A 576,716-nucleotide genomic window follows, 5' to 3' on the forward strand; every position below is an offset into this window, starting at 1 on the left:
AGGAGTATATGTTTTAGTATATTCACATCAAATGATATGCACCATTGGACTGTGCAGGAGTGAATGTAGGTGGTTTAAAAATCCTGTACAAGGCTTTTTTTTCCGAAAGCACTGTAGTAAATGTGTTAATGTCAGTGCTATGTCTACATTAATGTGACTTCTGCATCGTGATAGTCCTAGATTCAGCAGGATCTATTGACATGTGCAGCATTATAGCAGGAATAAACTTCTCTGTTGTGTAGGTGGAAAGTGGAATACATCTGTCAAATTCTCCATCTCCTGTAGAGTTTCCTTTTGTATGGCTCACAGAGCTATTGAGAACAGCATTCTAATTCCACAGCCTGGAGCTGGGCAATATGAGCTGAAATAATTTAGCTCTTATTTCTCAATAAGATTTAGCTAAGGTGAACAATGAAACTTTTTTTCCCTGATTAGATTGCTCTATGCTATTCAGTTAAAACATCTAGTTCTTAATCAAATATGCTACTCCATCTCTTGTTTTTCTATGTCCAGCTTCTGATAGTCCTAGTAACTTCACATGCACATTGCAACATTACGATAGCTAATACTATAGTCCTCCTTGCTTGATATTTTTCAGAATTACACTGAATTCAGCTCTGCATGCCAGGTACCACATGGAGCTTCTAACATATAAGCTTTTAAATTATGCTGCCAAATACATTTTGCAATCAATCCTTACCTAGTCACCAGTGCCTAAAGCCAATTTAGAAAGATGTCTTGAGAATCCCAACTTTTAGGCTGTGGCTTAAGACTTTGTACCTAAAAACATGCTTACTGCATTCATGCTCCTCCTAATAAAAAGGCTCTTTTCTGTAGTTCATGCAAATATTGGTGATTTTCAAACAGAGTGAAATTCTCCACTACCAAATATCTTAGATAAACTAAAAAAACCCAAAAGTTTGTGTGATTTTATCACACTCGTGTCCAAAAAAAACAAGTGGACCAATAAAAAAAAGACAAATTATCTTCTCAAAAAGGCTTTGCTTAAGTTAGTATATCTAATAGTTCTTCTAATAGCACATATAATTTAACATTGTGTATTTGCAATGTATTTGTCCTCACACAATTTGTACTGCATAGTCAATGCATGTGTACACATTCTGTTTGTGAAAACAAGAACACTCATTTTCTGCAGTATTAAAATTCTAATTTTATAAGCTGTTTTTCATCTATTTTACTAATTAATATAATGTCTAATGCATATTGCTAGATGCAGTTTGCCTGCATAAAGAACAAGTAACTCAGAAACTAACTCTACTGTTTTATTGTTGTAACTGGACTTGCATCTGCCGATCAGCTCATTAAATAAGGGTCTGATTGCATTTCAAAAATTGTAATAAAAAATAACTACACTGAACAAATAAAATTAATCTATTTATCGAGTAGGTATAAATTACAATGTAAATTAAAGATAAGGAACTGAGAGGTGCTTTATATAATGTATATTATCCATGCACATAGAAATACCGTGGGTGGATATCTTGCAGTTTCATATGTTTAAAAAGCACTTATGCATTGCTGAATGGAAAAACAGCAATATAAGACTTCATTGTTTTTAATCCTTAATTGAATTTGCAATTACTGCACCAAGAGATCAGACTTTAGTATTCCATGTTTATCTTCAAATAAAGTTTAATTGAAGTCCTTTGTATGGACTCTTCAGGGATCTTTGTGAAATAATTATTGTGAAAATACAATAAAAATGTCTAAATTAAGTTCGTTGTATGAAAGATTTCAAAGTGGTCATAGTGTCTTAGTAGATTTTGATTAATTGAATGTGAACTCCTGAATATCAACAGATTAAATGGAAATAGATGTTATTACTGTAAATTCAATAACTGAGAATTTGGCCAATGATACAATAATGACTGGCTGCATAAGAGAAAGTATAGAAAGTGCATCTCTCTTTGAAACAGTGTCACATGATGAAACATTTGGGGTGAAGAAAAAACAGAAAAAAAACAGTTCCCTGTTTTTTAAATTGCATGAAAACACATGGTAGTCTAGTAGTGCTGAGGGAGGGAGAGAAAAGGAAAAAGACAGACTGAGCTGAAAAGTGCAAGTTATTTCCCTTTCAATTTAAATAGCAGCAGAATGAAGAATCTCTTAGACCACCCTATACTCAGCCACCCAAGAATTATTCCAGTAAGAGCTCAAAAATGACTTGCATATTTCTGCACTTGAAGGCAGGGGAGTGTCTGAGGACTCTCTTTCTGCATAAACCTCTTGAGAATGGACACTGAGGTAATTATGTATGTAAATCAATGTTTTGGCATAGAACTTGCAAAGAAAAGAGACACTAAAGTTTTATTCAGCAGCTCCACCAGCTAAGCAAGCAACGCCCAGAGAACATGTTTTATATTTATGAGAATGCCACATCCTCAGAATCATAAACCTTGTTTCCTACAAAATAACAAAAAAACCCCTGACTTTGAAATGCCAAATTAGACATGCAAAAAAGTTATATTTCCCTAAGCTTGAAACTGCTTTATTTTAAGTAATGTTAGTTATCCAAAAGCAATGAGTTCATGCTTGAGTACAACATAATGTTATACTCCAGGTATGAAATTCTGCCATGAAATATTGTTATCTTATTAGATTCTTAGAAGATTATTAGACAAAGTCTGAGAACATTTATACATTTCATCCAGCTAGTAACTGAGGTTTAATATATTGCAATTTAATATAGAGAAAGATCAAATTAAAAACTTATCATCTTAATATTAAAACCATTGACTTCTTACTGCATTTGTGCATGTGCAATATTGTTTATTAATTCTTTACTACCGCTGGGCTTACCAACAAATAATGCAGCTGATGTCGAAGTGTGTTCCACATTTCCTTTCTCTGCAGGAAAATAAGAAATTTTAAGTATATCACCCATCATTTAGAAAAAGAAAGTAACTGTTTCTGCAGCCTGTTTATTTCAGTTCAACCCAAGTAACAAAGATGTAATTTCCAGGGAAGACTGAATACCAAATGTTGGTACAGCAAAGTGGTATATATCAGTTGTTCCCTGTTCTCTGAAATGAATGACAATGTTTGAACTTCCAGTTTAGATTCATCCAGAGATGACAATGTTATATAATGTAACAGAAGTGGGAGTCTCGTTTCAGTGTGTGAAAGGAGTTGGCTGCCTTTCCTGCATATTCAGATTTACATATTTGTGGAACCTCATGTTTTGACTTTTTAAAACACTTTGGAGGTGCTTTTTGTATTGTCTTTCTAGATAATGACAGCACTGTAATGTGAATGCTAAAAGTTTAATAATTCTGTTGATATGAAACATCTCAGAATGGCAGATTGACTCTCCATGTGGTAGGAAGTCTTTGCAATGAAAAACAGGGATGAAGGATGGTGCATTAAATCATTCTTCCACTTCCTAACCATTGCCCCTTCCTGAAAAATGACCATAATGGCTAGGTTACACCACTCTGCTATACATGCTATCTGAATGGCAAAAGATTACATAGCTTCCAAGTACAGTACAAGGCCTAATTTTTAGTCAACATTTTAATATAAACATACTGTAATAAGAAAACAGAGTCCTCTGTACTTGGACATAATGCAACTTTTATCCTTTATTACACTCTTGGTCATGCACTTTTACATGTATATATATTACTGAAACCAATATTTAATCTGTGTGCAGAATTAGTTGACGGACTCACACTGCTTCAATTCATTTGTCATACTAGACCCAACACTCTTTTTCAGAATTTGTCATAATAATTTTTCAGTGTTGCAGATTTTAAAGAAAATTTCAATAAGTCATGACAATCATTTAGATTGTTCATGTGTAAACATGCAACCCAGAGCTGCCAGCAATGCAGCATGACATATAATTACTGTTGTTGATAGTGCTTGTTTATTTTGAGAACTGGTTAAAAAAGATGCATTTTGCATACTTGAATACTTTATTGCCTATTAATGACATGTTGACCAGAGCAATCTGCATTAATATCTTGATCAAAAAAGTGAAAGAACAAGGACATGTCATATTAACATATCTACTCCTTAAAGTGTAGCACCCAGTCTAGAATTTGTTTAATTTGATATATGAGTATTTATTCTAAATAGTACAGTTGTGCTCATCATTATTTTTGTGGCCACTATAATGTGATGTATTATTTGACATCAGCAGAGCACGATAACTGTCTCTCTCTAGCTATCTCTCTTTGAACAGAAAGACAAATTACTTTTTATTGTTTTCTAGTCTGGTACAGATGAATATGAATATACATATACTTTCCTGCCCTGTCTATATTTTGCTCCCATTAGCTTACAAACAACAAATACAGCATTTTTATTCCCTACTTTTCCCACTCCAGCAAATTGGTGTGTGAGAATGATTCCACTCTTCAAAAGAGCTTATCTATAAAAATAAGTCATCTGGAGAAAAGAATAAACATTTAATAGACAGTAATTTCTTCCTAAACTTTGATGTGAGGGCAGCATGGGCATGTGGTAGCAACTACACTCATGAGCTAAGCAAACCACACATGGAAAGTGTTGGGCTGCAGAGGGAGGGGAGGCTCATTGTATCCTGATAAGGGACCCATGAGGGAGAGGCCTCACACAGGACGAGCAGATGGCTGTGCTCAGCTTCTGTTTGCTATTTAGCTGGGCCTCAGCAAGTGTGGTGGCCCAGAGCAGCAAGGTGGGGCTCAGCTGGCACTCAAACTGGCAAGAGAAGTCAAGAATAACAAGGATTTTATAGACATGTTAGCAACAAGCAGAAGTACAAGGAAGGGATAAGTTTGCTGCTGAAAGGGGCTGGCAAATTAGTTACAAATGACACAGGAAAGTCTGGTTTACTCAATGCCTTCTTTGCCTCAGCCTTCATGGGTAAAGTTAGCCCCCAAGTCTCTATGCCATGAAGCAGCAGCAAAGCAAATGGTAAACCCAGAAGAGCCAATTTAGGGATCATCTGTAAAAACTGGAATCTACAAGTCTATGAGACCTGACAGGATACATCCAAGGGTGCTAGAAGAGGTGACTGACATCACTGCAGAGCCACTCTTCATTTTGAAAAGTCATAGAGGCCAAGGGAAGTCTCTGATGACTAGAAGGCAAATATTACATCCATGTACAAAAAGAGCAAAAAAGATTTGAGAAACTATAGACCAGTCTGCCTCACTTCAGTCTCTGGGAAAATTATGGAGCAGGTTCTCATGGAAGTTATTTCCAGGCCAATAAAGGACAACAAGGTGTTTGGGAAAAGCCAACAAAAATTCTCCAAGGGTAAATCATGATTTACCAACTTCATTGCCTTCTCTGACAAAACAGCTTGCTCACTGGATAATGGCAAAGCTGTCAATGTTAGACTATAGCAATTTGTCTGACATAGTCTCCTCACAATACCCTTGCTGATAAATTGGTAAGACATAGACTGGACAGATGGACGAGAGGAGGGACAAAAAACTGGCTAACTGCTAAGCTCAAAGGATAGTTGTTAACGACTCAAAATCAAGCTGGCAGACGGGCACAAGTGGAGTTTCTTTAAGGCCAATAGTGTGTCTGATACCATCCAGTATCTTTAAAACAAGCTGGATGATAGGACTGAATGTACCCACACCATGTCTGTGAATATAAACAATCTAGTAGGAGAGGTAGATATTCTGAGAGGAAGAGGTACCATTCAGAAAGACCTTGACAGGCTGGGAGATTGGACCAACAAGAATTGCATAAGAATAATTTGAAGTCCTGCATCTGGTACAGAAAAATCCCAAGCAGCAGTATAGGATGGGGTCTGACTGGCTGGGGTGTAGCTCTGTTAAAAAGAACCACAGGTCCTAGTGAGTAGCATGCTAAACATTGGCCAGCAATACACCCTTGCAGCAATGCAGGCAAACCATGTCTTGGGTTGCATCAGCAAGATTATAGCTACCAGATCAAGGGGTGTGATTATTCAACTCTGCTCAGCCCTTGTTAGGCTACACCTGGAATACCATGTCCAGTTTCCCCAGTTTTCCAGTTTTCCCAGTTCAAGAGAGTCATTGCAAATCTTGAGATGGTCCATTGAAGCCCACCAAAATGGGTAAAGTGTTGGAGCACATGATGTTTGGAGAAAGACTGGGGGCCATGTGTTTGTTTAGCCTAGAAGAAGAAGGCTCAGGGAATCCAGCCTTCCAATACCTAAAAGATAGTTATAGAGTAGATAGATCACTTAGATGTATCTACTATCTACTATATATCATTATCTACTATCTACTATATACCTATATATAGCAGATAGATCCTCTTCACAAGGATCCACAGTGACAACAGGCAATGGACACAAGTTGCTTCAAGGGAAATTCCATCTGGACATAAGAAAAAGATTATTCGCCATGAGAACAATTAAATGTCAGAGCAGGTTGCCCAGAGAAGTGACAGAATCTCCCTTGTTGGAAATATGCAGGACTGCACTTGACAGGGCCCTGGATGACTTAATCTAGGGTTGGATCAGATGATCTCCAGAGGTCCCTTCCACCCTAGACTTTTCTGTTCTATATTTCAATGATGCTATGATTTTGCTTCTTGGACTCACACCACATGACCACACGATAAGGTAAGACACAAAACACAGAAATGAAGGCACAGAACTATTGCCAGTGGAAAGTTGAATGTGCATGGGAATGTATAGAAAATACAGTGCAAAAACTCCATTATGTTTTTACAGACATTTATGATGATTGGTTATATAGCCAAAAACTGGAAAGATCATGTTATTTACCTGGAAGCTAGAACAAGCAAGTTAAATGTGAGGATTTGTTCTTGATAAGTAAAAGATCCCAGCTGATATAAATCCGAATTTTTAAACAGATGAAGAGCAGTTCAAGAACTGTCCCAATTGCAAACCAGCCCTCAGAACTGTATGTCATCTGGAGTCCCTGAAGGAATTTACACCTGATTGTTATTCAACAGGAACTTCAGTACTTTTTTCTTCTTTATAATGATAAGCTGCATAGACCCAGTATTAACAGAATGACATTCAGCTGAGGCATAATAACCAGTAACTACATCAATACTTTCAGATGTTTCTAATCTTTCTGTCAGACATCTGTGTTTTAGGAAAATGATATGCCAGAAACGTCAGATGCTTAAAGCGGAAGTGGTCTCCTTTATATTGGATGCTTCCTTGTTTCAAACTCTAGTGTCCCTATTGCTAGTCCTTTACTATCACTTATATTAAGATCTGTGTACGTGATTATGTGTAGTGGTGTTAGTCACGCTGTTTTTAACTAAGCTGGTATTAAATTTTTGCCCCGAAACAGCTTGATTATAGTAACAAGGAGTATAGTTTGGAACAATGTAAGCTGTGCTCACAGCACACCTCAGCACACTCTGGATTTCCAAAAGAAAGCACCTTAACTTTACTTGTAGCATGTAAAATTGTCTTGTTGGAGTTAACCTTTGAAACCCCAGAACCTGAGACCTCTGTATCATGCCATGAGGGTGTAAAGGGTTGCCTGGACTCTAGTTCTAAGCCAGAATCTCTTATTACCTTGGGTTCTCTGAAAGTCATGTAAATAAATCATTTCACCAATGTTACCTATGGTATTTCCACATTCCAAGCCTTAAATATGATGCAGATTTTCACTTTTTTCCAGATGTTTCCTTTTTTGAACTATCTTTAATCGCGTGACAGCTATTTTCTCCTCATCTATATATTGAAAAAGGAGCCTAAAAAAAAAGGGTATCAGCTTACAAAAACACCTTTCCATTGGACAGGCTTGCAAGATCTTTGCTGAAGAACAACAGCTTGTCTTTAATTATCTTATTTCAAAACACAGAAAATGGCCCGAGGAATGAGGAGCTTGCTGCTTTCATGTATTCCTAGCATGCATGTTGGAATTATAGTGTTTTGGTCAGTATCAGTACAAACAGTGTGGTCTCCACGAGCACAACATGAAAAGGCAACTTAACATATGTAACAATATAAGGGAAGGCTGCACTGTATGTAAACTCAGCCAGAAAGTCCTTGGAGCTAGTTAAAGGGAAGATTGATGACATAGTATGTCATTGGGAAAAATTTCTCAGTTCACTTAGGTTAAACTGAATCAGGGTGGAAGCAGGTTATGGATTTATTAATGACATAAAACTAACAAGCAATCATCTGTATTTTCAGCATCAAGATCAGTAATACAACATATGAAGCACAATACTAGACACTTTCAAAATTCTAGTAAGCACCTACAAATTTCTATATATTTTTTAATAACCAGTCCCCAAAATTTCTAACCACAAACACACACAGAGCCACACATTCACAGAGCTATCATCACACCCATTCCTTCCTCAAAAGATGTGTGGGTTACACACACCACTGCTCTTTCAGAAGCATGGGTTACCCTATTTGCCTGTGTCCCATAAGGAGACATGGGTACAACAGCTTTATGGATATCTATGCTGCTCTCTACAACCTATTAATCTGCTAGCTGGTGAGAAACCATCCCACAAGTTCATGTGCACAGACAAATCTGAGGTGTGGGTCCCTGCTTGTCGTGGTCTGCACTGTTGCCCCACTATCTGCAGAGCAGGCAGCTCATGCTGTCTGCTGGGGAGGCTGCTCTCGCTGGCCAAGGCAAAGGTGTGATGCTGGTGGGGTTACTTCTGGCAGTGTCCAACCAGGTTTTGATGGCTGCTGTTTCCACTCCAAGGTCTCTACCTCCTGTTGTGAATTTTCACACTTCTTTTATAATTCTTCTAAGATGAATTTATTCTTTGTTTCAAAAGTCTCTTTAAAGTTCCCCAGTTATTGTTTAATCCTGCTGATGGCAGTCTTCCTCTTAAACATGATCAGGCTTTGACAAACACACAGTTTTTTGTGTTCAATACACACACACACAAACACACACACACTGTTTAACCTCACATTCTTATTAACAAGGGTTGTTAGCATTTAATAAGGAAAGATTAAGTATTAATATTAAGTATTAAGATTATAAACCTTAATTTGGCAAGGACAGGCTCTGTGAACATTACCACAACGGAATAGCTACAAAAGACTCCTGCTAGAAATAGGTAGAAAGACTTCTTCTCAGAAAAGACATTCTTCATTTTCTGGAGTTTAGTGCGTGCATAATAGTAAATAAGCATAACACTGTTGTTAGTACTTAAAAATCCCCTAGCTTGACTATGACCTGCATATATGACAAGCTTGTATCACATGACTGCAAATACAGTGTTAGCTTACCAGTAATATGCTTTTGCTTCTTATACAAATCCGAGATAAAATCTTTTATGTATTGGAATGAATTACACCTTTTTCATAAGAAAACAATAAAATTGCAATACTATCAACTGGAGGCTCTGGCCCAATTGTCTGATGAGAGAAGCGCGGGGCAAGGTCCTGTGTATTTCCAAAAGAATGTACTTTATTAAATCTGACTAATTTCTTCTCTATTATTATCTATTTTAAAATGCTTATTTCTGAGTGTCTCAGATGGCACCAAGAGCTCCTCTGGGAAGAGCAGGAGTCTGTTAAATGATTATTTATTATTAAGCTATAATAGTATTACTGTTACAATACTATTTTTGTTTTATGGTGAGCACATGGACAATGGTGAAGATGGGAAGCAGGAGACAAAATAACACAACTTCTGGGCAAATCTGTCTGGAGGGTGGTATGCATACAGAGCAGGAGGGAAAAATGGGAAAGAAGCATCAACAAATCACTGCATTGGCCCATGGCTGAAATGTCAGCTGTGTTTGCAACATCTCTTGACAAAGCTTAGGTTTACGAGGAGGATGCATTCTTAAGTTACTGCCTTGAACACAATGTTTGAAGTGGGGTGTCAGCAGCCAGTCTGTCGAGACCTTGAGAAAGGAACAAATTGTTTTTAGTAAGAAAACAAAACAGCACACAGCAGCAAAACAAAACTGCAAGACGGAAGGACAGGTGTTTCAAGTGTAAAAACGTCAGTGACAATAGAAAGGTAAAATCAAGAAGTGAATCCTAAACAACATATTCAGCTCTACCACAGGGAGAAAGAGAAACAACAGGGAGAAAAGGACAAGACCTGGGTGCAACTGTGGAACTGACAAGAAGTCCTAAAGCACTTTGACAAAAAGAGGAAATTGTTAACTTTTGTTACACAAGTGAGAACTTCAATATCTCTCTAACTTCATGTCATGGTTTAAACCCAGCTGGCTTTACTGGTCCCAGTATAAGACCCCAGAATGTGCTGGTTTTGACTGGAACAGAGTTATTTTTTTCCGTAGTAGCTTGTATAGGACTATTTTTTGGATTTGTGCTGAAAACAGTGTTGATAATACAGAGATGTTTTCGTTACTGCTGAGCAGGGCTTACACAGAGTCAAGGCCTTTTCTGCTTCTCACACCACCCCACCAGCGAGTAGGCTGGGGGAGCACAAGAAGTTGGGAGGGGACACAGCTGGGACAGCTGACCCCAACTGACCCAAGGGATATTCCATAACATAGGACATCATGCTCAGCATATAAAGCTGGGGGAAGAAGAAGGAAGGGGGGGGACATTGGGAGTGGTGGTGTTTTGTGTTCCCAAGTCACTGTTATGTGTGATGGAGCCCTGCTTTCCTGGAGATGGCTGAACACCTGCCTGCCGATGAGAAGTAGTAAGTGAATTCCTTGTTTTGCTTTGCTTGTGTGCGCAGCTTTTGCTTTCCCTATTAAACTGTCTTTATCTCAACCCACAAGTTTTCTCACTTTTACTCTTCTGATTCTCTCCCTCATCCCATCCAGAGGTGGGAGTGAGCGAGTGTCTGTGTGGTGCTTAGTTGCTGGCTGGGGTTAAACCATGACACTTCAGATGCATTATGTTTCCCTGATTTAAGGGAGCATTTGGAGGGAAAGGCATCAGATTACATTACCACAGAATAGTAGATCTTAGAAAAGGATAATCATTCTATTTGTTATCATCTTTAGTCACAATATTCTTGGCACATTTTCACAAAACTTTTCTTAACTTGGCACAAAGCTCATGTCTGCCCAGACAGGCAGGTCCTCCCTCTCTACCCTCTTCCCCCTTACTCATTATCTCTTTCCTGAAGATTTATTTCTTCTCTGCCTCCTTGCTTTGTAGCATATTCCCCATTAGTACACTACTTGAGCACCATAGTCTTTATAAATAGGGTGTGTCAATACAGCATTTTGGATAATCCAGTGTATCACAACCTAGTACAAGTGTAACAAGCTGCACATACGCAAGACAGATATGACAACAATATCTCATAGGATCTTCCCTGTAGTTTGGAGGGAGAGAGATGAACAAAGTGTTTTGGGTTTGCTCTCCACATCTTAAGCACAAAGTTATTTCTGGTCTTATAGTGTGACCAGCAAAGTAGCTGATTGTCTTACAGACTGCAAGATAGCAATAAATGCTAGGACAAGGAGATAATGGCTCTTCCTTCTTCAGCAATTTGAGTGAATAATAGACTGAGCTCCAAGCCTTTCCTCAAAGAATTAGACACTAATATTTCCTTCTAAATTTTCCCTGGCAGAATATTAGAGTCATATCAAGAAAGAATCATAGAATCATTAAGGTTGGAAAAGACCTCTGAGATCATCAAGTCCAACCGTTAACCTAACTGCCTGGTCCACCTCTAAACCATGTCCCTAAGCACCACATCCACACATTTTTTGAACACTTCCAGGGACTGTGATTGCACCACTTCCCTGGCCAGTCTGTTCCAATGCCTAACCACTCTCTCCATGAAGAAACTTTTCCTACTATCTAATCTAAATCTCACCTGACACAACTTGAACCCATTTCCTCTTGTCCTGTTGCTTGCTACCTGGGAGAAGAGACCGACCCCCACGTCGCTACAACCTCCTTTCAGGTAGTTGTAGAGAGCGATAAGGTCTCCCCTCAGCCTCCTCTCCTCCAAACTAAACAAACCCAGCTCCCTCAGCCGTTCCTCATAAGACTTGTGCTCCAGACCCTTCACCAGCTTTGTTGCCCTTCTTTGGACACTCTCCAGCACCTCAATGTCTTTCTTGTGGTGGGGGGCCCAAAACTGAACACAGTACTTGAGGTGCGGCCTCACCAGTACTGAGTACAGGGGCACTATCACCTCCCTGGTCCTGCTGGCCACACTATTCCTGATACAAGCCAGGATGCTGTTGGCCCTCTTGGCCACCTGAGCACACTGCTGGCTCATGTTCAGGCGGCTGTCAACCAACACCCCCAGGTCCTTTTCTGCCAAGCAGCTCTCCAGGCACTCTTCCCCTAGACTGTAACGTTACATGGGGTTGTTGTGACCCAAGTGCTGGACCTGGCACTGAGCATTGTTGAACATCGTACAGTTGGGATGAACAGCCTTTTGTTTCTGTTAAAAAACATTTCTCAGTTTGATGCAGCATAACGCACCATCCCAGGCTGTCAGAGGCTTCTCTGATTATGTGAACCTTTTGCAACAGCACATTTTTAAACATATTATGCAAGCAATCCATATCATAAACCTAGTTTTCTTATGACTTTTTGCCCTTTGTGGGGCTTCTTGGACGTCATATGTGTTCAGCACTAATTATATAATTTGAGTTAATTATATAGTTTGAGTTAATATTACTTGCATCATAAGTTATGCTAGTTAGAAGAATTTGACTGCCCAGCTTTCTATATGCCAAATTGGAGTAATTTCAACACTAGCAGGCTTAACACTTTACCACACGTGCTTTTCCTGAAGTAATTTTTAAATTAGATACAGAAACCAGCATTTTATTCAGCAGCTTCCAGTGGTTGGATCTATTCACAGCCTTCACTGTTATATTATCCTCTACTACCAAATTGTCATTTCCTATTAGGGTTCTTACAGTCCTTGATGAAATAACCTGTTTTAACTTACCAAAGAGAAGTTTACTTGGTCTTGTGTTTGCACCTCTCTGGCAGAGGTGATTAAACTGCAACACATTGGTTAGCATTAGGTGTTCAGGGTAAACAAGGTGTGAGAGGAAACAAGTCAGTAGAAGGCACTGGTGCTGGTATCACTGGGTTTCAGAAGCTGACTGCCTAACCAGCTCAGCAGTGAGCTCTGTTATGTCAAGAATATCCTTACCTTTCTTACCAGTCTTCCTTGATACATGGTTGTCAAACACAAAATGATTTTCATAAATGTTTCAAGAAAACTAGCCACTCCTGGTTTAAGGTCTGTTTTCTAACGCTTGAATTATGGATACCATAACTGGAAATCTATCCTAGTCAGAATAGAGCAAAATGAAACACAATCCTGTTTACTTTGAAGGATCAGGCTTCTGCATATGGATACAAATGTTAGCTTAGCCCTTTCTGGCCAGAGAGCTACACAGGGAACTGATGTTGTGATATAAACATGTATAACATGTATAACTTATAACATGCAATAAACATGTATAGCATGCACCACTCCTCTAGGACTTTACATTGGATACTTTGGTATGACACTGACTTCACACATCTAGATGTCTATTGCCCACTCATTGGAAGAAAACCAAAACGCCTAATAATGTTTAAACAAATATGAAATATATTAGTCATGGAAAAGAATGAGATGGGAATACCTCCAAGATGTAATTACTGCAGGACATTCTATCTTAAAAGGGATCCTAAAACAATTTCCACAGACTCTTAAAAGAAAGTCAAGTTAATGATTTTACATAAATTAAATGCTGATAAGACAAATCCAAACAGACTTAATAAATGTACACAGCTGTTGGATATCTTTTGAAAATGAGAATGGAAGACTCTCAAAGGACTGAATAAAACACAGGATTGCACATTATGGAGGGGTTTGAAATGACAATACTAATTTTTTTCTTGATAGGTGATTTTTCCACATTCTTTTCTAAGGAAAATTAATCCAGCTAATAAGAAGTTTTCTTGTTTAGGTTGCAATGACCTTTTCAGATTTTTTATTATTTTTAAAATGAATGGCAGCTAGTTACACAATGTTGAGATTTGACTCAACTGGTGATTAAAAAAAACCAAGATATTTTAAAGAATCAAACTTTAGTCAGAAAATAACAACACAAGAAATGAGACAAACAAACTCTTTACTAGTTTCTGCATGTAAGACTCCATAAAAACTATTTAGAGAAAAAGCAAGTTTTCTTTGAAAAAAAAAATCCAGATATGAATGATAGGTACTTCTAGCAACAATCTAAAAGAAAAAAAAAAAAAGTGGTCTGATCCATCATCATCACAGTTTTATTAAGTGATTAATAAGTGATTTATTAAGAATTACTTGCAATGACATGGGAGGACAAGGGACATCAGTTTTTGCACCCCTCCCCACACTCCCTGAGTTCTTCCTAGGAGTGTGGTGGATTTGGATGTGTCTCACCATACCCTTCAGAAGCTGTGATTAATCTCTATCCTGTCCCACTTCTGTGACTGATCAGAATTTAGTTACTGTTTCAGATCTGGTTGTCCTGAGAAATTGCAGGTAGATGTGTGCTAGTACCTTGATCACCAGCTGCTGTAGCTGTCAGCAACACATACTATTTTTACAGTCCTTCTGCTGGTATTTTGAACCCATGCCTTCACATTCACTATCCATTCATATCAATACAAACATTTTTATTACCATTTTCCACAGCCCTGGAAGATTCCTGGGCTTTAATTTTCTAATACATCGTAGGTACTTTGGCACCTGCTGGCAAAAAATGAGTTATATTTTAAGATTTGTAAGTTTTCTTCTCAAAAGTCTCCCAAGCCTCTTGTGTTGTCCCTCAGTATTTCAGCAATATATTATGGTAAACTTTCTTCTCTCTTGACCCAGAAATAGAATATAATTTCCTTCTATTATTTTTGTTCGAAATCCTAATTTGATCCAATCTTCATATTCTGTTTCTCTATTTATTGTATTCTGGTTATGGTTTACCTTTCCACTTTCTTACCCCCTATTAGTCACCTTGCTTTTTCCCTTTTTATCCAAAATAAACTGGAAAAAGATTTGAGAGGAAGGGGAAGAGCCACTTGCCATTGACAGCAAAGACAAAAAGAAATCTTTTGATTAGTGGAAAAAAGTACTCCTTTCACTCATAAACAATATTCCAAACACTCTGTCTATGAGTTCTTTGAGTCATAATACTCTTTCATTGACCTGTTACATACATCCTGATATACATTTCTCGAGGACTAATTCATTGGCGGATCTCAACTACATTGATTATAATAGAGATGTCAGCTGACATCAGACAAAGAAAGACCTTGATTCAAGGATACTTTAAAGCAATCCAACTCAGATCTGGTGCATTCTTCTGAGCACCTGTGAATGAAAGCCATCCCTGTTAAACCATATCTCCTGTTTTTACATTCATATTAATATCAAGATAAAGATGATAGACAAAGACGAAGACGAAGACGAAGATGAAGACGAAGACGAAGATGAAGATGAAGATGAAGATGAAGATGAAAATAAGATAAAGTTAAAGTTAAAGTTAAAGTTAAAGTTAAAGTTAAAGTTAAAGTTAAAGTTAAAGTTAAAGTTAAAGTTAAAGTTAAAGTTAAAGTTAAAGTTAAAGTTAAAGTTAAAGTTAAAGTTAAAGTTAAAGTTAAAGTTAAAGTTAAAGTTAAGATAAATATAAAGATAGCTAAAGATAAAGATAAAGATGATAAAGATGTATTTGCATATACCAGCACTTTGTGGTCCAAAGGAAATAGGAAGCCAATCTGAGAGTGGTCTGTGATCATATGCATACGATAGGTTCAAGAAATGGCAACCAGCCAATCACAGAGCAGTGTGGAAACATGATGTTGTCAAAGATGTCAGTATCTGCATATGCAGTAGACAGATGGTTCCTGTTGTGATGTACTTCTGGGTAGCCTGGTCCTGCCAGACAATTGCAGGGACGGCTCTGAACATGTGGGGTATAACAGTTTCTAAAATGGTGATGCCCAAGCATAACAAGGTGGAGTCATGTGACAGCTATCAGGGGCTGAGCTTCCTCTGGAAGGAAGGAAATTTCCTCCTCACTTCCTATCTGGGACAAAAGTGTCCCTTGCACCACTCCCAGTACATCTTAATCATACTGTATGTCTTGTTTTGTTACTCTCTTCTATCAAATAATAGATGACTGTACACCCCATGGGGTGCAAATAGCCAAAGAATTCAAATCTACTAAAACTGCTGCTGAAGCAAAATCAGACTGAAGAAATAAATGTTCAGGCCCTCTGGTGCTTGTTTTTTTTCATTTTTGAAAGGGAAGTTCTCTGAACAAATAGAATCATAGAACAGAATCATAGAATCATTAAGGTTGGAAAAGACCCTTAAGATCATCGAGTCCAACTGTTAACCTATCACTACCAAGTCCACCACTAAACCATGTCCTTGAGCACCACGTCTACCCTTCTTTTAAATACCTCCAGGGATGGAGACTCAACCACTTCCCTGGGCAGCGTGTTCCAATGCCTGACTACCCTTTCAGTGAAGAAGTTTTTCCTAATATCCAACCTACACTTCCCCTGGCACAGCTTGAGGCCATTTCCTCTTGTCCTATCACTTGTTACTAGGGAGAAGATACTGACCCCCACCTCGCTACAACCTCCTTTCAGGTAGTTGTAGAGAGCGAAAAGGTCTCCCCTCAGCCTCCTCTTCTCCAGACTAAACAACCCTAGCTCCCTCAAATGCCTTCAATAAGGAGGTCCTGTTAAAAATCCTGCTGTTTACTCAGTACAAACAAATATGCTCTCCATGATCCAAAAAATAAACAAAACTCTAAATGCAAATAGAAGTAATTTATAGTTTTTCTGGTTGAGTGTCATGATAATATAGGATTGATCACTGAAAATTGTCATGCGGCTTTTTATGTCAGCTGGAAGACTTTTGGCAGTTTTCTTAAACTGCCTTTTACAAAACATTTCTTCTTTAAAAACATGGGAATTCTTTTTTCATCCCCAAAAATACTTTTAACTCTCAAAAATGAATTTGCTTTGTGGATATGAAATAAAAATGATAAGATGAAGAGAAGTCTTAGGTAACAGCAGATCATTGTATTCTGCTGTGAGAGTCAAAGTAGCAGGAGTTCTTCATATTAAAGATTTGCTAGATCTGTCCCTGCAGGAAATTGGCAGATCACCTTGATCTTTTATGATGTATGTACAAAAAAAGAAAATGACATGAAAACCTACAGTGTACACATGAACTGGGGTGTCTGGCAGTTGCTACTGATTTCAGGGTGCACACCTCTGGAGATCTGCAGAGGAGTTTGGAAAGATACAAGCTAGATTTTGGGAAGAGTGTACCTGCATTGGCCTGTTTAGGAAGAAAGGATATGGAAGGTAGACCTCACACAGCAAGGGTGTTTCAGAGAAAAGTATTTTGTGGTTTTGAATTTTATCCAAGTAGAAGTGTCATAATTTGGAGGGACAGAGGTGTGAATTGTAAAGAAACAGTATTATGTATTAGTACTGGGGTACTTAAAAAGTTATCTGTAAACTTAATCCTTTAAAGAAAATACTTATTTATCAGCCAAAAAGAATCATAATTTGTGCATACAGCTGTAGTGTCCCATTTTTCCTGACGATGATCATTGAACATATTTTATGATTTTATTTTTTTTTTTGTAAAGCTAAATAATGCTTGATGAATCCCAGAAGAACACTTCATTACTGAGACTGGTTACCCTCTTCTCATACACTAATTTTTCAGTGAAGTTCTTGCCTGTGAAAAGTGCTGGGTAATTTGAGCCCTCAGCATGCTGCTAGGTCAGCTCTCATTCTTTCCCTCTGTGCATAATGAGAAATGTCTGTTCAAAACCTTCCTCATGTCCTGTGCTGCCAGTTTGCAAGCCTAAGTTTTGTTCCCAGTTCTGGTGATACACATCCCCGTTCTGTGGCTAAACGTCTGCTTCTCATGAGGTGGTGAGAGACCTCACACAAGTTGGGGCTTGTCTTCTGTTCAGTTAAGTTAGAACAGCTTAGAAAGGCCACCAATTTGACATCCAATAGATGAGTAATGATGATAGAATGAAATGAGCCACAAGGCTTCAAAAATATGTTAAGGGTTAATTTTGTTAAGGCAGGTTCAAAAAGAGATGTAAGAAACTAAAAACTGAAGTGTTTCTAGACAATCAATCTATGTTTTGTTCACACCGTTTGCCGCTGCATGCAGAAATCTTTTTTCTCTTTGTGGAGGGCTTGTTTGTTTTTCCCCATTCCTGAAGCACATCATATAGCTCGATAGAGAAGACCACACCCAGGTTTAATTTACCATTCTTTCAAATGCAAAAAAAAAAAAAAAAAAAAAAAAGATAAGCCCAAGAACTTTGAAGGATTCTGAAAGAGATGAAAGGAAAGGTGACTGGAAAGGAAATGTATCTGAAGAATTTCAGTTATGAGTAACCTGGCTTTCTATCTTTAAGAAATAACCCATGTGTACAACCGCTCTGTGGATGTCACTGACCAGTCACTTTCATGTTCCACATCAGCTTGGCAGCAGTGGTCAAAGATGAAGATTTCTTTTGGTGATCTGATCTGGAGGATGGCCTGACTGAATGACAAATACAGTTTAGTAGTCTTATAGCATACCATAAGGTAGACTGTTATCCTTTTTAATAATACTCGTATGGAAATGGTTGAAAGCCTAGGTCTTTTAAGATTGGATGGAAAGAGTCTGGGTCATCTCCTGGAGAGTCTGAATATGTGATTATAAAAGAAGAGAGCCTTAATAATCCTTAGCACAGGAACAGCACATTCTGGTGTAGAGACATGATGCTTGAGGAAAAAAAAACTGTGCAGTTACTTAATTAAGTTAGTTAAAGGAAAATTCAAATTCAAACACAACAGTAGGGAGAAATTGCAGTGGTGTCCAAAGACATAATCCATTCTTTGTAAGGAAAACTGTGGGTCCCTAAGTTGCCATACAGACTGTCAAAATGCTTGTATTACCTCTACCCTCCTCACACCACAGCAGATAAGAAAATAACATCCATTGATTTGGGAAGAAATGAATAATTTTATCTGAGCAATTGTTCAAAGAAAGGTACCCAAAAGTACATATAGAAATAAACTTAATTTCCTTTAAAGCAAGGGATCTTTTATTGGAGGAAGCATTGTAACTAATCTCTGAGAAATCTGAAAACTTGTGAGATGAAAATAAAACAGAGAATCTAGTCAACAGGAAAAGGAAAGAGTGGACAAAATAAATAGCAGAATGTGCTTCAGTATCTGGATATAATAGAGCTATGGTCCAGGTACTCTGAGTTCAAACAAGTGTTTCAAAGAAGTTGAACTAACGGTTTTGAAGTGAAAATAGGTCAACAGACACAGCATCTTGAAGACAGTCAGTTTAGCCAAGTGAGTATAGTGAGTAGACTCTTTGTGAGGTCATCTTTCAATGGAAAAGAAAGAAAAAAAAATGGCAGAAAAAAAAAATCTTCTAACTTCTGCATTGTGAATTAGAGAGTTTGGGGTCTGGGACGAACCAGTCTAACTTCTGTATCAATTACCATAGGAGAAATGATAGGGCATTCAGAAACCTGAAGAAGAGATGTAGGAGTACTGGTACTGATTTTTTTTTTTTTTTTTATATACTGGAACAGTGAAGATTAGGTGGCCTTTTTCTGTTTTACCTTTGTAGGACCTTTGGTAACAACAGAATCTGAAGAAAGATTTCAAGCCTACCAATGCAACAAAAATTGTACCCAGAGGAGACCTACGTACTGAGTTGTTGGTGCTTGCTATTGATATGGAAAGTAAATCTTTTATGTCAGATTTCCTCCAAAACTGCAAGATCATCATAAAGATGATATTTGGAAATCAACCAAACTCTATTGGATTTGATCTCATTTGTGCTCTAGAAAGAAAATATCATCTGAGTTTGCTTACTAGTGAATGGGTATCTTGGGTAAGAGAACCATGCAGATAAGTGGATTTGGTTCTCTATATACCAATTCCATCCAGCAAATATATCTTGGCAAAAAATGGGAACTTCTCTCATCCCCACTTCCTGATATAGCCCATGATGTCAGTGCTGGGATACGCACACCCTGGATATAGAACTGGAATACTCTGCTCACATATCAAACAGCCCTGAGGCACAGCACATTAAGAAGCTTTTTCTCCTCCTAAGACTACTGTCCTGGAATCCACACCCTCTTGGTTTAAGAGGATGCAGTGGTATCAGGATTTGGACACTTGCACTTTGTCCCTGAGTTATGGCCATATTTGTCAGTTCTGCATTTTAAGCCCTTTTTGTGTTCTACACTTAGAAGAAAGATAGGTCATGCACCAGGAACTTGTTCCTTTGAAGCTGACAGTGTACATTGCATGTGAGTTTAAAGAGAGAGTTTTGTCCTGAAGTTGCTCAAGGGCCAGAAAGTCTACCAAGGAGCAATACAAACTCTTTCCCAGGGCAAAACGAACAGGGAAAACTTGCCATGCAGCTGAAGAAACTCATGGGAGTTGGGCACTTTGTCTTGATAAGGCAGTCAAAAGGATATGAAATGGTGCCGGGTAAATTTCATTGTGACTTCCATAGTTACTGGAGGAAAATATGTTTCCTATCTTCATTGGCAAGGTGCATATATGCTCATAGATGGAAAGCAAATGTGGACTCAACATCTTTAAAAAGCTCCTGATAGGACCAATTACCTCTCCTTTTTGGAATCCTGTAAAATCAGAATGATCCTGAAAATGCTTTCAAACCACCTCACACAGTAATCTTATTCTTCATTGAAATTAAGCTTTTCATGACAGGAAAAGTAGCTGTTAAACATATGACTGCACTAGACAACTGTCCTTATGAAAGTGAGTGCAGAATGTACATTCCAGTAAAAGTATAGAGATAGGCTATATTGTCTGGGTTGGAGGTTTGCCAGCAGAAGATTAGCATTTCACTTGTTGTGAAGAGTGTTATCAGGATGTTATCTTAATGGTAAAAATCTCCTATGAAATATTTCAGTCATAATCTTCAGAGAGAGCTGACTGCATATTTTCCTTTAAAGGCAAATTTAAGTCTATAAAGTTCAAAACCTCAAAGTAGTGGTGTTTTAGTTGGCACCAAAAATCCTGGGTAAGACTCAAATGTGAAACTTTTATGCATGTTAGCCTTCCCTAGGCCTAGGGAAATTGGTATTATTTTAAAGCATACGAGTTCATGCATTTTTATTAGCATGAGCTTAGAATACTGTTTAACACTTAGCAGCTACCATAGACATATTAAATTTGCGTAAGAAATGTGCTGTCTAGCCATGATCAATGCTAAGGATGACACCTACACTGTTTGCAGTTTGACACTTGCAAATAAGCTATTAATTCAAATGTGCTTGTTAAATGCTGTGCAATGTCTGAATTCATCCAGGCAGTTCCACTGAAAGTGATTTCTGTATGGAGAAGGACAGAATTAAAGAGATTCGTTGCATGAATAAGTACTACACAAGATGGTCCTTGACATTGTCTGGCATTGGTGCTTCCAAACTGGCGCTTGTTTTAACTCCCCATTCACCATCCAAGTCCTGCATTGACCACTGACAGAAAAAAAATTCTGCTTATTACCCATCTTCTGTATTGAATATCCCACCTTTAACAGGACACCTAAGATTGCCTCTTTCAGATGCGTATCTCACTTTTTCTCATATTGTCTCTCTTCTCTCCCACTGACTTTCACAAACATGGGACTGTAAAAAGGATAATGCCAAAAGTACATTGAAATAAATTATTCTCTTATTCTGTAAAAAATCTGAGTAGGGTTCTGTTCACTTACAACAACAGGAGGAGAAAAAAAAACCCAACACAATAAAAATGTCATTATTCTTGACTGAAAAACAAGAAAATATGTACTGAAACTGTTGCTTTCCATACCAGTACTACAGCAGTTTTTGTACCACTGCTGATCCAAATGTCTGACCTACTTGACTGAAATGAGATGAAAAGATAATTTAGTGGAGAAAAAGAAAGTCAAAATTGATTTCAAAACATTTTTTGCTTCTGTACTTCTGCAGTTGCATGCCTTCCTTGCACATAGCATGGCAAATTTGCTTTTTCCTCCATTTTAGATGACAGTGGATTAACAATAAGATTATTCTGAATTTAGCCTTAGAAAAGCATTTTTTTGACAATTCCTTTTTTTAAAAAAAAAAAAGATGGCAGACATAACTGGCAGCAGGCAAGCATACAATGTGCTGGCTGCTCTTTGAAGTCATCTGTCCAGGTCTTCTGATCCTGAAACTTGCTGCTATGTGTGAAATAGTCCAGTCTCCTCTCCTCATTTCTCAAGGAGTGTGGTACAACTCTGGAACTGGTGGCAGTCCAGAGAGGGAGCAGAATCTCTGTCCTTGGGGGTTTATAAGACTTAGCCAGACAAAGCCATGGCTAACCTGATTGTCTTGGTGATTGTCTGCCTTCTAGTGGGATATTGGACTGCATGACCTCAGAGGAAAAAATATCTCCTTTTACATCTATTTTCATATTTAAGCTTAGAGATGTCTATTGAAATCTGCCCATAGGGCATAGAAACAGAATAACACTGTGAAATGAAAACACATTGTTAAATGGAGAGCAAAAAGGAATAATGAATACTTTCTAAAGACAAACAATGCCTGTTACTTTGCATTTTTCAATTTGTGATGGCAAGCTGTGCCCAGGAAAGATGCTGAGATAAGAAATGCTGGTCTCTGCACTGAATGTAACCTGACAGCTGAGCAGGAAAATGATGTCAAAATGCTTTTCTGGAGCTAGTGATTATGTATATTTAAGATCTGAAGTGGGAAGAAAAGAAAAAAAAAAAAAAACAAAACAATTTTAGAAACTTTTCTCCTGGAATTTCACATGCTGCAGCTACAGCTTATTCATGAGTCTGCAAGTCTGACAATCTGAAAATCTGAGTCAAAATACCAAAGACATTAAAATAAGTGAGTCACAGGCTGGTGTTCACTGTGCTGAAGACATGGCTTTGCTTGTAGAAGGAAAAAAAAAAGAGCCAAGATGAATCGTTGTGAGGGACATTTGTAATGAATTTCACTGGCTATCTAGACAAGTTTTGCCCAACACTTGTACTCTTTTACAAGGTATCTTAAACTACAGGAGCCTTAAGCCACCACACGTGCAATGAAATTTAGAACGCAGGCCTAGGTGAGATTTATTATTTTTCTTTAAGAAAACAAATAGAAGTCAGAGTCAAAGAGAGGAGTAGAGAGAAATTGTTCACTCTGAATTCATCATGAAAGCTTTCACACTGCACAGGATTGGAAATCATGTCACACTAGGAAAAAAGTTTTACTTCCAGCAGCAAGTCAAAATGATGACTCCAATGATGGTTTATCATCTCCCCAAGTACTTGCATCAGCATCTTTGTTGCACAGTGGAGAATCAAGAATCTTTCAGTTGAATTTGAAAAGGCAGCTCCTTTCTGGAATTCAAAACAACTATTTATTAGCAGTTTAGGTTAGTGTACGAGAAAAGTATTATTATCTGAACATAACATTAAATGTGTTGAAGTTATTACTGTGTAAATCCTCACTTCAAATGTGGAATTAATATAGATTTTCACATTTAAATAGGGAGTGGAAATGGCATTTCACAAAAGCATCAGACTCAACTGTGCTGTAAAGTTTCATGAGCTGCTTTAGACAGCAGAAATTAAACATAACAGCCAAAAGTTTCTGGATGACACAAATCTAATTAACTTCTATTTTTTCTCTTTCCTTCCACACAATTAAATATTTATTACCATGACAGTAGAAAATTAGCTGAAATATTCAAAACTACAAGGGTGATCATCACAATGTGTTTTATTCTGCTGTTAGCAGAAATACCTTTTTTCCTGTTGTAGGCATTTTCCGTAGAATATAATATTCTTTGCCACAAAGAAAAACAGTTCTAGCTTAACACTTACGCCAATGGATTTTGAAAACATTTTTACTTTAATTTTCATCGTAAGTTAGTTATGTTTTCTCATGCTTATCTAAACAGACATTTGAGCAGTTATTGTAATTCACTTCTTGTTATTCAAGCTGATATTTTTATTGTCAGGACAATTAGCAATTAATGGAGTGGGAATTGGATCCACTAAAGATCAGAGCTGATTTCTTTTTAACTAATTTATGAGGTTTTAGACATTTAGCTCACTGGCCTTTTTATTGATAAACATCTTGCTGTTTCCTAATAATACTGAACAAATGACAAATCACAAATTGCTCATTGCTAAATGCTCCTGAGCACTTCAACTGATAAAGTACTGAAATGCACCCATACTGACATAAAGATTCCTTTCACCTGCAAATAATATAATATTAATCCCCACTTCTGAAAGTTAGTTTTGGAAAAGGAGGAACGATAAAAGCTTCATTGTTATTTTAAAGAGTGGCTTGTACTTGCACATAAATATCTCAGGTAAATTGATCTGCACTATTTTAGGTAGTGTAGAAACATGTAATTTATGAGAACCTCCTATACAAAAGCAGCTTATGATATTAAAAAGCAGTTATAGCTGATGAATGAGAAGACAAGTCAGGATAGGTAGAGGGAAACAGAAGATGTCATGTGGAAACAAACAGGAAAGATTAGATATTAATTTTGCCAAGTAGTCAAAGTAATGCTGGTATTTTTCTGCTTTGAGTTTTCTAAGCAGAAAAATCATAGAATCATGGAATCGTAGAATGTCCTGAGTTGGAAGGGACCCACAAGGATCATCGAGTCCAACTCCTGTCCCTGCATAGGACAACCCCAAAATTCACACCATATGTCTGAGAACATTGTCCAAATGCTTCTTGAATATTGTCAGGCTTGGCACCGTGACATCTCCTGGGGAAGCTTGTTCCAGTGCTCCACCACCCTTTGGGTGAAGAACCTTTTCCTAATGTCCAACCTAAACCTCCGCTGGCATATCTTCCTGCCATTCCCTCGGGTCCTATCATTGGTTGTCAGGGAGAAGAGATCAGTGCCTGCACCTCCTCTTTCCTTTGTAAGGAAGCAGTAGACTGCGATGAAGTCTCTCCTCAGTCTCCTCTTCTCCAGGCTGAACAGACCGAGTGACTTCAGCCGCTCCTCGTAGGGCTTCCCCTCTAAACCCTTCACCATCTTCGTGGCTCTCCTCTGGACACTCTCTAATAGCTTCGTATCCTTTTTGTACTGTGGCGTCCAAAACTGCACACAGTACTCGAGATGAGGTTACACCAGTGCAGAGTAGAGCAGGACAATCAGCTCCCTCAACTGGTTAGCAATACAGTGCTTGATGCACACCAGGACATGGTTGGCCCTCTTGGCTGCCAGGCCACACTGTTGTGTAATTGCTTCCTGAAGAGCATGCACAATAGTATGTTTGAGATCCATTTTTATTGTGCATGTCCTGTACAATCGATCTGTTCACATGCTGTCAATACAATGTATCCATAGCACTTACTCCAGAGTTGTAAACTGAATACACATCATAGCAGCAGGTCTAATGCAAAATTCTGGATTTTCTGTCAGTGCTGCAGAGTTCATCTGTACACATGCAGGAACTGTTACTTCCAGACAAAATGAAATTTTGGCCAAATGGCCACACTAACAAGACTCTCTCTGAAATAAAACATGGGGTTGGAAAAGAGTGCGTGCACATAAAAATTTTGATAAACAATTTCTCTGAAGATGAGAGACAAAACTTGTCCTCAGATTTTCAGTTTGTTGTCTATTGTATTGCAGTGCTATGTGGGGTTTCTAAACTGTTTGGGTCCCCATTCTGCTGTGTGCAAATAAAAGGTCTGTGTCTCTTCCTAGAGTAGGTTACTCTTTCAAAAAGAATAACATTTTTATTTCATGTTTTTTAGATTAGTTGTACCTGTTCTCATGAGCTTTCACAGAAAATGTTTATAATTAAAATAAATTTCAGTGGAAGTTCCCCCCACACAGGAACTATGCAACAAGAATTATATGTAGCTTGCAGAAAATAATTTACTATTGGATTCTTAGAATTCAAATTTGGTAGAGGATAACATGGAAAAGAACTTGCAACACAAGTTGTAAAGACAAAATGACAGGATCAGTTAGATTTTTTTTGGTACATCAGTAGACATCTGCAAGGGCTTGTAAGAGAAGGAGTGCTACTTATGAAGAGATAAACAATTATTCTCAGCAGTAGAAATCAGTATTGTTTAGCAGTGTGACACCTTTCTGAAAATACACTGCTCTGTTTACTTAGGCGCTATGAGACAATAAAGAGAAATCCTGCATTTTAGTACTCTCTCTCCTACTTCAACCTTTTCTCAGTAGGTAAAATGCTGTAGTGAGGACGTTCTTGTGGGAATTCTACCAGGACTGGCAGTCCAACAGATAAATGCATGACTCTGTTTTACCAACAAGTTAGAAAGGACAGAGCAGGGCCTCCTCATCTCAGAAGTGACAGAACATCAGAGCAAAAATTTTGGGCAGAGATGTGCCTAGAAGATGTACCTCCTAGAGCCATCCAGGAGTGTAAAATTCAGAAAGTTAGCATAAAGCCATGTATATTCTCTTACATATGTTGCACTGAATTTCCTTGTTCACAGCTTCAGTGTAAAGTGTTTATGGCTCTAGTTTCTTTTAATTTGTTTCCTCTTAAAGAGGAACCTTTACTTCCTACCTTAAAGAAATAGCTAATATGATTTGCCTTTATCTTTTTCTAAGAGATGGTTAAGTAGCTTTCTATTTTGCTTATCTGAATGTTTGCTTTACAAATCAATGCAAGGCTCATTTCCTGTGTCTGGTGAGGGTTTTGGATGAGCAGCAACAACAGTATTGCGGGGACCAGCTGAAGCATTCCTTGTTCCAAAAAACCTGCTGAACAAGCATGACATTAAACATCATGGTTTAGCAGAACTTGCATGCACGTTCTGGTTTGGATCAACAGGTATGCCACACTGAATTTACCATAGTCATTTTCACAGTGGTGTGTGTTATCAGCCATTACTTTCACAAGCACATGGAGTCTTGAACAGCTGTTGAAAGTGGATTTTATTTTTTTGTATCCAGAAAAGAAAAGATAAGATGTTTTATGGCTCTTATGTAGTGGAGAGAAAAAAGTAGAGAAGACCTTAACCAGCAAACAGATGAGCTGCTAGCCATGTCGATGATTGGAAACGGAAGCCTTCAAATGATTCTGTCACCAAATACAAATCATGAAAGGTAGTGCCTCCTTCACATAAAGTTGCACACTTGAATTCGAAGTCAGACAGAGAAAAGTCTGCTGTACTATTCATACAATTATATTGTTCTCCACGTACAGTTATATTGTTCTCCACATATAAAAATAAAACACTTGTTCCTCTGAAATTTATTGCCCCTCATAATCCACAAAATGTAAATCTGCCATGTAACATAAACTACCTCACAGTATTACTCCATGAAAGGAATCAAAACTGTTCAAAATTTAATGCATTTGTATATATTGATAGCAAGCTTAATACAAGCCTGTCTTGCTATTCCATCAGCTACTACTTACTTCTTGTTACCATGACAATTCAGCAACTTAATATCCTCACCAAAATCTACTGGAGGAAATAAATCCATTGCATGGGCTAGTTCAAAAAAAGGACGACTCATCATCCTACATATAAAAAGATAAAGTCACAGTTTAAGACCAGAAGAAGCCTGATGAATCAACAAAGTGGCAAGGTGTATTAAGATCTCAAGCATAGTTTGAATTGTTGAAGAGAAGCTCTTCACACAGATTTAATCTTTAGACAGTTGTCTTCAAATGCGAAAATTGACAAAATAAAACTTTTTTTTTTTTTTTTTTTCAGTAGCAGGTCAGATTCCTCTATTTGTCTAACAGTAATTTATCCAGCATGTAGCTGTCATTTTCTACCAACTAAAGCCAATCAAAGTTTCAGATAAATTATTTCTGAAGGGCATTCTGCAGAAAAGTGTCTGCATCAGGAGACAGTAAGAGATAATATTTCAAACTAGATAAAACAGCATGACTAATATTGCTTTGGAATTTCATATAGTTCAGCCACTATGGTGGAGATGAATTGTAAAGACAATTTTGTGTCCATTGTCAGCCCATTGCCAGTTTTTATTTGTTCATTGTTTCCTGGTTCTCATCATGCCTGTACATTGCTTACTGCCGTGTGCCAAAAAGAAAGAAGTGGCAAACCAAAAATGGCTTACTTAAACTGTGTTAGGCTACTTTCAGTGCACAACCAACCAGACTTGCCAAACAGCTGTTACAGATTTAACATTTTTATGCTACGCTGTCTTAAGTCCTACCTTACTCTAAAACAGTCCTCTGCTATTGCTGTTAGTAGAATGAACTAGATTGAAATTGATTCACTCAATCTAAAGTCCTTTCCATCTTTTTTGTGAATGTATTTTTGAATAATTGTGAACTTCCAACCCTTCTGAGACAACCATGAGCAATGTTTTTTCATAGTCTAGGACCCAAGTATCTGACCATTAAGTTGTTCCAGCACCACCTAGATTATATAAATCTTCAGAATAAGAAATGGATGAGATTTAGATCACGGTCCTAGACTGCAAGGAGTAGCTAACATTTCATTCAAAGGATTCATACTTACAAGACATGTAGGCATTGCTTAAGGAATTTCTAGAACCACAGGTGTGTTTCCAAAAGTGTTGGAAGAAATCATGTGTGTCATAGGATGAAGTTGAATACACATACGCAGGTGCTCCTTGCACAAGGAATTTAATAGGTTGAAGAGCATGAAAACATATGGTAAAAACCATAACGCATTTCAAAAGTGGCCAAGAAGGATAAGAGGTAGAAAACAGAAAAAAATGTCTATGTGGCTTACAGTTCCATCAGTTTCCCTGCAGTCACTATTTCATTTCAAATGCAATACAGACAACCTTATTAAAACTTTGCATTCTGAAAGTTCTCCTGCCTATAAAAAGCCTTGCATGTTGCCCATATTTAGAGGTACCAGGCCAGATTTCCATTTGGAAATACCAGAAAATGTCAATGGAAGTTTAACTGAGCAGCTGTGAGGTAAGTGAAGCCCTTAAGCTGATAAAGATTAACTACTAGTCAGAGAGAAAAAAGCTGTCTAGTCTATACCAGCCAGTTAGAATAACACCTCCAGAGAAAGATGTGAAGAGATGTGCCCTACTGAGTATGCATGATGCAAAACCCAAGTCTGGATTGAAGACTAGAAGAGATGACTGGATATGGGATTGTTTGTTATAGTACGTCAAAGGCTTTATTTTGATCACAAAGAAAGCACGACTTTAATTCACCAGCCAAACTAGAAAAGGCAATGTATCAACTTGGAGAGGGAGGCTTGCAAATGTTCCAGAAGCAGGTGCTGCTGCTGCAGGGTGATATTAGGTTTTATTCTAGAGGAAGGGGAGTAGAACTTGTGAACTACTGGTCTCAGATGCATAGAAGTTGTTCTTCCCCTTGCACTGCTACCTGTGAAATGGGGATCGCACCTTTGGGACAGAGGGGATGCAATATTTCCTGTGTGACTGCAGGAACACAACAATGAACTTCTTTAAATCAGCACACTGATAGTAAAGCTGACTGCAGAAGCAGCTTTAGGAGTCAAGGCTAAAAAGGAAAAGGTTGTTTGTGTGAAATGCAAGCCTGTGACAGGTATTTTATTTCAGCCCATAGAATATACTTATGTTGGTAATATGCAAACTAGAATTTTTGCTTTGGAAAGTCTCTTCAGGTTTGACCACAAATGCCTACAGTACATTTGAACAGTATGATTTGATGCCAGCAGTGAAGAAAGGGAATTATCTTAACTGTAAAGTTGCCACTGATAGAAGGAAAATAATCTAATATCCCGAAGACAGCCTCCACTAAGTCAGGGTAGAGTGTTGAGATTCATAGGTATTTTATACCCACCTTTTCCACCTCAGTTATTCTGTTACTGAAAAACACAGTCTTATTCTTTCCTCTGTCATGTTTCTTTCTGAACACCTAAATTGCTGTTTCTTCCAAGAATGTAAATGATCTTGGGAGCACAAGTGCCACTCATTGTAATAGTGTCTTTCCAATACTGTGGCATTTCATAAAGGCTGAAGTCCTTGCAAGATACATAGACGTGCCTGCTAAAGACTACTCTCTCTTCCAGACTTTGAATTCCACCTGTTCTGTTAGAAGGCATTCTTAATGGAAAACGTGTTTGTCATTCAGTCTTTTGCTTTTCAAGTGACATAGTTTCCATTTCTAACTATGCCTGCTAGTTGGTCACCTCCCAGTCAGCTTGGCCAGTTTTACTGTGGTCTTGCCAGTTGACATGAGAGCTATAATGCTTATTCAGATTAATTGTATGTTTGCAAATAATATCTGTCTGAGGTACAGCTGATGTATTTTAAAGATGTGAATCCTAACTGAAAAAAATTCATAGGGCTTGGTATTTAAAGTCTGGCTATGACTCTTATGCAGATTTTAGTGGAGCTTTTGCTTTTTCTACTATAGACAGGGTGCTTATACTCCTTGCTGGATTTTAGTATGTTCTAGGATTGCATTGAGGAACATGACTAGTAATTATAATCCATTTGTTCTTTAAAGCTTATCACTGAGACTGATCAACAAGCACAATTATTCACCAGTTCCTTAATTATTCAGCCAGCAGATGAAAAAAAACATCATTCTCTTGGGGCTGGGAATTTGCTAGAGTCCATGAATCTTCATAGTCTAATCTAGTTCATAGGTCTTTCTGGTGAGTCTAGAGAATTCCTGTTATTATAGCAAAAAGATTATGTGGCTCACCTAAAATACAGCTTATCTTTCGGCTAGTTAATTTGTGAGTTGTGTTCTGAAAAGGTAATGCTATAGGAGACAGCGCTGAGTAGCTTTAAGCTTAGCTCCATGGGAATAATGACATAGTGACCAAAGGGAGAGACTTGCACTCCAGTACATGGATTATCCTGATGTTTCCAGACACCTAATGGCAAATTTTGACATCACAGAGACTGAGAGACAAAAACAGATCCTGGAAGACTTAGGTCCAGAATAAATAATGAATCACAATAATCCCAACTTATTTTTCCTTGGGATGACCCTCTCATGTGCTTCAGTTCTCATCAGGAAATACAGCAAGGTGTGTCACAGTGTTATGGAGATGACTATATTGACACTTTCACTTTGTGCTGGTTTTGGCTGGGATAGAGTTACTTTTCTTCATAGTAGCTAGTATGGGGCTATGTTTTGGATTTGTGCTGGAAACAGTGTTGATAACACAGGGATGTTTTCCTTATTGCTGAGCAGTGCTTACACAGAGTCACGGCTTTTTCTGTTTCTCACACCACTCCACCAGCAAGGAGGCTGGGGGTGCACAAGCTGGGAGGGAACATAGCTGGGACAGCTGAGCCCAGCTGAACCAAGGGCCAAACCATATTATGTCATGCTCAGCAACAGAAGCTGCAGGAAGAGGAAGGGGGGGGGGGGCGCATTTGGAGTGATGGCATTTGTCTTCCCAAGTCACCGTTATGTGTGATGGAGCCCTGCTTTCCTGGAGATGGCTGAACACCTGCCTGCCGATGGGAAGTAGTAAGTGAATTCCTTGTTTTGCTTTGCTTGTATGTGCAGCTTTTGCTTTCTCTGTTAAACTGTCTCTATCTCTGACTTTCACTCTTCCAATTCTCTCCCCGCTCCCACTGGGTGGGGAGGAATGAGCGAGTGGCTCTGTGGTGCTTAGTTGCTGGCTGGGGTTAAACTGCAACAACTTTGGACATGTTTGATACAAATCCATCTTCGTTTTAGTTTAGGAAGCATGGAAAAACAATATACACAGTATATTGTGTAAACAGTACTTCAGGCAGTAAAAGAAATTAGATACTATACATTTCTGTTTTACTGCCTAGCACTAGATAACCAGACTAGGTAATCTGACCTTACAAGTTTTCTAGTCTTCTGCGTGCTCACAGGAGTACAGAACAGTGGGAGGAACACAGGTTCTGACCCCACTTCCCCATCCAGCACACCAAAGCTGAAATGAGTAGGACATTCATCTATAGCCTGTCTAGACAATGACCTTACAGTTTCTATACTGGAGAAGAGAGTTGGACAGGGAAGAAATGGAGAACAACCATCGTGCTTTACTTGATTTACGGGTCCTTAAGTCAAATTTAGAATAAAATAGCTCAGTAAAGAAAATCTTTGGGGAAAGAAAAAGATTAGTATAAAACTTCCTAAGCTAAAAAGACAGTAGAATGAACTTTCCATTGTGCCAGTACACTTTGATTAGTCATATTATTATGACTCTATGGTGAGCTTTTTTTCAAACCAGCCAAACAAAATGGATTCAAGTAATCTTCTTAGTGGATAATAGGTTTCCATTGGGAAAAGAGTAGTCAAGAGAGACAGCTCAATTGAAAGAAAGACAATGAAAATGTATTTGACAGTCAGAAGGTCTTGATTGAACTATGTTATATAAATTGGTTTATTAAGCAGAAATTACAGCTTGGAGTATCTCACCATGTTTTATATAATGAGACTAGATTACAGTTGTAGACAATAATCTTTTTTTCATTTCTAGAATTCAGACTAGTAAACTTCTGCATTCTGACAAGGAGAGAAGAAATGGGTTTCCCAAGACTTCAATAGGTTTACCTGATGTAAGATTTATGTTTGGGTTTTTTTGTTTTGTTTTGTTTTTTAAAAGGAATTATGATAATTGGTTGCTTCCATCTAGACTGTGGTAAATTTTGATAGAAGATGTAATAGGAATACTTATTATGTCTGATATTTCAAAAATTACCATCTAATAGAAAAGATATCCTTTTGCTAGGCAACAAAAAGATAGAAATTGAGTCACAATCATTTAGCACATCCACATAAACCATTCTTGGTCATGCTAAGAATCTTTGCAAATCCTGTTTAGTGTGTGCATGAGTGCTTTGCTACACTATTTCAGCTATGGTATCCTCTGAGGCGCAGTTGTGTCAATGGGGAGGGCTGCCTATACTACCCTGCTCCCACACAGGCTGCCATGAAAGACCATTCCTCAGCTCTGCACAGAGGACAACACTTTGTTCCCTTGAGGAACACTGGTAGTAGCAAAGCCTAAAAAGGGAATTTTGGTCATCAATTCTGTCAACTGTTTGTTTCAAGTGGAGCACCACAGTAAAGCAGCAGTATTGTTCCAGTTCCCAGTCTAGCCCAGGGAACTCTGCACAGATCCCAGTCCCACAGTGTTGACATTCCCTATGGATTCTCAGCTTTTAGACTATCAATCAATCACATTTTCATTTAAGCAGCTTTTCTCCTGAAAAGATAATGGAATGAAATATCCCATACAACCAATATATTAAAATAAATGTTGTCATTCTTCACATACAAGGCTAATAGAACTACCATTAAAAACAGTGAAACAACATTTCAGTGACTGAAGTTATATAAGAGAATTTCCACATTTACTTTCATTTTTCATTTGCTAAGAGTGAAGCGCTGAACTCCCATACACTTTCAATATACTTATCTGATGATCAAAAATCTTTTAATAGATCAGTCATTTAAACGAATATTAACTCTTACACTGTGTTTATCTACAAAAATTTTTACTGCCTTTTTTCCTATGCAAGTACTACTTTGACCCAAGATACTCCTAAAGATCCAAGCTACTCATGGGAATAAATATTATAATTAGTAAAATTAGAGATGAGGAACAGTGTTACATTCATTTTTCTTTTACTTCTTGATTCCAAGAGTAAACAACAGTTGTAACTGTTAGAGCTTTTGTGTATTTTAATACTCATAAAAGTTATTTTTAAGACCTGAGGGACCTGCAACTCACAATGAAAATGTTTTGCAATGTCCAGCCATCCACACCACACAGCGGTTGCTATCGAAACCACAAGAATTCCCTGTTAATGAGCTTCAAGCAGCTTTGAAAAGTCTGGCAGTCACACCTCCACCCCCTATAAATCATTGGAATTACAGACCAGTTTTATTAATTGTAAGTGATGGCTCATATGGCAGACAGAATGTCTTCCAACACTGACTCTACTGCCTCTCCTAGAGCTGTAGTATGACCTCCATCCAGCAATAGCTTCCAAGCACCACCAGTGTATGCAAGTGATGAGTGACACAACCATGTCTCCAGTACACTAGAAGACTCAGGGCACCTGTCTTTGTTACCTAAGAGAGGGGAACCTCTGTCCTTTCCCTCAGGTTAGCAGCCCACCATATGCCATATTCCATCCTTCAGTTGTGTGTGCTAAGGGAAGAAGAATGCTCAGACAACTGTTGCTGTTCTCTTGTGTGTACACGTTAAGCTAGATCAGCTCCCTGGTGGCAGCCATATACTGACCCCACAAATAGTCATGTTGGCTGAAGCAGCTGAGCACTGGGAGGCTGGAACACCTGGCATTGCTGCTGATCTTGTGATTAAAGACTCTGTCCCACAGCCAAGACTAGCATTACCTTTGCCATGGTTTCTGCTGGCATAATTCTGTATCCCAGATACCTGAAGAAGTGAGGCCTGTTGGTAACTGAATGATCAAGTGATGTGACTGCTCTGCAACTAACTGTGTGGATCCTGTGGCTGACAGGATGTATTCTTATCACATAGGTAGAAGTCTGATGTCCAGAGGAAACTATGGAAAAATTGCATAGTTCAACTGATGTGTTAAGACCAGAGGAATGGATATCTTTCCTGACACCTGCAGAAGTTAACTAGTGCAATCCTTGAATCAGAAAGTAAGAAACTCCTTATTGCTTGCATAAGAATACAAGGACAGAGTTGTGATAGCAAAGAAGGTATTTGGGTGGGGGAGGGGAGGGGAGAGTTGGTTTTGTATAAATAAAAGTGACCCATGTAGGAAAAGAAGGGAATCTATAAGCTAGGATAAATTCTTTTCTCTTTCCTGAACCTGAAAAACCCTCTTCTCTGTAAGCTGCCCTTACATTCCCATGGCATGTATTGTCTTGCAGAGAAACTAATCAGCCTCTGTAGAATTTCAAAACCTTAAAATAAGTGATGGAATCTCTACCTTTTCATATCTCAGCTGTATATCTCTATACTTGGCTTCAGGCTACTCCTATCCCTTCATCAAAATGAGAACAATTCTCTTTTTCTCTGGACGGTGCTCTTTGACGGGTATTTATTGATGCTCATCTATTCCCATCTCATCTTGGCCCTAGCTATAAGGCAGCCCTGAGTCCTCCATGTCATCTGTCTCTTATTGTCTTAAAGATGTTTCATTTCTACAGCTGTTGAAACTCACCAGTTAGAAATTGGCCCAATTCAAAAACCATTCACTTTACAGAGCCCAAATTTCAGCCAGAATCATGACTGGAATTTCAGAGCAGCTGCACCTTTCCACCTACACAGAGTCATAAATCAAAACAGAAACATGATCCAGACACATCTAAACTTCAGAGACTTGGAAAACTAAAGGAAGATTAGCCCAGATTTTGAGATTCCTCTTCTGCTTTCCCTCACACAAGTGTAGCCACGTGCAGATATATAGAAGGGAGAAATTTCAGGAGAACTAGAGGATGAACAGCCACTTCTTCTTTCTAAATATATTTGAGAGATTCATTAGATTTACTTCTTGCCTTGTAAAGTGGTAGCAAAACTGGAAAAACACTGATAACTGCCCCTCTTGTATCGCCATTTTGACAATGACAGGTTGAAATAAATCCTCACTAAACCCTCTGGAGAGGTGAGGTCATCAGCATTATGACATTCTATTGATGATTCCATTCTTTCTGAGCAGCTACTGATCAATGAAACTGTTTTATCTCTGATAACCTCACAATTAAAACTCCAAGCTGGTTTGATTGGCAGCCACCTGATGCTCATGGTATCAGGGCCATTCAGCCTTTCTTATTTCTTCATTCTTCTGGAAGTGACTTTAATGCTTGTCGTGGAGTAAGGTACTGAAGTTTTCTTGCTTTTTTCCTCCCAAGACCAATGTCTGATAATAAATCAGGTTCACTGTTGATTTGCTAACCAGAAGAAAAAATACCAGAGGTGGTATATGTTTATCTTTTCTCTCACATGCTTTGGAGATATTCTTCTGATAAACATGTTCCCTTCCTCCACTTTCACTGTCTATAGTACAGGCAATCAAACTAAGCATTGGTATTTTAAGTCTATCATTAGGAAATGACATGTTGAGCAGTAGATGCCTGAATTCAACTACACTTTTGCAACAGGTTTCAGTGACGAAAGCATTGCATCCCAAGGAGCAAAATGCATTCCTTTGGTCTTGTAAGATTTCACTATTAAAAAAAAAAACAAAAAAAAGCAGATAAGACTGAGAAAAATATAACTGTGGCAAAAAGGAGGCTTTAAAATTTTAACAGCTACTTGTAAATTACAGGAAAATTTTGGTAGTTAGTATTTTTGAGTGCTACTGAAATACAGAAGCTGCATTCCATTTTTTATTATGGCTTATCTCTTAACTGTTCAGATCTGTACAGGCTCTTAAGTAGCATTTTCATGTCCTGCAAAGCAACAAATGTACAACTCAGAATTAGAACAAGGTGAAGAAGTAGCCTAGCTCTTACAAAAACAAAAGCAAAAATTTTCATTACAGTATGTCACCTTCAACATACAGAAGAACATAAAACATAAGCCAAAACATTGCATAGATAACGGAAGTTATTGTTCCAGAGGAATGAAATCAGCATTTCTGGTAACCATTCCTAAATGTTTTAACTGCTCAAAAATGCACATAGCCAAATGGAAGCCATTTCGAGTTGATGTGTTCTACATTATGACTAACTACGGCAAATTGTAGTTGGAGTTCCTCATGTATATCACAGAGTATGTAAACCAGATGACATACATATATCAAGGCTAACACCTCATCAGAAGCACGAGTGTGAAACAAGCAAAAAAAAAGAAAAGGGAAACAAATTGACATCTATTTCACTGGAAGACAAGCAAAAACAAGTCATATTTTGGATCACCATCTTTGATAGTGTCCTTATAAGTTAGGTTGGAAAGAACAGCTCAATGAAGAATTAATGAGAACGTCCCAGATGTCTTCTGCTATTTCCACTGACTCTATTTAGGTAGAGTAGTCATTTTTAATCTCTGCATATTCTAAATCAACTAGCTGGATTTTCAGGCCATAATGAGAAGCAAAATAGATATTTCACAGGCAGGTTTTTTTAGCATATTATACTCTTATTTGTGTATATTCGCTCTCAGAACTACAGTGGTTGTTTTTGTGTCACACTGGGATATAAACCGTGAAGTATGATCTTTCAAGTTTTGTCAGAAGTGTTTGTGTTCTGTGTTCTATTTTTTTTAAAGTTTCTTTTAAAATAGACTTTGTAAAGTGATTTTTAATCTAGAAGGATGGAGGCCTACAATGTCAGATATTTGTTACTTGAGATATTTTGTTAAATAATGACCCCAAAAAAGAGTGACCTAAGAAAAGTTCTAATTTTCTAGTCACAGTCCTAAATCAATGTTCTATTCCTGTCTTCTTTACTGGTAGGTACCAGCTTGTTGCATAATTTCTAAGTAATTGCATCCTGATCTGAAAATACCCAATATTGCATTCTAAATAATATGTCAAATGTTAAGCTCCTTTCTGATGTATTGTTCTCGGGCACAGGCAATGAGAAGAACAAGTCAGCAATCCATGGAGAAGAGAGGCTTTTGACATTCAAACAGTTTACTGCTTCAACTATTCATCAAGCCTCATATCACTGAATGGAAAATATTTTCATGTTGTTCAATATTAGTGCCTAGTAGAGAATACCAAAACTCATCCTAAGGATATTTCTTGCAGTATTTTTATAGAAAAGGCTTATTTTTTTGCTTAGGGACTTTGGGAATAAAATGTCTTTATTTTAGATTTTATAATCATCAATATTCATATCAAATTGCTTCTTTTTAAAAAGCAACATTTTTACACAATACCTTTCAGTGAGAGGAAACTGAATTAATAGAGTTATGCATTTCCTGGAATAATACACAAGTCACTAAAGGAAAAGATCTGAAATTCAGTGGTAAAATGTCTGTCTTGGAGCATACACATATAACAACTATCATCATGTCATTACATTTCTGTATAATATTTATTAGATTCAAAATATTTATTTGAATGTGCCAAACAAGCCCAAAGTAAACAGTGGGGAAACAACATCTAAGTAGAAGGTGGTTTTAGAAAGTGTTTTGTTTCAATCTGCTGAGAAGAATGTTGCCCAGAGTGAGTAGTTGGTCTTCAAAGAGGAATGTTGCCCAGAGTAAGTACTTGGTCTTCAAAGAGATGATCCTCTTTACATTAATTACATTAAATAATTACATTAATTTTTACCCAAGGGATTCAAGTCACACACATACATGTGCATGCGTGCAGACACACACACATACACACAAATCCAAGATTTGAAGCCTGTTAGAAAGCTGACAAAACTCAGGGAATAGATGCCCATTGAATCAGATAAGCTTTGAGTCAGGTGCTACTTCAAGAACATGTAAGCTCAGTGTGGCAAGGTACTTCTTAGTGTTACCTATTTGTGACTCATGAACCTCCCAGCTCCTAGTGATAAATCCATTCTTGTATGAATAACAGGATCATAGTAGGTCACTGGGTGAATTAGATGGAGGTCTGTTAAATTTGTCTTGCATACAGAACTGATTATCAATTTGAAAAAATTATCATAATTCCCTCCATTATAACAGCTGAGGGTATGGAGGCCGCTTCCAGATTGACTGGACCTCCGAAGACGGATCTGTCACTGATGGAAATACTTATTATTGTAACTGAGCCACTGTTTGTGTTTAGTGAGAATGGCAGACCAAGATCTACATCTTGCCTTCAACAATTGCCATGGGACATTGGTAAGGGAAAAGTAGGAATAGGGCAATCATATGTAATATATTTATTCCTAATAAGTTCCTAGCCTACAGGTATTTTCAGGTAAGGGATTTCCAGTGCCAGGTGAAACTTCTTTAAATTTAACACCGCCAAACAGATTTCTATTCTGTGAACTTGTCAAGCGTCCCTTGGAAGCTCATATATGCTGGCTTTATTTGAAAATTGCTCATAATAGTTTTATTTGATGCCCCCTACTTCTTGGATTGGAACCCAGCCTCAAATTCAATTCAAAGCTCATCATCATTTTATATATGAAATTACAATTTCTTTTTTTTTTCTGTGTAACACTTTAAGTTCATCTACAGTTAAATTCATCTGCTATTTATTGTCATGTCCTGTATTCCCTGAGAGCCTCTTTAAAACTGGCCCTCTTTTTTAAGGGGCCCAAATAATCTAGTATCATTAATGTATTTTGCTACCTCTGATCTTGCACTGTTTTTCAGATTATTTATGAATATGTGTAACAGCACAGATCCCAGCACAGATCCCCTAGTTGCCCTACGTCCCTTCGTTGCAAGAACTGGCTGTTCCTTCATCTGGTGTGTTTCCTATATGCAAGCAAGGGCCTTCCATCCTGGCTTGCACAGCATTGCAATGCTTAGCTTCCTTTAAAGCAACTGGCTTTTATCCATTTGCTTTTAATCCCTTCAAAGAGCCCTAATGGGTTTCTGAAGAAGGACTTTCCTTTACAGACATCCTGTTGACTCTTCCCCATTGGGAAAAGATCATATTCATCCATGTGTCTGCTAATTCTGTTCTTTATTAATTTGCACTTACTCTAATTCTCACCAGAAACTTCTTTCTTTCAAAAGCCAACTAGATTGTTGTTTTCGGGGCTAAATCCATCTGATTCTGATAGGAGGGTTTGGGAAGGAAGCAAGTTACTTGGAGGCAGGAGGAAAGACAAGAACCTTCTCAGTTTTAGTACTGAAGCGGTAACCATATTTGGGAAGACTGCTAGTCTGTATTCTATAGTCTGTATTCTTATTATTTAACTTATCTAGCATTAGAAGCTCAGACTAGTGATAAAGACAGCTGTATAGGATGAAAGTTCTTTTTGAGAGACACTGCCTCTTTTTTCAAAATACTAGTTAATCTCATAACAATCAGCAACAATTCTGGCACCACCAAACAATGAAAAATATGATTGGAAAGTGAAAACAAAATCAAGAACTTTTCATTCTTTCTGCATTGAAAATATATCATAAGCTGTTGTGTGTATTTCTCTGTGAATCTGACAATTGCAGAATGGCCTCACAGCCTGGATAAACAAATAACAAGCCAAGCTTTATGATCTAAAATTCTTCATGAGAGCTTTAATTTTTAGATACAGGATGTTATTGGACTCCTTATGTTGTGCTCATTTATAACAGTTTATGTTTTCTTGCTGCATGGGTTCAGCCCTGTTAAAACACAGAGGAAACTAGTCATCTAAACTAAATGGAAGAGAGCAAAGATGCTCCTAGAAGAATGAAGACCAAGATAAAATGACCAGAATATCATTTATATGTGCAGTTAGGTGTAGTAAAAATAAATAAAGCCTCTGTAATGAAGGGCAAAATAAAATAAAAAAAAAAAAACCAAAAAAAAAAACCAAACAACAAACACGTTTTCTTGGTTGAGATATTTTCTTCTCTCTCCAAGGCAGAAGAGTGTTTTTCTTGCTTTGTCACAGTGCTTTATTTTGCAACACTAAGCTAAAATTTGCAGAATTTTTGAATGCAGTTTTTAATTTCATTGCCCCTAGGAGCATGCTGGGGATGAGCTCTTCTTAACTTGTCAAATGTAGCTAATATTAAATTTATCAACAGTACAATAACACAGGACCTGAGCTGTTTATTTTCTTCAGTATAATAATGTTAGTAGACGTGCAGTGACTCATAAGACTAGTCTGAAATATGTCTTGTCTATAAATCTACAGGGCCTATTCCTGATTGTGGTGGTACAACAATAGTTTATCGGAGGACATCCATCAGTAGCATTCTGCTGGTTTTGGCTGGAATAGAGTTAATTTTCTTCATAGTAACTAGTATGGGGCTATGTTTTGGATTTGTGCTGGAAACAATGTTGATAACACAGGGATGTTTTCCTTATTGCTGAGCAGTGCTTGCACAGAGTCAAGGCTTTTTCTACTTCTCACACCACTCCACCAGCGAGTAGGCTGGGGGTGCACAAGAAGTTGGGAGGGGACACAGAGGGGACAGATGAACCCAACTGACCCAAGGGATATTCCATAACATAGGACATCATGCTCAGCATATAAAGCTGGGGGAAGAAGAAGGAAGGGGCAGACTTTCGGCATGATGGCGTTTGTGTTCCCAAGTCACTGTTATGTGTGATGGAGCCCTGCTTTCCTGGAGATGGCTGAACACCTGCCTGCCGACGGGAAGTAGTGAATGAGTTCCTTGTTTTGCTTTGCTTGTGTGTGTGGCTTTTGCTTTCCCTATTAAACTGTCTTTATCTCAACCCACGAGTTTTCTGACTTTTACCCTTCTGATTCTCTCCCCGCTCCCACTGGGTGGGGAGGAGTGAGCAAGCGGCTGTGTGGTGCTTAGTTGCCAGCTGGGGTTAAACCATGACAAGCATCTATTAAAAAACTAATGCACAGAAACAATGGGTATAGCCTAGAAGTCCTATTGTCATGCTTTTAGCAGTCTCATAACAAGACCCTTGAGAAACCAAGTATTTCATACCAAAACTGGAACGACCCAACACCATCGGAGAGGCAGATCTGCAGGCCTCCAATGAAATCGTAATAGTGGAGTGCACTAGAAGGAGCAACGCAAACTGGGAAACACTGATGCTCAGATGTGTTTTATGCTCTGTGACACAGTAGCTAGCGTTATGCTGTGCATCCAGGGGATGTCTGACAAACTTACTGATAGTGAACAGAAGAATATGTTTATACACTAATGTTCTCATACAAGAAATGTTGCATCTGGACATCAACCAGAGCCTGTTGATGTGAGCAGGGATATTTCTTCTGCCTCAAGTGATTTCATCTCAGCCTGTATGTTTGTTTAGTGGGCATGCAGACTGGGTCTCAGATACTTAATAAGTGCTGGAACGTGATATAGTCTACAATTCAAAGTGAGCAAGAGACGCATTGTGTGACTGTCTACAAGCTGTTTGCTCTGTAAATTCATGTTGTCTCTTCCGCATAAATAATGCTGTAGTTCTGTAACCTTACAAAACTGGTATTTTAGTATTTCTTATTTTTAGCATCACTGCAATGATGAGCCTGACTTTTACCTGCAATGTAATGAATAGGTATCGATATCTTTTAATTACTTCCAAGATAGTTCAGTAACATTTTTCTTTGCCACATTAGTATTTTCTGAAGAAGGAAAAAAGCAATTAATAAAAAGTGACTTAATTCAGATAATAACCTTTTTTAGTGAGGTTTTATGTACCTAGAGAGGTTTTTTCCCAATATGTATTGTCTTCTTGCTTATTTGTTTAACCACAGATAAATCTCTGTATTGGGTTTGCGTGGTAAGGTTTTGATGGCAGGGGATGTGGGGGGGGGACGCTACAGGGGTGGCTTCTGTGAGAAGCTGCTAGAAGCTTCTCCCATGTCCAATAGAGCCAATGCCAGCGGGCTCCAAGATGGACCCGCCACTGGCCAAGGCTGAGCCCATCAGTGACAGTGGTAATGCCTCTGGGATAATGTCTTTAAGAAGGGGAAAAAGTTGCTGCCAAACAGCAACTGCAGCTGGAGAAAAGAGTGAGAATATGTGAGAGGAACAACTCTGCAATGAAGGCCAATGAAGAAGGAGAGGGAGGAGGGGCGCCAGGTGCCGGAGCAGAGATTCCTCTGCAGCCCATGGTAAAGACCATGGTGAGGCAGGCTGTCCCCCTGCAGCCTGTGGAGGTCCACAGTCGAGCAGATATCCACCTGCAGCCTGTGGAGGACCCCACGCTGGAGCAGGTGGATGCCCAAAGGAGGCTGTGACCCTGTGGGAAGCCTGCGCTGGAGCAGGGTCCTGGCAGAACTTGTGATCCTGCAGGGGAGCCATGCTGCAGTCCATTCCTGAGGGACTGCACCCCGTGGAACAGGACTGGACCCACACTGGAGCAGTTCATGAAGAATTGCAGCCCATGGGAAAGATCCATCTTGGAGAAGTTCATGGAGGACTGTATCCCGTGGGAAGGACCCCATGCTGGAGCAGGGGAAGAGTGTGAGGAGTCCTCCCCCTGAAGAGGAAGGAGCAGCAGAGATAACGTGTGATGAACTGACCGCAACCTCCATTCCCCATCCCCCTGCATTGCTCGGGCGGAGGACGTGGAGAAATCAGGAGTCAAGTTAAGCCCAGGAAGAAGGGAAGGGTGGAGGGAAAAGTGTTTTAAGATTTAGTTTTTATTTCTCATTATCCTACTCTGACTTGATTGGTAATAAATTAAATTAATTTCCCTGAGTCGAGTCTGTTTTGCCCATGACAGTAATTAGTGAATGATCTCTCTCTGTCCTTATCTCAATCCATGAGCTTTTTGTTATATTTTCTCTCCCCTGTCCAGCTGAGGAGGGGAGTGATAGAGCGGCTTTGGTGGGCACCTGGCATCCAGACAGGGTCAACCCCCCACGATCTTATACTTTCCTTCTACACCCATTGTTCCATACCTTCTTTACTACTTTCTACCCCAACTTTGACCCACTGGCTGACAGAAGGGACAGCATCTGTTAGTGATGTTTCCTCTTGGCCTCTGAGTTGGATTTCTTTAGGAAGAGTGACCAGATGAGATCGACCCCTCTGGAGGTAGGGGGAGATGGTTATTTTCCAAGGGATGAAGAAGCATTTTGAAGGGAGAGAAGCTTCCAGATGGAAGTAGTGAGTAAGAATCTGGGAGCCTGCAGTTCAAGGAGAGGATGTGGAGAGCTGGAAACTGATGATCAAGCCTCAGTGGAACAGAAAGCAAATTTCCTAGGGGCCAGAAAGGATTGTACATTTAAGTTTCTTAGGCTTTTTAGTCCCTACTGCACAATTACTTAGTGTGCCTGGCCCCACCAGAATGCCAGTTCTATTTAGAAAGCCTTCAGGAGTTCCCCATAAACTCCCTGGAACTGGGAGGCTTGAAAGTCTGGGCTTTTTGTGGCAGCAAGAGATCAGCCAAGTGGTACTTTGCTTCTTTTACAGACAAGGACTCCTGGATCATAGGTCTCACTGAGATGGAGTCTTTTCTGACTTGCTGTTGGAGTTAGATCTCAGAGAAGAGCCAGTATAAAGGCAAACTTGTCTGTGGTTATTGCAACCAGTCAATCTTTCAGAGCTGTGAGATACTGTAAATCAGCTGATTAGCAATACCTTGCTTCTGTGACAGGCAGGGACTTCAGTTCACCTTTACTGCATAACTGGAACTGTACCTCAGCATGCCTTCCATCTAACACTGCTTACTGGTGTATTTGGGTGAGACTCTGATTGGCCTAGTGGTACTAATGTCATAGGTCTAGATCCAGTCTGGGATTCAGCTGTCTAAGATGATCTCTAACCACAATTTAAACGCTTAGGGTGTAAATCTTTGGAGCCTCCTGTAGCTAGCCTCATCTAGCTCTTGAGAAATCTAAATTTCTTAAGTACCTCAGATCTTGACATCCACGTCCACTTTTCTCTACTGAGAAAATGAGCCCTGAACATTATCAGCACTACTCAGAGTTGCCACTGTAGCAACAATATGGCCCAATGTATTCACAATTCTTACAGTAGGGGTGGAACTGTGGATTTGACTGTCCCTGGTACGAATATTCTCAGGTAAATTTTGTTGTAGTTTGATCATTTGTCTGCTGACTTTGGTGCTGACTTTGTCTCCCTAAATCTGAATTGAGTCACCTCAACCAAAAAACCAGAGAGAAACGCTATCCTAACCTTGTCCATACCTTTGGGATTAGGGTTTGTTCCCAGCGGAGTCTGTGATTCAGTCTTGGGTCACTGCCCAAAGAAAGGAAATGAATTTTACTCTCTCCTGCTCCACTAGATGACTGCATTAAAGGGGACTTTCCACTGACATGCCTTACATTTTACAGAAAGGAAAGGGAAACTTCCTCCCAAGAGTGGAAGAGACCAAAGACATTCCCTTACTATTAGCAATACCCATTGACTACTCTAGCTTTTCACCTGAGCACACTGGTTCTGTTGGTGCACTCACCACAGCACAGACACACAAATATTAGATCTAAATTCTACCCAGTTCACAATTCCCATGCCCTTCTGAACCTTCATTTTTTCTGGGGTATTTTAAGTGTGTTTAGTAGGTTCATGAGAATAACAAGGTGCTTTGTTTAGGCCCCTGGATTCAGTCCCTTAGACTATGCAATGCCCTACAGTTTTCCCAGAGCCTCCTGTCTGCTAAGTCACACCTCACATCCAATATTCAGTATAGTGATTATATCCTTGGGAAAGAGCCTGTGAAGAAAGTGTTATGGATCAAAGCTACAATGGCAGTGAAGAAATCCAAGTTCTGTCAGGGAGCAACAAGGGTGGGATGCTTTCTACAGAAAGGGCAGCTGGGAGCCAAGCGTGGCAGCAAGGCAGGCAGAGGCAGTGGTGGCGGAGGGAGTCCCACCACAGCAGAGCAAGGCAAGCAGGGCAGACACAGTGATGATAACCTGGTTCATCCAAAGTTTGGTGGTCATCCGGCAAGTCCACAGTGACAAGGCAGGTCCATGGTCAGACTAGGAAGACCAGTCCACAAGTCAGTGTCAGGTCTGGCTCAATGAAGTACAGGGCGACACACAGCCATGGCTGCAGGATCTCTCAGGCAGAGACCAAGGGGAAGAGTCTGAGCTTCTGAAGGAGGGATAGGCCTCTGCTGAGGCTTCTCAAGGCCAGGCAGCTACTTTGCCCACATTGGCCCAGGCAGCCTAGCCCTGGGAGGAAGAGGATCCTGACACTGGCACGCTTAGCATTGTAAAAGTTTAAAAGAACACCTGAGAAAGCCTAGCAGATCCTGGACTTCTGAAACTTTGTTTCATTAAAGCAGTTGTGTTCCCTTTCTCCCATTGGTGCCAACAACGAACTTGTGAATTTGTTTTCCTGTCAGGCTGCTGATACTGTTCTAGGTACAGTGTGTGTCCTGGCTTTGGGATGGAAAATGTTTAACCGTTAGAGTGTACTAGACTGAATATATCTTATTTTTCAGAGACTATGGGTTCACTATGAAATGTTTTGTTGCAGCACATTTTTTTATACACCAGAAACAGAAAACTAAACAATTCTCATATAAATACTTCCATGTGCTCCAAATTAACCACTCTCTTGCCTTAACTTTAGCAAGGTCTGGAATGTCCTTTAACAACTTCTTTTCTATTTGTGTAATCATTTGTTAATAAAGCCTAAGCTTTGGAAGCAGGCCGTTGCACTCAGAAGTACGTCTGAGAGTTCCTCATGCTTTGCTCACTTGTCTGCCAGTTATTAAAAAGCATGTAAAGAATATGCTTTTAAACAAGTTAGTAGAAGAAAGTTATGTCCTTTGTCACACAATGGGTTTTTTTTCCAGAATTGTCTTGCTCGTATTTCAAAATCATTGCACTGTTTTTAGTTTTTAACAACTTCCTGTTGGCTTCCTACTGTTTTTCCTGAGAAGAAGCTGACCCAGTTACAGATTAGAAGTACAGAGCAAGAATTCTCTCTATGCATAAATTCTAATTCTGCTAGAAATTCTTCTTCCATTCATGGGAGCCACATGCAGAAAATTGGAGCAGGTAGTTAAAAGAGTTTCATGGCAGTACTGTAAGGGGACTTTCAAAATCACAATAATCAAAGATATGGAATTACATACTGATTAAGTTTGTTTGGTTTATTTTATGGAACCCTTGTTACTTAATATTTGGTTTTTCTTGGGAGTCTGATTTGCCCTTAGATACTTCAGTTAAGCTACTGTGGGATTCCAAAAGAATAAGGTTGCAATGTCTGTAACACATTCCTATAATACAGGGGATTTGACACTACAGTAATATACTATTACAAACAATTGCAGCTTCTAGCAGCCCTGGATTTAGTCCAGCCTATACTGATTGTTTTATTGGGCACCAGTTTAGGAGTCCAGGAGGCTGGAGAGGCATAATGACACCTTTCCCAAGCAGAGTTTAGCTGAACCCTGAATCCCAAATATCAAACTTGTCCTCTGGGCATGCTAGCCTTTTTTAGACCCACTTGAGGCAGTATCATTGAAGCGTTTTCTAATTTGACAGAAATGTTGATCTACTGTATGCTTTCAAACTAGTATTTTAAAATATTTTCTTTTCATTTCATTGTCCATGTTTTGATTGTTTTGACAGCAAAGAACTTTGTGGGAAGGAAAGCTAAGTGATCATTACAGAGACTTTGAATATGCTAAGAATGAATGGAAAAATCATGCTTTTTCTCAAGAATTGTTTCATATTTTAGTCTCTTCAACTCATCATCTGGGTTTGAAATAACTTTTTTTTATAGCAGTGGGTCTCCTAGTTTATAAGGATTTTTAAAAATATTTTAAGCATAAATTATGGTTTCTGCATATTAATACTTCTATATTCTGTTCCATGAGTTTTTATGTCATATTCATCTCATTAAAGTACTTCCTAAATAAAGTCTGAAGGAATGTAATTAACGTGTGCCATATGTTTGTTTTTTCAACCTCTCTCCCATAGGGAAGAATGAGTGCAGTGGAATATTTTTCTTCTCATGTTATTTAGTTAGACATGCACAAACTATTCTGAACTTCTATAGGAGAAGGAAAGACATTAAAAAAAAATTGTCTTCCCCTGATACCAAAACTTTTAAAATTCTGTAAAAGTCTCTGGTTTACATTATACAGTCCTCAGTCAGTCCTTGTCTGAGGTCTGTTTCCTCCACAGGTAAGCTGCATTGCTTTTGCCAGACTAATAAAGCTGGTGACCACAGCTTACCTCAGAATTATGGGCAAATTTTTTATATTGATACCACTTTGATATATATAGATAACTATTTGTATTTATTTACAATAGATGGAATCATCTGCAAAGTTCCAAACATTGCTGCTTTGAAGAGCATAGCCTCCATGAACAGCAAGAATATAGCAGTCTGTAGCATTCAGCCTACACTTTTATCTTTGACAAAGTTGCAGCCTAATCCTCACTTGTTTTAAGTGTTAAGTATTACATTATTCAGAAAAATATTCCCAAATGCAATAAGAAAATTTAAACAAGCCTGCTTGTTACCTGCTTTAGTTTAGAAGGTGAATGCTGTGCTTTTTATAAAGAGTTTAGGACTCTTTACACTTATTTATTGCACTAGTTGGGCAAACACACACTTACTTTTATACAACATTGAAATGAATAGGAAAGCAGAAAGGTAAGCATATTATACTCCAACCCTAAATGCAACACTGTCAGGGAGAAATTCAAACACGATCTTATTTGGAGACTATGACAGCTGTGACACTGTCACACAATGCAGATATGCAATTGTACCTACTATGTGGTGCTAACAAGGGTTAGCATGGAGCTAAAATCTCATAGATTATCTCTTCCCCCAGACAGACCAACACCAGATACCAAAGCCTAATTTTAGTAAGTGGCAAATATCACCTAGTCCAAGTAACATTTTCTCAGTGTTTTTATATTGTCACTCTATTTCTTCTTCACCAATTTCAGTGAGTGATCCTTAAGCTAAATATTGAAAAGAAAAACCAATGTATTTTACGAAAGGTTACAACACAGGAAGTGTAAAGAAGGAAATACAGCAACTTAAAGTAGAGTTTGAAAATCCACCAGCTAGAATTGCTCTATTTGTTCAAATGGCTTTTTTCTTTATCCTTGTGTTTAGATCAAGCCCACAGTGGAAATCAACAAACTCTCAGAGCTGACAGGTTTGCTTCCACTGTTGCCTGTAGACAGAAAATGGGTTGGAATTAGACACATCATTGAAACAAGCTAACATCCTCCTATGGCTCATGTCCAAATGGGTTATTTGAACAAAGGCAGAGAATTGTAAAAACTGTTACTATGAGAATAGGCTTTATGACAATAGGCTTACTTGGATCTCCATCTTGCTTGGCATTTTTGTCTCATCTTGCTTTAATTCATTGCACATTTGTTTCTTTAGCACCAGAAACTGCTTTTTCTCTCTTTATGTCATCACTGCTGTCACTGTAATGGCTGTTCCCAAGCATTGCACATATTTTCATTTACAGTTAAGACTAAGGATTTTAGGACTGCAATTTTTGTTTTCCAGTCTTTCATCAGAGAGCAGTAATTTTCAATCTGATGTATAGTATTCTAGTACCTACAACAAATTAATATTAAATATTTATAGACTTAAATTTATTGTAGATCAGCACTTCCACTGGAAGAATTTTAGGCAGTGAAGAAAAACGGTTTTTAAAACCACAGATTTAGTAACCTTTCTATCCACATTTATTCAGTTGTCTACCTTACTCATCCTGTTTACTCAGCTTGCATAGTTCTCCCTCTCCCTGTTATGTCACTTTGCCTGATCCAGTTTAGTACAACCGGGCTTTATCAGTTTACCATTATTACTTTCATTTTCCATCTGCTTTCCTTTGCCACCCAAGAACATCTCTTTATATCCATTGCAATTAAGCAATTGGTATTTCATTTCAACTGCTTGTCTTTTCTAAGCAATTGATTGACATTATTAGATACCAGCAATTAGTTCCTACTTTGTTTTTAACAATTATCCTCTGTTCCTGCCATTTTCTGATTGTCATCTAACTGCTGCTAATTATTTACCATGAATCACTTATAACTACCATTCTTTCCCAATATCTATCTTTTGCCACTCAACTTTCAACATTTTACTTTGGAATCTGAACTTTTTACAATAGCTACTCCAAATCCTTTGCTGCTGTCAGCTCCATGGATCCTTACCTGAAAGCCCTTTGCTTTGTCATCTTAAATGAATGCAGAATGGGGTTTACTTTCTTTGCTGTTTGCGGTATAGAAAAATAGGACATGTGGTACAGTGAGTGTTATCTGACATCAGGAGGGTTCTTATAATTGTATATAAATACCTGAAGGGAGGGTCCAAAGAAGAAGGAGCCAGGCTCTTTTAAGTGGTGCCCAGTGACAGGCCCAGAGGCAACGGGCACAAACTGAAGCACAGGTTCCCTCTGAAGATTAAGAAACACTTTGTTATGAGGCAGTGACCAAGCACTGGGATAGGTTACCTAGAGAGGTTGTGGAGTCTCCCTCCTTGGACATATTCAAAAGCCTTCTGGACATGGTCCTTGGTAACCAGCTCTGGGTGACCCTGCTTGAGCAGGGGGTTGGACCAGATCATCTCCAGAGGTCCCTTCCAACCTCAATCCTTCTGTGTTTCTGTGATTATGTGATCAGCAGATATTAATTAATCCTGTAGACCGCCTCAAAAAAAAGGACTTTTATCAGCAAACTTCCTCCTTTCCCTAAAACTTGTCACTCTTCCCCATGAAAAATAAAGCTCCCTAAATGCATCTCATTTCCAGTACCTTCTTCAGCTTATATTTCATTTTCTGTCTGACTCTTTTGAAATACTTCAGAAATATTCATCATCTCAAAACCTTGTTTTGTTCCCTTTTTGCAGTGTAAAACTCAGGCAGCTGGAAGTCAAGTGGAATGTATTTAATGTGGTAAGAGTTATCCACCTTTTTCATCCCTGGTCAATATTCCAGATATCAAACTATGTTCCCTTTCTACTTATTTCTCTTTCCCCATTGGCCCATTGGACTTGGTTGCTTGGAGGTCTGTGCTTTAAAGGTCTTCTTTCCTGACAATGATACAATGCAGATTGAATTGGGTACTGTAAAATGTAACACCTGGTAAATTGTAGTTTAATAGTTTGGGGGAAAGTCATGTAATTTCTCAGCTTTCTTATGCTGTCAAGACAAAAGGAAGGATGAGTGGAATTTAACTATAGCAACGGTTGGGTTAGAAAGCTATCTTTGACATTAAATATGCCTTCAGAAGTTTTTCTTTTGGATGCCCAACTCCATGGTGGATATAGAATATATAATTGAAGATAGGAACTTTTTTTTCCTATGAGTGTGTCTGACGGACAAGAATAATCTTCATAAATTCCGAAGAAAGTTCCTATAGAAAGTGCTAATAGACAATTCTCTCATTCATAATAATGCTGCATTATGTTTGACACTTTCAAACTGAGTTTTGTCAGTGATTAATGACAGGAAACTGAAGTCACAAGATTTGGTTAAGATAGTAAACCAGAGAGGAAATATGGGTAAAAACTGAAATGACAGGACAGAATTGCTAATTGTCACAGAACTGTAATTAAAGTGAAGCACAAAAATGATTTTTCATTCTATTGCTCAATGTATAACTGTAACATTCACACAGTGAAATTCTGCTCATTGTTGTGTTTGCACACAGAGAGCTCCATCATAGCACTGCAATATATCACAAAATAAAATTATCAAAGCATATTAATGTTTCTTCATACTCTTAATGTTTTCAACTTGAAATTGATTTCCCTCAGCTGAATACAAATATGCAAACTTCAGTCCCTGCCTGTGATTAATTTCAAATGCTTTCTTTAACTGACAAAGTACTATGCCATAAAAAAAATTATTGTGATGCATGATAGTGGCAAAATATTATGCTATTAGTCATTTAATATGACTGACATATTTTCATTCAAACTCAGAAAAAATAAGTGCTCATGACCAGGCATCAGATGAGAGACGCTTCATCACCAAAAATTAAAAGTCTGATAGGATTTCAAACAATGAAGAGGCTCTTTGAATTAGAAACAGGCAGATAATCTCAACTGCAGATGTCATGGGAAACTATAACACAGATGCATGCTTGCTATGATGCACACTGTCCAAGCAGTGCTGAAGGCTCAGCAGAATTTTTGAATGCATTTAACTCTTGGCCAGCTCTCTGCACACTAATCCACTTCTGGCAGGATTATTTTGAACACTTAAAAGCCCTGAGCAGCTTCAAAAAGTTTTCATATCTTTTATTAGCCCTTGCCACCATTCTTTTTCTTGTTTCTGACTTCATCAAGAAAAAAACGGCCTGACAGTTAAGGACAGAATTGTTTAGTCTTGGGTTACTGACATCCTTGATGTTTGCAAATCCAGCATGGTTAGAAATAAGTGATTTTCAACAAACGAAGAGTGGCATTTTCCCTTCACCTGCTTTTTGCTATAGCATGAAACACTTTGTTTTCATTTCTAGTTTTATCCTTTAGTCCTCAAAATTGTCAGTTCAACATTATCAGTTAATGGAAAAATAATTTTCTGCAATTTAACTCTGAATGGTATTTTCTTGTTTCTCTAAAGATTGTACAGACAACATTTTGGCACAAAAACAGCCTGCAAGTACAACAGTTATGTGTAAATGATAGAAAGCCTTTCTTGAAAATATGTACTAAGTATTAAAATCTTTCTTTCAGGAAATGACTGGGTACAAAAATATCTAGGGATTTTGCTATGGGTTCCTCTCAAAAGAAATTAGATGAAGTTCTGCTTGGAATCTCTCTCACAACATCTATGAAAAACAACTCCCTTACTTGACATCACTATGACTTCTCCTCTGTTTTAATATGTCTCTTTTGCCATCCTTTCCTTCACTAACCGTCCCTTTCCTTCTTCTAGACAGAAGCAATAACCTTTATGGCCCATGAAACGCCCCCCAAAAAACCTAAATCAATTTCCAAGAACTCTTTCAAACATCTGACACCCTTCTCTTAGGAACTTCTACGACAGTCTTGTTTTATTCTGTTTCTATTCAATGGAAAAAATAGCATTGCCTGTCCAAAAAGACAAGAAATGGTAAAAGCTTAATCTTAGATAAAATTTGGAGAAAGACTGCTACATCAACATTAGTGTTTAAACACAAATAGTCAGAATCACAATATTCGGTCTCTCTTTTGACAGATATATATTTCGTGGCTTAGCTGTGCGTTTAGGTTTGCATTTGACTGACTGACATTAGCTATTTGCAGAAGCAGGAAGGCAAAAAATGAACCCTTCTGAAATGAGATTTGTGAAGGCCAAGCTTTTTCTGATCTTAGAAGTATTAAACATGTGCCAAGACTTCTGCTTACCTGGTTCTCCTTGACTTTAATGGCAAGTCTGGTTTCAAAAGATATGTGAAAATGGCTCCTTTTACCAGTGTGAATCAGGAACCTTCGAAAGTAGAAAACAGATGAAAGTCACAGGTGTCACAACACATATAAAAGCCTTTCAAGATACTGGGATGCTTTTAGGCCAAAATTCCTATGAATAAAAGGTCTTTGTGCACAGAATCAGATCTTATCTGGCCCCAAGATTCGCCAGGTTTTGCCCAGGTAAAATAATTTTAAGGCAACATTCTGCTGCTAGCCACTGATTTCCAGATCAGATTATGTGTTTACACAGCTCATGAATATGTAGCATACCGCTGACTTTATGACAAATAGAATCTTATTTATGTCTGATGAAACATCGTTTGTAGGGTTTTCTGCACAAAGAGACCAAAATGTGGGTTTGAAGGTAAAGAGCATAAAGTAACTGTAGAATCAAATCCATTACTTAAAAAGTGGAACTAAAGTAAAAAAAAAATACTAGGGAAAAAGCATCTACAAGCCTCAGCTCTCCCTGGGTTCATGGTGTCCTCATTTCCAGGTTTAGTTTCAGTCCATTCAAGGACTTCATGAGTTGCAGCAAATCTTATCCCATCCCATCTGGTCCCTATGGTGGTCTCTTTTTTCACTTCGCTGCCCTGGTTGTTAGCTCCCTGCTGCTCTCAAAATGTTCTCTCTTGGCATGAACTGCAAGCCCCCATGGTGTGTTGTGATTCTGCTGCTGCCCTCAGTAGGCTCTCCAGTCTTCTTCTCCAAGCATTTCTCTAACAATTTTGTCCTCTTTCCAGAGAAGCTGACGTAACCCAGTTTGTGTCTTCCTACAGGGTCACAGTACAGTTGCTAGCAAAAAAAAAGTGCAGTCCCAAATTCTATATAAGCAGATTTCACTTGCGACCTTAGCCGAAAGACCATCCATCTCAGCTCATGAAGAGTCCTTTCTATGGACATGAGGCATTAATTTTACTTTCATTTGGATAAGTGTACACTGAAGTACTGCATTTCTACTGGTGAGAAGCTTTAAAACAATCAATGAAAACTAATCAAGTCAGAGAATGCCTGCAGTCCTGCACACTTAAGTCACCAGAACTTTGTAAACAAAAGGCAGAAATAAAGCTTTGCTTTTATCAGCATTTGTTTTTGCAGAGAGGAGGTGAGAAAAATCTAATATGTACATGAGGTTAAAAGACACATAACAAAGAAGAATGTGGAGTTTTATGTCCTTTGAGACACTGTTACATGATCATTAAAGATCTCTCTGAAAACTAAAGAAGGAGGGAGAGACAAAAAATTAACAACTCATTTTTAGTATTCCACTTCATAAACATTTAGTTTATCATGTGGTTTGGCTGCAGATTTTATAACAAAAGTTAAAATTGTCTTTTAAAGGTCTTTTTGTTTTCTGCGGAGATTTATTTTGATGAAGATTATATGACATACCAAAGTGGGGAAAGGCAAAGAAGGGGAAAGGAACTGATTTTTGAGATGGAATAAATATCTGTGTCTAATCCAGAACTAGAACATAATGAAAAGCAGAGATAATGAAATACTGAGTGGCACTGCAATGACCGAGAACTCTGAGAATAGCTAGTTGATGTTAGAAAGTTAATAGTATGATATTGCTTGCCTCTGTGAGAAGGCAGAATACAGGGTCCTGGTAGTGAAATCTTGAACATTTCCACTGTACTAGAGAAGAATGGTCATAGTTGATCTGCTGCGTACACACGAGTTTGTAAAGGTGACTGAGCTGGGAGACGTTTAGTGAAGGCTTTCTGCAGAGGCAGAAGAGTGCAGGTAGTGGAAAAATCCCTAAATCAGACAAAGTGCAGAAAAAGGCTTTCACAGACACCATAGAACCACACAGAGAACTTCGGTAGAAGAGAGGAAAAGACAGGCATGCTTTGTACCAGGCACTATTTCAGTGTAACTGCAAAATTAACAAGCTGAAAATAGACGGGGCTCTGTGATTCTGCAGAAGTCATGACTCTGAACCCTGGAAGAGCTCTCAACCTGAAGGAATACTTCAGAGTGGTAAGAAACAGAAACAGAAAAAAGAACTTAGAGCTGGAGACTTTAGTTTAAGGTGTCCTCCTTTCTGGTTTTATCTTTAAATAAAGAAGGTGATCAGAAACTTTCTGCAAAGCCTAGATTTCTGAACATCATGTTCTCTGTCTGCCAATTGATCCAGAAGTACACCATGAATGGGAGCCTTATGTCCAGGAGAAGAAGGGAAGGATCTGGGAAACAAGCTTATTTTGACCTTCATAGCTTTTTATTTTTAAAAATAAAAAATTTGTCTTGATTGCATTTGGTTTGAGATAAGACAAGAAATGGGAACACTGTGAGAAGAAGGTATGGGAAATGTTTTTTTGCCTTCCAGTTGGTGTGCTTATAACACATAAATTGATATTAAAGCTCAGGTCCTTACATCGAGCCCAGAGTGCTGTTCCAAGCGTATAAAATGAAAACTGCAGAAAAGACTCTCTCACACTGATTCCAGCTATGAGCACTAACCCTGCTTTCATGGAAGATGGTCAGTGACAAATTTCTTGAAGGTGTCCATCATGCAGGAGGTTCTTCGGCTTCTCCCTTCCCATTCCGCATTTTTACAGGAAACTTATTGCTGATTTCTTCTAGAAAAAAAAATACTGCTTTTTATTACTTTTTTTCTGCACAAAGAACAAGCAGAGTTAATTGCAAGAATAAAAAGTGTAAATCTCTTTTTTATTTTTGTATGAGACAGGAAACGACTCCCATTTGCTGAAAAAATGACAATGCTGTGGGCCAAATGTACTCCAACACGATATTGATTAGGACTATTATAGCCCATCAAGGAATAAATGGGACAGCAATTTCAAAAATGCTCTTGTATTTTTGTGATACAAAGAGAAAGACAAATGATTTGACACAGCAACAGCCAAAGTAGCTGGTATTGCAGATGAAAGTTACGGCCGTTAATATGGATATGATATGGCCAAGGAAGCTATGAAAAACAGATTTACAAATAATTTTATTTAGTTAATTTATTCTTATATAAGTATTTGTCTGAGAATTAATTAATACATTCAAAAGCACTTTTAAAGAAATCTGAATGTTCAAAACCAAATGTGTTTAGAGATTCTGTCCCAACAGCTGGAATATTCCTAGGTCCTCCAGAGCTGTGTGAAGCCTTATGCCTTCTCTTTTCATGGGCGTATCATCCTACAGGGAACATAACATTCATCAGAAATGGTACAATGCTTCCTGAATTGCCTTGGCTTCTCCTCTATTAACAAGTTTTGTGATTGCTGTGCAGTGAGCTGGGGCTTACGTGGTGCTGCTCCTCCTGCTTCTTCCTGGGTGTCCCCCCGCAGGCTGGCGGGTGCACTCAGCCTTGACTCCAGCCGGGGCTGCTGGGTTCTGGATGCAGGTGTGAGGTGGCGGTAAGCTGAAGCACCCAACACTTCGTGTCTGGGGCCCAAAGCCCTAAGGGGTCAGTCGTGCCAGCAGTGCCAAGGCTTTATCCCAGCAGTAAATTGCACTTTCAGCTCTGAAGTCAATACTGCCTTAAGCCGGTGAGAGGTTCACATTAAATCCAGTGGCAGAAAACAGCCTTCTCTACAATGTGCAGTGGCATATTTCTTGCAAAACAGGCACCACGAATGCAATCTAGCCTCAACCCTCAAACTCTTCCCTTATCTGTATTAGCATTTTGGAGACTTAGAGGCTTTTTAACTTGGAGTATTAGAGGCTTTTTGATTTCTACTTAGTACAACCATAGTCAGACATGTCATAAATGACTTTTCTATACTTGCTGGTGGTTCTGTACTGCTCTGCTTTGGATATCAATGCAAACTGCAGCTGTGTCACTCATTCACACTTTGCCTCCACGATTCCCTACAAGGAGGTAGCACTGCCACTGTACTTCTTTACACCATCTGAGATCAGCAGCTGTGCTTATTATTGCAGAAAAAAATATATCTTTGTTCATCTGTATTACACTCTGATAAGATTTGAACAAAATATCTAAACAGCTATTCCAGTTAACAAAAGCTTCAATCTCATTTATTTCTCTCTAATTATTATTTTATCCCTTTTCAGCACACTACTAATTCTCTGAAGTACCATGGGAAGTTTGCATATAACAAAGTATTATATTCATTATGGGCATAGTAGGTTTTGTCCATTAAGAACATACTCTCTCTGTGTAAATATCAGCCCTTGCCCTGTTCCACAAGAATACTCTTCAGTGTAAATTATTGGAGATGATTGGAGTATGACCTATTGCTGTCCATATTCTCACAGAACACAGTTTCACTCTGTGTTTTCACCAAGACTGCTGTGGCAAACAAATAATTATATTGGTTTTCAGATCACAGATTTTCTTTCCACGAAAGGGAGTAGAAATTCAAGGTAAATACTTCTCTAAAAACAAGTGTTGCAGTTAGCTACTTTCCCTTCAGATCAATGTGACTTATACAGTATAACCAGCAAAAAGCTGAAGACACAATCCAAGAGGTGCTGGGCTTTATACCTTTTTTAGATATCAGTTAAAAATCAATAGCATTTGGAATTACAAACACAAGCAGTACTTAGAAAAGGACAGCCAGTAAAGAACAAAGCAGGGGTCTGTACAACAGTCATAGCAAAGGTTTGCTGGATCTCCTTACATTAGCTAAAAGACAACACTGCTGCTAAACTCTGATTTCATGAATACGCGGTGACAGCAGACAAATTATTTGGATTGCAGCTTATGGAGACATGTTTTTGGACACTTTTAAAGATAATCGCCTTCTTATAGTGTTACTTGAAAGTTATAAAGGAAGATAAATGCTGGCTCAGTACTTTAAATTAAAAGGTACAATTCATAAGGAGGTAGAAGCCATTCAGACAACATACAAAATAAACAGCACAGAAGGATTTTAGAGCGACGCAGTGATATATGTGGAAAGAGAGTTAACAACTGGCAATATGACAGAGACATAAAGTCCATATCTGCTCCACAGATAGGCACAGAAGATCAAGGAGGTAGTCAATGCTCTTTACCTAAATTAAATCTCTGATAAATTCTATAAAACAAGCCTCTTCTAGAGTAAAGACTGAACATCTTATGCTGGAAAGGCATTTCAAGAGCACAAGAAGACACACTCGTGGAGTGCTATGAGCATGGCAATTGCCTCTCCCTGCACAGTCTGGAGCAGGCTGAAAAGTGACTGCGTCTGGGCTGCAGTGGGTGACCAGGGTTTCAGTTAGTTTAGGTGTGGTGCCAAGTACCAGAAATTCAGAGGAAAATGTGGGGATTTCCAGGGCAGAGCTCCCCCTTAAAGCAGCTAGGCCACATGGTATTGCTCTATTGTGTCTTCCACCAAGATGGAGACAATTCCCCCTTAAATGCTGTATGACAGCAAATTACCACAAGCAGAGTTTTGGTGGTGATGTTCAGCAAGACACTTCTGCCCTGATGGTCTTTTATAAACTTGTTGTATCTGAAGGATAGAGTTAGAAGCAATACTTCTGAATTCTGCCTAAAGAGAGGAGTCAGAGGAAAAGAGACTTTAAATCTGTATTAACACTTCTCATATGAATTAATGATGGGTGTTATTCTTTCTGGAATGAGTAACCCAAAGCTGGAATCTCCAGCTTTAGAGCTACTCAAAACCTGCATGGCCAAGGCTCCAAGCAGCCTAATCTGAGTTTGAGTTTGGACTAAACTTCAAAGCTAGCCCTGCTTTGAGTGGAAGTTGGATCAGATGGCCTCCAGAGGTCCCTTCCAAACTAAATTATTCATGATTAAAAATGTAATTTCTGGGTGGTAAAAAGATTATATTCTTTTAAGACACGCTTCATGTATCTTTAGTGTCAAGCTTAGTAATTCCTGGCTCAGTTCTAAAAGTCCCTGTGGTTAACTAAGAACTGGCTGGGGAGCTATCTCAGGCCTTCCCTAAACAGATCGGACAGTTTGAGTCTTTAACAGAGGTTTTTCTTTTTTCTTTTTTCTTCTTACAGCTGCTATTCCAGGCATTAGAATGAAATTGTAACTCAAGAAAGAGTTAAAAAATAAAAACCAGAATTTTAAATAGTGTTTTATTTTCTAGTCACTAGTATATTATAAACTAGTTGTTCGTTTAATAATTACTTCTCCCTCAAGGAAACAGCTGCATTACAGCTGATGTCATAAATTTACCAGTTTTCCAGTTGCTCATGAAGTGTTCAGAGGGAACAGGAGAGGAAACAGCTAAGAATATTTTGGAAAATATCTTTATAGAATGCATCAAAGCATTCGTATAGTTTGACCATACAAAATAAAAGGGTACACAAACTTTCCTTTCTTTCTTTTTTTTACCTCCTGATTCTCTTAAAGAAGCAATTGATTTACTAATTTCCCCCTTCAACCTCAGCATAAAGATGCCTTTCCTCTAATTTTATACTTTTTTTTATAGCATGGACTTTGCTCTTTATCTCAAGTGTACACTGGCAACCTTTTATTTTTGTAAGTTTAATTAAAGATCAACTGAATTTCTCCTTGCTTCCTTACTAAATGACTATTGTATGGCTTTGTCTGAGTATGAACCTTATCTGCTCCTTTCCTTTCTCATGTCTAATCAGTCATTGCCTGAGTGTAAATGCTGAGAATGGCACATGTATCAATCATTCTGCTAGTGCTTAACTATGTGGGCTCTGAAATGCAGAAGGAAGAAAACAAGTGACGTCCAAATAATATATATTTTATGGTCTCTGTCTTTGACAAATATTAATTACCTGTACAAGGTTGCTCTCTAGTTTATGGTATCTCCAACCTGGGGTCAGATCTTTTCTCCATTAGAGTCAAGTAGGGTGAAATTCCACTCAACTTTCAACAAGATTAAATGAAATCAGTGCTCAGGGGAGAGGTGGGATGCAAGAAGTGATTATGAATTGCAATATTTTACTGATCAAGTTAAAACCATCTCAATTCTGCATGATGTGTCTGTTCTGCTCTTAGCAAACCAGATAAATGAAATGGTGCACCTCCTGAAAAGCCTTGCAGAAATTCCTCCTCTTCTCCTTACATTGGCCTGCCAGATTCTGCATTTCTTGATAGAGTGCATGTATGTTGTATTTTACAATTAGTTTTCCTTCCTGTTACCATTTGAACTCCTTTTCTATCACCTGGTTATAAAAAGCACATTTATAATCTCAGATCATTTAGACTGCAGAGTTGGTTCTTTTGCAAATGTAATTTGCATGATTAAACTAGTGGGTGAATTTTGGAGCACTAGTTCTCCACATATCCTACATTTGCAGTCACAGCTTCTTAGCTAAAGAAATGGTTATGTTTGTAAGCAATTCTAGCAAGAGGTGGAACATGGAATATCTGATATATGAAATAATGTCATTTGTAATTGTCATACATCCTGTTTGGAGAACTAATGTTTGTTTTTGTTGAGTATCATCCTAATTATTTGATTTACTTCTATCTTTCCAAACATTTGTAATCATTTCAGCTTTGGAAAGTCTCCTAAAAATTATCCCTTGAGGTCAATGTAGACTGTAACGTGGAAAACTCTGAATAGTACTGGACCCAAAATGACTTTTAAGGAACCTCTGTAAACATCAGTTTGGTCTCTGGGTCTTTAAGAGCTTTTTTTAACCAATATCATATTATTCTGATCTGTGAACCTTTAATTTTCTTATGTTGTACCCTGTGAAACTGCTGAAAATATCTTGCTAATGTTAATAATCCACAGTTATTATTAAAACATAAATTAAAAGTTTTGTATTACACTTCCTTTTTATTACTCACTAGGGACATTATTTTTTATCAAAGAAAGAATTTAAATCTCCTTGTAAGTGAAGTATTTTATCCTGAAGACCAGAAATTGACTTGAGCAATCACTTCTTCCAGTGAAGACCCTCTCTATTCATGGGATGTCCTTAGGCACTGAAGATTGCCCACTTGAAAAAATAAATTTAGACTGACTCAATCATTAATATGCTTTGTTTCAGAGACTGATTGTAAAACTTAGCTGCTTTTTGGATGCAATTTGTGAAATACATCAAGTGATATCATTAGAGCTGCCTAACTGGACAAGCCTTTAGGTTTTTCTGACATGCATACCTGACAAAGGTATTAAGCATTTGTTTTCTCAGAATATTGTATTTAGTGACTGTAATGCAAACCTCCTTTCCCTCTTGTAGTCATATATTCACTGTTTTTCCTCTTCCTCTTTGTTTTCTTTTTTTGGGGGCTTGCTCTAAATTCATCAGTTATTTCTTTCTGTCATTCACTTTTTTTCCATTTGTTAATCGTATAGTTCATTAGGATATCTCCTTGCCACATTTTTTTGCACATCATACTCATTCAGCAAGAAAACACTTTTTCTCCATCCACATTATGCATTGGTAGAAGTTTTCCCATCAGCCTCCCCAGCAGATGGCTGTTCATCTGCAGCATTTCCTTGTGATTTTTTTGGACACCAAGGTTTGCTAAATCTCTTGGCAACCTCCCTTTTACTGGACTATGGCTGTTACTGGTTTTGGTGGTTGTGTTCCTTCCTCCATCATTCTCCCTTCGCTTTGTTTAAAAGAAAACAAAGATGAATATCTAGCTGGGTCTTGTATCCGCAGACTGAAAACGCCCTGTCTAGTACAACTGAGAGAAAAGCTAGCCCCCTCCCATAAGCAAATACTGGCTCGTTTCATTTCATTTTGCTCAGTCCTGGAATAAAATTAACCAAAAGAAGATTCACATAAAATGTAGGAAAGCATTTGTATTTTTATTTCCTTAGAGCCTCTTCTGATATGTCTCTGCCTATTTGTTCCCTCTAACATGACATGGTTTGTCCATGGATTTCTTCTCTCACGTCCTTGCTTTTATCTTTGCCAACATGGAGGATTTATTAGTTTGACTAAAAATAACAAATACAAGCTTTTAGCTCAGCATGAAATGGTTTCCCCTCCCTTGAGAAAGAGCACGGTTCTCTCAGCCTTTTCCCACAAAATGAATTACCCTCTGGGACTTCATTCTGGCCAGTGATGTGCAGATTTACAATGTATCATGTATGAAACTATCAGCAGCCTGGACTTGGTACTTGGAAGAAAGGACATTCTCTTTGGAAGAAGGAAGCTCAGCGTGGTTTTTATTCCAGTGATGCTGGGAGAGGCAGGGGAACTGCAGCCCTCGTTGCGCTGGGAAGGGCTGTGCCTACGCTGCAGATTGCAGACTCACAGGATGTCCTACTCAACAGCGGGGTGGAGATTAATTCATCTCTTACAGCCCTCCCCTCATTTCCTGCTGAATGTACATACAGTAGCACAGTTTGAAAATGAAATGGAAAGCAGACAACATAAAAGTCAGACCTACAAAAAGCTTCATGTTATGAAATGGAGGAGACTCAAAGAGATTAAATTATGTTTGTTCCCTACTACTTACTATGAAGTGGAAGAAATGAATTGAGCAGAAGTCATTGCTCATCCGAGACCCTCATGAGGCTTAAATCCTTGGAAAACTCATTAAGTGTTATTGTTTGGTAATGTTGTAGTATCCTCACTTCACAAATGGGGACCCAGGGTCCTGTCAGCCTGTATACCAAGGGTTTCTTCCCATGTAAATGACACCAGGGGAGGGGCAGTGAGGAAGGAAAAAAGTGCATACCTAAATCTCACCCTGACATGGAACCAGGATGCAACCAGACTGAACAAGGAGGTCTGGGAGCTTGGAAGTGTTCCCATGTCCTGCAGTTTAGGTATAGCCTAAGAGTAAAATTTATAGCTTCAAAGGACTTCTGTCTTACTCACTGACTCCAGAGGCCCTTTCCAGCCTCAATGGTCATGTAATTCTGTGAAGGTGTATAACCCAGCCAGCTGGAAAATATGTGGAGAAAGATGGGGCTTTCGGTTAAATTCTCTTGCCTGCCAGTTGCCTTAGAGAGTCAGCTTCTTGAGTTCTTTCTTCATTCTCAGACATAATTAATGTTTTATTATTTAGAAACAAACAAACAAACAAACAGAATAGCTTACAAAAGTGACTGAGCAACACACTGCAGCACCGAAGAGCCTGGTGTTTGTCTCTTAAGATGTGGGAGATACAGGTCAACTTTTTACTTGTAATAAGGCGCAATGGTAATGTAAGCCCAGAATGATACTCTAGACATCATTGGTTTATTGCATAAAAAAAAAGCACACAGACATCCCAGAAAGTCCTGATGTGCAGCTGCTCATTTCTGTAAGTTAGGTATGCTTTCAACATTACAATCTTGGTTTGAAAATATCACCTGCACACAGGCAAAAGTTAACAGTGCCGTGTCTCTCTGTGCTTACAACTCTGCAAGGACTTTATGAATGTCAGTGATGCCTCAGTGTTGTATTTTGACATTAGTTTCTTTTCAAGTCTGCTCTGGATGCCTTATGTAAACTTATACAATAAATCTGCAGCAGAGTAAGGCACATGTCCCAGATGTGTCTGATCCTAAGTGAACACCCTTGCCTCTAAGACAGCCTTCCAATTTGGAAAGAGGAGAGTTTGCCCTCCACAAACCTTGAGAAGGAAACAAGAGCAAAACATACCATCCACAAGTAAGTATACCACTTTTCTTAGTTCTTCTTTGAAACACTTAACTGTGAACAAAGTCATATTGTTCTGAGAAGCAACCGCCTAGATTAAAGAGTATTTTCTTCCACACTTCACAACCATGCCTTTTTTCCCCGTTGTGAAAATAAACCAAATTTTCCTGCTTGTCTCATGAGATCTTTGGATGATGACAACTGACTGTTCTATAAAAAGCTGTTCCAGTGCCTGGTGAATTAAAAGAATTTGGAGGTACTTCAGTGACAATATCTACATTCAGATGAAGAAAATCACAGCCATATTCTTTAAGGTAAAATTGAGAGTGAAAAAGAAATTCAGCTCAGAGAATGGAAGTAAATTAGTTTCTGTGGTAGCTGCACTACAGCTGTTGTAGATGCAGAACAATTAAAGTCTGAATTAGAATTTTCCATACTTGTACTTTGTTTTCATTAGGATTTATGTTTGCTCTGCTGAGTTTGTTTTAAGTAGGTGCACACATATGGAATGAAAATAAACTGTTCAGTTGGTTTCCCTGACATGTTTAGTCAGTCTGCTGAAGGATCTCCAGAAGCCTTTCTGAAGTTAAAAGGAGGAAAGCAAATATTAACAAAGGATATTTTTTCCAACTTTTTTTCTAAAACAACTTGAATAATCATCATCTAGTTTAAAGCATTTCTTTGTCACTTATTTCATTGTTTTGTTTCCCTGATGGTTTGTACATCTTGAGCCTCCATCCTTTGTGAGTTCTTCTCAATAGTGGTGTTGATCTGACTTTGCTTCCACAATCTTCTAGCTAAAGAGAACAAAGCGGAGACTCTTTCTGGGCTCCTCACACTGTTATTGCTTCATTATCTACAGAGATGGGGGGAAAAAAAGAGCTCGTTGTTGCTTACAACATAGGAAACCTCCATTTCTTCAGTCCTCTTACTGCCTATACGTACATCTGCGGCTGCATTCCTCTGAAGAAAGCTGGAAATAGTATCCGAAATGAACAAAACAGACTTGTTTCTTGTTTGTGTTCCCACACCATATGCTTCATGCTGTACATAGGATGGAGCTAGGAGATCTGGCAGCAAAAGAGCTAATTCCTAAGAGAAGCTTTGTGCCATTACGTCACTGAAAGGCTGGACAGTCAGCAGGACAGCACTGATGTTTCTGGCCTCCGTTCTTGGCTACCGTGTAACTACTCTGTCTCTTTCCAGTGCAAAGCAGTCCAAGTTGGCTTAGTTACAAGTGGAACATTTTCCATGCAAAGATTTTTTCTTGCATCTGTGCCCCAATTTGCCCTCAAGCCAAGTATAACTATCAGCAGTGGTGCACAGCTGACACACACCACCTTGAGCAACCTCCACCTGTTAGCTCAACCATAGAAAGGCTCAACTTTATTTTTCAGTAGGTGCTCTGGTGGCATGAGAACATGAGCCTCCCCATCCACTCTTAGCTTTGCTTCCTACTTCTACTATCTGCCTTGATATTGCACATCTGCCAGAAGACACAGATTTAATCCCAGAGCTCTCGTCCTCTTCCTGTTCTCCATATAATCTCTCATCTCCAGGTGTTTTAAGGTCATGTGTTTCACTGTTCATTAGCACAAATCAGCAGTCTCTTTGTCTTGGCATTGACACAGGCTGGGGAGAGAAGGGAAAATGTCCTTTACAGTGGCTAATATAAGACACCTTTGGAGGCTAGTCTTGCTAGGATGCCTGCATATAGCATGTAATATGACAGGCGAAAAGGCAAACGAGTGGAGGTACCTATTATACATGTCCTGAACAGTCCGCTGTGGTACCTGTCAGCTCTCCATAGGCTCTAGGTATAGGCAGATGAGCCTCCAAATTAGTACTCTTACATCAGCTCCTTAAATGGCAAATGCCTCTCGTGTTCACCATGCGTAACACCTCTCGCACATACATTGCCACACCATTGCCTTATCCTTTAACTAGCATTGTCAATCTGTTTCTGTGGCACTGAGTAAAGGTGTAGGGCATTACTCACCTAGCAGCTTTAGGTGATCCGAGCTCAACCTGGAAAATCCTACCTTTAAAGCACCAAGAAAGTTTTAGTGTAAGTAATAAACCTGTACTTTTCTCTTACAAATTATCAGCTTTTCTTTTTTTTTTTTTTTTTTTTAATTTATTAGCAAATGTTGAGCTGTGCAGCAAAAGTGAGTTCTGAGGTACTCTCTATATTGCGAAAAAGCATTTTAAATCAGCCTGATGCTTCCTGCTTACACAAACAACATTGTGCCCAGCTGGTACATGTGGGAAAGTACCTTCAGAGAAGCTAGTTAGGGGATTATCTGCACATAGACTACATGGCACTCCAGAGTACTCTCCCAGACAAATCTACAGGGTGGATGGTTGAATTCAAATGTCCTCCAAAGTGCCAAAAAGCAATTAGTGCTGGACGTCAGCACAAACAACTGTGAAACACTTGCCAGAATGCAATGGGATTTTTACCACAGAACCTAGCAGTGCTAAATCTGCTGTAATGATAATCATATAAAGTAAAAAGTAAGCTGGCCTGCTCTGCGTCTTTCTGTTAGCCCCAGTGTGTGTTACACATGGACAACATCACATTAAAAGAGCCTGGCAGAGCAGAAAGGGTAGTTTTAATCTAGTGCCATATCCAGAAATTATCTCACTGTACCATTTAGAGAAATAGAAAGTGTCAGACAGGATCTTAAGTACTACTTTCCTCAAAAGCCATTCAGAAGTGTGACTCACTAGTTTAGTTACGTTACTTCTTTGCCATGTTTGGAGGGATACCATAAGTGAAAAAGAAGCAAAACACTCAGATGTACTAACTGCTATTCTTTTATCATTAGAAAAGAGACAAAACATCTGCTGCTGGCTTCCTCTATGCACTAAAAGTCACAATTTGGAGAGATATGTGCTCTCTGAGAGGGGATGTTCTTCTCCACCTAAGTCAGTGTTGAAGTACATTTTATTCAAATTAAGACCTGGCTTCTGTTTTAGGGTGTAACAGCACAGTTTGTAGTCAGTCAATAGAAGTCTATTTAGTGTTTGTCAGTTCCTCTCACCTATTATGTATAAAACCCAAATGAAAGGATCATAAATAAGACAGATAAAGTCAAAAGAAGTATTTAGATTTAGTTAATCAGTTGTCTGAGGAACTGCCTTGAGTCAGCAAACTGAACCTACTGTAACCCTCTACCACAGGTTACAGTCTGAGTTATTTTGCTGTTCAGCAGGAGTGCCTGCTGCTATTAAAAAAAAAAAAAAGACATTTTAGTATTTCCTTAGATCATTAGAAGAAACAGATAAATGTAATCAGTGGGTTTATGCAATTTTTCTCTGGCTCTTTATACCTTGGTGATTCTATTAAGGTGATACCCTTATACTGCAGAAGTAACAGTGAACCAGAAGGTAACATTTCATGATGCTGCCAGGCAGCTTCCTTCTTTGTCTTCTTGTTTGTTTACTTGAAAAAGGCAGAGGAGTGTGCTGAGATAGCAAAGGAACTGAAGGTGAAATATAAGAAGAGCAATTTGCTTTGCTTGCTTTATTCAGAGGTAATTTACCTTCCTCCTTCCATAGGTTCACAAGAGAGAGAACATCTCTCCAGGGCTCCCCTGAATTTGTGTGTTAGCTGCTGCCGTTCTTTGTTGGAGTAGCAGCTACACCGGCAGTGCTGGCAGCTTCTTCAGTTCATGTGCGTGCAGCGGGATACGTGCACCCTGTGGCAGGAATTCTGGAAAGAACCTTCCAATTTCAGGTCTTTCCTGTATTCACTACTTTTTCTCATATATTTATTTAGTTGAACTAGCTTTTAACAGAAGTTTAAATTCTGTTTCAAGTTAGTCCAAACATGCCCATTTTTATAAATAAGTCATTCCAAATGCAGTGTTTGAATTTTTACAATTCTTAAAGCAATTCTTTAACATAAACAGTCTCCACAGACATACAAACAGTTCTTAAAAATTCAAAAAAAGGAGCACGTTGTCTATCTTATTTTTGAAGGCCTGTTGCATAAATAAAACCTTATAGCCAGCTAATCCTCAAGTGAATATAAATATTCTATACTGAAGCAGGTTTTCATTTAATAAATATTGAGAATGTTAACATTGTATTAATAATAATAATAACAATGACAAAAATAATATTAATACAGTTTTTATAGTTCTAAAAAAATATTTTTGAAAGATGGGTATATCTTCTAAAAGTTTCCTAAAATCGTCACTGTGTTTGTAAAAACAACCATTTGCCAATGAGAGCATTCTTAAATCCTCGGTAAGGCTCAAACTGTTTTTTTTGTTGTTGTTGTTATGGAAAGAGAGGTGGGAAAGTGGAAAAGAAAGACCTCTCTCTCTCGCTCTTAGGTTTGGATGCAATTGAAAATCTGAGTGCTGGCCCCTTTGAGATCTCCTGAAAACAATTTCTTTGTGTTCATTAAGAAGGGAGAGAGGCTTTTCACAACAGTATCTTTATTTTCATTTAACAGTTCTTGCATGTTCTCAACAGTTCTTTAGTAGCTCCACTCACAGTTCACAACTTAAAAGCCTAGTGAAACACTCTTTATAGGGATTTGTAATAGCTAGCATTCAGTGCTTTCTTTCCAATAGGGTATAAAAATATTTGGACTGTTATAGCATATCAGAAATTTTGAAACTGCATTCCAGAGCCTACAGCTGGACATAGAATTAATAAATAAGGATTTGCAGATAGTGAAGACTTCTCCTGAAATCTGCTCATACTGGAAACATTAGGGGAACACATACTTTGTATAGGTTTCATTAATTAGTCTAAACAATTTGCTTTGAAAAGCAAGAAAACTATAAATAAATATAGATTGTTTTCTCCCAATATCATTTATACATAGCTATTCCTTCAAATTTACTAAAAGCATAGGAAAGTCTGTAACAACCTGAACTTAATTGAAATATTTTCTGTAATTACTCTTCTGGCAGCAATATTAAGCTTTATAATTTGCAATCCCTCCTAATTCGCAGACTCTCACGGAGCAAAGAGACCAGAATTTGGTTCCTTGTAAAATCTCAACTCAGTTCCTTGGTGTTAATGTTTACAAGACTCTTTTAGTGCATGATCATATACTGCTTTGTCCGTGCCACTTCAGCTGCATCAGGGCACAGAATAAATGATGTTTAATTACTGAGGAAATGATGTTTAATTACTGATGAGCTACTTGGCTCTTTTCATTTTGCAGAGTATGGCCCCAGGTCTTATTTACTGCACAACATTCAAATCCTGCTAAAAGACAGAAATATTAACATCTTCATAAGCTCTTCCATTACAGTTGCTATTGTTACCTCTGAATATTCCCACAAAACTCCTGAGAGTTTATTATCATCACTTTTTGGCTGGAGAACCAAGGCATAGGATGCATTAAGGTGAAAACTAACCATTAATTTAAAGTGGCCAGTTTGAGACTCCAGGAGCCTAACTTTTCAGAACATCAACACTATAAAGCAATGTGTGTTCAAGACCCCACACCACTGACTTGTCACTGTACATAGTACCGGTGATGGAAATATAAATGAAATCATATCTCCTAGAACAGACGCTTCTCTTGAAACCATGCTTTTTGCAAACATGGTTCTATTTCAGTATCACGGAAATTTCATCTTGAGACAAGGATTGAATTTTGAGAATGTCAAATGCCTAATTTGAGGTTTGATTTTTTTATGGTGCTTCAAATTTTTAAAAAGATGGTAGACTTCTTGTATGATAATACAATCTAAAATTTAACTATTCTGTTTAAACAATCTGAAATTCCTTGTATAATAAAAATTGGCCCACCAGAAATTATCTAATCTGAGGAATACACACTGTTTTGGAACAAACTCATATTTCAAAATCTTCAAATCCTTTAAATAATAGAACTTCTTGCAGTCTGAGTTGTGAGTACTTGGCACTTCTGCAAATCAAACAGCATGAGCCCAGCTGTACTGATGCCTATCAGGAGATAATAAACACAACCAAAGAACACCTGTGAGAAGTTTGGGTGAATGACCTGCCCAGGATCCCACTGAGAACTTTTTGGCAGATATACATTTCAAATCCAGTCTCTTGGGTGGATTTCAACAGCCTCAGCCAAGAGACAATTATTCATTCTTTTCCCCCAATTCCTTTTCCATTCTCTACACACCTTTCAGCTTTTGCTGCAAATGAAGCAAGGACCCTTCAGAAAATATGCCTATTTCATCACACACCCCTAATTCAACCCAAAATTTGGTGTGCAAAGAGAGACTGGAATCCATGGGAAAAGAGAAAACATAGTCACACAGTTCAAATTCTTTTCATGCTGCTCACGTATGGGGATGATATCCTCAACAAGCCAAGGAAACATGGTTTAGATAAAACTACTGAAAAGCAGATGGAAAACTTATTAGAAAACTGAGTCCATCATCTGGAGTTTAAAGAAAGGTGCAGTTCGGTGCAGACAAGTGCCAACTGAGGTAGGATCAATCAGCTACAAAAATATAAAATGAGGAATGGTCCAGACCCAAGTCCTTGGACCTTAATCCCACTTCAATGCCAACCTGCACTCCTCAGACTTCCCATCCTGTCTCCAGTTTGATGGCCTAGCCATTCCCACTTCACCCATATCCAGGGTCCCCATCACAGGCTTGCCCCATGTTGCCAGCAGCAGGGTCATTGATCAACCACTGTCTTTTTCACAATCCTGGCCAAGTATTTTGTCCTTCCCTGCATGCTCACTGCTCCCCGCAGCATAGGTTGGATGTCATCAGGTTTGTTGGGCAAGTAAATAGTACACCCGTCATGAAAAAGCTGTTGCTCTTCCCAAATGATATTTCAAGCCCTTATTCCAAAACATGAAGTGAGTGGAATATTACAAGTCAAGTCATTATATTGATTATTCATAAGGGAAAAAAAAATCTGCATTTTTTTCTGGCCTCAGTTCCAAATGTCCCAAAGTTGTTTTGTCTGAAGCAGATCCTGGATGGACATTTCAGCTTATCTATAACCAAATGTATGAACAACTGAACTGGAAGGTAAATTCAGAGCTATCTGGTGCTCCTAGCAAAACTTATAATAGCTTTTTATTGTGCTCTCTGTTCCCACTTCTCAGAGCTTCTTAAAGAGGTATTTCTACCTTGGTATGTTATAAGAAATTTAACTGAAGTAAGAGTGGTGTGTTCATAATCAATTAGTAAATGTGGGTTGTAAACAGTGTGACACTGACGGATATGTTGGAGATAAAAACTGAAAAGTCAACAATTAATTTATTTAACTGTGATTTCGCTTATCTTACTCTCTCTTCCTCATGGTAGAATGCAAAATGGAACTTCCCCCCCCCCCCCCCGCCCCATTACTCATTCCTGCAAGCCTTTCCTATGCTAATATCCCTCTATAGGTATGCAGCAGGAATGAAAAGAGGTAATATTCACATCAGAAAGAATCAGCAGGACCCAACTGAACACTGCAGCCCCTTTAATTGACTTAATGTCTTGTTGAATACACAAGTCTGTTTAGTGGATTCCTTTTCTTTCTTGTAACTACTGTGTCACAGAGAACATACTTCGGTTTCCACTTAATTTACAGACTGGACACCAAGTGAATGTTAATATATCGCTGCAGTTCACCACTCATAGTTCAGCTGCTTCAAAGGCAGACCTTTCCAAAAATAAGTGTAGCTTCTCATATATTTTGTTTGCAGTTTTATGGTATATCCCAAGGCTTTCTGAAATAATGGTAGTAAGTTATTCTTCAGCCATCTTCTTATCCTTGATGGTTTCCCATGAAATGAATAAATGTTTGTTTGCATAAGCAATAAATTTGCTTATTTTTCCCATGCCTTTCTGAGTACTTCTTGCTGCTCTGTATACTTTCTGGATAAAGTGGCCCATCAATTTAAATGGCTTCTAATCTCTATCATTCACTCACTTTACAGTTAACTTATGATCATATTCTTCATATACCGTCCTTGGAAACCCAGTCACTGATTTATAAAACTTTAGCCTTTATCTTTTACTGGAAAAAATATAAAATAAAGGTTTACTATTTCTAAATATTTGGCAACATCATAACAGTGATAAAGACAATGTTTTTACCAGCCTTTGTCTCTCATACATACAGTTCACTAAAATAATGGTTGCTTTCCAGCCCCTTAGTACAGTAGCAATTTTGTCTTTTAGAAAATACCATTGGCTTTCATTATGCAGCTTCAGTTCCATCCTCTAGTTAATCTGTTACTCTTACAGAATTATATGTCTGGATAGCATAATGAATACATATATCTATCAAAAATTTGATTTTGTTATACAAACAAAAGAACCTGGTGTAATATTTGATTTTTGCGCTGTATAATGACTTAAAACAGCATATAAAGGACTTATGATATTAACTTCATGGCATCGTTCATTACTAGAAAAGGTTTTGTACCACTCAAAAGGAAACTGATTCTCTCATTCAGAAAATCTGCATGCTTAGATGGGTAATTAAAGCTGGGAAAAGTGCAACATTGAACATTTGTTTTAGAGCTATTATGTATACTTAATATTTGAAAGGAAAATTCTGTAGTATCTCTTTCATCACCTTCAGACTACCCCAAGGCTGCTGTAATCCTCTTCTAAAAGATGGTAACTGGAGTAGGTCAAAGTCCCTGTAACGAGTGGAACTAGAAATTACATCAAGACATAATATTTTTAGAAGAAACTCAAATAGTATAGACAAAATTTCATTTCTTTTTATTTCCTAGCCTATTAAAACATTTTTTTATACGTCTAATATTATTCTTCCCTTCTTTCTTCCACCCACCCACAAATGCATCAGGATTGACAATGGAAAAATGCTTTATAATTCACATGAATACAGGACAAAGATTTCCCTCTTCAAACAGATATGGTTTTCTGTGAACTGATTAATCATTCTTTGCAGACAAGATAAAAACTATGAACAAGTCCTAGCTAGTGTCACATCAGGAGAGACTGTTCGGTGCTCTGAGGTTTAAACTTTAATGGGAGTATTGACTGTGATGCCAAATGCTGGTGAACACGGTAGCAGTTGAAGCATGTGGGGATTAGGCAGCAAAAAGGAGAACTCCTTTGTGAGTTGGCCAGACTTGAAGTTTGATCAGGACATGCACGCATACCGGAGCAGGTGGGAGGTAAGGAAGCAACAGCTGGTCTCCGTGACTTATTTTGATTCACTGGAAAAGACAACAATATATTTTTAACTTTCTAACTAGCTGCTGCTTCCACCAAACTCAGGAGGAGACAGGAGGCTGGCAGGCTGTCTCTGAACCTGGCCCAGTGTGGTGTGCCCCCTGGGATGGGTAACTTATGACTCATCATTGGCTCAGCACTGTGTCCATTAAATGTCCTTTTAAGAGAAGCAAATCAAACATATTCTAGGGAAAACTAATGTAAATATTTAATTGCAGCTTAATCATATTTCATATCTCAATCTACACTTGCTTAGTATATTTGTCTGACTACATTACACAGCAAGACTATAGACTGTCTTGAGGTAATTGTCTGGGTTACTTTTTTTTGAAGTCCTATTCAATTCTGGGCAGTCTCAACCTCATAAACTGGCTGAATTGCTTTCCTCAGCTTGATTCTCCTCAGGGTTTTTACCTCCTTGGAGTAGTTATAAAACAAAGTTATTTTAAGGGGACAAAGGCCAAGAAACAGAGAAAACAGCCAAGAAATTAAAGGAAAAGACTTGTCAGTTTACTTTAAGTGAACACCTGGGTAAGCTTTCAACCAAGATAATTGGGCTGAAATATCACTCATGTAATACATACCTAATGTTTTGAAACTCCTTGCTACAGGAGTTTGTGAAGGCATGAGTTGAAAAAGCAACCGCACAAAGGTGTGAGAGAAGAATCCTGCTGCGACTTTTCAATCCAAAGACAGCTCTGTCCCAGGAAGTCCCTGACAAGTCACTTGCTGGAGGCTGAGAGGGTTTGATGGGAAAGTAACATTACATGTTGGCCTTGCCCTTGTGCTCTAACCAAGGCATCTGCTATCGGCCATTATCAGCTGCAGGAACAGCAGGGTAGCTGGCCCTCTGGGCAGAGTCAGTACAGCTAGTATCATGGATTCAGGCAAACAAACATGGATAGATACAGAGAGAGAGAGAATATTGGTTTGATTCAAAATAAAACCAAGAATTAAAAAAACACACCATAGTCTTCACTTTCAAGGTCTCTGGTGACTGGCCAAAGGATAAGCATAGGAACGAATCATTGGTGGAAGCAGAAAGACCTAAAAAAAAGAAATGTCTCCAGACAAACTTGATTCTTTTATTTTTTGTTTAAGAAAATTGGTAGCAAAGCTGGAAGGATCTATGAAAACTGTTTGAGTTTGTTATCATTTAAATCATGTCTGAAAATTAATTCATGTCCACTCTGTGTAAGACCATATAACTGGCATAAAACTGAAAACTCTTTATGCAAAGGGACTTGACAGGAAGCAACGTGATGCAGGGGGAAACACATGTGTTGGGAATATGGCAAGTTAGCCTTAGCGATTTAGGGAATATAACAAATAAAAACCTTAATGAAATTCACTCGAAACAAATAGAAATTGCAAATACCCCTGAGAGCAGAGGAATAATAAAAAGGGAACTAGAGATATCCAAAATGTGAGAAGATAAAAGAAGGTCCAAACAGAAAAACTGTGAGGTAATACAATGAGAAATTAGCTGATACTCAGCTATTCAGTCAAAGAAGAGAGAAATCTGGAGAGAAGTGTAGCATACTGCAGAGGAAAAGAGGGGTGCGGAACTGAACTCCCACTAACTAAAAAAACCAGTCTGTTATTTTTCTCAGTCTGACTCTAAATTTTCATTTTGAAGTTTAGTTGGATGTTTTCTTGAACTAAAACTGAACTAAACGAAGTATTTCTTCCCACCATTCAAAATGCTTCAACTAAAAACTGACATGGAACAATGAACATTTTAACCTTTGAAATAGGTTTACAGTAAGCTGAACATGAGCTATTTCCCTCAAGTATAATATTTCTTTTTTGCAGTAGTGGTCAAGTTGTGTTTGTGGAACCATATCTGTTGAGCTGGGAAGACCTTGGCTTTAAGTAATTCACCTGGATGCTTTCTTGTTTTTTGCAGAATCAACACATGACTAGCAGGAGGAACGCAGAAATTAAAACAAAACAAAAAAACATGAAGAAAACTTGCAGCTTCAGAGAACACTGCCTTTAGTCACCTAGCTTATATGTAGGCCTTCCTGACAGGACTCGCTGAAGCTGCCTGAGCAGCACTATGTTCAGGGGGCAATTGGGGTGTCTTTGCACCCTCTAAATCTTTCATCAGCTACATTTACTATTTTGAAAGTTTGTATTTTCTTAGTTCACTGTGGAGTTTAGCTGTGTTCATTGCAAGTGGGTTTTCCCACGCTCCTGATCATTGCCAAGCAAGGAATGGCAGCTGAGCCAACATGGGAATGTGCAGTGCATTAAGAATCCCTCTGCACTTGAGGAATGAGGAGGCCAGCATCTGTCTTCCACGTTCCTTGTAGCATGCTCCTCTATCATTCCACCAAAGTGCCACAGCAGATCCTTTGACATGAGCTCAGTGTGAGTTCATGGATAGAAGAGGGGAGGAGAATGAGGGAAAGCTTCATCTCATGTTGGCAAGAGGCCTGTATCACATAGGGGAGGACATTGTGGTCCAAGTCCCCATCCAGCCACCTTTCATGATATCCTCCATTATGGCCTGATAATGCTTGAGGCTGGATTCCAAATTCCAGCAAGATTAGAATGGCAGGAGAACAGGGGGTTTGTCAGTAAACATGGAGACCAACATCACCACCTCCAGCCCTCTGGAGCTGCTCATCCTAGGTGTTCAGCACTTGGATGATCCGTGATTGCTATTAATTCAACTGAGGCCATGCTCAAAACAACGGAGCTGACAGCTGCAACAAAAATTTGCATTTCTTAATCTCCTCCCCTGCACTTCCACAGCTCCACAGGATTTCCATAATGTAAAAAGCTCAAAACAAATGATTTGCTACATAATTCAAAGCAAAAGGAGAGAAATACTTGCACTCATTATTTTCACCAGGTTCTCAAGTGGAAAAGTACAAAGTGGAGAAATATACACTTTTCACAAATGTCAATTACAGCATTGTCCTTTGAGCACCCTCACAAATCTTTTCCTTTTCCTTTTTCTACAAGGTATAAATACCTTTGGGAAGTTAGGTAGCTGATTTCCAGTGTGAATTAGTTCACATTCATTGGAAAGGACTGGGTAAATTATCAGCCTATAATTGACTTTATGAGAAATAAATTAATCACAGCTCAACTCAAACTGCTTCTAAACCAAAAAGTTTATCAACTCAATTCCATGTTTTAGGAATCCAGTTCATCAAAGGAATGGGTGTGCAGATGACAGATAATTCAGTAAAGACCCAGCAAATAGTGAATCTTTCCATTCTGAACTAAACTACCTTTGCAGACACTTTCCTGGAGCAGAGCCAGAATGCCCTTACATGACTGAAGATGCATGTGAAGGTACTGTTAGACAGAAAACTCTAAATAAAAAGAAGACTACACACTTAGTTTCCAGCGGCTGAGAACATTACTGGCTTCAAGGACTTCTTATATCCCTCTGTTCTTCATCACACAAGCTCCCTCCCAAACTCCTTTCCCTCCTTGAGTGCTGTGCATTGTCTCCAGCTCACTCTGTCTCTGAGGCCATACCTGGAATTTTGTGTTACTGCCTGCGACTCCTCTCACTGCGGCCTCCTCCATACTGCTCTGAGCAGAGGCTGCTTGTACTATTCCCACCTCTCACTCACTCACCACTCAGATGTTCCTCTATTTTGGCAGCTGCATATATCCCACTACTGCTTTTTCATTTTCTTTTTCCTGACCACACTGTAAACTCTGCCCATCTTTTCTGCCTTATCCTATTTTATCCCTTTCGAGAATTCAGACTATGTACACCCCATTCTCACCCCACCACCACCACCGAAGATCCTGTATTATTTCTCCTGCTTTAATACAGGTAGGATTTAGGCTGCCAAATGCTCCATGTACCCTGTGTTCCTCCCTCTCCTCTTTTTCCATATACTTTTCCCTGTTAACACTTACTGCTGCCTGACAGACAATCCTTCTCAGTACAGCGTATTGATCATTTTGGAGAGATGAGCAGAACTGAAAGCTGAACACATTTATTGCAAAAAGCGCGAGCTGCTGCCAACAAACAGTTCTTTGTCTTGCTGACAGTCAGAGTGCGAACTAAAGCCATGGCTCTACTAAATACTTGCAGAGGCACACCTCTTTCCTCCTCATTTGCTGTCTTCAGTACTCCAATTGACAACATACAGCAGGTTTCCTCTGAAAATGCAATATTGTCTGAAGTGTGGAAATGAATGTAATGCAGTGATAAAAAACTGTCTTGTCACATCTATTCTAACAAAGAAATGCCACCAAGCTTAACATGAGGCCTCATAAACTTGACCAACTATGTACAGGCTGGTTTGAGCCAGTGTAAGCAGAGCTGCAGAAATAAGACTTGACATGCTCCTGCACTGGGATGATGCACACAGCTCAGAGTGTTTCATTTCTATCAGTGTTGGGAGCGTGGAAAAGAATAATGAAAGAGGTTAGCAAGCTTTGAGGGTCTGATTTATGCAAAGATTAAGGGTAGGACAGTCTGAACAGCAATTAGAGAGTATTTAATGATCTAAAAATGACAACATAAAGAACAATCATTTAGGATAACTAATGAAGAGTATAACAAATGCTAAATAAAGTAGCTCTTTAGACTGCGTAGGCAAGGTGAGGCCTCCTTACATGCAGAATAAACTGGGGTTATTGTCACTATCTAGCATGTCTAAATTTAAAGTAATCTGTGGATGTCAAAGTGATGGCTCTTTGATAGATAAGGTAGAATAAAATATTGATATTTCCACTGTGGAAATAATTTTACAAGGCCACATAGATGGAACAATTATCCTAGCAGGTACTTTTCTATCCTAGGATCCCTATAGCCGTGTGAACTAAATGTTAGAAAATTATTCAAAGAAGATTTATGAGACTAACATATGACCATTCTCGTTTCTGTAAAAACTTAAATTTCTATTACAATTATTTAGGCCAAAATTTTTCACCTAAAAGGCACTGATTTCTCTGATTTTATACAGATTACATTACTTAAATTGATGAGGATGCATTCTTCTATTCAAACATAAAACATAGGACATTAGAGGGTGTCTTTTGCACAGTGCTAAAATAGTTATTTCCAAGGAATTTACTAAGGTCGTTTTGAAACTGTATCATAGTTTGCAGGAACCATTTAAATGAAAATCAGGCAGAACAAAACAGCTAGGGGTGCATTATTCTGGGACGATGTGCAAGAGAGATAATAGACATAGTATCTGCCATTACTGTTAGAGAGATGTGAGCACTTCACTCTTCATTCATTGTAATAAAAAGATCCCTAATACCCACCCTTGATGATTTTATTTTACCTAATTGCTTTATTTTATCAGCTATGGAAAAAAATATATTCTGCATTACTTATCCCACTAGTGCTTTCAGAGGAAATGTCAGAATAATTTAATTTCTCAGTGATCAGTATTCTGTCTTTTTTTGTCAAGTCTTTCATGTACTTACACTATCATGCACTGCCATGCTTTTTTGAAATTTTAAAGCGAGGTCAGCTACTAAGATGAAATTTTGTTTTGTATTGAAGTTTTGCTTTGCAGTGACTTTTGGGCTTCTAGAAAATAGGTGCATTTAACAAAACCAATAAACACAGTATTTCATAGAATCATAGAATTGTTAAGGTTGGAAAGGACCTCTGAGATCATCGAGTCCAACCTGTTAACCTAACTGCCTGGTCTACCTCTAAACCATGTCCCTAAGCACCACATCCACACATTTTTTGAATACTTCCAGGGACTGTGATTATACCACTTCCCTGGGTAGTCTGCTGAACTGATTTCTTCAGACAAACAGAATGCACTTCAGTGAAAGTCTTTAACAATGATAACACCATCCAGAGAACAAAAATATCACCAAGTTCCAGATTTATCACACCAGTCTGACTTGTACACTTGGACGCTTCCCTGGACAACTTCTGCATAGCCAGTGAAAGCTGCAGACCTCAGGTGGGCTGAGCTGTGCTCTGAAGAGGCCTGTGTCTTAGAGAATTGTCTGACATTAGATGGGATGAATTCAAATGAAGGAGCTCAGTCACAAATTCTAACTAACAAACTCCAAAATTTAAACAAAAACTTCCATTTCCTAAACAAAACCTTGTGTGAGTGAGAGCATAAAAACATAGCTCAAATATGCATGTGAAGGCTGTCTAATGAACAATTTGAAAACATGAATAGATAAATAAAACAGTCTATTTGGGGAAAGTCACAAAGCATGGTAAAATATTTTTCATTTTACGAGACAAGTTATGAAGGAGAAATACTGTTGCTCTCTTAGATAAAGTTTGGGTATCCTTCAGGTGTCCAGTAGTTCCTGTATCCTCATATCTGAAGTCCTCTGTGGAACTGTTCCTGCTTAAACCTCTGCTCTCCATAGTGACAGTATAAGAATCTGGCCCTTTGTTGAGATTTATCAGCTTATTTCAGCCAATTTGACATTGTCACGCATACTGAGAAACTTCATTTTCTGGGTTGGAAGAGCTCAATTCTACTGTGCTGGCAGTATCTAAGCTCAGAGTGAGAAACTAATAGATTTCTTATCCTTTTCTCTAGCCAAGATCCTGAGTGTATTTGCAACTGATTTTAAAAGGCCCATTTTTTCTGAAGATTACTCCTATATTCCCAGTCATATCAGAGTGGGAAAATATGGAGTAAAGGACAAAACAGCCACGGGACTCTAAGCCTGGTGGCCTTTTGTCAGGAAAATGAAATTCAGCCTTGCAGGAAGGCAAGTACTTTTGGCTCTTGCTTTGGCTTTAATTTCAATAGTTCTTTATCTTTGTTTTTCCATACTAACTCCCAACAGAAATTTACATGCTGAAATGGAGCCTACTGAAACCATGCCAAAATGGAGAAGACAGATGTATTGATATCACTACTTAATTCAGCCAAACGATTTTGCTTGACTACAGGGTACAGGTGTGAGAATGAAGACACTGCATATCTGCCAGTCTGCCTGCTCCCTGTGATTAATGGCCTTGCACTTTCTGCTGCTTCTCGCAACTCCTAGCATATAACTCCTGAGGGGAGGCAAGTAGAGGCTTGATCTGGGACTCTCATCAGACTGTACGAACTTCATGACCTGCTGTTCTGGTATTAATAAGAAGTTAAAATAAGCACATTCATCCATACATACAGCTCAGTTGAGATATATTACTTGGCAATAAAGCAACAAGTATGATCATGTAAAAAAGAAAAAAAAAAGCTCACAGCAATTTCTAGGAAGAAAGGCAAAATTAGCTCTTTGCAGCCACTGGCTTTTAGTGACTGAATTGTATTGAGATGGTAATTAATTATCACATTACCACAAAGGAGCACAAAGTAGAATGTGCTAACCACACTTTCCTCTTTGTCTTAAAGTTTTCAACAAAAGCAGACCCTACAGATTCAACACTGAAAAAAGTACCCCAAATCCTACAAGAGTTCATTGGAGACAGAAGTGGGGAAAAAGGGAGAGAAAGAGGAAGGCCTTCAGCCTTAATCAATGGTACTGTTCTTACCAATGGGGGAAAACAACACCACCAATAAAAGGAGGAGGAAGAGTCTGTGCATCTCGCAGATTGAACAGCAAGCAGTACTACAGGATTTAGTCACATGGCCACTGTTGAAGGAACCACAGTACAGAATTAGATACCTTTTTAAAATTTATATGTTCCCTCTGCTCAGGGCTGAATCCTTATTTCGATAAATATTTGTTTTAAAAAGCCAATCTGGCTTGCTCTTCTCCTTCAAAAAACAGGTTGAAAGAGACCTAACAACAGTGCTACCACCACCACCACCCCCTGAAACTTGAAAAATAGGGCATACATTTAGAAAGTAGGATGGTCTAGGACTTTAACAGGGCATGAGGGCATATGCGACTGTGCTGCTTTCAGTCCTGAGCTGCTTTGCACAGAGCAAGTGGAATGCACTGGTGGCTCCCAAGGAGTGTCACAAGTCATAGCTCCTCTGTGACCTGAGCCATGAGTGTGCTGTAGCTCATGATATTGCTTATCTTATGATCTTCCCACCACGTGCCATCCAATGCATCAATCCTCATTTGCTGATGAGTGGTTACATACTTCTGTGTAAAGTATAATGTTCTTTTATTTCACTGAGACACTACTTTTACACTTACGTTACACATGGAAGCAAAACTGCATAGTGATCAAATCAGCAAAAAGTTAAATGCACTGTCCCTATTTACTGACATTTTGAGCCCTCAGACCTGGAATATGCAGCTTTCCAACTGCCTTAGAGGTTTCTTTTTCAAAGCAAAAGACTAAGGACTATTTCCCTTACTCAAGTATCAATAACGTCTTTAAGCTCCTATATATTATAAGACCTAGAGGAAAGATTCAAGTATGTTGCTAAATATTTATACTGATAAGAATGGACTGTTATGAGTGAGACACAATGATCAATTAAACTGCTCTGTAAGAGCCAGAAAACAAAAATGATCTGAGGAAAGATGGGCATGCACACACACGCACACACACATATCCCTCAGCTGATGTTAGCTTAGAAAAACTGCCATGGTTAGTTTGTTTTGATTTTTGTATTAAAAGAGGAAGTTGGTTTTGAGGAAATCCATTCGCCTCCAGTGCAGGCTTCAGTGTACTGGTGTGGCGGGGGTAAGTGAAGTTTGGGGTGAGCCTGGTTCAATTGTTTTCTAAATGATTAAGCTTACATTGAGATCGCAAGCAGCTAAGAAGTCATAAATCATGCTGGGTTTCCTAGGTCATGTACAGAACCTCAGAGTAGTCATTAATTCTAATTTGTTTTGCACATTCAAGCATAAGTTTCAGAAGCAAGATTGTCCTGCACAGTGAATTGTCTGTATTATTGATCACTATCATTGTGCAGTTATTTAGAAACACTGAATGGAAGAACTGGACTGTCCGTTCATTGATTCATTAAGAGCTTTTGGCAATTTTTCATTTCAATAGTTTTTGATCATGCAGGTAAGTCCTTGAAATGACATCATGGCAGAGCTGAAGTTAGTAATTAAATTTCAGTCTTTTTCTGATAGCTTCAGGCTAGATGTCAGGTGGCTTTCCAGTACAGGCTACTTTAATTTGAAACCAAAAATACATTCTGAGATACCCCTTTGAAGTAAAGAGAGCAAAACCTAGTTCTTTCCATTAGCCATTTCTATTCTTTGGGCCGCTATAAATTTCTCCTCTCTATTCTGGGGTGATAATATATAAATTCCCAACCACTATTTCAAAAGCAGGTGACAACCATCAATAACTAGACCATATTTCCAGAACTCATCTGAAGAAGGACTGGCAGAAATCCCTGCACTTTTAAAGATGTAGCTAACTTCCATTACTGGACTAATTTAAATCTGTAATTCAAAGCCCTTTGAAATTACTGGACAAAGCTCCCATTGACTTCAAAGACTGGTAGAGTAGGCACCAAATGTGTGTATGCCACTCCTGAACACTTACCGTAACAGCTCCTACATGTGCGTTCATGTGTAAAGAATGCAAACACTGAAAACTCCGGGAAGAGAAACCTGCTTCTCATCCTGTGTTTCCTCCTTCCTCGTTCCTCCTGTCACCAGCAGTGAGCACCTGAGTGCCTCCCAGGAGATGTAAGCATGCTCCCAAAAATATCTGCAGGGGCAGACTATGAGGTTCTGAGATGGATTTCTCACAGGCTACAAGCATGGGTCCTGGGATTTTGATGAGGCCAGTTTGTAAAATGTGATTTCAAGCTTTATTGCCCTTCAGCTGATGAACATTGCGGCAGAGAGGGTGGAGGTAGACTCATCTCTAGCTCATTCCCTTTCCTTATTTCATTGTCCTTTCTGTAGATCTCATTAATAGCATCAATGGTACTATCCACAACCAGAAGAGACCATCGGCCATTCATTCCTTTCATCCTATTCAAAGCAAGCTGAAATTCTGGCAACTGTCTATAGTCATGTTCTCACCTTTGTTTCCCACCCTCAGAACTGGCTCTCTGGTTGCAAGAGTGAGAAACATAGCCCTGTGGAAAAATGTATGAGTCACTGAATAAAAGAAAATAAATAAAAAAATAAAAAATTGAGCTACAGTCACTAAATTCCATTTCCATTGAATGCATGGCGACTGCAGTGTATAACAGAGGAGCAGTTGGGTCATTAAGAAGAGGAACCTACCACTTCTCTTAGAGAAAGGGAAATCTTCACAGCATAGTCATTGCTTAGTGCCTAAGATTTGGGTAACTGCTGAGGTCTCTCAAAAAGGTCTCAAGGGTAAAAGTGTATGTTCCTATGGAGTACAATGCTTACAATAACAATTTATTAATAATGCATCTATTTTGTTCTTTATAAGATTTGGAACTCCAGAAGCCATTTTCAGATCCATTCCAAATCCCACTATTTCAATGATAATTACTAAAAGTGCAGGAGAAATGCACTCTCTCTGTTTGGACCATCTGGCTTATTTCTGAGCTTTGCAGTTTGTTGGTCTTCAGAGTTACTCTGCAAGTTATAGAAAAAAATTATTTCTGAAGTCTCCAGCAGTTACATGATTAGTTAACTTGTTAAAAATATAGAACAATAGAAATGCAGAGGTTCTACTAACAAAGGCTGAGGCTTCACATTAACAAGAACATAATATAAAGTTTAGAGAATGGAAAGAGCTATTTAATACAAATAAACATTATTTTTCTGCAATGTTTGACTGGGGTTTCCATCTTCTGATATTTTTCTGAGATGAACCTTTGTAAAACAGTTAAATGCAATTGCTCAGCTACCCTTTGATGTCTGACGGAGGCATTGTAAGGTAACAAATCAGGCTTTTAAAATGCACTGCAAACAAGAAAATGGGCACTGCTGGTGAAATTGTATCAGACTTGCTTCTTGAAAGTGAGACAAGCTGTACTGAAACTTCATTGAGAAGAGATTTCCGCCAGGCTAATAGCTAATTAGCCAGAATAGTTGTGCCTTGGACATAACACCATTAGATGATCCCCCTGACAACTGTGTCTAAGGACACAAACAGCTGTGGATGTGGTCTTTAAATCCTCACTGATGTTTGAGTCAATGTTCAGTGAAGCAAGCACCCATTGGTTTTATGTGGAAAGACATACATAGCTAAACAGGGCAGACTCCAGTCACTAATGCATTTATCTCTGGAACGCCAAAAGTGTGATATATGAATATACATAAGGTAATTACTTGCAAGATTAAGCTGCTGCTGAATAGTTGTTTATTCACTTACAAGAAATCATGATCACTTACAAAAAATCATGAGAACAGCTTGTTAATCAAATCTGGTCCCCTGTTATTACAACCAATACGCTGCCCTTCACAGACCTCTGGAGTCACCTATGTAAAACCCTACGTTATGTTTACTTCTGTAAGTAAAAGTTTAAAATTGTCATGAACAAGAATACAGAAGCATGCTGCATGAGAGTTAAGAACCCAGCCTACAAAGCCCTTTGCTAGCATGCCCAAAAGACCTCAGCTAGCATCTCTGTGTTGAGCTGGGGGTAGCCAATGACTCCACATCTAGTATACCTGCTCACACCTGATACCTACAAGTTCTTAAATCTTGTGTTTTTCTCACTTCCAATCCCTAAGGTCATGAGAGTTTATTAATTAAATATGTAATGCATATTAATTAAATACAATTTATTTGTTTGCGTTTGCATTTCCATTTTTCAAAACTGCTCCCCAGTCTGATATAGATGTATTCATACACACACTCTAACAACACACGATCTAATAAGGTAAAAACTCATCAAAATAATTTCCATACAAAACAAATCAATATGCAAATAACATGTCCCACTCCATCCATTTAGCCAATACCCTGAGTAATCTAAACAGCAGTGCTGCATGCCCTTTGAATACAAATGAAAGGAAACAGCTGGTGATACACACTAGTGCATTGGCAAACTTTTTCCATAATGGATTTTCTTTCATCATCAAATTGCTCAGAAAGTACTTTTTGATTTGGTTATGCTCAAGTCATTCAAACTTTCATTGTAGAGAGAAATTACCTGCAGTATTGATTACCACAGACATAAACCACCAGTTCTCTGTGATCGGTTGCATTGATACTGATGCCTGGAAGAAAAAGTGTTGGTTTTGACATCTTACACGCAAACACTTAGTGACCAGTCTCCTTGAGATATAGTTGGGCTACATAGCTTTGTGGAATCGTATTTAGGATTAATCTGTCCACTAATCACAGCAAGAGCTTGTAGGCATGTGCAAGCACAAACTTCCCTGAAGACCACATTCTTTGAATGAAAATCTCTGCCAAAGCATTGCTACAGGTGAGTGCTAGCACACACTAGGGAAAGAAGCTGGGACCAACATTCACTCTTTGATTTGGCCAGGTGGTGTCTGCCTCCATACATCTCCTCTATCACAACCTCAGATAAACTGTCAAGAAGACAAACTAACCCCTGGGCCCAATCCTCACATACCAAAAAAGCAAGATTTATAGGTACCAGAAGGGAAGCTAGCCTGCCAACAGTTTGATGGTATGGTATCAATCCACAAATGTGACATAGGTATGCAGATCCTGTGATTCCTCTGAGATACACTCAGACTTAGAGACCCTTGGGTTTAAATTTTTCCAGAGTCATTAGAAAAAAAAATATCATTACCTTTTCCTTCAGTGATCTGAAAGAAATCTAAATAATACAGGAGATGAGAATTCTAATTTTGGCACCCTGAAAAATATATTACTGCTCTAATAGTGTTTTTGATCTCTGGTTATATCAAAAGCATACTTTTTTTTTTTTTTTTTGCATTTCTTTTGCCAGACATCCAGTATGTTTCCACACAGCTATGTGGAAAATGACTCTCTTATAATGTGGAGAGTCACATGGCAAAGAAATGTCTAGATATCGCCTTTGAGAGATGCTTTCTGAGCAGTTATAGAAATCTGGGCTATTGAGATAACGTCCAGTCCATTCTCCTGCTCTGAGACAGGTTCAAGGATATTCTGCAGGTCCTTCCCGGATGTATCTCCAGTTTCCTTTTATGCCCCCTCAAAGACAGATCTCTCAATGTTTCTTGTTAACCAGTGAGATAGCCAAAAAGCTTTTTATGCTACCCAGTGTTTATTTTTCCCAGGGTTGGTTAAGGCCTACTATCTCTTGTCTTACTCTACATACAGTACAGCTGAGCCTATCCTCTTCATGGAAGTTTTCTACATATTTGAATATTGTGAAACGTGCTCCCAGTCATATTTTTTTTCTTTTTTTAATGCTTAATAAAACTGTTCCTTCAAATTTCCATACAGATCATGCTTTTTTCTTAGTGCTTTAAAACAGTTAAAAAACAGATAATTTCTCAACTTTTTTTTACAGATTTTGTTCTTCGTCTTTTTTTAAACATCTTACTCTTTGTCAGTTTGTCTGGTTTTTCTCATAGCAGCGGACGTCAGTACCCCAGCTGAGAAATCACTAACGTTGAGAATATCAAATGACTTTCCAATTTTTGCATATGTGTTGTGTTATTCAATTCATATTTAGTCTCTAGTCCACAATAAACACTCATCCTTTCCACACTGCCTGCAGTTTTTCCTCATGTTTTACTTCTGTCATTCTTCTTAAACACAGTACTTTGTACTCAGCTTCACTGAATATCATCTCAGTGTTTTGGGGCTATTTCTCCAAGTTATCAAGATCACTTCAAATTGGACCCCTTTTTTAAAGTATGCAGTTCCTTTCCCCTTCAGTGTCATCTCTGGATTCGGGAAGAAAATTATCGTCCATCATCCTAACTGTCAGTGCTGGCATTTCGTATTACCAAGTCCAGAAGAGACCCTCATGGGCCCCTCCTAGATATGCCCTCTAGTTTGACAGAATCCTGCAATCACTCTTTTCCTGCAGTTTGGAGCAGTGATGCACTCACCCCATAATAATTTTATAGATTATGATCTATGTATAACTGTGATTAAGACATTGCTCACGGTCTTAAATTAGACTTTTAAAGTCTCGAGATTGGCATTTGCATTCTTCCTCCCCCCGACTCGTGATGGTAGTATAAGCCAGAATAAAGGTTGTATGTAGGCTATTCATCTTAAGATACGCAGATTTGCTTTCAGTAAAACCTAAATTCAGATTTCCCTGAAAATTCTAACATCTATATACTTGCAGATGCCCGCATAATACTTGCTCCATTTTATCTAGCTGCTTTTTTGCAGTATTTCTTCATCAGAGGAAAAATTTAAAATACTTTATTCCTTAATACTAAAAAAGAAATCCAAGTGCTACCGCATGATATTTCTGAGGCTGACAATAGAGTAATGATGATAAGGAAAACACATTTAATCTAAATCACTTTGGCAGTTCAAACACCCAAGGATAGATTTTCCACAGCAGCAAAACACTGCAGAGCCTTCAAGAATGTGATGAGTTTGGCAGAACCAGGAGGGAGCAGACGACCGAGTCCTGGGAGAGGCCTTCCCGTGCCCTGAAGCAGCTGCTTCCACTTCTCGCTGTCCTTTCCTTCCACGCACGCCTCCTCCATATGGAATGGTATCAGCATGTTGGCTTCGCCTCGCTGGGACAGGGGCAGGCACAGAAGAAGTCATCTGCAAATTCACCTTGGCAGGGCAGCACAAAGCATGCAGCCAAGCTCAGCCCTGCACTTGCATTTAACTTCCTGGCTTGGCGGAGCTGTGAAAGGAGTGGCAAACAGTCAAATGCAGTCTTCAAATAGTTGGGATTGCTGGAGCAAGTTATTTCCCAGAACTTCTGGTGCGTATGGCCAACCTTTATCGCATGACTACAGTATTGTAGCAGAGAGAGCTTCATCATAAATTAGCCGCAGAGGTAACTGACTGCCTTAATGATGATGGCATAAAAGTCCTATTTAAAATATATCTGACTTTTGCTCTGGCCCTGCCTATAGCCCAGTATCTAGGGTTTTTAAATTGTGGTCTGTGGACCACTGGAGTTTGTGATCTTTCTTATAAAGACTCTGCAAACGATAACTAAACATCCTCCTCAGCACAAGCCCCCCCTCCCCAGTCTGTTGCTAGTAGCCTCAAATATGTCACGTCACAGATAAACCTAAATGCTTCACCAAAATGTTGTGGAAAATTTTTAAGGAGCCCACAAATGAGAAAAGTTTAACACCTATTGCCTTTTTACCATTGTAGTACCTAGGTATCATTATTTAAATTTATCTTCTTTACCATCTTTTAGCACATATTCATGATATTGATGATTTTAAGTGCCTTTGTTATTCTACTAAGATCATTCAGGGCAAACAAACTACTGACACAGATAATAAAGTTTTAAAGATGTTTTAAGTTACTTGTAATTAAACAATGAGCTTATTTGCATTTTCTCAGAAAGTTACTTGTATGGTCAAAAGAAATGCTATTTTTTTAATGGTATTGGACAGGAAGTTTCCATTAAAAAAAAGCACCACTACTTCCAGGATCCTTTATTCTGAGCAATTTCTTACTGTTCATAAATTTCCCTGTTCATACATTGTTAAAATATTGGCTATCTCATTGTTTCACCTCAATTTCGAAAATTTTTTAAATGTTATCAACTGTGTGCTTAAAATTTATTAAGAAAAGAATGGCAGAAGGTCTTTAAACTAAAGGAAGATATACTAGACTAAACCAAAATTATTTTATTCACCGTGTAGTCACAGCACAGCTGCATATGCAAAGTATGAAAGGAAATAGAAAATCAAGGAAAGAGAAACCATAATGAAGTACATATTGTTGTAGAAACTATAAGCAGAGCCTTGGAACATGGAGATCCAGCTAAGAAAACAAGGATGAAATATGACAAATCCATCAAGACAACAAGCTGCAAAAAAAAAGGAAAGTAAAATATTGCAGAAATGTTTAGGGACATATTCTGCTAGTCTTACCGAAAGGTTACTTGATGTTACTCAGAGAGGGCGATACTCTCTGAGTAACCTCTTTTGTTTCAGTTTACTCCTTGCATACTCACGGAATATGTTCGTAAACTGATGAAAAACAGAAAACCAGTAAGCATTGATGATGTTTTGCCCAGATTGTCTGAAAGCACGCAAGAATTCTGTTGTCTCTGTTGCAAATAATAATACGTAGTTGCTCAGTGATATTAGGTCCTGTACTGGAAAAATGAAGCAGTGAGTGTTGTTCCAAAATATGCAATTGTTTGACCCTGACTCCAGAACACACAAATGAACTAAACTCATTAAAAACAGAATGATAAAACTTTAAAGTGAGCATGATATGCAGCTAGAATCATCAGGATTTCTTTAAAGAAAAATATTCACTCACATGTTGATTCCAATTCCTTCAGTGTGTGAAAAAAAAACCAGAAGGAAATTCAAAGGCATCTTCTAAATGATGATTTCCAAAGGAATAAATAATTTTTTAATATTTTTATATTTATATGTGTACATGTAGCTATACTAAATATATAAGCAGAGGCAATATGCCTCATCACCCCTTAAAGTAATTCCTAAAATAACTCCTAAGTAGTCTTTCTGGGAATACAGACATGAACAAAGCACACAATGATGCAATTTGGTTACAGAGATTTCACTGAACTTCAGTGAAGATGATCCACAGATCTCACTCACAGGTTTTTAGTGATGACATTGTGCTGTTTTGAATAGGACGACACTAGTAAAAACCTCATGTTCTCTCACCACATACATGGTTTTCTCACATAGGTGTCTCTGAATTTGGTGTAGCACCATATACTGGTCAGAAACCTGATGACAAAATAAAACAGAATAATCTGCTTATACCATTTCTTACTGGTACATACCCATGTGTCTCATCCTCCCAGTGCTGCCCACTCATGCCTCCTGGCATCAGCTTCAAGGAGGAAATCCTGTGATGCCCCAGTTAATTAAAAACATTCCAAAGGAAAAAAAGAAGTGTATAATAGTATGCAAAAGGTACTGAAAGGTTCTGAGGGGAAAAAAAATCACAAGAAGGATTAAAGTGAGAAGGTTAAAGATAATCCTGAACAGCTAAGCTGGTTTAAAGGTATATGTTACAAGAGCAAGTGCAACCAAACTCTTTCAAACTTAGCCTTAGTCACTAACAGAATCTCCTAGGGTACAGTGCCATCTTTTTTCTTCCTCATGTTAGGCTTTCATTTTAGTATTAATCCAGCTGGAGGAGGAAATTGGTTGAAAGGAATAGATCATTTCTGAGTAAGTAAGTGGGAGGAGGAATTATGGGAAGAGAAAAACATCCAGACATACAAACAAGGAATTTGGGATGGAATCCAAGCAGCACGAAAGCAGATTATTGGAGATGGGAGAAAGCAGGAGAAAGAAGGAGCAAGAGAGAGAGACAAAGAGAAAGAGAAAATAAATAGGACCATGTTCTTGATTACCTGCCTAAAACCCTTTACAACATGAAACAGTCAACCCTAAGCTTTCATTACCTTATCATTGCTTTTATGCTTTCTAGCTTTATTAAGATGAGCCTGAAAAATAGCAAAAAAAAATTTTGTATAGGTCAATTTCCAAATTTTCTTTGTGTATTTCTGTATGTATAATATCTTGCCCTGTTAGACTCAAGAAAACTGTGCTAGCATGAGTAAAATGGATCTTACCTGTACTTTGTTTGTTTTAGAATGTGTTTGTCTTTCCAGAAATGCAAGGATTTGCTTGTATTAAATTGTTACCTATTTTTTTTCTTTTTTCCTTAAAGCCTTTTATAGAGCATGCTAATTCTGGTTTTAGCTATCTTATCTAATTTTGATGATATTCTATCAAACTGCAATTTAAGGATTTTGTTCCTTCTGCTGTCTTGTGTGGGTGTGAAGAGGCTAGATGTAGGCCAGCATGAAGGAAAGAAAACAGATTTGTTTTTATTCAGATTGAAATACTGAGAAATAAGGAGCATATAGTTTCCAGGCCAATCACTACCACCTGCCTACAAATATGGCTGGTAAAGAAAAACTTCCTTAAATTGCTCAGCTGCAGTTCTTCATACACAGGGGCATATTCAGCAAGTGAACTCTCAGACAGTTGAAATATTAAAGCGGTTATGTGGAGATGCAGTGCCTAGTTTTGCCAAAGACAAAGAAAACACATTTTTACTTTTATCAGGGTACACTGTCAATGTCACGCTGCTCAAAGCTACTTCACCCTCTGTGCCGTTCATTGATTTTTTTCATCATTTATCCTCTCAGAGAGGTTGAAAACTGCTTCTATTAGGTAAAAAGCCCCTTTAGACTTCCTTCAGTCTTAAAGCAACTTCTTGTTTTCCTATTCAGACTCTTCATAACTTCCAGAAACAGGGCTTATTCAGTCAAAAAGTCTGAATTTATTTCTTACGTAAAGTATTTGCACTCAGTCTTTTCCTTTTCTTTACTTTACTCCAATTTCTCCTTCCACAGCCCACCCCCAACAATGCACCCCTTGGTAGCTGTCAACAATTTCTTTCTGTCCAAGCGAGTAGAAAAAGGAATAAATCTTCACAGTGAGACCAAATGTCTTGTCCAGCTGCCTTCAAAAGGCAGAAATTTACAGTATACGTTCTGCCACATTGCTTTATAAGTGCTGCACTTTATCAAGAGCAATGTATCGACAGACTCCCATCAGGTGTGCCAGGGTTCACAGGAGCTGTAGAAATCCCTCATGTTGCTTAGGGAAAGATGACTTTTTTTAAAGCACAAGAGATCAAAAGCTGATGCTTCCTTTTCGTTCTCACTTCATTTCCTACAATAACCAAATCAATTTTTTTTGTCCAGTGCATTATGAGTAATCTCAGATACTTGTAAACTACTGAAAAAAAAAAATAAATGGGCAAAATTAATGTGGCCTTCAAACAATTTTTGGGTGGAAACATTTTCCCTTTAAGAAGAACTACCTTTCTTTATTATCTGCATTTCACCTCCAAGGAGAACTACCCTCTCCTCATTATCTGCAGAATCAAAGGCTAGTCATTCTCCATTTGTGCCTTTGCCCAGTATTAATTCTGTGATTGGAAGTAAAAAGTGCTGTGTCTTTTGACTTCTGTAATAGCTGGTGGACTTGATCTATTATTTAAGCATGAGACGTTAATTGTAAACAGGGTAATGGAGACTTGAAAGATCTTTCCCTTCTGTCTACCCAAAGATTTCTCAGAAGAGGAAACTGAAAAAAAAAAATGGATCGCTTTGTTGACATGTGATGAAAAACAAAAGAGAAGAATTAGAAAGGGACTAATGGCTGGCCCTCATACATATTTTTCTTACATTCTTTTATTATGCTAGGAAGCCATTTCCTTCAAAACAGGAGGCCTGTCGTAAAGAGGGAATTGCTTGTGATTTGCAACAGCATACCAAAGTTGGCCCTGCCAGCTGTACACAGGTGTGGCGGGAAGAGCAGTCACGCTGACACCTGGCAGCAGCTTCCCACACGGGTTCTTGTAGGAAAAAGGAATAAGGAAAGGAGAATCTGTCTGGGACTCTCTTGAGAGGTGTAAAGCAAAGGGATCTGTCTAAAAGTTTTCTGCATCTAAGAGTGATGTCAGTCTTGAACATCATCTCTACACTTGCTGCAGACCTGCAGCAACAGAAACTGCTGATGGTGGCCAGCAAAAACAGCTAGGAGACCAACACGATGCCCTTGCTAGTGGCCGGTGGGAGGGAACGAGGAGCTGTTAGCTGGGACTGGGGACCAGATCCCACAACACTGGCAGCTGCAGCTTAAGCCCAGCCTGCTGCCCTGCAGCTCCAGGATGTGGAGATCCAAGCCTGAAAATGATGCTCCCTTCCTTACAGCAGGGCAGGAAAGCAGCCAGCCGGTCTGCGAGGTGCTGCACCTAGAAAAGCACCTTTCAGGAAACAGGTGCTGTGCATTCCCATTCACCTACCTTGTTTTCTTACTTTCTCCCTTTAATAACACACAATTCATTAAGACAAAAAGATTACTGGTTGCAAATGAGGACATATAAGCTCATGTTGCATCAAAATGTTTAATTTAAATTTTCTGGATGGGTCATGATCTGCTGTTTTATTAGCAACCTTTCTGAATTTTGCAGAAGCTATTATTGCTACCAACACACTACTGGCAAAATTGCTACAGACATTTGGAAAGGGGCAAAGCAAGAGAATATGTAGTTATTTTTTTTTTTTAAATGGAATTCCAGAAACTAAGGTTTTAATAGTCTTTTGTGCTTTATTTTAATGTAAGATTATTTTAGCCATTTTCAGGTAGTCCTATTTTGATAGACAGAATCAAAACTAAGAGCAATGTACACTCTGGTCTTGCCAAGAGAGAAATGAACCTGTCTTGCCAAGTTCATATCCTGCTCTGAGACAGCCAAGTATGCAATTCAGCTTTCACAATGTACAGCCATTCACGTTTAACCAAAAGACAGTAATTCTTATACAAGCTTTTCATCCATAGATTTGGTATGGCATTCACAAGAAAATCTGACTGATTGCATCTGATTTACAGGTAAAATTCCAGACCCAGGAGGCTTTTTGTTATTGCTGCTGTTGTCGTTGTTGTTGTCGTCATTATTTAGCCAGCATTTTTAGTTGCAAATATTTTCCAAAACAGGTTTTGCATCAATAAAAATTATTTTGGAGAAACCAAGGAAGGTTAATGATTTGGGTGAATACATTACAGAGAAAAACCAAACTAAGTACAAAACTCTCTTTCAGAAGCCAAATATCAGGTTTTAAAAGACAGGAAGCTTGTATTAGGCACCTTAATCCATACTCAAATATCTAAACAAATCTTGTTTTCAAAACTACTGAGCATGCAACATTTCCCACTAATTTCCTTAAGCACTGCCACACTAAGAATTCTGCTTCAAATAGATATGTTTTTTTGGAAGTTTATCTATTGACATAGGGAACTGTCTTTGGAGCTTAAAATGAAATCCTGTTCATATTCAATAGCAGAGTATGAAAATAAATGCAAGTATTTTGAGGTACAGATACACATAAAATTAGACCAGAACAAAACTGCCCAAAACATGGCATTTGGCAAAAACAACGGCTATTTACTCTAGCAGCCTACAGTGAGTGGATTTCAGCCCTGTAACAAAGATACCTAAATCCTGAATGGATTTAAATGCCAAACTTTATATGATTTGACTCTATCACAGACTGTGGAAAATCCAATGCTTTCAGATGACAGTTATTAACGTTCTTCTTTCTCCTATTTTGCATAGCTCTGGCCTGCAGCTTATTTGAAGTTTTTCTTCAGAACAAGTTTTTAGCAGAAAGTTGGGTTTTGCTGTCATAACAGCCTGATTTTCAGCAAGAGATTAAATATTTCTTTTGTCAGAAAATGTGAATACCTGAATACTAAAAAATGTCTTCGCAAACCTGCTGCCAAATATCTCTCAGGAACTGGACTTCAAATGCCTCAGGTCTCCATCAGCAGTTGAACCATAACGTGCTAGGAAGAGGGAAAGCAATGGTATATCCCTGGACACGTAGTATAGTTGTGTATAACTACATCAACAGAGGAGAATGAAACACAAAGCACTAGATGTAAAATTTTCACAAAATAGTAGCAATTTTTGTCAGACAAAAGTTTCCAATATAAATATTCCTGCTGTTGAGAGGTTTTCTTTTTGGGGTGGAAGCATGGGGAGCAGAGTGCTGGCAAAGAAATAGCTGAAATTTCACTCAGAAGTCCTTTTAACATTTTTTCCAAAGTAAAACCAGCTTTTCAGCAGCCATAGTAACTATTCTCTGACTCCTGTTTTGAATAAACCGTAAAATGAAACTTAATTCAAGCTGGTAAGTTTTGCCTGACTCCAATTTATCCCTAGTTGGCTCCATATTTCTAGGGAGGGCTCTTGTCATCGCGTAATTTTTGCTTAAACACAGCCCAGGTTTCAGGATTTCTTTTAAGAAGTCCCAAGCAGCCTTACTCAATAGTCCACTGTATGATGTATCTGGCAGGCCTGGACAGACCCCAGTATTAGAAATTTACTTGAGCCTCTGCTTCAACTCACATCCAAACCATGTCACATTTTATGGAAGGCAAATATATACTCAGTTTGCTTTGGCAAGTATTTTCCATTTTCTGCACTCACTGTTCTCAAAAAGGAGAGGAAAAAAGTAGTTGAAGGCTTACACAAAACCTGTTTTGGGGAAGAAACTATTTTATTTAACCAATTCAGGAATGCCAGGCAGGTTGATTGAGCAGTGGATGCTGATGCCACCCCCAACCTTACTTCTGCACCCCTGAAGAAAGGCTGGTTACTAACACAAGTTCCCTATTGTCTTTTTTTTCTTTAGGTTTACAATAAATAGTTTCTTTACTGGGTCTTGGTTTACCTGTTATAGGAGGAGGAGCCTTCGCTCATCCTGGTGTTGTACTATGGGGCAACTGGTCCTGCCAGTGGGGAGAAGAGACAGCAGCTGAGAGCAGCAGGTAGGAGCATCACCGCACTGAACCAGGAGCCCTCCAGCCCCTGGGAGGCTGCTGAGGGCACCAAGGGACAGCCCTGCCTTGGGAGCAAAGGGACAGCAGAGAGTACAATGAGAGCCTGACGCAACTCAGAAGTTATCGTGCATAGGCCTGGGGCATGCAGCTACCCTCCAAGGCCGCAGTGGGTAAGAATATTAAATCCTTTTTTATTTCTCGCTGGCCTGACCTAATAATTTAGGGGTTTTTTTCTACTTTAAAGAGTACTAGCTCCGTTAAAACACAGCCTTTTCAGTTTAAAAGCTCTTTAGATAACCTGGGGCATCCCACCAGGGAAGGGCTAAGCAAATCAACTCAGACCACATCCCATCAAAAAAATTGTTGGAGGATTTTTCCATCTTCCATGCTCAAATACGAATAGAGGGCAGAACGAAATGCTCTGAGATTGCAATAAAACAGAGTATGTAGCCCTTCTGGTGACCTCAAAGAAGTTGGTAGCAAATGAAATTATCATTAAAACTGAAAGAGCAGCATGCAGCAGACTAAGCTTTAATTGATTATTTCTGTTTTCATGGCAATGATTCAAGCTGTGATGAATGAGCAGTGATTTGTAGCTGTTCTTGATCAGAAGGACAAAACCTGCTCTATCTGCAGGGAACGAGGATGACCAACTGCTGAAAGGCACCGGCGATGCCTCAACTAGTCTTTTTCATTTCATATCAATGATATTTGAAGCCAAGATACTCTAGCTGTTTAAGTTTCTCTTTAATTGTCAGAGGGACTGGGCGGTATGATTGCAGTCGGGCAGGGCCGAGAGCGAATGCTGTGCCCGTTCATGGAAGGCAGCAAGTCAAAGGTGGGCTCCCGATGGCTGCCTGTTGGAGCAGCGCCAGGCAGCAGAGAGACGTGCCCAGCCCCGAGATGGGCAGGCAGGCTGCAGGAGCATCTCCTGCACGCCAGCCAGCATGTCTGCCTGCCCCTCTCCCGCCAGAGCTCCCACAGTGCGCTTTCCAGTTCATACCCAGCCAAGAGCCTGGTGTGGCATTTTGACAGGCCACCTGCACGCTCAACTTTGCTGCAACAGTGGCTCTTTAGCTTCGGTGAGGACCAGGAAGCCTCTTGTAGGAGGATCTTGGAGAAGCAGGCTTGTGCCAGAGAGGGCGAGGCAGGACCATGGCCATGCATGCAGTGCACCACAAGAGGACCCGAAATATGTGCATCGGCTGGTGTTCCTGACTGGCTGAAGCTTGGTACCTGAGACAACAGCTGTACCGGTGGGACCTGGCAGGCGTGCAGAGGTCATCAGGCTGCTAGCACAAAGCGGCGGCGGGCACCACTCACTGCAGAAGTGAACAGTGTTGTGATACAGGTTGCTCATGAGCAGTGGTTAAGTACAAGGTAGGCAACAGCCTTATCATCATCCAAACAGTGAGGAAACGTTTGGTAGAGGTGACGTTAAATGTGATCAAAGTGTTAACTAAGACATCTAGCATGAAGAAAGAAGCCAAGGTTTGATTTTCTGGCTGCTGCTATTTCCGCCCCATTCTCCTTGCAGTCCTTGCAGTCAGAGCAATGGTACCAAAAGGTACTCACTGAAGCGAGGCACCTATTCCAGTGTCTCATTCCTCAGCCTTTTCTTGACAGCAACATCAGCACTCTGCACACCTTCCTGTCAAAATAGATTTGGCTAGAGAATGGCATTTCAGTATCTGTTTATGTCATGAATAAAGTAATGTATATTTCAAGTGTGTTGGAGAAGGGAATGTTGATTTGGGAACATGGATAAATTATTTTAATTCATAAAAATAAATTATTATTTTTAATGTAATTTTATTTTCATACAACATGAAGTTGTAATATGTTATATCACATAAATATATAATGTGCAATCATATACTAGATAATATATAATGTAACAGTATGGTATTGTAATATATATTACATAACATAGTATTATAAAATAGTATGTGTATATATAACAAATCTATATTTGAATTAAAAAGTCATTAATTTAATTACCATTGTTTAGTGTTACTGAAAGGAATGATTTTGACTGAAAGTGGGAGATCCGAGAGTGGCCATTATTGCCTGGTTGCTTAGCACAGTTTAGGATGCAAGCACGTATAGCAGAAAACTACAGCTGCGTTACTGCAGCCCTACATCATTCCCCCTGAGAAAGCAGTGTATGCTTTTACTCCAACTATTGTACCTTCTCCCCTGAAACATTTCACAGACCAAATGGGGGTGGGGGATAGAAAGCTCCTCGTCATCATCTTAAACCCAGGCTTGTGGGAGTCAACTATGTGCTACTTTTTGCATGTCTTTTGTCTCTCCCTCTCTTTCTTTTTTTCCTTTTTTTGTTTTAAGCTAAACAGATGTCATAGTGAAGAAAGGAAAGAATATGCATTTCATTCATTGACAGCTCTCAAAAACATATTTTAAAATTGTTAAAAGTAGATTTTCTTTTTGGCTTTGCGTTATGACTAATAACTACATCCTACTATACTCTAAACTGAAATCGAGAAATATTTTAGAAGTAGCTGTGATTGCTACTCTTTGGGCCAGTCCCTAATGCTTACTAGAAATGTGTTATTGTCTACTCATTTTTACTTTTAGCTATTGACTATGCCACAGAAATATATTCCAGCAGTTCTGACTGTCATTTTCTTCTATGATTCCCCTCTGCTCCCTGGATGCTGAGCGTCCACAGTTGCTCTTCCACATGGTGGCAATATCTCAGCACTGAGCTAGGCACCTGCACAGTTAAAAGGATATTACTTACCTGTAGGGTAAGGGCTGTCCCACCTCATCTCATCTGTGGATTGTCACAAAGGCGGTTTGTAAAGTGCACTCAGCAACCAACACAAAAAAAGAAAGGTCAAGACCTTCCAGCTATGTTTTCTTCTTCTTTCCTGAAACATTTACATGGAAGAATGTTGTTTCTGAGCAGCCTTATGTTGTGATCTTCCCAATTAATACAACACTTCAGCAGCACTCATTGTAAGGTGAGATAAATGCTGTATTAAATTTTTACCTAGCAAATGAGACAAATTTTAATACTTGAATTTCATTCCACATCCCTTCAGGGAAGGAGGATAGAGTTTATATTATAAAGTAAATGACTATTCCCTGTTTCACATTGGCATCCAACATCTGAGACTCAGCCACAGAAACTGCAAACCCAGCTCCTCTTGCCACACATTCAGATCCAGAGTGATGTCTATTATTGATTTCAAAGACTGAGTCCGGTCTAAGTGACAACTTCCACCCCACCACAGTGTCTTCTCGTGTAAAATGAGCAAATTTGAAAACTGCATGCTCATTAAAATGGAAACACAGGGCAAACCCCAAAAAGATTGACCAGTCACGCTGAAACAAAACTATTTCTATGCAAGCTTAAATGCAGCTGGCTAGCTGAAGAGCAATTACATGAGGAAAGAAAGCAGAAATGAAATCAGAGTTGAAATAATTTGAGAAAACAGAAATAGAAATAAAACCAGCCTAAGTCAATGTAGAATCGTTGCTCTACTACAAAACTTGTGTCAAATCATTTCTCAAAACTGACATTTTCCTGCAAAAGCTTTTGATTTTTCTGCTCCCTCAGAAACATGTATCTGCTCTGCCTCCAGCCTGCTGCAACCACTCTCAGGGAAAATCTATTGCAGTGCCTTTGCTGTAGGATCTGCAATGCACTGCTCCACTCTTTCCTTTATTGATACATGTCTGGAATGATCTTCCCCACGTGCCTGTCTGGATACCTGTTTCTCTGGCATCTCACCTGTGAGGCTACTGCCCAGGCTGTGCCCAGCAATCCCTGGTGTGCGTTTGGCTAACACTGCTCTAATGAGGAGATGTTTGACAAAGTCATCGGGCTCCCACATAAATGTCCCATATTGTATTCACTTCTCTTTTCAGTCTGTCCTCAAAGTGTAGAGAGCTGGGTGGCCTCCTCATCCCTCCTCCCTGCCTCTTTGTGTGCAATGAAGCACATTCTCCCCCATCCCCAACATGGCCATGGAGGACTTCCTTGGATTTCCATGCATCTGAGGCTGACAGCCCTGCCCCTAGTTGTCCTTGACCTTGGTTCTTCCAGTTGTGATCCAGCACTCATGATTCATCTTCTCCTAACCCATCAGGGCAGCAATATTCTTGTGCAAATATCAGTCACAGGCCACCTCCCCCACTACCCTGTTGCCTCGTGTAGCTGCTTGTAAATGAAGGGGGTGGTCCTGGCTGCTTACATGCTGCTGGCTCTCTCTGGCAGTGTCTGGGAATCAGAAGATTGCATTGGACAGACTGGGATAGGGGAAGAAGTCTTTTATCTTTTACATTCATGATATAAACAGGGTAGTTATTCCAGGGGTTCCTCAGGTTTTGGGTGGAGGAGGAGGGAGATTTCAGTGGTGGTGACTGCAGAGGCCAATATTTCAGCCTTTGCCCAGATAGAAATCTATTGACTTTTGCAAAAGAACAGCAGGAGCAGCCATTATGTTTTAACTTTGGGGTTTTGTGATTAGCTGCTTTTCAGAATAAAGACAGACTGATACAGAGACCAAGGGTGTGCAGAAACAATCATCTTCTCCAAATGAGACTGTATCCTACTTATTCAGGCTGAGAAAAAAATAATCTCTTCTGAAGGATGTGCCATTGCACCCCATTGTTCAGCAGTCCAGGCATTTCCAAGGCACATTATAGATTTGATTTTAAAATTGCTTTTATAATTTTGATTAGTAAAAATTAAGTCACGTTGACCTGACACGTGTGTGTCCATCTAAGTAGTAACATGGGAGCTGCTGGAAACAGAATAAACAATTAGTCCAGTTCTTGTCATCACAAGATGTAACGCACAAAAGTCATGTGAAACCTGTCAGTTGGATACAACATCATTGTAATGTACATGGTCAGCCTGGCCTACTTTTCCTGATCTGGTTACACATCACATTCTTGAGAGAAAGAGTGAAGAAAAAATCCAGCCTGTACTTCATACAGACTTCTCACAGTCTTCTACCCTTACCTAGTTTGAGAGGGAGAGAAATTTCTTTTTGGCTTGTCCACAGCTGATGATCAACATAATTTCTGCAGGTTGAGGCTTGATAATCTCTGCCATCATCTGCTCTCAGAGCAGAAACTGCACATGCAGTCACAACTCTGACCTGCACCTTTATTCTTTAAAATGTGGCTGTTCCTCACAGTGCTCTCTTGCTTTTGTCAAAGGGTCCAAGAACCATGCACACACTGAGCCTGCTCCAGCTGAGTACAGACAGACTCCTGGGCCAAACGTGGCATGTCCAAAGTACAGTTCAGTCCATATGGGGCCACCTTCATAACAGAGGCACTTTGCTTTCAACTGACATCAAGAGATTTGGCATCTGTCAGTCCAGGGGCTGGAATTTGTCATCCCTTGCTCTGTATGAACCCTGTGAGGTTCCTGAGAGCATCAGCAGCTCCTGCGCTCCTCCCCTTCATCCTCCATTTGATCTCTTTTCTCTCTCTCTCTCATCATCTTCTGACTGTTCCCATCTCAGGATCGATGTTATATGTGCATTGCTGTCGTGGAGCTACAAGGAGGGGATGCTGGGGCAGGTAGGGAGGAAGAACGGCTGCAGGACTCTGCAGAGCTGAAGACACAGGGTCCCTGGCAGCTGACTAAAGCAAATACATCACACTGGTACTGCACATCCAGATGAACGGCGGGTCAGGCTGGGCTGTAGGGAGGTGGAACAAAGCTGCCAGATTCCCTGCATGACATTTGGCAGCTCTGTAAACCACAGTACATGAAACAGTCCCTGTCAGACAAAGAGAAAGGGGGGACAGTAAAGCATCCTCCCCCACCCCCAAGCATCTGCCCCCTGTTAGGAGCTACCTCATACGACCTCCACCAGCTTTACGCTGCAACCAGTCTTACCCTGTGCCTGAAAACCCCAGCTGGCTGTCAGAATGAAAGTCACTTTCTCAGTATTGGGAGCCAGGACAGCGTAGCTGAGGGAAAAGCCTTCGCACTTGTATGTTCACAGTATGAGGCTGCCTCTGCTGGCTGTGCTTGGGAGCTTCAGTCAATCCAGGTGCCGCCTTTCATTTTCAGTTGTAAGTCTGTTTCTTCCTGTAGAAAATCTTGCTGCTGGTCATTTCCAGCACCACCACACTTCCACCACTCATTGCCATTGACAGCTGCACGGAGTGACTGCTGTCCGCTCGGTCGGATTTTACAGCAGCATTTTACACCCACCTTTGGAAAATTCACCCACCAACATCCTTCAGGGGCTTAGAGAGGCCTGTTGGGTGGCTCCTGGCTGAGGGAGGAAAATCATGGACACTTGTACTGTGCACATGCCTAAATTTACATTTACAGATGTTTGGGTACCTCAGGCTTTGGTAGGAACAATTGCATGGCTCACTCCGAAGGGCCGCACATCTCAGGAGGACTCCCTGCTGGGAGTTGCATTGCTTGGGGCATCCTCTTTCTCTTCCAGACTTTTCAGAGCTCTTGGGTGACCACTGTTCTGCCAGTCCTGCCCAAACTTCACTTTTGATCCTTTCATTCTGTTTACACTCAAGGCATATTAATTTCCATAGTTTTTCAGTATGCTAGAGACAACTCTCAATTCACATCCTTGGCTGCCCTTCCCACTGTCTCTAACTTTGTTATTAAAGCTTGCATGTAGATCTTTTTACGGTTCATTCACTAAAGGACACCTGCATTCCAAACTGACATCTTGTCACTACAGATATGCAGAAAATAGTGTGTTTTACAGTCTTGCTTTTAACACTGATTGCCTCCACAATAAAGAAGAATGCTACTGGGGAAAAAAAAAATTAAGATGCTTGCCTCTGAATTCCTTATTCAAGGATATCAGCTTCACTTTACAGAGAGGCAAATTAAGGACATACACTATACCATTAGAAAACATCCATTAAATAAAGCTAAAATTACATTATTTTAGTGACTGCATTTTATGTGGTGGTATCACCCCTCGGTGAGCTCTCAGAATGAGCTGTCTGTTGGAAATCTGGATGACACCTCAGCCTAATCTTTAAACCTCCAGTATTATCTGCCTAACAAACCTAATTAACCTCTGTGATTTATGTAATTGTTATTACAAAAAAAAAAAAAAAAAAAAAAAAAGAAGGCTCAAGAGGAGTATGATCAGAGTTTATAAATCAGAGTTTATAAAGAGCTCCAAGGTTACAATAGTCTTTATGGCATAAATGATCCATCCTGAGATCCAACTGGGAATGGGCTAATGGCAAGGGACAACATAGGAAAACTTCAAGAAAGCATTTCTAACAATATTTTTGGATGCTTCTGCACTGCCAAAGCCTTGAATAACCCTAGTCACAAAAATATTCATTTCCCCCTTATCTCCTCATTCTCTTACTTGATACTCATTACCCCCTTCTGTTGGACACACAGCCACACCACTGACTACAGGTGGTCACTGGATTTGAGAAAGAGAATGGCAACTGATCATAGCTTTCCAAGGACCTCTGGCTTCACACCTAGGTACAATCAGCTTCAGTCATCAAGCTCTGCCTTCAGGTGGGAAAGCATGGGTCCAAGAAAGGATACACAAGCCTCTGTAAACAGCTTGCAGAGTTTTCTGTGCTTTCTGAACTGGCTTTCTTTAAAACACAAAATCAATTTCAAAGTTTTCCAGTCTTTGCTGGTGTCTCCAAGAAGTTTGGGAATCACTGGTGTAGGGAATTGTTTTTAAATCTTTATCACTTTTCACACCGCCCTGTAAATTACTATCTAGAATAAAGATTCCCGGACTAAAGAGGATAATCCCAGTTTGCACTGTGGCTGTTCAAATTAAGGTCAAAAGCCTAAGAGAACTTCAGTGATATCTAATATTTGTGTCAGGGCTCAGGAAGTACACAAGATTTTTTGGTCTGAAAAAACAGGCCACATTTGTAAAAATTTTGCAAGCTTGCATAAAAAATTCTGACAACTCATTTCTTTTATAGTGTCTTTGTAGGTGCCTGGTGCTGCCTATGTGTCTGGCTGTGCTACTGTGCATCTGGGTAGTGCAGACCGTCCAGCTTCAGTCATATGCATCGCAAAAGGACCAACAGGTGATAAGTGATTGAAGCATAAGATGATTAACTTTATTGATAATCTGTGCACGGTTTTGGCATCACAAAATCATCATGATGAGTTTTACCATCAAAAGAGAATTCAGGAACAGAGTACAATTTAACATTAATTAATGTACACAGCCATAAGATGGGCACCTATTAATATTTAGTTACAGGTGAAAAAACTGAGATGCTGGAGAAGTTAAAGACAATTCTTAAAGATGTCAGCATGAGGTTCCATAGTTGTTGTATCTTTACTTTTTTTTTATCAGATACATGTGTTCCACACTAAGTGCTGTTTTCAGTGGCTCATAAACTTGCCTTAGGATGTGGCAGGAAAGTGTGGGCTCTTAATATAACCTGTCTCATCAGGAGTAGAAGAAAGGCTTGAGCTATACTTCTTTTCTTTGGCGGAGTTCTAAATAAGAATGTATAGGATTGCCTTGAATGTGTTCCACCTGAATGAGAAAAAAAAATAAATTAAGAACTTCTAATAATATCTGAAAGCTTGACATTTATTGGGAAAAAGCACATCCCTTCAGAAGTTAATCTAATGATTAATTACCTTAGCTGTTCTAAATATACAAGTTATCTATACATTATAAATAATATTCATATAAATATGCTCAAAATACACAATATATTCTATCAAAATGTCCCTGGCTTTAATTTGCAGCCATTTTACTGGGTTGGATGGAAACTCCTGATCCTGTAATACTTCCACCTATACCTGCGGTGACGGTTGTCTAACTACCCACCACGGACCTCAGTTGTGGTTTTTTTGCTGCTTCTCAAAACAGACTCCAGTAAATAGCACATGTGGCTTAGTTCCTTTATTCCCAACATGCCTAGGAACTTGCATTAGGCTATATGTGAAAACCTGGTTTATTTGCTTGCACGGTGTGCTCTTTTTGTAGCTTTTCCTTGTCTTTCCTTATTAATTCCATATTTTTGGGTCAGTAACTTCAGCTTTCTTCCTGACAAACAAAAAAACACTAAACAACATAGGGGTGAAAATAGGGTTCTGTGGAAGAGAACACTTTCTCTATCCAGAGGAGAATTCCTTTTTAGTGACCTATCAATTAGCCAGTATTAATGTGTTTCATACCAGTGGTATTGTTTTAGCTTTTCAGTGAAATTGCTAAGTGATAGCTCATGGAATGTGAGCGGGGAATAACAGGGCACTAAATGGCGTGTCCAAGTTCACACAGGTTAATGGTTATTCCTTTCTCAAGGATCATAGCAATAGTTCAGCTTACTTTAGGAGAATTTTCCTAATTATGTGCAGATTTATAGCATCGTGGTTCCACAGGTAAATTTATAAAAGCTTGAGGGAGATGATGGACTGTTCATCTTTGCTCAAGTATTCTCACATTTCCTGCTGCTGAGGTGGATAATGCCAAGGTCGATTTCTGCACTACATTATGGAAAAAAGGCTTGAAAAATCTGTGGGTTTTGCCAAAGCTGTTGATGACCTATGGCATGACAAAAAATTAGATAATATGTCAAAATGTGATATGCTTTCAGCCAGCCATCAGAAAGAGCTTGCTTGAATTTGCTTCAGATTTTTCTTCGGTGATAGACCATACAGACAAAATAGACCCCACCAGAGATTGTATAAACCTCTAGGTTAGAGGTTAGTGTTTGATGCTTTCTTTTGCAACAAGGCAAGTTTTGCATCTCAGGGAAATTATCTGGGGCTAGATTTATAAACAAATTTAGAGCTCTGACTCCCTGAAGTGAGAGCAATTCAGCTACGTACCTTGATAAAACTGCTCCTTAGTCTTGCCATGCCGCTGTCCCCCCCATCACTAAGAAGGAATTGTACCATCTCTTCTTGTTCATCCTGCCTACTGATGCTCAGAGAACTGGCAGGTGAGACCCCTCTCCCATCACATTGCCATATTCTGCACAGTGCTGCACCCTGAGAGTGAGGCTCAGGTGTGTGGAGGTCCACCAGAAGGTGAGCACATCCACTGGTGCCTGAGCGTGGGCAACCAGTGCCACCCAGCAAAGTCAAATTACAGAAAGAAAGTTCAGGAACCAGTTTATCCCAGCTGTCAGACCTCACTCCGCAGCCTTCAACAGCTAGAAGCCAATGTTAACCAGCCAGCACAGGTAGGCTTATGGCTGGTTAGCAGAGCTGAAGTGCCGTGAGGGCACCCCCAGCACACAGATAAATATAACCCACAAAATACTGCAGTGTTTATTGTAAAACTAAGGTGCCATCTTCAGTCTGTTCTCATGAAGGAAGTGTTTCTAGCCTTGCCAGCTGCCTGGGGCTTCACTTGAACAAAGATTGCCCCTCACAACAATTTGTGGACTAGACTTATGATCTGGATGTGATTCAGACTTAGAAATAATTTCAAGCCATCCAACTGTAAAAGGGTAAAAGGTGATTTACCCATCTCACCTACTAGCACTTGTAAGAAAGAGCCACAAGAATATTCCTGCTTATTAATGACATTTATTTCCTGATGACGTATGTAAACATTCACCATTTTTTATTTGTTTGTTTGCTGTTCTTATCCTAGGTCTTCTAATTATATTTACCACCAGGACAGAGCTGCAGCAAAAGAAATTGCTGCATAAACAATGATGCATTTCAATATTTACTTTAAACTCTGCTTCACTCCTCTTGGACTGAAACTATTTTGCAACTGCATTCATTGTATTTAAACAGGCTTTCACAATTTAACACTTGCTCAGAGTTAGGTAAATTAAATTCTATTTCACATGTTTGCATAAAGATAAAATTTCTTGGCAATAGCCTGTTTTGTTTGTTGATTTGGCTGAAGCAGATAGCATGACAAAAATACTGAACAAGAACATTTTAACTTTAATACTTGTAGTGGATAGAAGTCAGACAGTGAAATAATATTTCTCTTTATTTTTAAGTACTCCAGGTTTTTGGTGAGGAAAAGGTCATTACTGGTTGGTTACAGGACTATTGCTGAAGTTAATTCAAATTAATAACTAGCTGAAGTGGCTGATGTTCTTGTAGAAATTTTATTTAGTGCAGAGAGGAAACCAAGAGTTTATTATCATATGGACAAAGCAGACTGCAGCCTTCCATCTGGACACATCACTAACAGACACCAACCTCCAAGTGCAGTTTCCATTTCTGATATGCATTGAGTCTGCTATTAGAGGGAAACCATGGTGGTGATGCTGGTGGTAATCTTGGAGGTTGGCTCACTGATGTGTAAAGCCCCACATTAAGTCACACGCTGCTGGCAACTGCCCACTTTTTAATGATAGCTCTGAGTTCACTACATCAGGTCCATTTTATTACACCTAAACTTGTAAGACTCCTGGCCTAGAGCTCACAGCACAGGTGCCTTGTTACTGCTGGTCAGTATTTTTTTCCTCCTGAAATACTAGTTCAACTTTGAATCAATGCCTAGAAGAGATTTGTGGTTCTTAGGAAAAACAGGTTTATTTCAGATGGGAGAAATTGTTCTCTATTCTTATTGTGCTCAAAGACAATGGTTCAAAAGAACGGGAGAGCAGTCGATACCACAGCCACGGGAAGGGGAAAACCTAGAGGTCCAAAGAAAGAAAAAAAAGGAAGAAATCCATTATTCCCAGAGTGTCTTCTAATTTGTTTTGGAGATTTGTTTTCACTCCTCACACACAATCCAGAGATAAGCTGTTCATATGAAGTATAAACACAAAAATTACTCTTCAGCATATGAGGAGATCTGGTGGACATCCACCAACGAAGCGGATGCTCCAGGCTGCTGATCTCCTGGGAGCTGCCTGCGAGTAGGGATGCTTTAGGAGGAAAAGTTTTGTGCATGGTGCTTTATTTTTTGTTAGCATCAATTTGGCTCTCATTGAAACTTCATAGAACATAGTTTTGGAGCAGAAATGGCAGACCAGCTTGGTAGCAATCCAGTGGTACCCTTGTTAATGATCCCTAATTGGGCCCTGCAAACCCGGTGATGTTTTCTTTAATGAGGAAACCAAGAGGATGTTGAACTCAATTTATATTGACTGGCTGAGTAACCCTTCAGATGCTTTTCTTCAGAGATACTTAAACCAAAGGCTGTCAGCACTTACTGCTCAAATATTGAGATAACTCACATTAACAACTCCCACACAGAAACACGATTTTCTGTTTTGTGTTCATATACCAGATCTCAGTCAGTATGTAAGTGCTCAAGCATCAGTAAGAAACACGACCACAGGGAATACACAGAAGAAATATCATTACACACACAAAAAGCTAAAACTATGATCTGACAGCAACATCAGCAATCTTTGTCCCAGTCTCCCTTTGTCATGCTGGACATGTATGTGTCTGAATGCATATGTGCATTGGCCAGAGAGTACATGAGTCCAGATAGGCAAGGACATACACATTTTTTCAGAAATAGGCTACAAACAGCAGGTCAAAAGCCATAAGGCAAGTGTGCAGTACTTTGTCTTTTGAGCAGAGCCTTTTCACACACAGGCATCAGAGAGCAGAGATACGCACATGAGAGAGTTACGCCAAAAAAACAGCCTTGAATTCCACCCGCTATTGGTTGTGGAAAATGTGCAGGTGAAATAGATCAAATTAGCAGCACATGTCTTTCTGCTTTTCCAGGAAAGCATTGAGCAAGGTTTGTCATGTTGGTTAAAACAGCCTCCTGTTTAAATGTTTAAATATATAAAACCTATCTATAGGTTTTCCAGGTTGGTAACTGCTGATGTTGTCACAGTCCTCTAGCAATACAATAGGAGTGCGGCTCTGCTGAATGTTAGGATGCTTTTTGCTTGTTCACTTATTTACTTGTGGTTTGTGAGCATTTTAAAACTGTCTTTAATTTCTTAGTAGATGCTGAACTCCAGATCAAGTGAATGTACTGCACAGGTACGACGGATGAACTTTCCTCCTTTGAGATTTCTTTGGCTTTGTTGTGGGTTTGGTTATTGTTGTTTGGGTTTGTTTTTTATCAAGCTCTCCTATGAACTTTAATCACGAGGGCTGTGATTTGGGAATCCAAACCATAGACTTCCATGGCATAAACAGTTGTTAGCATGGAGGGTTGTACTCATTTTTGTCTGCCTACCATGGTTTTGCTCTGAAAAATGTTTCTATCTTAATCTTAAAAACTACCAACACCCCAATAATGCTGTCTGCCCCTAGGTATCCACCTGAGCCTTCCAAAATCAAATGTTTGTTGAGGAACCAAGGTGTCTTGTCAGGTGGAGTCTACAGCAACCCAGTCACATCTGACCAGGGAATATACAGGTTTCAGATTCAAAATTCATAACCAGAAACCAGCTTCTTACTGGAAACAGAGAAGATGGAGGCAACCAAGCAAGTGTCTGAAAACTTGTGCTGGAACAAGGGTTGCAAGATAGCACCAACTTACTGCTCTAGCACAGGGTAACAGGTGGAGGGGCTTTGCAGTTACGGTAAGGGGGGGATTGCTATGCAGGAAGCAATCCCATTAAGACTCAGAGAGTCCTAATTCCTGTAAGAAAAAAATAAAAATACAAAATGAAGAAACATTTGATTCCATAGCAAGGAAAAGCTATCCTTTAAAAGGATTACAAAAAAAAAAAAAAAAAAAAAAAAGGAATAATTGAAGCACAAATATAGATGCTCTCAGTTACTGCCAAAGGAGAGGCTTACAGATGCTTGTGGTCTTACCTGGCATGACTGCTCTTATTATGGTACATTAATTACTGTAATCTATGTGAGGAATTTATATTCCAAGACCACTCCCAGCAAACCAAGCTAACTAACTTTCCTCTGTTTCAATTTTCTACATAATTGCCACCAATGGGAAGAAGAAGAGAATGCCCTCTTTGACCTGTGCCTTTCGGCAGCGAGCTATATGTTAAGAGCAATGTCTCTTTATTACTAGAATGTGTCTTCTGCTCTAATCTGTACCTCAGGAGAAATCCTAGTTCAGGTTTCATGGGAAATCATAGGCAAGGGTGGACTCATTATGGCTGTGGATAAATAATTGATAAGCTTTCAAAGAAAACCACCCATACAAGGGATGGTCTTGGGAAGTTATGAATATTTCTAGGAAATCAAGGGAATGAATGACAAATCCATATCTGGGGCCAAATCATGAGATTTGAAAATATTTTTACCCATCTCTGTGATGTGGGTTGATAGCAAGTTTATGTCTGTTTTAACATCGAACACACTTAACATTTCATGGGATTAGAAATCCCATAAATGTGGCTTTAACTGGAAGCACTGACTTGAAGATCACTCTTACAGAGGAATATTCTCATACACTACAGCCCCTGAAAAGCACAAGGCAGGAAGCTTCAAAGGGAATATAAAAAGGTAAAGAAGTTGATTTTTCTTTTCTTCTGTACAGAGTCCAAATTTATCACTGCATATATTGGTATTCCCTTCTGGTTCAGTACTGTTTCCACCAGTGCAAAAAACAAGCAAACAAAAAGTATGGCTTAGAAGATCACAGGGCTGTGATTGAGATTTGACTATATGTGTTACGGATAAGTGTTCTGATTTGGGGAAAAGTGTTAAATGAGCACAAAAGGATGAAGTTCAGGTCACGCTGACATTAAAGACCTGAAAAAGGCAGTAAAAGCCTTATAATCAAAGCTGGAAAAAAAGACATTAAGTCAAGAAAGAATTGTGAATACTAATCAAGGCAGTAAAATAATATCAATATAAGTAATGGAGACTAGAAAAGTGGTATGCCCCAAAACCTAGAATCCAATTTGATAACAGCTAATTCATCAAATTAAAACATTTAAAGTATCCAAAAATGCCACTGGAGAGGAAATACAGGGTGTAGGCATATAATGGAAAAACACTGTCACTACCCATCAATTGAGCTTCTTCTCTGTGTTCCAGATAATCAGTAAAACATTACCTTAAATTACTTCCCTGGACTACTAAATAAGTCAATGGACAGCCATTAGGATACAAATTCAGCGAGCTGTCTGAACAGGTGTAAATCCAGAGTGAGCTCCGTGTCAGTGGAACGACTCTGCAGTCGTAACGGGCTTACATCCCTGCACCTGTGCTTCAGTGCTCGAGCCACTGCACCAGTGCTTCTTCTTAAATGTGAATGTCTTCAGCAACTTCCCTGAGAAGTTTTGCTAAGGAAGCTGTTTTTGACGAAGTTGATGGCAAGGGAAAATTATTCCCTGTAAAGTTCTGTACAAGGATCATTTACTCCCATTATTGCAATAGGCAATGACATTCCTCTGATACTAAACCAAAAGTGTTTACTATTGCTAAAAATCTCTGAGCTCTATTTCAATTATTTTATCTTGGGTGCATCACCATTAAAAACAATTTTTCCAATGTACAGGACATTTCATAGGGCCGTGACAAGAGAAAGCACTTTTCGGCACACAGATATAAAAGCAATTTCTTCTGCAGCTGTACTGGCTTCAAAGCTTTACTTAAAAGTTGGGACCTTAAATGTCCCATTTATTTGAAATTTGATATTTATTTCACTTTCAGTCAATGCCTACTGCTGCAGCTAACAAAAGGGAGAATTAATTCAAAACCATGGGCTTAGTGATTAGCAAATATGGTTGCTGAATCCTGGAAAATATACTGTGTTACTGTTAATTACCTTCCATGACATTTTAAAATCCAAAGCTATTGTTGGATGAAGTTTGTGGATAAATCCTTTGGAGAAAAAAAAAAAAAGCACAAATAACAGCTTCTTTCTGCATTATCAGCCTCTAGGATTGGATTGTGAAAATGCAGAGTTTCTCTGAAAAAAATCACTGATTGAATTTTTTTTCTGAAATGATGTTATGAGACTACCATCTCTGCTCAGATGCTCATTTCAGTTGAGGAACGGCTATACTGCATTCAGTTTAAGAACAATTAAAATATGCCAGACTCGGTATCATAGAACAGTTTTTGCACAGCCCTTGATATCCATTTTACAATACAAATTTTTAGCAGGCTTCTGTACTGGTATAAAATCACTCCTTCAAATTTATAAATCCTCAGCTAGGTAGAGCTGTAATCAGTTTCCCACAAGCAGAAAAGGCAAGGGGAGAAGTATGCAAAAAATTGTCCAACCTGGATCCAAAGAGCCAGGAGACAAAAGGTTTATCTGTTCCTGGTACACCTCTCACTGTGCTTTCACTTGCACCACAGAGCAGTCTCAGAGCATGCCGTCTGTGTGGTGGGGATTTTTGTTGTTTGTTTTTTGTTGGTTTTTTTTTTTTTAATGAGTGAGGGAAACTAAAGGGGTACACTCAAACTGGTAGCAGGTGTTCAGCCTGTGGGACTAGCCTGGAGCCAGTCCAAAATCCAGGAGTTCAGCACCAGCTGTTTTGCTCTGCAGAGCTGCTCCGGTTGTCCTGTGCTTCCTGCCAACACAGATGTTGCCAAAATGCCACCTGTACTGCGGCGCTTACTGCTTGTGAAAGCTTTTTTCTCCCCTGATTCTGAGTAACAGTCACAACTTCGCACGAGTACCGGTTGCAATCAGCCTGCTTTTTGCTTGAGCAGCTAGGCGGCTTGACTACTCAGGAGGCTGCATCGCAACAGCCTTGCCCTTGGCAGTTCCCAAAAAGCCTCCAAGTTTCTGTGAAAGTTTACTGAGGAGTTTGCCAAGCCTTCAGTCACATTCTTCTGCATTTCTATTTCCACTTCTGCCTACCCTTGCTACTGCTGGGGTGGAAATCTTTGCCAAACCTCCCAGGTTAGCACGTTTCCCTCTTTGTACCATCCCAGTTAGAAAATGTTGTCGCATGGCAACACAATGCAAAGCATTCATTCAGTTACACAGAAGAGTCTAGCTAAAGGCCATTTCAGCCGCACACAGACTCATTTCTGCGGAGAAGTGAAGAGAGAGAAAGAAAGGGAAAACATTCACAGATCCCACAACCCTTCTTTATTTGGAAGAATGGCTTTTAAATGAAGTCAAGCAGTATCTTGTTTTATCATTCATTTATTTAGCAAAGAAAGGAATGAATTCAAATACCCCACACAATGACCACAGATCTATTCCCTGATATCAAGATGCAGATTTGCTTGTGAACAATTTTAAATGAATCTGTTTTCTTACTATTGAAGTCATCTTGTACTGCGCATGGATTTGTGCAGAAGCAATGTATTTTGGGCTCAATCCTGTAAACACATTAAAATAAGTAACTTGTTACATCCAGACCACTGAACTCAGTGTGGTTACTTATGTGATGAGTAAAATCTTACTCAAGAGCCCAGCTTTTGCCAATCTAAATTTAGCCATCCAAATGACAGTGAAGTTAGAAGTGTAACCCTCTAGGCTCACTATAGTGTTGGTGGAGAGACACAAGCCCTCACCAGGAGGTAACTCTGCCCATCTAAGGACGTTCTCCTGGACGAGACATAGAGGGTGCTGGGGACAGCTACAATCAGAAAGGGGTCAGATGCCTCAAGCAGAGCGAGACAAGCTTGGAGTAAACTGTTTACAGAATTGATCTCATACAGCAAAGCCATTATGCATACAATTAACTTTAGGAATGTGCTTATGTTGCGTTGATTTTAATAAAACTGGTCCCACATTTAAAGAAGTGAATATATTTATTCTATAATTACAAGGAAAAAATATTGAAGCATTTATTCCCATTAACATTGTTGCATCTGGGACCTCTTACTTTCTTTTCTGGTTTGAACAGCCATATGGACTGATGCTCTGAGAACTTTCTTCACGTAACATAAGTGCTTTGGTAGCTCTTGATTTGTACATTGACATGGTATTTTCCCACAGGTTACTGTGGAGTTCTGCTAGAGCTGACTAAATGCACAGTGTCCTACACCCATCTGAGACTTTAATCAGTACTGCTTAATAGCCTGGAAATCAAAGCCATTTAAGCCCCATTCTTTCTCCCACTCTTTTATGAAAACCCTAATCCTAGTCAAAAATCTCTTGATTAGCTTTAGCCAAACCACACTGCTCCAACAGCAGGTGACTGCAAACAGCTGGAAAAGCCTCCACGTAAAGTAACTTTAAATGACCATAAAGGTCATCACACACAAATCAAAGTACAAGATAAATCTGCAAGCACAGGAGTCCATTTTCTAAGTAACTGAGGAATGTACGCTATGTATCAGACATGGAAATAAGCCCAAAGTGTGTACTCAAGCACAATTCTACTTTGAGTTATCCAATGAAAGTATATACCATGCAGGATCCGACTGGCAATCCTGCTTCCTCCTTGCTCCATGTAGCAGGGCTACACAGAAACAGCTTTACTCAGAGAATTTTGATCTATCTGCTGATATGTTTGCATTCAAAATAGAGAAACGTTTTTAAATTTATGCAATCAGTGCAAAAGGGATTTAGTAATATTAACTATTGGCATCAGAGGTAATACAATTATTTATCCAGAAAAGATCACTTTATCCAAGTGAAAGGATAAGGGGTATTTAAGCATGGCATTTAATGGCCAAGGGGGTTGATTTTCCCTTTCCAAGAACAGAACAATGATACAAGAACCAAATTTTACCCTTGTGCAAATTTGAGAGCTCCATCAGCTTAAACAAGATTTGCAGGCAAATGCCCACCTTTTGTTACATTTTTGGCAACAGAAAGATAAGAGCTTTCATGCAGAAATCTGATTTTCACCAAAATGTTTGTAGACTATTTTAGAAAAATGCTAAATGACATAAATTGAAAATTAATAGAGACTGCACTTTTGCTTTGCTCCATGTATTAGGAAAGGCCGTATTAAACTACCTGGGCATCTGTGTAGAACTCAGAAGGTGAAAATACTGATACAGGCAGTGCATCTGGGGTCCTCTAAAATTACCTAAGACACAAATATCTAATGGCTTTAAAACCTGTTGTCCCAGAATCTAGCTTGACAAGGAGATCTTGCCATCAATTTTTTCTCATTGAAGTGCTGTGAAATTTCCATGTTTACCCTACTGCTTTAGAGAGAGGATTGAATATACCTCTGCCTGTGATTTAGAACAATTTAGGAAGCTAAACGACAAAAAAAAGTGTTTAAAAGAAACACTTTTCTGACAAGTCGGCATGGTGTTTAAATGACATCACATGGGAGTTGCTCAAAGATCTGGAACACCTGAAATACACCTTTGGGAGATGGAAGTGTGAGCAGACTGAGCATCTGTCAGATGCACTTCTACCTATGATCATGCAGACTTAACCTAGGGTATTATTACTGCATATATAACACATCTCTAACATATGTATCTACCCATGAAAAAAAATGGAAAATAGGTCACTGTAAAGATAGGTGTGCCTCAAACTACTGAAGAGTTAAAAAAAAGCGCTAATTTCAGATAATTTTAATTAAAAAAGGTTAAAATAAAAATACATAGTTCAAACATTTTTAAGATATTGGTCTCATAACTAATAGTCTAAATATAAAATCCATAAGTCAGACTAATGTGCTCTTAGGACAGGGGCAGAGAGGAACAGTGTTGTGCATATGTGTGTATGTGCGTGTGCTGCTTTTTCTTGGCAGTGGCAGCAATATAGATTTTAATTTCTTTATCTTATTTAAATGTAAAATTTTATCTTTTAGCATGAACAGAGTGATTCAGATACTGAACTGGTTATGATTTGGAGAGCTTTTTCCCCGTCTATTTGTTTCACTGAATTTTCTTGCAGAGAAAATTTCTCTTAGCCAAGGGCAATCAGCTAATTTCTTCCTGGAAAACCAAATCTAATGTACGGTAAAAAAAAAGTCACAAATTATAGAGAACCAGTATTATTATGCTTTCCGGAGATGAACTGGTGCGAGGGTGGAGTGCTTTCTTTTGACTGAGTTAGTAACAGGGAGAACTATTCAACTGGAAAAAATAGGCGGATGATCTGAATTATTTTCATAGATCGTAAATGTGCGTTCATTTTACTGCACGGCATTTCAAAGACCACTTGCTTTGCATTTTTTCATTTTACTGCAGAATAGAGATAGGAAGCATAATGCTACATTCAGATCTATCCCCATTCAGAAATGTTGCTCATTGCTGTCATTAGATGCGGTGTTTACCCTTGCTATGTAAGTAGCTGGACCATCAAAGTGGTGCTCAAATGCAGTCTCACATGATCAGTGTTTCTTGGTACTTTTTGCTTTTTTTGTACATAGTTTTGAATCATCATAATCTCTATATGTTTTTCTCTATTTGCCTATCATAGCATAACCTAATGATCAATGGCTCTAAACACAGAATGGAAACATTTCCACTCTGCTTCTCCTTGCATACCTTCCTAGTATTCTGGTGCGATGATCTTTGCATCTAGCATGCTCAAAAAAATAAAAGCCCAATTCTTTAATCCTTAATATTAACTTTTAATTTCTTTTCACAAGCTTCTGAGAATAACAAATGCTGTCTTACTACTAAGTACTCTGGAAAATCTGGCCCAAATCCCTGCCCTTTTCTTTTTAGTTATACATCTGGAATTTCAGATACAAAAATAACAATGTCATGAATGTGGGTGAAGACAGACAGAACGAAGAAAAATGGTATAAAAATCCTTTGTGTTTCTTCACCTGCCACTACAAAAGGAATTAAAACTGATAACTTAAAACTCAAACATTATTTTAAATATTTACATCAATGAAGTCCAACAAGATACTCACTTAAAACACAGTAAGAGTGTTCCTCTAGGGGCTGACTAGCGTGGGTCGGACAGCAAGATGAGACAATGCTTTGCAAACACATCTGCGTTTTCTGAGCCAGCTTTGTTTGTCAGACACGTGCATATACAGTAAAAGCCGGAAAGAGAAAAGCAGATCTATGATTATGCCTACGTAACCCCGAGAGCCTGAGAAGGCACACAAAACATGGTGCAGTCGTATCTTTCCGTGACCAGCCTGACGGCAAGTGCTACGGAGGCGAGATGAGCGGGTTCCCATACGCACACACCAGGGAGAGGAAGCCTGTGGGATGCCGCAACTCATGCAAACTCGCACGCTGCAGCAAGGCTGGTTTACTAACGACACACAGGAAAACGTTACAGCGTGCTTCTCCTATCTGCCCTCTTCCCTTGGCCTCCCTGTGGGACATGCCCTTCCACACCCTCCCAAAAATGAAATCGAACTAAGTGAAGGCTTTATGTGACTGGGCTTGGCTCGCAACTGGAAACCACTGACCCCATAACTTTCTGGGTTAATTACAAGATTGTATCCCTCGGTACGGCCTTAGTCTCCACACTCTGAACAGCTGAACTGCGGCCAGAGCGATTTACAGCCCAGGGAGATGAGCCCTACAGAGCCCAGAGCTGCCGCACAGCATCGCTAAACCACCACATTTCTTCTTGTCGTTGTTCCCAGCACCCTGCGAGCTCTTTTTGGTGGTGTGAGCTTCAGGAGACGGCACAGAGGGCTCTGTGGCTAACAGCAGAGCTCCCTTTTCAAACCTCGTGGAAATAAAAGACGATGGCTAAAAAGAAAATTAGATTTGTACTCCTGGCACAGCTTTAAGGGGTAACATTATTATTTTTTTTAAAGCTCAGGAATTACTTAGACACTTGTTAGAGAAATCTGACTAGAAATTTATGAAACTGAGTGAAGCGATGCAATCCTGATGAGTGGTCCAGTGACACTGAGGGGCTATAGCTGCACCTGACACTGAAGGCCAGCCTTGCACTCTGCAAAGAAAACATTGTGTCACAAACAGGTCTTTTGGGCTTTTGGCAGCAATGGGACATTGATGGCTTGGATCGTGCTTGAAATGTCTCTGAACTTCATCTCTGAAGCCTCAATCACATGAGCAGTCAAGTAGCACAGGCCTTGAGGACTGGGGAGTTACAGGAGGCCAGAAAATACACAAGCCCATTAGTACTCATCATAATTATTGAAATCTGTAAAATAGGTATTAGAATAAGTCTTTGCAGTAAGATGTGGATTGAAGTATTTGTTTCTCTCCTCCAGAATCAGGTTGTTTTTGTTAAATGCCTGGGGGAAAAAAAAAGAAAGAGATAAGAAAAAGGGAAGGACAGAAGAAAGGTAGCCACTAAGTGCTCTTTCACCAAGGCAATTTTTGTGGCAAATATCTGCGTATAGTAAGTCAGTCAAAAATGCATTGACAAATACCTGCACATTTAGAAAAACTTGCATTTGCATGTATCTGCTTACATAATACCATTCCTACAAAAAGCAATGCTACTCAATAAAGCAAAGGCAGGCACTTTCCCCCCAGTATTATAAAACTAATTTCATGATTAAAAATACTTTTTAATCATACATATTCAGTTCTTCTTATTAGAATGATTCATTCATTATTTTTTTACTGAATAAGAATTATTTTCTCTTTACTGCATTAATTCCTTGATTTTCAAATGGAATATGTAGGAGAAATGTCTGAAGGTCTTAAAAGTGTAAATCCTGTTTTTTTAAAAGTTGTATGGGTATTTAGAGCATGAATTTTCAAGGTTTTTTTTGTTTCTGTAACTATCCAGACAGATGATTAGTGGAATTTGCAAAAGCTTTAAATTAGGTACATATTCCACCACTGATTACAAACTCTAGACTTCTCTTGCCATTTTTAATGAAATTCTTTAAAATGTTTTTAATTAGAAAAAAAAAATGCAGAAATTGAAAACTGGATTATCCAGGTAGGGTTTAAGAAAAGTCCTCATTTACAAAAAGCTTTGCAGCTGCATGAATAAACTGTGTAATCTGGAGCTACTGAGCTAGGTATTTTCAGAATGCTTATCCTTCCTTAATTCGGTGGATCTGAAAAGCAGAGCTATTCTAAAAGGTCATAAAAAGGAAATAGCTGTTTGGGAACAATGATCATATGATATACATATCATGCCAGACTCTCAGCTAATGTAAATCTGTACTGCTCATTTACAGAATATTTTTGGTATGAACACTAGCTGAGAGTCTGACTCAGAACATATACACCAGATACATGTCCTCTATAACGACATAGTGCAGGAAGATGAACAGTGCCCTTGACACCATATCATTGGAGCCAAAGGATTATCTTCAATATATGTCATGATGATTGTTAACGGCCCCATTTACTTCTTGAACAAGCCACTAGGGAACACAATTAGGGAAAAAAAAAACAAAACCACAAAACAAAACTTGAGTGGTCTGGGGTTTTTTTCCATGAAAGGCTGCTGCTGTATAAATTATACATACACACAAAATCTAACTTCCTGTGTAATAGGGATTGACAAAGGAAAGGATCTGTAATTACAATGCTCCAAGTGAAATCTATTTTTGTTATTAACAATCAGCATAATTTGAGTCCAAATGCCACTGCAGAAAACTAGCAAGTAGCATTCTTTTGATACAGCAGAACTGTTGTCTAGGACCATATATGTTGTGCATTATAGAGCTCCCAACCCGCTTCTCACCTTGATGGCTTCTACGGAATCATATTTGTCCAGTTTGTTGATATGGTTGGTAATGCTGGTATTTAGAGGAGCTGGTGACACTGGATGGATGACAGTTGCGTCATGAGATTGTTGTTGATATCGTTGGCAGTAAGTGTAAACAAGCAGGGTAAGAAGGCAACCAAGTATTGAGCTACTTAATCCCACTGCGATCATGTGAAACATGTTGAACTCTGTCGAGTGGAGAGCAGAAGACAATATGATTTTTAAGGAAGTAGCAATAAAAGCTTAAGCTTGGGGGAAAATGTAGACAAGTGCTTGATTCAAATAAGGATAAGGGAAATTTCATGTGTTTCCCAGAAACATCTCAATTGCAACAGTTTATCCCTACAGTAGCATATGCATTGTACTTCCCTGAAGGGATCATTATAAGAATCTTAGATACCCATACATCTCTGTAAGTATTAAGATTGAGATTTTTGAAAGATGCTTAAACAAGTTCAGAACCCAAATAACAGATGAATGAATTGCATTTTGTATGTTTGAATAGTTCAGCAAAATTTCTTTCTTCAGACTGTATAACAAAGCCTTGTTATATATAAATTATGTATGTAATGTATATACATAGCTTTTTTTCAGTGAACTACAGTATCACCTCCTCTGCTGTTCTAGTTCTTTCTCTTACACATAGTGACTTGTGGCAGAACTAACAAAATCCTGGTATCTTTGAATCACAGTCCTGCTTTCCCTAAAATGTTTGCCGTATTTCCTTTATTTGGTGCATGTCCCAGAAGCAGTGGCATATCTTTTTTCCATCCCCTGCTTTGATTCTTGCTGGGTCTCACTGTTTCTGTATCTTTGATATACGGTCAATTTGTTCCCTTCTCCAGCCTTCAGAATTTTTTCTACGTGTAAGGGGAGGGGGTGTGAGGAAGAAATGGTAGTGTTTTAAGGGAAAATGGGAAGGGGAGGGGAGAGACTCCTTAAAGCTCAGTGTGCTTTTAACCATAGCAGCCAGAGAGTGCAAACCCAACAACTCAGAACCCAGCACTCTCCTGTCTGCTCTGCCCTTCAAAGATACTATGGGATCAGACGATGGGAAACCCTCTCCACCTGCACGAGGATTAAAACTGAAAGGAAGCTCATTGCTACATGAAACTGTAGAAGGGAATCTAAAGCACAAACATCCCCTGACGTTATGGAACAGAGAGATCAGGTCAGATGTGGCACCAGTAGGATTAGCTGGAAATAAACAAATTACAGTGCTTTTCCCTATTATTTCAAACCAGAGCTGTGCTTTTTGATTAAGAAAGAAGTATCAGTGAGAATCTCATGTTGGAAATTTCATCTTAACATTAATGAAAATTTGTTTGTGGTTGCCTACATGCACAAATGAAAGATTTTAAACTGAAAGACTGGCACTAGTCTGAAAAACATTTGTTAGACCTTTTTCACTCTAATACAGAAAAATGGGCCAGCACACAGCTCCCATTTTTGGCAAATGTCTAAGGTAGGACTTTTACATACCTACTGGGTATTTAGAAACACAAACGAATATTTAGGTGACTAGGCTGACTATCCCAATATATAATCACTGAAATATCCTTCTACACTTCTATGAGAGTTTCCCACTGTTGCGGAACTTGGCAAAATGTTTTCAATGTACCACTGCTAATTAGAAAAAAAAAAAAAACAAATTGCATTATCCTGGCTCCCATAACAAGTTACCATGCACACTAGCACCCTTGCATAACCCCTGTGTTTTCATTGTCTCTTATTAGGTTAAAAATGCAGCTTATCTGTGCATGGAAGAATACTAGAACCAGCCAGAGCTATTACCATGACGACACAGACTAAGCGTGATAGCTCAGCACAAAAAATGGTCATTTTTCCTTTTTCTTCTTCTTAGTTTGGGGTTTTTTTTAACAGATTTCTCTTTCAAGATTTATTTTGCTAGCATCAGGACTCTCTGGAATGGAAATTTTTTTTTTACTTTTTAGTTCTGTCTTTGGCAGTGAAGCTGAAAATAAGTTCCGGATACAGTCTGAGCTATTAAACGGGTTAGCAGGCTGGCTTTCTGCTATTCATTTGGAGTCCCAAAAAAGGTTTGTGAAATTATTATCCTGAAAAAGGTGGAGGAACTTTAAAAATTTTGACCTACTGATAACTAGCTTATAATAGGAATTTCTTTTTGAGACAAGGGTGACTGCCATACTGAAAAAGAAGAAAATACAAACACCCAGTAATACATGCTCTAGTCTCAAAGGTCAACAGTGGCAGATGTATATTTAATGAGAAATCCTGTAGTAACTACATCTCTTTTTCTGCACAAGTGTAAATAATGAGAATGCAGCATTTACAAGGTAGAATAAAATGAAGAGAGTGCAAAAGGTGAAACAAAAGGAAAAAATGGGGAATCAATATTTCAGCATTTGATACACATCTAGAGTTGAAAAGCTTACCGCCACATCGTTTTTCTTCTATGCTGCTGGATCGTGCCACTGATATTTCTAGAAAAATAAATAAACCGCTTATGCCGAGGAGAAAAAAATATTACAGAGAACTACTAGTTTGATTAACACAGTAAGGATTTAAAAATTTATTCTACTACATTTACTCCAAATCCAAAGTAAAAAAGATTTTGACTATGTGGTAGAATTAAAAAAAAGGTCCCATGACATCTCCAGGTTCCTTAGTTTCCCAAGCAAAAGCAGGAACATATTTTTAATTCTTGCCTCAAAACATCTCTGGAATTAAAAAGATGAAGTGCACATGAAAACATTCTTTGTGGAGTTTAAGCATGTTGAGAAAGCATTGATTTTCTGAATAGTAAAATTAATGAGAGTTTAATTATCTTGTGTTCAAATGGGCTCATTAGTTCTTGAAGTCACGTCTAGCACTAATGTGAAAAGAGGGAATTTATGAATCTTCAAAAAAGATGACTGCCAATTTCATGGGTCTCAGTTGTAAACTAATAAAATGTAATTCCAGCCTGTATCCTTACCATTTTGACTTTGGAAACATTCTGAATAAATATTGAATAAAATCTGTTGGCAATCAAGTTTTCCCACTCTTTACTTCAGGACCATGGCTTCTGTGAAGGGAAGTCCTGCCTTACAAATCTCTTTAACCTCTCGGAAAGGGTCAATGGTGATGTGGATATGGGTGGGGTAACTGACACAGTCTACCTGGATTTCAAAAAAAGCTTTTAAGTTCCTTGTCAAAGGCTTTCCAAGCAAGAAATGAAATGAGGGAAAAGACAGAAAACAGGGTAGTACTATGTGCCTAGTTCTTACAACGGAGGAAGATTACTACTTCTGTAGAGACCCAGGCTTTTCAGCAGAGCTAGAAAAGCAGGAGGCAAATGTGGGTTTGAACTTTGCTGACGGTACCAAGTTAAGGTAGCATGGACAAAGGCATGCTGTGAAGAGCTGCAGAAGGGCCCTACAAAACTAGGCAATAAAATAACAAATGAAACTGAAGGTAGCTCAGTGTAAAGCGATACATACAGTGGAAAGCAATCCTAGTTTCACATATAAAATGGTGGGCTGTGAGCTGACCATTACTACTCGTGAGTGAGACTAGGGGTTTATGACAAATTGTTCCATGAAAATATCAGCTTAGTGCTCATAAGCAATCGAAGAGGCAAACCAAATGCTAGGTACTACCAAGAAAGCAATAGTGAACAGGACAGCATATCAGCATTATGGCACTTTACAAATCCATGTGTTGTCCATACCACGAACACTGCATGCAGCTCTGGTTTTCCCATCTAAGGATGTCTCTAGTAGAACTGACAGACCAGAGAAGGGCAGCAATGATGGCCACAGGCATGCAATAGCTTCTGTATGAGGAATAACAGAGTAGGCTCTTCACTGCCAAAAGATGAGCCACATGCAGCTACTGCTAAAGGGATCACAATTTTTTACCTTTTTTCACATGCTAAATCAATACTAACTATTTTCAAAATGAGAAAGTATCAGACCTGACAGAACAGCACTCTCACAGAGAGTTAAAGGCTGAGAGCATATTTTGCCTGGTTGAGACTGTTAATTCACAATCCAAACAAAAAGCAGAAAAAAATGTACCAGAAAACCATAAAGCTCTGCAAGGTAATGTTGGTAAGGACTCTGGAAACACAACAGCAGCAATGACAAGAAGGAGTCATTTTTTCCCTCTGCCAGAATCACTCTATATACTAAGTTCTGTAGAGGAACAGATCTAAGGTAAGCAGGAGGAGGAGGAAACAACATGAGGGTGGACCTGCCAGCACACTAGCTGAGGAAAAGAGGGAGGTGAAAAGAAAGAGAGGTCAGGAGGGAGGGAGGGAGAGAACTCTGAGTCAGAGGACCTGGAGCAGTGAAAGCAAGCTGAGCAATCCCAAGCAAGCAAGCTAGTTTGCCTAAGGTGAGCGTAATAGGCATGACCTTCTCTTCTGTGATATGGGTAATTTGAGGAGGAGTGGCAAACAAACCAGAAGGGTGAGAGAAGTGGTGGTACTCATTTCAGATTCTGAAAATGCCTACTTTCCAAAACAAGCTGTAGAGCTTATATTGGATTAAGCAGGGGATTCACCGAATGTGAATATTAATGCACCTGCTTCAAAAGCCTGAGAGAAAGGGGAAAATACAATGTAGGAGTTTTTGCTTTCACATTGACATTTTGCACATTGGTTTTGGAGGAAAAAATAGTATTTGGGAGTTAAAGCATTATGCATTGTCCATAAAAGCAGTGTTTAAATTTGTTGATTTCTTTGTTATATTGTACTATATTCTACTGCATAGTCACAGAAAAAAAAAAAAAAAGGTTGCTGCACTGGGAAAACATAATTACATTTCAAATGATACATTAAAATGTAAATTTCTCTGTGAATAGACTGCTAGTTTTTTTTAATGTACACAGGCAGAAAGATGACTGTTAACAGCAATGCAATGTGGCCACCCATACTGTTGTGTAGATTGAAATGACTGCTGCGATTTAAAAAAAAAAAAAAAAAAAAGAGTACAGTCATGAGTTTTGACAAATGCTATAGAATAATACAGGATGTGACTATCCATCAGGCATTTAGCGGTCATGGGGGAGATAAGGACCTGAGGGACAGTTAACAGTATTTATCTTTCTAAGCAGTTATTAATTTAAGGGACTCTGTGAAATGATTCCCAGATTAACTACCACAGCACCCACTTTTGTATGTGCAAACCATAAAACCTAGAGGAATGTTTGTCTAATAACCCCAAAGTCTCAAAACCACATAAATTAAAGTAAAAAGCAAATTCTTTCTCCTAGCTGTCTATAGCCATCCCTGCACCCTGCTACCAAGTAGGATGGGAGGGACTTGCAGAATGCTGTGACAGTGACTAACCAAAGTCCCAGGCAGTGACAGTAGGGACAGCTCCACAGCACTCTGTGCCATGAGGCAGATTTTCATGAAGACACTAGATCTAGCAACATTGGCTCCACATAGTAGACCAAAACACTTTGGCTGACAAAGGGCAAGTTCTGTTCCAGCTCTTGGCTCCACACAGCGCAGTCTGGGACAGTACTACACCTCACTCCTGAAACGTTGAGAGATTTCACTAATCCTTCAAGGAGCAGGCTGATCTTACCTGGTATAAAGTTGGAGTCCAAAGCACAGGCTCGACTCTCTGTGGTGTTGCCCGTGCACTGGCTGCCCACGGGAAACAAAATGATGCACTGACGAACACGGAACTGGAAGCCAGAAGAGTCGCAGTCGGACCACTCAGACCACTCGGACCAGCTGTCTGCAACAGGCAGAGAGGGACACACACGCAGACGCTGCAATTAAATGCTTCAAGTACACCGAATGAGAGAGAAATAGCCTGTATTTCTGAATTATGACAGAAGGCCTCATCCCCAGCTACCACCAACTAGCAGAGGACAGCTCTTTCAGTAAAACAGAGGCAGTTTAGCTTTGGCAAAAGTCTCTGAAATGTAGAGTGTGATGGCAAATTTGTCGCAGATGTATTACGGCTTTGGCTTCTGCCACGGCCTTTGTGTGTGAAAGCGAGAAGCTGGAGGGATTCTGCGGTGGTGACTGAAAGAGAGATTGCTGTGGAGTTAATTCCAGTCTCAGTCGTCAGGGTGGACAATGACACTGTCTTTTTTTTATGTACCTGATCAGTAGCAATGAGAGCTATAGGAGTATGTATTCCAGGTCTGAAACAGGATGTTTATTTAAGGACAAAAACAGTAGTATCTTGCAGGTACTTTTTTTTTTTTTTTGGCTTTTGTTATTTCAGGTCCATTTCTTTGCTGTAGATAGAAGAGATTTCATCAAGTATTCTCACCTTCTCTTCCACATTCGGTTCATTATCAGCTTCTATTGTTTCTCTGTATTTCTTCCTCTGCCTGTGTAGTTTGATTAAGACATTTTTATTTCATGCCTGTGTGATCTCAGAATACTTCCCTTAAATGCAGTGGATTGATCTCATTCCCATGAGGTGCTGAGTTTACTGAGCTCAGCTTTCTTACAATTCAAGCACAAGTCTTGCCTTCATAGGAGTCTTCTGAGTTTGGCATGTATAGTAGAAGACAGAGCTCAGTTAAACTTTTTTCTTTCTTCTGTTGGCTTTCTCATTGAGATATGGTTTACATACAAGGTTTGCATTTACTCATTATTTTCCCTTGGACATAGAGGAAAAGGTTAAAACTCTGAGTCATCTAAAATTTAACAGATTCCGGTGGGAATATTTGAGATTGCAGTTTTGAAAAATGTCAAGCAATAGATGCTTTCCATGACAGTGTTCAACATTCACTTCCTAACCAATAGCATGGTAAAAAGAAATGGGTGAAGGAGGAGAACATAACTTCAGCACAGAAAATCTCAAGCAGTGGCCCTGGGACGATTTCAAGACAGTAGGAGAGTGCTGGTTAGAGACAGGAGCAATCAGTCCTAGCAGTCTGTTGTTCAGATACATCATCACTTGTGAAGTTGTTCATAAAATAGATTTACTCAGCAGCTCAGGTAAGAACCTAGATATTGATATTTATGAACAATTAGCAACTGTCTGGATGGGGCAGTTTTGAGCAACTGGGCAAGTATCTTGACACAAGCAGCTGATGTCAAACAGTGGAATCTTGTTATTGTGAGGAGCAAGAATACTCAGCTCTGTCCTTTGGCTTTTCTGTTTCCTAGGAGAGGTCCTGGGAGGGCCTCATTTGCAGAGTGGATAGTAGGAGCATGGAGGCAGGTGATATAATGCAGTTGGATCCTACTTCAGGGGGGTTGGAGAGCTGAGGTGGGAGTCAAGCAAATGGAGCAGGCTTCTTCCTGCTTATACAGTCGGGCACAGCCAGGAGCTGCTGTTGTCACCATCAGTATCAGCAGCTGGACCTAAGTAAACTAAGTATATGGATCCTTACCTTAAATATTTAGTAACAATAAAGCCCTGCTCATTCAAGTTTAAAGGAATGCTGCTCATTACAAATTTTGGCCCAGTTCTCATTGGTGGCAGAAAGCATACTTAAGCCAGAGCCAATACTCTTGCCCAGTCCTGGTATAATTGGGATATATGCAGCTGCTGCCAAAATGCTTGTGCACATCCTAAATGAAACTTGTTGGCTGATGCACTCTGCAGCCTCGTCTTGCCCAATGTGCTTTTGGCCCACCAGGTTCCTTGCTGAAGGGGCTATGTCCCGTGATGAAATAGGGACCTCAGAGTATGTGTAGATCATGCTAGGTTACATACTGGTGATTGGGCAAGGCTACTGTTCCAGCCTGTCCTTTAGGCATGGGTCTTCTGTCAAGGCGCTTTGAGCAGAGGGTCCTATAAAAGACACTACGTGCATTGGGACCTTCCCAAATATGCAAACCAGGGCATCTCCCTCCCATCCTGGAGTCCCATGGTGCAGCCCAGGCTTCGTGGTGCAGCAGAGGTAGTCAGGGAGTCTGATGCCATGCTGATCTGCTCTGTCTGGCACACAGAATCATAGAAGAGGAGAGAGCAGACATCAGTGCAAGTGTGAGAAGGATGGCCATCCCTGCAATGGTGGATCCTGGTACCAAATCTGTGTTTTGAGGAGTACCACTGTTGGGAGCTCAGAGAGTCACACAGAAGGCACCCAAGACTGACAGATGTATCATTTCAAACTGGTAGACCTGCCCTTTGTGGATCCACTCTCTCTGTCATCACAGAGATGCTGAACCCATAGCTTTTGCATGGACTTCTACAGACTTAGTTATCCTGCCTCATCCAATCCCTTTGATTTATCTTCAAAGTATCTGAGGCTCTCTTGCACCTCAGGGAGGCTCCTCTCAACTTGCTCCTCAGTTCTTTGCAAAAGTCACAAGGATGGAAAAGAGAGGATGGACTGGAGAGGTGTTTAATCTGGAACTGCTTTTCACCTCTAACACAGCAAGGCTTACTCAGATGTCATGTTTTCTTCCTACAGAGTCTTGGCTGGCCTTTGAAGCCAGGTTAAGTCCAAGCAGTTCCTGAAAGATCCCTTGGTGAAGAAGGCACCTCAGAAAGATCAGGCCACCAGTCTGTAAAATTATACATTTCTTTCACACAGAACTATACCATCATTTCTAAATGCTCAACTGCTTTATCCATTTTTTGCATGTGTGAGTTAGCAATTCAAGGATAGAATGTATTTTCACCTCTGACAGGAGCAGTAAATACTTTAGGTATAAAATACTGGTTTATTCCGTACATTAGAGACACTGTTGCAACCAATTACACTTACTGATAAGCAGCCTATAAACCATTACCGATCAATATGGACTCGATGATCTCAGAGGTCTTTTCCGACCTTAATGACTCTATGAATAGTGCAGTGCTTCCATTCATATTAATGTGATTGCATTTGGATAAATTAAAAGACAAAACACAAACACAGTGATATAGCTTTTAAAATGAAAGATGGGAAAAACTGATGTATTTTGCAGAAACAAGTCTGTTATTTTAAGTGCATACGTGCATACTTGCATACTTTCAGTTGGATTTGCCATTAACCCTCCATATTCTCAAAAAATCCTTAGTATCAGGATTCCAGAAATTTTAGTTTTCTTCTGGTTTTTTTGGCCCAAAAAAATATTACTATTTCAAATGCCAAGAAATCTTTACTCTTTTCACAACTTAAGAAATGTTACAAATAATTTCCATTTTTGCATATGCATTTCCATGTTGGTTGGTTGTTCTTAGATTCCAGGTGTCACTACTATTCCCTTCCTATATTAAACACGTCACTCAAGCAGTGAACGTCACCAATGGTACTTCCAGATCTGCACAAGGAGGAACCACTGGCCACATGATCCTCACCACAAGAAAATGGCTCTGCAGGGATGCAGGAGTCTGTCCAGGCTTGACATGTGTAGCATTGCCGTTATTTTTGTCCCATACCAATGTGAAATAAGAGGAGTAAAAAAAAGTTTCGAAATCTACATTGTAAACATGAGGCAAGGGGCATTCTCACAGCTAGTTGATGATGTGCTGTTTCAAAAACCTATGAAAATTTTCAGTGAGATTGAAATATTAGTAAAACAGCAGAGAATGTGAGAAATACACTTCACCCTCTGAAATTTTATTGCTTTATAAAAGTTTTCACTTTCTTGAACCAAAATGAAACCAACCTCCTCCTCCTCCACCCCGCATCTACTCCAAAATTTGGGTAGCAAGCAGGTCAAAATAAGATTAAGAGATTATTTACAAATGTTTGCAAACTGTCACTTCTAGAAAAATGGTAGTAGAAAATAAATGCACAACAAGAGAAATAGCTACAATACTAGCAAAATGAACATGCCAATTCTGACCTTTTAAAGATGCCTTAAGGATCCCAAGGCAGCTATGTAACTTCTACATACAAATATACACTATTTGTCTTGAAAAATCAAATCATCAACTGATTTCTATGTTTGGGGTTTTTTCTTAAACACAATACTAAGAGTTGCATCTGCTTTAATTTTGACAAAGTAGGTACTTTTATTCTGCTCCAAGACATGCAGTGGCTAGGAAAAGAAATTAAATTAAACTGTAGTTCAGCACAGGTAATAGGATCCATAAATACAAACTCATGGGGCTTGTGCCTTCACACGCACAGCCTTGTCATATGAGCAGAAAATTTTTGCTATGAAGTCTAAGAGCTCTCAGTGAAGGAGCTCTCAGTGAAGCAAGTAATACAATCTGGCATCAGAGCTGCCTATTTCCTTTTGCTGTTGTCTGTAATCCATTAATCAGCAATAAATGAGAACAAATTTTCCCTCTGGCTTTTCACTACTGATTTTATCTGCTTTTGTGTGGTTTTACTCTCTACTTATCACTTAAATTTCACAAAAAAAATTAGTTTCCTTTAATACGGTCAAAAGGCAGAGTGAAAGTTACAGAAAAAGTCATCATCCATAATATCATACAACTAACAGGAGTGCTGAGACATTTCATTTACTAAGTACTCCACAGTCATTTAAAAAGATGAAGTTTCTGCTCCTTAACATCTGAAGTTGAAGAAGGTATTTTACAAAGAGCATTAAGGCTTTCTCTGTGTTTTATACGAAAACAGGGCAAACATTATCTACTTGAAGGACCTTGGGATAACACATGTTGTTGAATATTAACCTCAACAATTTGCTTGCTGTGAATGTTTAGTGTTATAACAAATGCACTTCTTTGTGATATTTTTATTGAAAGTCTCCCAGGCCGTTTCCATGATCCACTTCAAATATTACACAATTGTAGTTTATCCAGTCCCGGAACCTGGTAACTTAAATTTTAATTTTTAAAGAGGGAGGGAGGAGGTGGTGCCCTGTAGGCTATATCCTGCTATTACTTGATTTACTGTGATTGTAGCACGTAAGAGCTGATTGTGCACTTAATAAGGGAGAGAAATTATTTGCTTCTAAATAATAGATCAAGGAGCATTATGTTGCCTAACAGTGAATGCCTTATTCTGTGGCACACAAACAACAAAGCTGCATCAGCTGATTTGCTGTACCTGGACATGGCTGTGTGTTGCAGAGTGCTTCTTCAGTGTGCAGTCCAAGGCAGATATCTCCTCCATATGCTGGTGCTGGGTTTGTGCAGGAACGGGTTCTCATGTAATGCCCTCCTCCACAAGTTGCTGAGCACTTTGACCAAGATGACCAACAAGACCAACCTCCATCCACTGAAAAGACACAAAGCAATTGTTCCAAGTTAATGGGTGACATGACATAATCTAACCCATCTTTCTCATATTCTGTGGATCTACTTCATGGCCTACTGAAATTACTGGACATTTTTAGGTGGCACTGAACACAGGCCCACAAATTTCATCTTACCACAACACAACTGAATTTACATACTTTAAAAGCCCCTAGTATACTGGGAAGTTAACAAAGTTACTCATCCATATAAGACACATTCAGTGGGTACCATAAAAGCTTTAAGGCCAAAACTCTTTTCTTTTTCTTTTCCTTTTCTTGTCTCACTTGTGGGGAAATAAAATACCAAAGCTTGTTTAACAGAAGTATTATAAGCTCAAAGTAAATTTTTATTCATAAAATAAAACTTAGCCCAATAATATCAACAGAGACCGAGGAATCCAGATTTTATTACGCAACCCAGGTGAGACTGCATTAACCCTACAATCCTACAACCCATTTCAACTGATCTAACACAGTTGTAGGGTTTGATGGGCCAATATAATGTTACAGGCTTAATGCAGCTCCAGCATAGATGCCAGCAGCAGAACAATGGCAGTAGTTCAAAAAAACAACAGACAAATGACAAAAAGGAGTTGCCACTTAAAGTTTCAAACACAGGTTGTTGAAGAATAATTTTTTTTTTTTTTCCCTGCATTGGTATTTACTGATTCAAATATATCAAACTGTTCTCCAGTCTGAGTTTTCACAAGGTTCCTCTGAAACGTAGGCTATATTTCACGGGAGCCCCATTTGTCAGATGGCTTCCAACACATGGCCACTAGACAGGCTTCTAATGAAAGTTCACCTCTTTGCCTGCACTGGACTGGCTCCTTTGCAGCCTCTGTTCTTAAAGCCACTGCTCCAGGATGTATTTCTGGAATTTATGGCCATATTGCAGCCCATCTGCCAAAGGCCTCCTATCTGCAGCCACATGACAAAGTCAGATGTACTTCTCCCAGGGACAGCATTCCCTCTGCAAAGAATCTCAGTATTTTTTTTTCTTTCAATTTTTTTGGGGGGAAAAAAAAAGCAAAAAAACCCCTAAACTTTCAAAATTTTCATATCCTACAAAAAATTAATTTCTTTTCAAGCCTCTATTTAAAGTGTTATCACTTGCTTTCTTAATACTTAAGTAAGGAAATGATTTACCATGTCTGCAACTGATTAAAAGAAATAAGAGTGTGTGTAATTCAACTGACACTAATAGATGAGACCTTAAGTATAATAAAGGCAATGTGCCAGTAAAGTTTTGTTTTATGACAGGGCCCTGAACTGAGCAGAAGTTTTGCCTTTTTTTCTCCCATCACTCACAGCAGCAGTGGGCATTTTAGCACACAAGACAGAAACTCGTTATTGCTTACTTTTAAAAATACTAGGTAAGTACACATTTTCTGTACACAATTTTTAAGTGCACTCATTTAAGGCATTCCTTGTACGACTTCATGGTTTGTTGAAACAATTGATTGCCACTGAAGTCTCCAAAACATTCATCCAGCATTTCACAACGACTCCTTTTGATCCTTTCTGTTCAATTAATCAAACAGCCTTTCAAGGAATAAAGCAGTTTCCACTGCTTTACTGAAATGCTATTCTATAATTATCTCTCACCAAAAAACCCTCGAAGTTCCAAATCTGAAAAAAATCAACTTACAATGAAAATATCCATGCAGTATTTGCACTTAAATTCTCTCTTAGATGGAGACGTAGAACATCAAAAAAATACTAATTTTGTTTGTGTAGCATTTTATATCACAAATGCACCCCGTGAGCCAAGTGGAATGATTTCTATGCAAAGGCTGCAACAGTGAGAAAATGAGCTAGGACAATGTGGTTATTTTGATATCAAAACCTATACACAAATTTTTTAATGTAATTGCAGATAAAATATAGCTTCAGGTTCTCATCTGCTAATCAGGTAACTCGCTAGTGCATACCTAAGGCTATTTACTAATCCTGCAGGTGAAGTTGTTGAATATATATTGTTTGCAACACTATCCTATAAATCAAGACAGCATGGAGTTCGCACTTCCTTGCTAAGAACAATAGTTGTAAAAACTTTTGCAAGTAATGTATCTGGCCTCTGAACAGCCTGATTGGACTGACAGGATTTGTGGAATCTGGTACTATATTCCAAGTATGTAATTTAAATAAATTATTTCTATTATTAAGGAATTCAATGATTGCTACATTTTTTCCAGACTATATTTATCAGCCAAATCATCTGGCTATACAGATGTATGAAAGAGTTTTATACCACCTATCATAACTAAATACTGCATCTCGGTAGAGTGCTTGACTTGTTCTCTTATTCATATAGTCACTGGAAAACAAATATGTCTTTTTGCCTGAGATAACTCTGTTAATGTAGTATTATGCAAGCTCGTATCTAAGAAAGCCACAGGTTATTTGTCTTCAGTGCAGGTGAAATATACTGTGCAATTTTATAACAATTTCAAGACATGGTATCTTTTATTCAGAACTTGCCTCTTTTATTTTTTTTTAAATTATGTCAAATAAAAGCAGAAGCTGTTACCTAAGCTATTCATTTCATGTGATATTAAGGCTTTACCTGTCCAGATACTCCCTGTTTTCTTTTTTTTCTTTTTTATTTAAAATGATCCTTGACTAGCTCAAATGAATAATCAGAGGCGTTTCTGCTGCAGTGTATAGACCTCCACAAAACAGAATGAGAGCCTGAGATTGCCTAGATAGAAGATAAATAGTCTGCAAACATTACCTGTGGCTTGTTCCCTGTAATGGAGGCACTGACCCCCAACATTTTCTACTTACTTTTCAATGGACCAGAGTGAGAATTACAAACGCGCATGCATTTGAAACTGCCATCTGCCATCTATCTACGGGTGGCCAAGAACACAGAGACCGATGTGACATCTAGGAATGTCACCATGTTCCACAACTGCAGCGATCATGGCTATACTCTAAGCCTTTGGAAGTAAAGGGAGAAGTGGGTCTGGGGAAGATGGGAAAGGACAGACATAATATAATAGACAACATTAGATTTGATCATGGTTGAGCTGGACGGAATAATTGTAACTGTTTTGCTTAGTGACTATTTACTGACAGGCTGCTATCCTAAAACTCTAGGCCTTTCAAGGACTGTCATAACTACCTCTTTTATTTGTCCCCAGAACTTTTCCTTCTCTGCAACAAAGGATGATAAAGTATCATCATGGTTAAATAAGATCAAAGGAGTGGGTATTTACTGCTTGAGTTTTTACAAGACCTAAATAGAGCTCTGTGGTTTCTTTCATCTTCCTTTAAAGTTGCTTAGCAACACAGCACCATCTGGGTTTTTTTGTTGTTGTTGTTCTTCCTTTTGTCATGGAGTCCTGTTATTTCTGCTTTTTATAGGAGGAAAAATACACAGCTGCAAGGGAAGTTCCAGTCACTACAGTTTCTTTACATAACAGTTTTGTAGAGCTGTTGGACAAAAGAAAGTCGTTAAAGCAGTTCCACAATGAAAGATACAAAGAGTCTTTACATTTTCTGACAATTACTGAGGTTGGTCCCTTTTGGAAGAAGGCACCCTTCAGCTAGCAGGGTGCTCTCAAACACTGCTCTTTCCTTTATAGTAAAGCAAACAACTTTTTGCCTACTGGCTGCTGTTGTGGTTAATAAATATTTCTTCACTATAATGAAAAAGAAAAGGGAAGAGGATGTTCTAGGGAGAAACAGTGTAGAGAGATGGGATCTCTTGGGGACATGATAAAACATCCACACTACTGGAGAATTTCCAAGAGACAATTAAGTAAACTGGATACCCTGCTATGCACTTTGGGTTTTACAAGGAAGTTGAAGGAAGCGTGGGGAGACGCACTGACCTCACCTGCTTTCATGAGAACACAGATAGGATCGCAGGCTCTTTCACATACTGTCTGGTCTCATTTCAAATTTAAACCAAAAAAAAAATATTCTTTGATTTTTTTTGGTGTATGTCTTTAGGTTTTTAACTTTTCATGTTCATCCTTTTGAAAGCGTAGCAAAAGAGAATAAAAAATGCAGAGAGGTCAGTCTTTTCTATATGCATGAAGGAGTATAGGTAGAGGGGCAGTAGTCCTTTCCACCCACCGAAATGCAGATGGTGTGCTTCCCAGTGGCTGAGTAAAAGTTAAATTCGGGGACACTGGGTGTTTGGCAGCCTACAGACCTAGGAGAGTACTGCTCGCTTCCAGACACCTGGGGATCATTCCATTCCACACCACTTAGTCTACTACTTTTTCCTAGTCCTGTGGGATATTGCTGCATATGTTTCAGTGTGGGAAACAGCAATTTTTACATCATAGTTTGCAAAGGCAAAGTCTTGTTTCTGTGATGCTACAGTTACCTTTTATTCATAAAAGCAACGTGGGATAAAACAGTCAACATAGTGCAGTGCAGAAACACAGAAGGCAAACAAATGCTTCTAAGGAAAGTACACCAACAAAATCTAAGGATCAACTTGGGTTTAAATCTGTAAATGAGACTCTCCAGTTAGAAAAGCAACAGTTGCTTCCAAAGGGCAGTTCAGCCCTCTCCTCACTGACTGCAGAAGAGAGACAGGCTTCAATAGCCTCAGAGACAAGCTTTATTGAATCAGAGAAATTTTTTCCCCCAATTTAGGAAGTTACTGCAGGATAAATTTTGCCCGTTCCTTTAAACATACTCCTGTGTCCTTGTGGCCAAGTATGACTGCAAGGAAAAAAAAAATCTAGGAAGAAAAAAAAAAAGGCGATAATGAAGAAAAAAACAACAAGCAACAACTGGCTTTAGGGGATGCATAAATAAACAGTCTTTCAGGGAGTTTTGTATATCTGAAACTCTTTATTGTTATTAGCACATTTAGGGATGTATGAATTTATTCAGTTCTTCTCAGCCAAAAATTTCTAACTAAAACAAACTAAAACGACTACAATAAAAATTTGAAAGTGGTAAAACCCCAAAATATTGTCACAAAGTATCAGAATTTCAAATCTAAGAGATAGCAACTGTCCTTTCCCTCTGATCCACCACTATGCTCTGAGAAGAAAAGGAAATAGAAATTCATGTAGCTCACTCTACTCAATGGCACTCATGTAGCTATGCTTTAAACTTCTAATCAAGGCACATTGGTCAAGTGTCTCTATGCGCAAAAGAATAAAAGAGAAAGCAACAAGAAATAAAACAAAACAAAAATGAAGAAAAAGTTGTCTTTTCCTACAGTAATAACTGAAGAGACACGTAATACTGCGACCTAGGACAGAATTCCTTATGTTTAGCTATTATTATTTTCAGGCAAATAAATATTTTCATTAGTAAATTCCTGTAATTTTTGTAAATTTTCAGAATTTACCATTCAAACAATGCTTCTCTTCATTATCTATTTCTCTTCATAATGGAAATCTCTTGCAAGTCCCTAAGGATAACACACCCCTAATATGTATGATCATAGATTCCTTTCTTTTCCTATTGACCTCATATTAGTAACTGAAAGAAAACAGAAATGTAAGTTAAGTATTCACAGATCCTTTCCATAGTTATTGAGGCCGTTCAGTGCTTGCCAGCTCAATTCTGTTTACCACATCTCTGAGCCATAAAAAAAGGGGCTGAGGCACAGAGCCAAAGCATAATTTGCTAGTGCAAGACAATAGTGCAAATTCTCCTACCCTACCCCTCAGAGCAGTTTGGCCACATAGAAACTGAGTACTGGGAATGGGCCTTACCCTGCACTGACTCCCAAACTACTTCTGCAGATTATGTGGGAGTGTGCTAGTTAGTTGAAGGCAAAATTGTATGAGGGATCATTCTAAAACTTGCACAATACAGACAAATGGTATTCCTGGGCCTGGGTACAATTTCTGGCAATTTTCTGGCACTGTTCAATTTACTCATGTATTCAGCCTTCAAATACCATGAACGAAAAGTAATCTGCCCAGTGACTGCTATCAACCTGCACGTCAGTGGACCATTTACTTTGCTACAAGCTGTGGGAAAAATTTCACTGTTTCTCTCTCCCCTGCAGGCTGAAGAAAGATTTAATAGTAGCTGCTGAAGGCAGGTTCTATATGGCTTCAATATTTTTTTAAAGTTCTGGGATCCTGCAGCACATTTAGCCATAAATTACTGGCTATTAATAAGTATATTTAAAACTATGCTGCAAGACACTTAACCAGCCAAGAGCGCCTTGGACACTCAGTGATTGCTCCGTGGGCTTTTTCATTGTGTCAGCCCTTCAGAGCACTTAGTAACTTCCAGGATGACACTGAGCCCAGATTAATTGATTCAGAAGCATAAAGTCCTATTGACTTTCAGCATGAGTTAAGCACTGCTCAGTATATTTCTCCATCACTCATCTTTCTCAGCAGTTTACATCATAAGGGTTTGATCCTGTCTGCAATAAGCAGAACAGGGAGCAAAGCAGAACCTGAGCCTGCACTAGCAGGAAGGCTTCTCTATGGCTGCCATCTCGCCCTTTCCTACTCACTGGAATATTTCTGAAAGGCTAATGACTGGACTGTAACTAAATAGTTCTGTGCCAGCAGGGAGCATGTGAAGCTGTCCTTACCCCGAGGAGCTCAGGTAAATCTTAGAAAGCATCAAATTCTTCTTTGTTGCATTTTTATTTCTAGTACTATGGCCAGCACTTTCGGGTCGAAGTCGGAACAAAATCTCCTCACATTCCTGAGCCTTTCTGTCTGCATCTCACTTACTTACATGGGCAAGAGTGAACTGTGCAGTCCCTGTTTTTCTCCTTGCTGCTCACAGTGGCAAGATGGGCCCGACATGTTTACTCCTACTCAGTCCCTGCATCTCTGTCTACAGCCTCATCTGTGTGATGATGTCAATCAGTCAATACCATGATGACATTTGCACGTATACCAACCTTTCTCATAAACATCTACAAGGGCTGTGTGATCAAAGCCTAACAGCAACATTTTAGAAACTGACTTAGATAGCTAGAGTAAGAATGACTTTATATAGCTTTCCTAAATATGAGCATCCAGGAAATGAAATCCAGTTCCTAGCACAGTGGTTAACAAGAAGGCTGAAAACTGATCCAACCATGGTTTCTCTTCCTTGCTGCTCTCCTCTGTGCCCCCACTGTGGGGTCTGCCAGGTTTGTACGTGTGGGACTGGAGTGAAGGCTCTTCACCCATGTATTGTTTGTCTCCCCTTTCTTGATAAGGTCTCACAAATGTCACCCTAATAGATGTTAATGTTTACCCACCAATTTAACTTCCTGCGACTTCCATTAAAAATTGAGAGAATTCAATTTCATCAGTATGCTTCTCTAATAAAAAATTATTCCCTTTCTACAAATTTATAATCAGGTCTAATTTATGGATAAGCCTTATTCTGCAATCTTTTTTACTCTCCCATGTCTTAAAGAAAAAAAAAATCAGTTACATCTACCGCTTGCAATGTTTTCCCTTCAGATTTATCTGAGATCCGACTTATCCCCTTACATTTCTTCTTAATTACTGGGAAACAGTAGTTCTGTAGCTGAGGAACTTTGTGATTCCTTGCAGGCTATCATACAGCTAAATACTTCATTCAAGATCTACATCTTTATTCAAATTTGCTTTGCACTACAAAGAAAAATGAAACTTGTCTCTGAAGAAAGTTATTAGATACATTAGGACTACCCTTCTTGCTTCAGAAAGGACCAGCACACTTTATACCAACTGATCTTTAAAAATATTTTCAAATTCAGAAACAGCAGAAGAGGGAATAATTTTTATATACAATTTCAAGTTCTGCCTTGCAACTTCATGTACTTTAGTTTTGGGTAATGGCTAACTTATAAACAACAAAGGCCTCTACATCAAACTTATGTCTGCATAACTATGTGTTTTACTGGTTGGAACAATTTCCTTCAAAAAAAATATAACTGTGTACTAGCTGCAGAACTAATTAAAAATATCACTTCTGAAAACCTTTAACTTATTTTAACTTTGAAAAAATCCAACCAAATTCAAGACAGCATTTAATTTAAGAATCAACAGCAAGGGATGAACAACAAATATGGCCCTGTTTTATAGATAATCTGGGCCCATTTAATGAATGCACTTCAGTTACTACAGTATAGTAATACAATCAGATATCTTAAAGCCTGTGAGCAGAGCTGTTAGCTCTTACCACACCACTCACCTGCTTCAAAGAAAGCTGAAGGCAGTGTCTCATGGAGGGATTCCCTTTGCAAGGGAAGAAGGAACCGATGAGGAGGTGCTACGTTCTAGCTTGCTTCACCTACTGTGTGCATCCCTGGGGAAGCTTGCACATATTAGTACAATGGTCTCCTAAATCTTTGACCTAATGCATTACTGTCAACCTTCAAAATTTTTCACAGATGAACAGTGCAGCCCCATGAAACTAATTGTTTATAATTTTATTATTCAAGAAAAGCAAGGCATTATGATTGCAGTTTGGGAACTAATGAATTAAAGCATGCACTAGCGCTGGGCAAATGTGAAGAAGATTTGGGCCACAATTTTATAATTCTCTGCTGGCTCTTGGTTCTCTGCTCATTCACTTTCACTTCTCTCTCACACCGCTTGGCGTAGAAAACATGGCCACCCTTCACTGATCATGCCTCTAAGCTCGAAAAGAAGCATGTAATCTCTTCCCTTGATCTCCTCAGATGCTTACACTGCCAGATAGAGAAGCTACACAATGAGCATCTAAAGCTACGTTCCTCCTCCTTGGACACAGCAAAACTTCTCCAGAAAGTGCTGGCTTGTTGTGCCCAAGTGCCTTTTTCAGAACCTCAGTGGCTCAATGGGCATTCACCCAGACCAAAGCAGGGATCCCCGACAGACACTCCCTTTGGATCTGCCCCACCAGCAGGAGAGCTGGAGGCTTGAATGCCTCAGGGGGCTGCCTGAGGCATTCAAGTTGCCAAGCAATCCTACTGTTCCCATTAGCCATAAAACTGCAGAGAAGTTCACTTTCACTGAGCAGCCAGAACACTCACAGAGCTGCTGAGTTTGTGGGATATCTGCCAAAACATATTACTTAGGTTCAATTCAAGATGGAAGCATGTTTTTTCGATAAACTGTGTCCTCCTGAAAGCGAAGCCCTGTCTTCTGCACAGATCTACTGCTTAGATTCTGATGCAGAGAATGGATAGTGACTGTCAAAGGGCTTACAAAGCTTAGGGAAAGCACTGCAATGATAAGATTGGACAAAATACTCATATTAAAAAAAACATATCCATGATTTAGGGAACACAGTTTTAACTTGTGACCATATAGATATATATAGACATAGATAAATACACACACACATGTATTACTATAGTAATATACATATGTGATATGTATATTGCCACAGTAATCCTTCAGGTCCACACTTGAATAAATGACAAAAGCTGCAAGTCTTCAATAACAAGATATGCAGCACTGTTATACATAATTAATACAATTAAAGATGTATGAAAGCTTATTTCTAAATTTACTTGTTGATACTGGAAAGAACTGAGTCTCTCAGTCATTATCCTTCTTTCTCTCTATTGTTTCTTACCTTGAATTCTTTCCTCCTATTCCAATTGCACTTTCTTTTCTTCATGTGCTCCCCTACATCCTTCCCCTTTCTTCTTCCACAAAGCCTCTGCAAAGCTCAAAAGCCTTTGAATTTGGATGTCTGTTTTATGAAGGGTGAGAGGTGACTGGAACCAAGATTTTTTTTTTTCCCCAAATGTCTAAGATACAACAATGATTTATAATCCAAAGTAGTTTCTTGAAAACATATTCTACTTGTAATCCTTTTTATAGAATCATAAAACAACTTCCAATGAAAGGGAAGCTCAAGATTCCAAGAACAATCTTTATGGCCTACTTGAGTTACCATCTAGTTTGGTGATCAGTCCTGAACCTTATTTGCTGGAGGCTCTACACTCAAAAACTAGCACAGATGCAATGCCAGCAACCACTGTGATGAAAATGATATTTTGAGTTTAAATAAAGACTAGGTCAGATTTCTCATGTCTTGCCAGATTTCTTATGTCTTTTTTCTCTTAGAAGTTTACTTATTAAAATTATATTTTTACAGTCAAAGTCTCGCAAGTGAAAAAAGACATAGCTGTTAATACTGTTGATGATAAACTGATTGACATCACTTGAGAATCTTACCCAAATCCAATTATATTATAAAGGTAAATTTGAGCTGTAGTTTATTCAAAAACCAAAACAAACCCCAAACCCACCAACTAAAAAAAACCCCAAACCGACTATTGCAAGATATAGCCTTGAAGATGAGTTATTTTATTTTCACATACTTCTCTCATTTCAGTTGACTCTTACCTGGACAAGGCAAAATGTTGCACTCCTGGTACTCAAGAGATGGGCCAAGGCAAGGAAGTCCCCCGTACTTGGGCTCAGGATTGCTGCAGACCCGTTTGCGATTCCGTATACCTCTACTGCAGTCACGACTGCACTGAGACCACGGAGACCAGGGTGACCAGGCACCATTGATGGTATGAGCAGAGTATCGTCCAGAACGCAAGAAATCCCCTGACAATCCTAATAAAATAAGGATTGAAAAAAACAATACTGAATTAAAACAGTATCTTACCCCAGAACAACCTTTTACTCTTCAAATTTACTTCTAGGCTTCCAATAGTCATATGACCGGGAGGGTCCTGTCCTTTAGTCTCACAACCCAAACCCTAGTTTCATCTCAAGAGTCTCTTCCATAATAGAAATTTAATAATCTCTTGCACAGAACTACAGTGAAGACTTGGATCCAACTCTTTAGTTAAAGCTTTACAGCTGCCTTGGATTCAGTAATGACTGAACTAAAGTCAATTTACTCCACCTGAGGATGATAAAAATTCTCTCTCTTGCACAGGAATTGTCATCAGAAAATCTCCAAATACATTACCCAGGTATTAATCCCTCTGTTTTAGAGGAAGAAGGTGGCACAGAAGACAGGACTGAGCTGCCTGTGACCACTCATCAAGCCCGCTCCCCTGGTCCTACTGCAGGGCTCTGCTCACCTGATCTACCCAGCTTGCCTTCATTAGTGCTTGCTGTGCCCAGAGGCTCACGGGTGTCCTAGAAAGCAATGCACTGTACTTATCCTAGCCAGTCAGACTTTAGACAGTGTACAGCAATAATTCCACAAAATCTAATGAGACTGCCCTTTTGTGAAGAGAAATGTTTTGCCACTTTAAAAAACAGTTTATTTTCCATTGAGTTGAAGTGTTCTAAACCACATATAAACTATGGAAATCAGCCTTTTGGACACACAGTAGAAAACTTCCTAGCTGAAATAACCATCTGGCAAGTGGCAAACATCTTTTCTAAGTGAGTTTAGTACTGAGAAAAGGCATTAGATTAAACAGTGATGGAGACTGGAGTCCACTATTTATCAGTGAAAGTGGAACACACAGAATCTTCTTCACAGCATACAACCAATACGCCTGGATGTAGCCCCAAGTGCAGTTCTAATAATCTGCAGTTAATTTGAGTATCTTTGTCACTTTCAGGCTTGGTCCTGCATGGAAAAAGACTCTCTCCACTGTACTCAGCACAACACCAAACTCACTCTTGAGCTGTAGCATTACCTTTAAGCATCACTACTCAGCATCTCCAGCAACACTACTGGGATTTCCTACTGTTGCCAAAGCAGTTCACCTTCCCCAGTGCTAGCATCACTGGAAACTCTATGATCGATGGACCACTAACTGGTGCTTTTATTACAAGCACTTAAGTAGTTGTGATGAGAGAAGGTCCCATGAATGGTACTTTAAACCGCAGAGTATGTGGCTGCCTGCCTATGCTAGAACTTCAGTATTGCTAATATAAGTACAGATGAATGGTATCATCAACAGTGGAGAAATGCAGGGGATTGTTTGCAGCTTGAACTGCAGCACAAACTTTTATTCTTAAGAAATTGTTTTATGCCCTACCTGCAAGCACAGGCACTGTGGGAGTACCAGATGGAGCTAAAGAAACAGAACATATACTGAATCACGTACTGAAAACAGCTACAAGAAATACAGTGAAGAGACTGCCCAACAGGAGTCCTGGACTGAACAGGACCAATACTCTGGATAACCAGAATGAAGAAGCCCCTCATTCGCGGTGTTCAGTACTGAAACAATTATGCCCTATTTCTACCTGTGCTTATGGCATTAGTAATACTGCTCAAGTTCGGCCCTGAGAAGTACGTTTACAATCATCCCAATGTAGATGAGACTTTGCATATTTTTATTTAGCACTTGATAACAACTGGCAATATTGGAATGATGATGCAGCAACACAGAAATACTTGTAATAAGAAACTGTTGAAATTAATAAGAAAACAGCAGAACAGCAATATAAAAATGAATAAAAATGGGTAAAACCTTTCAGTGATTATAGAGGGTAACTATTTCTCTCCTGCTGAGCCAGATTCTATTACACAGATATTAAAAGCAGCATTCCAAGAAACATGACATACATTCAAATCCAAAAAGGGAGCAAGTACAGAGAAACAGTATGGGAATTATGAATACAGGTCCACTTTCCAGCTCTGTAAGAGTCTTTTTTTTTGCAATTTTGTTTCACTTTCATCATGGAAATCCCCAGCTTATGCATGCAGTGAGCTCTGAGACCAAAATAATAGTATTTTTTTATACCATAATTTCAAATTAAGTTTTCTTAGTTATTAAATTAACAGCAACACAAACAATGGGAAAAGTGTTAATCGGACCAGATTGCCAGTCATTTTCTTCATAAAACACTGCAGTGTGCATCACTTCATACCAATACTAGGATGTTCTGAAGACATTTCTGCAGGACAGGTGTAGCTTTTTCAGTCCTAAGGAAAATGTGTGACCTTACTTGTCATTATGATATTAGATTTCTTGTGATTTAAATTCGGGATTGCGGAGGGGAATCTTCTAAGGGAAAGCCCTGAGGTACTTTAGCTCTGAAACAGAAGAAAATTCCAAAGAATCTTTTCAGTGTGGAGTTTGGTCTGCAGCAAGTATTCCCCTGTGTTTTCTTCTTTCCAAAGCATTAAAAAAATTATTACAAGGAACAGTCTTTTCACAGTTTTACAGTAGTCCATACAATGTTCATAGAGGGACTTTTAGAATTTTCTCTTCCATTATGACACTAATGACATTAAAAATAACAAGATTGGTTTACATCCTGGAAATATACTACTATACATTCCTTGAACAACCTTATAGCCTTCTACAATGAGGTGACTAGGTTCGTGCATGAGGGGAGAACAGTGGATGTTACTTATCTCATCTTTGACACTGTCTCCCGTAACTTCCTGATAGAAAAGTCAACAAAGTATAGGCTAGATAGGTGGACAGTGCAATGGACTGAAAACTGGCTGAACAACTGGGCCCAGAGGGTTGTGATCAGTCATACAAAGTCCAGCTGCAGGAAAGTCACTAGTGATGTATGCCAGGGGTCAGTACTGGGTCCAATCCTGTTTAACACCTTCATTAATGACCTGGACAAGTTTGCTGATGATACAAAACTGGTAAGAGTGGCTGATACACCAGAGGGTTGTGTCGCACTTCGACTAGGCAGAGAGGAACCTCATGGAGTTCAACAAGGGGAAATGCAAAGTCTTGCATCTGGGGAGGAACAACCTCATGCAACAGTAGTTTGAGGCCAACCATCTAGAAAGCAGCTCTGCAGAGAAGTATCTTGGGGTCCTTGTGGATAGCAAGCTGACTGTGAGCCAGCAATGTGCCCTTGTGGCAAAGATGGCTAATAGCTTCCTGGGCTGCATTGGGAAGAGCCTTGCCAGTAGGTCAGGGGAGGTGATCCTTCCCCTCTACTCAGCACCGGTAAGATCCCATCTGGAATGCTGGGCCCAGTTCTGGTCTCCCCAGTACAAGAAAGATATGGACTTACTGAAGCAAATCAGGGCAGGGCCTGATGATTTGGATGATAAAGGGCCTGGAGCATCTTTCACATGAGAAGAGGCTGAGAGAGCTGGGATTGTTCAACCTGGAGAAGAAAAGGCTCAGGGGGATCTCATCAATGTGTATAAATACCTGATGGGGGGAATAAAGAAGAGGCATCCAGGGTCTTCTCAGTAGTACCCACCAACAGGACAAGAGACAATGAGCACAAATTAAAACTCACAAAATTCCATCTGAACACAAAAAAAACCACCTTTTTACTGTGAGTGTGGTCAACTACTGGAACAGCTTGCCCTTAGAGGCTGTGTAGTCTCCATCTGTGGAGATATTAAAAACTCAACTTTACAAGGTCCTGGGCAAGCAGTACTAGGTGACCCTGATCGAGCAGGGGAAATGGACTACATGATCTCATGAGGTCCCTTCCAACCTAAATGATTCAGTGATTTAAGTACAATGGGAAAAAATGGGAAGTAAACATGATCTATTTCCTCTATTAAGGAAGAGATTTGACTGATTATTCAAGACATGACTATTTTCCTATTATTATTGCATATTCATACTTTCCACACCTAAAATCTCCTTTGCTGATTGTATTCAGAAGTTACTTGCAATTTCTTGTAAAAAGAGAACACCGCAAACAGATAGATTATAAATCTGTTTTATAGATTATTCTAAGGATCTTTCTTGACTATTATAAGACTTTAGGCCTCTGAAGGTGTGGGGAGAGAAACTAAGCAGGTGATCATCTCTTTCACTTATATAACAGAAAAGAATAAGAAAGATTATTTCTTTCAGAAGATGGCAAGGCACAGAACGGCTGTCTCTCTGAACACAAAACTCTAAAGAGCACCTTTGGCAACGACAGAGAACTCACTCGGTGTAAGTATCCCATCAATGCAGCAAAAACTGTAAATATCTCCTTCAGGGACAATGCAAAAAAGGTGTGACCTGAACAAAATGATTGGATATAAACATAGTAGCAGATACAATATAAAATAGATAGATACTGGAGAAGAAATCTAAGAGAAAAGAAGACAGTTGAAAATTACAGTACTGAGACAGCATTCTGTAACAAACCCCTTCAGTTTCAGGACTTTGTGCTTCTGAGGCATTTTCACTGTGTTACAACTCAGAGCATGCAGTTTCTTTTAAATAAAAGTTGTTCAATATTCTACATAGCTAGTATTTAATAAAGGCACCCCCCTAACAAGTTTTTAATATTAGAATATCCATACTTTCGCACACTATTTTGAAAAGCCAATACGGAGTATGAATCTTTAGAGTGAATTTGCCTAGCATAATACAAGCATAAGGACAATCTAATAAATCACGTGCACTTATACATACATACACACAAATACATACTTATACATATGCATATATTATAAATACATAAACACAGACACATATATACATATATATATGGAGGTATTTAAAAGACGGGTAGACATGGTGCTTAAGGACATGGTTTAGTGGTGGACTTGGCAGTGCTATGTTAATGATTGGACTCGATGATCTTAAGGGTCTTTTCCAACTTTAACGATTCTATCACAGTTTACCTCAAATTTGGTAGGAGAAGTATAAATATAAAAGCATTGTAATCTTTCAGATCAAGTGGCATGAAACTATGAAAACTACTTTTCTCATTAAACTGGTTTCCTTGCTTGCCACCTCTGTTTGCGATTTGGGTCACTTTCTGATTGCTTCGCATCCACCTCCAAGAACAGAAACCAGACTGTGCCACCCAACAGAAAGCAACATTAAGCCTTCTGTATTTCTCAGCTTATTGCCCTCAAGATGAAAATACTTGGCTAAAACAGAATGCAAGGGCCAGTGCCCTTGGTTTGGTAACAGCAAAAGTCTAGTTGCTACAACACCACCTAAGCTCTCCTTATTTAAAGCCTATCTACAGAAATAGCTGTGAAATCTCCAAAAAGAATGATCAGTCATAGCATCATCACTGAACTAATGAATAGTTTTCCCAAGACAGACAGAACAGCTGTGAATCAAATCCAGATCTGGCCTTTATGACAGGTTCATCATTCAAATGTTTTAAACTAAACCATTCTCAGAAAGCCTATGGCTGACTTAAAGCCCTGTGAATGACTATAATGTATGAATTCTGCTTGTAGTTTACCAACAGGCTTATTTTTAGTTGTTTAGAAGTCATATTCAATTAATAAACTGCTGCACACTGAGGCTAGAAAAGGGAATTTAAGTACTTAATCCCAGTACAATTTTAAACAGGCAGCTGTGCTTCCCTAAAGCAAAAATTTCCACAAGTAACAACAAGTACTGAAAAACTTCAGTAAAAGCAATCACAGGGATTTTGTGTACAAAATAACCATCAACTTCTAAGACCAGGGAAGACAGAAAATATGAACTGACATCTAAACAGAAGACTATTCCCTCGTTTTAAGTGCTTATGCTTTGTTCAATATGGGCAAAATTACAGAGAAATTAGCACTGTTTTGCTGCTGATTTTCTTATTCCATTATATTTAGCAAGCATGTATAACAGTAAAAAATTGTCTAATTAAGTTACATAATTCTGATCTAAGCCAAGATGATTTGATGATTTCTAAGTCATTTTTTAAAACTTTTTGGTTGAATTGCAATAGTCTTATAACTCCACAAGAAATTAATCCTGTTTGGAGACATGTTAACATGAAAGTCACCTGCCCTGACTAGTACAGAAGAAAAAATCTGCCTTTGCAAAAGCCTTTAATGAGACTTTGATTGGCCTGATTCTTCCTGAAGACTGCAACATTCCCAGTCGGGTTCAATTACTTTGCCTTAAAAGCAAGGCTCTAATAAAGCACATATATTTATAATAATTCTCTAGTTTAGCCTGTAGCTAAGGAATACAGCTCTAAATAAGAGAGAAGTAGCAGTGACACCTGATAAATTACATTACTTGACTGATTTACGCCTTATGTCCTCCTGTTCAAACCTAACGAAGAAAATACAATTATCCAAGCAGTCTAGGTTCATGACTTTGGGAAAAGATGATCTGGAGCCAAAATTCAAGTATCCTGAATCTTTTCTAAATGACAGCATGAAACATTGTTTAAAGTGCAGCAGGTGACAAGGATAAGCAAAGATTGTTTCAGGGTTGTCACCTTCTGAAGATATTCTGCAAGTATTTGACAATATCATTGAAGCATAAAACTTGTATACCTTCAGGCCTATATACCTATAACTTATAAAAACCTTATAAACCTTCAAAAATTTAAATGGTAAAATGCAATGGCAAACATTAAGATTACATATTTAATAAAAAAAAAAAAAACAAACCACAAAACAAAACAACAGTATGCAGATGGAGGATGTTATGTTACCATGAGAACTTTTTTCTTGTACTTAGCTTTTCTGTGTTTAAATATTTAATCCCAAAGTTCCACTGAAGAGCTGTTGTTTGTCAATCAAACTTGAATTTGTCATTGAATTAAGTTCTAACTTCCACAATTAATTTTGTTCTTATCTCAGAATACTATGGTTAACTTCAATAAGACAGTATAAGAGATAACATCTCAACATGTACTCCTCCTGACTACAGGACATTACTGATTATCAGCACCTGTTTTATTCTGTACCAAATTCTGAATGCACTATAGATGTCCTGTGGGTAACACTAGGATTTAATCAATCTCTTCTCTAGAGATTGTGGCCACTAAAACAGTATTTCAGGCAAAATTACATCCTGCCTTCAGAAGTAACTATTTTTTTAAGTTTGGTATAGAGAAAGCAGTGACAACTGGGAATCTAAGTTCAGGTTTCCAGGTGCTTTTTTCTCCCTTAAGGAATTTGTGACTTTTCTTCAGATTTTATTCTCCCTTCCCACCCCCACACCCCCCCAAAAAAAAGGAAAAAAGCAAATAAAAGACTCTTTCAGACTATTTGACTAAATTTAGAAGGGCTGTCTTTGTTTGTTTTCTGAAGGCATTTTGGGACCTAACCTCGTCTAACTTTGGCCATGTCGAATTCAAGTGTCTTGTCTAAGCTCATCATTGCTGTTGCCTTTGCATATACCATGGAAAGAAAGTGGTACCTCTAGAGGGTGATTTGTGTCCATTATATCACATGCTTATCTTCAGATGGATCCCTCATTCCTCAGGGTTGCTAGCTGTCTTTGCAGACTACAATGGAGTCTAGAGTTAGGTGAGATAAATTCAACCTGTAAAAATCAGGTAATCTCATACCTTCTGAAATTTTTATCCTTGGATTAAATACTTATGTTTTCAGTACAATTCATCGTGCTTATATATCAGATAACCCTACAGAGACTCAGTTAGTATGTTTAATGTAGATATTTAATATGTTTCATAAGCACACATTAAAGCCTATGGTGGTGCAATTTCTAGACTTTTAATGCTGGACTGTACAGACATATGCATCAAGATGTGCAACAATGTACATAATCTCTCTCGGTTTATCTGAAATAGCTGTCCCTTCCCTATCTGAGCACTATATGAAAACCCAGAGGCAGAGAAAAAAAAATGTATTTTTCTTTCCTCTTAATCAAACTTCAGATCAGAAAAGGATGAATACAGTGTGCAAATGCTACTGCTTGGTTGACTGAGACAGAAATCTTACCACACTCAGGAGGAGTCTCTTGGGTTTCTGGCAAGAAGTTCTACCTCTAAACTCAGACTACAAAGAAAGTTTGCTTTGCTAGAATCTGACAGTGAAACATGATTCTGTTTAACACGGCGTGACTATAGTTGCACAGTGGGAGATTATAGGCAATGAGAAATTTCTAACAAATGGCTCTCTTCTGCAAAGAACAGAGAACTGATCTTTGCAGAACACATCTTTGGTAATGAGGTATGCCAAGCATGCTGTACCAGTATTAATCTTTCTATAAAACCCAGCAAATTGCTACAGTTCAACATGGAGATAATGAAAAGAATGTCTCACAGTATCCAGGCTCTGGTCAGGTGGAAGTAAGTTATGATGTTTCCTTGCTTTCTAGCCAGAAATTGTGAAAGTGTCCGCCAAAATTCATGGTTTCCCATTCTCATGAGATCCTTCTGTTCCAAAACCTACAGCTACACTACATGACTTATTCATGTATTTTCTTCCTATGAAATCAAGGAGCAGTAGAGGGGTGGTGTGTTGACGCAACTCCAAACCTGGGAGCAGGGAAGTGCTCTTGAATCCTGCAGTTTAGAGGCAGTCAGTAAGCTTCATCACATCATCAAATCAAAACAGTGCCCCTCCCAAAATGTTCTACTCCATACTGTTCTGACATCCATAATAAAATGCCTAAGCAAACAGGCTTAAAACAAAATGTGGCTAAAGGAGACATAACAGTAACTCTTTTCACCAGAAGCATATTGGTTAATGCAGCCACTTAGAACACTGATTGGGTTTGATCTTTCATTACAGAGTAATTAAAGACTCACTGGTCAAAAAGAGTCAAAGAATGAGCACAAATTAATGACAAATTAAGCACTCACTAGGAAGAATGGACAGATGCATAATAGTTTCTGTCCTGTCGACTACTCAATATAAAGTATTTAAATATTCAGTAGTTTTGGGATTAGTCAGCAAAAATCTTTCTCCCAGATGAACTTTTCAATTACTATGCAACAGCATCACTCCCATACATTGGTCCAATGATTAATTATTTCCAAACGATGCAAAGCAGCAGCTTCAGCAAGAAGCAACAAATAAGCTACACCACCAGGAAATTCAATAATCTGATGTTTAGAAATGAAAGAAAAATCTTCGAGCTAATCAGGCAAAGAACACACCTGAACCCACACCCTTGTCTCTTGCACTCTCTCTGAATGCTTTATTTAACAAAACATAGGTACTGTTACTTCTGACTATATTCTGTAAGAAAGAGCCAGCTTATGCACCCGACTCCAGCAGAGGACTTACGATCATGACTTCAGAGACAGGAAAGGTGTCTCCATGCTTAATTTTCTTGCAGCAATGTGATCTAAGACAAACTGGCTCTTGCACTGGTTTCTCCTACTAACTGCTCTCTAAGTAGTGCGTTGGCTTTCGTATACTCCATTCTTAAGTGCTGACATCTCAGCTGTCAGACAAGAATATACCTAGATTCTGCCGTAGATGTACTTCTAGTTGTTGTGGTAACTCTCCTAATTTTGTACTATGTGGTGGGAAGAATATTCTCTTTCTCATTTAATCTCATGAAATTTTAAAAAGGTGTCATAAATCCCAAAGTGCTGGAAGACAGCAAAAAGCAGCACCGCCACCCAAAAATCTTATTTAGGACAAGAAAGGTAGGTCATACACCAATCCTAGCTGAGCAAAATCTTCGCCAAATGCTAGTTTTAAACTTAATTTGGATGAAAATAGGAGAATAGCAGAAACACTTGTTACAAGAGTTGCTCCATGCCAAAATCTGCCTTGCTATCCAGACGTAAAAAATAAACATCAGAGATTGTAGATTACCTGAAATGGGAATGACATCGAGTATGAAAGTAAGTCTCACCTGGAGTACCATGAGTTTTGTTTTATTATTTCACGCAGTTCACTACTATGTATTTCTTTAAAAAATTACTAACAACCTGCTCCCTCTGAAGAGGCACAGATGTCATCCGAATCAATGAAGGTTTTACACAGGATGAAGGGCATGGGGGAAGCTTCTAGCAGCTTCTCACAGAAGCCACCCCTGCAGCCTCCCCCGCTACCAAAACCTTGCCACGTAAACCCAATACAAGCACAAAATGCCTAACATCGATTTTCACAATAATTCGTCTGTCTGAAAAAAATATTGAGAATTAGAAAGCCCAAGGACTCAGAAACCATTCTCTCTTTCTGGCTGTAGATAAGTTAAATGCCTTCAGTTATACATTTTTTCAGCTAACCTGGGTGTTGCAAAGATAGAAAAGGCTATATAAGTGGAAAGCAGGTCTATAAATATTAAAATATAATAATTAAAAATCAGTATTTCTTTAGATAATATAACTAAAATACAATACTTAAAAAGAACACTGTTATATAATTAAAACTGGATAATTAATGAAATGTATTAATAACATTAGTGTGACTGTCAGAAGTTGACCTAGTTTTTATTTTTTATATATATACACGTAACTTTATTCAAAACTATGTATTACTGGTAGGGAAAGAACAAAATTCTGAAATAAAATAATTCCAATTTAAAGTCATCTACAGTTGAAAATATTTTGAAGGAGTTCAGTTTTCCATCTCAGAAATAAACAGAACTTTAAATTGCTAGCAATAGCATAACATAAACTTTTATAATAGAAATTATCCAGTTCATAAACTCCTTATTTAGTTAAACACCTGCATGAATCTTACAGTTGTTACTTTAGAATTACTGAGCAAAAAGTTCTTTTCAGCATCAATACTACATATTCTAGCTAAATATTTAACAAATATATTAGTGTTGCACAAAGTCTCTCCCAGTAAAAAACCGAGAGAGTATAAGGAGGTGACAGAATCCTGCAAGAACTGGGCTGCCATGTCATGGCTCGCAGATTATTGTAAAGAATATTAAAATAACCTGGCAAATTTCATAATTGGTGGTAAAAGACACTTGATTAGTCTGAATGATGAAGTTACATCCAGAAAAAATACAAGCTGGATTCCCCATTGTGATCACTATGTCCTCCTTTTCATTATCAGTTCTGTTACATGTCGTGGTTTAACCTCAGTCGGCAACTAAGCACCACACAGCCGATTGCTCACTCTCCACCCAGTGGGGAGATGGGGAGAGAATCGGAAGGGTAAAAATGAGAAAACTTGTGGGTTGAGATAAAGACAGTTTAATAGGTAAAGCAAAAGCTGCGCATGCAAGCAAAGCAAAACAAGGAATTCATTTACTGCTTCGCATGGGCAGGCAGGTGTTCAGCCACCTCCAGGAAAGCAGGGCTCCATCACGCATAACGGCTACTTGGGAAGACAAACGCCATCACTCCGAACATCCCCCCCTTCCTTCTTCTTCCCCCAGCTTTATATGCTGAGCATGATGTCATATGGTGTGGAATATCCCTTGGGTCAGCTGGGGTCAGCTGTCCCGGCTGTGTCCCCTCCCAGCTTCTTGTGCACCCCCAGCCTCCTTGCTGGCGGGGCGGTGTGAGGAGCAGCAAAGGCCTTGACTCTGTGTGAGCACTGCTCAGCAATAACTAAAACATGCTTGTATTATCAACACAGTTTTCATCACATATCTGAAACATAGTGCCATACTAGCTACTATGAAGAAAATTAACTCTGCCCCAGTCAAAACCAGCACATATGTAAAACACCAGCAAGCAAAAACTTCCACTCTGTGCTGAAAATTGAACTGCAGACACCTCGCTAGCAGGAGGTATTGTGCAGCCACTCTAGCTTTGCTTACCATCTGTTGAGCATCCACTGGTGCCATCACTGGAACAATAACGCATTTCAATCCTTTGCCTTCCCACCTCTAGCAAATTTGGGTCAGGCAAGCGTGCTTTGCAGGTGTATCGGAAACGTTGTTCATAGTGGCCACCATTGTCTGAAATATTGACTGGAGTCCAAGGCGTCCAAGGTGTTGTCTTTTTTAACTCTGGACAGGCGTTGGTGTTACAAGGCTGATATTCCTGAAAGAAAATGTTCATAATGAGTATAATAATTAAATATGGCTTTAAAAAAAACCCACAAACCCTCAAAACAGACAAAAAAACAACCAATAAAAAAGCTTTGATATTTTTTCCAGCAATTCCAATAGCAGTGATCATCAATAAACTTTTAATTCCAGTCTCAAACTGAAAGTGTTTTTTTCTGCTTCTAGGCAAGGACAGTATCACACTGCTAAAAGCAATAATATACCAGTACAAATTAGATCTATTACATCCATGAAAACAGTAAGCTGAACACCATAAGCACCATGATAAAGTGCATCCTTTATAAATTAATAGCCCCAAATAAGGTGTAGCTAAATATGTTAATGCTTTTAATTAAGAGAAATTCTGATAAACTGCAAGTACAAGACACAAACCAGCAAATAATTCCTTGGTAAAACCTAGCGGCATATGAATAAGCGAACCACTGTCCATTTTGTATATTGCTTATATATTACAAGGGAACAATGGGCAAAAAATGTTTTCTATTACAGAATCTGGCTCCCTGAGCTGCATGTTACCCATAGCTCCAGCACTGCTAAACCTGTCATCAGAAGCAAATTCCCTGTGGCCTGATATGCACCAAAAGGAACAGATCACCCCTAAGAAACAGATGCAGAATTGCCAGTATTCTCAAGCTCCACAGTGTATGTCTTCTGATGAGGATCATCAAGATCTTTAGGTCCTGCCCCTTCATTTCCCAGAGCACAATATGCTTCATCTGATGCAAGTGCTTTGTAAAGTATATGGATGAAATTAAACAACCATTAAATATCAGAATGAATTCACACTGACAAATTATTAAAGACAAAAAGAAATAGGCATCAGTGGGACAACTTTTAAATGATCTCTCTACCTCTGACCACTTAGAGAGATACTCAGTGAAGGGTACCTTCTGAAAAGGAGCCTACTAAAGTTTGTAATTCCACTAAATACTAAAAAATATGGACACAACAGAAATAACAGTTTTATCACATAGTACAACCTCCTTCTTCCATAAGCCCTACCCCAGCTGATACCACCATGTTCCAACAAGCAATAATTACCTGTTCCTCTCTTTCCCATGGTGATAATAGCCTTTTTATCTCGTACTTTCCCCAGTCCACTACCTCTTCTCTCAGATGGTCTAACTTATTAACATACCCAGTTAGGCTGAGAGCAATTGCTCTCAACCTATATTTTGGTTTAAAGGCTGTGTTGCTATTTCAGATCTAAAAGAAGCTTCTTTGTCTGAAAGCTTTTTTAATTTTTCCATTTGTTAGAGTTGGAAAAAAAATTATTCCCCAGAAACCCCAGCCCCACTAACACAGCAAGGCACTGGAGAATCCAGCGCTATGTTCAAGACTCTCATGTTCTGAGGTCAGGTGGACTTGTGACAAACTTCCTGGTTTCATAGTTTTGTGGTACTTCAGGTAAGAAGGAGGTCTTAGCCCAAAGATTTCAGCTGGACTACTCCAGCAATGTCTCTTCCCACCTTAAAACCTGGTGATCGCTACAATGGTGACCACATGAGTCATACTCAGGGACCATCTATGAAAGAGGACCGCTTTAGAGCACAGAGGACTGGATCAGCCTTTCTGGGATCTGAGTTTCAGCCTTGACTGGTTTCTGGATCAGAAGACAGCAAAGAACAAGCAAACTATCTGGTCCTGTGTACAGCAGGGGAAGTAATTTCTTCATGACTCCTCTAGGCAACAGTTTAAATCATGTCTCTTTTTTTTTTTTTTAAAAGATGTCTAGGACTGATGAATCTATCACCTCCCCGCATCAGCTGTTCCACTATTTAGTGATCCTCAAAGCTAATAAATTGCACGTTAATTCAAGCCTGCATTTTCCCCTTAATTTAATTTTCCAGTCACTGAATTTTGCTGCGCCTTTATCAACGATACTGAAAGTGTTCCTTGTCCCGTACCTACAAACAAATTTTTCATGCCCAAGTAACCCATACATAATGATAAACTAAGCTGAACTTCTTAAAGCTACATAGGATTTAAAACCCGATCTCCAGGTCCTGTGCATCCCTATGTCTTCCTTTTGTCCTATTTCCTTATTTTCCTTAAGACTGGACACCAAAATTTGACTTGGCACTCTAGAAGCAGTCCTAGCAATACAGCATGGAGAGGCAATCATGATCCCGTTCCACTTGACAGTCTGACTCTAATACATACATTATTGCACTAGTGCTTTTTCCTTCCACAGCATTGCACAAAGAGCTTAAGTAGACCCAGTTATCCTTGATAACCTGTCCTTCTCTAAATCACAGCTATACAACTACATATAGTTTCCTATCCCACACAACAGGCTGGTGTTTGGCAATATTAAAAAACATTTTATTAGCTTCTGCAATTATCTAGCATATTATTTCCTACCTCAACAATCTCTGTCATGGTCAAGCTTTACTGAAGATGTCTTACATCACTGTCTAGACTGTTGATAAAAATGTTAAGTGCTATTGACCCAAGAACTGATTCCAGGCAGACCCTGCTAGACACATCCCAGTCATTTATATCTGTCCATTAACACCGCATTTTTCAATTTGTCAGTGATCCAGCTTTTAATCCAGTTAATATTTGCCATATATTTCAGTTTTCCAAATCAAAGTATTTTCTGTTGCAAAGACAAATGTCTTGGAAAAATTCAGTGGCAGTCTGGGAGAAGTGCTGTATCAAACATCTTGAAACACAAGCTCTTTTCATGTAGCATATAAGCAGGAATAATTCAACCAGTAGAGTAGCTACTACAATGTTCATTTCAATACAGTCACAATGGTCTAAAATACATTCAATACTTCAATACAGTCACAAAGTCTAAAAGTTTCAGTTCCTCATTTGCTGTTGATTTTTGTATTGATATCTTTCAATCAAAAATAAAAGCTGCTAGAAATCTTTTTTTACTGGACTTGGTGTAGACAGGTGAGGGTCATGAAAAGCAGGACGTGTGAGATGATATGCAATGAACCCTTTGCCAAATAAAAATAGGCAATAGAGGAAGAAGTTAATTTAGTGGCAACGTACTGAATGCTGCTTTGCTAACACACGTTTGAGATGAACACATCAGCTGACTCCTTTCTAGAAAGACAGACTACCAGTAATCAGTGTGCTTCACCATGTGTAGTCCCTTCATACACCCTAACAGAGGGTATATTCATATGTTGTCACATGAGCCAGAAAAGAAAGATGTTCCTTAAGAGGATCTGTAGAGACCATTTGTTAGTTTTTCCTTTCTTCTTGCTTGGTGCATAGCTTATAAGAAAGTTTGTCTGCTGTCATGCCTGTCTGTTCAACCACTGCATAATACCCATGAAAGGCTCAGAATGGTAGGGAAAACAAAAGTACATGTAGATTACCCAGAAAATATTTACAGCAGTAAATAATCTCTCTTTGAGAAAATTCAGAGGAATAACCTAACAATGGATGACTCCACGAAGTTCTGGCACTAATAATGCCCTGGCAGAGCCTGCTGGCTTCTCTCACAAACAACAAGTGCTGCACTGCTCTACCAACTACCGCATCTGCCACTGAGGAACTGAAAAATTCATTGTGCTTGATGAAAGCATTGATGGGATCTGATGCTACAAAACTCCAGTATAAGCAGAACAATGATCTTGCTCTGAATGGTCTCAGATTTGAAAGTAAGTAAAGGAGGGGAGAAAAAAAAGGTGCAATTCAGATCACACGTGGGTATATTTAGTGCTGCTAGCATGAAGACATAGTCTGATTGGAAGGATTTGTCAGGGACTGGGAATAGGGAAACTGCTATCTCTGCTTGGATTATCCTCCTCTTCTCACCTTATCCAACACTTACTCAACTGGGATTTCAGGAATATGGCCCTCTCCAAAGCAATTCGACCAGCTAGAGTCATGGATAAAATAATAAAGCAACCACATAGCAGAATAAGAGTCTCAGATGAAACACTGAAGTCTCACGTCAGCAAAACAGTGGTAAGAAAGAGCTAGAAAAGCAGTGAAGTATTCTGCTTCCATAAGGCTGTTGAGAGGAACCGAGACAGTGGCTGCCAAACTCCACCTCATGTGCTCCATGTGGACTGAAGGAAGAGATGGGGTTGAGCTATCCTAGGAGGGGCCTCTAGACACCCACAGAGCAAAACTTCAGGGGCTCATATGATGGGTTCAAGTACATTTGTTCTTAGGGTACACTTGTGGACTCAGAACAATAATTAGTTGAGGCCATTTGCTGATGCCAAAAATATCATTGCAGTCAGTAGTTCAAACTTAACCACATTTTCAAAGTTCTCTTTGCAAGTTGTCCTAAAACTTGTGGCCTAATTCACCATATTATGGCTTGTAGTTTAGAGTGGATTTAGTCAGTTGAGATTGTTAAATTTATGCCTGGCTATGCCTGGCAAAGATGTAATAAGACCTTTAAAGACTAAATTTCAGGAGACAGTTCAACAGTTAGTTGGGAATTTTACACAAAATACACAAATAAACACATACGTCAAATAAATACATACGTCACAAAATACATGTCTAGGAAAATGACAAATAAAATAAAAAATTAAAATAAAATAAAATAAAAAATTGTCACGAAGCATATGGGTGGCAATATGAGAAAAGGCATCATAAATTAAAAACATAATTTGGAATGAACAAAATAATTTGGATAGAACAAAAACATTGACTATGCTATTAACCAGCTACCTTGCTTCTCTCTTTAAATAACATTTCCTAGTATTTGTGTATAATGAAAAACAATATTGTCATGTTTTGTACCAAGACATATTTAGAATTATTTGGTTTAGAAAAGGACAACTAAAATGTTATTTCCAAAACATCTTATTTCAAACTGGAGGAGACTGTTGCTAAATGACGTAGAACAAAATTCTACTGTTTTCTCATGGAGGACATGGAACAGACTAATTTTTTTTGCCCTGCATAACCACTTTAGTCAAATTCCTGAAAATTTTGAAGATCTCTGAGACTTTTACTCCTAGTTAAAGTTTGATTTTAATTAACCAAATAGCATGATAGTCTGATACTTCCTTAGGAAACTAGGCTAAAATTTATCTACATTTGAACTACAATTTTTTTATAAAAGACAGAATTCAGATAGAGAGTTCTATTCCCATTTATATTACATGTTTATTTTATGGAGGGATTTCTCCTAACAAACTCTTATTTCTTTGATGTATATAGTACATCTATGTTGAATGCACTTCTTTTGTTCTTGTCTGTTTTTCTTTCTCATCTGTTAGTGTGAGAGACTATCTTCACAAGGCAGCTAAATCAACATTAACAGTCCATTTAAATATTTTCAGCCCAACAGTTATCTTTTATGATTTGCTTTTAATATATTGTATTAGCTCTGGAATATTGTTTTGGAATCACTGAACAGTCCATTGATTAACAAAATACTTACAGATATTTGCTTTTTGTTCCATTGTGCTAAACTTCAGTTTGTCTGGCCCAAAAGATTTATTTAAGTTTTCGGATATTAAGAGGCAAATAGAAAAGAATGTTGCTGATTCATAAATTGAATGGTGTAGTATGTCACCTGGGACGAGAGAGGGCTGTAAGAACCTGAGTCTCTCAGCCATCTCCCAGGCTTTGAGTTTGTCACAGCAATATGTAGTTAAAGGAAAGGATAGCTCTCCCATGCAATCAAAACAAAGGCCAAAGTGAATGTAACAGTGTTATAAAACTCGAGAGAAAAACAGTTCCCATTTATAGGGGGCCTCGTTTACACATCAAAACATAAGTTTCCTGAAGGACTAATATACCCTCTCCCTCTCCAACAACCAAAAGATAGATAATATTTATCTTGCAGTGGCTGAAAAACACATTCAGGAAAATCACTAACTGAACTTGAAAAAATAAATGGTTCATTTATTTTCATTACAGAAAAGCAAAGTCTTATCCATTTAGAAAAGCATTTTCAAACTAAAACATACAAAAGAAAGTAAGTCCCTGATCATGTTTTTGTTTATTTCCACAGTTTAAAAAGCCAGGTTCTTCAACCAAATACCATTAGATATACCTTGCTTTATTGCAATTTTTCTATTACAATACTATTGCAAAAGCATGACCTGAAAGAACACCCAAACCCCATTACGTCCAAGTCATTAAGCAAAACACCTACATTGTAAATTTCACAGCTATGCTTAAAAAACAAAACCCAAAAATATTTCTAAGTTTCCCCATTATTTTTTAATCATGCAAAGGCACATCTATATCCTAGTTTATAGGTAGTATTTTAGCTTTAATTGACATCAATGGGAGTAGTTCGATTGATTCCAGTGGAACCAGGACTTCAGAGACCATTGCTGAGCACAGATGCAATCCTGTAGTGCTGTAAAGTAAGGGTAGGTAGGCTGTGTTCATAACAGGTTTTTTAAAATATTTTGATGGATAGAGGGAGGAAAATCATTTTACCCTAGGCAAAAGGAACAGGTTTCTTCTGAAGTGAACGGATTTCTTTTTTGGCTGCAAACACTGACTGAGCACAACCTTTTGGTTCAATTTTGTGTATTTTAAAGAAAAGAATTGGAAAAGCTTCCATTGATGTAAAGGGGAACTTAAAAGGAATTAAAGGCTGGATTTGGAACCATTTTCCCTGGAGGTCATCAGACTAGCAATGTTCGGTACTCAAATCCTTCCTATATTCAACATGACTCATTTTATTTAGATAAGGAAAGTTCCTACTTTCACCATCCCTTCATAAAACCATCAGATTTTGGAGTGAAGAAAGCCGCCACTTTCCTCTGACTTTTTCTCTACCAGCCATTTGTGTAACTCCGTGCTTGAAAGCTACATTTTACATCAAACTAGTCAAACTTTTGTGAAGAAACTGTTACAAAAAATTAAATCACGTAATTGCGAGTAGCTTAAATGAATATCTCAAAGGCACAGGGTTAGTAGGAGCACCTTCAGCTCCACCTCAGCAAGCAGCATGGCCTGGTTGCATCGAGGAAGTGCAGGTTTTATTCTTAAGTACTGATTCTCAGATGCTTACATTCACATTGGCACCTGAGAACCATTTAGAGTCATAATAATTTATTTCATATGCATGACAATTCCCAATATTGTAATAGTTCATTTTAAAGCATGATTTTTGGAATTAACTCATATTCAAAATGAAACTAGAAACATCTAAGGAAGAAAAAGCTTCTTTATTCTGACAGAGATTTAAAAAAAAAAAGTATAGAAAGAGGCATAGTAGTTAATTTGGATTCTTCCAAACCTAATCCATTTATGGACCTGCATTACAATTAATCACCCTACTCAAACACACCTAGCAAATGAAATTGTTATGTGGTACAAAACAGGACAAATTTGTCAAGATTTGTAAATTGTTTTTCTTTCTTTTTTTAAAATAACTGACTACATCAAGAACTTATGTGTATTTTTGCACACTGCTTGTAGAGAAATGAAAAGTAGTAAACCCACAGAAAATCCACAGCAGCAAGCCTGCTGACAGCTCAATTTGTACCAATTCTCCAAGCATCCCTGGTGTCATCCCAGTGCTACTGCTAGAGGAGCCCACTTCTATACCCCATGTACAGAGCAGCCTGCTAACACAGCGCCCTTACTCTAATCTCCACACCCATTTAACACTTGCATGGTCAGACTATGAGCTCCCTGGAGGAGAAGCTGGTTTAGATTGTCTCTTTGCAGGCCTTTGTATAACGGCATCCTGGTTCATCATTAAAGCTTTCAGGCAGCAGGACAACAACAGTAATGCTATAACTATAACGCTTTGGAGGCTAGCTTCCTGCTATGCTAGGCAGCAGATTTTCAATCTGACAGTTTTAAACCCCTTAGTGAGCTGCAAGTCAAGACCAGGGGACTGCAACCATGCCATCCTTCCCAGACTGCTAAGGCAGGAGTGGGTCCCAAACTATAGTCATTATGGGAACTCGAACTCTAAAATGGCAAAAAAACCCCATTCTCAGTGCTTGTATGTTCTTGATATTGGAGAACATCTCAAAACCAGTCAAAGAACTGACTAGTGGAATTTACAGTCAGTTTTCAAACTAAGAATGAAGTACACTTAAAATGTAATGTGTTTCAGTGAAATGGATCTGAATTTTGGTTACAGATGTCTCTTCTGGCACTTGACTGTGTTCGATAACTATTCAGAATTAAGTGTCCTGAATAGGCTGAAACTGGAGACTGCATATTTGTTTCTACTGGACACTCACCTCACTTTCAGGGATATGTTTCAAGTCCACAAAGGCAATTAACATTCAGTCTTGTCACCCAGTTCCTTTTTGAATGTGGATTTACTTTGAATTCTAGACTTCTCTTACTAAGTTAATTCTAGATTTTCTTTTGATGAATAATACCTTCTACATTTGGCCCACAATGCCATAAACCTCCTGTAAATTACCCTGTTCCTTTCACTCTTGGGGCACTGAAGGTGTTGAATGCATTGTTAACAGTTAGGAAACAAGCTGTGCCTCTAAAAATGCACGGCCTAAACAGAAAATTCTTCCTCTCATTCGTCCGTGCCTTTTACTGTACACATGGTCTATGAAACATCTCACAAAATGGACGAGCCGTGTGAGGTGCTCTAAAGGATCACATCTTCAGCTACACGCAAGAACGTAGCAAACGGGTTTCCCTTGACTTAAAGGTTTTTTTAGGTAATAAATTTTACTTTCATTATTTTTACCACATTCACGCAATTATATGCTTTTCTGCATTTGTGTATATCACTAATTCTAAGTGTTACATTTAAGCATTTTTGTCAGTCATGTAATTGTTAAGGACTTGACACTAATTAAGAGTCAAAGATACTTAATTGCCAGTCCTAAAAGTTGATAAATAATAGTGCAGGTCTTCAAAATCATTATACTGGCTTAAAAGAGCCTTGGATGGGGCAGGGGGTCCATCTAGTAAAGTAAGCTGATTAAGTTGTTTTGCAGGAAAGTTACTGTTTAGGAGATAGGTGTCCAGGGCTTATTTGCTCCAGTTCATAGTCAGGAGACTTACTGCAAATCCCCTCTTATCTATGGTTTTGTATGCTATATTGTGATCTGCCTTGCACAGCCTGTTCTAGCAGCTCTGCTGCGGGGTAGGAACCTCCAGGAGCAGAGATGGGAGGGGGGCACAGTGAGAAGCTGGCGACATCACCACCAGAACCTGCTAAAATCTGATAAGCCCAGAGGTGTCTGTCAAAGGACTAAGGATTCAGTTATTTTTGCGATGGCTGTCATTTAGACTGCTGAAAAGCCTGCACTAAAGGAAGTATAAGATATTATTTAATTGATGAAAATAGAACATACAGGACCATAAATAATCAAGGCTATAAGGCTGAAGGGATTGTCCACCTATAAATGACTGCATGGATTTACCAAAATTGACTGAAAAGTGATTTCAGCTAGGCAGGCACTATATTGCCATATAGTGAAGGCCTCAACTGCAGTAGGAAAGACATGACTTCCAAATCTGAGCAACAACATGACAAGTAGATGGTGAAATAAAAATATCATTAAAGGTAAATGATGTGTAACTTGTACAAAATTAATCTTTTCAGCATTTAAATTAGCATTTAAAAGTAGTGTGTAAACATCAGCTTGGAAATCTATATTTATACATTTAATTATAAAGAGAGGAAATTCAACTTTACTTTTAAAATTAAGAATGCTAGTTGCAATTTGAAAAGACCAGGGAAAGAAATGTAGCTTCCTGTGAGCTGTGATTTTGCTTACCTGATCATTCAGTACTTCAGAAGTGGGGAAAAGGGGGTTGTTCAAAATTCCATTTTGGGGGGTATGATCAGCTGATTGGAACCAAATGAGTTGCTGCAGCTTAGTGAGTTGCTGCAGCTTAGTGAGTTGCTGCAGCTTAGAGCCCCCGCTCTGCTGGGCCATGTTAACGATCTGTGCATGTGGCTTTATTCATTACCAATGCAAATGCAAGTGCAAAAGAAGGCGGATTAAGTCAGACGGATAAAGAGTGATTTACTTTGCTGTAATAACTCAATTGTTTGCAATTAGCTTCACGTACTCTTACTGAGAAGCTTAAAGGTTTTCATGTAGGCCCTATAATTCCTGACAAAAATATCTTAAATTGCTGAAATAGTTATTATTAACTTCAAATGTCTTTTTTTAAATTACTGAAAATCATGGCTATCCAAGTATTTATTAACTGAGAGTAAGAATGTTAGAAGATAATCCAATAGTCAAAAAGGCATGAAAAGGCTGTCAACTCGTCCATTTTAGAGACTGCTACTTTGTAATGACTGCAAATCTGTTATCACACATAAATTACCTTCATTTCTATTCTGCAGCATAGGTTTTCCTTCATGTAGGCTGCTAGACAGACAATGAGATCTATATTCTTGTTGTAAAAGGAGATCCTCAACAACAAATTTTTAAACACCAAAAGTGGAAGCAAATCTGGGACTTCAGTTTTCATAGGCAACACTAGAGTTACCTGGCTACTTTGTGACCTGGAAAGAATTTGATCCTTAGATTCCTAATTCTTAGATTCACCCACTGCCAGCTATAATGATTGTCAATGTGCTTTTTCTTGAACTTAGCAATGGAAGAAATCTGCAAACAAGTTTCAGTTGGGTTTGTCTGCCACCTTATATCAATAACTCCACAGGCTGCTAAAAAAATGTGTAATTCCAAAACAACAGAAGAAGAAACTAAAAGCTGCACAGCCTGTAATCATGGGGTTGAGGATAAGGAACCAGGGATGTACTCCTACAGAGAGAAATGGCTCATTTCTTTCACAAGGCAGTTTCAAATTAAGCACAGTGGTAAAGTAGTTCTGGAATTTACATACTGAGGACACATTTACTTCCATAATATTTTGACCTGGAAAATCAGCTGTGTGAAAAGCCAGCCAACAAGTAATGCAGAAAAATAAAACAGTTATTACTATTATATATCCAGCCATAGAGCACACTTTCAGATTCTTATTCAATTATCCATAGTCATTTATTATATCGTCAGTGCAGCCTTATATTAAAATTAATCCTCTTATCAGCCTATAGATCATCATTAATCTTATTTTCTACAATTACACTATCTTTTAGGTTCAGCTGAACTTTCACATTTTAAGCTCAAAATCTGTGGGCAAAAATGCAACTACTAATCAGCAGCACATCAAAACAGACCTGAGAGTATGAAATTATTAACTGCTTCTGAAGTCATTTAGACAATAAGCATTCAATTGCAGTTTGTCTTGGGTTTGGGCTTTGGTTTTTTTTTTTCCTTTTAATTATAAAGAGCTATAAACTGTGTTTTATACAAAAATGGAAGCAAAATTTGAGAAAGCTAATGTTGGAAAGAGCTGAAGTCTGGTTTTGCTCTGAAAATCTGATTATTTTAATATTCTTACTCTATTTTTTGTTCCAAAGAATGACTTAAATGATATACAAATCACTGGGGGAAAAAATCCTATGTCACCACTCCTGAGATAACACTCTAAATGTTAGAGCAGCTGCTAAACGACAAATGCGTTAAGTGATGGAAATGATACAAACCGAATAGATGAGGAGCCATGAACTCTAATTCAGAGTTGCCAGCCCAAACCCAGAAGCTGCAGTGAAAAGCAGAACTGCTTGTTGAAATGCATTAAACTGTGCAAGTATTTAAATCCATTGAAAATAGATTTAGCTACACAAATGAGACACATTCAAAGATTCTGGTCATCTGCACCTTCTGATGAGGTAGCAGAAAGGGTGTGCTCTGCATTTCTGAACACGAAGCCACTTAGTAGGGGATTTGAGTATGGATTTGGAACCCTAATGAAGGTGGCAAAATGCGGCTGCCAGAGATCTCTCCAGCACCAGATGGATTGCTGTCGTCTCCAAAAATTCCAATATTAGGAAGCTCCAATTATCTACTAGGAGGGAAGTCAGGAATGGTAAGTTAATGTGTATATGAACATCCACGTCTTCCTAGCTCAAAAGCCACATTAGTCTTCTGTAAATGGGTGAAAGGGGAAAACCAAACACAACCCCCATTCCCCAAATTCCTTTCAAGCAAAATTTTTCTCTTTCTAGATGTCGAGAGAGTGGACAACACCTGTGGAAAATGGGTATAGCAGATAGGTTAAAAAAATAATTATCCTATAAACCTCTTTTTCAGGCCTTGACCCAGGCACACTGAAGTGAACAGTAATATAACTGAACTGAAAATGTGCTTAAGCACAATTTAATACTTTATCACACCACAGACATCTGCCTTTCCCCAGGGCAGAAGTTACAGCAGAGCTGACAGACATGAACGTGTGCCCACACCTCAATCACTGCTGCTACAGTCAAATGTATAAACACAAACCCATCTTCAGTTATAGCTTGTAATCACTTGGACAAGGAAGCACAGCAACCGAGATGCCGACACATTTGCTTCTGCCAACTCCACTATGGGAAAATATGACTTCTAGCAGAGGGGGGCACCTGAGCTGGTTAAATTGCCATAGCAAGTGTCAGTGCAACTCATCTGTCAGAGCCCCTGACTATGTGGGCAAAAAAATCACAAAAAATAAAAAGACAATCCAAATAACAGCATAAAATTTTACAGGTTGCCTGGTTTAAAAGCAGGAACAAAGGAACATATATATGAAAAATACGCTTCTAGTTGTGATGATAAATGTAAATTCAGGTTACCTACAAACTTGCACAGGTTTGTGCTTAACATGTTCAGTAAGTGAAACTGCCTGGGCAAATACAAATATACAATTGTCTTTAATTTTCTCATGAGTGGATAGCAACTTCTCAAAGCTTGTACCCTTAATATAACATTCAATTGCCCAAATGCAGGGCTCTGTTGCCATTTTAAATTCTGTGGGTTATCTCACCTAGCTTCCAAACTGCTCTAAAAGCACGTGGTGCTCTCACACGGCCTCTGACATATCTTCCACTTTCACCCAGATGCTCCAGATCCCCTACGGCTTCTCAAAAAGCAACACGTGTCTCTGTTTAGGCAAATCTGCATCCTGCCCTTGCATTCGCTAATGGAGCCTGGCATTTTTCAGAATCATGTCAGAACTGAATCTCCTAATGATTTAAATAACTGTTCCACATTTTCCATTTAATTTGTGGCAATCTAAAAAACTCCCTATAAATCAATTTCTCTCACAGAACACACTTCATTTTTAGCTTTTTAAATATTGTTGGGTTTATATAGAGTTTATTTACAAAGGGTTTAATTTGTCTATGTTTTATTTTTGGAACTCTGTGGTTGCAAATAAAACACTTTTTTTTTATCTCCAGCCAATTCCTGGTAAGACAGATGTTTCTGGGGAAAAAAAAAAAGTACTAATTGGATGCTGGCTTCATATTATGCTCTATTTCCAGTATGAGGAAGAAAAAGGCAAGAATAGCTGTGTGCTTCCTTTGCATCTCCTCAAATATGAGCTGTTCTGTAGCTGGCATGACCCTAGCATAAATCAGATCAGGTTTTAATTGACAATAGCCTGTGTGTTTCAGCTCAGAACTGCTGAAGCTTATGCTCCGCTGCTTTAGGGAAATTCCTTAGGAGAGGATTAAAGCCCTTTTATTTCACACCTTGTTTGAAGTCTCAGCAAAAAGGCTAAGCACTATTTAGGGAAAAAGTGGCACTGCTAAAGACATTCAAGCCAGAAGGTTAATGAAGAAAACAAAGGAGAAGGTGATTATAGACTGTACAAAAATAGGAAAGAAAATACCACGGTAATAAAAATAAACTGACCAGGAACAGAGTATGGCTCCCTGGTAAAATGAAATCAAAGCATGTTTCAAATGGAGCATTTTATGAGTTTCAACAAGTTGAATGTATAACAACATATCTTTTCTTAACACAATACTCATGAGAGCTCTTAAAGAAGAACTTTATTACTTAATGCACACACAGGATCCTTAGCTTCTCTTTATACTCAGCTACGCTCATCTCAGTCTTGTCCCAAATCAAATTTCTGCATGCCAGCTTTCCCCACTTCTTATCATAAAATTCATGCAACCTCATTTACAAGAGGAAGAAAAAAAGGAGATGAGCAAGGATTGATTTACACTGCAGTGATCAAATTGGGCAGAAAAAAAAAAAAAAGTCAATGAATATGTCATCTAGCAGAATTCTTCTTTTCAACAAACCAGAAAAGGGACAGAAATAGTTAAAACTCATGAGAGTTGAGTTATACACCAGAGATGGGAAAATTTAACAGTGGTCCATGCCTTGAGGGTGCTGAAGCTGCAGACTGCCACTGGGTAGTTGTGTTGTGTTTGCTTATCAAAGCGATATGTAAACCCACATTAAATTATTGGAAAAGCAAGGGCTGGGTAATGCACGATGCCATATTTCAGACATTCCTAGCAATGTGGAGAGGACTTACTGCCAGTAACTGTGTAAACATGGCTGGAATACACAAGTCCAATTCACAGGACTGAATTTTAGCTAAGGTCAGGATGGATGCCCTGAACTTACACTGTGGGTTTTGTAATACAGGCTTCGTTTTGACAGCTCCGTAAGCATACCATCAGCTCTTTGGCATTTTCAGGCCAATGACATTAGTAACTGGAAAACAGAAGTGTTAGCTATAGACTGCAAATTGCTTTTTATAGGAAAATAATAAGTATTTTGTATTCACATTGTCCTTTCAAATTCGAAACATCTGACCATTTATAAAGAGTTCTGGCTTATCAAACAAAACTCTGAAGGCAAGTTTGCTGAGCATTACACTATGGGAGCTGTGCGATTTAAGAGTCTTGTCCTGCAGGATGATTAGGAAGTTACGCAAGCTCACAGAAGGAGTTCTATTTGGGGAAGGCAAGAGAGGGATGCAAAGGCAGTTCGAAGTTGCACATATGGTAAGGGAAAACTATAGCAAAAGATTTTTGTGTTTGGTTTTTTTTTTTTTCCCCCTTGGACAAGCTGGTAAGACATCCTTTTGTCTTTCCACTGATCTAAGATACTCAGAGAAACTTGTCACCGAAATACAGAAGTTCTGGGGAAAAGAAGTCTTTCTTCTAGATGCCCAGACACAACGCAACACTGGTAAGAGCAATAAAGGTAGAAAATGGTCCAGAATGGATAGTACAGGCAGTCTGCGTTGTTTTTAATTTTTCTTTAAGAATCCTAAGAAAAGAATCCTTACAGGGAAAAAAAAAAAAGAAAAAAGAATAAAAGCAATAAAGATAATAAATAGAAGATAATGGCACTGAGCTGAATTTGCATACCCACGGACAGATGTTAATGTGACTACACAAAATAAAAGCAGCAATAGCTAAAGAAATTTCACTGATAAGAAAATGGAGGTGTTTGGCAAGAATTTGGGGATGAATGTGTGAGGATGCAAGCAGTCTACAGGATCCCAAGGGAGAGGGAAGAACAAAAATGACGGAATGTAATTTTCAGTAATCTTTGCTTTGCAGAATAAAATTCTCACAAAGCTTTAAAGGGAAGGCTCAAATGTGGGTTTTTTTTTCAATGCCAACTAATTCACCTATTCATACTGTTACAGTTTTTAAAAAGCACAAGAAATGGTATATCTTTTATCTGTGAGTTCCGTAATTCAAAAATGTGCATAATGTGGGACTTAGTTTTGGTCACAGTCTTCTGTGACTTAGTTTTGGTCACAGTGACTTCTCAGCAAGGTATAGGTGTTTTAGTAAATATTTTAGCAGCAGTGATGAGGTACAGAAGATGAGGCCCACATGCTGTGCAGTTAATTCTGGGTTTATAAAAGCAATCACTCTGCAGACACTGAATAATATATAAACTCTCTGTGTTAATGGTTCCCAATACTATATGAAACCTAAGAGATTTAACCCAGGTATTTGTGTGCAAGTAGTGAGGCACAAAAGAGATGCCTAAAAGGATTTCAGGAAAGAGGAACAATACATGTAAGTTTACTGAAGATTTGTTTAAAGTGTACAAAATGATGCATCATTACCCTGCTTTCTTACTCTTAAGATCAAGTATTGATTAGATGAATTGTTTCAATACACGCTATTTTGGAACAGAACTTTTTTTATTTCACCTTTTTTTTTTTACTTTTCATACAAGCAAAAGAATATTTTTGTAACTGTTTTGCCACCTAAGATTGCATCACTGTCTCTTCATGTTTGGACAGGTCTGTGAGAAGTCACAACTTTGAAGATATTGTTCCTTACACTGTAGCTGACGTAGCCAAAACATTTCTGAAATTATGGAAGTGCTTTTTTAAACCCATGACAAAGGAAAAAAGTTAATGCGATCACCTTGTGGGATGACAAAGAATGTCTCTGATTTTACACAAGGGAAAGTTTACTACCTGTTTCCTTTGGAATAATCTGTGGCAGATGTATGAGTGTAATTTTTTGGTTTTTAAACAAGGACTCTGGAAAGAATCAGTCCAAGGTGGCATGGCTTTATCCTGCTCAGAGGCGAACAGACATTTCATTTTGTACATGGGAATGTTCCAAAGAGCATTTAGCTAACACTTGAACACAGAATCTATAATCATATGGCTGCTCATGTGTCTCAAAGACACACATCACAGAAAATGCGAATTACTTTTTATGGGATTCAGTGACATTAAACCTCAAAAAAATCTAAATCATTCAGTATTTCAAGTCAAATGAGAATAACATCCTCAAATACTTTACATCCCCATCATTCCTTCCATCAGTTTAGCCTCAGAGAACAATTCTTAACACAGGAGGAAGCTGAGATACAGAAACCACATCTCATTCTACAGCAGTATTAGATGTGATTATTACTCATATTGTAAAGTTGTGTTTTATCTGAAAAAGCCCCTTGCTTCCTTTCTTCTACTGATAGCAGGAAGGACAAGTGGGTGCAGAGACTGTGTGCATTTCTAATGAAACAATGCAATTCCTTGCTAGGGGGTCACATGGATTTACATGAATGCCAAATTCAGATTTCTTTAAGACTCTTTTAATGAGGTCCCATGTGCCCCTTTTATACACTGAAGATTATTAATTGCAAAAAAATATTATAATTTTAGGCACACGAGTTTAAGAGCAGCAATAAGAAGGAGAGCTGTGTGTTTTATATCTACTTTAATTGAGTGATAAGCAGAAGGATCTGGCTCAGAGGGCCTTTTGATCAAAACACCAACACGCAATGTTAAGATTAGGTAGTTTTATCAATACAGTGTACTGTCTTATTTCTGGCAAAGGGAGAGCAAATGGGGGCCTGCCTGGCATCACAGATGATGAGATATGAATATATAACAGTCACATTCAATCAAGGGAGTTATCTACTAATCAGCAGTTAAATAAGAATGGCCAGTCATCCCCTACCAGGACCAAAAGAACACATGTATCTTTATTTGTCCATGGGATAAGACTACTAGCCAGCATTAAGAATGAGAAGCTCATGGCATAAGTAATTTATTCCAGTGGCTGTGAAGTCTACTGCATAAATTCCAGAAACAGAGAACTTATTTCAAATCAAGGTCACTATCACGATCCCTAGCTGAAATGGGATTTCTGAAATGTTTATGTGAATACTAAGATTCAAATATTGAAAATCCAATGTGTTTTGTTTTCTTTTCATGGGTATGGCAAGTATCATTAAACCTTCTGAGGAGCCATTGTTACATTCCAACACAGATGGTCCATCTGATATCTAATCACAACTAAACCACTAACATGCTTCTTAGCTTTGTAGCTCTGTAAATATGGAGCAACTGCTGTTTGTAACGGGCCACCGGTTTTGCGTTAAGCTAACAAGACAGGCTTCTGGACCAGCTTTGCCTGTGCTTGTCTTGGTCTGCCTAAAGATTTGTATTTGCATGCAATAGCAATTACCTAATTACCAGATCTCTGTTACCTACTTTGTTTTAACTTGTCATTAGCTCCATATAATTGTGTGATGTAATGTCTATAGTGATATATATTTTGTAACTAATGGGTATTTGTAACATGTAGTTACTGTGGGTAGAATGACCTATTAGTCCCCGTCCGTCCGTCCGTCCCCCCCCCCATAAAACACAGCACAGAGGACTATCAGAAGCTTTAAAAGAACCAGCAGAGGACAATACCTGAAGCCCAGGAGCTATAAACAACTCACTGAGGACCAATTACTGGTCATGAAAGGAATACAACCTCAGGAGCAAGGTAAGTCAAGTCATTCTTGCCAAGCCTTAGGGGTAGCAAAGAGAACAAAGAACAAGCATCCAAGGTACCTAAAACACACACTATGTAGTATATTCAGATGCAGTATGGACTTGCAGACCAATGAATAATAAGCAAGGTGTAGAGCCTGTTAGCAAATGCATCCTAAAGGAAGAAACCATCAACTCCAATGTCATACTTCTGGCAAAGGACTTAGGGTACTGACCCGTTGCTGTAAACCCACCCCCAGACTGAAATCATCAACCTTAGCACATAGAGGGGCAGTGGGAGGGCAAGCTTAACACCAGAGAAAGGGGGAGACTAAAAAGTATGTGTATTTATGTTACCTGCATGTAATTTAAACTATTTGATAAGGCTGTTATGACTGTTACAATCATTAAGACTGTAATTAGACTAAAAATAAATTCTTGGCTTTCCATGAATGGTGTATTCCTTTTTGCCTGTAACAGGATTATGAGTGTAACAAACTGGTGGGAGTCCAAGCAATCTATTCTCTAACTTGACTGCAACAAATTTCTCATAAAATATTGCATGGTTAAGGGTATTTTTAAATTTGCATGGGCAACTTTAATTCTGTTATTGTAATAAGATCATGCACTGGAATGCTTGAGTTTGCAACTTCATCATTTTTTTAAATCTAAAAAAAAAATAAATTTTTGCTGTTATTGTAATGAAGACTTTATCATTGTCAACAAAGTTATATTAAACTGAATTCAGAACTTAGATGTCTTGGGTCAAAACATACATGGACAAATAAGTCAATCTACACATTTCTTGAAAGCATCCCAAATGCAGGAAGAGATATTTGGGGGGGGTGGGGTGGGGTGTGAAATTAAGCTTGAGGATAAGTATAAATACTCATGTGCATTAGTGATATAAAGAACCCGAACTGATAACAATATTGGTTAGTTTTCTGTTTGATGTCTGTTCCTTACAGATGTATTTCTAGTAGTTAGTACAAGTGACAAAGACAACTGTTAAGAAATGTAGAGGGACTCAGAATACAGAACGAAGAAATGTAAAGCATTATTTTCAACTTACAGGAGAAAAAGAACAATAGTGCATTTTTCTGTTTATGGTTCAGAAAAGACTTTAAAGATGATCTTTTGCTTTGCAAATGAATCTCTTCAGCACAATATTAAAAGAAGTCTTAAGTCTCCAGAAAACAGGGAACAAATGTTTAGTTCAGAGACTTAAAGGTGGCCTTTCAAAGAACCAATAGTAAGGTGTAGCGACTATTATCCTGACCTCTTGGAAGGCTTTTTTCTCTGTAATGAAACCGTCCTCCATATCTAAGCTGTCTTTGCTATCATGTGATATCAGCAGAGACTTATGAGTGTCCTGGCCTCCCTGGTTGTGATTGTACTGTAATTATACTCATCTAATACAGAAGATGCAGACAGGACTGTAAAATGAAAATCTCTTTAGAATGGAGACCTAGGACAATAATGAAGAGAAATACTCAAAAGGATTAAATTTTGTTTCTGAATATTTGGATGCTTTCATAAAGGTCTGGGAATTGTTGTAAGGCAGAGACTGACATTTTAAATTTTTATTTTATTTACTTATTTCATTTTTCCACAGAGCTTCTAGCTTCCATTTTCAGAAAAGAACCAAAATCAGACTTGTCATTCATAGTTTGCCATTTCAATGCTAGAGTGAAGAAAAGTGACAGAAAGGAACCTTCATCAGCACCAAGGCAAGGGGAATATTGTAAATCATAAGGTAAAGAACGAAAATGAGGCTTGAATCAGGTAGAGCTACTCCCTCATCTGCAGGCAGCCAGCTACTGGCCCTTAGATTAGCAGAGGAGGGAGGGGAAGTTCTGCTGCAACAATTCTCAGTATAAATCAATCCCATTAAAGAATTGGGCAGTGGCGAGTGAAAAATGGTTTCCCCTTTCTTCTTTTTTGCCAAAAACGGTGAAATTATTTACCTCATTTGTTATGTTGTGAAGACCTAACATGTAATGATTTTTACAAACCAAAAAACTGTCCATGAAGTTAAAAATTTTAGGTAGTGGGAAGAAGAGAACAGTAATAGGAGTCTTGGCACAATTCAGCTCTAGTTTCCTTAGTTGAAGACCTTACTGTGATGATAAACAAGTGGTGAACTACTAAGGTGCAGGATGTGCTAGTATAGGTAAAACTGCATTCATCTTACACTATCAGCTCTTTCATTTGCTTCTTCCTCACCAATACATATTCTCCAGATTTATTTGTAATTTTGAAGCCATTTCAAAAATGCTCTGAATTTAAAAAATGTGTTGAGAATTCTTTCCTCTAAATCTGGAACATTTTAACGTTAATTACAGTACTTTAAATCCTTGAATATGTACTCTTCTGCCCTCAACACAGTTTAAGGGTAATAAAATGGGGACATCATAATTCAGAAAGACAGGGAAATGCTCTTCCAGTACAACAGGCATTACAGTTATTGTTCCTTGGTCCCTGATCTGAAAATAACAGCACTGTTATTAAACAAGTCATTTAAGACAAACCTTTGTTTTGTAATGCCGTCTTTTGTCTAATCCGCCTTTGTAACCTGGAATAGTGCCAATATAATGATTCAAAGTTCTGTTATGCAATACTTTCAATTATAGTTGAGACTGTACAGGACTCACAGTGACTGAGATGCAAATTTTGTTGGCAGTAATTCATAGAAGTCGTTCATGCTTTGCTGCTTTTGATGAATGAAACAATCCTAAGCTCATGCAATGATTGGTACTATTCAAAATAAGAGAAATGAGAACAATACTGTGAACTAAGCCACTAACTGAAACAGGTAAAGTAATTCTTTTTCTAAATCACCTCTCTACAACCAAATGGCTTTCAGGAAACCTAGGTGAATGTGCGTTCTCCAAAGAAGAGCCTGACCCCAGCATGAATTGTAGTGATTCAGTCAAGTCAAAGCTAAAAAATCCTTTTAAACATTTTGTAATCAGTTTTGTAGCTCGCTCCTTCAGTACCCTTTACCTTGGATAGCCACCCAGACAAACCTGGATTAAGCTACTCCCCAGAATGTAGGTGTCTGTTGTTCACTCCCAATATGGCTGTGCTCTTGATTCTCACTAAAAGTTTACAATATGCTCAACTATCATGTACATCCTGAGCACACGCACATTTATTTAAAATATATCACAGATATACCTATATATGGATACATACCTTCTCTAACTTCAGCAGTAACTGAAAGTTAGCCTCCACTGTTAGATTTTTAATTGGAAAGTTTTAGAGGTGGTCTTTAAAGGCTTATCTGCTAAGGTTTAAAAAAAAAAAAAAAAAGTCTTCTGACATAGTATAGATTCTGCAGAGTTAAACCTTCCAGAGTTTTCTACCATAGCACAACTGTACCACTTCCTCATTTACCATTCAAACTCACATCCAGAAAAGCCCTGAAAACTATACTGTTTGTACTGTACACTTAAAAATATATGAACATATGGTTTGTTAACTTTAATTAATGGAATCAAATAAGCATGCATCCATTTATGAAAACTCTTTCTCTATGAACTTGTATAATCTCTTCACCACTTAAAAAAAAAAAAAACAAAAACAAAAAACAAACAACAAACAAACCACAAAGCACTTAACATTTTTCCAAGGAAAATGCAGGGAAGGAATCAATTGGAACAGCTTTGTATTCAAAATCATCTGTGAAGCATCAAAGTTATGTTTGTTGGCATCTGTGCTCCAGCTGTGGGGTTTGGAGTTTTTTATTTTTTTAATCATGTTCCTTATTCCAACGAGTATGTACTTGATTTTGTGCATTTACAGAGTTGGAAAGTGAATTCATCAGGGACTGTTCATACTGCCACAGCCTTTAATGGTGTTTCACTTAAAGAACATGGTAACTTTAGATTCACAAGAGATCTATTTTACTGGATCTTGGTAAGTGACAATTTTACAGTATAAAGCTAGATTTGAAAAATAAAATCTTGTTTATACTTATTTAACTGTGTAGAGAGAAAAAGATGCCTAAAAAGGCAATTAAACCAGCCAACAAACAAAAGCCCCTTGCATCCAATTCATAAAAAAATATCTCTGATGGCAATGTTAACCAATTCTTTGATTGTTAGGAATGCATTTATGAGCAAGTCCTTATCTTTTTTAAAAAGCAGTCAGAATGACAAAGTCTGAGACTGACTGAGGCACCCCTGAAATCAGAAGATGACTAAATTGACTTCAATGCTTTTTGGATGAGGCCCCATTTTAGCAGTGACAATCAAGCACTAAAACCACTTTGTGACTCCGTACGAAGTATAACATGATTTTGAAGAGCTACAGAAACCAGATGGTGTATTTTCTCCGTGACTTTCAAAGATCATAGATTCTGAGTCCTCTTGCTTGACCTCTCATAGCCACCATAAGATTATTAGGTGCAAGTGTGGGGGGAGGGGGTGTTTGGGGGTTTTTAAGTGTAATAGAGCTATTGCTCAGTTCAGCAATTCTGAAAAGTCCCCTGCATGAACTCACCTTTTACCCTTGAATAAGCAGACTAGTTCCTGGTTTAGATGCCCAAGGTTAAGAAATATGAATACAGTGACAAAAATGACTGTATTTTGGCCAACTATTTTTTTCCAGAGAAACATGAAAGAATTTTCTTTGCTGCTTTCTCCTCTCCTGAGAGGTGACTCCACTCAAGAGAAAAGTATTAAGGGACTAGTCCCTGACCTCTTCTCTGCGGTACAAATGAACAAAGATAGCTGAGTTCAGTACATCTATTGATGAGGGACCTGAATCAGGGATGTGAACCACCAGAGTGCTACAGGAAGGAAGCTCACTGGGGGCACTGTATTAGAGGCAGAGAGTAAACGCTTGATGTCAATCAAGAAATCTGAGGAAGGGCAAAAAGAAATCAGCAGAACTAAACCGTAGAGAGATAAAGGTCATTAAAGGCATGAAGCCACTCTTCAAAAAGCTGAAGTTGTGTACAAGCAAAAAATGAATGGAAAGAATCATGGAATCCGGTATATTAAATGTAAAAACACAACAAGAGAGGCCAGAAAAGAATTGAAGGAGGAACTTTGAAAGGTATAAAAGCTAAAACTCAATCCTATTTCAAGCACGTCAGGGACAGAAAGATTGCCACAGAGCCTATAGGACCAATATATTACAAAGGCATACACAGGGCATTTAGAAATGGCAAGAACACAGCAGGCTGTGTTAGGTGAAAATGTTATGGAATAAATAGACAAAATGAAGAAAAAATGTCACCAAAGAATATAACTAAGGAAACAAAAATAAGGAAACTGATACTAGTGGCATACAGCTTCTTGCTTAAAATTACCTTCCTGTCTGAGGCCTGGAAGATGGTAAATGTGATGTCATTTTTTAAAATACTTCAGGAAGTTCAGGGGAACTATAAAACAATGAGTATGACATCTGAATTGGGCAAATCAGGGGAAATCATAATAAAGCATGAAATTTGTGGACACAGGATCAAATGTGATCTACTGGAGAACAAAATTATACACCCTGCTTTTTTATAAAAGGAAGCTACAAACCTATCAGAGTCTCTGACGGAGTCAACAAACACATGGTACAGGAGATAAGTTGATACAATTTACTTCAAATTCAAGAAGACATTTCACAATGTCTCTCAAAGTCTCTTAAGGAAACTTGCAGCCACAAGCTAAGAGAAAAGCTACTATCCTTTCACAGATAATTAACTGTTTAAAAGATGGGAAATGGAAGAGAGGAATAAATGGTCAATTTTCACAAAGAAAGATGTTCAACATGGTCTGTGCTGGGACCTGTGTGGTTAAACATATTCAACAGCATGGGAAGTACTGTAGTATCTAAAATGATGTCTACTTTCAGGAAAACACTCTGAAGTGGGTATTGCAGGGGAAAAGGGAAAGAGTAAATATATAGTTAAGAAAGTGCACATTCTGTATCAGGCTGGTACTGAAGGCAGAATGCAGTTCTAAGCACTAAACTCATCAATAAATTTCCCCCAAATAATCAAGGGTTCCTACCTTGTCAAAGGCAAAAGATTAATAGTCTATTTTCATCCCTCTGTCTGACTATTTTAGGCAAAGCCCTTCTGTGACTTTAGCAAAGACAAATACTTTTTTTTAAATCTTGCACTCTCATGATTTTCCTTTCTTCTCCACATTTCACCCTACCTGCCTCTCACAACACCAGAAATTCTGTTTATACATATTATTCTTCCTATGAAGTTTAAGGCAACATAAGTTAGTTTTTCTTGACATTTTGGGACTATCATGGAAAGTCAGATTTGACTTCATAGTTAGGGCATCTCATATTGCTATAATTCTTCAGTTTTACTTAGCAAACTAACCAGTAAATAAAATGCCAGTCATTCTGAAAACAAAAGAAAGAAGTGAAAACATTCCCCTAACTAAAGACACCAAACGAGACTGCATTCTTTACTTTTTTCAAAATTACATTTATATGACCCCCAGCAAGGTTTTTGATGGATTAATTCCTATAATCCATCATTTGCTTTTTTTCTCGCATTCCGTGTAATGGATCATTTTTATACTTCATACCAAATTGCTGATGCTAGATTTCACTATATGTTTAATATTCCTTTCAGCCTTCCATTTCAGAAGAAGATCATATGCAGTGATATTACTTCTTTTTCTAAGTACTTTAAAACCTCTTTAACAAAATATTCATGCTGCCAAGCTATTTCACACAAATGCTTCAATATGTGAATGGGGATTCTGGATCAGCTTTTCAATAAGGGGTAGGATACATAAATTAACTGTTTTTAATAGGGAGCTTAGTGAATTTGCAAAGAGGTTTATGTTCTCCTATGTGAAAGCATATAGCATAATTCTAGTTTTGTGAGCAACTGCCTGAAAATTTTTGAAACTTCTGACTGAATCTCTTTTCATGTTTTAAATAGAGTGAACATACTTCATTTCAGATTAAAGCGGGATTATAGGTCTTGGTTTTCTAGATAGAGTAACAGCCAGACATACTCTCTGGACTTCTGCTGGCTGATGTCATTTAAGGCTGTGAAACGACTTAGCTAAGCCAGGCAACACTGAGAGATGTGGGTCTACTGACTAACTCTCATGTTTTTCATATAGCTTGTGTTGATTGGGATGGGGACAGAATAAACTCAGCTGTGGGAAACGAAATTTTTGCTAGTAAGAGGTACATCCACAGTAGTATGACATTACCAGAACAGTAAATTGACAGAGCCATGCTATCCGAGCTCCCACATTGCAGATCTGAGCCATATACAATGTCCTCACAAGTGTCGACATGTAAATGGCCTTTTATAAAGGATCTTGGAATCTGCCAATACCTTCATAAATAACCTTCATGTACTAAAAATGGGGTTGCTTGTGAGTAAAGGAGCAATCACACAGAAAAGTCTTGTGTCGAGCAATGTGCAGATGTTGGCTACATAACAGTCTCATGTCTGACCTGGTGCCGAGCAAACCAGCCTGTGTAACTAGCAAAGTAGCTGTAGTGCCATAGGATCTAGGAGAGATTTAAGTTTCCTTTCCCTCTCTAATCCATGAAGGAAATGAATGGTTCAAGTACTATCTCTGACACAGCCTGCTTCTCCTCAATACTTGCGCAGCCTCCTAGCTGGCATGTTGTGGAAGAAACGGCTGGCCACAGGCACAGCAGGATGAACTGCACAAAGAGCTGCCAACGAGGGTACCCTGAGCTAGGGACCATGGAGGCATTTAGGATCTCCTAGTACTGCCTCATTCTGCAGAAATGTTCACAATTTGGACGTTAATATGTCAAGTGGTAACTTGCAAGTTTTCTCGTGCATCCTAGAGGGAATCAACACGGTTTCATCAATTTGTGCCAGCCGAGGACCTGGTCAACTCTTAATTTTAAATGTGAGTAAATTGCTAGCAGATTTAGCATGTCAACTCTACCATTTCTTTTCTACTTTTCTTTCTGGAGATAGATTCAAAGCCCGAAGAGATCAAAGTGAGTCTGTCCTTCCTCTGAATCAGATAGCTGAAAAATAAAGGTATAGTCTACAGCTGCTTTTCTCCATCTAGAGCCTCTCTGACGAAGCAGAACAAGAACTGCATTTTGGGACTGACTTATTTCTGGACCACTCCCAGTCTGCACAGGGGCTTCACCAATTTCAAGATAAATCAACTGCTTTATCTTCACAGAGTAGTAAATGCTTCACTGATCTCTCATGCTAGAAATTGTTATAAGTAACAAAGTTGGAGATTTTCATAATGTAAACTGAAAGGCCCATTTTTATTATTTCAATTTCGTTCACCTTTCTGATGGTTCAGATGATGTAACAAGTATTATTGAATGAGAAAAACTCTGTTCTGGAATCTGCAGGATTAATAATTTTACTTTCAGCTGCGTTTCTCTGGCAGAAAAGAAATATGCTATGTGATGTTGCTTTCAAGTACCATAAGGGGTCCTAATAGGGGGATTGTGAAACTGCATCCTGCCCTTCAAGCTGCAAGGCCAAATCACTGTGTATGCTGGTAAATGAGCTCAGTGTTTGCATAAGCTTATATTCTCAGACATGAAGAATACAATCCCATCTACTGGATTCATTTAGGCCTAAATATTATTATTTCAGAATGTTGCAATAGACTGAGTCACAACATCCTGAAGATACAAAATAAGTTATAAACACAATAAAAACATATGTTTGCCTTTTTTTAAGGCTTGTGAACATGCTTGTTTAAGATGAATGTCAGAGGTTTTGCATAACTTAATGCCTTTTATTTGGTGGCTGTAGTATTAGTGCAGAAGTCTTCTAAGCCAACAACTGAATGTGGAAGGGATGAGGGAATCAACCCAGGCAGAAAAAAACAGGTAGTTTTAATAACTCCATCAATAAATATTCAAAAAATTGTTTAAATAATGCCCCAACCTGATATAAGCTGGGTGAGAATAGGGCTGCCTGACACTATTTTCAACGAAAAGCAAATTCCTACCACAGCCTAATAAATTAAAAATTACTATAATGCTCTGAGACTACATGAAAACAAAAGCCAGCAGATAAATATCATTAATTTGGATGGAGTTCCATTTAATTGCACTTGGATGGCTAAGGACTGCTGCCAATTAGCTCAACTAACAAATCAGTCTTGCACTCTTTAACAGTTGCTGCAGTAGTGAAGCTATAATGGCAACAGCGCATATTACTTATTCAGGTTTCATCTGTCCCTCAGTTTACTGAGGTCAAAGTGAAGAATACTGAAACAAAACTCTGCTTTGTGTTAACCATCAGGTCTACATGTGAGCACACTTTTGATATAAAGTGTGTAAACACAATTACTATGTTTGCAGTGTAGCATTTTAACTACAGGTGGCTAAACCTAAAAGGAACAAAATAAATCAGAGGTATAATTTGTTGTAAGCTGATTCAACACTCACTTCCAAAGACGAACACTGGAAATGCCATTCTAGATCTGGTTATTGTCAAAGGACAGCACAGAAATAAGTGGAACGCCCAAAGCACAGCTCTCAATCTGATTGTTAATATTCAGAAAAAGATTTAAAACTTTAAAATGTGATTTACTATGCTACCTAAACCGGGGGTGGTTTTGTCTATTATAATTCTAGTTCATCCCTGATATCCTGCACAATTTTAGTTGTGGGGGGGTTTCTTTGATTCTTAAGATTTAAGTCTCAGCAATTTCTTGCAACAAGTTACATCATTTAACAATGCCCTGGATAGAAATTAATTCCCTTAACTGACTTCATATTTCCTTAAAATTCAGTATATTACAATACAGGCTGCACAGAAATCCCAGTGTTCCCTCTCTAAACCTATCATTCCTTTATATATTAGTCCTTCATACACTAGAACCCTGCCTACTCTGATTTATCAGAATTCCAATATTTTGCCTTTCTTTGGGACATTTTCCAGGGCTCAGCTCACTTCCACCACTGGCCGTATCCTTTAAGAACAGTAAGTGGCTACAGAACAATTTTATGTAACAGCTCTATCATGTGTCTGAGATCATTTTCAATGCCATGCTTCATGCACCCTTTTTTCCCATTTTGGTTGCAATTGCACAATGACTTAAGGTTGCTACTGAACTGCCTACAGTAAAAATAAGGGGTTTGCATACCTACAAAGACATACCTTTGTAATGGAAGAAACTTTGAAAATTTGTAGATGAAATCATAATGAGCTTCCATGACTTCAGTCATTGATCCAATGGTGTCAGATAAATTCAGTTTCAAAATAAGCTCAGCTTTGAAGACAATAGCAGTGGTGGAGAAATCGCGTTACTTGCAATATGTGAAACAAAAAGTGTGATTTCAACGAGCTTCAGTCCAGACTGTTACAGTCATCCCTTCTGAGATTACTTTATATGAATTCCTGGACTACCTTTTTTGTCTCTACTGGAAATACCTTGCTGAAATATCCTCAATGCTAAAACTGAACCTACATTTTTCACTGCTGCACAGCTTTTCTGGCTTATAGCTAGTATCATAAACAACTCACACACCAGGGTCATTCTCCTGTCTTATTCCTCACTCTGCTTCAAGGTGAGAGCAGGAGTTTCTGTTAATTTTATGTTAAGTTCATGACTTGGCAATTATATTATAACTCACTTTACTTCTATTACTTCAGCCCTCAAAGTCATCAATACAAATCAACCTTTGTATTGATGATGCCCCACAACTTCAGGTCACCAGCAAGTGTAATGCAAATTTGTCTACCAAATTACTTAGAACAAAAGTCATTCCTTTAGGAAATCTAGAGTAAACTCCCAATAATCTGATGTTTCCCCTTCCAGGACAACCCACTGGTATGTCCTGTTAGCTTTATCCATCTTTTAACTCCTACACCTCCTTGCTAGTATATCACTTTAATGATGACCCCTTTTTGTAACACTGTATCACAAATTTAATACCATATACTTTGAAGCTGCTCCATTTTGATTGTCAGAAACCCCTGTATCTTCTTGAAGAACAACGCCAGAAAGGTATGAAGTGGTCTATATTGGCAATATCTTAAGGGATTGCACTCCACTTTCCATTTAAATCTGCATTATTTTTTACCCTAAAGTTTTTCAGCATTTTGAAAATAAGAGATCAGGTGAAACAGCCCATCTCTATCTGCATCACTTTTTTTCATTTCCTTGAATTTGGAAATGAGGCTTGCTATCTTTTTTTTTTCCTTTCTAAAAACAAAAGAAAACAAACATTAAATACAGCTCTAGTCTTTCCATTACTCCAGGACAGAGCTTACTTTGTTCTTCCTTTCAAATTAGTGATCCATATAAGTTTATGACATTTACCATTTATAAATTGGTGCATTTCTGTAGTGTAATAATTACTATAACCACCTGTTATATTTTGAATTTTAGCCAGATGCTGTCAGGGGTCAAGAAGAATTATTTTGAATATGCAAAATTGTCTACATAGGTTTTATCTTATTCCTTATCTTCCTTTTAGCACCTGAGACTGGTTGCAATTGAAGACAGGACCCTTAATGGGCTGAGCCAGGACTCTGAGACAGTACAGAAAATACTAGATGGGCTACTAGAAGACTATCTGGTGTATTCTACTCCCATGACTGCTAGACGGAGGATAGGAAGAAGCTTCCTCCCAGAACAGATTGGTAGAAACACGGGGTGTTACATCTGTTGTTATTTTTTTGGCTTAAGTTCCCCCAAAATGCATTTCAGTTGCCACAAAATTACCCATTCCCTGAGTCTGCTGAAATCTATCTGTAATTTTTTTTTTCAGTTGTCCCTGTTTATGTCAGTTCTGATTTCATGGACTTAGGTATCAAATAAAGCTACACTACACATACTAAATAAGCACATCCATAAGCACTGGAACTAACGAAGCCTGATTTCCTGTAAGTTTATATTAAAAGTCTTTTAAATTTTTCCTTCTTTCATTTCCCTTTCCCATATCTCCTGCCTGTAGGACTTAGCAGTTCTACTGCTAAAAATTAAAGGACATGCAGTGGCCAGTCACAAGCTACGTATGTGCTAACATGGACACTCATTGACCAGCACCTGATGCCACTTGGACCAAACACGGGACTCAGCTGCAACTCTTTCTCTCAAGGTGGGAACTAATTTAGGTTTTTGACCTCTATTGGGCCACTGTTTTTCATGCAACTTGTTGCAACTCCATGTTGTCACCTAAGACAGCCCTCTAATCAAACACAGTTGTAATGGGGAAGTGGGTTCCTTACTTATAAGCAGAAGGGTAAGAATACCTGACAGATTACCATATGATCCTGTAAGCCTTATTACTTGATGAAACTAAGCTAAAACCATGCCACCTACTTTTTGTTTTGATTTTTAGTGTACAATGACAAAGTTATGGGTTACTTTCCAGAGATAACTGAATGTTCTAGGTTCACAGCAATGAAAAAATCTCAGGCTGGATGAAGCATGAGTTCCCAGGAAATATCCTCCAGCTTCAGTATCACTCATTAATTTGTTCTAAAATTAGTGCAGCACAAAACCTCAGCACCCAACATCCTTCCTTCCTAAATATATTCCTCCTTTTTCATTCATATTCAAAAACCAGCTGAGTCAAGGGGAAGTAGAAATTCATGTCTCGTAATGCTGAGCCCTTGAGCCCAACACTGTGCCTGTTGGGTGCAGAATGAAGGAGGTTGCAGATACTTCTGCTTTCTGTGGTTATCAGATACAGTAATGATCACAATTCAAACACAGAGCCTCATACAGTCGGCTGTAAGGAATTGATTCTAAGTAACAATAACAAAGACTACATCTACAGCATGTGAGCCCCTGAAAACTGCAACAAATACCAATACCTGTGACAGGACATGCTCTGGTGAATGTGGTGTTTTAGGAAACAGTGCGGCAAATTCTGGATGTCGCAAAACAGGTCTCCTGTCGCTGATCAATAGGACTCTCTAAGTGGATGAAGATACTTGGTTATCCCCCGAACTTGAGGGGCGCATTGGCCATTCCCTACGTCCAGAGTCCTGAGAAGGCTTGTGCACAGTTACAGTAAAATTTGTTTCCTATGTTTTTTTAAATAAAATTTGGACTTCTGAATCAAACGCACATCATCTGTATCACAGGTACACATATGTCCAAGGCAAAGCTCCTGAATGTGAGAATACTCTGGAGAACCTTTCTAACTAAATTTGAAAGAGATTTCAAATCAACTGGCATTGGTCCACAAAAGAAGTCACTGTACCTGTCTTGGAAGTCCGTAAAAGAGCTTCCTATAGGAACCTCAGAACAGGACTGCAGTCAGTGTCATTTGTCACAGGTTAAACTGAATTGCTTGAAGTGGAGTAGTGACAGTTTTCCACCAGCTGAAGATTTATTTCTCAGCTTTAAATTATTTTTAAAATTACGTGTTTCTCAAAAAATGGATGCTTCACACTGCTCTGTTTTAAGCAAGAAAGCAAACAACTTGCAGTTTAGCCTCTTTTTAAAAATTAAATAAATCAAACAGCAAAATGATCACTGGATGTGTAGCTAAAGACTACCTTCAACACCTCACATTTGGATGCATATGCACATCAGTTCAACCAGTTTATGTTTCACGTTTACCTTGACTATGCACGTCAAGTTGATGACTCACTTTACTGACAAAGTTGAGCACCACATGTACCATTAATTGACATGTGTTAGCATTTTCTGAAACTACTTCTTGTGATTTTGTTGGGGTTTTTTTGTTTTACCCTCTTTAATTACTTAGCATTGCTTATAATTGCAATAGCATACGCAGCATCAAAAGAAGACAAGCTCTACTTTGCTAAACTTTTAAAACATACAAAAACCAGCTCAACGGATTTTACATTATAGACAGAAAAAAGGATTGGAACAGGAAATGAGCATGAAGTAGGCAAATGTCATACAAAAAGTACAATTTTTTGTACCTCATGCTTGTGAGAATATGTTTTCTGGTTTTGCAATAGATGATGTGTTATTTTATTTTTCTTTAACTCAAAGAGGTAAAATGGAAACTTAAAAAAGAACCATTAAAAAAAGCATAATAACAATCTTCTTTTCTGGTCCCTTTTCTCTAGACTAGGCATTTGAAGTTTGTTTTGTGAGATGGCAAGTATTTTAAAGGCAGACTCTGTCCTCTCTGGACAAAGTACTTCTGAAAACCTTCCATCTTCAAATTCCCTTTAAAAACTTAATGAAAGAAAACATTTCTGACATTTGTTTTTCCAAGACATTCTTTTCATCTTGTGTCATAACAGAAACTTTAGAGTACAGATAGTTTTTCTTCCCAAAGTTTTGTGTTCAGCACACTTCCAAAATGTTGAAATAATAATAATAATAATAATAATAATAATAATAATAAATATGAATGTGACACTAGAAACTATTTCTAAGAAATAAACAAAATTCCTCCTTTTTTTTTTATTCCACAGAAAAACCCAACATGCTTTGTTTTGGTATATGGAAAATATATACACTTTACCAGTCTCCCATTACAAAAACTAAAATTAATGCATATGTTAGCATTACTGAAATGAGAACACAGACAAATATACATAAACTATGTCACCCAACTTGAGCCTCGAACTAGTTTTCTTATTCTAGCAATGATTCTCAAAAAAAGTTATTTTTTATTACTGGCCTGAGGAAAATTCAACTGAGATTATGCTTCTCAGGGGAAAAGAAGCATTTTCTGAAGCAAATGTATGACTTATCTGAGTACACTGTAAAATCTCAAGATATTTGTCCTCTGAGTCATATTAGCACAGTCCACAGAATTCCACAGTTCCTTCTCTAGCATATGTATCACCTGACTACATGAGAGTAATACCTGTTTTGTGATCCACTTAAGCTTTCTATTACCAGATTTTAGCTGCTCTTAAATTTGGCTGTGATGGTCCTATCTCTTATTAGACGATTTCAAGCATTCTTTACTAACTTTGTTTAACGTAAAGACCTTGACAGGTCCTTATGGCTCCACATTTTGATTTCAAGCTTCATCTTTTTGACCTTTAGGAGTCTCTGTGGTCTAATTCTCCTATATCATAACGATTTATGGTTTTCTATATTCAATGTAAATGCTTTCAGTCCTAAGTCTCTGGGCACCTATTCTCATGTATTGAGTGCACTTCAGCGAGAGACAGACCTTTAAAATATCATCATGTTTTTCTCTCTTTGGAATATTCATATGCATCAAAAGATTTATTATTATTATCATTATTATTTTATAAGATGGTAAGTTTGCACGAATTCCAGGGAACTCACTACTGAGTTCTGATAAAAAATATTCAAGTGCCTTGGTTGATTTCTGCTATAAGACAGATAAAACCACGGAATCAACTGGTGAGAAACATGGAAAAAAGCAAAACACAGGCAGTAGCCATCTGCTGTGATACTACAGACTAAGAGCAATACAACCAAACTAAAAGGAAGGAAAAATGCTCAGTAAAAATCATGTAGTATAAATCATTAGGTGGACACAGACAACAGCCATGAATATGGTAAAAGCTGCAAAATGAGAACAGCTAAATAGATTAGGATTGACTGTACTGCAGTCTCACAGCCTGGTTGCAGATTGGAAAACAGAAGAGGTAGGTTCTGCTACAACATAAAATCTGGTGCCCTGATACTGCTGGCAAACGAGCTGTAAGACTTCCTTTCTTAAGCCTTATAAAAACAGTTGTTGTTTTTCTCCCCCGACCCCCCATTGAAAAATGGTTCTAAAAACAAAGAATCGGCATAGTTGAAAGGGGTCCCAAGACAGCATTTAGTCCACCCTACACTTCTGATGCATCAAAAATTTCTTTTCATTTCAAGATGAAATGAAGCCTAACATAGTTATTATCTTCTTAAATAATATGTTCTCCAGTCCTCTATCTACACATTTTTCTTTCCCACTTTTTGCGAACACAAGTCTTGACTTTACAGACCACAGACTCTGAACTACACAGCTGCAGAAGACCTACGGCAACTTATGCCATTCAAACGTTGTAACAGTTTCCTGGAGTTCATCCTCACTGAAGGTAAGTAAGAAACCTGGAGTCTCCTTTCTGATTAAAGCTATCATGTAATGGTTGAAAGAGAGAACTGGGTATTTTAAGTCCTTGAGTCTATTTTCAGCTATGCCTTTAATTCACTTGGTGAAAATTTGGCTCCTAACATCTTTTACTCCAGATCAGATATCCAGTAGACAGGGTAGATTGCTACCACTTTCTTTGCAACTTTTCCCAAGATTATTAGCTTTCCAAGTGCTCTGAGATACTCAGAATAAAAGATTTTAAAACCAAATTAAATTCAGTAAATATCTTTCACCACCTAAGTTTAGTACCTCTACAACCAGTAAAGATGGGAAATTAGTAGTAATAAGGCACAATAATCTCTCTTTTATTCACTATGGTAAAAATCCATAATTCTAATTGTTTTGAAGTATACATACCTACGAGAATTACACAAAAATTTGGTTGAAACAGAAGAACCTCTGACGAATAAGCAAGTTTTGATATCCCTGCTCCTCATTCATTAGGGTTTTATTAATATAAATATTTCATCCATTCAACAATTACAAGAAGGCATAAAAATATTTCAGATTGCTCTTTCCTAAATTAATGAAACAAACTCTTAGAAGAAACAAAGTATTTTCTTCTCCAGATCACTTATTGACAAGGTCCTACTATAGCTGCAAAACTTTTGACTCAAGACAGGTAACTTCCAGGTTCAAATTCACTGAAACTTAAAGAGAACACAGACTTTATACCCGAGTCCTTTGTCTTGCAAGAACACCAGGGTTTATAGAGGATTTCTACTTTAGGTTGGTTTCCATCGGTGCCTAAGTATTAGCAAGACAACTACGTACTCCAAAGCTAAGCATTTTTTTGAAACCATCAACACGATAACTTTCAAATTAATAAAAAACCCAAAACCATTTCCATAGCTGAACTGGTAACCGTTTTGTGACACAGCAGAGACAATGTGCTAAGACTGGTAATAAATTACAAAACCGGGTAACATTAATCTCAAATAAGTTATAATTAAAAAATGTTTACAGTAAAGGTTTTCCTAATTTCGTCATGGAGCTTCCCGAGAAAATTAGAACTACGTATTTTTCATTTCAGACCATGTGAAGATTCTGTGCAAAACAAAATACTGCTTTCTTTCACGAACATTAGTATGGGATAAACAGGGACGACTGAGACAGAAAACCTTCAGACTGTGCTCTTTTCTATGCTAGTCAGCAACGTCTAACAATAAATCTAGACCATATGTTTGCTTTTTTGTGTACCATCAGGGGGAGACAAATATTTTGGAAAATGTGTTATAATTCTAAGTTATTAGGTTAATTCTTAAAGTTCAACTGAAAGACAAGAACACCTGTTGGATGTTTTCAATCTACTGAAAATGCAATTCTACCACCAGGATGAATGTTAAAAAGAGAACAAATGCTGGGAAAATGCACAAAACCTTAAAATTCGAAAAAGGTAATAAATGATCCTTTCTCTAGTATTGAATTACTGCCAGTCTAACAAATAGACCACAGATGATGACAAACCTCAGAATTAAGCTTAGTCTCTGAAATGAAGGCATATAAAAAATGGTTGAATATCTGAAAAAATGTATTTTTCTTCTACCTCTTTAATATTCTGGAACAAAATTGAGTACATGTTTCTCAGTGTGCAACATTAGGCCTGGCCATTAAGCACAACATGGCTAAAACCGAACTCTCATTTTTCCTTTGAACTGTGCTCATTCTTGGTCACTGGGGAGATTAACACCACCATCTATCATTCACCAGTAGAATCTGTCTTCTGCAGTTTTGGCCACTTCAAATTTTCACCCAGGTTATGCTTTCTACGTAATACCCCATTCAGTGACAACCCACCACTAGAATTCAAATTATCATGAAAAAGCACTCCAAGGTTCATCTTCTGATATTTACCTACAGTTGCTAAGACTTTGCTTCAGCTTCTCATTGTCCTGCAACAATATTCTTTCCTCTGGCTTTGACAGTGTTATCCATTCCAGAACACTCACACCGAGGTTATCTTCCCAGTGTGCTGCAGTGAACGTGTCACCCTGCTCTCTATATGTCTCTGCTTCACCCATATACTACTATGCATCATCTCATTCACCTTCAAGAAAACAATGTCCCATTTTGATGTTCCCAACACATGAAACCTACCACCTGTATTTGTTCAGATATAAGAAAAAGCCCCTATCTGCTTTCCCATATGTTTCTCTTCATAAACTGAGTATCCATAAAGCACTTCTATTCATTCAAAATCGTCCCACTACAGCTTCAAAGCCTGACGACTGCTAGGCTGCTGCCGTGCCAAGATCACTATTGCTATTCAAGCTTACTTCAGCACTTCCTGGTGGTTCCATGTATTCACTTATTGGCTTCTTGATGTATTTAGATTCTAAATTTATCTTTTTCTGTGCTGCACAGGACCTGATACACTAGAGTCCTGGGCTCATAGCTAGAGTTCCTATGTACTCTGGTGATAAAAATAAAAACCATCATAAACCTGTCAAGGACACATCCACATCTGCACCAACCTTGCCTCACGAAGCTCATATTCTAGACGATATTGTGAAAAAGATGAATTATATATATTTCTGACTGATAAACAGCGTGGATTTCAGCACACACGAGCAACACAGAGACAAACACGCTCTGGTCACTCATGTTAGGGGTACAACATACAGACATACACAGATGGACATAGGGACATTCACCCTATGCACATAGGGACATCCATGGCATATGACCATAGGTATTTGCTGAAGGGAAAGCTGAGAATTACTTACCACACTGCAGCCAGGACAGTCAGGACCGTTTTCACATGTCCTACGCCGCGCCTGGATCCCTCCTCCGCACTGAGCAGTGCAGCGCTCCCATGGACCCCAGCTTGTCCAAAACACATGAGGGGGGCACAACAAATGCTCATTGCAGTACCTGTGAGAAGAGGAAAACAAGGAGGCAAAGAAACTATTTAGTACCAAGACAAGACCTCCCCCAAAAGTCCCTCATTTGCATTATTCAGAGGGATGTTTGTACAGGGAAAGATTTTATACAAAGGGCCCCTCTCTATTCATAAAGCACTGAAATAACAGTTGTCACACTGCACAGAGTGTTTAAACATTTGAGATTTTTTTTAGGCCATAATTCTGTGGGTGAAGCATTTGTTTGCTTTATTCAGTGCCTTTATACAATCCAGGCGATACAATCATGTTCTTGTACTGCGAGCACGTAAGCAAGGTTGACAACTATTTTGTTAAAAACAGTTGTGTCTATACATCTGGGGCAGAAGTGAGTCAACCAAACGGAAGGCAACCATTTATGCAGGCAGTCTTTTATCAGTCTCCAGCTAAGCATTGATTAGGATCTCTCTCTCTCCTCTTCAGAGAGCTAAACTTGCTTTTTGCTTTCCACAGTGTATCCACTTTTATGGGTAAAAGAAAAGCTAAAACACTGATTCTAGGCATAAAGAACTGTACTGTTTTCATAATGTTATTACTTTATCTTTTGAAGGGTGCTTTTAGCTATTATAATCTTTGAAGGATTTCCCAGTGGGCTGCAAACTGATTCAGAGGCCTACTAGGTTCTTGAGGGAAACAGGAATATTTTACTACTGAGCTGTCATTATTGTAACAAGACATTCAGATACATGGAAGGTTCCCAACTTTTAGCGAGCTTTTTCATTTTTTGTAAAAACCTAAGATTCCTGATTTTTTGAGCATGCCATCCAGTAACTGTAGCCATAGCATAAGCTGCTTAGGAAGGTCCTTCTACACAGGTCCAAAGGATTTGGGCCACCAGCAAGTGTGACTGGGTTTCTTAAAGAGGCCAAGCTGTTATTTCAGATAAAGCAAAGCCACGACATATTCAGAAAACAGATGACCCTGAAGGAGTGGTCTAATATTTTATGGATGCAGCTGGGTGGATGCTCTTGTTCCATCTACTGACTGTCCTGAAAAAGCAAATCAATTTGTTAAAATATTTCCTCATTTTTTACACCAGCCATCCAAAGTCCACTGTCTTCTTGCCCTTCTAACAAGTTTCCATCACTTTTCACTCTCCTGCAATGAAAATTGACTTCAGTAATTCATTTTCTACAAAAAGAGAAATTACAGTATAAACCGTTGTCATTTTCAACAAGAATAACCATAACCACATTTTTTTTTTTTTTTTGCAGAAAGCCCCAAGATCCTCAAGCTCTAATTCTTCATTACCAAGGAATTTGCATGTTCAGAATTCCGTGGGAAAAAAATGTTGTTTGTGTATGTTATATACAACAGTAGGTTTATTACATGTGCTGGAGCCTATGATTCAGAATTTGTCCCTAGGTCTGAGCAACTCTATCAAAATTTAAAAGGTTGGGAGTGGGGTAAATAGGGGATTCACATTTAGTTTTGTGTTTCTGTATATTTAAGGAAACTATTGCTTGTATTGACCTCATCTGCTCTTTACCAGTAAATTGAGGGAAAAAAAAACCCAAACCCTCAAAATTTATGAATCTGCTATCTCAGAATTCTTCAGTGTGTGATTTGGGTAAGTAGCTTATACATAAACTACCTTTTTTCCTCCTGCATGTTCAATATTTGCAATTCACAGTTCGCATTATGCTATCACTAAAGATGCAGAGAAACATTCTGCACCTGGATATTCTTCCCCCAAAACTCCAACAGCTGCACACATTCTTTGTCACATGCAGTCATTTATGTGAATGTTTGTGATAGTTTGTGATCATTTATTGAGAACGTGTACCCAACGAAACATAGATGCGACATCACCATTTATTTAGTCAAATGAGTATATATTTTGCATATTTTCATTAGTTCTTAATGGACATGTGCTAAGTTAACTGGGGACACACACAGGATAAAGCAAGTCTGCCATGAAGTTGACAATTACTGATATTCAGCCATGCAAAAAGTAAAATTAAGGGTGGGACTCACCTCGCCTTAAAATATAGGCATGTACAGTGTAGCTGTCTATAAATGAAGTGGTCATCTAAACTGGAGCAACAGTTCATGGAAAGAAACAGCCCTTTTAAAAACATGATTTATGTCACCCTAAAGCAAATGCTTAATGTAGGTCACACAAATACAGCCCTCAATATACTGATTTCTCTCCATTGACTATTAAGGCTGCATGGGAAACAGACATCTAATCTCCCATTACAGCCAATGGAAATTTTCTCAATACAAGCTATGGAGGCTAGAACGATTAATTTGGCCAATATTAGGAATATACAGTAGAAGGAGACAAATCACACTGTTCTTTCACAGCCTGTATTGACTAAATTTCTACAGACCGTCGTGGAAGTTCAGACAGCTGACTCACACACAAGCACTCACATTTGTGGACACCTGAAGTTAGGTGTGACAAATCTCATTTAGATGAGACTCATGACACTATACAGTGCGTCTTTTAGTGTCAATGTGCCCTATCATCTGCTCGCTTACTTAATCAGAAGACAGAAAAGAAACCTAACAACTGACTCAGTAAGCACTTCAAAGGTTGGCAAATTCTGTTATCCAACACTATTTAAAGATGCAGTTGAAACTACAAGATGAAACTGAAAAAAGCCTTAAAATGCCTATGCAAGCTACTTCAATTTAGGAAAAAATTTTTTTAAAAAGTCAACAACAGAAGTGAGTGTCAACTTTTCCTTTTTTTCAGGAAAAGCAAATAAAAAAAACCAAAAAACAACACAGCATACAAGTAGAATCTTATTTTCATTTCAGCCAGCCAGCCTCTGAAAACATCAGGTATGTTTTCACAGCTAGAGACATCCCTGCAATTGATCTTTGAGAGCTCTGCTACAGCACGGGGCTTTGAGCCAAGTTTCATTATATCTCTTCTTGGCTGCATTTCAAGTCACTCTAACCATTTTTCCCTTTTGCTCTTTCTTCCCCTCTCAATTTTGTTCTCAGGACCCACAGGGCTAACATTTTACAGTAATTCAACAAAACATGCAATGCAAGAAACTTGAATCTGTGAAACTACTGCCCTCTCCCCTAATCTAACTGCAATGAGGTCAGAAGGGAACCTAGATCAGCCTAGAGAAATGTGGTCTAGGTCAGCCTAGAGAAATGTGGGTTTTGTACAGTGACCCTTGCCATTTCCCCTTGCAGTGAATCCAAGTTCAAATGCCCTAATAAAGCAATTGTCATACTGGGGGAAGGGAGAACATCCTCTGTCCAGTTGTGTACACAACTACTAGTTCCTACAGTAATATTTTAATTTTTACTCCAGGCAATTCCAGTACAACTGGAATTACTATTCCTGTTCCTATGAAGATCTCATCCTTCAGTAAAACATCAATTTATTTCAGTGTTGCCATGCAGCACTGAGTACCACAGGCTAACTGCATGACAGCTACAAATGTGTCTTTTATTCCACAGAGATGTTATTTAATTTAAATATGTAGTTCTTAATTTTGAACTAACGTGTATTTAAGAAAAACAAACTAACCTTCATCACTGTCTGCCCATTCCTATGCAATATACTGTTATGTGGTGGGTACTTGTGATTACCAGCTGGTGACTTACTGGGAAACACAGACTATACAGAGGTTGATGGGAATTCTGGATTCCTTTAATTGAAGGCAGACACATGACACACACACATGCCTTACTGGACCGAGATTACTGAATTGACAGAAATCCCCACCCAGGAGACTGTGGAAGGTGGTGAGGGCTGGGGCATGTGCTTCCAGGGGCTTCTGTGGAAGAAGAGAAGGAAGCAGAGGAAGCAAGGAGGATGGGAGCACACACTTCCCGGCAGACAAAAGAGCCATGTGAGCGCAAGCAAGCCCAAAGCCTCGTGGTGTTTGACTTGCTCTGCCGAAGGGGACCGGGCTTGTTCGCACTGCTCGGAAACAAGTGGTGCTACACAGAGCAGGCACTTGACTCTCGGCAGTTCCTCCTTCTCATGGAACCAAGCCCAAAAGCTCTGAATATCTGCTGAGGGTTGTGTGCAAAAAAAAGGTGACAATATCTACTGCTTCTAATCCTCTTATACACCCCAAAATTTCCAGGGCTTTCAAACGTTTACTCCTCATCTGAAGTCAATTTATTTTTCTACTTCTGATTTGCCATGCTTTTTTTCTTTCTTTTTTTCCTATGTAATAGAAGATAACTACACTCACTAAAAGCAAGGGATTCTCATTTTAATGTTCCTCATTTCTGCATAGATAGGAGGGAGACCAGTGGACTTAATGAGCCCATATCCACAGCATCTTCCACAGAAAGGAGAGGACAAACATTTTCACTCAGTGAAAAAGTCAAGACAGGATATATAGACTCTATAAACTAAAACTTAGAGAGTTTTCCAGCAGCTTTGGTGAATATTTCTCATACAGGAAAACCCAGAAATCTTTAAGCCCCTAAGGAATTAAGCAGGATTTCTTCCATCTGGAGTCTTAACTATAAAATTATTTTATCTGATTAGCAAATTTTGTTGAAATACTATTTTTACTCCCTCTCCATATTCTGTCTAAACACACATCAGCTGCACTTTTGACCTATTTCTACAAGGTGAATTGGCTTTATAATATCAGTCTTTGCTGCTATCTCTCAACAGTTTCCCACCCCCCACCCCTTTAGCAGCAGAGCATGCAACAGCTTAACCTATCTGCAACACTTTAAATTGGTAAATATTGCCATTGATTTCAAGGGAATGACCAGCCAGCACAGAGCTGCCTGATACATTAGCCATGATAGGATCATGGCTTTCATGAAGTAAAACAAACATAACCTAGGCAAACATTTAGCTCTTAACGCATGAACAAATACTCTCAAACTGAATACGCATTCACATCTGCAGGTGAATTTACCTCAGCTATATGCTGCCTTTTCTGTGTTTGCTTTCTATGGAGTTATGCACTAGACTTCTACTAAAATCACTGTTTGTTGAAAAGCTGTTTCAAAGTTTGGCACAATGTTGACTATGGAAACTGAATGCAGTATTCATGCCCCTGAACATGTGAAGGTGACATGAATATGCACTTTTATAAAGACAAATGCACACAACGTGTAAACTAATTCTAATTTTTACTAAGACTACACATATATTCATTTTACATATGAGATGGGCCATTGAGAAAGTAAAATGTTAGGCTATTTATAAGCATCGATTAATTTAAATGAGAAAATCTGAGAAGCTGCTTATTGGTACTCTGGATGCAAAACCAAGGTAAACGTTTCTTGGGAGTTACTGCATGTGGAATATTTGCTCAGCCTGCCTAAATGTACTGGGCCCAGTTCTCAAAGGAACTGTTTCCATTTGGTGCAGATGTATCTCCAGTGGCACTGGAGTGAAGCAGTGAATTAGGACTACTGCAAATACTGCTACTCCATTGCCCTCAAAACTCTCTACAAGCTGTCAGAGCCCTGAGGACACTCATAAAGCCCTAACAGCCCCAAACAGCCTCACCTGGGACCTCTACCCACACCCATGGGCCCAGGAGCTCTATTTAAGCTCTGCCAGGGACCTTCAACCCTTGCCTGAGCTGTGCTGGTGGAAAAGTGCTGGACCTTGTCCCTGGCCCACCATGGAGCCTCTTGGCTTCCCAGCTGGACCTCAGACCTGCCTCATTGCCATGATATCACCTATTATCTAGACTCTTGATTGGATCTGGCCACAATCTTCAGGCTTGCCCTGCTCCCCTGCTGGGGGTGGTGGGATGGGCCCTGGATGGTGAGTTTCCCAGGACTCTCTGCTTTTTATAGCTCTGAAAAGATTTATCCAAGTACTTGGCCTGACACTGACAAAAATCCTGGCAAATAACTGATGTCTCATTCGTCTAGCTGCTTTACAAATAATATGACAAAACTTCCTAACATACCATACCTTCTGGAGATAAATTTTAAAAGTACTTTTGAAAAAAAAAACCAAAAACCACCTTTAAAAGTATCAGCACACATCATGGATAACTTAAACAAAATCAGGGTAGAGGGCGGAAGGGTCAGCTGTGAGTGAGCTACTGAGTGAGAGGAAGGTACAGGGCTGGTGAGAGTGGAGGGTGCTTCAAGGGGATAGGAAACAGCAACAGAGGAACTATGAGAGAAAAAGGCATCCTGCAGTAAACTCACAGGCACGTACATCCCAGAGCACTGCTGAACTGGACAAAGAGGGAAAGGACAAGTAACCTGCAGGCTACAAAAGCAAAGCGAGGTAAGCCTGCTGTTTCTCCAGAACTTTTACATACCAAAATGCAATCCTTCTAAGCTGCTATTATTTCAAGTCATTGTAGGTATCACTTTCCATTTTGTAACTGTTTTTTTAGTGCACCCATTTTCCTAAGACTGGACATTTTCCTCCTTTAATTATGGAAATATTTCTCACAGTTTTCTGTATTTCTCTGAAACTCCTTACTGGACTTTTATTCCATGTTAAACTTAAGATGAACAATGACTACTAACATTCACAGTCCACCACCAAAAAGTCTATCCAAACTAAACTCTTTTCTTCTATATTCAGTCTTATTGTGTCCTGCCCTGGTCTGACCTCTCAGTTCAAAAAAAACAGTAACTGTTATTCATGCTGGGACAGAGCTATGTAACAGCAGATATAATCTACATTTGGTGATCATAGCTTTTTGGTTGGGCAACCTATTTTCAGAAAGCAATTTACAAAATACCAAAATGCTCTCCTCTGCAATGAAATGGTAAATATTCATGGCTCTGAAACAGCAAGAAGTGTTCACATGTTTTGTGATACTGATCCTTTACATTTAGAGTTAGAAAGATCAGGTCTTTGATGATCTGTTAATACATAAATGTGTGATCCAACTTCCCTTTGATGGAATCTCTTCATCTGAAGAAATGCCAGAGCTGGTGTTTAATTAAATCTCTCACTGAAACTCATCATAAAGGTTACTGAACCTTGTTTTCATGCAACAGCAATATAGGATACTAAATCATCCATACAGAAACATTGAAGTAAGCTGCAACTGGACATTCAGAGCAAACGTATCCGCATATATCTCTTGGAATGGATGACTACAGTATTCCAAATTCTTACACCAACACCAGTCTTCTGCTATTTAGCTTTTTGGCATGCCTCGGGAAACAACATAATGCATCTAAGAGTTGCAGTTTATCTGAATATATTCTAGTTTTATTTAAAGAAATATTTAATTCCTGTTAAAATTCCTAACATAAAAATTACAAATTAGAGACGTTAGGGTGCATGTGAAATGGAATCAGAGGCCTGAACTTTACGTTCTGAGCTAGCGGCAAAATACCCAGCCCGGTGCCAAAGCACTGGATAGTGAAATCAAAATCTGAGCTGACTTATCTGCTCAGGGGTTAATATATATACAAAAAATTTTAAAAAACCCTGAAACCTTACTAAAATATATTTGAGTTCAAGGTGTATTATATTTATTGAATATAAAACAAAGCCCTTGAAACTTCCTTTCATGTTATATAGATGCTTAATTCATTTAAGACGGAAAAAAATGAACTCACAGCATCAGTAACATAGTGTTGTGACCTTACTATATTTTGCTCTGAATTCCAGGTCTTGAGGCTGGGCAAGTTACAATTCAAACACACTGCAATCAATTTTCAAGGAGAATCAATTTTCAGGGTCTCAAGGGACAGCAGCACATTGCTTCAGCACAATTCTCTGGCACTACCAGGGGCTCTCAGCTGGCTCAGGAGGGATGCAGCTAAGTGAAAGATGAAAGAACTGCTGCAGACCCACAGCCTTGCTAATGGGCATATTGCTACTGTGCAGCAGTGAAGTTAAAGAGAGAGTAAAAGGAACAGGAAGAGAAAAACCAGGCAGGTAAAGAAGAAAATGTCCTGTGGAATACAGCTGAGAAGAAATTAAAATAGACAATAGAAAAAAGATAGCTCACCTCTCCTCACGATTCTGTCCCACACAGACACGTCCTCCATGTCGAGGGGTTGGATTGCTGCAGGAACGCTGACGAACTTGAAAGCCTATTCCACAAGTGGTACTACAAGGTGACCAAGAAGTCCATGGTGTCCAGCCTCCATTTCTGGTAGAATAAAAAGCTCAGGCTCTGTCATCTGTTATACATAGCGAATGGCTGATTAGGTGTGACTGACAGCAGAATCTGGCCCATTAATATTTCTGTAGAAGTCATTAATACTGCATCGTGTTCCATTTCTTAAAGAACATTGAACTGAAATAAAGGTGCTTTGATCCTTCCATATTCCATGGTTTGTAATCAGCAACTGCTAAAATGACCCCATTACACAAGAAGTACAAAGATATGAAGCTATTTAGTTGCTTTCGGTCACTTTATTCTGGGTAAACTTCATCTGCAAACTCCTGTATCAAAGTTCTGAAGATAACTTTTAATTACATATTGTTCTAATTATTATTTGTGGGTCTTTTTTCAGGGAGATTAAAATGTCAAGTTTTGCTACCTCTTCTAAAAGGAAAGTGATTAAAGGAAAAAGAGTAATAAGTAAGAGTCAAAATGCATTAGTTCTCAATTTTAACAGGATACTCTGATAAGGCACCAATACCTTAACTGTAATGTAACAAAAAAGCTAACAGAATTCACATGCTGTACCCTGCATTTGTGAACTTTTGGAAAGGACACTGCTGTCCCTCCCTAATATACCCTAGGAAAAAATATACTGGACCAAAGATCTCAAAAGGAATTTCATACCCTCTCCTAAGCAAAAAGTGATGCACTTCAAGCAGTTCCCAAAATCTTTTGATGGCTAGCTTGCAGTTTCTGTATTGGTAGAAGACAAACAGAAATCAAGAAAAATAAACCTAAACTATAATGAGTTCTTGAGCTTTCATCATAAAAGCAAAAATTAAAATAGTGCCTTATTTGATTTTGAAATAACTTTTTTAACAATGAAAACTAATTACATCCAGTAATAAAAATGATATAAGATTATTCAAGTAATTTATCACAAATATTACCAATTTAAATTTCACTTATCTTGATGCCTTGTTAATATAAGGGATATAAGAGTTGATAACACAGAAAATAAGCTTTTGAGAAAAATAATCAGCTATCACTGGTAACACAGACATAAAAAAAAAAAATAAGATCTCTGTCAGTGCAACGTTTGACCCAAGTGGTAAAATGAACAAGATACCTGGATATCCATGAATTCTATGAATCAATTACGAATATAGCACTGTTAACAGAAGTAAGATGTTAAAATAGTAGTGTAATACTGCCAATGGTAGTATGTGAATCAAGTCCCAAACCATGTTCAAAATTCCCATCTAAATCTGACAGCCAACAACCATTGTTTGAATGTTCAGTATCTCACAGCATGCTCATCTTTTCTACCATTCTCCTGATCTGATGTTATATACTATATTGTTATGTTTTAATAATTTTCCTAAAATTGACTAATTCCACTTACAGGGCTTCCAGTTATCTTGTGCAGAAGGATAATCAGTTTTATTCACTACCATGATGCGCTTCTGATGTTTTTTAAAAAAAAAAAAAAGGCAGAGACAAAAAGCAGGAAGAATCCCTGAAAGTAAGCAGAATGCACCAGTATATAAGTTTCACCTTGCAATTAAAGTATGTATAATGTTTTAAACATGAACTCCTAATGCAGTTCAGAATACACAGTGTTTTGAGTCTCTCTGAAATGATCTGCTCTCACTCTTTTTTCTGGGAGTGGCTGTGTGCCTGAGGAAGACAAAAGAGTGGCTGAAGAGTGGCAAACAGTCTGGTAATAGATCTAGATGTCATGGTACAACCAAAAGATATAATGAAAGCATTTTTTCCCAAGGCAGAATGGGGGAATACAACGGTGACATGAGACCTCCAAAAAAGTAAACAGTCCTGGCTTCCAGAAAAAAAGTTTCATGACTTACTTACAAAACTGAGAAAAATGTATCATACTTTGGATATTACCTAACATTGGTTTTTTTCTTTCTAAGCTTTTGTTAAAATTAGCTGAGGACAATATTATTTGGTACACAGCACTTGAAATCACTATATGCCATCTGGCTCATTCTCTCTCCCCCAAAGTCTGAGAGATACTTTCTAATGTCTCATTTGCTGTGGCCATTGCTGTGAGCTGTTTCATGCATAGAACAGGATCAGTGGATTGCAGATGAGATTTCAAAGGGTAGATTCTATTCTGATTAAGTTAAAAACTTTTAAATCATAAACGATAGAACCTGAAATTGTTTTGTGTACCTGGAACAGTTGGCAATCTCCATGGTTGGTCCTTCACACAGCCAACCTCCGCACTGAGGAGCAGGACTGTCACACACACGTGTCCTGCAAAGGCAGGAGCCAACACTGGCACCATCGGTGTGAGTGCAAGGTTTCCACTGCGACCATGTTCCAAAATGCCCATCCACCGTCAGATTCCTCATCTAGAAACAAACACAACAGAAAAGCTTACCTGAGGCCTGACAGTTCCTTCATACAACCTCTTAATTCTACAGTACGTGGAGGTACAGCCTTCAGCCACCAACAATAAACGCCTCCACTGGAGAGGTATACCTCCCAGACAGCAAGCTCCTCTTATAATTTCTATGGCTGCATAATTCCCACCATCTCCAACCAACCTGGGACACTGGATGCCACCAATATAGCAATAACAATAGTCACAACTAACTGTTACCTTTCACAACCATGCTCGCCTGCAGTGATTCAATAGAAAGTATAGTTTCACTTTCTCAGTTATCTTCTGATGATAGTATGCCCTATTTCCTAAAATTTACCTGTGATTAGGAACCTGGATACTGACTGTAAAACAGCATTTGAAAGAATGCTTGTGGAAACCCAAATCTAGATCAAAAGGAAGAGGCAGCAGAGGATAATAGTCCAGGGTAACAAAACTGAATGAATCAAATCTCCATGATGAGTGTCTTTTTTTGACAAGATTTTTGAAGCACGTGTCATATAGCACCATTTCATAAAAGTGAAATGTGGTTTTAAATATGACTCTCTTTAAACATTAGATGTAATTATATGTATAAATCCTAAAAAGATCTTCAAAAAGTAGCACCTAATCCTACATGATGAGACAGTTTGCTCCTGCTGAAGTCAATTCTCAGCACCTTTGGCTGGAAGGGTTGGACCATTCTCATCTTGACTGGAATGTTTCCATCATGCAGCCGTAACACATTAATAAGAAATCTTCACTATCCAGCTGAAACAAAATGTGCTAATGGAAATTGCAGCAGTCTCTGTGGTTACTGGGATTTATAAAGAAAATGGGGCTGGACATGGGGAATTAATCTCTCTTAATAAAGATAGGCTTTCATATTATTAATTCTTTTGGTAAGGTGACTAATCTGTGATCATAAATGGAAATGATGGCCACTTTTTCACGTAAATTCTAAAGGACTTGCCTTTTGATTGTCACATTTTAACTTTCAGTCAAAACAGCAGTACTAACAAGTACAGGCTAAATAGCATTTAAATTCACTCTTAGATAAAAATAAATATGTATCAGTTGTAGTCATGCATATTTTATCAAATGTGTAAGAATGTAACACTTTAACATTTAGTTATATATTGAAATAGGAACTACAGTTGTAGATTGTCATGAATGACCTGAAATGGTGTCTCCCTTTGCTATTTTTAGTATTGTTTTATTTTAACAGTGGTGAGGGAAGTACACATTTCACTAATAATTTGAAGATACAAGAGATTCAATTATAGCACAAGACATGTTTCCACTGCCACACTGGGTGCTGGCTGATTCTTTCCACTGTGGTAAAGGTTCCATTATTTCACTATTAATTATGTTTCTCTTGATTTATTTTTCACAGATATAGCTTCTCCGCAGAACAGCTATGCGTATATTCTGCCAGCTACAACTGACATAACCACAATTAATCATTTCAAAATTCTGCTGACAGCTGTTTATTGAAAATAACTCACCAACCTTTGCTCATGCAGAGTATACACTGTTGTTTTTCATAAGACAACAGGAAATACTTACTTCTAGTTAAGCGACAAGTAAACCCATTCTCTCTTACAGTGCTGGTCTAACAAATATATAGTCCATAAACTAGCAATGATATCCCCAATCCAATTAATGTCAGAAATGTGAAAATGTCTTTACTGCTTTCCATTTCTATGCTGCACCGAAGCATCTTTATTGCTGCACCTACAATTATAAACTAAAGCTACAGTTGTCTATGGTTACCATAATTTATATCAAGTAGCAGGGAAAGTATTCATAAAGCTTAGCTGAAAGCTTGAGCTCAGAAACACATACTGATGGCAGGTTTCTTTCTTGATTTTTCCCCTGCTCCCGTAAAGATCTCTCGGTTTGAGATTACTTTGTGTAGAATTCAGTGGCTCTGGAGTATTTTCTGAAGCTGCTAATGAATTCAGGTAAGGTGCCATACTATACTCTTTGCGTGCGTGCAATGTTTGCTACAGCTGTAAAAATAAAGCCATTTCACATTGCATACTTATGTAAAAACAAACAAACAACAAAACCAAAAACTTTCTTTAAAATTATTTTTACTTTCTTTGTAAAAGCTCTTTGATAATGCCAGACAGTGTATTTTTAAGTGATGGATTGCAAGTGGTTCCACTGGAAAATATTTTGGCAAAACAATGAACCTTCATTACTATAAAAATATTGGATGAGTAATAGGGATATCTGATCAACTGGAAGAAGCTCAAAGTAGATATACATGCCATAGCATTAATTACGATCTATATTCATGCACAATTGGTGTAGTCATGCCAACTGAAACTATAACCTAAAAAACCAACTTGAGAATTAAATCAAAGCAAGATAACCGAAATAACCACATTTGTCACAAATGATCTTCAAAGTTCAGAGAGATGGTAATACAGATGCTCAGTTACCTCTCCTAGCCCCCTCCCTGCTCTACCATGACATGCCAATAAATATTCGGGTATATAAATAATTCCCTAGGAAATAATTTCTCAAGTGCAACTGGTCACACTTTTAATTTTGGGCTAAACTAGTGTATAAACAGGCCTCTCTCTCTGATCTGAGTTTAGAAGAAACTGGTCATGCATTAATCTGACAAGTTTTCTATAGTGTTAAAAAGATCAGCATAGTTTTACTAACAATTAAGACACTGAAACCAATTGGAACCAAAAGAGGGAGGGTAGAAGGTTTCTAATATTCTGTTATGTTCTGCCTGCAACATTATATTAAATGTATATAGCAAATGTCAAGGATGCACATAGCTTAGTTGCCTACAAAAGGAAATTCATTACATCTTGGCTTATATACCCTGTGAATACAGCACATAAAAACGCTATAAAAACAAGTATTTGAAAACCTCGCTAAGCAAAATAGTAATCGATTGCAATTTGCCAGAATACAGTGTTATTTGAAAGAAAGTTTCTATGAAGTTTTCAAATTTGTTCAATAATGTGTTACTTAGAGTTCAGGGGTTTAAGACAGTAAAGTGGTAAAAGCACGCTTTTCAATTTAGACAGTTATTTCCAATATTTTCCTTATATTATGCAATCCCAATCTGCTCAACTCCAAAATTCTTTTGGAGTCTCGCTAAAACTTTTCATCTCTGATATGCAGAATAAATCTCAACAGCTGTGGATGAATTTCTGAGCAATCCTTTGGTGCTCCCCTGCTTTGACTAGACTGTCAGATCCTATGCAACTGTCATATACAATTGTTTTTCCAGTTGAACGGAACAGAATTGAATTCTGCTTTCTAAACCATTCCTCCCTCCCCCTCCACCCCCTCTTGGCCTCATGTTTTGTATCTACAAAAGAAAATAAGGGCTAATGCCAGAATTCAAAGAGTAAGCAGTAGGCAGAATGCTCGTACAAGTATCAACCAACCAACCCATGCCAGTAATCCTGCCTAAAACAGCAACCCAACTAGGCCACCAGCAAACCTCCACATAACCATATTTAGCCTGTGGGATTACCGCAGGGAGATATGATACACTCCATGTACTTGGAAATTAATATACTGTACAGTGCATCTAATTACTTCCCAATTGGGGAGGCAAGAACTGCACTAGTGACTTAATCCAGACTTTCTGTGAGACAATGGCTATGTCTATATTAGCAAGTGGTACGCACATAAACTGCAAATCTGGAAAATAAAACAGTTGGTGTTGAAGACTTGACACATACACCATACATACTTTGTGGGCTTTACTTTGGACTCACTCTGGCCATGGATTAAATGCCTAGTAGTAGTTGGAGCACACTTTTGGTTTAATTTCATCTGAAAGTAATGAGGCTTGTGTGCTTCAAGACTGCTTTGTGATGTGAACCAAAGAATAGTAGATGGAAAAAATCAGAGTATTTGCTATGAAGTTGCTCCTGATTTGAGCTAAAATGCTAATGTAGACGAATCCAATGCAAGCTTTTTATTAGACCACTGTGTGAGAGCATGGATGCAAAGGACAGGACAAGATATTGTTTAAAAAATTACTATTTAAGGTCAAACACAGTCAGAACACAAGAGCTAGTTCTCAAGGACCTCAGAATCAGTGTAGTGATTTGTGTCTCTGAGGCAGCTGCAGCATATGTAGAGATCACAAGTGAAAGCTGGAAAAACTTTATGCTAATTTTGCACATCTCTAGTTCACTAAACAAAGCCCAGCTTAAGAGAGAGGAGTGTCAGTAAGATGTTAAAAGGAGCTTGTTAAACACATGGAGAAGAGATCATAGATGTTGTATGAGCATAAATTCATAGATGCATGTGCTCCAGTGGCGAGTGGGGACAAGTTCAAGAAGTCTTTATTAGTGATGAAAGCAGAATTGAGTTGGAAAGGCTCCCTCTTCATGGGCAGAAAGCAAAACCAAAGCAGCATTAATCTCCAAAGGAAAGAGCTTAGTAGCACAAGGAAGATCCTTCTTAACCCTCTTTTTGAGCTCTTTGGAGTGAGGGAAAAGAATCGATATTAAAGCAACACTAGAACCACATTAAAAAGGAAGGATATAAATCAACTTTGTTGTATGGTTTTTATTATATTAAATTTATTCTAAATAATTTTAAAGAGAAGTGTTAAGCCACTGTAAATATTAACACTAAGTTTATTATAATTATCATTCCTGTCATTTATTTGGGTGAGACTTCACTCATACAATTCACCCTTCCAATTCATGAACTTTGAAAGATGTTATATGGCCTTTGATATTATAAATAATGATCCTAAAAGAAAAGATTACATCACTATCCATTAAATTTTTTTCAAATACAAAATGGAGAAAAACCTTGCAGAGAAAAACATGTCAATATCTCTAATCCTAGTGAACATTTGCTTTCATGGTGGGAACACAGACATTACAGGTAAAAAACAACTACCCTTTGAAAGTACTATAAATAATTTTATCATATTATATAAGTAGTTTGATAAGAAATAGAAAACAAACTAAATATCCTGTTAAAATCTGATGGGAATGCCTGAGGAAAATGGCATTAAATACAGTTTTCTGAGCTTGAAAAAAAATCTATGCCAGCTCATTTTCATGAAATTCATATGGAATCAAATGTTTTAAGAGATAAATGAATGTATTTGGACTTACTGGACACACAGTAATGCTTTGCTCCCATTGACTCATGCTCAGACTGTCTTCCAGCGTTGTGCATTTCTTCATCACCATGTCCCAGCCACAATAAGGGTCTTGGGATCCAATACATGCACTGTGAATGAAAACCAATGAGAAAACATGAACATTTATCTTCATCTGTACCGGCCAAAGATCTCTAAATAACTATGTGGCATCTCTTCATATTTCATAGGCCTAAAACAGATAGTGAAATTGATACCTGTTGTGGTATGGCACAGATGAAATGACAAAACAGAAGAAAAATGAATTTGAATGCTCACACAAAGCTAGGATTTCTTTTAAGTGCATAGCTGAGTTTCTGGCTGCATGCATGGTATGTCGTCAAGACAGATTATTGTACTTAATTCCTAGAGAATTACAGCAATTCATAAAAAGCGTATGTGTCTGCTCGAAGTAAAGAAGATTTCAGGAGTTACAGTTCTTAGTCTTTTCTATCAGTTTTGGAATTATAGTTATCATCTTTGTCAGAAATCAGATGACAATGTCTACTCTTTGAAAATTAACTAGAAAACCCTCTGATTTGTTTTCTGCACTGCTATAGAATCCCTGGAAATAAGTTCAAACGGCTGCTGGTGGCTGCCATCACACCTCTCACATATCACATGCTGCCCTAGGCAATCCCTCCTCGTGGCACATGAGAAAGAAGAAAGAAAGTTAGAGAGAAGGATGGTAGTCCAGCTTCCTACAGACTCTGAAAGACCCACTGTACAAAAGTAGAAGTTATTTTCTCTATTAAATGGCAGCTTTCTCTTGCTCCTGATAGGTCAAGCATTAACAGTCCAGGCAATAGCTCTGCAGCTTCATAGCTAAAGATACATAAGAAAGTAGGTGGAAGTCCCATCATAGTGAAGCATAATAGAATTGTTTTAACACTTGTAAAATTACCTATAAATTACACATAAAAATAACAAATTAAAACATTTTGTCTAGTTTATAAAAAATGCTAGACTGATCATTCTTGTTCAACGCAAATCCAATCTCTTTAATTGTCTGTTCACATCACATCTGTCCAGTGTGTCCAGGGCCACAAAGATGATTAAGAGACTGCAGCATCTCCCCTATGAGGAGAGGCTGAGAGAGCTGGGACTGTTCAGCCTAGAGAAGAGAAGGCTCAGAGGGGATCTCATCAATATGTATAAATACCTGAAGGGAGGGTGCAAAGAAGGGGGAGCCACTGTCTTTTCAGTGGTGCCCAGTGACAGGACCACAGATAATGGGCAAAAACTGAAACACAGGAGGTTCCATCCGAACATCAGGAAACACTTTTTTCACTGTGAGGGTGACTTAGCACTGCACAGGTTGCCCAGAGAGGTTCTAGAGTCTCCTTCCTTGGAGATATTCAAAACCCATCTGAACACAGTCCCGGGCAACTGGCTTTAGGTGACCCTGCTTTAGCAGGAGGTTGGACCAGATGACCTTCAAAGGCTTCTGCCAACCTCAGCCCTTCTGTGATTCTGTCCTCACAAATCCTGTGTTTTATTCATATTTCTATTTATCTCTGGCATTCCTCATGTAGGTCCATGCTAACATCAGACAAAACGCAGACTTACTAATTCCCTAGTATGCTGTTCCATAATACCATCACAGAGGATTCTTAGTGCTTATAAATTTCAAAGAATTAGTTTCTGCAGTACACTTGGCAACGTGGATTGCCAGTACTATGTGGGAGGATAGTTCCCATCTGCAAAATGGGCACAGAGTAAGAGACATAATAGCTAAAACTCCCTAGGTACTCCTAATTAGGCTGCCAGTTCAAAGATAAAGCTTTTGGTTTAGGGGATTCAGTGTTCAGAAGAGAGATCCCTCTGATGGCTCTTGCAGCTGTGAGCACTTAGCATTTTTGTAACTCAGGCTACACACGTTTCCATTTAACTATCTAGAAAGTGAGGAGGACAATTAATGCAAATTATGGAAAGTTTTAAGTGTCTTGGCTTTCCAGTGTTTGCAAGACAAGATGTTCAGTGATCTCCTTTAGAGTATCTGTGATAAAGCACATGTTTTATGAAAAAAGAATACAAAATAAGTTAAGGCTGACATAATGCACAATTGGCCACTTTAGATGTGCTATTTCTCAAAGCAGAAGTGCTCATTTTTCCAACTTAGCTATTCCTTTATGTTAAGTGTTAATATTTTAAAATGCAGTTATTATGTTATTATTATGCAGTTATTATTAGTTAGTTATCATTATTTTAAAATACTTTAAGAGTCGGTATCCTTTCACTTAGAGCCACAGTCCCTCTTTCCTGGGGGTAAGCTGATCTTTCTCCTACTCTGCTCTTAGAGCCCATTTCCTTTTTTGCTTTTGTTTCCGCATTACTTTTCACTCAGGCAAATCAAAATGGCTTGCACCTTTCATTACCAGTCACTTAGAATTTATAAGCAGGGCACTAAAAGCATATTTCGACTGTTCTTATAACTTCCTGGTATCAGAACAGATCCTAGTTTCATGGAAGAAATAAAGTTAAAAAAATGCTGAAAAGTCCTTGCACTGTTGGGACAAAGCATGTTCAATCACTCTGTGGACACCAAACACGGCCGTTTCCATAAGTGAACAGGTTTGGAGAGAACAGCAGCAAGATAAAATGAGGTGAATCTTTTCAGAATTTAGTTAAACAGGTCCACTGAGCATATAAAAACTATGATTTTAAGAAGTTAATAACTCAGCTAACCTCATGCAAATGACAAGAGACTAAGTGCAAAGAACTTCCTCCAAAAATGAGAGGCAATAACAGTCTTCAATAATTTTTTTTTTTCTTTACACTTCAATACATAAATTAATCCTGGAAACATATGAACTATTCCAAACAAAGCAACACGAAATTTTGTCTGAGAAGTACTCCTCACATGAGAAACTAGTTTTGCCTTTTTTTTTAATAATGTTCTAATTGATTGCCCCAGTCATTATTATACCTAAGTCTCATCTTGTAAAAAGTTTAATTTTTTAAATCTTGTGTCCAGACAGAAAAATCATACCACAAAAGAATAGTTCAGCATCATCACCCTCTCTGGGATTTCAGTTCACCATGCCAGATATATTAATGAAATGAGGCAGGACCTGGCTTGAATAGCTGCCCTGTTCTCAGGTATTGGCACAACAGTCATTTTCTGTTTTCCTCCTTGCCTCAGATCTTAGATCACCAATATCTCTGAAAAAGGAATATATTTTCTTTTAAATGAAAAGAAGGAGGAGGTAATATGTGGGTAAATTATTATCCATATTTGCTTAATCATGTCACCTTTTAAAACCATTTTCTTTCCTTTGAGGGATAATTTAATGTGTGAATAACAGCAGCTCATTATTTTGATCTGCTATTCCTAGATAAAAAAAGAAAAGAAACAGATAACAAAATAAATTTACAGATAGAAAATAAGGATAGAACAAAGCTTCTAAGTATGAAAATATCAGAAATTCTATCTGAAATGTGAAATTTAAAGGGACTTTTATTAACTCACAATTATGTGTCTTTCTTGTCCTCCATCAATGAAAATTTTATATTGTTTTAACTCTTTTTGAATTAATCTCTCTCCCAAGAGACATCAGTAAGAGGAACAGCTTCAGTGTATACATGAAATAACAAAAGAAATTGTACAAAATGGCTGTCGAATTCATGTAAGTATGGAAAGTCGAAACTTAGATACCACCACACGTCTTTATCCCTTTCTCCTCCCAAATCTCTGTCTAAATTAAAGCCATTTTAGATGCTACTGTTGAAAAATTAGATAAATTTTAAAATTAGTATTAGGTCTTGCAGTTGACAGGGCCCTTTCAGATAGTGACACTGGAAGTAGCAGAGCTGGATAATTAGCCATCTTGTCTCTGGAAGTCTACCTTACATCTCAGTTTCACCAGAGATGAAAAGGAATGTTTTGTCTGTGACTCCCAGTAGGCACCAGCCCACATCTCTAAGACTTCACATGATTTGTCCCAGTGCTGCTAAAACTGGCAATTTTGTGCAGGAAGGAAATTCAGGAACAAAAGTGAATTGGTGGATTCTAAGACTCTTGATGCCCCTTACCCTGTTGAGTCAGCACTCTCTACAAAATCATTAAACAGCTTTTGGCTTCTACTGATTGATTCTAACTTTCCTCTACGTTGTCATTTCACATTTTTTACCAAACGTAAATGATAGGTAGTTGTGTGTCTCTCCTGCAAGGCATTCATTTGGCTGCCATGGTTTGGTATGCCTACTGACAGTCATGCAACACTTAAACAATGGATTTTGACTGACTAGTAACCGAACTGTAAGTCACCTCACTCTAAACCAAGCCAGAAATAGTAGGTCACTTTCCTCAGCTATTTTGTAATTATCACCAAGCAGGCTAGCAAAACTGCTCTACTTCACTTACATTTGAGACGATTTATTCAGACAGAAAATGAGGCAGAAGTGAACATCATTCAGAGCAAAATATATAAAAAAACCCCTAAGTTTTAGACTAAAAAGAATTCATTATGTGTGCTCCAAAGAATGAAAAAAAAACCTTAAGATTAAAAGCTATATCTTGATACCATTGATTTCAAAGAGATTTTTAAATATGCTTTCAGGGGACAAATATATTCCCATATCAATATACATTGTGTAAGTGCTAATCAGGTATCCTCTTGAGCTGTAATATTTTATTCAGAGAATGTAAAAACATAAGAGGTGCATCCTTTGAGACTGTTCAATGAAACATTTTCCTGTCTTTACCTATACACAGCATTTTGAAGAGAGGATATTTGAGTCTCCTGACGCTTTCAAATTGTTTCTACTGAGACAGCCATGCCTACCTAGTTCCAATTACTGCCAACTGTGATCTTGACACTTTGTATACCAGGAACTGGACTGGGGTCACCACCCTATTTCACAGAAGCCAGATTCCTCATTGCAAATTTGAACAGACAACTGAAGATAAAAGCCTGCCTCATGTTCCAAATGCACTGTGTTATCTACTTCTGAATGAATACACAAATCTGATACCCAACTTCTGGACACAGGTACCTATCAGTGTTTTCCTTACTACTGGTTTTGTAGATATATATATCTGTGTATATATATAGACAAGTGCAATGAAGAACGGGGATCTAAAGATATAGATGAATGATGCATAAGAACATAAATGGTAGGCACACAATTTATAAAGTCCTAGGAGCTCAAACTAAGACTTGTGTAAAATATTCACAATCCTGCTTAACCCTTGCCTGTACCGTTAAGAAAAATCAAATCCTTTAATCATCTCAGCCACTCTGTGTGGACTACTACTGCTTCCTCCTACTTGACTTTCTATAAGGCAATCAAAATCCATCTATGTATGATTCTATCTTGCAGCATGCACTGACAATACTAGCCTTAAATTTACAAATGCCTCCTTTAAAATGCAGAATCAGGAATTTATGTATAATTTTTTTAGTAAAATTGTTTATAACACACAATTCTCTGAATTCAGATGCTTCCAAGTGGCTCTACTTGGAAGAAATGTGAAAGACAACTTTCAGAGCATGATCTCTACAAGAGAAGGTAGGCTTGCCATTCACTGTAAAGAAATCACATCTAAGGTCTGCATCCACATCAATCGGCCAAGACAAAGCTTCCAGCCCTCTGACTAGGAGGTAGGAGCCTGGAAATGCTGGGACCACGAGGTACAGCTAGGGTTTTCAGAGCCCTTTTGATGGGCTGAAACTGGAGCCTGCAAATCCGTGGTTGGCAAATAGGCTCTGAAAATCTGAGCTACCTACATAGCAAGGCAACCCAAGAGCAACAGATTTGGGGATTTTCCCACAAGTTGATGTGTTTCTAGATCAGAACAGCAATAACAGTGATTGCCCAGGCTGGACACGTGCTTCCCTATGGCATCCCCATGTCTTTAAAAGACCTGCACACCTTTAGTGGATATAAATGTAAACAGGGTACACAACTTCTATATCCTTTTAGTCACCTGTAACCTAGTTCTCTTGAACTTAAACTTTAAGGTTAACTTTATACTAGAATATGAATCAATTACAAAAATAGGAGGCCCAGATTTAAGATGTACAACTTGGCTCCTTAAAAGTAGTAACCAGACAGCAGGTATCTCAACATTCTGAGGGCACCATTACCTCTCATTCCAGAAGCAACTGTAGATACTTCCACTGGCCTGACAACGTATTATGAGGAGCAGAAGGCCTTTAAAACCCCTCAGTTTGGGCTCATAGAACTGGAGCATCAAAACCCCTGTCCTGGAATCCTACCCACAGTTCACACTACTGCATCAAGAATACTCTCTCATACATTCAGGTCAATAGCTGACTCCAAACTCAGATGTCAATTTTCTGTAAAACTTCAAACAAATGAAAATGTCCACAAAAAGATTATAGAATATTAAGAGAACTGCAAATAAGTCTCATGAGAAACCAACCGGTATGTAACGTAGAGCACTGGAAGCTGAGATGCATAGGATATGTGCTGGCCTGGCTGCATAGCAGTGCAGTATCTGATACGTTAAATTATTTTGAAATAAAAAACCTTCCAGATTTGCCTTTGTTTGTTTGTTTGTTTGTTTGTTTGTTTGTTTGTTTGTTTGTTTTTAAACCATCCAGCGCCTTTAAATTCTGTTTCCAGAGAATACACTTGACAAGTATCAAATGACTAGTGAAATGATCTCTTGGAAAACGGGTTGCTTTATCCATGTCAGGTGATTTTCAAGAAAAACTTAGATTGAACTTAAAATTCCTCAAACTTTTGGTATTTTTTAAAGCAATGAATTACACATGACATATGAAAACCACATGCCTGTTTTAAATTTTTATTTCTTAGATCACTTCTTTGTTTAAAATAATATCCTACTAATAAAATCTGAATTGCAAATATGTCCCTCTGGTTTTATTACAAGTTTGCAAACTGAAAGGAAAAGACATTTTCCTTTGTCCTCATAGGGTACTGCAATAAATACATTGGGAGCAGGCTGTAAAATTCTACCTGTTTATCAAAATTCCTTCTTGTTTGCCAAAAATCTGTGCTTACAATACAATACATACATGCACAGATCAAACACTTTAAAGAGTTGTGACTAAATATTTCAGGTGCAGCAAAATGTAAATGCATAGTTTGTCTCTGATGCATTTTGTGGGCCAGATAGACAAAGACACTTTCTGCAAAAACCTTGGTCCTCACAGAGGAAGAAAGAAACCTCAGATCTGTAGAGCTTCAATTGATTCCCCTCCCCAGTATGGGATTAATATTCTACTTCTTTTGAGTGAGGAGGACTTTCAACCATGCTTATTTCATAGTTTTGCTGACTTTACTTGTCTTCTCATAAGTTCACATCAGTTGAAGATAATTTTGCAGTGTATCTAATGCCTAAAAAGAGACTTCACATTTTTAAAATGTGCATATAATCTAGTCTTGCAGCCAGGACTACGGTTTATCCTAGTTTGGGAAATTTATGAAGATTCTGATTCTGGAATATTACTCTGGAATCACTAATTCAAGTTAGGCCTCAAGTGGTTCCAACATTTTAATGGAGCAGTGCGTTTCTCTGATTTAAACTGGAGTAAGGCTTGCATATTTTGAAATAAGGAAATCCACCTGAATATCCAAAAATAACTATTCTGGAATGGTTATTTCAAAATAGCAATTTCAATTGCATGTGTTGGCAAGCCTTTCTGGACACATTAGCACCTAGTAACACTTTAGACCGCACTACTGGTCGTTAACTTGTATAATATTAGTATATAAGAATCATTATTCTACTACATAATGGTAGCCACAGTGTTTTATTCCCAGGAAAACAGGTTTGTATTGAGTGTGAGAGTACTTCTGAGGAAGTAACATCTATAGCCAAGGAAAAACAAAGGGATGCAACAGTGGTTGAAATACTTAATCCAATAACCTTGCTGGAGTTCTAGGAATGAAATAAAGCACAACCAAATTTGCAATAATTGTTTTCTTCTGTTAGTTAATCCAGTATCCCTCTTATTACTGTGCTGCTACAGTTACCTTTTGCGTATGTACAGATTGCATAGCTGATGGTTAACAAAGAAGCCAATATAAACGTGATGAAGTACAGAGAGAGCAAAGTCAGGGTTACAGTAGAATAGCTATGATAACATTACTTAGCAAAACAATCTTGTGACCCAATAATATTTTAAGCTTATAATACAAAAAACAATACTCAAAAATTTCCAAAAGTTGTTTTTTTACACCAGAGAAGTCACTTTTGTACAGCTTTTAGCAGGTGGCACTATTTATTTACTTAGACATAACATCATAGAAAGATTAGTTTTCAAGCCTTCTGAGTGTGTGAAACCTACCTTGCATCAGAAATGCCAATTCTTGACCCTTGCTTCGTAAGATTTTGCGGAACATTGGGCTGATACAACCTTTCATTGCCCCTACTTTCAAAACTGATGCACTGAAAACTCCAGTACAAATTATTACATCAACAAATTTGCCTCAGAGAAATGACTGCCATCCAAGGTTCCTTTTGAAGGCAACAGCTGCCAATAAAAGCCGACTGGTTCTTTGTTTCAGGGGACAGAGTCTTTACCCCCCTGCTACAGATCTTACTCCTTATTACAGATGCTTAGAGCTTCCAAAGTAAATAGCAAGCACTGCAACTTTAGGGAATTTAATAGTTATCTTCTCATGATAATCATTCTATTTATTTTGCATTATAGTTAATTAGCAGGTATACAGAAGTCAGTTGTGCTTTATGCTTGGCCTACACAACTTCGAAGAAGTACAGAGAGCTGGAGAATTCTTAGTGAAAATAATGGCTCCAGTGAATAACGTTGATGGTTTTCTGTAAAAGTTTGATAAATATGTGTGAGTTGCAATACTCAGGTGATAATAACCTGGTCAAATCTTAAGGATTATCCCCAAGGAGAGCCAATCTAAGGTAACTGCTCTGCTGTTTCCTTCTGGAGCATGAAGATGCCAGGGCTTTTTGGATAACTGTTTGAAAGAATTCACATGGCCCGAACTATTTTTTCCTAGCTGATTCCTGAAAACAGCAGGATTATGACAGGATGTTCAAAACTATTCAGCCATTGGCAGAAGTCTGTGGAAGACCCCCTCCATGAAAACTGTCAATCCATATAACTAACACAGGCAACTCATAAACAACAAAAACATCATGTCATAATGGAAAGTGCTGAGCAACCCAAAGTACAGGTGTAACAACAGGCTCTGCCTGTCATAGCAATGAAGTGCACTGAACTGCACCTCCAACACAAAAAAAAAAAAAAAATCAAATTTAGTCTCCAAATCTAAACCAACATTTTCAAGGACCTTCTATAACAGTGTCTGTGGGAGCAGAGCCATGAGCTGGCAGAACAGGACTGTCCTGAATCAGAAGGAAGGTCTGTCACAGTCAACACTGTGTCGCAGAGGACTCCACCACAAGAAAGTGCTGGAGGAACAGATTTACAAGGAAATATGTATTAGCTAAATATGTACAGCATATCAGAGTGATAATTAAGGAGACATAATAAACTACAAATAAAAGCAATAACCTCATGCTTTAGAGGCTGGTACCTGAAGATAAAACAAAGAATAATGAAATAAAAATAAAAAAATAGACAACCTCAAGAAAATTATCTTGACATTGAGATATTCGCTTGTGGAACAGTCTGTTCAACGGAGGGCCAGAAGTTGCATTGTCTGAAACCCTTGCAATAAACCTAAACAAAATGATTAGAAAAGATTAGATAGCGAGCACTCTGCCATTGACACAAAAAGGCAGGACAGACAAGCTAGTACAACTTCAGCCTTTTGGCTTTTTTAAGGCTGTTATTTATACAGAAGGATGCTCTATTTCTCAAAAATTATGTGAAGTAGATATTAAAGACTACACATGCCCTTGATCTGGGGAAGAAACTCTAGTTATTATTGATGGAAGTTCAGAATATAGCCTTGGCAGAGTTATACCACCCTAAGTATGATAAATGTGAAAAGATAAAATTAAAATAATCCAAGAAAAGAACCACAATGCCCCAAGGCATTTTCCTTAGGTAAGGTTTACTCATTACTCTGTTTACCCATTGCTATAGTATAGAAGTAATTTTGGCAACATATAACAAGAATGTATTAATGCACCCAGCAATGCAATGACTAAGTTTCAGATGTTTCATTACTAGTGAAATTTATAACCCCAAGTGAGGTACCTACACTCTCTCCACCTGTAGAGAACCAAATATGTTCAAAATCCAGCATAAACCAAGAAAAAACTAGTCAAGACAAAAAGTAAGTGACAGGAGAGAGAAAGATTATGTCTGTGTTTTTCAATCTGAGTCTCTAATGATAGATGACAAGGAGATGCCTTATTTCATCTAGATCACAGCTGTAAATCCTCTCCTTTCTCACAAAACAGAGATAGAATTGCTGGTGAACTCTTCCTTAACCGGGAAAAAAGCATGGATGGTAACCCTTTTGGTGCAATGGATGTTTAATTATTCCAAGCAAAGTGACACAACTACAAAAGATATGACTGAAAAACCCCACAAGTAATAATTTTATCTCCTTTTAAGCAAGTCATTCCGGTGGAAGACGAGACTTCACATACCTCTGGGCAGAGGAATAAATTATCATTTCAGCAGGATTTGAGTCATTTAACTACTGTTCTACTCAGTAAAATGGGAACAACACCACTTTTTTTTTTTTTTTTTTAAACACTCGTAAAATCTAGTCAATTAGACTGCACTGCTCAAAAAGGGAGAAGAATGCCTAGCCTGCAGCTGTGTGTGGGGTCTATGATTTGAGACAGCGGTCCCACTCTGCAAGGGCAGAAGCATGTTTGGGCCCTGCAGCCGGGGTAGCACTGATGTGCCTCGGGAATACTCCTGACAGAAGCACAGGTACAAGGGACCTTGTGGGACCTCCACACAGGTACCAGCTAAGCAGGTGCTATGGAAGCCTCACCTCTGGATTTTGGAGTTCACACCTCACTGATAGTAAGGGTCCAGCCCTGCACTGTTTCAAGTAGAGTGCAGACTTGGTGTAAATATGGGACACCTGTATTATTGAGCTCTCTGTGTTTACAGAGTCCCTAAGAAAACACAGGATACCAGTCCAATATCCCTTTCTGAAATAAACACATCTGCTTAAGAAAACATGTTTAATGTCTTGTACAACCAGAACGTCATAACCATGTCATATTCAAGAAAAGAGAGAAGCACAAGAGTATGTCATTATATTTTTTCCTTCTCCAGATATACACACATACACCCCTCCCTCTCCTAAAATACAAGTCCTTCACTTAATGAAAAGGAGGAAACAAAACAAAAAGGACTACAGGACCACCACACATCCTGTTTCAACTTGCTAAACCAAAGAAAGATGAAACTTGGTCCTATGTTGGCCCCTAAACCAACCAAAAGCTTGATGCAGAGACTTGCCTATATATAACTTTTCCTTAAAGTGAGCTTTGCAGGACTTCCAATGGGGCTTTGAGTGTCCTATCACTACTGTTTTAGTAGAAAATACCTAAAATAGGCTACATAAGACAGCATAAACAAAAAGGGCTGGTAAAGAACTGTAATAAGGAGAATTCCCCCTTCCCTGGTCTGCTCCAGTTTCCCAGGGCACAGCTTTTTCTTCAGTCTTGTTCTCAACCCGGTAGCCTTTCACTGGCCTCCTGCATGGCACCAATGCCAACGTAGAGCCAGGTCCCTCGGAAAAGTCCTTCCACAGTCTCTGAGCCACAGCTCTACATGCGCGTCCCGTGGTCACCTCCCTGCTGTGACTGCCCACGTGTTTTCTCTGACAGCCAGAAATGTCTCCACATGCAAATGGCCACTGCCTTTCACAGGAGGTATAATCTCTCTGTCTGCTGCACAAATAACATCTCCGTGATCCTGAGCATAGCAGCCAAGAAAGGCAACTGGCAGCCTTTCTCCCTCCCTTAATAGCCCAGCTTTTCAAAGGAACATACAGTAAACAAGCTGAAAGCAAAACAAGCTAAAAAACAACCAAATGCATCTGTCACAGTTCTCAAAAAGTTCATCACACTGGTTCAAAGTCTATCTGACATAAAACAGAACAATCGTACTGTATTACTGGAATCACGCTTATATCAAAGGGAAGATATAACTGATTAGATTAAATTAACAATCTCTTATAGCATGTTTCACAACCCAAAAGTACTTTTAGATAAGCTATAGAAAAAGTTGTATGCTGAACTTAAAATTCCTCAACTACCATAATACAGTCTAAAACCAAGTGATAATTTGTAAGTTATTTTCCTTGTTTGATCGAACAACTGATAGCTGCGTAATGCTTTCACCTAGTAGAACATTTACATTTATTATGGTTTCCTGATCCAGCACTACCTTTAAATAGCCACTTTTCCAACTAGTCTTAACTCTCAGTTCATCCAATCCAGTTTTCTTTCTGAACCCACGGAGATACTGTTTACTTAGTCATAATACAGCTTTAAAAAAAACCCCAACTTAAATTTGTCCAAGTTTCAAGCTTTAAATATATTAAACCAGCAGCTATTGCACATTATCAGATACCTGTTTTCTATACAAACCATTTCTTACTGTTTCATTTCTCAATTCAGAATCTGTATAATGACACTTAAATATCAATATAATTCCTTGAGAGTCTCATCTAGTCCTAACAAGTTAGTAAAAGAAGTCAGAGACACTTCTGATAAACAGTGTACATAGAAAGTCATTGCTGAGAGAGGTAAATATTTTGGTTCCTTCTTAGTTATTTTTCTTTCCCATTTTCCACAACCCCCACAAGCATTTTTCTTCAATCAAATCAAATCAGCTGATTCTTCATACCTGTACGTTTTGTAAAAGAGACATCTCTTCAAGGGGACCTTAATCACGTGTTCCTGAAGGCCCACAAAAAGGACACTCTGACTGTGTAGGATCTGAAGGCTCCTGATGGGCTCTCGCTGACTTTTTGGCAGGAGTTCGATTTCCTCGAGCAGGCAGCTGCTTGAAGTCTGGTTCATTGGGGCAAGTACTTTCTTAATAGTGCCATAGTCTGCAAAGGCAAGAGGAAAATCAGCTATTAAAAATCATATTAGTAATTCTACCTACTTGGTGTCATTCAGTGAACAAATCTTTGTCCCATGCCGGATGTTTTCAATGAAGCCTCAGAATGTGGGAGTACTTTGACTGGAGTTTCCGAAATTGCTTATAATACAGTGAAAAGAACTTGAAAACAGCCATTAAATTTTTCTATGTGATGTAATACAGTAAAAAATAATTTTGTTAGTGCAGAACAGGCTCCACAGCAGTAGTCACTAGAAAACAATCTTTCAAAGTCTGGCTACTATAAATGCACATTCACAGCAAGGGTTACTGATTTCAGATTGTACTACAGTTTACTGTGTTTAAAGCCATTTAAAGTCCATCATTTCCCCAGTCTGTTTTAAAATTCCATGTGTTAAAAACTATGAGTTTTAGACACGTATCGCATTCATTTAATAATGCACATATGCATGAATATCTGCAGGTCTTAATTGAGTCTAGGTGAATATAACAATAAAACAAGGCTGTGTCCCTTCTCACTTATCTGGATTTTGACCTCTGAAAAATCATATCTTTTAGCATTTGCTCTTCACTTCTATTCTTGTGATTTCTAAGGAAAGACAGTTAAGCATCACGAACCAGTGTCAGACGACTGATGAGATTTCTGATTCACTCATGCAAAGTTTTTAAATAATTTAAAAATATCAAAGAACATTTGTTTTGAACACAAAGGACCACATTCTCACACTGATAAATATTTTAGGTAGCTTTCTGAACACAAAGGACCACATTCTCACGCTGATAAATATTTTGGGTAGCTATCTGACCAAAACTGCATTATGCAATCTTCTATGTGCCAGCAATAGTAAATATTAAAGACCCAACACTGCAAACACATACTGAGGTCAGGTCTTACTCACGTGAAGTCTTGAAAGACACTAACATCTCTTGTGAGTCGGTAACAATTGCAAGACAAATGTTTGGGATGCTCTGTTCCGCAGCCCAGTAAATGTAGTTTTTGCCACCACTAGCACAAAGCCAGAGGCTTGGTGGGGAGCTGGCAGCACAGGGTCTCAGCACGGGTCTGGTCCTGTCTTGGCAAGAGCTGGCAGCAATTGCCTGGTGGCCACATGCCTGTGGCCTCCCTGTGTTGGCTTTGCTCTGGGTGTGCCGGGGGCAGGGAGCTGGCACCCCTAAGTAGTCACTGCTGGACAAACAGCCCCCCCAGGGTAATGGGGCTGGGGGAGGGCAATGTGCGTCTCCCAGACTTTGCCTGGGAAGTGGTGAGGAACAGCAAGTAAGCAACCTTAAGAAAATACAAAAAAAAAAGTAGCCTCAAGCAGACTCCAAAACTGAAGAGGAGGTGGAGAAATCAAGATTCTAATTACTGTTAAAATTTTCTCATCCTTCCTGAGGAAGACTGAATAGTCAGTATTAAGACCTGGAGAAGTACTGGAAGGGGGACCATAACACCAAATAACAGGGGGAGTTAGTAGGAAGTTTATATATAAGATTTTAACCATATTATTAACAAAAATTTAATAAGTAGATAATATGGACTTAATTTTATTAGACAGCCAAAACTAATTAGATGAACCATAGATGCTTAGCTCAGTATATAAAGTGCATTCTCCTTTGTCCATAACAAGATTTTGAGTGTAACAGATCATGTCTGCATGTTAAAGTCTTCTGACTGACCTCTCAACTCTTAATATAATCACTTCATATAACTGTTTACATTTTTCTCTTTTCTTGTTATAAACAAGCCTGTCAGGATTTACAGTATGTAAGAATATTTGTTAGAAAAAACCCTTTTATTAAATGACAATTTTAATTTTCATTAAAATTTAACTTTTTTGATATAAAAAAAATTCTAATTTGACTATCATTTTTTTTCCAAACAACCTAAAGTAGAGTTATAGTCAAAAATTAATTAAACCTTTGCCAAGAGTCAATTTTGTCTCACAATTAAGCAATAACCAGCTCAACTGAAGAACGTAACAAGCAGTGTTTCCACTGGTGATTGCTGGATGCAAAATCTCAACTATAATTACGGCAAGTTTCAAGGTCAAAATATGGTCTGAGAAGTGCACAGGAAAAAATCAGTGGCTCCATGAGTCACTGAATGAAAAAACAAATGATTTTTTAGAGCATAGAGGTTGGAAAAACATACTAAGAGGAAGAAAAGAAGCAGCAGTAAGATCACTTTACACACATAAATGAGTTTGTATCACTTTATAGATCAGTTAGTACAACTCTATATCACTAACTGGCAGACAACAGATTCAGTATGATTCATGATACATTGCATTTGGCTTGCTATCTTTTTCCTGCATGAGACAAAAATCAGGTACGCATTCAGCATGTGCTTCTCATACAGACTAGTATTTCTTCCTGCTGTTGTGCTGGGTCTCGCATCTACAGACTGAGTCACTTGCTGTCACCTCCCCAAACATAAAAGAGAAGGAAAAAAACATTACTGGAGGCCTCCTTCCCCCATGCCTACATACACATTTAATTTAGAACTGCAGCTTTGGACAGGAAAATATGATCAAAACCAAATATTTTGTGTTTCTTTTCTCATCAGTAAATTTGTTTACTGTAGAGGGCAGAATTACAATTTTTTTATGTTCAGGTCTATGACCTGCAGAATATGGTTACAGCAGCATATTACCCTAGAACGAAATAAAATATTCTCACTTTGAGAACTGCAGCACTAATGCCTTCCCCAGGACGGCTGTCATTGCTCTTGTTCTTCCCTCTTATCTTGGCATAGTCTCCATTCCTCCCATTTCCTTTTGCTTTCTTTCAGCATCTCCCAAATCATTCCTTTCCTGTTTGCTATCTAAGATGATCAGCACTCATACAGAAATGTTAAAAGTCATAAATGACTGGGCTTTAAGTGAAGAAGCAGTGCCAGAGATCCCACAGATTATCAGGAAGAAACACTGCCCTTCACAGCAGCAATGGGGGTCATATGCAAGTTCAGTAAAAAGGAATAAAATGTTATCTGAGATCTACCTCTGCCTCAGTAAACTCTCCTACTTCTGACCTTCTATAACCTGTCTTCTCTGCTTTAAATTCCTCCTGTCTACAACTGTGATTTTGCATGGACCACCTGGGAGCCCAAACTAGGGTGAGGATCTGTTTTTATTCTGCAACTTTGAGACAGACACAGATTGAATTGGCAGCTATGTTCATCAGACTGTGGTACGTAGCAAAGGTATGTAGCTATCAACCTCTTCAAACTATACTAGTGTGTAATACTGGCTATACCAGGCTTCTTTACAGAGGAAAATCATCAGTACTTTCAAAAGCCAGGTACTTTGCTCCAGTGTTTCCAATTCTACTACAATGTGTGCAACATTATGCATCCAGCCTCCAGCAAAGATTACAGATTTCCTAAAGAACTTGTAAAAGTCCCATCCTGAAAAGTGTTGTCTGTTCAGCCATTTTCACACCACAGTTGTAAAGCAAAATAAAGAGAGAAGTAGCGAAAGAAATGAGTCTTGAATACGGCTCTGGCGCACGGAGGTTTTCAGACCTGTCAAATTCTTTCAAGTGAATATTTACTTTATAATCAAACTAACTGTCCACTTCTGCCAAGAAATAGCTAAGAAGAATACTAAACATAGACCTTCCTAATGGATGTAACTTTATTGCCACGGACACAGGGAAAGTTCCAGTTTCATCACAAATGTCAAGGCTGAGTCCAACAGCTATTTAAGAATTCAAATGAATGGCATCTTTGCATCCTGAGCGTAAGCAAGACATGCTGGAATAGACCCAGCCACCTGACAGCCTTGGTTTAAGGATGACCGAGTATATATAGCAGTAGTAAAAGATAATGACATTGGCCAGAATGAGTAAATAATGTGCTTTGTTAACTTGTACGGCTCTACTTCTAGAGACAACTGCAAAACCAGCAACTGAACATTCAAAATCTAATCACTGTGAATGAAGATGAAGAGGAAAGAAAAATTCTAGTTGAAATATTACTATGTAATGCATAGGAGACTATGAAGAAGTGAATGGAAAACCTGAGATGGAGTTGTAGAGAACAAGCTTGGAGGCAACAGAGTCTGTAATGAACAAAATGATCATGGGACAAAATCGAAGGATGATCTCTAAAACTGAAAAGCAAAGTTTAAGATGTAAATAGTATAAAGCATAGCCAGCAATGGAGAACACTGCCAGAGTGTGGTTGAAATCATTATAACATCTATGGTGACACCTACAAAGGAAAACAGAAAATGAACACACAAAACAAATGGCAGATGCAAAAAACTAATAAACCTGTAATTTCTTGAGTTTCCTAACAGAAATAAGAACACTCAAAGAAGCTGTAGCAACATCTTGATATGGAGAAGAATAAATACTTATATGAGCTATTATGTTTACCAAATATTGCTGCATTCTTCAAGCAAAAACATCTTTAACAAATCATCCAAAATGAGGCAGTATTGAAGTAAGTTCATTTCACTTCTTTAAAAGAAGGGAAGAACCTCCCTTTTGGGGGGGAAACATTTTCAGTCTTAACTCTTGACATATTTGACAGTGAAACAAAACCTAATCTAATCTTCATTTTATTGTAGTTTAGTGTAGTACCTTGGAGAGAGGGTTGGTCTCCAGAAAGCAACTGAACCGGCACCAGAACACAGAATTCAAGTCAACGTTTTTCAGAGGAGAAGTCTACAGTATCATCTTTCAGTAATGTTGCAAAAAAAATCATTGGTGCCTTCTAAACTGTATAAGCTGCCAGCAAAAGAAACTTGTAACAGTCTCAAATATATCCTCAGGCCAGTTGTATGCCTATGTTTGTGACTCTACAAGTATTCCTATACTTTCTGAGCACAATAAGGTGCCTTTACAGATCTGAAAATCTCCTTGCATATACCAAGAGAAATTCAAGGAACAGCAAAATCGACTGCAAATTATAAACTAAGAACAGTGAATATAAATAAGGGCCTATTTTGCAATTTCCCCACAAAATACTGTTTAGAAAAGCAAGATGTCTTAAGCAGATGAAAGAATGTGGTCAACACGGAGGAAAGGGGCAGTCAACGCAAGACACAGAAAGTGGAAGCTAAAGCTATATTCAGTACTTCAGGTGACATTTGTAATTGAACTTGAATAACGTACCACTTATGCAAGAATTACACTACTCCTTGTATATTATAATATGCGAAAACAGACTCATTGATACCCTTAACAATCTGTCAACATAATAATTAGGATTTTTTGTTTTAAAGAAAAGTTTAAAATTAATAGATGGATATTTGGGAGAATACATTTTAAAGTGTAATTGAAATGGATACAAATTACACATATTTTCAAGCGTAATTTGAAATAGACTTTGGAAAACTATATTCATTAACTATTTTGATTTTGTCCACTATACACTGTTTTTGCATATTATTTGTTGTATACAAATTATTTTTCCACTGGGAAAATAAAAGCATTCAGACGGTATTAAGACTGCTGAAATTAAAGAAAAAAATCTGTTAATGTTAAATTTCTTGTAAATATTATCCATATGTTTATATAAACAATGTTTACATTCATCATATATCATTTATATTAATTATATACCATAGAAACAGAAAAAATAGAGTATTAGGGTTGTCTTCAAGGCAGAGGTCTTTCAGAAGAATAAATTGAAATACCAAACATAAAATTGATGTACAGAATGTGTAAAAATGCAAAATCAAAGAAAGTGCAAGGTGATTGATACATCCTGTCAGTGAGAAAAAAACGTATCATCAATATTTGCTTTCCTCCACCACAGGAACTGCAAGAAAGCCCTACCACAAAGCAGAATGTGCATTTGGTTAACAGCAGAAAATTATTCCAATGACAGAAAGTATTAGGTTGCATAAGGGCTTAAGTGCGCTCAACGCAGAAAAAAATGTCACAGGAAGAGCTAATGCAGCAGCTGGTTAAGCCTACAAAGGGAAAGCCCATGACTTATGATTTATCAATCTGTGTAACATCAAAAAAGATGCATATGGTACACAGAATATGAGAGGACGTAAACTCTGCTCTTTTTTAACCTTCCTAAAAATAAATTCAAAATTAGTTAAATCACCAGTAGAATATGGATAATTAAAGCCTTTGCTATAATCTGTTTTCCCATATGGGGGTGGGGTACAATTTGGTTTAAAGCAAGGGCATATTTAGAAGATAAGATAATATAACCATTCTCTGTAACTTAATTTATCTCTTACCTCCAGGTTTCTGCAATATGTATTTATACTTGATTTACAGGAATAGGTTTTTAATCATACTACAGCCTAAAGCACAACGTGAAAGAGCTTCAACTGTTCTGCTTTAAAAACTAAAAATATATTATGGGTAAATCATAGAATCATAGAATCGTTAAGGTTGGAAATGACCCTTAAGATCATCAAGTCCAACCGTTAACCTAACACTGCCAAGTCCACCACTAAACCATGTCCCTAAGTGCCACGTCTACATGTCTTTTAAATACCTCCAGGGATGAGGACTCAAGTACTTCCCTGGGAAGCCTGTTCCAATGCTTGACAACCCTTTTTGTGAGGAAATTTTTCTTAATATCCCGTCTAAACCTCTCCTGGTGCAACTTGAGGCCATTTCCTCTCATCCTATCGCTTGATACTTGGGAGAAGAGACCGACCCCCACCTCGCTACAACCTCCTTTCAGGTAGTTGTAGAGAGCGATAAGGTCTCTCCTGAGACACCTTTTCTCCAGACTAAACAACCCCAGCTCCTTCAGCCACTCCTCATAAGACTTGTGCTCTAGACCCTTCACCAGCTTCACTGCCCTTCTTTGGACACGCTCAAGCACCTCAGTGTCTTTGTAGTACAGTGTCATTTTAGTACCCCTACAATGATACAGAAAATAAAAAGCATATAGTTTGATTTTAAAATGCCCACCTTAATGTACAGAGTTTTACTTCAAATATTTTCATATTTTTAAATGTATATCCATTACTTCTTTGGAAAAAAAGTGAACCTCAAAAATGAACACAGAATTCTGATGCTTTATCAAGGCATAAATTTCAATTTTTATTTTTATTTTCAGAGCTGTTTTACGTGTTCACAGTTTGTCTCTCCATTTTAAATTAAACGACTGTTTGAACAATCTGGTCAGTGTGCTAGTTAATTTGTTCTTTTTCTCTACTTTTGATATATTTCTTGGTGTAATAAAATATATATGATGTGATTTTTCTACAAGTTTCAGTCAAAAATGGAGGTTAAAAATCTGAACATGTTCTGTTTTGCAGCCTTGATCGAGAATAAAAACTGTGAGAAGCTGACAAAGAATTTCAACAATAAACTGATTTCCTTGCCATTACAGCTCATTATCGTCATGATGATAACAAGACAATGGTGGATATTAACAAAAATACAGATATAAAGCATGTTTATTAGATTTAAAAAGTAATTCTATAATTGTATAACAAAACCTTCTAACAAATATTGTAGCTGAAAATACAAAAAGAATTTTGTTGCATTTCCCCAAGAAATGTTGTAAATTGTGCTGCTCTGCTAATATGGAAACTTATTTTTAAATACTAAACAGGCTAAATGAAATGTTGGTTACCCTCTGTGCCATCACTTACAGGAAATAGAAAAGCTTAAGCTCTCCCTTATTCAAGTACCTTAGTTTTCCTACTCCACCGTAGGACACTGTTGTAGAAAAAAGTATGCAAGCAACCTGGAAAACTCACAAATCATTGCTCATGGACATTTAATTAAATCTCAGTAAATTTAATTAACTGAAGCAACAGTAACCCATGTGACAAACTTGTTATTATAAAAGGTATTATTAATACCACTGAAAATCTGGAACAAAAATAAATACTAATTGGTTTCTGTCACCTGCAGAAAATATACACAAACCACCAAGAAGTGAGCCTGCCCTAACTGAAGTTCTTGGATTACCTAGCTGTTTTTTATAGTTGCAAGAATCCAAAACAATTAGAAATCTACATAATCTACTAAGTGAGCTATATTTTTACCTGAATCATTACAGCATCATCAATGTGCCTCAAGAATTTGGACTTTATAAGTAGAAGAAGAGATGTTAGATTTAAACAAAAAGCTACAGTCTGGGGCTTGAGAAATCTTGCAACTTGTTCATGTGAGACCTTAGCCCAAAACAATGAATATGCTTGGTCTTGGAGTTTTTGGTCCTATGTGAAGTAAATATAAAAACAGGTCCTTTCTAGTTCTAGATCTGCCCCAAAAAGAAAAGTAGGGGGCTTGGGTTTTTGTTTTGTTTGTTTGTTTGTTTGATTGTTTTTTAATGATCCCAGATTTTAAACCAAATCATTCTCTCTCCATGCCAAATTTCAAAGGGCTTTGGATTTCAGAGGTTGTTTATGTCTTTCTGCTATTGCTAGAGAGTGATAATAAACTAAGAATGCTTGGCCATATAAGACCACAGACTTTTACAGCTTAAAAGCTTTTAGGAAAGTCCAGGCACAAACACAGTCATTGTTGGTCTGCTGGCATGTTTAGTAGAAAGAGGAAAGTTAACAAAAATAAGCAGGGAAGTAAAGACGCACAAATTTAAGGAAAAGCAACTTCCACAACTAATCAATCAAAATTTCCTGCTTCCTGTCATACTATACACAGTTCATAGCAATCCTACAATTAGACATTCAGTTTTCTGGTGTCTTGACAATTAGAAAGAAAGAAAGAAGTGTTAAAATGGTACATATATCATTTTAATATATCTTAGCGAAACCTTTCAATTATATACAAACAGTTATACCACACAGTGTTTAGTGTATTAACAGTTTCAAAGCATAGAATACTTGGTTAACTATCACACTTAGTAAATAGGAAAGGTTGGCTCTTTCTTTGAAGAGTTTTGGAAGCAGCAGAAGAAAAATGTAGAAAAATCTTACAGTAAAATATTCTCCTCCGGGTAAGACCCCTAGTATTTCTGCAATCTGGTTTGGTTTTGTTTGTCAATTCTTGGATGTAACAACAGCAGTTTTGAAAGACAGTCTATAAAAAGCAAGCATGCACTATATTTTAGATTTACTTTCTTTATCTTTGGCTCCAACTCCTTCTTATTCCCTCTTTCTTATTACATTTCAAGTAAATATTGATGTGCTTCCTTACAGTATTGGAAATTAATTTGAATTAAAGCTGAAATGAGAGACATCATTGTTGATAATGCCTGTCAACAAAGGGGGTATGGTGGTCTATTACAGGTCCCCAGGCTTTTACGCAGGAGAGATAATTTAATTCATTTGCCAAGTATTAAGAATCTGAGAGGTGCAATTTTAGCCACAATCTATTTGCATACCTTCTGAAATGATTAGCAAGCTTCTGAATGCCATAGTGGCTATTCCAAGAGAAATTTAGTTTTACCTCTGCAACTAGAGGAGCTTCTCATGGCTGTATGTCAAAATATAATATGTATTTATCTTATGAAGGGAATATTTATGGACTAATCTTTCTACAGTGAAACTAGAACTATTGATTCAAAGACTCCTTTGAACAAAAAAGTGCTCATCTAGATACTAGTTATTCCAAAATAAGGAGCTTTCTTCAAAGAAAGCCATCTGTTTGGTAGGACAGGAAAAGAACATACAAATTAATGACAAACACTGTCCAAGAATTATTGATGATTAAATCCACCCCCATCCCCCCAAAAAAAGAAATTTAGTTTCAGTTTTCAAATACAACAATTTTGGAATTTATCCATCAATGGAAATCAGGACAACTACCACCTCAATCCTCTCTTTATTGTTTTCCAGAGAAAGCTTTTTAAACATAATGCATTCTTTAGAACACTTCTATCCCCTATAGACTTAATTGCCATGTATTGCAATGTCTCAAAAGCATTGAGGAAATATTCAATTTGCAGTTGAATCAGCAAAGGCTTCCTCCAGTAATTACCATGCAAAGAGTTAAAAACCTGATTTAATAGAAAACAACCGCTCCTTAAAGTAAAACAGACTGTAAGTTGGTACAATTAAGGTCTCCACTAGCAGTGCTTCCTATGAATCAAAAATGTATTATATTTTAGAAAATAGAATAATTTGTGTACCATCCCCCAGTTGCCATTTCATGCCTCCTATGTCAAATTGGAATTTAAAGCCAATTCCAGTCAGATTTATTCAAAACTCTTTCAAATAAATAGAGAATTCAAGTTCTAAAGGGAATTTCAGGTTTATTTGAGACTAAAATGCAAAGCAACTAGCAGCTAAACCAAAGCAGCATGCCTTTTTTTGAAAGACTATGTCTACAAACTTCTGCTAACTTCTAGAACCAAAAATCTCTTTTTTTTCTGCTTTCCCTTGGTCTTTTCTAGAAGTTTAAGCAAAATCCCACACTAAACAACAAAACACATGCTGAATTAAATGTCTCATCCTCCACATCAATTAGGTCTGTTTTCTTCACAAAGAAAGAATATCAAACCAAATCATTCCTTTTCCTCACCTTGTCAGATTGAAGCTCATATACACTAGTGGCAAATTTTTACCCTCCCTAGATCTAAAACAGATGTTTCTTCCTGCCTGACAAAAGAAACAGTAATTTCAACAATCTCAAAATGTATTTTTCATGAATCATGCTCATTGTTCACACCTTTATTTACTACTTCTTTTCCATTTTCAATCTTACAAGAGATTTTCAGCTTGCCAAAGATGTGACTGAGAGAGATAAGATAGAAGTTCACAATTTTTATTCTGATTTGGAGGAGCTGAATATATCCATAACAGTTCATGCACTCAACTTACTCAGAAGTAACACATATCTTTAGAATACCTATAAGCAAAAGCCATAGCAGCTACAGTTCCTTAACAGGCTATAGCCGATAAAACCCCATTTATTAACATTTCAATCTGTGGTACATTACTTTTATTTATATGACATAAAGCATTAGTTATTTTAAGACTTTATGAAGTGGTATCTTTTAATGATCTTTTATTTGCAATCTCATATAATTAGTTTTCAATGGTAAAAGTTTTAATAAAGAAATTGCTCTTATGGATCAATTTAGAGACTTGTGAGATCTGGGTTCAATCACCAGCTTTCTCTTAAGACTCCATGTGTGAAACTGGTATTCAGAACAGTAATACCATCTAAAGGGAAAAAAATTAAAACCTGAAACTTCACTTTTTGTAAAACTGTTTTATGTAACTGTAACAATATCTCAGACACTTACAGATACTTTAACAGGTACCTTTTCCTACTGAAGATTTAAAACTTCTTTTGTTATGCTGTTTTCTTGCACACTGACTTGAGTTGCTGACAAATTCAAAACCAGTCACGGGCAGTTACCTTATTCTCCCTCGATGTATAGGAGACAGCTGAACTAAAGACAGAAAAGTCTCAGCTGCAGCCAAGAAAAATCATGAAGTCTCTGAGAGTTAACATACACCAGTGGGGAAGAGTATCAAAGAGCTGGGAACAGGGGTGAGAGAGATAAGCAATATACTGAGCCTGTGAAAAGTACCTCTCTCTTCCTTACTCTCAACAGCTGCTGATATGATTTTATGCCCTGTAAGCAACAGGTACCTTCCATGTCCTTAGGGAATTTCAGGGAGCTCTTACTGCTTATTTAAAAAGGCATCGGAAAGACATTTTAATAGTCTTTGCAGCAGGGAGCAAGGTGTCATCTCTCTAGCTGAATTCTCTGCCTACTTGGCTTGTGAGTTGCTGTGCTTCTGCATCTGCAGGCCAGATGAACCATGTGCTCTGCATGCACTGTCACTGAGTGGATCCATGAGGGCTCTGCCCCATCCACAGCAGCCCCTTCTCTCCTGGATCAAGCATTCAACAACGACTGGCTTTGAACTTCGAATCCTAAGAGAAACTAAACCTCAGCTCTACATTCCCCATATGAGTGTTGCTACCATCCAGATGACTGTATCAACAGGCTGACCTTTCTCTTTTGTGTTGCTGTGTTCATTGCAGAGGATAATCCCATGGAAGGGTATCAGATTTGCTCAAGGCACGGCTACTTTATCATGTCCGCATCCCAAGGATCACCACCATCCTATGACGAGCAGGAGTGGGACTTGATAATCCTTATGTGTCCCTTCCAACTCAAGGTATTCTATGATTCTACAATTTATATCCCCTTCAGAAAGATATATAAAAACATGAGAATTCAAACATATAATAATGCTTTAGATACTAACATTGGTTTAAGAAATGCTGTTCAGGCAGACAGAGGATATGGTTAAAACTACAGCATAAAACCTTTAGATGAGGATTTAATGAATTTGAGACAAGTTGTTTCTCAGGACTTGGCAAACAGGTGACTGACAACAATTTCAAGTTTGGCTCTAATACCCCACACTCATTCTCTTTTTCTTCTTTGTGGAGGTATCGGGAAATCTCAGGTAGGCAATACAGAGCAAAGGCATGATTCATAACAACATCAAGTACAAAGTCCTTGATCTTACTAAGCAATTATCTCATTTTGAAGTTGCATTTAATTTACCCAAGTTCTGTCTATAAAGTTACTCAGTAATAAAAAATATTTACAAGGATCATGACAAATTAAGCCAGCAGCCTTAAAGAAGGCCAGTATAACATTTGTGCTTTTGTCTTGTATCAGACTGAAGTAACTTGGAATGGAAAAAGAGCCTTTCTTCTAGCTCAGAAAAGGAATGCACTTCAACAATGTCAGGTTCAAAATTAAATAGAATATCAAGACTATGTTGGTGCATCAAACCTAAAGCCAAAGCAAAATGTACATATTTACTACCTTTGATCATAGTTACTGTATTTGAATCAAACAGATCCTGCCAATATGCACACTAACCTGTAAGAATGTGCTATGAGACTACCTTTATCAAGAATCCTAATAGATGTTTTTAGAAATCTCAAATATTTTGGTCCCTTGGATATGAATATGCCTTTTAAATCAACACTTTATTATAAGAAACAATTATCTAAGGATTGCTTAGGGCTGTACTTAAGGTTGTACTTGAAGTGAGCCATCTAGTTTATACTTACAGACATAAATTAGGACAAATTAGGCTGCAGTTCAAACACAGGTGGTTGAGAAGAGTGTGATTGGCAACACTCTTTTATTCCCAAACACGAAAAAATTTTAGTCCCTAATGCCAGTTAGATGATAACTAAATAGATTCAATATCAAGAGCTACATGTGAATAACACCTATTCTAGAAAATGCACATTTGGCAATATATTGTAATTACAGCCAATTGTGTTGGCAACATCCAGCTTTTACTGTACTAAAAATCTCACATACGTACACAAAACCTGAAGCCCTTGAGGCAAAGAAGACACAAGAATTCTTATGGTTCTGAATGGGAAACATTACACCTGTCAAGAGATGCATAACTGCGATATCCTGGATTCTGAAAAGAGAAAGAAATAAAACTACAAGGTTGCTACTGGGTAAGACAATTCACAATGAAACAAACAAACAAAAGTCTATATTAATTTCCCAGAAGCTTCTTCTCAGAAAGAGAAAACATTCCAATTTTGGAGACACCTGCTAAAACGCTTAATCAGTAGGTAGGACTGGACTTCTCAGATAGCGGGGATGAGCACCTCTAAAGAAATGTGTAACCTCTAACTAAAGTAGTAGAGTAGATAATAAACATAGATATTATTCACAAGACAAAATGGTTCTTATGATTTAAAGCTTGCTATCTGACAGAGAGCCGCAGTGAAGAATGCCACACTGTACACAAAGGGTAAAATTACTATCAAATACAGGCCCTGGATCCCTGCCAGACTCCCAAAGTTGAGATGTATTACCTCTGATTGAATCTGACCGGACAGGGAGTGCTTACTGCTCCTATTATTTTTTATTGGCTTCCTTCATGCCACCACAATAATAAATACCTTGTACTACCTAACGCATGCTATGAATATGATAGTGTTTTCCCACTGAATAAATTTGCCAGTGTCCAGACCAAAAGAAGCACTTACATGCACAAGTGGAGAAAACTACTTCTCGGATAACAACCCGCAATAAACCTTGCCTGATTTCTTAACTGAGTCATATGTAGCTGTTTTCATTGGAAGTGTCAGAAAGACAACTGACTACTGTACAGATCCAGAAGCATCATAAACTTGTCTGACTAGAATGTTTCAGGGACTATCCTCTACTCAAACTCATTCGCACTTTGCATAGTACATGCCCCTATTCCTCAGTCCCCAAATGAGCCAAATCCAGTACATATATCCAGTTCAAATCCAGTATGATGTACATGGAACTTCTGCAGAAATTTCAGCATAAAGCACAGCTTTTGTTCAGAAATACAGAAGGAACGAATGATTTGCTTTCTAATGTAAATCAGGAAGTAAATGGACAAGAGACAGAAGCAAAGTTGGGATTAGAGACATGAACCTAAAAACCCCTTGCTGTCCATCTCACTACTCTAGGACATTACAGCAGTAATAGCCATAGTATATAATATATAATCATTTTACATTATATTCTTTATATAATAGTCTAGGAGTTGGGGCATCTGGCAATAACCAGGAAATCTCAGACAGCTTGTTAGTTAAAAATCAACTCTTATCTCCTAGGCAAGTGATCAAACCACTACATTGGTTGTGGTCATGCCCATTCCTCCTGAAGGTGTGCAGTTGTAGAAACAAACTGCCAAGATTCATGGGATAAGAAATAAAAATAAATAAAAACTAGAAGAATGAATCAGTAGATAAGCAAGTCTCTGTTCCAAATATTATGACTCTTACCCAGTGACTTGATACAGTAAAATGCATATGGAACCTAATCTATCTTTTTGTGAATCTGCCTGCAGGTTACAGGACTCTTCACACAAAGGCCACGGTATTTGGAATAACACATCTTCACATTTTGATGACTCTTACAAGTCACAGAACAAAGTAAATAAAGCATATCTTTATTGAGAAATTCTTTAGCTTATGAAGATTTGCCGATGTGGCAAATGGTCCTATGACCAGAGCTGGGTAAACACAAGGAAAAAAAAAATCCACAAATACTATTGGGGAAAACCCCCACTAATTACTAGTGTCACTGCTTCTATTTGCTTAGTTGTAAACATTTGGATTTATTGAGGTTTACTGGGAAAAAGGCTGCAGAATGAAGAAGCTCATAAACGTTAAGAAAAACAGTTCAGTAGAATATCCCATTTAATGATTGCTTTACTGACAGCTCACACTGAATATCGTATATATAATATCATCATGCTTGTGACCCAACATTTCTTTTTTTTAGAGTCAAAGATGAGTTTCATGTAGGGTTTGGACTTTTTTTTTCTCCCCATGATTTAACTATTCTGCTTTCTTCTTTGGTTGGCAGGGTTCATTGAGTCACTCTTATGCATGTCCACCTTAAATGAAAGGCTTTTTAAAAGTAAAAGGCTTTGCAGAATATTCTAAAGGTGTTCACAATGCTCAGCAACGCACCAAGTTACCTAATCCTTTCTGAAAAGTTCTGATCCAGCCAAGTCCCTTCAAAGGGAAGGCTTCCTCCCCACATATCTCAGGAAGAGTCCTGAACACTGTGTACTCACACAAGAGTTAAACAGTTCAAAGGTCAAACTTCACCCTGAGATAAGGCTAATTCCAATAGCTGTTTTCAAAATTAGAACCAAGCCTGCTGACTGACACTGCACGCTAGCAGAGGCAAAACAAGAGGTTTGAATATAGGCTTAGATGCTAACAGAACCTTAGCTTTGAAGACTTGGGGAGGAGTGGTTGGAGAGCTGTCTGGCGGAAAAGGACCTGGGGGTGTTGGCTGACAGCCACCTGAACATGAGGCAGCAGTGTGCCCAGGTGGCCAAGAGGGCCAATGGCTTCCTGGCTTGTATCAGGAATAGTGTGGCCAGCAGGACCAGGGAGGTGATAGTGCCCCTGTACTCAGCACTGGTGAGGCCGCACCTGGACTACTGTGTTCAGTTTTGGGCCCCTCACTACAAGAAAGACACTGAGGTGCTGGAGCATGTCCAAAGAAGGGCAGTGAAGCTGGTGAAGGGTCTAGAGCACAAGTCTTATGAGGAGCAGCTGAGGAACTGGGGTTGTTTAGCCTGGAGAAGAGGAGGCTGAGGGGAGACCTTATCGCTCTCTACAACTACCTGAAAGGAGGTTGTAGCGAGGTGGGGGTCAGTATCTTCTCCCAAGTATCAAGCGATAGGACGAGAGGAAATGGCCTCAAGCTGCGCCAGGGGAAGTTTTAGGTTAGATATTAGGGAAAACTTCTTCACTGAAAGGGTAGTCAGGCATTGTAACAGGCTGCCCAGGCAAGTGCTTGAGTCTCCATCCCTGGAGGTATTTAAAAGAAGGGTAGACGTGGTGCTTGAGGACATGGTTTAGTGGTGGACTTGGCAGTGCTAGGTTAACAGTTGGACTCGAGGATCTTAAGGGTCTTTTCCAACCTAAACGATTCTATGATTCTGTAAGACAGCAGGACTACACTGAGTACCATCTAAGATACCTCTTTCACTTGCAGCTTCACATTCTGTGCATTAGAATTATCTAATAACAATTGTAGGGGTTATGAGTCTAGCTTCCCTGCCAGGAAGAAGAGATGATAGTCCCAAAAAATCTAGAAAGGAAGAAGGAAAGGCTATTTGGCCATTCTAAGTTTATAAAGTAGCCAAACAGGATTTGAAAGCTCAGCGTCACTGTGATAAAGAGAAGCTGGTCCCTTTTTCATGGAAGCTTGAGACTTTGTCTACAGCTCTTCACAGTCTTTCCCTCCCTGGCCTGTGCATTAGCCTTGCTCCCATGCAAACAGAGCCAGCTGTTCTTCAGCCAGTAGCTGCTTCTTGCAGCAATTCTGACTTCCAGTGGTGGTACAGAAGTGCACACACCGTATGTTCTTTGGACATTCATTTATAGTCTTCGTCTGATAGAGCTGGGCAATTATAAATATGATAATTCGTGAACAGAAAAAAAAATGGCTTTTCCTACTTAAATTTGTCCCACGAGAGAAGAGAATACAAATGCTGCCTACTTGCAGGCAATTCATGAACACGGTACCTAAAATACAAGCTATATGAGCAAATATCAGCAACAAACTGGTCAAAATCATGACCTATTTATGGGTTGATTACAATAACAAAAAATTACTACAAATAAGTGGTGGGTAATTTGTGAACCAAATACAGGGCTACGATTCTCACAGATAAATTGCTGCCAATGAATAATTTAACCAGCTCTAGTTAGAGGCATCTATTTATTAAGAAACCTCCTTAGCACTCTCCAACTGGAGCTGGCAGAATGATTTATCTTTACACGCAGTGATAAAGCCAAGGGAAATCACTACTATTGGACATGTAAAATGCTGGGTTTGATTCTCTAGAGCCTTATAGTATCATTTATAACTATGTAGCCTGGACATGACCATTCTCATTTAGTAACATTTTAAAGCCACTTTGCCCAGTACAGATGACACAATACACAAGGCAGTGGCAAATCAACACTTCTGTGTTTAAATTACATAGTAAACCAGCTACGGTTTATACTATCCTTCTTTGTCTTTAAAGGTATTCTACATGGAAACTAACATAAATATTCTAGCAGGAATATGTAGCAAGCATTCTTATTAACATTAGCATAAATCCCAGAGTGAACATTACACTCTTGAAGACAAAACTAAGCAATCTTTTAAATCTTTTTTTTAAAACTTTGCAGCAAAATGTTTCCTGGAAAGACTAATAATAGAAACAAAGTATTCATCCAGCTAGGGTTTTCCTTTATCAGAGGTAGTGGCTACTGTAAAAGGAGCAGAGAATAACGTTATTAATTTTATGGTTTACTGCTTGATTTTTTTAAACAGATGTTTAGATCATAATGTTGCTGTTAGGACTGGTGTCTTCCAACACGCACCAGTTTTAGACAGCACAGTAACTGATGACTGTCCTTGCTTCAAGCCTCTTAAAATGACATTGCATAAGGCCAGAAGGATAAGAAGTTACAGGGAAGTAGTTTTAAAACCGTTGCAGGGGTGCTTTACAACGGTGTAAAAGCACACTATACCTTTGTCAAGGAAAGGCATAAGAAACAAAGCAGCCATGTTTTCTGTTACAACAGAAGAGAAATAGTTTTAAAAAGTGACAGCTGGCTGCCACGGTGTATATGCCCCATTATCCATCTGCATGCTGATTTCCCTGTTTCTGTTTTTGAACTAGAAACTATTAATACATACAAATAGACTACCTACCACTTTCACACTTGACTTGTGACTCAAATTACAACTACTTTCATCATTATTATTATTATTATTGCATTTATACTGTAGTTTCTAGACTAAAAAGGTGCTTCTCAAACTGAGAGGAAAAGTCTATAGCTGCTTTCTACAAAAATTATCTGCAGATTACTTTCAATAACCTCAACACACTTGAGATAATACAGTCAGAAACAGCACCAAATTGGAAAAAACACAGTCAACTTAAGCTTTGTTGCTCTCTTCACCATGTATGAAACACATGTAAGCATATGGTTTTGCTTTTAATTTTAAGGTCCATAACTTCACATTATTATATATCTTATAACACCATGCACATTAAACTGTGAAAGCTGCACACTTTGATAAGAACCTGTGGTTTGCCAGGAAAATGACAATATTTCATCTGAGATTTTTTAGCAAAAACACACATACAACTTTTGTTCTTATTAAGACCTTGGGTTGTTCCCTAGCAAAAAGTGTCATGTATTGGTTACAAAAAAAAAAGGAAAAAGATAGATCTGTAACAAAAATCACAGAGGAATCAAATCATGCACTACTTTGCATCAATTTACTCCCATCTAGTAAGACAAACAGGAGAAATACAAACTGTTTTGATAGCATTTCCAAACTGAGTTTCATGCATACTTCCAAATCACTTCATGCGGTTGGGACTGGTTTCTGGATAATATACAGTATCGGGCTTCATGAGAAAAATGTTACACTTGTGGAGATTTATTACCTGCTATAACCCTTCTAAAGGCATATGTATGAAAAATTCATCTGCATTTTCAAAAAATATCTTTTGAAATTTCTTTGTGAAACCTCTCCACTGCTTTATAATAACTGCTGTACGTGTTTCATCAGAACTATTTTTGTCATTATTCTCTGCATTGCTACCTGTAATTTTGAGGTCTTAAGAGCAGGGAAAAATACTTTCTAGAACTTCGTGGAAAGGAAAGTTCTAAACCTGTTAAAACATTCTGCAGTCATCTTTAAGCCTCAGATAAAACCTGGCTTTATGGCATAAAAATTCAGGTTCAGTTCAGTGAACAACCCACTCTTTAGAGATATGCAATGTAGCCAACAATAAATCTTTCTTCAGGTTTCATACTCTCTTTATAAGTCATCCATACCCAATTTTATCAGTGCTAAACTATAAATCCCAATAATCAAGACCCACCACTGGGCATATACTGTTTGTACTCAGGATACAGAGGGGATATCCTCTGTCCACTGGAACCGAAGAACAGAAAGAACATGCAAGTTTTTCACCAAGCCATTTTTAAAATATGGCCTTAAAGTGTCTTTTCAGACAGTGCAAATATTACCTTTTCTGAACTCCCAAAAAACAGCAACGAGAAACTGTTTTCAGAATACCCTTGAACTAGACACCATACCTAATAATTTTCTTATTCAAATAAATCAATACATTTTGCAATAGTCATCTAAATAAGGGCTACTTGCTCTTGTTGCAACATCTTGTTTTCTGAAAAATGCTTCAGAGACCTTATGATATTGGCAAAGTTTTGAACCATGGGACACCTAGGCATTTAAATTGAAAGGGAGAAATAAAAGGGAGAAAGAAATGGGGGGGGGGGGGGGGGAAGGGACAAAAGGGAGGGAAACAAAACTATGACATACATAGCACCATTTTGCTTTGAATTTTTTCTAATGAAGAAGGAAGTAAAGTCTTTTAAACTTGAAAAGTTGTCAGAATATTGGGTTGTTCTCTAGCTTGCTCTACTCTTAACTTGTTATTATAGATAATTTTTAGTATAGAACTTCTGTGAATGCTTTCCTTGACTTTCCTTTCTGAATCACTGAAAATTGTTTCAGGGATTTCTGCCTGCCTAAAGCCAGCAGCACCGCTAGATCTAAGCAACACAAAATGTGCAGGAATTGATATATCCCTTCATTCTGTGTTAGAAGCCAGTGTAGCAAAAGATTAAGATGTGTTTCCAAAGTACTAAAGTATATTTTTGATACGAGCAGTAGCTGTTAAATCCTAGCACATCAGAATCTCCTAGCAGAATGATGACTTGGCAAAGGTTTAGGAAATGAAGACTGTTGACACAGTAGATTAATGCACTTGTTTGCTTACTCCCAGTCTCTCCTCAAGTAATATTATATCTATTTAAGGTTTAATGAAATTAGATTACACTTTTATACTGTCAGGGTTATTCTCTTCTGTAATATTTGTATTCTAATAACAGTGGATAGGTAAGTGAATGTGAGGGGGAGAAGAGAATTTTCTCATAACTACTGCCCATCTGCTTCAAAGAATGGGATTTTTGCTTTGAGTAACAAAGACAGCAGAGCATTCATTTGTATTCAATCCAATCTATTTGCTTACCTTTCCACTGAATCAGCTTTGAGCATTTTAAAATACAATTTCTGTAAGAATGTTGTAATGAATTATAACTACAAAAGTTATGCAGAGTACATCTCACACAGCATGGGTTGGATCCCTCCTGCTTTTACACCAGTAGGTGTAAATTACATACTGCCAGTACTTCTGTTAGAGTTGAATGCACTTCTCTTTTGGCAGCAGAAAGTACAATGGTATCTATTATCACAGGGTTGAGTAAAAATGTAATTTAGCCCAACCAATTTGCCCATTGTACTGGCATACAATAGACAGAGGACAATTTAGGTTGGAAGGGATATCAGGAGGTCTCAAGTCCAATGTCCTGCTCAAAGGACAGCTAGCTATAACATAGACTGAGTTGCTGTCAAGTCTTGAAAACCCCCAAGGATGGAGACTGCAGAGCCTCTCTGGGAAATCCGATCCAGTGCTTGACTGTCAGAGTGAAAAAGCTTTTCTTTATATCCAGTCTGAAACTCTCTGCCTGTTGTCTCTTGTCTTCCCACCATGCACCACTGTGAAGAGCCTGGCTCCGTTCTTCATGTAAACTCCCTGTAGGTATTTGCAGGCTGTTACTAGACCCCCCCTGAAGCCTCCTCTCCTCTAGGATGAACAAGGCCAGTTGCCTCAGCTTCTCCTCCTAGGGCATGGTGCTCCAGCCCCCAACAGAAGGTGGCCCTCCACTGAATTTGCTCCAGTTTATCAACATCCTTTTTGTATTGGAGGGAGGCCAAAAGTAGATGTCGGTCTAAAGTGTGTTGAGTACATGGGGATAATATTTTCCCTTGATCTACTGGCTATGTTCCTGTTAATACAGCCCAAGATGCTGTTGGCCTTCTTTGCTGCAAGGGCATGCTCTTGGCTCATGTTCAGCTTGCTGCCTACCAAAGTCCCCAAGTCCTTTCAGCAGAGCTGTTTCCTAGACAGTCAGTCCCTAGCCTCAATCATTAAATAGAGTTAGTCTTTCCCAGATTTGGGACTTTCTATTTGCACCTGTTGAATTCCGTGAGGTTCTTGCTAGCCCATCCCTCCAGCATGTCTAGGTCCTTTGGATGGCAGTGCAGTCCTCCAGTGTAACTACTGGTACCCCAGTCTGATGTCATCTGCACACTTGATAGAGTGCACTCTGTTGTCGCCTCCAGGTCATTGATTAAAATGTTAAACAGGACAGTATTCAGCTCCTTACCACTTGTGTACATCCCATTCACAACTATCCTCTGAGCCTGACATCCAAGCAGGTTTTATACATCCAGTTGCCCAACCATACATCCTAATTTGGATATAGGAACATTGTGGGAGACAGTGTCAAATGCCTTGCTAAAGTTGAAGTACTACTCTCTCCTCATGCACAAATCCAGTCATTTTACCACAGAAAGTAATCAGGTTGGTCAGGCGTGATTCACCCTTGAGAAATCCATACTTAATGTTCCAAATCACCTTCTTCTCCATCATGTGCCCACAGAAGTGTGCTCCAAAGAGGTGTGTGCCTTGATTTTCCCAGGGACTGAATGCAGACCAGCCCATTGTTCCTCAGCTCGTTCCTTTGTTGCTTTTTTTTTTGAAGATGAAGCATTGTGGCAAAAATTTAACTCCTAATTTAATTTGCCAACACTTTTAATAATGCAAGTAAATTAAATCAGAAAAGATACAACAATGTTAGCCTTTCTCAGTCTGGTAGTGACTGTAACCCCACTCTTCCACCTCTCCCAAACATACACATGGTTTATGGTGTTAGGAGCTTGGGGTGGATGACATTGTGCACGGGAATAAGGCTGGACACTGGATGAATTCAAAACTATTAAACTTGGTCTGTTTCCAAAGTTACTGTTTATTTCCAAAGTTAAGGCTGCTGCCTTTTATTTTCTGTTGTTTACTGAAGCAGTGGTGTTTTCTCAGTCATCTTTTAGCACATGTAGTTTAGGATGCAAACTCAATGCTAACTGCTCCACAGCTTCTACACAAGCAAAGATAGGACTATGGAGAACTAAGACACTGCATTATTACCAATATCATTAAATTAAAATTATGATCTGCACCCCAAAGAAGGTAAAAATACCGCCTTTTTCCTCAAATCCTAAGATTTTAAGTAAATTACACTGTGTATTTTGGTATATCTTGGGATTTTTAAACTACCCTTATGTATTGTAGGTATGGTATTTATATATAAACATGTGTGTGGTATTTTAAAAATCTACCAAAAAGGTAATTTTTCTGAAAAGTGAATATTAATATTTCTTGAAAAATAAAGCTTAGTACTTACACTCAGTTGGGGGGGAGGAGGCAGAAGAAATGTTAACAAAACCCACTGTGATTCAGTGAAATAGAAGTGAAATAGAAGTGGCTCTGTCAAGAAAACTTCAAGAACACTATATCGTTACCTGGGGTTTTTTATCATACGGTTTCTCACACTTATAAAACATACACTACCTGATGATAGAAAAGCATGTTCTGGAGTCAGACTAAAGATCCAGCTAAAGCAGTATCCTACTTCCATGAATAACCAAAACCAGAGGCACAGAGAAGAATGAAAGTGGAAGGCAAGTATACATCATAAGGAATACAGGAGCTATATCTTTTTAGCAGCAAGAAAGATGCATTAAAAGAACCTAGAACCTTTACTGACCACAATTTATTAATGAACCATGAAACGTGAAGTTTCCTCACTTACTGAATCAAACATAAAAGGAAACACAGTAAGGGAAATTGAAAACTGAAGACAATCAGAATTATGACAAATTACATCATTCTCGGTGCTGCCGTTATAATGTAAATATCCCACAATGCAGTGATAGTCTCTTCATATAAAACCAATTCAGTACATCTTTCTGTAATTCAGTTTCTGTCAGGAGACCTCTACAATACAAACAGCATTTAGTATTGGCATGATTTCACTTAAAATGCTATGATTTACCAACCAGCGGGCTGTTTTGACTACAATTGGTCAAATCCAAGCACAGTTTTAACTTATTAAAAACTTTTATATTACTGCCTGTCTTTCAAGTAGCACAACGAGAAAGCTACAAGGATAATAGGCAAAGAAATACTGTCTCACCCGAATGCACCAAATTATCATAAAATTTCTTCAAACTCAAAAGAAATAATCTTCTCTGAAAAATGGTATCATGCTTTCAAGGGAAAATTAATTCATATATTAAATCACAATGCACATTTTTCTTGGGCTCTTGATAAATTATGTGCTATAGAATATATAATTTTCATTAGTAAATCATAATTTTAGTAATTAAAAGGATTGATCCAGTTTCTACTGAATCAATCACAATTTTGAAAGGTACTTCATTCATTGCAAGATCAAATAAATAGAATTGGGATTTTTTTTCCTCTTGTTGCTCAACAGATTCTTTCCCCAAATTTATGATATTTGGTGCCTGCTCACTGTGAGACAAACCATGCACATTAACAAACCATTGCTTTGATGAGCTATCCCCTACTAATGTGCATGGGACTAAGTATTTGAGAACTACCCTAAGTCTTATGCCATGAACCTCTAAACATGTTACTCCAACCTAGTATTTCAGTCTCAGCTGGGGACATCCTTTTTCTGCAAAAACAGTTCTCTGACACCCTCCCTATTTTTAATAAGCTTGAAATTTTGAACCAAGAAAGCAATACTTCTAACCAAGGCAATTTTAGCTGGAGGATTATTTTTCTTTCATTGCTAAGCTCACACATAAATGGACAAATAATAAGGCAGGGTGTAAAACTGCATAATGAATGACTTAGAAATGAAATGAAAAGGAAAGATAATAAAATATTTGTGAGCAGAAAAGTCAGAAATAGCAACAGCAGTAATCGTATTTGCTATTTTTACAGTTACTTCTATCTCAGAGGATCCTAAACCATCTTATCTTGGGAGAGATTGAACTACATAAAAAGAATAAAAGACAGAGAAACTTGTGAAGTCCTGTTTATAGAATTTCCAATGATTCGCTCCCTCAAGAGCATGTAGGTTTCATACCTTCAAAGGAGAATAGGACACAGGCACCAAAATTTGAGTTCATATTATAATATAAAGACATTGCAAACTGCTGAATTAATCTACTCAGAAAAGGTAGATGGTAGGGTTAATGCTGTCACAGTGGAAAAGCTGTTGTTCAAGGTGCACCATACATATTCCATAACTGATTCACAGAACATTAAAACTCATAGACCTCATAAACTTTTGCAGTTACCACAGCAATGTAGAGTTCATACCTGTGGCAAGATAGATGATATGGAAAAGCATGTCCTTGCCCTGCACGACATCCACAACCACATGGGAAAAACGGCTGTTGTCTTCCATGAAGTAAGGAATTGGAATAACTGGTTGAACGACCTCATGCATTAAGAAGAATTTTTGAGCATCTTGAAGATTTCTCTCAGTCAGATTTACATACAAACCCTGGTCCATGGTGCCACACTGTAAACACAGAAAAGTAACATTACTATATGCGTCAACGGTAACAACAGATTTACTCTCTGATTTACAACACAAAAAAAATAAAAACAAAAAAAAAAACCCAACCACACCAAAGTATATCTTGTAGTGACAGTGTGGAATTCCACTTTCAGGTCTCATTTTGGTGCTGATCAGACTGTCCACATAGTGACTGAGCAAGCTCCACTTTCCTGAGGCAGTACTACAGAGCCTCCCTAACTCTAAACAATATAGAAGGGCACCAGACTGACCACCACAAGTGGGCTATAGTAATATTTTGCTATATCCTGTGTTCACAGGGTAGGAAGGAGAAAAAGTACCATCCAACACATCACAGAATTTTCTCAATAGTTTTCTTTATAATTTACACAGACGCAGTGCTAAATACATAACAAATTTTCAAAGGAAAGCCCATGTCCTACCACAGCCAGGGTCTGACAGAAATCCCAGGTCACAGCACCACGCACAGTTCTAGCAGCTTCTTCAGACCCTGCACTCGCTAGCCAAGAACAGACAGAGTGGAGCTCTAACTAAAAAATGTTATCCATGGCAAAGATATTTTTGCTTTGGAACTGACTGTATTTTATATCTGAAAACTGTACTCTTTTCTCACAGGAAAACATTCACTAATCACATGCACAAATTTCAAGCATAAATAAACAAAGGAAAATAAGCGGCAGTTAATTTTAGCATCTTTGTGTTTAAGTCTTCAACTAACTGAGGACACAAAAGAGAAAGCTGCTTAGCGCATGTGAATATGTAAACATCCACGTTTACTCATGCATAATTGCATCAGAGAATTAAAACAGTACTTCACAACATTTATCAAATATGTCGGTCATGTGAAAGGCATACCTAAGTCACACCATTTCATTCTTTTCTACTGTGTCATAAATTATGTTATGAATTACAGCATGAACAAAACAATACAGTGTGCAAAACCCTACCAGTTATTTTTTCATTATTGCCATGTTTTCAAAATGAAATTAAGTGATCATTCCAAATCTACAAATGTCAAGAAAAACTCAAATAAATAATTTCATAATGAGAGATCATATGATGAGGAAAGATAGTGTCCTGGGACAGATAGTGTTTCAGCTGGGATAGAGTTAATTTTCTTCTTAGTAGCTGGTATAGTGCTGTGTTTTGGATTTAGGGGGAGAATAATGTTGATAACACACTGATGTTTTGGTTCTTGCTGAGCAGAGTTTACACCAGTCAAGGACTTTTCAGCTTCCTGTGCTCTGCCAGGTGCACAAGAAGCTGGGAGGGAGCATAGCTAGGACAGCTGACCCAGACTGGCCAAAGGGCTATGCCATACTGTATGGCGTCACGCTCAGTATATAAAGCTGGGGGAAGAAGAAGGAAGGGGGGACGTTCGGAGTGATGGCATTTGTCTTCCCAAGTCACCGTTACGCGTGATGGAGCCCTGCTTTCCTGGAGATGGCTGAACACCTGCCTCCCAATGGGAAGCAGTGAATTAATTCCTTGCTTTGCTTTGCTTGCGTGCGCAGCTTTTGCTTTACCTATTAAACTGCCTTTATCTCAACCCCTGAGTTTTCTCACTTTTACCCTTCTGATTCTGTCCCCCATCCCACCAGGAGGGAGTGAGCGAGTAGCTGTGTGGTGCTTAGTTGCCGACTGAGGTTAAACCACGACAGATAGTTAAGCAACTGGCAGGAAACAATTACGTGCTCTGTGAGCACACTGCATGTCAGGCCAGTGAAAAAAATAAACCACTCCAAAGAAGAATTTCTCTGAATCTATCAAGCAGGAAAGATCCCAGCTGAAACACTCATAGTACACTGAAATACATATGGTCCTTGGTCTTATGATGGAAATTACCCTGTGTAAAGAGAAAAGCAACAATCTCTGGAGAAAACCAGTGTTCCTCAAAACTGGGACTCCAATAGTATTCTAATCTGGAAAATATTTCATTAATATAATCCAGTCTTGGAAATACAATGTCTGACCTAACTATCATTACATAGCAGTAGTCTTCCTTCAAACCACATACTTCTGTCTGTTATTGCCGAGTTAAGTGAATACTCTGAGGATTAATCTACTTCCGAGACTACACAAATAAAACTTCTGATATTTTATCATAAGTACTCTACAAAAGCAAAGTTCTCCTTTCTGGGAAGGAAACCAGTGACTCAGCCAATGAATATATCCCATCTACGAGCAGTATGTACTCTAATGAACCATCAAGTCACAAAAAATGGTTACACATAGCCCTAAGCATTAGACTATCTTCTGGTATACATCAGTGCTGCAATTATGGAGCCAGAAATCTAACAGAAAGTTCAACAGAACAAAAGATAGCACCTGCAAAAGAACAGAAGTTCGACACCACTAATGATACCTAGAGATCAGTTAACGTCAACTGGCTTCAATATTGTGTTGTAAAATGCCACATTACAGCTTTTAACACTAGCGCTGGCCTGCAAAGCTGTTGCTCAGGGAGATATGATACAACTGTTGCCACTGTTCTTGTAAATCTGATGAAGCACCAGCCATATTAAAATCAGCCAGACTATCCAAGCAAGAAATTTCTTCAACACCTCTGTCTTGAGAGGGATTTAGAGATGAGCACTGACAGTACAGTAGAGACTTAAACCATTTTTAAACAACCATCAGGCTGTCATCTTTGTTTATATGTATCATTCTGTATGGGGTGCTCTCACAATAATTATCAACACATTAATACAAGGTTTGTAGGGAGAGGTTAATAACTTTTATTGGACTTGCTTACCCAGTCAGAAAGAAGGTAAGATTTTTACATAGAAGCCTTTCTTCAGGCTTTCTCCTTCAAAAATTTAGCCTCGCTTAGACCTTCTTACTATCACTGTTTTGACAATACAAATATTTCTACAATATGCAAAAAGCTATATACAAATATAGCTCACTTCTGCAATATGGCTTACTTAAATGGTGTCTTGTCACTTGGGGCTAATGCCAAACATACTATTTAGGAAAGGTAATGTGGCTCTGGCCTGTAATTTGAGCAAATTCAGTGCCTTATTTTCCTTTGTTTGCATAAATCAGGAAGTAATTATAACTTCCTACAGTCCCCAATGTGTGATTCCGTTTCATGCTTGCAAAGATCTCATGACCCTTACAAGAAGATAGGGAAGGCACTAAACTCATGAAATTGCATTGAGATTAAGGGATGGCGAAAGGTGGATAAAGGTGGATACACTTAAGTATCTTGGTGAAAAGCTGTTGTTGTTAAACACTAAATTAATGCTGTTTTCCCTTCCACTTCCCTTGCTAGAATCACACTCATTAAAATTGTCGTAGTAGAAGAGGTGACTATGCAGAAGAAGAAAACAACACATATGTGCCTACCTGAAATACCCTTTTCTTTTTGTAGAAAGTTCCACTGAGTGACCCACTTTGGACTAATTAGTTTTACGCTGTCAGCCAGATGCAGATTATTACACCCTCCGAGGCTGACAAGTTCAAATGAGGGGCACACCATGTCACAAATTCTTTTAATCAGACTCTTCAGTGAGTGTGGACCACCTTGTGCAGGAAAATATACAAAATCCTGACCACTCCTCCTTTACATGCCCTCCCCCCTTTCTTTTTTCTCTCAGTGTTCCTTTTTCAGGTTCTAATAGTACAAATACAATGTAAAAGAGAATAGCAGTTTGATCATACTTCAGCCAGGAATTACTGGTACCTTGACAGATAACTGTAGAGTTTCATTTTGACAGAAGATTGAAGTTAAGTCTTTTTTCTCCTACCCTTCAAAGCACATCTGCTTTTCAACCCAAATTATTTTGTGGAAGGATAAAATTAAGTATGTTGAAATAAGGGGACCTCTTAAGTCTTTTTTTGGTAATTTTTTTAAGGTCTTAGGCTATAACATACTACAAAACTGGACTTATTAACTATGAACCATACAGCACTTTGAAAAAATCTCATGTAAACTATTGTCCTTCCCACGTATCTGTACCTGAAAATTAGGGTTAGGATTGGGATATGGAAGCCAAGCAGACCGAGAGTTTTCTTGGTATTTGAAGGGTCCATTAAAGGCCTGAGTTATGGCACTCAGGTTGAAAACACAGACTGCTGAGGCTGCTATGCTGTTCCTGCAAAAGAAATATAAGCATTAACCTAAGTAACAACATTAAGTCCATTTGCTGAAAAATAAATAAAAAAGGCAGTAACTCTCCAGTCCTTCAAGTAATTAACAAAGCAGATAGATCAGCCAGGAGATGATATCTCAAGATAATGATATATGATGTGCTGAGTTAGGCACAGACATTGGATTTACAATTTTTGTCAGCCTTGTCAAGTAGCTGGCGTGGGAGAAACTCAGAACTTCCTACCTTCTGCTGCTGCTCTAATACCACAAGGTCATACTTTACTCCCACACATAATCACACGCATCGGGGACACCTTTTTTTTAGTTACAAAGTTCAGGATGAGATTATTCTCAGGGTTCATTAATGTTTCTTTTATACAACCAATGGCAGCATGACAGAAGTAAGGATTTTCAATGTATAGAATGTCTCTGGACCCTATGGAACCCCTGGATAAGACACCTCCACAAAAATCCCACCTTCCAAGAGATGTTGTACAGCAATAAGAATGCAAGTTCCAGAAACTCATCAAGAGAAAAAACAACTTGGACTGCATACTTTACAAGATACCCCATTAGAGGAATAAACGGGAATAAACATCGGCCAGGCAAAACATACAATTTCCTGCTCTTGTCTTGAAAATGTGATTTACATGACAATAAAGTAATTCTGCACAGTGTAAACAATATAATCCAGTGACTATGAAAGCATGTAATATGGAAAACTGCATTGTTCTCTTCCACGATTTGACATAAAAGGATAGATAATGAAGATGGCCGTTGCACAAATTTCCATTGCAGGTAAAACTGCTGACAATTGATCCACACAGCATTCTTTTTCTCTTTTTTTTTTTTTTTTTCTTTTTTTAAACTTAGTCTGTAATGTACACAAGGCTTAAGAAAGCCTACTATAGAAACTCCAAAAGGATGGATAGAAAAAATAACCCCAGGGGGTCAAATTTGCCAACAACTGAAAAAAAAGTTAGGGTATATGGATTTAATAGCAGGACAAAAGACCAATTTGCTTTCTTATGCTTGTCACTCTTATTTCAAAGAATCCCCAAATCTTGAAGTTTCACGCCAACAATTTCTGCAGAATCAATTGTTGTTGGATTTGATAATTCCTTGCCTACGTAAACTATCACTAAAGGCAGCTCACTAATTAACCATACCAATGTCTCCTTGAATTTCTTGAAGCCCTTAAAGGACATCAGACTCATGCTTATAGATTTTCGGATGGTCTGAAAGAAACAAAATCAGCTTCATTACGAAGCAGTGGCCACAGTGGACTTAGTCAACACACATAAAGGGTGCAGGCTTTGCTATTACTCAATCTTTATTGACAGAAATGCTTCATTTTTTTCTCACAAAATGATTCACAGTATATTAAAAAAAGCATTAGAGTACAATAAAACCATTGCAATTCTGAAGATATTGAGATTGACAAATGCTGAATGTGGTTCAATAATATCTGATGCTGTTACACCAACAGAAAGGAATGTATTGTTCTGCCTCATGGGAAACCCTGGCGCTTTTCCACTGTCGGGTTGCAGGGCTGAAGGGTGGATCATACGAGTTGTGCAGATATCTCTGAAGAGGTATTCAACATGGGGAAGTAATCTTAGCTCCACAACATTTCAACAACATCCAAAAATTTAGTTACAATATTTGATGGCAGGAACAAATATAATTTAAATGGAGCTATCAAAAACCCCACCCCCAAGCAGTTGTAATGAATTCCTCTTTGAATAGTCCATCTCTGTTGGACAAGGCAGAATGCTGAGCTACTGGGGAAGAGGGAAGTAACAGCAGGGTTTCAAATACTGCCTACTTTCATGTGGCAAAGGTAGTCTTACATTAGCGAGTCCTTTCTCAGAAGAGCCCGGGTGTGCTGATGCCAGCCCTGACATCCTTACACAACCTCAGAAACTGCAGAATTTGTAGCACAGGAAACTCCATCATTCCCCAAATTGCAGGACAGCCCTTCTGAGAGAAGACCATTGTTCCCCTTCCATGGCCAAAGCCCTGTGGAATTTCTGGAGCAGAATTCCTCTGGTCAGGCTTTCCACGGTAGGAGAGCATCAAGGCTATTTTGGCTTCTCATGAAAGATCATGCTGAACAGTGTATGAGCATGCCACCTAAGAAATACCTGTCTTCTAAGACTCGAACTAGCTAGTAAAACAGACCAATGAAATTAAAATTACTGTTGAAAACAGCATTGAATTTTCTTATCCTCAGTAGTCCCAAAGTCTTTACTGTTCTCTTTAAAAAAACAGCATTTAGCTTCAATGCATTGGTCCAGTGCAGGAACAGGGTTAAGCCCATCATCCGATGTCCCAAGCTGGGAATCATCACAGCCTGATGCAAGCAGCCTCTCACTAGTCATGCTCACTGCCTGAGGTGCTGGTGCAGGGGCCAGCCTGAGTCTGGAAGATGCTTAAATGTGCTAATAAAGGACTGTACTAAAAGCAGGAGAAACTAGCTCAAGCCCAAATTCATGTTCATGGTCTAAAAAACTTAGGGATCATAATTTGATGGCATTAATTTGTGACTGTTTCCACCTGGTTAATGGATATTTATGGAAGGTAGGTATCCAGGTGTTTACAGCACTAGAAAGGGGCACTGATCTACGTTTTAGGTGCCCAAGTACCTTACAAAATTCTAGGCAAAACTGACTTACAGAGCAAGACACTGCAAGCAGGTAAGAGAATCAGACACCAAAATTTGAAACCCTGTTCCAGTGGTCTCAACACTGGGCTACACAGCCATAAAGCATAGGCTGCTCTTACTGAGCAATATATGAACTCCAGTTATAATGTTTAAAGTAACAAAGGGCGTTTCTGAGATGAACGTCTCTTTTTTCATAAGAGTTAAGCAACTCTTGATATCAAGCTCAGAGTCTAGGGAGCTTTTATGTCCATCCAATGTCTTAATATTTAACAAATTTTAATTTTTAAGACCAAAGTGTACATTTTTTAATTTTACCTTGTTGATATAACAGGTTCAGTTAAAATTAGATTAGATTTTTGGTTTGACCCTCAAACTCACATGAGTATATGTTACGACTAATTTAAAATATGTAAGAGCAGCTCTTCTGCTCTTTTGGGTAAGGTGAGCTCTTCCTGACATGGTCAAATTACATTATGTCAAATTCATGGTCATGTCACATTACAATTATAAAATATGTATTTCATAAGTACATAATGTATTTATGTATTACAATAGTGTGCAAAATAAAAAATAATGTCTTTATAAGAATGTATGAGAAAGATGACTGAATAGACTTAAACACAACTGGCTCCCTGCTGTAAGGAAATATTAAGAATTCTTCCTTCTTCCATATGCCTTCAGCAATTCATGTAGGAAGCATTTGGAACTGACACTTGTTCACAGGAGGACAGGGGACTGGGCAAAACAGTAGTTTGAATTTATGATGTTTACTTGGCATATGCAGAAGAGAGCAGCTCAGAAGCTTTAGTTTTTACTATCACAAATAGCAACAAAATAAAATATATCATGGAATTTACTTACACATTAGTGGTAAAAATCCCATAGATCAAGTCCAATTCCGGCAGGAAGAAAGTGCTCTGTAATTCATTATAATAAAATGGAATTTCTCCAGGACGAGAGCAGTTCAGCCGAGCTTTCATGAAGGTAGTCCAGGTATCCTCCAGCACGAACTTGCCACCTATATCATTTTTGCACACCCGAGCAGCACGAGAGAAGACTGTTTTCCCACAGTCGTGTTCCACTGCATTCTCCCGGAAGAAGAAGTAGGTAAAGTTCCCAATGTCATAAGATGACACAAAATTTGGCTCTGAAAATAACAGAAAGAGATTATTTATCACCTTCTTCTAATTTCTCATAGTAAAATGGAAGTTGGATTTATCTTCCAGCATTAGATTTAGAAAAACACATCTTGTATTACCTTGCAGGGAACTGGCCCCGTGACATCTGAGCAGGCCAGCTCCTGTCCAGCCAGGATTATGAGCTACATGAACACAGTTAGACAGACTCTCTGCTCTGGGTGCCTATCACACATAACTGTGCTGGGCAGCCCTGGCCCAGCTCACTGTACTCTACCATCAAAAGCATCACTGAGTTTTTCTTCTCCACATACGGGCATGGTGTATTTTTACAACGTAATTGCTTTATCTGTTGCGTTAACTCTGTTTCTGCTTTGCCACCATGCCATAACTCCAGATTAGCAGAATAATGGATGGTAACCGAGCGTGACTAAGAATGTGCTCAGAGACTGTAATGAACAGAAAGAGAATTCTACACAAGAACATTTGATGGTAAGATAACCTAATTTCAGCCCTATGTCGGTTAAAGCTTTTGATGGTATTAGAGTATTTCTTTTTCTTTTTCCTTTTTTTTTAAAAAATCGATGAAAAACTGATGGTGATGCAGGAGAAATTAGAGAATATATAAAAAAAATAACCTAGAAAACAACAGATGGCAATATTTCTTAAAAGAAAAAAAAGGAAACAGTGGATACCAAAGACAATAAACATGTGGCCCATTTCCCATAAGCATTACTAAAACTAAGGAGAGTCCATGACCTTCAGAGAGACTGACAACTGGATGAGTTCTTAAATGAAAGACAAATTTGATGCACAGATTTGTGGAGAAGAGCCCCACTTGTGTAAGGAACCATTACAGAACACTGGTACCTCTGAGAAACAAGCAAAATTTTTGTTTTCATTTCCAAATTTTGTTCTAAAGTGGGAAAACAAAGAAACAAACAAAACTGTTTTAAAAGCATCTATTGTGAGGAAACACTCCAAAGAAATTCAATAGGTTAACACCGTTGACAGCCAAACCTGTCAAAACTTTTGAGCGCAACTAGAAAGGCAAGCAAGCTGGCATTTCCATGCAGCAGTCCAAACTCTGTCAGACAACTCTCCTCCAAAGATGGCCCAGCTTCCAGCTTACGTGGCCTCTTGTGCTGCTTCCCTCTCTATCTGCTATGCTGAGAGTCTCCAGGGCAGGTTTTTTGGCAGCAATGATCAGCAGCTGCCTAGGATATTTGAAGCTGAGCTCTCTTACTCCTTCCTGTAACTTTCACTCATTATCGTATTAAGCACTTCCTTGAGATTAGTCTATAATACACAACATTTTCCCCACACTCAGATCTGCACAGGTGTTTTGCTGGCATATAGCAACCAAATACTTTTGAGGAGAACTTGTTGGTATCCTGAGCTCTCGTAAGTTACATAGTACCAGTGCATTTGTGTCTTTAAAAAAAAAAGGGCAAAATAAAGTTGTTTGACAGGACTTGTGATGGCAATAAAGGCAAAACTGGATTGACAATATACAAAGAGCTAAACAATTAGTAACAGTTTCCCTATTAGAACCTCATATCTTCATTCCACATGTGTGTAAAACTTCTATTACAATAGGGATTTTGCTTCAAAGGCTTCAAAAACCTTTAAACTTCATTATTAGAGTTTACAGATTTGTAGAAATAATTCTCAGTTGCTCATGAGCTCTCATTCTTTAAATATAACATGCAATACTGTTACACATTTACACACTAAACACTGAAATTGAAGAAAGCTGAAAAAAAGACCTTACTTTTTAACTTTGTTCATCTTTTTTTCTCTAAAAAATGTGCATGTTTGCTGAATAGGTAACAGGGTAGAATGATATATAAGATTTATTATAAGTATTAATGCTAAGATAACAAAAATATGTGGCTAAAAATCACAAAATTGTATACTATCACATTCTAGAGAGGTTAGACAGTTTTGGCAGGCATCAAATATTAAACATATACTGAGAGATACATGCATGTAAAGTTTTTTTCTTATTATAAAGCCTAACTATGTTTCATTCATTCTCAATACACATCAATGTTTTCAGCTGTATGGAACAAACTTGTATTTATTTAACTAAAGTACACATTTTAGGAATATCAGGCTAACTAAAAAAAAAGGACCCACTGTCCCTCATTATCCAACTTCAATTTATATCCATAACACACTTTTAGCCATTTTTTCTCTTAATCTGTAATGTACTTTCTTCCCTCACTCTACACAATATCCTTTTAGATTGTTCCTATATTCATGGAAGAACTACTGTCTGTGGAGAAAAGAAAAAGGATTCATTAGTCTGAGTGTAACTTGGGCTACTTGTCCACCATACTAAGGTTAGGTCTTACATAAAGCAATATCCACTAAAGGTAGACATTAAGAAAAACAATCCACCTGAAATAGCACAAAAAAGTAAAATTTTCCAGCTATGCATTAGACTTTTTGTAGCCTATAACCCTGCTTGCTCTTTGATATCTCAAAAATATCTTGGCTGATGTAAAAAAACTCTACTTATTGTGCAAATACTCAACATCCATTTGATCCACCCACAGAAACATCCTGTGTAACCATTAAACATGGAGGCCCTGCCTTGCAAAGAGGCCTGATGCTGCTGCTTCTCACCGAAGGCCCACTGATGTAAAAAGGTCTCACATTGGCACAACAGGATCTCACTGCAGAGCCAAAAACACTACTGGAAGCGCTCAAAGTGTGGAGAATAATGAATTACAAATAAAATCTTCACAAAGTGTAGGAATAAAAATCATATGAAACACATTCAGAATGTTTTTAGGGTTCTTGAAAAAATTCACGTCAATCTTTCAAGAGACAATATTTTAAAGTTGCACTGATAATCATAATACATGTATAAATAAAAACTAGTACTCATATTTCATAGATTCAAAACTGGGAAACAATATATACATCTGCAAACACCTGTGCACATATCTTACTGATTATGAACTGATGAAAATGTGACCTGCTATTGAAACTTGTGAAAACTGTTTTGATTTGCATGAAATGTAATAATCTCAGAGCTACCTTGGGGAATTCTGTGGATATAGAGGGATTATTATGTCAGACTTTATTTATTTCATTTTCTCTTTGGGAAAAGTGAACTGAATCACTTTAAAGCTTCAAAGGAAAAAGGAGATTCCCATCTAGGAAAAATTAGTTCATATATTTCCAAATATTGTGCTGTGAACTGCTATTGGTTGACATGGAGGACTTCCCATTAAAGTTTTTAACACAGAAAATGAAGTGACTCTTTTTTCCTGCTGAATTTGCAAATAATTCTTGAAGGGTAAAGGCATCTCATTTGTGAATGATTAGATCACCACAAGCACAAGGATTCTGGTATGTGACAAGATACAGCTAGTATGGATCAGCATGAGAATGTCAACCTGTAATAATGTCACGAGTATTGTGTATGACCTTTACAGGTCATCAGGCTGACTAGACTTTCCCAAATTAAATGGAACCAATGGAACCAGGCAAGCAAGAAAATGAGTTTGTCAACATGACACAACAAAGATCTCCAATGTACAACACAGAGCAGTGCTACACAGATACACAAGCCCACGCACTGAAAGCACTAGGTGGCTAGTTAGCACTGCCTCTGGGCAAACACACTATGGTGTGCTATTTCTGAAGTTTGCTTACTCAGCACAAAGCCTGGGAATCTCTACGGCTTCCTTCATAAAGCAGCATGTCTGCCCTGCAAGGGCGTTTCCCCACAGACTCTTCTAGGTTATTGCAAAAAGATGACTGAACTGTATGAAGTCAAGATAGTGTTTCAATCTGAAATAATGTAATTGTTTTTCCAAAGGTTGGAGACAAATATACATTTTCCAGGGAGCATGGTCTCTGTTCTTAATGCGAAGGCGTTTACTAAGAAGAGGCAATGTTGCCCTTTAGATTATTCTCCCTTTCCACTCACCCAGGGAACTTGGAGACTGAAGAGACCAAGTCCATACTCACTGCCAGACCGGCCGCACGTTCATGCAGTCTGACAGAGCCAACTGCCCCCATAGGGACTGGCTGCAGCTCTGCTATGCAGCACACACTGACGCTGTGGCCCAGAGCATGGCATTCTTGTAGCATGAAAGCAAGGGTGCGCTGCATGCCCTGGGAGGCGGCATAAGGACAGACCGGCAGATTCAGGAGTGCAAAGCTTACTGGGAGTGGGATGGGGCACTCTGGAGGGCAGAAGGAGCCAAATCGTGCAGCTCCACCTGTACTGTCTCTTGCTAACAGTGTATAAAGCGGACTTCTCCCTGAGTCACACTCAGGTTTTCACTGGGAAAGCAGTAGCTGGAGTGGTCTAAAACAAGGCTGGGAAGCGAGCCAACAATTAAGCAATGCAGATGACCAAGGGTGTTGTGCGTAAGCTTATTTCCTGGACCTTTTTCATTTAGAGGTGTAGACAGAGTCTGAGTGGGTAAAAGGATGAGAGGAACTGTACAGAAACTTTCTCTGGGAAGAGCAATGGGAAAAGGTGCTTGAGAGAGCTCTGTGAGAATATCTGAGGCAGTCCTCGCCTCTTCTCACTTCCTGGGCTTTGAAGCAAGAAAGTTGGCTTGTGCTCTTTACCCTTTACACCTACATCCTCTGAAGTAGACTACTACAACTTCATTTACCTAGTCAGTGGATGCTACTGTTTCCAGAGTGAACCAAATGACAGAAAATGACCTGTCTTTCTTTCTGGAGGTAAGAGCAATTAACCTTAAGGATTATAAGGTCTGAAGCCTACTCTGAGCAAGAAAGAGCTGTGATTTCCACTGACTGTCCCTGTGAGAAGTGACCACTCACATCTCAAGTGCGATGAATTCAGAGACACAGTCAAAAGTGAAATTAGCCCCAGAAATGTGAAAAGAAAGCTAAAATTAGGAGTTTGCCAGATCTAGACACAGATCAAATTATATATATACACAAAACGACACACACATAGATATGGGCTTGAAGGGGAGAGGTATAATATCGGGCTTGCCCGTGACAAGCTGTGGGATGACACGCCAAAGTTAGGGGGACAGGGTGCTAGCAAGGGCCCTCAGCCTGTTGCTCTGAGATGTGCTGGGTACACTGGAACACACTTGAAGTCTTATGGACATGAGCCAGGGGCTCCTGAGGTAATAGGAGCCAACAGAGAAACACCAGTGAAATACCTCAAAAGAATCAAGGGCTGTTCCTCTAAGAAGGTGACACAGCCAGCAGCCCAGCTGAAGTGCCTCTACACCAATGCACGCAGCATGGGCAACAAACAGGAGGAGCTTGAAGCCACCGTGCTGCTAGAAAGCTACGACCTAGTTGCCATTACAGAAACTTATGGGTAAGAATTAGAGACCAAGGCAACAAAGGGAACCTTGTGGTTGGTGTCTACTACAGGCTGCCCGATCAAGGGGAGCCTATTGATGAAGCCTTCTTACTCCAGCTACAGGAGGCACCGTGCTCGCAGGCTCTCATCCTGCTGGGGGACTTCAACCACCCCGACATCTGCTGGAAAAGTAGCACGGCGAGTCGTAGGCAATTCAGGAGACTCCTGGAATGCATCGAGGATAACTTCTTAAGCCAGGTAATAGCCCTACCAGAGGGGATGCGATACTGGACCTGATGGTCACCAACGCAAGCAAGCTAATTGGCGACATCGAGATTGGAGGCAGCCTGGGATGCAGGGATCATGCACTGGCAGAGTTCACAGTCCTGAGGGATATGGGACAGGTGAAGAGTAAAGTTAGTACCCTGAATTTTAGGAAAGCAAACTTCCAGCTCTTCAAGGAGTTATTCAATAGGACCCCACTGGGAAACTTCCCTCAGGGACAAGGGAGCAGAACAGAGCTGACAGATTTTTAAGGACGCTTTCCACAGAGCATGAGAGCTCTTGATCCCAGGTGTAAGAAATCAGAAAAGGAAGGCAAGAGACCGGCATGGCTGGGTCAAGACGTGCTGGTCAAACTAAAGGGCAAGAAGAAAATGCACAGGCAGTGGAAGCAGGGAAAGGTATCCTGGGAAGAGTATAGGGACGCTGCCTGGTTGTGTAGGGATGGGGCCAGGAAGGCTAAGGCACGGCTGGAGCTGAACTTGGCAAGGGACGCAAGAAGTAACAAGAAGGGCTTCTACAGGTATGTCAAGCAGAAAAGGAAGGTCAAAGAAAGCATACCCCCCAATGAACACAACTGGCAAACTGGCAACAACAGACAAGAAGGCGGCTGAGGTATTCAACAACTTTTTTGCCTCAGTCTTCACTGGCAACGTCTCTTCCCATAGCTCTCGAGTGGATGAACCGCAAGACAGGGACTGGGGAGCAAAGTCCCTCCCACTGTAAGAGAAGATCAGGCTCATGACCACCTGAGGAACCTGAACATACATAAGTCTATAGGACCTGATGAGATGCATCCCAGAGTCTTGAGGGAACTGGTTAATGTAGTTGCCAAGCCACTCTCCATGATATTTGAAAAGTCATGGCAGTCAGGTGAAGTCCCTGGGGACTGGAAAAAGGGAAACATTGCACCCATTTTTAAAAAGGGTAGAAAGGAGGACCCTGGGAACTACCAACCTGTCAGCCTCACCTCTGTGCCTGGGAAGATCATGGAACAGATCCTCCTAGAAGCTATGCTAAGGCACATGGAGGACAGGGAGATGATTCAAGACAGATACCATGGCTTCACCAAGGGCAAGTCCTGCCTGACCAATCTAGTGGCCTTCTATGATGGGGTGGCTACATCAGTGGACAAGGGAAGATCTACACATATCATCTATCTGGACTTGTGTAAGGCCTTTGACACAGTCCCCCACAACATCCTTCTCTCTAAATTGGAGAGATATGGATTTGATGGATGGACTATTTGGTGGATGAGGAATTGGCTAGATGGTTGCATCCAGAGAGTAGTGGTAAATGGCTCGATGTCCAGATGGAGATCAGTCACGAGTGGTGTCCCTCAGGGATCTGTATTAGGACCAGGACTGTTTAATATCTTCATCAATGCCATAGACAGTGGGATCAAGTGCACCCTCAGCAAGTTTGCAGCCAACACCAAGCTGAGTGGTGCGGTTGACACGCCTGAGGGATGGGATGCCATCCAGAGGGACCTGGCCAAGCTTGAGAAGTGGGCCCGTGTGAACCGCATGAGGTTCAACAAGGCCAAAGGCAAGGTCCTGCAGCTGGGTCGGGGAAACCCCCAGTATCAATACAGGCTGGGGGATGAAGGGATTGAGAGCAGCCTCAAGGAGAAGGACTTGGGGGTACTGGTGGATGAAAAGCTGGACATGAGCCAGCAATGTGCACTCATAGCCCAGAAAGCCAACCGTATCCTGGGCTGCATCAAAAGAAGCGTCGCCAGCAGGTCGAGGGAGGTGATTCTGCCCCTCTACTCTGCTCTGGTGAGACCCCACCTGGAGTACTGCGTCCAACTCTGGGGTCCTCAGCACAGGAAGGACATGGACCTGTTGGAGCTGGTCCAGAGGAGGGCCACAAAAACAATCAGAAGGATGGAACACCTCCCCTGTGAAGAAAGGCTGGGAGAGTTGGGGTTGTTCAGCCTGGAGAAGAGAAGGCTGTGGGGAGACCTTATTGCAGCCTTTCAGTACTTAAAGGGGGCTTATAAGAAAGACAGAGACAGACTTTTTAGTAGGTCCTGTTGCGACAGAACATGGTTTTAAACTAAAAGAGTGTAGATTTAGACTACATATAAGGAAGAAATTTTTTACTATGAGGGTGGTGAGGCACTGGAACAGGTTGCCCAGAGAGATGGTAGATGCCCGATCCCTGCAAACATTCAAGGTCAGGTTGGACGGGGCTCTGAGCAACCTGATCTTCTTGAAGATGTCCCTGCTCATTTCAGGGGGGTTGGACTAGATGATCTTTAAAGGCCCCTTCCAACCCAAACTATTCTATGATTCCATGATATATGCACATATAATATATTCAAAATCTTAGAAGTCTAGATACTGGTCTAATGCTGAATGACATCTGTCTGGAGCCTGTTCATTGACCTCACAAGATCAATGAATCACACCCTCATACTGTTGGCCTCTAAAGACTCATTTCTTCCAAATATATGTATTCAGCCAAATACTTAATAGCATCAAATTCTAGGAAGATGCCTTTGAGGTTTTTCTAATAAGGTTCAACCTCCAGCGAGAAATGCTCTCCAAAAGGGAAGCTTAAAATAATGGAAAGGATTTAAGCTCCAAATGTGCCAGTCTATTTTATTTTCTTTCACCTTACTGACATAATTAATAATAATAATAATAATAATAATAATAATAATAATAATAATAAGGCCATTTCCTATTTGCATTTTGCCATCCGTGTATATTCATTAATTATATTCATTTAGTGTAGCCCTCTGTAGCTGTTGGGAAACAGTATAGATCTTGCATTAGGCTGACCAGGGCATCACTGCTCATGAATGTTTAAGGACAAATCTTAATCATAAAGTAAAATTTTCCTACAGTGTTCAACACCTTAAAAGTAATATATAACTTGTAGTCATCATAGTTATATCCATCCTCAGGAGCTGAACTTTAAAATGTAAAGTCTTGGTATAAAATTGGTGGAAATCATTGTTTATTAATAGCTATTTTTCCGCTGTGTTTCATAATTATCTAGGAGACATGCTTAAAATGCTAGTCTGTCATAGCATACCTGGCTACCAGTCTATTTTGACTATTATTTCTTCTGCAATGCCTCAGCTCTCCATGATTTCTTTTAAATTCTTTTCCTTTTGCTAAATCGCAGATTTTATGGGTATGGAAGAGCAAGGACTGCAAAATACTCTAAAACTGAGTATGCCAGACATTTTTTCCAATCTTCTCTTACATTGCTGATAGATTTTGTAATAAAATTCAGTATAACCATAAAAGTGGATGCACTCATTAGATACTATATTTTACTGATGTCCTCTAATAAATTCTGAAATGCAATTATTTCTTTTCTGAAAAACAGTTTTCAAATATGATATTACAAAATTCCTTGGTTTATTGCCTGTTGTTTATTTCAAATACATGTCCTTCGTTTTTAAGGTAAAGTATTCTTACGTGGTATAACATTTTGCAATTTATTATATCATTTCGCTGATGCAAATTTGCCAGTGACAAGCTTAGTGACAGAAACCATTCTTTACTCTGATCTTGACAGGCTGGAGAGGTGGGCCTGTGTGAACCTCATGAAGTTCAACAAGGCCAAAGGCAAGGTCCTGCACATTGGGCAATCTCAAGCACAAATACAGGCTGGGCAGAGAATGGATTGAAAGCAGCCCTGAGGAGAAGGACTTGGGGGTGTTGGTTGATGAGAAGCTCAACATGAGCCAGCAATGTGTGCTTGCTGCCCAGGAAGCCAACTGTATCCTGGGCTGCATCAAAAGAAGCGTGGCCAGCAGGTTGAGGGAGGTGAGTCTGCCCCTCTACTCCGCTCTCGTGAGGCCTCACCTGGAGTACTGTGTTCAGCTCTGGGGTCCCCAACAGAAGAAGGACATGGACCTGTTGGAGCGGGTCCAGAGGAGGGCCACGAAGATGATCAGAGGGCTGGAGCACCTCTCCTATGAAGACAGGTTGAGGGAGTTGGGGTTGTTCAGCCTGGAGAAGAGAAGGCTTCGGGGAGACCTTATAGCAGCCTTCCAGTACCTGAAGGGGGCCTACAAGAAAGCTAGAAAGGGACTTTTTATAAGGGCATGTAGTGATAGGACAAGGGGTAATGGCTTTAAACTGAGAGAGGGTAGATTTAGATTAGATATAAGGAAGAAATTCTTCACCATGAGGGTAGCGAGGCACTGAACAGGTTGCCCAGAGAAGTTGTGGATGCCCCATCCCTGGAAGTGTTCAAGGCCAAGTTGGATGGGGCTTTGAGCAACCCAGTTTAGTGGAAGGTGTCCCTGCCTGTGGCAGGGGGGTTAGAACCAGATGATCTTTAAGGTCCCTTCCAACCCATTCTATGATTCTATGATGATCCTAAGATCTAATACCTACTGAAGTCCTTGAGAGTCCCATCTGGAGTTTGCATCACCTATATTCGCTGGATAGACACCTTGCATAGCCGTGTATTGGGGAGGCAGGGGGGGCGAGGATCAAAAACATAGAGGACTACCTTAATTCACTCAGAAACTCTAGAGGTTTGGGCTATAGGGATCTATCAAAAGATGCAGAAGTTTGGATGGTTACTTGAAATTCTGAATCTAGAATTCCACATACACATGAACAAAAAAACCCTAGCTTGCTTTTAGCAGATTTTGACAACCAGCAGGTATGGTATGGAAAGAAAACCCAGTTGTGATAGCTTACCCACCTCTCTACAAACATTTGGACTGCCATTTATTTTTTCTCTGTGATCTAGTGTTGCAGGGAGGCAGATGATCAAAGGGCTTTCCCTGCAGACGTGGTCTTATTTTTTTTTTTTTTAATACCAGAAAGGAAACCAGAGTTCCAGAGTTCACTTTTGTAATCATTCCCTTTCCTTAAGGATTTCCTTAAATCTTTCCCTTTCACCTTAAGGCTTGGTGTGTCTGCTACTGAAATTCTCTGTTCTCCTCCTTTCTTTGGTGAATGCTGCTTTTTATGTGTTCATGTTCCCTGAAATTCGTCCCTTTTTCGACCTTCCTCTGGTTGAGACGTATTTCAGTTTTAAGCTCTTTCATTCTCTCTGTCTCACTGTGTATTACAGTTTTCTGCAGCATTAATGAGGCTGATGCTTCTGTCATGCCTCTCCACAGCTGAGCACAGATGATCTGCTTGCAGGGGTGCCTTTCTTTCTTCCTTGTTCAGCCTCTCTGATTGGCACCTGACATGAGCAGGCTAGATGAGATATAAAAGAACAGGCTCTGTCCTCAGTAGCCTCCTAGTCTTTTCATAAATGGAAGGTGGACCTTGCTGTTTTACCTAGGGTAGATAAGAAGGAAAAAATAAAACACCTTCATGGGAAGTGCTGCCTGTCTCTACTATTTTAAATGGGTGAGGGAATGCTATGAAGGTGGTTTCTAATAACTGAGTCTGGCATTGGAGAAAGGAGGTCAGGGGAGGCACCTCCATCTCGCATCAACTTACTGCTCTCCTACTCTGTCATTGCCATCTGGGAGAAGATGTATAGCTTTGAAAGGAAAAAACAGCACAACGGCTCCAATTTTTCCTCTGGTAGCAGCTCCATTGAAGACGCCTAAGGATGGGTCTAAAAATCAGCAGGCATTTCCCTCCCACTTTAGGATACTGGCAAAAAGGATGATACACACAAAAGAACAGAACCAACCTTCTGGGTGGCACAACCAAAGGAAAGTAATTATTTATCTTCTAGCAAAATAAGCAACAACTGGTAGCATATGCTTTGCATATTTTCAGTCAGGTCTCTTATCTGAAAGCTAAAGACCAAATTGCATATCTCAAGAACACACCAGTTTTGTGTTACATAAAATATTACATAATAAGAAAAGCTTGCACTAGGTAATTACAAGGCATTTCATTAACAAACAGAAGAATGAAAGGATAACCCTGGATTATTATAGCCATTTCCATTAATCCTTAAAAGCAAAAGTGAAAGGATTCATTTTTGTACTTAGGTCATAATTTCTCTCCACATATCCTACTAGTAGCAACAGTTATAATAAAAGTCCACTAACAAACAATAATAGGAATGGATTCAGAGCTGTATTAAACCCCACTAAACAAACCACCTTTGTAAGAATTTTACTTTTACTGCTACGTGTGAAGACTAGAAGTACCTGCTCTAGATTATTAAGCTTTTTATTAAGTAAAATGTTTTTAAGAAAGTGATCTCAGAAGAACTATTTTAAGAGTATCTAATAACCAAATGATTAGGGCAGGAAAAGGAAAAAGTGATAATATTATGTCTACCAGCAGAGCAGAACAATCCAAACATTCCTATACTCTTCTCATCTGGAAAGGTTTCTAATCTGTAGGAGATTTTATTTGATTTATTTTTTTTCTGTTTTGGGGCTACATCTGATATAAAATTACATTTTAATCATCTATGGTCTGCCCACTGATGAAGTGGCTTGATATTTAGAACAAAGTTTTTATTTATTTAACATGTTTCAATAGCATCTATCATTGTATGTCTAAATGTCCCAGTGTTTCTCCACAAACAGAAAGGGATTGATTGGGATTTCAATTTTTTCTTTAATCTGTTTTGCCCTTTTATTGGCTTAGTGAAGCAAATAGACATTATAGACTAAGGTAAACTTTCACACTGAGGCATCAGATCAAACATTTACTGATTTGAGGAGGTGAATTGAAAGGAGAAATACCTTTACTAAGTGGAAATGTTGGACTACAGAAAAAGCTCCTAAGTGTAAGCAGTGGAGGCTTTTCCTCGCCAATCTGGATCCGCTGCAGCTTGTGGACTACAAATATATCTATTCCATTTACCTCTGTCCTCTAGGGCAAACAATGATGAATTCTGCCCCTGCTGCACTTTGTAGATCAACTCTAAAGCAAAGTCTCATTAGAAGCACACTATCACAGTCAACTCTCGATATGATTTAAACTCTGTGTTACACTGAGAGCTTAAACAGACTCAAATAAACAGCATGCCAGCTGTAAATCAAGGTGTACTTTTTTTCTTAATGAAAGATTTAATTTATTTGCTATCATTTAATAATGTCCAAAGCAGACCACTAAGGTGGACTATTCTTTTTATGAAATACCACAAAGGTAATTTCAAAACGTTCTAGCAACATGCTGCCCTTTACTGACCTGAGCAGTTGGCTAAAGCTCAAGGTCTTGCTGATTGCTTTGGTCAGGAGAAGAAATCAATGGAAGAGCTGTCTGCTTTAGACATAATCCTCAATGTGTGCTGTATTACCTCAAATCGTTTCTCTCAAGCACAGAAGTACTTGAACAGAGACTCAGACAGAAAGAGAAAGGAGAGTACGTAGCAGAACAACACACCTTAAAGAGTCAGTTACTGGTAAGCAGCCTTTCTACCTTCATTTGTTTGTGCAAATACATATTCGTCTGAGTAACTTCAAGCATTACTTTTTTCTCTACATGGAAAAAGAGAAGGCCAAAACATGACATCATGAGAGGGAGAGGTGGGTTTTCTGTTTCACTTTTTCAGGTTTACTATCCTGCAGCCAGCTGGGCTGTTGGATGGGGAGAGCGCTGGTTTGCAGCAGTTGTTAACTCATCTGGGTGATCATGTTCCTCTTGATTGAGAATAGTGAGAGTTACAGAGTACTGACAGGGTTGGCAAGAAAGATGAGGATAACATAGGGGTCTGTCTCTTCACTGCTACTTGATAAATTCTTTGTGAATGACCCAACCTGTAGAACTGTTGAACTACGGTGAATGGTCAGGTCATAGCACTAAGGTAGTCTAGTCCTTCAACAGCATCTCCTCAGGAAACAAGCAGAACTGCTGCATAGTGCTGACTGTGGTCAAAACCCTTCTCACTGCATTTGGGTCAGTTGCATTTAATGTTGTCTTTAGGAGCACCAGGAAAACAGAAATAGGCTCCATAAGCAGAGCATTAATTTCTTTTTGTAGAAGAGGAGGGAAGTTCTAAGGTAAAAAAATTATAACTGGTGATTGTATTCAGAGATAATCAAGAGCTGAATAGATTACTACTCCTAATGTTAAAAGAGAGTAATATCAATAACTGCCTCCAGATGCTTCTTTCCTCCATCACTGAAGAAGACGTGACTGTTTACACTCTAAAATTTTCCAAAATAGAAAAAATTTTTAGGAAGTGGGAAGATATCTGTAACATTCAGCCAACTGTTCTTTCTGCCATTAAAATTTGTCAAAACAGATGAAATTGAGGGGAGTCAAATCTCAAATATTATCTGCAAATTGTCTAGCGGGTGAACAAACAGCATATTCAGAGATCCTCTAAGATGGCTCCACAATAACTTTCTCCAGTCAACAACAGGATTTCTGTGTTGGCAGTGTTGCCGTGTTGTCCATCCACCTTTTTGGATCAGTGCTTGCCCAAGATCTTCGTGCTTCACATACCGTGGGGTCACTGAACTTTCCTTTCAGTTATAGTCTCACAGGATATACTTGTAGTATACTTTTACACATATCCTGAAAAATTCATATTTTTAACCAAGCTATCCCAACTCTTCGTCACCCCAGATAACTGAGTGTTGAGTGCATTGTGGAAATGATAATACAGAAATGAAAGTTCACTGACTTCTACATACTCTACTAAGGTTAAACACCTGATCAGAATGATGCTTAGTAACATATGCTGAAAATAATTGCTAACTTACCTATTCAGCTGATGTGGATTGCTTCCAGACCTATCAAGCCCCCAGTAGAAGGCAGGACCTGATAAGAAATACATGACTCTGGCTGAACCAGAATGAATGGGGAAGCTCAGACAGGCCATCAACTTAAATTTATTTTATTTGTGACAACTGTGAAGCTGAAATCACAGAATGGTATATGGGATCTCACCCCAGCCACATGACACAGCAGCTCCATTTTCCCCTTCCACACCGTGTGTCATGGTTCCTGTGATTACTGACCTTCTGATGATTAAGATTAGGAGCAAGGTTTTTTCTGTGACAAAGATTCAGAGCTTCCCATGTCAAGATCCTTCACCCCTACTTACACTGAATACTGACAGCAGATTGCCTAAGCATATGGGCGTGTCCCTTTGGCCTGACTGATGACATTGAAAACTCCTGAATGCACTGAGAAGTGTGCTAGCCATTAAAATCAACACTGTCTTTATTACGTAGCAATAACACATACAGCAAGATAATCAGCTGCGTTTTAAAGTACTGCCATCGCCCCCAGAGATGGTTTGAACTGGTCCAACGTGATTTGCAGAGTAGAAAATCTAAGTGACAAAAAACATTGTGCCTCTGAGGGAAACATGGATATAAAAGAAAAACTTACTTTAAATTGCAAACATTCACAGACACATGTGCATGCACATGCATACCTAAAACAATGCTGAATTACAGTGACTGTCAGCTACTGCTGCTGAACAGATACTGACTAGGAAGCTTCTATTCCAGTTGGTGCCTTACTTTTCTTGCAGGATTATCTGTGTCACTTTCTCACTGAAAGCAGCAATGGAAGCACTTCCATTCAAGCCATCACTTGGCACTGAGTCACATATGAGTAGGCAAATTCACATAAAAGCAGATGAATCCTCAACTCTTAGCTACCCCAGAAGACATTCCCCCTCCCTTTCACGTAGGTAACTGGGCTGCTCCCAGGCTTTTATTAGATTTGCCTGAACTGGCTCCAATTACAAAACTCATCTTGTTCTTCCTCCCCAAAGATAAAAGCCACGCTTTCCTGGCAACTTAATTGTAAACAGTTTTGAGGCAGAAGAATGAGCTGTAACAGAGAATGTATAAGTGCAGCTGAAGCTTCAAATAGACAAAATGTAAATACAGCGAATGTGATTAATTAGACAAGTCGGGGAGGGGGGGGGCGGAATTTTAGTGTGCCCCTTGGCATAAAACACATCCAGTTAAACTGAAAATTCAGTTAATTCAGAAGATTTTTTTCCCTTTGACAGAAGCACCCAGGTGTAGCACGGCAATTAGTTCCAATACCATGGTTGTGTGGACAAAAGGTGCCTGAACAGGGATATCTATACAATGAGTTCATTTTACCTCTCACATTTCTTTTGCATTGTTATAATTCTGCTATGTTCCATGCAGTTTGATTTTGTTTTGTTAATTAAAGTTCTAATATCAGCTGACCTTCAGAGAATGTCATAAATTTCTCCAAGCTACCTCTGATGGCTTCTTTGTACAAGGAAAATACACCAAGCAAATACGCACAATTCAGCATTCAGAATATATGAAAACTGAAATATTCAAAGTCAAGTCTGTCATTTGCAGCTGACCTAATGTTCTGAAGCTAGAAGGATTTGTATTTGTACTTAATTTCAAACATGAGAATAATCCCATCATAACATGAAATGTACTGTGGGAACAGGGACTGATGGTTACTGTTGTGTCACGTAGCATGCATTACGAAAATATGTTTTTTTTTCTACTGGAGCAAACAGGGGCAAAGTATAATATAAATAATTTCCCATTTTATGTTAAATAATCATTTTCTTGTTAGAAGAATCTGCTTCTTTTTTGTAATACATAAAATGGCAACTGGCCCTGTTACACCTCCAGAATACCTATCTGTTTACAGCTTCTCCCAGCTGGAAATCCCCATCAGGTGACTAACATCCATGACACAGGAGGCATTGCTACAACACGATTTTATGATATGTTTTGCACACTAGTCCCTATCTTTTGACTATAATAAGTGTCAAAAACGTCAGTCTGCCACCTAAGCAGTTTGAAAGCACAAATTTTTCTGCTTGTCAAGGCTGGGACCTGCAGGGAAAGCCAGGAGAATTCAGTCCATTCTAAACTGTTTATTTTCTGCCTTGGGTTTTTGAAGGACTCAACAAAAGAATGCTCAAGGCAAGCTACTGCCATTGGCTGACTCAGCTTTACCAAGTAACTGCACCTGAGAGACACAGTACAGCTCATCCCTAAGCCTGCAAACATGACTTAAATTAGGAGCACATCTACAAACTGCAACTATATTAATTAAATGCCATAATACTTATACTAGTAAAATAAAAAAAATATATTATGCAAAATAATTTTAAAATTAGATAAACAATACTCTAAAAACATTCAGATTCTCAGAATGGAATTTCAAGACTGTGAATATGGAAAATATGGGTTAAAAAGAGGTGAGTCTCATGGTCCATCAGCACTCACCATTCAGCCACTTGGAGTTGTACTGTGCAGTGCGGAGAGGAGGAAGGGCCCCCAGACTGCGATAAATGGCAGGATCCCTTCCTGGAAAATCCATGGCTGTAGCAGCATATAATTCTCCACTGGAAGTGAGAAGAGCAGTGGAGTTGTGCTGAGGACTGTAAGGACAACGAGCCATGCCACTGATTTGATCATGTATCTCTGTCAAGTTACTTAACTGTAAAAGAGTGAGAAAAAGGGATTAAAATGAGCTGAAAATTATAATTTCGTCCAAGCTGCATCAATATGAGCAAAATCCTATCATAAACCCCAGTTATCTGCTTTGGCATTGTACAACAGTAACGAGATGACCTTTACATCAACTTGAAACTGTCTCATATAGGAAGTTTTACTGTAATGTTGTCTGATCTCGTTTTTGCCACTTTGGTATGTAAAACATGCAAGTTAATCATTAGCCACCATGCCTAAAATGTTTTTAGAAGCGACTCAAAAATTAATTATCTCTACACAGATTGTTATGAAAAACAGATCTGATTGCCAGAATCAACTAAGGTTTTCACCATAGCAAATGGTCAGACAATGAAAAAAAAAAATCTATTATTTGTTTTCTTGGTGTGTTCTAGGAAAGAATCTCACATGAAAAATGAGATTAAAAAAAGGAGCTTTCCAGTTCAGCAGAACTACCTCTCTGATTTAGTAGCCCTAATACTTTCAGTATATGTTATTTGAAAATAAAGGTACAATAGGTTTAAATATAATAAATGTGCCAAGGAGTTTTTTGGTGATACAGCTATTCTTTGTATTTAAACACCTCTCCCCTCCTGAAACAAATAGCCAGCTTAGTCCAAACAGTGACATTTTGATTTTTACTATGACTATTATTGATCCTTAATGGACTCCCTTTCTCTGATACACATAAATTACAACTAGGTTTTTTTCAGAAACAGAATGACAGATTTTCTCAACTAAGATTTCTAATTCTCACCAGTCAGAAATCATTAATACAGGTACTGTCATCTTCTCCAGAACTACACATACACAGTATGCAGCTACGCAACTACATTTTATAACTAAACCAGTTGATGCCAACCAAACTTGAGAGAGTGGCAGAAGTCTTAGACATACCTAAGGTTCATGAAAATTGGCATGTGGGAGGAACTGAGCTTTTTGTAGCTGTGCTCTCTCCCACAGCTGAGGCAAAGACTTTTGAAAGAGATCACCAGTTAACTCTCCTCTTTGGCCTGCCACTAGCCAAATCAGCCTTTTACACACCAGCTCACCCATCAATACACAAATAGCCTGGATTCAACCACAGCATGCTCTGCCTTTTATTTTGCTGGCTCAGAACAGGGACTCGAGCTTGTGGGACAAAACATTTAACTCATACCGTCCGATTGGTGCAGATAGGAGTGAATGCGTTGGTTCCACAGGTAAAGAGATGGTTGCCTCCAACAAGAAGCACGCGAATGTAGTTCTGGCATTCCTCCTGCCATGCAGAAAAGAACAACTATATTCAGTGATACTTCAAAGGATAGGGGAGACTAATTATGATTTGCTTTCCATGGTTATGTGTCCACACATAAAAATTTAGAACAAGGCTTAAGCATACCTGATGTGTTAGCAATCATGATATACATAGATTTCCTAACTACAATACATGCATCCATCAATCTTTGTGAGAAATTCTTAATAGGATAACAGTAAACCTCTTCAGTACTGAAGATTTCTTCTAAGTATATATTTCAAAGGTTTAGCTAAACTCTGAAGTGATAGATGCTGACTTAAATAATACACTGCTGTCTCAAGGGATCAGATGCTGTTTTCAAAGACAGATCAGGCCAAGGGAGGAAGTTGGGAAGAAAACAGGAGAAAGAACAGGTTGTCGGTAACACGAGTATATTGAAACCAGTACAAATAAAATTCTTGAGATGTTCAGATGCAGATTTGTCACTACTAGTTTCATAATTTGCACTATATTTTTATTAGAAGCATCTACGTTTCTGTTAATTTGAAGTTTCTCAAGAAATTTCATTACCTCAATACATAGATGCTCACCCCTGAGGAATAATTTTACGTGTTTTTTACCCCATTAGGATGTGTGAAGGCTTTATGATGTTCATTTCTCTCATTTCAGAAGCTAGAAACCAACAGCAATTTCTACTGTTAATTCAGACAGAAAGCCTTTTTCTGCAATACTAAAAATCTCCCAGAACTGTATGTAGGAAAGATTCAAATACTCCTCATGCAAAAATCAATGTCCCTATTTAATAAAATAAACAAAATCAACAACATGCTTGGAGAAAATAGTTTCCTGGAACCTTCCATTTGAATGCTCTCTAGCATTCATTCACAAGATAGTCTCATGTAAAGCATTAAAAAAAAACTTGTGAAAATACAGCTATGCAATTCTAACAGATATTAAGTGAAATCATGTAAGTAAATCCATGTAATAGTAATGGTGCAGAAGTCCCATTGTCTGGTCTACTGTTATATTAAATGTATTTCTTGTTTATCTTGAAAATAGCCTCATCCTGGAAGACAATAAATATAATCCCAAATAAATTGAACAGGCACAAAATAGACTGCAAAGCAAGATGGGCAAAATACTTGAAAGACCTCCCAAAAAACTCTAGGAATTTATTTTCTACACCTTTCCTCATACAAAATAAAGTTAAAAAAAACCCACAACCCTCCCCCTTGTAAAAGCTCAGGAAAAAAAAAAAACACTTCTTTGAAAAAATACCCTCCAAAACTACATTTGCATTAGTGTCTCATGAAAATGTAGCCTTTAAACACTTCTCTTTGAGCCTTTAAAGGTAAATGTCAAGCATCTTCCAATTATGATTTGATTCCCATTGGGTAAAAATACATCTTTATCTTGAACTTACCCAAACTGTCATCTTACTATTCTCTCAACCAAACAGAAGCTAATATGCAAACAGAGTTGGGCAGTGCAACAAGCCTTTTAAGAAGTAATTGTTTCACTTCTGGGCTGTTTCCCTGTTGCAGGTTGTTTTAACTACACCAAAAAAAAAAACCCTCAAAAACAAACCGACCCTACAACCAAAGAAGGTAATTCTTTTTTTTTTTTTTTTTTTTTTGTGGCAAGGGTGCTCAGGGAGGTTCATAGAACATAACACAGTAATTTATTCTTCTGGCTGTTTCCACCCTGCCCTTTCCAGCAAGCCATGGAATGTAAGTGTAGGAAAAATAAGTGGGTACTGACATTATAACCCATCCAACCTCTCCTCTTCATATTCCAGAGCTCCCTGAAATAGCGCCATTGGCAAATTACTTGCACGCTGATCACCCACTCTTTCTGTTCAAAAATAATGTTAATTTTTTAAACTCTGACATTCCTGGGATTCACAAGATTCTTCTCTTTAATGTTCCCAAGTCCTGTGACAACTTCACAACAATCCATACTGCAACAGGGCAAATAAGATATCTCATATCAAAATTTTTGTTGCATAGTACAACAAAATCAAAACTGAAAGAACAGCTTTTACAATTGCCTATTTTCTTCATATGACAAATCCACAATAATACAAAATAAATTAAAAAAATAGTCATGAATAAAACAATCACCACCCAAAAACATACTGAAAAAGGACTCAGTTATTTAGTCATTTGAATTGTTCAGAGTCACTTTTCTAGCTCTGGAATCAAGCTCAACCAGTTCACTTTTATATGTGTGAAAAAGAGATGTGTGTTGTAGACGTAGCATTGGTGAATGCAAAGGACTTCAAAACAAAAGGGGTTTTTTTTAGTTTGGAGGGTGGTGGTAGGTTTGGTGGCCATCTTTTACGTAGTCTTACTCGCCATTTTATCTTGACCTCTATGCTATATGCTTTCCTATTCTCCTATAAAAATATCTCTGAAAGAAATTCATTTAGCAAATACTTTCTACTTTTATATCAGCATACCTGAAACAAAATACAACTATTAGAAACAATTCAGCAGCCAAGCAGGCTAGGCTGCTACTTAAATTTAAGACCATCTTGACAGTTCAAGGACAATCTGGCTGCATATGGTTATCTGTTTGCAGCAATGTTTCTTGTATAGGCTAGCATTTTAAACACACCTGTGTTTAATTTTTTAATACCTCTATTGAAAGTTCAGATGCTAACACACACAGCCATTAGAATCTTAAATAAGCAAGGGATAAGAGACTTTAATTCAATTATATATATATTTTTTAATCTCTCTTTGGTTTATTCTATTTTTACCGCACGTATTTATATTTTTCCTTTATAACAGTCCCTACCACAAGTGCCAGTCTGAATAGCCAGATTTATTCTCTTAACCATGTGTGATGTTTTAGACTTCTAAATGCTAGCACATGCTGGCCACAAGGACATCATTTTGTCTGGCTCGCTCCTGGAGCCACTAGTTATTCTAAGCAACAGCTTAAATTGGTGGATAAATGTCTGAAGTCTCAGTAACAAACATCAGCATTCAAAAGTCAAGTGCGCATTTCACTGTCAAATGTGACAGATGTCCCTATATATTTTCCCCTTCAGCTCTTTTCCCTCGTTGACTCCTAAAGCATAAACCTCAGAACAACAACGACTGCTAACAGCTAGAGGCAAAACTTCTGTGCAGCTTCCTTCTCAAGAACAACAACAAAACCGAGTTGTGTTTAACTGACCATTATCTCAAAACTACTAGAGCTGCTTCAGGGTTCAAAGCTAGCTTCTGGTTTCAGGGCACTCCATCAGCAAACTGACTTTTAGTTTTGCTGCCTGAACTCATTGCCCCCATGCTACCCTGTGGGCACCAGAGCTTCAAGAGAAACAACCAGGATTTGAATGAATAACTTACCCACAGCCATCCTTGTAATCCTCATCTCTCTTTCACCACAGTCTGGGCTGGCCTTGTATATTTTGTCTCCAATCTTTCCTGTCCCTCCCCTACAGTCACACATGTGTCTGCCCTGAAATCTGAAGTCACCCTGAGCAATGTTACAGAAATGCAACCCGCAGCAACTCTCCAATTTGGGCTGGATCTATTTATACAACAACAAGCAAGCAAGAAGTCTTTCTGATAACAGTAACGGGAATTGTGTCTCCCAGGGGATTTCCTCTGAAGAGGGACAATTCACCATAGCACTGGAGTGAATTCCTCCTGGTCTGATAATTCCCAGTTCTTCCAAGGGAAGGCTTTTGTGGTTTGACTAGGAAGAGGAGCATGTCACAGATCAGGTGCTTTCCTCATCTGCATGTATAAGTCCTCCTTATACAGAAAGTATAGTGACCTTGTTTTAGTCTTGGACATAAGGCAATAAATGACAAACATCATTAGGCTATCCTTTCTCTGGCCTTAAATTTATCCTTTGATTTTAACCTCAATCACACCAGTGAAAGCGGAAGATGCAGGAAAAGTTCAAAAAGACAGTTGTCATTCCAGCTGGGTAGGTTGCCTCAGTCAATACCTCTGCATTCTCCAGCAACTCCTACATGAAGCTTTCAGGCCACAAAGTCTGCACACCAAAAAAAAAGAAAAGAACTTGTTGTTACCATAGGGCTCTTTTTTGGTGCGCAGACTTTGTGACCTCCTGGGATTACCTTCGAACATAATGAAATATAAGGATTGTACTTCTCTTCTAGATTGTGAATGAGGAACAAGGCTATGGATACAAATGAAACACTAAATCTTTATCCAACTAATAACAATACTAAGAAACAATCTCAGAGGTTGTTATTAGAATAGCATATATACTATTTTAGAGTGACACCATAACTTCCAATCACCAGCTTCTTCAAAAGGGTGTGATGAGCATGAATGAAAATCTGCACGTATGTACTACACTAAGGTCCATTCTTAAATGCATTTCAGTGTTGAGTATTTCTCCTAGCAAAATTATTTAATAGCAACATATGCTTCTGCATTGTTGAATTGAATGTGGATTTTACACCACAAACAGTATTGTAAACATAATATTCAAAAGTACACTACTATAGTCTCAAATTTACCACTACTTTCATCCATGAAGTTAGAACACAGCCACCGCACTGTGACTTTCAGACAAGCTGAATGTATTCGCACAGTTTTAAACTTGGAAAATCACTGTAAAACAGAGGCATAAACTTCTAGTTACACATTGCATTCCTGCCATGATAGTTTCTACTGTATATGCACCTTGATCAATGCAACCTGTCATATTCTGTTGTCACTTGAGCATGCTCTCTTACTTCAGAGTGTTATCTGAAAACTAAGGATGAAGGCTTGAGGAATATATTACATGAAGAAGCATAAATATTCTAGGGAGAAATTGCAACTTACAAAATGAAACATTTGCTTAAAGTATGAGGTCTCAGAAGTTTTTTCTTTTCTCTCTACAAAGATTGTAGATCTGACTGCTTACTAGATGCTATTTCTGCCATTAAAGCCTTCACACACAACTTGAGTCACCAGAGTTTGTCTACTCAAGTCAGAAATCTTTAAATGAAATCTAACCCATTTCTTTTCTCTAGCTGTTAATACCTTCTATATACCTAGCAAATCCTGTACCTTAATAGCTAGTGACCAGTAACTCTGAAATACCTGTTTCCGACACTGGGATGGAAAGAACAAAGAAGGTAATACCATTCTTATTGCCTTTTCCCAGTACTGTAAACTCATTTCTACAGTGAAAGGTGTTCCACCATAAAGACAATCATCTTCCATGCATGAAGCTTTACACTGCACATTCACTACACTTGCTTTTTTTCCTACGTAATTCTGTTTTTTTCTCTCCTCACAGTATAACATGGCCTTGCTTCTGAAGTGAAGCCGTTCTTCCTCTTTAATCTCAAACAGAAATGGATAGGCCAAGGGTACACAGCAACATTATTTTCCAGCACTTCGTAAAAAAAGCTGGAAATGAACTGTTTAATGGGAAAAGCTAAAAAGTCAGTGATTAGATGACTATGAAGAAGAGACTCCTCCTCTACTATATGGTAGAATCATTTGGAATACGTTTCTGAAGCTTGGGGTTTTTTTTAGTTTTGCACATCAATAACATATGTTGATATGTTCTACCGAACATGGGTCCTGAAAGCAAGTGTTTTCTTCTGTAGTTACTGCTCTTGATGTGTTTTCCTTGTATGTTTTAACTCAATTAACTTAAATCATTAAACAGTATAATAATTACAGATATAGATTACATGCATTTCTAACTGCTTTTATAATTAATTTGATAACTAGCTTCAGCTTAGGACAGCCACTAAAGAACACAGCATCCATTCCAGTTCCATCATAGTATTGCACTTACCTGTGCTGAATAAAATAAATTGTAGTTGGCCAGATAAGGAGTTGGTTCTAAATGCTAAAATATATCAAGTCCCATGTCTACAAAGTTAGTGAATTTCATATTATTTTCTTCATAGCACCGGTAGATATGAAATATAAATGTTCCTAAAACTGCATCTAATGCACAGGGAAATAAATGTAGGATTTTGCAAAGTAATTACACCGTTATTCAGGATTTATGGCACTGAAAATGAAGTGAGAATGCATCCCATTACATATGACATGTTGTAGAGTCAAAAGAGTAAATTGTTAAAAACTGAAGTTCTTGATCATTTCAGAAAAGAATCATGTGACTGTACCTCTCACCCCACAATCCCTATATTGTTTTTTATTCCTTTGCTTATACATCAGTGTCAGACTCCTTTCTTGCAACTCTGTTCAGAAAGGGAGACAGTAAAAATGCATAAGGTAGAGATTTATACACTGAATTACACCTGCTATTAACATATAAATTTTATTAGAGCAGAACAGCTGTCTCATGCTTACCTTTGATTTGCCTTTACTGTAACAGGCTCTTTTAGTAGCTTCATCACATTGCCATTCCACTGCCTGCAACCAACAAGAATTAGTTAGAAATGCAGGGAACACAGAAATACAAACCTCAGAGCTATCTAAGCCCATGCTTGAGATATGTGCTTCAGGCATACTGATGATTAGCTGTGGGTGATTCTATCCATAATCGCCTTACAAGCTTTTTCTCCTTGGAAATGTAGTTTTGCTGCTGATGGTTTTTCAGTGTCTTAATCCGAAGTGAAGTTGGCCATCCCCATGATTCACTGTACCTACCACTACAGGAGAAATAACCACAATCACATTTGATGCTATTTAGCCACTTTTGTAGGAGTCTTATTAAGGTAAGCAGTTAGGAACACAGAGAAAGGCTGACCGTCTCTCCCCAGCACAGTTAGGCTGCATCAACGCAGCATCTGAGGTCAGCTCTGCCGAGAGACCTTGCGCCATAAGAAAATGTGCCTTGTTGCTGTTTTTGCAGTATTTATCTCAAGCATCAAATGGAAATTTTAGTTTCTCAAGGTATGACTGCAGCACTAATCAGAAGGACTAAAACATCCCTTCAGAGAAAGGAGCAATGGGCAGACACGTGCAAGACAACAGTGAAATGGAGCACTGCAAAGCAGAAACAATTTATCCTCATTTTTGAGCTGTCTCTCTGCTTCAACAGATTTATGCCAGGGCTGTAATGGCTAGTCTGCATTACTGCAATTTCACTGCATGAGTTAACTCCAATTATTTCCATATTTAACATTCAACAGCTATGACTTATGAACTGTACTGTTCAATGGAGCAGGTCATATGCTTGGTGTTTATGTCCCAATATATGTACATATTTGAATGCCTGTATATGCTGTGTAGTCAGAGTGCATTTTAAATCACTCTGCATTCTTTCACCTCAACAGTGCACATCCATGTGTTCTTTAGATAAAAATGCCACAAAGCACTTTACGTTTTATCAGGAAGAACTGAGATTTCTAAACTAACTAATGCTGCTTAATTATTGAAACTGCAGCTTTTTAATTTTTATTTACCAGGAAATAATGAAAGACCATTCATTCAAATTTAATATAGGTAATTTTTTGTACCTGTCTTTTAATGGAGACTATATTAATAGCAAGTAGACTCTATAATTAATAAAAATAATAGGGTGAAAACCTATTTAAATTAAAGGGGAAAATGCTTTCAGAGTATAAGATGCAGTACTCTCTGATTTGTGTCTCAACAAGCCCAAGAATGAGCTTTTTCATTTCAGGGGAAAAAAAAAAAAAAAAAGACTTATAAAAACTAATGCCAGTACTTCTATTTCTCTACCCCAAACCTTCTTATTTACAGTGTTTACTTTTGCAGATGAATGACTACAGCATATTGGGGAATACATTGAAAACTTCTGGAAGAATCCAGTTATGATTTATAATAAGCTGTATCTAGTAGCATGAAAGAAATCTCATAGAGAGTTAGATAAAAAAGCAGCAATGACTTAACTCTTTTGACTCTGTAATGCAAAAAGTGATTTATGTCCCTAACGGAGATGGCAGTACAAAAGACGGCTCTTGGATGACCAGTGTAAATTCCTAATCAATCCGTTAGGACACCCTGAACCTACATGTTATATGGCACTAGACACAAGTATCCGATACTGAATATATTATCTTTAAACAACACAAAAAATTTCAAATGCCCGGAGAAACGCAAGAGTTACCATGAGGAGGCCAGAGTAGAAAGATTTAGTGGAATACAGGTGCTTAAAAGCAAGGTTTGAAGGAAAGTTCTTGCCAAAACTGAACTGAGAAGAATATGCCAAACATGAACAGCACAAAGTCAGAAGACAGAAAGACTGGATTAAAGATAAAATGTTCATCAATAAATGAATTTTCAGTGACAAAATACCCAGCTTTCAATTGGCTCTAAGTCCACGGTAAAAGAGTGGAAGGAGAAAGATATGAAATGCAAAAATTACACAATGTCACAAATCAAGCAAATTAAGTACATTTCTCAGGCACTGAAAGTTTTGGAAAAGAAAATCAACAGACTTCAGAGATGGGAAATTCAGAAGCCAGAAGCGACAGTTCTTCAAGCTTTCCATGAAATCTGAGAAAAGCATACAATGCATCTCTGCAAGCAGGTCATGGTTGGAGAATCTGGGAACTTCAAGCGCATAATAATGCAACTAAAATTTAGGACAAGTCAGGCAGAAGCTTTATTAACTCTGATCATAGTGAGAGAACATTGGGACAGCATCTCCCCCTCTGCTCTCCTGTTCCCTGCCAAGTGATTACAGAGGCCCAGCCTATATACCATTTCAGAAAAAGAGAAAGAGGTGAAGAAAAACAATAATTTCAATGTTAGCAAAGCCAGGTATCCATCCCTAGGAGGGGGGGACTCCTTAAGGAGCTTGATAACTGCCACACTTCTAAGAAGGAAACAAAGGGTAAATAACGTGACAATATAGAGATATGGCTCTTGGTGGCGCCTGCAGGAGTGGCACACCCAGTATTACCTTAGCTCAGAAGTAGTGAGTTGGAAACAATCACAAACTGTTAGCTTTTAGTCGAATGTTTTTTTAATTAGTATAAACATCTTAGCTAGACTTCTCAAATCTTAAATATTAATAATTTTACCACCACATCACAAAATCACTGATACCATTATTAGCGTAACTGAAAATAAACTTTCTTCTCTTTCTTTGACATCCACGAAACGCATAGATTGAAATAAAGATATTAAATATTAAAACATTACGTAATATTTCTGGATAGCATAGTTAACAACACATACAAGAATCCAAACAGAATAAACTACTGTAACCATATATAAATATATACGCTTGCAAGCTAATTAAATGGCAAACTCTCTGGGAAAACCCTGTTCACGACAACATATGCCAAAGGAGTAATACTGTCTGGACAAGAAATAAGTGCAGGCACACTGGTGACAAAGCTAAGTGTCATCTTTGAAATCAAATGTACTTATAGTCCTATAGCCCTGGGTTCCACGGCTGGAGGAGACCATAACAGAGCAGGCTGCAAATGAAGAATATTACAAAGGTATCTGAAGAGAGCTGAGTAGTTAAAACTGTTGTACTTTGGTCCCTAAGGCTCCCGCATGGTTCAGTAATGCATATGTATGTCCTATTACTGATTAAATGAAAAGAGCAGGTATAGACAAACATTTCTATATATAACTATTTTTTTTTCTTCTAATCTCAGGAAATATGGGGGAGTTTCCCACAAAATGGAAGTTCAGATATTCAACACAGCTTACTGGTAACATACAGGGGGAAGATGCTTGATACCGTCTGCTAATATTTCCATGAAGTTCAGATGAGCATTGCACATACGATATGCATACCACGTTGGATCTTTGATTCACTATGAAGGCCTACACAGCTAAAGTTTATCGTGTTAGGATCTTTTTTTCCCTCCATTTCTTAATAAGAAGCTCCAGTTTTCACAGGGCAAAACACAACCTTCAGCATTCTGTGTACTGTTTTTAATTAATATTATAATTCTACTTAAGCTGGCAACAAAATTCATTGAACCAAATTATAGACACTGAAGTTTGTTCGCTCTGGGGAAAGAGGAAACAGGGATTTGAATGTTAGTGCTAGAGAAAATAAGGATGGGTAGTACATCAGCTACTGCTACGCATCTCCACAAAGAACACAGCTGCATAGGCTAAGGAGTAGGATTTAAGGTAGCTCATCAGGCTGTTTCTGATAGCAAGCTGACACTATTTACAAGGTCATGGGGTTTACAAATCCTGCTATCAATAAGTCTTTCAAGCACCTTTATAAATTTAACACCTTGGCTTAGTTTGCTTCTAATTTCCCAATCTTCAGCATAACTACATTCTAGTAGACATAAATAAACCTTAATTATGTAATAGTCACCAGTAGAGCAGTGCAAAATGTTTGCAGTGAGATTTTTAGCCCTGTGAAAGTCACTGTGGCCAATGCTAAAGACTGAACTTGACAGGTACATCTTGAACTTGACCCAGTATAGTCTGACAAGTAAGTCACAGTTCACTTTTGAACATGTATTGTTTTCTTCAGTTGAAAAAAAATACACGAACCACAAAGCCCCATACAAATTTGACATAAAATCAGACTGAACAGAAATGTGGCTTTGGTGTACACTTAACTCAAGTTTCAAACTGATGGCACGCATCTTTTTGCAAAAGCTCAACTGTAAATAACTATATCAGTGTTTTAAACATTACATCATTGATGTTTGTAAAATGCTTCAAAAACTTCAGCTGAAATCCCTCTGGGCATTTTCAAGGGGTAGTGGGAGGAGAGAAATTCCAGCTAGAGAAGAAACAAATTCCAACTCAAGCTATATAATGAAACTATTATCTTCAAAATGAAGAAAAACACACATCCAATACCCATGTATGTGTGGTGGGTTGACCTTGGCTGGATGCCAGGTACCTACCAAAGCTGCTCTATCACTCCTCAACTGGACAGGGGAGAGAAAATATAATGAAAGGCTCATGGGTCGAGATTAGATCAGGGAGAGATCACTCACCAATTACTGTCTGTGGTGGGTTGACCCTGTCTGGATGCCAAGTGCCCACCAAAGCCGCTCTATCACTTCCCCTCCTCAGCTGGACAGGGGAAAGGAAATATAACGAAAGGCTCATGGGTCAAGATCAGGACAGTTTAATGAAAGCAGAAGCAAAGGCCGCATGCGGAAAAGCAAAAGGAAAACAAAAAGACTTTATTGTTTACTTCCCATCAGCATCGATGTCCAGCCACCCCCTGGGAAGCAGGGCCCCAGGAGGCATAGTGGTTGCTCCAGAGGACAAACACTGTAAAAACAACAAATGCCCCCCTCCTTCTCCTCCTTTCTCCTAGCTTTTATTACTGAGCCGACATCATATGTTATGGAATCTTCCTTTGGTCAGTCTGGGTCAGCTGTCCTGGCTATGTTCCCTCCGAAGAGACAGCCTTGATATTGCCTGAGCATCACTCATCAGCAGTCAAAACACTGGTGTGTTATCAACACCCTTCCAGCTACCAATACAAAGCACAGCACTATGAGGGCTGCTATGAGGAAAACTAACTTCATCTCAGCCAGACCCAATACACCGTCATGGGCAAAATAGACTCAACTTGGGGAAATTAGTTTAATTTATTACTAATCCAATCAGAGTAGGATAATGAGAAATAAAAACTAAATCTTAAAACATCTTCTCCCCACCCCTCCCTTCTTCCTGGGCTCAACTTCACTCCCAATTTCTCTACCTCCTCCCCTGAGCAGTGCAGGGGGACGGGGAATGGGGGTTGCAGTCAGTTCATCACACATTGTCTCTGCCACCCCTTCCTCCTCAGGGGGAGGACTCCTCACACTCTTCCCCTGCTCCAGCATGGGGTCCCTCCCATGGGAGACAGTCCTCCATGAACTTCTCCAACGTGAGTCCTTCCCAGGGGCTGCAGTTCTTTATGAACTGCTCCAGCGTGGGTCCCGCCACGGGGTCACAATTCCTGCCAGCAAAACTGTTCCAGCATGGGCTCCTCTCTCTCCACGGGTCCACAGGTCCTGCAGGAGCCTGCTCCAGTGTGGGCTTCCCACAGGGTCACAGCCTCCTTTGGCCATCCACCTGCTCTGCTGTGAGGTCCTCCATGGGCTGCAGGTGGATGTCTGCTCCACCGTTAGCCTCCATGGGCTGCAGGGGGACAGCCTGCCTCACCATGATCTTCACCAGAGGCTGCAGGGGAATCTCTGCTCTGGTGCCTGGAGCACCTCCTCCTCCTCCTCCTTCTTCACTGGCCTTGGTGTCTGCAGGGCTGTTCCTCTCACATATTCTCACTCCTCTCTCCAGCTGTAATTGCATAGGTTTTTTTTTTTTTCCTCTTCTTAAATATGTCATCCCAGAGGCACTGCCACCATCACTGATGAGCTCGGCCTTGGCCAGCAGCGGGTCCATCTTGGAGCCGGCTGGCATTGGCTCTATCAGACACAGGGGAAGCTTCTAGCAGCTTCTCACAGAAGCCATCCCTGTAGCCCCCCAGCTACCAAAACCTTGCCATGCAAACCCAATACACTATGTTAAGTTAAAAATTACTGTATTAAAATTAATCATATACTTTGGAACAACAAATATATTTCAGTAACTTCTCTGTTTGGATGAACAATAAGAGTTTTACTTAAAAGTTGAACTATTGTATCTTCATCAGGCAAACTAAATAAATGCAAAGAAATTAGCTCCAATGGAAACTAAAACAAAATCTCCAATCTAAACTGATTTATCCAAATACCTTAGCAGAACACTAAAAGAGAGTCATGGAAAGTGTAGAAACAGTGAATAATGTTCATGCGTCCCTTCTGTTTAAGAAATAACTGTCAAGGGGTTCTCTTCATGCCCAACATGCAGCAACAAAGTATGTCCCCGAGCAAGAAATCTGGAGGTACCTTCCAACCTAAATTTTCTATGATTCTCCAGAAAAATTACGAAATACAAAAGGGGAAAAAAAACCCCAAACCCCTAGGTAATTAACTTTAATATAATCCCTTTCTACAATTATAACTTTAATCTGTAAATGCAGACAGAAAATTTGAAATTTGAACACAATGAAGAAAGGACTGGTCAATTAGAATGTGTTAGGTGAGATATGTATTACTTGTACTTACAGGTCAACAAGAAATGCATGGCTTTCACCTACAGTGGAAGCTGCACACGTAACTGAGTACAATCAGATCTTCTGGAAGAACTATGCTCCTATAGCTACACAGACACTCATAACATATATATGTAGACAGGTACACATCCATACGTATTTTTATATATGAACTTCTTTGAAGTGTAGAAACAGAATGTACTATTACATTTCATAGAGAAAGGAGTTAATTAGTCAAGAACCAAAAAATGAACAGAACAGTATTCCAGACAGATGGTCCAGCACTTCTTAGGCAGATGGCTCTGCTAATTAGATACTGGCAAAAATAACATTAAAGAAGATGGTTTAATTACACAATGCCAAAAATTAACAACTACATGATATTTCCTTTTTTCTTTTTCATTATCTGCTTGCTTTCATCTCCTGTATCATGTATTTAAACAATACTCTGGGGAGTTGGGGTATAATGGCAATAACCATAATAATATATGTCAACAAACATAAGTAATATTGCCTTATTGTTCACATCAGTCCAGCAATGGAATGGCTTCAAAAAGTTGTGACTTGTTTGGTGAGGGTGTCTTGCAGCCTGCCTAATTACCTCTCAATGAACATCTATGCTGGAGTCCAAAAGCTGAGTAGAGGCCATAAAGAAAGTGTCAGGATCATAAATGCAAAGAAAGAATGTAGCCACAGAGAAGTATACCAGCAAGACATTAGCAGCAAATTAGCAGCCACAAAGTTAGTGGTGGTTTTGATGGTTACCAGAAATTTTAAGGTGTGCTTTTGTATAATGACATCCTTGCTTCCAGCAAATATGTAAAGCCACTTAAGAAAGATTTATACCTCTCTATACTTCAGAAACACCATTTTCCTTGCTTTCCACAGAGTCATGACCGCATGTCCTTGCAGCCATTATTGCTGGAGCTGTTTATCTTGCCAATAGGCTCCTGACAAACAGTCAACTTCGCAGAGTGATCATCCTCTGTGGAAAAACTGGAGTAAAATATTAAAAAGGGACTTCCCTTTAACATAGCTTTCCTTTTTGGCTTACCAGGACAAGCTGGTTTCTGGGAACTAAAGGCATGCTGATTAGGCTTTCATATGAAGCGATAGGCCAGCAGCTCATACAAGAAGTCCCACACCGTATGGACAACTTTACTAATTGGCTACAGTCACTGCAGTATCTTGCCACCAATTACTGCATGTAACAGCCAGTTCTCCTGGGAATAACATTATGTGTGTTTTCATTTGTTCAGAACCAGCTTTTACTGTTCATCCACAGTTAGAAAATCACAGTTTCTTACAAAGTAAGCAGTGTGAAATATATGAAAATAAACATCAAATCATGCTCAAATTTTCCAGGGTTTGGAATTCAGTAAGAGCTGAGATCCCCTGATAGATATATAATTCCATAATTAAACCAAGTAATATATGAAGCTTTATATGGCTTCAAGGAGCTGATGTCAATTTTATTTCAAATATACTGGCCTGAAGTATATAAAAAAGTGAGGAGAGAAGTACATGTCCTGTCAATTCATGAAGTAGCCAAAGTTTTAATTAGCTTATTTTATTGACTATGAAAATAAATAGCTGTTGAAAATTGACAGAATTAATATGATAAAATTAAAAGAAAAAGTTAAGCAAATTAGAGAAGAATTTAGAGTTACTAAGTCTTTCACAAACCCTCATTGTTGGGCTACTCCACTGTCTTTAATGACACAAGACTCTGCCGAAGACTGAACTTTCACAAATGCCACCTACCCATCCACCTGTGTATTCCTCTCTTTGTCTTCTGCAAAGATTTCTAAATGTCACAAAACATCCATTTGGTTTATATTTCACAGAGACAGGTTTATAGAGGAAAACGCAGTTCCAAACCTGGAAGTTAGCACCTCAAAACTTGAGCATGTTCGGAACTAGGGTTTTCAGTCCTGCTCCCAGAGAGTTATTCAAAAAACCAAAGCTGTTGCACTGTGACTTTCAAAGTTTTGAATGTTCCAATGTGGCATTTTGAGGCTTTTACAGTTTTTATGAACATTTAAAAATTGAATGCAGGATTGTGCTGAAGGGGTAAAACAACAAAATGTTCTTGTATTACCAAACTTGGCAGCCATTCAGTAGGTAGGAATGAGACTTCATAACATATTTTTAATGCACATTCTGAAATTATACTACATACAGTAAATTTAATGTATTGAATAAATTACATGTGAATCCTTTAAGATTTAACATCTGTGTTAGCACACTGAATTTTAAAGCGTTTCCTGCTTTTTGGCAAATAAGATGATTGATTTTAGTAGGTTCCAAAACCTTTTGAAAGCAGCATTTAACTTTATTTTTTTACAAATAGTGTTGTAAACTTCTAGATGCTGATGAGAAATGTCAGGATTCTCTTTATTTCAAGGAAGGGAAAGGTACTTCAATGTAATTTCCTACTCCTCAACCCCCTGGGTTAAATAACAGAGTAAGCGAAAAAAAGAGTCTCCTGGCACCGGAGTGCCACAAAATGTTGGTTTCAACCTTGAGCATAGGCAGGCAGAAGTTTATTTTCCTGTACACCTACTCATTGCTGCTAGAAACATGGGAATGGGAAAGGAGGAGGTGGCACTGCAAGGTGTGCCACTTTGCCCCATGCTAACTTGCTGTTCAAAGACAGCCATGCTGGCATGAATGCAGGATTAAAGAAGTAGCCCAGCAATCAGTGCTCCTTACTTTTCAGCCACAGACAGCCAAGGAAGGTATGACACTTCAGAAGACTGTGCAAGTCAAAAACCTTCCTGAAATAATTTCTGAGAGGCACAGTCAACATACTGTATCTTGTCCCTGAGATGTCAAAGATAGCTGTAATATAGCTTCCAGATATAAGCTCACAAAAACAGATGAACCTGAGAGATATGGTGGAGGATGAGATTTATAACATCTTCTAAGTCATAGTGAATAACTGAGACTACAAAAAGGAAATCTTTGTATTTCTATATGTACGTATATAATTTTGTACATAGTGTCTCATTAGGAACAGAATAACAATTTTATCATAACTTTTGTTTGTCTTTTTTACTTATTTATTCAAATAGTTTTGCTGTTAGGCTTTAGTGATGGCAGGCTTGATGCTGTTCATAGTAATACACATCTATAGTTCTAGCGAAAATATTACAGTGACTTTACAATAATTGTTATTTACAATAATAAAAATATTTTGAAAAGCGAGCCTAAAAATGGCATCTTACAAGACAGTAAAGAGACAAAAATTGTTGAAGGAACTTCAACATATTTAAGTCTATTAAACATGCAGCCAAATCAAGGTAAGAATATTTTAGACAAATGAAAGCAGAGAGAAAGCAGAATGCTAACAACAGAAGAAATGTAAGAATCACCAATTTGTACATCTTGTCCAATGAAAAGCCAGTGAAGAAATAAATGGTTCAACAGCAGAGAGATACAAACATGAGATTTTCTGCATCCTTGTACTTAAATTAATTGACCAGAAAGGTGATTTTGGAAAATCAAGATTACTTTTTCTTCTTGCCATTTAAGAATAACACATAGACACATAAGACATTTAGAAAGTGGATGGGGCAAAATGGAACACAATATGAAAAACACCATCACATTTCCAAAGAGTTGGCAACATGGCTGATGGCAGCATGACTGACAGTTCACTTGGGGAAAGAAGAAACAGAGTGATTTTTATTTTGGTTATGTTTACTTTAAAATAATTGGATTTAATTTGACAAATGCTAAGATAATCTTAGACACAAACCAGCAAGAATATGGAGAAGAATAAAAAGTATAGAGGCACATAAATGAGTGTCATTAACACACAAATAATATTGTGAGCTGTGGAGAAAAGGAAAAAAGAACAGAAGACTGAGAAAAATTCTCATTAAACACAAAGAGCAAAAGATGCTTATTAAAACAGGAAAGCTTGAACCTATAGCTACTAGGAAAATCACTGGACTGTAGCTGCACTGTTAAATTATACAGAAATCAAGGGTGAGAAAGACAAACAGGAGCATCAGAACTAAGGAGAGTATCTGCTCAGAATAGGAAAAACTCTCCAAGAGAACATCATATACTCCAATTGCAATGGAAGGAGCAGAGGGAACAAAGAGGCCCATAATGCAACTTTAAATCATAATTTTGTCGTGAAAATCCGAGATAATGGTGAAGCTATGAAAAAGCCTGAATTGAAGTTCATTTTTCTTTTTTTTTTTTTCACAACTGAATGGCCTGGAGTAATGTCAATGACACATGGAGCTTTTCACCGCCGGGTTATGTGTTAAACATCATTCAAGTTATTAATTAGTGGAGGTCAGTGACATCCAGTTACCTAGTATTAGCTATGTGAAATGAGTCGCTCATTTCTATCCAATTTCTGAAAGACAAACATTCAGATCCAAATGAGTCATAATTGGCCGTTTTTGCAGAGCTAATAGAATGGCTGGTTAGAGGGAAAGAAATACCCCTATTATAGATAAAGGTGTTTAGCTCATTCCACATTGACAAGGAATCTTGGAAAAGCAGTCACTGAAACAATCATCATCATCATATCTTAACAATTCATCTCCAACTTTTTCCCTCATATTTCCCTCCCTGCTGACCTCATATTTCAGCAGACATAGGACAGTTGTAGGAAGCTCTACTCAACCTTTAGACTCGGCCTAAGAATTCCAGCCAATGTGCTCCAAAGAAAACCACAGTGAACAAGATGTGATAAAGAGGGTAAGTTTTGTGTCCCTTGCACACTTCCAGCTAGAGGGTATGTCGCAGGTAAAACACCCTAGACCCAGGGAGTTTTATTTAACTTAGTTTATTGCCAACCACCACAAACCTCAGTCCATCAAAATTTCTCAGGTAAGGAAGGTAAGTCACTGAGTGTGCTTTCAGTTTCCTTGGTGGATGATCTCCACTACCAATCAACTGGATTCTTAATGGCAGAGAGACAAAAAAAAAAATCATTGCTTTCTAAGAGTGCTTAAAAGATTAAATAGACAATTCGTATTTCAGACTGTGATTAAATTTTCATAGATTTGATAAATTATTAACAGTTGTTTTAAATCTGAGAAATCTGTTATAAATGGTCATGAGCAAGTTTGTAGAAAACACTACCAATGGACCTATGTAATCAAATGTTACTTCTTATCTGACAGACGGAGTAATCACTTATAACAATAGGTTGATGGTGTAACACAGTCAATTAATCATTAATTAGACTGTTAAAAAGTATTTACGCAATGAAACTTAATAAATAACTGATAGCCATTCAGTATATGCCCTCGTTACTCAGTGATTCTTTGCTGTGCACCCAAACCCACACTGTGACAGGTGAACCTCTGATGATTTTTGCAAAAGAGCTTTTGTTCTAAAATCAAAACAGAGGAGGGTAAAAACAATCACAATCTGTGTGATGTGATGCCTGGTGTATAGACTGGGAATTCTGAGAAATAGTGCATAAAACACTGCTGCCTAGCTAAACGTATCAGATGCTTTGTGAAGAGTTTTACTGATGAGCTCCTAGATTATTCTACAGTGATAGTAATCTGGCAAAATTTTCTAACTGCAGCCTTTCTTTGCAGTTTTTCAAGAGGCAAAATTCCAAATATTTGTAAAAAAAAATCACATTTCCCTAAAGACCCGTATCTGCACTTCCAAATAACACAGTTGTCTTTGCTGGCACTTTTCTGGAAGCTATATATGGAGAACGTAGCCATGGGAGAACTCATCAAGTGAGACAAAACCCACTGGTATCATAGATGAGACAGAATCTTGAAGAGCAACACCCATATCCATGAAATAAACTGGAAGGGTGATAGGCCCTTAAAACTAATGACAGAAAGCTCAAAACTCAATTTATATCCAGAAAGTAAAAGTAAAGGAGCCCTTAAGTGTTGAGAAAGTATCTCGTAAATTTCAGTGACACACACAAATTTCAGCAGCAATCTCACACAGGGACCCTAATCGAATAAATTTATTTCTGAACCAGCTGTATGATGTTCTCCTCCTCCTCCTCTAGCCTCTTTTCCATTTTTCATGGTTTAGAAACCCTTTGATTGCTGCATTGGAAGAACAATATTGTACTTCGGTATTTTTTTCCCAGAAGCTGAAAGCTCAGGGGAAGTAGCTATAAAAACATGATAAATAAAACTCATTCAACAGGATGCCCAGTGCAACTGCTAATAAGGCACTTCTATGCAGCCATGGGGCTCTATTTCTTTTTGCAGATGCCATCAGCTTTCCCCATCAAATTATACCTTATTAACAATTTGTCCCCTGATGGGTATGTTATAGGTCTTAGCTTTTTAACACCAGTTTATATTGGATACTAATTTAGCATTATAAACAGAAAGTAACAAAAACTTTTTTATTACTAGGAATTATTTCTTAAAAATTCTCCTGTGCTTTTTCTGCTGAAGTGAGTCCTTTGAAGTCAGTGTTCCAAATCCCAGAGCTTTTACTATAGCAAAACACTCAAAAATCAAAGGGAGTTTTGTCTAAGAAGAACAGAGAAAGGGTAGAAATTGTAAACATTCTCAATATTCTCTATAGAAAACGGATTGCTTCTGCACAGTAGTTTATAATAGGAAACCCCCTTAGCATAATGCCTGAAGTACTGAATAACTTTAGAATTAGACCAAAGTCTATTCATTTATAGCTCTTACTTTCCTGTGAATAGTGAAATGGGTTTGAAACTCAGATCAGGCTGAATGCACCTCTACAAAGCTGCAAAGTCAGAAAGCTCCAAATTAATTTTCTATTTTAAGTGTAATGTGTATCAAAATAAAGATTTCTCAGTATTTTTGAGGGAAAAAATAAAGGATAATCTTTATCTCTGATTTAAAAAAAAAAAAGACTTCATAAAAAAAACACCACTGGATTTTTATTTGCCTTAAAGTGCAGGGAGGAATATGTATTATTTTAAAAAAATTCAATGGCACAAATATTTGCTTAGCATTTCTCCACAATATTCAGTGTGATGCACAATTAAGAAGCTCTAGGTATTAACAGTGGCCAAACCAAAATTCACAGAGTTCAAGAAATAAGACTTGTTATGCTTTTGAAAGATATAATGAGATTTTAACAGCAATGTTATGAATAGTCTGTCAGTCTCCTTGCAGATTCTGTAACCTCTCCTTGCAGTAGAGGTTTTTTCCAATGGAAAATGCCTGCTGAAATTTTTCAGTGCCTACTGAAATTATTCAGTTCTTTTACCCAAATTCAAGGAACACATAAAAACTCACAGAGAGCCCGACTCATGGTAAAGCTTGCATCTATAGACATCTTTCTTTCACTCTGAAAACAGAACAGCTACAAATCAAAAAGAGTTGAGGGGTGAAAAGACTTAAAGAAAATAAAGATTTAAAGAAGAAGAGGGAACTCATATTTAAAATGAATCTGCAACGCAAGCAAGCTTATTGCCTCCTCAGAGAAGATATCTGAGGCCTAAACTCTGACAGAACCAAATGAAACTTTCTTGTAATAACTTTTCTTGAAATACACTTCAGCCCTGAATTTTCAACTGTTTCCCACCACACAGACTCATACTGCCTTGGATCTTCAAGGAGACAATAAGGCTTTACCTAAAGCCACCTGAGTCTATGCTAAACGAAAGAGATGAATACCCACACGTTAGCTTTACAATACATGAACTGTCCTACAAAAAAGGAGCAGGCACATCAGTGAATCTTGCTTGCTCTGTGTGGCAAAGGAAACCGAGTGATCCTCATTTTTAAAACCAGGGTAGAGACATCCTTGTGGCCTGCATGTTAACTGTGACTGAGAGTCTACATAACCAATTGCTCAACCAGAAGAGGAACTTCACATCAGTTACCTAAGACATGTCTCTGTCTCACTGCCAGATCTTTTCAAAGACAATGCCCCCATAACTTTTCAAATGGATTAAAACAATGCATTCTTAGCCATGCTCTTAGAAGCATTCTAGAGCCACGCTCTTAGAAGTAGCACTAGATAATTTCTGGCAACGTTCATCCAGGCTATCAGTATTCTGTGTTAATCATGGTGCTTTGAATTCAGATATTTTTAATATTAATTCTAATCTGTGAGTTAATGAGAAAGCAGAGGGAAGGAGGGACAGAAAGAAGAGTGTGTGTATATTTAAAAACCATGCTAGGATGTAGGCTGCTTGGCTGGCTGCCAGATGCCCACCCAGCTGCTTTCTCATAAATTCATTTTGTTGCCAATTAAAAATAGAGTAGGATGGTGAGAAACAAAGACGAACTTAAAAAACATCCCCACCACCACCACCTTTTCACAGGATCAACTTCATCCCTTCACTCGGGACTTCTCTACCTGCCCCGCCCCAGCAGTGCAGGGGGATGGGGAATGGGGGGCTGTGGTCAGCCCATAACCGCTCCTCTCTGCCACTCCTTCCTCCTCACACTTTTCCCTACTCCAAACAACATTCATAGCTAGAAACCCTTTTTTTTTAATCCAAAATGATTTTGAAAGTTGCAGCTCTCTGAAAAAGAAGTTCCAGATAATCCCACAAAATCTATGCTATAGCGAGATGTGGCAGAGAGATTTCAATGTGAGTTGCATGCAAGCAAGGACCAGCCACTCCACTGAGAAACAGAAGCAACAAAAAAACCCCAAAACTTGAATGTCATGCTACTGTATTGGAATTACGGAATTATTACATGGGTGTATATATTATAGAAATACATTATATAAAAATTATATAATTTTAGTTATGGAATTATTATATGTGTGTGTGTCAAATTTTTACTTCGATCTGCACTCTTTTTGGTAATAGTTTGCATGCTGCCCTCTTCATATCACCCAAAATCCAACATGAATATCTTCAATCATAATGTTTTCTATTTGCCAAAAAAACAGTTCAGGAAAAAAATAAGTTCTTCTCACAGCCACTTTACCTCTTAAAAGTATTGATTCTGATGCATACTATATATGCATGTTTCCATTCTTACACAATAGATTGAATTACACTGAAAATGATGACAATCCATTAACACAGATTGTATTTTTATAACTAATCAATAAGGCTAACCAGACCTTTAGTATAATAATCTGCTTCTAAATCTTCTTGGTACTTCACATCTTTCTGAAACCTCTAAACCTCCACCATTTAGACTGAAATTTTCCACTGCTAGAGAAAAAAATATAAGCAAAAGAAGTTGTTTGTAAGAATGAGAGTAGAGGAAATTGTTCTATTTGTAGAATTCTTTTCTGCCTCTTTCTTCTTTCAACACACAATCACAAAGCAATTGCAGTGAAAATAAGATAACATAGTAGTCAGCTTTTTGAGAAGTTCTATTCTGTGCCTGACCAGAAAAAACTTCTGATTTTACAAAGTTATCAGGGTAGCAAAACTTCAGAACAGAATTAGGATTATGAAGGCATGTGGGCTGGATTTTGCATTTTTTTGCGCATTTTTCTGGGACGATTAAATAACATCTCAATAACTCTATAGCGATGGTTGTCCTCAGGCAAGAAAACTCAATTGTTCAAAATAAATTCTTCTGCACCAAAAAAAAATGCCCTTGGCAAGAACATCATGCATTCCCTAAAAGATAAACTGCTGCTGCTAGTACTAATAGCAACAATAACAGTAACACCAGTAATAGTAATATTAAAACAAACAAGTAAACTATACAAGGAAAAAGGGCTACCCCCAAATGAGATGGGTATATGCTTCATTTTAGAGCAGTGACTGCCCCCCTCACAGTTGGAACTAACTGCCAGAGCAGGAGAACACTTGAAGCACAGCTGTATTAGAATACGAAAGCACCTAAACTAAAAGTAATGTAAAATAAAAGCTATCATACCAGTAAGCAAAAATAGGAAGAGGAAGACATAAGGCTTTAGTCTTTGCTAGTTTTCATTTTCTCTTACTCCACTGTCCCAATTCCACTGCCAACAAACTGCTGCAGAGGATTAATGGCAGTTAGGAATTATTTTTGTACTCATCAACTGAATTCCTTCCTTCCAAACATATCCATGAACTCCTCTATGGTGGAATTAACTCACAAAATGTGCTAAATTAGCACATTTTAACTAACCAGTCCACTAACCCAACAAATGCTTCCTAATGCTCACATGAGCAACTTCCCATATACATTAGTCATAGCATCAATGAATACAAACTTGTCTCAATAAATGGATAGAGTGCAATAAATGTTTTTAATCTCAATCTAAATTACATACAAAATCATGTCTGATGTTGTGCTAGCTGAAAGTTATTTCCTAACATACATTATTTTTCTAGTATAGATGTAGCCTGTCATGTCTTACTGTTGAAAGAATGCTAGCTTTCCAAATGCGATAAGCCAAGCAGGAATCTCAATCACTTTGGCTGTTGTTCTTGTTTTCATGAAGAGAGATTGGTATCTCAAGAATTCTGGGGTGATAATGCAGATGTGATGCAAGGCAGAGCACAGATAACAATTCTGACTTGGTCACAGTCTGAACATACTTAAAATGGATGCTTTCAAATCCCTCCCACTGTCCCCACCACAATAACATCTCTTATCAAAGTTCGTCTATTTTAGGAGGTAGGTTCTCCACAAATGCTAATCTGTTCAGATTCAATTCCAAACTGAAACATGCCCTTGTATAAATTAAAACAACAGAACAAGCCAAAAATTTCAATAGGTTGGCTACTTTCTGCACACAAGAGGCAGATGTATTGTGCTGCATAGGGAGTAGAGACAGAATTTCTTTTGTATCTTAGCACAAGTCAACACAATTTTAATTTCACTTCCCACGTTACATGTTTCATGCATGGTCCTCAACCTAAACACCACAAGTGGAAGCAGGACTGGATGAAGAGAGGGCACTAGCTAATATTACTGGCAGTCACACAGAGTAAATATGCTGTATTTCTGAAAGGACAGAGTATCTCATTATCACACATGATTACGTACGCCAGTGGGCAGACAGGGCAAGTATCTTTTGGCCTTTTCTGAGAAAATGACATGCTGTAGTTGAGCAGAATCCTCAACTGGAGTGAGATGGAAAAGTTCACTGCAAACGCCTACAAAGGGACAGTGACAGCACTGAACTGTTGAAGAATTAGATAAAGAGATATAGGCATCTGTTGAGATGACCTTCAGGGACACTCCAGGACAGTACTATACCCAAGAGAGAAGTCCCAGTGATGTGGTAGCAGGTGACTGAGCAGAACGAGAGGAAAATGATCCAGTGTTGGGTTCTCTCTGCTTAAGCTAATGTATGGGAGCAGAGAAGATAACGAAAAAAAAAAAGTGAGGTACAGTGGTGATTTGACCATCAGGTGTTGCACAAAGAAAGCTGAGACAAGTTTAGTGGGATCCATAACTCATGCCATACATCATCTTCAAAGTTACTTATGGAAATAAAACAAGGATAGAAAGGGAAAGAGAAAAAGGATAACCTCTCTCCAGTGCCCAGCTAGGAAGAGAAGTGATTGGGGTACGTAGATGAGCATCCTCTCCAGTGCAACAGGTCATCTCCCCAAATGCATATTCTGAGGGATGCTAGGAGGTCAGAAATTGCAGCAGCAATGGCAGGCTTCAGCTACCCTCAGAAAGTCTGAGTATGCATTACACCGAAGCCTGGCAGCAAGAGTAAATTTTTAGACACAAATCAAGGTTTTCATGAAGCAACTCAACATGAGGCCCAAGAGTGAAGACGCAACTCTTGATTTGGTCCTGAGTAGCATGCAGGAATAGCACTGTAACAGCAACCACAATGTACTTAGATTCAGCATCAGTGCAGGAGCAACTGAATACCCAAATCCACTACAGCATGTTCTGCTTCATAATAGGGAACTTCAGTATGAAGAAGCTTGATAAAGGGGAGCTAACTGAGGCAGCTGAGAGTTAAAGTTTTGCAGGCAGCATTCAAGGATACCTAGCTGGAGACACAGGACAAATAAACACTACCTATCAAAAAAAGACACGAGGGAAAGGGCAAAAGTAAACTTGGCATAGATTAACAGTAGGGCAGAAGTAGTTAATAAAAGGAAGAAAGCATCTTTCAGAAAACTAAAGCAGTGTCAAAATGAAGAAAACAATAGAGCAAAACTCTGGCAGGTTGAATGTAAAAACCTAACAATGTAGACCAAAAAGAGCTTGAAGAATAATTTGCAAAAGCCATAAATATTACTAATAAATCCTTCTTCAAACACATTAAAAGCAGGAAGCTTGACAGTTCACAGAAGCAGTAAATGATCAAAGAAGTGATTAAGAAGATAAAACCACACCAGAAAAAAATATATTCCCCCCTCACCCCACCCAAGTTCACCATGGAAGAGCTCAAGGAAGTTCTCAACCCAGAATGGGCAGGGCTGCTCATCAAAAACTCTGTCTCAAACCACAGTGCTGTTACAAGAGGTTATAGAATGCAGGCAAAATGACAAGCAACAGAGTTTCAGGATAGTTATTTATGCAAGAATATTAAAGGAATTCAGAGATGAAAGTGCTGAACTATTAATCAGTGAAAGACTTTTAGCTTACAACTGCTTTGGTACCTGAGGACTGGAAGATAGCAAATGTAATGTATTTCTAAAATGGGCTCCAGGAAGACCCATGAAATTGACAGTGCTGATGTCTGTACCAAGCAAATTATCAAAAACTATATAATAATTAATAAAGATAATGAACAAAGATGCAAGCCCTGGTACGTGAATTCAGCCCCCCTGACTGCTGTGTATAAGCAGTCCAAGAGATTTCTGAAATACATTGATGACAATTCCTTGATAAAGGTGAGTGAGAGCCCAACCAGACAAGATGATCTTCTGGACTTGTTAATACAAAACAGGAGTGTGAAAGGTGAGGTCTGCCCTGGCTGTAGTGATCAGAGTGGAGCTGACAATTTTGAGAAAAGTAAGCAAAACAAATAGTAGGACTACAGTCATGGACTTCGGAAGAGCAGATTTCAGCTTCTTTAGGGATCTTCTTGACATGATCCCATGGGAGACTACCCTGAAAGGCACAGGGCCTCAGGATAGCTGGTTGATCAACAACTCACATCAGAAGAATGGTCAGGCCAGCACACGTGAACAAGGAACTCCTGATGGAGATGAAACACAAAAAAGAAATATACAGAGGATAGAAGAAGGTATGAGCTCTCCATGAAAAATCTAGAGACAATGCCTGAATACACAGGAATGGAGCTAGGAAAGACAAAGCTCAGTCAGAGTTGAAACCAGGATGGAAAGTGAATAGCATCAGAAAGATGTGTGTAAGTACACCAGCTTGCGGCTCAGTGGGTAGGGAAGCTAATGACAAGTGACACAAAAAAAAAACCCTGAAGTACTCAGTTCCTTCTTTGCCTCAGTTTTCACTGATAAGACCTGCCCACAGGTCTGCCATAGACTACTAGCAGAGTCTGTGGAAGTGAAGCATTACTAAACGCAGAGGAAGATCAGAGTTAGGGTACATCTAAACTAACTGAATGTATACAATTCCATGGGACCAGATTGGAAGCATCTAAGCGTACTGAAGGAGTCAGCCAAAGCCATTGCAAGGCCGTTCTCTATCAACTTTTCAAGGTCACGGCAATCAGGGGAAGTTCCTGACAATTAGAAAAATTGTATTTGTCTACCAGTCTTCAAGAAGGCCAAGTAATACCTGAAGAACTACAGGCCTGTCAGCCTCACCTCAGTCCCCAAGCAGGTTATGGACCAAGTCATCTTAGAAGCCGTGTCCAGGCACATGGAAGACAAGAAGGTGACTGGGAACAGCCAGGAGGGATCTGCCAATGGCAATCACACCTTACCAACTTGATTGCCTTCTTCGATGAGAGCAGTGCACACTGTTTTACCTTACCTTTAGCAATATCTTTGCTACTGTTTCCTGTAGTATCCTTACAGCCCAGCTATTGAGATATTGCCTGGATTAACAGATGATAACACAAGTGAAAAACTGTCTGAATCATCAGGTTTAAAGGGTTGCATTCCGCAGCACAAAATCCATCTGGTAACCAGTTATCAGTGAGTCAAAGACTGATATTTGGGCCAATACTGTTTAATGTCTTTATTAACAACTTGGATAATGGGACAGAGAGCATTCTCAGCAGGTTTGTAAATTATAGACAAATCAGAGAAATTGGGAGATCAATATGCTGGCGAGCAGGGCTGGTTTTTCAGAGGCACCTCAACAGACTGGAGAAATAAGCTGAACAGGAGCCTCATAAAGTTCAACAAAGGCCAAGTCCTGCATCTGGAATGGAATAACCTCCTATAACAAGACTGTCTCGAAAAATAGATATGGATATGGACAAAGTATGAATAAAGGATATCCAGATGATACATTCTGTTTGGATTTCCAACAGGCACTGGACAAGTTCTCTTACCAAGGGGCCTTTAAGGACCTCTTCAAGAAACTATTCAATCAGAGCATAAGAGGGAAGGCTCTTCCACAGATAAAGAAAAGGTTAACAAGTAGGTGGGGTAGGTACATGGTCAATTTTCAGAGGGGAGGAGGTCAGCAGTTGAGACCCACAGAAACTTATAAATGACTGTTTCCGCAGAACTTATAAATGCTGAACATATCCTTAGGTGATGCAGAAAAGAGAATGAACAGTGAAGTGACAATACTTGCTAAAGATACCAAGTTACTCAGATTAGCAGAGAGCTGAGTGTATAGAGTTCTAGGAAACCATTAAAAATCTGAATGGTTATCTATATTGAATTTAATTTGCAGTTTTAATAAATGTAGTGTTGCACACCAGGAAAAAGAACCTTAAATAATGAAATTACTTAATTTCATGTATTCAGCAGTGGGCTCTGAACTGAACATTACTATTCAAGAATGAGATCTTAACTTACAATAACAAAAAAAGGAATTAAGAATAAATTATGAGAAGTATGGAACACTAGAAAACATCTTTGTACCATGGAATAAACCCATTTAACCCTTTATTTTGAATAGTTTGTGCATTTCTGATACAACCACCAATTTCAAATTTGAAAGTAGAACTAGGAAAGATGCATAGAAAGGGGACAAAATACCTCCAGCTTTTTGTGTTTTCTCTACAAGGTAGGATTTAAATAGACTGATTCCTCAGCCTAGAAAAGACGACATCTGAGGAGAGAGATAATAGACAGTTATACAATCATGAGAAATGTGTGCAAGGAATATTGTTCACTGATTTTTAACAGTGAATTAAAGGTGTATTCACTGCTCTTTGAATAGTAAAGAATATTTAATGATATAAAATACAGAAGTCCTTCATTCACAAGATGAGCTGCAAAACTCTTTTTCACAGGACAATGAAGATACAAAAAGTGGACGTGAGTTAAATGTCATAAGGTGAAGCCGACACGAAAATATCACTCAGGTACGTGAGCTCTTGATTAAATCCGCCCTGCTCTCATTATATGATTCTATTTTGTGCTACAAAAACAAATCAAACACAGATAATTATTTAATTATTATTAAAATTCCTGCCACTGAGTGGTGTGGTTCTGTTCCTGTGGTTAACCCACTTTGCAAATGCCCTGTGACACCTGAAAAGCTGACTGGATAAAAATCCATCCAAGACATTACCTTCATCTCAGGAAGCTCCTGGGTTTCAAATAGCTGGGAAAGTTTTCTGAGGAAATACCATTACATGTTTAGGCTTTTCCTAGGCACCTGCTGTGGGCTGAAGGCAAGACAATACACTAGGTATGATCTGACGCAGTACAGGCATCGATATAACTTTCTAATTACAACTCCAAATAGAGCTACACCACCCATTATGAGCCTTAGCTTAATTTATGTCAAATAAGGACTAAACTTTCATCAAAATTATATATTTTGATGCTGTTTAAAAAGAACTTCAACAAATATGAAAGTTGAACATCATTTATAATTAACATCACTAAAGTTATTCTTCATAGCAAGGGAAATAATATGACCTGCTTATCAAGTATGGACCAAGTCTTTTTTTTTTTTAAATTAAGAGAATAAAATTAAGAATCTAAATCCTGTCTTAGGTCTTTACTGCACCCAAAATGCATTCTGTTGTTATTATAACATCCAGGTTCAGGCAGCACACACTGCCTCCTCTTCTCTCATATGTTGTTTATTTTACACAGGAAGCACTTTTCCAGTGACTTCCAATCTGTTCTGTTCTAGGCAGGTTACAAGTCAGAGCTCATAATCACGTTACCTGATTTGAATTTGTCTTTCTATGTATGTGACTCCCCACTTCTGATTTGTTCTTGCTGCAGAAATTTCCCTTATGCAAAATTTTGCATATTCTGCACATTTCCGTTTTCAAATTGCTTTCCCTGATTCAAAGCAGAGGGAAGAATGTCTAGAGATCGTTCTGTGTCCTGTCTGATAAATGAAAGTCCTGTTTTCTTGTTGCCTGGCTACAGTCTGTGTCCACACCGGTGCCCATGCAATAAACACATTCTTGCTATCTGCACTGGACTTTTTTAGTTTGCCACTCCTGCTAGGAGAAGTCAGGGAAATGTAATACACATCCACTGCTGACACTTAGATCTGTTTGGAGCAGGCTGATGTTTGCAACAGGGGAAGGGAAAAAGACTGAGGGTGAGATATCTTGGATGCTGCCCCACAACGACAGTAAGAAAAGACAGCACTGAAAGAAGAGATAAGACTTTCCCATGGATCTCAGGGGCCAGGGATTCCTGAAGGCTGGTCTTACTGGCAAAAACTGAGGTAAAGGCGGCACTGAGTATCTTGGCCTTTTCCATGTCATTTGTCAGCACTTCCCCCGACCCATTCAGCAGCAGGCCCACATTTGCCCCAGTCTCCCTTTTGCTGCTGAGGTACTTGTAGAATACTTAGTTGCTCTTCAAATCCCTTCTCAGATTCAACTCAAGGTCAACCTTGGCTTTCCTAAGCCTATCGCTGCAAGATCAGACAGCTACTCTACACTCCTCCTGGGTCACCTTCCCCTTCTTTCACCTTTTGTAGAATTCGTTTTTATGTCTTCTGAGTTCAGTTAGGAGCTCCTTGCTAATCCATGCACTTCCATGCACATCCATTTCTATTTGCCCTACGTATTTTTAGCTGATCTGTAGTAAAAATCCTTTCAAAAATAAACAAACAAGCTACTTCAAATCAGTAACAGAGGCTTCAGGTTTTGGTATTCACTTTCTGGTGCTCGATTGATATTGCATTGACTGCATTGAAGTGCTAGCCACCTGCTTCCACTTACATGGCACCAGCCCAGGAATCACATTGCTGTGTTGTCTATGTTTAAGCCTTTTCTGAGCCTTGTCCTCGTTCCATATTATAAATAGGTTCACTGTCTCATGGAACTAGCTATGGACCTGCCAGGCAGAAACACCGTTCTGCCTACAGCAGGGACCTTATTTGTGTAACACAGATGCCAAAGTCAGAGCTTTGAATTTTTCACAAGGAATAATGAAAACGATGTCCCACCTTTCAAAGCACCCACCAAATAAAAAAGGAAGGGATTTGGGTCTGAGGTACGTTTTGAATATCAAAACGTCATCAAACTGTGATGTTAGCAAATCCAAGTTCAGAAAGTAAAGGGAATAAATGCCTAAAAAGTCTCACAGAGAAACAGGAGTTAGCATTTGGAAGTCCAAACATAATTATAAACTCGACTCTTCAATAGTTTCAGAGCTTTTTTTATCCAGCTAACATTTATGAGCCAAGCTAGCCGCAGTTGTGCACACAAATTTTTACATGAAAGCTTACATCTATCTAAGTCTACCAATGTCTATGAATGACCTCCCTTCTGCTCTCCCTGTCCTGATGAAACCATTTCTACTTGCCAGCACAACGCTGCAATAGCCAGCAGGACAAGGTCTCAGACAGAGCTGTAAAAACAATGGATATTTCAGTTTGTCTGACAAAGCAAATACAGAAAATTTTCTTGTTCGTTCTTCTAAATAATTCAGTATCAACTGAATGTTTAGTGTAATCCAAAATGTTTAGACTATTCCTTGTTTGAGTTTCTAAAGCTGTTTTCCCTCTTAGTATAAACCAAAGTCTATTCAAAATCAAACTATTCCAGAAGAAAAATTCAAAATGCTTCCTTCAAGAAATGTTAAAATATGCTGACATTTTGTAGAATAATCCCAGATTCCCTTACTTTGGCTACAACAGCTCACTAAGATTGGAGAGAATTCATTTTTTTTTTTCATCATCAAAATTCTCATCTAGCCTCAAAAATTATCAGGTTGTAGTCTTCACCTAGTTCTCAATGTTTCTACCATTGTCATTTCTCTCTGGCTTCCACGAGTTTCTTCCCGACCTTGAAGGTCCTGTGACCATCATGTCTGAGTTTAAGCTGAACTCCACAATTTTCAGAAAGCTTCTTTTATGAATACAGCATGTAGGCTCAAGTGTCTGCCCATGACAAAAGAAGTGAAAAAAAGAGAGCAAGCAAGGAGTAAAAGCCATAGACAGAGACTCCAGATTAAAAATAAAGCGGATGCTTATCAGAAAATATCCTTTATCAATCTCCGGTCAGGCAGAGAATGATTTATCCTTTTCAAGGCTAAGCCCTGGATCAGAAAACCTACTGAAAATATTGAAGATCCTCTAATCTAAAAACAGGCAGACAGACAAGTGGGAAACTAGAGACGGCTCAGATTCAGCAAGTACTATCAGGCAAGAAAGGACACACATAGATTAGATCACACAGGAATCCAGATAACCCACAACTGGAAATCAGCTGGAGAAAAAGGAACAAACAAATAGTTACAGAAAGACTGAGGTTACAATTAGAACTGATACATGAATAAATGCCTTTTTACCGTTTTTAGCCCTAACTCTGCCTTTAGGCATAGGGTTAGACAAGCATTTTACTTTGGAGATGCTGTTTCTGAATAGATTCAGTCATCTTGTTAGTCTTCCATTCAAGATAAAGGTTTACATAATGCCAAACACAGGTGGGATTTCTCTTTGGCCCAAAGAGCAAACATAAGTGGTTGGTCACTGTGATTCCAATAGGAGATGCTATGCCTGTCTCTGAGGGAAAGCTGCAGGGTGAGAGACTCTGAAGGATACTGAAAGAGATATAAACCACAATTTTGTCCTGTGGTTATAACACTGGTTGGAACAAGCTTACTGGTTTTATAACATAAGTAGGTCTTCCCCATTTTCTTCCTTTAACAACATTATCCCAGATCACATTATGTGGCATTGTTAATAATGTCAGTGTAAAATGAGACAATTAAGATTACATTAAATTGGATGAATGACTACTTGCCGAAATAAGTATCAAAGAAAACAGTACATGGCTTCAGCTTTGAATTTAAGTATCTCAGTTGGAAAAACTACACTTGATGAGTTTTTCCCAGATCAATAAGCATAAATGTAAATGAACAAGCCTGTCTTTCCTACTCTGCTCATCAGTAACTCTGCACATCTGATACAGCAATGCATTATTGAAGTGCTCTGTCCAAGTCTCAGATGAGCCCTGTTTTTTACTGCAATAGTTCCAGGCTTCCAGCTGAGATGCTCAAGAAGCAGTCCCAATTTTGTAATATAGGCAAGTTATTCAGATTTACTTTAGTTGCAAACTATGTAACATGGCATTTCAGTTTTGAATTTTTTATTTGTTTCTGGTTTTTTGATGGTGGTTTTTGGCATCAGGACACTTGCTTAAGCCAAGTTACTATTTGCTTTGCATTTGAGATGTTATGATAACAAAAGCCAGGACGCAGATTTAAAGAGAGAAACATGTTGCTGTGATCAAGCCATTGTTTCCCACAAGGATCACACTGGACTGAGTTTATTATCAGACAGAAGTCTGCCAGGCAGGTCCTTGAAATAAAAGTAGTAGGGCTGAACCGAGGTTAGTGGCAGCCAGAGCTCCACTCAACTTGCTAGGCACAGGACAAAGACCCATGTAGCTTCAAGTTCTGCCAATAAAAATGACAGAGGAGCTTGCCAAGGACCTGCTGCAACTGGTTTTTTAATCATAAAACTATTTTCCTAGGTGTCTATCCAGCCTCTGTGCTAGCCATTCAACATAAAATATTGAGGCATGGTGTAAATTCAAACAAAAGCCAGCACCTTACTTTACAGTTAGTGTATGAAAATACAATTTGAACAGCCTGAGAGACACTGTTTGAACATTGCAGCGTGGGGAGCCATGGGAATCAATCCCAAAAATGCAGGAGAGTGGGTGGAAATTACATACCTATTTTGAAAATAAGTGTGCCGCCTGCATACAGTGACTTTGCTCATTCATTTTTCTTTAACACTTTCAGAAACATGATTTGACTCATTGTTCCTCAGTTGTGTATTTATAAATCCCCTTACTATCAATATATTTTTCATTAGCATAATGGGCGCATGGTATTTTGAGAATCTCCAAATTCATGCAGCTCCATAGCATACAACTCACATGATGAGAAGTGCCATCCATGGTACAGAAAATATTACTTAGTTAAACAGTGAGATTTGGGACAGTCACATTACAGCCCTGTGTCTATATCAGCACCTCATTGCAAAACTGCCCAACATCATCAACTTACTAAGAGAGGCTTTTCCTCTACTGTGTCTAGGAGCTTTATTTGGAGTTGGTTTTGCTTTTTGATTATTTTTTATTTCCTTATCCTCCTTCTACATTCTTGGGAGAGCAAGATACCTCAATGTAATTAAATTCTGAAATTTCCAAGGGTAGTTTACCAACTTCAGTTTGAAGGAAGACAGGGAGAAAATAGAGATTTATAAACTGGCAGAATAGATTTTCAACTGAAATAACTCTGTTTGAAAGCAAACTAACTATTTTAGTACGATTTTTCAGTCCAGCTGCATCCAGAGACACGGATTATACAAAACAGCAGAGGCAAAAATGCCTTGAAAGAGAGAACAGTTTAAGAGGAAAAGTGATAGTAGGGGTTTGGGATCTTGTAAGTAAAGAAAAAAACAATGCTATTTATTCTCCCTCAAGCTCTAAACTGTCCAAGCCTTTGGCCTTTCAGGCTGTGCTGTAATCTCTAGCAGCAGTACTTGAAAAGAGCAGCTGAATGGCAGGGGAGTTCTGCCATGCTACTACTTTCCAAGCTGATGCACACATCCCTACTAGTTGCAGCCCACAAATTCGGAATTTTTTTTTTTTTCTTTTAAATTTAATTTTAAAAGAGTAAGTGTTCTTAAGAGGTTTTGGATTCTTCTGGGGTTTTTGTTTGGTTGGTTTTCTTTAACAGCATGTTCCTTCACGACCATTGTATTATTACCTACTACCCATAAATAAATCACAGCTCTCTCCCTTTCCCCTTTTCAATAAATAGAAACAATCAGACAAAAAGGATTAGTCAAACCAAATAACAGTTGGGGTTGTTTTGTTTTGTTTTTAAGAGGATGAGTTCATGTCTAGTAATAATCCGGTGATTTGAAGAGTAGGTTCCTCTCTCCATTCCCAGTTCTGCCCTGGGATGAGAGCACTGTGGTTCCACAACCCCTTCAGGCAATCCCAGTGAGTCCTTTCAGTGGTCTCCTTCACCCCAAACTGATCTTGCTCCTGGCCACAAATTTCTGCCTCCTCCTCTGTGCCATCACATTTGCATGGTCCTACAGTGAGCTGGTTACATCAACTATAATGGCCTAAAAACATTCACTTTTGCCTTACGGACCAGAAAAGTAAGAGCGCTGATTGGGAGAGGAAGGCAATGCTCAGCCACAAATGGAGCACGAGAGGATGGGTAGGAATGCTGACATCCCCAATTAAATCAGATTGCGTTGTCAACCTGAGCAGCTTGGCCACTTGAGGATCTGTCAGACTGACACTATCATCATTCTCATCACCCATGAGGAGTTTTATTTATTTATTCTTTTGAAAACATTTGGTGGTCCTTTAAAGAAAGTTAGTAGACCTGAGGAAACTATGAGGCTCAGACACTCAAAATTAGGAAACTACTGTTTGGATGGATGCAGCCTCAACTTGCAGACAAGAGGGATGGAGATAAAGAAAAGCCACCTCAATGCATCCTTTCTCTCTGCCAGTCTCCGCAGCAAATCTCTCCCTGAGCAAGCAGACTCTGTATCTAAGTATTTAAATTGACTTTAAAATAAATACATCATGCCTCGCAACTCCTACTGCATGTAACATAGAAGAACTAAGTACTCAGCATTTTGAGTGCTATTTCTTCAGTGTCTAACGACGGATTTAGGATTCTGTCTATGAATCTGGAAATACCAAATGATACGGCAAAGACATCCAACATAAGGCTGTTCGTTATAGGTCCCTCTGGCAGCAGAGTATCCAGACTTCTTGATACAGCAGATGTAAAGCCTCTTTTGACATAAATGTGAATTTTGCCCAAGGCAGGATTACACGCTCAAACCTTCAGTGTATCATGAAAGACTGAAGTTTGTGAAAAAGATCAGTACACTTTTATGTCCTCAAGTTAACCTTTCATATGTTGCAAATTATTTTAATGAACAGTAGAAAGAAGAGAAGGCAGTGGCGTGTGGCAAGCTCCTACAAGGCTATCCAGCTGTTGAATAAAAAGTTTAACATTTGAGTACTATCATCACCATTCCTCTAATCTTTACCATCCACGCTGTCAGGGTATTATAGTTTTCAAATAGGAGAACAGAGAATTTTTCTCTGGACTTTAACCAACATTTAGGGAGCCATAAATTCCCCATTTATTGAACTTGAAAAGGTATACGGAACATAACATTTTGTGATCCAAACCTTCAGAATTTAAACTTCAAACCAAGCTGTCTGAACGCTGTATCATAAAGACCTTGTTAGAAGAGGTGCAGCTGATAATGCAACTTGATGTACTCGTATGCCATCATTCCATAAAACAAATGGTCTAGAACCTGGGCAGAAGGATTTCATAAGCAACCTTGAAACAATAATGAGTGCCCCTCTACAGCTGTCCTGCACACATGGGAAGTTGAGCAAGTGAGAAGGACAGGCATATAGCAAACACAGTACCATATAAATCTATGGATATCTATGGAAAGTTTGCTGATCTTAGTATACACTGCAGAACACTCATTATACTCATTTTACAATTCTTGTTAAGATGTGGACTTAGTACTCTGACTGTGAAGTCTCCTTCTTACCAGTGGTTTCAACTTCTCCACACTGTCAAAACCTGGACAGATCTTACTGTAATGTAAGAAGTAAGCATTCAGCTGAAACATTCAGCTCAGGTATATGGAGACACTGGATATTCTTAAACCAATGAAAGGTTTCTCAAATGGAATTTTCTTTAACATTAGAAATGTTGAATATGGCATAGAAATAATCAGTCTTGAACTATACAAAGAAGAATGCTAGAAACAGATAAATATTGCCTAACTATGTTGATTTTTTCCTGTTAGTTTACATGTAAATCTGTGCTGAGAAGCCCTGCAAGATTAGATTACTTTTATCATTTAATGTGGCTTTTTTGTAAAAACAGGTTTTAAACGTCAACTTTTTATTTCGTTTTTAAATTGCTAGACTTACTGAATTACTAAATTAGAATGTAAATCCAGGCATATGTATTGCATACAATTTCCCCTGTAATTCTCTGTTTCCCCTACAAGCAGAAAGTAGGCAAGGTTCACAAATTTAATGCAGTTTCTGGTATCTACGGTTCCAGCTTCTGCTTAAGGTCCCTGCCACTTATGCATGCTATAGTTTCATAATGAATTTACAGCATATACAGGTACAGGCATATAAGGAGTTTACAATAAGACACATTTTTCCATGGTGTATGGACTTCTGACATTATCGCCTCATCAGTACAATCATTACTCTAATTAACTCTCTTCTCCATCCTCATCATGCTTGCACTTTCCTCTACACAAATACTAAGGACACAACCCTGCTTGTCATTAAATAACACCAATAAGGATTTTTTAATGTGCATATCGGAGAGTTCTGTAAACAGACCAAAATTTTATTTTCACAACTTGTTTTTAACATGACTAAGTCAGTAAAAGGCTATAGTCCTGCTCACATTTGACATAGTTCTTTCATAGTAGTTTCGGGACAACTACTTTTAATACAACCTGTCTGCTCTCCTCTTCCTCAATGTTTTTTAACACTTTCCTCTTTCGTATGTAAAATACACTTGCTGCTCTGCTCTGGTGCACATTATGACATCTGTTCATAACAACATGACTCTTTGTCTCTTCAAGAAATAAGTCCTATCACAGAGTCTTGTCTACAACCAGTACAGTAAGTAATAGATAAGCTTTTTCTCAGCATTACATTTTCCCTCATCCATTTAAGAGTTAAACTTCTGAGATCTCTGTTTGTCTCCTAAGCCCAGAACCAGCATCCTCTGTGCTTTCTTGAAGTCCTAACTATGGTCTCAGAGTTTAAAATGGCAAGACTAGAGCTGGACAAATAACTCAGTCTTATAACACAAGAACATGTGGAAGCCAAGAATCATTCTGGAGAGAACTTCAAGAAGAGAGATTGTAGCATTTTTTTTTAATTATCTTTTAGTAGTAGGAATGAGTATAATTATTATTTTAAGCTTGTGGAGTCAGGAAAACAATACTGGTAAAATTGCTTGTATAAGACTACATCAAAATTGACCATGATATCAAAAAGGCCTGTACTAGCAAGAGCGATAAGCATTCCAGAAATGGCATTAGAGGTCTTATACTTTCTACCTGGAAAAAGTAATAATTTACAATAGACACAGAATTTGTACCAACAGTAAACATTTAGGCTTGCCACTGACTGCGTGGAGGATGCTCCCACTGAACAATGTTATATGCCTTCTCTTCTGAAAGGTAATAGCTATCCATGGGGACAGCTGAAAAGCTTCCATTCATATAAGTATTGATCCTCAAGTCCTGTAAAATAAAGCTAAAAGCCTCTTGAAAGAAGAAAAAGTGCTGCAAATTTCTTCCAGTCATTAGGTAGATACTAAAGCATGTCAAGAGATAACTAGCTATGCCTATTAAAAGCAGCAACCTACCCTCAGCATTAATCTGTTCATAAATCAATTGCTTGTGTGTATTCAGATCCCCATCTGTTCTCCAAAACTAATGTTTTCATTCTTTTCACACCAGACAGTCCTGCAGAGTTGACACCACCATGAAAAAGAAACCTCAGCTCTGCTTTCTCTTTGTCTACCAGTGGGATTATTCCCCAGATTTCCAATCAGTCAGCTCATTTTTATAAGCTATTTGCAGGATTCTCTGAGTATTACCAAGCATGGAATTCAACCTGATAGACTGTCAGTACTAGTAAGAAGGCACAGGAAGCGAAGGGAAGAATATATCCTAGATGGAGTCTGCAAGGGTGGCATTTTTGTTTGCTTTTCTTTACAAGAAAAGCACAAGAAAAGCTCTTTAGAGCCACAAAGATGGTAAAGGGTTTAGAGGAGAGGCCACACGAGGAGCGGCTGAAGTCACTTGGTCTGTTCAGCCTGGAGAAGAGAAGACTGTGGATCCCTTCCAACTCAGGATATTCTATGATTCTAAAAACTTTGCAAAGTGGTTGCACTGCATAACGCATACATGGGAGACAAACACATGCACATTGCCACTGTCCGAGTCATTTCTTCAAGGAGAAGCTTATTTTTGCAGTCCAGTTGTCCTAGCAGCAATGACAGCAACAGCAGCAGAACATATATGAGAAACCAAACATTCCCCCTGTGAAGGCCTTGCTTGTCCCTGTCCTGAAGAATTAAACACTCTTCATGGTCTCAGGCATGTCACAGAGGTCTCTGCTAATCAAGCAGATAACAAATACAAAAAAAGTCAATCCACTTCTCTAAAATTGCTGTAGGAACCTGTAACAGTCTGTTTACTTTCAAGACAAGAAAAAGTAGATTTAGATACTTCTTTTTTTGATATGACTTATACCAAACACTATCTGACTGCTCTGAAGTGCATGTTGCAGAATTCGCCTTTGTCCTCTTCTGAAAACAAATTCCAGCAGGAAAAGGGACTCAACCAACATTCCCATGGCTATCATAACAGTGCATTAACATCAGAATCAGTAATTACAGTATTTATAAACTTCCACGCAGTAATTACACTGTCTGTTCAACAGGCATTTTAAAGCGATATCTATACCACAGACAGGTAAGATAAAGGATATCTCAACATGCTTCAATTAACACAAACATCTGCTACTCCAGTCCCATGATATTAGGAAGTCTGGTGCACAGGCTGTGTAGAAGTCCATGCTTCTACAGCTAATGCTGCCATCAATCCATGCACTAGCCAGATGAACGCACCTCCGGTATGCCACATATGCGCAAAGCCACTACAGTGCCTCTAGCAAGGTCTACACTGTACTGTGAGGGTAGCAGAGCAGCGTTATCCAGATCCACCCACCCGTTCATCTATCAATCATTCAAAATAGACATAAACTAAGTGAGAGACCTGAAGAGTTACAAAACTCCAGCTATGTCACATGAATGTCAGCAAAACGAACACCAGCCAGCAGTAACAGCACACCGGCCTGTGGCCCTAGAAGCACGCCACAGGCACATCTGAGAAGTCCTGCAGGCTTCCCCTCCCTTAAAGCCATAATCTTATACCACACAAATACATTAAATCTGGCCAGGACTTTTCCAACAATAGTAACAAAGATGCCTGTGGAAAGTGTTGATTTGACACCAAAAAAAAAATAAAAAAAATCCACCCATCACCACCATTCCCAAAATCTTTTCCAAGTTTCGCTACAACTTTACTAGAAAAGCTTCTTGGAGCTTGAATTAATATCTTCAAAATGAGAAAAACCAAAGAGTGTTCTGAATCCTACTATTTAGGAAACTCAATTAAGCTACAGAAGAGACAGGTCCAAATCCATGCTGTGAATCAGATGACAAATAAAGACATGAGCCAGTCTCTTACACTCAAAAGCAGTATGCTAGCTGTTAGACTATTAATTCTATTTCACTTTCCAGCTCTCACTTGCATCTTTGAGATGTTCCACTTCATAGAGAAAATCAAAAATGTTTATCAGGGATATGCCAAACTACCTCTGAATGAGACAGAAAAGTAGGTAAGCTCTTCTAGTATTCTAATCCATTATATATTTTCACTGGCCATTTCTATCCTGTTTTATCTCAGAATCGTGGGTGTTTCTGGGAATGAGACTGTTTGATACAGTGCCATCTTCCAATTAATTTATCTTCAGTTTATTTTATTTTAGTTACATTCTGCTTTGGGGTTGTGGCCCCAGAATAGGTTCCAATTTAGATGGATTTAATGTCTCCAAAAATGAGGTTTGATACATGTCTGCTACATCCTGCCCTGCAAAAGAGCAGGTAAGCTTATCAGCTGTACTAAGTCCATTATACATGAGAAAAATCCACAGTGTTTTTCCTACAGGAGGAGCAGTTTGGGAATTACTTGATTCAGATGCTCTTTGTTTCAATTTTCTCTTTCCTACTTGTGGTACTAAACGTTATTTTAGGTACTCTATTTCACTCTCTGCAACAGTCCTGTATCATTTGAGAGGCCAGCTACAGGTAACAGAATGATTGTGTTGGGCTGTGTGATCCCAGATGCAAGGTACAACATGCCGACCTGACTGCAGATTTAGGAGTTGTAAATAACTTCTGAGAGCCCCCAGTCTTTGCTCAGCTCTCAGTAGACTATGTTTCAGCCAGGAAACTTGAATGACTACACCCAGGATCTGCACAGCCATTTGCAGAGATGTGTAGAGATGTGCATCTGGAGAGTCTCAACCACCTGTTCTGTAAGAATTTTGGCTGAAAATTATGCATATCAGCCTGGTAAACACACCTTTAGCCTTTCTCATTTAGTCTGCTGATCATACACTTCCACTGCCTCCAACCTGCTCCGGCACTCTATGAGTCTTCTCTGCCATGGTGACTGGGTGGGTTTTGTCTCTCACATTTTTTCATGTTGGCTGGCTTCCAGAGATACTCTAGTTTTGTGACCATTTTGTGGCCATTTTTAAAGGGCTGCTTTTCGTGCAATGTATTCAGCCAAACCAGATGTTCTTCTTGAAGAAACTACTGGGTTTAATTCTCTTTTCTCCTCAGATTTTATCTTCCAGAACTCCATTTTCTGGGCTATGCTGACTAAAGCTCTTTCATCTATTTGACTCTGATTTGCTACATAAACCAGATTCAATCTGCACATTTTTTGGAAAAAGTTACCTCCAGCTTTCTGGTACTTCCCCTTCAGCTGGCTATTTAGAAGCAGCAGGGAGTTTATGCATGGCTGGTTCTCCCAGCAAGGACCCCAAGATCCTTTCTGTTATGTTCCGCACTGCACATATATCTGCTGTTCTGGAAAAGTCTTGTAAATATTACTTCTTCACAGATAAAAACCAATAATACATTTTTACTTACTTCTTGCAATAAACAATGAACTTTCCCTTCTGTCATCTCCCTGACTCCATCTGCAAGGTGCCTTTACCCTAGCATGACTGTGTTCTCAGGCTAAAAGATGCGTTTTCTTTCCTGATACACAAGGGTGATTAGTAAAGACAAGCCCTCCATAGCACCGTGCTGTCCATGAGTTTTGTACATCACAACTGCAAAATGCCTTTGCAGTGCCTCAGTCTGATCAGATTCATTCACAGTAATAAATCCTTTTCCTCTGTTCCAGCCTGTCTAGTTATTCTTCTCTGCAGCTTGCAAGTCCCAGTGAGAATGTACCTTCTAGAAACCAGCTTTTCATCACACTACCCGTTATTTGATCACAGATGATAATGAAGTTTTGGCAAATTTGGTGATGACAACACAAATATTTGTTCAGTATTTGCCTGGGTAGATTTATCATTCCTTATTCCCTTACGTTAATGTGCACGTACATTAAAATGCAATTGTACAATAACTTCATACATTTTATATGTAATTTTAGAGAAATAAGAATGTCTTGACTTTTTTTTTCCTCTCCAATTAAAGATGAAAGCAGTTCTTCCTTTTGTGTGTCATAGCTGTGCGTGGAGCAGAAAAAGCAATGAAACTACAAATTTCAGTGAAACAATATTCTTGGTTTATACAGCAATCCTGCTTTTGGGGATTATTTGGACATGTATCGGTTCTCAAGTTTCAACTTTCCTTCTCAGCCTCCTTTACTGGAGAGCTGGAGTATTAAAAGAGTGTATAATCTGAATATAACTTAAAGAGAAATATGGCAGCAGTTGGTTCTTATCCGATTAATTTCCTTCAAAATAATGTTCCTGCTGCTTTTCCCATCCCTCACCAGATTCAACTACACGTGTGCCTTGGATATCCTCGTCCCACCCCGGCCTGCTTGGGCAGTGTCTCTGTCTTCCTCCGGGGTCACCTGTCCCTGCTCCCACCACTTGCATGCTTCCATTCTATGCTTGAGTTTAGTTTAGAGCTCCTTGTGCATCCGTGCAGGTCTCCCGGTGCCTTTGCTTCACTTCCTGTCCGTCAGTATGGACCATACCATGTAAAGAAAAAGTCAGCTTATGGAGGATTTTGTCTACACACACATTAGCATGTGAAATTCTCCACTCAGCTTTTATTTGTCAATGCACATGCAGGGTTTTGTTGAGTACAACTCATTCAGCTTTATTTTCTCATGCTGAGTAGCACAATATTCTACAAGTAACACTACTGACAGCCGTGTAAGAAAAGACTGTGGAATCATGCCTAGAGCAGTCTTCATAAATATACGATGACATATTTTTGATCTTCTAAGAACTTACAGCATTATTGTTTCTTCAGACCTGTCCTGACATATTATAAAAGCTTCATTAATAAATCCTAGCCTAATTAAAGTAAGAAAAAATTCCATTGCATTGTTTTGTGTGTGTTTGACAGTATAAAACTTAATTCAAGTATTTTTTTCTCTTTTTGTTAATTGCCCAGGTATTCAGACAAAACAGCATGCAAACTTCTACTGGAGTAACAAAAATAACCATGCATCTAGGAGTCAGAAAGAGTCTCACTGAGGAAACTTTCATCTCATCAATGGAAATTAAAATGTGTGCAGAAGTCTGAACATTCATGCAGATGAGTTTCCATGGTTCCACTTCCCACAAAGTCTCTCTTCTCACTAGATCTTTTTTCATCTCATAGTAACAGGGCGGGGAAAAAAGTAAGGAACAGTTTGACCTTTAATCATTTCAGCTCCCTGAGATGAGTGTGAGGAGGCACAGAACTGTCAAAATATCTAGGCAAAGACTGACAGCTTTATGGGTCTAAGGCTATAACCCTTATAAGCAGGATTTCCACTGACATATTCTAAAAGCAATGGCACGTACAAATAATGGGCAGTTACTGCATTTTCCACTCAATGTGGCTTCAGAATGAATGCATTTTCTCATTCATATTTAAATGTAATTAACAGAAACCAATGTGAAGTGCACGTGCCAGACACAGCATTTAATTCAAAATGCTCAATTTAAAAGCTCTGAAAGTCATAAAAATATAACAGCGTAAATTTGTATTTTTTCCAAAACAGTGGAAAAGACTGATTCAACTTTTTCTTTTTTTTCCCAATGCGAAATATATACTAACAAATCAATTTCTCTCCAAGGTGATTTTGAAATTCTGAAAAATCATACTCACCTTTGGTTTCATTTAGAGACTAAAGCATTAACGAACTGAATCATATACCACATAAAAATGGTCAATGCCAAAACGAAGTTGTTACTTAACTAATAATTAACAGAAATTTGTTTTGCTTCTGTCCCAGTTACTGATTATTCGTAGAATCGATTTCCATAATGTTTCTTTATCCTGGGTACCCACATAAATATGGAATTCTGATATTTTCTCAGGTCTTTCATTTGCCTTTTAATAAACCTGACTGAATCAGTCAATTTAAAACCTAAACCAAAACACAAACAGTTTTGGGGCTGACTATTTCTGATTACTACAATGATAGCTATAACCTGGAAAAAGACTAATAGGTTTTCATCAGGAACATAATTTTCAAAATTGAATATATACACAACTGCAGGTATAAATATTAACATCTAACCAAACTCCTTTTGTATTAATTAATTTGTTTTCTTCAAACCTTACTGTTGTTATTACTTATATCAAGCTAAATTACCATAAATATCTCAAGGTATATGAACAGGCCCAAGTACAGACCCTACAGTTTCTAATTTCCCTTAATTTGTAATGATCTGTTCTTTTTCTTTTGGTATTTTGTTCATTGGTTTGGAAAATCAGTATACCAACCACCATCACATCATAGAATTATTTTACAGATTTGAAGAAGAAAATAAATAGTTTTCCAGGTACTAGAGCAAACGTGAAATCCAGAAGTCCTGACTAGAGAAGCTAGTATTAAAATCGGGGGGGGGGGGGGGGAGGGGGAAGAGAAAAAGAATAAAGGAAAAAAAATCCAAACATACAGCAAATAAACCTATAATAAGGTTGATTCTGTAATAGACCAGCCCACATTCAATCAGCAATGAAGCCTTGCTTAAGAATGAGCAATAGCGGTCACAGAGTCTTCAACTTTGTACTGCTAAAGGGGTGGTGTTTAATGCTTCCCTGTGCTCCTCAGCATTCCTCCAGAGTGGGATTAGAGAGCTCAGAACTCGGATGTCAGTGGGTCCTCTGCTTGGGTATACAGCTAGCCCCATGCACCAGGAAGAGAGCCTAAGCACCTAACCTTGGACTTCAAGTTCCATTCTGAGGGCAGATGCCTAAAAATACTCCGATGGCGCAGGCAGGTCTAGACCCCACAGAAAAAGAGTAATTCCCAAATGCTCATTATATTGAATTGCCTGCTAAAGGCCATAATCTTGCCCGTAAAGCAATTAAGAGAAATAACATAGATGTTTATGATGTTGGTACATTACTTAAATAAATCATGTTTTCAGTTTGCCTGTCTTCAAATAAATCCAAAATAACAGCTGAACCAAAAATTTTATATAGAAATCTCATATATATGTCTAACACCAGATATTTCAAAGCACATCTAGTTTTCAATTTTAATAAATGAATTGATTTCCATATTTTGACATGATATATTGCTCCCAGACTTGACAACAGAAGCATTATATCATAGTACCATCTGGGATGGGTAAAACACTACATGCCAAAAGAGAGGAGAATGTCTACTAAAAACAGGGGAGGGAAAAAGCTGTAGAAAAAAAAGGATAGGCAAAATGAAGGCAAAAGGTGTCCCAAAAGATTAGATAAGCCTATCAGAATAAAACTCAAAACAACTTTAGTCCTCTATTCTCAATTCAGACCAGGACTAGCTTCCTATGCTATGACTAAGCAGTGTCTCTCTCAAACATCGAGGAGCAACAATCCACATCTTGCATTGGGCTCAGTAGTGTCGGCTGGGCAAGTAACACGCTGGAAGCAGCACAGACCCTCCCTTTGTGCCCTGAACCATGTAGGAGAGCAGGACCCTCCCTCCTATGCCCCCCTTCATGGGCTCCTCGCCCACCAGCGTTCTTGTTGCAGGTTCCTCAGATCCTTCATTTTCCTTAGGTTATAGCAACAAGTGTCCATGTTTCTCATCCTCAGTATGGTTGCTTTCTTTCCTTGAATATTTCAGAATCCTGCTTTTCCTTAATCACAGTAGCAACGAAAGTAGTCTCCTGACCCTGAAAAATTTTCCACCTCTTCCCTAGAGATGAAGGGAGCAGAACTTTTTGCCTTATGGAAACAGCCAATTCTTCCCATAGTTCAGCAGCTGGGTGCATCCTTTAACAGCAGTGTGTCAAAGGCTCCTTAGAGCTCAGTGTCGAGATGTGTATCTTAAATTTTTCTGCCTAGTGGCGCGGGGACACGAGGCTGCACCACCATTTTCTCTCATTCTCAGTTTAAATGTTGGGGTTTTTTAACTTCATGGGCCAACAAGCAATGGCAGGGGATGCTATGGACCACACAGTGTCGTTATGCTAGGTACTGATGATTGCTAACATACAGGTGTAAGCTGAACTCACCTCCTATATGTAGAATTACCCAAAAGCATCTATGTCCATTAGCCTAACAGAACTGTTGAACGGATCTCTGCAGTACTGGAAAACACAATCCTCTCTGTGACTGAGATGTGTCTTTAAGCCTACTCTTTGAATATGCATGGCATACAAACTGTGGTTGAACTCAAACTAGTTATTACAGGCCAGAACAGACAATGAATTTCCATATCAGTGTCTGCAAGCAAAAATCGATAATCATGTTTGCAGATACTGTATTACAGATATAATGTCTTTCAAAGTATATTGCATATTCTATCTCTCTTCTAAATTGCTCAGCACTGCAACATCTAGGTGCCAAAAAGTTGAAACTCTCCATTAGCAACTGCTTGTGGCAGACTCTCCACCCAGGCAAGACAATGTAAGAATGAAGAAAATCTGGTTCCAGTCTACATATTAGTATTTTCTGCTTTTATGTTCTGCACAGTCTGCTAACATTCCTGCACTTTTTCAGTATAGAAGTTACACAGAAAGAGGCTGATTCTCAAAGGAGAGCCTGTGTCCCTCCACAAGTATTGCCCTGTTGTCACAGAATACTGCTTTCATCCAGAATTAGCTGAAGTATGCCATGGTCCTTTACAGTCCAGGTATTTGGAAAGCAGCAGCCTGATTTCTTTTCAGACAGATGCTACTTGGTGATTACTCTTGTGCAGCTGTGTTGGTATACTCATGTTTGTGAAAATGTAAACATGAGTGCCACCTTCTTAGGAAAAGACATTTCCACAATTACTTTTAGTGCATGTAATGCAGTCTGGTTGACCACCATACATACCAGAAAAAATTATCAGAAAGGGCTAAATTATACCACTATAAAATCCACATCAGCTGTTTCATGAATATCTGCTGTGAAATGTATGCACATACCTTTTGATATCACCTGTATTTCTCATGAGAACAAATGCACATATTATATATTCAGGTGATCCAGGCTTCCCCTTTATCTTAGAAACAAAACACAAATGTTTAATATCTAAAGAAAAGAGAAGCTTTACTCCAGTGGAAGTGAAAAATTTTAGTACCTATTTTTCTTCTTTACTGTGGAATCGAAGCAGAAAATTACTGTAAACGCAAAAGAAATGCAGGCTAACAAGCAGAGGTAAGAAAGAAAAAATAGAAATAAAAAAGCTAAGCTTCTCTAGCTAAATGGATGTGTTCAGACTCATTTGTCTAGAAATGCACTTGCACTTGTATTTCAGTACTGACACAAAACAATGACAGATACAGCAAATAAATGAAAAATGACGTCTCTGCCTGGCTTTCTTTTTCTTCTCTTTTCCTCCATCTCCCAAAATACTAACACATACTGATGAGCCAAAGCAGCAGCAACGCCCTGCCAATTTGCCAATATTCTTTTGCTTCGCTTAGACTCTTTCTAAATTTACGTGACAAATTTCAGCTGTACTGAAGGGTAGGCAATTACAAATTCTGGAGACTAAAACCTTCCAATTATGTAGAAGCCAAGTGTAAATGAATAACAAGCAGACACAAGCAGAAGAGGAGTCATACATCCAATTGGATGCCTCATATGCCCTCTATGTAGATTTGTTACGGGGGTCTGCATATGAACTCAGAACATCACACACAAAAAAACCTCAAACAAATAGATCATATATGTAACTACACCTATGCGGGTGAAAAATCCCATGCATGGAAAGAATATTCAGAATGAAGCTTGAATCAGTACTTGGCCAAATATGACCAAAGATGGTTTCAGAATAGTGGACATCTTCTGCATTAATATGCAGGTGAATCTATGAACACCAGCTGTTCCAGTGGCAAAATTTTTTTCAACAGAAATGGAGTTCTGTCTGCTGGTAACTGATTTCCCCACAAATACACTACAGAGAGAAGATCAAGATTTGTGTGATCTAACATGTTTTACCTAGCTTGAGGAAGCCCCTTTCAGCTGCATGTAAAAGAGGTCATTTGGGTAAAGATTAGACACACGTGAAATTACACACTGCTAGCCGAATTCATCCCTTTCTGGCTTCAATCAAGTCATAAGTTTGGTCAGAAACTACTGTTCTGCGAGGAGAAAACAACATAATGAAATACCAATGGTATCACAGAAAAAGAACTGGAATGGAGCAGCAGCCACCAAACGGAAAGCAGCCGCCAAATCCATCTCTACCTGCCACAAAGGACTAGCTCTGGCTTCACAAATATTTCTTATCTCTTCTTTAAATTTCCAATTGTCTAATTTAATTATTTGTGGAGTTGCTGTGTAATAAATCCAATAGTCTGCCATCAGAAAGGTATCAACAAGAGGAAGAGGTATTGTATACAAGTGGCATTGTGATACGTAGATGTACTGCGCTTTGTCTTTTCTCTTTTTTTTTTTTTTAAACTCTGCTCTCGGCACCACCTTATACAAAAGGTAACAGTTCAAATACCTCCTCAGGTTTTGCTCATCCCTAGCACTCAAGCAGAAGTTTGCACCTGCTCTGTCACTTTTGGTCACTCTGCAACTTTCTCACCGCAGTCTCCTTTGGAGAAGTTCTATGAGCACTAGTTGCTCCCTCCGCTTCCAAGCTTTTGAGGAACTTGGAACAGCATCAAAAGTAACACTGACTTATCTGCTCTGCTTATCCCTTTTTCATTCATGCGTCCCAGACACAAATGTGAAGGGCCCAAGCAGAAATAATGTTTTGGTGGCTAATGCTTCCTTTGCATAAAGTAGGGGAAAAAACATCTGTAATAGGGAGGAATACTCTCTATTCCCCTCACTCTTAAGTAGATATCAGGCACAGGAGAACCTGACAGAAGGTGTTTTTCATTTGTCTTGTTTGGTTTTTTCCCCCCTTAGGAACCCAAATAGAATGTTAAATCTCATTCTGCTTTGCATTTCAATATTGCCAACCTATGGCTGTCACAAGTTAAGGACATCCTTAGGTTAGTTCCCTTATGCCTTCAATTTTGAAATCAGAGAAAGTTTTTCTTGCGTCTCCTTTTCTGCACAGGTGGCTTCACCTCAAAATAAAATGATGGTTCATTAGGTTTCTTTCATGTATCTCACAAATCAGACATCTATTACACAACTAGTGACTGTAAGTAACATACAACAGAAAAAATAAATGGACTGAAATACAGTGAACTGAAGTTTTAGAAAAAGCATTAAGCTGCCTTTTAATGGGTTCTATTTATTTGGCAACTCAACAAATTAAGGAGATGAAAAGATTAAAGCTTAGCTTCCTTACCTTTATCTCTGAAGTTGTTGATTATAACTGAAAGTTTTTGATATCAGCATAAATTAAAGATTTGATTCTACATGATGACTTCTTACAAGCTTTCATTTTGTTCATAGCAAAGGGAGCCCTAGGGCACTGTCCCAAAAATGAACTCTAAGGAGAGTCTGAGTGAATTGTGCCTCTATTGGAACACCACTCTCTCTAGATTGGGCCAAATACCACCTTAGCTAAAAAGACAAACTAAGGTTATGAAAGTCTCTCACAAAACACATAATATGATCTCAGTTCATAATAATAACAAGCAATTGTTATTTTCAAAATGGGATTACAACCCTGGTAAATATTCAGTTCCTTTAAAAAAAAATTAAAAATCAAGTGAATCATATTCTGTATTACAATTAAGGTAAAAATTTATAAAAGTGTTTCAGGTTACACATATGAGTTTATTTGTAAAAAACCTCAATCATGAGGGCAGATTGACTCTTTGTTTAACCTAGATAAACACAAAGTATATATTCAAAGCATATTGCAATTTACTTAACTCATTATTTAGCCTACCATCTAGCCATTAATGACTCACATAAATGTGAACTATCATATGTAACAGGTATTTCAGACACTCTTGACACATGTAAACACCAGCACGAATTCCCTTTGGTGAAATTCATTCTCCAAAGTAGCTCCTTTTCCTGACAATTCATAGATCCAATCTTGGCTTTAATTCCTTGAATGCCTCATTAATGGGTGTGTATACACACACACATAAAAAAACCCCAAAACCTCAAGATTCCAGAACTTAAAAGTTGAGTAAAACACAGTAAAAAGAACGTCCAACCTTCTTAGCCTGCATAAAGAATTTAATTTGAATCTTGCGGTAAACTAGGGGCTAAAACTGCCTTTAAAAATGGACTTTGAGGCATGTGTATGTCTAACTGAAAGATGTGCAGATACAGCGTGAGAATAAAATCTCAGGAGAATTATGTAACTACAGGAGCAGGTGGAACAGGCTCATATTCAACCTTCTGGGCACCTCAAACTGAGAATAGGCCTCAGAGATAGAAGATTCAGATGAGAAAGGCAAACTCAAGCATGTGCCCTGTAAATGCCTTAACAATCTGAGCTTGTAAAGAAGTTCTTGCGGATGAAGAAGAGATGCACACATTCTATCAGGTTTGTGAAAAGCTTATACATGCTGGCTTGTAAAAATATTTATGGCAATTGTGGCATAAACACTTATAAGCCAGCATGTATTAGCTTTTCACTCTTTACAGATACATCAGCAAACTTGCCATGTAGGTAGACACAAACAAATGTTTGAATTTAGAAGCTCTCTTTTCAAAGAATTTGGAAAAAAAAAAAGGTGAAAAAAAGACACCTGTTAGAGCCATCCTCTACATGATGTCAAAGCCCCACTATTAATTCTGACATTGGCTAGATATCATCTTTTTTAAAAACATTTTTGAAAACAAGTCTATTCACTTAACCACTACTATTTAGATTTCTGCTTTTACATTTTAAGGAATATAAGAGAGTTTTCAGGAAATCCAGCTTTGTCTTGGCGAATGATTTTATGCAGTATTCTACTACTACTTGAGGTGAGCAATAACAGAGCAAAACTCACAAAACAAAACCATGCAGAGTCAGGCCTTTTGAGTCTGTGAGCCTACTATTGCTGTAGCAAGAGTTATAAAATATTTGTCCTTCTACAACCACAGCCCAGTGACTGCTTCTTTCCTAATCCATAATCGCTATGTGCGGATTGTTCCAACAGTCAGCTTTGAACAATTTGACTCTTAGGCTTTTCCGGCAAGAGCTTAAGAGGCTTTCACTCGTTTTAGTCTTCTTTATTCTGCTACACAAAGGAAATTGCTGAGACACATCAAACACTGGTTTGCTACAGACACTATGATAGGAAACTTGCTTACTCAAACAACAGGCTTTTCCTATAAAGTACAGAGCACAGAACCGTGACATGTGGGACGACAACTCTGATGTACCCACAATGGGCAACGATGTCTCACTGCATAGTCCTAGCTCACGTTTGGATACACATCCTGTCTGATGCAATCTAGTAGCACCCTAACCCGCACTTTTACAAGGGATTAACTTTCACTAAACTGATGGAAACAGTACCCTTTTAATACACGAATCTCTGTTCTGCATTTCTTTTGTGAGAACTTGCATTTCAAATGGCTGTCTGGTTTTGTCTTTTTTTTAAAGGAAGTTTATCTTATATTTCAAAACTATTTTCTAGGTGTACACTTGTAGAAAACAGGGCATACACATATTTTGGCCCAAAGTAATTTTTGCAAAAGTTTACAAACAAGGAGTCATTATTCTACTTTATTCCTTTTTAGAGAGCTTTCCTATGACAAAACAATATCTGATAATATTGCAATGTCCGATAATATTCCAAAGTAATGCTTTACTTATAAAATGCCTATCTTTTAAAAAAACATATGGAAATTTGTAAACTAAAGATTTGCAAAGATCCTTTTGCCATAACTAAATGATCCTTACTGTTTCAGTTTGTTACATGCAACATGAAGCCTTTTATCTTCGTAACAGCAGTGTGTGGACAAACTAACAACACATTCCAACAGACACTTAAGCATGACAGACAAGGAAACTTGTTTATACAAAAATAACTGAAGTACATCAACGGTCAAGATTAAGTTTTAGGCATTCCCTTTATTTTCCAGATAGAAATGTACTATAAGATTAAACTGATGAATCAAACTAAAAAAATCAAAGCATCAATGTAAAGGAAATAAACAGTTACAAGAATCTAACTGAAAACTGTAGAAAAGAAGGATGCAAATTGTAACAATCACCCTTGCTTCCATGCTGGAAGTATTTGCTGTGCATGAGGAAAAGTCAGCAATTTTCCTCCTTCTTCAGACACACAATAGCAAAGATAGAGCTTGAGCAATTTTCTAAAATAATTAAACAACAGACATATAGGTTGTCTTGTTTCTATCCCTTTTGTATTGTAATTGTGCTACACTGAAAGCTTCTTACAGCTAGCACTTCACCATGTGCCTTTTCTTCCAGATGCGAAAACAGTTTATTAAGTTGTGAAACATCTGCATGTTTTTACAAAGGCTGGTTCATGCAAAGAAATCAAAGTGAGCAACATAAGTAGAAGAATTAAACTGGGGTTTTACATTATTATTATGACAACAACTGTGTGAAGCAAGGAAATGCTAAAAGAAAAGTTCTGTCCATACATAAAGTGTCAACGTGTTCAGTCCCTCGGCAAACAAATGCTAACTAGCATATACGGTATTAACTAGTTAAACAACAGTATGCTTTGTTTCTCCTGTGAAATTACGTCATTCTGTTTTGCAAGGATTTCACATAACTTTTACTTTGCTCTTCACTTTTGTTCCTACCTCCCTCAACCATAATAGAGTTTCAGGTTTGAAAGGTCTGGAGCTTCAAAATACTGAAATTTTTAATTGCTAACTTGGTAAACTTCATATCCTCTAATCCTGTTCAAAGTATTTCTTTCACCACATGTAAATGAGAGAAACTTCACATGCCCTAAAGTTTCAGATATCAAAGTTTACTTCAATTATACCTGAGGTAATCCTATACAATATGTTGGGATGACAGGGATTGCAGCTAGGATTCTGTCGTTCCAACAAAACTTACCTGAAAGGTCTGTAAATCTCAGTGAATCATTTGGTACATACACTCTTGGGTCCAGGTGGGTTTCAGGTTGGTAGCTGGTAAGTTTGAATTCCAAGTTTCCACAGGAATGCTTACTGTCTCATTACTAAAGCTTTCACACTTTCCAGCATGAGACAGAGACTCTCTTTGTGTCTTAACACTTCTCAACAAAGGCTGAGAAAAGCTGTGCATCTTTATGGCTGAAGACTTGTAAGAACAGTTCAGACCAGTAACCACCAGTAAGGACAGCAGCACTGACCCCTGATCCTGCCCTGGGGTACCTGTGAGGGCTAAACGGCCTCTTGAGAGCTCTCCCAAACCTACTTTTATGACTATAAGATCAGTAACTAACTTCATACTTTCATACCAGATTACAAGATGACCTGAGTGTGTTGTGTAACGAGCCTGGGAGTCTTAAACAATACACCTTACATCCTGGCTTACTTGCATCAAAACAAAGGCTTCAGCCACCTCACAGTTGATCTGGAGGTGCCATAACTGGCACATCCAAGGTAACACATCTTTTGGATAAGGGCTGTCCTGAGATGCTCTAACAGAACCAGAAGGGAAGCAGAGGAGAAGAAGAGGAAGAGAAGATCTGTGAAGGACAAATATGAAGAAGTCATAATGGTAGATTTGAAAATAAGGGAAAAAACTTGAGTAGGGGTAGTAAAGATTTGCTGATGAAGGAAAAAAAAATACATACTTTGGTTTTGATTTAGAAATACAATCTCCCTAAAGGGTTGTGGAAAAAGGCAAACCAGTGGTGCTATAGCACTGAAGACAGAATAAGAAACTTTACCAAAAGTCAACTTGAGAAGACTGTTTAAAGGCTTCTGCACATTCATAAGACCAAAACCTAGTAACCTAGTATAACATCAACAGTATGATTTCTGTCCTCATTTTATATCTTTTTGCTGATTGGGGTGGGAGGGTGTTTGAGTCAAGTCAGCACAAATATAAACCTCTGCAATCCACAGATTCCTCCTTCATTAGTGAATTCAGCCTACTGATGCTTATCCTAACAGAGGAAAGCTGTGAACTTCCATCTGTGAATTAGCAGAAAAAACTACAACAGCACCATCAGAGACCTCTGAGTGTTGCCTCTCAACAAGAATCTTGAGGACTTAACCCAAATTATTTGCCAGGATATCGAGTATGTCACACAAGGTGAAAGAAGAGCTTGGTGCATCACAGCCTTAAGCACTAGCAACAAAATTGAATATTTATCAATACTGCAACTTTGATTAATTATAAGCCAACTTCAGATCTTGTTTCTAGTAGTCTGGGAATGTAAAAGAAGTCTGCAAGCCTAATTAAAGCATACACAAGGTGTTCCACAAATCACAAGGACAGCCTTACCTGAATGCATTGTACTTTTCCATATTTAACTGTATAGTACTACTTTGTGAATAATAAGCACAGTACTGAATCTAAAGCTAATTCATTGTAAATTGCATAAATGAAAAGATTATGAAAAAACATACATTTCTATTTCATTGTGATTTTCTATTTCCACACCTTAGCAAGTTACCCAACTCAAATTTACTTAAAACAACTCTTAGAGCCAAGAACACAAGAATGATGAAGGTTAGAAATGATGTCAAGGTTAAAAATAATGAAAGAGAAAAATCAACAAAACCTAAGTAAGGAACACCACTCAGAAGACTGAGGGAAAATGAGATTGCTGGTATATGGAAGTCAGGTGAAATTCAGGGTAAAATAAATTGATCAGGGATTCTCACTTACCTTTCTATAAAGCTTAACTGCCTCTATAAGGCTTTGTTTCACCTTCCAAGCTCTAACAAGTTTTAAACAATAGATAACTGTCTTATATGCAAAACTGAGATTCTGGTACCTGTGTTCACACTATATTTCTTCCTTGAAAATTTGCTGTTTCATTTGCCTAATTTACCTTTAGCAAGTATGAATGAAATTTTTTATTTAGCATTATTTTAAAAAAATATCTTTTCTCTGTAATAACAAATTCTGAGTACTGGGGCTGCACAATAATAAGTTGGAACATTTTTCTAAGAGAACATGATCCTCCTTCCCAGCCTCCATTTTTTATAGATCCACTCTAGCAAAATCACAGCAGAGTAAGTTAACATCAGGTCTGTATGGCCTGGGACAAAGGCTAATCTGGAATTAAAATGGATAATATGACTTATATAATATGGGGCCACAAAGAGGACAAACCCAGATGCATACTTATCTGTAGTTATTAAGCTCATGAATATCTTTATTATTTGTTTTAAAACATCTGCTTACCTACATCATGCAGAGAAACTAAGTAAACAAACATACAGCATACCTGTATTAGAGAGAGGTCCTCAAGCTGCAACCTGAAGAGGTAGTTTCTGGGGTTAAAAAAAATAGTAGACAGAAATTAATTGTTACTACTGTTTAAGTAAAAAAAATGTTACTAGTGTTTAAATAAAAACATAATTAATGAATACAAAAGACAGGAAAAAATTAAAAAGTGACTAGTAGTCAGGACGCTAATTTCTTTGAAGGACTATCTTAACATACAGCCCCTTGGGCTAAGGACTAAGGCAATTTTTAAAACAGATCTTCAGCTTGAAGGACTGGCTGCATATGAATGAAGTAGATATTTATACTGCATAAATGTACATCTGAGTCATTGCTCCAATCTTCCTTTATAATCAATGTGAAGAAATACTCAGTGCTTTGGCAGATTCACGTGACCAGTGTTAGATGCCTAAATAAGAATAAGATGACAGGCAGATTAAAGCTGTCCGTTTCTCTCCATAATGATGGGAACCTTACACAATTAGCTCAGACACAGATACATAAAGCTTGAAGCAAAGGATCCAAGTATGATAGAGTGTCTGTAGAAGCCACAGAGTTTTCATAATTCTGATTGAAGTCTGTCATACCCGGTCTAATTTCTTTGAAACCCAAGGATTTTTTTTCCACACAGAGCAGGAGCTAGCTACACACGAACCAAGCATATTTTTCAAAAGCCCATGCTTTTATTGCAAAAGGATTTCTCACTCCACTTTTTCTCTACAGCAGTATTGCTGCACCTACAGAACTTGGGAGGAGTTCAGGCAAACCATGAACAAGACATGATGCAAAGGCACTGCTTGAAACCTGGGGAAGTGGTGGGTTGGGATACTCAGAAAGGTGAGCATGCCCCACTGACCAAACCACTTCCTTCAGCACATACTGGTGCAATATATGTGCGCTATCACAACTCTTCCCAACTTACTGTGTCTACCTACTTAAAGCAACTGTCTTGTTACACCTGTTCTGATAAACCAGCTCTGTTGGTAGTGCTCATGGTATCAGTCCGTGACCCTCATAAAAATACCACACCATCTTTGAACCGATTTCAGCACATCCTTCTCTACTGCAGATGCTCTTTCGTGCTAGGTCTGTGGTAAGGCTCTTCCATGCTCCATTTCCATATTCCTCCTGCCCAATTTTTTTTCTTTCTCTCTTAGTTTCTTCTCACACCTCTTTTTCTTCTTTTCATTATGTCTTTTTTTTTTTTACTACATTTTCACATAGATAATATTCTTCAGTCCTCTTCTGCCTAATTTTTACCTTATTTAAAGTAATTCTGATTTTTCAATGCCACTACAGAGTGATTATGTTTTACAGATAAAAATAAAAAGGAAGACATTTTTGAAAGATTGATATTAATTACTTCAATTTTAATTTATTCACAACAAATCTGTAACATTAATTTCTAAGATTTCAATAAATTCACTTAAAGTAATAAAAAAACCAAACAACAAAGAGATGAGTAAATTTAAACTTTAAATGTAATTACTTGCAATATTCACAAATTATCTGCAGTATTACATCCATGCAACTGGCAGAAGTGTAATCCAAATTAAAATTAGGACACATTTTTTGAGATAATAATTTTAATTCTTTCCAAAGAGGTATGAGGTATTGTTAATTGGCATAGATGGTCAGAACCTGTTTACATAGAGTTTACAGCTGTATTAATTTTTTTTAAATTAGCCGGTGGAGGGGGAGGGAGAGGAACAAACCCAAACTGTGTGCAAAAAACAAAAAATATTTTTTTCAAAGCATGTATCTCAGAAACATGACCACTATCATGGTCAGCTTTATTTATGGACTCTGGGGTGCAGCTATGTGTATTTATTTATTGACTCCAGTACATATACATTCTACTTAAATTGTGGATGTACAGGAATGAGATCACTAGTCTGTCCTAGGAATATTGCTAAAGGGAGTTACTCAAAACGCAAGAGGCAGGCTATTAAGGGCAAGAATTCATGAGAAAGTAAAATAAAGACAGAATATTTGTTATTAGTGCAGATAAATCAGCACAAAGAAATAACTAAAATACTTGGTTTTGGGTCATGAAGAGGCCTGAAGTGGGCAAACAAAGAAAACAGTACACTGCAGGACGATGTTTACACAAAGCTTCATCCACGAGTTAGTTGACTTGAAAGACTTTCACTGAAATGTCAGGAAGCGATGTATATAGTCTTTCTAACCCATCTACGCTCTCTCTGTAAGGACAAAAAATACCTTCCCATCTGCAAAATATCTTGCTTAGAAGTATTCAGCAGGGAACATAAATACTTAGTCTGCTCCTCATCTCATTTCATAAAAGCTTCCATCAACCATCATTGATTGTGCTTCTTTCACTCCAGATATCAAAGTTAAAGAAACCTACAACTGCGCTGCTGTTGCAAATCTTTTTTCCACTTACAGAAACAGAACAACATTTTTCTTCCAGGGAAATTGAACTGCATCCTCAGCAGGTATAAACTGTTTTCTTAACTCGGTATCAGACTCACAGGAGTGGCATATAAATGCCCCATCTCACTCTACAAATAAATGCATTCTCTGTTGCAGCATATATGAGCAGACAGTCTGGTCTCACACTTTTAGTTTTCGGGTCAGTACTTCGCATAGTGTCATGTCAATCTCTATGCATACTTCATCTTGAGATATCTACTGAAGATTTATCACTGATGTGGCATTTTAAGATAGATTATCAAATTATTAATGTCTTTTCATGGTCTTTCATCCTGACATCATTTCAGCCCCATTAAAAAGTAAGCTATTGTCCAAAATTGTAAAAATTCTAAATTAATAAATACATACAGTGTCATCCTGAAGAAAAACAGAGGCTGAAAGTTTTGTCGGGTTTTTTTTCCTAGAAAAAGAGATTTGTATCTTACGCAGTAAAGCACAACACTTCTACCCATTAATATATCGAGTGTGGAATTAAAAATATTGACCCTATAAGTGTTAGGGGGACTAAAATGTCTATATTCATCTGAATGAGCCAAGAGCCAGAGCTAATTAGTGTACATTTTTCAACTTCCTGCGGCTGCCAATAACCAATTAAAATATTATTTTCAGCTTCATAAAGCCAGCAGAAAGAAAGTGTAATAAGAAGAAAAGCAATGTGCAAGACGTAGTAAAAGCATTACACCTTAGCAACACAGAGGTAAACCGGGCAAATGAACAGCACAGAGTGACTGTGACTACATAAATAATCCTAGGACAAGTGGCAAACTAGCACTCGAAGAGCAATCGGAGCTATTCCTACCTAAACATGCCCACTTCAGTAAAACTTGCAGGACAACATTTAGCTCTACAAATACCTGTTATGTTTGTTTAACGTTCTAAGGCATGCATCTCTAACATGCGAGAACTCATTCAAAAAGGACACATATGAGAAAAATCTAAAAAAAAAGATAAGCATGACAGTAAAAAAACCACACTGGAAATACGATATTAATAAATCTGGCAGTCCAACGAAAAAGTCAGTGCCAATTTTGATGACATGTGCAGAGCCACTATGCAGCTCACAAGACAGGTGACAATATTGAGATTATGCCCTGGACTGCTATTTTTCAACCTCTGTTTAGCTTTATTCTAGTGCATTTATGCTTTGAAGGCAACAACAGATGTGAAATAAAAATGACCAAGTACATTTCTGAAGCATAGATACAGACCTCTTAGCATGTAGGCCCGTCTCGTGTCCAAATACAGTGGTAATAAAAACAAGACAAATACAACTTTACATGCTGGAATTAAACTGATTTGACACTGGCGGTAATTGGTAAATTTGTTTCCATTTGGTGCTTAATGAATGAGGAAAGCAAATATGTTACATAAATCTGCAAACAGAAGGACACTGTAATGAGAAGAAAACACAACTAACTCTGAGATAAAGCAGCATCCTGTATTCCTTCAGATAGCCAGCAGGCAATAAGCATTTTGCTTTACATTCATAGCACTGAACTACTTTCTTAGCTGAACTATGATAACTAAAACCTGTTAATCAAGAGCCTGCTTAAACCCAATAGCAAAGACTTCCACTGATATCAGTGGGAACTGAGTGAAGCACCACAAAAAACATGTTCCATTCACCTCCTTGACGAGAATGTATTTCGATCTATTGCAGTGACTAAATTCAGCGTGACTACAGATAAAAGTATAAAACTAATCTTCCATATGTTCCTAAACAAGTCCATGTCAAAAATCAATTGAAAACACATAAAGATTCAGAAGTATAGCATGCTAGTAACGGTTGTTAAATCTAGCACTTTACCTTTTTTTTTTGTGAAACGGCAAGCTATAAAACGTGAATGCAACAACAATAAATACTGTTGCATCAAACGCAGACATGAATTAGAACATAAAAGTGGCACATACAGCTTAGGAAAACGTACTATAGATTAAGCTTTTGAAAAACTCCTAAGATAGCAAAAAAAACCTCCACCCCAAGCTCCCATATGCATATGCAATTGAAAGTCTGAATCAATAAATAGGGTTTGCAGAAAACTCAGAAACTCAAGGCCTGACCAGACATGCTGCCAGATCTCCTGGAAATAAACCAGTTGTCCTGGTTTCAGCTGGCATAGAGTTAATTTTCGTCTTGGTAGCCGGTATGGGGCTGTGTTTTGGTTGTAGGATGAGAACAATGTCGATGATACACTGATGCTTTGCTTCTTGCTAAGTAGTGCTAAGCTGTTGCTAAGTGGCGCTCACACTGGTCAAGGACTTTTCAGCTTCCCATGCTCTGCCGGGTGCACAAGAAGCTGGGAAGGAGCACAGCCAGGACAGCTGACCCAGGCTGGCCAAGGGGCTATGCCATACCATATGACGTCATGCTCAGTATAGGAGCGGGTGGGAGTTGGCCGGGGGAGGGGGGGGGGGCAACGATCGCTGCTTGGGGGATGTGCTGGGCATCGTCGGTGGGTGGTGAGCAATTGTACAGTGTATCGCTTGCTTTGTATTACTATTGTACTATTATTACTTGTTTTTATTATTATTGTTGTTATTACTATTACTACTGTTCTATTTTTATTTTACTTTAGTTATTAAACTGTTCTTATCTCAACCCACGAGTTTTCTCCTTTTACCATTCCAATTCTCTCCCCCATCCCACCGGTGGGGGAGTGAGCAAGCAGCGGCGTAGTGCTTAGTTGCTAGCCGGGGTTAAACCATGACACCAGTTAAAGATTCCTTCCTGTGCACTTCTTTCAATAAACTATTTCAGATGAAAGAAGAATATTTTATTCAATTTACTAGAAGAAAAAAATATTAAGACTGAAAATTAAAAGTATAAGCTCTGGAAGAATCAACTATTAAGCCAGAAGTCATGATTCCACAATCAAGACAAGAAAGTTTGGGGTAAAAGCCAATTCTAGTTCTACAGTGCAGTAAAATCAGCAATTGGAAATAAAACAAACAAACAAACAAAAAAAAAAAACAAAAAGAAATAAGAGTAGGAGGAAAGGAGATAATCAATATAAATAAAAAATTATGATGTAGAAAATTCATTTGGTTATATTAAAATACGAGAAGAAAAATATGTGAAAAAGCTAAGGATGATACATTGGAAATAAAAGAAACCTAATCCAAGTGGTCTAGTTGAACTATTACATGAAAATGGTCAAATTACAATAATGAAAAGCAGAATAGTCAATAAGTACTTTTTGTCTGCATTTTGCAGGAAATAGTTGTCTCAGCAAATGAGAATAATGAAATAAGTAGCTTACTGATAAACACTAAAGATGTGAAAACAGCATATACACAGAAATAAATATTTTCAGACTAGCAAGTCATGCTAATTCAACTTTAAAATCATGGTGAAGTGATTTTTGGTCGTCTTATTGCTCTTTTTTAATAATTTCTAAAATTACAGGCATTCTTGAGGAACGAAAGACTAACCATGTTTTATTAACATTCAAAAGGGCAAAAAGGAAGACTCAGGTGATCATAGGCTGACCAGTGAGACACTGAGCTTGGCAAACAGAATAAGAAAAACACTATTGGAGTCAGTTAGGAAGGAATCCCATTATAAACTAAATTAATTCACTCAAAGGTCCTGTAAAATCTGATTTCCTTCTCTGACGGTTGCTCCTCAGGATTAGCAAATCTTACTACATTCACTTCCCTGTGGCTCTACATACAGCCTCAGCAGCAACTAGAGATCCTAGAACGTAGCACTCCTGCACAGATTTCCAACAACAGCCGGGCATTGGTTCTATGTATTTCTTGCCATGGGCTTGTCCAGGAAAAAGCAGAAAGGCAATAGTGGCCTGTCTCTGCACCTCTGGAGCTCACTCTCCTCCTGAAGTCTCATCATACCATGTCATCTCAAACATGCATTACCATCTTCTGTTGGCCCCTGCTGCTTATACACAGCATCCAAGTCCCCCAGCTGGAGATGGCCTCAGAATATTTGTCACCTGTGCAACTCTGACACATGCAGATCAAGGCTTTTCTGAATATTATGCTTTAGACCAGACAAGTTTGTGAGCTTACTCAGCTATTTATTTAGTAAGGTGTTGTTGGGTTCAAATTTATCCTGAAATATCACCTCAACCAAAACGTTAACCCTGTATTTCATAACAGTGGCTGACCAAATCTTTAACACTTTTTAATGTTGCAATGCATATCTCAAAGTATATGCCCCCAGTTTTTACATTTGGGCAGATATGGCATATACTGTACAGTACTCACCCACATAAACAGCCATGCAAATCCTATGTGGTCTTGCTACCATTTCAATATTCAACATATTAGTCTTCTGTTTCTTTTCAAGATTAATTTGAAATTAAATTTAAATGCTGCTGTTATATCTCCTCCAAAAAACCAATAATGGGAATGGGCTTAAATAAACAGAAATTGTAGACAGTTCGCACCTTTTGTGGCCTCCTTTCCTACAGTAATCAACTTTGGCACATAAAGTTTGCTTGGGCTGATTTTTTTTCTGGGGGCGGTGGAGGGGGAAGGTAAATAGTCTAAGGTAGCCAAAGTTTGGACTTTTTCTTAAAATTTTATTATTTTATTAAGAAAAGAAACTGCAACAACAAAATGATCAAAAACTATGTAAGTGATCACATTAATGCTAAAGGTACTTGAAGGAGATAGTAAACTCGATGGCCCACATTTTCAAAGCCAGCCTTGAATTTCCCTCCTGTGATCATGCTGTCGTCCTCTGTTAGAGCCATTAGCTTCCAGTGGAGCCCTTCCCTTCAGTGGAAATTCAGAAGCAGGATGCATACCAGGGTAAGCACATGATGTCAACACATCTCTATATAAAATGCAATCTTGCTCCCATCAAATTTTGAGAGGTGAAGGTCATGTACACAGTACGCATCATTGCACTGTTAACTTTTCTGACAGTACTCTTGGAATGAGCACTGAGACCCACACGCCTACCTAGCATCCGAGCAGCCCTCTCACAACATGAGTGCAACCACTCAAGTGCATCCACAAGGGCTCTGGAGTAACTCATGCAAGGCACCAATGTTTCAGAGGCGGGGAGAGTCCTTCACAGCCCTGACTGCTGCTCCAAGTGGGATCTCTCTAGGATTTCTTCTATATCATGGTTATCAGCCTCTGGCCAGCTGGTAGCTCCCTGCCTTGCATTTCAGTGCCGTAAAGGCACACACAAGTAGACAAGTTCAGCAAGGACCAAACTGCTGGCAATGTAGGACAAAAACCATATGTTTGGACTAACATTCACTGCAGAAGAAAGGAGCAGCTAACTGACATGAGAACACAGTTTAACCAGGAACCAAGAGAAGGCATAAGTTGCCATATTCTGCAGCAGGACATGTACTACTGCTAGCACAGATCAAGTGTGTCATGACTTCAATTAAAGACAGGTACCTTCAGAACACCACTCATCTGATGTAACTTCTAAAGATGGCTTACTCTGAAATAGCAGTGTTCTCTGCCAAAGAAGTCCCATTTACCCGTGCCATTTCTCTTTTCATCTTACCCCAAGTCAACTCCAGGGCTCCTCTGATGATGCATCATGTTAGTACCACTAATTAAAATGGCAAGACGTTAAATCAACACAAGAGAATGAGTAATTTTTGTGGGGTAAGTGAATTGACTAGTGCTACTCTACAACCAGACTATTACCAGAGCTGATGCAAAGGAGGAGAAAATTGCATAGTGGAACAAGGCATGAGCAGGAGAGGTACAAAGCATTAGCTTTTAAAAACATTTAGGAACCCATTAGGCAATGTAGGAAAGAGAAGCAGTAGGGGGAGAAAGACCTTCCTCTTTCCGCAGCAGTAGGATGATAATTTCTCTTAGATTTAACATTAAACCATACCTTAGATTAGATCAGATCAGTGGAAGGACAGACATTGATTACCCTGAACCAAGTGTTAGAGGAGCAATAAAACCCAGATGGATGTTCAAAGAACATATCACTAATTCCTGGTGCCTGTATATTCTCCCAATATGTAGTGCTCAGAGCAACTCATTAACAAGAAGCTCTCAGATTCTCATGTTGGGAGTAGACAACAGCAAGAAGCAAACATGTACAGTTATGTATTCCTTTATTAGAGATTCTTAAACCACTGTTAATGAATCCTTTAATTTGCCTTTCTGTTATTATGGCAAGTAGTGGTAATGGTTCAAATTAATGTTCCCAAACACACATCTAATTAAGTGAAAAGGCATACTGTTACAGCCCTTCATCAGCAAGATAAGGAGTGACTGAGGCAGTAAGCCACATCAAGGCAAGTTATAACCCTCAAAGCAAGTTTAATTAACTTGCAGGAGAACATACAGGAGAAAGCCACCATTATGAGGATGCTCTATGTAAAAAATAATGTAAGATATGTCTAAATATATATTATACAATTTTAAAAAAAAGTTGAATAGCTTTGAGACCCATTTCTGATAGTAACTATATAATTTTAAAGTATAGCTGAACTAGCCCAACTTGAATTTTAAAGAATAAATTACCACATCTTAAGAATGAACTCCAGCTAGGCTCCTACCAGTTCATCATTTCAAGCACAGGAGGCTTGGGAGGAGGAGGATTACTTCATTTTCCCTTTAAACAAACAAGTTTCTTCTGACACAATTCTTCTTGCATGGTCTGAATAAAACCATTAAGAAAAAAAAAAAAGTCACCAAAAAAAAAGAGAAAAAAGAATGGATAAAAAGGAAAATGTAACGAATTATTTTGAACCTCAACATTTTTGCCCCAACCTACTGGGTTTGAGACATGCTTCTAGTTGACTCTTGTTTTACCAAAATGGCTGGAACACTTTTAACAATTTTTGATTTATAAAAACTAGAGCTGATAAGTGTTTAGTGCATTGTCAGGGAATGAGGAGAAAAAAAGGCAATGCTCTATATGCCAGGGCAATTCAGACACCACTATATCCTTCCCTTGAGCTGGTCTTTTCCCCCCCTCAATTGACCTTTCCAAGAGAGAAACAAAGAAAACGCTGCAGGACATATGGCAAAGTGCTTCCACATAGGAAAAGAAGGCAAGGTTGTTCTTGGGGAAATCCATGAATCTCCATGCTTACTGGCATCTCAAAATACAGAAATCATTATCATATTTGATTAGATGCTAAGTCAGTCCACTAAATAACACACAGAGAAATATTCATCTGAATATTTTATCAGGATTATCAGAATAAGACAAACAAGCAGTCTCTCATTTCCTTGAGTTTACTGAGGAGCTAATGCCATGAGAGTAATCCTTCACTGCTGCCACTTAATTATAAAAGTAAATTCTGCCCTGCCATATGGGTTGTTTTTTTTTTTTTTTTTGAAGAAAACAAATGAATTCTCTAGAAGGTTTCAGACTGCAAGAGAACTCATTTATTTTTATCTGTCAGGTCATATGTGATGCTAAGTACAATGCCTGGGGAAAATTTTAAAGATACAGTTTCATGGGAACATAGCTACATTGCCCTGTGTCAAAAGCCAATAGTCTTCGTAATGTACTAACAACTGGTTTACATCCATACTGAATTTAGTCTGTATAGTTTCTCATTAATCTATTTTCTTTTTTTTCCATTTTACATAAACGTATAATCTCATACAATTTAGCACATACCTATTCAGAAAAAAAGTTCCTTCTACATTAAATCTAGACCCATTTGACATAACACTGAAAAGTCTGTCACATTCTTCAAATGCAAATTTTGAAACCCAGCAACTGTAATAAAAATCATTCTTCTTCCCTTAATTCAGCTTCATAAATTGAACTGTAGTCTTTGCTTGTCCTCACTCTGCACTTTAGGCTGTTTGATCAAAGTCAGGCAAGATAAATTTCTCCCTCTGCCTTTTCCCCTGTCTGTCCCCACCCCCTCCACCCCACTCCCCCATTTCGCAAAGCTATCTAAATGATTTTTTCTACGTGGATGATTTGTGCAAAAATGTCCCAGGCAAGCAGGGCAACTGTAGGTTGTTACTGAGATCCAGGCTAACTCATCAGTCGTTTTAGAAGATATTTGTCTCCCTCTGAAGCCCTTGCCAATGGTACACATATATCTCCTTTTTCACAGCAGATTGATGGAAGACCAAATGACACTGTTTTAAAACAAAAGTATTACAACATTCACGCTTCATATCCAATATATGTTATTAAGCAGACCTGTTACACTGGAAGGCGTTAATGATTGTCAAGTGACTCTGACACAAAGACAAGTGCAAGCCTCATTAAACCTGAAAGTTGTGCTAGCTCCTTTTACAATTAAAACAGGAGGTATAATTGAACCTGTACTGTATAGCAATATTCAGAAACTAAAGCAGTAGCTACTCAAAGGCATTGGACTTCATGGTAGGAAATGTATATGAGTGTGACCTAAGAAATAAAGACACTTCCCACAGCTGAGGTACAGGATTTGTGAGGAATTTGAAAGGTGAACAACAAAACAGGCTGCAGTTACTTGTTTCTATTGCGTTCAGAGACACGTGACTGTGCACACTCCAGAAACAAGCCAGACTGAGCCAAAACCAAACTTCATTTGGATCAGTAGTCTCTCCCCCTAATGGGGGTGGTGGGAGAGGAAAAGAGAGGGGTAGCTCCAAATCTTAGGCAACTCCTCAGCGCAAGGGAAATACCGGTGCCAGGGTGGACTGGATGATTGAAGTGAATGTGTGTGCTAGTACTGGAGTAGTAACATTTGTAGATCTCTGCAGATGGTGTAAGGAAACTGAAATAAGGCTAGGAGACTTCAAATTAATCAACTCAAGACCTATAGGAGAACTGGACATTTTGCAGAACAAAATAAAATATCAACCAGAGACTTCTCACAAGGACTGGAAGACAACCTGCAGAGGCAGGGGAGGAGGGGAGGGCAGATAAAATTGTAAAAAATTTATTTTTGCTCAGCAACTACAGAACACCCGCAGACAGGAGAAGACCACCTTTATTTCCCAAACTGGACAAGCAAGACTAATCTTAGCAATATAGGACTAGTAATTACCTTCCCAGTCATTGCCTATGGTGAATACTATAGAATAATGTCCCTGTCATATATTCAGAGAACTCTGTCTCAAAAATATATCTGTTCTTGTTTGGTTCGCACTGCTAAAATGTGACAAAACTCGTTGTTTCTTGACTAAATTACCCATGGCCAACTTAAACTGATTTGGTTTTCTGCCAACACTACTGTGTAGTTTATACAGCTATTTCCTTCCCTAGATGTACCTGCTGATGGATTTATGGGCAGGCACTGCACACACGCTCAGCCTTTGTTTTCCTGCACTACAATTCCAGCCCTCTTCATTTGCCTTTTAGCAGCCCTTCCCTACATCTCTTTCTAATTTCAGTTAACCTTGTTTAAGCATATATAAGCAGAATAATACACACTACTACAGTTTAAAGTCTCCCAAGAACCTTGGCAACGATACCCATAGTTCTCTGTCACTACAGGAGACACCTTTTGAGGCATCATCAGATCATATCTGTCTTTTTACGTAGCTGCATGACATTGGCAGCTCCCAATAGGAATCCAGTCTGGATCCCAGCTGGGATCTTCGCTACCTTGCTTATGAAGACAAACAAGTCATGAACCTCTTTAGAAGCTGTAGAACTTCAAAAATGGAAGAGAATCACCCACAGTGAATATCAGTGATGGAAAAGGGATTTAAGAATTTCCAATAGTGTCAAATTTTCACAACACTATTTTGTTTGGTTTCTAAGACAGAGAAATTTGGGGGAAGAATTCACTAAACTCCACTAAGGTGAAAAAAAAAATCAATTATAAACTTAAGCTGAGCCAGGACACAGCTCCTGGCTATGAAAATCATTCCTCATCATTCCTCTGGTTTCAAAGAACACCATCTTACTAAAGCAGAAGCCTAGAGGTGCAAGCATCACCCCCCGTTTTGGTAGCTTTGTCACGTGTCACATCGCACATTTCCCTTCTCTACCACTGATTGGGTAGAGAAGGGAAAACCATGTTAGAGGGCTACAAATTATCATTTTCACAACTGAACAGGAACTTTTAACTGTTCAGATCTTACTGAAATCACATTGCACACAGTTATCAGTTTTTCAGTACTGAAGTGTTAGTTAGAATATTTTAAGAGAAATAACTGTGTATCAAAAGATATTTCACCAGGGAGGAGTAATTAACACTGTATTCTCCTCACTGTCTTTATGAGAGCACACCTGGGGCTTAGGACAGAAAATTAATTATTCTAACTGCTCTTCAGATATGTGAATCCTGTGAGGCAGATGTACAAGAAACTTGTACTAAAATTTTATCCACAGGCCATAGCACAAGTACAGTAATATCAATGCTCTGTTCAGATGGCCCTGGGTGAAAGGTAACTACAAACAGTGCGTTAAGAAAAAAAAACCATCAGTGCAGCCAGCTGAGACTATGAAAGGCTGCAAACATCACTCCTGCAAACGAGCAGAAAACTCAACATCATATTCAGAATGAACGGATTCATTCTACATGGTAGCGGGTACTACATGCAAAAGGTGCATAATCAGTAAGATCAACACTTGCATTTTTGGGACTACAGCACCCTGACAACTGGTTGCTAGTCTCTGAATCTATGACTCCATGACATACAATGACTTTCACCATATAGTCTGGCACAATGCTTCAAGAGAAAAATGTGTAGTGAAACAGATATATTAATATCAATAATATGTGCAATTAGAGAAACCTGCTGGCAAGTGCAGTCATTCTAAAGTGAGTTCTCCATGGCCAAACACAACAGCGTTGTAGAAAAGCTTAGAATTGAGAATGGAAATGCAGAATAGGAAAGGAAACGAATAACAGCCAGCTATATTGGACTGTGGAAAATAAAGATTTCTGTTGTGATTTTAAAAACACTAAATATTTTTCATTTTGCAATTTTAGCCAGAACAAGAGACATAAGGCTCTGAAGCAGCATTAACTTATAGAGAAAGCAAATGGATCCTATTGCTTTTACTGTATTGCTTCTTTTGCAAAAGGCAGAATTGGCAGCTGGCATTTTTTCTTAGTCACTGACTATTCAACAAAATCATCCAAAGCTTTTCCCATAGTGATTCAAAAGACTTCATCAAAATCACACATTTAAATGAGCATATTCTTTGCTGAGATTTGGAGCCCAGATGAACAGTACAGAGAAAAAAAAGAGAGGAGGGAAAAAAATAATTTTTTTTCATTGCTTATTGAGATCTATACAGTGTGCATCGATCCAACACACAATTCTATGGGACTGAGGACAGGCTCAGACAGCTTTTACACTGTCTGTACGGAACAGTGCCAGCTGACAGCCTCATGCCTCATTTCATTTGGCAGCTTACAGAATAGAAAAATCAACATGAGTGCACAGGATATCCCACTTCAGGTGGGCTAGAAACAAATATATCTCTCCATACTCAGAAAGTTGTGCCCCTGTAGCTAAGCAACTTACATTGGCACATGGAAAAAAAGTTTTCTCGCATCTTATGACTGTGTATTTTGAACCTCATTTTCAACTAAGAAAAAAATTTGAAAACAGAAGTACATTCCAATGCTAAATCTAACAGAAAAATGAAGTGACTAGAACTTCATTAATTCAAGAGTAAAATATATTCAGAGCGCAAATTTAAATAATAAGTTTAGATGGTTAAAATTTTTTGCCAACCAATATGTTTTACTATACTTCATATGCTAAGAAAAAAAAAATGGTGTTCAAGGACTGTCACTGCTTCAATGCTGACACCTAAAATAGTGTCACTGTTGATCACAGCTTGCAAAGTACTGTCCTACTGTGCAAAAATTATAATTATCGACTTCACCACTAATTCTGCAGTCTTTAACAAATCATTCCTGGCATTGTACTGAATAAGTATTAGAATTATCCAAGCACAAAGAGCCGTATTGAGTAGCCAAATTTGGGATCATCATAAGTTTTATGCTATGGTAACTTTTGAAACATTGTCATACAGCATCTGCCTGTTCTACTCCATGCATCCGAAGTTTGAGAGTACTCCAGGACAGTCTTCTTAAAAATGAGAATAGTGTAAGCTATTAGGATCCTTGATACCAGGCAGTCCATCTTTTAACTTTGGTCAGGAATAAGAGAAATAAACAAACAATGTTCAGCTTAGTGAGTCTGGAAGGCAAGGGAGTCACACGAGAGCAAGCTGATGTTAGAATTAGGCTCAATATCACTTATCAACAAAGAACAAATCCAGTCTGATGCAACATGAAAAGAAAATAGATTTCTCACCTTGCTCCAGCAATAAGCTCTTTTTGTCCTGGGTCAAACGTCAACTGTGAGAAGTCCACAGCATCTTCTGCTCTGAACACATGTAACCAAGGGGCAATTTCTAAAAACAATCAAGAAATACAACTGTTACTGTAAATGTCATAGATGTAGAACATCAGGTAGCCAACATCACATTTGCAGATACTGTGGGGTTGCAAGTTTTCTCAGTATGGTCCTCTAAGGAAACATAGGAGACTTTTACCATCATACCACGTAATTTACACTACAGGCCTGTAAAATATATAGACCCAATACACGCTTGAATGAAGTATTCAAATTTTGGTCTGATTTATAAGCCAGATGTGTTTTTCCTCCTTAGGTAAAGCAGAAAACACCACAGTACAACTGCAACCCACTGGTACATATTCAAGTGAAGTCAGATTAATTTTCCATGCATCAGAAGCAGCTGAGGACTAGGAGGTTTGTTTTTTTTGCTTTGTTCTTTAAAAAAGGACCCGATCAAGTGGAAAACAATGAGAAAAATAAGCAAATTTGACTTTCCATCATTTTCACAATAAAAAGGTTGAGACATGAGGGCTGAAAAAGGGAAAATGCTTGACGTTCAGGTCAACTTGTTTTTTTAACCTGCCTTTCTCAGACCAATTTAGTGCTACATAAAACAGGGCAGACAAGTGGGTGAGTTGCTGAAAATCAGCAAGGAGCATTATTTGTATTCAGAATACGAATCTATTCCTCCTTTCAAAGTTAAACACACATAAATAACCGCACACCAAATACTTAAATATTTGCATTATTAGTAGTTATTTTTGCATTCATATCACTAGTTGGATACACAACAGTGTGGCTATATGAACACAAATATTGTTCTGGGAACACAGCATTTTTTTGGTTTTTTTGCACAGACACACACAATACATAAAGTTGCTGTAATGATATAAATGGTTCTTTTAAAAAAGTGCAGTTGTGCAAAAGCCTCATCCTCTAGAGTTTCTCTCCCAATTCTCAGGATAATGAAGCATTTTTCTTTTTTTTTTTTTTTTTTTTTTTAATGTAGTCACAAAACAGTGGTCTGGGACATATGTGAAAGGTGAAGAGGGCTGTATGATATATGTATGGCACAACTGGCTGTGGAACTTTCTATTTGAAGACTATAGATGTGAAACAGCCAATAAAAAGACCGAAGGTGAGCACATGGTCATGACCATTTAGAATACAGAGACAATATCAACCCCCCTGAGAGTGCTGTGGCAGTGTAATTTTTGATGCTGGTATCACCAGTTGCAGCTCAGGTTGCCAACACCCATTCTAAGCTCCCTTCTTCGCTCATGAGCATATTTCTCCTTTTGGAAATGTCTGGGTTCAAATAATCCATGTCTGGTGCCTGTTTCAGGATGATTTGCTCCTAATTTAAATATTAAAGTTTCAGCACAGGTAGGTCATCCATTCCTAAGGAGAGGGCCCAGGAGAAAAATGTTATTCTGTGTCAAAACGTGTTCAGCCATTGCAGAGGACCATTAAATGCACTGTGCAGAAGCTGTAGCATTGTATACTTTGGAAAAACAGATGGGAACATGCCATAGAATCACTTGGGTGTCAGAAAACTAACTTCTGCATTTTTAATGACAGCTTGTATGCATCTGGGCAATTTCAGGCCTGTAATGCCAGTTCGTACATGTTCTGCAGAACTTGTAGCTAAATTCACTGTTGATTCCATCTGCACTGCACAGGTTCTCAAATCAGGGTCTGAACACTGGGTGGGAAAGGGGATGGGCCCACATGTTAGACAACTATGATTATAGCTGCCATTAGCTACTACTGCAGATGCTGTGCATAGAACCTAGTAGGATTCCGTAGGAGGAAAAAAAATATACACACACACATACATATGTTATAGGCCTGTGTAGCTTTATACATACTTACTTATCTATTTATATTTATATATATATGAGGCATTTCTTAACTTTTTTGTACTTGATTTTGAAACCTTAACTTTTCAGTCATGCATTTTGTATGAAACAAAGTTATAAAAAGTTGAGAAATTAGGTAGGACATGAAGATGAGGAAATCCAGATGTAAGTCTTGAAGAATCTCACTCACTTACAAAAAAAAAGAAAGGAAAAATAAAGTTAAATAAAATTATGTTTATCAGTTTATGACACAGAATATGCACGTGGTGTTCACAAACCCCCCCCACACACACACACACACTCCTAACCAGAAACAGCTCTCAGTTCTGAGAGATGCAGAGAGGCTACTTTTCCTTGTATCAAGCACTGTGACTAGGACAGAAATGGATGTTAAACCATCTCATAAAGTAGCAGAAATTCAGATAAAATCATAATACTGCCGAATAACTGATAAAACCACAGAACAAATATCCTACGGAAAAAATCAGGGCTTTAAAGACAGAATAGAGGACCCAGGCTGGGAGTCCAACCAAGCCAGTGGGCAGAGGTCACAAGAGGGGCTGGAAAGACAACCCAGGACATGGGTTTAGTCCCTTGGCTGCTATGTTCCCCTTCCACATGGTTGCACAAGCCATGGGAAGTGCTGCCTCACACATACAGGGAATTTGCACTCTTTGAGATGGCAGCCACGGCTCCCTGGGCTCTCTCTGTCTATGCTCACACCCAGAGGTTTCTGCCTCTGAGGTACAATCTTGCAGAATCACACACAAGTCTACTCCTAAACTGCCAAAGTACAACTCAGGCTATCAATGTTAACAATTCAAATGCTAACATTCAATTTGTATTGCTGTGTGCAAATATGCAGAGCTGAAAACGCCACTGGCTCAGCAGCAGATCTGCACACAGATAAATTCAGACCCGCTGTGGAAACAGCAGTCTCGGAAAGAGAGACAAAGCAAGCAGGTGAGAACGGGATTATTTCAGCTCCATATTGCTACAATAAATGAGACCCTTGGTCTCCTGTAAAACAAGGAAAGCAGTAGCTCCCCATAGCATGGGTAGGCCAGGGACATTTCAGTACAGACAAAGCAAGCAGTTGAGAACGGGATTATTTCAGCTCCATATTGCTACAATAAATGAGACCCTTGGTCTCCTGTAAAACAAGGAAAGCAGTAGCTCCCCACAGCATGGGTAGGCCAGGGACATTTCAGTACACAGAGGTATTGCAGTGCCAGAAGACTACAGGGAAGACTGAGATTCAAGGACGCAATTCTCTTCCACTTGTCCTGCTGTCTCAGCAAGGCACACTAAAGCTTCAAGGTACAGCAAGCAGGTGACTGAGACCATTTCCAGGTTTGGAGCAAGGCGGCAGGGGCCAGGCAGGGCAAGGCAAGCCCAGGCTAGAGAACAAGAAGAGAATAAGGACTTGCTAAGAAATCTCTCTGAAATCTGATCCCCCTCTGTCCCTCCAAAATATAAATTATTTTATCCTGTCTTTGTTGCATTCAGCAGTGGTGGTGCTTGAGGGAATGAGGTCAGGAAGAGCAAACGGCAGCGAGAGCTGGTTTTTATTCAGTAAACACTCTGAAACTGTATCTCATGTGTGTCACAGTGGCATCATGTGTCACACAGGAACAAGTCTTTACAAGATAAAGCTACAACTTTGTGAGACTTCTGTAAGGGAAAACAAACAAAAAAAATAACAACAACTAAAAAACAAACAAAAAAGACAGTCAAACAAAATCCATGTAAATTGTAAAAGTAAAAGCTTACTGGTGAAATTCTGCTTTGAGTTATACTACAGAAAATTTATGTAACTAAATCAACAGAACAATTAGATTTATTTTCATCTAAACAGCAAAATCCAGCTGAAAAGCCTTAGGTGAAACAAGACCTTTCCGTTCTGTTATGAGTTATCTCCTTAGAGTCAAAAATGCATAACAGGCTATTAAAGGTCTCTAAATTATTTTTCTTTGAATTAAAAACTCATGGTAAAGCAGTAAGAAATAATAATTTCAGTTTATTAATGGTTTTCACGTAGATGCAACATGACAAGCTTTACAAAATAACACAGCTATAGATATTGTATACTACAACAGTACCATAAATAAATGTGTAAGTTAATTAAGCTGGCCTGCTGACACATAACCTAATCGTACTGCCTGCTGATCAGAGGTGACAAACAGCAACATCCCTCCCCTTTCCAATTTTAACCCTCCCCTTCCTGGCCTTCCCCTCCCTTTCCTCTGCCCTCAGTTCATGTGCAGCACCATAAAACACCTAGCCCTTTAGTGCCTTCTCTCTTCTTACTCCTGATACTGAAAACACTTATTCAGACACACGTTCAGCCTTGATTTTTTTCCGCTTTAAAACTAAGTATGCATGTTTACCACTGTGCAGGCATTGGTTTCAGACTTAAAGCTGTCTATGGAAAGCTATATCATGGTATACATACAGTCATGACAACAGCTGGTCTCCAACACACGCTGGGTCCTTTCGGTACATTCAAGACATACTTACTCCTAGCAAAAAAAGATTAATTTTCTTTTTTAATTGCTATTACAGGACTGAAATCTGCAGGCCTTATAACTCAAAAACATTGCCAAAAGAAAATGCACGTTTTCCCATGGAACTAAAAGATAGGTATTGAAAAAGCTGGATTCTGAGAAAGCTACAGCTCTCTTTCACATGCTGTGAATCACATGCTGTGAGTTTTCCGGGGGGGGGGGGGTTCAGGTTTTGGAGGGTTTTTTTAATAACTTAGGTTTAATAGGAAACAAAGTTTGCCATGGCTCATAAACCTATGGCAAAGCAAACGCACCAAAGTCCCCTCAGCTGCTAGGAAAGGTCAAGGGAGTCTCCTGAAGAGCTTTAAAGAAAAAGGAGGTTAACAATCAAAGCTGGGCAGGAGGACGTTAGATACTCATACAAAAAAAAGAAAGTTCAGAAATCTGTCTCGGTTTTTCATTAAATTTAGTATCTGCCCAACAGGCCATAGCTTGTTTGGTTTATATTGTCCAAGGACTTGTCAAGGGGTGAGCTCTACAGATCTTCACAAATGAAATAGTAAAGTTCTCTCTAACCTAAGTTTTATTATTCAGCCCTTCAAAGTAGAGCTACAGTAAACAGTAAAATAAATTGAGAAATTACTAATAAGGAATAGAGTGGTATGTTTAGAACTGAATTGAGAGGTGATCTTTAATGGTAAATAACAAAGTTAAAAGACAATAAAGACCTCCTGATTTCATTAAAAAATTAACATAGATATTAAAAATTTCAGTAGTGTTTGTGGTGTATGTATGTGACACCTCATGCCACACCGTCCTTTTTGAAAACAGTGAGCACAAAGTTAAACATAAGTGCAGTACCACCTTCTTGAAGAAACTCTGTTAGCAAAATAATAATAATAATAATAATAATAATAATAATAATAATAATAATAATAATAATAATACCACCACAGCTGAAAACGAGCAGATTTGCAATATTAACAGAAGTCTCTGAGTGGCATCGGTACGACAAATTCACTAATCTTATCATAAGAAAATTAAAATATACTACCACATGCTAAAGTTATTTTATAATTAAATGCATCTAATCTAAGGATGATACAATAATCCCCACCTTGTTCCTGTGATACTCAAGTTACATTACTATCCTCTTCAAAGGCAGCGAGACGAGTCAGAAGTCTCCGCCGTGATGTGCCACCTTGACTCCATTACATCACCCCCACTGCCCTGATGCCAGCCCCATCAATCCCAGGGGAATCTATTAAGCGAGGTGTCACGGCTGGCAAGAGGCGATCCACCTGTTCGCTCATTCAGAGCGCCCTGTTTCGGGATTTATTTGCAACATTCACACTTTAAGGACACAGTTAGGTGCACTGTTAAACACTCTGCTGTGATGCTTCAGGACTCCATTGCCCCTAACTATTTTAAAACTAGGACTGAGAAAAACAAGATTTTCTTCAGTAATTTCTGTGCATCAGTGGTATCAATTCCTTGTGTGATTGTTAAGTCCTCATTTTAAAATTCCCATAATAATATAAATATATCCATGAATAATAAATTCACTCAGAACAACTTCAGAAAAACAAGCATTGCTCTGTGTTGGAAAAAAAAGAGAAGAAAAATGGCATGCCAGAGCCTGCTGCATCTTTTATGATTCACTTTTGTCTATACTTTTTTCCTACATTTCCAATCACCAGTCTTTTCTAGCTCTTTCCCTGTATTCTCTCCTCACAGAAATGCATTAAACACACCCTTGATGGTAAGTCATTGACCCACTGCGGGTGAAAGGAAAAAAGGTACCACAGCTCAAGCAAAGAAAGGAAGTATGTGCAAATACTATTCCACAGGTTCCAACAAAAAAAGAGGACTCCATCATGACAGTTTAGCCAAAGAACGGCTGTACTACTTCTGAAACCAATCACAATTCACCCCTGCTTATCCAAAAGGGGCTGAGGTTTAGTTTGTCAACAACACAACTTATTTTTCTAGGACTTATTCAAGGCACGCGTTGCTCTGCATTTGTGTACAATCACTTCGTGTTTTAAATAATTTTGAGCAATAAGGTTAAAAGAAAAAAAGTAGGAAATAATGGGAAGAAAGCAGCTATAGTTACAAACATGTAAGTGACAATATAAGATATCATATAAAGGTGTTTTTTTCCTCAGATGAGCTTCTGAAAACACAGCTGCAAACAGAGTTCTAGTTCAGGCATCAGGGCTTGTCTGGTTGTCATTGTAATGGAGAGAAGCCTACGCTACACCTGAACAAACTACCTCGTGCCCTCCTCAGGCTGCAGTGCTGTGAAGCTCCACCACAGGTGTGGTGGTTCTATTTCTGGTACATAGTGCTTAAACCCATACAAATGCAAGTTATTCTTTACATATTTGTAAAGCCATTCTTTACATATTTGTACTTAATGTACATTATTGTACAGTACTTAATGACTTCAAGTCATTCTTTACATACTTACTTTAGACTAAATTCTTCCTCTATCCTAGCCTAGCACTGTTGCAAAACAGGCCAGAATGGGCTTTTCCCCGATGGGTATATTCCTGCTGGATGCATTAACCACGAAATCATTAGAAGTGCCATGTCTTTTGAGAAAGACAATCAAAGACAACACAAGCAAATCATAAATAAAAAAAAAAAATAATCTAACAAATATAGTAAGCACAGCAAATATTTTTCCATTTCTCTTACAGAAAAGACTCATTCTAGGAGTCAGAAGTACCCCAGCAAAAACAGTACACCAGTTATACTCATGACAAAATTTGAGCACGAACATCTTGGTGCTTAAGCACAACCCACTTAGTGGATGAGGGGAAGGCTGTGGATGTTGTCTACTTGGACTTTAGTAAGGCCTTTGACACAGTCTCCCACAGCGTTCTCCTGGAGAAGCCGGCTGCTCACAGCTTTGATGGGTGCACTCTGCGCTGGGTTAAAAACTGGCTGGACGGCCGAGCCCAGAGAGTGGTGGTGAATGGAGTCAAATCCAGTTGGCGGCCGGTCACGGGTGGTGTTCCCCAGGGCTCAGTACTGGGGCCGGTCCTGTTCAATACCTTCATTGATGATCTGGATGAGGGGATCGAGTGCACCCTCAGTAAGTTTGCAGATGACACCAAGTTGGGTGGAAGCGTCAATCTGCTGGAGGGTAGGAAGGCCCTACAGAGGGACCTGGACAGGCTGGACCAATGGGCCAGGGCCAACTGCACGAGATTCAACAAGGCTAAGTGCCGGGTCCTGCACTTGGGTCATAACAACCCCATGCAACGCTACAGGCTTGGGGAGGAGTGCCTGGAGAGCTGTCTGGAGGAAAAGGACCTGGGGGTGTTGGTTGACAGCCGCCTGAACATGAGGCAGCAGTGTGCTCAGGTGGCCAAGAGGGCCAATGGCATCCTGGCCTGTATCAAGAATAGTGTGGCCAGCAGGACCAGGGAGGTGATAGTGCCCCTGTACTTGGCACTGGTGAGGCCGCACCTGGAGTACTGTGTTCAGTTTTGGGCCCCTCACTACAAGAAGGACATCGAGGTGCTGGAGCGTATCCAGAGAAGGGCAATGAAGCTGGTGAAGGGTCTAGAGCACAAGTCTTATGAGGAGTGGCTGAGGGAGCTGGGGTTGTTTAGTCTGGAGAAGAGGAGGCTGAGGGGCGACCTTATTGCTCTCTACAACTACCTGAAAGGAAGTTGTAGCAAGGTGGGGGTCGGTCTCTTCTCCGTAGTAATGAGTGATAGGACGAGAGGAAACGGCTTCAAGCTGCACCAGGGGAGGTTTAGGTTAGATATTAGGAAAAACTTCTTCACTGAAAGGGTGGTCAAGTATTGGAACAGGTTGCCCAGGGAAGTGGTTGAGTCTCCATCCCTGGAGGTATTTAAAGAGTGGATAGATACGGTGCTTGAAGACATGGTATAGATGGACTTGGCAGTGCTAGGTTAACGGTTGGACTCGATGATCTTAAGGGTTTTTTCAAACCTTGACGATTCTATGATTCTGTGATCTGCCCTGCTACTTGCTATTCTTCCATAAGGCCCATGGTAGAAGCTGAACACTGTGAAGACAGGAACTCAGTGCAAAGCAGAGAAGGCCTGCCCGTTACAGGCTGCTTTTCCAAAACTTGTAAGTCCAGACGTATGCTTTCTACATGCAATGGTATGTTGGCAGACCTGCTTCCAGGGCCATATACCCCCTTAGCTTTACGATCCTGACTGCTTAGGCAGGTTGTCTTGCAGAACTGTATCACTCAGGTGACTGTGTCTTGCCCATGCTGCGGAGCTCTCCTCCACAAGAGGTCTGGGGAAAAGCCCACAGGGAAACACTGTAGAGTGCCAGTTGCCTAGGCTGTGCATGCAGACTCCCTGGAGGATGCAAAGCCAGGAGCACTCAATATAGTTACAGCCTTGGTCAACACTCTGGGCATTCATTAACCCTTTCTACATGGCTCCTAATGCTGTCCTTCTTTAGCATGCATTTCAGGGGCACAGAAAATAATTATTAATGCTTCTTACAATAGTAGAGCTTAAAGGTAGTACCAGCAGTGCATTTTAGTCCCAGAGTTGAAGTTATGTATAAGGAGCAAGAAAATACCCAAGCAATCTGACCCTTAGAGGCCAAGCACATATATACTCCACCAGGATGAATTAGAGGCCAGGAAGGTGCCTTTTCTGTAATTTTTAGTATACCAGAAGGACAAACTACTGCATTAAGAACCTTAGTCAAATGGACAAACAAGAAAAAAACAACTCTAACATTTAAACCTTACAGAAAGAGACAAATCCATTCTAAAAAAATCAAAAAGCCAAGTCAATCTGAGCCCAATGTCCCAGCGAAATGAGATTAGAACATAGCTAGCATGTCCACTTTTTCATATATATGGTACAAACATCCAGACGTCAAGGCTAAGGAGGGTCATGGATATAACAGATCTAACAGTCTTTGCTACCAGAAGGCTCTAATAATCTAAATGGAGTACACCAGAAACAGACTGAACGCAACATATGCAGAGAAAAGTACTAGTTCAACAACAAAAAGATGGCATCAGCTGACACCATTTCATGCTTCTCTGTAAAATGAAAGGATTAAGACAGATAGGTCTGTTACAATACTCAGTACTGCATTTTAAGGAAAAAATCATTGCATATAGCTCTTACCATACAGAATACGTTTATACTGGGGAGGTGTACACCGCTGACTTTAGTAATACAGAATTAAGAGTATGTGGACATCATAACTGGGAAACAAAATAATATGTATTTATAGTAGCTAATCCCTAATTTTTAATAAAACTGAAAATTAAAAGTATTTCTTCTAAAAATTAAGGATATTTTTTTATCTAGATAATACATTGGAAAATATAGGCATTCTGGTAATTAGACAGCAATTAGACAGTAAGAACTGTACAGTTTCTAAAATAGGGATCCAGGAAGATATAAGAAAATAAAACATAATTTCTTCCTGCCAAGGAAGAAAATACAAACAATTGTTTAGGCAGGGTTAGCCAATGCAATCCAATCCTCTATAAAAGAAAAGATGGAGTTATGACTTTGCCCAGCATGATTAAATCAGTAACCACAAACTAAAAGATTCCTCTTTTAAGTCTTACCACACTACATTTGGTTCCTCTTTGGAAACATGAAAACGTGTCAGATCTCCATCTGCAGTTCAGAGCTCATCTTTGCTTATAGGGAGGAAAAAAAAAAAAAACAAACAACAAAAAGACAAAACCAACCTTAAAACTACAGCTCCCTTTCAAGATCCAGTTTTCTGGAGGTCTCTTTAGATCACAAGGCAGCTGCCTTCCTTCTACTATCCAACACAACTTAACACAGTCCTGAAGCTTGCCTTTCCTTACACAGAGAAGTGCAGAGGCCAAGAAATAAATATGTAGCTCTAGCCTTTTCTAGAAGCTTTGCCAGCTCCCTGAGCTCCTCTCCACTTTAAACCATCTGTAATAAAACAAATCCCAAGACCATAAACCTATTGACTTTTTCCAGACAGTTCACCACCTGCTTATTGGGCCTTCGTTTTTTAAACAACTTCAGAACAAACAAGCTTCAGAACAATTTTGGAGGCAATGAGGCAGGGCAATGAGTAATTTATTTATTATTAATGGGAAAAACAGAAAATAAAGCATACTTAAAGTATATGTTTCCTGACTTTAGATGAGTGAACTTGAACTTCTTTCTTTAGCTTACTGTAAACTTATTTCCTTCTACCCGACTCCTCACATCTTTCATTGGTTCTCTCATTAGGCACAAAGTCACTGCCTCCACAAGTTGCCTGCCGCTCTCCAGGCAGGGCAGGCGCGGTCACTGCAACGGCTCTTCCCTGGTCCCCTGACCCGCTTTTACAATCCGCTCTAACCTCCAAAGTCTCAAGGTCTAAAATCCAGCCTACATTCCTGTTTTCTTTGTCCTGCCAGATCTTCCCCAGCTAGAAGTACGTATTTCTGCATTCTGATGTGTGTGCATATGTCTATTACTGGGATAATTAAAGGGAATTTGGGTTCTGACTGTCTGTGCCCTCAGGGAAGAGACAGTAACATCTGCTGCGATGACTACTTATTTCTTATTTTTCTGAACAAGGGTTTTGAATTGTTTATGCTTCATTGTTCAAACACACACATTGCATACAAATACAAGAAGGTGTAAGGGAAAAAAGACTGAACCCCCACCTAGATGAAAGAGGTTTCAGCGCTACAAGCACAGTTTTTATATACTCAGAATCACTTGCGAGTTCCTCAGAAATTATGCGGTGACAAGGTATCAGCCATGATATACAATTACAGCCCCTTTGAGTTTTCTTTCTCTCATACACAGAAACAGCATGAAACTAGAGCCTCAGACCATTCCAGAAAAAAAAACAATAAAACCTACTTTGCAAAGTTACGCTAGCCAGCTGGAAGAGATCTCATTAACCATACCCTTCCCACTTCTAAGGAAACAAACCCTTGACTCAAACATGGTGTACCTGATGTTATAATATTTTTAAATGATACAGTATCATTCATTTGAGGATAGCATTATATCTAAAAATAATAACTAAGTATGCTTAGCAACAGTTTAAATTGACAAGAACTGTGCTTAAAAATTTTCAGTTGCCTGATCTTCTGCACCACATTCTGAACAACGAATGTAAAGTGACTGTCAAGTAAGCCGAGACTTGAAACACGATTTCCAAATCCTGGTCTGCTTTAAAGCAAAAGGCCTACCAATCTTTACTAATTGTTCAAATTAGGAACCATGAAAATATCATACCAGCAAACTACCATGAAGAAAAAAATAAAAATAAAGGAAAAAGAAGGCAAGAGACAAAACTGAAGTATCTGAGTTTGGGGGCTCAGTTCTGGGTTTTCCCCCATGATGCATTTAAATGCAATACAGACTCATGTTTGTCTACTTGCAGATTGCATTCAACTGTCATTCTTACTCCGTTTCGTCATTGCATACATCTGTTCACATTATTTTGTAATGGAATATTCATAAGTATCAGCCTGAATGACATCACCTTGACATAAACTCAAACCCACTGGTGTAGAAACACAGCAGGGACTGCAATCTGCCCTCTCACAGTTTACATTCTCCACTATCTCAGCTGTGGGAAACTGCTGTACTCCTAGTAATCATTAAACTTTTCTTGAAGCTGTCAGAAGCAGATTCAGCAACCCCGCCTCTTCTTGAATTGTGTATACACCTGGCTGTACAACAGATAGGAGCACGGGGCAGTGGATGCTTAGAGGAGAAAACAAACATAAAGAATTTCCAGAGGTGGGCACCTGCAGAATGACAAGACAGATTTCAAGTGTCATGCTTGTAAGGGCAAAGAAGGAGTAACCTCCATTGCATTTCACAGCTAGGATGAGTCTTCTGTATATCAGTAAATAGCTTAACATGCATTAGAAGGAGCTTAGACAGGAAGCAAAGAGATCTGAGGGATCACTAGAAACTACTAAAACCAATTGACTCTAGCAGAGTAGACATGATGGAGTGGTTTACAGGTTGTATCACTTCAACTCAAGATCCTTACATATAAACACACACACATATTTGGGCAAAGGAGGAGACATCCAGGCCAGAAACATAAAACACATACAAACTCCACAGTTTAAAAAAACAAAAAAAACCCAAAAAAACCCCAATATTTTAATATTAAATGTGACCAGAAGCCTGTCATCAGATTAGAAGCAGATTAAAGTAGAGATGGGATGATGTTCAGGGAAGGAGGCGCAAGAAGGTATACAACATAAAAACATAGACAGTGCAGTGCTAATGAAAGGTGCTGAAGCAAAGATCCAGAGAGTTTAAAAAAAATTTTCAGGGAATGTTCTGTACCAACAGCACCATAGTGAGAAAACAGTAAGGCTAAGTTCATGTGCTTTAAGAGACAGGGAAGCTTGGGGGACAGCACATGTATGGAAATACTATGTTATGCAAGATTTAGGTAGAAGGCATAGAGGGAAGTACCAGGAGAATGATGGGAACACACTGGGCAGCAGACAAAGGGGGAGAGGAAACCTCAGGGAAACACAAGAATTATTACCCTGCACTGGGCTTATGTTCCTTCTGTTTTAATATCCTGTTTGCGTCAGCTGCTAGTTCAAGACGGCCCAGAAAAAAAGGTATAAAGAGCCTGCTGTAGACAGCAGTGGTATTATCAATCAAGTCTTAATATTATGTCTCAATCCAATCTCTAAAAATGAGGAATGAGGAATGGTCTAAACCTGAAACATATAATTTAAAAGCAGGAAAGGGGAAGGAGAGAGTACAGAAAGCTAATCAATGCAAGAGATCTAAAATAAAAAAAAATTATAAGAAGGGTGTGAGTATTATGAGAAAGAAAAAAAACATCATTGAACAAAGGAGGATGAACCAAGAGAGACTTTCACCCAGTTTACACTGTAAATCACCTTGCAGCTCAGCTGATCCACACTTCAGTGTAGGGACTCATTCAGGGCGACACGCAGAGATGAGCACGCTACCATAACAAGGACTTTTTCTGAGCTGCGAAAACTGTGCTGTGAAGCTCAGCTGTGTTTTGACGTGCGGAAATACCACTTGCTGCATCTGCCCTTCCCCATACTGGTGAAAGATTTATTTTGCCCTGGGGAGGTTCTGCCAGTCAAAAACCAGTAACTTCACAGCTCAACCAGCACGGAGCCCCCACGTTCTTCCCAGCAAGCGCAGCTCCCCCTGCCAGTTACCAGTTCTGGCCCCTGCATTGCCGCCGCCGCCTGCCTTCCCGAACCTGACGCAGAGGGACGGACTGACCGCATAACACACTTGACATCCTTAGTCACGCCCTCTCTTCAGAGGGGCTTAACCTTTCACTTTTTAACATTTACCTGCTGGCTTTGGCAACTGGTTGTGGAATTCATTTTGAATGAAATTGTGTTGTATGGTTATGGGAAACCAGTATTTGGTCTCGACCGTGGAGTTTTGTAAAGAAACCTGCTCAATTTTTATATAGGTATTGTAGGGAACAGAAGCATGAAGCCAGCTGCCTATAGACAGTTATAATAATGCCATGTTATTTTTGTGGGAAATATCTATGTTTCAATTAGCAAGACCTTGTTTCTAGAACTGACCATCTTGCAATGAAGCATTCTTACTTATGTTGGCATATGAACGTACTAAACTTCTTCATTTACATTGTTTTAGCATAATACAATTTCTTGATTCTATCAATTTTGCCCAAGACTATAGCTCTCAAGATATTTTAAGGTCTGAAGATATTTCATGCAAAAAATACAAAGACCAACAAAACAAGTCATATTGTAACACAAAGGACATACAGGGTAAAGCCTGACACTAATCTTGGTAAGAGCTTGGAGCCAGGACTTCAAAGCGGAACACCCTCCCCACTCCCTCCGCTCCCCCACTGTAAAAACAAAAAGATGCCCCCAAGCCAAAAAAAGAAAGTGACGAGCAAGAAAAAGAAAAGGAAAAACCACAACCCCACAAAAACAGAACAGCACTTCTCTTTGTAGAAATTATTTTTGTTCTAAAGGGCACTGTCAAATTCCAGGTATTTGTCATTATTAACTACTTTAGTCAATTTACTATAGAGCTAGTTGTAAAATGGTGAGCCCCTAATTCTCAGAAATGGTAGAGAAGAACCACATTTCTTTGTCCAGAAAGCCTTCAGAACAAAACCTGAAGTGAGCACTGTAAGTGGAAAGACAAGCTGATGACGAGCCAAAGTGTGGTCTCACCTGAATGTGACAAATTGCCATGTAACAAGTGAGTATCTACCATGTTCAGCCACGCAAACAAAATCAGCTGCTATTCAGCATCCTATAGTCTTGTCAATAGCAAATGAGTGGTGCTGCAGAAGGCAGGCAAGAAAGAAAGCATGTGAAAAAAAAAATCACTTTGAAGAAGCACTGACTGCACTTCTCTATTTCCACCTGTTCTGTCAAGTAAACACAAAGTATCTCTGAAAGTTTATTTAAGAAATTGAGGGGGAAAAGGTAAAATTAACACGTTTTTCCTCCACACCTCTAAGATTCCTGGAAATTGTAGAGCTCCAGGCAAGGCCCAAGGGTGGGCCAGGGTTTTCCCAGATCTCTCGGCCGATGCAATAGCCGGCAGAAGGTGACATTCAGTGACCCTTGGCAAGGGCAGCAGGTACCACCGAGTGAGTGCAAGACAGGCCCTGTAAATACTGTGCAGAACCTGGAAGGGAAGACCACTGGAACAAGTCTTTCCAGATATTTGGTCACTACCAAGTATGAAAACAGAGTTGCCCAGCATCAGAAGGCCAGTAACTGCAACCCGCAGGGCCGCCCGCTCCACACAGCACAACTGTGTCCTGCCGGGCTGTGACAACTGTGCAGCCACAAGCTCCGTGAAGAGCTGGGCACAAAGGGTAACCCACCAAGGCAAACTGAAAAGGGCCGACTCAGCTCCTTAGCTGGGCAATGCTAACTAACCATATACATGCTCTTCCTCTTCAGTCAACACTCGTTAGCTTTGGACGTGTTGCAATGAAGTCCCTGAAGAGGAAGAAGAACTGAATTCACATGAACCAGCATGGAGATTACGCATAGAGAACTTAAAACTTCAGCAAAACATATTTTACACTGTGCCGGATGATTTAGAAACAATGGATATGCTTCATTAATGCCTTTTCCAAGGGGTAGATCAGCACAATACTCACACTGACAGCTGCCAATAGAAGGGACAGAGTATCTCAACAGCTTATGAAAAAAATTAAAATACTGTCTGCTGGAAAAAAAATAAAATAGAGAAAAATCAAAGCAATATTGTGTTTCCTCTTGTCTTTAAATACAACAGAACTTCTAGAAGATGATAGAACTTCAGCCGCTTAGGAGCTCTATTTCTTGGTTGCTGATCTGTTTCTTTAACATATTCCAGTTTGGATGTTTTACAACCTTTCAGTAAAAATGCCCATCTCCCTTAAGAATACATCTCTTTTGAAGAAGAAGAAAAAAAAAAGAACAAAAAAACCAGATTTTAATTCCATCTGCCCACTTCGTACAGCTAGTGGAATGTGGCAGGAGCCTCTCACTCATTCTGCTGCTTCGTTAACAACCAGGAAATTTCACGTGCTCCAAAATTCCACATTAGGGCAAAAGGGAAGAAATCAGTTATGGAAAGGCGATGGAAAGGCTCACAGGACATGTCTGTGCAGCTCACTAGCCATTGCAGCCACTGCTGATTTTCAATTATCAGGAACCTATTAAAATTATTAACATTCTGTGATGGCCCAGCACTTGTCTGGGATGCCAGAAGAGCTGTAAATTGATGTTTACTTTAAAACATGATCATTTCCACACACAAAAAAAAAAAAATTAGCCAGTATGCAAGTCCTTTGCTTAAAGGATTCAGTCCTTGCCATACCCTGTTTTTTCTGGGAAGGCACACTAAAGATACGGTGTGATTCAGGGAAATAGTAAGGGGATAGTATCCTTCAATCTTCAAAGCTGTAATTTTTAAAATTAACTGTAAGCAGCTGAAAGTTGCCATTCCCCAGCAGGCACTTATTCTCCTGTACAAAAGTAAAGGCAAACCTGATTCGACAGCAAAAATATACAACTGATGGAGGAATTATTTTCCTCCTTAAGAGGGCCTGGTTCTTGGCAGGGTAGTGCTACAATCTCGTAGTCCTGTTGTCTAGGCAAAGCAAAGTTGCAATATCTAGCAATCAACTTTTCTTCACTGATGAATCATCTTTACTTAAAGAAAAACCCAAAAGAGGATAAGGAATAGAAATCAATACACCTCAATCCCACTACTGAAGCTGGCAGGAGGTCTTTAAAGTGTAGTTTTGAAAACCAGTGGAAAGAGAAGGAAAAAGCAATAAAAACTGAGCAGCTTAGTAGACTACTATTAGTTTAAACAGCAGCTTGCAGCAAGATTAGGGGAAAGAGGAGAGACTACAAACAAAAACAAGTTCATACACCATGTATCCTTCTTCATTCAGCCCACATGTTATTTCCTCTTGGCACATGTTAAGTGCACGCACTCCATATACAAACCACATGATAAAATGAGCAGAGCGATGTACTGAGTCTATATTACTTAGACAAACATCAAGTGACGGAATTCTGTGGTGGTTAGACGATAAGGTTAAGAAAATATATTCCTTAGGATTCCCAAACCAAGGAATCAAAAAATAACTATGCTATTTTTCTTTTCTGGTTAACCTCAAGTAGAAATGAAGGGTTTATGTTCATTTCTTCTATGGATTGAGACATGTTATTTTTGAGCATGTTTATTCAACAGATAACTTCTTTACAGCACAGAATGTATTTAAAATATCACTAAATACAGCTTCTAAAATTATGTCAACTAATGCTTTTTTGTTGAGACAGCACAACCTTAAATTCTGATTATTTTATGGGAGCATAAAAGAATGAGATTTGCCCCAGAGCAGATGATCTCAGCTGTACCCTCAACATCAATTAAGTCAAGTTCACAACTGCACTTTATTTCTGATAGAAAAGCCTAAGAAATTCAACTTTATGCAAGTAAACTGCAGGACAGACAATACTTGTAACTTCACACCTGAAACTGGAGTTGGGTCAATTTTTTTTCCATCTTACTCTCACACACCACTAAGCAGTTGGGACGGCCCCTTCAGTCCTGCCTCATGGATGGGGTCTGCCAACAGCACGAGTCTTCAGCTGAGTGTGTGAGTTTTGACAGGTCTGACAGTTTCAAAGTTCAGCAAATGGCGGGGGGGAGAAGGGGGAGAAAACAAGGTGCCACTGTAACTACTTTTACACATTTTTTTTATCAGTAATAAAATATCAGCTCTATCTACCACAGAGCTTCTGTAGAGCAGGTGACTAAGTGCTTTGAAACCTATGGAAATATTTAGATAGACGTTACACTACTCAACTGGTTTGCTCTGGTTTTTGCATAAGAATAGTTCAACTTTTATAAACAGTCATTGTTTCTCATTGGCATCTTATTTTTCTAAACACTGTTTGCCTATGATTTACTCCTCACTGTTCCTACCCAGAGGAAATTTGGTTTCCACAGCCTTTTCTAATTATTTACGTTAAACACATCCCTTTACTGTATTAAGAGAGTCTGTTTTCCGAACAGTTGACCACCAGTAAGTAAACCCTAATATACTTTAAAGAGCTAACATTTCATATCTACATGCACATGAAAGCATATCCAGATAAAATTTAATAAAAATGAAAATCGTAAGGCTCTATCTTTAGTGACCAGCTTATTTCAACCCTTTTTCATTCTTAATTCTTAAGTTATTTCAAGCATAAATATACTTATTTCCATATTGTAATCATATGGAAACATACTCAAAGACCAATAATCTCACACTATGAGTCTCCGTGTGTCCATTCTGTCACCTGCACCTTGTTTCCTTGCACCCAATTCTATAAGTTGCACATGATTTATAACCTCTTGACTCTAACGCCTCTATTGGACTTACGCTAGCATAGCTGATGAATCCTCAGTACATGCATTTAACATATGCAGGCAGATTTTTTTTTTTTTTTTAAGCCTGAATTTCAACAGACTAGCACACCTTTGCACATCTGGAGGCAGACTCCTCCTTGGAGAGAAAGGAACTTAAAAGAGGAACTATGAATCATCACAGTTAGTCCCACCACATAAAATACTGAACTGCACACTACTGGGCTGATCCTGTCAATCCATCCCATACTTAGAGGTCTGCTTTTATATAAATCTGATCTCTGTGATAGTTCCTACCAACTTAAATAATGAGAAAGGGAAATTTCCAGCTTCCAAGGAAGACATAAAGTGCCTTATTCTAGTCTAGGAAAGATCTATGACAACAGATTTTAGAGCTGAAACATTTTCAGATCTACAGTAGACTTTCTTATTTATTGTAGTTTCTGGGAGAAAGAAAAGGTGTGTTATGCATTCCTAACATTAATTATGCAGATAAACAAATTACAACATGATTATTACTACTGCGTATGAGAGACATAAAATGAAAGAGATTTTCAGATCATGTCAAAAATCCTTTGAAAGTGCATGCATCTCCCCTGCTTCTGCAACTTCTTTTTCCTCTTCCACCGGCAAATGAAGTACTTGAGTAAAGGTTCTCAACTGGCAGGTGAAATTCTTGCCATTTGGTATCAGGAGATATATCATGATCTTTCAGCTAAAACTATTTAACTGGGAAAATCAGTGATAGAAATAGCATATGCCTCTCTACAAAAGGCAGCTTGACAGGATCATCACCTAAGTGAGCAGTTTTTGATGGGCAGTGGGAAAGAAAACAAGCTCCTTCAGGAGATATGCTCCCTTTCCATATTTCACCATGACAACTCCTGGGGACTACTTTTTCTTTTTATTAGTTTTTTTGCAGCTGTTCATCCATACGCTACACCAGACTCTCACTCCATTAGTTTTATTTAATAGTTTATACTCCATCTACCATGCCTCTCAAAGGAAGACAAATCAAATAAGTACATTGCTATTTTGGCATACCAGAAACTACAAAAAAAAGGCTTTATTCAGTGATAAATAAAACAAAAGAGTTGATATCTCTGTAAAGTTAGTACTGAGTTTACAATCTTTAAAGTACTTACCACTCAATACCACTCAGCCTTGGTTGATGTTCAGCACCTCACACAGCATTTAGCGCTGGTGGATCTAATATTACTATAAAATGACTTTACAGAATACGGTATTAATGCAGCATTCAAATTAAAGGTTTCGTAGCTGTTAAGAATTGATTTCAGGACTCTGTGTTGGTCTAGCAGCACTAATAACGTCAATAGATACAGAGGGCATTTTCCTGTAGGCATTCATGAAGTCAGTAAATGCTGCAGGAAGAATACAGAAATCAGGAAGAGGGATGGTTGAATCCTGCCAACTCCTACTGCAGGATTCACTCAGAGAGTAGCTCTTCTCACACACGTCTCTTTTTATACTTCGATAACCCAAGTAGTCCATTCCTCACATACAGCTTCAAAGACAAACCTCTCAGTCATCTTTTCCTTTGGTCTCACATCTTCTGTTTTCCCTTAACTAGCAATGCTGCAACTATAAGTCCACCACTGTGTGCCCACACCAGTTATGTTACCTAGCTATCACATACTGTATACTGCATTGCAAATATGTTTCTACATGTACTTCCGAAGAGTTACTGATGATTCCCGACAGATTATTGTGCTGAGTATGAACAGAATATTTGTCAGAATAGCTTGTCAGAATATTTTTAAGTGAAGGAAAACTTTTTCAAGAAATGTCAGTTCATAAAAGCTAAGGTATGTCATGGATATGTACTGATTAATTACATTTTTACCACAAAGGTCAAGAGGGAGTCTGGAATTTAAAATCTTACTAAATCTCATATTAACAATCTGACAATAAATGCTTCTATATAATTGTACTTCCCACATATATTTACAGCAAAAGGAAATTATTTTGTTTAGTAAACTCTAACTGTGACACTATCAAAAGATGCAACAGAAACAAGATGACAGAGGAGGTCTCTGTCCCCAAAAAGCCTTAGCATAGTAACTTAGAACTGGAAGGACATCACTAGAAATTAAATATGACAGAGAACAATAACTGTCTAAAAGGCAGGATCAGGCTAAATTCAAGCTACTCTCCTAAATGTTGGCTGAATCAGATTCATAAACCAACACATTTTTAAACAGCTTTCAGCACGTGGCTCTGGTAATGAGTCTCAATTATTTGCTTTTACAGTTGCATATATCAAAAAAAAAGTATATGCAGTGATCCCTTAGTTTGTGAAATTAAGCAGTTAAGTGCAGAATTTTAACTGTGCTACTTTAATTTACAACATTGTGTATGCAATGTATGTATATGATAAAAATATTTTGTATTATGTATTATGTATATCATAAAAATAACATTTTTTAACTAAATTACACACACCACGTGAATGCTAAGAAAACCAGACATTTCATCAGACTAAATCATACTATTTAGTTCATCAATAAATGAGAGATAAAGGTCCCTCCTTCACAATAGTCTGATGGTTTGCAGTTCATTCTCCAGTATATTGGAGAAAGGGACAGCTGGCACCATTACCTTATTAAACCATTAAAATGCCAGAACAAAAATATTTTCTGTAGAAAACACAACATTATTTTCTCTAACTTTATTAAAAGAATGGAAACAAACCTTTTTTCAATTAAAATTCAATAAATCCTAATTCATTGGAACAAAAAAATTACGTGTGCACTTTCTTAGAAAAACAGGAGGAATGCAATATGTAATATAATACATCTTAATCCCTACACCCCCGTAGCTCCAAACTATTTGGAACTCGTTCTAAGTTGTGACACTAACAGAAAAATCTCGATTCAAAAAAAAAAAAAATAGATAAGTTATTAAATGCCTCAGGTTTTTACAGACAACATCCTCCAAGTGTTCTTCGCTTTGCTCCAACTGTTCCTCAGCGGTCCATCCCAACACTCAAGACAACAACCACATGTATGAAGAGACTGGCTTGGCAAAGCAAGGAACTCATGGTGGAGCTCCAATGCAAAAAGGCTGTATGTATGAGGTATAAGCAGGGACAAGGTGACGAAGGAGGAATTTAGAAACACCACATGGGCATGTAAGGATTGTGTCAGGTTAAACAAAGGTCACTGGGAGTTAAGACTTGCACGGAATGTCAAGGACAACAAAAGCAGCTTCTACTGCTACAATAGTAATGAAAGGTCGAACAGGGAAAATATAAGCCCGTTGCTGAATTGGGCAGGTGATCTAGTGCCAGCAGACACAGATGACACTGAGGGACTCAATACCTCCTTTGTTTCAGTCTTTACCAACAAGGTCTCAAAAGCATCTGGTGTTTAGCAAAGGCGTTCACAAACTACCAGCAGCAGATGCGGCCTGAATCAGGGATGACTTGCAAGATCTCAACCTATATAAATCCATGGGATCAGACAAGCAGCATCCACAGACACCGAGATAACCAGCCACTCTTCATCACAGAGATGAAGGAAGGTCCTCAGTAACTGCAGGAAAACAAATGTGGGAACTACAAGCCAGTCAATCTCACTTAAGTTCCTGGGAAAGTTATGGAGTTAGTCCTCTTGGAATGGACTTTTCTGGACATACGGAGGAGAAGGTGACTGACAACAGTCAGCATGGATTTGCCACGGGTAAATCATTTGTGACCAACCCAGTTGCCTTCTAGAAAAAAATTACTAGTTTTAATGACGAGGGGAGAGCAGGGGATGTCATTTATCTCAAGGCTTTCAACACTGTCTCACTGCAAGTTATGACGTTATGGTCTGTCTCTTCAGCTGGGCAACCAGATGGGCAAAAAGCCAGTTGGATGATCAAGCCCAGCAAGTAACTGTTTAATGGACCTTACTCCACCATGAGGCCAATAATAAGTGGAATATCACAAGGGTTGATCCTGGGTCCTGCCCTGTTTAACACCTTAATCAACAACCAAGGGCAGGCAACAGAGTGCAGTCTGTGAAGTTTGCAGATAACACCAAACTCAGAGAAACATTTGATAAGCTTGAGGGCAGGGCTGCCATCCAGAGGGACCTAGACAGGCTGGAGGAATGGGTCAAGAGCAACCTCATGAAATTAAGTGTACGCATGCAGAGTCCTGTACCTGGAAAGGAAAAACCTCATGCAACAGTACAGGCTGGTTTTAATCACAGAGGAAAATGAGTCACCCACCTTTAAATGACAAATTCAGCACCAAATTGTGAACAAACTTTGCAAGCCTAGTTGTATTTAACTTGTATGGAATACAGTCCAGGTTACTATGCAACAGCACTGAATACACTATTTTTTTTCATACCATTATACAGTAAAAACAGAGGTTTCATGAAGAGATTACACAATCCTTAGCCTACTTCTGGAAAAGTTTTTTTTGTGTTTATTCCTTACCTTTGTATGCAATAACTGGGTGCTCAGTTCTGTGGCAGTGGGTATCTTCTGTTATTGTTGGCTCCAATATTCCTAATACCCCAAGTTCTGCCAAGAGCAGTGCAAGGAGGCAGCTTTCTTTCATGGTGGTCATGCTGTCCTCCACAGCAGTCACTTCTTTTAACTGGTTACTCTTCTTGCATTCATGTGGGAAAAGCACCTGGAGAATTCAAAAAAATTTACTCAAGTACAAGAGAAAACCACAGAAAAAAATTAGACAATTCTTGATGTTTAAAACAAAACAAACTAACATCACTTTTTGTCTGCGTAGTATTTGACTCCTCAAAAGTATGCTATCAGCTGCTCCTCTAATTACTCCATAAACTTATCATCAGTTACACAATTTAGGAATACTGATTTCTTTTATCACCCAGCAAGATTAAAAAACTGTTATTCATTCCCTCTCTCTTCTATTTTAAATCTTCATTTTGTAATGTGTGTGGGGAGAATAATGTTCTGCAACATTTTTTATTTTATTTTTTTTAGAGACAGCAAATGTATCTAAACCTATGTTCCACATTCACTTGAATCTACTGCCCCTCACTCTGCCTTCCTCACAACGGAAAGAGTGTTTTGATTCCTTGCGAGTATATCCTTGTATCAGAAATAGTGTGGCCAGCAGGACTAGGAAAGTGATTGGCCGCCTGTACTTGGCACTGGTGAGGCTGACCTTCAAATACTATGTTCAGTTTGGGGCCCCTCACTACAAGGACATTGAGGTGCTGGAGCATGTCCAAAGAAGAGCAACATAGCTGGTGAAGGGCCTAGAGCACAAGTCTTATGAGGAGCAGCTGAGGGAACTGGGGTTGTTTAGCCTGGAGAAGAGGAGGCTGAGGGGAGACCTTATCGCTCTCTACAACTACCTGAAAGGAGGTTGTAGCGAGGTGGGGGTCAATCTCTTCTCCCAAATAACAAGCGATAGGACAAGAGGAAACGGCTTCAAGCTGCACCAGGGGAGGTTTAGATTGGATATTAGGAAAAATTTCTTCACCGAAAGGGTTGTCAAGCATTGGAACAGGCTGCCCAGGGAAGTGATCGAGTCACCAATCCCTGGAGGTGTCTAAAAGACGGGAAGATGTGGTGCTTAGGGACATGGTTTAGTGGTGGACTTGGCAGTGCTAGGTTGACAGTTGGACTTGATGATCTTAAGGGTGTTTTCCAACCTTAACGATTCTATGATTCTATAAGGTAGGAAAGTAATTGCTCCTTCACATTACTGAGTGTTTTGACAAAACAACAGCCCTAGAGCATGTATTTTTTGCCTATCCATAGAGTACGTATAGCACAGAAAGCAGTAGGACAAGGTTCACCTCAATGCTCTGGCAACATACTTTTGCTTTACAGGAGGGAGGATCACTGGTTCTGGCATTGGCTTCATCCCTACCCATTGGCCAAGACTGATGACAAGGTTGCATACTGCAGATTCTAATGCTGAAGAGCCCTTTCTACTAAAATTTAGACACCACTCAATGATGTAATGGTTTTCATTCAGTACCAGAATAAAGTTGAAGTTTCAACTCCCTGATTTTTTAAACATCCAATAACCAGACACTTATTTTATAAGTAACAGAATATCATGGTGTCAATATCGTTTTAGATCCAACCCAATTCCTTTAGCTTTATCATAACAAACATCCCAAGTAGTAACAACCTAATTCTGCGACCCAAAAAACTTTCACTACTAGCAGCTTTACTGAGTCCCACAAGCTTGCTTGCTGATAACACACAGTTATGAGACATCACTGCCTTTCAGGGCAGGAAGACTGGAGATTTTGGACGACTCCATAATGGCAGAAATGTCATTCTGCTAATTAATGGAGCAATTCAGGGAAAAATAATCAGCAATATTGATTTCTAATACATTTGATCTCACTGAACTGCAGTGTGCTGTTTAATAAGGTGGAAACTTTATATTGTGTAAAATAAACATCCTAAACACATGAAACAAAGGGCTGTTAATTAAAAGATACTTCACAGTAAGACCAGTGTGTTTTAAAAGCTACACTCAGAAAGCAGAATGGGTAGTAAACATTGATCCCTAACATTACTGTAGGACCAGCCATCATAAGATGAACTACTCTTCTCTTACCACTTTATTTTGCTGCCTTTAGAAGCCTTCTGGCTAAGACCTGGACACATCTAATCCTCATTAATTTAAACTCAAATAAATAGATCAAAGACATAATACATCTGAGTGGTACATAAATTTAATAGTCAATTTTAGCTTCTCTGCTAAATTCGCTTCTGTTTCAGAAAAAAAGGGGAGGAAAGCTTTTAGGCAGTTAAATTCATATTCCTACTTTTCTAAGTAGCATATCTTATGATGTCATGTTCCAATATGAATCTGTCCCTATAAATTGCTTGTGGCTCACAGCAGGCAGTATCTGCTCATAGAAATTCTGTGTGTTCACGTATATGGGAGCATAAAGCACCTGTTCCAATGTTTTGGTAGTTCATTTTCTGCAAGGGTGACATTTCGAGCATCATACACTATTATCCAAACTCAACCAGTTTATGTGGGTTATATCATAGCTAATGGATTCTACTAACTTACAGATCATACAAGTACATTACTAACAGCTTGCTCTAATTCAGGTTTCTGTAATATTATGTATGTGTATTTAGGAAGGAAAATGAAGGACAGATACAACATCACAGACTCTCAAAAGCTGTTTTTCTTGCACACAGTACAGAAGCAGGTATTCCAACACCTAGGAATATGGTACTTTCACATTAAAGAAATACAAACTTTATTTCTTTTATTTTGTAAAGTCTCAGAAATACCCATAAATGTGTGAATAGAATGGACGGAAATTAAACAAGAATAAAACAAAACATTTGTACTGAAAGCTCAGCCTTCTTTGTCTCCCTGGCTGTAAACGAAGCTCCATGGTCTTTATGTAACCAGGCTCCTATATACCAGTGAAGTTTCAAAAAACAGCTTTACCTAGGACACAACAAAAAAAGAATCCTGTTTCTCCAGAAAGAAAGAAAAGGACCAGTACTCTTCATCCAGATACTAAATCTGTACATATTTATGGATGCCGTGGCTTCCATTACAAAAAGGATACTGACTTTCACAGGACTAATCCTGGTGTTAATAAGGACTAAGATGTAAATGTTGATAGGTCTGATGTCTTGTATCCTGCAGGTATCAAGAGGATTTCTCCCCACCTATCCCCTGTGTGCAGAACTCAGTAACAGAAGGAAAGATTCCTTCACAACAATACCTTTCCTCAGCCTTTAAATCCAAACAGCATCCTCTGGAAAGACAGGCTACTTACATGCCATAGTTGGTCTCTGACATAGTTGTCTACATGTATAGTCATGCTGTGGGAGAATTTTGGGGCCAAAGAATTTTTTTGCTACCTAGCTCAACTCCTTCTCTCGCTGCATGCATCCCACATGGTAAAAATGGAGGCAGGAAACATCCCTTTCTCTCAATCAGAATATCCAAAGGCAAAGTTAGACTTTGAAGGACAGACAAAGATGGATGTGAATGCACTTCTGATAATGTATCTCAGAGAAAACCAGTAACAGTTTAAGTTTCTGTCTAACTCAACCTCTACCTGTTTAAATATATTGTGCTATTTTATTCATTTAAGCATATTCATTATTTTATATGTATTAATTTAAATGTATTAAATACATTGTGGGGAACTGCAAGTAGAAGCTTACTTGCAACTACTCAGAGGAGAGTCTTCAGAGACCCTAATCAGACAAGAGAACAGTAAATCAAGGCAGCAGATAGAAACCTCATCGCAAGTTCTCACATGAGAAAAGGACAAGCTTTAATCAGCTGAGCAACTGGGAGGAAGAGGAACTCACTATCCATTTCATTACACTATTGTATGCACAGAAGGAGAAAGAAAAAGGAGTCTGAAGACCGCATCTAATACACTGCTAGAGTAAAAAACCAAAAACAAAACACAAACAAACAAAAAAACAAAACACACAAACAAAAAATGAACACACCCCCAAGAACAAAAAAACCCACACACGCCCAACCAAAAAAAAAACCAAAAACACACCAACAAACAAAACACACACCTTCAATGTACCCACAGCATGAACAGATGAACAGTCACCTTAGAAAAGCCTTCAAAACCAAATCCTTTTCCACAGAATTTGCAGGGGTTAGATTGCTCCCTCCTTCGCATCCTTGAGTAAGGACCACTGCGCAAGTTCCATCCCTGCCTGAGATACCGGCTGTAAGAGCGAGACTGTGGCGGCACCTGAAGTCTGTACCCACGCAGCTCTGAAACACTGCAACTGAGAGTCAGAAGTCTTGAAGCAGGCAAAGGAGTCTTTCCTGAAATAGACCCTTCTCCTTACTGAAAGTGCACCTATTGTGCCAAGAAGTGATAGTTAGCCTGGAGCATAAGACAAAAAAGCCAAGAGAACCCTAAACATGAGAAGTTTAGGCTGGTTTCCTTGATTTCTGTATAATCTCCGTGTGCAAATCTCTCTCAACAATGAAATATAATGGTCAAGTCAAAACTTTTCAAAACATATCCATAATAGTGACGCTGACCGTCTTTTTAACTATTGCTATACGTTTGGGAACCAGTACATTGACCTATATTGTTTGTATAGTTTTTCTAGCACAGATCTTTAATCAGACTTCTGACAAATTGCATTTTACAAGTCTGTAAAACAATCTGAGGATGCAAAAAGAAAAAAGCAGAATTATAAAATGTAATATATTTCAATATATTATTTTATTTCTATATGTAAAGGGTCCTGTGCTGTTATTCTCTCCCTCATTCACTTTTCTTTGATCTAGCTTGCCTAGAAGAAATATAAAGATGAATGAGGCCCACTAGGTAAAGGTATTATTTTTTACAAATGTAGTATTTGTTTTCTCCATCAACAGTATTTGATGAGGGGAAAAAAAAAAAAAGCAATTCAAGATTTTATATTTTAGCTGAGCCAACAAAAGATACATGCTGCTAAAGAGAAGAAGTGTGAACAGCTAAGCATGCAAAGCATGTAACTGCCTCTACGAGGTCCAAGCAGATTCATTTAGAGACTATTCCCTCCAGGCACTGAAGTCATATATTTAGAATGAAATAATCAGGATGTCAATATTTCTAGATCAGTTAAAATACACCATGTTGGAAGTACAATTTACCTCTGAATTATAAACTATAATAATCTTGTTTGATTAAAATAAGCTGCTGTATAAAAAAGGAAGTTGCCACACGAAGTGCAGCTGTCCCGCTTCAAAGACACTTTCAAATAATTATCTTTGCTGATTCTCTAAGTGTCAGTTTAACTTCACTTCCAGTGAATGATGAAGTGAACTATGTCAATATGAGTATACAAAGAGCAGAGTTTGGCATGGTTAAAAGACGACAGTTTCAGGACTGATTCTGGGTACCTGCATCCACAAGCAGGCCTGGCGTTTATTGACATGCACACCAGTGTCTAGTCTCGCAGACGCTGCTCATGTAATTTGCTGTGGGAGACTCATGCCACTTCTCCTGGGTGCTTCGCTCCACTTCTTGGTTTGCAAAACAGTAAAAGTTTGATAAAAATTCACTCACGCTAACTAACTACTCAGGATAACACGCACCTTTGTGCACAAGCATGAACCTGAAAAAAAAGTACTCATCTAATGAAACAGACTATACATTGTATGGGTTCATTAGAACAGAATTATGAGTCCAAAGAAAGATGTTGTCTCATATTACTCCTGTACACACTTTAAAATAGTTAGTAATAATTATTTCATCTTTGGTCATGTCAATTTTATTAAAAATACCTAGTTTGTCTACTGTACTGCTAGTGGCGCCTTTTTACAATTTATTCAAAGAATAGAACATTTGCTTGCTGCTGCAAGTGATGAGCAGACAGGGAGAACTGTTGTTTCCTCTTTAGCAAAAAAAGCCCACGCTGTTGTGTATTGCTCGTAAGCATACGGACAAATTGGGAAAAAGGGTATCGGCAGTTACACGATCATAAAACTGGAATACATGAACACCCCTACAATGTAGCTCAGTGCCTTTTTCTGTAATGGCTATTGATTTTTTAAAGCCAAACTCTTCAAATTCATACAAATCATCTGAGAGGAAGATTGCTAGAGAAAGGAATATGTAAAAAAGGCCCTGACATCACACCTACCAAAAAATCTAGCTAAATTCTCGGGCGATGTGCATGGTCTCAATTCCCAGTCCTGGCAACACCACTAGTGACAAGCCCTGGAGCCCAGAAGGAAAAACGGATGGAGGTGAGGGGGTTGGGGGGGCGGGAGGGGGCAGGCATCAAGAGGGCTGCATCAGTCTAAAATAACAGTGCTCCCCTCTCCTCCAATGAAAAATGTGAATGTTGTGTGTCAAAGAGATTCACATTTCACTTTTTTCACAAATGAACTGTGATTTTTTTCACCTTTCTCCTGATAATATATAGACACAAGGTGAATAAATACCAAAAATCATTTAAATCTTGTTTCCAAAAAAACCAACCAGTTGTTTTTATTATATTGGTTAATCCTGTTCACCTGTCAAATGCACAAATAAAAGCTGTACCTCTTTATAATATAATTACTTTGAAAAACATCCCTTACTCAGTGTAGCTTTAGAAAAACAATTTGTATATCACTCAGATACACAATTAGATTAGAGCAATAGCTCAAAGATCACCTCATTAAACACTAAGATGAGATTGGAGGCTACAGACCTTCTTCAGTGAAATAATCCAGCCGTACACTATCATGTCTCATCACTGGACCCAGCAATGCAGGCTGTTTGCTATGCAGCAGAGTAGCGTATTCTAATTTGTATTCTCATAAAGCGAGAGTCAGCTTCAATTAACAAACTGATTACCGAGTTCCTTCAACTTTTTTTTAATATTGCCATTCATTTCTGCAGTGGCGTGAATTTTAAGATCTGCAAGAGGCAGTCACCCATCAGCTGTCATTGACCAACGCAGTCAAAAATCAATGCTTAAATTCATAGCGACATTCTGCCAAAAGTCTGCTAATATCTGTAGCTGATGGTGACAACTCATAAAAGAAGAATCTGTCATCAAAGCTAGTCCTCCGGCGCTGCTCAAAGAGCTGCGATACTTGTGATTTCCACAACGGAAGCACTGCTTCAAGAACAGCGGCCTGAATGAAGCAAGAAGGTTGCAACAACGCCTCAGATCTCCTTTATCACCTCGTGGGCATGTCTGCCTCATCAGTGGGGCATAGCGCCAGTGGACCACGCTTCCTCAAGCAAGCACCAGCCAACCCAGCAGGTCCACACAGAGGAGCACCGCAAGAAGCTTAGAGGTAAGAATAAAGGTAGTCAAATCAGCGCAGCCTAGGCCCAAGTTCCAGCAAGATCTCAGCTCTTTTTTTCAAATCCCTTTTTTTCTTAGCTATCTCTTAGCTCATCGGCTTTTTTGGTATCCTCCCAAGCCGCAGACTCCCACCTCTAGTGTCCTTCCCCTCACAGTCAGCCTCCTGGTCCAGTCACCAGAGCACCCTCCCCCATGCATTGCTTGGGACATCCACTGAACTGCGATCCTCAGTCTGGCCATCCGAACTCAGCCTGAGGTGGCAGAAAGAGGGATTCTCCTCCTCAGACAGACTATAAAGCCAGCACAGTTTTTCCTCTACAAAATAACTTTAATGGAAAAACAAAATGGTAATTACTGTTTGCAAATAAAGGTCTGAAAAGTGGAGAAAGTTGGAAGGAAAATCAGAGGAAATTTGACAGCCAAATTTGACAGCATGAAGTGCGAGAAAATGAGCCAGGAGAGGGCAGAAGCGTCAGCTAGTGCAGGAAAAGGAAATGGAGAGAGAACTGTAGCAATTCAGGGATCTACACACACATCCCTGCCTTTCATCTTCTCCTTTCTCTCTATACCACACTTGCCTGCTTCTTTTCCAATTGGTACTTTTATTGGCAAACCAAACACATTTTCTTAGGGCCCAAAAGATGGTCAACACCATCAACATGGCATACAACACAAGCTGTTCTGTAGTAAAAATATAATTTCAGGTGTTGTGGGTAATAGCAGTTCAGTAGACAGTCCTTACCACAGGATCCTGTTGATTTTAAAAAATGACATAGCTTCAAAATGGGATTGGGCAGATCCTCAGAAAAAGCATCCACTGATGGTTATGAAACACCTAGGCACTCCCATTTTGCAGTGTGAAATTCAGGAGCTTCCTGAGCCTGATACTGCAACAATATTCAGGAAAAGTCCCACTAGCTCCTTGCTGGGGTCTTACCCTCTTCCCCAAGACATGTGCTGTTTGCTCCTGACAGAGACCAGATGCTGGTCTGGATGCATCTCTGACCGGGCACAGCCATTTACTCCCATGTTCTGCAAAGATCCGAGCTCTGCACTGCACGACATTCGTAGATTGTATTTTATTCACCTGTATTGCCATACAGTACATACAAGTCTGTATTTACAAGTTATTCATAAAGCCTAGTGAAAAGTGAACATATGTATCTGACTGTAAGACAAGGAAAATCCATTGCACAGCTTTTTACAAAGCACATACTACAGTACATAAGTTGCGATCACAAAGAGAAACAGCATCCAGAATAGCCAGTCCACAGCATTTTTTTCTTTAATATTCCCTCACCCATCTAATATGAAGCCCTACAGTTTGGAAAGAGATCTGTCTCCTGGTTATAGCTGAGTCAGCAAAGGCCTCAATTTCAACAGAATCACGTAGTCATTAACTGGACTTCCTTACAAACTGTCACAAAACATGACATAAATTACATTTCAAAAGTTTCTTTCAATTTATCCAGCAATGCTGTTAGTGGCCCTTACAAATATGCTTTCTGAAAATCCCTGGCATACTCTTGAGAGATAAAGTATAATACATTTTGGCGTCTGCAGGGTTGTTCCTCTCACGTATTCTCACTACTCTCTCCGGCTGCAGTTACGCAGCAGTTTTCCCTCCCTCCTTCTTAAATATGTTGTCCCGGAGGCGCTACCACCATTGCTGATGGGCTCAACCTTGGCCAGCGGTGGGTCCATCTTGGAGCCGGCTGGCATTGGCTCTGTCAGACATGGGGGAAGCTTCTAGCACCTTCTCACAGAAGCTGCCCCTGTAGCCCCCCCCTACTACCAAAACCTTGCCTTGCAAACCCAATACAGCTAGTCCACCTCACTGAAGAGGGATTAATAAGAAAAACAATGACCAGATAATTAAAGTCTTTTTAACACTTATTTTCATCATATTTGTTAGCAAATGCAGTCTCAGTTTATGGCGTTGTTTTTTCCTTTGTTTTAAGCTACATAATTATATTGATTTCACAAAACTAATTACATATTTTTTGAGAAGGGAAAAAAATGTTTCGGTCTAGATGGGAACTATTGCAATGATGACATTTCTTGAACAGCCTTCAAACTCTATTCTTCCCTAGCTTTTCTGTTCACCAACTGTTTGTAATCTTCTGCTAAAAAAGCATCTGCGCTCCCTGTATAATAAGGGGCTCACAGAAAAAGTGAATTTTGAAATTTCACCACTGGGAATTAGGAATCTATGCAGGGCCAGAGTCACAACTACAAGTAAAGCTGTGACTATTACTTTGCATTAACAATGTGCTGAAACTTCACTATATATAAAACAAAAAGTACTCCTAAATTACAAAAGCTCAGGCTTTGAAAGCTGGCCACATGTCTTGCCTCCTACCATGACCTCTACCCAAATTCAGGTATGATGCAGGATAGGAGAAGCAGGAGATGCTCTCATGCTTTTCATATTTTTCTTTTGCCTTCACATTATTATAAACTGTCTCGTACTGGGAACTACATTTAAAAAAAAAAAAAAAAAAAAAAAAACCACACACAAAAAAACCCAAAGTCTAAAAAGATGACTTTATTGAACAAAAGGCAGTAATTCAGGATTGGGAGGACATCCATGCAACAGAGCAGAAGACAATGCACTGAGATGACCATAGGAAAAATATTAGCTGGGAAGAGAGAAGTTTTATCAGCTGGCAGGAGAATGAAGAAGATGAAGGTTAGAGTTGGATGAAAAATTTGTGTAAAGTCTTGAAGACGTATAAAAAGTAGTTTTGAGTGAAGGCAAGGTTAACGGAAGCAGGTAAAAAAGAGGTAATGTGAGAGTAATACAAGTTTAGCTGTTGCATGCTATATAAATTGGGAAGAAGGAACACAGATACTGGAGTCATACATGTTGAATAATTAAGACAGATCATCACATCACAGACAATCGCTGTAGCCATCTGGATATACTTTTTTGTATTTGTAAATTGTACAGGAAAACATGTCAAAATTTGTACATGTATGTAAGAGAAACCAGAAGGAAAACAGTAATACAGCAACTTCAGATAGCTGGGTTTTAAAAAAAAATTATATTCAACTGAAAACAGTTCTCTACCATTTTGTATGTCACTGTACAAGAGTGCTTGATAGTACTTGGGATTTAGCTTTCATAATGTCTTAATATAATACATTTTTAAATGTGAATCACCAATCTAAAGGACAAAACTGTACTGCTAAAACAAAACTATTAGTGGATATTCTGCACATTAATACTAGGCAAACTTCCAAAATAAAGATTATATAGTCATTACTACTTAAAAGAACTGCTGGATGAGCTCCAAAATGTCATGAAATGACTACTGTGACAGTCTGCTTCAATTAAATAATACAGGCAAATTTATCCTTCTCGTGGTAGGTTCAGTCCTGCAGTTCTTTGGTACAGTTTTAAAGGGCAGCGGTTATTAAACACATTTCAGCAAATGCACGGTGCTCACAACTTTGACAACCAAAATACTGTGGAGGAGAATACACTTCTGTATATCAAATCCGCTCACCCCCACACCCCTATTTGCAAATGCATTTCAGGCTCCCACCTCCTCTCAACTCCTAGCCGATTACCAGCTTTTGATTTGTTTCTTCCCATCAATAACCAACATAGTCTCTCTTTACAGCAACAGCTTAAGTGACAGTAAGGTTTAGCAGACTGATATGAAGGAAAGGGAGAGGTGAGGCAGCTCAGAGCTCCCATCCCACATCACCGCTATGGAACACTTCTGCTCCCCACCTATTTATGTATACCTTTTCTATCAAGGTAAGCACTCAAAACATCCGCTCATCGCATCATGCTTCTGGATTCCTCCTTTAGTTCTTGGATAAGCAATAGAGAGAGTATCCTACAGAGAATGCTTAGGTGGACTGAACCATCCAATGTCTCTGCACCAATTATACAAAATGCCTCGGGTAAGTAGGCTACTATCTCACTTTCTTTGCTCTTTAACATTACCACTGCAAAGATGACGATTTAGACCTTTCTATACATCAGCAAAAAAGTTTTCCCACACACTTACAAAGATGTAATACACAAATGAAAGCACTGTTTAATGTTCCTTCTAACCCCACAATCAACCCTCCACGATTATAGGCAATAGTGCTCAAAGGGGACCCACTGATCCACATGACACTCCTCCATACTAGATTTCGCATTTAGATCTCTGATTCAGTTGAGAACTGCAACATAAATCACACAACTCCCTTCTGTGCCACATTCAGTTGTGTTAGTATCCAGATAATTCAGAGACATCATACAAACATGCCTTTTTTAATCAGGAACATTAACTGTGTGGCTAACCATGCTGTTTTTTGAAGATGTCCATCAGAAACATAGGAAATAGTGACAAAGCTATCAGAATCCTGCTATAAGAAGTCTGAAGGGAAAATCATGGCTTCTGTTAGATCTTTCTGAAAGTTCATCTACCGTTTACTAGTTTTTCACTAAATCCTGAATCCAGATACAGATATTTTACACCTTCTGTGAAAGATCAAGTTCATAAATCCTTTCCTAAAATAAACCAGGTAAAATTAAAAATAATGGAAGGCACAAAGATTTTCAAAAACCATTCTACAGCCTAAAAAACCAATCTATCAGAGTCTTCAAAAACAAAAGGCAAAGTTGAAAATTAATACAATGCTTACACTTAAAACCTCATGTATTCATACACAAAGGTTTCACACATACAAGGAACATCCCTGCACATGCCTGAACTTCCTGTCAATACAAACTTGCTTATTTTTTGCTAGATCCTAAGATATGGCATGACAGGAAAAAAAAAGAAAAAAAAAAGTCCTTCTAAAGAGAATAAATCATAGTTGTATTTTCTTCCTCCAACATTGTTAAAAATTTAAGTACCATTTTTAAGTCTGTTTAAAAGTACTAAAACTTGACACAACAGAAATCATATACTATTGTGTGGAATGCACCCAATGAAGCTGTCAAACAACGAATAAGGAGATGTCAAAGAACCTAAGGTTCAATGAAGAACGGCTCTTGACATCTTTGTTTCAATACACAGAAGCCTCTTGTGGGTTTCCTTCAGAGCATATGTTTTGCTGCTCTGTGTTATCTGTGTCTCAAAAAAAAAAAAACCACACTCTGTTTTTTCCAAGTCTGAAATCATAGAATCATAGAATCGTTAAGGTTGGAAACGATCCTTAAGATCATCAGGTAAACTGTTAACCTAGCACTGCCAAGTCCATCTATACCATGTCTTCAAGCACCGTATCTATCCATTCTTTAAATACCTCCAGGGATGGAGACTCAACCACTTCCCTGGGCAGCCTGTTCAAATGCTTGACAACCCTCTCGGTGAAGAAGTTTTTCCTAATATCTAACCTAAACTTCCCCTAGTGCAGCTTGAAGCCGTTTCCTCTCGTCCTATCACTCATTACTACGGAGAAGAGGCCGACCCCCACCTCGCTACAACCTCCTTTCAGGTAGCTGTAGAGAGCAATAAGGTCGCCCCTCAGCCTCCTCTTCTCCAAACTAAACAACCCCAGCTCCCTCAGCTGCTCCTCATAAGACTTGTGCTCTAGACCCTTCACCAGCTTCGTTGCCCTTCTTTGGACACGCTCCAGCACCTCGATGTCCTTCTTGTAGTGAGGGGCCCAAAACTGAACACAGTACTCAAGGTGCGGCCTCACCAGTACTGAGTACAGGGGCACTATCACCTCCCTGGTCCTGCTGGCCACACTATTCTTGATACAGGCCAGGATGCCATTGGCCCTCTTGGCCACCTGAGCACACTGCTGGCTCATGTTCAGGCGGCTGTCAACCAACACCCCCAATACCCTCTTAAAAAGTTATTTTAACTTGCTTACATTTCCATGTTTTATCTAATTGTTAATGATGATGCTCTTTTTAATGATTTCCATTTAAGAGCTTTCAGGAAAAAATCTATTCCGTAAGGTTATTTCAGAAACTAACGATGTTGTGAAAATCCAATTTGTTTGGTGACATCTTTCCCAACGGCCTCTCAGTGGCTGACAGTTTCCATCAGTCAAAGACTACATGAAGTGTCACTGATGTCTCCATCATATCCAAAAGCACTTTAGACTTCTGTAGCTTTGTAGCCATCATTTTTCATTTATCACTTTGGAACCCTATAAGCATACAGTATGTATGCAGAGACTGCATACATTGAAACATTATCTTAGACTCCTCCTTTTCAGGAATCTAGGATTCAGAGAGCAAATGTGTCAGTCACCTTGAGCTCATAAACAGAAACATGCAAGATGATCACATTTTCCCTTCGATTTTTCTAAAAGTAAAGGCACTGTTTCAGTTTTCGTAGGCTGTTTTGCTTGCATCCAAATTTTTCTAGTACCCCCACAGGTGCTTAAAGGGAAGCTTCCTGACCATCCCTACATTTTGTGCCACACAGTACACTGGCGGGTGTCACAGCAATAGCCCATGGAAAACCTCCGTCCCCACTGTGCCAGCTCTCCAGTGCACCATCAGGCAAGGCTGGATGACCTGCAGTCAGAACATTCTTACCTAGCATTGCCTGTGACCACCAAAACCTATACCCAAAAGCCATATAATATGGCCTGCACCCCTTTTTGCACCACTTTCTGTAGATCTTCATACCCTTATATATTGCATTCCTCAAAAAATCAAATGCACACATGGCACAGGCAGGGTTCCCTTTCCTGGGATGGAACAGTTGAATGTCATACACTTTGCTGGGAGGATCACACGCCCACTCAGACAACAGCCCATAGCCATAAGCAAAGGCATTCCCCCAGGCAGACCAGTACAGCCTCCACTTCATTTTGCTGGCCTGCTCTTTCATCTTCTCCCATACCAAGTCTATGTCCCTGTTCCAACACCACACCCTGAGCAACGACCCTAGCTTCCAAGCAATCTAGATCTTCCTAGCAGTCAGTTGTATCGAAGCTTAGTCCACTATCAGCTAACGACAGCATGCCTCAGCACCCATATCCATGTGCTCACCCATGATTGGCACCATTTTCTCCCTCAAGTCATCCCCTGTCCCAAAGGGAAACCAGCCACCAGCTGCATTTTTAAGACCACCATAGCTGCTGTACGTAGGAAGGCTAAAGCCTGAGAGAAGCTGCGCTCATTAGATCACACTGCATCTCCCGCCATACACAGATCTTGCCCTTTCAGCTCTCCTTCCACTGGAGCCCAGTTTCCTTTTCCCCTTCCCTTGCAGAGAGGCAACACAACAACCTGCTTCTGCCGAGCTATACAGAGCCATCTCAGTCCTGAGCTTTGTGCCAGCTAACCCAGACCATGAACATCCATCAGCAACATAATTTGGCATAAGGTATCCCAAGATCCCACTCACTCAGCAGCAGCAAGGAGGAGGGCACATTTATGAGTCTACTCCCTTAGTTCACCCTGAGCTGCAGACCTGCCAACCAATGTATGCATGACAAGCCAGACCAACCCCTTTGCCCATTTGCTTAGGGATACAAAAATTTGGCATACTGCACTGGAGGCACTGATGTCTGAGGAGAAGGGTGGGTTAAAAGACAAGGAAGAAAGGTCTCTGCATGACTGTGAGTGGCCCTGCCCCTCCCACCACTCCAGCAACATTTCTAAAAGAAGCAAAGAGGCCAGTTCAATATTAAGACAACAGATACTGAAGTGTTCCTTCACAGGATCCTTTAAAAGCCTCTTCACACTGGCAACTGAGGCTTGCACTGAGACTTGTACAGGTTTTTCATCTCCTTTTCATCACAGAGCCTTGGCAGATAATGACAGGACCATTCAGTGCCCGTCGTGTAGGTTATGTGGCAGAGTCATGGCATGTACCACATGTAAGTAAATAAGAAAGCTAGGAAAGTCATATCCAAGTGGTTGTGGAATAGCCCGTTCCTTCTTAATGTGTCCCAAGATAGGTGACCAGCTATCCCACTGTGTGAACGCCGCCTTCCACTATGCCCTAAGGAAGGGTGGAGCTCAGAGTAAGGGAATACATTAGCCCCCTTACAAATCAAGGCGTATTGACACATCTGCCCTGAGCTTTCCAGTCACTGTTGACCTCACTGCCTCTCTTTTCTGCGGCAACCAAAACCCATTTTGATTAGCAGGAGAGGGTATTCATTTAAACAGAAAACGTTAAAACATTACCTTTCTTTTCCTGTATTTGTTTTTATTTCTTTTCTCAGCCTGTCAGTGGTACCAAGTATGCTCTTATTTCCTGCAATCTCCACCCCTTCTGCTCTTCTGTAATCCATTTGCAGTTAAATTCTTTCTCCTTTATTTACCAACTCTCTGCTTTGATGTCATTTGCATATTACTACAGAAAGACATGTTGTTAAATCTACTTCCAGAACACCACTCCAGCTATAAAGATCTAGAAGGAATACCAAGGAAAATGGCCATAAAAAAAAAAAAAACCAAACCACCCAAAAAAACCCTAAACCCTTGTAAATAGCCTCTGTCGATGACAAAAGGAAAAACACAAGTACAATAAAATGTCTTACAAATAAAAGTCCAGCTAAAACCTATCCTTTGGCTGCATGGGTGGTGTTGAAAAATGATTAAGTCAGAGCAGAAAAGTATCAGTTTACATAACAGTGGTGCAACGAGATACAAGCATCGTAGGTATGAGAAGGGTCTATGGAATGGAACTGTTGGAATTCAAAATAAAGAGCCCAAAAGGAAAATGCTGAGGATGCAAGGCATTTCCACTGGGAGCCTTGTGTAATAATGAAATGCAGAATTTGACCTAGAAAGGGGCAAAAAGGAAAAGAGACTGGACACAAAAATCACCAAACAAACCAAGAAACTTGCTGATACTGTATGCATCTTGCGAAGAAAAAATTGGCAATTTATGTGAGCGTTAGGAAATTAATAACTCAAGAAGACAGATTTAAATTGTGAATGATACTCAACTTATCAAAGAGTAATAACAAACTTCCTAGCACAGTATGCTTACTATGCTCTTCCTCAGCATGCTTCACCCCAGAGAGAGGATGGGACTTACGTGCTACTGAGAGTCCCAAAAGCATAGTTTGGATACAGCAACAGGTTCCCCCCATCCTTTCATACCTGGCCAACTTTCTCCTCTGTTACATACCACTTCACCATGATGTTGATGGGACAGCTGCAAAGTGACCTAGCAGAAAATCTGTATTGCCAAAGTCACCATGATGCATTCTGGTTTTTAAATTGTTAACTTTTTGAATATAAAAGATCACATTTTATGATGTATTAGTTCAAGCCCTATTAGTTCAAGCCCTATTAGTTTCTACAACTAATAACATAGTTATAGATAAACACTTCTCTTCTACCTGAGAAACCCAGTGCAGAGTTCATAGTTCTTTGCTTTTTAAAGACACCTGTATTTATACTGCAATAAACACATCATATAGAAAGATATTGAAAACACAAATTGAAACATGACACTGTCACTGTGCAAAGTCTTTGCAAACCTTCAGTGCTCCATAAAGACTAAATAACTGAAACAGAGGTCATCTCAGCAGGTTAATCATGAGTCGTACTGCCAAGATATAGAGTTTGCTCCAGCTAGGCTGTGCCCAAGGATAAACAGGGATTTCAATTTCCAGGGCTGTCAATCCTGCATGTTTTCCAGCACTGGATTCCACCATATTTTATAAAGATGCAACCTGAAGCCAAGTGAAAAATAATTCAAACTGCTTGCAATGGTGTTGCAGAAAGGGCTTCCAGAGCAAACAGATTATACACACTACATTAATGCACACACTGCAAGTATGAAAATCTGTGTCATGTAGAAAAAGAAAAATATATAAATATACCAAACCTGGATCAACAGAGCCAGATCAAAGGGTCTCAAAACAGTGCCCTTTTCTACAAATTCTTTTGACATTTTAAATGATCAAGACAAGAGAAAGCAATCCATGAGACTTCAGGCAATTGAGAGATATCTAGAATACTTAAAGGTAGCATCTCTATTGCAAGAAGTGTGACCTGTGGGAGGGCAGTTGTGCCAGCGGGGGGAAGTTGAACTTTATTGCCTAACTAGATTTTTAAGCCAAAAAAAAAAAAAAATTAAAATTGTAAATCAAAGACCGTTTAGTTTCACACCAGGTGTTAAATCCCTGCTTCTAGATGCCATTAATCTCAGAGATTTAACAACAGGGTTTAATGGGAAGAGGCTCATTCCCTGTAGCAAGAAACAAAGGGTCTTTCCATTAGACAAAATGACCTCATCCATCCCTCTCTGATCCTCCTTCACCTCATATGCAGAGTCAAGTACAGCACAATTCATCACTTCAGTACAAAGCTGTTTGCAGCTCAGTGGTCTGCAGTTACGCTACATACCAGGCACAGAGTTTCTGAAAGAGAATGAAGCTCCTTCATTCCACTCTGAAATTGCTAGTGCTGCTTTGAAGCAACGCAGGTTCCTTTTAAAAAACAGTATCTCCATCATATTTATCCAATGTCCTTTCTAAAACAGCCGCTAATCTAATTTTTTAATTAATCCACTCAATTTAAACAAGAGGCCTATTGGTTTCTAGGCTCCCTGATTCCACATGAATGCTTTCTAAAACATGGCATCAAATTAGACACCTTCAGTTCTCAACTGCTGAGACACTTCAAAGCCACAGTCTGTAGCTGGTCTATTTCACTCTTCCATTCCTTAAAAACTTGGGTAAGCTACATCTGGACCTGTTAAATTGGGAACATGCAATTTGTTCCACAATCTCGCCTACAAATGCTTCCAGCTGAGAAAGGCAATCTCACAAGCCTCCCACAAAAAGGGTTCCAAAACAGGAACCACCCCACGCTTTTCAGTGGTGAGCACATACACACAAGAACTATTTACTTTTCTGACATGGCTTTATCTCAGATTGTTCATTTCATAATGTCATTATACACAGGCCCCACAGACTCTTCAACTAGCTTCCTGCTACTGGTGTGGTTAAAAAAAACATTTATTAATTTTATGTTTAGCCTGACACGGGGATTTTTTGGTCCTATTTTCCTTCTTAAAAAAAAAGCTGTGGCTGTGTTCAAAGATGTCCTCTTGCTTTTAATAGTCTCCTCTACCTTGTCATTTAGCTATACAGGCTTCCTTTTCCTACGTCTTTTTTTAGACTGACGGTAAGCATTTGTGTGGAACCTCCAAAACAGCCTCCTGAAATAGTGTCTCTGCCACCTACAAACATGTTACTCTTACAGTTGCCCTTTCAGTTTTTCTTTAAACAAACATCCCCATTTTTACATAGTTTCCCTTTGAGTATAATTTAATAGAGGGAAGAAGAAAGGAGAATTGCAGGTTGTTTTTCTTGCATTCCTCCCATTTCCATTTCTTGCATTTCTTTAGCTTAGGGAGGTGAAAAAGGCAGAATACCTGTAATGGTCTACAAAGCCATTTCACAAGTCTTCTTCCAGACAGCATCTGACAATCTCTCGATGACATCACCATCTACCCACTGAACAAAATACAGTCTCTTACCTACCTTTTAGTCACCATCCCTCTGTAATCATCTACTGCCTCTGTTCAGTGTTTGTGCAGAGCCTAGCACAGTGGGGTCCTGGGTCTACCTTGTAGGCTCCTAGGAGACAAGAAAACATAAAAGATAAATAATAGGTGTTGAAGAGACAGCTCATCAGCAATTCTCAGACATTTACAACAGTCATAAAACATCTGTCTTTCAAGGCAATAAATTAGAAATGTAAGGCACTGAACTACACAGTGTGAACACAACCAAACAAAAAGAGGCAGAAAAAAAATCATTCTTTAAAATAACTGGCAGCTTGGGATGAGAATCAGAAAAGAGGAGTACTTGTCACAAAATTAACAAAATCCACGGGACATAAGAATTTGAAAAAAATCCTCACTGTAAAAATTTCCTTTGGTGCCCTAGCCACCACTAAAATTAAACATGCCTAGAACACGGGCCGAAATCTGGCCCCAGCTGAAATCCATGGCAAAATTCAAGTGGGCAAAACTTTAGTGTTGTTTCATCTTTCCATAGAACGGGAAGTTCAAGAGAAAAACGCAGTTACTGTCAAAATGTCTCAAAACAATACAAAATACATTTTCAAGAAAAAGAGATGCATCATTAAGAACAATACAAGACGTTAACCCATTTTGTAGGAATGACAAAGACGATGTAAACATTCAAAAAATTATCTTGCTTTTTTCTTTATTGAAACAAAAAAGGTACTGCTAATCAATCAAGTTCTATCTTTATTTGAAACGGCAAGACAGGAATCACATAGCAGTTTCCTGCTCTCAACACCTCAACAAAAAGGTACTTCACTTCAGAAGAAAGAAACAATAAACCTTCCAATTTAAGCATCTGTTTCTTTGATTGAGAATGTCTACAGCACAGAACAAATACACTAGCAATCAACAGTTCACCCTTGAACCTAATCAGAGGCATGAGGCAAAAAGGAGTCATTGTTCCACTCTGTTTACTCACTTATATAAAGTGACTGTACTAGATGACTGGAAGTGCTTGTGATTTTTTTCCAGTGCTTTTCTGACCTATGAAAGTCTCAGGAAATCTGCCAAATGCACTAGCAGTACTGCATAAAAATCTTTTATAACAAGGAAACATCACATGACCAGGAAGAATTCTCCAGGTTAGACAACGAAGATCCCGATTTGTGTTCACCATGTCAAAATTTCTCATGAACCCCCTGCTCCCTATCACCAAGTACTTCAGATTTTTATCATGTACATATTTTCTTCTAAATTAAGAATTTGTATCATATGCGCACATATACACACCGCTCCACGATATTCAGCGATGTCAAACTCTGCTGTAGAAGCTGCCAAGAGCAGATTTAGATAGCGTTCTCCATGGCACAGGGATCAACCGAAGCTAAAGGATGGAAGGTCATTTAGTCCAAGGTGGCGGGTGAAGCTTATATTGTTGAGAAGACATTGCATCACCTTTTCTTTGCCTCCCACTTTTCAGAAAGGCAAGGACAAATTTAAATCTTGGAAGAGGACCAAGTTCTCCTTTTTATATTACTATGTACCAGAGAATACTTGAACACCACAGTGCAACTACCCGCCACCCATGTATGTTGATGACAAAGTACTCTGAGACATTCAGTCTGTCAAGTAATTAATTGTAACGGTTACCATGCTGTAAGTTCTACAGACAACTACAAGCAACCCATCTCTAAGATGCAGTGTGCTAGTGATTTATGTATGCACTCACTACACCAGAATGAACAGTTGCATTATTATGCTTTGAAACATTACAAAGAAGGCTGTATACCTCAATTTTTCTAAACAAACCTGACAGTACTAGTGTTTTCTATATGCACTTCAACCCGCCCACTGTCCCCTCACCACTAATTTCACGATTCGTATTTCTACATAAACATCTTAGATTTTATTTTAGCAAAATAAAAGCTTTAGAAAATTTATTTTTATTCTAATCTTAAGAATTACCTAGACAAAACTGGAAAGCAAAGTCTGAATCTACGTTACTGATTTAGGGAAAACATGCACACACAAAGAAATAAACTCGTGAAACTTGGACTTCTATAGATTCATGTCTTGCTTCTCTTATACTTCTTAATAAGGCAACCCTGCTGTTCCTGTGACTGTGGCGGCACTCTCATTGAGCACAATACAGTATATTCTGTGGGCAGGGCAACACCAGAAATTAGCCTGAGTATTCATTTAGTTAAGCTAAAGTTAGGCTAACTCAGCCTTTGCAGCCCACACCAAACCAATCTTATACAAATTGTAAATTAAGCCACCGAAATCAGAAGACTGACTGGAAAAAACACATCTTTTTTTTTTTATTTGGGGGTGTATAACCATGTTTTAATTTACTTTTGCTTTGGTTTAGCATAATTTGCTAAAGCAAAAAGGCTACAGTGGCTGTGCTCCCTGCCTCTGTCTCCTACCCCTTCCTTTCAAAATGACTTCTGAAACTGATGACCAGCTTCAATCTAACACAAAAACTTTCATGAAAATGGCCAGGCTAAAATAAGAGACAAACTCACTTTCCAAATAGCTCTTTTTCCCTACTCTTAGTGACAAACACAGGCACACAAGAGGGGAATTCAGCCATGGTATATTTTATTTGCCTGAAAGCACATTAATTTAAAAGAACAGGGGAAAAAACCTTCTGCAAATAGATAAAAATATACGTAGGTGTATACGAGTGGAAGTTTTCCAGAAATCTTCACTAGATTAAATGATAACACATAGGAGTGCTGTTTCCCACTGCTGTTAGAATGCAGTATTGAAGTCATTGGTACGATTAAATCTGGTGGGGGCGTGGAGGAAAGTGCACATGCAGTTAACAGCTTTCGCTGTCATACAAATACGGGTACTGCTCCCACATCTGTCTAGTATATTTGGAAAGATATTTGGCTACACACTGAATTAGGCAAAGAAATAATCGTAGCATGTCTAGACACCGTAGCCCGTCCGCATGCTGAGACTTCCCACTTCTGTTGTAGCTGCACGGCCCTGCTCGGGCAGCATGCCACAGCAGCAACCTCGCCTCACCCAGTCAGCTGGGAGCTTGCCCGGGCACCCAGGATTTTCATACAATACCTCATGGCAGCCATTGCTCACCTCGCAAGGCAAAAAAGGACACTGACACACACGCCTGCTCCACGCCACTCCACCAGCCAGCCTTGGCTCCACAGAGATCACAACCTGAGTTAGGCAAGCTGCTCCAAGTGACTTCTGCTGATGTTGGTGGGGCTGAAGTAGAAGTGTCAGGAGCACCAGGAAGAAGGGGGTTTTCACCACTTCAGTGCTCTTACCGTCTACGCACAGGAGAACTAAGCACATATAAGTAAACTTTATGTACTGCTTAAAATACTACTGAAAAAATTGTTTGCTTTTGTCGCTATCTGGCAGCAGGAGAGAAAATCATGTCAAAACTGAAAGTGTACCAAAATTGAGAGGGAGGGAGAAAGGAAAAAAAAAAAAAAAGATACAAATATCCTCCCTCCTCTTCCCTTCCTCGGAAAAACGCCTGCATTATGCAAATATATCCCACTTTCAGGGATGAATCAAGGATGAATGGTTACAACAGCTGCTATATACAACCTTGTGCTCCTTCTACAAAAACTAACATTTCTCCTTATAATGTATGCTAGCTAATATTACTACTTATCTCTCTCTTCATGCTTAAGAGGTCCTCACATAAGGAAAGAGATCTCATTAAATCCAGCATATTTGCTGGACTAAGGAATGGATGTGGAAGGATGGCAATTATTCAGCTCAATCTAGGCAAAAGGAACATGAAAGAAAGAGGAATACCCTTCTTATAAGGCTGCATTTTGTTTATATGCCTTTCAAGTCACCATATTGAGTAAAGTAAAACCAAAACAAAATACATGTAGGAATTATTAGAGAAAAAAGCAGAACAAAAGAAAAATCAACAACGTCCTTGAGCATTTCCCAGCCACCACTGTTTCAAACCACAGAACCAGCCCACACAAACGCATCCCAAACAGGCAGACACACGCTGCAGAGCAGAAGGTCAAAGTATGCAGTGCTACACCCACTCCCATACTCCTTCACAGGCAGGGCTGGGAAACATCCAGGTCTTCACAGATGTGTCTTTTAGTTCAACTCAGAAATCACAGCTGGACAAAACAGGAGCAGTACAAGGACTCCCCTAAGCTCCAGTATTGTTCTTGCCTTGCTGAACACAAGCTCCAAGTCATGAAGAACCGTGGACATCCGCACACACGTACACATGCTCCCATGTGTAAATCACATAAGCAATAGATCTTACTTTATGCGCATGGTAAATCCAACATTATCAGAACACAAGACCCTCACAGCCCATATGAAGATCATCTTTGGAGAAAAGAAGAAAAAGAAGAGTCCCATAAAGCAGACTCATTGTGTTTGCTGTAACACACGCCAATGCTCAGGAATATGAACAATGGCTATATTCTACATATTGATAGCTATACTACTGGCCATGGCACCTTTTTTCCAGTTTTTCTGAAAGGGAAGGTCTTGACAAAGAAGATTAGATTCATGAATTACCCACAGCTTTAACTCTATTTACAGTTTCACTTTATTGTTCACTAGGCCAAAATAAAATAAATATAGAGACTGGAGTGCCAGGACGGGAAATATATTGCTGACAGGAAAGCATAGATCAGAACATGTGAAGTCACCAGTCAGCCAGAGTTCGCTGGTTGAAAATTATAAAACAGAATGACATAACATTTATTTGGTTTTGCACAGATTTGACTAATAATAGTTCATTAAAAGCCGCTGAACTTGCCCTACTTACTTGCTTTAACTCCATCTAGGTCAAAGTGACAAGACATGTTAGTGTAAATTTAACCTTTTAACTAACCACCACAGATTTATAGTCCAAGAGCAGCACTTAGTTCTTGCCAAAACCGACCATGATTCCCAAAATAGTAATTTTTAAAGTATAATACATTATTAAGACTGCTGACAGAATGAACAGTATTACCCAGTTTGAAATGGTAAAGATGGAGAAAAACAGTAATAAAGGAGAAATTATTGTGGTCTTGCTCCCACTGAAGTAATGTTTTTCATGAAGACTTCAAAGAGCAGAGAAAACATGGCCTTTATCCAATTTTCTGCAAATTACACAACTGAGTATTTTTATTTAAAATAAATCAGTTCTGATACAACTCTGATCTCCTTGAGCTTGACAGCAAAACTTCTGAAAAAATTTATTCTTGACTGTGACACCATTTATCCTTGTGCTTTTCTGGTCTTTGACTGAAGTCTATAGGACATTTCAAGTGCTCTGTTGCCACGGGTATTGTCTGTCCACATATCTCCAAACTCTTACATGGTTTCCTGAACCTGAAGCTCATTGGATTGATAATCCAGACAGTCTTTTCTAGTTCTAGAATACTGACAAGAATAACACCTTTCGGCACCTTTCAGCCAAACTGTGCTAGTACTGACAACACAAGAGGCTGAGAGTTTCATGACCAGAGAAATCAATTTCATAACGAAAGTCAACGAAGCGAATTATTAATGTAGCATAATGTACACAGGATTTATTTGTGTGCGTGTGTGTGTGCATGTCTACAAGACTTAGATAAAAATCAATGTTTCTAGCATTTTTGGGTGTCCTTAAGATGAAACTCAATAGATGTGTTGTGTTTTCTTGTCTTGTCTTTTTTTTTTTTTTTTTTGGGCAGGGGGATTTTTTTTAATATTGCAGGAAGGATACCATGCAACAATCTTCTGGAGAAATCTCCTTTCTTCCCCAAAATGCAGCACTGTACTGCTTCTCTCCCTTCTCCAATTTTCACCTGTAAGAAAAATAGTCTCAACATCACTCCACTCATCCTGATAAGAGCAACTGTCCATGGAATAAAACATCATTCCTCTTCTGTAATGCTGCCAAGTAATTTCATGTCCTATCTAACTGATTCTCAAATTTAAGTTGCACACTCAAAACTGATGTTAGCATGTCAATCTTAAATCTCATTGATCACCATGTAAGTTCTTCAATATCTATGTCAATTCAGGAAAAACAACCAAACCAGAATACCCTGTAATCTATGCATTTAGTCTGCATGAAACCAAACAGTTGCTCCCTTTCTTTCATTACCAGTATATGGCTACTTTATTTTCCAAAGAAGGCAAGTAAGCTAAGAAAGGTAAAACCAAAAGAATGCAAAGGCATCTTTAGATACGTAACCATAAAATAATATATTATGTTTTATCTGACTTTTTGCAAAAGCCAGCGAACCTTTTCAATCTGGTTTTAAAAAAATTCAAGCTAAGCTTACATGACAGACACCTTTTAGAGAAAAGTCGTCCACAACCCTCAGGAAAAAACTGGGTTTTATTTACTATTCTGAAAGATGTTTTCTGTACTGCAGGATACCAGCTGGTATATTTTCTGTAGCGTACTTAATTCAAAGACATCTGCTTGCTAGCGGACCAAGGATGAAGCTTGGGGTTCTGAGACCTGGATTATATTTCTGGTTCAGCAACCAATTTGTGGTGCAGCCTTGAGAACCTTGCTCTGTCCCCATTTCACCACTATAAAATGTGAAGATGTCTTAACATATCCCAGTTTCTTTAAATAAAATGCAAGTTTTTACATATGTCAGTGAACTGCATTGTGAGAACTGCAGTTCCAATTAAGAGTGAACTCCTGAGTATAGTGACAATTTCAGGAAAGCTTTATGGTCATGTTCTCTCAGTCAGAGCCCAGCTGCCTTCTGGAGAAACAGGGCTGAACAGATTCATGTACGTACTGCAGATGCCAAATAATAACGAAAAGACTAATCCTGAATATTGCAGCTGCTGCTAATGCTCATTGCCTAACAATGCAGAAAGTATTACACTCACTATTGCCTACAGCATGCACTGCTACAGAGAAAAAAAAGAAATGATATGTAGTCTGGGAGAATCCAAGATGATAGTCTGAAGAGGAAAATAACTCAGTGCATATAGCTTCAGGTTATGAGGAAAGCGTCTACTAATATGCAGCAGGCTCCCATAATTGTGCAGCTGAAGTAATAATACCCCAACAATATGCCATTACAATGTGCAGTGTTTAACAACTGTGCCAGTTTTCACGTATGTCGGTTTATTCCACAAGCTGGCTTATCCACTTTGTTAGTTTAAATGCTCCAAAATGATTTAAAGAAATCACATCCACTACATTTTAAAGACAGGAGACCATATTAAATCCTGGGTAAGTCTATTAATTTTAACTGTGAGGTATCAGGGGAAAAAAATGGATCCGTAATCTGCTTTTGCAAATGGGGGGAGAGTTAAACAATACCGGGGCGGGGGTGGGGGGAAAGTGTTTGGTGCAACGCATCAACAAGCATCGGACAATTTAGGTTCCCAGCCCAAATGTACTGGAATCATTTATGATATAAGAATAAGAAAGAGAATTAACAATAGTTTCTTAATCTACAGTGCTTTCATATTCTGCCTTAATTTTTTTTGGCTTAGATTGTTCTCCTTCAACGATGAATGCTTTCCCTTCTTCCATCTCAGCATGCACGAGAGAAAGACAAAACTTAACATATCCATCACCAGAGCCAGAACACACAGCACAGTCCATCTGGTACCATAAATCGCAAACTGATAGATGCTCCCCCTTCCCCCAACAAGCTTCTTAGCTCATCTACTCTCTCTTCAACATGAAGTCGAATGCTGTGGGTTTTGTTTTTTTTTTTCTAGGTGGCTGTAGAGATAGTAAGAATAGGCCGGTTGTGATCTGGACATATTCCAAGACTTGTCTGAAATCTTCTTACCCAGGGCCAAATGTTTTCCCCATCAGCAGTGAAAGCATTCAATGCTTTGGCATTCTTCTAGCAGCCTGTCCCTCCCTTTACCACCCAACACGCATGCACACTCCCATCTCCCTGGCTGCTTGCAGTGCTGAAGCAATCACAAATGCCTCAGGCAAAGCAAAGATACAGAGGTAAACACTTTAGTCCTGGGCATCATCCCAGGGAGGACACACGCAATAATTTCCAAGCTCCTCCTCAACAGATTATTTTTTCTCTTGTGTTCAGTACTAACAAAATTAAGGAAGGAGAAGAGTTTAATGTACGAGTAGGATCCCTGTCAAGAATTTCATTACAATGCTTAGTTCATTACAAGCTGTTATTAAAAGCAAACATCTACTATCCCCTGCTGTGCACTAGACTTAAATGACAAAGCAGGCAGCAGATCCCAGAACTGCTCTGCACTGTGCCCACAGCTAACTTCCTTTCACAGCCCTCCTTGCCCTCCTCCAGTATCTCGAATCTATACTTACTTTCAAGTGGCATATTAAATTCATCTTTTTTTTTGAAGGTTAAACCACTAAGTAGAGCATGAAGTACATGATCCTGCATTCGCCACACTGATGTCCTACATGTTCACCTCAGGCAGCAGAAAAAGAATACCTGGATCTGATTTTGTTCCTGTATTTCATGTCTGCTTGAGATACCCATTTCATGTAAAAACGTAACATAAAAGAGAGCAAAAGGTTTTGGTAGCTGGTGCTGGGGATGATCTGGAGTTTGTATACTGAAGCGGCTGGGACAACTTATGCAGAAAAGTATGCAGAGACATTAAGCACGTTATCCTAAGGGGCGCTAATTAAAATGCAATGTTAACTTCAGTATCTGGTATTGGTTCTCATTATCTTTGGCAATTCACCAAGCAACACTTACAATTTAGATGTTAATTCACAACTTAATAGTATGAATCAGTAATATGTACAGAACTAACTGCATCAAACTGCCCAAAACAGGAAACTCCTATTAGAAATGCCTTTAGGAATATTCAACAACTTGAATTGTGACACAGAAGATTTTGCTTACTAGGACAGGATTGGAGGATGCATGTCTTGTCTGCAAGCACTTGTATGATTCCGCTGTTTCTGATCGCTTGTAATTATATAAGAAATAAAGGCATTTGATTTAGAACATCTGCACCAGAGCAAGTCCCTAAAATTTTCACAGAACAAGTGAAGGAAATAAATAGCACAAAAAAGGAGAAGAAAGAACTAAGACACACCCAGACTTGATATGGAAATCCTGATGTTAGGACTGGTACTCCCTTCAGAAATAGAAACAAGACTGCTAGAAAAGTTGCCATGTTCCAAAGTTCTCATCCTCCTTCAAAGGTAAGAGAACTTGAAACAATGCAACAAAGTGAAGAGAAACATGTACCACAGACAAATCTGTGAGATAATCATGCTTTGTCTAAGATGAAGTTCAAACTCGGCCACTGACTAAATATATACACTTGGTGCTCATGCTGCATTTGCCAGTGTTTTTACCCATCCCACATCTTAACTTATTCTCTAACTTTCTACCCCAAGGTCTGAATTTTTTCAAAACAAATTAATTTGGCTCTCACATTACATTGTGCTGGAGGCAGTATTGATACATAAAGATTGTAAATGAAAATTAGACCACATGGAAGGGTATACTAAATTATCCCAGATAAAAACAAAGTTAAAATGAGATTTAAACAGAATAATATTAAAGTAACATGGCAAAAAAAATACATATAATTTTGTATAGTATTTTACAATCATTACTGCAGATGAGACGAGACTGAACAAAAATGTCAAAGCATCAGGAAATATGAAAGCACATTTAAATGCCCAGACCACTTCAAATTTCTGCTTTACTTATGCTGTGCACTAAATGTGCATATAAACATTGCCTGTAGCTCCAGATCAGATGCAGCTGCATTTTAAGAAAATTTTGGGTTTCTTTTATTTTTTTCATTGTTTTTCTTACTTTGATTCCCTCAAGAAAAAGATTTCATGGTGAAGGCACTGCTTTCACAAAGATGAGGAATATATTGCACACAATTTACTTTTGGGGGTTTGTCAGGTATCTGAAGGTAATTTTTTTTTTTTTATAATTTAGACAACAGGCTGCAGGAATACATTTCATAACTCCCTCACAACCTTCTCCTAAGGAAGCATTCTTATTCTCTCATCCAGAAATCTGATTAGCTACAAAGACCCTTTTGAATTACCTGTTAACGGATTAACAAAAATGTCTAATTCCTCTTGCCACAACACAGGACTATTTCTGTCCCTTTTTGTGCATGGCACCTCCGCCTCCTCAGGGTTAGGACCTCTGCTCTTTCTTCTGCCATCATGACACCGCGCAGTCAGTGCTGGTCCAGAAGTGCACATCACTTTTTACATATCAGCAGGTCCCCCTGGTTCTCTCCCTGGGGAATTTCTGAGCAGTGGTGAACACTGATTAAACAGAATTCTCACTCAAACTTCTCCTTCCTCTAAACAACAGGAAGAAGGACTTAACCAAAAGGGGAAATTTACTTGTAAAGACACAACCTTGACTTACTGGAAGCCTTAGCGTCCTAGCAGGGCACTCAGCAATATTTTCACTGGACACTGTAGAAGCCTCTTTGCTCTCCTCTGTCTGAATCAACTTTAAATGATGCCACTGTTCGAAGTAGTCTCAGGATTATACTATGCTGTTAATAGAAAAATCTTTTCTTCTCCAAAATCAGTTTATTTAAAAAAAAAAAAAAAAATCAATATTTGTGTTGGCTTTTCTTTTCCCCCCTCCTTCATTTTTTTTTCTTATCCCCCCACTCCCTTCACAGTGGTAGAAAGGAAACTAGTTTATCTGCTACTGTTAGCCTCCATTGCCAGTGAAACTACAGTCAAAAGATGACAAAAATCAAAAAATGCCTTTTGCTTTTGTTCGTGCCCACACATTTCTATGCAAAGAGTTATCTTCAGGTGGTTCCTCTAGTGATATAATAGAGTCAAGTTTCAAGTCACAGTCTTAACTGTGTTGCATCTGGAGAGCTTGGTTTTTGAGAGACCAAATACACCCCTGCAGTTACTCAAAATCAGGCTCCGAATATGTAAAAATGTTCTTCTTCATACAACTTTAACCTATGTCACAGTCCCTCCTCATTCCCCGAAAAATCCTCTTAAGGACATGGTTCAGATTCAGCAACATTTGGAAGAAAATTTTCTCTACCAACTTCCAGAAAGAGATCTTTCACACTGTTTTACATACTAATACTGGGAATTACTGGGAAAAAACAGGAAAGGTTTCTCTATTCCCTTGTTGGAACATGCTCTTCCCCAGAAGACCAATGGGCCTTGTACTTTGTGCTTAAAGTCTCAAAGTAGGTAGAAGAAAGAAACCATCAGGCGGTCAGCATGGTTTCAGACACAGAGCTGGGCAGCTCTGGAGGCAGAGACCAAACAGAGCAAGGAAAATAAATATGAGAGCGCTATTTTTACTTTATTATGCACATCTTGTTATGGTAGGCTGGTGATGTAGCTCAGAGCAGGTAGAATGGAGCTCATGGGCACAAAACAAAGCAGGAGCTATACTTCTGTGGCTTAGTAATTCCTTCCTATTCACTAAATGGTAGCTCAGAAAAATACTAACAATTAAAGACAGCGATAAACACTTCTTGATACACTGGTTTTAGGTACACAGGCTGCCTTCCTTTTTTACACAGTGTAAGGATCATCTGCTTTTATATTGGGTAGTTAAGAAAACATCTCAGTTTCATATATAACATTAATAGGAAAGTACTGCATAGCCTGTAAATGCAAAAGCAGATCCCATTTGACAGGCAGGCATTAAGGCAGAGGAGGGAAGAGGAGAAAATCCTGATTCAATAACTGAAGGAAATCAAAACTAATATAGAAATGGAAAGGATAAGGCAAGTCATCAAGTGGGAGGTTAATAAACTCGGCACCAAGTATCTTGTTCTTGTTTACACATTCTTACATGCTTAAAACTGCAACAAGAGACAGTGCTATTTGCTGTTTCCTGACAACGTCCCAATTCATGCCTCATTTCTGCATTTCTTGAAACATCTGTAAATCAGACGAGTCATTACAGCCAACTGGTTACTTAAAAATTTGATGGGTAGGCCATGTGCACTTTCCCTTTTTTTTTTTAAATACCATAGAATTTACTACAATTTCTAACAGAGGATATATCACTGGGATCTAACACATATGTTGTTTTTTCAGGTTCAGAGCTTTGTTTGCAGTTTGTAAATTAAAATCAGCTTTCTCAATAAAAGCTAAAGTTAATAAGTGAAAGCTAAAGAAGAAAGTTACAGTCATCACAAAATTTTTTTCCATAGCCTATTGAGTGACACCTTTAGAAACGTCAAAGTCTTTACAGCAGTATGGCAAAACTAACAAGCTCATTTTCCAGGCATTTCATCTGTACAACAGGATGCAAGGTCAATAAAAGGAATTAGTGCTGCTCAACAGCACCTCTGTTCTGACCAAAGTGCATAGTGGAAATCTTGTGGGGAAACTTGTCTAAAAACCCAAGTTAGTTGCCCACCTAGTACTGCTAACTGTGCACGTTACATACTGTACAGGGACAAGGTCTATTGCTTCAAGCATCTTCTCCCATTCTGCATTAGCCTGTTTTCCATCAAACAGATTACATCAGAGCTTTATTAATGTTCTTTTACTTGCCTCTGTGTGTCAACAATTCAAAGAAAGGGAAAGATGGAAAAAGTCAGAACAATAACGTAAGTCTCCCCCCCCTTTTTTAGGACGTACCCTACAGAAATTGCCTCAGAAGGAACATCACCTTCATTTGCACCAGCATAACCACGGGGAGTCGTTTTTGTTTTCTGTCAATTTATTTTTACAGACCCACTACTTCCAATGTGTGGTCCACCTCCTTAGAGAAAAAAAATTGGTTAAGGATGCCAGAGCTGTCCCCTTGATTGCAAAGGAACAAGGAGAGTTGGAGAGTAGCAACCGTGGTAAAAATTCCATTCAGGTCACTATGAGCATTCCCACTGGACTCCACAAAACACCAAACAAACAAGACTGGAATTCATTCAACCCCAGCTTCAGCCTTTCAATACCTATAATTACTCCCAAAGGACTAATGAGGAAACCAATTCTCCATCTCGTAAGAAATACTGACAGACAATCAGAAAGCAAGACACTTGGTACTGTGCAGCAGATGAAGCTCACCCTTAAAATACTGGGAGAGGTAGTGAGGGAAGTGGATGTTTAATTAATCCAACATTTCCAATAATTTCATCCTACAGCAGAAAAGCATTAATCTGCTCTGTCTTTCTTCTCAGGCAGCCCTATTTTTAAACCATCTGTTTCACAAAATGGCTCTATTTATATATTACAAAACGTGATAAAGCCCTCTGAAACAAATGGGACGTAAGACAAAAAATGGGGGAGAACTCTGTCGCCTAAGAATGGCTCTGGATGCATTTTGACAAGTTGCTCTGTTCAGACAAGTTACGTCATTTCAGTTCCTTCCCTACTCATCAAAATGGGGTTCCAGACCTGGACAAGACAGACTTATATGAAGACGTGGCTAAACTCTTGTTTACAAGGCAATAATTATGCTTGTTCCTCAAGAAAACCAACCAATATACAAAATCCTTTATATTTATTGAAATACTGGATGTTCTTACCCTTCCACAGAAGATCTGATACTTATGCTCAGACACACAGTGCAGGAATTATTCATTTTTGAAATGCATATGTAGGTATCGGACTTCTTGAACTTCAGACATATGATAAAAGTAGCAAATCAGCATCTCTGAAGTCCAACACATCATCGCTCCCAATAAATCACCTCCCAAACAGAATTATTCTAGTGAAAACTTGATTCATGGCCCACTCTTAAAAGGTTTTTCAGTGTTTTATTGCACTTTTTAATAATCTAATTTCACAATGTAATTCTTCATTACTTATCTTGGATCATCACCTTAAGCTCTCATTTCAAAGAGCAACAAAAACAAAGGTAAGTTGTCCCCTGGAGTTCTCAAACATTTTTCTGAACAGCAAGGTTGGTCAAATTAAACTTCAAATATCATGGCAATTCTTCTGAAATTCTTTTTAAATATATCATCTGCCACACTTTGGAAGGCAAAGAGTTTTCTCCAACAGATGTTCAAACAAAAAATTAATTTAAAATGCTAGTACCTCATCCTGCAGATGGCAAGCTTTGAGTTCCCTCCCGATTTTTTGTTAAAAAACCCCATCGCTTAGTCCTACAAAACAGCTCTAAGAACCACTTCTATGTCATGGATTATTAAACTGAACCAAAAGGAGGAATGCATTTAAAAATATAACAGAAATCTGCAACTCAATGAAAATCATCCCTTAAGCCCAGCCAGCATTTATTTTTACTAAAGTCCTAAGAAAACTTGGTCACTTCCAGCTACAAAGAGAGACAATATTTGTAGTTATTTATATGGATGCCAGCATCCCTTTTTGTTGCACTGTTTTCCCATTTTCTAGAACATCAATTTTAATACTAAGGAGCAGGTAAGCAAAAGAAAGCAGACGTAAAACCACCACCACCAATCCTAAACAAAAGAGACAAGTATTTAATTTTATGATGTGTGCTTGGATAGGTAAATTGCACTGAAACAGAGAAAGAAATATACAGATATTATTTCTAATGTCACTTCCCATCATCCTTAAGATTCAAGTATACATACACACATGTATGTATATAAAATATAGATCGATGACAGAATCACTTATCATAATCATCCAAAGCATTATATAAAAGTCTTAAAATATTTTACCATAAAACAGTGGGAAAAAATCAGCCACTAGAAAATTGCAATAACTCTTTCATCCCTAATTATGAGCATCAAATGTAATTAGTTCAGAACTCACACCAACAAATGTGTTTCTTCTAAGAATAAAAGGTTGTAGTATACATTAAAATAAAAAACAACAGCAAGAATCCCAAGGCAAGATTTTAGAGAACCTTAGTTTTCTAAAATCCAGTTATCCACACACTGCATTGTCATTTCAGCTTCTACCACAGAAGGTGTCTCCAGAGATGCTGCTTCATCCTGGCCTAGGATGCAATCAGGACACTGAAGTTCAGAATCTCAGAAGCATTTCAAGTCAAGGCACAAAGTTGCCTCACAGGACAGTTACCTTCACTAATGCTTCTGTCCCTGGACTGAGCAAATCAAAATCCCTTCCTTGTGCAGAACTGAATACTATGGATCCTACTATTAACACTGCCATTGATAAACAGCGCATCTTCAGAGAAAAGCAGAAAAACACGAAAGCAGCAGCCATGACTCAGAACAATCTGGAAACTGAAGATAAGAATGAAGGGACAACAGAAACAACAATAACCAGAAGAAGAGGCAGTGTTCAAGGTGTTAACCAGAACAGATAACACTTTCCGTTAATTGCAAGAAGCAAATATTGCAAAAAGAGGCACAGAAAGGGCCATAATCTCTGTGCCAAGCACAAAAAAATCCTCCTCCAAAAAAAACCAAAATTAAGCCTGCAGGAATGATAAAGTATTAGGAATCAGCTCACGGAATTAACCACATCACCATCAAGATGTTTAAAACTAATCCATTCTCAATGTGCCAGTCACAAATTACAATTTACTGAGATCTGATTACAAAAAGCAGCTGTTCCACCTAAACCATGAAAAACCAATGGCCTAATGACAAGGACCACTGTGCGCTCTGTGTTTGATCGACATTATTTCCCCAGCTAGTAGTCCTCAGGCTGTAAATGCAGTGCAAAAATGCTTTCCTGAGCACAGGGGAAAATACCAGCAATGACTCTTCTGTACTCTCTTTTACGGAAGGCCTGAGCATTAGTTGCTCCTCTCTCAGCTGCTAGGTACGTGATGATGGGACAGCTTCTTCACCTCCGATGTGCCTGAAATGCATTGCTTACACTCACTCACTATTTAAAATAAACCTTGTTGTACTTTATGAACCTTCATTTTAAATCAGTTGCAGCTCTCAGCATATTATTTAGAAGCTGTAGAAGAAGTTGCTCTTTTCCCGACATGAACACACGCTTTTCAATTTGGATTTTGGAAAAGCTAAACCCTCCAGCAAAATGGCTGGAAACAGCAGCTGCTTAGTAGTTTAAAACTTTCTCTGAGCACTGGTCACAGTCATCAATAGTCCAGCACTTCACCAGATGGAGGAGGACCAACAGAAGGGTACTTGAAGCAAAACAAAACTTCCGTCCTCTTAAAAAGTAAAACAGGAAAAAAAAAAACAAAACCAAAAGCAAAACATTTAGCAAAAAGTACTGGAGCTCGTCTCCTCCTAAGTATATATCAAGAACAACTGGGGACAGCTGGGACATCTAGAAATACTCAGAACACATGTCCAAACACTGCCAGTGTCCTCCTTTGTGCCAGACTTCCCATGGGCTGAGCGAGCTCTGAGGCACAAAAAGGTTAGAGGGAAGAAGGGAACCCGAGGCCAGAAACAAGTTTAAACTGACCCAGCTGTAATAACAAAAGCACACAAGCTTTTACCACAATCAATTTTTATTTTAAAGAAAACACCAGTTTAAAGAGGTTTACCTTTTTCTTCATGCAGATTCAATTCAATTCAACAGAATTTCTCGCTTTCACAAATTTTTTTTGCATACAGCAATACGAAAGGTTTTTAGAAGCAATGTGAAAAAGATGCATAAATGCGAATACTGCTAAATTACAAAAGCCCATAGTTGAATCCACACTGAAAACACTGAAAAGTTTACCCAAATGATTAGCATTTTACCTCTTGGGAAAATTCCATGAGAAACGAAACGATTTCCTAGAGGTCTGTAATTCCTGGCAGCATAATTGTCTAAAAGCACTAGAATTCTTTCTATTTTAAAAATCTTTTGAAGGTTTTGGGGTTTTAGGTTTTCTTAAGGAATAAGAGTGTTCCTCTTCCAGAATGCAGTTGCGAGTAACTTCTTACCTCAGTAGCCACTTTTCTAAAACACCCTTTCCCTTGCCATCTCCAGTACCTTTCCACAATAGGTAGAATAACGTGCAACGCATGCTTTCCACAAACAGGGCAGTTGTCAAAGTCACTGAATATTGTAACGTGCTGGAGGCTCTTGCAGATCAAGGCCATGGACAGACATCAGGGCAAGGAACACTACGCGCAGGCAATTCTCTCATGCCCAAATACGCAAAGCAGCTGAAACTCAAGACCTTTTATCTAATGTATGGATAATCTTCCCATACACATTTTCTAAAGTCTGGTCCTTCATATCCATCTATGCAAAACGTGCTTGAGAGGTGAAACTCAAAGGATGTGCAACTACTGCAACATCCCTCACTAACTGAAACACAGCTGTGGCCTGTTCTTATCCATTCAGATACATGGCTGTAAACAAGCACTTTCCTAGCACATCTTTTTCACTAAAACACTATTTCCATCCCCTTTCTGAAGGTTTCAGCTGTGCTTAAAAACAAACAAACAAACAAACAAACAAACAACCACAACAACTTTCAAGGCCCCTACATGGACTGCTTTCTCTTCTTCCCAAACCAACTTCCAATTTTACCTCCAACCTGCCTTTGCAACCAGCCACTGCTGCTAGTTTATCATCAGGCCTTCCTCCCACTCAATCCTTCTTAAGAGAAGCTGCATGACAGCATCTACAAATGCCTTCACTGTTCTCCCATCCCTCCCTGCACTACTTTGCTGATGCCTTAAAACAAACCTAGCACAAGTACGGCTGTTTACAACACAAGACAGACTTGTTTCACTATTCCTGGGTACTCCCTTCCATTCATCATCCATTGTTTTTTGTTTGTTTTTTTTTTTAAGGTGAAAAAATCTTGCCTTGTTCTAGGTTTCCTCAGTGGTTAACAGAACAGTTCTCATTACAGCTTTTCATTATTAAAGATCTGCCTCCCTACTTGAAGCTACAAACATGACGGTCAGGGACCACTTCGTATGATAATTACTTTTTCAAAATAAAATATTCAACAATAAAATATCCTTCATAAAAATTTGAATACAACATTTATAGTGAGCATACTCATACAGAAAATAAACAGTTTACATGGATATATTTCAAAGCGATGGAGTGCCAGGTAAGCAATCCAATATATGTAAGTGACCCAACCTAAGGGATATACGTCAGAAGGGGAACCACTGGAAAAAGGCAGATTGACCTCAGCTACCAGCACAAGTGTGAAACCCAGGAAATGCTGGAGAAAAAAAATGCAATCTATTAGCTTTGTTTATGTTAAAGGATATTATCTTTGAAGAGATACAGTCATGTAAGATAAAAAGGTTTGCTTTTCATAAAAGCAGAACACCATAAATACACTGCTGGATTGTGGATGAAAAGCTTTATTAACTGATTAAAAATGAATTTGCATATGGCAAGAAAACACAACAATAAAATTACCAGGATAAAAAGAAGTATCATGGCTTTACACACTTGCCAGAGCTTATCCTCCTACGATAAAATTCCTAGTAAGTTAGTCTAAATCCTTAAAAAAGGAAAAACATCAACAAGCAATAGGAGATGAAGACATTTAGTAAAATTCTTCATTTAAAGAACATAATTCTCTTTTCAATATAAGTCAAAAATCCCTTTAAGCAAGAAACAAGACTTCTTATTATTTCCTATTTATGCTACTGTCCTTATACCACAGTGATTAAAGATAATCTCAAAAACAACGAAGATAAAGTAGTTCCATATTAATTAAGTACTCATTAAAGAAAGACAACTTTATCCATATCCCAATGAAAAGCGTTCTAAAACATCACAAAAAACTCATCTCTCTATTCAGTGCTAAGCATTTCAGTCATCTTAGTGATTTCAATAAGCTCAGTAAAACATTCTATTTAGTGTAGCTGATTAATATTAGGAAAATAGCCAGTCATCCTGTGGAACTGGAGTCACAGTGATCAGCACAGTAGGCTTGTACAATTAGAAACAACCAGTTATAATTTAGAAATAAGCAATACTTCAGATAGAATGACCTCTTATAAACCATAGACATTTAACTATTATAGCTCAATAAACTAATAAGTTATGTGTCTGGAAGGGTTGCAGAGGATCACCTTCAACAGAAGTTAAAAAGAGGAGTACAGAGAGGACAAGACCTAGCTGCTGTGGAAGGAACGGCACCAGGCGAGAGCAGGCAGAGGGTGGCTCCTCTGGATGCTCAGGTCCCTGGTTTCAGCGCCTGAGCAAGGCCGGGCACATCCCAAAGGACACGCCAGGAAGGCCACACAACACAACTCCTCTGTGTACCTTAAAGCAAAGAAACAAAACAATACTACAAGGCTTTATGACTTCTAAGACTGTCTTCAGGAAATCATTTTTTACATAAAAATAGGGTCCGATATCTCTATACGACAACAGACATTTTTTTTGCTAAGGCAGGAACAGAGGAATCTGATACTCCCTTCCTCTACATATTTCTCCTTAAGAACCAAGTAAGCAATGTAAAAGTATTCCTGGCTCACCACTCATCTTCACTAGCATCCCTCTTAACTCTGTTTCTACAATGCTTTCTCCTCTATAAAACAATGTCTAGTCGCTTACTGTATATGCATTACATATTCAAAACATACACACAAAACATCTAACATTGAGGACTACAAAAAACAACAACCAACAACATTAAAAGAAAATAAACCATTTTAACATATTAAAACAAAGGTTTGTCTCTGCCTTTAAGTGACTCAAAATAAAAATGTTACATATTTATTAGGTGAGTGCATATGACAATACAGCTTACAATACTTCCAGTTTCAATTTAGGGTTTTTTTTTAAGACTGGAACTTCATGACTTACCATGTTTGAGCTTTTAAGCTAAGATACAGCTGCACAAATTCCCTGTGTAACTTCTAAGACAGAGTGTTACCACCTAGCATGAAAAGTCACAGATGGTTTGCTACTATAAGTGTACAGCAGATAAAAACAAATGCCACATCAGGACCGTTTCTCTGTACATTAACACAATAGAGTTTTCAGTGTGATGGCGACTTTAAAGGTTACAAAGAAGAAGGTATTACTCAGTTATCTCTAATTTGCATTTCCTATGCATTGAACTTACCCAGTTTCAATAAAAAGAGAAAAGTATTCTGCACATCATTTCTGCATCTGAAGTGTTTTTCCTCTATAAAGCTGGCATTCTGCCAGCTTAGAGATTGCCTGCTAAACTGCCCATCTTGGCTTGTGTTATGAAAAACAGGAACAGGCATGCTTTTATAAAGCAAAGAGCCAAACTGAGTAATACCTTACTATTTATATAATTACAGAAAATACAAACTTGCTGAGATGCATATAATAAGTAAATTTATTTCTAGTTCCATTTTTAAAAATCTGTCTCACCAGAAGTAGCTATATACCCACAGTATTTGACTTCATGGAAATAGATCAGTGTCTATCAATTTCTAATACAAAGAACATTCCCTAACAAAGTCAGGGCAAGCACATTGCACTCTTAATTCCTTACTTGCAGGTATTTTTTAAAAATATGCTGAAACAAACTGATACTGGGGGCAAAAAGAAGTAAAGTAAGAATCCAGGTGTTTAGCATTCATTATCATCACGCAATCAAAAGAGTACTCCCAGAAATCTTCTCCCCATCAAGATTTTTTTTTTAAAATACAAGGCTTCACTATTTTTCCCTTATCATTTAACACTAAACACTGAACGTTACTTAATGCTTATAAAATGCAAAGCACTAACTTTAGTGTTATCGACCACTATTATATTCCCGATTAAATACCCATAACAGCATAAGGCTGTTAATGCTACTACTTGCCAGTCAAAGCAATCAGTAATTCCAGTTCTTCTAACAGGGGACTTGAGTACAAGGGCTAGAGAAAAGCAAAGAGCTGTGAAAGAATACCTGCATCTTTAGAACACACATTTAAGTCTGCAATACTATACCATGTAAATACAGAAAACCCTGGTTTCTAGAAACCTGTGTCCCTGTGGTGCGAGTAGTACAGCAGGAAAGAACTAGCCCCGCACAAAGTCAGCCTCCAAAGCCCACACACAGATTATGGGAAAGACAAGATTAGTTTTTCCTCATATAGCCAATCAGCCCATACCACCTGCATTTCCAATGATATGGATACAGCAACTCAGTGACATTCATATCCTGATTTCCCATAATAACAAAAGTACATTTTCTTTGTTAAGGGTCAATGTTTTTTTTTCCAATTCTCTACTTCGCCAAAACACTTCAGGATTTGGCATCTACTGTGATGTCAAAAATTTCTCTCAGACAATCCAAGTTTGACTTCAGATCAAATCTTCTCAAAAGTAACTTGGGAACTAACATTGATTTATAATTGAAATTGATCTTAATGCACGTGCAATGATCTTAATGGGTTTTGCATGGGTATTATCTAGAGTTATTCTTCTAGACTCACACACAAATTATTCCAACAAAAACTATCTTGGTTATTTCACAGTATCTGCTTTTTACCAGCATCCTGTTTCCCCCCCCTTTTTTTTTTTTAAATGAGACTAGAGCTCATAAAACCATCATTCCCTTGGGTTTATTTTTCTCCAGCTTCAGATATTGAACATATAGCAACTGCTTTAGAAATCTAGCAGGCTTCATTTTGTTTTGCTTAAATTCCAACTCCTCAGAGTCATAAGATTTCCATCATCTTACATTCCCTGCTCCTCCAACGTCTTGAACTTCTAAAACATCAGAGGAGACTCTAGACAAACGTGGCTCACCCTTGTGTTCACATCTACCGACATCACTGCGGTTCAGCCATCATATATACGTCCCTACACACAGAGGTGCACACAATGGACAAGACGATACTCTTCTGAGTCCACATAGAGTACTTTCTGCCCCCTTTTAGTCTGGAAGAGAGCAAGCTCTTATATATATGAAAATATGATCCAGTCAGCTCAAGCTGCTCAAAAATCCAATGTAAACACAAAATTTATTCCAACTTTGCATTGAAAAGTAAAAATAAAAATCAAAGGACAAGAGACTACACTGGTTCCATTGTTTCTTATCTTCCATGATTCTTTATTAAACTCCACATTTTTATGATAATCAGCTTTACAGCATTATTCCCCTTGAGTCAACTGGTTTACTGCCATGAAACCATTGTGTAATTAACCTAAAACATACAAGTTACAAGTCCCTGTAATTGGACGCTACTTTCTTATCCCCCCCTTATCAAGGCAAACATGTCTTTTCCAAACAGACATTTCAGAAAAATATTGAGGTAAGTAGTAAATCCATTGCATGTCATTGAGGAAGAGACAAGTACAACCCAAAAGAATATCAACCACATGCTGTGGAAGCTGGAAAGTAAGAAGCAATTATCACAGGGTAGTAATAAACCACTTCCATTTGTCTCATGATTTCCAGCTGATAAATTTGGGAAAGTGTCAAAGCATTAAGGATGTACTAACAATACCCTGTATTAGGCCTAAGTGCATTCAGCTGCGTACTCACTCCTGACTGAAGTCAGTGTCAGAATATCCAAAATATATCTCTACCAATGGAACAGGCTGCTCGTTCCATACAAAACAACATTAAAATCACAATTTCCAAACCTTTTCTTGTACTTTAAAAAAAAATACGTAATAATTAGCATTTGTCAATAATAAAAATCATGATGAAAATTACAAAAACTAAGTTAATCAGTCAATTATTTAATGTAAATATTCATCTTTTCAAACTATTCACTTTTTGCAGTCTGGGAAGCAGTTGTCCATCAAATAAAGCATGCAAACATATCACTGGAGGGGGAAAAAAAAAAAAAAGAGCAAAAGAAGGGTACCACTGAAAGAGTTTATTCAAAACAGCTGTTGCCTACTTAAAAAGAATTAGGGAAGTTACAAGCGTAAGTTTTGCTTTTATACTTAGAATAGCCAGACCAGCAACTCACAGGAATGCACAAATTTGGACGCAGTCCATGCTGAGATGCAATGCCTTGGTAGGGTCACAGTTCAAGCAGGGACAGTATAGCATATGTCAACATTTGAATTTCTGCCAGTACTGAAATAGCAGTTATGACTAGAAACCTCATCCAGTTTTGGCCAGAGTAGAACTTGACAAATAAACTGGATTTAGAAGTTTAAGGGGAAATTATAGCTTGTTTTAAAAAAAAGCAGTATTTTAAAGTCACTTAATCCAAGCTAGTATTTGAAGTTTCAAATAAGATTTTAGCTCTTAATTGGCAGGTATCTGTAATCTTCTGGTTCTTTTTTCACACTTCCCAGCATTCATAAATACACAGGTTCTTGGAGGTCTTCATAGTTCCAAGCAATCTCCAAAAATATCAACACTGGCCTGGCACTGGAGCCAATCCAATCAATTTCTCCAAAAGCCCAGAGCGCTAGAAAGTATACCGTTAACACACCAAATGGTTATACTTACAGATAGTTTGGGTCCACCAGAATAATAGCAAAGGCATTTGCACATCACTGAACTACCTTAATAGATTTGTTTTGCATTCAGTATGCTCAGCTTGCAACTTGACTGGTCAGCAGCACCCTAATCAGGAGAAAGTGTATACATGTACAGAACAAAACAAAAAAGCACAGAACTAACAAGAAGAAATCAGAGGGAAAGATTAAAAGTGAAATATGGCTTGCTTTTGTTAAAGTCCAAGAGAAAAATTCAAGTACAGTTAATTGACACGATTATCCTGGTCACGTACAATCATTATACATGGTATCTCTTGCGGGGTGCTCAGTAGCACAAGCTGTGAGGACACTTGAGGAGAAAAGTTAAAAACCAAACCATCCAGCTAAGCAGAGAGGCCCTTGACTTAGATGGCAACCACAGAAAAACTCTAGCCATGGGCCTGATACAAATTTCCTTCATAATTTTCTCTGAACTGAGGATGAAATATTAAAAACTTATGTGGCATACTCTTTGATATACAGTCAGTAAGACAGTGAGTGGAGAAGTGCTGTGCCTATCCTCACATAAACTCATACAAACAGGGAACATGAGGCAGATTTTTTGCATTACTGGCATTTCACACAGGTGGAAACAATCAGCTGCCAAGCACTAAAGAATTGCTCTTTAAAGGATAGGTCAGTAGCATAAGTGTGATTTGTCAGTTATTGGGAGGAGGGAGGTGGGCAAGTGATAGAAAAGCCTTTTGTTCCTATTTTATCAGGGAAAAAAAAATAATCACATAACAAAATATACACTACGTACTCCTACCTGGACTGTCTCACAGTAGCAGCTAGCAGGGCATGGTCATGTGTCAGCTGACCAAGTACAGCTGAAAATCAACTGTGTGATGGACCCAGTGGGTCTGTGGCAAGTCAGCGGCCACAGGAACGAAAACCTGACTTTCTATTTCGGTTCAGAATCTGATTTCTCAAAATGTTACATGTAAATATATAAACTGTCCAGAACAGAAAATACTAGACTTTTGATATACCTATAAAAACCTCATTTTAAAGTACTGAAAAAAGTCAGTGCAGAATTATTCCTTCAATTTATTTATGAACCTTCTCTTCTTGCACAAACAAGTGCTGCGTTTCTGCAGGGCTGCTAATAACATTATAACTTTCTGGTTGTAATATTATTTGGAAAAAAAAAAAAAACATTTAAAAAACTGCTGCGTGTTTAATGGTAGGCAATAAACACCACGAAGTAAAAATATACTTAACATAATAAAATCTACACAGCCAACTTTTTGTCTGATAATAAATATATTTTTTTAGAATCCTTCCCAAAAATGTAAGCCCAAATGTAAGACAAAATGGAGATTTAAATCATTATCAGCTGCATATCCACATACAAAGATAACAGACCACGATGAAGTTTACTGGGCAAATATGGACAGGCAGTATGCCATTTTCACTTGTTCGAATTCGAGGCTTTTCGATTCTGAAGTCTCAATAGTATTGCTACTATGACTAATTCATCATGCCAATTATTTCATTCTCATTATTTCTTTAAGGAAAGTTACCACTATATTCTTTCAAAGGACCAAGCTGCAACAAAGTTCGGGTTTGTTTTTTGTTTATTTTTTTCTATTCCAGGTGCCAGCTGGCCAGAACTTAGTACAGATGCTGAATATTTTGTTGCTCTTCAGGAGGGATATGTTTCCTCAGCCAATAGCCTTGATGTACAGGCACAGCAGTATAAATCTTGGCACACACACCTGTCACTCTACAGGCTTGATCCACAATCCAATTCCTCATGATGATAAAGGGAATGTCTGTTCTGCAGGGGGGTTCAGCAGATTTTGTATACATGCACCACCAGGATTTGGCTTTTAAATACGAAGATCACTGACGTGAGCATATCGTTGCATTGCTGTTTGAAAATTTCTTCTTACCTTTAATACCATGATGAGAACATCTTTGAGTGGAATTGCAGGAAACTCAAGTTCCTGATCACAAGGACCTGGAAATTACTTTCATGCGTGGACGTAGTCTTGTAATGGCCAAAATCTTAAAATTAAAGCCAATGTCTATAGCAAGAGTTTAAAGCTGTAGAACGCTGTGTTCTAGGTGGCTCATTTCAGAAGTCACAGACAGATTGTCTAGCAACTCGACTGCTGAGATGATGCGGTCTTTTGGACTCGCAATCCAAAACCATTTGTTTAAATAAACATTAGTTTCATTCACTGTGTTTCTTTATAAGATGATGAGGCTTTAGATCCTATAATACGAGAAAACTTCCTTGGGCAAGGAACGCAGACTTGTAGCTAACTCATTTGTCTACCTTTACACTGTACAGAAAAAAGACTAGTTTCATTATAGGTAACAACCAAAAGAATATATTGAACAAAGACCTATTACTGTTAAAAATATTAAAGAAATCCATGCAACAAATTCTACCTATACCCCTTTTCCTGTACACACTCTCTTATCTTTCTTTGACGTTTCATCCACTGACAAAACTACATCATACAGCCGTAAGCATTACAAAGAAACTAAAAATGCAAAAGATATATGAAGTCATCTATCCTCACCTCTGATTAAAACAATATTGCACTGGCTTTCAGACAATGTGGTACATTTCCAGTTAGATTGGCTTATGAATGTGAACTTCATAAAAGTCTTGTACAAAAGGTAGCTATTCTCATAAAAGCCAAGGAAATAATTAATTCCCTTCATTGCACTGAAAAAAAAAATACTGTATATTTTATAGCCTGACTAGATCTCTGAGGAAAACAGGCTTGATTCTTAATGTAATCATGCACTTATATCAGCATTTTGTTGAAATAGAGTTAAAAATGTTAAGCGATTTAAAGTACATTTATTTCTAAAAATGTGACCTTTTTTATTATTATAAGTAACTGTATGCCATTGGTATAAAAAAAATAATTAATATTAGAGTACAGTCTTGGTTTTGCCTCCATGCATCTAACTACAATTTCTGAGCATAATAAATGGGCAAGGCAGTCACCTTCTCATTTTGTTTTCCATGGGTCTTTCACCTAGCAACAAGGAATAGGAAAAAAAAAGTTTATAAGGACTGCATGAAAAGTGCAACTGCACAAAAATCGACATAGGAACTCAAAAAAATGCACTGCTATTACTTTAATCTCAAAAGTATTTATCCAGACTCCAATACCTTCTCAGGGCAACAGTATTATGGCATACTCATACAAAAGCAGAGGAGAGAAAGGGACAAAGGGACTTTTTTCTCCTCACCACACACACCCCCCCTGCCCCCTTAGCCTTTGGGTATCTTCTGGCTGCACATCTTCAAGGCTGTTCTATGACATAGCCACTTTTTCAGTCTTCTCAAGAGGTTGCTCTGGAAGCTAAGAGACTACCGGAACGCAGAAGCAGTTACCTCCTTTCCCCTCAAAGATAATCCCAAATTCAGGTTAGGAGCTATGGTGGTATAAAACATTTTGATGGACAGCAGCTGATAGAACTTCATATTCCCTTTGCACTGCTGGGCTAAGGAAGAAGGATTTAGTCAAATTGTTAAATCTTTAAATGCTAAAAATGCTCCACATCAATACTGTTATCTCTAAGAAGTTAGTGAATGCCCCACGGGGTCAGGCCAACGGTCTGTCTAGCCCAGTGCTGTGTCTCCAACAGAGCAGTAAGAGATGCGTCTCAGGAATACCACAGGTCTGGCCAATTTCTATAGCCTATTCCTTCCTATTCCTCCAGAATCCGAAGCTCCTGAATTAGAGATGTTGGAGAGCAGTATTTTTAGTATCTATTTATGGACCTGTTGTCCGTGAATTTGACAAACCCCTTTTTGATCCCATCTGATGCTCTCTGTCTCCACTACCTCCTGTGGCAGCAAGTGCCAGGAGTTCACTGCCGTCTGGAGCTCCATCGAGTTTCAAGTTTCTCTCAGTTCTTGTATTGCGGGAATTAGTGAACAACAGTTCCCCACTTCCCATATTGTGATTTTTCTAAAATGCAGTCAGCTTGCCTCCCCCTCCAGTCTGTTCCTCTCCACCATGAAAAGTCCCTGGCCTTTTTATTCCCTCCTCCTACTGCATTTATCCATCTCTTAGAGACTACTTATCCACCCCTACTCTCAAATAGCTCCAGGGAAAGGGGCTCAGTTATTTGCTGCAGCGTAGCCCACTTGGAAAAATTTCAAAGGAAAAAAATTTTCAAACATCTGGTAAGAGAAGAAAGGAAGTACATCTCACAGCCGCCTGACCGACACCTCACACACTGGACAAAAGCTAACATTTGAAACAAAGAGCTCATAAAAACATTAGTTTGAATACAGACGTGGTAATATCACTCACTAATATTCAATAACATCAAACATTTTTCTGATTTTAAAGGCATTTTTATTTAATTAGGAGTTCTCAGAAATATACCCTTGTTCTCATAAGCATTCATAACAACCCTTTGATACAGTTAACTAGATGGTTACCTATCCTACTCCTGTACAAGAAAGCAGTCAAAGATACATTTCTGTCTTTCCCAGAAGTAAATAGATATAAAGAAACAGGACTCAAACCTAATTTTTAAGACCTTTAGTGCCTTACATAGGTCAGAGCCCATTTCACCCTTTTTTCCCTGGGTATTTGCCAAGAACCATTCCACGCTACGCCACAGCACTTCTTTGTGCACACCTCTATTCGGATATGGGAATACTACTTATCACCATGAAATCATGTAATGCCCCAATTCCTCCTCCTTCTTCATAGCAAAGTTCTAAATAAATTCATTATGCTTATCTGCTTTTGAATCCCACCTATGCCAAACAGTTCTCAAAAAATATTCCCTTCTTTTTGTTTCCCCTATCCAGAAATGTCTGATCAGAATGAAATATGTCTTCTCTTCAGGAGCAAAAAACCCCTAAAACCAGCTGAAATTTGGATGCTATTTTTCAGTGCTTTCTTACAATCAACACGATTTTACCAAGGGAACAGATAAAGTGAGCTACAAGTTAGCAAAAGAAGTCATCATAGCAATGTACCACTGATTGGCAAAATATTAATAGCCTCAGGCAAATCAGTCATTAACTGCTACTGATTTGGAGGGTGATATAGTATTAATAATTCAATAAAAAAACACTTTAAGCAATAAAAGCTCAGGGTTATTTATTTAACCAATTAGATCCTTTTTGGCAGCATCCCTGCTTTTGAATAAACTATGCATGTTCTTCAATTAATCATGAGAATTGAAAACTACAAATCTGCAGTCTCTACCTTCCAGTCAAAGAGATACATTGCGCAAGAAGCCCAAAAGATCGAGGGAGAAAATAAGCATAATTTACATTCTCTCTCAGTGGACAAAAGAGGGCTGGCACTTGAAGATGTGCTAATTAGCAAAGCTTGGCTACTGGTGCTTAATGATCTGTTCCTCATGCACTACTTTCCAAAAACACTGAGACAGGTACAAATTGCACCTATAAAAAGTTATAATCCGTTAGCATTCATATGAGGTGCATCTTGTTACCAGTAATGTCAACAGTCTCCTCTAATCTACAAGAGAGGCAGAAAGATGCAAATGTATAACTAGAACACTACACTGCATTACCACGCATGTCATTTATTAACAGCTTTATTTTATTCAGAAATTTCAGTGTGACAAGCCATTGCCACCCTGGCAGCCTAAAGCCGTGTGGGTTTTTTCAGTGTTTTGAATGCTTCTGTTTTGGTCTTTCTCTCTCCATGGAATTGGTACGCGTCTCACGGTCCATATAAACCACTTAATTCTCTACCATAAACTCTACATTCCTTACAATACAGTCCAGCTCAAATTCCCTCTTTTGGGTCTCTTCTTCAGTGAGCCAAACAAACTAAAAACTCTCTGGAGTGCACCTACAACTGGTCTTACAAGCTGAATACTCAATTTTCTCTGATTCCTTTCATGAAACATAATCAGATTGGCTCTGCTTATTTGGACAAAAGCCAAAATTAGCCATTATAAATCAAACTATCTGCTTCTATCTGATAACTGAACTGGCCTTAGCAAATGGATAAAAGAGAAATATAAAAGATGAGGGAACCCAGCCCAGTCACGGCCCTCACTTCCACAACCTACAATGAAGTTGCGTCCTTATAATTAAGTCTTTTGATATTAAACTGGGATTTCATGTAAAAAACAGGTGGTGATGTTTATTTATTTTAATGTTAGTCATCCTAGCAGTAATGTTTAGTATTTTGAAAAACAATCTTTGTAATGAGCATTTAAAAAAAAAAGATTTCACCTTCATTACACACACTGGGATCTGTCACTCACTTTTGAGAGAAATTATTGAATGTAAAAACAACATAGATCCTATGCATGTACCTGAAATTACAACAGTAAACTAAAAAAAAAGATAAAAAACCACAAAAAAAAACCCTAAAAAAACCCCAACAAAATCCAACACACACACCCCCCAACTTTTCCAGAGTAAACTAAAAATCCCACCTCAAAACTATTTAGTTTTATCTCAATCCAGTAAGATTACTAATTCAGGTGCAGAGTAAGGGGAGGTGTGTTTGTTCATTTTTAACTGTCAATACCTCATTTCTCTGTAGTGCTTTGGGTTTTTTGGGGGTTTGGGGTTTTTTTGAGTAAACATTGTTTAAGACATCACTGAGTCACTGGCTACTCCAGCATTTTCAAGAAAGTATGCTTATACCACATCCATATCTAATCACCCAGCCACACGCCTCAGTTTTCTGAGGGGAAGCATTTCAGCAAATAGCATGAACAAAGGACGTTTTGGTCTCCGCACCTGAAACAAACCCAGACTTCTAGGTATTTACTTCTATGCGCAGAGGCAAGCAGCTTTAGTCAGAGGAATGCTTCCCCAACTTAATGAGTATCTTTTTTTTTTTTTTTTTCCTCCTAAAATTCTCTTCCTATTTAAAATTAATCTTCTGGTTTCATTATTCAATCAGCCCTCAGTGTACAATTTGTTATTAAGTCAGATCAGTAACAGTTGGGGGGCAGGGGGTGTTAATGAATCCTCTGTGCCAGAAGAGCAAGGAAATGCTTCAAATCTCAAATGTATTAAAAAAAAAAAAAGACTTCGTACAATACAAAACTACATAGTAATTTCTAGTATTTCAGAACAAGAGACCCATACATATTCCACACTTAAAATTTCTCTTCTCTAATAAGGATTTTAGAAGATATAGGGGGTGTAAGTGTGAATTCTGCAGCAAAGGGTTTGAAAATAATCAACAGATTCATACTGGTGCACCCACACTAGGAGCACAACATACTCACACTTCGACAACCCTGAAATGTCAGCAAAGGACTGAAATGCAGGAAACATTTAACAAGTCACAGCAATAATAATATTCCCATTATTAATTATTGTTCAGGCATCTAGAAAGTAAGTTATATCGTTCCAATACAAAAACCCTGACCACAACTGAAGACAGTAACTTTGACCTAAGACAAAAAGCACGATATACAACAAAGGTGGAGGGCTGAATAAATACCACGACCACAACAACAGTATAATCATACAGCAATACACTCAACTGTTTTAGGGGATACTTTCAGTTTTTTAAACTCTTCTCCTCAACTCTCATGAGGAAGGCTATGTGGTACTGCTTCCAGAACTGAGCTTCAGCATCTGTTCTGCTAAACGATGATGATAATGCCCCACTGCTTCTCAGTGATGCCCAAACTAAGAGTGCATAACTCTTGTGAATATGTAACTGAAGCTTTCAAGCCACCAACACCAGGTGTCAACCAGCAGTTTCCTCCTTTCCACTTCCCTTTCACAGAATCATAGGATCACAGAATGGTTTGGGTTGGAAGGGATCTTAAAGATCTTCTGGTTCCAACCCCCCTGCCATAGGCAGGGACACCTTCCACTAGACCGGGTTGCTCAAAGCCCCATCCAGCCTGGCCTTGAACACTTCCAGGGATGGGGCATCCACAGCTTCTCTGGGCAACCTGTTCCAGTGCTTCACCACCCTCATAGTGAAGAATTTCTTCCTTACATCTAATCTAAATCTGCTCTCTCTCAGTTTAAAGCCATTACCCCTTGTCCTATCACTACACGCCCTTGTAAAAAGTCCCTCTCCAGCTTTCTTGTAGGCCCCTTTCAGGTACTGGAAGGCTGCTATAAGGTCTCCCCGGAGCTGTCTCTTCTCCAGGCTGAACCCCAGCTCTCTCAGCCTGTCTTCATAGGAGAGGTGCTCCAGCCCTCTGATCATCTTTGTAGCCCTCCTCCGGACTCGCTCCAGCAGGCCCATGTCCTTTCCACTCCTATTTTTTTCCAGTGTTGTCCTCTTCCTGTCACAGTTGCTCCTCACCACCCACTACCTCCTGTTCTGCAGGGATCCTGTTACTACCTGTCGTAAGCATCTACAGTGGAACAGGCATACAAGGTTTTCTTCTTCCTCCTCTCCTTTAGCCACGCAAATAGCAGGGGAACAGTGAAATATATAGTTGTACAACACTGATTAATCTGGATGTGACCCTAGATCTGAAGCCATTCCTTTTTCTTATTCCCAGACAAAAAGAATTATGTCAAACAAGCAGTAAAAAATGTGATTGATATAAGAGCACAGACCTGGAAATAAGACTGTCCATGGAGGAAGCAAACCTTTAAGGGCAAAATTAGCTTTAACTGAAGAAACATGATAGCTTTCATCCCAGAATTCTGAAAGAACTGGCCCATGAAGTCACTAGTGTGACAGCAAAGAGTTTTAACAACCAATCTATCAAGACAAACAAAAATACTTGAGTGGAAAAAATACTTGAGTGGAAAACAAAAAACCCACCATCTATCTTAAGCCAAGGGGGAAGAAAAAAAGTGAAGCAGCCCACAGTCAGGAGCAGTCAGGCACCCAGGGAACTACTTTCTTTCCAGATGGAAGATGGTTAATTACCAGACGTGGAAACATACTAGAAACCTAGGAAGGACACAAATGCAAATAAACCAAAATAATTCAAATGTGCATGTGTATGACATTTAAAGGAAAATACATTCCTTGCCTTAGAGAACAAAAGAGAGGAGACTCTTAAGGATGGTGTGGAATTTGCAGGTAGTTTCTATAAAAATTTGTGGTAATCAGATAAAGCTACTTAATAAATAGCTATATATTATATGCAAAATATATTCTGAATATGAACCTTTCCTTCAGATTTCTACAATGTTCGCATACTGTAAAAGCTCAACAACAGAAATTCTACCTGCAAATTTGCTCTAACAACTTTTCTTAGCTCTGCACCAAGCTCTTCTCAGCAGTTTACAGCCCTTGCACAGTAGCTATAGCATGTCCTGCATTGCACTCATCAGTTAGCATTTCATATAATCACAGTATCCTTTGGGTTGGAAGGGACCTCAGGAGGCCCCTAGTCCAACGTGCTGCTCAAAGCAGGGACAACAGTGAATTTAGACCAGGCTGCTCAGGGCTTCATCCGGCATGCTCTTGACAGCCTCCAAGAATGGACATTTCACAATCTCTCTGGGCAACCCATTGCAGGTATGGTAAAAAAAATAAATCAAAAGCTTTACACAGACCAACAGGCACCTCAAAACTGATTTTTCCACTTTTATGGTACTAGGATTCCATTGAGCACGCAAGCACAGAACTGGTGAAATGAAGCTAAGTTATCATATTATCACTTCGAGTGACTGTACCACCTTGCACTTCCAGTCAGAGGCTGAGCTCTGCAGTTGCAGAAGGATTTTCAAAATTATTTTTAAGTAATCATCCACCAGTGTCCCTGAATTTTTAAATGTTTGACAAAACTTCTGATGAGCCTGTGTGCGCGTAAATCATTAAGCAGCTCCAATTTGCACTTGCATTTGACAAGCTTTGGAAGAGCTTTGTTTTCCCACTTCAATGTGCAGCAATTTCTTTATTCCAAAGAATGTCAAAGCATGCAGACTTCTGAACAAGTCATTAACAATTTAACAAACATACAAACATATTCTGAAGACTAACGGATCAAAACAATGTGATCAACTAAATTATTACACTTGCAGGATATCCAAGTAATTTCTTACTTCAATTAATCCAATATATTTAAATAATCGACTTCAATAAACATAAAATATTTTGTCTTCATTTTAGCATCCTGCAGTTCACTGGAACATAACGAGCACTAATTAATCACATAAATAGAATAAAAATTACCCATATGAATGCTGAAATAATTCACTGTGCGTATAATTTGAGTTATAACATTTTTCATAGGAAGTGCATTAGCTACCCGCCTCAATGTTAAATATTTAACTTGCTAAGTTTGAACTTCATACCACTGAAAAATTAACTTGACAAACACAGATGGCCTTCACAGTAAATTTTCACACTGACCAATAAATTTCAAATAAATCACAATCTTGGTCTCAAAAGTGTTGTCATAAAAAAATCCATCACATGGCAAATACTGTTTTTTAAAAAATAAGAACTATTTTTCTGGGTTTTTTTTCTTTAACTAGAGTCTAACCCTTTAAACATACAGCATTCTTTGAGCACATTAAAAACAAATCATTTTCAGAGGCCTGTATTACCAGAACTACTCCACAATTTCAACACCCATATATCATTTTATATGAAATAAGAATAGTAACACTTAGTCTAGGCAATTTTTATGGCCCTGACACCATGATCCAGTGACGAAAGATAAAAACAATCTGGCCAGTGGGCAAAGAAAGAAAAGCATTGCCACTGTGGTGTTGTGCTCTCCTTCCAAAACTGAACCCCCTCCAAAGCAGATCTCAGCTGAGCTTCTGTTCATGTTAATGGCAATCTGGACTAATGGATGTAGAAAGAAGAAAAGCATCTATATGGGTGCCTGTGCATAATTCACACTGCAACCACAAGGAGATATTTGCATGTCCCCTTGATTAAAATGCAACGCGAACCTTACATTCAGTTCTAAAATAATTATGTGCTTATAACAGAGTAACACATTGTAGTGACAACTGGGATATGCTTTCTGGCCAAACACACGCAAACAAAAGATTACATCCATGCAAGCACACAGCCTGATAGTGACAAGCATTCTTTAAAGTCCTAACCCAGCATTATCTCTGCAAGATAAACAGGATCAACCCCTTTAACTACGTTTGTGAAGTCTTCTGGTCTTCCAGGAGGCCTATTTAGAAATTCAGAATCTAGACTTCAGTGGAGAAATGTTCAAGTGCCTGCAACACCTTCAGGAGCAGCTCAGCACCACCATGCACTGTACAAAAATTACTGCCAACTCTAGCAACGCAGGTAGAACAAGACTCAAAATTCATGCACGGAGATCCTCTAGGTGTAAAGTTTCATAATTTGACAACAGTCACCTCACATGTGATTATGGAGGGACCAACACCCTTGGGAAGCAAGCCCGCCCGGCCCCAGCTGGGCCTGTGGGAGCACCCTTGCCGCAGGCGGGAACGCTCCCATTCTGAGCTGCCACTGGCTGGGGCAAGGTCCCCCGGCCCGCGCGGGCGCCATCACTCACAAAGCTGAGAGGTCAGTCAGATCAGGGACTAATCCAGCCGAAAACCAGTCCTTCTGTTTCTGGTCTTCCCTGGTTCTGGAGATGAATAAAAAAGCCACTAGGGACAATGTCTGTTGGCATCAGTGCAGACCACTGCCGCTTGTCAAGTACAACCCAAGAAGACACAGCACGCTGGCACAACAGCTCCTCTTACCCCGCTGCTTTTGTACCAGTGCGGTTGTTCGGCAAGTTGCCATTACAGCGAGTTGAAGTGACTTACCAACAGTGTAGTAATACAGGCAGCGCAAGAGAAGGCCGGGGCCACACAGCTGGCAGCAGGAGGCATTGCAGGACAGAGATGAAGCCCTCCCCCGTCAGTGACAGAAGGCCGGTGCATGTTGTACCTGGTGCAGGTGTCACGGTGTTGGTAGCAGCAAGGCCTGCAAGGGCGGCCCCTGTGAGGAGCGACCAGGGCTGCCCCATGCGAGGCACAGCCGGTTCCAGCCAGCTCCAGCAGCCCCAGCGCTGGGCACAGCTGAGCCCCTCAGCCACGAGTGGGCGCCTCAGGGAAAGCCTGGGTGAGGAAGGGCAAACGCTGCCCGGCAGCCGGGGCTGAGGGCAGCAGGGTGAGAAACAGCCCTGCGAGCCCCGAGGGGAGAGCGGGAGGAGGGGCTCCAGGCGCCCCGGCAGAGATTCCCCTGCAGCCCCGGGAGGGACCCCGCTGGGGCAGGAGAGTGCGGCTGGGTGGGCAGCTGGCAGCCAGCCAAGGTCAACTCACCACACATCCATGGGAAATACCCTTAGACCAGCTGAAACCAATGCTGCGAGCACACTACAAGACTCAAATGTTGCTGTACACCCTTGTGTTTCACCACCCATATTTAATGCAAAGGCAGACACACAGGTGCAGTGTCAAATTATCAAACGAGAACATAATTTCAGGTTTCTGTGTTGATTTAAGCTCTCAGAGTTTTGGCAAATGATGCTGCAAAGAGTGGTGGCTTTTAAAGGACAAATCCAAATGTTACACACTTAAAAAAAAATAAAAATTCCGTGTTCTTTTTAGAAATAGTGCAGCTATAAAAGTGCAAAAATAAGTCAGAGACTCAAGGTCACATATAACATCTGCAAGTATTTTAAACTCATTAGATCTCAAACAAATAGGCCCTTTGTTTGCAGCCTACCTTCCATATTTTTGGAAGAGTATTTTATTTAAAAATAGTTGGGTTTTTTTAATCAAACAGCAATATTGTTTCCCTTCCCTGTTGCATTTTAAGATCTCATACCCTACCACTATCAATATCCAGCATCCAGTGTCATAATTACTATCAATTTCAAATGAAATCAGGCTTTGATTTCAATAAAAGACTCCTTCAATTTCTGTTACAGGCAAACATGCCCTCTGACAAATCAGCTGTCCCAAAAGGATTCCCAAACTAGTAATAAACTCCCAGAAGGCTCCTAGAAGCCTTCTCCAGTGACCCAATATGAAGTGATAGTACTTAGCTGCCAAAAAAATTTGGGGAATTGTTAACATGCTGTTGACCCTCTTCAATGCAGGAACATCTGCTGCCCAGTGCAGAAAGGGAGAGTGGAAATGCTGAGACCCACCCATCGTTTCTGATAGAAGAGGGTAAGCTAAAATTCCCCCACCCAAAAGAATAGTTGAGTCTTAAGCCAGATATTTCAGTGGCACTACATTTTCAACTAAATTGACTTTTACTAGCCTGAACCATCATCATCTCAGTAATAATAGTTCTCTTCAGTTTCTCCATTACTAAGGAAACTATTTCCATTAGCAAAGGAGACTTCATGGACAAAGGTATTGAGTAACTGAAAAATGTTACACTATCATTTACATGTCCAAACGGGTTAAATTAACTCCTTAAAGAAGCAGTTCATCCACAATAAGGGGACAATAAAGCACTTTAGCTATCACCACTTGAATGCTACAAAGACCGAAAGGGGGAAAAATATGTATACATTATATATAAACAGTTGGAACTACTCACTATGGAGAAAGCAACAGCTGATGAGGTTTTAAAATAGTGAACAGAGGAAACACCAAACTCCCGCATAGAGCCTACATACTAGAAAAGGGTGAGCTAGGCAGCTCATATTAGATTGCAATTTATTGTACTATTTAAATGCTTAATCTAATGTATGTGCTGTCACAGAAGTCTATACGAAAATCACTGGCTTAAGTGAGGTCAAAAAATAAGGGGCAAGGAAAAATGGAGGAGAAAAAAAAGATACCACCAGTCACGTTTTTCCCCTCCACTTCTTGATTCATCAAGTGTAGCAATTCTGCTCTAGCCCTAGGGCTACCTTCAGTTGGACTTAACTGCTGCAACTGCTACTGCTGGTCATACCAGTATGCTGGGGTTTTCAGAATAAAACTGTGTCAAATTTAAATGCAAGATGAAGAATGCAGTGGACCACCATGCCAATAAAGTCTGCTAAGCAAATTATTTTGGGGTGCACATTGCACAGCAGCAAGGCTATAGGCAAGGGAAGGGAGACCAGCCCACTAAGCCAGCCAAGGTGGGAGAAGGTGGATCAGAAGACAGCAGCAGCTGTTTTGGAGAGGTGTCAGCAGCAAGAGCCAACCTGAGACATGCTGAAACACAGTAGTCTCAGGAAAAAACTCTTTGTCTGCACATAATTTGCCACAAGCAGGTATTGGTAGAGTAATGGCAGGGTTATAACACAGGCACTCAGTAGCTATCTAGTAATTTTATTAATACAATATACAAAAAAGATTTTAAGTTATTAATTTGATTTTTATTTAATATTGTTTTCCTTTAATATGCATGATATTGAGAATCACAAGAATATTGTATTGCATATTACTTACAAGTTTATTAAAAACCTGCCAGCACTTGCATTAAAGTTGCTTACTAATTAGAAACTTCTCAATTGTTTCAATTAAATCCATTAGGATAGTGCCAACAGTTTAGTACTTTAAGCAAGAAGGTGTCTAAAAAGTTACTATGTTACTAACATTTTACTAAAGCATAATTTTCCAGGAACCTGAGAGGGCAGAAAAATGCATTAGGAATGAGCAAACCAGGGTAGCTGCTACAGAGAAAACTGATTCCCTTCCCCTGCAACCCACTCCCCCAGCCCCCACCATGATCTTAGGTCCAAATGACTGTATTAAGATTTAAACTTAATTGGGTAAAATAAAAGAGTTCCCCACAACCATACGATTATTATATAATAATATTCACATTACATTTTAATGTTCTAATATCTATTCATAGGGAAATTTATACAAATTAGTTTTGTATCCGTTTCAGTATTCTGCAATATTAAAAAGGGTCCCACTACTAAAAAAGATGCAGTAGACAAATGGGAATGCAGTTATTAAACATTTTAAACATGTTTTCCTTTTTATTTTGTGATTCATTCTTGAATGTCTTTTTGGGACAGCTACATAAAAAAATACTAACTTGTCTACACATATCAAGACACACACTGACTTTATCAAAAATACGTTCCTACTATTTTCGAAATCATAATTTCTTGTTAATTTATACTCAGACTCACTGGTCATTTTGCCTTCTAAGACAAGAACTCAAGAGCTACCAGGTCTTTCATCATGGCCATATATTAATCATTCTGTTTTGTTTTAAAAGAGAGTTTTTACAGAGAAGCCAAGAAGGATTTCTTCCAGGAGAGATACTGACCTTTGAAAGTATTATCCTACCAGTGTCCCATTTTTTACAAACAGTAAACAAACTTGTAGCTTCACTGATAAAAGCCTACTCTTTCAGGGAACTTGAGAAGCAGCAATCTTCCCTATGTAAGGATACAAAATTATAAGTGCATAAATGCCTTTTAAGAATAATCTCAACCTTATGCAATTTTTTCCCCCAGCAATCTTAGGCATCACAGCAAGTTATACAAAAATGAAATGTCACTGATTAGCAATCACTGACTGAAAGTAGAGAGTTTTCACACTGAAAAACAGAAATGTTTTTTCCCCCCACCAAGTCACATCACTGGGTTTTGCACATCAAACTTTCTTTGATCTGGCAAAAGGTCTTTCCTAACCTTATAAATATAGATGTTAATATGTATACTCTTCCAAAACATAACCAAAAGGCCAGCAATATGTATTTTATAGATGACCTCTTTAGAGATTTGTCTAATCCCTGTTCTTAACATCTCTAAATCTTTAACAGAGAAAGTCTGAATCTGGACATTTGTTTGAGGCAACATGAGACAACAAAGTTAAACTTTGTGAAGTAAAAAAACAAAGAACACAGGAATTGCCTTAAGAAGGAGTGTATCTCCTTTATCTTCCACTGGAAGTATCTATACACAAAATATGACTTATTCCAGGGAAGCTGAAAACACAATTCAGGAAGAATTACAAGTATATTTAACAATTACACTAACTGTGCTGAATTCGATCAAAACCATTAAACCATGAATGCACATTTTTTTCTAGGTGAAGACTGCATCTTTTACACCAGCTTAATGTCTTTTGCTGCAGAACAATGTCATGTTTTGTAACAAGTATTATAAAATTAGATCAGTTTAGCTGTTCAAGGTTATGCATTTGTGGCAGTCATCTAGTTGTGCTTTAAGATAAATCACAAGTTCAATATTGTATCCAAAGGTAAAAAAAATATCATCAGTGTATGCTGGTCTTAAAGTCTCAAAAATATTTCAGAACTTTTGAAACAATAATTTCAGGCAAACTATCATAACAACAGCTGGGCTGATATTTAAGTGTAATTTTTTAAAAATGCATTTCTGTTGCTGTTAGTTATATTTAGGATAAATAAATATGTCCCTGCGTTTCAAGCTATGAAGTTACAATGCCTGTTGTGCAGCTGTTTGCACAGGATCATTCACTGGCTAAGGCCAGGCATTCTGGCACTGATATGTTAATATTCAACTTGGCAGATTAGCATAAGCAGAGGCTGTCAAAAAGGATGAGTGGAAGGGTGGGAGTATAAAGTATATAGAAGATGACATCTATCTTTAGGAGGTGGTTAGTTTAATTATCTATGAAGTTATTGATCCTGAGTTAGGAAGCAGCTGAGCAAGTGTTTTAGGGAATGACACGAGCAGCCAGCTCATGATTAAAAGAATACTCATGCCCTTAGAGGAAACTGGAAAGCAAAAAATACTTTGGCAATTGGGAAATATGCATTAAGTAGAATCAAAACAGAAACTTAAAATATTCGTGTCTGTGTGTGCCAAGTCTATGGTGGATTTTTTTCATACAGAAAATTCAACATGACTTCAAATACAAGTTTTCAGAAATATTTTCCTACTTTTCTCATTAAATTTCCTCAAAATGAGTAATGTTGAAAGATGTTCTTGTTTCTTCAGATAAGTGTTGGGCAAACTACAAGTTTCTGGTCAAATCACTTTCCCATGAGCCACAGAGCGGGCACACAAGTATTTTGTGCACCGGGAAAAGAATAAATGTTTATGTTCAGTGAAACAGAATACTAGTTTAGACACAAAATGTCACCAGTTGGGAGCCTAAAAGTTTAACCCATTCTATAAGACAAGCTCCTTCAATTTTTTTTTTTAAGGTGAACTCTTTTAATCATTGCCTCAGTCCTCCTAATCTTATTGTACCTTCACCACCTATGACCCTGGGTATAGTGAAATTATTCCAAGCTCCTGTCAACATTACCTTTCTGGTCTCCTTACGTAAACATACACAATTAACAAGCAGTAGAGAAATCACTTCAGTTTGAATTATAAACCAAATGCTGCCATTCCTCATTAGCTAAATACCCACAAATTAAGCTGTAAAGGACTCGAAACTCACAAGGTAAATGTAAGATGTGGGATAAACAGAGTTCCTTATCTGCAACATGCTATGGCCAATGTCTCAGTAACATAGCAAAAGGCTGCACACTTATCCTCTTCAAACAGAGGGCAGGGCTTGTTTACAGAAGGAAATGCCCACACAATTCTGTGGCTACAGTTACTGTGGAACTTCTTGTAGATAGGTCAGGAAAAAACGCTCCTTTCTACTTCTCATATACTGCTGCAAACCATTTGCCAGTGGAAACCCCTGGTCAACTTGATTAGGGCAGCATTTCACTGAATTTTCTTTTCAGAGTTCATCTATGCTGCAGACATACCAATTTAGCTCTACGTTGGTTAGCATCACTATCAATAGCAGGGCAGGCATGAACCTGATCACGTCCCTACAAACCTAAACTAGGGGTGAAGCTCAAGTCACCAGTGTTTCCAACCTATCAGCCCCTGAAATAGATATATGAAAACTAGCCTGGGAAAATCTGTGTGCATGTCAGTCACACTTGGCCGTTACAGCGCAGTCCTACGCAAGACTTTGTACCTACAGAACTAGTATTTGGCACCTCAGCGTGACTTCGCTATTACTGAACTATGACTAAAGCTATTACTGAGAGCCATCTTTACAACTATTTTGATTTTATTAGCAAGTGCTTATCCACTAGTGCTCAAATATTATGATTAGAGAAGACATAAAACTTAAACAGATTAGACAGAATAATTTGTTACGTAAAGGAGCTATGCCACAGGTCCTGAGACAGTAATAACAAAATTGAAGCCAAATTTGATTACTCAGCCTCTCTCTGAACATTTGCCTTAATTCTTTTTGTTTATTTTATATTTTTTTGAAAACGTATATTCATATTCCTTGATTCACAAACCCTCAAGATAAAAGTCTGCCTGTGCTTTCAAAGTGTAAGTTAACAATTAATAATGAATAATAAATATGCAGAAGAAAATGCTAAACCTTTATACAAAGAGGGCCATTTTGGTTATTTCTAAATTATCGATCTTTTAATCCATTTCACTAACATGCTTCACGAAAAGTCTTGAGCTCAACCTTTTCTACTTTTTAGCCCTATAAAGTCAGGAAGAATGCACATGTTACTACTTTGAACATAATATGACACAATTGTAATTTTGAGGTATTTTGCATATTTAGGCGGTTAAAATAGCTTCTCTATGAAGCACAAACAAAAAAGGGGTAAAACCTCAAAATCTTCCTGCTCCAAGCACACACTACTAGATACGCCAGATTCGTCTTGTTAATCAGCCATATCCAATCAAGTATTTCTTTATTCATTTCATCAACAAAATATTACCTCAGTACACTATTATACAGTCACATTCCCATTCCCAACTCCTATGCTCCTTGGTTTTTTAATAGTTCACTATTACAAACAGTTTTCACCTTGAAGGCCACAAAATAAGATTACTTTTGTGTTAAAAGGCAATTTTTGACACACAGAGTTAGAAAAAAGTCAATGAAAGTGACATTCGTATAAAAGGACTTGGGTGATTGAAAACTTTTTTTTTTCCCTTTTCCCTCAAAAATTACTTTATTCATTTCAATGGGTTTTTCTTTTATAAAAACATGTAGAAGATTAGAAAACATATTCATATTTGAAAATGAATGAAGTCCTATTTTGACTACCCAGTTGCGCAATGATGACTTAAGTTTTTGCTTTTTTCTTTGTATGATAAGAATGCGTAAGTAAATAGTTAAGCAAGTATGAAGAAAAACACACACATTGATTGTATTCTAGAAGATGACAACCAGTATTGGTTCTTGATTTACAAAGACAGTGAAATGACTGTGTGGTTAGCATAGCATTTCATAACCAAGACTTCTTCCAAATCAGGTTTTAACAGTTAATTTAGGTGTCTTTATTTTGTGAATATGTGAATACAAGTGCTATACACATTAGTATTGAAGTGCATGACACAATTGAGAGTTCAGTTTCACTTCTGATGAATTTAAAAAAAAAACAAACAAAAAACTTATCTATGAAACTCATAAATCCACAGTAATTTGGACTGAACATTAGAAAACTATTTTTCCATTAGAAAACTATTTTCTTTAAAGCCAGCTAGACAAACAATTCTTGGACGTCCTAAAAGAAGACAAAATAAGCTTTTCTCCTGTCTCTGTGTATATTGCACAGTCACACAATGCTTTTGAGTGGCTACACAAGTCCCTTGCTCAGCACCGAGCTCCATGCTTATGATGACATGAGACAGCACTGAACAGACCAGTCCGTAAAACAACAGGCACGTGAATGTTTTATGCAGCACAAAGCACAGGCTGATTACAGAAACAAGGCAACAGGCATCACAATCAAAGAAAAAGCACCTAGGAAGTGACTGCAGTCAGGTCCCTTCCTTGCACCTCCTTGCCATCTGCCCTGGAGTCATTTACCAGTCGGATACAATTTGCAGATGTGGCTCGCCCCTGCACTGGCAGGCTAAAGAGGGGTCAGGAGTGGGGAGGAAGCATTGTGGCCCTTCTCATTATTCTTCCGGACAGTATTACACCCAGCCAGGCATCAAGGACACGAACATGAAACATTCACAACTCATTCATCCCCCACACCCAGAGAAGTCTGTGAAAGGTTTTATGAGAAAAGCAGCTGGACTGTCAAGGACAGTTTGCTTTTACAATAAACTCTATTTTAAGGTCTCATTGTAACTACTACCTATACAGTTTTATTTTCATTGTTCATTTCCAAAAAAAGCTGGCCAGTTTAAGACCAACTTTACTTAGGACCTTAAGGACTACAAAAGGCAAGAACTAGCAACAGTTCATTTTGGCAAGGCCTGGCTACTGAAGTTTATCCTATGCAGGAGGATAGGGCTGAAAAGCATTTCAATTAAGTCAAAATTTGTTGATTTGTCAAAATGAAAACTACTAAACAGATATTTCTGTTCTTTTATTTTGACAGAAGCTAGCAAGCTTGTTTTTAGAACAGTATTAACAGCTATAAATAAAAGCTACTGCTTTTCACATTAATGGATTACACTTGCCACAGCTGAAAAAAAAAATAAATTCAGAAATACTTTTTCCACCATCAAAAGTACAATAAATGCACACAGAATAAGAATTCCTCAATGTTTCTCACCTGTAGACACCTTTGTATTTTTATTTTTTTAAGCTGTCTTGGATCTCAGTGATCACAAAAATTCCAGACTGTCAGTACAACAATCTGTGTTAAATCTCAGCTCAGTGAATGTACGGACAACAAAAATGCATACAGTATATACCAGAATATACCATACAGTATCCTTGTTCTGTGAATCACAGAATCATAGAATACCAGGTTGGAAGGGACCTCAAGGATCATCTGGTCCAACCTTTCTAGCACAGTCTAGACGAGATGGCCCAGCACCACGTCCAGCTGAGTCTTAAACGTGTTCAGCGTAGTGGAGTCAACCACTTCCCTGGGGAGATTATTCCAATGACTGACTGTTCTCATTGTGAAAATTTACTTCTCATGTCCAATCGGAATCTCCCTGGGCATAACTTGTCCTCACCATGTGACTCCTTGTAAAAAGGGAGTCTCCATCTTCTTTGTAGCTCCCCTTTAAGTACTGGTACATGGTGATGAGATCACCTCTAAGCCTCCTTTTCTCAAGCCTGAACAAACCCAACTCTCTCATACGGCATACCCTATCCTCATATGGCAGGCTTCCCAGGCCCTTGATCATCTTGGTGGCCCTTCTCTGGACCCCCTCCAGCCTGTCCACATCCTTTTTGTATAACGGGGACCAGAACTGTACACAGTATTCCAGGTGTGGCCTGACAAGCGCTGAGTAGAGTGGGATAATGACTTCTTTACCTCTGCTGGTGATGCCCTTTTTGATGCAACCCAGAGCTGCTCTCTAGCCAGGTGGATCCCAGTCTGAGCTGCACTCCTGGATTAGGTTTTCCCAGGTGCAAGACCTTACACTTGTCTTTGTTAAACTTCATAAGGTTCTTGTTAGCCCACTCTTCCAGCCTATTCAGGTCTTCCTGCAGGGTGGCTCTCCCTTCCAGACTGTCCACTTCCCCACTCAGTTTGGTGTCATCTGCGAATTTCATCAGGCTACACTTGATCCCGTTATCCAGATCACTTACAAAGATATTGAATAGCGTTGGGCCCAATATCGATCCCTGGGTGACCCCACTTGTGACAGGTTGCCAGTTTGAAAAAGAGCTATTTACCACCACCCTTTGGGTGCGGCCCGTCAGCCAATTCCTCAGCCGCTGCACAGACCACTTTTCCAGGCCATAACCCATCAGTTTTCTCCAGGAGGAGGCCGTGGGGAACCATATTGAAGGCCTCGGAGAACTCCAAGTAGACAACGTCGACCGCTCACCCCATGTCAACCGAGCAGGTCACTTTATCATAGAAGGCCACCAGATTTGTCAGGCACGATCTGCCTTCTGTGAAGCCGTGTTGGCTTTCCCCAATCACGTGCTTCATTTGACTTGTGATAGCCCCCAGGAGGATCCGTTCCATGACTTTGCCGGGGATTGAAGTAAGACTGATGGGCCTATAATTACTCGGATCCTCCCTTGAGCTCTTCTTGTAGATAGGGGTAACATTTGCCTTCCTCCAGTCCTCTGGGACATCTCCCGATCTCCACAACTTCTCAAAAATTATAGAGTGGCCCTGCAATGACATCAGCCAGCTCTCTCAACACCCTCAGGTGGATGGCATCAGGGCCCATCAATTTGTAGGGGTCAAGAACTCCCAGCACTCACTGGGCTCCTTTATCCTCCATGGAAGCTTCCCACAGAATCCCTCCCAACCGAGCTCTGAGCGAGCTGAAGTTTGGTCTTCTAAAATCTAGAACCTTTGTCTCGGTGCTAACCTTCAGCATGCTCAGCCGGATCCCGAGCTCCACAATATTGTGATCACTGCAGCCAAGGTTGTTACTGACTGAGATATTACAAAGCAGGTTTCCTTGGTTTGTGAATAGCAGGTCCAGTAGTGCCTCCTTCCTGGTCGGCACATCTAACATTTGTAAGAGGAAACAGTCCTCTACGCATTCCAGGAACTTGATGGATGGTGCCTAAATCCTTGCCGGGAGAAAGCAGCTACTGCAATGCAATACAGACAAAAAAGGTACAGTATAGCATACCATGAGCAAAGTTATTACAGGTCACGTCCACATTAAGAGTGCTTTACCAGTATAGCAACTTTACCCCTTCTACTTAAGAGGCAACTACACTTGCAAAGATATCACAGGATCACAGAAAGGCTGAGGTTAGAAGGGACCTCTGGAGGTCATCTGGTCCAGCCCCACTGTGCAAGCAAGGTCACCTAGAGCCAGTTGCCCAGGACTGCTTGCTGGCTTTCTAATATCTCCAAGGATGGAGACTCCACAGCCTGCCCTGGGAGGTTATACTCCGTGTTACACTGTATCGATACTGCAAAACTGTAACACAAGCCAGAGAAACTCAAAGAGCTTAGGTTCCATTTTAATGCTCTAAAGGCTTTTCCTAGAAAAATATCTGTTGGTAACAAATCACAACCTTCCCATCTTTCTGCACAACTTTATCAGTCTTAGGGTACATAGGGCAGACAGAGGTCATGCAGGTAGCTAAAGCTGATATTAAACGTCAGCCTGTCCTATCACTTGTGTTGCATCCCATCAAACACAATGAAGTTGGTCAGCATGATCCCATAGATACACTGTGCTTTCCAGACCATACCTAGTTATGTACTAGCAACTATGGATACCCAGGCACCAAGCCTGAGCTGCCCTAACACTCACGAAGACCAGGAGTGGAAGTAACTCATATGATCCTATGCATCTGCTCAACGCCGGCAACTATCACATTAATTTGGTCTACAACAGGTGGGGAGGGGTCCCCAGTAATTAATCTGTGATTACACCGGACTATCCTGAGCCAGGATATTAGTCTCAGCATAGAGTGCCCCTATCCACCTCAGGTAGGATTATGTGGAAGATCACTGCAAAGTACCACCTCGTTATTTTCCATTGTCAGGGGTAGCAACTGTCTTTTCGGTTAAAGTTTCCCAGACAGCTATTGCATAAAGTGATTTTTCTAGTACCTGCTGGTATATATTCACTCTACCCTTACTTCATGCAATATGTATTGTGCAGAATCATAAGGGAGCATTAAGGTTTGGTAAAGAAATTGGTTACGTTATGATAATTTGAGCAGTAAAACTTGGAAGGAAATAGAAAACTAGGATGATGTCTTTGAAATTAATAGGAATTAAACAGAATGATTCACAAAAGAGAGCACAATACTTTGCAGCATTTCTCTGTGGAAAAAAAACTATTCAGAAAGCTACATTCTGCCTCTATGGAAACACACAGAAACAGCTAAATTAAGCTATTAAAAATATTTAAAATATGTATTCTTCACGAGAAATTACATGGACCATGAAGTTGGTCTGTGACAGATTGAGATTACTTCTCACAAAAAGAACACCAGCTTCTCACCAATGGAATATACTGGGCTGCCGTTCTAAGTATCAGCAGAAATGATAAAGACAACTGCTATATTAGAATAAGAAAAGGACTTTAAAGATATTATTGCATCACAACAAGATTAGATATACAGCTTAGAGGACACTTTCATTCTCAATAGACCTATGGAGAAAACTAAGAGGAAACTGAAACTAAAGGGGCTTAAATTTCCTATGCTTTCATCAAAGCCATTTTGTCTCATAGCAAAGTTTTATTAAACAGTTTTGTTTCAAACTTTCTGACAGGTGAGCAAAGAAATAAATGCACAGGCAACAGTTACTTGTAGAAAAATGATGTGCATTTTTAATACATTTCTAATGGTTGGTTGGGAGGGGTGTTGGGCTTTGTTTTTTTCCTTCCTTTACTTAAATAAACGGGGGAAAAAAAACCTTCAAAATCTCAAGTTTGTCATACTTACTCCTGAGCAAAGACATGCAATTTGTCTTAGAAGAAATCTAATTCAAGTTGACTTAGCAATGAGTTAAAGAAACAATTTCTTCCAAGTCTTTAACCAAGACATCACTCTTCTGGAGGGAAAGGGTAAGAGGCTGCAAAAGAAGTACCCGGGAAGCATGCTTAGTACCTCCCCATCACTGGATCTCCAAAATTAGTATCTGCTCTTAGAGAAACCTCAAGAAGTCTGGCTTCCTTCAGGTGCTGTATCATCCCATGGCACAGAAGAGACAGCGTCTGCAAGGAGCAGTTAAGAGGAGGCAGAGCAAGGGTCTCAGCAGCAATGTAAGAAGTCAGGATACAGAACATATAGGTCTGCACACGCTGTCATTCCTGGTCAATATAAGAAGAATTGTGCCTGTGGAAACAGAATTTCCCTAGAGTTAACCTAGGACAAGAGCAAGTTTACCTGGCCATATCTGGAATCCATGGCAGAATACATGAAGAATTTCCATGGCAGAATCCTATAAAAGGATTTCCTACAGAGTCCACTGACATGAATGCAAAAGCATTTATTACCTGCAGGCATCTTTAGCTCAGACCCCAAACACTGTGTTGCACATCTAAAATTCTGAAGTCCAGATTGAGACTTATTAATCCTATGGAACAATAATGCTATGGAACATAACTGTTATACTTGGCTATTCTTCACTTACTGATTTATGAAGCAAAGACGACCTGTTCAGCCTTCTGGAAAAAAACAGAAACTTCATAGGAAGAAGTGGATTTTCTCTTTTTAAAAGGCAAAGGCTTCATCTGCAGATAAATAAATAACAGGATGAGGAAAATATATGGGATGTGATGCTCCATTAGCAAACATCACATCTGTTACTCATATTTTAATATCTTCACTGTCACCCTGAAGCATACCATGTGCAATTAAGAGGAAATTGCAATGCAATTTTTTAAGTAAATTATTGTCAACAGGCATGCAGCACTAAGCCAAATGCAAATCACTAAATCAATTCAGCACCATTTTAAAAAGTTTTGATTAATCCTCAATTCATTGCTATGGTATTATAATGTGTTATTAAACGCACCTGTCACTTTAAGACTCCCTCATTTCATTTGTAATTACTGTAAATATTGATTGCAAGGGTGGCCTGGAGACAGCTCCAAAATGTGCAACTGTGGTCCCTGGAGGCAGAGCTTAGTGACAGTATTCTGTTCCCATGACCGCCCTTCAGACAGACCCAGTGGAGATATAAAAATTCAATATATTAATTTACTGGTTAAAATGCATACCTGCTTGGATTTTGCTCAATTAAGCAGAGAAATTTGCTACAGCACACATTTTTTTATAGAAGCCTTAATCAATTTTACCTTAATCAACAATGCTGTTGCGGAAACTGTTCCAAAGCAGCTCTGAAGACAGTCTGAAAAGTGGCTCGCAGGGTCAGAGTACAACTACGAGCACTGGCCACCATTAACTTTCTTCTCCCTGGTTCTTCAACAAAACCAACGCATACAGATAACAGAGGCTATATCCAGTTCGGCAGAGTAAAAGCTGAGCTCTTCTGAATAGGGCGAGTGAGTACACCTCTGTTCCGACATCTGTTCCTGCTGCTGTAGGGAGGCAAACACAACAGTCCTCCTTCATCCCGCTCTCCTTTTACATCACCCCTTCTGCTAAGGGGGTATCTCCGGCCTCTCCCTCTAAAACCTACTATGCGCCCCATTCTCGAAAGGTGCAGACACTCAAAGCCGCTTCACACTCTCCTCACCAAGTTAAGGAGAAGCCCAGCAGAGAGTCCTCATTTACAAACTTACAAGCACCTCCAGGCCAGCCTCCCTGCGGCTCCTAATGGGACAGCAGCTATAAAAAATATTTTGTCCATGAAGCTCCCCCTGCCATAACCAAGTTGATACACTGCAGATTTGATCACGGTTTTTCATGCATTTCAATAAAGAATAAAAATAAGCTGAATTTTAATTTTCACACAAATAGGTTAAACAGTCCTGTGAAACGCATCCAGAAGATTAGGTTGTGTAAACACACAGTGTACACCTCCTGGCTAGTTATTATGGGCTACAGCATGGTTTCATTTAAAGGCACCACCAACATTTGGCAGAGAATTCAGTCACACCTTGAACCGAGTTCCATTACAAGATTTGGCACAGCACAAATGCCACACATGCACACACCAAAACAACATATTAAAAAATGGACCTAAAACCAGACAGCTAAAATGTTGGCATAGGGCACAAATTAATTCATCCACAAGTAGCACCTCAATTACATGAAAGCGCCATCAGTACAACTTGCAATTTTATTACCATCAGAATATAATTATCATTTGTCCCGACCATTTTTACCTAGCTGTATGTGTGCTGTTAGAAGCCACCAAGGCTACATCTGCACAAGCTGATTAAATATTACCAATAAATATTCCCAGGCACTACAAATTTCATTATCCATAATGTTTGCCAGAATGACCCCCAGCACAGCTTCCATCAGAGCTAGCTATCATTCATCCCACATCTCCTACGCGTGCTCCAGGAGCCAGCAGTATCCAGGAAACATTCCACGTATGCAGTCCCATTTCTGAAGGCTAGAAAGTGTAACAGTACCAGCGCAGGATGTCTTGTGCCGTTTGGCTTCAGTGTGAGAGAGTGGTCCTGGGCACACTAATTTACAAGTAGAGATGCATCCTCAGAGATGTACATTTTGTACAAAATCATCATTAAAAAGGAACTGGAAGCCTATGCTTCTCCTAAAGGTAGGCAAAGAAGAAAACCTCAAAGTGACTGACCCTTCAGCCCAGAGCAAAGAACTGTTTCCTCCACATCTTCCTTGCTATAATCAAATACAGATGGGATTGCTATTTGTTTGTCATCAGACTAAAACACATCTCCCAACCCAAAACACCATCACACACATGGAATCCGGGAATTCCTAAAACACACTTCCAGTAACCGTATGTGCCGAGGACCAATCTACATGGAATTTTAAACGAACCAGTTTGTTTCACGACTTTGATACAATGTACTAAAGCACTGTTTGCAGCACTGTAACTTGTCTTCTCTCTTGCAGTCAACCATGACATAAGAAAATGACTAGACTCTTTCTTTCAATTATTTGAGGAAGGAGGTTGGACAACAATCAAATTAACTTTTTGGCAGTCCATCCATTTATGCACTTTAAAGATAACACATTTCAACCAAGAATAAAATTTCTACTTTCTCCATGTTTGCTGGATTCAGAATGAAATACAGAGAGAAAAAAAAAGTATGTGTATGTGTGTGCATGTATCATATGTTAATGAAACTAACGCCAGGTCTTGTGCATGTGTGTACACTCAGAACAGCTGACATGAGTTTCCATAACGCATCTACAGATCAACCTCAGCTGTACTGCAAGTTCATATGATACAGTACATGCAGATAAAAAAAAAAAAAAATCTAATTAGAATTTTTGGAAATTTGCTGTCATTGAAGTACCTCAATAAAGCAGCCAAATCTCCAGAAGTGCTCAGTGGATTACATTTTTTGCAGGCACTGTTGGATGCTGAGAACTTTCAGACAAGGCAAAGCAGAGTCATAGCGTGATCACTTTCGCCATCTGGTGCAACAGCAATTGGCTCAAGAGTGAATAATAATTATAGCAACAGAAGTCAAAACTATAACGCTCATATAAGCACAGGCTGACATGGCAACGCTGTCACTATCTGGCACAGGACTCGATCACCTTAGCATTCAGTTCAGCCTGCAGAAAGCTGCTGATCCCTGTGGATCTACTTGGAATCAGCTTTTCACACAGAAATGGACCTCCTCTACCACCAGCCCTTCCACAGGCTGTTCCCCAGTCTAAGGTTTACCTGTAACTCATCTGTAACTATACCCACATACCCTTGAAATGAGAAGGGCATCGAGCCACTGAAAAATCAATGAGCCAACAAGACAAAGGCTATTTTTCTGAATAAAACTTTTCCCCAATAATAAAGTTAAGGACACAATGTCCATAACTATACTACATACATTTTGGGGTGTTTCATTTCATTCTATTTCTAGTCTAGTCTCATGGAGTGAACATTCATTAGTAGATAGAGAACATCTTTTTGCTTGATTTCATTGGAAAGGAATCCAATGTCTGTGATCCAAGGTTTCTTCAAAATGCAAGCTAAAATGGTAACAATCAAGAGATTTGCTTCAGCTAAGCAGCCCAGGACTGTAACAGTAATGTAGATGCAAGCCCTCCCAGAAGGCTTCCATGAAAAACGCCTCCCCCCAAAGCCAACAGCAGCAGCTCAAATCTTTATTCAGGTCAGACCACTACATACCAGATCATCTCACCTCACATCCTATTTTACTGTGTTTAAAAATACACACTCTTCCCCTTAGCTCCACAACCCACACTACCTGCACACTCTGATACTCCTCAGACTGTGAGAGTATGGGTTGTACAAACCAGTCCCAGAAGGAGAAAGGAAAGCGATGCCAGCTGCCCAGCTCCCACACTGGCCCACTGAACAAGCAAGCAGCAAGGTCAAACAGGATGGCACAACTCTCACATTCCCTCCTACCTAATGCAGGGCTGGAGTAACAACGGTGTCGGGTGCTCCTGCCGGCTAGCATGACCCTCACCACTGCCTCACACCGAGGTGACATCTACAGCTGACCAACCCAAATGTTTTCAATAAAGTACAAAGGAGAATTCTTCAGGCACTGCAGTGCAGGGCAATCAGACACGAGAGTTTTGGGAACCTGAGTAATTATATTGTCTTATCATTTGTTTTTTACCACATTGTGCTTATAAAATATTAAGGCAACATCAAAAGCATGCAAGAGTTTATTTCTACTCCATTTCTCTTTGTCACCATTTTCTTCTCCCCGCTCTATGTTCCTCTCTATCCTTTCCCCTCCCTCCCCCTACACCCAACTCCCTCCTGCCTGTGCTCTGCACCAGCAAAGATGCTGGAGCCGGTGGGGTGGCGCTGCCAGCTATCAAGACCGTCTGACACCTCACACGATAAGATCCTGTTTTCACCCACTTGGACTGTAGCCTCTCATGGCAGCTGCAGACTGAACAGTTTGGGGAACTTTCAGCTGAACAGTTCAGTCAGTGCCTGGACCAAGGTTATGGAAAATACAGGGTCTTGCTCATGCTGTACCATTGTGAAGGCTATGCTCTGAGACACTGAGCTGCCTTTGGCGACAGGGGAAGGACACAGCACCAAACGTCTTCCTATTGCTGCTTTGAATTCCACCTAAATTTGCTATACAGTCAATCAAGGTGGCTGAGCTAAGCGAAGAGCTTACTGCTGCCAGAATGGATAGACCTGCTCCCCCTTCACCCTTGCTTTGTCCACTCCTCAGACTTCACTGAAATGCTTTGCAAGCCAGTTCAGCCCTCTGAACAACAGAAAAACATTCTCATTTTTGGGTGAGTTGGGTCACCAGCCAAGCAAGTCTATTGAACAGGGAATGACCCAGCATGCAGCCAGAACTAGGACTGCCCTTGCAGCAGCAGCAAGCACACAGATAGTCTTGGGGGCATCTTGTCAGGCTGCATCTTGAGCCAGGCTGGAGAAGCAAAAGCAAAATCTATTTCCACATAATTACTAGACACGACCTAAAGCCAAACATCTACAATACTGTCCAACTTCAGTATGTTTGTGTAAAGGCAAATATTGAATGAGGCAATATTTTTACAATTCTGCCATTTCAGTTTCCCTCTGTTCTGGAGCACAGGCCAGAGATGATCATCTTTCGCATTAGTCAAAGTGTTACAGGGTCAAACTTCAGCACCTATGATTGAATGTTGACTGAGAGTTATTAAACAGATACTATCATGCAGCTCTCTAGTAAACACACAGAAAAATTACTACCATTTACAGCGCTTTCTGTTTGGAGTATTATGAATAACTTTTAAATGGAAACGAGAAACCAGAAAACCTATTGACATTCTTCACAGAGACTTTCCACCATTTGTTAGTCACATATTTTGACACCTTGCATTGAATAAATGTGTTAAGGGATGGGAGCACAAATGTTACTTATCTCTTTTACATACTGCTGTTACAGTGCACTATTAATAGGAAGGATGTCACCTCCGCTCTGTAGTGGTTAAGGAGAGAAAAAAGCAACATCAGGCTCAGGCCAACATAAGTAACTTGTCTAGCAATCTCCATGGTCCTGGCCACGTTCCAGTCCTTGCACTACGAGCTGATCCCTCATCATCTGCTGGTGAAAACAAAAATGTCCAGAGTGATCTTGTATCTATCACGTCGACGTTTTCCCTCTGTCAGTACAACACTTTTCACTCCACAGGGTGGAACGAAATCTTTCCCAGCCAAACTCCAGCTCCTTTGGAAAAGCTGTCATCCACCAGGTGCATGGCCCAGCTCTTGGAACAAATACAGCCTGTCCAAATTGACTGAGATCTTTTGCTCTTACAGATCAGCCCTTCTGATTCTCTGAGCCTCAGCTGGTTCACCTATCAAAAAGTGAAAGGGTGCGAGCTTACTACTGCTTCAGAAAATAAGAAGTACAACCATAAAATGCCACATTTTATTTCTGAAAGTTTCCAGATCCTTTTAGCTGAATTATCCTGGAACACAAACACAGTATGTTTGGAGAACAGCAGCATATTGTATTTCAGCTAAGGGCTATGCTTTCTCCACTTACCTCTCTCTTTAGGCCAAAGTCAAACACTATGAGACAAATACATGTGTTATAAATCACATATTTCAACACCAACAGTTGGCCAGCCTGCTTACATGTGCATGATGCAGAGCACACTCTCTCAGATGATAACCGGTAGAAGCGAGACCATAGATCCAGCTGCACTGGGGATGAAACTGAGAGTGTCACTAGCAGTGACTCTCTCGAGACACCCAAGGAGAGAAAGAAGCTGCTTGGTGAGACAGGAAGACAAGAAGAGGGATAGGAAGCTATTTAGAGGAAGGGAAATGGTTCAGTTGAGGCAGTATCTCCTGAAAAAAAGGCATGAGCAGAGAACTACCCAACCCTGCAAGATGGGGTTCATTTGACCTGAAATTCAGATTCTTTTGGCTAGTTGAAGAGACCATCACAGCCACATAAGGCTCAGGAGGGAAAACACAAGGCAAGGAGGGGGAATAATGATAATAATCAGGATCTTCTGGTCTGTTAGGCCTGAGATAAAAGGAAGGGGAGGAGGAGGACAAAATAAACTTTGACAAGAAACCAGAGATGGAACAGAAAAGAAATTGAAAGGCTGACCTGTGAAAAAACAACGGAAGGACATTGCATTACTGAAGGAAAAAAGAATAAAAGTCAATTTATGCAGGGTAATGAGTCTGGGATTAGCTGGAGCAGAAGGGAAGGAAGGACTGTGAGGAGACAGGACAGCAAGGCTTCAGGAGGACAGGTTGGGACTGAACAACAGAGAGAGCAGACACGGCACAGAAAGCCTACAAAGGCAAGACAGGCTGGCTAGGTGAGCAAGAACAAGGCACTGGTGAGGGACAAGCAAGACTAGGACAAGCTGAAGAAGCAGAAGAGAGAGAATATACTTACAGGCCTGTATCAGCAACAAACAAAAAAATAATCCCTGACCCAGACAGCAAAACCCATATAGATGCTGCACTGGAAACCAACATTTTGGCCTTTCAGTATATATAGGGGGCTTTAATAAAGACAGAGAGAGGCTTTTTACCAAGGCCTGTAGTGACAGAACAAGGGGCAATGGTTTTAAACTGAAAGATTTAGATTGGACATAAAGAAGAAATTTTTTATGACAAGGGTGATTGAGACACTGGAACAGGTTGCCCAGAGAAGTTGTGGATGCCCCATCATTGGGAGCATTCAAGGTCAGGCTGGATGGGGCTTTGAGCAACCTCATCTAGTGAAAGCTGTCCCTGCCCATGCCAGCGGGGTTGGACTAGATGATCTTTAAAGGTCCCTTCCAACCCTACCAGTCTATGACTCTATGATGATTTCCAACCTCCACCCTGCCTCCCCTTAGCAAACAGCCCTGAAATTCACTGGCCGTATTCTAGTCTACCCCAAAGATGGTTCACAGAGCAGTAAATCAGTTCCCTATAATATCCTCCAATAAGTCATGTAAGGCTGGTCTGCACTATAGATCCAACCATTGATAATAACCCATATCACACACTTTTCACACAAACACACATACTGCCTTTCTTCTAATGCATACAGCAGGCCCGCTGGATTAAAAAAAAAAAAAAGACTCACATAATAAAGGTGGGATTTATACAGTTTTTGCAGAGAGACACAGAGAAGTGAGGAAAAAGAAGAGTTTCACAAGTAGAAGAGTCACCTGTAACATTGGAAAACCAGCCTCTTGTAAACTTCTCCTTTGATCCTAAATCTTGCAGTAAGCCTAAATATATTTATTTAGTTCAATCACATGACTAGAAAACATCAAGGTTTCAAAACCAAGATAAGACAGGGTTGGCAATAGGCAGAGTCAGAAAAAACAGATTGAAAACAATGTAATCAAGAGGGTTTTGTGGCTTTCTTTAACCTCATCTAGATTAAGATGATTTTAAAAAAAAAAGATCAGTCAGGATGACAAAAAAAATTACCTGGCACCAGGAAAACATTCCTCTGGCATGGAATACGTATTCATGTTCATTCTGCAGATACTCCAAAACCCTCCTTAAAACATTCTCTGAAGTTATGTATGATTTTCCATCCTGATAAGTTAGCTTCCTGTCAGTGTTCTTTAAAACAATTCTTAATTACCTACTCTTTCTTTTCACATTTTCCCTTGTTTTCATTTAGCAGCCACATAATTATCAACTACATACATTTTGTATGATTGTATCACATACATTTGCTGTCGTATCTGTATTGTCCTTTACTCTTTGCAGTGTTTAAAATTTTGTACAAAATACCAATAATAATAATAATAATAATGAAATAATAAATACTATGCTCTAAGGAAATTTGTAAATTTTGAAGCTTCTTGTAAAGCTCAGAGAGGAGACTAGAGGCTGCACAAATGTAAGCTACGTGTCTTGAACAGAAATTCAGATTGATTTTTGATCAAAATCTGACACTGACCGAGTACTTTGGAAAGCAAATACAAATTTGAAATGTCATAGACAGACTGAGCAAATCCAGGTCTGCGACAGCAAGGCCTGTTTCAATCCAGCATCAAACCTGGCAAACTGTACGCCAAGGTACGTGTGAGGACAAGCCCTCGGCAGACAGAGAGGAAGGAGCATCCCTCCTGTAACTGCCAATTTCTGATGAACTCTTCCAACTCAGACTGGGGTACTGGCCCTGCAACTACTAAAAACAGTAGATGAAGAATGGTAACAGAGCCCTGTGTCAACTGTACATTAAAATGTCAGGTGACGAATATTGGGCAATGAGGTCCTCTCAATTAGAGAAGAGTGCGTATTTCCACCTTCCAGGTGGCAGGAAAAATGCACTGCCCCATTTCTCCCTCGCTTCTCCACCCATAAAATGCATTCCATAACATCCAGTAAGAGAGACATATAAAGTTCTACAGGTCTGTAACAGATGGCAACAGTCATTATATTTAGAGCCACAAAAAAACAAAAGGAAAAAAAAATCAAGTTCTGAAAGATTAGATTAATAACTCTGTTCCACCCACAAGAATTTTTAAAGAAGTTTGAATCCAAAAAGATAAAAATTCAATTATAAAGCAGCAAAGTCAGGATCACCGAAAAGTTGGTCTTGGTACTGCTACATACACGCAAGTTTGAAAGAATTAGTCACAAAGATGAACGAGAGGAAAACAATAGTTCAGGAAAAGGTAATCCTCAATTTCCTTGCCCTCTCATACAGTCCCAATCTAAGCTGAAGAATCAAAATCCATAGTTCATCTTCTTCCTCGATGTGAAGAGCAGGAGGAAGTTAGACATATAATTATCATGGTCAACATCAGATCTTCCAACCAAGGAAAATAAACTGCTAAATCTGAAACTCCCCCAGGTTCTTACACACACAGCTATGAACCAAAGATAAGCAAGAGGCTGATCCTGCATACACATCAGCTCTATTCCTCCTCCCACAACAATTACAAAAGAGAAATTAAAAAGTTAAAACAAATACGAAAATCTTAAAAAAAAAAAAAAAACCAAAACCACCCAAAATGGAGGCTCAAGTAACTGAACTGTTAAATTTAGGTAATCAATTAAAAGAATTACTAGATACCAACCCCTCATCTCAGGTAAGAATTTCTTTATAATAAATAACAACAACAACAATAATAATAATAAACCTGTCAAAATCCAAGGTTAAAGGTGCTAAGGTTGTAGCCACCCACCCAAAAAAAGAGATTTTTAGATAACGAAACTCATGTTCAACACCACCTTTGAGAGAGACATGGGAGAGACTTGTGGAATCAAAAGACACAGTCCAGGCACTGCAATCACACCTGCCAACCCATCCACATGCTGGAGCAGTCGTAGGTCCTGACAGTGCCACCCAGGGCAGGAGAGCAGGGGCTGTAAATCACAGCCTTGCACATTTAGAAAAAGAAACTGTTACCAGGTTTTGGAGTAAGTGTTAAAAAAACCTACATTTTAATAGCTGACCAGGTCAAGCCCTTCAACCAAATTTCTACAAATATTGAAATAAAGGTCTGGAGCTGAAAAGGAGCAGGTCACACTTTAATCTTGCCCATTAATCTGTGGTTTTCAGCCCCAGCTAACAGACATGTAGAAATTACAAGAGCTATCTAGAGGCATCTTCAGAAAAAAAATAGCTTCTCTCCTCTATAGTTGTAAATGCGTGCTAGCTTTTCTAAATGACAAAGCAGCAGCCAAGGTTTCCAGTTATCCAGGGAAGACAGAACCTGCTTGACAGCAAGCAGGTCTGATTAATGCTTTCACCCTCGTGACTTCATCAACCCTTCTTTCAAAAGGATCGACCTTTAACTTCTGATAAAGATCACTTCCAAGCTTCTGAAACCAGCAGAGAGTGTTGCTGATAAAAACAAATTCTGTTTGTATTCTCAAGAATATCATGACGCCCTTAGAGGGGGGTGGAAAAAAGTACAAAAAATGTCACTTTAGCTTCTTTTGCTATCCCATTTGAAGGGTCAAAGGAACTCGGTGGCCTGCCACCAATTAAGTTCCTGCAACAAGTGGTCCTTTGCGATGAACATGGAAACAGTGCAGCCAATCAACAGACCCAAAATTTTCTTGCAGGGCAGGAGAACATGTTTGAACGGTGACCCTTGCAAAGCTCAAGCTGACCACAAGTACTTTAAATTCCTGCTTCCACTCCTTGTTACTCAGCCGCTAGTGGTCTGCCACCCGATTCTTGGACTCGGTTGCGTTACGTGTTCAGGCTCATCAGCCAATGCTGGAAGCTGCTTCAGTTTCACTCACCAGCCTCTTGCTGCTGCTCTGTCCATTTTCCAACATGTCCCATGTTCAGCCCTGCTCCTGTTCCACACTTCTCTACCACTGGAGAGGCTGGGGGTGGGGCAGGTCATCTACAGGTAGGTACTCACTTTGATAACACTGAGGGATATAGAGGAGAGAACGATGGAGTTGAGGTTTCCAGCCAAAGCTTGGGGGCAGCACTATCTCTTCACTCAGCTATGATTAACAAGTCACTTATGCTAACTTCCCACAGGCGCCTCCCTTGTTTTCTGGGTGCCTAGCTTGCAAGTGGGATGTGAATTAAACTACCATGATGCAGATATAAAACCTCCAGGTTAGATTTTCCAGTTTTCAAGTTAGCTACAAATTTTCTAACTTGCAAATTCTTGACCTTGGTTTTCTTCTATACCCCATTTTTGAAGTGCTGCAGTAACAAAAACAGCAATTGAACACAAAAAAAGCATTAAATATTGTTGAAAGTTCCAAACAGCAAATGGGTTTAGGCATGTAAGTAGAGGAGAAAAAGCAAACAGCCTTTAAGTTTCTGACCAAGAATCTCAATTCATTGCTTGCCAAAGAAACAAAAGACATATGTGACAAAGAGCATAGCCATGACATCTTTTGCAGAATGGCTTATACCTCACGATCTCCAAGCTGTCCAACAAACCCATGTGAAAAAATAAGACTTGTAGACACTGCAGAGTTATGTTAACTTAAGTCTGGCACTGCACTGAACTGAAAAGTTGCATTGCTTTCAGATGGGAGCTGGCTCCCAGCCAGCCAGCTTGAACCACAAACAGAACAAGCTTACTTCTGCCTTTAAGTGTTGTGTGGGCACATTCAGAACATGACAACGAGATGCATGACAGGACACCAAGGAAGAAGTAGTACCTCTGTGCTTTTGATCATACAAATTTGGGGTTTTTTTCTTTGTTGGTTTGTTGTTTTTTTTTTTTTTTTTAAATACCAGAATGCATTCAACGCAGCTGGACCAAACAACATGGAAACAGGGTAGTTCTGGGAGCCCCCTTAAAATGCCATCATCTTCAATGTTATAGTAGTGTGAGTGAACAATTCAGATGCTTTCCTGCAGAGTCATCGTTCTCTACTTTTCTGATCAGTTCAGATGAATTTGTAAGAGGGCTGAATTACGCTAATTAGCTCCAACTGATTTCATAGTCAAGTCAGAGTAGAACAGATATGATGGCCACTCTCTGTATTCAGTACCACTTCTTTCTTGGTCAGAGGAAGCCATTGGTGGATAATCCATGAGACATCCTCTTGTTCAAAGAGCTAAATACACTCTCTCTCAGATAAGTCCAGCGAACAAAGGACTCTCGCTGCAAAATAAACCAATTCATCCAGAAGGACTTCCATAAGGATTGTGAAGTTTGAACCCACAGTAATTATTCCAGGAGAGGTAACTCCCAAAAAGACAGTGCAGGAGACATTGCAAATGTCTTCTGCATTTAAACAAGTTGCACTATCTCAGGTAAGTTGTGTTATATTTAAATAACAAATAAATAAATAAATCAACACATACAGCAGTGCAGGGTTTAAAATATTCCAAGCTTACATCTACGTAATATCAAAACAACCTGAATCATATTTCATGGCTGAGGGATCAGTAATTTAGAGGTGAGCAACAGAGCCCCAAATTTCAGAACTAACAGCACAGAACAAGAGATCAATGCCAACTAGTAAAGAAATTACTAACATATGTGGTACAGCTCTAGCAATGTAGCGTTAACTGCTAAAACTGCAGTATTATAATAAAGAATGCAGATGGTATTTGATATCAAAATAAATAAATAAGAGCATCATACATGCCTTGTTGCAAAAAACAAAAAAGCCTACATTAGCTTATAATTTGTTTAGCAATAAATTATGTTCTGTACTTTGCAAAACAAAGAACTTATAATAAAAATAATTTAGTAAGTGCAAAAATCAATAGTAAGACTATGTTTGTCAAAAAGCAGCCTTCATCTCACAGATTTCACATTTCTGTTCCCTGAAACTGCAGAATATTTCCATACATGCTGAAAGAGATGGCAGCCAAGGCTTGAAACTGAGCAATACTCCTTTTCTAGCCCACTCAGAAATAAAGAACAGCACCCTTCAAAGCTTTTGAGAAAAAGAAAGGTTTCTCTCAGAATCTTCCCTTATATACAGCTGAATATGAAGAGCAGACAACAACCCACTAGTCAGGGCAGAAAAGAAAGAGTTTTTCAACTCAACTGCTTTATCTGATTTATTCCTAAGTCTTGAAACTAAGAAATAATTATTGTATATTCTTAGAAAAACTGAAAAAATGCTTGAGCATGTTGTTTTTATTCTGAAAGCCTATCTTCCACAATCCCAAGTATCCCAAGGCTGAAAATCTGTTTTCTATAAGGATACTATTCAAGCTGTAATTATGCTTGCAAGCATGAAAAAGGTCAGCAGACTTTTCATCTCTACCTTAAAATATGGGAGTTAGCTTTGATGCTAGTTTCTCCTATTCGCTTCTTTTACCAGTATCATTCACAGTTTCTAATGCAAACCAGATGATAACAGCACAATTCTGAATAGCACAAAATAGCTAGGTGTGCCATTTCCACCACCTGTTCTTTACCAAAGCAGACAATATTAATCGCACTTTAATTTTTCCATTTTTACATCACAGCTGATCTTGTTCTGCAGCTCACACACAGTTTACATGACTGAAAACAAAAAATGCTTAAAACGTTGCCAGGAAGAGTCACTTCTTTTGTGCCAGAGAACTCATGTTGACATCTCCATGCATAAGCCTGAAAGCCAGGACTCAAGCTCCCAATGGAAAAGGGCTCCTATCACCAGCCCCTTTGCTACACAACAGCTGACCGATGGTGGTTGCAAGACCAAGCTGATCTGCACAAGACCTTGCATCACAAGTGCAGATCACTGCATCGTTGGCTCACATTGCAGGCGGGCCAAGCTACCCCAGACACCCATGCACACTGTAAGAAGGACCTTCCCACACTTAATGTGACACTGAAAGTTAAGCGTTAAATTTAACATACCAGAATATTTAAGTTCCAGAACAATTTTACTGTTCCCTGTTGAATATTCTTTGTGATTTTTGTGCCAGCTGTACCACCGAAAAAAAAAAAAAAACTGGATACTGTTATTGTTGAATAGTTTCCAGCCAAGATTTTTATGTTTGTAAGGGTGAAATGAACATTGGAGACATCCCTAGTGCTATTTTACACTAATACACCTAAGAAAGTTGTACTTTTATATGTGATGTAGCTTCACAAATAATTGACCTACAGCAAAACAAGTCTGCCCAATTTTTTAAATAATTCATACCATTGTAGTTTTGATTAGAAGTTACTCTTTTTTCTTCAGTAGACAGAAATATCCATTTTTTCATATAAAGATAATCATGTTATCTTTGTAAGACATGTGAACTCAGACCATCCAAAACTCCTTCCATAATTCCTTAATTTATTGACCAACCATATATTTTGCTTTAAGTACAAATATTGGTATTTAATACTCAGCACTAAAAATTCACATCCGAAGATGAAAAGCATAAAATAGTCGTGTAATAATTTAGGAACACCTACACTCTTCAGAGCTGTACTGTAAATGCAATGCACACAATAACCTCAATGGAGTCTGTGAAAATAATTGCATATATAAGTATTTCAGAATAAGACCAAAAGTACTTATAACAAATACAATAGTAATGGATAAGTATACAAAAAGAAATTTTTTTGTCATTTCCAAATAGATGCAAAATTGACCTTACTGTCTTTATCTCACACAGCTGACGGTATTTTATTACAAGGCAACTCTTACTAACTCATTATTCTTAAAAATCACTAACTAGTGCCTTAATCCTCAATTAGTCCTTCAACGGGACTATTTCCAGAACAAAATGTTCCTCCCAGAACTTCACTTCATCAGAAGCTGGCTCGTGTACCAACATGAAACTACTGTTTTAAAAATATCACTCTAATGTAGAATTCTGCAGAGATACGTAAAAGCTGTTGAAGTCAGGCCACTTCCATGCCATGGGCCATGGTGCAAGATTACAAATAGCTTTTGCTGCCACACCTAAGCCAGAAAAGCAGCAAAGACAAAGGGTCGGGAACATTATAAGCACGTTGCCACAAAATAAAGCACCTCAATCTATAGGTAGTTAGGATTGTTTAGCAATTAGTTAAGGTATGAGTTTGGGGGGATTCTTCTGAAAACACCCAGGTTTGGTTTTGCTCACACATGCTATTTGTTCCCATGCTCTCTGGGAGTCCAGTTTTCAGCTAGAAAATCCTCTACAAAAACAGGAGAATAAAATTTTGTTATTAACACTTGGTGTCAACAAAGAAGATGTAGAAGAAACTTAGGCAAGAGCACAACATATGACCATGCCTTTTGATTACCAGCTCAGAATAGGATAAAAAAAAACCAAACCAACTTTGCTGCAAGCACAAGAGAGGGTGGGACTCCATAATTCAGAAGAGAACCCAAGTATACACAAAGGAGGCCGACACTTCAGAGGATTAGATTACAGCCTCCGTTCAAAACCATTAGAGCAATGAAGATATCTAGGAAGACAAATGCACATGCTTGTTTATTTTTATTACCTCTTGTAAAGGCTGCTTGGCTTTGCTTAGCTTCAGTTATCATGGTCTCTAAAGATACAAGCTCCAATACAGAGCACCTACAAGACCGAATCTGTAGATCCAAGTAGAGCATATTTCACTTACTGCAGTCTCCCATTTCTGTGACGATCCCGATGGTTTCCCACAGCCGAGCCACAAGGTCTCACTCCTACAAAGACGCTGCGGGAGGTACAGCTGGAGCGCGCCGTGCAGCCCGCAGGACGCGTTGGGGCTGGCGCAGGAAGACCTACCCACCCCCTAAGAGCGCAGCTGCTCAGAAGCTGCGATGAAAAATTTCACTAGAAAAGCTCAGAGCTGACACAAAATAGCAACTATATGTGCACAAGTGAAGAGTGAATACAGTACGCAAAACCGCCTGTCTACCAGTGTCTGCGCAGATCTAGCCTCAGTTTATTATGATTAGCAGGTACCACCATTTGCCAATTGCCTACAGAAAACACTGGCAGTTGGAGCCCAGCTTTGTATCACTAAATCCATCAACAGAACTGGGCACCAGTATTGACAGTTACAGCAGAGAAGAGAAAGGACAGATAAGTAACCAAGTTTCAGTCACCAATAATGAAAAAAAAGAAGACATGAAACTATGAATCTTAGATAAATTCACAACAAACTATTTGCATCTGAATAATTCGACACTACCTACAAGCACTAGAGGAGTCAGGGGAAAAAAAAAGAAAAAGAAAAAAATCACACAGGACAAATAAGATTTCTTAATTTCCTTTGTTTTATAAGGAAAAGAATTCTAAAACTTAAATATGTTTTATGCTCTGTCCTTATGATGATCTACTGGATGCTCATGCTAAAGAGAGGTTTAATCTACAGCCACATTCTTTTAATAGCATCTGCAGTTTATGTTCCAGGACAAGTGCCAGTAGCTAATGATCCTTCTGTTATTGATTCTCCCTAAATGGGATGAAAACCCATTTTCCAGGTCTTGACTCACAAAGACCCTGTCCTGCTTATTACAAATATATACATATACAAATAGTTTGGTTAGCGGAAGGCATTCAACAGGATGAGGACGACCAATATGGCCAAACGTATGGCCAAACATGAAATACACTTTTGGCACAGGGATTTTGCAAGCAACCCTTGCCACCTTACTACTGTTGCAGCTGCTCAAAATCCTCTGGCTACAGGAATTCCGCAGGGAAGGATTTGTACACAGGACACCTTTGTCTTAGTGTGGATTTGCTTTTAATCATAAAGTAATTTTCTGTATCTAAAGAAAAGGAAACAGGTAATACAACACACGTACAGATGAAACATAAGGTTAGCGGGCAAAAACGGATGGCACACCATGATCCCTCTGCCAGCCATGCTTTTCTTCACCACTTCCTTACCAACAATAGGAATGACCAGTTCAGATGACAAGCCAGAATACATTCGAGGAGTTCAAAACTCACGTACTCTGCTCAGAATTGGGCATCACCCCCTGGGTGTTCAGTCCAAGACACCAGGGACGAGTACATTCCTTACATTTAAACCATGGGCCACAGAAGTTAAACAGATTAGAAGCTCACAAAGAACTGATTAGGAGGATTTTCAGGGACATGAGACCTCTTAGGTGGCAAATTAAAGACAAAGGGTGTCTCATCTCAGAAGCTGGACAAGTTATTTGAGACAGCATGAAAAATCCATCTTCCCACATGATAGTGAAGTGGGAACTCTGAATCCGTGTAACATTTCCCACCCCCAGTAACAATGCTGAAATAAGAAAAGAAGCCCGGTCTTTTACGATCATAGTTAGCTTCATCAAAGAGGTATTTAACAGAAACTTTAGACATCCTATTCTTCCACGATACACCAACTGTTTTTTAACATATTCTAGAGGATCAGATACTTACTTAGGAGTCCCATTCTGCATAGCTGTTAGAGAACACACACAATTCATCTCACTCTTCTTTTCATTATAAATTGTTAGACTTCTAACTCAAGGATACCTTTATCTTACCCCAGTACCAATCTGATTAGTGCATGCAAACCTTTCACCTTTCAATTACACAGTAAATTTTGACTGCTTCATGAAACTGATTAAGCCTGCCATATCCTTGCCCACAGATAACATAAAACGTGTGGCTGGTACAGAACCAATTATCTTTGACCGATGAAGGAGGCATTCTTCCTTTCTTTGGATTTTGGGTTTGGGTTTTTGGTTTTTTTTTTGTTTTTTTTTACTTTCATTCTTTTTTTTATACCTACCAAGTCCTCTTAGCTGAGGTCTTTTCACTGCAAGAACAGTGAAAAAGTGAATTGTGAAACAGCACTATCAACCTCACACTTTCAAGATGTTAGTCTTTGATTAATTCTCTACAGGATATATAAGACAAGTACTGGAAGTCCTCAAGAATACAAAGTTTCTAAAGTTGAGGTTCTCTATAAAACATACTAGAAGAGGTTACATGAAAACAAACATGGTTTGACATGGGTCGTCAACCCGACAACCTTCACGAGTCCCAACCACCCTACACTCCGTGATTCTGTGACGGTGACGCAGCGCCCACCTGGGGCACGGTGAGCAGCCAAAGCGGCACTGGGAAATACTGAAAATACAGAGGGGAACCGTAGTCACTGCCCAGCGCTCTTTCCCTGTGTATTTAAATGCTTGTCTAAAAGACCAATTTAGAAGTAGTAGGATTGCCTAGAGAAACATTTTTTGTTCTTTGTTCTGTTAAGCTCGTTTCCAAAAGAGCTGGAACTGTCAGCTTTGAATGCACACTCTGCAGTGTCTATGGGCAAGTGGCTACATTTACTTTAAACGCACTGTTAAAACACAAACATCCATGAGTTATTTGGCAAACTGAATACATTTTCTTTCACTACTGGATATCAAATGTCAAAAAGATCCCATGGAGCCAAAACAACAAAAACGAATTTAAAAAACAAAAAAATCTTCTAACAGCATCAAGAGCATAAAGATCTAATGATAAACTCAGATGATATTATCACATACAAGAGTTAAAGCAGAAACATGTCCAGTTAGTCCTTTCTGCAAAAAGCTACCCATGCAAAAACAAATTCTCCTTTTTATTTCTTTTATTTTTTTCTTCGTAAAATATGTCTCTGTTTGGGGAAGTAGAAATTTTCAAACGCACAGATGTTTGTGATTGCACACTAGCAGCCTGCTGGGAACCATTAATGGTGTAGAGAGTAAAGTTATTCAATCATCTGTAAGTCACTTTTCAAAACTGTTGCCCTCAGTCAAGGGGGTGATTAACGACGTCCAGCAATGACACAGATTACCCCCTGCCCATGCAAGCCCTTTGATTTTAATGCAGTTAAGCTACTGAAGTAAACAAACCAATTTGGATGTTCAACTAGCTCTTTGTCTCATTAAAAATTATTTGACTAGACTAGTGGTAAAAGAATATTGCCTATATCCCCAAATTCAATTTGGCATTCTGTAATCATAGCAGCACAATTACATTTGCAAAAAGTTAAGAAATTAACAGTGGCAGAAAATGGTCAACCTTTCATTAGGGACTTTCATTAGGGACTTTCGTGTGTAACGAAATTAACATTTTCTAATCACCACAGTACAGCAAACATGCTTCTGTATGTTTCAAAGAGGCCAGTAGCAACTATAGTCAGCAGGCAAAAGTCTCAGCAAGCATTTGCAAATTTGCTGTTCAAAACCAAACAGCACTTTACCTCTCCCAACTAGGATTTCTGCAAACTGCAATTCCAGTATCCCTCGAGAACACCTTCTGCAGTCTGGTGTCAGGCTGCACTTGGCATTTCAGGTTGGGGCAGGTTTTCCTTCCCTCTCTGGTACAACCAAAATGATTAGCGTGAATGTAACTAAAATAATTAGCATGAATGCAACCAGTGGAATTATCAGGGCTGAGGCATTTTGTTTCTTGATTTAAATGTCAGGTGCCCCATAAAGATTTGAGTTTAATGTACTTTCAGGAGAAAACTTGAATGCACAATACCCACGAGTGAGTATATGGCTACCTTTGTGCTCCACGCACATTCAGCAACAGAGACAACTACCACAGAAGTCACGGAGAGACGCCGGGTGGTTCGTACGCAGACACGCGCTTCGGCAAAGCTGATGGCAAACCGCTGCCCAAGGAGAACCGGAGGGAGTATCACTCTGGGCATGACCTGATGGTCACTTCAGTTCCTTTTAAAGTAATACAACAGGACCGTGCCTACCGAGTCAATACCGCCAGCTCACTGTGAAGTCCCACGCAGGCTCCTGGCCCCGGCGAGCCGGGCAGCCTGGGGGCTGGCTGCAGCGCTGGCTGAGAGACGGCTCCCTGCACCTGTGCACTGCCACACCACAAGCTCAGGCACCATTTGCAGCATGTCTGCATCACCTTCCCAGTGTATCCCATAGACTTAACGTTGTCTACTGCTATCATTATCACAGAGTACAGAAAGGAAAAAAAAAAAAATTAGAAGCCCTCCTGTAAAGCCAAGCTGACAGCATGCCATCCTTTGTTTTAGAAAATGTCACTGGCCACATATTTCACAATACATCAAAGATTGCTTTCAAACCTTCAGACAGTTATCAGAGTCTCATTTTTCATCACATTCCTCCCAACAAATTGATACCAGCCTTCCGCATCTTACGACCGAGAACAACGTATCCGTTTCCCACACATCCTGATCAGCCTCTTTGCTCTGAACTCGCTCCAAACCCATCTCCTAACACCCTGCTACTTCCTGACCACTCATCTCGACCTTCCTTTTATCCTTCTCACACGATTTTTTAGCATCTATTCTACACATACCCACAGCACTGTAACCTGATAGAAACTTTGTAAAACCTGCTTAAATTCAACAAAACACAATAGATGGCAGGGAGGATTATTTCCTTTGGCAGCATGACACAATTGGCATCCAGAAAGTATACTAATAAATACACTTTCCAGATCAACACAAATAATACAATTCACATACACAGATCTGATGAGCATTTTAATCTCCCAGTGTCTGGTGGCACAGAACTTCTCAGCAGATGTTATTGTCTGGTAAATTTACCGAGGCGGGACAATCTATGAGACGAAAAGCACACAGAAGTGACAAAAAGAAACAAAGACTAGCAAATAGGGGCAGTGTTTTATTTTGTTTATCAACACCTAACTTAGGGAAAAAAAAAGAAGGCTCCAGCCATGTCATTCTCAAAACAGATTTAATCCATACCAAAAAGGCCAAAGGTTTGCTCCAACTGATACTGTTAACCAGCATTAGAAAGCAGATTTTTGTCACCACTCCCAATTTTCACATCATGTACTCTGAAACATGGGAGAACTTACCATCCCCAGACTGTAAAAGTCAATAGAAAATAACTGTAACCATCCAAGTCTCTTTTTAACTTCTAACTCTCTAATCTATCAATTTACCAACTCCCTCGCTGTATTTAATATGCAAAGAAACTTGCAAGTTTGTAAAGAAAAATAATCATACATCTCCAGCTAGATATATTTGTATGTTGCTTTGGTTACAAATACAAAGTGAAATATAAGAAGATTATATTGACTTGCTAATGTATTACAAAAACGGTTTACATTTTTACAGTATGGTTCCTTTTTATGTTTTAAGTTTTGTGTTCTACTTTCTGGTCTATTAAAAGAATTCTTTGCTTTTTAATTTTAATTATCTTCTCTTTACCCTTTCTTCATTTCTTAGTTGACAGGATATTACTCCTTATGGAGAATGCTCTTTGATAAATAGGACCACTACTTTAAAGCTGCATTTAATTCCTCTTACTCACTTCCTCACCCTGAAGCAGTTTGCCATCGAGCACCTATACTTTTGAAGGAGCTTCATACATAAATCAAATTTCAAGAATCAAAACCAGAGCATTAATTGTTACCATAAAACCTGAACTTTGCTATGCAATGAAGCTACAGATACTGAAATCTAAAAATCTGAAGTCAGCTTTAATGGATTTCTGTATCACTTCAATTACAACTTTCTTATTTGACCTCTGCAGAACGTCTCTTGGTTTAACGCAAAGGACAAAGCAGAAGAGGCACACAGCCTTTTTAGTTGAGATTTCTTTGTTAAAGCTGTTCTTACTGCTAGCAGATGCGGTTTCTTATAGCTTCATCTTGAATGATGTTTTCTCAGATAAAAATCTTCTCCAGTCTGTTACCTGTCCACAAAAGTTGAAAATTTCATTGTTTTCAATTATGTTTTGCGGAAAGTGGATAAGGGTGATCTGACAGCGTCAAGATAACAGAAGAGTGCTTAGAAGTCAATAAACGTTGTTAATGATTTCTACGTCTGATACCTAAAATTCCAATTTTAGCTTCCTAAGAGAGTCAGGAGACTGCAAAGAACTCAGTAAGGCATCAGATAAAGAAAAAAAGCACCCTAGTGCTCAGTCAATAACCACCCTGAAATTATAAAAGCAGAAAGACATGCAGTTTTCTGAAGACAGTCCAGGTGTTAATCATACAAGGAAATAGCTTAAAGCACAGCTTGCTCTTCTCTCCCCCACCTTTTTTCTTTTTTAAATAAAGACTTGCTTTTCTCCCAGCAGTGTTTACATATAGCTAAGGCAGTGAGTTCTTACAACATCTTGCATTTTCAAATGTCATTCAAGCTGCTTGTCAATCTGTCCCAAAATGTCACGTCGTAAAGAACTAGTCGTGTTTTCTACTTCTCATGCGAGGCTCCAGTTGTCTCCTAAACAAGTAAGATGGGGGATTTTTTCCCATAGCTAAGGCAACTTTGTCTAAAATTAGTATTAAAACTAACAATGGTATGGGAATAATTTATTTCTTTGAAGTTTAAATCCTTTTTATAAAAAAGAGATGAACCATCCCAGCCACAGATGTGGCTTGTTCACAGAAATGAATCAAGAATACTTTGCTCCCACAGGGTGCATTTACCAAGAAGCACAGGAGCTAGGGGTAGGGGGAAGGAGAGAGTCCAGAAACAAGCTCTGCCTTCAAGAGTTTTCACCAGCCCTCCAGCTAGGTGAGCACAATGGTTGTATTTGAAACAGGCATTAAATTGGTCATTTTCGTGGAGGGGGCAAGGGGTGTTGTTTTGAGGTGGTTTTTTTTATTGTTTGGTTTTTGGTTTGTGTTTTTGTTGTGTTTGGGTTTGTTTTGGTTTGTTTTGTTTTTTAAACAAGTCTTAGTAAACAATCAGAACTTTTTAAAAAAGACAGACTGGAGAAACCAAAGCTCTTCTGAATTTTCCTATTTTAAATGTGTTTTTCAGCTATTTATGTTGCTGTCCAGATAAGCCCTAGAACACCATCAGGATTTTTTCTTTATCAGAGTATTAGTAGCTCCTAAGTGTTTACTTTAAAAAAAAAAAATTCACTGAACTTGGATATAATTGACCTATTTACCTATATAGCACCTTCCACTGAAGCAGTCTGAACTCCTTTACAAAAGGTTTTGCAAACAGCATGTACAAATTTATTTCTCCCCCTAGACAGGAGACAGGCATTATAGACCTGTATTTTTTTTAATCTATTATATGCTATTTCTTTATTTATATGCCTTTATTATAGGTATCATGCTAAGATAATAACTATAACTTCACTAGTTCCCATGACACAGTATTGAGCTTTCCCAGAAATCATCCTGTACTATATACTTTCTTAGAAGGTTCTTTTTGGTGCTTGCATCTACTGCTTCCCTGCAGGTGAAGAACAAGAAACATGCAGACATAAATTTCACTTGGAAAGTAAACCAGATCTGCAGAACTCATTTCTGCTTCAAGCTAATGCACTAAGTATCATTGTGGCTCTTGTAATGCCACTCACTTCCATGGCAATACGGCTCTAATGTCTGCTCCTCCGAGATGCAAATAAGAAATCAAGATCCTTGTGGCACCACACCATACTACAGGAGTGTTAAGGTCAGGTTTATTTTGGTGAGCAAAAGCCTACTGTTCTTCCTGAAATCACTTACTTATTTAGTGTTCCCACAATAGCAAAGACTTATAACTAAAATAAAAATCCAAACTTTCTTAGGCTGCTGGGTTTAGGTTTACTGAGCTGTAGTACTTTCATTTTCAAAAAGATATGAAGCATTTGAAACTTAGTATTTCACAGATGAAGAGGAACGAGGGAAGTTGTTCTTCCTAGGTCATCCCTTTAGCGCATGGTAGAAAGGGTAGGCGACTGTACAGGTGCTGGCCAGCATTCCACTTCCAAATCCCATCCCCTTCCCTAAGGGCCGCTTTGTGAAGGCAGAAAAAGGAGAAAAGAGAACACCATCCTGAAGACCCACCTTCTGAAAAACTGTCTCATAATGCCAGGAGAGAGAAAAAATGTGATGACTTAAAAATATCTTTATTAAACATTTCATATATGTTTTTTTCCACCCTCAGCTTTCAAAGCACAAGTTCCGCTCAGATCCCATCACTATTTTGAAGCCTGCCACTAACCTGCTATGGCAAATAAACAGAAAAAGCCTCTGCCATGAATCTTTGGACAAATTACGCTTCTGCCTTACCCGCTGTACCTGTTGTATTACCACTTCAGTACATGTGAATAGCTTTCTCTTTACTGTAGCAGTGAATGTGACATCTAAAAATTCAACCTCTTCATCCCAGCATTACCTAAACAATTAGAAGTTATACTAAGTGAAAATATTCAACATCATTTAAATTAAGAATGAAGAATTTTTTTTTATCCCACAAGAAGTTGTTAAAACACTCTCAACTATTCAATATGACAAAGAATTATAAGAATCTATGGTTTAAAAAAATGTGTGAGCAAAGCAATAAAGATCTGCAGACAAATCTGAAAACATGGAACAGAAGTCTCTCACCTTACTTAAAAATCATGTTTTTAAAAGCCAGAAGCCAGTCTTTTTAGTGATAATCTCAAAAAAATGTATTAATATCCTCTGTTTGAATTAAGAAAAAATTATGGACATACATAGTTAAAATACAACAAATAAAGGAAGCATTCATTTTTTTCCTAGATGTTTGTCCTCTAAGAGAATATTTATATATACACACAGTTCTGTTGTCTCTCTCACATCCCTCTCCACACACACACAGACGTATATATTGGGAGCAAGCGAGCGAAACACATACTCTTGTTACCCCTCTCTGAAAACAAACACAAGAACTAACACCCATACTTAATAAATAAGTCATAAGAAATTCCAATCTTATTTCTACAGGTCATTCCAATGGGGTTTAAAGAAGCTTCCTGCCCATAGTCCCTAAAAAGCCTATATCCCTCTATTTTTCCAGAATGGGGCAGAAGAGGGCAGGACCACAGAAAGAAAAAGTCAGTACAGACTTTCCCCATACAACTAATCAGAACCTACTGTAAATTGCATAAATATTCAAGCAATTAATCAAACCATAATACCCGAGTTCTGTTTTTCCTCAAGCTTTACATTCCTCTAATACAGGGGATAGCACTTTTCCTCAAGCTTATTTGGTCAAACTCTGTTGAAATGCTACAACTAAAATAGTATAATGTGAAATAAATCACTCTCAATCCCACCAGCTGACTTTGTGTTCATATGTATTATCAGAAATAAGTCAGGATCTACTTATACTCCCAGCTGAAGTCAGCTGGAATTGTGCTACCGACTTCCATTCATACAGGACCACGTTAAACGTCTCTGGCCAAGACTTTGTTTTAATACCTATGAAACTCATTGCACATTTTGATGCCATATAAAGAACAACAGTAATAACAGTAAGTCAGTCTTGCATAAAACCATAAAATGTTTAAAAGAAATATGTTAAGACCTGCTTGAATAACAGACGGTGCTGAATGCTATTTAGTGTTTGTGACCACCTGCAGTATCATATCCAGGATACAAAGCTAATTTTAGATTTCTGGATGCATGCCCACTATAGGATATGCTATTTTTACTAAGTTCTGACATGTCCATCCAGCAGCACATCTCCATTTCTAAAGTGGTAGTGTAAGGCTATTAAAGCTTCCAGTTACCACTTGGCTCAAAACTGCAACTACTACAAAGTTATTTTGCAAAACTCTTCTTCATATTCCGACTGACTTTACACAATAGAACTTATGAATAAAACCAAAATAAATACCTGTAAACAGTATAATTAGAAGAGGTCAGCTGCGGTGTGTATAAGTCTTCCCTCCTCCCTCAAAGCCTTTCTCATCACCAAAATAACAATATTTTACATATATTATTGCAACTTTCAGTTCAATGCACAGAAAACCATGTAGAAATAGCCTTCACCTCCTAGGTAGGCTCTTCCAGGCGTCTATACTATACTGACCACACCTGCCTCCATCTTATTGAGTGGCAAAATAGAATCAAAAATGTAGCAAACATGGTGAAAAATGTATTAATATATTCCGCATAACCACATGGATGTTGGGGACCACCATTCATCAAGTTTCAATTTACACCTGTAAGTCACTGAGTACAATGGACAATCGAGTTTTACATAAGAGATTATTACTACAGAGCTGCTGTCTAGTTTTCCCAAGGAGATATTTCTAACCAAGCTACAGGGGCAGCAAGTTTGGAATGAGCTTTAGCACTCAGGGTTTAAGATTTCTACCTTTCTACTCACATGCACTTCTTCCCTTACCTGTCATATTTCAGCAGGTAAACTGAGACTGTTCTGAGAACTGTCTTCTGTTATGACAGATTTTAATACATTTTTAATCATAGAGATTTAAATGTGAGCATGGTATTTCACATGCATCCTGAAGCAAACAATAAGACATATCTTCTGCCAAAATCTCCAATGAACACAATCCCAATAGTTAGGGGGAAATGTCAGCCAGAACCAGTTACATGAAGCATAAAACCCCCCTGAGAAGGAAAAAGTCTTTATTTATTAAATTAAATGCAAATTTTTCATTCTAATACTTCTGATCTGGTTTTGTGGATTTTCTCAGGTATGCTTGATTAAACCCAGTCATCAACACCAACTTTGTTCAAAAGAGCAATTAATGAATATGGCACAGAAGCAGCTTAGCCCTGGAGGAGTCTCTGACATTTGTTCATAGTGAAGACTATTCATTAATTGCTCCCTTTGTTCTAAGCCTCTTAATGATATTTTTGACACAACACTACAAGTCATTGTGACTTACTCCTCACAGCTAGCGACATCTGCACTATGTTAAGTTAATAAAACTACCTTTGAAAGATTTTCAAGAAGATATTTAAAGACACAGGGGAAAAAGGTCTGGATGTGCTGACAGTGGAATAAAGAGGCTATATTGAAATTCTTACTATTATCTCCAAGTACACTTTGTATTACAGATAATTTAAACAAACATTTTGTGTTCCATATTCACCATAATTAACGGAACTCGGGCAGAAATCCACCGTGCTATTCCAACCTACTTGAACTGTGCTCCCACACCAAACTGAACTGTAACGCTTCATAGGTCTTCTGCTGATCTTAAGTTCTCAGACAAGTGAGACAACTGGCTTTTTGATTGCTTCAGTAAAAAACACTGCTTTTTTTTTTCCCCCTTTAAAAAAAAAAACAACAAACACAAACAAACAGAATAAAAGGTGGAGACTAAAGAGCCTGGCTCTGGGTTATCAAGGAACCACCCTGAACCAAAGATCTCTCTCCAAGGGTTAAAACAAGGTTGTTGCCATTTCACACTTACTTCTGCAATGCAAAAGAGATAAGCAAAGCCATCCCATAAATTAAAGCACGTACTCAGTGTGCACTTTATAAGTTTGAAAAATTAACTTGTTTATCTCCGTAACATGTCCATGGTATCATATCATCCATAGTAGAGTTCTACGGCGAAGCACATCATAATTCACAGAAGAAACACAAAGCAAATAATGAACAAACTACATGGAAAGTTCGTACCTGGAGAGCAGAGTGCCCTGTAGATCCACAAACCTTCAACACGCAAATGAAAACAGTGTCCACCCTCAGAGCTGGTGACACTACTCCAATTATCCTGACCCAGTTTTCCAACGTGAGATTCAGTTTCTGTAATTCATACTATATAGCAACTCCTTCTGCCTGACAATTATTTACATTAACACAGCCATCAAGTTTCATGCAGGTTTGTGTGTGAGAAACTCTATGTTAAGCATTTTATTAGCTAATTGTACACCTCTAAATACTTCAGAAAAGTATCGCAGCAGCAGTGGATACGGTTAGCTGGAACCTTGTTTCTTGATCTAGTCCAAAAGGAGTCAGATCCTGTGAACAGCCACGGCAAGCCACAGAGGGTAACGCTGTGAGCCCCAGTGGGGTGCCAGGTGTGTAGTGGCAGAGAGAAGGAATAAAGGTTTTCACAATTTTGCAATTGCCCATATCCAGTCTACAAGCTCCCAACACATTGTTCTATGACACATGGGCTCTGGTTTCCTCTGAACCTTTCCATTCCCGCTCACCCAAAACATCCTCTCCCACCTCTTATTTATACCAGTGGTTTCTCCCCTCTTGCCCGCTACCTACCTCATTATCTTTACTGCTTCAATGAGGCATTAAAGAAAAAAAAAATAAAACCACTCACTCAACAGCAGCTCCCCTTCTCTGAGCTTCAGGACACAAAGCAGCAGGAAAAAAACCAGACAGCCGCATGGGTGCCAGCAGGCTCCTGCCAGCCCAAGCACCCCTGCTTGCCCAGAGTCCAGTAACTGCAATACACTCAGCCTGGGCTACGGGAATGCAGGAAAGGTGACCTGCGTGTCTTAGATGTGATAGAGGTAGCACGACACTCGGCACGCCTTCCGATGGCTAACTGAAGGCTAAGTTTGCACATGGCTTGCTCACAGAAACAATTTTACCTGCTGAGACACCATCTTGGCTGACTTACTAGAGAGTAAAAGCAGAAAAGAGTAATTCCACCTAGATACAAAATTCACAACAGGCTCTCATCCTTAATGGATTAGTCAGAGAGGGATCAGCAAACTACACCAGCACTGCCATTCGCACCTTTTTATTTATATGCACAAAAGCATCACTTGAATATCTAGAGAATCATTTCTTCATTAATACATTTACACATGTATAACCTATTAGCAGAATGCAGGACCTGCACCTGTCCCACCTTAGGCATTGTCCTGCACATGAAAATCTAGCAGAATTAAGTCAAATTCCTAAACAATAAAGCAAGGGATATTCTGATTGTTTTGCCTTAAAATGTACACAGAGCAAAAAGAAAATCAACAGAGCATAAGAGCTCATTTTATTAGCATTGCTATACTAAAAGGTAGATAACAAACCCTGTAGAACATTTATTTCCAAATTTGTTTGGACCATGAAGCAGTGCTAATGTCAACCCTCAATGTTCCACCCCCCTTCATTAGTGTTAAGCAACCTAACCTTTAATTGAGAACCCTACAAAAGCAAGATACTACTGTACGTTATCTCAAATAACATATTAGGACCTATTGATCCCACTTTTGGAACTACAGCTGCAGTTTGAGGGAACAGAAGGGGAAATAACTTGAAGGATTTAGAAATTAAAACATAACAACTGTACTTAAATCTTACACAATGCAAGGACTTAATCATAGCCTGCAGCAAGAGTGCAGGGCAATATATACCACCAAATCAGAGGCATACTATGGCGAAACACTTACACTTACAAAGTGTTCATAAGCTTTCAGAAAAGAAAAATATATTAAAACCTCAAACTTCTGTGTACATTCTCATCACTGTAGTCCGATGAGCTTGTGCGTGTTTCTGGTCCATCTAAATTAACGTAACTTCATAATTTACCTAAATTCTACTGATTCAATTGTATCTTCTGAATCCAGTCAAATCACATCATGACCTCTGCCTTTGAAAGATCCCACTATAGCCATCGTGAAAGATTAATTTAAATTACATTTCTTTTATTCATTTTTTTCACTCGCAAGCAAAGGTTGCTCCATTCTTCCCTGAAGTCCAGCTTGCCAGAAGAAAGTTAAGTTTATGAATTTTAGATATTAGACATAATCGATATTTGATGACAACATTTATTTGCTCTTCAAAGAGATGAGCTCTTCATAGCTCAAAATAAAACTATCAACTATCAAAATAGTGTCCTGATCTCTATTTCAATTCACTTTGTCTTTTGGCATGGTCTTGTGCATTAACCACTGGAATGAAGCTGCTAAGGTCTTCCCAGCAGAAAGGCCTCTCTGTCCTTCCACTATTATGTTTGTCTGGGATGCTACAGCAGCATTTTGAGTAAACAAACAAAGGGAGCACATGATCTAGCCAGTACCACTGTTTGACAAACTGGAATAGAGTGTAAAAATGTGTGTGTGAGTGCACGTGTGTGTGTATGTACGGAAACAAAAAAAAAGCATACGCACACCCATGCGTGCACCCCTAGATGTATATATATATAGGAACTGGAAGGTAAGGTTAATTTTGACCATGCATACAGTAAACCACAAAATATTTATAAATGCTATTTGCAAACAGTTCTTTAAGAAATTACAAGTGTCACAAATACATTTTTATAATTAATATAAACCTTTTAAATTATACATAGGTTTCACTGCCAAGAGGGAGCATTACTATGATCCACTCATCTAACTGGAATAATTTTGGTCACTGAGCCGCACCCAACAATTCCTACACAGAAGTTATTGCTCAAATGAGTTTTGCCTATCATAGCCTACATCTAATTCTAAGACATTTGTCACACATTACTAAAGTATCTATCAACACTCTAGTTTTACTATACAGACGCATTACATGTGATCTTTCTTTGATGTTTCAGAACCTTGAGCAAACCGAACACATCACCTGCGGGATACGGGCAGCTTCTAGTCAACAGAAACACTAGAGGAAGGCAGTTAGCTAGTGTCTCCAGCTTGCTTCATGCCACACTGCATAAGACACCAGAAATCTCACTGTTTTGATGGTTCTGCACAGAGTGATTCTCATCCTTCACTTCACATGCTGACCTACAGTGGAGTGCACTAGGAGCGATCATACCAGACAAACAAGAATGGACTTCTCTGTGTGAAAGGAGATTCCGTCTGTAGACGCCTTGGGGCAAGGATGCTATATTTCCATTCATTTTTGAATAGCCAGGCCTACCACCAGAAAAACTGATAACGGAAAATTGATATATCAGCTTTCCCTGGGGATGAGCTCCCAGGACCAATGGATAAGAAGTACAGTTACCAGCCTAAATGCTGTTAAAATGGTGAGAATATCTTGGGAACTCTGCTGCAAAAAGAAGCTAAATGAAACAACATTTCAGAAGAAGATACTAATAGTTTTTTTTTTAGATACTATCAGCTGCCATTGCTAAGGCTGAAGAGATTATCAGTTAGGTCTGCTCATCACTTCCTCCCTGGTTAGCTGCCTACAGGAGCAATTCCAAACTCTTTTCAGTCACAGTATGACACATAAACCTGAACAATATAATACTAAGTCTTGTTAACTCAAATCTTTATGACTCAGTCACAAAAGTAAGGCTCCCATAAGCACTCCAGTTCACATAAGCTTAATGCCTGCAGGACTAGTTATACAATGATGGAAGTCAACCCAGATGCTATCATGAAGTCAAAGGGGTGTTTTTTTTCCCTTTTCTTAATGTTTTGGGACACAGGGTGTTATTAGAAGTACCTAAAGGACAGCATGAATGATATTCAGGAACAGGCAGACAGTTTTTCCTAAAATCCATCATCCCAGTTATCATCTATAGACATTAACAGAAACACTGTTCTTCATACGAAGACTGATTTGTGGCAAGTAACATTTTATGTGGAAGCAAGAACATTCAACACTTATGCATAATTTTTTATAAGGCTTAGAAAGTTTTAGTCACCAAAGATGCAAGAAGGAAACAAGGGACTCAAACGTGCCACAAAACAACACTTCCCACAATGCAGAAGTGGCAAGGGGAGACAAGCACCTGGCTTGGCAATTAGTGAACCAAATCTGCTGGTTAAAAACAGAAGTCTCTAGATCCTCAGATTTCATCTGTAATTGAGTTCTCTAGACCTGACCTATGGCTACGGATAAATCTTTGAAGGTGCCAGCATGTGCAGAGAGCTGGGAACAAGTGTGGTGTTAACTGCTCTGCTCATTTCAAATGCCATTTTCAAAATTTTCAGTGTTGGCATTGTCAGCAATTTGGGGCTTAAAAAAAGGTCAAGGCTGATGAGAGTAGCAGGAAAAAAGGACTTTTTTATGGGGAATGCTAAATCTACAAAATTAACAAATACACACAATTATGAACCACGGCTGATTTCTACAAACAATTCCTAGTAGATCAAAAAGGTAAGTTAAGCGCATGAATTGTTCCTCGCAAACAAATGGAGCTCCCTATATTTGCAGTTATGCAATTCTTATATTTCCTCTTACTAAAATATTAGTGATATGCCTCTGCAACGAACTAGTTCTTTTTTAGCCTTCTGGAAAAAAAAAAAACAATTACAACACAGCGTCTCTACAACTGAAGTTGAAGGACAACCTTTGTCAACAGGCATCCTATAAAAAGACTAATGTGTGTTTTCCCAAGAGGCAGATAGCCCACTGCAGGCAATGCATTCATATGGGTACTCAAAGGAAAATAACACATTTGCTCAAATTATTTTAAGAGCATTTTATGATTACGGGTTTGAGAAACAAATATAAAGACTCAAGGTACATATCAGGATTAACTGTTTACCTCTAGTTCAAGACTATTTTGCTTCAAACCCTGATACTGATCTTGTTGGCCTTCAGATTAAATAAATTTGCAAAACAGTTTTCCCCGCCAGTTATAGATAAGTGAGCAAAAATGGAATTTTCTAGTAAAAGCTAGTTGCAAACTCTACTTATAGGAAGGATACTGAAGGAAGAAAACAAGTCCCTCCACCCAGACCGTTCATTTAATTCAAAAAAACAGACAACAACAGCAAAAAGAACAGTGATTCAGATGTAGAGCCCGGACCTCTCTTTTTGCCGTTGTTGCCAGTTACACTTTTTTTTTTGGTCACCAGCAGTTAAAGGATGATGCCCAAGCTGCACTGGTTTGTCTTCAATATTAAAGATTTATCTAATGCTTCAGGTAAGGAGTCTACCACTATGAACTCAGGAAAGCACTAGAAGATAAATCAGGAAATCTTGCAATTCTCTTGGACAATTCTGACTCTGACCAAGTTCTATGACAGAATTACATCACTTGTACAAGTCTCCAGGGCCCAGGGTAACAGCATTTTAGGACTCATACCCATGTTCATCAAGAGAAGATTTTCTCCCACAAACACCAACTTCTTCATCTGTTGCACATCTCTAGATCTGTACGCATGAATTCATGCTTTTGGCAAATCAATGTAGAACAGTTATGTCAGTTTATACTATCAATTCCAACAGCATACATCAGAACCCATTATCATTTTTCAATAGAGTAAGGTCTGACAGACAAGCTCTGGAAGACTAAGCTCCAGTTTTTAACAGGTTATTACCCTGAATTTCCCCACTTCCTGACACGCTCAAGGGCAATGCAATGAGACGTTGCCTCTCAGGTACCTCAGTCCTCAGCAGATGAGTTTAGATTGCTGGTGAAGACGGGCATACGTCTGTGCCTCAGTCCATTTGCAACCTCCACAAGAGAGCCTGTTGCCTCTTATAAAACTAACAGAACAAAAAGCTGTACGAACACGCTTTAAACCACTGAGGTAAAATCGACCAAAGCTCTTCTGCCAGTCCTAAATTTCATTGTTATTTGAGGGACTGATCAGAATTTTTATCTGCACACACAATCCTCCTCTCCCCTCCTTCTTTACCTGATAATACTCATTGCACACCTGCAGTAATGCTGAGTGACGAGTGGCCGTGGGGCCTTACTGGGATCAGTGGCCACGGGTACTTCAAAGACAAAAAGTGCTTTTAAGAGAATCAATTCTCTAATACTGTTTACAGTATGGCTCCACATGAAGAGTTACATTGGCACAACTAAAAAGACCCAGCAGACAACTGACTGACATAAGGACCCAAAATTGCCACGGAGGACAACAAACTACAACAACACTCACTAACTGGCACAGCATCCTCCACCTCTATCTGCCTGCCTTCAGGGAACACAGCATACAGTGGTTTTCAGGTCACAAAGAGAAGCTTTTATTAGAGGACAGGAATTAAGGTGGTTTTCTGGTTGGTTGTTTGTCATTAGACTCTTGGCCTACCCCAGGCTGATATGCCTTGAAAAGCACTATCAGGAAATAGTTCTCTCTATTCCCTTCCAAAGCCGAAATCCCATCTACTGGCTAAACTATGAGTCCCACGTTGCAGTACTGGGTAATATAACGTTAGACGCTAGGAGCAATTTTGCGCACTTACTCTCTCCTAGACATTCTTACTAAGTATTTCGATACCATTGCTTAGGTTTAAAAAGTAGCAAGGAAAAGCATGCACTGAAGCAATAGAAGCTAGATAAAAATTAGGATACACGCACACAGTTTTTGATGATAAAATCTAATAAAACAACCATATAACCCTACTGCAAGTTCAGAATAAGAAAGCAAACAAGACATAACAGAAGATGCCATCAACAACTGAACTCAGATTAAGCAACATACCAGCCCAACGACTGTGGACGATCCCTTTCCACAGCCTCCAACTTTGACTCTGACTTAGTAAAGAAATCCTAAAACTTTGCCAGACTTTGAGACACACAAGGCAATACAAATGACCTATCGTCCTGTAACTGGCAAGGCCAGGAGTTTTCCTCAAGTACTCAGCAATTTCACTTCTATCAGACAAGGTCGACAGAAAGGGCTTTATCCTATACGTCTTCTCCCATACCAAAGCCATTTCAGCAGTGCTCCTAGGGTACGTTTCATAACTGGGGGGTTTTGCCCATGCAGATGTTAGCCGGCTTCCATTGAAACCAGGCCACTGAAATGATCCAGATTATGATAAAACACACACACACACACACACACACACACACACAAAAAGGCAGCAAGAATTTCTGAAGTTACTTTATGCTGGAGAAAATACAGTGCAGAACAATGTTTTTAAACCAACAACACAAATATTCATTCGCATACCTTTGTAGAGTTAACCAGCAATAGAAATTAGTGATACAGCAACAATCTTACTGTGAGTCAGAAGAACAGGGCCCAAAATTATTAAAATACTCCCTCTCTAGCTACAGAGGCCTTACAGTTAACTTTACATTAAGCGTTCTTGATTCTCAGTTAAACCTAAGTCTAACCAGAAAGCACATTTCAATAGCGTCCTGGGTTTCCACTTAGACTAGCAATTCAGAGAAGGAAGGCAGCAGCAGAGAAAGCAGCTCAATTTTGAAATTGAGAGAAGGGGTAGGGAAAAGAAGGTGGCAAAATCTCACAATTTGCAGTATGGCCCATCTCCTCAAGCCATCCAATTCACATTATAAACCAATCCTGCAGCCATCACATGCTCTAATTCATTCATCACATGTATTTAGTAAAGCCTAAAAAAGCATCCCAGTATTACAGCGAGAGAGGACAGCAACAGGCTGCGTTTCAGCATGCTGAAAGTTAGAATTTCTGTAAGCTTCTCCTAAACCAAATAAATACTGCTAAGTGGTTGCATGTTGCTGTTCATCTAGTGAGGAGTCAAAAAATCAGCAAATTATATGCCAAAGATTCAGAGCTACTCAATCAACATTCTGCAAGTGAAACAGTAGTTTTCATTACTGGGCTTGGTAGCCATGAAAAGGTTGACCAGTTCGTTCAGAAATGAAGATCCAACAATTCTAAGGTATACTGGAGCCCAGGGTTATATCCTGATTTTAAAACTTGGGAAAGGAATGAAAATCTACATTATCTTGCTATCACACGAGAAATTTCATAACACGGCCAAGCTAATTAGAGATAAGTTTGAAAATGATAGCGCAGCTGACATATTACAGAGCATTTAAACTACTTCTAAAACAAATCATTCAAACCGTTTGAAAAGAAAAGATAACATTTGAAAAGATAAGTTTTAACAGTTGAGTTAAAGTCAAGAATTTCACCTGCAGACTTCATATCAATCCCAGCTTTCTGCTGCTATCACTGACAAACATCAGCTCCTTTGTGAAGTTGCCCGACTTTCTAATATACACTGGGACACAAGTACCGATTTCTTCCCAAAAGGTCCCCAAATAGAGATTTATTTTATAGATATATTTATACAAAAATAACGAGTATGGAGATAAAGAGTTGATTTATACAGCAGACAACTGGATTGCGTCAAATTACCTCAGGGCAGAAACAAATTAGATGCATGAACAAATCCACTAAATGACAAAAGATTTACATGCTTTATATTTTGGAATATACATTCTAGCAAAAAAATCAAGAACAAGACATTAATTAGGCTGCCGTTTTGGGGTCATTAACTTGGTTTACATTACCTCCCTGACAAATGTTAAGCAAATGTGCTATACTTAGATGCAACCTGGCAAATTTCGCATATAAATAATCAGACGCGTTTCCGAAGCAAACTAAAATAAAAGCCCCAACCTTTTTTGGAAACAGTTTGCTGTTTTAACAACAACAGATTTAACAGCAAACTGTGCCTGAACCGCGCCGTTGGAGCTGTGCCGTGCCCCGGGTTTCGGTGGGAATTGCAGAGAGCAGACTGCCACCTGTCTTTCACAGCTCACGGCTGCAACGCTGCAGCCTGGAAATCAAAACTAGCCTACCGCCAACAGTTGACAGACATCTCTCAAAAGGACAGTTTGAAAAGCGTTTATAGCGTTTGACAAAAAACAACAACAACAACAAAAAAACCCACCTCATTCTTTTGAGTCAGTTACATCTTTATGAAACACATTAGGCAAGAGCAAATGTACAGTCTGTAACTTAAAACTGTTTCCAAACAGGAACGTATATGCACGCCAAAAAGGACAAAAGGATGATGATGAAGAGAAACAGACTGATTAACAATAATCTGGACAACCCAGGACTGACAAGAAATCCCATCAAACATCTCCAAAAAATGATGCTACAGAAAACGAGAAGTTCCTCGGCACTGCTTCCTAAAATTACGGCGGCAGCAGCAGCAGCAATACCAATTCATCTCAGGAGCTGTAGTAACTTTAGAACATACATTACCAAACATCAAGATCATATCAAAATTTTATAAACCAGATGTTAAATCTAGAGCTAAATCATATATCATTGCTATTCAGAAGTCAGTCATCACAACATATCAACTAATTACTAGATACTGCCTTATGTTAAATAACACAGTATCAGATTACACACACCCTCCCCCCCAGTATCAACCGATAGTACTGGTAGTACACACCCACTATCAACTGATAGTACTACCAACTGATAGTACTATCAACTATCCACTTACATGTTCTACAGCATAGAAATAACTCACAGCCAGCACTCGGAGTGATGCAGCCCTTGCAGACCAGAGCGCAGAAAAGGGCCTGCTCCTGCTCATCCCAGGAGCTCAGCTGCTCCCTTGGCTGAATTCCTTCACACTACCTCTAATACAGAAACAGAAGTTCGCAGGAGGCTTATGTTGTATTTCTGCAGTTTATGGCTTGTCATGTACAGTTTACTCACTGGAAAGCAATGAACTCCCTTCAGTGAAAATCCTGTATTTGTATAAGAACACATTGTATTTGTATAAGACTCCATCAACACAAGTCAGAATCCACGTGGTTTCCCTAAGTAGGGGAAGGTTTCCCTAAGGGGGGGGGGGGGGGGGGCTGGGGGGGGGAAGGAAAAAAAACACCACACAACTTTCTTCTGAAAACAGCAGCAATACATAGTCACCACCCTTTGCATCTCTGCCCAACAGGAAATTAGTACAACAAACCAAAGTTTACGGATCATTACAAAGTGCAGGAGCACTCCTACTACCTGTAAGTATTTCAAGAAAACAGCACTGGTTAAAGATTAAAAGAAATGAGACACTACAGATACTAATGCCTCCAGCTTTCTCAACCAAAACAAAACTGTTACAACATCCTAAGGAATACGCAGTACAACTTAAAAGCAAGTGTTTACACCACTTAGTTCAAAACAACCTCTCGAACAGAACAGTAAACTGCCACCCTCCAGAGCAAAATCTTAGCTCTCAGCAGGACTCCTCACAGCTGTTCAGCATTAAAATGAGAAAATGAGATGAATCCATTAGTAAATGTAATAAAGTTAGATTATCAGTACCTGCTGGAGAGGAAGGTGGGAACACAGCAGAAAATAGAGAACTCTACCAAAATCTTTCACTAGACTAAGCAAAGTACCTAGGGCCATACCTCAGCCTTTCAAGGCAGCAATACGCTTTTGATTGAGTATGCATTATATATATGATATCACCAGGTTCAACAGTTCTTAGTAAGTCAAATTTTGCTAAACCGAGTCACAGTCTTACTCACGTAACAACCAGAAGACACTGAACCTGCTAGAACTAAGATTTGAGTGCAATTTCCATTATGAAAAATCCTATTTTTACAGCGCTCTAGCTGGGCTAGCATCATACCAGCCTTTCACACAAAAACTCAAACTAGAGAGGCTAGTCAGCTTTCAGAAAATAGGGTCTTCAAATGCACTGCCGTAGGGCTGCCGGAGCACGCTGTTACTATAACTTTAACAACAGTTTTTAGTCTTAGGCTGTTTTTCTTAGCTGCAATCTTGCGTATTCTAACCGCCTTTGCAAGGGTGCGTGTGCATGTGGATGCACAGACCTCTCCTGCCAACAGTCCGCTCTGCTGAAGGAAGGGACCCACTGACAGCTCCCCGCACCCCTGCCGCCCCCCAGCAATAATCCCGGGCAGATGATCGTCGTCTCAATCTACCGCGCACACTTAGCATCTGGAACGATACAGCAAACCCCTAATAGCTATGGTTTATCTGGTAAGCAATCCTCGCAGAAAGATGGTTTAATACAACAGACCGAGGTGTTTCCTTCTGCGTCGTCGCGGAACGGCAACTCAAACTCCACAATTCCGAAAATGCCAAAATACGGCTACACCACAGACCGAAGCCCGTCCAGTTAAATAACAGCGACTACAAACGTACGTTGGGACTTCAGATGGCGCGGCAAGCGCATCCCCCTGAAAACCCCGCGTTCCTCAGGCAACTGCCGGTGCCCTTCACGCCGCTTCTCTTCTGCTCTCACCAGAAGAAGAGGCAGAGCAAACTTCACTCGCCGAAGTGTGACAAAACCCCTCCGAAGCGTTTCGGAGCCACCGGCTGCCCTCCCGCAGCCAGGGCTCAGCCGCCGCCACGCACCTCAGGCTCCTGGGCGAGCGATTCCCCCGCCGGCGCCACCCCGAGGGCGGCAGCGCCGGGGGGAACAGTCCGGGTTTCAGCCCCGTTGGCGGTACGGCGGCCCGCACGGCTGGTTTTCTCTTTTCCCGAGCAAACGGCACCGTCTTCGGGGACAACGACCGCCCGTTTGGAGAGGCTCGGTGGACTTTCGGGGGTGGGGCCGGGCAATGCCCGAGACGGGCTCCGACCGCCGGCAGCCCTCCCCGCCACCGGTCCCCGCCGGCAGCGCCGCTCCGCTCGCTCCCAGCTCCCCCTGCCGGCACCCTGCCGCTGCGGCGGCCGAGGCCCCGGCCGGCCTCCTCGCCCCCCCCCCCCCGGGGCGCCCGGCGGGGCCACGGGCGCAGCCCCGCGGAGCCCACCCGAGGGCGGCCCCGGGGAGGGAGAGGCGGCCGCGGCCGCCCCATCCCCGCGGCCCTCCCGAAGCCCCGCCGCCCCCAGCCCCAGCACCGCGCGGGGGGAGAGGGGCCGGGACGGGGGTTACCTGCAGGCGCCGGAGGGCTGCGGGGCGCGGGCGGCCGCCGCCGCGCCGATGCCCCGCCGATGATGGTGCCCCGCTCCCCGGCGCGGCGCTGCCGCCTCAGGCCGACATGGCCGCAGCCTCGCCCCACGCAGCCCCGCCGAGCCGCCCGCGCTCCGCTCCGCTCCGCTCGCTCCCACCAAGTTTGCGGCGCAGCAGCCGCCCGCCTCGCCCGCCGCCCCCCGCGCCCGCCCGCCAGACCCAGCGCCCCGCCGCGGAGGCGGAGCAGCGGCAGCCGGGGCGGCTGCGGCGGCCGCCCGTCCCCGGCGATGCGCGGGTCGCCGCACAGCCCGCCGCCGGCGCTGCCCCGGGCGGGGGTGATCTCGCATTACTCCCTGCCCTCCCCCGCGCTCCCCCCCTGGGCCAGCCGAGAAGTTGCAACTGGTTGAGATATCTGTGCTTGGGGCTTGGGTCTGGGTTTTGATTTATTTTTTTGGTTTTGCTTTTTTTCCTCACTTACCGCAGCCCAAAAAGCATGACCCGAGGCTTCTCCTCGCGATCAGATCTGAGCAGGGCCGCCCCAGCGCCAGCACAACTAAGCACAACAAATCTCGGCGAGCTGCAGCAGCAGCAGCCGGAGGGAGGAAGGGAGGGAGGGAGGGAGAGGCGGCGGGCGAGGGGTCGCTCCGCGGGTGCCGGGGTCCGCAGGGGCTCCCGCGGGATGGGAGGGCGCGGCGCTCCCGGCCGGTGTCTGGGGCTCCGCGTCTCCCCGCCCAGCGGGGCTGCGGGGCCGGGGGAGGCGCCGCCGAAGCCGGGGCGCAGCAGGTAAAGGAGGCGAGGGAGAGCCGGGCGCTAGCGGCTGCCGCGGCTGCCCCGGGGCGGGGGGGCACGGGGGGGGGCCCGGGGGGGCACGGGGGGGGCACGGGAGCGCCCCGGCAGCGCCCGCCGGTGCCGAGGCTGCGGGCCGCCGGCTCCCCGCTCCCGCCGCCGGCTGCCCCGCACACGCCAGCCCCCCACCCGCCGGGAGCCGGCCAGCCCAAGCCCGGCGTCCCGGCCCCGCCGGGCCTCCGGGGGCCGGCGCGGAACCGCGCAGGCAGCGGGAGCCGCTCACCGGCGGCCCCGTCCCGCTGCGGGGGTGGGCGGCCGGCCCCGGCGCGGCGCGGCGCGGCTCGGGGCGGGCGGGGGAGCGCGGCGCTGACATTTTTGCGACCACGTAAAAGCCCGCGGCGAGTCCCTCTCCGCCCCCTCCCTTCCCTCTACGGCACGGGTCGACGTGTCAGCCCCGAAAGTTTATTTTTAGGCCCCGGGAGAGTGCCCTATAAAGGTCCGGCGGCGGGAGCGGGGCGGTGAGACGTGGCACTGCCGGGCCGGCGGCCGAGGCGCGCAAGCATCTTCCCCAGGTACGTGCCTTTGCGTCCCGCGCTCGCGGGGCTTTCCACGCACGCCTTTGTGTTTAGCCCACCCGTTTGTATTAAACCAGGAGGCTGGTTTTGTTCCTACATGTATTTTAATGAATTCCATCAAAGTAGTTGGTTTTGGTTTTTTTTTTTTTTTTTCTTTTATGGCCGCATTTGCACGTTTCTACTACAAACCGCAGCAGAAACTGACTTGTGTTGTTTGCAGCAAGACCTCCATTTAGAAGACTAAAAGCACTGGGAGTTTATTAAAACAAACAAAACCATGGAATTGATCCGTGCTAGAGTAATCCTATAAAACTATACTTAATTAAAACAACTAGGATCAAAATTTATCTGCAAGCCAAAATGTTGCAAATTCAAATTGCCTGACACAGCCAGCTCAAGGGAGAATGTTACTTTGGCTGCGTTATAAAAGAAACTTGTTCGAGGAGAAAAGTTAATGAAAGTTTGAAATTATCATTAGAAATGAAGCTCTGGAATTTGGAACGTTATTTCTGATTGCTTCTTGGTATTAAAAAAAAAAAAAAAAACCAAACAACACAAAAGCAAATACTAAAGACCGAACTTTTTTTCCATTACAGTCATGTAACCCTGACAGTTAAGGACGTTTCCTGATTTATAGCAATACAGTTTTGTAAGACACCAATGTAATGTATATTTATGTAGGATCACTTCCCTGTGAAATTTCCTCAGCTCCAGAAAATACTTGTATAGAAAACAAAAGAATCCACTTTACGCCTAAAAATCGCCATCAAAGTAACTGCAGATAAAGGACGATTCACATATATACTCCGTTAACCTGTTTGGCGTGTTTTTAAGACGTATCTGTTCACATCAGCAAGTCCCATGCTTTATATGTATCTCCACCTATTACAGTAACATTAAACTTCTTTTTAAAGAGGAGATGTACTTGTCTTTCCAACTGATGGGGAAAAGAAACGCCAAACATCCACACTTTATCTATGTAAGACTGTGTACGCGAAAACAACTACCAGTAAAAAACCATCAAAATTTTAGCACCCGAAATGACGTACATTTTAGCCCCTAACAATTCCTCTGCGGTTTGGCTATGAAAAAATGGACATAGATGTAAAACAAACAAACAAACAAACCAACCAACCGCAACATTTGGTATGATATGATACTGGATTAATGATGTACATTACGTCCTAAGAAAAATTCCACTGGGATCATACTTTCTCTATGTCATCCCCAAAGGTTTTAAGTCACGTGCTTTATAGCTAGCTACCAATCTCATGGAAGAACAGTAGTGATCTCCGTGATTAATTCTATTTCATTTTCTTTTATTTTGAGAAGCTTACGGGCAAAGATGTATGAAACTGGCTGTGAGATTAACCATGTTTGAAATAAAGCTACAAAATGTAACATTATTTAATGTTACATGTTACTCTGTGCTATGTCTAAGTGCAGAGTTAAATCAGGTAAGTTGAGTGAGATGAGCCATTTTAGGCAAAGCAATCCCCAGACGTACTCTTGCAAGTAGTGGCTGAGAGTTTTTTGGGTCTGTACAGGTACCTCGCACAGTGGTGTCTCGATCCCAGGCTAAGTCTCTCTGTGTTACTATAACCAAAATAAATAAGGATATCCTAACATAGTCTAGAAGTATTATGCTGAGGGTAGGGGAGAAAGAAGCAGGAGAAGCTCTGCTACCTGATTTAAGGAAGGAAGAGAAAACCCTGAGAGGATCAAGTCCCAATTCCATCCAGCCTGCCTTCCAGTATGGATCACCTCCTCCTCTGCCCTGTATTTTCCTGTCGTTATATTTCTCACTGTTACTAAGTCTTGATCCCTCCTTGCAACAAAATGGAGCCTAGCATGTTAAGGGATGGCAGCATGTGAGAGCGGTAAGGTCCTGCAGTTGGAAGAGGAAAGGCTGCACAGCACCTTCAGGCTTTTGGCCAGTTTGGTGGGAAGCCAGATTTCAGCTCCTCCCTGTGGTGGCAGGATATAAGGAATGTTAGAAAGCAGGGAAGGGGGTGGATTTCCATCTGTTTAGGTGGGAAAGCCGTGGTGTAAGGGAAGGCCTGTCTTCACATTACCCATCAAAAGCACCTTGCAGAGTATGTCTGTCTTTCATCATTTAGAAAAACAAAGTCAGATACTCTAAGCCCAAAGTTTAAGTTAGGTTAAAAGGAAAAAGAAAGAAAAAAGAAAAAAAAAAAAGAGGGAGGAGTTAGCTTCAGTAAAACTGAGCCTTGAGCTATTCTTCCATCGTAGGGAAAAGGCCTTGCTTGCTTCACAATGACAGAGTTCAAAGGCTTTATTTTCACTGCGTTTTGGTTTTTTCACTCTATTGAAAACATTAGTTATATTTGTTTAATTCATGAGAAACGTGCAGAGAAAAACTTTGAAATCTCACAGTTAATTGCCTGCTTTTGTTTTTCCAACCACATCATCTATTACTCAGGAGAAACCCTCCTGGTGACCAGCAGCTTCCCAGAGCAGACCAGCCAGGGGCATGGTGCATGTCAACAAGCTCCCTTTCCTGAACCAATGCTAAAGAACAGAGAGTTTGTGCAGTCTGGTATCTTGAATCCACCTTGCTTATGTGACCTTGCTGAGAGACCTATTCATCAGGTCTACATGGCTGTTTCTTCCTTCTTTCCCACTGAGATTCAGGAAAGTATTTGGTCCGCTGTATTTGAATTGTGTGAGTCCTCAGCATTCCCGCCTGCATTGAGCAAAGTCATCTTCCAAGGCTGGATCATCCTGAGTCTGCCATATTTGAATGTCACCCCCAGGTGGTTCCAGTAGGGAAGTATACTGCGAAAAAGCAGGACATACATGCCAGGCTGTAGCCCAGTAGCATGTACCCCTGTAGCAGACACAAGACAAGTTCAGACTGAGCAAAATTTTAATTGTCTTAGCAAAAGACACCGTTGCAATACGTGCTTTAAATCACAGGGAAATAAATGCCAGAGTTACAAACTCTCTTCTGTTTTCTGTCAAATTATTGTCTTGCGTTATGTGCTGTATTTAAAGGTTACACTGACTAGTACCTGTAATACCTATGAATTAGGAACAGTGAGATGAGATTCTAAATTACTTGGCTTTTGAGAGCTAGACGCTCATCTGATGAGTTTATATTTACTATTTGTGATCAAGAGAGAGAATAAAGTAGTATTTCTCATGGTATTTGTAATGATTTAGGCTCTTTATAAACAAAATGCTTTAATTTTATGAATGCTTAAGGTGATATTTTCGACACAGCTATATAATATAAATAAATGTGCACTTGCATTTATAAATGTGCAGGCTGATTTTTAGTAGTTGCCTCTTTCTTTTCATTAAAGTCTCTGACAGATAAGGCAGTTAAAGAAGTTGCTATATGAGCCTTAAATAAGGGCTGTCTAACTTCAGGTCTCTAAAAGTAGTCAGATATTTGGTGAAAATGATGAATTCTGGGGTACTGATTCGTGTGATCTGAAAAAGCCATCCATTTCCTGATTCACCTTCATATCTCCTCCAGGAAAAAAAGGAATATTTTACAATGAATACCTGCAGTCAAACAATTTTTATGTGTGTGTTTTTCTGTCTTTCAGCCACTTCGCAGAACTGGTACTTTCAAAATGAAGAGGAAGGTAGAAGTGAGAACAAAGAATGCCTTGGAGAAATCCAGTGGAAAAGTTTGAGGAGTAGCAGTAATAGGAAATATTAATAACTCTGATCTCTTAAAATAGGTGAGAATTTGGACTGAAATTATGAAAAGTTACAAACCTAAGACATAAGACCTATTACATTTGAATCTAGATTCAGGGATTTTTAAATTAATACATAATAAAAATATTTGCATGTATTTTCCTCTACTTTAGATGCTAATACATTCTGCTGCCTTACACAACTTTCTTCTATAGATGAATTTAAGTTTTAATTTTTTGGTTGTTAGCCCCAAGACACGTCCTTGAAGTAAGCCAGGGGATGAATTAGCAATCCATTAGTTGCTTCTCTCTGTCTGCAGGTCCATACTCATTAATATTGGATTCCTGTGTTACTACATCACCCAGCAGTACAAGTGGGATTTGGATAAAGAGTACATATACATGATCTTATCACTGCCAAATGGTCAGGATATAGAGCTTATCTGGACTTCAGGCTTTTGTGCTGGCCTGTTTGGGGCCATGTGGGTAGAGACGATACTTGGCGTAACTCCTGCCTTCACAGAATTAGACCATCACAATTTTTAGAAGAAATCTTAACCAGCTGTGTAGCCTTCATACTTGGACAACATTTCTGTGACACCGATCTAGCATGAGGAGCCCTAAATCACATTTACCCCGTGAAAGCGCACTGAGCAGGCAGCGAGTGCCAGGCAGCGAGGCGTGCAGCATGGGAAGTGACGGTGGAGTTGTCCACACACAAGAATTTCACAGTAAATTCTCCAAGTAAGCCAGCCCCTAAGTCACTTTTTAAAAGTGATTTAGCTAAATTAGAGCAAATTCCTGTGTGAACATTTTTGCTTTGAGCATATCTCAAATCCACTAAAAAAAGCATGCAAATTAAAGTGAAATGAACAAAAAAAGACTAATCAGAAAAGGGTTTTCCTATAAAGAGTCTCACTGACTGTCTTTAATGAGAATTCATTTACCCCTTTATTTAAACTCAGACAGCATGTTTGTGTGACCAAGATCTCACTCACCCTCTGCCCCTCCACTCTCTAAGACTCGCAGTGAACACAATAAGCTAGAAGTACTTGTCAAGGGGGTTTACGTAGGAAGTAAGACAGTCAGGAGCTTAACAAGATGCATGGCATATTATAATAGATTCATTTTTCCAGCCATACATTCCCTATCAGATCAGATCATTTAGTAGCAGCAATAAAAGTTACAAGTCCAATTCAAGTGATATTTCCCTCAGTTGCTCCTACACTGTGTTCAGTTGCCTGTTAGGAAAAAACTAGGTGGTGTTATTTACAGCCAGTCCTTTTAGTCTGGAATTGGTAAAACCCAAAATGCCTAACAACTTGAAAGTGGCTATAGAAGTAGCATTAGACAAAGACAAAAGAGAAAATAAATTAAAACTACTGAGTGTTTATCACTGAGAGACTAAAACCAAAACAAACCCCCTCACACACACCTTCTAAATTCCTTTACTTTGCTGATTTTACTTGGATACTAAAGCACCCCCTTCACAGTCTGGTCTTCTGTCCCATCACTACTCTAACTCATGTCAGACTAGAGCAACAGGAGTGTAAGGAGGTACCTAGGGCATCCTAGACTTGAAAGTTCATCTCGGTTGGCACTTGTGAATTTAGCCTGTCCTGCCTGTCTCCGTTCAAGGTCAAGCATGTCAGTGTTAAACATACATGAGGGAGATTCCCCTACCAAGTGTCATTTACAAGATCAGATGCTGTGGGCTGTGAATTGGGGACAGCGGATATTGATCTCGCATCATGCTGTTGTCAATACCCCTGTTTGTATCTGATCACTGCCCCAAACCCCTCCCATGTGGTACACAAGTGTCGTTTTTTTAATGTTTTTCAAAAGTTACCTATAAGTAGCACCAAAAATCTGTGCAAAATCTGTGTCGAGCTGAACTCTCTGCAGGCATACCTTTAGCCTTCCTGCACTGCTCTGTCCCAAGGCGATGCTCAAACCAAAGGCGTCCGTCCCACCATTTCCCAAACAGCTGTGAACTTTGCTGGCAAAGTATAGTGCATCTGTTTATTGCAGGCAGTCCATTTAAAAGTGTACGGCTATTTTCTAATATAAGTTGTTTTTTTTTTCCATTCAAATATGCATAAATCAGCCTGCATTGTGACTTTGTCAGTTCAGGGTGTAAGGAAGATGATGTTCCCTGATGAGCAAAAGTAGGAAGCAGTAGCATTACAGGAAGATGGAATTAATATGCCCTTGGTGATCCTAATTCTAGTACTACCTAACATTTGAGTGTTTCACTTATTGCCCTTAGCATTCTGATAATGTCAGGTGTTTGGTATAAGTTCAATTATTAAATTTGTATCCCTCTTATTGCTTTCCATAGCCTGAAACAGTTTAATTATTGAAATTATTTAAATCAGTATTGTATTCAAAATGGTTTTTATTGGTTTTCTTTGTATTTTACTTAATAAAAACTGCTCTATTAAGAATATTGTGTGTTAATTATTTGGCTGGACACATGAAAACATGTAAGAGAGTTTGCTGAAGAAGGGAACACCTAGCCTGAGTCAGCTCCAAGAAGCCAGAATTTGATTTTCGAAACCTAAACTTTCATAAAATAAGCCTCATTGCGAAACATGTAGCAGGAGGAGGGATGTCCAGACATGCTACCAAAGAGCAAAAGCCACTTTTTTTTTTTGCAGTTAGCCCCAGCTCCACTTAGATTACTAAGTTTTGTTTGACTACGTAATGAGACTTGGGGGTTCATCAAAGAGACCAGGTTAGAGGAAGGAAATTGAAACCAATGTTAACCTTGTAAGTTCACCATCATGCTTTAAATGCTACCAGAAGATACCAAGAGGAGACAGACCGTAATGTCCACGTGACTTGAAGTACCTCTTGTCTCTAATGGACGTTCTCAATTCAGAGCAGAAACTGAGAGCTTCTGGGGGGGGTGGGGGTTGGTGTGTGCACTGATGGTGCTATATAAACAAAATAAGGCTGTTCACTGTTGGTTCTTTCATCAGCCATATGTTTACAAAGACTTTAAAGGCTAAAATTTTAAAAGTAGTTGTAGCACGCCAAAACTGTCAATTAAATAATTTGCATAAAAATGTCAGATTTCAATTGGGCTTGGCAGCTGTGGACAGTGATTCTAATTTAAAAGACAAGAGTGAGTAAACGAAGAAATACATAGGAGCTACATATCTAACACTATCTTTTTTATTCTAATAATCAATTCCTTCTACTACCAAAAGGAGAGTGTTAATAATAGGACTCAGTCAACAAGTGGAAAAAAACTTGAATTATCTCAAGGAAAAAAAAGAGAAAAAAATAACATTCATCCCACTGCAGCCCAAAGCCTCCATGCCTGCCAACATTCTTGACTTTTCACAGAAATAGGCTATGTATTCATGCCCCCAAAAGACACAGCAACTTGGACCACAAGATAGGAACTAATTCTAAAGTGAAGGACTTTTCTGAAGAAAAATCTTCCCAAAGCCATTCATTTTGAGCACTTAGTAAAAGTGGATAACTAGCACAAAGGAAGAGACGTGTTCGTTCCAAAGTGTGTACTCATAGGAGAAAAGCAAGCAGTCACTCAACATTGTAGATGATTGGCAGCTTCTGGTTGTAGCATGATAAATCATCTAGCGAAAAAAAATCTGAAACATATTCATTAGCATCAGGTTCTGGGAGAGTTTTACACAGCAATTTCTCCATGAGACAGAAGTAAATGCAATGTCATAGCAGCTGCATGTGGAAACAAGCAGCTCTGTGGAAAGATCTATTGAAACCTGCTTTCCCTAGGCTGTGTCTTATGCCTGGATGGTGAAACCCTCAGGTCCTCCACTTTCCATACACTGGGAAATGTGTGCACTATGGTCCTCCATCCCTCACATTCTTGCTGCTCTCTCTGTGTCCTCTGGCCTCCTGCCCTCCCAACCTAACCCCCCAGCCTGGCCGGTCACTTGGGCAGGGGACGGGGTGATGACCAGGCTAGAGCTCAATCCTGGGTACTGACTGATTGACCAGGGGACTGCTGCTGACCACTAGCTACCACGCACACTGCCTCTAAGAGGCTGGCAGGGGCAAAAAATGTGCTCTGTGGTCCAGACGGGACTGTTCAGTGATTTCAAAGACTATTTAGAGATTGACTGGTAGCTTAATCATCATTTTAGGCAACCCAGATAAAAACTGAAGCTTTTTTAAAGCCTGACATTGCATGTTCATAAAGCAACTTATTTGTTGAACTTATTTATGAACTTTCTTTTTTTAATTAGATATATAAGTTTTCTCAAATTAGAGCAACAAAGCAAATATTTGCTTGTATACCCAAAGTGTAATGAAAATCAGCAAATAAATATGTTCTATAATCATCTTTGTTCTTTAAATGTTTATTTAATTCACCTGATTTTCCTTCTTCTGATTTGTGAAGCATTATTGTAAAAGGAGGGGCAACAAGGCCTAGATACTTGTATAGGATAGCCACATTTAGATACTCGTCTTTTTAAAAAGAAATGATCTCAGTACGTCATCTCACTTGGAGGAACTAAGCACAGAGCAGCTCCAAAAGCCATACCAGATGGTCGATTTTGTTGCCTTTTGACTGGTTCAGGGACTTCAGTGTAGGAACTCAGGTTTGGTCTAGATGTATTAACTATTGGTTTTCTAAACTATTCACATCGTTATTTTTTTTTCTTTTAGAGAGGGAACTGGAGAGATGTTCTATTGTTTGAGGCAAAAAGCGTATGAACTGGAAAAGTTCTTTATGGTCATAAATGCTTTCATTCTGCTGCTGTGACCAAAAGCAATGAGAACGGGTAGAATACTGCTGGTTTTATAATTTTATTTCGCAACAGCTGAGGAAATGACAAGATTAACATAACTTCCAAACACTTCTACTCAACATCTAATGGTTGACGTTCCCAGGGTCAGCAGGCATGGAGCTACCATCAGGAATGTCTGGACATTCTTTACAGCAGATTATCAGGAAGAGCCTCCCACTTGGCTGACTCAATGGGATCTTTCTTCCTCACTAGATGCAGTAAGAGCAGCTGTAAACATTTTGATGTTTTGGTCAACAGCGAATCCTTGGCAAAGATTTTTTTCTGACTTTACTGGGAGCGAGAATGGGTTATATCATTTCTAGGTTGATACAACCAAAAGCCTTTTAAGGAAATGAAGTGCCTACATTTTCTTGCACACCAATGGGATTTGCAATTAGAGGAAAACTAACAGATACTGTAAATAAATAAAGCTCAAAGTTCCTGCTGTATTTAGTGACATCTTGCAGTACACTGCAAGTCTTAAAAGTGAGACAGCGTGAAAAAGTACCCCTTAAGACTGAATCAATTACATTCTGCTTGGAACTCTTTACGAAGAAACACAAAACAAAATTCAAATGCGTGTTCTGTATAGTGAATACAACTGAAGAAATCAGCAAGGAAAGACTTAGAGGGTGGCAAAACACTCTGGATTTGTTAGTTGAGATCATGAAAGAAAATCAGAATTGTGTCTTCTCTTTTTAAATTATAACTTTCCTTTCAGTTCTCAAATTCAGATCACTCATCCAAAAATACAGATAACCAAGATATATCCTATGTTTTATAACTATGCAACATCAAGAGTACAGTTTTTTGATCTATTTAAGAGCACAACAATACTGGTTACTGCTGACACTGCACTGTCATCCATAAATATCACACCTTAGGAAGGCACACAAGAGTTTATCTGTCTCTCTGCCTTTACTCAGTGGTTAGCACAACAGGACTCTGGCTTGGCTTGAATCTACCAATGGGTGTTACTCTTATATCAAAAAAATTTATAATAGTCCTTCTGTTTGATAGAAAGTTACACACTGTGATTTTCTCAGGAGGCTGTTACAGATAAACTCTTCAAATATGATGGGGAAAAAGCCATAGGTGTCCAGATATTATGATCATACAGAGAGATCTGAGAATCCCATAACACTGCCAGAACCTAGGAATGGGGTGTCTAACTATATCAAATTAAAATATCCTTAAGGGTACATTTGGTTTCTCAGAAATTAATTACCTGACAAACATATGTCTTTTCTTGGTATTTATTTTCTCCTTTTTCTTACAACTCCCTTCCCTGTAACTGAAATGAAAGTGCTGAAGGAATGAACAAGTCCTACTGATTTTTTTTTTTTCTGGTAAGATTATAAATGAAAACACATTTGACTAAAGCCTGTGGAAAATGTAATTTGTTATGTCAGAGCAATCACTCAGCATGCGTACAGCTGGGTTTGACAATACCAGACCATGCTTGTTATAAAATCAATAGCAATGGCCTCAAGGAAGGAAGGGTAAATGAAGAAAGACCGATGGCTTGTGGGCTCAAACTAGTTTGGGTCATCGGGAGCTAAAGAGACTATTTTAACTTGCCAATGAATTATTATTCCAATGCCAAGGCAGAGGAGTGGAGGCCAAATTAATGTCTCATGTCTCATTTCAAAAACATTCCTTGTCTTTTACTGAAGTCCTTTTGATTACTTCAGAATAGAGAAGGGCGAAAATGTTGTACTATGTATGTATATATTACGTAAAACACTTTCTAAAAAGAATGAGAGCATAACAAGAATTAAATATTGGATTTTTAACAGAGCTTGCCATAGGCCAGCTTCAGTTCCACCCACTTAAAAGGAAGCAGTACACCACTTCTGAAAATCCATCAAAGCCCCACTTGTTTGTGTTAGTTCAATTCAAGGCGACCTTCTTAGAAAAGCTCCATCTTGGAAAAACCCAAGAGCCTTGCACCAGTGTCTGGATCAAAACAGAAAAACTTTTATCCCTCCAAATGTTTGTTATTGCCAGCATAATGCTGAAAGCGTAGTGGAAGCATAACAGATCCGGTGCAAACAAGGCTGACTCCCCCAGGATCCCACTGGGGTATCAGCCACTGCTGCTGGACCAGGAGCTTGGACAGTGCCGTTGCACTGGAACCACCCTTTAAGCTGATTTCTAAACACTGGGTGAACAAGCGCACAATGAACTGCGAGTTCTCCTGCAAATAGTAATAACAGAGGAGAACATTAAACAAGAACCATAACTCCCTACAAATCTCCCCCTATGGCATCTCCTGATCGTGTCTGATAGCTGGCATATCACAAGACTCTAGGCTAAGCTCAGCTCAGCTCCACAGTAGAAAGCTGAGAACAAAGAAGGAAAGCTGGAAATGCTTCACAGAGTAAATTCACTAATGTGGGTGCTTACTTCTATTTTGTGTTTAGGGCTGGAGGATTGCTTGGTACGAAGCAAAAAGAGATAAAAGAGAAGCAGAGATTAAAATCAAGCAGATGACGAAAAGCAGTAAGGTACAAAAAAAGTGAAGGGTAAGGAAAAGGCAAAAATATGTCACCCTTCGTTGTGTCAACCAAATAATAAAATGTTTTCTCAGTACTATGCCTGAAATCCACGTATTCTTTCCCAAACAATATACAGATAGTCCCTCCGCTCAGAGCATTCAGATTCTTTAGTGTAAGAGCTGGAATTAGGGCAATGGTCTGTCTACCTAAGTACCCTGTCTCTGATGGTCACCCATATCAAATGCTTAAGAAAGAGTTTAGCAAGGAAAACATACAGCTGGCCATCAGTGATTTATGACTTACAGACGTCCAGACGTCTGTAATACAGGATCTTAGTACATTTATAAAGTCCTTCATAGACCTATGTTTCCATAATTTATTTCGTCACTGACTTTGTGCATCCACACCATCCTAGGGTGAGGAATGCCACAGCTGAGGTATGTTTTGAAAAGGCGTATTTCCTTTTGTTTTGAACATCTTCCCACTGAGTTTCCCTTGTCGTTATATTATAAGACACAGTGACTAGTCATTCCCTATTTGCCTTCTCCAGACCTCATACAATTCTTTGAATCTCAATTTTCTGTCTTTCAGTCTCCTCCAGGTAGAGGGGCCTTGCTTAATTTATATAGTTCACATGGAGAAGTGATTTCGTAGGGCTGGTCACCCTGCCACCACTTTTTTTATGTCCTTACCACTTCTACTATATTCTTTTTGAGACCAGAGGAACTGCAAACAGCATTTTAGGCTTAGGCATGGTACGGATTTATATAGCATTAAACCTCATATAGAAGCAATAGGAGGTTCTCTGGGTTGCTCTCTATCCTTTTCTACTAATTCCTAACATTCAGTTCTGGTTTGGACCACCACTGAGAGCTGAGCTGATGTTTTCACAAAAGTAGCTATTGCAACTCCAGTATCTTGTTCCTGAATGAGAACAGCAAGTTCAGAATCCATCACTGCTCATGCAAAGTTAGGGTTGTTTCCTTCTGTGTGCATCCCATTACACTTACATATGTGGAATTTCATATCCCTTCTTATCATCCACTCATGCTACATTCTGAGGTCTTTCTGCAGAATTTGTAGTTGCTCTTCATTTTTGCTACCCAGAATAACTCAGTGTCATCAGCATGTGCTCAAGTGCCCCTTGCAGTACATGAAGAATAACAGATGAATTTTCATCAGATTGTATTAAACAGAAATGCTCAAATTAGTATTACAAGCCCTTCAGCAAAATGCAACAAAATGCTATACCTACAAATGTAGAGAGCATTCCACTCTGGTGGAGCTGAAAAGAAACCCACAAAAATTGTCAGGATTACCACCTTTACACAGAGGGTTTTGATTTCCAAACACTTCTCTACAGCTTGGATTATTTCCTTGATGAACAGCGTCAGAGTCTTAAGACATTGTTACCGATTCAGTTCAAAACGATCATTTTGAGCCGTAAGTTTAAGATTCAGTGATGAATACTGACAAGAACTTTTTGAGCTCAGTGTTGTGACCAAAAATTACAAGCCAAAATTACAACTGGCAGTCAAGTGTTTTAAACAATGGTCAGATAGCAAGTCTGGTTATTTCTAGAGCTCTGCTGTGGTTACTTAGGAACTGCAAGTACGATGACAGAACTGTACCAATGAAAACCATTAAGTGTGAATGCACAGTGCCAGACTAGCTCACAGCTTGCATCCGAGCAACTCATTTTAGCTTCTACTTACAGCTATAACTGCCACAATTTAAAACATGTAAGGAACACGTGATGTAATGCTTTTGGTCAAGATGTGCAAAACAGATTAAAATTTCAGACACACAAATCTCCTAGGTAATAGGTTGGCCAGCATTTCCCCATACTTTTTATTCCTCATTTTAACAAAGCAAATAATATTAATAAGTTGATTTTTATAAAAATACAATTTCCAAAGACCCCCTCAGTACTACCTGAGATAAATGAGGAAAACTAAGGAGGGTTATGATGAAAAAAAAAGGTGGATGAAGAAATAACTCTTTTTGTGGAAAACTTAGTTAAATTCTTCATGTAATAAGTCTCTCTGGCTTTTGAATACATTGAAAAAAAATGGAAGAAGTCTTTACAAACAATAAGAGAAACATAAAAATTTGTAAAAATGAGAAGAAAACAGAATATTTTTGAAAACAAACAAAAAAATGTGATTAATATCCTTTCAAGGCACCTGATTCTCTTCTGATAATTCCTGTTTTCAGGGATTCAGTTAATGCTGAGTATGAAAGTATGACTGGGCCATTACTTTCAGTACCTGCAGTGGGTTCATAGCTGTCTGCATTTTCTACCCCTTTATTCAGAGATTTAAGAAAAAAGCTGAACGGGTAGCTACTTGGGAGAGAGAAGAGAGGGAATACTGTACTAGAAGACTATGTTTAACAAGTAGCCACAGGACAGTTTTTTTTTAAGACAAATTATTTCCTTATATCAGTTTAATTCAGTGTGGCCTCTGTAGAAGAGTTTCAGCTGACCAAGGTCATTCTTCATACTGTAAAGACTCCATCAATTTACAAATCACTGTTAATTTAAAAGGCTATTAACACCACTATTTTAGGCTACAGAGGTTTTTCTGCAGAAATATCACTACCACAGAAAATACCCAAGCATATCCGAGTCACAGTTCTTTAATATTCAAAGAATTTCTATATCCTGTCTTTGAAATATGGCACTAAAACTTTGTATCTTATCCATCAAGTATCCTATCAATTTTAATACAATAAGTCATTGAATAAATTAAGCAATTCTGTTTAAGAGGAAGGCATCAAACTTTCATATGAAAAGACTATGCTTACAGGCAAGAGACAACACACCATGTACATGCAGCTAAGCACTTACGGTGAGCCTAACTGGTATCTTAATCTAGTAAAATTGAGTAAAAATACAACTAAAAGTTATTGTTAGTCTAGTAATAATAATAATAATAATAATAATAATAATAATAATAATAATAATAATAATAAAAATAATAATATTTACAGCACAAAATATGCAGAAAAGTCTCATTAATAATAATACTCATAAAACACTGCTATTCAGGAAAGCTTGCTAAAATCTGCCCCTTTTCTCTGGTGCCATGATTGCCCTTCTCATTTCCCTCTAGCTCCTCTGGTTGATGGCACCAGGCTTCCTCAGGCAAGAAAGGGTGTCACAGCCAGTGTCAGCATCCCAGATTTTTCATCAGGGTTAGGTCAATGCTGGTGAGCAGGAACACCTTTCCTGGCGTGCCCCTGGGGCTGTTTTCGTAAGTTTTCCTATCACAGCCTGCCTCCTTCTCCCTGCTTCCCAGGCAAAGTCTGGGAGCTGCATGCTGCCCTTCCCCAGCCCCATTACCCTGGGGGGGCTGTTTGTCCCGCAGTGACTGTGTAGGGGTGCCAGCCCCCTGCCCCAGGCACTCCCAGCGTAAACCCAATGTAGGGAGGCCACAGGCACGTGGTCCCCAGGCAATTGCTGCCACAGCTAAAACCAGCTCCCACCAAGGCAGGGCCAGACACGTCCTGAGACCCCATGCCGCCAGCTGCTCACCAAGCATCTGGCCTTCTGCTAACGACATCAAAAATCATATTTACTCTCCTACATGTTAATGACTACAGGAGTTCATAAGTATGGCCGAGCCTGTCAAATCATATTAGACATGAAAAAGTGTTAAATATCAGTGAAACCAACACATACAATACTGGATGCATATGAACATTTTAAAGGGTGAAGAATACATGTTAGGTCTCCCATTTTCAGATTTTTTTACGGTCCTTCAAGTTTGCATAAACTTGGAAGACACTGCAAGAAATTATTAGAACCATCTTCCCAGCCCTCGGCAAAGTCAGCTGTACCTAGTCTCGGTACATGCTTTTCTTGGCAGATGTGTATCTGTTCCTAAAAAATCCAGTACAGGGGGCATCACAGTCTTCGTGGATTGCTACTCACATTATTGCAAAGTTTTTTTGTGCTCCTTTACCTAAATAGCTCTTGTAACAACATAAACCAATCTCTGCTTTTCCTGATTGCAATGGAGAACAGTTAATTTTCTCCATTTTCCAGCTACCTGTAATGCTTATGTAGACAGTAATCATACTTTCTTTTTTTTTTTTTTTAATTAAAAAAATTCTAATTCCTTCATCATTTCCTCATAGGTTACATTTTCTACACCTCCAATAGTTTTTGTTCCTCTCTTCCTGATTCTGTCCTGGTTTCATCTCACCTACAGACTCCATTATCTTCTTTATCTGAAGGATCTCAGATACTGCTTCATTCCAGACCTCTCTTCCCTTACTGAAAACATTACCTACATTGGGTAAGATCAAGGCATGCCAATGCCTGGCCGCCATCTCAAATTCAGTATAACTAAAACAGAGCTCTCAGTTTCACCTTTGAACCGTCTCTTCCCTGCCTCTTCTCCAGATTCTCAAAGGACTTTTCCTGCCAGTCTCAAACACCCGTAACCTGGATGCCAGGTTTAATTTAGACTCTTTGCTATGCCTGCAGAACCATCTCTAAAACTTGGCCTTTTTCATCCACTCACGCTGTTAAAATTCTCATTAAGGTCACAGTTATTTTATAGCTCACTTACTGTAACATCTTGGCCCTGACAAAGGCATTTTTGTCCCAGGCACATCTATTTATGCACTGCTGCCAAGACTGTCTTCAAAACCCACCAGTTCGATTAGCTCATGCAGCTCTTTGCATTTTTGACAGTTCCCCTCACAATAAACAAAAAATTCATTTTTTAAGACATTGACAGCTATTCTCTTTCTATGAATCATTTTTCATTTATTATCCAGGGATGAGGTTCAAGCTTTAATTAGTCCACATATTGCCCATCTGCTTATTTGTTTAAAAATGCTACCTCTCAAGCCTACATGGAGCTCCCCATAAACGTACACAACTTTAGTCTTTTCTCTTCCATGCCCCCTTCATGCTCACCTCTTCATTGTAGTGTCTAAAAATCCCCCCCAAAAAACAACTGATAATGATTAATCTTCTAGTGTGTGGAAGACAAGTGCATTTGATTGACATTGTCCCATAATCTCCTTGTACATGCTGGTTTGTCTTCGTTTTTTTACCCTTTGTTATGGATGGACAATATGCTCTGTTACGTGTAGTGAGTGCCTGATCTGGGCTTGGGGGTCCTAAGAACAATAATGATAACAAAATTAATACTTACATTGTATCATATGGAAGCTGAACTGATTCAACCCAGGAAATAAATTCCTCTGCTAGAATCTTGCACAAACATTTTAGTTTAGGAAGTTTAGAAAAGCACAAATGTCTGCCAACATTGCAACATATTTGTTCTCATTAGAGTTGCAGAGGCAGTAGTCCTGCTAAAACTAGTATAATTATATATAAATGATGTTGGCAGACTTCATAAAATATGTCAGAAGGACAGAACCAGATGTTTCCCAGTCTGCATATCCTCAGTAGGTTTTACACCATCACTTTGCAAATGAAAGTGAAGGCCTTTCTAGTGAAGTCAGTTTCTTTCTTCTTCCTGGAAGACCACCTGTTTTCTCATATTGTACAGAGACTAGTACATAAGTTACCAATTAAGTTTTCAATCACTCAGGCCTTCTAGGCAATTCTGCTAGTCTGACTTTGTCCATTTTCTATGTTAAAAATGCTAGGCTTTGTTTGTATTGAATTTTACATATTTCCTTAATCCTTGAATTCAGGGTTGATATTTTAACTCATTTGTGGTTTCAGTCCTGCCTTTAAAACTTAAGAGCCTAAGCCTACTTACACAACTTGTATTCCAGCTTTTACCTGCGACTACAACATGTCTGGTACAAGAAGTGATTAAACAAGTCTATGCTACTGAATAGGAGCCTACTTATATATTAACAGGTTTTTTATCTCAATACTCCCAGTTGCCCATGCTCCCCACAAGCCTTCTTTTGCAGGAACTGCAGTAGCCTGGATCTAGTGGGCACGTATTGCGGGTTCAGGCTTTTGCTTAAAACACATCCTACCCCGGTATCTTACTCATTATCTCTGCCATGGAATCCAATTTCTCTGTTCACAGTCTCATATAACTTCCATTAGCTATGCTTTTTTATTATTCCTCAGACTGTAATACTTACTTCTACACACATACAGAGCCTTTTATATTTGTTCATATAGTGACATAACCCTGAAAGCTATTTCTCCAAGATTAGGATTTCCTAGAAACAAACACATATCCTTTACTGATAAAAGTAAATGTACGTTAGGTATTCTGCATCTCAAAGAGGAATACTAGCAATTAGGAAAAAAGACAGTAAAAATAAGCTGTAGAGGAGTTAGCAAGCGTGGGTTTTCCAACAAGTGTCATCACTTAAACACATACACATCTCCCAAATTTTGCTGTTAGAGCAGTAAAGAAGAATCTACTCATAAGGAGGGAGTTACAAGCCCCACTTATACACCCTGGACTGTTTCTTCTTGATAGCCGTTTCCTGATTAAGTGGTCAGTGTCATGGCCTGATTCACACTGCACTGATTAGGCTTTCTTAAGCATTGAAGGCTCAAGGTTATATCTATTTCATCTCAAGTTACATAGAAAATATTCCTCTCTTTTGTTTATAGAGGCTGAGATGAATTGCATGGAACCCATTAGGTAAAACTGCCCCAGACAAGTAGAAGCTATTAGGATCAACATAGTTGAATTCCTTCTGTTTTTTCTTATACTCTGGGTAGGGGATCAGAGGAAATTCATGCATGAGACCTCATTCCTGCTATCTGCAAGCATTCTGAGATCAGACTGTTTCTGCAGAAACAAAAAACAAGAAAAAAAATTTGAGGTCTTTTGATAGTGAATAGGTCTTTAACTGGACTTATTCACTGTTGAAACATTGATCCAAGGACAGACCATGAAAGAGAGCATTTGAGACTGGTGAGAGATTGTTTCCTGAAAAAAAAATAAACATATAAATAGTTGCCAGCCATTGGTTGAGAACATAATGAATAGGCTCATCCACACTTGTTCACATAATGACTTCGAGAGGTATTGTCTGGGAACATCTGGTCAATAGAAATCTTTAAAGGAAGAAGGAACGCTTTCCAGGTTATCCTGATTTCCTTGCCTTCCACAATGTTTATGTATCATCTTCGTCAGGGTTCCTATAGCAAGGATCATCCAATGGTCCCAGTGAGCAGCCCTTTATATAAACCAGCAACAGAGGTTTTGTGAGAAAGATGGATCTTTATGAACATCCTCGGTTTAAGCTGAGATCGGAGACATACGTAGCTGTTCAACATTCCACAGCTTGATATACCAACCTCTGCCAGCTCTGTAATGGAGCAAGGGTGACGTCTGGCTTCAGGCGTTGCATAAGTGCAAGCTGACATGTGGCGTAACAGTCTGAAACAGTCTGAAATCTGTGGCTGACAGATTTATCTTCAGGTTACAGATGACCGTCCAGATGGACTGGAAATCTCTCCTCTGGAAGGTATGCAATTGCTATTTGCAGTCCATTTGAGCTTCAGTGAGTGACAATTTGCTTCAGTTTCTCATCCGATTCAGCTGTTTGTAACAAAGCTGAAGTTCAAGGACTGTAGTGTTGTCCTGAAAGCTGTGGCTTTGAGTAAGTAATTGAACAGGCATAACTGCATTAACTCCATATGCAGAACTAGTTGATGAACACTTTCTGTAAACATCCTTAGCACTGGGGAAAGTCTGAATATCATTTTGCTGTGAATCACCGATATTTTATGGAAAAGAAAGAGCTCACAGTATGGAAGCATGCATCTTGAAGGAAGGTAAAAGTGTCCTTAAGATTTAAAAAAAGAGAGAGAGAAAGAAAGGAAAGGAATGTTACCATCTGGAGTCTGAGGCAGTCCAATTTTCTCAAGTCAAAGACAGAAAAAATACTTTTATTTTTATTTTGGAGAAATTAATTGTCAGTAGTAGACTTTTTCCCTTGGCTTCCAAAGGTGTTTACTATCAATCAGATATCCAATAAAGCAGGGCTATATTTTTTTTCACATGCTATTCATTAAAGGCGTCCATGAAAAGGATGAAAAAAGCCACAAAAAGAATCTGTAATTGATAAGAATACCCAAAAGAGACGATTTCTAGGGCCTGAGTAATGATTATTCTAGCCCAAACCTAAAACAAAAGGTAAAGATGATATCTAAAGACAGGGTTTGGGAAAAACTGTCACTTTTCTTCAGCATATCAACCTTGGGCTGTCTTGGTTATATTACAAATTGAATGCGTTTGTAAATGATGGTAGCTTTTTAAAAGGAAAAGAAAATTATTTTCTTAAAGCATAACTGGTTGGTTATCACTGCAAATACGTAGGTACTCTGTAGCTGTCTGGCCCTGATATTTGAAGGGCTTCCACCAAAAGACCAGGATATATTTGGGCAGATATTCTTCCTAGGACTTTGCCTGTCATATGTTCAGTTGCTTAAGAGGTTTGTGCCTTCAAAGGAGAAAAACCTCCACTGAGTTCTCCTCTCTTCAGAATTTTTCATGAACCCTTCATCATGACAATCATTATACCAAATTATATGGGAAAATAAGTAATTGTAAGGACCAAACTTCCAGGGTTACTCACGGAAACTTAAATATCCTTCAGAAAACTTAGCCTTTCATTATTTAGCTTGACACTGAAATCTGTTCGCAAAGGCAGAAGCTTTGTTCTGTCAGTAAGCAGTATTTACATAATAGTGTTAGTTTGCTAGGCACAGTCAGACCGAAATAGAGGAGTACTTACTTTACTTATTTTAATCTGGCTTTTGGAGTTCTTTATCCTTGGGAACAGCTGTCATTAGAGAAAGCTGTTTAGCTTTCTTAGCATCTGGAATGATAGTAGCTGGTGTAATTTTAAAATGACTTCAAGATGTCTTCTCTAATAAGCATCACTTACTTGTCTCCAGGACCTAAATGGATTGATAATTGATGGCCCTTTTTCCCTGATCATTGATTTTTCAGTCTTCAGGGTAGTACCAACTATAGATGGCATCTCTTGCAAAGCTCTGAGATCAATTGGGAGCAATGTAAGAGCAGAACAGTGTGTACTGATGTCATGATTAAAAGATGAAGGGCTCTTGGGAGAAGCTGCAGGGTAAGTCCTCGTGATTCAAGATCTGCGTCTTCTTTGTTTACCGGATGTTTATCATCTCTGTCTCTAAAAACTTATCTGAGAGTTCTTGAAACTGAGGCCACAGGAGTATTAGGCCATTTTAATTAGCAGTACCTTGCAGATAAATTGGGAAGGAAATTTGCTTCTGCACTTTAATAAATTCAACAGTAAATTTACTCTGGATAGTACTGAAGAGGAGATAATTTGCACCAACAACAAATTAACTACAATCATTTTTAGAATGATGATTGTAGTTTAGGATGATGATGTAGAGCCCATTTCAGTGTTGCCGCTGCTATATACGGGGATAAAGAAATTATATTAAATGTAGAGACTAGAGTACCCTTAAAAGCTGAGCTGGCTAGGAAACAAGCTTCACTGGTGTTCCTACCAAAATGGTATTTTGAGCTCTGTTCTCAATCAGGAAATACAGGCAAACAGGATCTTTCTTTTTTTTCTTTCTTTTTTTTTTTTTTCCCCCTCTACACTTTCTCTACTTTAGTGCAGGAAGTTCAGCACTAAGAAACAAGCGGGTCCAGTTCCTTGCTATTATCTGCCTTGAGAACTACACCCTTGCTGACAGCAAGAGACAGATCATAGAAGTCAGAGATAGAAAAGCTTCAAGTTCTTCCGTTTTGTTTTCAGAGAGAAATCTCATTTTCTTGTGAGTGTCCGTATTTCCTTCTCCTGGAAGAGGATGACTGACAGGTGGAACAACTGAGTGTTTTTTCTTAAAACAATGCAGACAGAAGCTCTGCACCTCTGGCAGAATGATGAGTCTCTCATGGTTTGAATCCAACTTTTGAAATCACTGTGATGCAAAATATGCTGAGAAATAATTTTTAAAGAATTTTAGAAAAAATCAGAATGAAAATTGGCAGATTTTACAAGGAATTAATGCCTACTGGCTTGAGAAGGACAGGTTACAGAATGAACTACAGATTAGCAGACATTCAAAAGCAGTATGAGGGAGTTAGATAACCACTGTCACTCTTTCTTTTATGTCCTCGTTGGATGAAAGGCTGGAAGAACTTAGATTACTGATCATACACTTGGGCCAAACAGTACTGTTCGAAGACTTCAGTGTGGTATACAGGGGCACATGTGTAGTTAGAGTGGTTTCCATACAGATGAGCACTTACAGAAGAACCACATATTCTGAGTCATAAAAACAAAGGTCAAAAAAGGTCCTTCTGCAAAGTTAATAGCATCTGTTCAGAGAGCAGGAGGTTTAAAGCTTAGATACTTTTTCTGTATCACTGAGTTCAGCACTTGACAGCTCGGTCACTGAGCCAATTTTTCTTCTGATATTGACTTGGGAGCACAGATTGCTGGGGTTTGTTTTGGTTTGGGTTTTTGTTTTGGTTTTTTGTTTTGTTTTGTTTTGTTTTAATCTGGAAAAATACTTGTTGTTCCAAATGAAAAAGTTTAAGTGCCTGCACTAAATAGATTTAAGAGTTACACTTGCTTGTCATTTTTACAGAATTATATGGAAAGATTGTAAAGACAGTCTGATTTCTGGCATGTATATCCTACAGGACATTCAGTAGGTAAGATAAAAGAGAGCTGAATTGTCTTTCTGATGAGCTCAGATTTCACTAGCTATTTCAAAAGGTAAGCATAACACACAAATGATCCGGTACAGTACAGCAGTGCACAGAAAGCACTTTCTAGTTATTACACATGCCCCCACCTGTGACACATTTGAAAATACATAGAAAGAACTACTAAACACCATCATAAGCTAGACGGTATAAGAAGCAGGGTCTGAGAAAGGAGTAATGTATAGGAAAAGATGAGACTGTGACACAAGGATCATCTAGTGCAAGTCCAATCTTAGCAAATAGACATCCTCTTCCAATTAGTGATGCCTGTACAAGAGGTTCTTCTCTCCCAGCCTCTTGTCACCATCACCTACAAAAGTTATGGCCAGTCGTCTGCTAGTGGTGTAGATTGCACACATGACATAAAACTGGCCAGGTTACCTTGGACAATTTTAACTATTTAAACCAGATTTAGACCAGATTAGGAAAAGGAAGGTGTTGTGATTATTATAAGACCATGATATACCTGAAAAATATGTTTAAATTCCTCATCCTAGCCCTCCAGCTAAAAACTGATGCTTGGTATGGCCAGAGCACAAACTCCAAATTCTTTGACCCACTCCACAGTTTCCCATTTGCCTGTCTGTGGATGAGGATTGAGTATCAGAAACTCCTGTGCTACCCTATTTCATGTCCAAGCCATAAGACCAGTGTCTCTAACAAAGCTATGTATGAGTTAGTGGAGGGGGTTGCTTCTAGGGGAGTAACATTTCCTATTTTTATGTAAGTAAAAATCGAGTATAATGTTTAGTTATGGCCACGCTTCTCTGAAATGTATTTAACGACCCAGAACATATCTCCAAATACTTCGACCACCTCCCTCTCTCTTACTTGCCAAAACAAGCAACAGTAACCATCTATATAGACAATAGAGGAATTTCAAACCTCAGTTCATGCTATATGATCACCTTATATCAGAGAAGAGGTTTTTCATAAGCTTGCAAAATTTGCAAGGTTTACGTTTTCTTGATGTAAGTATCACACAATAGACTCACAAATGAGGACTTTTAACTGTTGAGTTATGCTTCTTTGATTCAAGATTATAGGACGGTTTTATTTTGCAGTAAATTTATTGCATATTTCACTCCTACCTAAACAGTGGAACAGGCTGCACGCCTTTCCTTTACCAAGGGAAAATACATTTATTCCTTCATGTAAACATTTGTGTCACTTCACCTGTTCATGTAGAATGGAATCAGGTCTGATAAATTAATTTTAAATGAATCTCCCCTCTGAACCAAGCTTACACAAGTGTAACACATGGCTAGCAACTGATTCCAACAACAGGGACTGCTACACATGTACTAGATGGAGGTCAGGATCAGAGACCGAAATGCCCGAACCATGGTCAGCATCTGGTTGGCACCTTTCAGTAACCAGTCCCAGGTGTCATTTCTGATGCAGCACTGATGGGAGTTTGCCTGTGTTTGCAGCTGCATCCAGACCGCATGCAGTGTGGCTTACCAGCATGTTGCTGACCCTCGATCAACTACAGATTCTTTCTGTTGTGTAAATGAGACCTTATACAAAGAGAAGTTCCCAAAGAGCTCCAGTGCATCTCATCGGCATCTCACTCGAGGGGAGCAAGTTCCTCTGAGCTAAGTCCTTCTCTTTATAGGAGTTCATACAGTCCAGACAGGTGTTAATAGCCAAATTCCAGAGGGATCATCACTTCCCCTTCCCTTGCTGTGCTGTCTCAGCAAGGATGGAGAAGGGATTTTCTGCTGTGCTGGGATAATGCGCTGGTTGTCTCAATCCTGTTGCGACACTTCCCTGATGCTGATCTTGCCACAGCTGCTGCATGACTCTCACACTTCTTAACAGGACAGAGAGCATATTAATCTAGAGCTCAAACACAAGGACCCGTTCTCAACCAGTGTTCAAAAGAAGCGTTTAATCTCCCTTCACTACAAAGTACAATACCGTGATCCAAGTGGGAAAAGGTGGCATAAGGAAATGCTTGATGTATTGCACTTATTTCAAATGCAAATTGAATATTTTATAAAGGCCAAATCCCACTTTATGCACACGCTATTGATTAAGAACTAGCTGACATAGATCTTTAACAGAGGTATTAGTACAGAATTGTCCTTCACAGAGGGGATTTTCTACAAAGGTTCTTGTCTACATTCAAATCTATTCAGCTTCTCCTGGCTAGAAAAGTAGACAAGAAAGTAAGCCATGTACTTATCCAGCTTTTCATGCACTATCCAAAGGTGGCATGGGCCACACTATAAAAACATCTGTAGTAGGAACTACAGAGGATCTTGCTGAAGTAAAGATCACCACGTGCCCTTTTGTCATTCGAGCATTCTACTGCTGGTACCCTCGACAGCTGCAGATTGTGAAGCTAGTTCCTACCAGCCTTTCTGGATGAACAAGTTACTTGTCTGCTTCAAGGAGGCTATCTTTTGCTCTGATGAGATACTTACCTACATATGAAAATGGACACTTGCCTGTAACGTAAGTCATGTATGCCTCAGACAACACAGAGCAGAGGATTTTATGCAGCCAATAATTGTTATGGGAACGCTCTTTGTAAGCTGCATTGATTTAACATCATAACATTTCACAGCAGGATGAGACAAACGCTGCCTTCTTGTGCACCTCTATAGCTTCTGCACTGATTCTCCTAAGAGCTGCCTGCTGCACATCAAGCAACCAGAAATGCACACAGGATATTTCTGAAGCATTACAGTGCTTGCTACAGTACTCAACACAGCAATTAGCTACAACAATTCTTGAGTAACACATAAAAGAGGACTTCAAGCTTCCTATCAGGAAGTTACATTTCATATCCCATCTCCTATCTCTGTATCACTTTTATTCATTTCCCAGCAAAATAGAAGATCAGAAAAAATTAATACAAAGGGCAACAAATCCATCATTCCACATTATATAGAGCAAAAATTAACTTTCCCTTCGCGTTGTTAAAGTCAAAAAAGATAGGCAGAATGAGATACACTACAATGGGCTACTGAATGACACTGATGCCGGAGCAAGCAGAGAGAGAGCACTGTTGAGTCTTGAAGGACACAAGTTAGGGGTTTTTTTATGGAATATAGGCCTTCCCTGGTCTCATTTCGTACTTTCAGGAGATAACAATTTGGGGAGTGGAGATAACTGCCAAGCTGTTCATAAATTTAGAATTCTGTAAGACATTTTATTTAGTGCCATGTGACATATTAACCAAAGGGCCAATGCTACACAGTATCATTTTATGCATACTTTATTGGGAAAAAAAGAGCTAACTAAGAAACATTTAACAAGAGAGATTTCTAGAAATCTCTGGGAATAGCAGGGAACTTTCTTTCCCTAAGGGAATTGCCAGGAAAGCACTGCAAAACTACCTTGCCTCACTTTATTAAACTTTTCACCAAAGATCGGGACTGCTGTAATAAAGTCAGATGAAACAAAAATCAGCAAAAAGACAAATAATAGATATGTTTGCGTGGTATAGGGTAGTTAAGTGCACACATGCTCTGCTATGATTCCTAGTACACGTGAGGTCCCTTTGCCCATACTTCACCTAATGAAATGTCAGGTGAACAGGGTAGCAAACGTTGATTGGATGACAGTTGGCTCGTAGTGCTGATTAGGAAAGACATTCACTTCACGTAAGCTGAGTGAACACAAAATGAAGAGTGGTTCATCATACAGAGCAAATCGAATCACGTGCTCACATCTAAACGGGACATTCAAACAAGACGCATTTTCATACTAAGTCATCTGGCTAACGAGTGACATCAGATCACTCTTGTGGGATAGAGCACAAAAAGTTCAACAGTAACTCTCAGCATCATATTATGCCAAAAGGACAGGCAAAGGGGAAAGGAGTGATCAGTAGAGGCCAGCTGAAATTACTTCTGACCACAACTTTAGTGAAATTAGTATTCAGATAACACAACCAGTGTCAATATTTGTATTTCAAAAAGGGCTTTGAGAATTGAAGATGATCAAGAGCCACAAAAACAGTCTGTAGTTTGGGGGAAAAGCTGCTTAGATAATTCAAACTGTCACTTCATCACAGGTGAAAAATGAAAGGCAACTTGCTCACAGTACAATCTTTATTGTGGAGAAATTAGTGAATACTAATGGAGCCCTGAAACTAAAGGGAAAAAGATGTGTACTAGTGGGCAGAATCTGACATCAGACAAATTCAAAATAGAAATTAGGCACAGCTTTTACCTAATATGTCCTCTTTGGAAAAACATACACCAGTCAAGTGTAAATTTCTTCAGACGGGTTATTCAGATCAATAGAAGCAGAAGATGGTGAAATAGAATGAGTGGCAAGATGGGCCCATCTTACAGCATGGGCTCATCAGGGTGTGGGGATTGCATTGCAAAGAGTGCTCCAACACTTGACTGCAATAAGTCTCATGAAACTGGTGCACATCACACCCCCCTGATTTTTATGCAGAAGGTAAGCCTAACGAACTGGATTTATTGTGCATGAAAAACCTTCTATATCACACACAACATAGACTTACAGCTCTGGGCCTTCTGGATTATTGACAGCTGTAATAGGATATACAGGAGGTCAGCCAGTGTGATCCAGTGCTTCCTTCTGTCATTAAACTCTATGATTCTATGACAGCATAGCCTAAACAATGGCAAATAGTGTATTTACTATCACAATTGAGAAATTATTTTACATTCCTCCTGAACACTATGATCAATGTCACTTACACCCAGATTCTTGCACAGAAAATGAATATAATCTCTGCCTGGTTTTAAGAACACCTCACATTAAATCCACGCAGTTAGAAATCATTTATCCATTGGCCACTGAGTCTTATATTTATATTTTTATGTTGTTCTAGGAAAGAAATGTAATCTTGCTTTCCAAATATACAAAGCTTTGAGCCTTTGATCCCACAATCACAATCATTCATGCCGTACTATTGAAAGAGGTAATGTAACTTCGAAGTGTAATGTAATTTAATGAACATTCTTTCACACTGTGAAAGCCTTGCTGCTTTCTATCCTTGTCATCTGAGTGGAACCAGAGGTGGAAGAAACCGAGACATTACAGTATTCGTTTGTCTGTCACATTAGATAAGCACCTGAAAAACTCAAAGTCAATTGAAATTACTGAGAGAAAGACCACATATGAACTAGCGTAAGAGAACTATCAACAGGCACACTAAGGGCACTAATCGTAAGAAAGAAAATGTAACAAAGGGCACATTGTAGGAGCAGAAAATGGGAGCTGTGGTCAAAATGAACGTTCTGTGAACACCAATTAAAAGCAATACCTGAATAATCACAGACAACCCATCAGAAAGAAATTTATCAGAATTCACACGTACAGTACCTCTAATATTCACTTCAGTGTTCATTTCTGACACATTTTTATTTTGACAATATTTTAACACATTTCAGTTATCTGCCACTAATGTGATACCACCTGTCGGAGCTGGTTACAACAAAGTACCCATATTTCTGTAAGACAGAATGATCTAATCTTCTTCAGTTCAAATGCTCTAGTATAACTTGCCAGGCACTATTCTAAGCTCTTGAGGTATCACAGCAGTTTACATCCCAGGACATACAAACTGTCTTGTGTTTGCCAGGTGTAAGTGCTGGTAAGCCTGAGGGCTTTCCAAATGTTATAGCAAGACCTTCAATATGCCTCTCTTAAGTGAGCAAATGTAACACACAATAGGCATATTTAAAATTTATTCAACAGATGAGAAGTGGTAGGAGCTCTCGAAAGGGAAGAACTTTCTAGGGTGTCAGCTGTAACTGCTCAATGACGAAAACTAAAATTTAGACAGAAAATTACTTTCACACTGAACATTACACTATCTGTCATCCAGGTACCTTTCTGTCTAGTGGAACCTGCAGCCACACTGCAAAAGAGAGACTGGAGAGAAAAAAGTGCACAGAAAGCAATGTGTGTAGCAGAAACAGTTAAATTAGCAAACGTGAAGCTTATGCCTTGGCATGCCCTCTTTCAGAGACTTTGGTATCTAATTCCTTAAAATAAGAAAGCACCTACTTTTACTGAAGATTCCTTATTTTTTCAAGAGCTAAGTGCCTAACCATTTCCTCTAAAGCACAAGAGGAGGAAGCAGTGCTTGGTGGTACCACAGATCCTTGCAAAGTTGTAGTGGGTTGACACTGGCTGGACACCAGGTGCCCACCAAAGCCACTCCGTCATTCCCCTCCTCAGCTGGACAGGGGAGAGAAAATACAACGGAAGGCTCATGGGTCGAGATAAGGACAGGGAGAGATCACTCACCAGTTAACGTCATGGGCAAAACAGACTTGACTTAGGGAAATTAATTTAATTTATTGCCAATCCAATCGGAGGAAGGTAATGAGAAATAAAAACTAAATCTTAAAACACTTTTCCCCCCACCCTTCCCTTCTTCCCAGGCCTAACTTCACTCACAATTTCTCTACCTCCTCCCTCTGAGCAGCACAGGGGAACGGGGAATGGGGGTTGCAGCCAGTTCATCATGTGCTGTCTCTGCCGCCCCTTCCTCCTCAGGAGGAGGACTCCTCACACTCTTCCCCTGCTCCAGTGTGGGGTCCCTTCCACAGAAGACAGTCCTCCATGAACTTCTGCAGCGTGGGTCCTTCCCACAGGCTGCAGTTCTTCACGGACTGCTCCAGTATGGGTCCCTTCCACAGGGTGCAGTCCTTCAGGAACAGACTGCTCCAGCGTGGGTCCCTCATGGGGTCACAATCCCTGCCAGCAAACCTGCTCCAGCATGGGCTCCTCTCTCCATGGGTTCACAAGTCTTCCCAGGAGCCTGCTGCAGCACGGGCTTCCCACAGGGTCACAGCCTCCTTTGGGCATCCACCTGCTCCGGTGTGGGGTCCTCCGTGGGCTGCAGGTGGATATCTGCTCCACCATGGACCTCCATGGGCTGCAGGGGGACAGCCTGCTTCACCATGGTCTTCACCACAGGCTGCAGAGGAATCTCTGCTCTGGCACCTAGGGCACCTCCTCCCTCTCCTTCTTCACTGACCTTGGTGTCTGCAGGGCTGTTCCTCTCACATATTTTCACGCTTCTTCGCTGGCTGTTGTTGCACAGGACTTGTTTTTTCCCCTTCTTAAATACGTTATCCCAGAGGCGCTACCACTGTCACTGATGGGCTTGGCCTTGGCCAGCAGTGGGTCTGCCTTGGAGCCGTCTGGCATTGGCTCTATTGGACAGAGGGGAACCTTCTAGCAGCTTCTCACAGAAACCAACCTTGTAGCCCCTCTGCTACCAAAACCTTGCCATGCAAACCCAATACAAAAGCCCTGTTAGGACAACTCCGATCACTAGAACTCAGTAGCTAGAACACATATGGAAGATGTGGGTTTCAATCTCTACAGAGGGTGAAGAGGTAAAAGAACCAGGATTTCCAACACAGAGATGACCTCTCCAATTACCATCTTACTATTTAAAATAGAGGATACTTTATTCATCTTCTCCTTTGCCAGCAGCATTTTACATGGTGATTACATGGTATATTTTCTAATGACCTACTGGATTGGGGTCTCTGAACAGTCAGCAAAACAATGTCTGCCTGCAGGTGCTGTTAGGTCTTAGAAATCTAAGTGTACAGCACTGTTAACACACATCAGTGTGGGCATTCAAATAAATAGCTAAGAGCAGACATACAAGCATTTAAAGCACCTTCAGAGTTATGTTTCACCCGTATAGGTTTTGATAATCTACATAGTGAGACGTAGGTGAAAAGTAGAGTTTTTTAATGGATCTATAATCTCTCTGTCATGAAAATTGAAATATATTCAATCAAAATATGTTCTTTTTTATATTTCCATATTCTGCAGTCTCCAGGTTTTTGAGGGGGGAGGTTATTTCCTAAAAGCTAGCGAACAGGAAGAGGAAGAGTGTCTCTCAATAAAATAGTTCAAATCATGTTTGTCATTTTAACCTGTTTTTCATTTCTGATTTGCCACATCAAACTAAATCATGATGTGTTTTGCTAACCAGCAGCACATAATGAGAACAAGTTGACATTCCTGTGTCCATTTCATTCTATTTATTTCACTGGTGTTCACAGATGCGAATGACTAGTTGTTTGAAGAGTAATTTTTCTCACAAAAGGATTAAATAGATAATTATATTACCCTGGTGGTAACTGTGAAAGGTGCAATATATCCTCCCGGAGGGAAAAAAGAACTTTCAACAAAAGCTTTCAAGAAAATATCCCAAACAACATCAAACCGAATTTAATTAATTCGGGATTCAATTTTACTCTCACTGTAGTAAATGGGAGCTTTGTTAGTATGCTTAATGGAGGACGAGTAACGGGTCAGGAAGAAAACACTTGATAGAAATCATTACTGAGGCAGATGCTCAGAAGCACACACAGAGCTCTCCTGAAAAGTGGCCACAGGTCAGAAGACCTGACCACCTCCTCGCAGCAGCAGCTCCAGGCTCCTCTTCAGATTCTCCCTCTCCATTCTCATTCCACCGGCTGCCATGAAGGTTGTTAAAAAGCTTCTTTAAACACAGGGTACTAAACATAGTCAAAAAAAAAAACCAAACAATTGAGAGATTTGACTTTTAAAATCTGACTTGCTACAGCAGGCTGTCAAAATTAATGACTGTGAAACCACTGAACCAAGTTTCTTCAAGCGTGTTTTAGTATATTTCACTGGGGTTTAAAAATCAAACCACGTCTGATGAATGCATGCATGTACTGTGACTATGTGCCACTGTTTGCAAGTAATTCCAGTTTGTGTGTTGTGATGAAATCACTTATAAAGATACTTTTTAAAAAAATGAACAGAATTGAATTGGAAATGTTGGTCTCATTTTCAAGTTCAGAGACTTAGAAAGGCTGGATTTGTCAACTTCCTGCCAGTTTGCCTATTTATATCACATGAAGCAAATATGAAGGACATCATTGTTATGGTAGAGAAAGGAAGCCAGGGTGGTAGCAATGTGCTGGTTGAGTTGAATTATGTGGAGGACTGAAAAGTCTTTAAGAGAATGACCCACCATATCCTGAACAGCCTTTCCATATGAACTTCATGAGGACAAAATGTATCAATAAATGGCATGAGGAGGGGTTTAATTCTGAATAATTATTGTGTGAAATGACAGGATCTTTTGGGAGCATACAAAAGGACACTGGGAACTTAGGATGAGTCTCTGAAACCACTTAATTTTTTTCAAAGGGGATGGGCCAAAGTCTACAGAAGTAAAATGTCAATGTAGCAAGATACGGTGACTCATATCTTAGTAGACGCATTTATAGCATCATCGGTGCCATTTTCCAACACAGCCATGGAAGGTATCAATGTAGAAAGAAAAGAGGAGCTGACCAAAGGCCAGCCACATGGGGAGTAACAATGCAGACAGTCAAAAGGAAACCTGAGGAACAGAGGGCAAACAGCATTGACGAATGGCTACTAGAGTGATCACAAGAGATGAAAAACAGGGAGATGCCATCTGCCACCTCATTCAGCCTATCCTGGATGAATAAGAAGAATCAAAGAACTCCAGAAACACCATGAGATACTCCGTGGTCTGAAGGTGGAAAAATGGCTGCTCCCCTAAACCAGTGACAAACACTGATGGCTGTAATACTCCCTGCACATAAGAAAGATTGCTCTGGAGCAGCCTCAGGCAGGTTTCCCCCTCATGGCAGTTTCTTGGTATGCATCGATGTTAATTCAGCAGAGAACAGATGGTTAGACCGGGTGGGCATATTAGCAAGAGCTCCATTGTCGTGCCAGGGAAATCTCTTTGACAGAATTACAACTACCCAAGTTATGAGCCCTTAATAGCTATTTTCATGTCATTTCTATTTGTATTCAGATATAACTCCTCATTTCTTGTTATTAAGCAGCTGCATTAAGGCTGTATTCAAAACCAGGTCCTGGCCCTGAAAAAAGTCTTAATTATTTCCATAAATCGGTAGCAGGGACTATATGCTGTTTTTTTTGACATCTTCTTTGTCACTTCACCCTTCTCTTTCTTCCACTGGATTGATACTGTTGTCTCCTCACTCTCCTGTGGGCTGCTAATACTTCATCCTTAGCTGTTGGCTTCAGGAGTATCCAGGTGGACATTACCGGCCTTGGACTGTATTCTTCTCTGTGTTCATCCTTTCTGCTGGCACGAATCACTGGTGTGCTCCTCACCAATTCCGAATCAGTAATCTAGATTTTAAATTTGCTCAAACTGACCAGCACAGAGGGACATATTGAGGAAAGAAAAATAGATGGTTAGCATGCCTGATATACATCTTCTGACTTGACACATACAGTTCAGTCTGAAGTGAGGTTTGTAACTGGTGGTTGAAGAGTCTTTAACTACCTCAGTCTTAGAATTAGAAAGGGGGCAGATGCAGCCTTTTCACTGCAGAAGATTTTTCAGAGGAATGGCCTTCAGTTAGCCAAGAGAAAGGTCTATGCTGGATTATAACAAAAGATATTCAAGATTATCAAGAATAGAGTGAAGATAGTCAATGACTGTTTTGCTGAAAACTGAAATACTGGAGGACACAAAGAAAGTTCACAGAATGGCACTATGAAATGTTAGGGAGCAAGAGCTGAAATATCTGGATTGAAAAAGATGATATGAAAGCAACAGTAGACTATATTAGGGAGTTGTTAGTAATATAGCACCTATAGGAACGAAATTTTAATAAGCCATAACAGATGGCACCAGAGTGCAAAGGGGACAGAAAAACCAATGTAAAGAGAGTAAGTGGATGAGAACTCATTGTCATAAGCCACCTCGTATGCATTGCATCTTATTATTTTGGTGCTGCTGAAGAAATATTAGGTACCTTTAGTGTATCTAGAGCATTTTATTATTACAGGATTCCACTGAATCACCGTGCAAAGTTAACAGAACATAGTTAAGACTATCTGCATGGAGCTAGAAAATGAACATGAAAGAGGGCATAGGAAGGAACATCACAGAAAGGGCATGTACTGGGAACATGTGAAATGCAGAGAAAAACTGCCATCAAATCTTTTAATAGTGTTTGATAACACTGCATCTGCAGTGTTATTTCAGGGTGACATAGTGAATAATATATTTCTAAAATGTAATGTGCACTCCGAATTTAAATTGCAATGGTTATGTAGCTGCAAACTGAAATACTTTCTTTTGTGCCTTACAGTCAGATAAAGGGATCAATCAGGAAAACTTGTTTCTTTTGCAGAGCATGAATGAGCACAGCCTGCATATCGGACTTTATCAGAGTTAACAAAAATACAAGCATAACGATTGAGATCAACCTGTTTTCCTCCCTTAAAGAAAGATGCAAGATGGATAGCAATAGAAGAGGTCTTTCCTTTTACTCTGCATACCCAGCAATCTATATACTGAAGGTCAAACAGAAAAAAAAATAAATTACTAAACAAGTCTAAAGACAATAAATGTTTTGGCAGAACAGAAATAGGTCGTTTTATCAGTGACATTTTAAAAATACATGTTTTACAGAACCCAGTATAAAATAGTCATCTCCAGCAAGTAAAGTTCAGCAGGAAAGGACTTTGACTGAATCATCTCGATCTTCCTTAGATTTATGTTTTAATAACAGGTATTGAGCAAAGAACTAAGTCATCAAAGGTAGAAGAAAAAAGTATGTTACAGAAATAGTACATCCTTTCCCAGGATGGCGATCTGGACCTTCAGCACTGACGGGGAGAGAAGAGTAGGACGGTGCACAAGGCATCACAGATTTTAGAGAAATAAGTGAATCCAGTCTTTTAATAAACAAATCTCCTTTTTTTCATGCTCAAAGGTTTATGCAGGGATCTCATTTCAGTTGTCTCATGATGATTATTTTTTACTTTAACCTTTTAAAACAGAGACAACCTGTCATAGCAGCTTATTTTATATGGAATTAAATGTCTAAAACACAAGTAAAAGATATAATATAACAAATATAATATAAAAGATATAATATAACAGATAGAATGAATGCTTACTTTGATGTTCTCTGTTTTGGCTTGTACAGATGACATGTAGAGTGCAATGCCTTAAAGTTTGTCTATGCAGTAATAAAAGATATGACTGCACCTGATGTAGAAACTGGAAAATTAACTTTGCACTGTCTGCATTGGGTGTTGTTAGCCCCACAGCCACAGCACCAAGGCATAGTTGCAGTTTAGTCTTAAGTATTTACCCAGATTTGGAGAGTTTGCAGCTGGCACTGCACTTCGTGCCACAGCAACAGCACAGCTGGAAGTACCTGAGCTGGCAAGTTCACAGCTGAGATGTTTTTACACAAATTACCATCATAGTTCTGGCTGTAGCATTGGCATTCATGCACAGCTTCAGGATTTACATTCATTTTACGTGTCTTTGCTTGGATGTGGGAATAAGAGATCTTGTGGCCCATCTCAAGACAAGATGACTAGAACATTTACAACCCATAAACTTTTTTTTAAAGAAATATGACCTAAAGGAGTTAAACAGTACTTTTTAGAATTAAAAAAAAAAAAAAAAAAACAATACCCAAAACAAACAAAACCAACCAAACAAAAAAAACTGAGAGAGAAAAACTGTAAATAATTTGTCTCTCGGTGTTGCTGTTCTGTCTTCTTCCTATGTCTACCTTCCTAAGATATCAGGCCTCAGGCATAATCAAATAACTCAGGTCTCTGGAGCTGTGTGCACATGTAAACTGTAGACATGGCACAAGGCTTTCAACTGAAGGTTCAAAAGATGCGATAGTAGCTACTGCTATTACCTTGATTAAATAATATATCCATTTCCAGTCATCCGCAATGAGTAATCACAGGGGGAAAAATGGTAAAGTATTTGAAGGACAACCCCTAGGCAGAAGAGAGTCACGTTGGTATTCATCTGCCCAACTATTGCTGGGCAAGAATCAAGCTGAAAATGGACTATATTTTGATGATTTTTACCCCATATGCTTCTTCATAGTCGATTGCCATGGGGGCAATTTTTGTTTTAAAGTATGTGCCCTTCTATTTTTTTTCAAATTCTAAGATTTTTCAAGTGAAAGAGACCTTAGGTTAAAAATCATAAAGTGCCTCAATATACACAGGCAAAATTAATAATCTCCGGGAGAAATTACTGCCTAATTCTTACACAAGACAAGCTTTGCTCTCAGCCAACCAGTGTCATTTTTTCAGCAGTTGTTCCTGAGACACTAACTTTACAAACCCACAATATTACTAAGTGGATGGCACATTTTAATACACTTAATATCATGCACCAAAAACAAATATACCGTGTCACTGTAAAACACCTTATGCACACTCCCTTTCCATAGCTGATTGTGAAGGAAAGTGAAAGCTTAAAGGATAAAAAATTAAGGTATTCTGGAGGGAATGGGAGGTGAAGACAAGCAGTGGATAAGTAGAGGTTAGAGTATGAAAAAGGAACAATTTAAACTGACTACTGTCTCAAAGTCCCAACCTGCTTCCTTAGTAGCTGCATGAGCCCTGTTTAGCTATTTTTAACCCACTTTCTAGAGTGAGAAACTAAACAAGGATATTCAATAGTTCAGGTTTATTTTATATATGAGAGAAAGTGAGTTGAAACTGGCTGCTAGTTTAGGAGCTGGAACTGACAACTGAGTTCTTGGCAGCAGAAAAGGAAAAATACAAATCATTCACAGAACATAAAAGAAAAAAAAGAGCAAGGGTCACAAATAAAATTCAAAATTTCAAAAGGTCAAGAAAAGATTTAAACTGTTTCTCAGTGTTCTTTATTTCACACTGAGAAGATTATTTGCACACCCTTTCACACAAACATTTTTAGAGAAAGTAGATTCTCTGTCCAGTTATAGCTATACATAAAAATAATTAATCCATTCACTAATAGTAACAAGACATTCCAGGATATATGTTATTCTGTTAACAAAGAAAACTTCAGATAGCTAAAAATATCAAGCTTATCAAGGCATGACTCTAAAGCTTAGTGCTGCGCAGGAGGACATGGCTTACTGTTGCCTGATGTGGAATACAAGCATGGCTAGGGGCTACAGCAGACTGACCGCACAGGGCGAGTCAGGACGGAACCGCATCATGTGTAAAAGGTAAGGGCCTAAAAAGATATCAACACCTCTGGGTTTTACCTACGCTGTTCAGCTGGTGAATCCACCAACCAAGAAAAAACACGGCCCAGTTTTACAGAGCAGAAAGGACCAGCAAACCTTATTGGTGTAGGAAAAATACTCACAGGCAGAGTAGCAGAAGTATGAAGCAGATGCAACGAAGGCCACAGTTCCTTGCTGGGTTTTACAAAGCATGAAAATACCTAACACTTCTCTTCTAATTTGTGATATCTCAGAATCTATTTAACAGAGCTATAGTTTTTTGGTTTGGTTTTGGTTTTAGGATTTTTTAGATTTGTGGAAGGCTGCTCATGCAAAAGCCAGGAAGCTGCTATGGGATAGACATGTCTCTTGTTAACATTGGACCTACCATTCTTAGTTTGCATTCCAGTAAGCCCAGAGACCTCTCTGGAAACTTCCATTTCTCCCTTTAGGTCTATTGACTTGGCTAGCAATTTGATTTTTCAGTGTAATCCGTTGCAGTAATCACGCCTGGCAATCACAAACGTGGGTTAGCATAGCCAAGTGTAGGAAGACCGGGTGCAGGTTCCTGCCCAGCCTCAGGCAGAAGGGGACATTTTGCACAGCTGGCACTGCACATGTTTGCAAAAGCAATACAAACATGCAAAAGGCCTCACAGGCTTTACATTTTGACACATTGCAAAGTTCAGTCTAGTTGAAGTGCTTCCTTTTGCCAAAAGAAACTGTACATAATTGGGGGAAAAAAAAAAAACAAACCACCACATATTAAGAAACACAACATTCAGTCTAGCAGCAAACTAAAAGTTGTGTCAAAAGCCAGATCAGCCTCTGTCATTGCAACTACATTTCCTAGAAAAGAAGAGGGAAAAATAGTATGGTGAGAAATGCTGAATTGCTTGCAGATTTCTTTATTGATAATCCCTCTACTCTCTTGTCTCTAAGTAACCTCAACCTTATCAAAACAGAAAGCATCACTGGCAAAGGATCTTCTATACAACAGATGTAGTTTTGCATGTTTGGTAGAGTGATCTTGGATTTACTAGTGATATTTTAGTGAGGAAAGGAGAAATAACTGTAGTTCTAGTAAGACTGAAACCAACTTACCCTCTTCCTTGATAAAAAGACTGCTGTTTGAGCCTGCCATTCTTGCTTTCTGCCTCTGACCCATAATCAAACTCTTATTTCCGAAAAGGAATTGCAAAAGTTTCATCTGAAATTTGACTGGTGTTAGACAACCTTTCCATTATGAAGGAACATGGGTTTTGCCTATAGATATTCCTCTACAGAGCCAAGCATGATGTATGCACCAGTAGCCAATCAATACCGGATGCTTTAAAGAAAGATGTAAGAACTGAAGGTGATCAATGCTTTTTCATCAAAACATTTTCTAGAATAAAAATAGGATTTTTGGTAAGAAATCTTGTTTCAACTGAAAAATACAATGATGCTTTCACTAACAACAGTAAATGCAAAGTGGTGGCTTTAGCCAGCAAAGTAAAGGTGAGGGAAAGGTAAACAGACAAAAGAGAACAGCTACAAACCGTGGAGATACTTTTTCAGGGAATTGATGGAAAGGGGGATGAAAAACTTTTGAAACTGTCCCAGGACAAATATGGGGGCATTTCTGGACCAGTCCTCAACAAAACCCATCATGCAATTAAGCAGTACTCCTGGTGCAAAGTGTTCATCAGTAAACTGTCTAGACACTGTGTCTGTAATAAAATTTATGAAACCATTAGGGACCTACACTTACCCTTCTTTCTCAGCCCCGTTGTTTGTATACATTAACCTGCCATAAAGAACAGAACCTTTTTATGCATTGAGAACTAATGCCAGAGAGTATGTGATTTCACTAACACACGTTTTGAAGTGGAAAACACTTAGCGAATTACTCAGTTCTTTAGAAAAATCAGCTTCAGGTTTTACCAGCTGAGACATTTTGCCTGTGACAGTCTCAGAGTCCTTATCCAGTCTAGATCCTTATACACGGCACAGCAAGGAACATATACATTCTTTTCCATTAATCCCTTATCTAAGGTTTTTGCAGGAGATTTTAATATTATCTTCTGCTTGTTGCTCCGTGGACATGCCACCAACCAATGGTTACCAAGGATATGCACTACCAAAATATCTTCTTAAATCAGGGTCACCATATCTGCAATACTCTATATAATCAGATATCTATGACAAAATAATCTACCCAATTATCACTCTTAACAGCTTCTCAACTGCATTTGTGCCTACCAGGTTCTGTACTGTGGCACAGCATTATTGATATCTCATTGGACAGATAGGACAGCTCTCCCCAGCAGGAGCATTGCCAGCCAGATGTGAAGCCAGCACTGCCACAAATCTGCTAGTAAAGTTTCCAATAATTGGTGTCCTTTGATATTGCTAGGCTGCTGTAACAGACCTTTACAGAGAAGCTATCCAAAGAAAAACTTCTCTGGACTGCAGTGGGTTTAGGATCTGGCTAAAACAACCCTAAGCAATAAATACTCTTTAATTCTGCATTTATTTTACCCGTGAGAACCAACTATAATCAGAACTACTGGGAAAAGGAATTTACCCATTTTTTTCCTTCTTTTTTTTTTTTGTTTGGTTTTGGTAGCATTTAAAGTTCCATATACAAGATTCCATGTGAACACAACCACGAGGCCCCACCTCCTATTCTCCTCCTGGCTGATAAAGAGAACAGGGAAGATGTAACAGAGTCACAGAATCATTCAGGTTGGAAGGGACCTCAGGAGGTCCAGCCTTCTCCACAAAGCAAGGTTAACATTGAATTCACATCAGGTATCTCTGGGTTTTGAAAACCTCCAGGGTCATAGACTCCACACCCCCTCTGTACAACCAGTTCCAGTATCCAACAATCCTCACAAAAGAAAACAAAACACAAAACCACCTTATATTCAGTCAGAGAGTCCCATTTCATTTAATAAGCACTGTCTCCAATTCTCACACCATGCTTCCCAGTAAAGAAGAGTAAGGACTTTTCAAAGGAATGAAAAGTAAAGGAATAAAGTCTTGTCAGCTTCTTATGTGTTTTCATCAAGACTTATTTAGGACTGCACTATATTTTGCATTTATTCTCCAATTCCAACAAACTCCCTAAAGTGGCACGTGATAGTTTCTTTCTCCTTGCTCTCTTGTTCTCTCTCTGCTTTCCCCGTAATCCCTTGCTCTGCTCTTGAACTTTTCTCCCCAAGATCTTAGTTCTAAGCATACTTCAAACTAAGCATTCATTCATTCAAGAACAGACTGACTGGAAGCTGTCAAACAATGAATAGTCCAAGCTCAGCCTTTCCCTGTTTCTGTTCATATAAACCTGCTGAAAAGCACATCCTGTCGCTCCACATCAATTTTCTGCGAGAAGGCAAATTGCAGAGAGCCCAGAAAACTGCCACTGTATTGGCCAGAGCTGATGTTTGCCGGCTCCCCATTTCTCTCCAATAACATAACCTGAGCCTCAAAACATTATTTTTTTTTTTGGTCCTCTTTATATGAACAAGCAATCATCTGCAGACTATGTATGTATTTCCATGTAGAGATTTATAATGCATTGAAGTAGTGAGTCAAGGAACTGGATTGCTTTTAATGTCCTTTCAAAACACTGGAGAAATTCAATTACTGAGGCTCACTACTTCTCTCACTGCTAGTTATGTAGCCTATTTAAAAATCCTAAATACTCTTCTCAAATATCAAAGAAAAAAAAACCCCAACACTTTTATCATTATTCCATTTTATGTATGTTCTCTTCTCTGTTAGCTTCTTTTACTGCCCTAATTTTCTTTGGTCTTCAACCTCATCTTCATTCCCATCTCCTTTTTCAAAAAGGATAGTGTGAAACGTATCTCAGCTTTGGTCTCTGAACTCCTTTTATTTGCCTAAATAGAATTAAAGGGGGGAAAAAAAAAGTCTGTTCCATAAGTGCTTTCTTTGCTACCTTTAGTACACTTTTCCCTTTAAATTTCTTCTAATATTTTTTAGTTCATTGTCTGCCTTAGTATTTGTTTTTCTTTCTCTCAAAGGTGCCTGATCTTTCTGAATAATATCATTTTCCCTTCAACATTATCCTCTATTGCTTACAAGGATGTCTTTTGATGTCTCAGACCCTTTCTTTATGGTCTCACCTTTCATTCTGCTTTTATTTAGAATTATTCAACCAACAGAAGTCCAAGACCATGTTATTAAAAGTGTAAAACTTAAAAAGTTTCATTTTGTGTGTTTGAATCGTACTCTCGCTTTCTCTGGAAAAGCTAAATAAATGTCAGGTAACTAAGCATAGACAAGACTAGATCTAATGGATCTTTATACATGCCTAACATGACCTTATACAAATATGTAAGTATATGCAATATCAGACATAGTTGTCTTGGTTTATATCCAGGTGGCCAACAGCTGGAAAGACTGAGGCCAGAATGAAGATAAGCTCCAGGTTTCCTGAAATCATAAACAAAGGCGTGCATGTATCTACATTTCATGAGGCCCTGCCACTATTTTATTGCCCTAGACATTACTAGAAGTATATACATCGAGACAGCAGACTTCCTATGTGTTTCTGCCGTCATTCTCTCTAACTAGCATGGTCTCTGTATCCACTGCTGACACATGTTGCAGCAAAATGAGGACTGTAGATTTTACATCAAAAGAGAGATGACTCCACTGTTTATTATAAATGCCATACTGTACAGCTTAATAGTTAGTTAACAATCAGTAAAACAGAAAACCAAATGTCAACGTATTTCGGTGCAGTAAACTTGGATTTTGACAATGAGAGAAATGACTTTTGTATTTCACATAGTTTTCAAGTATCGGACATTACAAAGAATAACCCTAATTCTTTTTACATATATTTCCAAATTTCCCTTCCACGCTTGCATCAAATGTCTAAGAAACTTTGAGATGCCTTTATCCAATGACTGTTTTAAAAATCAAATGCATAAAAATTACAGGAAGTGACACCAGAAAGAATCCCTTGCACTGTGGCTGGAGTCCCAGGAGCCACAGTGCCCAACCAACTGCCTGAAACACTGGACTGTGGCACCCCATGCCTTCTGGTATAGTTAGAGGGATTTTTTTAATTCTTCTTCCTCCAGTGCCACAGCTTGTCAGAAGTGGAAAATGCTGCTGTTCAGTGCAGGTGGCAGCCTGGCAGCCAGGGCAAGCTCCGGGGGTGGGGAGTACCCCCAAGCTGAACCAAGGAGCAGAGCCTGTGCTCCCTGTTTCCTGGATGACTGCTACCACCAGTAACTTACTGGTAACCTCCTGTTACCGGTAAGCTGTCAGGTAGGTGGTAGGCGCTGCCACACACGCCATTGCACCTTCCAGATAGAGCTTGTGAGAGGTCCGGTGCCATCCATGTATTTGGCAAACTCAGAAGTCAGACCAGGACAGACATCGCTCTGTTCAGCATCCCAGTCCCACCAGGGCAGGGAGGCAGGGATCTCGCTGCTTGGAGAGAAGCAGCTCTGGCTATAAGACCAACACAGATTTCTAGCATTGGCAGAATTGTCACTTCTTCAGAGACAGAATTAGTCAAATGAGATATTTCTGGGATTACCTTACCACCAAGTAGAGGTTTTTAGATCACAGTGACAGACTCCAACATCCCTGGTTCACCTAAATCCTCTTTTTAGTCTTTCTTATTAATATAAAAATAAGCTCACAGGGCTAATATTGATTATGTTCCATAATGTACACAACATATTTCTAGACACTTAAAATATTATAAAACCTAAAAGAAAGAATGCACAGTAAAGAAAATAAACTCCCACAAAGAAATCTTCACTTGCCAATGTGTCATGACCCCATTTATCCAAGGTATCTACAAATGAAGGTGTCTACTGAAAATTTCAAAAGCACCTAAGCATGCTTTGAAATCAAGGTGAGGTATGTTTTGAATATATGTACCATGAATATACAAATGATAACTGCTATTGATAAGTCATTCAGTATTATCAATTTTCAACCCATTCCCTACTAGTATAAGCTGGGAGAGCTGAGATAAAGCTGGTGGCATATCATGGCTTTTTCTCATTAGATTTTTACATTTATGTATGAGAGAGCAATCACAGTTTACTTTGAGCTTCCCTCCCCAGAAATCTTAAAGGATACAATTCTGAGTCCACTTGTCTCTCAGTATAAACATATGCCTTGTTATTACTGTTTACCTTTTCTTTTTCCAAGGTTTATTCCATGAACACTAAAATCGCAATCACCTAGTATTGACAGATGACTGTCATCTTTAGAGGAATAAAGGCAGCTAGGATACACATTATACACAGCAAATTTATTTATCCAGTTATGTGCTGCTTATATTCATAGCTAGCAAGCATGAAGTCTGTAGTGACTACATTGTTTTGTACGGTTCCAAGCACACAAGAAACGGCATCATAATTCCCCAGACTAGCACAGGACAGCAATGTGCCAGGTCACTGACACATAAATGAAACTACCAGCATTTGAGGGTCAAATCAAATGCCATCCTCTCCATCACTAATCTCTCTTAACACCTCACCAAAGCCTCTTTCTGAAGGTTCAGCTTAAAAGGCTGAAAAGCTGAGTGGCCAGCCAGGCTCTGTTTTTATTGCACCTCTCAAAACCTGACAGGCAGGTCTAGCCCTACATCTTATTCTCTGTTGTGGGGTATTCATCTGGGTGCTACCAGCAGCAAACACACACACACATTCAGGGACGGTGTTGTCAGAGGTCAGAGCAGCAGGGGACTTAGGAAGCACAAGGGCAACTGCAATACTGAGACACCAGTCTGCTCAGCCTAAATCCTCTCCTCCGAAGGTGGCCAGCTGAAGATGCTTGGAGATTGCTTTAAAAAAAGATCCATATATACCCTTCCAGTAGTAAGACATGGGCCTTCTGAGTCTGCATCCAGACCAGACAAGTTTTTTAGTCACCAATTGAGCTATTCTTTATGAATTCACAGAGTTGCTTCAGAAACCCATTTATACTTCTAACCCTCGCAAGGTTGCAAGGGGAATGAATTCGCAACATAATGGTACATTGTATGAAAAAGTACTTAATTTAGTTTTAAATCCAATAATTCCATCGGCTGACTTGAATCCCTGTATTTGGAGAAACAGTGATTAAATTATTTCACACTTCCATTCTTCGTGCCAGTCCTGGTTTTATAGCTTTCTGTGCTACCTTGCCCGTTTCCAAACAGGAAGGTGTGATATTTTACTCTGTTCAGAACACATTCCTTGCTGCTGACCAACCTCATTGCAATTAATCCAGGTGAGTTATAGAAAGAGCAGTGTTAATGTGATTAAAAGCTAAACCTGAATAATCGTCACTTCCCAAATTTTGAATTTTCCTCCCCTCCAACAGGGTCTCGAAATAGCTAAATTAAGTTTACACTCAGGCGTTGCACACTAACAAAGAGTTGGGCTGCCTGTAAGCCTTTCGGGCAATCTTGCTAAGGTGGACAGAAGCAGCTCCAATTCAAAAAATGCTGTGCTCTTAGAAGGACTTATTATATCAATGTCAGCACAGCACTTTCAGACCGGAGCTGGCTTAGGGCAAAGCAGAGTGCAAATTGCCAAAAAGTCTGGGTAGGCAGGTTGCACGGTGCATAGGGCAGATGATGGCAGAAAGGCAGGAGCATCCCTGATGTGAAGAGGGAAACAGCACACGGGGGAAAGCCCGTCCCTGTGGGTACACAGGCAGAGGGTTCCTTAGTAGAGAGCGGGAGCAGAACTGCACACAGCCTTCAAGGTGTGACCTCAAGGACCCAGCTCCAGAGGTAGGACCCACAGAAAAAAAAAATCTGACAGACATTTTAAGAGGAACAGTATTTTTTTCCTACATGAACACTCTAAAAAAGTCTTTTGGTTTTATCTGGCATTTCATAACTTTTCTGTAGTTTGTTCCAAGGAATTACAATAATTCAGTGTTTCCTGTGAGAACACAGGAAAACAAAATAAAATAATGTTAGCAAGAAATCTGAATAAGGAGACCTGAAACCTCAGCATTTCTGGAAAGCAATTTGTGATGTATATCAGAGTTAGTCAGACAAAAAAAAACAATATGAAGGGGGAAAGACCCCCTTAACTCACTTTACTGTTTATAGAACTATTTAAATATTTTGTCTCTGTAGCGCTGTATAGCTAGATATTAATGAACAAATGATTATACATAGGGTTCTTCTAAATTAAACGTAATACGATACAAATACTGTAATGACATACTAGCAGTTATGCTTCAGTGGTGAAGAACATCATTTCTGAGTGCTTATTTACTTCAGGTGAGGTCACACTTTGTCTGACTCTGTACATGTTTCTCCTATTATAACCACTCAGCACTTCATTGCTAGCTTACTATCCTAATGAAATGAAACTTAATGAATAAAAATAAGGAACAATAAATGTCATATCAGGATTCTGGGGACAAGTGTGTTGAGTTCAGCTTTTATGGTTGACAAAACTATACGAAATCCTTTAAGGGATTTCTTATTTGATTAATATCTTGTCATCTGCGATTTTTATACATTTTTCTAGGAATCTGTTCTTGTAATATTTACATAGGTTTAGTTGTGTAATATTTAACCTGTTAATCACTGTTGAATTAGTCTTTACAGTATTACAAAGATATACAACTTTTTCTAGGATATCCCAGTTTTCTGGGAGGTAGCCAAGTTGTGTGTTTGGGGTTTTTTTAATACATGATTACATGCATGCTCCTGATATTATTCCTAAACTAAGACAAATACTGCTGAAAACAGAATTTGGCTTAGTATTTATACACACTTAAGTTGCTTAATTATAATATTACCAAGATTAAAAATGTGTGCCTTGCAGAATAGTTAATTTCACTAAGAAAAATCTTTTGCCATCATTTTCTGATATGGATTACTGCAGCTATTTGTATTTAATGTATTACTATTTTACCTGCTGTATAATTAGACTTGTTTCATTTGTCAGCAAGCTTTAAATTCTTTAATAGAAAATAATACAATTATATTATTATATATTGTGACTAAATATATCTAAATTTTAATGAAAATTTATTTCAAAATATATCTTCCATAAAAAGTAGGGAAAAAAGCATTTATTTTTGTAAGCTCAAACCCATATTTAACAGCACTATTGCTATGATGATTGACTTCAACTGCTTTTTTTACAAAGAAAACCCAACAAATGAACAAAAACCTATGGGTCCCTCAGCAAACATCTAGTTTTAACTAAGTAAATAAGTACATTGAAGCTAAGGGAATCACCTGCATGCAAGATTTAGGTAGTTACTTGAAGTGGTGCCAAAGCTGTTTTGTCAACACTTGGAAGAATGAGAGAACACAAGCAACAGTACTACAAATCAGATGTTCACCAGGGCAATACACAGGTGAAATGTTGCTTTAAGGAAAAAAAAAACAAACATTTTTTGTTTTGGTTTTGTTTTTTTTTTTTCACCAGAAAAAAAGGCTGTAATAGCAATAATGACAGAGCATCAGGAACTCCTAACTATGAGAAAGTAGAAATATTCAACTGATGCCCAGAAAATGCCTTGGGACTTCACAGTATGATGTCATTAATCAACGCCAAAGCAACAGGACACAAAACATTTGATGGTCTTCCAGTTATTAATTCGGCAACAAGGGATGTAATTACTGAAATATTTAAGTCAACCCAGCAGAACACTTGTCTGCAGTTTAAAATGGAATATTTAAAGATGTTGTAGGTCATTAAAACAACTAATTAAATATTGTTTAATATTAAATCTCAAGTCTGGAAAATACTGGGTTCTCTTCAATTCCACTGAAAACACTGACATATGACAGTGCTGTCTTTTTATGGAAACAACCACAGGACATCAGGTGGTGATACAGGATCCTACACACTTGCAATTGGAAGTTTTTCTGTTGTTTTTGTTTTGTTTGTTTGTTTTTTAAAAACTAGACTAAGCCATTCTGTAGCTGGAGGCCAAATCTTCACCCTTGACTCAACAGCTTACTTGAATACCCAGTCTACAGCTCAGACTAAATTCCCCAAATTATCAATAAAAGGAGTCAAAGTTCCTGACAGGTATTTCCTTTCTGAAGAAATTCTAATAGAGTTTTTATTTTAAGTCTCTCTTCAAACACTAGTCTTTTTCCCAAGGAGCAACTATAATGACAGGTGAGCTACTTTATTTCTTGCTGCATTCTGTAAAAGTAGGCCTTCGATGTTTATCAGCCTAGTAATCAGTAGGACTTTAACAACATGCAAAATTTTGCACTTATGTCTGAAGCTTATTGGTGAGCATTCACAGAATATATAGTTGGATATTTGTACCTGAGTAACACAAATAAAAGTTCTTTTACAATGGTGATCTAGATTTGAGGTCAGCATTCCATGTCATATTTAAATTTGTCAAGGGGAGCTGCCTAAACTCTGATAGCCTGAAAATAAAGGTGGTATTCACTGGCTTTTAAAAAATAAAGGGATTAAAAAAAAAACAAAAACAAACAAACAAAAAAGCAATAAAAATTAAAAAGCCACCACATCTGGCTGAACAGTTGGGCCTGGAGGGTGGCGATCAGTGGCATGAAGTCTAGTTGAAGGCCAGTAACTACTGGCGTATCCCAAGTGTCAATACTGGGCCTGATCCTATTCAACATCTTCATTAATGATCTGGATGATGGGGCAGAGGGTACTCTCAGCAAATTTTCAGAGGGCACAAAACTAGGAGGATGGACTGATACTCCAGAGGATCATGCTGCCATCCAGAGGGACCTTGACAGGCTGGAGAAACAGGCTGACAGGATCCCCATGAAGTTCAACAAGGGGAAGTGCAAAGTCCTGAACCTGGAGATGAACAACCCCATGCACCAGCACAGGCTAGGGGCCAACCAGTTGGAAAACAGCTTTGCAGAATGGGACCTGGGGGTCCTGGTGGACACCAAGTTGAACATGAGCCAGCAATATGCCCGTACTGCAAAAAAGGTTAATAGTACCCTGGGCTGCATTAGGCAACGTATTGCTGGCAGGTGGAGGAAGGTGATCCTTCCCCTCTACTCAGTATTGGTGAGGCCACATGTGGAGCACTGTGTCCAGTTCTGGGCTCCTCATTACAAGAGACATGACCATACTGGAGAAATTAAGGGAAATGAATGTACAAAAATGATGAAGGGACTGGAGCATCTCTCCTATGAGGAAAGGTTGAGAGAGGTGGGACTGTTTAGCCTGGAAAAGAGAAAGCTGAGGAGATATCTCATCAATGTGTATAAATACCTGAAAGGAGAGTGCAAAGATGAGGGAGCCAGACTCTTTTCAGTGGTGCCCAGTGAAAGGACCAGAGGCAACAGGCACAAACTGAAACACAGGAGCTTCCATCTGAACATCAGGACCCACTTGTTCACTGTGAGGGTGACCAAGCGCAGGCAAAGGTTGCCCAGAGGGCAACCGGTTATAGATAGTACTACTTGAGTAGGGAGTTGGACCAGATGCCTTCCACAGGTCCCCTCCAGCCTCAACCCTTCTATGATTCTGTGACAAATTCTCGGGAAAGTGGTGACTGCATCTAAAAAATGTAAACCTCTTCCATATTTGCTCCTGTGCTGGTTTTGGCCGGGAAAGAGTTAATTTTCTTCATAGTAGCTAGTATCAGGCTGTGTTTTGGATTTGTGCTGGATACAGTGTTGATAATACAGGGATGTTTTAGTTATTGCTGAGCAGTGCTCACACAGAGACAAGGCCTTTGCTGCTCCTCACACCGCCCCGCCAGCGAGGAGGCTGGGGGTGCACAAGAAGCTGGGAGGGGACACAGCCGAGACAGCTGACCCCAACTGACCCAAGGGATATTCCATACCAGATGATGTCATGCTCAGCATATAAAGCTGGGAGAAGAAGGACAAAGGGGAGGGGATGTTCAGAGTGATGGTGTCTGTCTTCCCAAGTCACCGCTATGTGTGATGGATCCCTGCTTTCCTGGAGATGGCTGAACACCTGCCTGCTGATGGGAAGTAGTGAATGAATTCCTTGTTTTGCTTTGCTTGTGTGCATGGCTTTTGCTTTACCTATTAAACTGTCATTATCTCAACCCCTGAGTTTTCTCACTTTTACCCTTCCAATTCTCTCCCCCATCCCACTGGGGTGGGGCAGAGCGAGTGAGCAGCTGTGTGGCGCTTAGTCGCCTACCAGGGTTAAACCACAACAGCTCCCAGCAAACATTTTGAACATTTATGGTTTCTGCCATCAGCAAAACTCATAAAGGAAAAAGATAAAATCAACTTGTGGTAATCCCCATTTACATCCTACAGACCTGAAGTTTTTCTAGCCAGAAAACTATTTTTAGGAAATATGAACTGTTCTCAACAGAGCATCAGAAAACTACATCTCTGCTTTATGCCTTAAAAAGAGAGAGATCCAATGATTACCAAGGATCTAAGCTCTCATACGAGCTACTCAACATCAAGCGAACATGAGAATCTAATCAAGCAAAAGAAGGTAATTTTCTCCATCAAAAAGCAGTTAACTAAATTCAAAACCAGTACTGTTCATTTTGCTGTTGAAGTAGTCACGAACCAACTATTTGAACATATATTTAAAATTTTAACTTTGAAAATACTCAGTATGTTACTGATAGATATGCAATTTTAAGTATGCTCATTCTTTATTCTGTGTTTACCAGGAAAGTTAGGATTTATCTAACAATCATCTTTGATCAGATCTTAAATGCTTGTTTACAGCAGAGATTGCCTGTTGTCCAGTGATCTGATGCTAGTGGAGTAAAAGGAAGCACCTCACTACTAGGCTTTGAAACTCTGCACCTATTCTATTTAATAAGTTCAACAGATAGTAGATAGACAGTGTTATAAAGAAAATACACTTCTCCTTAATTTATTGAGCCTTCCAGAAATTAATGTAAAAATATATTAATATAATCAAATGGGTGTTGTATCATAAAAATCATTGTCTCCGTAGCTCTTCTGAATTCTAATGTCCAATGTAATAACTGCTTTGCAATCAACTAGAGTCTACTCAGTCTGAGAGAAACCATGTCCAAGTACTTTTGACACAGTCTGAGAGACTGATTCCCAACTTTTTGGTCCAGTGCACCAGACCCTACCTACAATATTTCCTACAAATCATCCAGGTCATCCAATTTTATTAACATAAATCATTATTTTAGTAATTGCCTTTATAAAAAGTTGTTAGTTTATAGAAATAAAAAGTTTTGTGCCCCAATAGAAATAGCAAGGTATCTTACAGGGGATAAACAAAGCAGAAAAAGCTATCCAATATCGTCAGCATCAAGTGTGGAGATGATTTGAGGGACAAGTTTGAAATAAGCCTACTGGGAACAGGAACATAGTCCTTGGACATGTTACTGGGAGTCCTAAACTGCTCTTGCCAGAGAGATCACCAATACTCATAGTCAGCTCCCAGCAAAGTGGGAAAGAAGAAAGAAACAGGCACATTTACTTTAAATTGTGCTCAGCAGGACATCACAGCCTCTGAATTCAGATTCACTGAACTTCCTAGCCAAAGAAAGAAACATTTGTCACTGTCAACTCAGATGCAGTTTATCTTTGTATATCAGGTAAACAGCAAATGGTCAAGTGTCTGAGTGTGACATCATTTCAGCAGTAAGGGAGAAAATGAGTCTTAAAAATCCACATTCAGATGCTGAAACCATCCTGTGAGAGGCAGGACTCTCATGAAACATGGGGGAGTATTCAGATTCAGAACAATAATTGAACAATATATAAACAATATGGGACAGTTAGGATTTTTGCATGCTTCTTCTGAGCTATGGAGAGCTGAAGAGGCAGGACTTTAGAATTCAGCCTGAGAGACAGTCTCTTAAGAACCAAATATCTACACGAGCAAAATAACTCTTTTTCCATAGAAGTGATGTCTAATGCCAGGATCTCAAAGAAAATCCAAAGGGCCATGTAGAGACAGAAAGGTAGAAACATATTACCTCAGAAATGCATCAGCCTACAATGGAGCAAAACCATTCCCAGTGCAAACAGCTTCTTGCAACACAGAACCCATTCCCGTCTCTGTTTTGAACCCTAGCACTACTGGTACTGTTTCTACTTTCTGTCTGAAGAAAGTGAAGTTATTCACCTCTGAAGTCTGGTGTCAGATGCTATCCACTTTTCTTTTCTGATAAGAGGAGAAAGTTGCTCTAAATTCCTTTATCTAGGGGTGAATAAGGACCAACTCCATGGCACTGGCAAGTCAGACTATTACACCTGTCAAAGAGCATCACATAGGAAGGGCAGCTTGAAGGCTCCAAGGACTACCAGCAGACTCTTTCTAGGTTCCATTTTTCTGAAATTACAGCTTATCTTGCTTTGTAGAGGATGGGGAAAGTAAATGGATGGACTGGAACAGTCTGCCACAGTATCAAAAGCTTTGTCTTGATGCTGACACGTACAGTACAAAGGAGGCTCGTCCCATTTCTTACTGCCAGCAAGAAGCCTGAGAGCACGTCCTCCATGGAAAAGGAATTTGAGAACAATACACTAGTCTGCTCTTTGAAGCTGAATGGCACACACCAACATAACACAGTTAAGTTTTTGGCAAGGAAGCAGTGTCTCAAAAGTACAAAAAAAAAAAAAGTACAAAAGTACAAAAAAGTACAAAAGTCAAAGCAAAAATATCAAAGGGAGTTGACTTCTAGGGTTTGCAACTTGGTACAGTATCTTCAATGCAATGGCACTCAGAAGAGATTACACAGGGCGCAGCATCTTTCAAAACCACAATTTGAAGACCCTGACCTGTCAGCACTTTGAGGTAATATTAAAATTAATTTTCCTAGTGACTATGCTGTTAACAATCTACCTCCACATATCTCTAGGACTTTGGAGCAGGACACACTTTAAGAATCAAAAGGCTTTATCTAGACATCAGTTCAGAGGCTGGTGATAGATGGCTCCCCTGCAGAGAGAACACAGCTCTTGGGTATGACTTTCCACCGAGATGGTGGGTGTATCATCCAATTTTGAAAACTGCCCTCTCTCTGCTTAAGAATATTTATCTGCTACTCCTCAAACAGGCTGAGTATTTGTGAGAAAAGTAGTATTAGGTTGGGACAGACCTCTGAGATAAGATCTTAGAAGGAGTATAGGCAAATATATATATTTTGTAACTAATTTAAGATGGTTTATATACTGTTCCGCCTTAATACTTATTTTTAAGCAGACACTACAGGTGATAAAAGTAAAATGTTCTTCTTTGGTTTACCAAACCAGATTTTCCTTCAAAAATGACGCTAATATAAAATAAGGTTATTAAATTATTTAACAAATATTATTATTTCTAATATTTTTCATAGAATTTATGCAGAAAAGTCATTAGCTGGTTAGATGTTTCAAAAGGCATCCATTTTTCTAAGGTTTATGTCTAGGTATTTAAACTGATTATATAATTCTTCACAGTAGCAATCTTTAAATTCTAGTTAAAGACTCTGACTATCAAGAAACTATCAAGAACAAGATGTATTGTATCTGCTTCTGTATGTATTTCTACCATCTTTCTGTATGCAGATTAATTTTGTAACTGGAGGAGTTTATCCTTAACACTGTATCTTGGCTTTAGTCTAATTGGCTTAACTTTGCTTGTTTGCATCCGGGGGGGGTGGGGGGGGGGGGTGGGGAGTTCACACTATAACCTCACTTCTTTCACAGCCCATTAAATAACTTTATATATCATATCAATTTTGTATTTCATATCACTTGCTCACACATCTAATTTCTCTTGTTTTATTCATTCTAAAGTTATTAATATATATGTTCCACTTTGTATCATAGATCATTATTTCTATGAGCATTTTTTAATGTTTGAGAAGTTAATCATTTACAAGAATACTTAAAAGAAAACAAAAAAACTTTCAGCAAACACGTTAGCAGAATTTGATGTGATTCCATTATGAATTTTTTCCCTGTCAGATTTTGTTAGTTGCAAAAGCAAGTACTCATGCATAAACCCCACACCCTGTGCTATGAAAGGAGAACATACACATTATTTTCATTGCTGACAAAGTTCTGATGGTTGCCACTTTTACTTCAGAATGGTTCCTTCCTTCAGCTGTGCTTCTAGGAATAAGTTACTGATATAAAGACAGACACCTGTCAGAATTTGTTTCCTGAGACAGTGGTAAAAACATTTCTCTTCTTCCTTCTCTGCACTGAGCAGCTTCAACATTACAAACGCACACGGATAGAACGAGTGAACATCCTAGAATTATAATTTCAAACGGATTTATCAACAACAGTAAATGAAGACACTGGAGTAACTGTTATTCTTTGCTGTTAACACCAATATTAAAACTTACCATAAATTGAACAAACACACAAGTTTGGAGTAACAGACTAATTTTAACATTGTGACTGATTTGCTGGGAACCCAAATCTCTCAGTACTCCAGCTTTCTTTTCTGTAAAATATATCTCGTAATTCATGCCTAATTCTCAAGACTCCTGGAGAGGGGGGAAGTCATCTGATTTGAAACTTAACTTCCAACACTTACATTCAAAAAGACACTATCCATTTACTGAAATTCTCCATTTTGTTGAAAGGAAAGCTCTATAAAAATGCAAACTAATGCTGTATTCGGGAGTTTTGCATAAACACTTGGACAAGGAGCAAACTTAAACGGAGCCCTGCTACCCACCCTACAACCAGTTTCTACAATAGAGCAGTGCAGCAGTCTTCTTTTCATAACCCTTTCTTTCACCACTCTGCAAACTAAATTATCTTTAGGATTTATAGCAGACATAACCCAGGTTCTTTCTGTTACTTGGTTTTATACAAACCATTAAGCAGTTTGTGCTGTGCAGAGACTGATTTAAAAAAAAAAAAAGAAAAGATGGTTTTGTGACAACCTTTGTATTTGCAAAACATACCCTGTCACAGCTGAAGTTACTGAAGAGAGAGACTTAAGGTAACTTTAGTCATAATATTTTTTTCTAATGATATCTTGTTTGTCCATTAACAGTAACTGATGGAACACACTGCATCCAATAAACTGTAATACAGAATTCCTTTTTTTGTCTAGTTTAGCTAAAAAGTTTAGAAACAAAGCCTTCTGACCAGCCACTGAAATGCTAATCAAAGTTATGACCTCTCAAAGAGTCAGGAAAATACAAAAAAGAACCCTGGCCTCCGAGATCTTACATATGGTAGTCCTCTGACTAGAAATGGAGTGGAGCCATCATAAAGTGGTTTGGTTTTGGAGGTTTCTTCCACTGTTCTGGACAGGAAGACATTGAAATCTTCAAAGCTATGTATTTTCTGAATTGCACAAAGATGGAAGTAAATCTGAAGGGATTGTTTTGTTATGGCAGTTGTGGAAAAACGTTGCATCATGCTCAGAGGAGAAGGATCACTATGAAAATTTAGAATTACAAAAGAATTTCCAGTCAAATGAGTGTCAGTTCCTGCCCAAAGTAGAAAAACTGGTCACTGGAGCCAAAGATTTGGGGTGAGGGCCTGGGAAGGAAAATTGCCAAAGTAAAAATGTCAGAAGATGTCTTTTGGAGAGGACAGGGAAAACAATGACACTAATTAAATCTAATCATTCTTGCCAAATATATGCTGCTTCATATAAATTAAATATCCACTTTAACACAGAAATAATCCCCTGTATTAAAAATTCCCCTTGAATCATGTTTTGTTGTTACTGTGGAGTCATCATCAAGCTCTTTCTCTGTGTAAGTCTTCTGTGCAACTAACTAGGGTTTCAATTAAATTTTTTTCAAGTGTCCCATTGTAACTATTCAGTCTCCACAGTTATTCACAAAGATGTGAAGGAAGCACTGTTTTAGGCACCCAAAACCTCTAGGTGGGTGAGGCAAACGTAACACAGGACCTCTGGGAGGCCTTCTGGTCTGGCAGCTGGAACTAAGCAGGTTATCAGAAGACATCTAAAATTGCACAAGACACCTATGTCAAGGCACATGATACAATCCCCAAACAGCAACCACTGGTAAGCAGTACATGCAAAGTCTTCATGAACCATGATAAAATACAGGATGATCCTGAAAGCATCTCTTACTCTTGTTTCCTGAAACGTGATGTTAGTACAGTCAGTAGTGATATCAAGCTCTCTTAGTAAAGAGAGCTTGTGAGACATGACACTTGTTTGGCATTACCAAATCATCAGTTTCCCCAAAGCAACAATGGACACATCAACCCTTCGACTTACTGAAATTTACTTCATACACTATTGTTTTCTTTTTTCCTTCAATTCTGGTGCCTGACACGTTGTTGCTCCCCTTGTTATTATGGCAGGTGGGATCCAGTAAGGTGCATGACCTTGATTACAGCAATTTGCACATTGATCTAATACTTCCCAGAGCTCCTCAGAGGCTACAAAATTTCCTGCCTGGTAGCCAATATGTAAACTGTGCTTGTCAAAGTTTCTCCCATCAGCATCTCAAACCTCTCTGTGATGACCAGTAGAGAGGTCCAGAAAGAGCTGTACTTACAGTAGAACTAAATAAAAATTAATACCTTGTGCAGCAGTAGTGGGAGCTAAAGAAGAACTCTGCCTACGTCCAGAAGGCTCTATAGGAAACCTGACATGAAAGGAGACACATTACTGTATGTATGATCTTTGTATGTAAGAGAGTAAGTAGTTTACTTACATCTAACATTTCCTTTGTACTCTAAACATTCACGAGTTTGCAAGCAGCTGCAGAAGGATCTCATGATGATGAGCAATCAGGCAATAGAATAGCAGATGAAATTCAGTGACAATAAATACTTGTAATGAGCAAGCCTGACTGCACACACAGTAACAAATGAGCTTGCTACTCTCAAGAAAGGTCTTACTGTCACTGTAGATAGTTCTGTGGAAACAAATGACAAAATACTCACTGGTGGCCAGAAAGACAATAGAATATTAGGAAATAAGTAGAGAACAAAACAGAGATCATTATGCCATAGTATATATCAGTAATGTGCTGAAATCCAGAATTATCTGCTCCTCTGCATTTCACAAATAGACTATTACTAGAAAAAGAATGATAACAACACCTTTGTGTAAAAAATAAAGGAGCACAATTACATGCTACAGAGAGGAAAAGGAATGATAAAAGGGGTACAACAGGAATCCGTAAAACGAAGAGCAGCATGCAGTGGGTGAATAGGGAGTCACTATTCACTGCTGATAATTGAAGTGCTAAGGGTCATCAGATAAAAAGATATCAGGCATTGGGCTTAAAGCAAACAGAACTAAGCATTCTTTTAACAGAGTGTAATCAAACAACATGGCTACATTAGGATTTTCTAGAATATTACAAATGAGTTCAAAAAAGGCTTAGGCAAACTAATGGAAGAAAATTCCATCTTGAACAGTGAAACACAAAGAAATATGAACATTGGCTCAGGAAACCCTTACAACAGTTTGCTGGAAACTGTGTAGTCGATTTGTTGTGAAGGAGTAGTCAAATTTACTGCAAACAACTTCTCTTTGTAGATTTGCAGCAATTCACCAGGATAATGTCTAGAAGCATGCGATATTCTGAATTTGAAATCTAAAGTGCACAACGGGTCCTATAATTAAAATCACATTACTTTTGCTCCACAACTGAAATAAACAGCAGGGGATTTGAAAACCTCATCAGGACTGTGATTCCTGCAGAGTGAAGGTGAGACAATTTGAAGGGGAGTCAGGAGGAAGTTCTGGGGTATTATAAAACCCTTTCCATTTATGGTTCATATATATTTTGCACAGGACACAGTTTCTATAAAAATTAATTCATAGCCCAGTAGCCAGAGCATTATTTTGAGAATCAAGAGAACTTTGTCCTCCCCTTCTTAACTCTGCTACTGATTTACTACGTAACTCCCTCACATCCTTCGTGCTTTAATTATCTCGCCTACAAAACAGAGAAGATATTTTACAAAAACAGCCACTTTATTGAGGTGTATGAATTAAATGCTCATTTACTGATCATCAGCCTATGTAATGAAGCTGACAAAGCAGCCCTATTCAGAGACAATGGTGGACTAATTTGAGTAATCTGGCAGAGGTGAACAAAGAATGATTATACATTAGAACGTCTCTAAAAGGTGTCCTTTACCAAAGTCTCTGGGCATTGGTGATGTCTTTATTCATTTTCCTGATGACCCCCTTTACAAGATTTCTAAAAGATTATTCTCTGAGCTTTTAATGAAGATTATCTAAATACATACATGGTCTTTCTCTGGAAAATGGGAAGATGACAGAAGGAGGAGACTGTCAGGATGGTCTCTGTTGAGGGAATGGTCACACTTGCATCTCATTTCCATCAGATGTCTGGTTGCCCATGCTTTCTTACGATGATAGCAACTTGTTTGAAGCAGTTTTCCAGTATTAAGTACTTTAATACTGCATAAGCGATGCCTTGTTTGTTCAAATAATGCCTTGAGAATACATAAGTGTCAAAGTCTAAGTTTCTATTAATAATGGGGTTTTGTCCTTTACCAAGCTACTAGCCAATCCAAGGATAATTTTGTTAGCTACTAAATGTAATATTTTAAGTCCATTTGTATGCAACAATATATTTGATAATTTTGTTTTTTCCTAGTTTAAAAAACAAGTCTGCATTTCTGTCAACCTAGATGATATTAATACTCCATAGCTCTAACTTTAGTTGAATATTGTGAGACTACTGATGGAGAACAGGGTGGCCTTCCTGATACTGGGTTGACATTTGTGCTGGTTTTATCTGGGAAAGAGTTCAATTTCTTCATAGTAGCTAGTATGGGGCTGTGTTTTGGATTTGTGCTGGAAACAGCTTTGATAATAAAGGGATGTTTTAGTTACTGCTGAGCAGTGCTTACACAGAGTCAAGGCCTTTTCTGCTTCTCGCAGCACCCCACCAGCGAGTAGGCTGGGGTTGCACAAGAAGCTGGGAGGGGACACAGCCAGGACAGCTGACCCCAGCTGACCAAAGGGATATCCCATCCATACCAGATGATGTCATGCTCAGCATATAAAGCTGGGGGAAGAAGGAAGCTGGAGGACGTTCGGAGTGATGGCGTTTGTCTTCCCAAGTAACCATTACACATGATGGATCCCTGCTTTCCTGGAGATGGCTGAACACCTACCTGCCGATAGGAAGTAGTGAATGAATCCCTTGCTTTGCTTGTGTGTGTGGCTTTTGCTTTACTTATTGAACTGTATTTATCTCAACCCCTGAGTTTCTGACTTTTACCTTTCCAATTCTCTCCCCCATCCCACTGGGTGGGGAGTGAGCAAGCAGCTAGGTGGTGCCTAGTTGCCAGCCAGGGTTAAACCATGACATTATACCAGGTCCCTCTAGATTTTGCTAGCTGTATATTGCTTGTGTACATAAATCAGAGAGTTAATTCTGCCTTTACATATCCCTGTATAGTATGACTTAGCTTTCCAAGAAATAACATTCTTTCCTCTGTACTCTGACAAACATAATCAGCTAGGTCATGCAACCTCACTGTGTCAGGACCTGTTGCAGGAAGTTTCCAGTTGAGAATATTTGATTCTGGAACACGTATTTACCCACAGATCCCATGTGATGTGCGTACTTTTAGCCCGCAGGACAGTGGGAGAATCGTGTTACAACGAAACAAACATATTACAAAACCCAGTCAGATTATGGTCACATATCACCTCAAGGCACTTTTCTTACACCTTCATAAAAAAAAATAAAAACAGTAAGAGACCTGTAGTTTGAAAAATGCAGTATACCCGAGATTGTTTTATGTATCCTTAGATATAAGGGCAGAAAAAAAAATACATCATTCAAAGTCCTGATACACAGATCTATCAAGATGACCACTTTCTAGATACAGAAATATACGAGTATGAAACAGTCAACCTGCCATTGTTCAAATATGATTAAAATGTGTGTTTATATTTCATAAGGTGTCTCACATTTCATTTGTCTCACAAGGAGAAAATATAAACTGTTAATGTGCTTTGTCAGGACAATACCTGTGTGCAGTCAACAATGCTAGTGAATTTATATGCCTGAATGTGGCATGCTTTCATCGATAAATGAAAACACACAGAGTAAATTTGAACAGTAAATTCAAATTGATGACACATCTCAGTAGCTGTATACATAGAATAAACATTCCAGATTGCCCACAAAATGAAACAAGTTTACCTTACAAGGAGTCATAGGCTGAATGCCAAAGACTGACTTCAAGTTTCACTGTGGTTGGTATCATACGAGATATTCCGGTAAGAGTTCAGCCCCACACAACAACGACTCATTTGAAACTGGTAGTGATATTCCAAAAGGCAATAAGGAGGAGGAAAAAAGTGAAAGGAAGGGAGCTAACTCTAAAGCAAAGAGCCAACCACCAGCACCCAACATCCACATCCTCTGTGCATAGGCTCATTTGCCTGAATCTAAGCTAGACCTTCAAGTTAAACTTATTGACCTTAAGATTCCATTGATATTGAAAATACAGCAGTACTTTTAAGAAATATATTGCTTGCTATGTCCACTTCAGTTTTCAGCATGGAGCTTACTAATGCTAAAGACACACAGTGCTGTGACTCAGCTTGGTATGACTTTATTAAGCTGACCTAAATATAAGGATGATGAAAGGCAAACACGATCTTTCTAACCTGTTTTTCCATTTCTTTTTAGGTTATATACATACACCTTGGTACACAGTATCCTCTCACAAGTCATACGAAAAGAAACATAAACACATTTTGGGAAAGAGAGTATGAAAACCTACAGCAGACTTGAGGATCTGCTTTTAGACTGTTAATTTTTTATTTTGATTTTTTAAGGCAGTTAAAACTTTTTTTTTTTAACACCAGCTGGCCACAGTTATCTCCTATTCTTACTCCAAGAGATATTAGGCAATTTACATATAATGTTTGATCATCCTCACCAAATGTTCTTGAGGATGATCTTTGAGAACTCATCTTGAGATTTATGATTGAACTTTACATTATTCTAAAAGCATAACTTAATTGTTAACTAGTATAATTAATTGATTTATCATAGATTTTAACATCATTTGCTTAGAAGAAACTTCATTTAGAATTCTTACTATCATGTTCTTTATCTCTCCTAATAGTCTTCCAGATTTTTGTTACAAATGTGCTGTTCAGCAAAAGAGTACGTAAAAACTTAAAGTGGAAATAGCTGAACCTGAAAAGACACTGCCTACAAACGTAAAAGTTTGTGTAAGATGTGTGCAAGTAACATTGCATGGTAGGCAACGATGCTGGTAACACATGCATCCCACATAAAAGTCAATGAATTTAAACACTTTGGAAATGTTAAAACAGTAACAATAGCAGCAAAGGTGATACCAAAATAACCTAGATAAAAATGTGCAATAGACATAAGCAAAAGAAGATCATGGTGGAAAGGCTGCTCGATTTTCATGACTGGCATTGGTTTCAGTGAAAAAGTGACATTTTCCATGACAAAAGTAGCTCAAAATCACTAGACTTGCATGGGCTAAGAAGCACTATCCAAACACAAACATACGGATTTCAGTGCAATAAGGAATCACATGCACCAAGAAAATATAACAGAATTCATTTCTATTGGAAAAAAGCCATCTGGAAGTTTAGTGATAATATATTTGGATAGCTAACATAGGTAAATTTATTTCCTTTGAAATCAGTATGAGAAGGAATGTGAGCGACTTTGTTTGTCTGGCTACCAGGGTCTGTCAGTGCAACTCTGAACAGAAATACAAGTGCTTAAAAAAAAATTTAAAAAAAGTCTCAGCTCACCTAAATTGACCAAAAAGTACCCAGATTTGAAAGTCTAGTGCAGACTATTTATCAGAGATGACAAATATTACAGCCGTTTATTTTTGTGTCAGTTGAAAATGAAACAACTTAAATCCTGCTGATACTATGTTTTAATACATTAGATCTATAACTTTAATAGAATAAAACCAAGGGATTTACAACAGCATACTGTACTAAAGAAATCTCAAATTCTAATAATTTTACTATGATGGACACTACTTGTTTAATTTTTTGCTCTCAGACTATGTACATATTAATTTAAAAGCAAGTGATTGGTCTCAGGGGAACCCAGCAGAAAAAGGAGGGGGGAAACAGCTCATTTTTTTAGGATATAATGGACTCTATTCAGGGACAGTGGTCTCCAGGCTCCAAGGGACAGCTTACGGAGAAAAAGAAAGCAGGTATTACAGTAAGCAACTAGGATCTGTAAGAGAAGAGCTATGAAGCATCAGAGGTCTTTCAATGTAGAACAAAACCCAAAGAAAACTTTCTAAATGTTACAGAGACTCCATAAGACATACCACCACCAAGCTCACAGAAGCAAAGCCTGAAAGCAAGGATTCCTCTGCAGAGTGGGCAAGGGGAGACTTATTTATGAATTCATCTTATTTCTAATCTGTCCTACCTATTCACTTTTTTCCTCTCTATTTAAAAACTAAGTTCTTCCTAAGCAATGTTCTAATAAAAGTCAGCTCTTTTGGGTTTAAAAGCCATTTTGGTCATTGTCTTTGGGGAGTCAGTTAATAAGTGAACATCTAGGCAGATGCACTTCAAAGCCTTGGCCAGCTCAGTTACATTACACTTGCAATAATGCTTTCTGAAATATGACTGTAATTATACTGGGCTTAGATTCTCTCTAAAAATAGAACTCCAGCAAGCTACAAAGGGCATGGATATTCTTTGATTCTGAAGATCTATACCATATAATTTCTAGTATCTTATCAAATACTGCTTGGTTGAAAGTGGCTGTTAAAATGTTTATGAATCACATCTATTCTGTGACATTTATCAATTTGCTTCATACAAGCAGCACTGTTCTCTATGAAGCCATGCCCAGTAAAATAGTCAATCCTCAAATCTGGCAAAGTAAGTTATAATACAAATAAACCACCACCAAATAGAACTAAATGCACAAGGGTTTTTTTGGGGGGTGGAAAGATGATAGCTCTGTTTTAGTGTCAATTACGTGAAGAAAAAGACCTTAAAGAATTTTTCTCCAGTTAATGTTGTATTCAGTAAATTAGTGATGCTTAGAACACCACTGGCTGCAATTAAAATAAATTTTAGGATTGAGACCGTAAATTTTAAAATAGATATACTGCAGAGACTCTGCCTGAAGTGATCATTAGGAATCCCCAGGCATAAATCACCTGAACAGAGAGGATTAGATTTTATGTTAAGGCTAGATTCAAATGTGAGAAATTACATTTTGACTTTCTGGACCTTTTAAGAAAGAAAGAAAATTTGAGCAAGGTATCAATATCTCAAATCCATTTCCTAAGACTGTGCTCAGACACATTAAATGGTGAATAGCTGTACCTTTCTAACTGATATCACATCTGCCTTATTTGGACAGGACGCAGCCATCTATTCCACTCCCTCTTGACCTGGGAATTATTGCATTTGCTAGCTGAGGATGCAACAGATATTTTATGTGTACAGTTTCAGTCCTGACCATAACCTTTACAAAGACAACAGTATGATACCATGTAAGCATCATTAGTTCCACAGCAAGCCAAGCAACACAAACAGAACCATAAATGAGCAAGGAGAGCTAAGACAGCGTAATACGTTACTGGCGCTGCAGTTATGAGGTTTACTCACATCCCTCATCAGTTCGTGTGCTTCAGAACCATTCAGTCCTTTCTTAGCTGTGCTGCACAGTGGTTTGGGAAAAACTCTCACAATTGAAGCTCACTGGCATCCAGATTAATATCAATCAGTTTTGCTGGTGCAGGAGTACTTGAGTACAAATGCTTCAGCAATAGTTTCCTCCTCATGCATGCTGATCACCTCTCACGCACCACCTAAACAATATTCTGTGCAACACAAATCTCCAACTGCCCTGTTACATTATGGTTCAAAAGGGACAGTGGGAAGGCTGGTTGAAAAGTTACCTCTTCCTATTAAGCTGGGAGAAAACAAACATTTACAAGTCAAGTTGTTTTGGTCTTAATTCAGAAGGTGCATACATACTGGCACGGACACCGCACCCATTCTCTTGAATGCACTATTTGAAATAAAAATAAGACCCTTTCCACACAGCTTTATTTTGGAATGGCTGTGTATCTGACCAATTCCCAGTTGGACAAACCTACTGCAGATTAAGAGTGCCTTTTCAGAAGTAGCTTACCTTTCTTCAAAAACGTATTAAACTAATTTGAAATAAGTCACTCTTACTATGGAAGAGGTGTATGCAACAGCAGGAACTAGTCAGAAGTGCCCAAACTAATACAGAGTTACACGCATCCATTCTCTACTAACCCTATCCAAACAAGGCCAAAGTCTTGTTCTGTTTTGGCTGCTGCGCTAGCCTCAGCATAACCTGTTTGTAACTGATGTCACTAAATATGCCTGCCTTTGCAGCACCTTAGGGTTTACCTAAACTAGAAAGCTGTTGAAAATAAATTGTGACATTAATAATACATCCCAGTTGTTGCACATGAACTCCCTTTGCAGATATTGTATTCCACCTGGAAGGAGCATCTGTACTGCAGTAAGAATAAGCCTATGCTGCCACACGTAATTTAATTTCACTAGCTCACATACTAACAGCTCCAGCAAGAGAGGTGTAGTTACTGACCATGTGAGCAGTGCAAGAGCACTGTGGTCATGGACCTAAAAGAGAAGTGAACACCTGGAGGTGGCTGGACAGCAGGGACACATTTTGTTCGTGACATCAAGGTTTGTGTCAGCCGTACCACGCCACTGTCAGCAGTGAGGTTCCTGTGGGCATCCTCTAATCAGCTGCAGGCAGTCAGGCAGATTAGCACAAGCAGTTTGAACAAGAGGTGGGAGGTAACCCAGTTTAGTTTGCTTGAAGCAAATGGTTGTCAGGACAGGGAAGGAAAAGCAGTATCAGATGATCAAGATCTATACATTTTCCTGCAGACAAATGACTTTGTTCCTTCTCTCCTAAATGAACCAAAGAACCTGGCAGAGGCCAGCACAGCCACTGAGTTACAGTGCCAGATCCCCAAAGGGCAGCGTGCTCTGTAAGCCCACCAAAGCAAACATGACTCATGATGAAGAATCCAATTGGAAGGGATGCAGATAGCCCCAGGAATTTCTTGACCAAAAAAAAAAAAAAAATTCTGGACTGACAAAACAAAAACTGAACTTATTATTTATTTTGCACAATTTATTGCAAGTGATGGTTCATGTGCACAAACCTCATGTTGCAGGCAGGGCTCAGAATATCCACCAGCTTGCTTCTCCAGTATGAGCCCTGGAAAAGGATATAGTGAATCCCAGAGTGAAAAGTTCTGGAATATTTTTTCCTGTTTTCAATTCAAAATCCTGCACAGTTTTATCGTGCTTGCCTTGTAATCCCTTAAGCAACACCCAGTTACCTAAATAACAACCATCGCTTCTTCTAGGCCTAACATCTCTACTTTGATGGGCAGCTACAGGAAGGAAAAGAAACACCCACAGAAAGGCACAGTAGATTTTCACAGAGGAAGCTTAATGCAGAACACTAAGAACAAAGTGATGGAGGTTGAGGCAGGTTAAGTTGTGGGTTTTTTTTTAGTTCATCACCTAGACTAAAAGAATGAAACTTTTCTAATAAACAAGGCCCAAAGTCAAAAGACTAAGACAGGAGAAGTAACTGAGCATCCAAGTAAGCACAAGGCACCAACCATATTTGTCAATGGATTTATTCATCAATGATACTAAGCTCAGGGGAGCGATCAATATCCTGGAGGTCAGGGCTGCTCTTTGGACAGACCTCAAGGCTGGAGAAAAGGCCTAACAGGAGCCTCAAGAAGCTCAGCAGGAATAAACGAAAGGCAAAACAAAAATCCTGCAGCCAGGAGAGAATAACCCCATGCCAGGCACCCGCTGGCTAGGGAGGAGCTCTGCAGAAAAAGCAAAGTTCACAAGTTGAACGTCAGTTAGCAGCTTGCCCTTGTGGTGAAGGGGGCTGTGTTAGCAACAGTGCAGCCAGCAGGTCAAGGGAAGGGATTACTCCCTTTTATTCAACACTTGTGAGACTGCACCTGGAGTACCATGTCCAGTTTTGGCATCCCCAGGGCAAGACGGACATTGAAATACTGAAGCAAGTCCAATAGATGGTCACCAAGATGAGTGGGGAGCTGGAGCACATGACATCCAAGGAGAGCCTGAGAGAACTGATCAGGTATTTAAAAAGTTCTTTGCTGTGAGGTTAGTCACACACTGGCACAGTTGCCCAGAGAGGCTATGGAATCGCCATCCCTGGCGATATTCAGACCTTGACTAGACAAGCAACCTCACCGTAATTTTCACTTTGAGTGAGTGTTCAGGTGATCTTCACAGGTGCTTTCTAAATCAACATCAGTATATGATTCTACATAATGATACCAACTTATTAATATCTTCCTTTCAATTTCTGCAAAATACACTTTTCCTTTCTAAGAAACGCTTTACTCTTCTCCCATTTACTTTCTTTCAAAAAAAAAAAAAAAGAAAAAAAAGGAAAAAAAAGAAAAACATAATAAATGCCTCCCATATTCTCATTTTTCTTTTGCTTCTTACAAGAAGCCTCAAAACACCTTTTTATATCACAAAAGTTCTTTTCTTCAACCTGCTTGGCTAGAAGCGTTCTGCTCCCTGGCATACCAGTTAACAGCACCTCTCTGACATCTAAGGAATCTGTTAGTATCTGGAAACCAGCTCCCTAGGAATTAGGCCATTACTTAAGAGAGAAGACTAAACTGTAAAGGTGACTTAGCTTGTTAGAAGCTATTCTTCTGTAGATTCTTCTATAGCTTAGAAGCTATTCTAGGAAGGATAGACAACTGTTTCTTATTTAAGTTACTTTATTGATGACTATAAGATTTATGGCTGATGCACAATGTTTCCCTTGCTAGCTGAGAAAATTTTTCAAAGCTGAAAGTGGGGTTTCTGTTTCAAAATTTATCTTTATCATTATTTACTGTGCATTTTGTAACATGGAACAAGATGTTTAATTAGCCTAGCACACGATCAATACACATACTTCCATATACAACAGTGTCTGGAATGTCAGCCTAGAGGAAGTTGAAAGATATTCTGCATTATAAACTACTCTCAGTTATATCTCTGCTTTCATCTGCCCAGTACAAATGTTTCTTTTTCAATACATAATTTTATGGTCTTAGAGTTTCTTCTGTTTGCTTTGGGTTTCTGTGTTTTTCATGTATTTCAAGTTATTCCATGCTACCACTTAAGTCATTATATTGAGATCAGGATTTATTTCCTGCAAAATTACAAAGAGAAGTAGGGATGAGAAAAAATATGGAACAGGCAGTTCAATTGCTAGTACAACTATATTTTCTGTAATATATTTTAGGGTTTTTTTTCTTTTTATTCCATTCTGTCAGTAATTTAAGAACTGAGATACAAAGCTCATGGAAGTTAGGAATGTGTTAGGTGGTCAGAGAAGAAAAAAAAAAATATGCAGCATAGCCAGGAGAAAAGAGGGCAATTAAGACAACATCAAAAGCAGTGTTCAGTGTTCCTGGGCCCAGACTTGTACCTAAAAATATGCATTGCATAATGTTTGCAGATTATTTTTTTTTATTCTGCACTGTCTATATAGCACAGTTCACACACCTCATTAAAATACACATAAGGTTCATAAGTACAAAGGTACATAGGGTAAAATGTTTTGGACTTACTCATCTAGTTTTAGCTAAAGAAAATAAAGTCTATTCCAGCCCAGCAAAACAGCTCAACTGACAATTACAAATTAATTTACTTGTATCAAGTTTCTTGGGTCACAAGAGACATTGACACTAATCATCAACTTGCTGCTCCAGCTATTTCACTAACAATAGTAATAAGCTAGCATTACTTTTAACAGAATAAAAGCCTGATGTAAACAAACTGTCCATCAATATTTCATTAAAATATAATGAGCAACAGAAAATGCAGTTCTGGGTGCTGCTTAAGGTTGCGTGGCACCATTAAATGTTGCATCATGTGTCACATCTGCATATTGACAAGGAAGTGTACCTGACACCTGAGCACAGAGTTACTGAGATAACACCATGCATTTTAATAATCAGTCCTCATTTTATGCATATTGAGGAAAGAATCATTTCACCCTTTGCATTCCTGCACAGATTATCCATCAACACAAGGGTCTCATCAAAAGCCTGCGGAAGTCTGTGAAAGTCTTTCCTTGAACTTCCATGGGCTTTTAATCATGTTATGTACTATTTCTCCAAAACAGAGACATTTTTTTTGAAATCCCTTCTCAAAACACATATGCTTATTGTCTATTTCACAAGCAAATTACTAGTTTGTTGGTTCCACTTACAAAGCACACAAAAATTTGGCAAGAAAGTGGAGAAAACTGGAGTGCAAAGCACTGGTTTTAATTCACACAGCTGCTTAATGTCTAAAAGCCACTAAAATCAATGTCATCATGTGGAAATGTACTTACTTAATTTTATTATTTATAACTTGGGTTAGTTATTTATGGATTTTTAATGGAAAAATTCACACATTTGGGCTCAAAATTCATCACAGAGCAAAAATGTATCTATTTTCCTATCTTGCAGCCTTTATACTTCTAAATTAAGGTATTTATGGCATTACCAATTTTCCCAGGATTCCTCTCACTCACACTCAAACAGAAGAATTGCAAGTGTAAGGTAGGGCTCTGTTTACATCCTTTCTGTAATACAGTAAGATGACATGAACCTGGCTACAAAAACAGGAAGCAAATATAATATTATTTTATTATTCTAAATATTCACCGGGGTAGGTATACTGATAAAAGATATTGTAAAACATCAGTTATCAAAAAAAGTGACCATGACTAAGAAGTCCTTTGTTTAAAATTGCTTCAAATAGTACCTAGCTTAGGACCTAGACCTACAAAAGTATGCAAAGCTTTTTTATAGAAAAAAAAAAACAAAACAAAAAAAAAAAACAACAACAAAAAAAAACCAACACACAAAAAACACCAAACACTTAAATGCACTTCTGCATTATAAGAATTCACCTGAAAAGTGAGTATGGTCACATTCAAGTCAAGCCCACGTGAGCCAGCTCAGTTCCAGAAGGTATGGGAAAATGGACTATAAAGTCAAGGACAGATAGTTGGATGTTAAACCTGGCAGCACAGGACTGCAATGGGTGACTCACCAGCAAGCATCAAGTTCCAGCTTGGAGGCTGTGGCAAAATACTCACCTGTGAGATTAGGTGAGAGGCTAAAGTTGATTTGATTAAACTGATGCAATGTGTGTGTCAACAAGCACTAGCCTGCAAAGAAGTTTTATGAACCTCAGTTCAGTTAGATTCAAACTGAAAAACTGGATTATTTCCTTGACAAATCTTGACAACAATAACAATAACAAAGAACTGTTTCATTTCCCCCACACTCAGCCTCAGATAGCTTGTCAAAACTGTCTTACTTTGACAATCTGTGGATGAAATCCTGCTCGGCTCTAAGGTCACCTGGAGCCACAAGGTTCGTGCCACTGCCTCTGACCAGAAGACTCCAGCTGAGGGATGGGACTGCTGGTTCCCAGTCTCCACTAAGCACCAATTTCAGAGTGCCTTGATGTATATTATAACCTGTAACTTGGGCTCCATACTTCTGCTGAGCTCCAAACCATACTCCTACTTCCTCAACAGACCCACTAAAAGCACAGATTTTAGCTTATTTAACCAAGGTACACCGCTGAAACCACTAACTGGTGCACTCTAACATAACTTCAGATGACCTCAGGCAGTCCTTCCATATCCCAGGTGAATGAGCTAACCACTGAATAAAAGGACCATAGAGAAATACACTCTTCCCTTTCAGGTTTCACTATCTAGAAGGCTCCCAGAAAAGTTTCCATTTAGATTATTTTTTAATTCAGATAGAATTCAAAACAGTTTTGGTTGAACAAAGCTGTATTTCTAGGAAATAATTATTAATATAATAACTAGAAGTACTGTTCCAGAGCCACATAAAATACCCTGCTTCTGGCCTAGAGAATTCAGACAAGAAGAATTAAAAAAAGAGTATTACACCATAGCATGATTTCTTTTTGTTGGAGGTCAGCTGAGCCAAGACATTTTAACAAAAACATTTCTTCTTAAGGTATACTATCTGCTGTCTCTCAAACAAAGAAGTGCTGAAAATGCCATCAGTAAAGCAACTTTAAGAAATATAAATTATGAACTCCTATATAACTTTTGGAGACTATTAAGAAATTGTATCCAACCACACAAGCTCAGTTCTTCTGAAAGTGTACGTCAGTACACTTCTAACTGAATCCCTTTGCACAGATAATTGTTTTAAGCTTACCAACTACTATTTCAAAAGCAGCGAGGATTAGTGTAAAGCATTCCTTTACAGTGGGTATTTTCTGCTATTTTTACAGCCACTTAGAGAAAGCCAATACGACATGTCAGGGCACTTCAATGACAAGAGATCCATAATACTCCTTCCAGCTTTATGTGCTTCATTAATCAGCCCCTAAAACAAGATTCATTGAATGCATCTCATAGTTAGATAAACTTCCTGCTTACTTTATAGGTAACTCTAGAAATATGCTATCATCATCTTTCCTGGATTCGATCTCTTAGCTTTCGTTTTGATCACATCTACTGTCAGCTATGAGAAACAGTACTCTTCCCTTCCTGAAGCTCCATTTCGCAGCACACTAAGTGACCTGCTTGGGGCTGGGCTCTCAATTCACAGTGACTTGAAAATTCTCCTTTTGGTCAGGTAAAGACTGGAGAAAGAGGAGATGAAGTAACATTTACAGCAGTTCCTGATGTGGCCACATGGACCAGAGTCCTGTTCCTAATGCTTTCCACAATGGCTGCAGCTGAACAGTGATGGCAGCAGAACTTAAGTAGTCTTTCTTTTCCCTATCACCATGAAAAGAAATACATCTGTCTGGCAGCTTGACAGTAAGGTGAACTGAGAAGGTACATGCAATGCACGGGGTCAGGGTTATTGCTTGGCTGTCCTGTGCATTCTCTATTTGGTTTTTCTCCTTAGCGGTTTCTTCCACAGAAAAACACATACAACTCATGGCCTTCTTTCTGTATTTCACCGCCCATGCTCTCTGCAAATTTTAAGACTAAAATATATGCTGACTATACTTTAAAACTTAAAGTTCAAGCCCCAAAAGAATGACAAAAGTAAAGAGCGTTTCAACAGTCAGTATTAACTCTAACATATACATCATGTTTTACTTTTGTAGCTTTTCTGCCTTTTTCCATTTCTCCTCCTCTCCTCTAATCCTGAGCTGCTTATGTGAACAAAGAGAACTCAGATAGCTTAAATTGTATCTCAAACCTCTAAAGAACTAAACATTTTTCAAACTTCTAGAGTCTGAATAACAGCTGTAACTCCATCATTCTTAATTTTCTGCTTTTGGATTTCATCCAAAAGTGGAAGCAGAAATTATTATCATTTCAGACGCATCTTTGATAAATATCGCCAATGCGCTCATGCTACATGGGGCAGACTGATATATGTTGTCCGTATCTCAGAGCCATGGATGCTTAAAGACTCACAAGAGAATATGTTCCAGCAACAGTTCTGGTTCACTTGCCTGCCTAAAACCCATCATTGATCTTTGGAACAAAAACATTCATCTGTATGCATTTTCACGTACATAAAACCTTCATCTTATGCCTATACAGAGATAACTGCATAAGTGAACAGATACATACACATAAGACATACTAGACCTGCAAAATGCAGAATCTTATTACACAAAACCATCGGTACTCAGGGCGGCTCCAAAGCCAAAAAAAAAAAAAAAAAAAAAAAAAAAATCGATGCCAAAAAACTAGACAATTTGGAAAAACTCTGGTTGTAGCCATAAGACCAATCCAAACAAAAATTACAGTTTTTCATGTCTGCCCCACAGCATGCACAAAGCCAATGCAATGTCTGAACAAAGAAACACTATGATTAATATTCAGCAGAACACTGATCATTATGAGGACTGATTCTAACTCTTCATCTTTCCAGTTTACATTTTGATGTAAAGCCATCCGGATTCAATAGGATTCAGGAGCCTGTAGATTAGACGGGATTTAGATTAGACCTTCAGCTCTTCTGCCTGCCCAAATGCACTGATTCACAGAGAAACTGTTTCTACCTGCAAAATGGGTGGGGAAAGAAATAATTTTGCCTTTTAACTTGGTCTGTACAAATTTTAAAAAAAAAAAATCAACTAGTTTACATTCCTTGTAAAACTACTCCGTGTCATAATTTCTGTTATTTCTGTGATAAAAATCTTGCCTAGAGATATTATGTCCCTGTGGTGAGAAACTATGAAGTCATACTTAGCAACTCTGAAATTCCCCATTTGACAGGAACCTGAGAGCGTACAGACAGAAGACTATTCTCTGTAACAGAAACACATATGGCAGCTTGCCACACAGGATGAAGGCACATCTGAATAGAAGTCCCGTTGTTTTAAGACTAAGGCTGAAGAGAGAAGATGAACAGCAATCAGAGGAGAAACACAAATGAAATGGAGTTGTAACTTCCAGACAGATAGTGTCTTGCTTTTTCTGCCACTTCCTATACATTAATGGAGCAGTAAATGCAATCCAAATAATTACTAAAAATACCACAGGCAGGGAAGGGGCATATTAAAGCTATCAGAAGCTTGAATTAAACACTTTGAGTGAATGAGCCTTCATCAATTATAACATTATTAACTCTAATCCAGCTCATCTGTTCAATCTGCTTTTTACAGTCAAGTTACTCAATTATCATCCTTGTCTTTCTGTTCTCCCTGTTAATGTCTTATCCTCCTCTGATTCTTTTTCCTTACTCAGTTTGTTCTTAATCCAGCCCTTATTAACCCTACCTCTGTCCATCTGTCCATCTCTCTGCTTCCTTTCACTGTTAGGCAGAGCTTTTAAAATTTCAAAATCTGTTTCTTATTATTACCAGCTGAGCAGTCTAAAGTGGTATATAGCTAAACTATTCAACCAAAATTGCTTTTAGCGTTTCTAAGCCTCCTTATCTTGTTCAATCCTCATCCATTTCACATCTTTTTGTGGCTACTCACTGTATGTATTTTCCTACTGTTCTCCATAAACTGCTAGAGCAATGCCCCAGTATGGCTCTTCATGGACTTTGCTGCCTGCTGTTTCTGCAGTTACTTTTCCCCCCATTCATCACATCCTAGGGGACCCAAACTAAAATTCTGCTTGCTGCCTGCCAGCAGCAGTTTCAGTGAGACCGTTAACTCTTTCTCGAGTCAACTGCAGGCAGAAAAGGTGATTTCCTTTCCCTACTGCCATCCCTCCTCACTCAGTCCTATCCCGTCCTCTGTACAGCATGGCTTCGCAGCATGACAAAAGCAGAGCATATTCAGGAATGACCCACCAAGGGGAGGAAACCCTTGGGACTTGGTGGTCCACAGAGCACCCTGTCCTGACCCTTCACAGGCAGCAAGACAACCCCACACACACCTGTCAGAAACCAGCCTGGAGCATCCACCACACTTCTCTCACAAACCAGCATGGACAGCACCCTTGGGTCCGGCCGCAGCTTCCTCCACCCCTCAATGGCAAGAACAGACTTCTCAAAACCTTATGTCACATTTAGGACAGCCCTTTGCTGTACATGCCCACCCACACTGCTTACCAGCAACAGAAGAGGGACAGAGGGACAGCCCTTGTACTAGTACACAAGATTCTCGATAGAGAAGATTTATTCTCACTGCCAATCTGAACATCGGGAGCAAAGGAGGTTTGACCTTGACAGTAAACATATTTCTCTTGGCAGAAATAATGTGGTATTTAACTAATCCTTTTGCCCCGACTTGCCACCCTGGGGAGGCATCTCAGCTTCCACCTCTCATCACCACTCACATGCTGGTCCAGGGACAGACTGGCCAGCCTCTGCTACCACTGATTGTGCTGATCATCTCTGCTCACTTTGGACCAGATGAAAAGCATCTGGATCGAAGGGAAATCAAGGAAATAACAGGCATGCCAGGATCTGGCATGGCCCTGGCATCTGAAGAGAAGTAAGAAGCTATCTGCTGTTTGCAGACTTTTGGGCTGGGCTAGCAGTAGGAACTAGTGCTTGGCACTGTCCCTGCTGTAGCTGAAGTCCTCTCAGTCAGAGTCCAGTCCTTAATCTTCTTGGCCTTCTGCCCGTTAGTGATCTCTATGTCCTATGTTGTTTTATGTCATCTCAGAGGCAAGATTAACCACTTATTTTACTCTCCAGGATACCACTAAATTTGCAGGTTCTTTCATCAGAAATATTAAAAAATTCCTTCTCATCATTCAGTTATTTCTCTTCCCCCCCTGCCTGTAATTATTTCCCTAAGCATCCTTTATACAGTGTTTTCTCTTATTTCCATGTCTGAATCTCTCTGTCTTTGTTCATATTCTTTATTTACTTCTTTCAGGAGACACACACCAAAAAAAAAAAAAAAAAAAAGAAAATACAGCAACCACCATATGCTTCCTTTCTGATTTGTATCCTTATTTACATTAGTAGCAATCCCATTATAATGAATGATGCATGGCATTAAGAACCACTGAGTGTGAAGCCAGTTTACTTTATCCCTAAAATGGGCTGACAGATAGTGAAGAACAGTTGGAGGACTAACATTTGCAGAAAGAACAGCTGGTTTTGAAAGAACATGTTTCTCCAAGACTTAATTTACTCCATGAAAAGTTTCACTGATTAGGACAAAAAAGGCTCCACATGCATAAGGTATCTGGTTCTGTAAAAAGACAAAGGATTTTCTTGTGCCCAAAGCACTTTGAAAGTACTAACCAATAAATACTTACAGACTTGTACCCACTGGACTTTCCAAAGTATTTTAGGTTTTCATGTTATTTTAAATGCTGTTTACTGTGGCCATTGAAGCTGATGAAAAAATCATATTAAAAAAAGATTTAGCATGATGTAAGACAGTCAAAGCAACGCCCTGTAACATATAACATACACAAAGAAGGTTTTTTTCTGTTGTTATTCTTGCTATCTTTGAGAAAAGAACACCACCTTGAGAGCCATCATATTAGAACATAGATTTATTTTTTTTTTTAATTTTATTTTAGCACCTGGCTTAGAAATGAGCTCTTAATTTAATGCTACTTCTTGCAAAACCATTTAGAAAATACTTCAGGAATTGCTTCAGAAATAGCTTACCACTCTCAGATTATGAGCGTTTTCACTTTGAGGTTAGGGTGTTATGATCACACACACACACAAAATGCATTCTGCTAATTTTGGTTACCAGCATATGAATACAATTCTCTTCTCTCTCTCAAATCAGTCACTTTGTTCTACATACTTCATCGTCTAACTAAATAGTCTCATAGCACAGTGCTGAAACAGGAGGCGTTTTGTTGTCAGAGAAGAAAATCTGGTTAACAGTGTATGCTTAAGCAAATTCACAGGTTTCACTGTAAAAGAAAATTGTCACCAACATTTGCCTTCTGCACTTAGTTCCATCATTAGCCATGGTTAAACATGCAGCTCAGAACAATGTGCAAAGGTAGGCTGAGAAAAATCTACAATCTATTCTTCAAACAATGATCCTAACATTCATGTGTCCAAAGAAGGGCAATGAAGCTGGTGAAGGGTCTAGAGCACAAGTCTTATGAAGAGCAGCTGAGGGAGCTGGTGTAGTTTAGCCTGGAGAAGAGAGGCTCACGGGAGACCTTATTGCTCTCTACAACTACCTGAAAGGAGGTTGTAGCGAGGTGGGGGTCGGTCTCTTCTCCCAAGTAACAAGCAACAGGACAAGAGGAAATGGGCTCAGGTTTCACCAGTGGAGGTTTAGGTTGGGTATTAGAAAAACTTCTTTCGCTGAAAGGGTAGTCAGGCACTGGAACAGGCTGCCCAGGGAAGTGGCTGAGTCCCCATCCCTGGAGGTATTTAAAAGATGGGTAGATGTGGTGCTCAGGGACATGGTTTAGGGGTGGACTTGGCAGTGTTAGGTTAACAGTTGGACTTGATGATCTTAAAGGTCTTTTCCAACCTAAGCAATTCTATGATTCTAACATGGTTCCATTCACTGCCTCTTGGCTTTATAATCATGCCAGACCAATGTTTGGGAGCAACTGATTATTGCCTTTGACACAAATCAGATGAACTAGGGAATCTAACTGTTGTTTTGTACACCATCACTTCCAATCCAAATGCTAGTTTTTTCCTTACACGTGGGCTCAGGACACTACAGGAACTTAAGGAATGTCCCAGCCTTTCAGGCCAATAGTTCATTGAGCCCAGTAGCTGTCTCTTCAACAAAGCAGTAAGAGATGCTTTCAGGAATCCCACAGGCACACTTTCTACAGTCTCTTCCCTCCTCCAGCATCCAGACTTCATGAATTCAGAATGAGGGACAGTACTAACCTCCCCTGTGCAGTTACTATTCATCTATGGAGCTGCTGTTCATAAATTCATGCAACTCTCTTGAACCTACTGATACTATCTGTCTCCACAGTTTCCTGCAGTAGTAAGTGCCAGAAGCTCACAACCTGCAGTCTAAAATACTTTCTTTTGAGTGTTTGAAATTTATCTACTACTGTTTTCATCTACTGCCCCCCAGTTCTTCCATTTTGAAATTGATGAATGACAGTTCCAACAACCCTTATCTGTTGCCTTCATGATTTTGTAATCTTCAGTCACCTCTCCCCTCAACCTTTTCTCCAAACTGAAAAAACCTGCATCTTTTAAGTTCCTCCTCAAAGTCTGCTTCATCCACTATATCATTTTAGTTGCCCTTCCCTCTATTCGTTCTGCAATGGTACTACATCCTCCTTCAGGTCAGCAGACAAAAAACTGCACACAGTACTCAAGATGCGAGTGCATGAAGATTTACACAACAGCAAAATAATGCACTCCATTTTGTCTTTAAAACCCTTCCAGATGATGGCTAAGATCTTTTTTTTTGTTTTTAACCTTTTTTTTGGCTTCTGCTGCAAACTGAACTAATGGATTTCAGAGAACTGTCAAGACAGTCATGACAAGTCCAAGAGCTCTTTCCCAAGTTGCAACTGCCAGTTATGAGTACATTAAATATGATATTCAGTGTCTCAATCTAGTGAATAAAGCTTTAGGAATAAGCTCCTGCCTTTCCAAATCTGCTCTGCAAACAAAATCTTGGGCTGTACAGAGTTAAAGTATACTTGCTTATTTGAGTTTAGCTTCTATTTACAAACAGAATAAATCACAGCCTTGTTCTCCAGCCCTCTAGTCCCCACAGTCTAGGCAATCTTTCTGCAGGAAACCTCTTTTTAACCTGGCTTCTTGAAGAAGCAAGTCTCATGCAATTACACTATGCCTGCATGTGATAATTTGTCATTCCATTCCCCAGTTATCTTTGAACCTGCTAGACAATTTCAAACACATTAAACAGAAGGATAAAAATCTCCAAGGTCATTATATCCTTAAGTTTCATGGAAATAGGAAACTGGAAAGAAGAGAGACCCCAATCAGTGCCTCCACTAAAGGAAAAGCTATAACATGCAGTCATCCTTAACAGAAAACCTGCACAGAAAGATCTTTAGTGCCTCAATTGCACAAGAAGTTTCATTTGGAGTTTGTACTTCAGTAGACATCAGAGAAAGTAATCATAAGACACAAATCCATCAGAGACCAATCTTCATTAACACTTCTAGAAGTACATATTGATTCACCTCAGGTAATGACTCACAGGACACCACTTAAATTGTTTCATGGCACGAGAGGAGCCTAGGCCAGATGCAGCCTCAGCTGCAGTTGCCAACAGCCCCTCTGTTCTGGCTTGAAGATACTCTTGGATAACATTTTCTAATTATCAGTGTGACTAGTGCCCCACAGACCAGTACAGCAGAAGAAAACAAAGAAAAGCATAACATACCAACTTCTTTTTACTGCACCAAAATCCATACTTGTCAAACACAATTGCATCTAACTGCAGAACAGAGCCTACCAATCACTTTTGGTGGACAGCATTAAGAGTAGGGAGAAAGAGAGATTATCCCATTCTTTCCAGAGAGCAGGCTTCCGCTGGGAACTTTGGCAGCAAGGTGGTCAGAGCTCATCTCTGGTAACAGCAAAACCTGGCCGATAGCTGAGGCAGCAGCACCCAGCCCATGGTGAATGATTTGACTGTGCTGGAGGACCTCCAGGAGAGGCAGCATCATCCCCTTCCCTGCTCTGTCCCAATCTTGGCAGGGGTTGAATGGTGCTGCTACTCAAGGAAGCAAAATACCCCAATGAGGCTAGTTCACATGGTTCCCACTGAGCGTCATCCTCCCACAAAGATACTGCATGTCAGGGCCATGAGGACACCAACAGGCCCAACATGGCCCAGTTCACTGCTGGCCATGTCTGGGTCTCCCAACAAGCCCGCTTAGCAGCATCTGGCTCTGCCTGTGGTGGTCAAACCTCATGGGCTTTTGCACCATCAGCGAGGTCTTGACAGTGCTGGGGCAGCCTCAGCTCCAGCTGGCTGGCCCCAGCTGCCCCGCTGGCGTGCTCAGCTGTCGGGCAGGAGCTCTGCCACGCTGTCTGTGTGGGCAGTGGTAACAAAGCCCCGTTTCCTGCCAGCCTTCCTCAGGGCTACCGTCCCCAGAGTGACATCCCACTCTGAGCACTGTCTACCAACACATTACCTGGTGTGCTTACACCCGTGTTTGCTACGGGCTTAAACAGAAACCCAGCAATGTTGCTTTGATGGCAAGTTACTTAGCTCACCAAGAGTATGTGTTGATGTTGGCCTAGGAACTCCAAAACTCATGGTTCTCAAGAGGAAAGATGCAATGTCTTGCCTTCTCTCTTTAAATTTCCATTGAAAGCTACCATCAGCTTCTCAATAGGTTTCCCTCTTTCAGTGTTCATTACAACTTCCACAAGCATTCATCAATAGTTCTAATTTAGTCTGCTGAATATAGCTAATAATCCATTCCCCCTTCCCTTCCAGCAACTGTGAGGAGATTGTAAGTTGAAATAAACCTTTGGAGAGGCATGCTCTGTCAGCTAAGGAGCAAAAGCCTGTAAGAAACACCGGTGCAAACTCAGGCAACTCATGTTGCCTCAAAAGTCATTTGAGACCAGACTATAACTGGTGATGTGATAAGTAGTAGCGATAAACCAACGTGTTAAAAGTTTTTTGAGCAAAGATTCCTCTTCCTTTCATTCTGGAATTCACATACCATTCAAAACATTTTTTCCTAGTATAGTCAGAACCCAAAATTTCAATTTTCAAAAACTGAAGAAGTGAACAAAGGACAAAAAAACCCCACAAGATTTCACATACACACACACACTTGCATAGCTACTGCTAGATATTATTTATTCAGTAAAATTTCTGATAAATTCAAGTTTATTGTTTGTTAAATTTGTTGGGGTGAGGGGCTAGTGAGACATTTACCAACTTATCATAGGAATCTGGCTTTTGCATGGAAAAAACCTAGACAAAAAAGTTATCTTAGAACTGTATTTGACTTTAGCAATAAAAAAAACCCAAGCCTTCTCATACTCACTGCTTTGATATACTGAGACAATGTGAACAACATATGCCACACTTTTTCCTTGGGAAGAGCCATTCTTTGCTATTGGTTGTAAGTATGAAGGTTTTTTTGGTGTTTTGTTGGTTGTTTGTTTTTTTGTTTTTTTTTTGGTTTTTTTTTTTTTTCTTTCTGATCAAAACAAATTCTGGTTCTAACAACCTGTCACGCCATAAAGTTTAGTAACCTCCTACATTTTCAACCAAAATCAGATATTCTCCTCAGTGAAGGAACTCATTTTCCCAGTACACTTAACAGCAAAATATTTAGTTCACTTAGGCTTATATTTTCAAATTCAAAGTCTTCCCTTGATAATTTCAATAAGGCTATTAAATTAGAGCTTTATGTATGTAGGCAGCAGCCTCATGTAAGAAGTGACCTGCACCAGATGATGCAATGCAACTGGGAAAACAGAGAAGCTACCGAGCTAGAACAGCTTTCCTCTTCTTTTTGGCAAACTGATACCTGGGAGGATCTGTGTTAATGCCACTGTACTAACACTACACCAACATGATCTGATATTTCAAGCTAAATGATATACAGAAATTTAACTTCGGCCTTTAGGAAAATGAGCTAGAATATTGTAGCATCCATAATTATCATCTTCAGTATAAAACCCTGATGGAGAACAGCGTGACTCTTCAGTACACGCGTGTCCTGTGACAGGAGAGTTGTTACACATAACGGAACAAGTAGCATGATATTATCCAGATCTGCATCACTCCTTAGCAGGAATCTCTTCCATTCAGAGACATGGAAAAGGAAGGAACAGTTATTATGGCTTCAGTAATAACCAGTGCAGAATACACAGTCTGTCACAAAAAATGGAGAGTGAATGTTGGAACATTGGCTGCTTGCTTGGTCATTTTTAAAATAATTTAATTCCATGGAACAGTTCAGAGAGCAGTAACCAAAAAAAAAAAAAAAAATGCAGAACTAACAGGGCAACAGCATCCATGGTGGTAGCAACGGTCTATGTGCTTGGGGCAGCAGGGGTGGGAAGAGAGAGAGACCTGGAAAGCAAAAGGCTAAAGATTAAATTAGCTTTGTACAGCAACAGCCTAAATCATCTCAGGGTGTCATTCACTTGACTTTTCCAGACAGCCTGAAAGAACAGAGCCAAGAGAAATAAATATGGCTCCTGTCAATTTTAATGGCCTGTTAACAATACAGTTTTTGTGAATTCGGCCTCTTTATTACTGATGATTTTAGCAGTAACATTCTACTACTGAGCTCACAGCACGGTCCAAAGTTAACTTCCTCTAACACCTTTCTGGGTAGAAAGATCCAACAGAAAACTAAACAGCTGCCAATGTCTTCAGCTTCCCTTCCCCTAGCATTTTTTTATGGTGACGTCAAAAGTTTCAAGACATGATGGAAGCACACCAAAAAGTAAAACTGTATTCCCTAGCAGATATGCTGATTATGTTTCTGCTTAAGATTATAACATGAACACACAAAGCTGCTGTAGAAATCTCTTGGTGTTGAAGAGTCCAAGGACTTTGCTATACAGCACATCCAGGGCCCTCAGCAGAGAATAATGCTGTGACCTGCACGGTTCATAAACCTGTAATCATAAAGGATGCACAGCAAGACATTGTGAATCAATGAGGCAGCACGGGAAAACATTTGCAGTTGTATTTTATAGATGCACTTTGTCTCTTTTTCCCTAAAAGAACAAGACAATTCTACTGTACCCAGAATTTCAAATTAGGCTTTACCAGCAACAATATTTTACTAGTAATTAGTGCTAGTGGAAATGTTTTGGGTGGGTTTTTTTTGGTTTTTTTTGTGTTTGTTTTTTTTTTTTTAAACTTCTGCTCAGGACATCTTTCCTGCTAATAACCTTCAGATTTTTTCATCATTCACTTTTTCAAATGACTAATATTGTGTTGGGAGGAAGCAGGCCGAAGTGTATCTTTACCGATAGAAACAGCACAAATTTGAAGTCCTAAAAATGCAATCCTTACTCATGCTGTTGAATGTTCGTTACAAGCAACAACCCCATTAAAATTTATCAGGTTCCTTGGATGAATTCACCAAAGATAGAAGAGCAGCTCAGGGACACAAAGTGCAAGTTTCACTGTAAAGAGATTACAAAAAAAAAACAAAACAAAACAAAAAAAAAAAACCCCAAAAACCAAACTTATCAGTATACTTAGGAATAACCTTGGTACTGGAAAAAAAATTTTCCCTGCGGTCATGTGAACTTAAGTCTCCCTTGGAAACACCTGAGGGTAAGAAACACACAAGCAATAGCATAGGCAGGGTATTACAACCTCCCAACTCCATACTGCGCTTGCTACAACCTTATATAAGATATAATAATGGAACATAAGTTGTTTTGAAGTACAAACCATAAGAAATGGAGGACGCCAGAAAAAAAATCTGCTGCTGTTGTCCTGGTACCTGCAAGATCCCGCAACTGGACCTCAGCTCAAGAGCTTACTGTCCTATAAGCCTGTTCCAGAATTGTAAGTTAACATGAACACAAACCATGGAGCTAAACATAGATTAGTATCTTTGCTCTCTAATGTCAAACTGAGAATAGAATAGTTCTTTTTAGCGTAGACAAAAAAAAAGCGCAATATAAATGTAACATTTTTCTTATTCTGTTATAGGGAAGATTTCTACAGGGAAGAGAAACAGAATTGTTACCATTTGGGAGAGGAAGGGGGCTGGAAATAGCGTTTCTGAGGCTTGTGACAGAATATCTCTTTGAAAAGAGGTAATCTGGAAGTGACAAATCAAGGGGAAAAAAAAAAAGCAGAAAGCTTTTGCAGAAAGAAAAAAATTCCTAAGACAAAAGAGACAACCTGATAAGGATGCATCTTTAAGATCATAAAGTGATACCTTTTTATCTGGTTATATAAAATAGCATTGCAGTAAGTTACAACAGTTGTAAGAGATGCAGTTGCTGTTAATTTAAAAATAAGAGTATGATAGGTTTTGATTCACCAGCCACAGCAGACAGAACTACATTTACATTTTTAAATTTCACTATTTGCTCTTACTGCTTTTGTGAAATTCTAGGCAATTTTTAAAGAAAAATTTGTAGGCTTTCAGCAAGTATGCCTCAAGCAGTGTCTTCCCTCTAATGGCCTATGTGACAGTATGTTTCTAGTTCTTAGTCTTGAGGCTTGATTTTAAGTTTTAATAACACTAATCGAGCAGATCTTTTTCAATTTCTAGTTTAAATGAAGGTCATCAATTTTAAAAAAAAAAATCTCATATAACAGGAAAATCTGATCAATGCTGACCCTTAATATTCTCAAGCACTGTGATACTAGTTGAATTTACTATTCTGCCTTAGTCCATAATCAAGTCAGAAGCATTATTGTCTTTGTCTTCCATAGTTATACGCATTGTTATGAATATACACAGTCCATAACTTGTTTTAAATGCTCACTACATACCTGTTTACCTATTGCTGTGCACTCATTACAACCACAGCAACACAACTTGGAAAATACTCATGTTAGAAGCACAGTCAAGACCTTTCATTTGTATTAGCACTTTTCTGCAGTGCGTTACGAACAAATAACCTTCCCCGAACTACCCTTCTCTCACACGGGAGTACTTTGCTTCAGCTCTCAAAGTCTGTCTTTTTGTTTGCCACCCTTACTAAGGGTACATTACCTTTTTTAGCAACTAAGCTGCCTAATAAATTCCTTTATTCCAAAACCAAACAAGGAGGAAGCAAGCTCTCTTTAATCTGCAAGGCTGCCACAAAGAAAACTCATATAAGTCTTTCTTTAATGGATCTTAATTTGTACTTTTCAATTTCATTAGACCTTACATGCCATGACATGAAAACTGCACTTCCCAAAAATATAATGACTCGCTCTCTAATTCTACAAATGAATAAACTAACCACAATGCCAAACTGATAGAGGTAAATGGGGGGGGAACACAACAACAAAAAACACCACACAAAAGTTGCATGCATACATACTTATTATCCACACATTTTCAAACTTAAACTTATCTTTCATAAGTCTCATCTAGTGATTTAACAATTTTAACAAAGATTGACAAGAGTGCAATAGCCTTGCTCCCTCAATACAGAGCAGCTGAGAAGGACAGAGTGGATTTTGATGCACAGCCAAGGAGCTACAATAGAACTGCACAGTAACTGTACTCTACAAGAAACCTATTTTAAATCAGTCTGCTTTTTAATACAGGGCAGGTTATGAAGCATTTGGAGGGGATGCTAAATATCTTCAAAAGTACCCTGGTTTACTGAGATGCAAAAGGAAAACAAAAAAAGAAGGCAAGAGGTATCCACATCCAACCACAAGACAGACGTATCTTCTTCTAAAAAGAAGACTGAGGGAATGAAGAGGATTGTTCTTTGGTTTTATGAAGAAAAGCTAATGCAGTATCTTATCAATCAAATCTTCCTCAGTATTTCTGGAAAAGTTGTGCAGTATTACTGAGATGTTTTTAATAATGTGCTTCCAGTTTTACTAGCTGGTCAAATTACATTAAAGTACAACACGAATGGTATTCTTTTAACTCTATCTAAACACAGCTGTAAAGATTTTTTGCAGCCAAGGCACTTTGATATCTATAATGAATCTAATTCACGCAGACCCTTATAGAGTATCATGCAATAAAGAATGGTTTCCAGTCTTTTTAACCCATGACACATGTGCTTCAAACAATCCACTTACTCTTGTGAATTAATCACTATTCATACAAAGAGCCAGTTATGGTATCTATCTTTAAGAAATGGGAAAGTCAGTGTAGACATTGGGGCTTAGCTTCTGTTGGCAGAAGTTTTTGAAGAAAAATAGAACCACCTAACAAAAATATGAGATTTATGGTCATTTTTATCCATTTCTTTGAGGCTATTTGTCTCACTGTGAGGAGAATTAAATGGTTTTAAATATTAGACTCACAGGCACGAGTAAGAAAGAAAATAATGGTATTTGATTTAGGAAACAGGAAGAGTAGACATCTTTATCATGACAAGGGAGCATTGTTGAAAATGCATAAGTCAATGTAAAAATCTTACTACAGAGAGAATACAAAAATGATCCCTGGAAAATCTTGGTTAGCTGTGGTTAAAGTGAGTCACAGCAAATAAGCCGGTCATTTAGCTCGGTTCGTATCTTGAAATAAACTATAAAACACTTTATTGTTGTAAATGCTTTCAGAGCAGAGAAACCACAAAAATCATCACCTTCTCAAAAGAACTATTTGAAATGTTACTTAAATTTTGTTTCTCCTGCCTCCCTCTTGTCTTTGCTTCACATCTTCTTTCTCTGCCTGTTGCACAGCTTCCCACTCAGCTGATCTTCCCGTTTCCCATAGAAGAGCTCCCCGGTAGCAGTCTGCAGCTCCGGCTTGCATGTTTCAGCAGAACATGAAGGCAAAAGCCTGCTCAGGCTCCACCAGGGCCATAGGGAAAGAAGGTGGGAGGTCTACTCTGCCACCACAGACTCTCCCAGATGATTTTTCAGTTCAACTGAGCATTTGGCTTACATTTCTCATGAAAGGTCTAAGCTGCTGCTTAGTGCTAAAAGAGTAGGGGGAGGGCTACTTCCTATAGAAATGTAAAACAAGTAGCTGATCCAGCTGCATCCAGGCTGAGGACGATAGGAAGCCCTGGCCACCTACGTTGCACGCTTCAAATTTATCTCTCTCTCAAGCAGTGCTGCAAATATGAGTTTTTTGATGCACTCTTTCTAGTGCTATGGGGTTTACATTTCTGTTGGGGGAAAAAAAAAAGCCATCTGGGAACCAACTAATGTTTCTGACTACATTTTTCAATAGCAGTGAAAAGGAGCTGCTGAAGAAAGTTTTGAGATGTGAAAGGAAAACTAGGCTACACCTGAGCAAACGGTAAGGGTGGGACAGCGTATTGAAAGAGGAGGGCTCAGGAATATTAAAAAGCATCTGGTAAATATTTCTTAAAAAACAGAAGTGAAAAATGTGTATGGTGTTAATTCTTAACATGCTGACACTTGAAGGGGAAAAAAAATGTTCATATGACCCAAAGGCATACATGTACGCAATTAACTGAACTACTTAAATGAAGTGGGAAAAGTGATTATACAGGTGACACTGACTCTTCAAACCATCCTCAGAAGCATTTTCAGGTCAGCAAGTCTAGTCCTCGTTTTTTTCCTGATGTCATCTCATATAAACCCATTTGTAATATCAAGCTCCATTTAAAACACTTTTTAATTAGTATGAACAGATTTTTTCATGCCCAACTTGTACATCAGAACATATCATCATGATTCAAATGTACCCAGTGTTACGTGCATGAGCAGACAAGAGCACATAGACACGTGCAGCAAGGCTTGAACAGACACATTTGGGGTTTTTTTGTTTTGTTTTGTTGTTGGGTTTTTTGTTGTTGTTTTGGTTTTGTTTTTTGTTTTTTTTTTTTTTTAAAAAGAACAGAATCTTTTAGACTCATAAATTGGGGTTCTGACAGATGACCTTTGACAAACCGAGCAGGAATAGTTTAATCTATCACCACCCCTAACTCTCTACATCATCTTTCTATAGAGGTTATCACATCACAACAGATGGAAATGCATGACTTGGTTGCTCTGGTTCACAGTGCAGTATATCAACTTAAACCACTGATGAAGGTGTGGTTTGTGTGAAGACATCAGACCATGAACTGAACCTATTGATGCTGTGCACACACATCTCCCCAAATCTGCAGAGGGGGTGGCACGTTTCAGGATGGCAAATTAGATGCAGCAGTGCCTTTATAGGTGCAGCAGCTACATTTATTTGCTCAGTGAATGCAAGCAAGGCCCCTCAGCCAGATGAGTACACTCCTCGGATGAGTTGGCAACACTTACATTGTCCAGTTGCTTAACGGGCCATATCTTCTGCTCATCCCTTTATTTCAATTGGCTCACCTGATTAGTTTGTATCCGCTGCAAAAGGCTAAGCACAAGTGAGATGTCCCAAGGCCTTCATTGTTGGATATGGGAGTATTTAGAAGTATGTAATTAAAATTGAGAAAAATTAGTAATGCCTAACTTAGTAATGACTAACTAGTAATGAAGTAATGACTAACTAGTCATTGTAAATAGTTCAGAATCAGATTTTTCGCAGAAGGAAACCAGAAAAAGATTTACTGCTTAAATCTCTGTATCCAGTCTCCTACTGTCACAGTTATAGCCCCTCAATTTTACATAATTTCTAAGTTCATGTTACATCTGAAGAAAGACTATTCCAGTCTAATCCAACCCCCTATTACTAATTGCCCCCCAAATTTCTAGAAGTATCTCCCCAAAAACTGTAAAGAAAGCCAGTGGCTAACAGAGATGACTCCCCCCCACCTCATATTCAGTTGCCAAATATGAAATTCTGTTTTTAGAAAAAATGTGAGGAAATTTAGAAATTAAATATGCTGTTTGATTTGCATTTTTCATGTCTACATTCATGCATACGATTATGTTTAAAAACAGAGTTAATGAAATGTGTTAACTTCAGCAGAAATCAAAGCTTAATTTCATTTTAAGGGGAAATAACTGGAAACACCCAAATTTTCCTCCGTCTTCCTGTCCCTAGCACCACAAGAAAATAATTACTTCCCTGGAGTGTATACATATATATAAGTCTGAAAAAGCACAGCAGTGATCTTCAAGGATAGATCTGGGAAGAAGTCAAATAATAACCACTAAGAGGAGTGAAACATGTTCAGCACACTGAACAAAAAGCTGTACAGCTAGTACTCAAGACAGAGCAACAAACTCATCTTTGGCACTTGTGCAGGAAGGAAACTGCTTTTGTACCCAGTATATCTACGTAGCTTACTCACTCAGATCAAAGAATCCTTCTGCTTCCAGCTCAAACCTTTCCCCAGCCCTGCTGCTAGCATACCCAGGCCAATCGATCCCTTCATACTTAGCTAGCCTGGCTCAGAGCATGTAAGTGATACCCCATTTCCTTCCTTCCCGGTCTTCTTCAATTAAGGTTAAGAATTGTAGGGAAGCACACAAGTGCAGGTGATGGGCAGTTTCCTGCAGCTCCGACTCCTATCCATCCTGTCATTTTTCTGCTGTAAATCTGACCAGAAACACACTGGTCCTGCAAGAGAAGTACAGCCAGACGAAAGAGAAGGCACACCGACTGCACAGAGCAGCCTGTACCCATGACCTAACTTCTCTCAAGTGAGGTGTGTTTTGCTTTTGCATCCCAGACTTCCAGACATCTGTCCCCTTCCACAGATGTCATCTACTCATCCAGTGGATACTGGAAATCCTTTAGGTTAAAGGTCTAGCACTTCATTTTCACCAATACCCTCATTATGCACTGCTCATAGAAGTTTTAATCTGTGGGTATCATTCAGACTAGGTTTATTTTTCTCTTCCAGTATTTCTCTATTTGTGTTTGTGTCATCTAATGTAAGGGTTGCAGTGGTAATTGCTACCCTTCTGTGGAAATGCTCAGTAATCACTGCAGTAAACCTTGCATAACATCCAGAAAGCAGCTTAGGGTTGGCTCCAGATAGCCTTCATTTACATATCCAAATGTATTTTTGTAAAGCTAAACTAAATGTGTGTTTGTCAGACAAGTCATGCACTCGAAACTACCACATTCTCAGCCTCTTTTCCACAAAAAGTCTTGTCCTTATAAAGGAGCTGGAATTTACTACTAAGCTGTCAGCTACTGTCAAGCAGAAGCCCTTCTGTTCAGGGAACACACAATAATCCCATTCTCAAACCTAAAATCAGCCTAGGGCAAGATACTGTCCACATTGCATAACCAGTTATACCCCCTAGGAAGAAAACAAAACCAAACCACAAACAAACAACAAACACAACACATACAGAAAATCAGAAGAAAAAAACCCCAACAACTATTTCCCCTAGGGTAAAGTTTTTCTAGGGTCTTATGCCCATCTATCATCTCACTAGTTGTTCTGGTGATTACAGCGATAGTGTGCAGCACAAACAAGGCCAGACAGCAAGGCAGAAAAATTTGCTGATGGCATACAATTGTAAAGTATTTAATTTAATTAATCAGTTAAAAATAAGATGATCGAAGTCTTCTGAACAGAACAAGCAGTATTAAGGATCAAACTCCGCATCACAATTAGACAGTACTTCATCGCACTGAATATATCCAGAGGAACTACTTACAAAAAGGATTTAATAAATAGCTGACAACAATAATGCCCATCAGAAAAAAAAGAGTGGAGAATGTGGAGTGTGACGGCATCACAAGGAAGGCAAAAAACATAAAAGAATAACCGTAAGAACAGGAGAATTGAAAGAAAATGTGCACTAGGCTCTATGAAATTGAGATGAAAGGAGACAATTTAAAGATCACTTGTAGTCTACTATTGTCTTACATTAACACAGGCAGAAGGAATACTTCCTTAAATAACTGTATAAGATATCCTTTGGAAAAAAAAAAGCAACAAAAACAGATAGAGAAAATTATAAAGCTATTTCCAGACAAAAAAACTGAAGAACATGTTTCAGAAAGGTGTTGGAACTGAAATGCTTAAAACCAAATCTACTTACTCCAGAATTGTATTTCTGAGGGTCAAATAAAAAAAATAAAAGCAGGTGCCTAAAATGGGACTAAAGCAAAACTGAAAGCGACTAGATCCCAGACTGCAACCCACTTCTGCCTTCTCTGCCTTTCCACTCAGTTGCCACCTCATCTTGAAGGCATCTAAACACTACATGCACTTCAGTCTCTGATCTGAAGCCCTGGAACAGTAACCGCATGCCCAGAAGTGTTTTAGGTCTGTACAGCAGCCTTGCTAGTACCAGCTCCCTTGCTGGTACATCATTCATGCCATAGCTTGAACGGGATTCAGAAACTGGGAGTTCCCCTACTGCAGTTTGCTGAAGCACTAGTACAGTTGCCACCTCCAGATGTACTAACAAGATCACACCTCTACAAATGCAACTGTAGCTCTCTGCCTGACTTGAGGATTTTTATGTTGAATTGTGTGTTAAGCAGGCCTTGGATAAAATAGAGAAGCTGAGCTGGAAGCCAGGACAGGATGACCATACATTCCAAGCTGAACACCAAGCATGGAATTCATCTCTTAATGGAGGTGTCTATGTTCCCTCTGTAGTCAAGAGTGGGGCTAACCAACACAGCCACAGGGGACTAGAAAGCAACTCACTCATCCTCCAACAGACATGTTGGCCAAATGAATCACTGCTGACTAGCTGACTCCATCATTGACTATGGTGGAGTTTTGACACCAGCCTAAAATTAACACCAACTGGCTGGCACCTAAAGTTAGGTGTGCTAAATCCTATTATAGTTTAGTTGCTCCTTCATTCACTCACTCACTCAAGGCCAGAGAAGTCCACCTTCCCTGTTGCACACTGGTAGAGATGCAACTGGAGGGAAGACGTTCCTTATCCAAGCCTAGCGTGGCAACAAGCACACACCACTATAAGACGAGAAATAAAGTCATGATCCCTTTCAGCTGAGAAATGCAGCAAGAACCAAAGTTTTCCCCATCCTGAAAAAGTATTCCCCCTACTTTGTTAAGAAAAAAATGCATCAGATGCTTTCAAACTTCCTTCCAAATGAAGTCTGTTTTTCCCCAGCTGTTTAGTAGATAGGGGACAAACACTTCCCAGGGCACCAGAGCTGCAAATCCCAAGCACATCCCCAAGAGGAGAAGCCAAGACCCAGAAAGGACAAGGCCTCTACATACATACCTCTTCCCACCACTTTCTGTGGGCTGGCTGTAGGTGGGATATAAAAGTATCTAGTACTGCATTCCCATTTAGGTATCTACACACCTAGTGGACCTGGGGCTAGACACATAACTGCCTTGCAGAACCCAGCTATGAGTCTTTTCTGGTATTTTTACCTTTCCCTTCTCTGTATTGCAATTGCCCTGGTATAACAACATTAACTTTTCACATTTCCAGCTCCGTCTCGTAATATTTATGGAAAGATTTAAGTAAAAGAAGTCATGTATCTTATTCCCAAGAGCGGGTAGGTCAGCTCATGACAGGTAACTCAGTCATTCATCAGATCATCATTTCCTTCCACCTAGCATTAATAAGCTTGGGTATGCTTCCCCTTTGCTAAGGTATTGCTGTTTTGAAACTTATTGAAATTATTGTATTTTAATAAATGGTGAAGAAAATTATATGCCAGGTTGCAATATGTAACACACTTATAAAACCTAAAGTCATAGCAGGAATGAAGGCAAAACCAAAGTCCTCAGCATCCTGTTCTTGAATTCACTGACAGATTGGTTGAGAAGTGCACTGTACTTGTCCAACATGAACAAATCCAGAGTTTATATGGGTAGGAAAATGGCATCTGTACCTGAATCAGCTCTCACTTTGATCTGCAAAATGAAATCCCAAAAGAGGCATGCCCAAATTTTGTTCTGAAGGAGGACTAGCAAGGAGTACAGACAGTAGCGTTCAGCAAAAACAGTTCTGCAAGCAGCTGTTTCACAGATTTCTAAACAGTCTTCCCACAAAAAACATCAAGTAGTCCCATGGTTATTTCTAAGCTAAGGAAGATGACGACACAGAGGTTTAGTTAATCCTATTCCTGCACAGTGCTATCGTACTTTAAACAGAGAGAAACCTTTCTTTTTTGGAGGAACTATACAGGATATTTTGAGTGAAGACGATAGAGCTGAGAGACAGATAAGATTCTTATTTAATTCTACATATTTACATAATGTATGTATACTTTTTTCTTCTAAATAAGATTAAAGCAGCTCTTCTGTACTTGTTAGGGACCCTTCAATATTGCTAGAAGCTCCAGAATGAGCCAGCCGTGTAGCTATGATTGGTGCATAGCAACAATATGTTCTAGATGTATTACAGGAGAAACATATTGTCTAGGTGGAGTAGGACTAGAAAAGTCATCCAGATTGGTAGACATGAGCTATCTGTCATCAACCAGCTGTAGAAAGAGGTTGCAGGAAAAAAAAGAAAGAAAAAAAAATTGCTTGAAGGATGAGAAGCCGGAGAGTCCACTGCAACCACAAACCATCATTTTAAAATTGCTGACTGAAAAGACAATGCCTCAGAAAGAATTGCCAGACCATTAGCAAAAGTCCCTATCCTTTTATAGAACATTTTGACGAGATGTTGGGAGGAAAGGAAACGGAAACAGGAACTGACATGGAATTTACAGTGTAAAGCTATGAGACTTAAGAGATGCCAAGGAATGGTCTATCCGAGATGAGCTTGCAGGAGGGCAGAGTACTAACCTAGTGAACTTCAGCATGCTCTGATACCAGTATGAGATAATTTAGTCCACAAATAATTACCACTTCTGGAGATTCCCAGCAAGGGGGCTCTATGAGGGAAAGTACTAACCTTTACCCCCACCTGTTAACATGGAGAAAGGCAAAAGCACACTCTACCAGGCAATCAGTGTTCTACAGAAAGCGACAGTCCCTTGCAGAAAGCTCATTCCACAGAACAGCAACATATTTTGTGACTCAGACATGAAGCTCCTGTTCCATCCTTTGCTATTAACAGATAAATTCAGCAGCCTTCTTACAGAGAACATCGCTACCTTTGCAATAGTACGCATTGCCCTCAATAAATCCTAGTGAAAAATAGTACAGACAGTAAATGAAAATATATAAAGCTTTTTTGACCTTTCTCAATCCAACTTTGTTATAGAAATGTAATGATCCGTATCTCCAAATCAGAATATTTTAGAAGATAAAAAAAAAAATCCAGTTCTGCAGCCTGAGATTACAAACACAAAACACCACATGCGTGCAATATTTGCCTTGCAGCAAGAAGGATGAATTGGGGCGGGGGCTACTGAGACTTAAAGGGATGCCATTATGGGCTGTTTTCAAACCAGAAAAATACAGCATATTGCTTGGCTTGCCAAATCAGATTCCAGTCCTGTCCCCTATGAACAAAGTTTTTTCATAACTTTCAAATACATCAGTTTTTCAGTGATTGCTGAAATGTAGCTACTTATGTAGAACTTTAATGTACATACAGTATGTTCCTTCCTCTTCATTGCAGGTGATCACCCTGTGTCCTGGACCAGAAGTAGCAAATGACTTCAGCACTAGAAGAGAAAAACAGAGAGAAAGAAGAGTCCTACAGAAAAAAAATAAGGAATTATTTGTTAAAAAAACAAACAAAAAACCCAACCCCGCCAACAATCAGCATTAGTCCAAGAATGCACTACTTAACATTTTTAAAAAATCTATTACTGGACAGCAATACTGAAAGGCAGCCTAAGTTAGACACAATAATAATAAAATACATCATAAGTTTTTAGGTAATGTTACTCCTTTGTACTATGCATTTATTATCTAAGACCATGTCCCACTACACAGTTTTGTACAAGCACATGATGAAGAATCCTCCAACACACACGTTTACTGGGGTAGGATGAACTTGTGGAGGAATATGAGCTTTGATTTTCATAGGAATAAAACCACACTCTAAATCTCTTTTCTGAGTGTTAATAAACTTTATAACTACACAGAACTGCAGTATAAAAAAAATGATGACCCAGTATCTTTTTAGATTTGAAACAGTTCATCGTGAACCATAATTACTGATCAGCTTTATGAGCAATGTAATGTCACATTCAGTGGCCCTCACAAACTCAGTTGGGTAAGTAATAGATGTTCATATTCTCATGCTGGGTTAAAATAAAAGCAAAACGTCACGTGACAAGACAATAGAAGCTGATCATCATTTACAGCCTTAAGCTATTAATTTCCTGGAAATCCCAAGGAAGACTGCCTAGGACATCAAAACAGCTTGTAAAGCACTACCACACTACCATGTGCTCCCAAAGTGAATAAATTCAAGTTTGGTCACTTCTTTCCAAATTCTGTATGGTACTAGAAGGAGCTTACTTTTCCTCATTTAGGCAAATCTGGTTTTAGAATGTTCAAAGACACACAGAATGCAACTGGTGAAATGAATCCATATATCAATAAAGACATGAACTGCACAGAATTTTTGTTTTTGACGGTAGAAAGGCATTTAACAAATGTTCTTGTAAATTAATGAATAATCCTAAAAATAAAGATATCCTTATCTGATCACACAATAACAGCTCGGGTAGCTTTGTTTGCTGTGTTTAAAGCTAGCTATATCTAAGCAAACTTCACAGCTGTACAGCTTTATCCATACTATGCAATTTCAGAAACAATAAGAGCTTTATTTTATGCCAGGAATGAGCACATTAAGAACAGAAGTCACAAACGTTTATGAATAAAATCAACCATTAGTGAAGAGATGTAAAGACAATTATCCTTCTGCTTTGCAGCTGAACCTTTAAATTAAGTGTCCCACCATTGAGAAAGCAACAGACTGCTTTTGGGAAACAGGAAATTACCTTCATATATACAACGATATTATCAAGCTGAGCAAAGATGCCTGCACCAAAGTAAAAAATGGGCGTACGTGGTAGAAATCAGAAATTCCCAACAATTGCAAAGATTCAGGTTCCACAGCCAGCTTCATGAACTGACTTGCGTAGTCAAGTAGCCAACTGACTCCCCTGCTAGAGCTCCAGGAAGACAGCCTTAGACACAGTTGCATGAATATAGTCCCCAAAAAGCTGCTCTAAAGTGCTGAATAAGACATCAGACTCCCGCAGCATGGCGACACTGAGCAGCTGCGTACAGAGATGGCTCAGTCTAGGGCCATCACTAAGAACTGAGAAGTTATTCTGCTGAGCAGCTAATATCCATTAGGTTGAGCATTGGGAAGGCAGCAAAGGTTAGCTGCAGGCAACTGACAAATCCCCATACTCTCACAACTGAAGGAGCAGAGGTCAGTCTGGGTGCAGAGGATGTTAAAGAGGGCTGAAGGGCTGCAAGCTACCTCTGTACTCTAGCCATAGCTCCCTGCAGGATCTGGAGGTCACATAGGAGTGGTGGGAGGGCTGCACAGCTGATCCACAAGGGAGGACCAGCCAGGAGCCAAGAGCAAGCACAGCACAGAGAGGGTCCCCGCTCACCATGGCATAGCCCCACAGCAGGCAAGCAGAGCTGGGTTGGTGAAAGCACCAAGCTTCATCAGCAGACCAGCAGTCACCAGGCAAGGGCAAGGCAGCAAATCAAGTCTGAGGTCAAGCTGGGAAATCCAAGCAACAATTCAGGAATAACAGAAGATAGAACTCTACCCAGACATACCTACAACACAGCTCAGGCACAGACTGGCAGCTGAGCTGAAATAGAGCTCCTAGGCCTACGGGCACAAGGTGTAGGTAAAGACCCAGGTGGGGCTGGTTAGGGCCATTAAGGCCTATTAGTGCCCCCAGGGCCCTGACACACATCACATGTGCATGGAGAAGCAGACAAATGTAACCTGAAACCCTTTACATTCCACACAACATTAATGCTTCTGAACTATGGTTCAGTCCATTTTTTGCTTGGCTGTAAGATAGTGACCACATTGCTTGGAGACCCTCTTCCCTCAGCTTCTAAAGACTCTTCTGATTTATAGGTTCTGCTATTTAGATTCTTGCACAACCTCTGTTCCACCATTCCTTATGGCAGAGATGTACAATCTGGACTGAGTTCACGGAGAACTGAGAAAATACAACAAATCTGAGCTGGTTCTCAAAATGAACAGAGTATGAGACCTGGGTTTCTTCAGAGACATGTTTAGACTGCAAACTATACAATGCTAAAATATTCTGTTACTTAAATGCTTTATAATATGTCCCCCATCTAAACTCTACTGAAATGTTTTAAATATGTATTAAGGTAATATTTAAAGATTATCAATCCTAAGGCTCTCATCCATACAAATATTTTGCTTCTTTTAAAAGACATTTAATATAAAAAAACTAAATTCTGCGATAGTTGGTAAGATTGACAGCTAATTATGACAGTAAGTCAGTCCATTGATTTTGAGACCATTAAAGTCTCTGAAAAAGTATTCCAAGCGATAAGCAGAAGTCATACAAACTAACACAAAAATAGTTGTATTGTCATGGCAATTCTGTGTTTTACATGAGCGACAGGGCTCCCATATGCCAGTTCTTTCCTTCTCAGTTTTAATCTCCCTTATCGAGTTCTGCTATTTGAAACAGACAAAAGGATAACAGGTTTTTAATCGATAATTGAAGATGTGTTGAGCTAGTTGCTAACTCAACGATGTCAGTCACTAAAAACACAGAAGATACTTCAGAGTGACTCCCAGATCATTTAGGTTTGATCAAAATTGATTAATGTGATAACCTGAACTTCAAGAAAGTTGATGCAGACATGTTGAGCCATGGGTCTATGTTGAACCTGAAATTAAGATACTGAGCACCAGGGAAAGCTCCTTGGCAAAGATGGAATGGGGCAGAATACTGTTACCATGTTTTCAAGAGAACAGCACGCTATGCCTCTTGGGCTGGCCAGGTCAGGGGAGCAAAGCCATGGGCCTACGGCACTTTCCCCTTTGGGCTGACTAGAGCCTCTGCAAATGTAAAGGCTATAATTAAGCCTAAGCTCTGAAAAGATAGTGAAATGAAGGAAAAGCTCCCTACATTCTCCTCTCCCTGTGAGCATCCAAAAGGAAGAGCTCTGTTTCAGCCTCACATACCATGATAAAAATATGGGGTTAAAAAAACAAAGCAGCTGTTCTTTTGTACAGCAATGTCTAACACAAACACAGCAGACCTGGGCAGTTGGTTTGCTGCTCCATACATAGTCAAGCTGTAGAATGGAAGTGTTACCACAAGCAAATACTTCATGCAGCAATAACTGCGGAAGAAAAATTTTTCCAAGATTTGCAGAGAACAGGCAAATTTTTATTTAAATCTCTAGTACATAACATTTTATAATCAGTCTATAGCACAAGGAAGGCTGAAAGGGGACTAATGTGACCTTTCCATTGTCTCCTGTTCAGGAGACCTGAAAAGAAGGTCTCATGTAAGAGGTTTGCGACAACCAAAGCAAATCTGTCAAGTTCACAGGTAGAAACATTTCACAAGTCTTCTGCACTTTTCTTCAGCCAGTCAGCTTCCCCTCCCTTGTCCTTTCTCAGATCTCATCTTAACTCCTCTGTAGCTTCAGACTAGCTGTTCTGGGATACATGGGTCACCCCAGCAGAAGTATCTATTCGGTAACCTGGCACTGCCTACAGCAGCCGGACAGACGAGTGTCACATGAGATGCAGATGGGCACAACTGGCTGATTATTGCACAGTGTTGCCTGAAGAGTACAAGACAGCAAATAGAACCTACAACTCGCAGTTTCTGTTCGCAATATCTACAGCCTGATTTTGCAGCAGAAAAATTAGATTAGCTTTCCTAGAACAACAGAAAATTAGAGCCAAAAAGAACTTCAGTAAATCGCTTATTCCATTCCTCTGCCATAAAAAAACAGAGGAGAATTTGACTGGCCTATTTTAAAGATACACAGTGACAGATAACTCCACAGCCTCTCTAGACAATCTCTTCCAGGGCTTCAGTGTCCTAATCATTAAGGAAAAATTACTAACATCTAATCTGAATTTTCCTTACTGAAATTTAAGCCCATTGCTACCCTCCCCTGACACAGTAAACAGTTTATTCCCTTCTTCTTTGCAGCACCTTTTATATACTTGAAGGCTATAACACCTTCCTCAGTTTTCTTTTCACTAAACATCCCTGTTTGTTCAGTCTCATGGTAGACTATGTTTTCCAGACCTTTGATTCTCATTTCTTCCTTGGGCTTTTTCTAGTAGAGGTGGAGGTTTCCCAAAGACGAGTGCATTACCCTGGTGCAATCCCAATCAATCATCAGCTTTATTTAGACCAAAAGAGATTACTTCATGTGTCTTGGAGCTGTGCTCTTACTCACATGCCCCAATATGGTATTTACCTCTGTTGCAAAGGACAGCACCATCATCTGCTCAGGTTTTAATCTCCTAAAATCTCCAGAACATGTCTGCCAAACTGCTGCGCTATAATTGCCCCTTTCTGTATTCATACAGTTTATTATTTTTGACTGAGAAGAAACTTGCACTGTTACTTTTCATCCTTATTTCTCCAGTGAGTTCAGGAAAACTATGAAGAGCAACAAGGGAGAATACATTTCCAGGTACCTCAAGGATGTATAAACTTGCATTCAAGTCTAGGCTGTTAAGCTCTGAAACTTTCTGAGTGATGATTAGAGAAGGAAACCAATAGCAGACTTCCAGTGAGCAAAATACTAGGTTTGGTTGAAATGGGAAGTTTTTTAATTGGTTGGAAAAGGAACAGAGAAGAACACTAAGTGTCCAAGAAGTTCTGGGTTTGTTAAACGTGGAAATGGGAAGAAAACATCTAGAAAACTTACAGATCTGCTTATAGTCAAGAGGGAAAAACTGACTAGGAAAGCTGCGTGACAGCAAACACGAAACAATAGAATTCATAGTGTTTGGGACAGAAACAAGGAATAAGGGCAAAATAAAACAGTCACCATTTAAAAAGGCAAACTTCTGCAAAATCATTAAGAACGTAACTCAGGGCTATTCCACTGCAAAGGAGAGATATGAGGTATGTGTTCTCTTGGTTTTACTGACATCAAACACAAAACGGAAGCACAGGAAAAGTAAAAAACCAGGTCAGATCACTATGAATAAGTATGAAAGAATAGCAGAAACATATAAAAAAAAAAAAAAAGACCAAAGCACAAAACATGATACAACTAGCAGAGGATACCAAGGCAAACAAGAAAAAACTCTATTAGTAGTAACGGAAAAAGAGTTATAACATGGGTCCACTACTCAAGACAGAAACCTATTGACATATGGCACTGGAAAGGAGAAAAGTTTAGTAAAGTGTAAGGAAAAAAAGACATTAACTGTGGTAATCACCCAGTTTTAGTTGAGATTATATTAATAGCATAGGAGTTCAGCATAAAAGAGAGAAGTAATAGTTCAGCTACATTAAATATTCTCAAACTGCCCAGTTTGGATGAATTGCATGTAAAAATACTTAAAGACCTGGGTGAAGTAGTCTTGCAACAATTAAATGACTATCTGTAAGACCTTAGGGGAAAACAAAATAGGAAATGACTAGAAAAAAAAAACATAGGCCATATCTTTAAAAAGGGTGGAAGTGAAAATCTGGGGAACTTTGAGTTAAGATCAATTCCTGGAGAAGTACTAGAATAAAAAATATTGGAAGTACAAAGATAGCACAAAAAATAAATGATAGCTAAGACAGGTTCCTTATGAATAAGTCACATCAAACCAAAGTAATGTGCATCTTTGGCAGAATCATATGTCCTATGAATAATGGAAAGGCAGAAGAATTTATAAATTATAAAAATTTTGGCATGATCTCATGTAGCATTTTTCTAAGGAAGCTAGGAAACCAGGGTCAAAAGCTACGAAAGGTGCAAAACTAATAGTCACTTTACTGCTATGTATTAACAGGGCTCCACACTAGTCTACCCAGTACCGTTGGAGATTTTCATTAATCATCTGAATAATGCAACAGAACATCTATTGTTACTAAATTAAAAGATGTCAGCAAGCTGGGTTGTAGGAAAGAATGAACTCAGAAGGATCTTAAGACATCACTAAAGTAGTAGTGATTAATATCCAGTCATGCAGTGCAATTCCTGGGATGGTAATCCTCAGTATAAGCAATCCTTACTATGCTAATCTTAGAAGTCTTTACAGTATTACAACAATGTAAGTGGAAACTGAAATATTAAAAGTCATGTTAGTTTCTGTTTTATTCAAACTACAGTGGAAAGAGAAAACTACTGTAATACAAAAATAAACAAGATATATGTTGTGTTTCAGCCTGTTTCCAAAGTTAATGTGGAAAGCACTCACGCTCTGTTGTAATATACTGGTCTAATCAGCAAAAATGAGAGTAAAACGGAAATACAAGGTCACAGTAAGCACTGAGAAATGAATCTAAGTCAGTCTTAAGGATACAACTGGTTCTCATTCACCCTTAGAAGTCTACTGAGCAGAGCACTGCATCTGAGCTAGCTGCCCAGAGCACCTTTATAGTCAATAAGCGGAAGCAGGCACATCAAAGTACAGTTTATCTCATCCTAGGATACACACCTGACCATGAGTCACACCTGACTGCTGCTTGCTTTCTTCTCTCCATGGACCATAAGGGAGACTGCATAACCAGCTCACCCAGTATCTTAAGTTAGGGAAGTGTAGTTTTGTCCTCAGTATTTAGGCAGATATTCTGAAGCATACCCGTTGTTAGACAAGCATCAGAGTGGTGCCACCATTCTGTTTTTTGATTGCCACAAAACAACTAAAGATCTCGGACTGTCCACTTCAGTCTAGCTTTCTGTTGCCAATTAGGCTGAAGCTGACACAAGAAGGTTATGAAAAGTCATAAACAGGCCTTAATATCTCTGAGCTCATATTTTTCCAAAGTAAGCAGCTGACACCCTGCCTTCTAAGCTTTCTGTGCTTCCTCCGATTACAAAGACACTGACTTCTATGCTGCTTTTGGATAGAATTCCCCATTTGTTCCCTTTCCATCACAGCTTGCTGTTTCTATCAGATGGTTCAGAAGAGGGAACGTTCCTGTGGCTCTTTGTAACATGGTTAGGACTGCACGAACCCTGGCCCAGCGACATCAGGAGGAGTTTTGCCTTTGATTTCAGTAGCACTAAAATTTCACGCACAGAGGTTTGGAGGCAGATGAGCATAGGGTGTGATGTTCAGCATTGTACAGAGAAGTCAAAAAAGGAAGTCGTCTTGCATTGTTCCTCTATAACACACATTTTCAGTAGAGACATACTGCTGGAGGATTATTGTCCCAAACTTGTAATAATTTATATTTTATCATTAAAATGGGTAATAAAATCTTTCAACGGCACTTTAGGGTGATCAGAATAAAACAGCTGCCACCTGTTCTTCAGAAAGGTATCTTCTTGTGTTATGCCCATTTGCTATTGATAATGTTCAATCACTACTTTCAAATGCAGCTTTCAAATACTGCATAACACTATACACCCAGAGGTAAATTGAGCTAGTTCTTCCAAGTGGGAGGCTGGGGGAATATCAGTGGCTGCTATTTACCAACAGAACAGTATACCAGCACAAAAATACTGACTGGTAGGTGAGACAAAGACAACACTCTAGATTTCAGGGGTGTGTACTTATCCTTCCTATTTTATACAATAGCTACTTCCAATTCTCATTGACTGCCAGACCTCAAAGATCCACAACAGTTATTTTAGACAGAAAATTAAACATAACATATCATCCTTTTTCTTTCATGTGCTGAAGAACTGATGTCACCTGTGGCTGTGTAACACACAAAACATTACCCTTTGATATCAAAGATCATTGACACTGAAATATAGTGTTACGAATGAAGGTTCATAACCTCTTGCCTGATTTTAAAGGAAAACTGAGCAATTTTGTAGGGGATCATGAACTTCATCTTGCAGAACATGTATACAACAGCATACTATGTTATATGATGGCAAGTAAGCAGAAGCAGGATTTAGTTTCAAGTGAGGAAATAAAGAATCCCTTACTGCTTCTGTGACGTGGGATATTTCACTGACTACTATCCACAACTGCCACAGAGTAAAGTTTTTACGATAGACTGTTAACAAATTTTCTCTTGCCCAAAATTCAGTTTAGGAAATGGCAAAGATACAAATACATATTCACATCAGGTCACACTGAAATAAACTGGTAATATACTAGAGTAGCCCTTGAGACAGCTGGGAGTGGGTTTCTGAGAATGAGATGCTGGGGCTGTGCAATACTGGTGTGTAGCTGCAGCTCTGACCGCTGTGTGTTTCTTCTCTGGCAGCAGAGGTTTTGACCTTCCTGGGAGGCTTCACTTTTAGACCACTTCTGTTTGATTTAATTTTTTCCCCTCATTTGTCCAGCAAAATATCTTACTTATGAACATTTCAGCCTTAGATTTTTTTTTTTTTCCCTACTGTAACTCACAGTGCCCCATTCTTCTCAGAGGCATGAATTTCTGAAAATTTTCAGATAAAAACCCAAGGTCAATACTTTCTGGAAATACTTTCTCAGGGAAAAAAAAGTCTAATTATCTCACCAGATACTGCTAATGTGCTCTCTATGCTAGCAGAATACATGAGGAAAGGGATGATTTTGGGTGGCTGAGGAGAAAATGGTCCAAAAGGAAGAAGAAATGGTTCCTTCCCCTCCTTTCCAATGATAAATACAGCAAGACACACTTCCAGCATATGATCCCTGGAAAACATATGTACTGGACTGCTAATTGGCCAAAGTTTTATCTCTCATGGCCTTAGCACAGTGGCAGAAATAAAGAGTTCTGCTGTGGGTTAGATAGATAGTTGGTCTTTAGTGCTATGCTGATAATATTGTACAAAAAAAAACCTCTCAAGCCCAACATATATAGCTGCATGAAGAACTGGTTTATTTTTAAATTCCTCACCAATTATTCTGTTGCTTTCTTACCCGTACAGTTAATTATTACACCTAGTTTCCAAATACAAGACTAGAAGAACTTGAAGTAGTCCTGAAATTGCACCACACACAAAATTCAGTCTTTCCAAAGAATGATGAAGAAAGATAGCAAGCTTCCCAGGAGACGGAGGACACATAACAGTTGTCCAGACACAAATCACACAGAGGAGAGAAAAAAATTTGCCTATATATCCAAGCAAAAGAGTATTTATCATCATCTGTGTCCTCTTTCAAAGCATGAAATGGAAGATGAAAAGTACATTTTTGTACCTAATGGACAATACCTAGGACAATATGTTACTCCATACTTGCCCAATTTTTATCTCTCTCATTAAGCATCCCATACTCATTCTAAGACAAAATAGCATCCTGGACTAACCAGATCTTTTGCTACCTACTATGGAAGTTCTTATTTTCCTAATCATGCTCTGCTTTAGGACTGTGTAGATAAAACTGAAGTAGGAAAAAATAAAAGTATCTAAAATATTGGAATGATTATATCATACCAGTACAACCTAGTCAACAGATGTACTTTCTGTTGTAATGATTCGGCATTAATTTGGATCCACCTTTGTACATATCTATGCCTAAGTTATTTTTCTCTTTTCAGTACATCTCATAGAGCCAGCAGAACTCCATACAAGTAAAGTTATCCTTCTGCTCCAGTGTCTGCAGGATTAAACCATTAGTAATTTAGAAGTATGATAAAAGAACTTTATTCGCCTCTGAAGTTGAGACCCGTTACAGCACCCTTCCCAATTTAGACATTCAGTAAGTTCCTTCATCGTGAAATTAAGAGTTTTGAGAAGAGCAAAAATCAAAGGTATATTCACAGAGATTCCAATTCCCTCTCCAATTTCCCTTTGTAATACAAACATTTGAACCTCCACAGCAAAGTAACTTCATGATGGGAGGGGGAGAGAAGCATTTTTCCATTACTTTAAAGGTCCAGATGGACCTTTAAAACCTATATTACTTAATGGAACTCCTAAATGGGCAAACTTTTTCTACTTTACTCGCTGCTTAGTTAGACACCATAATACAAAGTAAAACTATTAATTAAGTCTTTTACCAAAAAGTGCCTTGGGGCAGTTCTTTAAGAAAGAAAAACAATGAGTTCAGGAATAAGTAGGTGATAAAACTTAAGTGCAATCACAGCTTCAAACCACTCAGCAAATGTCTAATCTCAAATTTGTTTTAATCTGAAATGCTTAGAAACTTTTCAGAAAATATTTCAGCTTTTTTCTCAAAAAAAAAGTGAGAGTATCTCATTAGATTATCCAAACATTTTCAGCAAGGTATTAGAACTTCAAGCACCTGTAACACAAGGTACTAGAATAATAAACTTCATCTAGACATGGTGCAGGTATACAGCTCTGGATGCTGCCACAACTCTGGATAGTTCAGCTTAAACCTGACAATGTCTCAGAGCCCGGTTCAATAACCTGGCTCAGGAATTGGGCTGTGATTAGACAGTGGCTGGGCTTTAGTCCAAAGCTGCAAGAGGGAGCCTTTAATTCAGTATTCAAAATAAGGCACAATCCTTATTCCGAATTCACTGGTTGCCTTCATCTTGGCGGGGGGGGGGGGGTGGGGGGTGGGGAATAAAATCTCTCTTCTATTCTTTAGAAAAAAAACCACAAGGAACACAGAAAGAAACAAAAGCTGATTAGGAAAACACTGATGAAATAAAGTTTCAAGGTGTTACTATTTAAATCAATCAGTTGAACACTTTCTTACAAAGGCATAGGAGAGGCTGACTGCAGTTCTTCTGACCAGGTGAGAAAGGCAAATCTCTTCCAATACCAGCCGAACACATTCTGTGAAGCACTCCGTTTCAGGGGCATTTCTCTGAATACATTTTGCACAGGAAAAGGAAAGTAGGAACTTCCAGGACATTGCCATATAGACACCAGTAGCATGACTGACATTTCCTTTCCTTCCTTTAAGCTTTCACTGCCTTAGGTTTCTACCTTCATATCTCCTACTAGTGATGCTTTCATGCACTGCTGGTGAAATAATACAAATCTAAGCACAATGAAAACTTAAAGCCTATTTCAAGTGTACAGGAATAAATCTGATGATATACGAAAGATGAATTCTACCTATTGTTTCATTACAATGGATTTCTGCAAGAAAGAAAATGAAAGGAGTAAAAAGAGATGATTTTAAAACACAGCACCCTCTGACATATGTCTAAGCGTCTCTTTTCTGCTGCTCAAACCTTGGGTGCAGGAAGAAATTAATGGCAGATTCCTCATGATCTTTCAAGCCAACAGCAATTTTCCCTGCTGTCATCAGAACTTATTGTTAAATTAGTCACCTAAGCAATGCAATTAACACAACCTATGTGAAGCAACACCAGTTGCAAGGCAGGGGCTGCCTGCCCTGCACACTGCTTCAGGATCAGGCAGAATGCTTGTGCTGTAAAGCGTTAATGTTCCCTCTCCCCTTCTGGAAGGGGGCATGGTGAAAAACACAGCCATGCTCTGGGAGGTGAGATGAGTCATATAGTGCCTGCTGCTTTCTGCCTTTGTTACAATGAGATAAAGGTCAGCAATATTACAAAGGTTTAATTTACACCACAAACTGACTCAAACATATTCTATTATTCTATTATCACCCATTTGTTTTTGCTTTTCTTGCTTATAATATCATCCTTCTTATTAGAGCAGAAATGCTTACCTCTGTCCTGATGTGAAAACAAACAGGAAACCAGTAAAGTCTGGAAGAATGAAAAGTCTCATAGGTCATTTTTAATTAAATGTCATCTTACCGCAAACAAAGTTGGCCATGGATCTCAGAAAGACATCAGGAAAAAAACAGCATAAACTACTGTCAAAATACAGTTGATCATCAAAATATATTGAACTATTAGTTAAGTGAAACTTCAATATTTTCAAACCTTTTTCATGCATGTGTGTGTGCATATTTATTGTTAATAATGTCAGTACACCCCACCTCCACAGAAGTCACCAGTGAAATAACATCTAATGTACATCTGTGTACAGTTAACAGTTCAAATGAGAAAATGCTTACTCATGTCTACCTCAGAAAACTGAAGGAAGGACCTTCTTTCTGGCCCATGATCACCACTATACTCCTCAATGGACAAGATCACAGATAAATGATATGTCTGTCTACAGGGCTATTGGCTTCTACAAGATGAGGCTGAGAGATCATCTATAGTGATTTAGACACCCTCAGAAAAGAAATCTTTGAACAAGTGTTGTTCATCCAACAAGAGAATATAAACTAGAAATTCCTGTGCATGCTTGGACAAGAGTGAAGTCCAAAGCTCAAGCAACCTGACCAGGATATTGAGGACAGGACCAGGACAAGAGTGTCCACATAAAGGTGATAGCAGCACCGCAACTAAAGCTATGTGGGGTATGCCAATTTCCCATTTTCTATAGAGGACATCCCATTCAAACAAGACCAAAAATGAGAAAAAAGAAAGGCAGAAGCATTCCTCTTGCTGGTGAAACTTCAGAATGGTCTAGAGCTGGGAGAAAACCAAAAACTCTTTACAGTGAACCACATCACACTAGTCCCAGGGAATGATACAAATATTGCCAAAGAAAATCTACGTCAAATTGACTGGGAGCAGTGTGTGGAACAGAAGCGGCTACTCGGATGCCAGAGAAAGCCAGAAGCAAAGGTGGTGTTTCCCCTGATGCTCTGAGATCCCACGCTGTTGAGCAGGACAGTGCCACCTCAGTGAGGACCAGTGGAAGACAGACCAGGATTGGGTCCAGCCAGTGTAGGTGGAACAGCCTGATCAGGCTCACTCTTGGCAGTAGCAGAAATGCAGAGAGGAAGAAGATTACCTCAGATACAGTAATCTTTGCCTCAGCCTGGCAGCCTGAAGCCACAGGAGGTGATGCAACACAAGTCAGACTCCCAATCTTACAATCTCCTGTAGTTCCCAGAGAGGCTGAGAGGTCCCAGAGTCACCACATAGGTTTAGAAATATGTTGTTACTGACACAAAACTACTTATTAAGTACACTTTAATCACCTTGATCCTAGAATTGGGACCCTAGATATGAAATGCAAATGCAGCAAGCAGGATGGTACCTGTTGTGGTTTAACCCCAGCCAGCAACTAAGCCCTAACCAGCCACTCGCTCACTCCCCACTCCGCAGTGGGAGAGGCGAGAGAATCAGAAGGGTAAAGGTGAGGAAACTCGAGGACTGAGATAAAGACAGTTTAATGAGTAAAGCAAAAGCCACTCATGCAAGCAAAGCAAAACAAGGAATTCATTCACTATGTCCCATCGGCAAGCAGATGTTCAGCCATCTCCAAGAAAGCAGGGCTCCATCACATGTAACGGCTACTTGGGAAGACAAACACCATCACTCTGAACTTTCCCCCCTTCCTTCTTCTTCCCCCAGCTTTATATGCTGAGCATGACATTATATGGTATGGCATAGCCCTTTGGTCAGTTGGCGTCAGCTGTCCCACCTGTGTCCCCTCCCAACTTCTTGTGCACCCCCAGCCTACTTGCTGGTGGGGTGGCGTGAGAAGCAAAAAAGGCCTTGACTTTGTGCAAGCACTGCTCAGCAGTAACTAAAACATCCCTGTATGACCAACACTGTTTCCAGCACAAATCCAAAACATAGCCTGATACTAGCTACTATGAAGAAAATTAACTCTTTCCCAGTCAAAACCAGCACAGTCCCCTTTACTGGCTGCCTGAATTTACACCCCCGTTCTTACTGCTTACATGCCTTCCAGGCTGACCTGATCTGCAAGCAGGCCAAACATTTTTGACATTGTATCAATCACACATCATAAGAAAAGTTCACGTGCCTGCAATTTACCCTTTGTCTCCAGGCCTTATTCAGCTTTTCATAGGAATCACACATGCTATATTAATAAAGTTGGGAAACTCCATACTCTATGTTTTTGTCTAAATTACTTCCCTGCTGCCCACCTGCCTGTTTGCTTTGATCAGTTTGGGAAGGTCATGCAATCACTGCCACTAACTGAAGAATTCTGTTGGAGTATGATATTCTAGTGGACAAAAAGCCCTCCGAGTCTCCATTCTTGCTAGCTAGTCTGAAAGCACCCTCTTATTATCTTCCAGCTTGATAAATCAGGGGAAAAAACATCAGTGAAGACCCCATCTACACATAAACTTACAATGGTTTTAAGACAGTTCTGTGAAGCCAAAGCAGAGTACAGTATGGACACTTATTTGGTTTCCAAGTAGCATGTTTTCATAGAAATACAGAACAATATAGGCTTGAGGTATCTAGTCCAAACACTTGCTCAAAGCAGGTCTCATTAGTTGAGGTTTCTTAGGTTGTGTCCCATCAAGCCCTGAAAATCTGCACAGTGGAGATTCTACAGTCTTCCAGGTAACCTGTTCCTGTATTTGATCACCCTCATGGTAAAAAATTATATCCTTATCTAATTAGAGTTTCCCATGTTCCAACTTTTGTCCTTTGCATATCATCCTACCACTGTGCACCACCAAGAGGAATCTGGCTCCGTCTTCTCTGCATCTTCCAATCAGGCAGTTGTAGAAAGCAGTAAGATCTCTCCTGAACCTTCCCTTTTTTAGGCTGAACAAACCCAGTCCTCTCCTCATATGTCGTGTGCTACACTTCCCTGGCCATCTTGATGGCCCTTCGATGGACTCATTCCCATATGTCAGTGCCTTATATTGTGAAAGCCAAAACTGGACACCATACTCCAGATGCAGTCTCACAGGTGCCACAATGGGAAAAGATCGCTTCCCTGGAGCTGCTGGCTATATTCATGCTAATACAACACAGGCAGTGGTTGGCCTTTGGTGCTTTAATTGGTTGGCCTTTTTGTTTTAACTAATTCTATTTCAAATCTATAGTTCACTGAAATTTAAAATAAGCCAATCAATCAAAACTGAAATAACACTCTGCACAGGGGTTGTCAGTGGTTTAAATACAAACAGCAGGAAGTGGTTCAATTTCTGCACATACTTACACCTGGGTCTTTGTTTATAAGCAAGAGCTGTGCTAATTTAACTACCATGGCTTTACTCCTACTCTGTGGACACAAATCAGCTTAAGAGCATTTCAGCAATTAAACTGAACACATTTTCATACCACTGTCAGTAGAGTGACTCCTTACATACATTAGGGCAAATGAGAGTTAAGTTCTAAGAGCTGTCAATTAGAAATTAAATTTAGAGTAATAAATGCAGTACATACCGGTACTCATCCCCCACCACCCAGACCCATACAATAAGCCCTGCTGTGAAAGTGCTAAGACTTTTCAAACTAGTGATACTTTTTAAACTAGTAGGGCATTGCCAAACGACGACTTAAATAATCATTTACTTTTTCACAGGAAAAGGTAAAATATCACAACTTTTTGCATCATATTCATTTACTTCTTTGACTTAGATAAAGAATAGTGGATATGAAGATGTCTCAAAGACCAGGACAATTTTTTTTTTTTCTGAAATTACTTCAATAAAAACAAAGGCATTAAAGTTTTACACAGAACATTCTAAAATGCCAAAGTATTAATTCATGGTAATAACTCCTATAAGTATTACTGAATTATACATTTTAAATCACAATTTTCAAAAATGACAGTGGGTATATTACAAAACTGAAAATAAATTTCACAAAACCTATTCTAAGTATTTTCTATGTAATGATTTGTGTGAATTATTTAACATTTTCATTAACATTGTCTGGAAATGTACAATTTTATCTGACTCATGTCTTGAGATTCTTGTAATGTTAAAGGACCTAGTTCTGCAATGCACTAAATGCACACATATACATTTCTAGAACTCAGGAGATTCAGTACTGAAACTATGAACTAATGCTGAATGTCAACACCATTTGAATCACATTATATGTACATTGCTCCCTTCCAAGCATTATACATTTATTCATCCTTATTACATTAAAAAAAAAAAACAACAACTCATAAACTTTTGCCTGGGTTTCATGCTCTTTCATAAGCATATAAAATTTAGGCTTGCAAAGGGAGACAGAATTCCATCAAAGAAAGGTTTTCCTTTTAAAATTCAAGTATCTCTTGTGCCTAGTTAAGAAACAGAAAAGAGCTGCATTACTTAGTGCAGCACCTGTTTTGAAAGAGATGTGGCAGACCAAATAATTAAATCAAAAGTATTCAAACACCAATTAACATTTGACTTGAGGTTCAAGTAAAGATTTAAACTAGATCATATGGTATCAGAACCATCCAGACCATCTCTAATACATGAAAGAGTGAGACACAGACAGATGATAACAGTTATTGAAAATTAAAGCTGCTTAATTGTTTGCATTAAGCAGAAGGCAGTCAAGCAACATACTGCTACAGAGATTTTATTTCTCCTCTCCACATCATTAGCAGAGTCCCTTCAGTGCATGAAAAGTCTCACCAAAATCAGTGGGTAAAATTTCCACAGGAATTTCCAACCTAGGTATGTGGAGAAGAACTAGCTGCCTCAATACTCTCCTAGATACTGAAAATATCTTAGCTAGATCATTTTGTCGCTGGTGAGCTTTGCAGACACCTAAACCTCTACATGCATATGCCTCTATCAGTTAAAATTCAGGTCAGTTAGCAGTCAGTAATGAGTGTTGCTGATTATGCTTACAGGAGGCTTCAGTTTGCTACTTTTTAAAACCCATATACTGATTGGAGAAGAAAATAGAACTCAGGTTTCCTGTTCCACATGTATCTAACCATAAGCCCAGTGCATTCATTTCTCTTTTTCCAACCTTAAACTTGCCAGTTGCTGCCACGTCTCCTTGTCAGCAGCTTCCCAAACAATGCACTGAATTGGGCCTTTCTCATGAACACATGTGAATAAAACCCGAATTCAGGATGTCATTGCATTAGCTTAAGATGTGCATAACAATTTTTTCATAGTCCTATCAGAAATTTCCAACTGCCAAAGACCAGCTAAAGTGAGGGGGAGAAAGAAGTGTGCACCTTTGCTACAACTTGGCAGACATAAACAAGGCAAAGTATTTTGTATGGATTTCCCAAAGGATATATCAAGAACTATCTTCAGCATGTTGAAGATTATACGTAAGATTTAATTTGGGGTATTAATAGCTATCTTGACAGTTTCATCTCTGCAAATGTTATTACTATTACAGGAAAAAAAAAATTCTATATCCATTTTGCTGAGGCCATTAGCCTGGAAGTTCATGTGGTGAGAGGTATTTCTTGCTTAGAATATAAATTCACTTGCACAGTATGTATTTTGCAAAAAGAGAGAGTACATTGGTTTCCAGCCTTTTTAATGAGAGATAAAAAGAACTACAGAATTTTTTTTAAACTTTGCCTTTGCTTTGGCACTCATATGTTACAGGTGCCTGCAATTATGTGAAGGCACACACAATATTAATACTTAGATATTTAACTTCATAATATGCCTATCTAGACTGGATGTGAGATGTCTAAATGAGGAATCTCATACTCACACTGTGTCATTACACAAAATCTCACCTGAAATCATCTTGCCCACAAAGCTGTAGTTATAAAAATGGAGAATATGACTATTTTCCAAATGAAATTCTTAATGTCAATATCAACAATTTTATATTCTTGAGTGATTGCTTATTACATGATTTCATATCTTACGATAGTCCAGTAAAAGTAATAATCTCAAACCACAAATTCTAGATTTTACAAGGATATGGGATACAGATATACATCTGTAGAAAACATGTGAAACCACAATATAAAATTACATGTTTTCCATAGAAAATACCTGTGATCCACTAATTTACACAGAAAGCAAAAGAAGTGAAGTGCAAAGGACCTACCAACAAAACCTTTAGAGAGGTTACAATGCATTCACTCAATGAATTAGTACAGGGTTATACCACAAAAAAGAGCTGGTAAGAAGCTCACAGTCTCCAGATGAGATGCACTAACATTCTTGATTAACATAAGGATAAAGAAAATTTAAAAAATCGTACTGAAGCTATTTTTTAAATTACTACATCAGTAAAATTAATGTGTGTCACCTCTTTCAAGGTTGATTATTACAGTGAAAGCATTCCTTTCATATTCATATAAACAGAATTTTAAAAAAGTATACCTGAATAAGAGAAATTACGTCACTATCCTCACACAGTGGTTCCACACACTGACTCAAGTTAAAATACATTTTTTTAAGTTAGAATCCTGTCATTCATGGTTTGCACTCAAAAGGCACAACAATATTCTCAGCTAAAACTCACTAAAAGTGAAATCATGGCAAGACCTAACTCTCTGAGAATTGTTCAACTAGCAGAACAGAATAGCAGCAGGAGTAGAGTTCCTACCTGAAAGACAACAGGAAACAGGGCTAAGAGAAATAGTCGGTGTAAGCATATGTCTAAGCTATTATTCACTCACATATAATTCCAACAAAACTGTTTTCTGTGCAAGACATTCTAGAATAAGTATAAAACTAACTTTCTTGCTAATAATGTGAAGCACAGGCAGATTCACAAATCTGTTGTTGTTCACTAGCTATGCAAATTTGCCTTTTGTGACACCACAGAAAGCCAGAAAATGATGGAGAAAGAAAGACAAATAACTGATGCCAACCATTCAGCATATAATAGAGCAAATGAAAGAAATTCATTTTGTCTTAATGCAGGATGGCAGCATTGTGATTGACATCATTTAGTTCGTTGCTTAGCACTTGGGTCAGCAGACTGAAATTGCAGTGAGAAGACAAGACTAAGCATTCTACAATATTATCACAGTGTTTCTATTTCTGGTGCATTTCTTCATTGGAGAGAAGATGCAGCTTCAGGGCTAGACATTTCTATAGACAGTTTAGTCTCGATAAATTTATATATTAGATCAAAATCCCCAAAATCTTATAACTGCCTCCAGGGTTCTGGGAAAGCCAGACCTTCTGATTTGCAGACTATTCCTTGAAATATGA

At 38.9% G+C, this 576,716-nt stretch overlaps 1 protein-coding gene, 1 long non-coding RNA gene and 1 other non-coding gene across 8 annotated transcripts; 2 read left to right on the forward strand and 1 right to left on the reverse strand.

Moving 5' to 3' along the window:
• Positions 1 to 111,640: 111,640 nt before the first annotated feature.
• SEMA5A (semaphorin 5A) lies at positions 111,641 to 466,144 on the reverse strand. Of its 6 annotated transcripts, XM_087760495.1 has the most exons (26): positions 466,027 to 466,064; positions 427,782 to 428,024; positions 427,115 to 427,214; positions 424,374 to 424,602; positions 379,146 to 379,241; positions 360,387 to 360,585; positions 337,617 to 337,716; positions 322,960 to 323,005; positions 274,347 to 274,409; positions 267,955 to 268,053; positions 266,571 to 266,784; positions 249,584 to 249,869; positions 245,923 to 246,058; positions 241,736 to 241,940; positions 216,810 to 217,017; positions 204,020 to 204,137; positions 198,701 to 198,882; positions 196,403 to 196,546; positions 188,334 to 188,481; positions 151,345 to 151,570; positions 139,430 to 139,648; positions 128,963 to 129,133; positions 123,619 to 123,774; positions 120,475 to 120,522; positions 118,034 to 118,245; positions 111,641 to 116,618 (listed from the first exon to the last, which is right to left on the reverse strand). In XM_087760495.1, exons 6-26 carry the CDS (start codon positions 360,517 to 360,519, stop codon positions 116,499 to 116,501), a joined length of 3,234 nt encoding a protein of 1,077 aa, XP_087616621.1. In that variant the 5' UTR covers positions 360,520 to 360,585; positions 379,146 to 379,241; positions 424,374 to 424,602; positions 427,115 to 427,214; positions 427,782 to 428,024; positions 466,027 to 466,064; the 3' UTR covers positions 111,641 to 116,498. The 6 variants fall into 6 exon arrangements, with proteins under 6 accessions (XP_087616621.1, XP_087616638.1, XP_087616649.1 ...); XM_087760512.1 differs by lacking the exon at positions 424,374 to 424,602; XM_087760523.1 differs by lacking the exons at positions 424,374 to 424,602; positions 427,115 to 427,214; positions 427,782 to 428,024 and having other exon boundaries at positions 466,027 to 466,144.
• Positions 466,145 to 467,285: 1,141 nt separating this feature from the next.
• LOC148057431 (uncharacterized) lies at positions 467,286 to 473,327 on the forward strand. The gene is made up of 3 exons (XR_015699749.1): positions 467,286 to 467,402; positions 470,984 to 471,121; positions 471,400 to 473,327. It is a non-coding gene; the product is annotated as an uncharacterized LOC148057431 (long non-coding RNA).
• On the forward strand, positions 470,826 to 470,894 carry LOC148057432 (small nucleolar RNA SNORD123). Its single transcript, XR_015700168.1, has one exon. It is a non-coding gene; the product is annotated as a small nucleolar RNA SNORD123 (small nucleolar RNA).
• Positions 473,328 to 576,716: the final 103,389 nt, after the last annotated feature.

The sequence above is a fragment of the Nipponia nippon genome, unplaced genomic scaffold (genome assembly GCF_047370975.1).
Source record: "Nipponia nippon isolate SJK-2023a ecotype South Korea unplaced genomic scaffold, ASM4737097v1 scaffold_1, whole genome shotgun sequence".
Taxonomy (NCBI): domain Eukaryota; kingdom Metazoa; phylum Chordata; class Aves; order Pelecaniformes; family Threskiornithidae; genus Nipponia; species Nipponia nippon.

Excerpts from the sequence above, each read along its gene's own strand:
- SEMA5A (XM_087760523.1), bottom strand. The coding sequence starts at position 360,519 with ATGACCACCATGAAAGAAAGCTGCCTCCTTGCACTGCTCTTGGCAGAA. Across the intron at positions 196,547-198,700 it reads GAGATTGCCAACTGTTCCAG|AAATGGAGGCTGGACACCAT; the intron begins GTACACAAAACA and ends TTATTCTACCAG. Across the intron at positions 118,246-120,474 it reads AGAAGAAAAACGATGTGGCG|AGTTCAACATGTTTCACATG; the intron begins GTAAGCTTTTCA and ends TCCACTCGACAG.